This window comes from Lampetra planeri, chromosome 26, assembly GCF_965212315.1.
Source record: "Lampetra planeri chromosome 26, kcLamPlan1.2.h2, whole genome shotgun sequence".
NCBI lineage: Eukaryota > Metazoa > Chordata > Hyperoartia > Petromyzontiformes > Petromyzontidae > Lampetra > Lampetra planeri.
Genome location: NC_136132.1, coordinates 4,395,239 through 4,920,306, shown reverse-complemented (window position 1 = coordinate 4,920,306; position 525,068 = coordinate 4,395,239). Strand labels below are relative to the sequence as shown.

Genomic DNA, 525,068 nt, shown 5'->3' with positions numbered 1-525,068 from the left:
ATAAAAATTGAATAAAAATCACGACGTTTTTTACCTACGTGACTTTACCGAAAAAACCTAAGAATATTCGCTCTACTTAGCTGTACGCCGCTCATTCTGTAACGGTAATTTGTCAGCTTTTATTGAATACCCATACGTGCTGACATCATGCCTCTGGGTCGTGACTATCAAGAGGCAGCATTGAGATGGAAACTATGCAAAAACTATAAAGTGCTCAGATACCGAATTCTATTTTCTTCAGCTTTCAAATGTAAGTCTTTGGCATGGCACCAACTGCAACTTGAGAATATAAATCATGAAACACAAACTTCTCTCATCCTCTGCTCCAAAACAAGGGCCAGTTCCTATGACATTGTCCTTATTGCAGCAATCAATTTGACATTATGGAGGCGCCATGTTATTGATTAGGGCAGCAAATGTGCTTTGACACTCTAAATCTTCAAATCTTTAGACAGCTGTGAATAAAGCAAAATATTTGGCGAGTCTGCTGTGTTGGCGCAAATATGTGAAAGACATTCGTTAATAACATTGTGTGGCCTTAAAAGGAAAAATATATATCTTGCAACATTTCAGGCTATGGCTCTTCTTCATAGAACATAAAATGTAAAAAAGAAGCAGATTAATTACTTTGGCTACAGTACCAGTACCGCATTTAATTAGCTTTCAAATGTGTACTGATGTATGTAGTGTGAGACACCAAATAAAAGCCCAGCGTACCGTTTGCCCGTCAACTAAATTATAAGAGCCTTTCAGAAGGCCTGAATCAAAACGTTTAGTTCTATAAAGTGGACCCCCCCAGATGTGAGGGTAAAAAGTTTATCCAACAGGTTTAAAAAAATTAATTGTTGACCCCCCCAAATAAAATATTTTCACTCCCCCCCCCACACCACACAATTTTTTTTTTATTTTGTAGGCATACATGCCTATACAACCTACATACAATAGAGTCAGCAGTATCTGCACACATTAGGGGGGGGGGTGGGGGGGAATTGAAATATATTTAGGGGGGGGGTTGACAACATTTTAGAAACCTCTTGGATCAAGAGGACATCGTTGGGGGCTAAGTGAGGAGCAGCTCTCCGCAGGAGCTAGAATTTTGGCGGCCACAAGCTCCAGGCCGCCACCATTCTAATGTACTCAATGTCTGATGACTAATTCATTCCTTTTTTTCCCACAACCACCTCAAAACAATATTTAAACGCTTTACAAGTTAAATGGACATGCAAGTACAGTGGTTTCAAGCGAGTCAGTTCAGGCACAGTGAATTTTCTCTTATTTATGTTGATGTTGGGGCGCTGTTGGTGGGTCCAATTATTCGCCAATATCCTCTTATCTGCGAAGGACTCCACGAATGCGGATAACAGGACGAATTGATCACGCACAGCGTGCATGATTAGCACTTTCATACAACCACTTCTGGGTGGCTCGTGATCAGCAGACGTCTCGAGATAACGGAAGGGATTAGCCCAAGCAAAAGGAAATCTTTGCACAGCTCTAATCAGGGCTGCTCACGTTACAGGAGTCCCACATCACGGATTTTCTTTACAACTCTGTGCGGTAGCCTGGACAATACAACGCGGGGTTTATAGAGAATATAAATGCGACGACGTTTCAAGATGCTGTAAAGAGAGAGGCAGTCAGTCATAGGACAAATGGAAAATAACAAACAAACAAAAATCTCCTGTGTGCGTCTTAGGTCACCCAGAACAGAGACCATGGAACACATCGCAACGCAACCACGAAGGAGGCATCATGGCGAGACTCTCCGCCACTTCTGACGCAATTATCCTTCTCAAACCCATCTCAGTTGTCGCTCTGCGTCAGCATCAGTCATACGAAGAAGAATGTGAATATGAGGCAGGTCAAAAAGGCCGTCCTCGCGAGGTGGCTATGAGTAAAAGCTGCACATCACAAACCCGACAGTCACACGAAGTGCACCTGAGAGCAGAGTTCACACCCCACCGTGGGCTGCCGGAGAGTGGATCTCGCCGTCGTGAGTGAACTCTGTCAGACCTCTGACCTTACACCCTCCTCTGCACGCCTCCCGTGCACCCCCCACCCCACCCCACCTCTGCAACCCCCCCCCCCCATGCACCCCCACCCCACCTCTGCACCCCCCTGTGCACCCCCACCCCACCTCTGCAACCCCCCCCCCCCCTGTGCACCCCCCACCCGCCTCTGCAACCCCCCCCCGTGCACCCCCCCCCCCCCCCGTGCACCCCCCTCCCCCCCCTGTGCACTCCCCACCCCACCTCTGCAACCCCCACCCCCCCCTGTGCACCCCCCACCCCACCTCTGCAACCCCCCCCCTGTGCACCCCCCACCCCACCTCTGCAACTCCCCCCGTGCACCCCCCTCCCCCCCCTGTGCACCCCCACCCCACCTCTGCAACCCCCACCCCCCCCCTGTGCACCCCCCACCCCACCTCTGCACCCCCCCCCCCTGTGCACCCCCCCCCCTGTGCACCCCCCACCCCACCTCTGCAACCCCCCCCCCTGTGCACCCCCCACCCCACCTCTGCAACCCCCCCCCCCTGTGCACCCCCCACCCCACCTCTGCACTTCCCCCCCCTGTGCACCCCCCACCCCACCTCTGCACCCCCCCCCCCCTGTGCACCCCCCACCACCCCACCCCCCCAAAGGAATTTCCCCAACGCGGCTGGCAGCACAAACAGCGGGGCCATCGACTTCTGTCAACACAGCCTCAAGTTAGAGAGGAAGGGGGCTCGAACGTGTTTATAACAACTGCAGTTCCCGTGTTCCGCCAGCGGAGTAAACGAACAACCTTCCCTTATACACACAGACACACAAACACACCGTGCAAGACAAAGACAAAGATCCCCCGTATAGCCTTCAATGGACCGTTGGGGCAAGTGCTGTTAGCGAGCACCCATGAAGGCCGGCACTGTGGCACACGAGGGGATGGGTGGCCAGATTTTTTTACGCATCGCATCAGATAACTAATTTGAGGCTGAGTCGACCTAGGGGAGGCCCAGGACCGGGTTCAGATAACCGTCACCGGTGTTGGCCGTGAGCGGGAATCGAACTCGGGCGGCTGGGTTCGTAGTGCAGCGTAGCGCTAACCGCTACACTACCGCTCCCCAAACACACACAGACACGCACAGACACGTACACACACAGCCACATACACATACAGACACACACACAGCCACATACACATACAGACACACACACACAGGCTCTTTCATGCGCCAGCAAGCACGTCCTCGCCTACTTACAACGACAAAGAAGCCCAGTTTTTGTTTTGTTTTAGCCTCTTCTTGGTTCAAAAAGGTAAAGTCACGTAGAATGGAAATAATAAAATAATAAAAATAAAACATAATAAAATAATTCTCACGACGTTTCGGCTCTGTCTCCTCGACAGACCTGTTCTCCACCTGAGGACGGCTACTTGCGTTGTGGCCGAAACGTCGCGAGAATTATTTTATTATGTTTTATTTTATTATTTTATTATTTCCATTCTACGTGACTTTACCGAAAGAACCAAGAATATGAATCCCTGCAGTCACGAAAGCTTTAAATCGAATTTGTTTTAGCCTGTTAAACTTTCTGGCTCAAATCCTATCGGCGAGCACCTAGTGGGCGACGGAGCCAATCCCAGCTAAACGAGGCCGCCTTTGTCTCCCCCACTGACGACGCTGAAGCCAAGCACTGTTCACATGTGGTTGAGCTGACCTCGGTGAAAGGCCCTCTGGCATTGTACAGGCATTGGTGTGCTGGTCGCCCCTCGCAAGCATGGCCAGAAATCGAATGCTGGGGGAGACAAGGATTGGTACGCAGCGTTTCTAACCACCTCGCCGCATCTCCCCACTGCACCCACTACAAAAACACAGATCCCTCGTGTAGCCTAAACAGACTGTAATGGGAAGTGCTGTTAGGGAGCACCTATGAAGGCCGGCAGGGCACACACGAGGGGGTGGGTGGCCAGCACCACGCTCAGCCTCCCTTGTGTCTCACCAGTGGCGATCTTTACGCACCGCACCAAGTACTCATTTGATGCTGAGTCGACCTAGGGGAGGCCCAGGACCGGTTCAGATAATCGTCACTGGTGTTAGTGGTCGTCAGCGGGAATCGAACTCGGGTCGCCGGGTTCGTAACGCTACAGCTCCCCCACACACCATGCTCGTCCACTTAAAAAACTCAGAAACATAAATTGTTGCCAAGGATTTTTTCTCCCCAAAACTATTTTAGCATCACGCACACCCTGTGAATCAACGCCCGTGTCATAAATCGTTAACACCATTTATGTGATTCCAAGCTACCTTGGATATCCCCTGTGAAATAAACGAAACTCAGACTTGGACAATTTTGGCGACGTTTTCTCCTTATTCGGAGCCTGGATTAATCCCAGAATGCTGATAGCGATCAGATGAGTTGAGCGTGTGTTTTTAATCATGTCAAAAAGTAACAAACAATAACATGTGCTTTTGATTTGTTCTTTTTTTAGCAAAACTGCATATGAACTACAGTATGGTAGATCAGTAATTTGAAATATTAATCGTAAATAAAGTACATACATTCATTTTTTGTCCTGGGTAAACAGGCGTAATCATATTTGACCAACAAAAATCTGAATACTGTACATCTCTGTGGTGCAGCCCTAAACATACTTTCTCAGGCCACTACTGGAGAGAGTGCGAGATAACTTCTATCGAGGGCATTTTGGCCTACTCTTCCACTCCGACCAGACATGTTGTAAGAGGTGGGAGTAACCCACACTTGTACCGCACCACGTGAAGCCTGCGTGTGGTGGGTGGACAGAGGCGGGGATATTTTAAACATGCCAATTTTGTTTTTTTTCCAACGCCGTGCCAGTAGCTCGAATGGAATCGGCGACCTCTGTATTGCAAGTCCCGTGTGCTACGTATTCTCAAGGTTGTCTGTTCCAAGTTGCACATCACAGAAGACGTTGCCAAAGCCAATATGTAACCTCAGAACACGTTCCATAGCATAGAAACAGAAAATGCGTGTTTTTCTATGTAACAGTCCGATACTTCATATGTTTCAGCCATGTCTGTTGCGATGGCTTTGGAAACCCGGACCGGATCACGTCAGCCCTGGCATCTGGGATCAAGTTTGCGACTGTGGCGTCTTTTGTCCCTTGCTTAGAGCCAAGAGAACTACTCCAGTCCAGCTCCCCAGCCTTGATCTGCACCCAGAACGTCTAAAAAAAACCAGACGCAAGCAGAAGCCCGTGCTTCCACACCACTGTATCTTTCGACTTCCTGTAATCAGGGGCATTTCTTAAAAATAGTTTCAGACCTCGCTCCCGAAAATAGTTCCAGACCTTGCTCCCGAAAAGTCTGGCTCGTGAAGATGTGTGCGACCAGTGAGCGGCCAATCACGGGCTACCGTCAATGGCCACTTGGGCATTATGAGTGTATCAAAACAAGATTACGTCGGAGAGGATAAGATATGCTCATGTGAGGAGGAATCTGATTAATTTGCCTGTGAACTATTAACCTTTACTGTCAAGGGGCAGTGGTAGGTGAACAGTTGCTAAATATAGTAGATTATAAGAATAGGGTTTACCATTTCTGGAAATAAAACAGCTGTGTTAAGATATTAAAACACCAAACTGAAACCTTTTGCAAGGAATCATGTCTGCATTCACCACATATACTTTTGGCGTCCTCTGGTTTAACACTGTTTGAGACTAGGCTCTAAAGAAAGCTGTCTCTGGTGTGGACCAATCAGTTTCAAAGACAATGCATATACTATCAGAGCATGTTTTTTGTTTGCATGTTCACCACAAGTATATGTGGTTAATGCAGACATGATTCCTTACAAAAGGTTTCAGTTTGGTGTTTTAACATCTTAACACAGCTGTTTTATTGCCAGAAAGGGTAAAACCTATTCTTATATTTTTGATACTGGCAAGGAAGGTCCCATGAAATATAGTAGAGTATTTGAAATAAAAATAACACATTATTGAAAAGAAACGTATGTTAAAGCATGTGCACGTACAACCCTCTTGTAAATCCACTGCTAAATAAGAGCCTCCCCACACCGAATGGGTGGGAAGACGTGGGGGTATAGAAGGTAGAGTGGAACGCAGTGCATGCAAGGCCTGTGATAACCCGGCATGCAGGGTGGCCACCTATCCCAGGCACAGTCCTGCCTCAACCATGCTTCGCTTCCACGATCTCAAGAGATGAGGCGCATTCCGGGACGTAGGAGGTCATAAGGTCGTCTGAACGCGTGCAGTGGATGGATGGACGTTGATGGAACACAGAATGCATCGCACAATATACACGGAATACAGATTGCACTGCAACACGAACGACCACTTTTCAAAGCTGAAAAAAAAGTTTACGTTTTTTTTTTCCAACTTCAGCGGTAAGAAGAATCCACTTATTTTTAGGCATCTTGGTGAAAACAAAGAGGCACGTGATTTGACGTAAAGCACACACGACAAGCACCCGCAACATTGGCATTCAACATGCTCGTTACACATTCCCAAGCGGTCGCCGATCCATGGAGGTGGCTGAGTTAGGAGCTGGGGGGTGGGGAGAGTGAAACACCAAAGACACCCCTGCACACAAGAATGGAACATCCCACCGCTAATTACATGCAGGTGCCCCCAGTTGCCCTGCTGCTTCGTGGTTCAGGTGAAGGCAATGATCGTGGAGGCGTGGGAAGGGTCCATTTTCCTTACTCTTAGGTTTTTTCGGTAAAGTCACGTAGGTAAAAAATTTAAATTCATAAAAGTAAAATAAAACTAATTTAAAAATTCACGACCGTCACAGCCACGACAGCTGTAAATTTACTTGATACAGCTGTCGTGGCTGTGACGGTTCCACCTGAAGACGGAGGCTTGTGTTGCTTCCGAAACGTCGTGAATTTTTTAATTTTTTTATTTTACTTTTATTAATTTAAATTTTTTACCTACGTGACTTTACCGAAAAAACCTGAGAGTAGGAATCCTTGCAGTCACGAAAGCTTAAAATCTAGAATCCATTTTCCTTGTTTGGGGTGATGCACAAGTGCTCTCTGGATGGACCAGTTCTTTGTTCCATCAGTCGCGTTTCTGAGGCAAAGCGGGCGCTTTGCCCCGGCAGAAACGCAAATTTCCAACCTCGGGGAACAAACGGAAGTGGACGATTGCATCGCGAACACATCACCAGTCCGTATCTCCCTCCACAGACGGCACCTCTGAATCAAGAGCCTCCTTGCAAGCGGCAAAAAAATTAAAGACATCCGTCAATAACACAGCCCTGAGAATAACACAAAAAATAAAATAAAAACTATAATAGGCAATGGTCCTTATTCAACACGGAGAAGGGCCACCGCCCAAAACAATCACCTCTTATGGATATTGTTCATGGAATAGCAGCAGTGTTATTGATGAATGTGCTGCGGGTTTTGTTACGTATGCTTAGTCCACCTCCATCACCGATGCAATATCGGAGATTTAAATTTAGTGTTTAAAGGGAAACGGTGTGTTTTACCGCTGGCACTTTTTATGTCTAATCTTGCACTTCTTTGATACCCTTAATTGGCTACAACTTTTAAAAGATACATTTTATATTTTAAATTATATTATTTTTTACTTCTTTTTTTATTATCCATATATTTATCTCCGACGTGTTATGTCTGTCATGGACACGCTGTGTGGTTTGTATTTATGAAACTCGAACTTAGGAGCTTCTCAGCTCACAGGGTACTTCAAGATAAACTGAACAAAATATTATTGAAAATACGCTCTGTAGAGCCGAACAGAGCTCCCCCTTGCAACAGATAAAAAAAAAGTGAAAAGGAAAAAAAAAGATACAGAAAAAGCCAGGACACCAGGTCATTAATGTTTGGAATAACATAAAACATTTCTGTGTATAAGGTAAAAAAACCGAAATTTCGAATATGCTGCATTTTCTCCGTAAAGGGCGCACAAGTCGCCTGGAGAAAATAAAAGGAGGTTAAATGTCACGCGCAAATTGCTCGGAGTTTAGCAGAGAAAACATTGCAAAAATTGCCGGGTCTCCTGCAGAACACTGCCATTAAGTTTGCACAAAGGATGTCTTGTCAGCCTGCTCGGTAATAATAGCATATCAGATAAGGATTCAGTTCCACGGGGATGAGCCGGTGACTGCTGTGTCAGACTAATTTTGCCAAATAGGAATAATAAGTGGATATTTGAGACTTGAAATCACTCGGAACTTGTGGGGCCGGTGGCAAAGGGGGGGGGGGGGGTCATGGATGGAGGGGATATTTTATCTCGACGAATTGTTGACTTTACAGAGGTAAAGTCGAGATTCAAATACCTGTACATGTGGCAATATAAATGGTTTCACAATGGAGTGTTTTCTTAAGCATAAATGAACTCATAAATACCACGGCAATAAACCTTTATTCATATCTAATGTAATGCATGTTATTCATTTCTGGGAACAATTTCATGAAATTGTATTTTAATTTAAAACAACGTTGATTGTTACATTTTGAATACATAACCTTAGGCGAGTTCGCTGTAGATGCACATTGCTTTGGTGTGCATGGATAGGAATTAAACTTGGGTGGATTTCTTAGCCGCGGCTAACATTAATGGCGAGTGACATCGGAACCGGTTCTTGGTCCCCCTTTCACCAGCACGCACTGACCAGCATGGTGAAGTATGGTCAAACAACTTCCCATTACGAACATTTCACACAGAGGCCTTCATCCAGCAATACATTTTAAAATGGCAGATTTTTTTTATTCCTGTAATATGTGGAATTGTCATACAGAGTACTAACCATGAGTTTAAAAAAACACAGCCTTCGTGCATTATGAAACTACCATCAACAGCGAGTGAAGAACTGCATTGTGGTCTTCTTGTCTTGGGTCACCATCAAACACATCTGAAAACATGTGCAGCAGAGACAGCTGGAGGCCGGTTTCATCTTTATTAGGAATCATCAGTAACGTATAGTCACCGATGCTCACGAACCACCACACCACTGCTCGGCTTGGCACACACGCTCAGCTGATCCGTCACCCTTTGCCAAGCAAGAATAATCAAACGCAGACCTCAAAGCTCAGGAGGTTTGGTTTCTCCACAGGGTCATTCGTTTTCACAATTTTTTGCACCTTTTTGTATTCGTTTTATTTTCTTCTTACCTGGTCAGAGTGCTCCAGTATGCCTTGCAAACCGCCAATTTTTCCCCGTGCAAATTTCACTGCTCTCTCATCTTTCTCCCAGCTCACTGCGCCGTAGACACGGCGTCAAGAGCAGCGGGCGGCCCTCCTACCCGACAGCGGCAAATTTCGCTGCGTCAAAATCGGCGGCCGTTGCGCCCCACTCCCTCGAGGAGGTGGGGGGGGGCGTCGTGCCGAGCATTCGGTGCCGAATTTAAGTACGAGTGAATTAGCAAGCACAATACACCTCTTTACAGGGTTAATACCTAAAGCAAGCCGGTCGCCAAGGCAGCTGGATTCGCGTCTGTAAAACAGTGCTAAAACACGGCACTTTGCTCTACCCGCCCCGAGCCTCCTTTTCCTCCCCCCCACACACACACACACCTACCTCTCCCCTCCCCCACCAGCTTTCCTTTTCGCCTGGGGCAAAGGAATTCTGTGAAGGAGAACGGCGATCGATCGTTTGAGAAGACGGCGGAGGCTCTGGGTTTGTTTGTTTTCACTGTTTATGTCAGTCTTGTGGTTTCCAACGCAGCCAACCGCGACGGGCGACGTCACAACAACACTCGTTCTCAGCGTGCGTTCTCTCCAGACGTGAGTCCTGTGGGCACTCAAAATGGAAGATAAAAAACAATGACTGCGGCGATGGCGATGAAGATGATGACAAATGACATTACAGTACTGTTATATTATTATTATTACAAAGAATTACACGATCGATTGATTTTTCCACCGATTTATTATTCGGCTATTTTCTCTCTAGCGTTGATGTCGACGACGCACTGCCAAGGGTTTCGGCTGAGTCAATCCAGCTCAGGAGTTGGGTACATTTTTTTCACATCGAGGGCTGAACAGGCACTTTGAAATATCTTTTTGCGAGCCACACATCAACATACATCGGTCACTTCTGTCACGGCAAGAGGCCCTCATGCTGCGAGATGTGACTGCTGGTGACAAAGTGTTGCCACGTCGAACAAAAATATTCCACTCTCGCATCTGATTCGTGTGGCTGGCTAAGATGCTCGGAGTAATGGATGAATGTCGATTTCACCCTCGCAGAGGCTTTTCGCTGGCCGTCGAACAAAGGCTTCTGCGTCCGTCTCGTGCGCTCGACCTTCCGATATTTGGAAACCACCGGAGCAGTGCACTTTTAAATTTAGATAGAAAAATTATTTCTTCAGAACTGCTTTTTGTGTTAAGTTTGTTGTCCTTCCCCCGCACCTCCGATTATACGCGGTTGGCTACGTACGGTGCGAAATAAGTTCAACATGCATTCATACTAACCATTGGAACCTCATTTGCCAGTAAAAAATATGATAATTGGTTTTTTACCCTTCTATCTGGCAACAAAACTGACACCTTTTTTACAAGGAGTCATGTTTGCATAGACCGCAATACCTGCAGTCATAATGCAAACAAAAAATATAACTCTGATAATGTATGCACTGTCCTTGAAGTTGATTGGTCCACACCCGAGACAGCTTTCCTTAGAGCCTAGTCTCATGGGTTGGACCAGATGACGCCAAAAGGCGCATTCATACTTAAGATTGTGGGCCCATTTCAGGCTGGCCCACAGGACACATACAGGTTCGCCACCCGTGACTTTGGATGATTCCCAGATAAGGATTAAACTTCACTTTTCACCGCTGATGTGCATTACCAAGGATAGAACCCGGATTACTGGGATTGCATTTCCGTGTGCAAACCACTATACTAACTGCTCCCCATTTCACAAAGACAAAGATCCCCAGCATAGCCTTAACAAGGAACTGGGGCAAGTGCTGATGGCGAACACTCGTGAAATGCCAGCACGACCCGCGAGGGGATGGAGTGGCTAGCACCATGCCCAGCCACCTTGTTTTCCCCTCGTGTTGATGTTCACGCATAGCACCAGGTACTAACTTAAGTCTGAGTTAACCTAGGTGAGATCCAGGACTGGTTTTATAATGTCGCCACCGATGTCGGCCATGAACGTAAATCGAACTCGGGGTTGCCAGGTTCATGGGTTTTCAGTGCAAACCCACTGCACTACTGTTCCCCAAAGACACAAACACGCACACACACACACACGTGTCTCCCACACATGCACTATTGTTAAAAACAGCGGACACAGGATGCACGTAAGCATTTAGGCGTGAACTGCAATCTGGTTCCCTTCGTCTAGACAGCCATTGCGTGCTGACCACAAGTTGCACTTGCGAACCCCCCCCGAATGAATCATATGTTGTGTGTGTTCATTTTGATGTTAATGTTGACATTAATCAATGTATCGGCCAGTAAAAATAAACAAGCGATGCGCCGCCCTACTTTAATGCACCGCTCTTAAAATTGAAACCCCATTTATTAAGAACTGTTTTTTGTGTTTAGTTCGCTAATACATAAAGGACATTGTACGTAAGGAAGGACCAGTGGTGCAGTGATCGGCACTTCTCACTATGAACCCAGCTACCCAAGTTAAATTCCCGGTCACGGCGAACACGATTTTGCGAGTGATATCTAAACTTATCCTGCCACTCACCCCCTTTCCCCTTCACAACCGCGCACTTGACCAGCGTGGTGAAGTATGGTCAAACGACCTCCGCGACGAACGTGGTGTGCGGGAGTGGGACCCTTCATCCAGCATCGGATTGACAAATTCGAACGATCAATGATTACAAATATCAACACGATTTAAACGTTTCGTCCGAATCGTTCCTGCTTCAAGCCAGTAAGCCTGGCTGTTTGGTCAATGGCCTTTGGTCAAACCCTGGGAGTTCTCTGCCCTACAGTTCACACAAGTTTACCTGCGATGATGGGGCGAGGGGCTGGCTTCCACGTAGCGGGTGGAGGCTGCATTTGCAAGGAGGGAAATGCCAGGCTACGAGTAGACGGGAATTGTCGACAGGGCCCGCCCGTTATGATTTATCCAAACCGCTATCCGCTCTCTCCTCCTCCTCCGCTTGCTCGCTCCATTCTACTCTCTCTCTCTCTCCCCCTTTCCCGGTTTCAGCTCGGCATTTCTCAACAACTCACCCGAACACACTCTGTACACAATCTCAAACTCTCCCAGTAGTCTGTTATCTCTCCCTACTCGCCTGGTGTGTTCCCCCACTCTCTCGCAGTCGGTTTGTCCATCTCTGCCACAATGCGGGGTCAATTTATTTCTCCTTACCACACTATATCACTCGATGTGCGTGTGTGTACGTGTCGTCAACATCAGTAACGAATATTTTAACCTATTCTGGGCCTCCCCTAAGTCGACTCAGCCATACATTAATACCTAGTCGGGTGTGTAAACATCAGCATTTGGGAGACAAAGGCGGGTGGGATCGCGCCAGCCTTCATAGGTGCTCTGCTAACAGCACTTTCCCCAATCGCCAGACAAGTCTATACGGGGAAGCGTTGTCTGTGTGTGCGTCTCGCTCTCCCCCACACGCTCCACAACCCAGACACCCTGCCGCCCCGATTCTGCGGATTTTCCGCTAGTGACTACTCATTACCACCCAGCCTCCGGATCAAGCCTCGCGTCTCAAACGAGTGCCATTATCAACGAGCTTTGGGTTGTTGTTGTTGTTGTTTTTGTTTCTCGTTCCCTTTTCGTTCTAAACTTTTCCATCTGGCGGCGGTCTTCCACGAGCTCGCGTGACCTTAAACGCGACGGCGAGCGAGCAGGACCACGAGTGATCTCACGGAGTGAAATCGAAAAATCGGCTCCGTGTCATTATTGTTTTTTCTTTCGCTCCATCGCGTCCGCATTTAGCCGCGCGTGCGATCGCGACGTGCTTCGTTTATCCAGCGAGTCGACGCTGCGTGTGCGGTGGTGGGATCCAAATCCATCTGCGTGTTCATCATCGCTGCTCACGACGTCGTCGTCTGCGCTTGATATCAATCGTGCTGCCCCCCTCCCCAGTGCTCCCCCACCCCCCTTTTGTGCGATTCAATTATTCATTTCAGGGTCACCATTCACTTCGGATATTGGGATCTACGGATGAAGTGCGCGTATGTTGAACTTTTATCGCACCGTACGTAGCCAACCGTGCTAATTATTATAATGTCGTTTTGTTTTCATGATTTATTTGTGATGCCCATCCACTGCGTTCTGTCCCACCCGTCCCACGAGTCTGAATGCAGTAGATTCGCACAACATTGAGAATGATCAAATCTTACGTTGCGCGATCAAATGCACATCACCCTGAACGTGCCCGAACCCCTCCAGAGCTCAGAAGCTAAGCGGTCTTGAACCTGGTCGGCGCTTGTATGGGCCACAACAGCTCGCCAAAACAGGCGTCATAAAAGCAGCAACACCTGTTGTTGTTGTTGTTCTGCACTCACCCGCACCTTCGCAAGCCCCCCACTGACCGGTGTGGTGAAGTATGGTCAAATATCCCTTACGGACGCCAAGATGTGGGGAGGCCCTCATGGAGCAGTGGACTGACCAACAAACTCGGCTGTCCGCGTGCATCACGAGTGCAGCGATTCAATTTCGATCGATGAATCAGAAACGGGGCGCGTCCGGGAGCACGCCCACCGAGGAGACGGAGCGATGAAAGCAGTTCATCTGCAGGTACTCGGCGAACTATTACATCGCGGGATCACGAGAGGCGGCGGCTGCGGCAGCGGCTTGGGGCAGCCTTCATCCAGCAATGGATCGACCATGGATGATGATGATAATGATTTCTATTTATAGATTTCGTGACTGCAGGGATTCATCTTCTTGGTTCTTTCGGTAAAGTCACGTAGAATGGAAGTAGACATTCAGATGCTGTCTCCCCGACAGACCTGCTCTCCACCTGAAGACGGCTGCTTGCGTTGTGGCCGAAACGTCGTGAGAATTATTTTATTATGTTTTATTTTTTATTATTTTATTATTTCCCTTCTACGTGACTTTACCGAAAGAACCAAGAAAAAAATTATGATGATTAAGATTCAACGCGTGCGCCTTCGCTCCGCCGCAAAGCGCGACGTCAAAGCGACCGCGCAGACACGAGTGCTCCAAGGCCGCCTTTGATGCGAGCGAGGACGAGTAGGGGGGGGGTGGTGGTGGTGGTGGTGGCAGGGGAAGGGAGTTGGGAGCTTTGGGGGGGGGGGGTGGCATTCGGCGGCGCGGCGAGATGAGAGCCGCCGACGGGCCCCCGCGGATGCTCGTTAGTTGCGCGAGCCGATGGGCGCAGCGCCAGTTGACCTCCACGGCCGCTCGGAAATTCGCACGCGGGACGTGTCCACGTGCTCGCTACACGCTGCGCGTGCGTTTTACTCGAGGAGAGGTGAGCGTGGCCTGTGCAACTCGACGAGTGGACGGCGGTGGTCTTTGGAGTTTCACCGGGAGAACGCGTCGCGTGGCTGCCCCGATCACTGGAGGGCGGCTCGAACATTCGGGATTCGGCCCTTGGGGATGAAGCGTATCAGGCCTTTGACACAAAGTGAGGATTGTCATGATCATATTCGTTGGGTCTTTCGGTAAAGCCACGTAGATAGAAAAAAATATTTAAAAAATCACGACGTTTCGATCGCAACACAAGCAATCGTCTTCAGGTGATTTTTGTTATTTTTTTTCTATCTCCGTGGCTTTACCGAAAGACCCAAAGAATATGAATTCCTGCAGTCACGAAAGCTTTAAGCCAAGATTGTGATGGTCGCTTTCTTGTTATTTACACGTAAGGGACTGGCTAATTGGTGTGCAGCGTTGTGGGATGCAATTGCATGAGTGACACTCTATGAATTGAAATAACTTTTTTTTATATTGTAAGATAATGAATCGGACAGGTGAACGTGTACAATCCCTGCGGAAATCGACCCCTCCATAATTGAACTCCGCGCTCAACAAGGCAGCAACCCACCCCAACCACTTTCGTTGCCCGCGTCTCGCGGACAACTCCACCATACGACAATCGCGCCTCGCTTCTCAGGGTGAAGCATTAAAGCAGCGCCCCCCCCCAAACCCAACGCGGCTTCTTTTCGGTCAAAATGCCACGTGGGGCTGTGCGCTAGAGACACACCGCGCCCGCCCCGTGTCAACCATGCGTTACCTCTCACCCCTTTCGTGCAACCCGACTACCCAACGCGTAAATATATACTTCTGACAACCGCCCCTGCCAAAAACACTCCCCTATGACCGACGCGCAGCATGAGTAGGGTTATCTATCCAGCGATGGACTGACAAAAGAGACGTGACGATAGCTTTATAACAGGAAAAAAAAGTATTCACTCGTGAAACGGTTGAGACAGAGGCCCTTCTTCTTCAGAGCGTACAGAGGTCCATAATTCTAGATTTGAAGCTTTCGTGACTGCAAGGATTCATACTCTTAGTTCTTTCGGTAAAGTCGCATTTTTGGACCATCTTATCTGACAGGCACTATTTTACTCTACCGAGTGTTAACATCCCCAGCGTTTAACAGTACTCTCATTTTTTACCTACGTGACTTTATCGAAAGAACTAAGAGTACGTACAGAGGTCATCACTGTTCATTCTCCTGCTTGCTTTCGCGTGCCACTATTCGTTGACTCACAGCTGTAGATCACACTTCACAGTGTGGTGCCCAGAAATTGGTGGAAAACTCGAAGAAATGTTACGATTTTTGAACTGACGTGTGACTGCCAAAGCAGTCGCTTAATTTGTTTTATTTCGAATTCCAACTCCTCCCATTCTCTTGAGATGTCCCCAACTCCATCCCCACGTAGCCCCTATTACCATCGACCACCCAGCCTGGGCTGCAGTGACCTCACAGAAAACACTTCTTGAAGTGTCCATCAGCAGAGCGAAGTTTAATAAGGTCCATAATCCAGTTTTTTGGAGGTTAAATCGCATAAATTTGCCAATTCGTTACTAGTACAGCACACCGGTTTGTTGGAGAGTTAAATCCACAAAATGTACAATCTGTAATTACAACTAGCATCATCAAGCGGCAGCCAGATTTGCGGAGAAACCCTCCTGTTTCGTTCTATGTATACGGTGCTGTGAAAATAGCATTTACAACATTCAGCTCAACTGCTGCCACCAACCAAACATCGGTGTGCGTCTCACTAAGTTGGGAAACCACGGCTTACATGAAACGTCCATCCGTCCGATACGTCCCTTAGATTTGACTCGACGGAAGATACGACCAAAAAAAGACAAGCCGCTCTTATCTTGCAGATAACGTATATTCGGGCGGTGCGCCCCGGTTAGTCCGACTCTTAAGTTGTAAGCCTTGTTCATAAAAAAAAACACGTTAAAGTCTCGGTCACACGTACTACGGTGCGCTGGACTGACACGAGACACGTACGTATGGAAATCGATGGAGGTGACATGACAGCCATGTCACTTGAGTGCCTGATGATGACTTACTTCCCCGACGAGCCGATGAATTGTCAAGATTCGAAGTTGAGGTTCGATTCAAGAATCTTTTGTTATTTTTCGCGTACGATTTCTCGTTTTCTTTCCCCGTCTCGTACTGTTTTGTCTACTCCGTTCGCCGACGTGTAAAATGTACACGTCGTTCACATAATCATCAGCAGCCATTGCCCATCTACTGCTGGAGGAAAACCTCCCCACGCCGTCACTATCCCTCGCGCTTCTGCACGCGAGCTGGCTCATTGCTTTACCTCCATGCTGCTCATCGACTCGACTACGTTCTCTCCTGTGGCTACCACTGCATCAACAGTCTCGACCATGAGGCATATTCCATCTCTGTGTCAAACCAAAACGCACTCTCATTCTTAACAGGCAATCTGAGGATGTCACTGTGTTCTCGTATCCACGTGTTTCACATTCTATTTCTCAGTTTAAATAATTTGCATGTCATTGCATCGTCATATTTGAACTCTTAAAAGTACGATTCAATGCAAGCATCAAGAGTGTAATGATCAATTTATTCATCAAATTTTCTTGTCTTTTTCCCCAAATGTACCCCAATTGTGCTGTCAGCATCACGTCAGGAAACATTCGTACATCTCGTAGAACAGGATATCAACCCGTGTTACAAAAAGGTCTATGACAGCAGTTATCACACATCGATTTCTGAACTCTCACGTAACCTCTGATACTGTGCGCAGAAGCGGGCTGCACGTTCCCACCTATCCTGCTTTCGGGAGTAATGCTAGTCGCATGACAGTCAAATCAAGATTTTTGTTGTTGTTAATTCTCAGAGCTGTAACTCAACGAAAGAAAACGCTAAATAAAATTTAATACGATGTCCTTTTTTATGCGCAGTCAATATGTGACCTGGCTGGATTACAGCTTTGCCATCTCAACGCTCTGACCTCCGAGCTACCTAACGACATCGAGAATGAATTTGAATTCATAATTTTCATTACTGGGGCAGGCCACGCAAAGATCTCATCAAATTTGTGTCGTTAAGAACCCTCCATCACCCGACTCCGGTAAATAATGTTTTTGTAACGAGTCAGTTATTATTGTTTCAGCTCACTGGTAAGTTGAAGAACAATCCCCGCAATTAAATTTAGCAACTGTATCAAATTGCTAAATTATATGTATGAGTCATAATCAATTATGAATGATTCATAATATTGGTGCGAAAAGCTATATGTTACGCACAGTACATATTTTACGTCGTACACATTTTACACAAATGTTTACGATAATTGTAACAGCAAATGATCTCTCCCCCAGCACTAAATTACATATTTGGCATTGGTCCATTAAAATAAAATGTATAAACTAGAACGGCTTGGCGACCCGCTGTTGGCCTCGTACAAGGATGCAAATCAATTGTGTGGGGCTTTGGATGCCCTCTGCCTTGGAAATTACACCACTGGCAAGCGATTGTCCCTGGCAGTTCCATTCCCATAAGTCGAGAAGAAAATGTAACATTTGCGCCCAGACTTATTTTCATCTTTCAGCAGGCTCCTATAAATGAATGTGACCGGCTGGGAATCTTTTCTTTGTTGAAATGCCCTCCTTTAGTTTCCATCTTCTATTGTTTGTTTATTTTATTATGAATGCACACGTTGACACATTGACACGTGTGCATGTCTATGTGCAATCTATGAGTTCCAGAGTTTTTATTTCAGCATGAATATATACATTGGGGTGGGGAGGGAGATGGCCATGCTGTGGTTAGCACACTAATCTCTGAACCCAGCGCCTCTTCAGTTTCATTCACGGCCAACATCGGTGGCCAGTGATAAGTGAACCCTGTTCTGGGCACACCCTTCACCGATGCAGACAAACCAGTGTGGTGAGGTATGGTCAAACACCCATGAATGACACCATATGCACAGCGAGTCCTCATTAGGTTCAGCTGTAAATTATAAATTTGTATTACAGTATGTTGCTCATTTGAGAATTATTTCAATAATTGCTAAGAGCAACAGATTCATACTTTATAATTCTGAATTGACCATAAACAGTATTGCTGCTGGCAAACTCACCGTTTCATTTTCACGGTGCAAAAATAAAATATGACTTCATGTTTAAAAATGGGTTTAATGGCTACACTATCCTCGCAGGGCATGTGTAAACAGAATGGAATTTTAAGTAGTATCTTCAGCCAAAACTGTATTAAAGTTGATTTTAATATATTTGCCATTTTTTATATACCATAAATATGACAAAAAATTGTACTTATACCCAGCCAAGTATGTTTTTTTCCCTTCATTTTATTAAATTACACTCTTGTACCGTTGTTTTTACTTATGCTGCGTGCGTTTAGCAATACATGATGGCAGAACGCTCCAGATGGAAAAAAACCGGGATTTTGCAAACAACGTTCAGTGTGCTTTTATAGATTAAAACAAAAGCACAGCGCTTTTAACGATAGACGCAGATGGTATCGTTGTGGTGCACGAAACCGTTAAGATAACGAAGCACAACGAAAGACGTTTACAGTTCCACGGATGTGGGGGCTTGGCATGAACGAGCCTCGGCAGCAGAAACGCAGCCACCGTCGTTTCCACGGCAACGCCGCAATAACCCGAGCAAGGCCTCGTCCCAGGGGTCGCAAACGGGTTTTGATTCCTTACCCGTACCCGGCCACACCAGGGTCGCAAACGGGTACCCGTACCCGGCCGTACCCGTACCCTACCCGTACCCGGCCGGGTACGGGTAGGGTACGGGTATCGGGTACCCGATTGCGACCTCTGGGATGAAGCCATGTTGCAGGCGCGGGTGGGTTGATTCTAGGAACTTGAATTGTGAGAAGAGACAAGACGTTGGGAAATGAGTGACAAACGGTGACTCACCAGTGACTCACGGCCTACCCGTACCCGTACCCGGCCGCACCAGGGTCACAAACGGGTGCCCGTACCCGGCCGGGTATCGGGTAGGGTACGGGTATCGGGTACCCGGTTGCGACCTCTGCCTCGTCCGCACCGGGAGGCAAACCTCAAACGCCTTTCCCTCTCCACCTCAAAAGTGGCAGCTTCGACGGGACGACGACCATCCGATGGGAGTTTCACACGGGGACGCGTTGTCAGTTTTCACGGAAGGTGTTTGTAATCAACTCCACTTCGACCGATTCCCACGGTTTAAAAAAAAACGGTTTGAATGCCACTCGACCCCCTTGGCTCCCAACCGCAAGTTGAAAAGTTCAAACCCGAACTCTACCCCTGCTGATGCCACAAACACGTGCAAGCGGGAGTAAAAGGTCTCACGCCGAGGTAGATGACTTGGCCTTTACGCCCCTGACCTCTGACCTCAACACCATGCCCTTTGCGGCCGTCTCCCGCAGGAGCGCAAAAGGAAATACGTTTGGCAAATTGGCATTTTCTTCAGAGGGCGAGCAGCCTAAGCCTCAAAGAACCCGTCGCGTGCCCCCCCGATCTTTCACCAGAGAAGGTCACCCCATGTCAGTGTCACGACCAAATTAGCCAGCGGCCGGCAGCCACGGCGCGCGCCGTGCGCCACTTCAAAAGCACGGCCCGTCAAGAGGCCCCGCGTAGCAGCGGCGGAGTGTGAAACGCGAACACAGAAAATAACAATTACACACGCAAGCCCACAGGTCTCCTCTTTCAACCGGCACTTAGATCTTGCTTCCGCACCCTTGTGAATACGCCATCAGTGGTCGTTATTAATGATAATTCGCAGTCCTTTGTCAATCTCCACTGCTGGAGAAAGGCCTCCCCCAAGACCAAATTCGCTATGGGTGTTGTACGACCATGCTTCACCATGCTGGTCAGTGGAGGTTGGAAAGATGGGGTGGAGGGCTCTGAAATGGTTCAGATATCACTCATCACTGAAGGTAGCCGTGGCCAGGAATCAAGTTGCCAGGTTCCAAGCGCACTGTGCTAACCGCTGCACCACCGCTCCAACCCCAAGGTCCTAATAGAGCCCAACTGGGATTTCCCACTCTGGAAACACATACATGGCACCGTCTTTATACAAACAGTGCATTTGGGGTTCCATCCACCGAATCTTGTAAATCTGCCTACTCCGAGTTCCGAGAGCCCAAATAACTTAGCCTAATCCGCCGTCCCACGTATAGATAAATGTGAAAATGCCGCATGGCCAGTGTGGGAAAGTTAAACAATTTGGCCGATGCATTGCGTTTACAGCGGGATTTATTCACGTCTGCCTTGGACGGCAAGGCCACAGCCGTGTTCGCTTGGAGCTGCGGCAGCGGCGGCAGCGGCCCAAGCGCCGGCCAGGGGGGATCACGCCAACTGGCAAATAACGCATTCTCCGGCAGGAGTGGGGGTCGAGCGGGAGCGAGTGGGAGAAAGGGGAATGGAAGAAATGCCGATGGGGGTGGGGGGGTTGGACTCCTCAGTCAGTCGGAGAAACGGCGAGAAAAATAAAATAAAAAATCCACTTCACTCGACTCAAACGCCAACGTGTCACGGTTCGTCTGTCACCGTGGCATGGTTCCTGACGCTAATGTGCTCCTTTCACTTAGACGGTCGAATTGGCGTTGTGGGCAGAGCACTCATTAATGAGGCGGAGCGATTCCTGCTGTTCACGGGGACCGTTTGCCCATATTTCACCACGCCGGCCAACGCGGGTTTACCACAACCAGTTAAGATGTCAACTTCGCATCTCGGAAGCCCCGTGGCCGGGCACCGAACTCCGGTCGCAAAGGGCTCAAGGCGCAGCGTGTGCCACCGCTCTGCCCCGTCGCTGGGCAGTATCTCCAGGAAACAATGGCACACGACGTCGTGAGGTTCACGTCGCGTCAATTCAGAAGGACGCGGTGAACGAACCACCGCAGGCGGTTCGCCGCGCGCGCAGGAGTCGTAGCTCAACAACTCGAGCTTCGAATTGACTTGCGAATAACAAAAAAAAGGACAGCCCTTCCCCCCGCAACTCCAAGTCACCGTTGCAATCAGAGATTATGAACGTCTCTGGGCTCCCAGAAGAATACAGATGAAATCCAGTAATAAAGATGAGAAAGTGAAATGTAACACAAGTGCAAAACAAAGCTCTGTTTTAATGGCGCAACGTTGCTTCATTCAGGTTAACACGTGGTAAGCTTTCGCGACCGATATCATCCATGATACAGGGTTTTTTTTCGGGTTCGATTGCGTAAATGTATAAATGTGTTGTTGAACCCGCCACCACCCGACACAGCCAATTCGTAAGGTTTGTCACGTAAACTGGAACATGCCAATTAGTTACTAGTACAGCATACCAGTGGGGCGGTGGCGAGTTTAACGGCACATTTATACATTCACGCAATCGAACCCAAAAAAAAACTCTATTATAGTTGCTTCATTCGTTCACTCATTCTGCATCTTGGCTGTGGGAGTGCGGCCAAGGGTCAACCCCTTCTTAACTCTTCCCAGAGGCTCAATCTTAACCCACGCGGCCAACAAGGGGCCTTTACAATATCATTTACTGTGACTGCCTTAAAATGTCACAGAATGTCACGAAAAATCTAAACTGGAGGGGGGGGGAGGGGGGGAGCACTGAAGCCAAAGGCTCCAGAGTCGTGCCGATGACACGCAGGCCCAGGAATGACGTCACCTGATCACAAGTTGCAATCACGCTCAAACTTTTCCTTTCACAGGGAGATTTGAAAATGAGCTTTAGCCGGCTCGAATCGGATAATCTTGCTGATGCCACGGTTTGTTGCCCCGGAGGGAAGGAGTCTGCTGTTCGACTTGGCGTCAGCCTTGGGCGCGCAGATAAACTTTTTGTTTATTTAAATTTTCCTTTCTACAAAGGCGGTCGGACAATGCTGGGCAGTCCACTAAATAAAGGCGTGTTGTGTTTCAGCGACTGCTGGACACCTTGCCCCTGGGGAAACTTTGCTCGTGACAACTTAGGATAACGTTTCAGTGTTGGAGCGTTGTGCGCTGTGGGCGCCACAATAGCGGTTCTCTATTCGTCCAGCAACAACCATCGACACATTATAATCAAAAGACTCGAATTCAAGTGTGCTGCTTGACCACCACAGCCATATCATAGATTGTCTACCCGACATCGAAGAGAATTTTGTGTCAATCGACCGATTCGCCCGTTTCAGAAAATATATAATCTTATCTAAAATGTATAAAGCGCCTTTATGCAAGGCGCTTTACAAGGGTTATGAGTGGTACAATGAGGGTAGCTAAAAGTGATATCGTGAATAGGGATGGGGGGTATGGGGAGGGAGGTTAGTGGGTTGGGGAATTACGGGGTTACCTAGGGATGTAGGGAAGGATGGGCCAGGGAGAAGAGGTGGGTGTTGAGGAAGGAACAGAAACTCGGCAGGGAGGAGGGTGCTTCTCGCTTCATGTGGAGGGGAAGTTTGTGCCAGTGCAAGGGGGGGGGGGCAAGTAAGGAAAAGAGCGAGGAGAGGGGAGGGGACGGTTAAAGAGAAAATGATTGTATATTATAATTACTTATTAATTCCATAACGTAAACGTGTATCCGTATCGATTTAAAACTTTCGTGACTGCAGGGATTCATCTTCTTGGTTCTTTCGGTAAAGTCACGTAAAAGGAAAATAATAAAATGATAAAAATAAAACATTATAAAATAATAATTCTCACGACGTTTCGGCCACAACGCAAGCAGCCGTCCTCAGGTGAAGAACAGACGATGTCTTTCCGACAGACCTGTTCTTCACCTGAGGACGGCTGCTTGCGTTGTGGCCGAAACGTCGTGAGAATTATTTTATTATCTTTTATTTTTATTTTATTATTTCCATTCTACGTGACTTTACCGAAAGAACCAAAAAGAGGATAAATTGAGTTCAGGCCCATACGGCGTACACCCGTTTCAATACGGGCAAAAAATGTGTCTATTTTGTTTGTTTGTGTTTCTCCCTTGTGATGGGACTTGTAGGATGAACGTTAAGATGTATAAGGACACAGGGTGACCAATAAGGTCTGAATTGGTCTGTAATAAACTAGGCAATGGTAAAGAGTTGACAGGTATGTAATAGTTAGATGAGTTGTTGATGGATGAATAGATGGTGATGATGGCTGGATTTAGAACGGATGGCTTTACGATGACGAATAATTGCCAACGATTGTGATAACGACGATGTGCGACCTCACGGGGGTAACAAAAGGTGGGTTGACAACAATGTATTGACGATGGCAGTGACGATGACGAATGGATGGCTTTGTGATGCCACTGCTGATGATGACCTGTTGTCTCTGCCAACGAGGCAGGCTCCCTGGTGTGAAGCGAGCGAGCGAGAAAACCCGGGGGGGAGGGGGGTGGGGGTGGTTGATGCATCCGGAGAAACCCTCAGAAGGATTCTACCTTCCGGTGCAGCCTCTAATGAGGCCACGTCGCATGGGCCCCCCTCGGGCCAGACCGTGGGCCAAGGGTGTGGGGGTAGTGGACAAGTGGCGGCAGGCGGACGGAGTATTTTTTTTTTGTTTACACCTCGATTCACCCAGGAGAGCCTCGCCGAGTCTCAAGACTCCTTTTTTTTTGTTTCGGGAGGGTCGTGCCGAGGTTTCGCGGCGCCGGGGGGCGACGTTGCCACTGTGGAATCCAAATGGAGTCATTCGCGGATCATTATTCTGGACTGGGATGTTTGGGGGATGCCAGGTACACCGTAGGTTTTCTTAGCTATGAGACACAATCCAAGCAGAACAGTGGGAGGATGTACAAATCAGTTTAATGCATAGGCTTTCGCGACCAACATTATTCATAATAAAGGTTTTTGGCTTAAAGCTGTCGTGACTGCAGGAATTCATACTATTTGGGTATGTCGGTAAAGTCACGTACATAGAAAATTAATAGATCACGACGTTTCGATCGCAACACAGGCAATCGTCTTCTCGCCTGAAGACGATTGCCTGTGTTGACTTTACCAAAAGACCCAAAGAGCATAAGGTTTTTGGGTTAGATCTCCTAAGTATAAATGTGTCGTGACCCTCCACCACCGAGTAGTAACTAGTTGGCGTTTTGTTTACGTGACAAATTCCTAACTAATTGGCTGTGTCGGGTGGTGGAGGGTTATACTTACGCGATCTAACCCAAAAACCTTTATTATGAAAGGACGCACAAACTCCACAGAGACACATGTCCGAGTCACACATCGAACTCGGGCCCTTCCCAGCACGAGGCCGAAGTGTTACCATCGCGCCACGCTGCCACCAAACTACGGAGAATATCATAAAAACTAAATTTAAATCGTGTTTTTTTTCTCCCCATCATTAACTTCGGGTTATGATAATTATCAATAATTGCAACGTATAAACTGGAACCGTGGCTCAATAATTATCACGTCAAACGTATGCTCGGCGATTTTGTCAATCCGCTCTGTGCGGGTTATTTGACCATACTTCACCACGCTGGTCAGCGTGAGGTAGTGAAGCGTACGGGCACAAATGTACAGTACAATGTATTTTGCTGTGCAGCCCTCTCCTACCCACCACGTGGCCCCACAGCCTATAACATCTGTTTTGCATGGCCGTTGCCCCATCCAGAGGCTCAGCCCTGCTTCAGCTTCTGATATATGAGACCGGCGCATACGAGTAATGGGGTTATAGATCAGACGATGAGGGAATATTTACTTGTGTATACAAGACGGGCAATATATGTTTGTACACGGTCATACCAGGCATACTTTGGAGGAAATTAATTTTCTAAACTACAGTTCTTTATAAAACTGTATTAAATGGCAAACTTGAAAGCATCATGAGGCCTTACTTATCCTCTATCATAAGGTCATATTTGTAATATTAACCAAAGTCAAAGGTCTTCGGATTCACACAGCTCAAAATCAACATATGTTACTGGTTCCTTCCAAACCTTGAGCCCCACATCTTACTCAGGCTCACAGACGAACAACTTAACCGTCTCGCAATGTCATCAAACGTAGGCACATTTATCATCACATCGATTGCTCAACGTCAAGTGTTTTGCTCTTCGTTGTCGCTATTGCCAATCAAGGCAGTTGAGGGCACGACGTTGTTCTAATGCCTCTATCGCGGAGCAGAGGAGTTGGCGGTATCAGCCACGAGGATTACGAATGTCCGCTCGGTTGAAACAAACCAGCTCTGCAACATCGGCAGGGAAAGGCCCTTTTGTGAAACGCACTGGTGGGGAGGGCGGGTGAGTTCAACATGATCCAGATGAAAGCATTTTGCTCATTTTGTTTGCATTGTATTGCAAGTTGTGGGGGGGGGGGTGCGCTTTTGGTTAGGGGGCCATTGCTCTTCACCGAATTCCAAGGAGTCTTGACGGCATTTGTGGAGCGCCGAGAGATTTGAAGACTATGGAGTGCCCCCCCCCCCCCCCCCGGGACGCTGCGTCCAAATAAAAACAAGCATAACCCGTTAAAACAAAGTTTTTCACTATAAATCCTTTATATGCGTGGCGGCTAGAGTCCTCTCGTCCTCTGGCTTGAGATGGCTGCCACCTATGGGTCAGATGATTGTCTGCCAGCATTAAGCAATTGGTAATTAAATATTTTAAAACATTTCCCTAAACAGTGTAAAATTTTGTAAAAAAAATGTTTCACGAAAATTAATTGTCACGCACGACGAGTCTGTGTGGAAAATGTCAGCTCGATTGGATCACGGGAAGTGGGTTAAAAAACGACCGAAAGATTTGCACGGTCGTAAGCAAGCAAGCGAACTTAATATAAAGGATTTAAAAAAGTGGTTTCCTACGGGCGAGCGAGAAACCTGTTAGGAGAAGTCTACTGGGATTGCTGCGGCCTCCTTCAGTAAGAAACTAAACTTTCTTCTGACGGCTGCGTAGAAATATGCAGCGCAGAATCCGGCTTTGGCGGAGAAACACCGTTTTCCTGCAATTAGCGCAATTATGTAATGACTTTAACGTGACTTCACTACGACTTAATGTTTCTCAGGACAGATTAGTTCGGTTTTTTTTGTTGTTGTCCTGGAGTCGTGGCTCGATTATTACATTCCCATGCTTGTTCTTTCACTGGGGAGAAACACGGTGAGGACGTGAGGCCGAGTTGAAAATCACCAATTTATACCGGAGTTCATTCCTTCGATCCGATATCATTTAGTTTGCTTTACCCCATTGACAACAAAAAAGTAAGATCGTTGATATGAATCGAAGAGAGATGTGTTTTGGATTTGAATACCAAATCTTTTCAAGCTGAGATGAGGAATTTCCTCAGCCTAGTTGACGACTGCACAAATAACATGACGTGTTTTTTTTTATGTCCGCTTATTCCAGTTGTGCAAATGAAACATTTAAACTTGAACATGTGAAGGACAATTTTTTTGTATGCAATAAACACGTACCCCTCGCCTAGATACAAAAAATCCTCATGATGGGGCTCCACACGTAGATCCGTGCAATCGTCTTCCGGAACCATTCTCTGACATCCCTTTCGCTTCGAGAGTTCACGATGGGGAAATAAAGGTCTCTCTTTCTAATGACACTGGCTCCGAGAGCACGACCGGAATATGACCGCGGAGGAAAAAGCAGAAGCGCAAAAGGCCATGATATTCTACTCTCTCTCTCTTATCAAAAACAAATGCTCCGAGACAAATCACTTCCACGCCGCATCAGACATGCACGTCACTACGAACGCCCAGTCCACAGAGCCCCCCCCCCCCCACAAGCAACATGCGATCACGGTTGCCCTTCGGTGCGACCGTGTGTGCTTTGGAGGCCCAGAACCGAGGATATTTTCTCCAGGGGCTCCTCGCAACGGCAGCGTTGGGCCCCGGCGTGACGCAGCCACCTCGGTGTAGGGACACCCCTCTCCCCCACAACGTTGAGATGTGGCTATGAGAAACCCACAACATTTTGTGGCAAAAAAAAAAACACGTCATTTCTGAGTCTGCGTTTTCCTCCCTTCCACGCGGCAACAAAAATGCCAATTGTGCCGACGATAGAACCTTAAACTCCACACGACGATAGGCAAAATACCGAGCACGTGGCCAGTAGATGTGCGGATGTAATGTCGCTGTCGTGCAGTAGCACTCTGAAGGGGGGGGGGGGCGAAGGTCGTGGATGACGTCTTTGATCTCGCCTATGGCCACCATTCACGAGGGACACCCTGAAAATACAATAAACTATTTTATTTACCAGGTAAGTCCCACTGAGCTAAGTAGCTCCTTTTCAGAAACGACCTGGCCACAAATGACAGCTCGACGAAGTGGCTTATCACGTGGAAATGTAAAGCAGTCAAATACTCTAAACGCGTGATGCAAAGTCAACTGGAGGCTCACCTGGGTCAATGTATATACTCTAAAAATACGTGCACAGAGACGAACAACCATGCCTCTGTATAAATTACTTTTGGGAACAAATCAATGGCCGCAAAAAAATAATCCTGCACATATATGTAACAGGATCGTGAATAGTAAATGTCATTGCTATTGATGCTGACGCTTTGGTAAGTTCTGTCGGTTTCCGGGTTGCGTGTATTGTCCGCCAAGTTGTCCGACGTTTCGCTTTCCCCAGGAAGCGTCTCTGAAGGAGTTCAGAGATACGTCCACAGCAGCAGTCGTGAAGCTACCAGCAACAGTAGTGGAGCTACCACTACTGTTGCTGGTGGTGGTGGTGGAGGCGTGGGGGAGGAAGTCTATCTGATTCCGGGAAGGTTGAGGAAGGGCCATCCTCTGCGGTCATCGTGAAAGTGACCCCCGGAACTGCGAGTTGCATTTGGAGGAGGAGGAGGCTGTTCCCAGCCGAGAGGAAGCGCCAGTACAGTGCGATGCAGAGCTCTGATTTATAAAAAAAAACCACTGCATTCCACGCGGCACACAGCAAATTGCATCCCCATTTTTTTTTGCGTAGGGGCGGTGGTGGGGAGGAAACTTTAACCAACTGCTCGACGATTGCTCGACGATTCCCGCAAGCGGAGGAACTCGTCCAGCTGCTAATGAGGTCTCTAAAAAAGGAGAGGCTTTTGTATCGATCAGCAAGATGTAAATAGCCACAAATAATTACGAACAAAAATATAATCCCATCTCTTGAAAGAAAAAAAACTCTCCAAAGTTAACCAATGGCATTCCCTCTCCGGAATCAGTACTTTGTTTGGCAGGACCCTGTGGCAGGAGAGTTATAGAGCGGCACGCATGCACATATCAACGCAGACAAATGCACGCATACTTGCACACATATACAAACACGCCAGCACGCATATGCACGCTCCCATACGCTCGCATGTCCACAGACCCGATCCGAGGCGACTCAGAATGTCTTGAGCAATGACACACGCTATTGCATTCTCTTATCCTCCCCCACCCTCCGCCTCCCTGAGGGTTTGGAGAGATTTTTTTTTTACGTAAACGCGCAGATGCGCGAATCATAAACAGAGCTGGCAACAACAGTGCCATGTGGGAGAGATGACGTCAAGAGAGAAATACACAGATTGCGAGTCCAGCGAGCATCTCGTGTACCAAAAACATTGCACAAAACAGCCATTTATTGCCAATCAAACATTCGTGTCAAACGAAGAGAGAGAGAAAAAAAAGGAAATATACACCTAAACAGCAAATGATACGCGGTTTTACTTCGATATGCAAAATCCTTCTTCTCTCCGTTTCCACATCACCAACTGCTCTAATGAAGAGTGCAAGATTTGTGTTGTCCCCCCCTTCCCCCGTCTAAGAACTCGAAACTACTTCAGACAATTTCATAAACGGACGAAGGCTGCGCGCAGCTGTGGCTCATTTCCACTCCCAAAAAAAACCGACAGAAACCACGGCCACCACGGGGAGGGCAGCGTGCGGTCGCGACCCGGGGCAGCAGAGGGTGCGAGATTGCCCGACGACCTCCGTAGCTAACTCCAAAGGTCAACGACCCCCGGGGTCACGGACCGGGACTGTTAGGAACCGGGCCGCACAGCAGGAGGTGAGAGCGGTGAGTCGGCGCGTGGCTCACGCCCGATATGTTATTATTCCAGATTTGAAGCTTTCGTGACTGCAAGGATTCATATTCTTAGGTTTTTTTCGGTAAAGTCACGTAGGTAAAAAATTTAAATTAATAAAAGTAAAATAAAAATAAAATAAAAATCACGACGTTTCGGAAGCAACACAAGCTTCCGTCTTCAGGTGGAACCGTCACAGCACGATAGCTGTATCAAGTGAGAGAAATTCCAAGAACACAGTATTTGTATATATACTGGTTGAGGGTGGGAGGAGCCAAGGTAGGCCCTGAATATTATTTTTATTTTACTTTTATTAATTAAATTTTTTTACCTACGTGACTTTACCGAAAAAACCTAAGAATATGAATACCCCCCCCCCCCCGGTCCGTGAAAAAATTTGTCTTCCACGAAACCAACACCAAGGTCGCTTCGTCGGCGCCTCTCTCAATCTCGCAACTTTGTAGCAACCTCCGCATCTCGTCGGTTGCGCAAGGCTCTTAACAGCGGCAGGCTACGCCACGGGTGATCGAGCAACAGGGGGGGAGGGCAGCTGTCTGACGCCCCGTTACAGCCTCCCCCCATCCCTCCCCATACCCTTGAATATTTTGTGAAACGGGATGGAGAAGGCGGCAATGTGAAGCTGTGCAAGGCAGGTGAGGTCATTCGCTGCTGAGAAGAGCCGTGCTCATCAGCGGGTTGCTTATATCACGCGCAGAACCCAGCAGCACAACACTGATGGAACCCTCTCGAGCCAGCTTACAAATGTTAGCGTCGCACAAATATACATTATTTATTTGTGCGTTTCAACATGTGTGGTTGTCTGTGTAGAAAGCTGTGACAAAGAGTCTCAAGGCGTCAGTGAGATTAGATGTGATTTTTCTTGTTTTGAAGGACAAATATTTAGGGTTTCTGTAGGCTTCGGACGTCAATCACACAAAGTATCGGTCTGTGGTCTCTTGAGTTAATCTGGCCTAACCAAAAACCGATATTCAGACCGTTGCGTTGTACTAGCTTCTACCTTGTTTGGGATCATCAGCACAGCGTAACGCGAGTTTTTTCCCCTCTTCCATATCGTTCACGTGGTTCCACTCACAGCTGCCCAAATCGATTTGACAATGATTTTGTCGATTTGAAGCTTTCGTGACTGCAAGGATTTTTTAGGTAAAGTCACGTAGGTAAAAAAAAAATATTAAAATAATAATAAATGAATTTAGTTATTTTCATTTGCTATTTTTTTTACTATAATTTTCTTTTTTACCTACGTGACTTTACCGAAACAACCTAAGAGAATGATTTTGTCGCCGGTGGCATGAATCGTTATCGGTCTTGAAATTCCATGATCCCTTGTCGGGGCCTCTTTTTAATCACAGTTACTGTGAATATTCTATTTGTATATAATAATGAATTATGAATTATTATATAACCCAAAAAAACGACACTTCTGTCATTACATGTTGTATACCTGCTTCGGCCATGATGTGCTGGCGAAAGTGACATGGGAACTGCGTTGGTAGCTGATAGGCATGATTGCGAATTTGCTGAGCCTTTAAGATCCATGAGTTTTTGTGACAGTGCCCCCCCCCCCACCCACTCCCACCCACCTCTTCGAAGCTCTCCGAGCTAAATCTCTTTGATTAAAAGTGCTTTCGTGTGGAAACGGAGTGATGCCTGCACCGATCCCACGTTCCCTTGCTAATGCGTAGCCCAACTCTTCATTGCCATTCACAGTTGGTTTAACATGTCAATTTTTTCAAATATTGGCCTCGCCCTATGATTGTAATTTGTTGAGGATTAATGTAATCGGGCATTTAATTCATGAATAACTCCGTGAGAGTTATCATCCGTAATGTCTTCGTATAGTCATTTAAACGAGTAAGGTAACCCCCACTCCAATATATACAGATTGTCACTTGTCAATGTATCTGCTTGTAATGCTCCCTCTGTTAACTCTTTATATATTTAAAAAACATGCAATTAAGGATTTTAAAAGCCAGTCATCCACTGAAGACTGAAAATGTAGAATACTGAGCCACTTAAAAAATGTGATGTCTGCAGTTAGGTGATTCATACTTTTTCTTAAATACAATTTCCCACAGACTGTAACGCCAACAAGGATTCACTATAAAACATTGGTGTCCCTACCAGGAGGCTCAGAGAGCAGTTACACTCCAGTTACAACTGATCATCACACTTAACGATCAAATCCATAAGGAAATCATCAAATGCGGTTCAGTATTTTACAACAAGCTGTTGTATTGAATATAATATTTCCTTCCTAAAAATATGAACGTGCTATTTGTTCAGTTGCAGATATTTTTTTGTGCTTTAGTGCTTTTCTCGGTCAATATAAATAGAATATTTATACAACGCTGTGAAACAAATACTTTACAATCAAAATATTGCATATAACAACTTAAAAACGAACGGGCCTCATTTGACCCCTCAATTTCAAATCCACCACATCGGTAACTCAATTGTCCCTTGGCCAAAACAATCCAAAACAAATTCTTTGTTGTAAATATCGATTTCGTTGACAACACCTCAATTTAGAAGAAAACAACAAATCTTCCACTAAATTACGAGTCACTCACGCAGGGGCCAACAAAAAAAACAAAAAATTCAACCCCCCACGACTCTTTCACTCCATGAATTTCGAGTATCCCAGCTGCGTCATCATCGACGCGCAGATGTCCTCAATCTCACGGATGTCTCTGCGCGGCATCTTCGCCTTCCACGCGCTCACCGCGCTGGCCGAGAGGAGGCCCTCGTTAGGCAGGCGAAACACCTGGCTGCGGGTGGCCATCAGGATGCGGTTGATCGCGGCGGGCGGCGCGGGCAGTCCCAGGAACGCGTAAATCCTCTCCGAGGCCGCCTGCGGCTGCTGCACCAGCTCCTCGAATCGCACCACCGCGCAGTTCGTCTCCGGCAGCTGGCGGTTGACGCGCAGCGCCGCCGCCGTGCTGGCGAGCCAGACGTGCGCGAGCAGCGCCACCGGCGTGGCATCCGCGTCCGACACCAGCCGGCGCAGCGGCTCGAATTCGAACGCGTAGCCAGACCCCAGGCCGCAGCGCTCGCGCCTCGGCGCGCGCCCGGCGCCGGCGGCCTGGAAGAGGCGCTCGAGCCGAGCGGCAACGTCCAGCTCGGCGTAGTGGCTCGGCTTGCTGCCGTACAGCATGGAGTGGACCCAGGCGCGCGGATCGCGCACCACGTACAGCGCTCGCAGGGACGAGCCCACGAGGCCCCGCAGGAAGGGCAGCTTCAGGTTCCAACTGCCGCTCGTCAGGTGCAGGGCGATGCGCGTGTTGGGGTATGCCAGCAGGTGAGCTCGTAGGCCCCGGATGTATTCCGCTTCGCTCTCTTCATCCGAGAGGACCCTCTTTTGGAGGAGGGGCTCTGGCTCCTGCTTGGCTTTTGCCCGCCGCAGAGTTTTGCTGGGCTGTTTTTTATGCAGCAACTTTCTCGATCTCAGGGATTCAGTGGGAAGCGCATCTCGCGCGAGCATCTCAATCAAATCAATACTCCCACCTGGTGCCCCTTGCCCGTTAGTTTTGTTGAGCGGAAGTGGTTTATCTCCCGGCAGAGCCGTACCGCCTAACGACACGCCACTCTCATGTGATAACACCCGCCTCTTTGGCAGCAGCCCATGCAGGGGCATATTCTGCAGGTGAAGCCGCGGGTTCCTGAGCAGGGACTGGAACCAGCCCTGCAGCGTGGGGAAGCGTCCCGAGCGCATGTCCGCGTACGTCCACTCGCACGCGTCCACAAACGGGTCCACCTCGAACTCCGTGTCGGGCAGCCTCACCAGGCGCGTGGGCGCCGCGATATACGCAAAGTCCGTGGTGCCGGCGAACAGCTCTTTGAGGATCTCGGCGCCGGACGCCGGCAACGATGCGACCACGACGGTGGGCAGGACCGAGTGGAGGTCGGGCTCCGGCAGGGGCTGCTGGCCCTCGCCGTAGTTCCCCGTCGCGATCGGCGGGCGACGGCGCTCCCAGCCGAGGCCGCATAAGGGGTGCACGCAGGCCCGCCACACCACCAGCAGCTCGACGACCCACAGCAGGACCACGCCGAGCATCGCCAGCCGCACGAGCCGGTTAAAGGAGATGTAGAACTTCCAGCGCACGGCCACGAGCACCAGCGCCGTGCCGAGCGTGATGCCGACGGCGAAGCTCACCGTGACGCCCATCAGGTACGCCAGGTCGCTCTCGCCCCCCTGCTCACGCAGCACCACCTGGCTTAGGCCGAAGCGCGTTATCTGCCGCTCGTTCTCCAGCTTGGCGTACCCCGCGAAGCCCAGGTAGGCGAGGCGTGCGGCCGGGTCCTGGTACCGCGTCGCGATCGACACGAGCTGCGACGTGCCGTTGACCTCCAGGTGCAGGCGCACGCCGTTCCTGTGCTCGTCCACGAAGCGGCAGTCGCCGAGCGTGACGAACGGCCCGTGGAACACGTACGCCAGGCGCGTCGCCGTCGGCGGTTCTCTCAGCGCGAACGTCACGTTGACGAACTGCGTCCAGCGTTTCTTGAACTCCGCCGCCTGCTCCATGTCCTGCAGGGCGGCGCGGGGACTATTCCCCTGGCTGTCGAACCAAAACATCTCGTACTTTGCGTCCCACACGTCCATCACGGCGCCGTTGTACCTGTCCCTGACCCTCTGCAGCACGTACTTGAAGTCCAGCTCCATGTTGTGAAAGAAGGCGCTCGCCTGGCTCACGGGCGAGGCCTCCGAGCGCTCGATGTGGTCGACCACCAGCAGCGTCTGCGAGTTGAGCAGCAGCAGGCTCCTGTAGACGCTCTTGAGACCCATGGAGGCCGAGTAGGCCGACGCGGCCTCGCCGCTGGTGAACATCAGCTCGCCGTGCTGCGACGCAGTGACCACCTCTCCCGCCGTGTCGCCCACACCCTCGCCCGTCCACTTGAGCCACTGGAAGCACTCGCCCAGCTGGCCCTCCCACGGCTGGTTGCACTGGCTGGTGGGCGACGGCCCGAACACCAGCGCGTTGTTGAGATACGTGTGCTTGGGGCCGTACAGCGCCTCGGCCACGAACGCCTGGCCGTTGGGCGCGAAGGTGAACGAGTTCTGGTCGGGGTGCTCGTGCCCCGGGTTGAAGTTCTTCCAGCCGTTGATCCACGGGTAGGCGCCGCTGTGCACGATGTCGAACACTGCGCGCCCGCCCAGCTTTCCCGACTTGAACGACACAAACGTGTTGCCGGGCGCTCTGGGCAGCCCGCCGCCGTACGTCACCACTCCCCAGTTGGAGAAGACGTGCATCCTGGGCGCGGCGTGGTCGGCGGGCGGTCTGGGCACCAGCTGCGCGTCGTACCACAGGTACTCGGTGTGAAGCGTGCACCAGCGCTGCGACGTCGAGTGCTCCATGGGGCCGTCCCGGGGCCTGCTCCGCCGGATCTGCTGCGCGAGCCAGTTGCCGCTCCCGTTACGCAGCACGTACCTGTCGAGGAACACCAGCTGGCTCTCCGGCCCGTAGAACCAGTTGTAGTTGGAGTCGGCGATGCCCACCGTCCGCTGGTAGCCGGGCAGCGACGTGGCGTAGTAGAACCAGAAGTGCTCGCGCAGCCACGTGCTGTTGGTGTGGTTAATGCCAAAGTGCCTCAGCGCCAGGAAGATGTACTGCGTCACCGAGCGAGACGTGTAGCTGCCGTAGGCGACCCCTTCGTCCAGAGAGCCGTCCACCACGTGGTCCAGCAGGAACAAGGTCCTCTCCATGAGCTCCGTGGCCGCTTGCCGCCAGGGCGCCGCCGCCGCCCGGTCGTGCGCCTCCACGACCAGGGCGCCCGTGAGCATCGCCATCACGTTGGTCACCTCGTGGTTGTGCAGGTAGTGCTTGCCCCACGCGCGGAACTTGGACAGCTCGTACATCTCCTCGGTGACGGCGCGGATCTTGGCGAGGTGCGCGGCCCTCCGCCGTGGGTCCATGTGCGGGTACAGGAAGTCGAAGGCGGTGGCGAAGCCGACGAGCGAGTGCGCGACGGGCACCTCGTCCTGCGGCGCGTCGCGCACCTGCCAGCGCGGGTAGCTGCACATGCGGTCCATGTACTCCAGCGTGAACTTGAGCGCCGTCTCGTCGCCCGGGAAGAGGACGCAGTAGATGGCGAGGGCGCCCAGGTTGTTGCCGTAGATCTCGTTCCAGCGCGCCGCAAACGCCTCGTGCTCGACGGGCGGCAGGTAGAAGGTGGCCTTGGACATCATGCTCTTGACCGAGTTGCGGATCACCTTGGCGAGGTGCGCGTGCGTCGTGTGCGCCTGCTGCTGCAGCACGCGCGCGTCGCCCGGGTCGAAGTAGAGCAGCGGGTGTGGGAGCCGCCCCTCGGCTGTCGAGATGAAGCAGCAGCAGCACAAGATCAACGCCAAGCCGAGCTGCCCCGTCAGGGAGCCCAGGCACACGGCCATCTCGAGTCCGTGTAGCCGGTTCTGCCGAGCATGTGCCTTTCCACTAAGTCACAATCCCAGTCTGGGAGCAAAAAAAAATGTTTAATCCTACCCAAAGAAACTGCAACTTTTTTTTAAAGTTCTCTCTCTCTCACACACACACTCTCCTCCCCTCCTCTGTCTCTCTCGCTCTGTCTCCCAGTCTCTTTCTCTCCCCCCCCCCACACTTTGCTCCTTCTCGTCCGCCCCTTTCAAACGGCACGCTTTTTAAAACTACAGCCCTCGTTTCCTACGTGTGCCACATCTGCTAGCGATCAGAGAGGGCTCCGCTGGTCGAAACACTTCTCAACTGTGCAGCAACGCCTCTACGCAGCGGCGCTCGTTCGCGCAGCAGCAGCAGCAGCCGGAGCCGGCGAAATCGCGCGACCACTCCAACGCGTCCGATGTTTAAAGGCTGCGTCTCGCACCGAGCGGCAACGCACACACACATAAAACAGACCGGAGATGGCCAGGCTGGGCTTAAGACGGGGGTGGAGACAGGCAAAGGGCTGGAGGCGGCTGGGTTTGGGGAGGGGAGGGGTGGGTGTATGCTTGGCACTGCAGGGTAAGGACGCGTGCGCGTGTGCGTGCATGCGCGGGAGGAGATTTGGGGAGTGGTAGTGTCGCGGTTAGCACGCTGTGCTAACTATGAACCCGGCGACCTGGGTTCGATTCCCGCTCACGGCCAACACCTTTGACGACTGGGCATCGATTGCGTACTAGGGAGACAAAGGCGGGTGGGCCACCAACTCCCTTGTGTGCCGTGCCGGCCTTCATAGGTGCTCGCTAACAGCACTCCCCCCCCACCACCCCCCCCCCAAAAAAGTCTGTTACAGGCTACGCGGTGGATATTTGTCTTTGGGAGGAGACGGAGAAGGTGGAAGTGGGGAGGCGGATGGGGTGGGAGGAACTGCACGTGGTCCACAAGATCAAATTTCTGCTCCGAACAAGTGGCGGGGGTGGTGGTGGTGGCAGGCTGGGTGGGTGAGCGCTGCACTGGATGAATTCTTTCTAGATTTGAAGCTTTCGTGACTGCAAAAATTCATATTCTTAGGTTTTTTTCGGTAAAGTCACGTAGGTAAAAAAAATTAAATTAATAAAAGTAAAATAAAATAAAAATCACGACGTTTCGGAGGCAACACAAGCTTCCGTCTTCAGGTGGCTGTGACGGTTCCACCTGAAGACGGAAGCTTGTGTTGCCTCCGAAACGTCGTCATTTTTATTTTATTTTACTTTTATTAATTTAAAAAAATTTTACCTACGTGACTTTACCGAAAAAACCTAAGAATATGGAGGAATTCTACTCATGAGATATAACCGTGTTCAGCAGCATTACTATTCATTAGGTTATGTACTGGCGAAAGAAACCTATTCTTTTCTTGGTCATGCATCTCCAAGGATGGATGTGGGTACGGGGCTTAAATGTGTTGTTTTAATTAACTTGACTAAGTTTAGTTGAAGTTCCAGTATATTGGACGCGGGTAGCAAGTGGTTTTTTTTTTTCTAGCATCTTTGGTTACTACAGCTTATTACTAACATACTGCAATAAATGTGTAACATCATCGCGTTGACTTTGGTGTCACACCCTAAAGGAGGCAAGTTACTTGGGTAACTGACAGAGGTGGGACAAAGTCATTGTTATGCAAGTCCAAGTCGAGTCGCAAGTCATCAAATTCATGACTCGAGTCTGACTCGAGTCCAAGTCACATGACTCGAGTCCACATCTCATAGGTGGGACAAAGTCATTGTTATGCAAGTCCAAGTCGAGTCGCAAGTCATCAAATTCATGACTCGAGTCTGACTCGAGTCCAAGTCACATGACTCGAGTCCACATCTCATAGGTGGGACAAAGTCATTGTTATGCAAGTCCAAGTCGAGTCGCAAGTCATCAAATTCATGACTCGAGTCTGACTCGAGTCCAAGTCACATGACTCGAGTCCACATCTCATAGGTGGGACAAAGTCATTGTTATGCAAGTCCAAGTCGAGTCGCAAGTCATCAAATTCATGACTCGAGTCTGACTCGAGTCCAAGTCACATGACTCGAGTCCACATCTCATAGGTGGGACAAAGTCATTGTTATGCAAGTCCAAGTCGAGTCGCAAGTCATCAAATTCATGACTCGAGTCTGACTCGAGTCCAAGTCACATGACTCGAGTCCACATCTCATAGGTGGGACAAAGTCATTGTTATGCAAGTCCAAGTCGAGTCGCAAGTCATCAAATTCATGACTCGAGTCTGACTCGAGTCCAAGTCACATGACTCGAGTCCACATCTCATAGGTGGGACAAAGTCATTGTTATGCAAGTCCAAGTCGAGTCGCAAGTCATCAAATTCATGACTCGAGTCTGACTCGAGTCCAAGTCACATGACTCGAGTCCACACCTCTGGTAACTGATGATACATTTTTTACATTTGTGGGTGCCCAAACATGAAATTATGTTTTTTTATATTCTTAGACAGTATAATAAGCAGACTTTGATTTATATGCATCAAATGCCATCTTCCTTGTCTTTCTAGAACATCGCTAGAATTTTCATCAGTCTTTAGGTACGAGTATTCGTAAACAATAACAGCGAAAAAATACGAATTTAAACCTGTGCGCGGTGGTAAAAGGTTATGAATATTTAAATGATGGACCACAAAATGTATTATTCCCCTCCGATGTGATATGTTTATATTTTAGCATATTACCAAACTGTAGACACAATAACTGCAAAATCGTGTTCATGTGGGCATCGCTGCCTTGCCACGGTAAACAAAACTACGTCTTCATTTATCGGACCCCCCCCCCCCCCCCTGTCAACAGCCCGAGCAACAGTGCGCAGCTTGTGCCTCTGTAATTACTGCAAGGACAGGTACCACCTTTCAACAAGGGTGAGTTGTGCAATATTCCTTTGGAACCTGTACTTGTTCTCAGCAACAATGACGTTTTATTTTATTTTGCTTGTAGCTCACGCAGCAACACGATCTCCCTTGTAAAATAATCGGGCAACTGGACAAACGGGATCATGCGTGTAACAAATTAAACAAACTCAATAAGCACGTGACATTCAGAATAATTACAGGAATAGCATGCCATACGCATTGGAAGCTGAAAGAAGCCACGTTTCTGCCGAATTATAAACTACATCTTGTAATAATTTGTCATTGTGGTCACTCAACGAAAAATTCATCCAATGCTCCTAAATGCACACAAAACTAAATTTGAGCACAAGCAACTTTTTTTCCAATTGATATGAACTTTTCAACCACATTATCTAGGTGTTCTTCATTGCTGTATCTTTTCAGATGCGTTCAGAGTCACAGTCTGTGTTGAATGTTTACAGAAAGAAGACGTTTTTATCGCTCCGATGTTTATCACCATGGGTCATCTCTCCTTTACAACAGTTTTTCATTCAAACGTAATGTCTATGCCCACAACACTACCGCTTTCGAAAGAAGTCTGTCAAAACAAGACGCTTGTGAAATTGGCACGAAACTAAGAAGAAAAAAAAACTAGAGGACATTTATACCATCACTGTGACGAGTGCCAAAAATAAGTATAACGGAAACATTTGCTAAAAACGCCACTCAGAAGACGGAACAGTTATCTCCGACATGCAGCTAAGTTCTAATGTGAATGAAGTTTTTTAAAGTTTCTGTGTAGGTCCTGGTCTGGGTGACTTTGGCCCAAACGCATCAATGAAGTTGGTAGTGGTACAGTACACGAGTTCTCGTTTATCATGGGATCTACTCAACATTCCGATCCAAAAACACAGCTGCGCGACACATCAGATATCGCTGGTAATCGTGGTAATGCAGACACAAACATTTCACTGGAGCAATAAATTAGGATTCTGTACAGCAAATGGCAGGTCTGCGTGTGGATCGGCAAAAAGGCAGTCAGTCCACTGCTCACTGACATTTGCATATGGGTCCCGCATTTATTTATTTGCGTACGTTGGAAATTATCGTTTTAGGGCTCACAACTCCGTCGGTGGCTTCAAAGTGTTTTGAGTGAGTTTAGCAGGAAATGCCTAAGGCTCAAAGGGTGGAGAAAACGAAGGCACCATAACACGACATTTACAGGCCTTTGTAAAGCTGAACACCAGGACATGCACTGGGAAAGATTATCCTCCTTCATGTTTTAGGAGAGCCGTTTCAATCTTCTAAGGTGCACACGTGTGTTTTTGATGTTCTCTCCATCCCTTCATGGCCACTGAGCAGGGGATACACAAGACATGATGTATGGTTAATCGCAGGGCCTGGTTTTCCTCCGAAACTGCCTTTCCGTGTTATCGCTGCTGCGGTATTCGTCAACACGAGCCGGTTGGCGCCTTGTGTTTTCAAATGTTTTTTCCTGGAGCAGGCGGTACTACTCACCAGCACCATGAAATGCAGGTGTTGCACATCCAATAACCATGCTCTGGGATAGCACTGTTATAAATTAGCGTTCTTAAATCCTTAAATAACTCAATGATTTTCAAGGCTCTTTTTGGAGGTCCCTGTATTGGGATATATGGACAAATCTATTGATAAGCGTTTGGCATATGGGATGAAAGCACAAGTACAGTGCCATACGATGGTGTAACACTCAACAAGCCATGCACAGTTCAAACTTTAATCCATTGCTGTACTGCCATCTCCCGACCACCTCCAAGTCCAATGCTACAGCACACCTGGTATTCGCATGCAAGTATTCCAGCCAAGCCCTGGACTAACCAGGGCTCAATTCTCCATAGGGTTAGACATCTGACGAACGATGCATTCTGCACTGCAATGTGGTTATAGGAAACCGCTGCCCTCGGCTAAAGTGAAGGGTTTTAATTTATATATTTTTTTTTATTCCGAATGAGTCATCTTTTTGTAACCGTCTCCTACATACACACCAGTTTGACTTCTCTCTTCTGACCTGATGTCACTGCCCGACACGTTTGCACATTTTCTACAGGGCACTCCAAAAGGCTTTCGACCACTCACCGTAATCATTAGCCACGATGAATCCACCGCCGGATGAATGCCTCCCCCCTCCACCCCCCAAAATCCGTCGCCACCTCACGCGGTCTTGCGATTTAACAATCCGCAGAACAAACCTGCACGCTCCCATTTCATCGCTCCATTTCCACGGCGGACGTCCCTCTCGTGTGTCTCTCCCCTTCCTCCTCCACCACCACCGCCGCCGCCTCCCTTGGCCGCCACTCTGTTGTTAGCCTCGACCATCGGTGATCATGCGTGTTAGCGATGTTCCTGCCCAAGCTCACCTTTCTTAACGCTCAATACAATATCTCTGTGTCCTCTTGATCCATTAGTTCCCCTTGTGTCGCTTCAGTGCAATTCCAAACGTGCACATCTCCGTGTTTACTATTGCACGCTCTTCAATTTTGGTTCCGGTTTTTTTAACGATTAAATATATTTAATGAGAGGTAAAATGTCACCCGGACAGGTTACTCACAAGCCAGTAAATAAAGTATTAACTCATAATAGTTTTTTTGTTAGATCGTGTTAGACCACCTGACACAGCCAACTAGTAAGGGTTGTCACGTACACAGAACGTGGCCAATTCGTCACTAGTACAGCACTAGTGTATAGTGTAGTGTATAGTGTAGTTATAGTAGTGTAGTGTGTAATGTAGTGTATTGTGTAGTGTATAGTGTCGTGTACTAGTACAGCACACCGGTGTGTTGGAGAGCCAAACAACAACATTCACAATCTGAGTACGACGTTTCACCAGTAATTACAACTAGCTTCATCGGACGACATCCAAATTTTTATATTTATATATTTACGCAATCTAACCCAAAAAAAACTCTTATGGATGATATTGGTCGCGAAAGCCTACGTGTTATCAACTACACATAGATATCCGCTCTGCAGTGCGTGGTGTAACTGCGAGCACATTGGGCTTGCAATCCAGGTGTCCGTCGGTTCAGATCGACCTCCAGGCACGGCAGTTGAAACGATGGTCCAAGCTTCTTAAATTCCCCGTCTCCGTTCCACCAAAAGCAGGCCAATTTGATGCACCACACAATTCGTGGATGGGGGCAGGTCACGATCGGTGGGGTAAAGTGTGGGCACGTCTACGTTCTTCCAAGGCGTCTGGCCACCACGAAAGAGGAGGTGCTCCCTGCGGCGTGAGCGAGCAATTGGAGATGCTGCACTTTGATCTTTACCTAAACCAGGGGTCGGCAACCAAAACAACAAGAAGAGCCATTTCTTTCCAATTCGGTACAAAATTCAGTATTTCAAGAGCCGCAATGCATCTATGTACATACGTACATATCGTCAAGAAGCAGCCCGTAAAGAGCCGCATGCGGCTCCGGAGCCGTAGGTTGCCGACCCCTGACCTAAACCCATCGGAAGACGTGTACTCTCGGCAGCGGTCACGTTGGGTTGGCTTTGTGCCAGTGCGTTATGGTTAGCGCAGAGGGTATGGTTAATCCTCGTACTGACAGCAGCTAGGCAGCTTGGCTCGGTGCCAGCAAATATAATAACAGCACCGCATGAGACTGCACCTTCTACCACAGACATTTGCCACGCTAATGCCAAGCTTCTAAAGCTTGGCATGTGCTGCCCCTTAGTGGTTTTCTGTGCAATATGTAGATGCTTTACACTGCCTTGTTAATCCACGATGGAAAGGCATCTCACCCCCCACCCACGCCGCATCGGTCATGGAAGTTGTTTGGCCATTTTGATTTAAAGCTTTCGTGACTGCAGAGATTCATCTTCTTGGTTCTTTCGGTAAAGTCACGTAGAAGGGAAATAATAAATAATAAAAATAAAATATAATAAAATAATTCTCACGACGTTTCGGCCACAACGCAAGCAGCCGTCCTCAGGTGAAGACCAGGTTTGTCGGGGAGACGCTGGTCATGGATAATGGCAGTGACGAAGGACATGGAAAGCATCCCTGGCCATCTCCCCCCCACAACTTTTCAAACAACTTCTTGGTTCTTTCGATAAAGTCACGTAGAAGGGAAATAATAAAGACAGCGTCTCCCCGACAGACCTGGTCTTCACCTGAGGACGGCTGCTTGCGTTGTGGCCGAAACGTCGTTAGAATTATTTTATTATGTTTTATTTTTATTTCATTATTTCCCTTCTACGTGACTTTACCGAAAGAACCAAGAAGTTGTTTGGCCATACTTCTCCGTGCTGATCGGTGTAGGTTGTTGAAAAGTTGTGGGGGGGGGGGAGATGGCCAGGGATGCTTTCGATGTCCTTCGTCACTGCCATTATCCATGACCAGGAATCAAGCTTAGTTCACCGGATTTATAGAACGGCGGTACACCACCTTCAATATTTCGTGTTACATTACTTGCTTCAGTATCTTTCTCACCGCCTCAATGACCTACGTGGAAAGCTGGTTCAAACGTGGTAGTGGGAAGCAAAGCCAAGAGTTTTACGGTCATGGTTTTACTCAAGCCACCAGGACCACCACTACAATGTTCAGTTTGAATTGATTTATCATACTTTATTGAACCACCTGGATGGAACATGCCTCTAAAATCATGGTGCACGCTAAACAGAATCCGTGATAATCATTGTCAAATTTGACCAACAGTTATTCAAGTGGGAAATCCCGATGTTCGACTGCGGAAAGCCAGACCGGACCGTGGACGTTTTGAACAACTGTGAACCTTGGAAATTAATCAGGGCATTGGGTAACATCCATCAACTTCCCCCAACTCTGTCCTTGGCTACATCCATCAACTTCCCTCATTTCTGTCCTTGGCATTGAGACCTGGATTTGGAATTATGAGTTGCTATACAGAGCCATATATACAGGAAGACTGCTACGTGAATGCTAAAGTATATGCTCATGAAAAAGTCGTGGTAGGGTGGGGGGGTTATTTACAAATCCCAAGCGTAAAAAGTTATATTAAATACCGCGGAAGACGGGTCTTTCAACACGTAAAGATGACGATTGCTGGTCCATGAGAAGCGAGAGCTTTTCTGAGCTGTTCTCTTCGGCAACGTACCGTATGTTTAAGCAGGCGAACTATGGACTGGTTTTGACTTCCTCGACATGAGCACAGCCTATAACATCAGGCAACCCAGCAGGGTTTAAACCCCACACTATGCTCATCAGACTGACATTAAAACCGGTCTAGAGTTGAAACAAATGCTGCTCGAAAATATTGGTCTCGAAAGCCCGTAGGCTGATGACGTGAAATGATACCCGGCTACCCGATACCCGGGTAGCCGGGTAGGGTACGGGTATCGGGTATCCGATTGCGACCTCCGGGATGAAGTCAGTATTTAATTAGAAATGTTTCACAAATATTACGTGTAAAAAAAAATAGGCTTGTAAAAGATATATCCGGACAGTAACACTCACAATTACTCCATATTTTGTGTGTGAGAAGATTGATGACGATACGTAACAATAATAATCAGAATTATAACACAGCACACGCAGTGTTGTTCCATATGTTACCCACACGCCGCATCAACAATCGCCGTTCGCCACTAAATGGCGGCGACGTCACCACGGTGCTTGTGCCAGGCTAGGTGCACCTTGAGGCCAGGTGAAGTGTCGGAAGGGTAGCCAACAGGAGGTCACGGAACGAACCACAGGTGCCACGGGTTGACTGTGCCCATAACACAGCCTGAAACCACGTGGTTCAGCCACCAACTCATCACAAACCACGTGGGTGACCACCGCTCATCACAAACCACGTGGGTGACCACCACTCATCACAAACCACGTGGGTTGACCACCAACTCATCACAAACCACGTGGTTCAGCCACCAACTCATCACAAACCACGTGGGTCGACCACCACTCATCACAAACCACGTGGGTTGACCATCAACTCATCACAAACCATGTGGGTTGACCACCAACTAATCACAAACCACGTGGGTTGACCACCAGCTCATCACAAACCACGTGGTTTGACCACCAACTCATCACAAACCACGTGGGTTGACCACCAACTCATCACAAACCACGTGGGTTGACCACCAACTCATCACAAACCACGTGGGTTGACCACCAACTCATCACAAACCACGTGGTTCAGCCACCACTCATCACAAACCACGTGGTTCAGCCACCACTCATCACATTCCCCATCGTGGATGGGGCGCGTTCCGCTATTGGTCAGAGGTGCTGCTGCCGACAATTACCGTAAGCTCCAGAGATGAAGGACCCTCCACCCTCGTTGTATTTTAACTCGAAAGCTACAGCCGCGTCAAATAATCACGCGATAAAATTAGTTTATTACTTGCGTGAAACTCAATCTGAGTGTCTTCATTGACCACACCGGGCGCTATGTTTTGGGCCGCGTCTTTTACTTCAAGCGAGCCGCGTGCGATTGAGCAAATACGGTAAATGCCGAGTTTCTGCTGAATCTCTGTAAGGGGAAATGAAACGCGTTGGGGGAACGCACGCACGTGTTTCATATCGACGCGGCGGCGATGTTGGCACCACGTGTACAGCGATGCTCCTCCAACTCACCCGCAATGTTTTAATCGCGATCCCAAACCAAGTTCACCCCCGATCCGTGAGATTTGTTTGCGTGAAGTCGGCGAGCTGATGCCGCTGGAAGACCGCGTGGCGGCGCTTTGCCATGCCCATTACTTGCAGGCCTTGCCGAGGACGGGCAAACCGGAGCGAGGCCGGGAGTGGACCCTGCTAGCGGCTGTCTTGCTCAGGAGAGGTCACACCGAGCCCGGCAGTGCAGGTACTGGCCCACGACCCCTTTCCCCCTGCCGTGTGCATGTTGAAACTTCTTCTTGGTTCTTTCGGTAAAGTCGCGTTGAAGGGAAATAATAAAATAATAAAAATACAACTACAATTCTCACGACGTTTCGGCCACAACGCAAGCAGCCGTCCTCAGGTGAAGAACAGGTCTGTCGGAAGGACAGCGTCTGAATGAACGACAGCCCTGTTCTTCACCTGAGGACGGCTGCTTGTGTTGTGGCCGAAATGTCGTGAGAATTGTATTTTATTATGTTTCATTTTTATTATTTCCCTTCTACGTGACTTTACCGAAAGAACCAAGAAGATGAATCCCTGCAGTCACGAAAGCTTTAAATCGAAATGTTGAAACTTCTATCGCACCGTACGTTGTTGCCAACCGTGCTATTTACCTCGTCCTGAATTTTCTGCCCGTGCCCTCCTGACCCTTTGCTCCGGTCTGTGTAAACTTGCCATGGCCCGCCCTGTTTTAGCATGGCAATGCCTTGCGAATTGCTTGACCTGTCCCTGGCCTGTTATTGCACTGCCCTGCCTTGACATTCCATTCCCTTGGCTCAATCATTGCCTTGCCATTCCTTCTGTCCCTTGGCTTACAGTGGCCCGCCTGGCTCTGTGCCCTGCCCCGTGACCTAAACACTTGCCGTGACCTTTGCTTCCCTGCCGGTTCGTGACCTTTGTTAGCTACTGTCGTGCCCTGGCCATGCCCTGCCGTTCCCATCTGCCATGACTTGACCTCTTTTGGCCTCATGTTGGGTCTTTCTTCATGTCCTGGATATTGCCCTGATTATCTCTTACCTGCGGCCTTCCATGCCCAGTGGCAGTGCGGGATGAAGCTAGTGCGGGGCCTGTAGTATACGTTATAAAGGTATCCCGAAATAAATAAAATTAAAACACATAAATTTTTAACTTGCATAGTAATTGTATTTTTTCATTTGCTATACAGCCAGATAATACGACAAATCGCTAACCTTAAACACCCAGTCGTTCATAAAAGTTGAAGGCGGTATAGTACGATAGTAATAGAGCAAGTGCAGAATCACTGAAGGGGAATTGATAGCATGAAAGCATTTAGCGCGGGGCCCTTGAAAGTGTGGGGCCCGTAGCTACATTTGTAGCTACTTTTGTTACTGGGATAATCTGGCACTGCCCAGTGCTCTGCTCACAGTGCCTTGTTTACATCGCACTCGCTTGTACATGGGGTGGTCTTTCTTTGGTCCAATTCGTTCGTGCGATGTCCGGCCAGCCCGCCACCCGACTCCAAGCAATGCCCTCCTCCCTGCCCTGGTCAATGCCCTCCTCCCTGCCCTGGTCAATGCCCTACTCTGGTCCGTGATGGTCTGTCCTGCTTAGCCCCTTGTAGAATCAGAAAACAGTATGTACAGCAATGCGAATACAAAGTGCTTGTATTGCACCAAAGTGCTCTGTGCTGAAAATTCACGAAGTCCCGCACTTTTTGCTGTTTTCGCGAACATTACATTAGCGTGACAATGTTCTGAGCTCGATGCGTGCTGCCTACCCTAAGATGCACGTCTTGAAGTGGTGTCCATGGGCACTGGATCCAAATGCGTCGGGCGGTCAAGCATGAGCAAAGCCGGTAAGATGCACTTTTTGCACTGGTAAAGCAAGTTGCTCACTCATCAGGCTGGTTTTGAGATCGGCAAGAGGGTTTTTACATGGACGTATGTACTATATGTTGAACTTTTTTCGCACCGTACGTTCGCCAACTGTGCTTTAATCGGAGGTGCAGGGGGAAAGACAACAAACTAAACACAAAAAGTTGGTCTAAAGAAATTAGTTTTCAATATAGATTTAAAAGTGCATCGCTCGACTGGCTTCCTAATATCGGAAGAGCGTTCCAGACGGCCACAGAAGCGCATTTGAAAGCGCGCGATGCAGTGGGCCATCTTTGTCCGATGGTACTCATTTTAAAGTAATGTTGCCCGTATTATGAATGATAATGTAGCCTTGGTAATATGAACTTGTCAATAGCATAAAGGTGGCCCTCAAACAGGGCTGACAGCTCTGTGTGTTTGTGTTCACGTGCTCCCTTCGAGTATAAAGCCACATGTCTCTGTGTTTTGTTGTGCAGGTGACGTTTTAAATGACAGCCACGCCGAGGTCATAGCGCGGAGGGGATTCTTGAGGTGATCTTGCACAGACCCAAACCCTGCTAAGGGTGGCTTACAATAGATGATGAGAATGATGACTAAGCATCTAATGATTTTCAACCTCATGATTCGGTTCATGTATAGATCGTATAATGGTTTATATATATATCCTTTGGTGGTTGCAGGGGTAACATGAATCTATTAATTGTTAAATAGTTTTGTAAATCCACTGCTAGATGACAGCCTCCTTACACCGTGCAGTTCTTGAGAGTTATTTGAGAATACTTCTCCACGCTGGTCGGTGCAGGTTGTGTTGGCGAGGAGAATAGATGTGGGAGCATAGAACTACAATGCAACATTGTATTTTGCTGCAATTTCCTCTAAAGCCCACGATATACCCCCAAAGCCTTTAATGGCTGTTGTGTAAGATGGTCACCCATCGAAGCACAATTCCGGCCAAAACTCTGCTTAGCTTAGCTTCCAAGACCAGATGAGCTGGGCACATTTTGGTTAATTTGGTGATAGCCTTACAAAATATTTGCATAAAAAAGAGTCGATTCCTTACACTTCGGATTTGGTGCATTTATCATGAAAGCAATAATCGGTTTTATTCAACGACTCAACGCTTTCATATATTCCCAATAATTGATGGGTTTTTTTCAAAGATTGGTAGTTCATGAAGCCTGTCTTCAACAGGCAAAAGTTTTCAATAAATATAATAATTAACCTGATATGATTTTTTTGAAATTCATGATCAGACACTAACAACTACTCCAACAGAAACCGCTCACTGTAAATATTCCGTTCTTTTTTATTAGAAAGAACACAAAATAAGGAAGCTAATACTCTGAGAGGAAGCTCCTATCTTTTACCGTTTTCGAATTATTCAGATTTGAACATCATAAAATTCGTATTTTTTTAATCCAAAACTGCTTTAATCTTAAATATATCAAAAACAATTAAAGATAGAACAATAGTTCTCGTTTGAATTTCAGTTGCTGTTTAATGCTCTGTCAAAATAAAAAAAAAACCCGCGATATATTTTGAATGGTTTCTGAATGACAAACATTTTTATGGGGCACTTAATATCGAGATTTGGGGGCCTTGAAATGAAAAATCTCGGATTTTCAGATTTTTCATGTTGTTTGTGTTCTAAAAGCTATCTATGTACCAAATTTCAGCTTTCTACCTTGTCGGGGAGTACCCTAGAGGATTTGAGATACACATAGGGATTAATGTCTTTATGTCTACAGATAGTGACAGTCGTTTGATAATTGAATTGTTCACTGTGATGGTCACAAGGTTGTCAGCGGTTGATTGGTCGAGGGGCATTTGACTGCGCGCTGCTTGAGCTACGTCACCGGTGTGCAAACAGCTGTGGTCAACAATCCTTGCTATTTACACACCGCGACTTAATGGCAACTCTGTCGTACCTCCACCAGGTACCTTTACCACGAGGTACGCCTGGCGCTGACCGGTGGGGAGAGTGCAGTTTTCACACCGTGCCCCGACACCGGCAAGTGCGTTCTGCATCCTGGAGCTTCCTTCGTGTTCTACACCAGCCACACGCCATGTACGCTCAATATACCGTAACACACTCCCTAGTCCACTTTACTGTTGTCTGCTACAGATATTGGTTATTCATAATAAAGGTTTTTGGGTTAGATCGCGTAAGTATAAATGTGTCGTAAGCCTCCACCACCCGACACAGCCAATTAGTAAGGGATTTGTCACGTTAACGGGCAAATCGCCCGATGATGCCGGATGTAATAACCAGCGAAACGTCGTACTCAAATTGTAAATGTTGTGGATTTATTCTCCAACACACCGGTGGGCTGAAATGCTAACTATTTGACGTTTTGTTTACGTGAAAAAGCCCTTAATAATTGGCTGTGTCAGATGGTGGAAGGTTACGACACATTTTTACTTACGCAATCTAACCCAAAAAACCTTCATGAATAATATCGGTCGCGAAAGCCTAGGTGTTAAACAGATGTTTGTTAATCTAATGCTGAAGGCCTCCCTGTGCCATGTTGCTATTGGGAGTTGTGTGACCATAGTTCATCACGCTAGTCAATGGAGGTTGCTGAAGGAGGTGGGGCGGTAGCCAGGATTAGGTTAATAATTAGCTCGCCAATCTTAACCATGGGCAGCAGTCAAACTCGGGTCACTAAGTTCATAGTACAGTGTGTTGTCCACTGGACGACCACTTCCAAACTAGTGCAATGGTTCAAATGAACCTCGATGATAGTGCACATCCATACTTTTTTTTAGTGTTAGTTTGTTATCCTTCCCCGCACCTCCAATTGAACACGGTTGGCTACGTATGCTGCTAAATAAGTTATACATACATACTGAACAATACCAGAACGTTGTCATTAAGGCAAACCTCTATTCAAATAGCCCTGGTACATATTAAGCTGTGTATCCCAAGATGTTCACCATTGCTTTAAACACAGAAAAAAAATACTTTAAAACTATGTCAGGCATGCTCTAGTGATCCTCACCACGATAATATATTGAACAGAACAGGAATGACCCCGCAGTGACATCAGTACATTGCGCCTGTGAGTTATATACATATATATAAATCTTATTAAGACAATTTCAAACTTGTGTCGATCCTCCCAGAACACACTCATTTACACATGAGTGCGTATGTAGTAATATAATGCACATTGCTTCCCAAGGCATACCCAGTGCTGCGTGTGCCGAGTAGGTGGGGACGCCTCAATCGTGCCGATGGATGAAGAGACATCGACACAGCTCCGGCTCAAGCGTAATCCCACACCAACATCTGATACTCCAACCATGATGCCTGTACAATCGGAGAGTAATGACCAGGACCCTCGGAGCAAAAGAGACATTGAATTCAGCCACTCAGGAAAGAGAAAGACGGACACAATCACTGCATCCTTGCCATCTAAAATACAAAAAGTCGATAGCGCAGCAAGTTCGACCGGCGCGCAAGTTTCTCCGGAGAACGACATCTGCGACACCTCCGTTCGGAACAGACCACCAGCTCTGCCCGTGCTCGACGTCCATCGAACCGGTGCCAAGTGCGCCCCGGGCGAGGACGGAGACCGGCTGGCGCCGGGTTTGCACTACCATCGCGAAGGAGCCCTGCGCCTGAAGCCAGGCCGCGGTGAGCCCACGCTGTCAATGAGCTGCAGCGACAAGCTGGCACGCTGGGCTGCGCTGGGCTGCCAGGGAGCGCTACTCTCGCACTTTCTGGTGGCGCCCGTCCGCCTGGAGACCATCGTGACGGGCCACTGCCCCTACAGCCACGCCGCTATGGACCGCGCGATTGTGGGCAGGTAAGGAATGGGGGGGTGGGGTGATGGTTGGCTGCTTCCACTATCCCAGGGGGGCGGACGCATCGTAATGTAGCAGCAGTCTCAGTTCACCGCAGGATTCATGTATTACCTCAACCTTGTTGAGGCCACCTCCCATGGTTCTGTAATGTGATGTTTGGAGTCAGGTTTTTCTTGTTTCAATTCAGCATCACGGGCATTTTAGTTGCCTTTCATTTCGTCAGTGGAAAAAAATCATTAATATTCATTATTGTAAGGGAAAACTACAATATTTATAGTTATTTAAATGCAGCTGTAAAGAGGTATCACAAACAGAAATACCTCTAAATATTTGAACCGTATCTTTCATGTTAAAATGATTTACAAATAATTTACAAAGCAAGGCTTGCTTGAGAAGTCTGAGAACAATCAATTATCGATTTGTAAGAAAAAAAAATTCTGTGCACACTTTTGTAAAGCTCTCTGAAACCGCGTGGGATGTTCACGTCCCACAGCTGACGCATGTACCTACAGTATGGGGGTGGGGATTGTCGTGCTGTCGTGTGGATGGGTTCACAGATGCCCCTGTGTTTGTCTATGGCATGGGTCGGCAACCGATGGCTACGGAACCAAAGGCAGCTCTTTGGGGACCGATTCGTGGCTCCTGACGCTATAATTGCAAAGAAAACAAAAACCCCACCTAATTATTTTCAATAAACGGTGAACGCCTAAAAGCCCAACAATGATTTGTAATGTGGAATTACAAATAATTGTACCGCGTGTTCTTAAAGTGGTTACAAAAAATATGGTTTAATGTTATTCACGAAGTACCGTCCCGTGTTCACATACATTGCAGCTCTCGAATTTTTTAGTTTTTTTTTACCAAATTCGAAAATGTCTCTTCTTGTTATTTTGGTTGCCGACCCCTGGTCTACGGGGACAGGTGGGGCTCGGCAGAGTGCACCACTGCTGGGTTTGGGGTGCGAGACGTTGTCCTCCTGCAGTCCCGGCTGGAGTTCGAGTCAAGCCGGGCTCGAGTGGAGGCGACTGCCCCTCCGGATGGAAAGGCACGGATTGGGCCCTGTGCATCCGGTGACTTTTGCCGAACGCAGGCACAGCCCTTATCTGTCGATTTAAAGCTTTCGTGACTGCAGGGATTCATCTTCTTGGTTCTTTCGGTAAAGTCACGTAGAAGGGAAGTAATAAAATAATAAAAATAAAACATTAAATAATTCTCACGACGTTTCGGCCACAACGCAAGCAGCCGTCCTCAGGTGAAGACCAGGTCTGTCGGGGAGACAGACGTTGTGGCCGAAACGTCGTGAGAATTATTTTATTGTTTTATTTTTATTATTTTATTATTTCCCTTCTACTTGACTTTACCGAAATAACCAAGAAGATGAAGCCCTTATCTGGTCACAATCATGGGCTCATTCTGGTTAGGACGTTGTTTTGCTGATACTGCTACCTGCTTGCTGCTACTGCTATTACAAAAATGCACATTTAACATAGGGAAATTCTGTGTATATAAATATAACAAGGCAGAAGCTGTATTTGATGGTAGGTGAGCGTTGTGGCACATTTATAATGCCTCAAAAAAAGGAAGAGGTGAAATACCCTCGAGGGGCTCTCTAGAGCTCCCTCTAGTGGAGAGGCCCTTCTGCCACCAGTGGCATGAGCAAGCAGTTTCAGGGCTGCACCGTGACAAATAAACACTCAACCTACCTGGCTCTGTTCCATGTCAACAGGGCTTCCATTCCAGGCTTCATGATGCATTAACAGGATCCATGCAAGCACTGCCAAATGCACCGTTCACCATAAATTGTGCCTGCGAACCAGCCTCTATTTATTTTAAAATGGGGAAAATTCAAGAAACAGTTGTTTACAATTGGCTCAAAACACTATTACATGCGGTTGACCTTTTAAAATGTTTCTAAAATTGGATGCAATGCACTCAGAACTAAATATTTCCAGAACAGCTTCATTTGATCCCTGGCAGTACGAAACAAATCTAATCTTCATGAGGCCTCCTATGCCAGTACCAAAATTTAAGAATAGGTTCTTCCCCTTTTTTCTGGCAACAAAACTGAAACCTTTTTACAAGGATTCATGTCTGTATTAACCACAATGCTTGTGGTCAGAATGCAAACAAAAACACTGATAATATATGTATTGTCCTTGAAACTGATTGGTCTACACCAGAGACAGCTTTCTTTTGAGCCGAGTCTTTTGGAGTCCTCTGGTCGAGACTAGGCTCAAAAGAAAGCTGTCTCTGGTATAGACCAATCAGTTTCAAGGACAATACATATATTATCAGAATTTTTTTTTGCATTCTGACCACAAATATTGTGGTTAATGCAGACATGATTCCTTGTAAAAAGGTTTCAGTTTTGTTGCCAGAAAAAAAAGGAAAGACCTATTCTTAAATCTAATCGTGCCTTCCTCCCAAGGCAGGTGGTGCAGATCTGGCAAATGTGATTTTAATGGTGGGAATGCTGGGGGAGTGAACAGTTGGGAGGTCACGAATGTTTCATTTTGCTAAGTCGTGCCTCGCCTTGCCCGTGCGGTGGATCCTTGTGTGTGGATGCAGCTGTAAGCTGGTGTTCCGTGCCTTCAGCGCCCCTTGAGGTCTCCGTCAATGGGCACCGACAGGGAGTGACCAAGAAAATGCTTGGAACGCCGAAGGCAAGGTGAGCATTGTTTGAAACACTAAGAAGAGAAAAAAACTGTTCAAGAAATAATACGTAAAAGCAATAAAGAGCTTTTAATATGCTACATTTGCACGTGTTATTTTACTGTTGTAATGTATTGGATCTATGATATTGTTTTGGGTTGTAGCACACAACAGCGTACAACCTAAAATACATCAGAGGGCTTGTAACGAGTATAAAATGTGGTTGTCTGCATTGTGTGCGTGTGCTTTGAATGACAAGGTGTAAGATTTGCAAGCTGGAGCTGTTTAATGAATTTAAGAATTTAAAGGATTCCATTCCGAAACACAAACTCCCAGAATCTCTCAGGTGAGACATAATAGTCCCATCGCTGTCTGGTGTGTTCACAGTGAATTGCGCTTGCTGGATATTAATATGTTGACATCCACACATTCAATACACAAACATGCACACCCACATGCCATACATTTCCACTAACAAGACAGCTGTGTATGGATTATAAAACCCAAGAAAAATATGAGTGTCATGTAACCAAACAAACAAGCTTCAAATATGCATCACATTTACATACATTGGGCAGACTGCCTGTAAGTTCATGTGAATCTAATTGGTTGCTGTTTTTGTCCCCAAAATTGTGTACAGGGATCCGGAAGGAAAGTTGCATAGTTACTGGGACTACAAGCAGGCAGCGATGGACTATCAGACAGCCTGGGTTGAACTCAGGAGCAAGGTCTTCTGCACATGGGTGTCATCATCCAGAGAGTATCTTGACTTCACCTAAGCCATGACTTGATGTAAAGCTGTTTGCTTAAAAGGTTAGCACGACCCAGAAAATCAAGTTATTTTCTTATCGATTCGTACATTTCTGCCTTTGACCAAATTACTCACAATGTGCCCAATCTCATTGGATCTCTGAAGATAAACAGAGTTGAGCCTGGTTCGTGCTTGGATGGACTCTTGTACAGAAATTCGCTTAAACAAGGTCTCTACATTTACATGATCGGCATGAGTTGTAAAGCTTCGTTCATGAGAAAAAGGTTTAAAAATCACAGGCATATTCTCTTGATTCTACTGCACAAAGACTGTAATGACAGTAAACGTGTGGGGGAGTCATGCTGTAAAGATGTCAGTGCTGTATAAAGCTTCGGACTCATTTTCCTAACAAAGCTTCAACGTTTGTTGTACACCTCAGGACACACAACCTAGTTGTTTTTTTGGGTTACATCTTTATGGCAGAGTATGAAGACGTCTAGAATGCAAGCTCAGTGTAAATCCTGGACTATCGTGTATGGTTTCTAACATGCATATTTACACATTTCCTTGGTCCTAGTGTATCAGACGGATCAAACAAATGCAGATAAAATGCTGTAAATTTTCCAACAATTAAACTTTCAACTAGTTCACAATGCCTGGTTTATTAAGGCATTTAAAGCATCCTTAAATGATGTTACAACTTTCCACAATACATATTTAATTTACTTTATACAGCTACAATGTGCAATGTGATGAAAACGACCCAGATGTGTTTGCTAATATCCAACTTCCCACTGTGATGGTTTAAATTTCTATATTAAAAACGTTACATTTTATTCATGGACGCAAGTGAATTTCCACGCTGTACTTTTTTTTTTACTTATATTGGACGTACATTCAGACAATCAAGAACTCGGCAACAGGAATTGACAAATTGCAACAATACATTTTCATCACGGTTTAAATTAGGATTATTTAAATAGGTGTCACCATGCAGGAATACATATCATTTTTTTATTCTATTAATATTTTTTTTTACAGATTGAAGCATGTAACTCGAACATAAACACAAATAAAAAGACCTGAAATGTGCACAGCACGCATGTATATACGCGAATGTGAACCTGGGTGTGAAATAAGCATTCAGAAAAACCGGGTGAATACTCAGTCCACAAAGTGTAAGAAACAAAATAGACAAGACTGAAATATTATAGAAGTAAAACTTGAGTAAAAAAAAAACGTGGGTTGTCAGATGCCAGGCAGATTAAACGCTAATGGAAAAAAGCGCATATATCCATGAATAATTTAGCACAAAATTCTAACACCAATTTAGCACACAAGTTTTAAACAATCTCAACTTTCCACTGTTAAAACCGCGCCCTGTCCTGAAGCGTAAAAGCATGGCTGACATGCCGCGACACTGCACATCTTTTAACGAGCGTGTTGATTTTGGGGAGAAAGCAACGTGGTTCATTAACTGCAGGCTGCGGTGTTTGGAAGGTGATTCCGTCTTGGTTGTGGTTTTGTCCTGCGTTGGTGGAGAAGTGGTTCTTGCAGTGCACTCCGCAGACTGGCCCGGGATCAGCGTCCAAAGGTGTTTTCTCCACTGTAGGCAACGTACAGGAAGCCGTCTTCATCCTTCTGGTCTTCATATAATTGGCCAATGGAAGCACTGGACACAAGGATATGGTGTTAATCATTATCATCAATTGACTGGTGGATAAAGGCCTCCCCCCCCCCCCTAAGCACTGGCCATCTCTCACAATGTTGAGATGTGATAATCCACCAAGCAGAGGGGGTCGGCAACCATCGGCTCTGGAGCCGCACGCGGCTCTTTCAGGAGCGCTTGGTGACGTTAGTTATTAAAGGGCTGTCTTGTATTGCATTAAAATACGTTTTAAACAATTTAAAGGGTCAACGAGCTTTGTTTGAATCACTTTATACGGTAAAATCACGTTATTGTTAAAATTTCAAGAATTTTATTTTCAGTTTCCATTTAGAATTGGATAGTCAAGGTAAAAGTATCTAAAACCAACCCAAAGAACAAAGCTTTTGCAAATTAGCGCCTAGGCTGCATGCCCTGGACTGCCCAACATTAGTATGAAGCTTCATGAAAATAATCCTAATAAATGACTTTCACTGCTATAGCAAGGTAAAAATTTCACAGTTGGGAGGATATGATAATCGTGCAGAAGTCAACGTGCAATGATATAACCAGAACCTATTTTAGTCATCTAAGTAGTCAATACTTTCTAGCGAAGGTTGAAATCATGAAATAATTATCCATCTGTAACAGAGGGGAAAAAAACGTTCATAAAGATCCAATATAAATAATGTCATAAACATATACAGTATAGATTTTCTGTTACTAATAGGGTCTTACTTCAGGGAAAACCAACCAAATTTTATCAAAATGGTGGCCAGAATCCACAATGTATTTGCATTCAGAGCCAAACCAGTGATCCTATTATGTATGACAGTTGCATGCGCCATTGTGCTATAACATGTCGTGCCATCAAGTGACATCACTATGGACGAGAGCCCCACCCACAGCGCACTGTCTTTTATTGATCTATTGATGGATGGGAAGCTTCCTATTAAAATGTTACCAATAATGCAGACATTACATTTCATAGACATGTTCTAAAATTATGGAAAATTACTGGACTCTGAGCTCATGTCATTCACTGCCTTCAAGAAAAATCTGTAAGAGAATCCACTTCAACTGGTCTCATGCACAGCATCATACACCGGTATTTTTTGTTTGGTGTGTACGGTATGATGTTTGGCATGGTATGGCACACCTTGACTGTGGCACTGTCTTGTCTATGAACAGAAAGATGGCCTTGTCAGAAGGCAACTGCACGCGCTTGCGAATGATCCACATGAACTGCGCCACCGTGATGTCGGCTGGCACCAGGTACTTGCGCTTGTCAATATCTCCGATCTGGGAGCCAGGAACTTTCTCCACCACGACCTGAACATGCACATCCCAACATGGAGCAAGCACAGATTAAAAACCAGCACAGGCTGCAGCAGTAGTGCCTCCCCTCCCCGAGGTCTACCATTCTACTTTTGGTCTGGGTTTTTCTGGTGCAGTTATATCAATAATTGCAAATTACTTACGAGATTAAAACCAGCAAATGGTGTACGAAGGGCAAATGTTTAACTGATACCTGACTTTGTTTCTATTCAAAGGCTGTGCTGTTGAAGATGGTTGTGTTTCTCAGCGTGTGATTACAACACTTTAATCGAACTGGTGTCTTGCAAATAGCAATTGCTAACATTTGTATTTATGTACCAGAGCCATTGAGAATACAAGGTACATTTTACACTGTGTAGTCGAGTAGAAAACTGTCTTGCAAAAAATGTGGCTTGAAAATGTTTGATATGGATTTTTTTCGTCTATTGAAACACTGAACAATATTGTAAACACTAGATACCATAGATGGCCTTGGGAGTATTTTTCAAGGGAGCTCTGTATGCAATCACCAGCCATTGTCCAGTATTTGTCATTGTCTGCTCCGCATCATAGCTGTACTGCACATACTTCACAGTATATATATAAATACACATTTGCATTAATTCTGTAGCCACCCACGTGTTTGGCAAATGTTCTGTAATTCCACAATGCATTTCATTTGAATTCCCGTTGACAAGGAGTAGGACATCACGGTGATGATGACACACAGGGCAGCTCGATTTTTCCCTCCGATGCACTTACGGGTACTCTGTCAGGATACTTGTTCCGAATCTTGTTCGACTCAGCACGCCTGTGCTCTGTAACACACGTCAGAGACACCCACAGACATGAACAAGTTTTGCTATTTTGATTTAAAGCTTTCGTGACTGCAGGGATTCATATTCTTGGTTCTTTCGGTAAAGAACCAAGAACAAGGTTTGCAATATCAAACCGTCCCATCGTGAGGCTCACTAGCCGGTCTAGAAAGAAGCCCTAAAACCACAACTGCTACCAAATAATTGATTCACGTTTATTCCCTTCGGTTCACGTGCCACACCATATGCCAGAGGTGGGACAAAGTCATTGTTATGCAAGTCCAAGTCGAGTCGCAAGTCATCAAATTCATGACTCGAGTCTGACTCGAGTCCAAGTCACATGACTCGAGTCCACACCTCTGCCATATGCCACCCTTTTGTCAATTGGGTCGCAAGGGAATATTTGTCCACACGTCACCCACGCACGTTTGTGCGGGTTAGTGAAGGGGGGGGGCACAGCATTAGGCATGGGATGACAGCACAATTTCCATGTGCTGACCACATCCACCGATGGAATCAGCGTCCCATTTTGAGACTCTCTTGCTGGTCTAGAATTGAGGCCCTCCCGTCAGCCAAAATGGCATTCAAATCCACGACTGTTAAACACAAAGAACACGTCACCTAAAGAACAGAAGTCGTTACTACTATATTGTACTAGGAACACCGCCACCACTATCCCGTAAAATGTTCACTTTATATTTACCCCGACCCCAGTTTGCTACGAATAATGTAATTAAACAGAGTAGTGGCTAATCACACGATCATAAATAAGCTTATGCGGCATTGGGGCCGTGTAGTGCTTACGCAAGCAGAACGTGCAGGGCAAATGGATACCTGAAGCGATTGGAAAGACGACAACAACGGTACAATAACAACACGACAGGGGGCATTTTTCGATTAACAATAGCTTTGACTCGTCAATTATTGCCTTCATTGGAAAGACAACGACAAAATGACAGCACCTTCTTCAATCAACATTTCAACATTATTCGCAGAATCGTCAAACAAGGCGCGACCTTCAACCCAACTTATGGGTTTGCGTTAGCATCGGAGTGCAATACAACAACCACCACCACCACAACAACCACTACCACAACAACCACCACAAAAACAACAACAACAACCACCACGATGCATAACGCTCCAACATACGTGTGGCTTTAAACAAATGATTGCGTGACGTTCATCTTTAAATCCTGCACATCAATATCACCAAGAGCAGTAGCAACAATGAACAAAATGACCGTACCGAGGTTGATATTGCGAGTTAAATGGCACCGTTGAAAAGGGACAGTTTAAAGGGACGCGCTCGCCCCGCGTGTGTGACATTACCCTACGGTCGCCAAAACGATTGGGGACAGGGTCGGCTCTGCTGTCGGGGACAATAGCAACAAGGGTTCTGTCGTCTTTTATCGCCGGGAGAGAGAGAAAAAACCCCAACTGCGAGAGATGAATATTGTGAGTAGGACACGGCAAACATCGTAATCATGGTCGCGTAACATAAATACACAAGCGACAGGAACGGCATAAAACACAATTATATTGTATTGTGTAGATACACAAAAAAACACCGCAACGATGACATCAACAAACACAACAATCGTGACGAGAAACGAGACTCATTCGTGGTACCAAAGGAGTGGTCTTCCTTAAACATCCACTTCATAGCAGCGGTATATTCCTGACGATGGGAGTAGCTTGTAGTTGTGTGGCTCCGCGATGGTGTTGGGGTGGTTGTTGTTGTGGGTGGAGGCGATGGTGGTGGTGGTGGTGTTGGGGTGGGTGGCTCTCTCAGGACCTTGCGGATGCTGGACTCTTTTTTTTGCCGCATATGGCTCCATGTGCCAGCGTGGATTTGCCGACTCCATGCCTGGGTTTGTGGACTCCACGCCTGGATTTGTGGACTCCACGCCTGGCTTTGTAGATTTCACGCCCGGCTTTGTGGAATCCACGCCCGGTTTTGCCGAATTCACGCCTGGCTTTACTGACTCCACGCCCGGATTTGCCTTCTCCACGCCCGGCTTTTCCCACTCCACGCCCGGCTTTTCCCATTCCAGGCTCGTCTATTCCGACTCCACGCCCGGCTTTTGCAACTCCACGCCCGGCTTTTGCTACTCCACGCCCGGCTTTTGCAACTCCACGCCCGGCTCTGCCTACTCCACGCCATGCGTTGTCAAATCCACGCCGTGCTTTGCATACTCCACGCCATGCGTTGTTAAATCCACGCCCGGCTTTGCCAACTCCATGCCTGGCATTCCGGGAGGCTTAACAGTGGGAGCTTCTTGAGATTGAATCTCGCAGTCAATGGGGAGGAGGCATTATACCCAATGCGGTGTTGCTATGACTGCATACAGTTTATGCAATGGGATTTGTTTCGTACACCAGCAATTAAAGTGATGTAAAAATGTACACCGTTTGTAGATGTGAGTGTAGATAGCTGGATGTAACCTGGAATTGGCATGATTTAAAAAATCTGTTAATAAGATAAACACAACAGACTGTGTATACATAAGTTGTGTTATTTATATACACGTACAAGATGTATTCTGTTTTATAACACTACTACTGTAAGTTGATATATATTTTAAAATGATTCAATGTATATGGTAACTTCATGTTATTCACGCTGAGATCAGCCATTTAATTTCAATATCCATTTCAACGCGAATGGTAAATTGTTGACCAATTAACAATATTACTCTGCGTGTATTTTAGAAAACAATATAGTTTTTGGTTTGGAATTAGCTTCTATAACCATATGCCACCTCTGATGAGGCGCTTCAAACACCAGAACATAGGAATTAAAATGACGTGATGTACAAAGTAACGTCTGACTTTTTTGGAATTAAAGCTCAATATGTAGCAGATGCCGGTCTGAAAATCTCCATCCAACAGCATGTACCAAATTAACAACAACGGAGTTAACTTCAGAAATTTACACATTTACATAGCTGTGAACAGTTCAACATACATAACGTTTGCTTAATTTCAATGGTTTAAAAAACCATCTCGAAGGCAGGGCCATAGAGAGTGGGGTGAGGCTACTGGGGGCATTTTGCTCCAAGCCTCCAAAAACCTCTTGAGATGACCCTGGCTTTAGAGATATCACGGGGCCCTGGTTACATTCTCTCTGAGAAAGTCGAGTAAACACAAAAAAGGGCCAACAGGAGACAATAGATACTCTTAGTTCTTTCGGTAAAGTCACGTAGGTAAAAAAATGAAATTAAAATTAATAAAAATAAAACAATAAAAAATATTTTTATTTATTTTTATGTATTTTTATTTATTTTTATTGTTTTATTTTTATTAATTTTAATTTCATTTTTTACCTACGTGACTTTACCGAAAGAACTAAGAGTATGAATCCTTGCAGTCACGAAAGCTTCAAATCTAGAGACAATAGATGTCTTAATTAGGAATTAACGATTTAGGAAGGGTTAATGGGTGATTATTTTAAAAGGTGTTTGAGTTCTGTAGGGGGCCTTTGGGCAATTCTTTTTAGGAAGCCTTGGTGATAGCTCCATGCAACATTGTGTATTTGTAGAGATTTGACTGCTGAGATAGTCTGCTGTGGAGTGGTCTTGCAAACTAATAGTGGTAGGGCTGGACACACTGGATATTTCCATTGAAATGTGATCGAATTATCTGTAATGTGCATGGCAAATCCATGAGTGTTGTTGTTTTAATACACATAGCAAAACAAGTATAAACGTGAAAACCGATTTGTACCAGTGAATAAACGTTTACAATTACGTAACATTCCAACATATTGCATGAGAATACATTTTCCATTGTGACCGTCACACTGGATTATCCTAAAAAAATGCTCTGATAAACACTCTTGAGTGGAAACGCGAAAACCAACGCAAGCATTTCGTAGCAACCAAGTCGTACGGCTTTAATATTAATAGAACACTGTACATGAGTTATCGTTTTATTTTAAGCTGCGTCGCTGTTTGGCACGTTTTAAAAAGGGGATAAAGCCAAGGGGCCATCATCTGACTCAGCCTTTCGTGAATCCACCTCTTGTTTTCTGTTTTCCTGATGTTTGCGCCGGTAAATCACGCACAAGATGTACCCCAAACTTTACAGCAGTGAACAAATATATTTACCTGGCATATTCCACCTATTTTAAAAAGTTTGCAAAAATAGACACACAAATTTGCATAGACATTAGTTTTCCAGAAAATTGTTGCATAATCATTACGCAATTATTATAGAGGTTTTAATAAATAGCGGTTAGTTTTAACAATTACCCTAATTACTTCATTGTTAATATAATGCGTTAAAAGCAGTGCATGTTACCGTTTGTATTTTCTACTACATATAAACCAAACTCATGAAACGCCTCTTCTGATTTGCTGGTAGAGCGGGTACAACGCTGCCTTAGCCAATCGGAACCAACGATAGCACGCGCGTTTCCCATGCATGCTACGAAATTGGAGCGATTAAATAAAAGTGCAATTTGTATGAATTCGTCTTCTTTCGTTCGTGCGGCTGATGATGTAGAGAGATCGCAGAGCGACAACTGCAATGTCACATTCAGCTGGTGTATCGCTGTCATGCAATAGCTCAACATTGGTGCGATGCTAACTCCCTCGCCTTAAATTTCGATTTAAAGATTTCGTGACTGCAGGGATTCATATTATTGATTCTTTCGGTAAAGTCACGTAGAAGGGAAATAATAAAAATCAAAAATATAATTCTCACGACGTTTCGATTGCAACACCAGCAATCATCATTGGAAGCTCATTTTCCAACTTCAAGGACAGTGCATACATTATCAGAGTTATGTTTTTTGTTTGCATTATGATTGCAGGTATTGTGGTCTATGCAAACATGACTCCTTGTAAAAAAAGGTGTCAGTTTTGTTGCCAGATTAAAGGGTAAGAAAAACAATTCTCACAAGCAATCATCATCAGGTGTGAAAACCCCAGCCTTGTGTGCAAGGTGGGGTCATGAGTTCGATCCTGACCCAGACGCCTGCTGCTGTGTATTTGAAGTTTGCGGTGTCTCTATCCCCGTGGTCGCGTGGATTTTTGGGTCCTCCCGTTTTTCCCCTCCACATTTAGAAATATGCGTCTCGATTATTTCAATTATTTAGCTGCTATAAATTTCCATACGATGATAAATACGCCACTTGGTTTAACTGTTGTTTGTGGCCAGGTCGCTTCTGAAAAAGCTAAATAGCTCAGTGGGCCTTACCTGGTGAAATAAAAAAAATATTTTATTTTATTTGTGTATTAACTTTCCAATACTTTACCAGGTTGCTTCTGAAAAAGAAGCGACAAGCTTAGTTGGCCTTACCTGGTAAAATAAAAACAAAATGTTTAGTTTTATTGTATATTTCTTTATTTGTTCACATTTCCTATACTTTGCAATCCTATCGTTTTTTTGTATTTTGTTCTAACGTCCAATTGGACATTTGGGACAAAGAGCTTTACAGCTCATCGGATTCCACCATTAATATTCTGAGCCTGCCCCCATTGTATTTGGTAGTACACACAAACCAGGCTCACCGAGTCTCCCCTTCCGATTGGCTGACGGAGCGCAGCCGCGTGCCGCGCCAGCCAATCGGCACCGACGACAGAGCGCTTGCCGCTTGTGCGGACTAGGGACTTTGAAGTGTATGTGCAGCAGCAATGGCTTACGAGGTGTTCTCGCACCCGGCTCTCGTTCGCTACAGGACGAGTTTCTTCTCCAAGGCGTCGCTGTTCATCGTCGCCACGCTTCTGCTCACCTACATCCCGCCTCTGCTCGTCGTCTACCGCAGCCAAGGTGGGTCGCAGATTCCCATCGCGTTTCGCACTTTTTAAACGCCCAAGCGGCCCTGGCTTTTCTGAACGGCCGCGAGTTTGGTTTATAAAAAAAAAAAAAATTAGAGACTCTTTAAAAATGTTAGCGCGCAAGAGTAAAACAACGACAACGTCAGGGTATTAAAAACAAAGAGAGAAATGTTTCGGTGTAAATTGTTTAATTGTTTTGGATCGAGCTGCGGCTTAGGCAGACACGTGCAGAGGCGTCCAATCGCCGGTTACCTAGCAACTACGGAAGGCCCATGCTTTCCTTATCGTCAATACAAGACCATTTTAATTACATCCTTTAACAATTGTACACATTTACAACATTTTAACAGCTGTAGAAATGATTAGTATTTTTTTTTGCAATGTGTAGTGACTTGTGAAATAAAAAAAAACATGTTAATGTGTGCGGTCAGAGACTTAATAAGCTATCTCTATGCAATGGTCAGTTGCATCAAACACATTTTGTCAAACTCATACTCCTAGGTTTTTTTGGTAAAGTCACGTAGGTAAAAATAAGTAATAAATAAAAATGGAAATAAAAATAATAGGAATCATAATTTTATTATTTATATTATTAACATAATATAATAATAGAAATAATTATTTTATTTCTACTTATTTTATTTCTATTATTATTTTTATTATTTACTTTTAACTACGTGACTTTCCTTGCAGTCACGAAAGCTTCAAATCTAGAATAAAGACATTTTCTCAAACTTATATTTGCTGTAAATTACAACCCAAGTGTAAAATTTGCCCTAATGTGGCTAGTTGCGTAAAACACCTTCAGGGAGTTTCACTGTCAATGAAAGCGGTGTCATTTAAAGTGAGATATCACGTAAAGTAGAATATAAAGTTGTATTTAACCTGATACTGACATCTAGTGCTTGATATGCGTTATGTTTAAACATGTGCCTTACCACGAGACTATCCGTGATTCAAATATCTCGTCACCTTAACCCAATGTTCTATTTGCATTGTCCATTCGGATGTGAATTGATAATCATTATACGATGATTAGTAATGTGGAAAGATTGGCCTTTTTATTTTCTTTGCAATTATCTGCTATATTTAATTCGGGCCATCAGGTAAAGGAATTAAGTTTGCGAATTGAATGTTTTTCATATTCTTGCTTCTTTAGGTAAAGTCACGTAGATAATAAAAAATAAATTAAAATAAAAGCAAAAAACCCACAACGTTTCGATCGCAACACAAGCGGTCTTCATCAGGCGGAGAGAAAAGAGGGGGGCAAAGCCTTCAAATGCAACTGCTTCTAAATTAAGATGCTTCTAAGGGCTTCCAAAGTTGTGAGTGGGCGGGGGACGAGAGTTGCGACGCAGCAGCAGCAGCAAGTAAAGCTGTGTGGTGTAAACAGCAGGGGCGAGGCAGCCGGTGCCAACGTCGGAGTAAAGCGCGAGATCGAGGGTGGAGGTGGAGCTGAAGGCGAGGGGCGCAGTTCACGTGTGTTAGACAATGGGGGGAGGAGGGGGTGTAGAGAGGGGGGGAGAGGGGGGGAGAGAGGGGGGGTAGAGATAGGGGGAGGGAGGGGGAGAGAGAGAGGGAGGGGAGAGAGGGGGGTAGAGATGGGGGGAGAGAGAGAGGGGGGGGGGGTAGAGATAGGAGGAGGGAGGGGGTCGAGATAGGGGGAGATAGAGAGGGGGTAGAGATAGGGGGAGGGAGGGGGTCGAGATAGGGGGGGAGAGAGAGAGGGGTAGAGATGGGGGGAGAGAGAGGGGGTAGAGATAGGGGAGGGAGGGGGTCGAGATAGGGGGAGAGAGAGGGGTAGAGATGGGGGTAGAGATGGGGGGAGAGAGAGGGGGGTAGAGATAGGGGGAGAAAGGTGGACATGAAGGCGAGGGGCACAGTCCAGGTGTGTTAGACAATGTGGGGGGGGGGGGAGGGGGACTGCCCCTCGCCATCAGCTCCACCTCGATCTCACGCTTCACAGCTTTACTTGCTGCTGCCTCGCAACTCTCGTCCCCGCCCACTCACAACTTTGGAAGCCCTTAGAAGCAGTTGCATTTGAAGGCTTGCTCCCCTCTTTTCTCTCCGCCTGATGAAGACCGCTTGTGTTGCGATCGAAACGTCGTGGGTGTTTTGCTTTTATTGTAATTTATTTTTAATTTCTATCTACGTGACTTTACCGAAAGAACCAAGAATATGAATTCCTGCAGTCACGAAAGTTTCAAGTCAAAATTTTAATGTTTTTCCACAATAAATCAGCAGAACATCTTGTACGACAAAATAAATTGCCGAGGCAGATGATACCACTTAAGTCTTTTTTGCTTCACTTCACAAGACCTCTCATTGGTGATCAGATTGAGACCTGTCAGCTTGCTACAAATGGTACGGTTCACATTTAGATGCTTTGGAAATCCAGTTATCAATGTATTGAGACTGGCCTAAACTCAATTGCCTGTAAAAACAAAAATGCAGCGGATCAGCAGTGCCAGTGGCTGGCACATTATCCAGGAAACATGAACGTTGCCTGCAACATCTGGCTAGGATTGTAGGTTTATAACGACCAAGTTAAGTGATGTTTTGTTGTTTCCCATCCCACCCCTGCTCTCCACTCACTGCGGGCATGCACCATAAGGCTTCTGGCTGAGAACAGCCTCATTTGTGGAGCAGCCGACCGTGAACTTCAACTACAACATCATGCTGCTGCTGGAGACGCGCTCAACGCCCATCGCATGGAGCACGTTCGAGAACCTCAACTCTCTGCTGCCCGAGCTGCGCACTCCTTTCGTTACCGTGCGTCTGTCCCAGCAGAACTAGCGAGGCGGCAGGATGAAGCCCTCTGTGCTTGTGCCGAGAATATCAGCCGAGGGTTATCCACAATGCTCCGCAATCAAAATGATTGGGTTTCACAATGTCGTACCGCAACTCCTGAAATAAGACTTGTGTATTATCCACAATAAGACCTTAATATTTGCGGGGAAGAGTTCCTGTATAGCAGCGCGAATATTTATAATGAAAGCTCATGAGGAATATATGGTTATGGGGCATAAACATTACATTGAAATATATAAATTGTATGCATATATTTATGAGTACATATATTGTATAGTATTATTGTTATTTAACTCACCTTTAATGATGAACATAAACATTTATTATTTAAAATATGAATTTGCGGTGTTATATAAACTTTTAAAATGTCAATTTATTTAGCTTAGGGGCCACGGTTAACGATAACACAGTACGTCCGCATAGTTGGTAACTTTGGCGCACTCGCCAACTGCACCGCCCCATGCGTCGGTACAATATGTACCATACAGGGAGTCGTTATGGCCGCGAATATTTAAAACCCAGCGAATTTCAGACAGAACTACAATAAATTTGTTGCGAAAATGCAAAGCCGCGATGATTAAAAACCTGCTAATTTTAAGGGTATACTCTTTTGGGAGATCCATTTATTTGTGCTTATCCACATTTTCCCCTTATCCAGGGTGAATTTCCCACCACTTCTGTGTTACCACTCTTGTCCACAAAACAGCATGGCGAATAAGATGGCGTGCTTCCGGAAGACTGCTTCTGAGTGAATAGTGGTTCGGTAAAATCTGCAAATTCGTGCAGATAGTATTATTCATTTACCGCTAACTATTGCCGCCGCCAAAGTTGCGCATGGCCTGGAAATCGTTGCCTTTTTATTGTTGTGTACAGACCCACTGCATGATTTTCAACTGCGCACAGATAGCATTAATTTTGCAAACTTATGATGTACTCCTTTAATCCATGGATAAGCATGACTATTCACCCAGATGAGAGATGTATCATTTGGGGGTGTGAAAAATAGAGGTTAAGTGGATTTCCGCTGTATTTAGCAACGGGAATTCATTTATCCATAAAACTATTATGCACAGTTCACCTCTTACAACGTTTCTTTTGAATGAGCCCACAGCTGCCAAGTGAAATAATGTTTCTATGCTTGGCTGGCACAGGCAAGGGAGGAGGACGTGAATCTGGACGGAAAAGCAGACCGGTTGCACTGTTCCCTGTCCATGCCAATGAACGCTGCAGATGAAGTGGTCGGTGTGCATCTTCTGCTCACCTTTTCCTACAAGCTGTTTGTAAGCACCTCACAAACACATTTTCATTGTTGGTTTGACTGTTCATGTGTGTCTGCATAAGCATATGGTCATTCTCCTGTGAATAAACAAGCTTGTGGTCTGCATGTGGGTACAGCGAATGCCCACGCTGGTGATGCAGAGCCTGGCCCTGGCGCAGCATTCTTCCCCGCTGCATGGCTCCGAGCTGAGCGTCAATGGAGACCTGCGTCTTCGGCAGCGAGAGCCACTTGCTCACCGTGGCCTGGACACGCGTTACAACGTACAACCAGTGGCAATGCTTTGCCACTCATCAATAACCGTTGGCTTGTCTGACTTTCCTCCCAAAATCTTATGAACAGCTGATCAGTCACCGCATACTTAAACAAATCATGGACAAATCATTTACACATACTCGCCATATGCTGTAAGTTACTGCATACATTGCCAAGAGAGGCTCTAGTTTTAGTTTACGAAACATTTCCTTAATTATTTCCAGATAATTGTCGATGCTCCTACATTGTCGATGCAGTGTAGTTAATCTTCAGATCTAAAACAATATATGTAGGTTATCTTCAGAAGCCCAAAACTACAACAGATTATTGTCCTATTGAAACAGAACTAGTTTCATTTGTTCTTAGTTACAGCCAACCTACACATTATCATTGACAAGTAAAGATTGTTTACACTGACAAGTAGTCACTTGCTCACAACGTATACCAATAACTATTGAATTCTATATTGTTCCTTTTCACGTTTCACTTCAGGTTTCAGTGGTCAATGGTAGCAGTCCATTTGCCGAAGCTTACGATTTTACCGAGATAATCCACGCCTATCAGGAAAGGAATGGTGAGATACTGTGCATTATACTACACACACTAGTGGTGGTGCAGTGGTTAGCACATTGTGCTGTGAACCCAGTGACCTACATTCGATATTCTGTCTTGAGCCTCCCTTTACCAACGTGCACTTACCAGCTTGGTAACTATGGGCAAACCCCCATAACCCATATGGCCTTCATCCAGCAGTCGATTAAGGGCTGCAAATAAAAATGTATAAGTTGCACACAGCAGTATTACAGGTCATTGTGATAGTCAATTCAAAGTGTAGAGGCTACTCATACAAATGCTGGTGAACTGCTTATAGTAAAGAACTGATATCAATCATTGGTCAAGCAAGCCTAACTGCTGATAAGACACCAAATGTAAAAAACGGTAGTTTGTTCGTATTGACCCAATGCTGCTGAAATTGTGCACTCCCAGAAGCCTGTGTGTAATGTGTAAAACACTTTTACGTGGATGAGGCAATACTTACATTTTCCCCATCAAGAACCAAAATAAAGTTATTGGATTTACAAAAGGTGGGAAGAGAAAAAAGGTGATTATTTTCTATTTAAATACTAATGTCTCCATTTGTAAATTTGCATTTTCAGTGAGTACAGTACTTGGCAACACGATGGCTATGTGGAAGTCTGGCCGAGCTGATACCACTCCCTTCGTCATTAACCTGCTCATCCGCTACCCAGAGGAGACCATCCTATATCCTTCACCATTGTACTATACTTCACATTGATGAATGCTGATAACTCGACACAGCAATTTCTACAGGAATACATCTGCCGCTCAATAATTTCAGTAAATGCGTTAACGGTTGTTACTAACAGTACAACTTAATACGTTAACAGCTGTGGTCATTAATATTTACGTTGCATTATTTTTATTTTACAGCTTGCAGTATACAATGGTAAGACCTGCATGCAGCCTTAGGAATCAATTCAGAATTTCCCAGTTGTATTTCCTGTCCAGTATTACCTTTCATGTTTTTATGTTTATAATCTTTATGTATTCATGTGGTGTCATGGCTATCCATGACCCGGTGCAGCCATTCGTGTTAATTACAGTTAACCAAAGTTCTTCTCGATGCCAGCAGTAGGAAAATTATTAAAGGACCTTTTATATCCGTGCCAATTAGCAGATGGTGTGCCTAAATGATGTCCGTGTGACACTTGAAAAGCATAGCAAGTAGCTGGCATGTGCTTCTATAAATGTAATCGTGGCTTACTTTCAGGTTTTGCCTTAACATGCTTATTGACACTTACCAGCCAGGCTTCTGGGAGCAGATAAAGTTTGGCTGGGTGCAGTACGTCAGCGTTCTGCTCATCTTCCATTGGGTCTTCCAGAGAATCAAAACGTTTGTGTTTGAGAATCAGGTTCTCCGAACAATCCCCATCAACCCCTTCAAAATACACCGAGCATGACACCTTTGCACAGCAGATGGCCTCTACGCTCATCAGGGACATCAGTCTGGACAATGCACTGCAACCAAATCTGTACCCATATGTTGAGCCCCTTATAAAAAAAAAGATTAAAATGCTTCAGTAATTATTTCATTTCAGTGGGGACGACATTGCATGTTGCATTAAATCCAGGATGTAGAAAGAGCACATAAGGCATGTGGTGTAACTGATCACTTGCGTTCCTTAATCTTCCCACAGCAGGTGAAGTTAATTGTATTACAGGGGATAAAATGCATACAGTGGATAACATGTTTATGTTTCGTACCATATCGATGCCTTAAAGGAAACAGGGATGCAATACTGTAACCCTACTGGCATAATATTCACAGATGTAGAACGCCAGTCTTGGCAAAGCAGGACCGCTTTAGACAATTTTCTGTAAATTGTAACATGTGCCTTTATTACTATTATGGGCTCAATGATCCTTAATGAGGTGTAAACATTGCAGCATAGAATCTCACAGCATTATCTTAAGTATATTTTACATTTCACCACCCAATTACAGTTTCTAAAATTACTTAATATTTCAATGAACACCAGATCAAGAATCTTTGTTTTGTTAGGCATATGTTGTTTGCTTTATTTTCTATTTCACACATTCAAGTTCTGCATTTTATAAATCAAGTGTGTAAGTTATTTGAACAAAAATGTTATAAATTCCTTTTGGCTCAAACATGTTTTGTAAAATTATAGTTATATTTGTGCATATACTGCATTTTTACAAGCAGAACATAAGATAGTGCATGTGTGTACATGTGGTTTTGTACTGTGAAATTAAACATTCCAAAGTTCGAAAAGCAGGTGTGCGCCATGTTGATGTGTCTGTGCATCCGTGTGTTGAATATCAGCGGTTGTCTTCTATGATTATAATGCGTCTTGGATACGTCTCCAGCTCCACAAACAGATATCTAAACTCAAACTTGCCTTTTGGAGTCTGAGACAAACATGCACACATACCTCCAGTTAATACATGCATACGTTATTTGCAAAGGTTTATTATTTACAAAATGCAACATCAAGTATTGTTTTCATATATGTATATTTAAAACAGTATATTTATTACATATAATGGCTGGCTATTGACTAAACATGTTTCGTACCATATCGATGCCTTAAAGGAAGCAAATGTTTTAGCAAATAATCATAATTTGTGGCGAGATACAAATTAACAATTGACTTAAATTGCTGCTGTTATAAAGCCCTTCATATTAACACCAGTTATTTTGTGAATTAACCTGTTAATAGCCACACAGAACTTTATTATTTTTTACCCCTATGAGATGGTTTAAGCAGATATGTGCACTAAATATCCTTTTCAAACTTACGAGCATCTAAAGAGTGCTCTGTAATGGGCACACTGGGTTAGTCCAATGCAACATTTCCATGACCAATGGAAAACTGGGCTTAGCGGCCCAGGTTAATGTTTTTTTTTTTACAATGTTTAACATGGGGCATGAGTTAATTTAGGCTTAACATCTCACTTTGTAAACTTTCAATGATTCGTTTATAATAACTGCCATCGATTTAGATGAACAATGGATATCGCTAACAACACATCCTGTTTCTGCATTGATCCTGTGTCACCATGACCGGTTCGGCTGGGGAAAAGCCGAACGATTACATGCGTACTCCTAAGCTCTCATCCCACACCCAAGTGGTTTTGGATCAGCACAATATGGCTCCCAATGAAACACAAGCCGAGCTCGCAAACCCGGTCTGTGAAACGAGGCACGTTTTCCCAGAGGTCATGCAAATGTGGCATGCATGGGGCAAGGCTAAGTCGGCTACATGGGAGATGCTCCTGCACGGCGCTGTGCTGTAAACTCACCTGCACCACCTCTGCGTGGACTGTGCCTTTTGCCATCGGCTCGCTACCACTAATGTAGAACTTGACACGCATGTGCTTCACTCCTTCCTGCTCGAACTCCAAATGGCTGAGTAAAAAAGGAAATAAAAATTATTTACAACAAGTGAATGAATTCCTTAGTCACCAATGACTGCAGAAACCCCATAAAATGTAATTGGTTCTGCGCTGTTTTATTTACATTTCAGCTGAGCATGATCGGATTGACTAATGTAACGAACATGATACTCCGTGGAAGGGCGAGTAAAACATATTCTGCCTTCTCACTGTGAAGACCAGAGATCACATGAAGGAATTTCAGAGGGAGCTCTTGATATGCACTTCCTTGGGCTGTCCTCTTAACATGAGGGTTGTAGCAGGGCTCTGCGAGAAATCCAATTGGATACTTTGTCTCGCGACATAATGCCAAAAGCACAATCGGGATAAACTGAGAAAATAATACCGGAATATTTTAAAAAAATGTAAATAACAGTAGGAATTAAAGTTACTTGACCTCATCTAAAATAGTTGATTAGTTCAAATTCCCCATGTATTTTCAATGAGACGTTACGAAGAAAAGCTGTTTCTGGCATAGCCCGCAGTCGTAATTCATAAAATTTTAAAGACGGCTGAAATGTCTAGATGTGGAAATAAAATATTCAATAAATAAAATATTAGACTCGGGGCATTTCAGGCCATTCTACAAGTATAAATGATCACGTGTAGGAAAAGGCCCGCTTTCACATTACACCAAAGACGACGTAGCCAAACATAAAGCGACGTGACTTTCTTGTGTAAGGCTCTCTTAACATTTACCTTGCATTACGGGTCAATGTTGAGGGTTACTGCCCTGGTCACGGCACGGTCAACTCAATCATGCTGGGGCCATAAATTACGGATGGGGTTACTGTCTTGCTGGAGTCCCAACATGTACAAAATAATGGGTATGCAGCACTGAATCTCTTCCACTGGGATTTTTGCACACAGCGTTGGTGTACGGTGATTTTTTTTCTGCAATATTTTGCTGTCTTTTCTTGGATTTTCTGTTTGCACTCAGTCACATATTCACTTTAAGATGTTTTTTGTCCATGTTTTTGTTTGTTGCGGTTGCACCCGATTCAAGAGCCGAATGGCTCACAGGGCTATACCTAATAAATTAACTTGAACCTGTTCACCATCCAAGTGTTTGAACAATGCAAATGCCAGCGTTCATGCAGACTTTCTACACAACGATCATACAATATTCTTATATGGTTCAAAAAGATGTTTACAGGAAGATGCGGAAAATTCAACCAAAAAACGACCACGTCTTATCTTGTAGACCTTGCACCTAGGCTGTCTTTGGCTGTGTGACATGTATGTTTCATTAATGGGAAAGGAGACATCTCCCAGATAACCATCTTCATGTTTACACAGTAATTGCCGGTAGCCTCACGTATTTCCCACACACGTGCAATGGTTACACCGTCCCATATTTCACAATGTCACCATTACCACCCCCACAGCCATGTATACATACAATGGTCAGTGTGCGTCGGTCAAGGGGGCGAGCAAACATGGAGCAAAGAAGCACAGCACAACAATACCTTTTAATACACTGCCCTCTACTGTCCACTGCATAGCCCCCCACAAGCCTCCATCCCAACCTGTTTGTGCACGGTGGGTTGCATCTTTCTTCAAATACAATTCTGAAAATAGCACCATTGCCTTTAAAAATGCTGCCTACAATTGGGTACAGGTCATCCCCCATAGCCATGTAGTAGATGGGTAAAGTTGGTTCGACTGCAGTCCTCTCGAGCATGTGCCAACTTAAGGCTTTACCTGACATGCTGCCTTCGGCCACGGCGCGTCGTCTCCCCATAGCCACTGATCGGCAGTCCAAGGGCAGCCATGACCTGCAGGCAATGAGATGGAAGAGGGAAACGTTGATCCCGTGACCACCGTTTGTGCACTGAGAAATGGGAACAATTCAGTAAATCAATCCTCATTTTTCTCACCTGAGCCTGATCATTTTGAATGTGTCTAAAGAAAATGTTTCTGGTTTTTTTTGCACAAACTTTCAATCTCCCATTGTTTATGAAGCACTGTGAGGTTAAACCACCCTCCGAGAATTAAATATATCGGTTTAACTGTCATGCGACAATGGCTGGACAAGTACTGACCCCTACTGTGTGGACCTGAGGTTACTTGAAGAGATTTCAGAGGTATCCACTTCTGTGAGCCATTCTTCGAACATCTACGGTGGCACTGCTCTGTGATACATCCGAATGGATACTTTGTCCTGTGAAATCATAATTATAACCCTTACACCAGGGAAAAAGTGCATAGCGGTTGTGCGAGTGTGTGACCTCAGGGTGGTCTCGGCAGCGTCCCAAGGCAGATGTGTAAACTCTGTTGGGACTCCAGGAGGAGAACAGCTCCATGAACACTGGGTAGAGCAAGGCGCCTGCAGACACACACGAAAAATACTCTAAGGAAACCCAGAGGTATGCCGCCAGTTACCCAAATGCAGACGGTGGAACTCCGAATGCCTTGTATAACATCAACACCAATTTTCTGCTGTACAAACACCCGCGCAAAGAATTTCTTAAGCCTACACGCAGTGATATTTTGCGCACATTGATTTTTAATTGCCAATTTAGGTATGTTTGTAGCGACGTTTTACTCACAAAAATTCCCTGCACTTAAACAGCCACTCTGTCAATCCAATGCTGGATAACAGCCTCCCCCCACAGTGTGGGTCATGTGGGTAATATGACCATACTTCACCACGCTGATCAGTGCGGGTTGGTGCAGGCATATACTGTACCTCAATTTTATATTTCATACATGTATTGGAATCTTAAAATTGTATCTCGACAAACTGTTTTGTTGGAGAACGGCCCTGATAGAAATATCTGTGATCTCTTCAATAGATTCATCCTTCAACATTATTTTCTTGAGCTGTGCACATAGGTTAATAGTTTTTCTATGTGTCCAAAGATTAAGCAAGACCAAATACTTTTCAATTATGAAATTTCAATTGTGAAATCTTACATCTGGTATTGTTTAAGCCCAGTAAGGCTGCAGCCAATAAACTCACGATATACAACAACTTGTTTTTCTTTCGAGCAGGCATTAAGACCTAAGCAGTACCGGCTCAGCATCCTAACGAGGCCATTATCCCTCTCAAATTGACTTTTATGTGGACTTCAATTAGGAAATTGGAATCCCCTCGAAAAAATGTCCGCTGCTTTAGTAGCATTACCATATTGAATTACTATCAAGTGGCTGGCGTGAGGTCACGGAATATTGAGCCTGGGGAATGGAGGTTAACGAGCACGATTCTTGTCGGTCACCGAGCCTCCGCAAATGTGACATTTACCTTGTGTGCAGAGGTGCAAGGATCTCACTCACCAGTGAGACCGACACCTAGCAGAATGACTCCGAGGTACGTCAAGTCTCGGCCTGCATCCTTCACTGCAAGGAAACATTCATTGCGTAGGATGGTAAAAGTGCAGCCCTGCAATTACACCACTGCTGGTGGAAGGGCATCCGTTTGAAGGAACCCTATAGAGCCCCGATAGATGTTCTTTGGCCTACTCTGCCATGTAGGCCAGGCTTCTTGGAAGAAGTAGGAGTACCCACAGTTTATCCTACCACGCGCGAATGGCTGATCGACTGTGGAAAGCCCATTCACTAATAGGCAAGATCAAATAAATAAAAATGCCCCCTTGTCACAAACTGCCATTCAGGGAGATTGAACCAGTGACCTCTGGATTGCAAGTCCAGTATGCTAACCATTACAGAACCTTCGATTAGCAAGGTTGAATTTCACATCCGTTTAACTGCATATGCGTTCTTTAATTCCAATATGCATCCTCCAATAATTTATTCACGACCCTCATGGCTGATCAAAAGAAATAAGCCAATTGAAGCTATTGATCTTGAACCAATTTGATTGCCTATTTAGTTGCGCACGAATGCATACAATAACTTTAAACGGAAAATATATTAATGCATTATAATTGCTGTTTTATTAGCGCTGCTTTGTGCATTTGTGAGATTGGTGAGGAAATAATGTAACACTAGTTATTACCAATTTTTTTTATAGTTAATACAATTTCCATTTGTTTTCATTATCTTTGCAAATTCATCACAAGGAATGTGTGTTCCGACTACATGTCTGAGTAGGAAAGTGTATTGCAGTCTTGCTCTTTATGGCGTATCCTTGCAAGCTACATTGCGCTTGAAAGTCGCTGCTTTATCAAACACTTGCACTAAATTGAGCGTAGCCTCTTAAATAGCTATTAATAAAGCATGTTATGAAAATGCCATGGACTTTATTCACCGCTGCAACAAGCTCGCTAATAGCCCACGATCTGTGTGGCATTGCAGTATTAAAAGGGCATACCATTAACATGCGCAGTTACATTATAAGCAGTCGTCACAGCGATATCTCACGGCATTTCGCATTGAAAACCAAAGGTTAATTTTAGTGTACATCGTATGTGATTTGAGAAATGCTAAGCACAACCTATAAGTAGGGTACATTTTTTTTCTCTATTTCAAACTGTGAAGCGTACCAATATTAATAGGGCATAATATGAATAGTAGAACGCCAATAATTCTAGAAATCTAAAATTTGCGGGTCATACCCGATAAGATAACCAACATTATTGTTTGTTTTTCTTAGGTTAACGTTCATATCTAACTCATTCATATCTAACTCATTATAATGAGTTCGATATTAATTAATGATCAATACCATATTTTTGTTCCGGGTTCTTTCTGTTATCAATAAGTCCCTGCTTGACTGTCTTCATTATCATCAGCTATTATCAATCCACTGCTGGATAAAGGCCTACCCAAGCTCTTACCATCTCTCAAAATATAAATGTATGTATATACTCATCCTTGCTAAGGTTACTCATCAACGCACCGACTAAAATGTAAAAATGAAATGTAACATGTTAATAGTTAATACAAGGTGATCGATTTATAGACACACCACTAAAATAAGAAGCTTAACACTTTATCCAACATATCCGGTCTGATTTGCCTGAACATCTGTCATTTCACCAGCACTAATTCAAGTAAGCCCGACTGCTGATGAGATTAACGTCAACACCGGTCCGCCCGGTATGCCTATGCTGAATCATAGCTGCTGAAATTCTGAACTTTCAGAAGGCCAGCCGATGGGTTGTACAGGAAGTACTTTCATATTTTTTCACGTGGAGACTCGATACATTATAACTTTGCTTATGTATTGTTACATATAAGCCAGCGGCGCCCTGTAAAGAAGCAGTGTTGATTCTACAATTGCACCTGGGAGACAGATACATACACCCACACTAATTAGTAAACACAAAATCTAAAGTGTGCCCCTTCATTGGCAGACATCGAATTAACGTTGCCGTTTACCACCTCGCACCATAGCCAGATCGCTCAACAGTTCCACAGTCGAGAGAGACGTGACCACAAGGTAATGCTGCTTCTTCACACTCTCACACCGATACGGACATTACATGGTGGGTGTCAATACGGACAACCCCCATTGGTGCTCGCAGAGTCGTGTCCTCTAAACTCACCCCAAATACAAGTCGCCAACATGGCCAACGCTTTCCACCCTCAGCTAGATCCCATGTCAAATCCGCACCGTTTTGTTTTGCGGGCAACAAAGATATCTCATTGCGCGCTTTATAGCCGGCAAAGACCACGACTTCACGACCTCGCGGCGCAAATAATCCACGGATTTCTCCCCCGTTCACCTTTCTGCGCTGTGGTCGCGGGCCCGGCTCCGCGCTGCGCTCGTTCCGCCAATGCGCGGCCGCCCTCCTCTCGCTTCTTCGCCCCGACGCCGTCACCCCTCGACAGCCCCCTGACCTGACCGCGCCGCGGGCTCACGGCCCCGCTCGGGCTGCGACTCGCACCAGGACGGACGTAAAGACGCCGTTCGTGGCAGAGGCGCGGCGATTGCGCGGGGCTCGCTCGGTGCGTCCACCACCGCCAGGTGCAGTGCGACCTCGCCCCGGCTAAAGGCGGTCCCCAGACGAGCAGAGACTTGGCCCCGCGCGAACCCTCGCCCCAGCCGCTGCACGGTGACCTTGTCCCGGGCAAAAGCTGCGTCCACGCGCCGCCCAGTGACGATGCCCTCCGAGACGCGAGCATCGCCGGCTCCAGGACGCCGCCGCCGACACCGCAGCAGCAACATTGGGTCGAGGCCGCACGCAGCAGCAGCAGCGTCGTCGTCATCGTCGCCGCTCGCCCGCCCGCTCACTGCTCGGGCATCGTCCCGCGTCGGTGCCCGGGACGAACGCCGAGGAAGGACGGGGATGTAGGAGGAGAAGGAGGATGAAGGAGGAGGAAAGGACACGGAGTGCGAGCGGCCATGCGGCTCCCTCGTGCTTGTGGCAGCGGGCGGGTGGGGAGGCCTCTTCCGGGACACTCTCCGCTACGGGAGCTCGCGTGCGGACACTCAAGAACGCGATTATATTTTACTATTCGCGGCCAGTCGTAATGCAGATCGTTGTTGTTACTATATTCTTGGTTCTTTCGGTAAAGTCACGTAGAAGGGAAATAATAAAATAATATGGAATAATCTTTTATTATTTCCCTTATAAAATAAATAATAAAAATAAATGTTTTCCTTATTTTATTATTTCCCTTATAAAATAATAAATACTAATAAAATTATATTAAATTATATTTTCTAATTTCCCTTCTACGTGACTTTACCGAAATAACCAGAGTATGGATTCCTGCAGTCACGAAAGCTTCAAATCAAGATCAGATTGTTGTTTTGGGGGGTGGGGTGGAGGTCAGATCGCTTAGATATTTAAAGAGAGCTTCACGACATTTTGTGATCCTAAATAAGTATAACCCGTAAAAACAAAGTTTTTCACTATAAATCCTTTATATGCGTGGCGGCTAGAGTCCTCTCGTCCTCTGGCTTGAGATGGCTGCCACCTATGGGTCAGATGATTGCATGGCAGCATTAAGCAATTGGTAATTAAATATAATATTTTTGTCCTAAAAAGTGTAAAATTTTGGAACAAATTTTTCACGAACATTAATTGTCACGCACAACGAGTCTGTGTGGAAAATGTCAGCTCGATTGGATCACGGGAAGTGGGTTAAAAACGACCGAAAGATTTGCACGATCCTAAGCAAGCAATCGAACTTAATATAAAGGATTTAAAAAGCCGCGCCTCCACAGCGCTGAATAACAGGCGTGCGCCACCACATCGCCCGGCAGTTACACGTGGGTGGGTGTGTGTGTGTGCCAAACCTCAACGAAACGTGTACCAACCCACCATCTAATCGTATTCAGCCTGTATGTTGCCACTGTTTGCATAGTAAATGTGTGCTCACGCCTTATGCAGGGTTCTTCAAAAATGTTTTAACGCTTTTATGGGACTATCGTTTTTAATGGAGAAATAATGGATAATGCACTGTAACATGATAATAAATGTAGGTGAATAGCTTCAAAAAATCAAAGAGTCTCCACTTGTTCACCATCATTGTCAACACCTGCCTGGAATCTTTTCCAGTTGGTCTCCAGATCTTGGAAGCACATTTCCTGTGGTGTTGTTGCAAATTCTCATAAGTGTTAAAAAACATTTCCCAAAATGTCGCATAGTGTTATTAACACATGTGCTTTTTTTTTTAATGTGGATGTATGTGTTTAAATTAATGTCATAGTTGTAATATTAGTTGTTACTTTTTCCATTTAGAGTGCTTTCATCAAATGAAACTTTCAAAGTGTAAATACAGAATCAAGAGGATACATTTTTTTTTTGCTTCAATGCACAATTTACAAAGGCATATACAGTCTTTGTAACCAAACTAATGATTGGAAAAAGTGTTATATACAGTACATGCTTTAGAAGCGAGACACTACAAAAAAACCAAGTTTCATATATTCACTTATTTTCAATGGAATAAGATAAAATAATAAATCAGTTGTAACAGTCCTGCAAAGTCTAATTAAATGAGTACATGAGCAAAAAATATGCTTTGGTGAGTCAATATTTCCAGGTTTATAAACATATAGAAATGCCAATAAGCATTTCCATGTGTGCAATACATTGTTCCTGAGACGTGAGAGATTACAAATGCAGCAAAAATGCAATATAATAGTACGTAAATCACCGTGATGTAATTGCGTGCACTTCCAAATCCACGGTCATTTATCTTGTTTTACAGTTTAAAACAATCTAACAACGGTAAACGTAAAAATATCCAGCCTTTTGTAAACCTGCTGCGAGATGAAGGCTTTCCCACACCTCTGTTTCGTGGGAATTGAAAAACATTGCATGGTAATAGTGCGTCGGCAGGTGTGCAAAGACACAATTAACAAACAAAAAACTCAACACATTTGTAAATTACACTGTGAGCTAAGAAAGGAAAAAAATATTAATGGAAACACGTTAGGCAAATGACCCTATTCTCTTGTATAAATATTGAGAGTACATAGAGATAGAGTGAAGAAGAGTCGTGTATTGTAAAACAATTATACTATTTACAAAAATGATTTTACCAGGTAAGGCCCACTGAGGGATATCTCATTTTCAGAAACGACCCAGCCATAAATTATAGCGCAACGAAGTGGTTTATCATGTGGAAATTTCCAGCAGCCAAATACTCTCAACGTATGTTTCTAAATTTGGAGGGATAAAACCGGAGGGTCTGGAGAAAAATCCATGCGACCACATGGAAAAAGACATGCAAATTCTAAATATACAAGCATCGTCAGGGTCGGTATTGAACCCACGACCTCCTGTATACCATGCGAGGTATTTAACATTTCGCCTTCGTGGGCTTGTACGATAAAGAATGGTCATTACCCTCAACATCGTCTCATATATAAGTTCCATTTAAGGCTACAGTGACATTGATGAATGCATTGAGTTGTTTAGTTCATAGGAATTGTTCGACGAAACCTCATGATGCTGATCAGTATCAGTTGATGAAAGAGGGACCCAGGACCAATGCAAATATGTTTCACCACTGATGATAGTTATGGCTGGGAATCAAACTTGAGTTGCCAGGTTCAGAGAACCACTGCTAATGTTGTGCGATAGTGTAAAGAAAGACGTGTTATATAACGTTGGTTGTACTTTGTATAGAAAGTGGAGTTTGTGGCAAATTTAAACCACCCTGGGAACCCTGCTGAACTGCCATCTGCTCTGTACACCATCTGCTACACACAGATATAGTTTGCAGTATGTAATAAGCTGCGTACGCTAAACAATCATTTGTCACATTTTGACCCATGGCTAATAATTAGTGACCTCTTACAAGGTGATCGGAGGCATATTCTCTCAAGACCACCGTTATAATTGGCATACTTCATCTAATCATCTTTCATACTCCCCTTTTAACGTGCGTTATACGTGTGCAGTGGCAACTAATTGAAATGATGCGCGCATGTTTAGATATACAGCTTACAAAAACATTTCAGTTGAAGCCAGATAACATAATCTGGCTTTATATTAATTTTTGATGCCCCATGTAACATTCGTTTGTATAAAAATGCTAATTTTAAACCGGTCGCTTGGTTCATGACTGCTCTAACGTGGCAATGTGAACTGGATGTCGTCTTTTCTCAAGACAAACCACACTTGAAAATAGGCCACAAGAGACTCTTCCTAGCCTTTGTTTTCTAGAGAGTGAATTGTTATTTACATAACGTTTACTTTAATAAGGGAGTGTGAAACTACATAATGTATTCATGAAGTATGTCGTACACATGTCAGTGAGCATAAGAGGGTTTTCAGGAATAAGTGATAATTTGTATTTCGGGTGAGTGACCTTAAAATGTAACTTCTTTTCAAGCAAATCTCTGCACCGTTGTTTTACATAAAATATTTATTCAAAACATATTTTATTGGACAAGTGATAACACTGAAAAAAGATTAACATCTTTCTTTCTATATATATATACACACACACACACAGTATGAGTTTCATAGATGTAAAGTAGCACATTATGCTTGACAGGGTTCATGGAAAGCAGAGGCAAGATTTGGGTAAGATTTCAAATATTCAATCTTTCTTGTAATAAACGAGCCACAAACCCCTGAAGCCGAACTATCAATGTATACATAAACACAAAGAGAATACTAAATATAAAACCCATCGAGTCAAATCGGATTTTACTTTAATAAAGCTAGGTAGAGGAAATACGTTTTACAGGCAAGCTTTACTTGAGTCCCAAGATTCATTTTTAAATCCTTCATATTAAGTTCACTTGCTTGCTTGCGTGCTTATGACCGTGCAAATCTTTCGGTCGTTTTTTAACCCACTTCCCGTGATCCAATCGAGCTGACATTTTGCACACAGACTCGTTGTGCGTGACAATTTTTTTCCAAAATTGTACACTTGTTAGGAAAAAATAAATTCTATTTAATTACCAATTGCTTAATGGTGGCAGGCAATCATCTGACCCATAGGTGGCAGCCATCTCAAGCCAGAGGACGAGAGGACTCTAGCCGCCACGCATATAAAGGATTTATAGTGAAAAACTTTGTTTTTACGGGTTAATTTTTTAGAAGGTTCTTTGTATGGGGAGTTGAGCCGATTTGTTATTGAGCATTTGTAGAATGTGGGGGAAATCAAGGTGTATGGTAGCTTCCAGTAAATCCATCCAGAGATTAACAACACCACCTAAACGGAATGGAGCCACATTGACAGGTTAATTCAATGTGTACTAAAGGTGTTCGAGTCCAGAGATCAGTGATTCCAGGCTCCAGGTAAGACACAGTAGATCTTCATACATTAATCAAGAAAGGATTGTGATGCAAGGCTTGCTATACAATTCACAAACATGATGAATCAGAACCTTGTTTTTGAATTTACCATAGAATGCGTTGTGTCCTGATTATGGATGTCTGTAATTGTCATAACGTATGATGTATAATGGGGAGAGAAATAGCCTGTTGAAGTGTTCACATGAGCCTCAATTATTTGATTATAGTTTTAGCAAAATACTGGAACAAAGATCCAAGGTCGAAAACGCTCCCTGGAAAAAAAAGTTTGACAAAGAAAATAAAAATAAAAATTCGTTGAGGTATCATCACATTGTAAACGAATTACTGTAATCAATACACAAATTCCAAGTTGAGAATGAAATATTTTAGGCTTGTGAAAAAAATTAAGATGGGCTATAGAATGAAACACACCTCCAGAATTAAGCAGCTATACTGTAGTACTATTGATAATCGGTCCACCCACTGCCTTGTAAAGTTTCAGCAACATTGAAACCATTGTCATGATAACATGAATTCATTCATACATACTCATAACGCGTTACCTCTAGACATGCTCACGATATGGAAAGTGTATTTAAAAGCCATGAGCATATTTGTGAGTGAATAAAAAACATCGTGTCGACTTTTGGGAGGCTTACGTGAAATAAACAAATTTGTGTGAACTGTGAAATCTGCAAAATATTACCGTAGAAAACACAGGCTATACACTCTACCGTGTCTAAAAAAAGTATTTATTTATTGATATAAAATTTTCGATAACAAAAGCATGGTTTTTTTTGGGCAGTGTTTCTGCAACACTGAATAAAGCACTCGTGTTTTTGCCGCCGTGATACCGCCACTGTGTTCTCTTTGCACGGTGTTTTATTCACTGCGTGGTCTGCAATAGTGTGGACAAATCGAGGCGAATGACGACTAAATATTTCGACGCAATTTGCCACCAGCAATCAACACGAACCCCGATTGAACGCCAGCAAAATAGGCGTGCAAATGTCGTCACAATGTATATCAAACTTTAATTTTTCGATTTAAAGCTTTCGTGACTGCAGGGATTCATCTTCTTGGTTCTTTCGGTAAAGTCTTCCCTTCTACGTGACTTTACCGAAAGAACCAAGAAGATGAATCCCTGCAGTCACGAAAGCTTTAAATCGAAATTTAACCGCCTCTACGGGGAGGGTTTCCATATAACTTTGAGATCATTCTTTTTGTTAAGGCGCTCTTCTTCCACCTCCAACCCAGCTTATATATAAGCTCCTAGCTTGGCAGTGTCTCATTCTTCACCTGAAGACGGCTGCTTGCGTTGTAGCCGAAACGTCGTGAGAATTATTTTATTTTATTATGTTTTATTTTTATTATTTTATTACTTCCCTTCTACGTGACTTTATCTCAAACTTGTCCACGTTTCTAAAATGTATTGCAGAGAATTTATTTGCGTTGAAATAAAAGTGGAGAGCAAAAAAATAGTTGAAAGAATTGCAATTCATATGCGCTCCGTAAGTTGTTCGTATGAGAACTTTTGAATCTTGATTTGAAGCTTTCGTGACTGCCAGGAGTTATTCTTTACTCTACGCCGATCTCTCCTGTTACTGCAGCCACTTCTCCCCCCTCCCTCCTCCTCTGGGATCTATATAATACCTCGTCACAGAGGCGTTGTTTCTCTGTGTATATCTCTGTGTGTCTCTCTATGTGTCTCTCCTCTCTGTGCGTGTGTCTCTCTCTCTCTCTCTGTGTTGTTTGTTTGTCTCTCTCTCTGGGTATCTCTCTCTGTATGTCTCTCTCCGAGCTTGCCTTTATTTGCAGTTCTCACCTGATGACGGTTGCTTGTGTTGCAATCGAAACGTCGTGATCTATTATTTATTTTATTCTGTTTTCTTTCTACGTGACTTTGCCGAAAGAACCATAGTGTAACTTCGTAATGCTATACAATCATGTTTCAGGTGCGCACGTTAGAACAATTAAGCAGTGTGCTGTAAAGCGCCTAAATATATATTTCATAGCCAATTTACATTCAAAGTTGATCGACTGTATTTAGTTAATGCGCAGGGACTCCTCTACTTACGAACACTCGACTTACGAACTTTCAGAGATACGAACAAACCTGTTCGTGTGTCCAGTTGCCTGTCCGGACCGAGATCGTAAGTTTAACCACTGCGCAATAGATGGCGGTGGTGGCATCTGCATCTGCAGAACGTGAAGAACCAGTGGCATCTGCATCTACAGGAGATTATACAACCTTTAAAGCCATTCCCCGTGTTTAGTGTACATGCCGTACAACGTGTTTGGAATCGACAGGAGTAAAGTTGGACTTACGAACAAATCGACTTACGAACAGACCTCTGGAACCTAACTCGTTCGTAAGTAGAGGAGTCCCTGTACAAAGTTTTCGTCACAAAAATTATTGAGTTTTAGCTTGAGCTAGCGCAAAATAGCTTGACTTTTTTGTCGCACTAACAGTTATGTGCAACGCTAAGAGCTCGCTTTCATCATCGGTTAATACCCTCGGGTTGTTGATCGCGAGACTCTTGGCAATTTTATTTGTTTTCCCAGAAAAAAATTCAGTTTCTAACAAGTGCGACAGCTGGCAGACAATTATTGCACGTGTTTTCTTTTATTCAAGAAGCTCATTACTCATATGTATACCATTTTAGTTGTTTAGAAATAAATCAACTCAAACGTGAAACAGGTGCCGTGTTGGTGCTTAGAAACCTCATACTGAAATATGATGATTACAACGATGGTGGCTCGGCCTTTAACCCACAGTTTAATGTCTTGCAATCCTCAACTTCAAATCCTTGCCCTAAGCTCTGTGCTCATTCCTTCCACCGATAATATATGTATTTTAAAGTGTCACTTTCTTGTTGTTGTTTTCACTCCTGCACAACTCATTGAACGTGGCTTTCTTTGCAAGTTGCCGTAAGGGCATCGTGTGTAATTGCCGATGTGAAAGCACACTGGCAGGAGAAAATCAGCTCCAATTCTGGATGTGGGGGGGGGGAGTTGGGAGCAGAAGGGCCGTTGCATCGGGTGCTGCTGCTGCCACTGCTGTTTAGGTCTGGTTTAGAATTGCCGCAGCACTTAACACTAATTGACAATTACACCAGCAATTCCCAACCCCAACTGCAATTGCAGTCACGTGGAGTCATCATTTAGTGGTCGAAGATATAATTGGTCAAAAATGCAATTACAATTACAAATTGTTAAACATTAGCGAGAGAGAAAATAACCCCTTCAACACTCAACTTTTTGTAAAACAAAAAAAAACACAGTACAACGATGTAAGCAAACAAGGGGAGATGTGCGCATTTCATCTGGGGTAGGGAGACAGTTTTTCTGCTCTGATTTATTTACTTCTTGCCAGAGTTGCAGCCAATTTATTGCACCCTGGGTTTGAATCTGAATTCTTGATTTTTTTTTATCTGACACTCAAAGACCCACGTGATTTGACGGTAATAAAGAAAACCTTATACATCAGCACAATGTCCTTGGGATGATTCAGGGCATGCCAAAAAATTGATTTACATTGAATATTTACCCAAGTCTGGTTCTCACGCTTTTTTTTCCGAGTGATATTTTGAATGGCTTAATGTCAACGCAGAGCCACCTGTCCGCTCATTCTTCATCCAGCCAGGTGCACAGAATTTAGATTTGACAAATGCAACGCATTTGCTAGGTAGGCGCCGTCGCTGTGGTAAATCCAACATTCACCCAATGTTAAACTACATTTTATGGCTACGCGTTCAAATCGTTCGTACATTAGCAATTGCATCGGTGCGTAAAATTGCACAAGGACTCTGGTGCAGCCAGGGAGAGGTGAAGCTACAGCAGCACGCGGGCCACTGACGGCCCCTGATGATGGCCTTTAGTGCGGCCCCTGACGTGCGGCTCCCTCGGCAACACACAAACGTGAAAGCACCCACCTACAGCGCCGTGAGACGGCCCTCACACTCACGAAGTCTTATCGGCGAAAGTGGCTCCCCCCCCCCACCCTCTGAAAATGAGTGAAGGAACAGAGCCACACAAACAGGATCGCACCATCTCCAATTAGACATCGAATTTCAGCCGGAATTAAAATACTCAATAGCCGGAATGAATAGCTCTAAATCAGTGGCGCAGCTGTCGAGAGCAGGAGCAGTGCGACCGCACTTGGGCCCCATTGGCTGGGGAGGCAGAGGAGGGGGCAGGCACAAGGCCAGGAAGAGGGGGGTGAATTGGCCAGGGCCCCCCATTTCATCCTTTGAACCAAGGGCCATGCAAACCGCCCACTCGGCCTTGTGCGTTTGGACGCCACTCGCATTTCAACCAGCCACTTGTGTGCAACGCATCCCGTCCAATTTGAAATTGGCCGTGCTGGCAGAGTGGTTGATGCAGTGAGATTGACCGTGTTTGGTCAATGCTGCTTGCACGTCCCATTACCCGCCGCACTAACTGACCCCCTGACGAAAATGAGGGCCAGATTTGAGACCACCATGATCTGAATTTGAAAACCCTGAATATGGTCATCAGCAACACTCGGACAGCGTGAGCAACAAGTGTCCATTAGTGCATATTCTCAGCGTTATATCAATGAGTCTGCACGAGAAACTGACAATTCAGGTGGATGCCTTTTGACCTCATTTAGATAGATATCTTCAGTGCACAAGATCGATGTGAATTTTACACGGAGAAAATGTGTTCAGCGAAACATCAACGGGAAGAGAGAAACCGAACCACACCCACAACCATTTTCGTTTGTATAACCTCGCATACTCAGCTTCACAAATACAGACGCTTCGTTGACCACAGCTTTACCCTGTAACAGTACGGCGTGAACCAATAATATAAGCCGGCTCGGCGATTCGAATGTCACAACAGTGTCCACATGTCGAGTTGTTTCTGTGAAGTCTTGGCACACACCCCTTGTCCAAACGCATTGGAACAGAGAGCAAATGTACAGCAGCTGCTGGCTGAGACTTCCCACTGCGTTTTCATCGTTGAGATCATCTGTTTGTGTACATTTCTCGAATAGATTAACTCACAGTTTTCATGTAACTCTCTTGATTGCCATCCCTCATCCTCCAGCACCCCCCCCCCAACCCCAATTCTCACACTGAATTTTCTTTTGCTCTCTGTTGTCTCTGACGCTCGTTCATGATCACATGGCGGCGAGAGGGCAAAATGCCGATGCAGCAGACAGAGGCGTCTGGTCGCCCCCACTGGTACCGGGAAAAAAAAAAATGAAGCTCGATGCCCTGTTAATTCAAGGTGCGTGTGAGAATGTTGGGAAGTGGGTGCACTTGATGTGAAAAAAAAAGCAAAACGCTCGTCATTCATCAAAAAATACGACAGTATTGAGAGGACAAAAACAATGGGTTTAGGTTCACATTTGTTGTTGTTGTTGTTTTAATTTAATTGCTCCAGCATCGACAATGACACCCTCTAAGCCGCAGTCACATCATGCTAAGACCTTGTGCAAGGCTCCAACAACAACAACAACACAAAGACCAACCCCCAGAAGAAGGCTCCGGCGTTCATGGGCGTTCGTCACTTCTCACCGCGCGGTCCGTGAGCACCACTCGAACGGCACCGCATTACTCCCCGTCATCTCAAAACGTCACGGAGCGAAAGAGAAATTCGGAATTACATTGCAGGGTCCCGTGGAGGAAGTTCTAACCGGCATACACATCCCCCGCGCTGTGGCACTGCCGTTGCGCATCGTCGTCCCGGCGGGCCCACCGGGGATTCCAATTTCATCCCCATTCCTGAAACGTGCAAAAAAAAAAAGAGTTTTCCGTGGACTTGTAGATGACGACAGGGAACACGGGGGTCTCTGTCTGCTTCCGCGCCGGACCCGGGGGTCACACCTCCACGGACACAGACCTCTGCAACGTGCGCGTTCGCTCCTGCGGCACGCATCCCTCGCACGCCGCCTCCGCGACGGCCTTGGCCGGGGTCGTCGCCGCCGTCGTCGGCGTAGCCGCCCCGGCCGCCGCGGCCGCCTTCTCGACGATCGTGCCCGCTCCCTCGTGTCCGGGGCTCGGCTTGAACGTGTAGAAGCTCCGCTTGGGCGCGGGCAGCGGTGGTGGCAGCGTGGACGTTTGCAGGTGCAGGTGCTGGTGGAGATGGTGGTGATGTTGCTGCGGGTGATGCTGTGGCTGGTGATGATGCTGCTGTTGTAGCTGATGCTGCTGCTGCTGTTGTTGCTGCTGCAGTGTCTGCTGTGGCGAGTGAGCACTGGCTCCCAGCAGGCTGGCAGCGCTCTGCTGAGCGGTCACTGTCAGGCCCTGCCCGGGCACTCCCTGCAGGCTGTGCAAGCTCTGCAGGCTGTTGACGTGGTGGTGGTGCTGCTGCGGCTGCGTGTGAGGCAGCGGCGGCGGCAGCAGCGGGTGATCGGATGGCACTATAGCGCACGGCGGGTTTCCCCGGCCCTCCCTGTCCCGGTCCCGTTCCCTCAGCTCACGCGGCTCCCTCTCCCCCCGCTCCCTCTCCCGCTCCCTCTCCCGCTCCCTCTCGCCCCGCTCCCTTTCTCGCTCCCTCTCGCGCTCCCGCGCGGCCGGCCTGTGCGGCAGCGTCGACGTCGCCAGCCCTCCGCAGTGGTGCTCGCGCACGCACCGCGACAGCGCCGTCGAAGAGGAGCGGCGCATGCCCGACAGCGGCTGGAAGTCGTCGGGGAGGTCCGACAGGTCCACGTAGGTCTCCTTGTCGCCGAGTGGGAAGGGGTCGTACGTGGCGGTGGCGGCGATGGAGGGGGACGCGGCGGCGCCGGCCGTCGGGGAGGCGCACGACGTGTCCCGCACGCTCGACGACACGCGCCTCGCCGTGAGCTTCTTGCGCGGCTGCGTGAGCTGCACGTAGACGGAGAGGGCGAGCAGCACCAGCACCAGCGCCGTGGACATGCCGATCATGGTGCCGTTGGTCTTGGTGATGTGCTGCCAGAAGCTCGGCTTCTTCCGCTCTGGTGGGCGAGGAAACGGCCAGCCGGATGGGGGAATAAGACAGGCAGGCAGGCGGGCAGACAGGCAGGCAGGCAGACAGGCAGGCATCCAAACAGGTTAGCAGGCAGTCAAGCAGGCAAGCAGACAGGCAAACAGACATATGTAGTGACATAGCGCCGACTGCTGTCCAGCAGTGGACAGTTCGCGCACACGCCGTCGAGCAAATGCACGGGTGTGCCGGCAGGGCGGAGGAACTGGGGCAAGGGTCACGGTAGACCTCGTGGGGAAGTCGCTGAAACCCGCTAGTGAGTTCGAGAAGGGAGACGCGGCTAAGGTGGAGCCAGGCCACACCGAGTAGAATAAAAGGAGCGGGGAGCAAGAGCTCCGGGCTGCCGGTTCTGGGAGTGGACTCGTCTCGTCGTCGCTGCCGCCTTCGACCGATCATTGCGCGGCCGGACAGTGGTTGGCTGTCTCGGTCGACGCCGACGGTGCAACGCGGTTAGGGTTGTGTCTAGGCCGGGCTGTACGGCAACGTGAGCAAGCAAGGAGGCGACCCCGGAAAGGTGTTACAATAAAAGAAGGTGCCTCCTGCAACTACCTCGTCTCCGACTCGTGCTACACTACACATACATACAGATAAACCAGCAGACAGGCAGGCAAACATATAAACAGACAAACATTGGAAAACGAATTAATCAAAAGAGTTATCTCATGTACATCCTGTGCATATTTTATAAAGGATACCAAATGCAAAGCCTCTGCCAGCACGCTTTAGCCGCTCCCACGTTCCACATACCCTTGCAGTGGTTCTCGTCCCACGGGTAGGCGCAGTTCTGCACGCCGTTGCACACCAGCGAGCTGTTGATGCACATGTTGCTGTGGCAGAAGAAGGAGTTGCGGTCGCAGGGCGCTGCGCCGCACACACGCACGGAGAGAGAGATGGGGGGGGGGGCCGACGGCCGAGCGGCGCGAGTGTCAACGTGAACGTCCGACAAGGGGCGAAGGTCAAACATCACGGAGAGCGGTGGCGCAGCGGTTAGCGCGCTGCGCTACGAACCCGACGACCCGAGTTCGATTCCCGCTCACGCCCAACACCAATGATAAAAATAAGAAAAGGTTGTAACCCTTTCTGGCAATAAAACAGCAGGTGTTTCAAACACGAAATAGATTCATTTTGCAAGAACATCAAGTCTCCATTAACCACACATACTTTTGGCAAACATGCAAACAAACACGCTCTGATAATAGATGCATTATTCGCCTTTTGGCATTTTCTAACACTGGTGAGACGAGGCCATAAAGAAGGCCGCCTCAATAAAAAAGAACCTGTATCGGGGACGATATTGCTCGCGTAAAAAGCCTACGTGTTAAACCGTCTCTCAGCGTTACGCACGCGCGCGCGCGTGTCAGGCGTGTGCGTGTCATGCGTGCGCGTGCACGTGCGCGCGTGCCATGCGCCGGTCGCGTCGTCGGGCAACGCACGGTCGAGGAAGGACGTGTAGAGCATGCGGAACCGGCTGAGTCGGCTGCAGTTGTCGGCCCAGAGCCGCACGACCCCCACTCCGGAGCGCAGCATCAGGTCGCTGGCCACCGTGCTGCAGAACTGCGCTCGCAGGTTCTCGATGGCGCTGCTGCCGTCGTACACGGCCACGAAGTTGCGGTTGCACTCGTTGGAGTGCTCCATCTGGTAGTCGAGGAAGCGCAGGTATATCTGAGGGGTGGTGGGGGTGGGGGTGGGGGGGCGGATTGAGGTCGCAGCCTGAGTGCCGAGGAGTGCTGAGTGAATGTGGGGGAGTGGTTTGGGGGGGCGGGCGGTGGGGGGCAATAATCGTCAGCCCCCGTAACGTCGGCTGGGCTGGAGTGCCCATTCCTCGCCCGGCTCACTGCTCAGGGGGCCCTCTTTTAAGTTATTATTATTATTTTACTCTGGTCAATGTTGGCACACTACTGAACAAGTGAGAGGTTTTCCTTTGAAGATCGCCAGCTCGGCAAACACCCATCGTCTGCTCGAGCAACGTGCAGAATGGACAAAAACAGATTACTCATTCTGTGCAGGGTATTTGTCTCAAGTTTGTTTAACTATGCCATGCCCGCTCGGGTTCTTGTATGCCCCGCTTTAAACAAGGCCATGCCTCAGGGTTGGCGAGGTCTTGACGTCGCAAATGGAACCTTCCTTTATGGAAACCTGACCCAATCTTACGTGACCTGACTTGATTTACATCGATTTACGTAATCTACTTCATGTGAGCTGACCTGATTTACTTAGTCTGACCTGACCTGACATTGCTCGATCTAAAATTGAACGTTTTTCAAACCTACTTAGAAGCGAGACCTTGACGTCTCTAATCCGGCCATCCTTGACGGATACCTGACCCAGTGTTTATCTGACCTCCCGTGGCCTGGTCTCAATGAATCTGACCTGATTTACTTAATCTGACCCGACTTGATTTATCACAGTGGTTCACAATCTTTCGGCACCCGCGCGACTGCCAAACCTCAAAAAATAAAAAGGCGTGCACCAACAAAATACTTTTCAGAGTCAAAACTAGAAGTATTCTAAAAGCTCTGTAAAATTTAAATTTAAACACCATAAAACAATCAAATCGGTTTTTTTATTCACTAAGCTAAATATTTGTGCAATTGGCGGTGATGAATCTGGTGTTTTGTGAAAATAGCATCCTAGGATGGGCAACAGTGGCTCGTATCACAACATCCTTGCGGACCACCGGTTAGGAAGCACTGAATTATCAGATCTAAAGTGACCTTATTAACTGAATCTGTGTCGGGCGGACATTGCTTGATCTAACGTTAACCGATTTTTCTAACTCACTTCATGTTTAATCAATGTACCGTTGCCCGAGTGCACAGCAAAGCGTAAGTAGACACACGGTGTTTAAAAATAACAAAATTACGTCACATTGTCCCCACGTGGGTACACTCTGAATAAGCAACTGTGAAGCGTCCTGAAAGGATGTTCCACTATTCACGATATTAGACTACCACAAGTGGGAGAAATAGTGAATTCTGGGATATTGGATTGGCGGGGGGGGGGGTGGAGGCTGGGGGTGGGGGTCACCTTTGCGGGAGGGGGGGCTCGGATCTTCCAAATGCAGTCGACCGCCTCGTTGGCCTGAGCCTTCCTCTCGTGCTCAATCTGACTCGAACGAACCACGCCCTCCGTACCGCTCATCTCGAACTCGCAGTCTGTGTAGGGCGCAACAATAACAACAATAACAACAACAATAACAACTGTGGCCGCCGTTCACCGCTGGTTGACAGTCACGTCACCTCCGAATAGCACGGTTGTCTACGTAGGGTGCGAAAGAAGTTCAACATGCATGCATACGTCACCACCACAGTGATTGTACCAGGCTCGGTGCACTTTGTGGCCACGTGAAATGTCGAAGGCACGCTGGCGGGAGGTTACGAGACAGACTCAGGTGTTCTAACTTAGATGCTTGGTAGGTTGGAGTGCCTCTGCTTCCCACTGTGCAAAGTTGTCACAGCTGTGTAGGTATTCACGTACAAAGACAAAGATCCCCCATATAGCCTTAACAGACTGTTGGGACGAGTGCTGTTAGTGAGCGCCTATGAAGGCCGGCACGGCACACGAGGGGGTGGGTGGCAAGGACCACACGCGTACACACAGCCTACTACCTCCAGCAGCCTGCTCTATTCATGCAAAGAATAACAGGGTAATTAGCAGTGGCGGCTCCTGCAAAATCTCTCAGGGGGGGCAAATGTCTGGATGATTGATAAGGATAAGGTCCACCCATGCAATGGATAAATTAACAGCTTAAGCATGTAAAGGCAACTTCACTTCTTTAATATTAATGAAAAATAAAGTGACTGTTACAATAATCTTGTTTGTTTCTATACTCACTATTAAAACAAACCACTCAAGTTTCTTTATTAAAGATTCCACTAGGTGGCGACAAATTATATTGTTGGATGAAACGTGCTTACGTATGATGACGTAAGCACGTATGATGACGTAAGCACGTTAGGGCGAGCCCTCCCGGAAGCCATAAAGAATGCATTGCAGCGCACCCGTTCGAAAAAAAACATCTTTGAATGTAAGTCTATGGGGCCACTCGGGGCGATTCTCAGCCGGAGGGAAATCGCCCAAAAAGAGGCGGTACTCCACAGAACGTGACATGACGCTGATTGGACTATATCCAGAGGCACAGTGACGGCTAGCGTGACTCTGTGGTTGAATGACATTGGTGGTGCGTCGCCCAATCACCCTAATGAAGAAACGCCCCTGGTAATTAGGAATATAGCACAGACATATATGTATATTTACTGTCACCAAGAAGAACACAAAGAAAGAGTCATTGTTTAAGCTGGCTTGCCTTATTGAAGAATTTAATGGGGGGGGGGGGGGGGGGGAAACAGTTGGCACTCTCGCAAAGCGGTACAGAGGATTGGCTGCAGTTGGACTTCTCCCCAGAAATCCATCAAGTGGCCTCCGTTTATCCTTTAATACCGCAAGGGGGGGGGGGTGTCGACACTTTCCCGCACACTCTGCTACGAGATTGTCTTGTTGGCAGTCAAAACACACACGCACACACTCTCTGCAGGCCAAATTTATTTGAAAGCTAATTTCTTGGGCTTTCTGTAACAGCCATTGGTAACTTTGTGCAGGGGCCATGAACTCGCTGCACTTGAGAATACGATTCAGTGAATGGGCGACTGCCTGGATTCGAACCCAGGGCCTCAGCAGTGCTGGCTGAGTGCTCAGACTGACGGGTCGGGGTGCGGTTTGGTCGTATCACCAAAACAGCGTGGGGAGACCTTCATCCAGCAGTGTATAGAACATGATGTTTCATCTACATAACAAAGGCTCAGTCCCATTCACAGCAGCCGCACCTTTACATCAGCCGCATCTTAACAACTCTTGGAACCTCCCAGTTCAACCAGTCTACACAACAAAGGCTCATTCCTAGCAGCGTGCTTCAGCCGCACCGAACCTCACAATAATAATAATATTATCCAGGGCCTACCTTGGCTCCTCCCACCCTCAACCAGTATATATACAAGGACTGTTTTCTTGGAATTTCTCTCACTTGAAACAGCAATCGTGCTGTGACGGTTCCACCTGAAGACGGAGGCTTGTGTTGCCTCCGAAACGTCGTAATTTTTTATTTTATTTTTATTTTACTTTAATGAATTTTAATTTAAATATTTTACCCACGTGACTTTACCGAAAAAACCTAAGAGTATAGAACATGGTTGATGATGATGCTGATGAACCACAGTTAATGTCATATGAGGCACCACACGTGGCCCCTTACCTGGCATCGGGCTGCCCAGCGTCTTAAAGTCTGGATCTGCACAAATCAGGGCACAGGAAGTAAAGAGCACGGGATGAGAACATGGAATTCGGCCGTGATGTTTATTTGACTTGCGTCGTGTAAGCGATTTGCTTGCATCGTCCTCCAAGAGATGGGGCCAAATTGAAAGCCAAGGCGAGCAGTTTCCGAGGGATGACTGGGTACTTGCAAGAGCCCAGGGTTGGTGCATCGTTATAAATTGATCAATTAAAGCCAATGTTCTGTGTTTAATTAGGCAAAGGCTCATTAATATTCATGCACTGTTTTCATCATTTAACGTCTCGTGGAAGGGTGACATTACGTATGGTGAGTTGTGGTCCCGTAGTTCGGTGAGCGCCGTTGTTGCTTTGATCGTCGAAGCCACGCTTTCAAAAACCAGGCACGCACAACAACAGTGGCGCTTTCTCTTTGAATCTCTTCTGAGCCTACCCCAAGATCGACTCAGCATAAAACAAGGATCGGGGGCACAAAGGCAGCGCTGGTGCCCGTGGCAACGCAATTTCTCCGTCTTGTGCGCCGTGCTGGACTTAATAGGCATACACACTCTCATTGAATGGGAGATCCTTGTACAGAATGTGTTTGTTTGTTCCATATTATCAACGCAGTTTAGCACAGTTGGCTACGTGCAGTGCGAAAGAAGTTCAACACACGTACATGCCCAAGGAGTATCCATTTCTGTCATTGTGTCTGGATCTTTTCCTCTATGTCTCTCCGTGTCTCTCTGAATCTCTGCGTGTCTTTGTGCCTCCATGTCTCTTCGTGTGTCTATCTCTCTCAGCATGTCTATCTCTCCCCATGTCTCTCGTGTCTGTATATTTCTCTGTGGCCCTGTATGTGTAAGTCTCACACTGTGTGTCACTGTATGTGTGTCCATTGCTCTGTGTGTCTGTCTCGCTCCGTGTCTCTCTGTGCATTGTTCCTGTCTCTCTCCATCTGTGTATTTGCATCTTGGGTCCCTCATTCCCACCACCTACAAAGTAACCCAATTAACACTGAACCAGCTGTGTGTGTGTGTCCATGTACGTGTGCGTGTGTATGTCTTTGTGGTGTTGAGAAGTGGCAGCACAGCGACTAGCGCACTGCGCTCCAAACCCGGCCACCCAAGTTCGATCTCGCTCACAGCCAACATCGGCGACAAAAAACTGAGCCGGTCCTGAGCCTCCCCTAGCTTGACTCGGCCTTAACTGTGCCCCTGATGCGGTGTGTGAACATCAGCGCTGTGGAGTCAAAGGCGGCCGCGCGTGGTGTTGGCCACTCATCTCTTCGCATGCAGGTGAGGGCCTTCTCGGCACTCCCTGTTAACGGCACTCGCCCCCCAGCAGTCCGTTGAAAGCCACGTGGGGGGATTCTTTGTCCGCGAGAGTTGTTTTTTGCTTTGTACCGAGGACGTGCGCACACCTGGTATGAACGTGAACCGCGCGCGGAAGCCCAGCGCCTCCAGCTCGCTGTCGGCGAAGAACTTGACCCACATGAATCGCCCCGTGGAGTTGACGGGCCGGGGAAGCACGTGGCCGCAGAAGCGTCCGATGAGGGGCGAGAAGCCGAAGGGGCCGTCGCGCACCTCGATGTGGTCGAACTTGCAGTCCCACGACGGCTCCAGCGAGTACGGCGCCGAGAAGCTCAGCTCGATCCGTTGCCGCGCCGGCGCTGAGCGGAGAGCAGAACGGCAGAGCGGCAGAGCGGCAGCGGTATCAGACGGCTGTCACTTTTTTGTTGGACACTCCCGCCCGTCTCGACGCGCAAGCTCCAGAAAGTTGCGCGCTTCGGTGGGCGGTCGACGTTTCGAAGCGGACCGCGAACCTGGGCGGGATGGCGCCGCTCCCCACGTGGTCCCCCCCCCCATGTGACACGTGGATAAAACAAACGACTCGAGACACCGGCGTACGGCAGCGATAGCGGCTCACGCGAAGAGGTCGCACGTTTGGCGCAACGGTCCTTCGCGGACTGTGCGTGATGAATGGATGAAACGGTATTAACGACGACGGTGATAACAACGCGGATCAATAATACGACTCTGTGAGTGACGAGAATACTCTACGGGGCACGGGAAAAAATGACGCTTCAAGGGCTGAAACACGAATATGTTGAGCAACCGCGGAGAGGCGCGCGCTTTTGCATGCGCGGAGGCGCTTCGGCCTTATCCAGAACGCCACCTCAAAGGAACTGAATGTGTGGCCATTTGGTAATTTCAGCGATTTGAGAAATTGCGAAAAACGTGGCTTTGTTTGGGATGATCACACTGTCGCAACTCTTTGGAGGCGGTGGTTCCAAACGACAAACTGGCCACACGGGTGAGCTTCTTTTGAGCTGGTGGTCTGGATAAGGCCGCGACACTTTGCACGTGCAATGCTGCACAGCACACGGGTGTGTGTGTATGTTGCTAAATATCTAACACAGATCGATGTCATGACAAAATGAAAATCACTAATCAAGTTGTTATAATATGTATTAAATTACAGCCCTTTGCCAGTTAATTGCTGGATAAACACTGCCCAATGCACTGTTAGTCGTGATGGTTGTTTGACCACACTACACCACGCCAGTCAGTTGACCACCTACAGCGCCTACGAACAGTGACTAACAGAAAACATACATACAGGGTAGTCCATGTATGGATAATGATAGAGAATACAACATTTGATATCAGAGCCTCTGTATGTCTCCCACCAGCCTCAATTCACCGATGAAATCATCGAACGCTCTCCCGTGTGAGCGACGGAGCCGTCGCATTCGCAATACTCCAAACAGCATTAGAGCAGAGGGTCATTGGAAATCAGTGGGGTGTCCTAGAATTGGATCGCCATGTGCGACAGGGCAGCGTTTAGTCCTTCCCACGCACCTCCGATTAGCACGTCTGGCTACGTACGGCGCGAAAAAAGCTCAACACACACACACAGGACATACGGGCATAGCCTCTCTTCAGCACAGCTCTCGAGAGCATTGTTCGATACTCGTGAGAGCCAATCACAATCACAACATCGCCTGCACGTGCACGAGCATCCTCCTCCTCGGAGCACCTTCCAGGATGTAGATGCAGTCCTGGTTGGGCGGGTAAGGCTCCGGGTACTTGGGCGAGGTGAAAGTCCCCCCCCACTTGCTGTCTGTCCACACCCCGCAGCGTGCCGTTTCCTCCCTCGTCGGAGCGATCTGGCTCTCTGCACAGAAGCATCACGGGCAGAGAGAGAGAGAGCGAGAGAGCAGCGCCGACTATCACGTCCGGAATCCGTGGCGGTGCTGGGCACGGGAAAAAAAAAACCGCGTGCCCACGCCTTTCCGGCACAAATGTGCCAACCCAATGCGCCGCCGTAACATCAACACATCCTGAAACGGAAAAAAAAACAATTCTGTATACGGTTAGATTTTGTTCGTTTTACTGTTCATTGCTGTTTATAACTTCATTTGAATGGATTAATGACGTGAGTGATAGGCAGCGGCGGCCACAGGACGACAAATAAAGTTAAATCAAGTTGTGGTTCATCTTCTTGGTTCTTTCGGTAAAGTCACGTAGAAGGGAAATAATAAAATCATAAAAATAAAACATAATAAAATAATATAATAATATAATATATTTTATTATTTCCCTTCTACGTGACTTTACCGAAAGAACCAAGAAGATGAATCCCTGCAGTCACGAAAGCTTTAAATCGAAATCAGGTTGTGGTTGTGTGCTATTGTATGTATGTTGAACTTCTTTAGCACTGTACGTAGCCAACCGCGTATAATCGGAGGTGCGGGGGAAGGACAACAAACTAAACCCAGAACGCAGTTCTAAAGAAATTCGTCTGCAGTCTAGATTTAAAAGTGCACAGCGCTCGGGTGGCTTCCAAATATCGGAAGAACGTTCCAGACGGCCGCGGAAGCGCATCCGAAAGCGCGCGATGCAGTGGCGGTCTTCGTACGCAAGCGTTACAGAGATGAGCTTTGAGTTGTAACTCGACTTGAAGCGATGGAGTCGAGTGTGCGGAACGCTTCGGAGAGGTTGTCCCAGAGGTGTTGGCGCTACCAATGAAAATGTTCTGTCCAACCGCATGGGCTGTGTGTTTGGTTGTTGGTGGTTGGAGAGGAGTGGTTGTTTGCGCTGAGGAGCGCGAAGTGATCTGTAGCTTTACTTAATCCGTATGAGGGTTCTACTGTGAGTTGGAGCTCGGTTTTGGATTGCTTTGTATCTTCACAGGATGATTTTTACGTGTACTGTATCCTCTATTTAATTAGTAGCCAGTGTAAGGTTTGTTTTTGTGAGTTTGCGTGATGTGGGATGATTTATGGTGGATTGAAAATTTGTCTAGCGGCATTATTCTGGATGATTATGAAGGCGTTGTAGCCATAGTTGTGAACCCATACGGTTTACCCCGTATTCTTGTACAGGGAAATTGAGTTTTCAGGTCCATACGGCGTACAGCCGTTTCAATACGGGCAACAACATTGTTTTTGTCTATTTGTTTGTGTTTCTCCCTTGTGATGGGACTTTGTAGGATGAACGTTGAGATGTATAATGGGCACGGGGTGACCAATAAGGTCTGAATTGGTCTTTAATAAGGTAGGGCACCCATAAGGGGTTGGCCCGTATGGATCTCGCTATGTCTGAAGTACTCCGTAAAGTAGTTGCAATAATCTCGACAAGAAAATTAAGCAAATCCTTAGGGCCCCAAGCAGCTAAAGGGGCGACGTATTTCTGAATAAATATGGGTGAACCAAAAATCAGCTCGTATTGAAATGCTAATAAATGCATCTAAGCTAATTGACATGAACACGTCTAATTACTCTCTTTCATCCCTGTGATGTCTGTACCCCTGGTCTCTCATATAACTCCATCGTTGCCCATGTACATCCCCTCTCATCTCACCACATCTCCGTCTCATCTGCATCTCTCTTTTTCTCATCGCACGATATCTCCATCTCTTGTCGATCTCTCGTCCGTAAACTCAATAGCCGAGATATAAAATTGCCGAGTGGGAGGGGAGGGGAGCAAAAATAATAATTCCCAGGTCCACCACGGCTTGGGATGGCACGTGACCCCTGCACGTCTCCGTCATCGTTGGTCGTGCGGCTTTTTAACAAAACTGCCTCGTGACGTCATTCACACGCATTGCGGCTCTCGAAATATTGAGGGGGGTTTTTGTTTCGATTTAAAGCTTTCGTGACTGCAGGGATTCATCTTCTTGGTTCTTTCGGTAAAGTCACGTAGAAGGGAAATGATAAAATAATAAAAATAAAATAGTAAAAATAAAAGGCTTTTTATTTTTATTATTTTATTATTTCCCTTCTACGTGAAGTCACGTAGAAGGGAAATAATAAAATAATAAAAATAATAACCTTATTTGATTATTTCCCTTCTACGTGACTTTACCGAAAGAACCAAGAAGAGGGGTTTTTGTTGTTGTTGTTGTTTGTTACCAAATTCGAAACAAAAAATTGGCCCTTCTTCTTATTTTGGTTGCCCACCCCTGTCCATGATCATTCCTCCCAGACGGGGAGGCACCCGCCTTCATGTTAAAGACAGGTCAATCAACCGCCAGTGCCTTTGACGCCACCACAATTCACCCGGCGCAGCCTTGCGTCTGCCAGATCCTTGCAGCAGTTGCGACGGTCGACACCTCACCGCCACGGGCTGCTCTTGCGGTCCCGTCCCGCTTCTGTCGCTGAGCGTGCGGGTATAGGTGGCCCCTAATATTGGGCGGTTGCCCCTCACTCACCGCCACCCTTGGTGCCCCCATATTTATTGGGCCCAAGAATCAATACCGCACTCAAGGCAGCAACAGCGAACGGGCTGCTCTTGCGGTCTCGTCCCGCTTATGTCGCTGAGCGTGCGGGTATAGGTGGCCCCTAATATTGGGCGGTTGCCCCTCACTCACCTCCACCCTTGGTGCCCCCATATTTATTGGGCCCAAGAATCAATACCGCACTCAAGGCAGCAACAGCGAACGGGCTGCTCTTGCGGTCTCGTCCCGCTTATGTCGCTGAGCGTGCGGGTATAGGTGGCCCCTAATATTGGGCGGTTGCCCCTCACTCACCTCCACCCTTGGTGCCCCCATATTTATTGGGCCCAAGAATCAATACCGCACTCAAGGCAGCAACAGCGAACGGGCTGCTCTTGCGGTCTCGTCCCGCTTCTGTCGCTGAGCGTGCGAGTATAGGTGGCCCCTAATATTGGGCGGTTGCCCCTCACTCACCGCCACCCTTGGTGCCCCCATATTTATTGGGCCCAAGAATCAATACCGCACTCAAGGCAGCAACAGCGAACAGGACACGTGGCAGTCAGTGGTGGCTCGTGGCTTAATTTGATTCGCTGACAAATTCTGACCGTGGGGTTTCCGATTGCAAGCGATTCATACACGTTAGATGAATTGCATACTATGTTTTGTTTTTCCTCGTATTTACCCTAGATATCTCTCACACGGGAGATGTTTGCCTCGGCGTGCTGTGGATTGGCTATAAATTAGTACACGTAATTGATGAATTGAGCAGAATGAGCAGAGTGGTTCTTCTAAAAAAAATATAGGCCTAATTAGTAACAGACTTTGCGTAGTGACATTTGTGACCTACTCTTGCCAATCACTCTCTCACCCTCCCCCCCACTCCTCACTCTCAGGCACAAGGCACTGCATTTTCAGGTAGGTGCGACTGTTGCCATTGTTATGCACGTGCTGTCCAGGATTTCTTTTGAAGGATTTTTTTTGGCTGTCACAGAGGTGGGGGATGATGTTGAAGCGTACAACCGCTACACCAGCTGTCAAACGAACCCCGTCCCAAGCGCCCGCAGTGATGGAAACCGGGCCGGATTTAAACTATGGGCCCCCTCTGTGTTTTGTAGGACTCTGCTTTATGCCCTCCCATTCCACGTTGCGAGGTCGTACTGCGGCCATCGAACTACGATGACATAAAATAATAAAAATAAAACATAATAAATAATTCTCACGACGTTTCGGCACAACGCAAGCAGTCGTCCTCAGGTGAAGAACAGGTCTGTCGGGGAGACAGCGTCTGAATGAAACACCACCACGCTGTCTCCCCGACAGACCTGGTCTTCACCTGAGGACGGCTGCTTGCGTTGTGGCCGAAACGTCGTGAGAATTATTTTATTATGTTTTATTTTTATTATTCTATTACTTCCTTTCTACGTGACTTTACCGAAAGAACCAAGAAGATGAATCCCTGCAGTCACGAAAGCTTTCAATCGAAATTTACGATGACATAATTCGTGACTTTGCCGCAGCTAAAGCTAGGGGACACATTTGCTTTGTTTGTTTGAAGAAATGAGTGTCGTGAGCGATTTAAGTTTGATGAATTCACCTTGAGCGGAATCATTTATTTTTTATTTTTTTACATGAGTAAATACAAATGTTTGATGACTTCATGACAATATGTTTGTAGTATGTAATATATTTAGGCCCGTCCCTCCTGTTAGCCCATCGTAACCATAATCCAGCCCTGGTTAGAAGTGATAGTGCAAAAGTGAGCCAATTACACTGCGCGTACATTCCGTGCACCCAGACTGAAACTAAGCTTCAGAACTGTTTTCTGTAAACAAGTATATCTATAAAGGGTGTCCATAAAAATTATCATCCACTACAACAGAATTGCCAACATGTACATCAGTTTTAGTGAACTAATTGGCTTTAAAATGTTGAAAACACATTCCTTATAAAGTTGGGGGTGTTTTTTTTCTCTCTCCAAAACTCAAAAGCTCGAGTGAACTCTCCGACTGCACAGAGCAGAAACACTCAAAAGCCATCGCACGCACACGAGACGCTGGCGAGAGAGCACCTGGGGGACTATTCTCCGTCTCAACCGGCTGTGTCGCTAATGCCACCAGTGCCAGGCATGTGGAGGGATTCTAGGGATTGACACTCGCGCGATAAAATGATCGCACTGTGCCCCAAGTGTGTATTTCGTTGTGTGCTTCTGTTTGAAATGTTGCACAGTACGTTGACAATTATCGAAGAGCTGATGATACATTCGTGGGCATCCTGTACATTTGAACACGTGTAATATGCACGTGTAATATGGCTTCTTCTCTGACGAGCACGATAACGATTTATCTAAACTTTTCTTTAAAATAAATACTATTTCAAGTATTAAATACATTCATGCAGATTCACAATCAACAGTGATATCCCGGCCTCAGTACAAGACACCAGACATAACCATACCTGATATGAACTTTCAGAAACGTAATACTGGACCGATAAAACCATCTAGCACAGACTCAGGTAGCCCTTTGTTCACCCTTATGCAATGAGATGCAATCCATCCCTCCTCTGTATCCGTCGCTATTCGTGCAGCCCCTGGGGCTGCGCATTCTGACACCAATTTCAGGTGCAATTCTCTTTGTTGAGTGCAGTCATCACTGGGCTGGCCTGAGTCAGTGCCAGCCGCTGTCAGCTAAGTCAGTGGCGGCCAATAGGTAAATTCATTGGTAGGGCATAGAATCTCGTGGGGGGGGGGGGTGGTGAGGGAAGGGAGTGTATGGAGTTTACAATCTCTATGATGAAGAGATTAGTATTGTTAAGGTTTTTTTTTCTATAAACATTTTATACGAATAGGAGTTCCGCTCCACCAGCCCTCAATAACAAGCCACCACTTAAGCTAAGTAAATCAAGTTTTATTTCGATTTAAAGCTTTCGTGACTGCAGGGATTCATCTTATTGGTTCTTTCGGTAAAGTCACGTAGAATGGAAATAATAAAATAATAAAAATATAATCTTTTTAAAAAATATGATATTATTACATTATATTATTTTATAATGTTTAACTTTATTATTTTATTATGTTTAATTTTTATTATTTAATTATTTCCATTCTACGTGACTTTACCGAAAGAACCAAGAAGATAAATCAAGTTTTTTTTTTCTTGCGGTTTGAAGAGGCTCAGTGCTCCAGCAAACCGCACGTAGGCCTCTTGAGCCGACCGGACGATTGCAGATAACTTACCTGCCACTCTCCACGTCATCCCTCCCCATCCTGGCATCACCACGACGCTCGCCCACACTGCAAAGACACACAGCGTCCAAGCTATGTCCGAGAGAAAGAGAGAAAAAGAGAGAGAGAAAAAAAAGACAAGTTGATAGAAATGTGATTGTGCCTTGAGGTCGTTTTGTTTTCACAGCACCCGTCCCGGCTTGCATTTGTCATCATCGGAAAGACAACAACAACAACAAAAAGCTGCACTTGATGGCCGCTGGCAACGAGGGACGGTATCCCACCGAGAAAACATGATGACCCCACTGTTCCTCATTCACCGCCACTTTACCGGTCAATCGCTCAGTTTTTTTTCGTAATAACAAAATAAATCCCAATCATACGTGGTGCGAAGTGGCGGTCCAGTCTGGCAATTTCAATTTGTGGAATCAATGAATCTACTTGTAACGGTGCACTGGGTTTCTGACAAAATTTATTTTGCGATAGTTTTTTTGTTATTTAAAATCCACGGGCAATACTTATATTTCTCAAATTTCACCATGTTTACCAAAGACAAATCCGCGTTTTTACAATTTTAATCTCGATAGGAACGCGTTATTCGTGAGCACCTGTTACAGCTCATGATGATGATGAGACTGCATGAACAACTACCTACTCATGTTTTAGGCTGAGTTGCAAGAGAGGAGCAAAAGCTGGGCATGGCCAGGAGTTGCAGAAGTGTGTTGACTCACACACACACACAAGATCAATTAATAATGTTTTTGACGCTTGGGTCAAGCGCTGTTAGCGAGCGCCTATTCAGTATCAGAATATTTATACTGGAGGAATCCGATGAGCTAAAAAGCTCTTTTTCACAGCTGTCCAGTAGAGGAGACAGTGCACAAGTGGGGAAGGGGGTTTGCCCAGTGCTACACCTGGTCGTCACCTTTACTTGACCTATGGTAGGCTTGGAAGGAGAAAAAAAGAAATACCACTTTCCACTGGTATTTTGCACGGCCGAGAATCAACCCCAGATATTAGGTGCATAGTGCTGTTGCTCACACAGCTGTGTCACCACTCAACATATATAAACACACACATGGGCCCAGATGCTCGAAACATTTCTAAATTTCCACTCACGATAGTAGACAAAGTGACCTGCTGTTTGACGGTAACAGCGAACACAAAGTAAAACAACTTTGCATTGCAAGTTGGCCTTAAAAACCTTTCGAGTTGAAAGTGTGTGCGTAGAAGATCCTAGGCCAGATCTGGTCTATTTCCCTTATTAACGCATCGTTTCTAATGCCTATAAACAGAACAGATGATCGATATTCCAGCACGGTGCCGGATGTGCGCTGCATGGCCCAGTTTGTTGTATTGACACATTCTGAGAAGTAATGGCACGAATGGGTGCCAAAAAGAGACCAATCAAATTGAACTCCCAGACAGACACACACTTCTGTGTCACTGGTGCTGGCCTGCTACGAATAGAATGGCAGCTGTCTAAACACGTCCTTCCAGATGTTAAACGGTATTTATTATTTCCTTTCGCCGTCATATAAATACTGCATTCATATTTTTACTTAAACTTTCGTGACTGCAGGAATTCATTTTCTTGGTTCGTTCGGTAAAGTCACGTAGATAGAAAACAAAAAATATAAATTCAAAATGGAAAAAAATTGTAAATAATAAAAGCAACAAACCACATTTTAAAAAATTTGAATTTTTTTATAAATACATTGAAAAAATAAAAATCTACATTCATACTGGCATGCATACACTACAGAAGATACATGCACATGTACAGCCCTTGGTCGATCCACTGCTGGATGAGTGTTTCACCCTGCCATGCAGGTCACGATGCATACTTTACTATACTTCACCACGCTGGTCAGTGTGGGTTAATGAAAGTTGGGAGATTAGATGTTGGAGCATAGACGTCTAATAAAGGTTTTTACCCAGGAAACCTGCAATGAGTCTCATAACTCCCTTTTCAGGAGAGTCCTGCGTTGTGATGTTTGGCCAGTACCCATAAGGGTTATGCATTGTCTTTGAAACGAATTGTCCTTCACGAGAGAGAGCCTTCTATATGGCCTTGTCTCAGCACCAGTGTTCGCCCAGAGAACGCCAAAAGGCAAGCAGCACAAAGACAATGCACGTATCAGAGCAGTTAAAGCTCGGGGTGAACAGCTACATCATGGGACCTTTTTGTCAGTTTCAAAGTATGAGAAATCAGAATAGGGTTTATCTTTTCTGGCAATAAAACAGGAGGTGTTCAGATGTTCAAACGCCAAAATAAGAAACCTTTTTGCAAGGAATCAAGTCTGCAGTAACCACACGTACTTGTGGTGAACATGAAAACAAACATGCTCTGATAATATAATTATATTCTTGGTTATTTCGGGAAGTCACGTAGAAGGAAAATATTAAAATAATAAAAATAAAACATAATCTAATACATTTTTTTATTATATTATGTTTTCTTTTGTATCATATAATACAAACATTTTAAATTATGTATTATTTGTATTATTTTCTTATTTCCCTTCTACGTGACTTTACCGAAAGAACCAAGAATATGAATCCCTGCAGTCACGAAAGCTTTAAATCGAAATATAATTATATATCTGGCATTGTCTTTGGAATGGATTGGCCTACACCAGAGAGAGCCTTCATCATGGGCTTATCTCACTATCAGTTTTAGCCCAGCGAACTCTAAAAGGCGAACAGCACTAAGACGACACAAGTAACAGAACACTTGAAGCTCAGATCAAGCAGTTAAAGGAGGCTGTCCGTTTCAAAGACAATGCGTGTTTACATTCAGAGCATGATTGCATGTTTTTGCCACAAGTACGTGCGCTTAATGCAGACTTGATGCCTTGCAAAATGTTTCTATTTGGTGTTTGAACATCTTCTTAACGCCTGTTTTTGTTGCCAGAAAGAGTAAAACCTATTCTTATTATTAATCGTTTTTGATACCGGCAAAAAAAAACACAGGTGCCATCGAGTTCAAGTATATTTTGGGAAGAAACCGATGCACGTAGGAAAAAAACCCCATCGCGCACATCAGGTGGTAAACACTCAACGCTCAGCACGGGGAGATTCAATCCACACACACTCGGTCCTGTGAGTGGAACAGAATCCATCTGTGAACCACACTCATCGCTGTGCTGCCATCTCCTTGCACCAAGCAGCCCTCGCAGCCTACAGCACCTGGTATACACATGTGGCGGTCGCATATTGAGACACAAGCCCGGCTCAGCCAGGTGATGCTATCTGCTGATACAGCGCACTCGTTGTCCGTTCGTGAAAGACAAAACATCTCCCGATTGGTCGTGAATAGGTGATAGTGACAAGTGAGTTTGAGTGAGCACCCACTGATGATGGCGTGTACAGCTAGCACGAGGCAACGCCCACACGCACATTCATCTTCCCAACGTCGATGTTGAACACCACAGTTACCAGCAACTCATATTCATCAGTCGACCTGGGGTGAGCCCAGGACAGCTTCGCGCTGTGATCTAATGAGACTGCTGAATAGTGTGAGGGTGTTGACGTTTCTTTGTGTATCTAGGAGGTGAAAACTCAAGGAACAAGGAGAGAGTCGAATGTGCACAAGGGGCCTGGGTTATTAGACTGCCAGTTGGGGACTATGGCTATGTATGCGTATATATCTTCTTGGTTCTTTCGGTAATGTCACGTAGAATGAAAATAATAAAAATAAAACATAATAAAATAATTATCACGACGTTTCGGCCACAACGCAAGCAGCAGTCCTCAGGTGAAGAACAGGTCTGTCTTCTCGACAGACCTGTTCTTCACCTGAGGACGGCTGCTTGCGTTGTGAGAATTATTTTATTATGTTTTATTGCTTTTATTATTTTATTACTTCCCTTCTACGTGACTTTACCGAAAGAACCAAGAAGATGAATCCCTGCAGTCATGAAAGCTTTAAATCGAAATGTGTATATATGTTGAACTTCTTTCGCACCATATGTAGCCAACCGTGCTCATCGGAGGTGCCTAATATGCTCGTGCAATTGTCAAATTTGTCAAACGTTGACGCTGACGCCAGCAACACACTGGCCTGCTCTTGCGAATGATGGCAGGCGATCTTTAACGTCCCCTTTGAAGCATACGACGTATATTGTTATTGCGGTCATAACACCCGCAGGAATAACCAGGGGGCAGCCGCTGGATTCGAACCGTGAACCTCTGCAACACGCGGCGAATTTGCGCTCCTGCAAGGCCATGGGGAGCAGTTGTTGCAGGGGTTGTGCCTATATGAGACTGCGTGTCACTGTGAGAGCGTGCTTTGCGTGCGATGAGCGGTGGCGCACAGCGATTAAGCGGGCAGCGTCACGAACCCAGCGACCCCGAGGTCCATTCCCGCTCATCGGTGACAAATATCTCAACCGGTCCTGGGCCCCCCCCCCCCCACCAGGTTTACTCAGAGGCAACCTGGCGTGGTGCTGGCCACCCACCCAACCATCCAACCCATCAGAGACGCCCGCTAACGGCAACTAGCCTCTCAACAGTCTTGCATTGTGTGGCGATACCGCCCCCCACCCTCCCGATACGTTCCATTCATTGGCTACCACATTCTGATAAGCTCCCCCCCCCCCTCTCCTCCCCCTTAACTTGTATTTAAGAGCTTGCATCTTGAATCCCTGCCTCACTTGATGCAGCAAATCTGGCTGTGACGGTCCCACCTGATGACGGAGACTTGTGTTGCCTCCGAAACGTCGTGATTTTTTATTTAATTTTTATTAATTTTAATTTCATTTTTTACCTACGTGACTTTACCGAAAGAACTAAGAGTATGATACCGAGGGTGGTTTTGTTTTTCTCTTTAACCGGCGAGTCGAGCACTGTGCTATCATCTCCATTGGCAAGGGAAAGGCTGCGTCCACTAACTCCACTGGTACGTGAGCCCGGGCCCATTTGGTGGGCGCGTGACCCCACCGTGCACCCACACGTCGGCCTTGCGAGGCCTCGGACCTGTGCCCTGGGGGGAAATTCGTGGAGAATTGATCGCGGTCGATGACGGAGCGCTCTTGAGATTAATGGGGGGGGGGGGGCGGGGGTCCTGCGGTGCATAGTGATTTCTGCAATTGCCATGTTTGTTTAATCGCCATGAAATGTTTAACATGAGCTCCTGGGCACGTCACGTGCGGGTGAATGTGAGCGTTGGGCACCGTTCGCGCTGCGAGGGAGGTTGCTCATTGTGAACCGACATAATACATGTCGCCTTGTCTTGCGTATTGTACCGTACGTGTAATCGATACGGTGAAGCAATGTTTGGCAGAAGAAAAAATAACAACCGTGTTTTCTTTTCTATTCTGACCAACGTGTACTCGGTATTCGCCCTAAAAACAAAATGAGACACGTTATGATTTGTAAGGGTAGAAATCGGTCTCACGGCATTATTCTCAAGCACGTGGGTCACTCTCCCACAGTGAATAGAGTAATGAGCACATTTTGAAAATTGGCCCTAATTATTCCCTCTTTCTTGGTTGAATTCCTGCCCCTGCATTGAAAATGGATTTAATGATGTAGTTAAAACTATTGAATGGGGAAACACTTGACATTTGAATGACGCCAACAAGGCTCACCCTAATAGAATGGGCAGATCAAACAGAATTCTACAAATACTCCGATCGCTGCTCTTTTCTCACAACTCCGGTGAAAACGCCGATTGTTTGCACAGTAATCAGCTTGGCTTCACCGTGAAAACGTTTTGCTGCTGGAAATCCTGGTTTTGCTGGAAAATGCTGTTTTCATATATTGCAATAGACTTCCCCGGTGGAGGCAACGATCGGAATATAAATAAGAGAGTGAGAGGAGTCCAACGAGAGGAGCGCCGATTAACGACGAGTCGGTGCGGCTAAATTGAGCGTCTGGTGTGTGACATGGAACAACAGTAGATGGCAGCTTTTGCCTGTTACAGCCACTATCCTAGCACAGCCATCAGTTATCTCACAGCCACTCACTCCCCTCTTTCTCTCTCTCTCTCTTCCTCGCACCAAACAACTCAAATTTTCTCAAATTAAAAAAAATTCGCCACCCTCTTGAAAAAAAAAGATATATTGTACACGGTGGTCCAGATGTCTTGTGACCACCCCCCCCCCCAAATGAATTGACCCCTGACATTTTTTTCCCCCTTTTGCAAATTCATTTCTGTTTTAAATAAATCTTACTTTAAAAAATATTACATTTTATAGACTTAAATGGGGTTCACAAGACATCTGGATCACCCTGTAGAAGAGGATACGCGTCACTTAAGGTGGCGGTGACATTCCAATTCTCCCCCTATTAAAGATCTGTTTTGTATGGGTCTCTTTCTCTCTCTCTGTAATAGGTCAAATCAACCCGACGGTGTTTGAACACGTAGACTTGCTAAATCCCTGCTCGCCGAGTGCTTACAGCAGCAACAGCCACGCAGCGCGTCTGGGTGTTTTTTAAAAAATCCTTTATATTAAGTTCACTTGCTTGCTTGTGCGCTTACGACCGTGCAAATCTTTCGGTCGTTTTTTAACCCACTTCCCGTGATCCAATCGAGCTGACATTTTGCACACAGACTCGTTGTGCGTGACAATGTATTTTACACTTTTTATGAAAAAATGAATTATATTTAATTACCAATTACCCATAGGTGGCAGTCATCTCAAGCCAGATGACGAGAGGACTCTAGCCGCCACGCATATAAAGGATTTATAGTGAAAAACTTTGTTTTTACGGGTTAATTTTTTTCCACGGCCCGTTCAGCGGTCCTGTAAACGTTTGATAGTTCGTGCGAATTTGGGACAATTTACAAGCGCCTATGCTTCGTTATGGCTCAAAATGTTATACTGTTATAGGTCTCTCAATATGCTTAATTTTGTATTTCCTGTGACATATTAAAGTACTTATTCTATGATACCAAGAAGCTGTGGCAGGAAAGATGTCCATGACATTCGTTAGATATATTTATTCATACCGGAGGAATCCGAGCAGTTCGTGTGGTCCGATTGCGATTCTTCATGATAATCAAAATAACAAGCGTAGAAACGCAACACAGAACTGTTTCAGCTCAGAACTGAATCAGTTCACAGCCGAAGTGATTCGAGGCCAGACAGGTGGAGTACATCAGATTAGTTGAGGACTGCTCTGATTCACTCCATCTCTCTTGACCTCGCTATGCGCTGTGAAAACAGGCCCAGTGCTCCGATTAGCACGGTTGGCTACGTACGGTGCAAAAGAAGTTCAACACACATATATTGCTAGAAACGTCACCGATTATATATACATCTCTTTTTTTTAAGGCCACAGTGTCATTGACGACTGTGTTTCAGTTTGTGTAATTCGTGCTTGTGCATCTAATTGGACGTCTGTGAAAAAGGAGCTATGGAGCTCATCGGCTTTCTGCAGCATAAATAAATATTCTGATTCTGATTTCATCCTGGAACTGCTTCAGCGAAGAGTCTGACATATCACTCCGGCGAGACGCGTAACAACCTGAGAACCCCACTAGCGAGCTATGGGCACGTGGCAACCGCGAGAATATCCCTCCCGCGTTGCGTCGCGGCGAATCTGCCGGAGAATTAACAAAAAATACGAAGACCTAATGGGCCCCCTTAATGGGATGTACGGCATGCAAATGTTTACAATCAGGTGGAGGGTCCACCGTGTCACTTTCTAATGGAACACGTTCTGGTGTGGGTTCAGGGCAGGCAGATGCGCGCGCGCCAAAGTGAAGCCTTACGGGTGAGCGTCGCCGCCGTTTCTACATTTGAGACGCGAATAGTAAGCACGAGGCTTGGGATGTCATTTGTCCCTTTTGCAAATGCTGTGGACCTCGCGACGTGGCACTGCCGCCGAGGAACGCAATGCCGGTCTCCGTGAAAACGTAGAGGGGCGGAGGGTCAAAACACGTTCGCATTTAAGTGCCGCCATCAAAGCGAATAAATGCGTAGGGAAATAAATTAATAAACAATGCGCGTTCACATTTAGCGGCATTAAAAAATTTTGTTGCTAAAAGCAAAACACAATTTTTGTTGTTATATTAAAAAAACAGCAATTACATTTTGGCCAAATGGCCTCCATCAGAACACAAAATATTTTAACCCATTTGCGTACTGTACTTGTGGTCACATTGGCAGGGCGTGCGTGCAATCTTTGCAGGTGCAGCCAAAATACTTTGTGAAAATCTCCAAGGTGTCCCATGAGTCTGGAATCGTAGGGAAAAAACTAATTCATATGTCTTTGTTTCTACAGGCCCAAGATGTCTCTGAGTAAGGCAGAACGAGTCCAGATAATTCAGGGACAACGGTGGACACATTGATGCACGTTCAGTGAAAAAAAGCGTTATTTACTTTTTAAAATAGGTTTTCCTATGATTCCAGACTCATGGGATACCCTGTATATACTGTATATATATTAATAAGAAAACAAGAATCTGAATCTTTATTTAGATTGCGGGAGGAATCCGATGAGCTATGAAGCTCTTTTTGCTCAGACCTCAAGCAGGGACAGGCCACCAGGTGACGTCGACAAACGGTGTAACAACACGGCATGAGAGCAAGATGAGAGTAAAAGTAAGCAAGTCGCTGAACTATTCATAAAACACGTTCCTTCGGAGTGGGCAGGTAGGAACTTGGTTGGACAGCGCGGCGTTTGGGGGGGGGGCAGTTGGATGAGTGGGCGTGTTGACCCCTCCCCCCCACCCTCCCCGACATCGTCAACCAATCGCGGCGTAGCTCGGTGTTCGGTGGGGAGGGGCATGGGTGGGCGGAATTCCGCATATGCACGACAGACAGACAGACACATAATCCCTGGTGGGCAATGTGGAACCTGCTGTTCCTACCTGTATAAAGTCCACAATTACTCATTTTCGTAATAAATAAAGTCCACAATTACTCATTTTCGCAGGTACATTAATTCCCGCCGATTTGTCAACACCAAATGGAAGATTGGGTAATGCAAAAAACAGCAACAACAACAACAGTAGTCCCAGAAGCAACCTTTAAGTTCGGCTTAACCCCGAAGCTGAGTTTGTACATATCAAGTAAGGTTCCAGCATCACGTGCCCTCGGGCTGCTGGAAATGATCCCATCGGGCTCCTCGATGCTGTTTTCATCGCAGCCCACTGCGATTTGCAGACACATTCTCTGGGTGGAGGGGGCAGGCATCGCCGTTGAACCACCGCAGCAATCGCTGCAAAGGAGGAGGAGGGTTCGTCTTGATTTGAAGCTTTCGTGACTGCAGGAATCCATACAATTTGGTTATTTCGGTAAAGTCACGTAGGTAGAAAAATAAATCAATCACGACGTTTCGGGCGCAACACAAGCGTCCGCCATCAGGTGGGAAAGCACGTGATAACGGACGCGCGTGTTGCGCCCGAAACTTTCGTGATTGATTTTATTTTTATACCTGCGTGACTTTACCGAAAGAACCAAAGAGTATGAGGGTTCGTCTCTTGATGGATAACGGAACAAGGCAGGCACCTGTCAAGGCCAGGCGAGTACCATTAGCGGCGTTGCGTTGCGTGCGAGCGATGTGTCGCGTTAAAATTTTTTTAAAGAAAATAATACGCGTCGCGTATAAAATGGGCAAAACAAGAAATTGTCGGCGTTCGGTCGCGTGCGACTTGCACGGGCGACGCAGGGTGAGAGAGGGACGCAGGGTGAGAGAGGGACGCAGGGTGAGAGAGGGACGCTCGTGGCTGCAGGGATCCGTGAACGCGCCACGCCTGTGCACCTACAGCAGGCGTCCACATTCATTTCAACACGTGGCATGGGTGGAAAAAACCCGATTTTTCCAGCGGCAGGCATCGGGTTTTTTCTTGAATACAATTAAACCCGATTTCGGGGAATTAAAACCTGGTTTAATGAATACGAAACTCTGATCCAAGGCTTAGGCTGCTTCCTCGTCGCTGCTGCTATCGTACTCGGGGGGGCCATCGGGCACGGGGTAGTCGTAGAATGCGGCGGGCAGGTTGGTCGTGATGAACACGAGCTTCTCCTCCACAATCGTGGGCGCCAGTGAGTTCCTTAGGTTGGAATAGATGAAGCCCATCGTTGAGAAGTGCGGTTCTGAAATTAGAACCAATGAAACCGAATTTCTCCCAATTTCAGATGATCGGGTTTAATATAAAAAGACAAACCCGATTATAAAAAACCCGACTGTGCCACCCTTGACACGTAGCAGCAGCAGCAGCAGGCTTTCGCGACCAATATCATCCATAATAGAGGTGTTTTGGGTTAGATCGCGTAAATATATAAATGTGTCGTTAAAACCCGCCACCACCCGACACAGCCAACTAGCAAGCTGTCGTCACGTAAACAGAACGTGGTCAATTCGTCACGAGTCCAGCAACACCGCGGTGTTGGAGAGCCAAGCCACAACATTTAGTGAATGACGGTGTGAACGACACACATCAATATATATTGACGCGATCTGCCCCAAAAGACCACCAAACATCGTCCTCATCCACGTGTGCCCACGCAGCGCGATGCCAGCCGACGGAGCCGTCGCGACGCAGCGAACGTTGCCAATTCATGGGGGATTGCCGGCGGATGACGGCAATCTGGCAGGGTCGTAACATTCCCGACACGTGCGTTGAAGCTCAAGGATGCGCAAAAGCAGCGCGCGGGTGGGTCGTGGCGCCGCGACTCGTTAGCGGCGACAGCGAAAAACGCGAGAAGCGTCGCAAGCTCGCAGACACAGCTCGTGTGTGAGTGTGTGGGTGAGAGTGTGGGTGTGTGTGTGTGTGGGTGTGTTGTAGTGTGTGTGTGTGAGTGTGTGTGGGTGTGTGAGTGTGGGTGGGTGTGTGTGTGTGTGGGTGAGTGTGTGAGTGTGTGTGAGTGTGTTGTAGTGTGTGTGTGTGGGGGGGGGTGTGGGTGTTGTAGTGTGTGTGAGTGAGTGTGTTGTAGTGTGTGTGTGGGTGTGTGTGGGTGAGTGTGTGTGGGTGAGTGTGGGTGGGTTTGTGGGTGTGTGTGTGGGTGAGTGTGTGTGGGTGTGTGGGTGAGTGTGTGTGGGTGGGTGTGTTGTAGTGTGTGTGTCTGTGTGTGTGTGTGAGTGTGTGGGTGAGAGTGTGGGTGTGTGTGTGTGAGTGTGTGGGTGGGTGTGTTGTAGTGTGTGTGTCTGTGTGTGTGTGTGAGTGTGTGTGGGTGTGTGAGTGTGGGTGAGTGTGTGGGTGGGTGTGTGTGTGTGGGTGAGTGTGTGTGAGTGTGTTGTAGTGTGTGTGAGCGAGTGTGTTGTAGTGTGTGTGTGTGGGTGAGTGTGTGTTTGTGAGTGTGGGTGAGTGTGTGTGAGTGTGTGGGTGAGTGTGTGTGGGTGTGTGTGAGGGAAGGCACCGGGCAGAGATGATCTCCCAGGCGAAATGCTGAAGGAGGGTGGCGTTTGTGCACAGACTGCCCTATTTGACATCATAACAACAGTCTGGACCACTGGACGGGTTCCGCAGGACTGGAAGGATGCCCTGGTGGTCCCCCTCTTTAAGAAGGGGGACCGCACAGACTGTAACAACTACAGGGGCATCTCACTCCTCAGTGTGCCGGGTAAGGTCCTGGCAAGGATTATTCAACATCGCCTTGCTAGGCATGCTGAGGAGAGGCTTGCGGAGCCCCAATGTGGTTTCAGGAAAGGGCGGTCCTGCACAGATGCCATATTTTCTGTCCGTCTGCTACAGCAGAGGTGTAGGGAATTCCAAAAAGACCTACATCTCTGCTTTATTGACCTGGTCAAGGCCTATGATACCATCAGTAGGACTGGGCTCTGGGTTGTTCTTCGTGCTTTCGGAGTCCCTGACCCTCTGCTCACGATCATTAAGGACCTTCATGATGGTGAGCGGGCCCGGGTAAAACTACGTGGCCGGGAGTCGGAGCCTTTCCCTGTACACCTTGGGGTGCGACAGGGATGTCCTCTGGCTCCCACATTATTTAACATCTATTTCGACTGCGTAGTTCGTGAAGCCTTCAATAGCTGTACCGGGGGAATTACCATTTGGTACAGATATAATGGGAGGCTGATCGACGCCCGGGTGCGATCAAGGGATGGCTCCCTATTGGTCAACCACGTTATGTATGCCGATGATTTGGTAATAGCTGCTCATTCAGAAGAGGAGTTGGAGACGCTGCTGCTGAGACTGGAGTGTGCCACTAAGAGGTGGGGCCTTGCCATCAGCCCCACCAAAACTAAGCACCTGCCTGGGTATTTTGTACCATCGGGCACTCCGCCCCCACAACTCCCAATCGGTGATGGGGCAGTTGTGGAGAGAGTAGAGAGTTTCCCATACCTGGGCAGTGTGCTCATGACCAGCTCCAGTTTATCAGCAGAGGTCTCACTCCGAATCAGTCGAGCGGCAATATCTTTTCATCGGTTGCGTAACGCTGTGTGGAAGCTACCTGGTCTGTCGCTCCGCACGAAGCTTCAGGTCTTCTCGGCCACGGTCATTCCCTCCCTTCTCTACGCTTGCGAAACGTGGACCCCCCTAGTGGAGCATCTTCGCCGGTTGGAAACATTTAGGCTGGCCTGCCTACGATCCATCCTGGGTTTAACCAGGCTGGATTGTGTGAGGAGCTCACAAGTCCTTGAAAGATCTGGGCAAAGTCCCATCAGTGAGCTCCTCCGGCAGGCAAGGCTGCGTTGGCTGGGTCATGTAGCCCGCATGCCCAGCCACCGCATGCCTAAACAGCTTTTGTTCGGCCGGATCGAGGGGGCTAAACGGGCGCGGCACGGGCTAGAGAAGAGATGGAGTGATGTGGTACAGGAGGACGTGGAGCTGAGTGGACTTGCCGATGACTGGTACCAGCGGTGTCAAGATCGGCCTCAGTGGAGGAGGCTCGTGAAGGACGCTACTGGGCAGTTGGAGGCAGTCGCCCTCCAACAACAACGGAGGGCGGAGGAGCGACGCTCACAACAACGAGCGGAGCGCCGGGTGGCTAAAGCACAGCAAGTTGGCACAGTAGGGGGCACAGGTGGTGCATCAGCCAGTCATCTCGGTCATCTCGGTCAGTCGACCCGTGGCACATGGGTCTGCCCCGTGACCTCCTGCCAGCGGGCGTTCGACACTTCACGTGGCCTCAAGGTGCACATGGCCTGGCACAAGCGTCGTGGTGACGTCACCGCCACTTAGTGGCGAATGGCGGTTGTTGTTGTTGTTGTGTGTGAGTGTGTGTGAGTGTGTGTGAGTGAGTGTGGGTATGTGAATGAGTGGGTGAGGGTGTGTGAGTGTGGGTGAGTGTGTGTGAGTGTGTGTGGGTGAGTGTGTGAGTGTGTGGGTGAGAGTGTGGGTGTGTGTGTGTGAGTGTGTGGGTGGGTGTGTTGTAGTGTGTGTGTCTGTGTGTGTGTGTGAGTGTGTGTGGGTGTGTGAGTGTGGGTGAGTGTGTGGGTGAGAGTGTGGGTGTGTGTGTGTGAGTGTGTGGGTGGGTGTGTTGTAGTGTGTGTGTCTGTGTGTGTGTGTGAGTGTGTGTGGGTGTGTGAGTGTGGGTGAGTGTGTGGGTGGGTGTGTGTGTGTGGGTGAGTGTGTGTGAGTGTGTTGTAGTGTGTGTGAGCGAGTGTGTTGTAGTGTGTGTGTGTGGGGGGGGGGGGTGTGTGGGTGTTGTAGTGTGTGTGAGTGAGTGTGTTGTAGTGTGTGTGTGTGGGTGAGTGTGTGTTTGTGAGTGTGGGTGAGTGTGTGTGAGTGTGTGGGTGAGTGTGTGTGGGTGTGTGTGAGTGTGTTGTGTGTGAGTGTGTGTGAGTGTGTGTGAGTGAGTGTGGGTATGTGAATGAGTGGGTGAGGGTGTGTGAGTGTGGGTGAGTGTGTGTGAGTGTGTGTGGGTGAGTGAGTGTGTGTGGGTGAGTGTGTGTGGGTGTGTGTGGGTGAGTGTGTGTGAGTGAGTGTGGGTGAGTGTGTGTGTGGGTGTGTGTGAGTGTGGGTGAGTGTGTGTGGTTGTGTGTGGGTGAGTGTGTGTGTGAGTGTGTGGGTGAGTGTGTGTGGGTGAGTGTGGGTGAGTGAGTGTGAGTGTGTTGTAGTGTGTGTGTGAGTGTGAGTGTGTGTGTGTGGGTGTGAGTGTGTGTGAGTGTGGGTGGGTGTGTGTGAGTGTGTGTGGGTGTGTGTGAGTGTGTGAGTGAGTGTGTGTGTGTGAGTGGGTGTGAGTGTGTGTGTGAGTGTGTGGGTGTGGGTGTGTGTGGGTGAGTGTGGGTGAGTGAGTGTGTGAGTGGGGTGTGTGTGTGAGTGAGTGTGTGTGAGTGTGGGTGGGTGAGTGTGTGTGTGTGAGTGTGTGGGTGAGTGTGTGTGTGAGTGTGTGTGTGTGAGTGTGTGTGAGTGTGTGTGAGTGTGTGCGTGTGTGTGTGTGAGAGTGTGTGGGTGAGTGTGTGAGTGTGGGTGTGTGTGGGTGTGTGTGAGTGTGTGTGTGGGTGTGTGGGTGAGTGTGGGTGTGTGGGTGTGGGTGTGTGGGTGAGTGAGTGTGTGAGTGTGTTGTAGTGTGTGTGTGAGTGTGTGAGTGTGTGTGAGTGTGTGATTGTGTGAGTGTGTGAGTGAGTGTGAGTGAGTGTGTGGGTGAGTGTGTGAGTGTGTGTGTGGGTGTGAGTGTGTGTGAGTGTGTGTGAGTGTGTGCGCGCCTTGTCGGCAATATCTATCGCGAAAGGGCAATTGGATTTGCTCTCGATCTGGAGGAGCAAGTTGCCGGCTTTGTTCGCCTTGCGCCTTCATGCAGCCCCCCCCTACCCCCGACTGGGGTCGCCAATAGTCGTAAAGGTCACGGGCTACTGAGTGAGGGAGTCAGTCGGGTGTTCTGTCTTAGAGGAGTCGGAGGCGGTGGGATGGATCGCAGGTCACAGCAGTCGTTGCTGGCAAGGCCATCGTTAAACCGGGGTCTCGAGGAGCGTGGCGAGTAGAGATCTGGTCTTAGACCCGGTCACTCGTCACCACAAAGATAAAGATCCCCCGTATAGCCTTAACAGACTGTAGGGGCAAGTGCTGTTAGCGAGCACCTATTACCACACACCCGCACCACACACGCACACACCACACACGCACCTCGCACACACCTCGCACACACACGCACCGCGCACACACACGCACACCTCGCACACACACACACCTCGCACACACGCACACACGCACACACACCTCACACACACACGCACACAAAACCCCATCACGTTGTAGCTGGTGCTGCACTTGAATTGGCTAAATTCCAACTGTGAGTATTGCAAATATCAGCTGGACTTTAAAATGGGGAAAAATATCTCGCTGCAGAGTGCGCCTCCGATTAGTCCGGTTGGCTACGTACGGTGCGAAAGAAGTTCAACATACATGCACAGGAGAGGTCGCCCCCTACTGTGTGAAGGATAGAAATGCCACATGAAGAATTGATTTGTCAGAAGTCCCTGGAAAAAAAATGAAAAAGCTCGTCTTCGGAGGCGCAACGATGTCCGAGATTTTACAAATTATGTTTGTGCCTCGTCATATATGACGTGTTATAGTGATATATCACGTGATATCGTGCCAGAAAGCCCATTTGAAATAAATGGGGCGAGTGGGGGAAGGGGCGGTTAAAAGACTGTAAAACAAGAATTAAATGTCACAAGATTATTTAAAAGTTGAGCCTATACCCTGCGATTACTGCCCATGTAGCATAAGTACATGGGTAATTATGTAGTTATGGATACATGGTGGCGAGATGTTAACCACCTCGCCTGGTATACAGGAAGTCGTGGGTTCGATCCCGACCCTGACGATGTCTGTACATTTGGAGTCTGCGTGTCCCTCTCCCCGTGGTCGAGTGGATTGTTCTCCTGGTCCTTTGGGGGTTTTCCCGTCCACAATCAGAATCGTGCGTTTATAGTAATTTTGCTGCTGTACATTTCCACGTGATGATACGTCGCTTCGTTGAGCTCTCATTTGTGGGCAGGTCGCTTTTGAAAAAGAGCTCTCTAGCTTAGTGGGCTTTACCAGGTAAATAGAAAAAAACTGACAGCATGCTATTTCATGTTGAGCTTGTATTATGTACCCTTCGTTCTCATTCTCCCCCTAATCATCAAATAAAAGGGTTAAAGGAGATGGCTATCATTCCTCACTGATGTTCACACTCTCGAGAACATACGGCCCAAAGTCCATACATCTAAGCGTCCCACACCTTTTTATTATCACACTGATGACATTTTCAGTCTGTGCGATGCATAATTTAGATGAATATTAATTTACTCTGCATCAACGTATCACATGTGTTTCTTGCAAAATGGAATTGTATGCGCTCTTACATCACTTGCTTTGTCTCGTCCTTGCATATGTCACGCAACCCACACTCGTACCTGTCAATTCCTGTTAGTGTATAGCGATGCAACGCTTCTGTGTTTCAACGCTCTTCAAGATCAAATGGCACCGGCATTTCAAAACAGTGCAATGTTTACATAACATTGAATTTCAGCCGAGCTGCAAGCAGTCTGAGCGTGATGGCACATCGATGTTAACTTAACACGAAATATACATATATATCCCTAAAAAGACACCAGTACCATAACATGAACCACACATGGGTAGTGAAATAAAATGGCACAATGCGTTCATACGCGTTCAGTACGTGCACCAAACACGTAAAAAAAACCAAGACTTGTTAGTGTGGCAAAGCCATCGAGTGTGCAGGCGGTGCAGCAGCGCTGGTGCCAACGAGCCGGATGAGGAGTTCAAGGAACTGGGCCACGGAGGAGATGAAAACTTTAACAGGAAGGTGACGTGGACGGGGACGTCCCGTTTTATTAATTGTTACCAGGGCCCTTGCCAACAACGCTACAGCCCCAGAGTCGCGGGTTTTGGCAGCTCGTGCAATGAACGGCAGAGGCCTCCTTCTCGCGCATGCGAAACTCTCCCGTTCGTCGCTGGTTTCGGCTGCCTGCTCGTGGAGCTTGCCGACACGGCACTGCAGTGCGGGCAGCTCGAAGCGGAGCCTCCAAAGCCTCCCACACGATCATAATGAGATTCGCAAATCACGAGGGTGGTGGGGGGGGGATCTGATTCTCGACTCCTTTCACGCCCGCCCGCCCGCCCATCGAATGAAGTTTTTTTTCACCTTTCAAATTGAACACCTTGCCTATTTGACGTTGTAGTGCTTCATGCGCGTCCAAATTATAACAAAACCTCTTGCCTTTGTTTCCCCTCTTCGGCGAGGTGGCGTTACCCTCGCGTTTCCAAATGCCACCAGTAAGTCTGTGGCCAGGGGCCACGGCAATTCTATGGAGCACCGTGGGGGCACGGAGATGTATTCATTTTTCTTTACGTGATGAGAGAGAGAACAGAAAATGCGTTTGTCCATTTATATTTGTGAATGTGGGCATGACACGGAAAGTCACCTTGGCATATTCAATTCATACTGATGCACTTGAACGCTTGGTCATGAAATGTGCAAACGCCGTTGATAATCAATTGCTGTGTCGCCGTTCCAGCGCTGTTAATGTCATTGTTTGAATGTAATTCGAGGCGACGTGACATTTTTTTGTTATCGGTCAGAGCGATGAGGCCAATTAAGGGCGAATTCCACAGCTAGTTAAAAGGTAGGCTCAGCCTTGCATTCCGTTTAATGTTATGTCAAAACCTGCCACTTTGCAAGGAGTCGGACTGGTGCAGAGCTGCGCCTGCAGAGTGTGCAAGAAATAATGAGAAATAAATGAGTGGCTCTTGACTCAGATCCGTGCAGCAATCGTCTGAGTTCCACTGCAAAACGTGCAATTCATGTAATGAACATTTCCTGCCATTTATAAGGTCACATCAACACCACCACCACCATCATCATCATCATCAATATCGTCGTCGTTTTTTAGTAAGCACTGGGCATACACATTATCAATTGTCTAACCGCCACAACTATTACGATACTTTTCAAAACACTAACAATGCACACGATGGCACGGCTCATTGCGACCTGGGACTGAATAATAAAACAATAAAATTGGCATACATCTAAAAGCTGCTGGGCTGGGCTGGTGCCAATACACAGGCAAAAGGATGATTCCTCCTCATCTATTTTTCCTTGAATAAACAAATCATTATATTGGGGCAATGAAAATCAGTATGACGAGCCTGATTTGCACAGAAATGTGTTACTGTTTGATCTTATGCTGCAAGATGCTCGCCTGGTCGGGATCTTTTGATGAAATCCAGACGCAACCCCACAATGTATCAATACCATCAGGCACTCTCTTTCCACTGCTGGATGAGGGATTTTATCTTCGCTGACGCCGTTGGACTTGTGCAGCTGCAGTTCATCCATAGATCTCAATCCGAGGTTCATCACTCCATCTCCACGCCGTTGGTCCCTTCCTCCGTGTACTCCTCTGCTAAATCACATCACTGATGTTGTTTATCGGCTGCAATCTCTCTTTTTTTTAATGAGCACACACAGAGATGCACAGGCCGTCGCGGTCAAGTGCTGTTTGCGAGCACCGATTATGCATTCGGCACCGAGTAAGATGCAACGGGGGAGCTCATTTTAGGCTGAGTATACCCAGGCGAGGCACAGACCGAGAGCAAGTGTCACTGGTGTATGTGTGTGGGTGTAGCCAACACTCAAATATGCATATGGTGCATTGGACATTTTTGGGATTACAAACATTAACCCCGATATCGTTAGTTCCTGAATGTTCCCTTAACACTGGTTTGCTACCGACACATACAAGGACCTACCTGAACGCCTGGTCGTTGACGTGGTCGTCGCATTTCTCTTACAGGATTCCGTTACCACGCGCGGACTCGCCTTTATACATAGACAGTTTGAAGCGGGTACTGTTAGCGAGCGCCTATTACGACTGGCAAGACCAGAGCAGTCTTCTCGATGGTGGTGGTGGACCGGGGGGGGGGGGGGGTTCTATGAGCTTGCACCCTACCCAGCACACCCCTGACAACCCCCCCCCCCACACACACCCCTCGCGTCTCCCGAGCCGAGCGGGATCTGCTTCGCCAGCTGTACGGCCACACCGAGACCGAGTCACCGCAAGGATGAGCGAGAATCCAATTTTTTTTCTGTGTGTGTTTAGGCCGAGCGGACCTAGAGGCGTCGTCGCGTACCTTGGAAGAGGACGAGCTTGCGAGCGCTGAGCATGAGGGCGCAGCAGAGGCTGCGGCTGGGGCCGTGCAGACAAGCGGACGAGCTCGTGGGCTGCTCCATGGCCCCCACCCCCCGCACCGCTCCCACGGCGTCAAAGCTCCCAGCCTCCGCACCGGCAGTGCCAGCAGCAGTGGCAGTAGCAGTACCAGCAGCAGTGACAGCAGCAGTGGCAGTAGCAGTACCAGCAGCAGTGGCAGTAGCAGCAACAGTGCCAGCAGCAGTGGCAGCAGCAGCAGTACCAGCAGCAGTAGCAGCAGCAGTACCAGCAGCAGCGCCAGCAGCAGTACCAGCAGAAGTGACAGCAGCAGCAGTGCCAGCGGCAGTCCCAACAGCAGTTCCAGCGCTAGTACCAGCAGCAGTGACAGCAAGTACCAGCAGCAGTAGCAGCAGCAGTCCCAGCAGCAGTGACAGCAAGTCCCAGCAGCAGTGACAGCAAGTACCAGCAGCAGCAGTACCAGCAGCAGTAGCAGCAGCAGTGACAGCAAGTACCAGCAGCAGCAGTACCAGCAGTAGCAGCAGCAGTAGCAGCAGCAGTCCCAGCAGCAGTGGCAGCAGCAGTTCCAGCAGCAGTGACAGCAAGTACCAGCAGCAGCAGCAGTACCAGCAGTAGCAGCAGCAGTAGCAGCAGCAGTCCCAGCAGCAGTCCCAGCGGCAGTAGAACTAACCCCGCGTTCAACTCGGTCAGGAAGATCGATGGCAGAAAGATTCTCCGGCGAACGTCGACATATCCATCAACGACGCACACCGTTGCTTCAGCACATCTTCTCGATCAGCAGCAGCAGCATCGTCATCATCTTCATTGATTTCGTCGAAATCATTTGAATTAGTTTCAGCTTAAATCATCGTTAGGATGTCGATGCTAATGACCAGTCAAGGTTCCGGCCGTCGATTCGTTTGCATGTCAAGCACAAAGAACGAGCCACGAGATGAGAAACGGTCTTCAGCTCCTTACGCACGCAATCGCGAAGCGCATCTTTGCGCGTCGCACGCTGCACGATGCCGCTGATGATATTGCCGCCGCTGCTGCTGCTGCTGCCGCTGATGATCGCGAGTCCAACGCGTGGTGGAGGCGGCAGTGTGGATGTAACGTCGTGCGCTGGATCGTGCGGCGAGCGCGCGAGTGCACGGCATCCACGCGCGCTGTGTGTGATGCGCTCTTTCCCCGTCTCCCACCACCACCACCAAAAGCGCCGCCACCTCCTCCAAACTATCCAATGACGGCAAATTCATTGAGCGGGGGGGAGGGGAGGGGGGTATGGTGGGGTGGGGAGGAGGGGGGGGGGATTTGGCGAAGCGGGCAGGCACAGACCACCCCCGCCACTCACGTTGCACGCAGCCGCGTGTGCGGAGCGCGACGCAGCGTTGGAGCGCAGCGGCGACCCCCGCCACACCGGCGAGGCGGTGACGCCGATGAGAAGACCGCGCGGAGCCTCCTAGCGCGACGAGACGACGCCGCGAGACGCCGCGCGCTTCATCTTAGCACCCCCGACTGTCGGGAAGGGTCCCGGGACGCCGTAATGGACCGCGCCACATATATCTCGCTCCGCTAGCTCGCTCGCTCGCTCTCTGTGCTGTCCACGTTGGATGTATTATACTCTCTTTAAAGTGGCCGTCGCCTTACGCGGGTAATTCCCTACTTCCTAGCCAAGCCTGAGAGAGCTGCCGCGTTCCGGAAAACGCCGGGTGCGAAAGTGCGCCCTGGAATCCAGGCGCGTCGGTCCCCTTGTCTCGAAGCGAGTCGGCTCGTGTCACCCGCTGCGCTCTCTGCACGACCACGCGCATCTGGCGACACGCTCACACGTACACACACACACGCACATACTCACACACACGTACACACGCGCTCACACACACATACACACGCTCACACACACACACTCACACACACGCTCACACACACATACACACGCTCACACACACGCTCACACACTCACACACACTCTCACATACACACACGCTCACGCACACGCACACACACACACGCTCTCACATACACCCACGCACGCTCACACACTCACACACACGCACGATCACACACACACACGCTCACACACACACACGCTCACACACACGCTCACACACACGCACACACACGCTCAGACACACACACACGCTCACACACACACACGCTCACACACACGCACACACACGCTCACATACACACGCTCACACACACGCACACACACGCTCACACACGCACACACTCTCACATACACACACACGCTCACACACACACGCACGATCACACACACGCTCTCACACACACACACGCTCACACACGCGCACGCCCACACACGCTCACACACACACTCACACGCTCACACACACGCTCACACACACACACGCTCACACACGCACACGCTCACACACACGCGCGCGCACACACACGCTCACACACACACACGCGCTCACACACACACGCGCTCACACGCACACACGCTCACACGCACACACACACACGCACGCTCACACACACACGCCGGCATGCACACCGACGACACCACGCGCTCACACACTCACACACGCCGGCACGCTCACACACACACACGCACGTTCACGCTCACACACACGCTCACACTCGCCGGCACGCACACACACGCTCACACACACGCTCACTCACACTCGCCGGCACGCTCACACACACGCTCACACACACACACACGCTCACACACACACACGCTCACACACACACACGCTCACACACACACACGCACGCCGGCACGCACACCGACGACACCACGCGCACGTAGCAGAGAACGTCGATCGCGCTGGGTCTGTCGAGTCGCGTTATTAGCGCCGCGTTCAACTTCGTCCGACACCGCGCTCCTCGCGCCTCCCACACAGCAGCGGCCGCAGCGGCGGCGACGGCGGGGATACAAACACGGCAGGCTGCCCGAGTGGTTGTGGATACTGTGTAGTGTGTAGGTAGGTGGGGAGTGGGGGGGATATGGCGGAGGGAGCAGCAGGGTTAGGCTGGGGTGGGGGCAGGCGGCGGGTGGAGAGAGGAGGCGGCGGCGTCGGTGCCACAGCTCCGTGTGGTTATGCATCGCTACGCACTGCGCCAAGTTGCTGTCAATACGACGACAATCAGACATCGTCGTGAGCCATGATCAATCCTCGGCTGGATGAAGGCCTCCCCCCCCCCCCCCAACACCGCGTCAGTCGTGGGGGACGTTTGACCATACTTCACCACGCTGGTCAGTGCGGGTTATACCAGCGTGGGCGCATAGACTTGTGAGCACAGGACAAGGACTACAATGGAGTTCTCTCTCTACTGCCCTTTTGCTTCCCACCCAGCAGCCGATAACAACCGCGTTTTACGCACGATGGCCACCCATCCAAGTACTTTCCAGGCTCAACACCTGCTTAGCTCCCGAGAATCCGGTGCATTGGCGAGTGATGTGCTCAGCCGTCAGCGTACACGGCGCGACCGTGCCGCGTGCCGGCTACAAATCGCTGCCCCACCCCCCCCTCCCTGTGGGACGAACGCAGCCTCGGTTGCCCGCCATTCACTCTGGGAGGGCGACTTTCCCTTCATTAAAGCGCTGCGGTGCCAAGCGACTTGTGAGCAGCAAGCAGAGGTCGCAACCGGGTACCCGTACCCTACCCGATACCTTGGTGCGGCCGGGTACGGGTAGGCCGTGAGTCACTGGTGAGTAACCGTTTGTCACTCATTTCGGGTAGGGTACGGGTAGGGAACGGCTACCCATTTGCGATCCTGGTGCGGTCGGGTACGGGTAAGGAATCAAAACCCGTTTGCGACCTCTGGCAGCAAGGCAGCCCTGTGCTGTCATCCCAAATCGCACCGGCAACTGCTGCAGAGGGGGGGGGGGGAAAGTCTCATTCATCCACGTGGCCTTGGTCCCTCCAGCATTCGGCTCTGCCGCCTCGATTTCATCTCTCAGCCTCACGCCTTTTCACCCAGCCGGAGGCTCACAGCCTCGGGCTAAAGTGAGAGAGAGAACGGGTCCGTCGACTTGGGGGTTTGTGACTTTGGACGAGAGATCCTAGACAATTATGTTCTCTTCATCTTTTCGTCCGAGTACGCGCAGCTTCAGCAGCGTTCCGATACGTCTGTGTGAGCTGGACATGTAAATAACAAGTCGATTTTCGTTACGTAGACCGGGTGGTAGGTCCAGTGGCATGGCACAGCTTTGTTTTCTGGAGCAGAAAACGCACACTCGCTCAAGAGAAGAGTCAACACCCGCGGTTTGAACGCACTCCCAGAAGCCGTGAAAGTGCCAATTAAATTGAGAACACAGTGAATGTAAACTGCAAACAATGCATCAGTAGTCGCGAAACAACAATTACAATGCTCAGCTGTTGTAATTGTACACACAGAGACGACGGACGGAAATAATTACAGTCACCAACATTTACTGGCACTTGTACGTACACCACACCATTAAGTTACCGTACAGTATTTACAAAATAAAAATGTGCGATTGAAATAAATGATGCATCCTGATTTTTAGCACGGCACATATACAACATGCGTACATTCCAAACACAAAGGGATTAATGGTACCCACAAGAAAAGAAACCCCATAGATTCCAATGGCCTTGCCTTACTCATGAATATCAAGCAATGCCATCCAGTCCACACATCCCTTTCTATTTAAAGCTTTCGTGACTGCAGGAATTCATCTTCTTGGTTCTTTCGGTGACTTTACCGAAAGAACCAAGAAGACACATCCCTTTCTCTCGCCAATACATTGCCATATTCCACGATTCGGGGCGTATATTTCAAACAGTAGATTTGCTTCGCGTTACGTATTTATGCTCGTTCACCCAGGAAATCCTCACCGAGTCTGGACACTTCTTCAAGAAGGTTCTGCCAGGCTGCCACAGTAGGGGGCGCAGTCACAGCTTCGTGGAATTGCAATTGAGGACAGCGCTGAAATGCGCAGGTCGAAATTTTCGGCATTGGGATGCTTGAACAAAACCGATTTGGCATGGGACAGGCGTTACACTGGAGGAGAGGCCAGAAGGGAGTGATGCAGAACAGGTGGGTAGACGGACAAAACTCCACACAGAACGGCACCCGAGCTGAGAATCGAACTCAGGATACGTTTTCGTTGAGGCTCCCGTGTTATTACCACTGCTGCCACAAAGCAATGGCACACCATTCGAGTAAGTGAAGTGGATTTTTACTTGGGCATATACGGAAATAAATTGTCAAAATGTTTTCGTAATTGCTCATAAAATACCATGCTGTCCAATGCAGAGATAATTATATTTAACCTTTTTAAGCTGAGTTTCACATCTGCTTCAAACCATTGACCTGTGTTCGTCAATGATCCCTATTCAGTAAAACTTGATAATTAACTTCGAAACTTACACCCTGCATTTGCACAAACAGCGAAGGTGCCTAATTTGTGGAACTGTCGACATTTCTTCAAATAATTCCGTTTAAAGAACCCATCTTATAAGTAAATGCGTGATCCCACAACAGCCCTAGCCCACGTTATAATGAACACTGAACGAGTATTGAATCAGCCCATGCGTGTGCACGTCGCATACGTGTGTGTTTGCGTGTACGATATAAGAATGGGCGCGGTGGGTGCCGAACGCGCTGCGCTACGAACCCGGCGGCACAGCCACCACCGGTAACGATTATCTGAACCGGTCCTGGACCTCCCGTAGATCGGCTCAGCCTCATCTCGTGTAACGTGCCGGACTTCATAGGTGCTCGCGAAGAGCACTCGCCCCAAAAAAATCTGTTAAGGCGATATCGGGGAGGGGATTCTTCACCTTTGATGAATCAAGGTGCCCCGATAACGCTCGTGGGTCCATGCAAGCGCATTCCGATGCTCTCTCGGCGTTAAGGGGGCAGGCGACGGCCGGCGGGCTCGGCCGTCGCGTCACGTGCATCGCAAGATTCACGGCGACGGCGACGGATCGCGGTGCCGAGGGCAGCGGGCAGCTTGGCGCGCCGAGCCGGGTCGCGCGCAGAGGTCTCAAATGGGTTTTGATTCCTTACCCGTACCCGTACCCGGCCGCACCAGGGTCGCAAACGGGTACCCGTTCGGGTACCTGATTGCGACCTCTGGGATGAAGCCATGTTGCAGGCGCGGGTGGGTTGATTCTAGGAACTTGAATTGTGAGAAGAGACAAGACGTTGGGAAATGAGTGACAAACGGTGACTCGCCAGTGACTCACGGCCTACCCGTACCCGGCCGGGTACGGGTAGCCGGGTATCGGGTAGGGTACGGGTATCGGGTAAGGTACGGGTACCGGGTAGGGTACGGGTATCGGGTACCCGGTTGCGACCTCTGGTCGCGCGTCAGCGTGGAGCGCGGCACCCCCCGTCCCCTCCGCTCCCTCCCCACCGGTCCACTCAATCGAGAAGTGTCGAGGTCACCCATGGGGCACCCGCTCACTTGGGGGGGGGGGGGGGGGTTCGAGCAGAGGCCGTTTGGTGAGCTGATGAGGTTCGGGGATTAAAGAGGAAACAAAATGAATAGGACCCCCCCCCGCCCTGTCACCAATTGTAACGTATTAAAACAACAATCGAGGGGTGCAGTTGTGATGAATGTGTGTGTGTGCGTGTGCGCGCTACTAATTGCGTGCGTTCGTGTGGGTTACGTGGGGAGCGGCGGTGCAGCTGTTAGGGGGGGGTGTCTAGACCTGGCTTTGGGTCTCCCTTAGGTTGAGCCAGCCTGAAACCGAGCAGCGAACGGGGCTGGACGTGCGACGCGTGGGGAGTGTCGTGAAGTGCGTTCGTGGTGAGTGTGCTCGTCGCCGCTGCGTCTACATGGCGTCAAAGTGGAATCGGTGAGCCTCGAGCCGTTTCTCCTTATCGTCTGCTTTCTGCAAAACAGAGACACGGGCGGGGGGCGGGGGGGTTAGGAGGTGGTGGTTTGATATTGACTTAGACGACTCAAATAGGGCAATGCACTCAAAGTACACTGATAACAAAATAATCGTCACATAACCACACAAAATCCACACGCCCCACTCACATGCTGCAAAAAGCCTTCTCCCAATGCTACTTTAATGTTCCAATTTACTCTGTTGTCATTTGTCAATCACCAACGCACGCGTGCACGCACACGCATCGACGTGTACACAGTGTGTGTATGCAGAACTTATTTTGCACCGTACGTAGCCAACAGTGCTAATGTGGTGGCAAAGTGGTGAGTGCAATGCACCACAGACCGGGAGAGACTCGGTTTGAGTCCCCGGCATTGCACGACACCAGTGGAAATAGTAACACGAAACTGGCGCGTGCCTCTCTCGGGTCGCCTCGGCCATAAATAAGGTCCTGGTGTGGCTGCGTCAACATCAGAACGTGGCCGGCTTGGTGTCGTTGCGGCCCGGACGTCTTTGTAAGCGCCCTGCCGTTCTCACGACCAGATGGCGGGCGCTGGGCAGCACTGCGCGCGTTTAAACGTGACGCTATATTGCCTGGGACCTCTCTTCAAAAGGTAAGTGTCCCCAATCGAAGCACTGACACCGTCGCTGTGAAGGTTGACCTCATCACAACGGCGGGGCGAGTCCCGTAACTGCTCCGAGTTACGGGATTAAAGTTGAGCTTAAAAGCGGCAGCCTCATGGGGGCCCCCCACCGCGCAAGCAGCAATTACACAAGACGACAATGACAAAGATCCCCCATATAGCCTGTAACAGACTGTTGGGGCAAGTGCTGTTAGCGAGGACCTATGAAGGCCGGCACAGCACCACGCCCGGCCGCCTTTGTCTCCCCAGTGCTGATGTTTACACACCGCACTAGATATCCACTTGAGGCCGAGTTGACCTAGAGAACGCCCCGTAACGGTTCAGAAAGTGTTGGCCGTGAGCGGGTCGCCGGGTTTGTAGCGTAGTGCGCTAACCACTGTGCCACCGCTTCCGACAAGCACACGCACCAACATGCACACACGTGGGTACCCACATTTTGGTTCTGAAATCTATACAATCTATCGGTCAAGGCGATAGTTACTGTTGTGCAAATTTGCAGTGGTTTGCTGGGTCAAACCGCACTTCTTCCTGTGAATGCTTTATGGCCTCGCCGAAAGAAAGGTACGGGATGCGAAATGTCATCTGAAGAGATACAGCGGCATCATTTGCAACAACAGGTCACTGTGTGCCAATGTAACAGTCAATTTTGGAGATGACAAAATGAACACATTGCCCTTTTTGCTAGGCATGTGTTTTAGGTTAAAGTCCCCCTGCCGAGTTGGCGTGGGAAGGCGCTTACGTACCAAACTTCCACAAACAATCAGTTAACATTTGGGTATATACCACACACACACAAGCTTACATTTATCTAAGCACATTGATGCGATCATTGCATCGGGCACTCCCAAAGTCTGCATAATTTTAATGTCTCATGTCGGAGAGAGTCAAATTTGCCGAGGGTATACATATATTTTTCTCTCCCCCGAACCACGAGGCCACAACTGTTTTAATGATGACAATTAACACGTTCAGGGGAGGGGACTTCGCTTGTGCGCTGCCAGCTCACTGTGGACCCGCCACCACCACCACACCGTGTCGGTGCGCACGCAATCCACCGTATCCACGCATCAAATGTCCGACTCTACTGTCTTCCCACGAAGCGTGTCTAACATCCGAACTTTTTTCCCATGCCCAGATATGCGTTTGCCAAGATCGATGAGTTCACGTGTTCGAGCTTGGATTTGTCGTTCGTGAGCGTGAAGCTGTGCAAGAGTCCAGCGGGTCAAATCAAAGCCGTGGACTCATTGTCCTGTTAGCCAGAGTGAGACTAGATGTTGTTCATCGACTGAGCCAAAGCGGATGTTATAGACATAGTTGGCATTGCTCGCAGGGGAATGCCAATTGGGAAAGCCGCCTAGTCCAAGTTGATATCGTTGAAAATTACCTGCAATTACTGGAGAGAAGGGTAAAGCGGTAAGAGAAAGAGAGTGAGCGGGCGTTATGCTGCGCTGCATAATAAAGTATCAGACAAATGTCCCCATTATAATAACGATCACAAATGAGCAATTTCAAGCTGCCAACTGCACAGAGGTTCATCAGTCTAACACGTAATGTTTTGCTTGTTTTTTTTCTTGTTCAAGTCGGGCACTAAGCACCGTGTGTTTAATTGCTCGGTGAGCGCGAGCGGCTGGGGTGACATTGGAACACGATGTCTGTCTGGTCGACCAAGCCGGGTATCGCTCATCCTCGCCGCCCGACGGCCCCACAGTGTTTGTGATGACACTGCAGCCCCTGGGATAGATGCGTTCGCGTGGCCCGGAGCGGAGCGCTACTGGACCATGATGGGAATGAGTTGTGCTCATTCCCTCTCGGCTCGCGTGGATTCACAGTGCGCGGCCGAAACCCGGCTGATTTTGTGAAGAAAAAACACGGCCACACGAGAGTGAATTTATTAACTGTTGGATTTGACAGGTGGGACGCCCGTGATGGACGCCCCCTCTCAACAACCCACACGCAGCTTTGCAGCTCGAGTCAGTTACACATTGATACCTGTCCAGAGGGTAATTGCAACCAATGCTCCCCATTCACCACGCCCGGTTTAAGGTCACCCTAAACCAGTATGCTTCTCACGCCTTTGGTCATGCGATGACACCCACCCACTTATAAGCACGATGTAAGGCCCACACTTAATGGTCTGTTCTGGCTTCCAGGAAAGACAGATCTATTGTTGGAGTGACTCTGGTCTTGAGCTCGTCATGATCACAGACAGCAGTGGAGAAGCCTTTAGGCTGTGCTTCTCTAGGTACCCCGCAAGAACAGCCAATATAACAATGCATAACCTGAAGTTGCAAATTGAGTGAATGGATAGCGAGGCCTTGACTTGAAGACCAATAAGGAGAGTGCATAATACCCAGCCAAGTGTTGTATTTCGTTCTTAATTTTAGAACTTTCGTGACTGCAGGAATTATTATTTGGTTCTTTCGGTTAAGTCACTTCTAAAGATAAAATAATAAATTAAATTAAATAATAGAATACGACGTTTCGATTGCAACACAAGCAATCATCATCAGGTATAATGAAATAGCGACATAAAATCTAACCAGAAAACTATAGACAGACATATTAGCAGACAGATATCACCAAGATACATAGAGAGAGCAACACAGGTAACAGAGAGGGGTGATCGTCTCTGTGGGGTGGCCTTAAATAGACAGAGGGGGGGGCGGAGGCAGAGAGAGGGAGGGGGGTTAGAGAAAAAATTAGCATATCAATAAGTGGTCAACAGACGTGGTGCTGCAAGTACGATGACACGGCAAGCAAGCCTGAAAATTAGTTATTTAATTTTAGTGTGTCTTTCTCCTGATTTTCAGGCTTGCTTGCCGTGTCATCGTACTTGCAGCACCACGTCTGTTGACCACTCATTGATATGCTCATTTTTTCTCTAACCCCCCTCCCTCTCTCTGCCTCCGCCCCCCCTCTGTCTATTTAAGGCCACCCCACAGAGACGATCACCCCTCTCTGTTACCTGTGTTGCTCTCGCTATGTATCTTGGTGATATCTGTCTGCTAATATGTCTGTCTATAGTTTTCTGGTTAGATTTTATGTCGCTATTTCATTATACCTGATGATGATTGCTTGTGTTGCAATCGAAACGTCGTATTCTATTATTTAATTTAATTCATTATTTTATCTTTAGACGTGACTTAACCGAAAGAACCAAATAATGTTGTATTTCGATTTAAAGCTTTCGTAACTGCAGGGATTCATCTTCTTGGTTCTTTCGGTAAAGTCACGTAGAAGGAAAAAAATAAAATAAAATAAATAAAACAATAATGTTTTTTTGTTATTATTTTATTACTTTCCTTCTACGTGACTTTACCGAAAGAACCAAGAAGAAAAAAAGTGTTGTATTGTTATTTATTTTAACGGAGTCAAGGGTCGCCCCACATTCAAACAAGCACTGGCCAGGACTTGTTTCTACAATGTGCTGTGTGTGGAAACGTATCGAGGTCTTGGTCCGCTTCAAGCCCATTCACATGTTAATGCCTGCCTGGAACAGACCAGGATCCACCTCTCCCCAAAACCTTCTCTCTCTGGCAGTGACAGGTGTAAAGTCACCGCTTTAAAATAAGACAACAGGGCATTACGCGTTATTGGGTTAGCTCACATTATTTCAAGCTAGTATCTGTTGTTCGTGATATTTATATGTATGTTTAAAGACGACCACGAAGATGACTAATTATGCGAGACGAGCCATTGATGGGACCCGTCGCGTCCGTGACCTCGCGACCCTTCACAAGGGGCGGCCCGCCTCAAAGCTGGAAGCTCATTGGCCGCGATAGAAGCAGGCCGCACGTCCCGGTTACAGCTCGCTTGGTCTGGTGAGGTTGCCGTGGGAACTCTTGCCTGATTCACGAATCAGGTCAGCCTGGCTTCGATATGTTGAATTTCTTTCGCGCCGTAACGTAGCCAGCCATGCTAAACGAAGTGGTCATGGCGACGCAGCATGCGCGAGCTGTCTGCCACAAATCTCCGCCACGCCGTGCAAGTTTGGGGATAGGAGGTGTGATGGGAATTTATGCCGAAAAATGTAAAACTTGCAAATAATTCTCCGCCATAACAAAGCATTGCACCTCACCTTCAGAGGATGAATGCTTCATAACAGCGGATTTTTATTAAATGAACACAGTCATTAATTTAAAAAAAAACTGCCTCGAGTAAAAGATGAACTGAAAAAGCTTCCATATATTTCCCCGCTGCAATTGTGTCCACATATTGTTCACATTGTGTTGTTTAATTATGGTATTTAACCATGGAATTTCCAATGTGACCTACATCCGTAGCATTGTTAGTATTTGAATCTATATTGTGATACATCTCACATGACCTACACCTTATATATTTTATTTTCCTCCTGTAGCCTTGAGGCAATCTTTAATGCTTCTCTCCTTTGTTGTAGAAGCCTATACACATGTATTTACTCCACCTTTCTTCACAGAGTGTGTGTGTGTGGGGAGTGGCGGTGTAGCGGTTAGCGCGCTACGGCCAACACCAGTGACGATTATCTGAACCGGTCCTGGGCCTCCCCTAGATCGACTCAGCCTCAAGTGAATACCTGGTGCGGTGTGTCAACATCTCAACTTGGGAGACAAAGGCGGCCGGGCGTGGTGCTGGCCACCCACCACCTCGTGTGCCACAGTGCCGGCCTTCATAGGTGCTCGCTAACAGCACTTGCCTCAACAGTCTGGTAAGGCTATATGGGGGATCTTTGTCTTTCGTGCGTGTCTGTGCACTCATACCCATTCAATCATTTTCTCCTTACACTACCGTGAGGGTGGACATGATGGTCAGCGCTCACGAGTGGAACTAGACGGAACCCGTGATCTCAGTCCGAACAAAGTGCATGAAGGAATAAGTGCATAATATGAATGTTCTAAGGGGTCATTGATTTACTCGTCAAACGAGACCAACTCATTCGGCACTGGTATCATTACCACCATTCATCATCAGTGTCACCGACTCAAAGCCTTCGATTCTGCTTCGTGCACTGCATGCACAAGAACTACGTGCTGCTGTTGAAACTATGTTTCACGGGCCTGCGCTGATTTTGTCGGCTACGTTGGGGCGATTATCGTCATTTACAGACTTAAATGTTTTTTCTTAAATACCGTGACGTCACAATGCGTCAAATTGTCATTACAATTACCACCGTCCCGACAGCATCACATCCGACATCCCCGCTACAATCACCACCACCACCACCATCATCATCACCACCATCAATATAATCTCTGTACTCATCATCATCGCGAGACTCGGCACAAGACTCGGCGCACATCAAGAACGCGTCACAACTGTGTCCCCCTTGTGATTTGAAGAACAAAAATAATGAAAAATAATAATAACCGCACGCAATATTTATATTCAGCTATGTGAAATACAGCACTACGAAATGAAAAGAGTTGTCTCTCACTGTCATCATTACCACTGGCGGGCCCATTATTGAACGATGTTTTACCTTCCGAGCGGCAAAAATACAATTGTGCTTGTCGGAGAGGAAATGTCAATACTCACCCCATTCAGGCAAACTCGTGCATGCGCTTTATTGCATTCGGAAATTCACAGTTTCAATTATCAAACGCCTGGACAAATCCCCTCCCCCCCCCCCCCTCACATTATAGATCGTCGTCCGGCCTCTGTTTAACTTTTGCCAACTCAACACGTCATCGATGCCAACCGACGAGCCAGCGAGCGCCGCTCCCCGCACGAGCTGTCGATCGCGGCTCCCCCGGCAGCGCTCGCGCGATCTGCCCAACGTCTCGCCCCGGAGCGGATTGGCCGGTGCGCGCAGCTGCAATCGGGAGAATATACCGCCTCCACAATGTTTTTTGCAAAAAAAATATATTAAAAAAATATTTAAAAATAATAAATACCTAGGATAATATAAAACAAAAATAAGCCCCAAGCAGCCTGCATTTCGCTCGCTCGCTGCAAAGTCCAGTACTGATAAAGGAAAAACTGACTAGGACTCAGCCAATAGTAGTAGCCGGCCACCTCTCCAAGTGGCGTGGCATCAAAATGAACGCTCGAGAAAAATAAAGTGGGCCTGGGCGGGGCACGTCGCCGGACGGGGCCTAATTACGGAGTGACAGCCAAAGGGAGGGAACAAGGCAAATAAAACGGCTACCGAGGAGACGGAGCGGTGAAAACAGAGGTCACGTGCAGGAGCTAAATGGATTGGTCACATCGCGGGACAACGGTGGACAGCAATGGCCTGGGGAGACCTTTATCCAGCTGCGGATTGACCATGGCTGATGATGGTTGGTCAAATTATCTCAACGCATGCCTGTGAAGTCGTTTGCAATGCCCCGCGCTTCTGGTTTCGATTGCTTCCTCAATCAAGGCTCCCCTTTGCTTGCTCAGCGTTGCATGCAAATGCTAGCCCACGGGAATGTTCGCCACTGGTAGTGGGGCGGACACAATTTTGCCCAGTGGAACGAAACCTTCACACTTTAATAGAAGCCAGGCAATCCGCGTTATGTCATCAACAGTAAGGCAGTTGTTGCGTGCCAAGAGTCTATGGAGTAAAAAAAAAGGGAAAGGTCTTGGTCGGGAGCGGTTGTAATTTGGCCAGGTTTTACCATGATTGTTTAGAGGAGTGGATGAACATATTACTTCGTGCCATTTCACCCCGAGCCAAAATCCACCCAGGAGACAGATTAACAGCTCCTGGAAACGCAGTCAAGCTGATCAACGTGGGAGCCGATTTGCTGAACAAGTGCCGAGGTAGAACGTTGGTGGCACGTCGTTACCATCATCATCATCACCATCATCATTACACATGATGCCGTCATTGAATTGTACCCAACTCATTTGCAAAAAGTCCCGATGCAATTTCCAGTTGCACACGTATATTAAATGAATCAATCAATTGCTTTATTTGAAAGCACCCCCTCTGGGAGCCCAATGAAATACAACACTGTATCTCAGTAATTGCAGTTGTTTTTCCATGGAAATTTGTCAACGACACTGGGTCCGCCGATGCACTGCTCTGGCCAATTGGGAAAGATGAACCTTTCTCGTGGCCACAGCTCAGCAGGAACGACATCTTATCCGCAGGAACTGCAAGTGCAAATGTAAAAGGTGAGCGCCCAACAGTGTAATTGAGCTCAACTGGAACGGAGATAACAGCCGGACGAAAACGGCGACTCCATTCAGTGGCAATGGAGTAAGGAATAAAACTTCACCGGAAGACAGATCACAGTAAATCCAGGTCAGCGTGGCCTCCGCACCCCCCCCCCCCCCCCCCCAGTTGCTTATGGCGTCGTCAGACCATACTTCACCATTCAGGTTGGCCTGGATTGGTGAGGCGCAGGGGGGAGAGCCAATTTTTGCCGATTTGATAAAATACAAGAATAGGTTTTTCCCTTTATTTGATGGCACCAAAACCGGTTTTAAGATGTTAAAACACCAAACTGAAACCTTTTACAAGGAATCATGTCTGCATTAACCACAATACTTGTGGTCAGAATGCAAAACAAAAACATACTCTGCTAATATATGCATTGTCTTTGAAACTGATTTGTCCACACCAGAGACGGTTTTCTTTCGAGCCTAGTCTCAAACGGTGTTAGACCAGAGGACGCTTTTTGGCACCTTTTGGCACCTTTTGGCGTCCTCTGGTCTAACACCGTTTGAGACTAGGCTCGAAAGAAAACCGTCTCTGGTGTGGACAAATCAGTTTCAAAGACAATGCATATATTATCAGAGTATGTTTTTGGTTAGCATTCTGACCACAAGTATTGTGGTTAATGCAGACATGATTCCTTGTAAAAGGTTTCAGTTTGGTGTTCAACCATCTTAACACGTGTTTTGTTATAGTCTTTGGGTCTTTCTGTTAAAGCCCCGTAAATAGTGGCTTTATCGAAAGACCCTGCAGTCACGAAAACTTTAAGTCAAGATTCTACCTGTTTTGTTGCCAGAAAAAAGGGGAAAACCTATTATGAATCGTGAAATCCATTATTTAAAAAAAAAAGAAATCGAAACTGAAAATGGATTTAAAACGTTGGTGCCAAACTGCTAGCCCGCTGTTGAATGGTACTCATCGTGCAAGAGTGGATTATTTAAAAGCACTTTCATTGGTTTCTCAAGAGTCACTCACCACTCTTCACCAGCCTGTCGCAAAACAGCTGCCCGCCCATTCAAAATAAGGAATCCTTGGATTGCTTTAAAAGTCTACCCCCGCCCTCTGATCCCAGGGACAATTACGCCTCTGCAATATGGAACGTGCAAAACAAACTTGAGAAAAATGTCAACGAATAAACGGAGGAATGGGGGGGAAAAAGCCCAAACAGCATTTTACCTCCATAATAGAAAGCCTACGTGTTTTACATTTTTTATGTTGAGATGCAACATTGAATGAGTATATATATACACATATATAGCACCTTGCATGTGACAATTAGCGAGTTTGACACACAATCACTGCGGCTGGGTTGACAGGCACGTAAGGAAAGCAGCGAGTGTTGATATCTAGTTCGAGGTGTATCGGCAAGTGAGCGCAGGCACTCTGTTTATGTGCACCCGGGTGTGTGACCATGTTTTGCTCGCACACTTTTTCCTCTTCAAGGAAAAGACAATTTATTCGGCAATGAGTTTTTACATCGTCATTTGTGGATTCACGTTTTCAGCGTGGCTCTCCGATGCGTTTTCGGGCTGCACCGCGGCACGCCGGTCGGCACGATGTCCGACGTTTCGCATCTACGTTCCTGGGAGCGTCTTCAGGAACTCAAATGAGCAGCGCACATTCTCCCGCGATTGCTGTTGGCGTTTGCGAGTTTTTGACGCCGATAGGGCGAGCTCTCCGACGGAGGCCAGCGGTGACTTCGAGAAAGTGAGCCGCTCAAATCGGCGGTACAACCCGAAAACACATCGTCGAGCTATAGAGCACGATCGCGAAAACCTAGACAGTAATGATGACTTTGTTATGTTACATGAGAAAGGTTGCCCGTCTCACATTCATATTTCCATTCCAAAACAAAGGCACGATCAGGCCGTTACGGAAAATGGATACAAATTGCCGACACTGTAAATACCTGTCCGGAGCAGACGTTTATAACTTGGCGGCATCGTTGGGCGGGAATGAATCAAACATAAAAAACACGACAAAAAGGGCCTAATTTCTGTTTAATTAACATAACTAACAAGCGGGGATTTAGTTCAATGGTCGGCTGCAGTGTATCGAAATGTGGTTAAACTAAATCCTCTGCATATGCCAACGGCAAGGGCCGACCCACATGTTGGCAGACAACTTTGCGCCAGCCGTGGTTAACGTGGTGGTCGTGATCACCGTCCACCGTCGTCGAATGCGTTTCACATTGAAAGCGCGTTCGTTCACGCGTGATGTAGGCACGAGTGAAGAGCCCGGCCTGGTTGCTAATAATTGCATTTTAATGAATCCCTTGACTCCTGGTTTGCGGTAATTGTAATTGACTATATGCAGGCTTTGCATGTGGTATTATAAATAATCAACAGGGATTCCCGCCGGAGGGCTTTACCGTGCGCACATTCTGCATGTGGCATTGTTAAACGTCCGGCTGGCATTCCTGAGGGATCTCGGACCAGATGTAGTTTTATAAATATTCCACCAAAGGTCTTCGCTGTGTTATTCATGTAAATTTTTGCTGTGTGGTGAAGGTTTAATTTTTTTTGTTATTTATGTCCCATTTGGTTTACACACAGTTCAGTTAGAGCTGAATTTGAACATCTAATCACTCCTTGGGTGACTTAAAATTATGCTATAATTACAAGCAACACTTATTACTTTTTCCCAACCGCCTCGCCTCACTTAAAATGTGAAAATAAAACACACACTTTATGTTTCGTGTTTATATCTTCGTACGGTTGGTGTGAAGATCTTGCCTCGTGTTTACCGCTGCTCGGTCTCATTATAAAACGCTGCCTGGCAACTCTGAGCCGTGTGAAGCTATCAACTGAAGGCCCTTGAATAGTAAAAAAAAATTGCATTTTTTAAACTGCTCCACTGGGGAGTTGGGCAGGTGGCTTAGGGATTAGCGCATTGAGCCAGTACCGTAGAGATATATCCTGGGTTCAAATCCCGGTTTCAGCCAACCATGACCTTAGTGAATGTCGTGAGCTTAGGGTCTCAGTGTGAATACCACTGACCGTACACTACCCCAATCACGTAAAATTGTGGGTTGTGATTAATTTGGCGAAACTCTGCAGATCGGGCAGTTAAAAACATGAAAATGTGAGTTTGATCGGCACGTGACAAACTTCGTTCTAAAGCATGAAGCGGATGTGATCTGTGTTACTTTTGTAAGTGTACAAATGCTTCTGGAAATTGAAATGCATTGAGAACGAGAAACTAAAATTGACAGTTATACTGACGTAAAATTAACGAGTATTTTGAATGTGATAATATTCACAAGTTGAATGTGGGATTTTGAAAGATTGATGTAATAAAGAAGAGTCAAACCAATCAGAAAAGAATTGTATAGACACACACAGACGCCCAAAGGCACATGAGCACACACACACACTCGGTGTCAGATAAAAACAAAAATCTCCTATGTAACCTTGTAGACTGTTGGGGCAAGTGCTTTTAGAGAAGCACCAATTAAGGATGGCACAGCACAAAAGGGGGTGGTGTGGACACCACCAAGCCTGGCCACCTTTGTCTCTCCATTGCTGATGTTTGCACACCGCAACGTGGTATTTACTTAAGGCTGTGTTGACCTAGAGGAGGCCCCAGGACCAGTTCAAATATTCTCCACTGTTATTACGTTGTGATAACGGTCGCTGGCTTCGTAGCGCGGTGCGCTAACCACTGCACCATGGCTCCCCACCACACACACAAACACACCAACACACAGACATTAGATTTTGGCACGTGGAAATGATTTACCTTCTCATTCCAGTGCAGGATACCGATGATGATGAGGATGGCAATGCAGATGCAGAGCAGGGCAATGCCCGTCAGCAAACCTTGGCTGGGAGTCAGATACAGCTTGGTGCTCCAGCTAAAGACACAGCACAAATACACAAACACACACAAAGGCAACGATCACCCAGTGTAGCCTTACTAGACTGTTGAGGCAAGTGCTGTTTGTGAGCACCTATGAAGGTTGGCATGGCATGGCACACGAGGGGGTGCATGGCCAGCATCACGCCCGGCCGCCTTTGTTTCCGACTGGCGATGTGTACACACCGAACCAGGTACTCATTTGAGGCTGAGTCGACCTCGGGGAGGCCCAGGACCGGGTTCAAATAATCGTCACTGGTGTTGGTAGCCATGAGCGGGAATCGAACTCTACCGAGTTCGTAGCGCAGCGCGCTAACCGTTAAACTACCGCTCCCCACACTTACACACGCGCATATACAAGTACACATGCGCGCGCACAAGTACACGCGCGATTATGTGCACATAGAACGCCAGGGCTGTCAGCTGTCAGCGAGGCAACGTGCAAAACTACAGCTCGTTTTACACTATTCAACTCCCACACGGTCCTTTCTGTGCACGGCAGATCTAAATTGGCCAAAATAAAAAATATATATTTATATAGCCACGATTACCGTAACACAATAAATGAAAATGTACAGCACTCTGGAAAGGAACATTTTTTTATCAGTGAATGTTACCTGCTGTGATTTACGCATCAGAAACACGGACATTGGATAAATAAAATGAAAAGAAAGCTAAAAAGTGCACAAAGCAGCTTGGAGAGGTCCATTCTTTTAATCACGCTGAGAGGCAGAAAGAGAAGCACGCGGATTCCAAAACACGGACAAGGTTCTTTGGGTCTTTTGGTAATATCACGTCGATAGGATCAGGAGGATGACGATCGCTTGTGTCGCGATCGAAACTTCGTAGTTTTCCGTTTATTAGATTTTTTTATTCATTTGAACCGATCTATGTGACTTTACTGAAAGACTCAAAGAATATTAATTCCTGCAGTCACGAAAGCTTTAAGTCAAGATGCACAAGGTTGTCAAGCGTAGCAAGTGGCTTGGGCAGGATATGCCACTTGAAAGGATGATAATCTGTCGTCAAAACTAACGACAGAGTGGCAACAGAGAGGAGATCCACCGTGGAGAAGCAGTGATGAACTTTAGCTCGAATGCGCAGGAGCTAGACAGATTGTTGCAGCGCGCTCCTGTGAGATACGACGACAGCTTGGGAAGGCCTTCATCCAGCAGTGGATAAATTGTGGCCCATGATGTTGTTGAGAGGTCGTTGTGCAATGCAGCTAATTCATTTAAGAAAATTACTAACATTGAGATTTGGAAATGAGACACATAGAACATAGATATTGCGTACGTAAACGCAGTCAGCACGTGTATGCGATGCGTGCACTATTGTCACAATATATTTTTTACATCAAATGTAGCATATTTACGTGAAAAGCTGAACGCTATTTTGGGCCGACCACACAGACGCACTGTGTGTCCCACAATTACCTGTGTCTAACGAAATCATTCAGCTCAGCCGAGCTATGTGGTACGTTCACGTGTCCCATCAAGAGGCGCCAATCAGGGCTTCAATTGAAATTAGTGTCTATTTTCATTCTTTTATCACCCACAATCCACCACGATAGCCATTACACCATATTGCTCTGATTTGATTTATCATTGAATTTGGTCGATTCTATTCCAGAGCTTGCTGATGCTGCAGTAAAAGGAAGGCCCAAGGGCTGATGCTCTAAAATGTTGTTTTCATTTGTCGTGTCTTTATTCATTATTAAATTACCAGCAGTTTGATATTTTGCAGGGAAATATCTACGTTTAAATAAAAAGAAACCGATGCATTTGCAGAAATGTCTTCTGCCAGGATATAGCCCATTGAACTTTGCCGTTTTTCTCATTCACTGGCTTCATGGGAAAGGTTTTTTTACCCAGAATTGCAGAAAGCAAATTAATAGCCGGTGGTCACCGGGGTCTTGAGTAGCGATGGTGGCTCTCGTTTTAAAGCTGCAGGTTCCACATTAGGATTAGAATGGGCGAGCAAGCCTAGTTTGTCACACTTAATCATCTTCTGTGCGCTCAGCCATGTGCGGGCGAACGGGGGGTGGGTGGGGGGTAATTGAGCACAGGCCTCTTGCCTCGGTTTATTTACAAGACACGGAGGCCGCGATCAATGTGATGCCTAACACATGACGTGTTTTACGTAACACGATTGTGACACAATGACAACCCCCGTCGAGCATTGTGTAAGAAGTTGCTTTCCCACGGCGGAGGTGGAAACGGCGGAAAGAGAGAGAGAGAGGCAGGAATTGTGGGGAGGTAAAATATCCCTCATTTAGCCTTTATCTTTTTGGCAAATGCAGTGGTGAGTGAGCACCTCGGATGCCCAGCAGAGCACAAAAGCGGGTGTTCTGGCGAGCGCAAGGGGCTCAGTCACATTATTCCTCCCTCGTGCTGATGCTAATGCAGCGCGTCGGGTACTTATTTTTTGGGTCGAGATGAATGGAGGCCAACGGCAGGTCCAGACACCGATTGCTACCGGTATTGTTTCACAGCTACGAATTGAGCCCGTGTTGCGACGGCAATAGCAAAATGCGCTAACCGCTATTTCCCCATTCTGTGTGTGTGCGCGTGTGTGTGGGGAGTGGCGGTGCAGCGGTTAGCGCGCTGCGCTACGAACCAGGCGACCCAAGTTCGATTCCCATTCACGACCAACACCAGTGATGATTATCTGTGCTGGTCCTGGGCCTCCGCTAGGTAGACTCAGCTTCAAATTAGTACCTGGAGCTGTGTGTAAACATCGCCAGTGGGGAGACAAAGGTGGTCAGGCATGGTGCTGACCACCCACCCCCTTGTGTACAGTGTCAGCCTTCATAGGTGCTCGCGAACAGCAGGCTATACGGGGGATCTGTGCCTCTGTTGCATAGACACAAACATTCAAATGTCCCGCATATAATGATATATCGGTTAAAATAGATGTTGGTGTAATACTTGGTGAGTGCGTACAATCGTGCACGCACAAACACATTATTGACAATGTATGACGATTACACGCAAATGGTTGGATGAGACGGAAGAAATGAGGCAAGAATTGACCGATTCCTAAGTCAAACCATGACCACAAACCGTAACAATTCCTCAAACCACAGGTGTGAATCGTTACGCGTAGAGCATGAAGGCACAGAAAGAAACAGAAGAGCGAGTGAGCGAGAGAGAGAGTGAAAGAAAAAATGTGGAAAAAACGGGAAAAATGAAAACTTTATGAAAAATAAAGGGGCAGAGGCTCGCACGCGAGTTCCCGGGTGGCGGTGTCAGTCGGTGAAACGGCTGAAGGGGAACGAGTGCGGACAGATGTGCAAAGGGAGTGCAAAAGAGGTCAGGCTAAATCGAGTGGGGCTGGAGAGAGAGAGTGGCAAGGTCGACTGTCATACACCGCCGACAGATCCATCGCACGATTACGGGAGTCCAAAAGGGAAGCGTAGAGGACAGTCCCTCTTAACGTTCAGCATCGCTACAATTTCACATCACCCTGTAACATTTAAACCCAAGACCCTCCAAGTATGTATGTTTGTCTAACTTCTTTCGCACCGTACGTAGCCAACCGTGCTAATAGCAGTGATGCACATTACTTCAAGTTGAAGGCTGAGTAAGAAATCTGGGTTTAAAAAAGAAAAAACTGCTGTCATTTTTCATTTGCTCATAAATGCGTTTCTTGTGAGCGAGTTGTGTTTTGCCGACTTCCAACCAGTCAACAGTTTCGGTCTCATTTCGCATCCGTCTCTCGGTCCCGCTTGGAGAGCGTACCTTAGCCAGCCGGAAAAGAAAAAGGCACGGAGCGGCAGAAAGGAAGAAATTGGAACAAAGAGGGGCTCTGTTGAAGCGCGCTTGGCCGACGCTTACGCTGCGAGGGGCGGCGTGCGCGCCCGGACTGCCAAACGGCCCCGGGTGCGGCCGCTCTATCGATTCAGTGGAGAGAGGCAGAGACAGAGAGGGAGGAGGGAAGGCGCAAGGGAGGGAGGGAGAGAGAGTGCCCACGCGCAGCCACGGCCGCTCCCGCTCTCCCCCCCCACGCTTCCTCCCCGCCGGCAGCGGCGGCGAGCGCTCCGGCACGGCCGCGCGCCGTGTCGCCGCGGCCGCGCGCCGGGAGGGCAGCGGCGGCGACGGGGGCGAGCGGACCGAGGTTCTCCGCCCGCGTGTCGCTCGTACGCGGAGACGATCGCGGCTTTGTGCGGGTCACAGGCACCCCCCCCCCACCTCCTTCCCTTCCCCCGTAGCGGTGTTTGGCGTGAATGCATTTTGTCCCTGCTCCGATCTGGAGGTGCTCAAACAACGGAGGCACCTTGCAAAATCTGAAATATAGGTGTGAAATAAATAATGTCCAACCTATTCTGATTGATTGATGATGATGCTTCTGCTTTGAAAATCATCAACAGCCATTCTCAATCCACCACTGGATGGAAGCCTCCCCCCTGTGCCATGTTAGTGGACCATACTTCACCAAGCTGGTCAGTTTGACTTGATGATGGGGGGGAAGGTAGGACTGATTCTGATATCATCACCGGTGCTGGCCGTGGATCAAACGAAGGATTTATAGCGCAGCGCATAAAAGCACTGCACCACCACTCACCATTCCACACGATCTACATTTTTAACGGTAATATTGGGATGGCTGTACAGCACATATTCAAACAACGTATTTCGTACAGAGCCTGCAAGTCTATGGCTGCGCACCATGCGTTGAACAGGAAGATACTCCACAATAGAAGCTTAAAGGGTGTACAATTATCGCTGAATGACTGCTGCTGCATTGGCTAGATACAAATCTATACACATGGGATTTAATGCACTCAATAATGCACTTGAAAAGGATTATGTATTGTGCAGATTATTGTCTAATATTGCGTGCAAAAAGCACTTACATGCTCTGGGGTATTGAGGAGCTAGTCCATGTGGAATTTTTCAATTTTCGTTGAATTTTTAAAAGCGGAATTATTTAGCTTTTATGTGCATTTTACACATATGTGCCTATCCGCACGCACTTTTGTAAGTGCGTGCTTTATAGGCCGGTACCATAATCAACAGGTTTTAAAAATGGCTATTTTATGTGGGCATTGATTCTTAAGGGCATTCATTGGGACATTTAGGCACTCCTTCCTCCCTTTTTTTTCTCTACATGAGTATGAGAGCTTACTTAGGAAGACACCAGCGGTTGTAGAGTTGATTGAAACATGCGCTTTAGACAGGGGTCCTTCGCACTGCGATCCGTAATGTGTGTTTGTGCTGGTGTCCAACACCCTTTCATATCGTTGTTGTGTACCTAAAATCGTTTTGTTAATTAACAAAAAACTTTCGGGAAAAAAATGCCTATTTGTTAGGCACCATTACAGCAACAATAAATGTCGGCATATTTCAGGTGCGTTCATCTCCATTGTATTTTAATTCATCTGGACAGCAGCTGTGCAATCGCATTTACGAGTTCAAACCTGGACGGGGAGTTTACTCGTAACTTTTTCCCTTTGGGGGGGAGGCGATAAAAATGAGGTCTGCTTTGTGGGAGGTCCGCAGAGGTTGTTGCCTTTGGGGTAGGCTCGCCTCCGCCGTATTAACGTGCAATGTTCACACCTCTGCACCGCAACTCATTTGAGCCGCATTGACTTTTATCGTTGAGAGTCAACTTTGTATTTCTCTCCACATCTCTCGTGGTCGTTTGTAATGGTTTGCACACTGGACCTTGCAAAATCCGAGAGGTCTAAGGCTCGGTTCGATCTTAAATCCCCCTCACCCCTGCTGCTCTGCACCAACAGCTGTATAAACGGTGTTGGCTGACCATACCTCACCGCGCCGGTTGCTGTGGGTGGGCGATGGTGGAGGCTCAATACTGGTTCACTCGGCACTGATGGTAGCCATGGGTGGGATTCAAACCCAGGTCGCCAGGTGCATCGCGCAGTGGGCCAAGAACTGCATCAGTGACCATCCCATTATAGCGCCATTATCTCCCAATCGTGAATGCGTGAAGCAGTATAAATGGGTACACCACAGTTAGCCGACCGGCGGGTTGCGTGTGGTGGGCTAAAGTGTGGGTAGAGCAACTCAAATACCCTCCAGAGATGCCCTCTACAGATGCCTGCAGCAGTGTCCGTGAGCAAGTGCTTGCAACGCCACGCCTTTTCATTTCGCCTTCACCGCCCTTTCTAAACGACCTCAACTCAGCGCAAGGTGTCACTCGCCCCGGGTTCTAAACGGAGGCAGCGAACGTGCGAGCGAGCGAGCGAGCGAGCGCACGGACACAAGTCCGCGGATTTGGGCTTCCGCGCTGGTCGGAGCTCACCTCCTGGGCTTGTCGTTAGGGAACGGAATGACGATGAGCTGCGAGTTGGGGATGATCGACGTCCACTCCTGCCGCCGCCGCTCCTGTCCGAAGCACGCACGCGCCGTGGAGGGATCATTGGGAACAAAAAGTAATTCGCGAGCTCGACATTTCCTCACTGCCAACCGTCCACGCTCTTTGGCTTAATTAACTATTTAACAGCAGGTATTTTAAACGGAACAACCAGCATACAGGCAATTAGAATTAATGAAAAGCTACCGTGTGTGCCATTAACACCTAGCTTATGACAGCTTATCGCATTTAAATTCATTCCATGGGGGATGGAACAAGCATGATGGGGGGTTTCTAGGTATTAATCAAATTTAATCAGGCAGAGTAATTATGGAATGCCTGCCAAAGCCTGAAACGGTGGTCGTAAAATGCACAACAAGCTCGCGATTCGACCCAATCGCGGGCTGCAAAGGTGCGAGTCCGGCTTAGTTGCGTGTCAACAGAACGCCGAGGAGCGGCAAGCAGCACAGTCCTGCACCGACGCGAATTGGCTGAACACGCTCACAACGGAACCCCCGGCATCCGCGCACAATTTAGGAGATTTTTTCCACATGAGCGAGAAACCTTTACGCGTTGCTGTGGGGCTTCAATAACACAGGCCATACTCGCCGCAGAGCGCAGGCACAGCAGACAACACATTAAACCGTCATTATGGCGATCACGGTGTGTACAATTTAGCAGTGTTTGCTTCGTAAGTGCATCTAAATTGCCTGTGCCCTACGGGTGCCCAGAGGGAAAGGAAGCGGTGGGGGCGGGGGGACACGCGGGAGGGGAAAGAGCGACCATAGAGGCGAGAGAGAAATAAATATAACAATGCCGCAGAGAGATTGACTTTAAAAAGATAACGGCGGGGAGTCGCTGTCGGCGCGCGGGTTTTGCATACGTGGGGTTGCGGACAGGTTTAAGGGCGAAGCTTTCTTGATATGCACCTTGAATTCAGAGCAATAGCCGGCTCTTGCAAAAAAAACATTGTCAGCATGCGCGCAACGCCCTCTTATCAAGATGCCACTTAATTGTTGTAAAGAAGAAGTGAAAGAAAGGTGACGATATTTGTCGTCGTGTTTTTGACGATTGCGTCGAGCCCTTTTTTTTTTGTCACCACTACCGACGCAAGTATCGCCAAAAGAAATGTTTCCAAATTCGATGAGGGTTTTTTTTTTTGGCGCTCGGCCTACATTGATGAGGACGGTAGCTTACGTGGAAGAGCCGAGCAAAGATGGGCTTGAGGGGTGCGAAGGTTCAGCTGGACGGGTGGAAAGAAAACGACGGTGGAAATTCGCCGATGCAAAGCTAATGGAATAACTCCAATTTCACCTCAAAACGGACACAATATCTCTGATTTGCGGAAGGCGAAAAAAATCACCGCATTTCGTGAGACACGACTACAATAAACCGGGAAAAGAGATTTTGCCGCGAGGGCGACTTCGTAACAGATGTGGAATCACCTGACGTTGCCGTCATATTTATATTTGCCCATTAAGGGAAATGCGCAAATTTTGTATTTATGCTCGCCTCTGTCCCCACCCCCCGCCCCGCCCCGTGAGGACGCGGAGCAAGGCAGCGACACAAGGGGTCTCGTCCTGTGCAGGCAGACAGCCTGCCTCCTCCAACGCCCTCACCACCCTCTACCCTCGCCTGCTGTGCCTGGTGCCGGTTGTCGACAGCGGAGAGAAGGGTTGAGATGTCAATCACCTCAAGAGGAGTGAATCCAAAACCTCTGGACTGAGAGTCTGGTGTCTTTAGACATTACTGGGCTATATGTGTATACAAGCAAAAAAAAAACAAAGATCCCCCGTGTAGCCTTTACAGACTTTTTGGGGCAAGTGCTGTTAGCGAGCACCCATGAAGTCCGGCGCAGTACACGAGGAAGTGGGTGGCCAGCACCACACTAGGTACTCATTTGAGGCTGAGTCGACCTAGGGGAGGCCGAGGACTAGTTCAGATAATAGTCGCGGGTGTTGGCCGTGAGCGGGAATTTAACTCGGGTGGCCGGGTTCGTAGCGCAGTGCGCTAACCATTATACCACCGCTCCCCACAGCAATGTCATTGGCATATCACAAAGCGATGCTTTCTAAGGTCTCCCCTATAATATTCTGATAACACTGACTATGACTTTAATATTTTCCTTAAAGCATTATTGTCTGAAAGGGTCTGAAATAAAAAAAATGTGCCCTCTTGCATATTGTTGGATAAACATGTTCAAATTAATTTGAACGTAACTCTGAGAACAAGACAGGCAACATAAGGGACGGTTTTGTGGAGCTTAAAACTTCTGGACATTGAACGCTTCCCTTAGCTTGATCCAATTTAGTTCTCTGCATGTGGCGTCTCGTTTGAGTGAGCACATTGCAAAATACAACCCATCTGTCTTTGCCGAAAAGTGCACATTGGGAGACAAACGTACACAGGCACACATAGATGCAGACACACACACACCGTTCTGCAGGCACGATGGAAATAACGAGCGACTGTTAACCTTCAGCAAAAGAGAATGAAACAGGCCACAATGCGGAGCCCAGGACCTCGTAAAGTCTGCCGGCCAAAGACGCAGATGGCAAGTTCAACGATTTTGGACGCACATTTCAGACTCTTGAAAGGCGTGAGCTATCATGAACAACATCATGAAGTGGCTTTATACAGGTGCATAGTATGTCGACCAACTAGAACTATAATTCAGATGGAAATTAATACTTCCGCTATGCGTGATAAGGGAGAAATCCTCACAAAATACCGCGGTGTCAGATGTATTTAAAATGAATTACTTTTTCATCCACACTGGGATGGTGGTGGTGACGGTGTGTTTATTTTTGTGTGGGTGTTAAATTATTGAAACATTCGACAAATAAGCTATACTTTCTATAACTATAAACAACAACCTTCAAAATAACACCCTATATGTATTTTCAGAATTATTTTGAAATGTTAACTGTCAGTAGCAATGCCAACTCTGAGGCACCAAAACAAATCCAGGATCTTTCATGGAAAGAAAAATATCTCACAAGATCGGGGCTTTTAATGTTGTGGGTGAGATTTGCAAATTTCTCAGGACAGCAACCTCAAAGAGAGGACAGGACGGACCTTGGGAGACGGGCATTTAACGGGTCCATCTCTCGCTCTCTCCAAGTTGAGATCACTGTGTGTGGGCCGGATACAGGAGTGAAAGCCCATCCGGGGCAGAGCTGCACAAGACGCGTTCTCTCCCACAATCCCAGGGGGCTTATGGGACAGTGGGCGTCTTTGGAGTGGGAAGCCTCGGAAGACCTGGAGGAGCTTTCAAGTATAATGCGCTGTGCTTAGGATGAGCCTCAGATGGACCCGGCAATGCACTTGGCCTTCACATTAGAATACCCCGCATCTTATCGCTGTTTTTAAATCCAGGCTTAAGACTAAGTTACTTATTAAGGCTTTTGTATACCCTTCATATTTATGATCTCACGTAATTCAATTTTAATTTTATTTAGTTGGCAGGCTGCTGCCAATGTTACCATGAAGGTACGCTTTTATACCGGTTGTAAATTATACACTGTGATTACATAAAGCCTGCAACGGAGGCCTTCGTGCTCAAGTGACGGCCATGGGGTTTTTTTTTCCTTCACCATACTTCACCACGCTGGTCAATCGCTGGATGGGGAAAGGAGGGCAAACAACCAGTTCAGAAATCGCCGTCCCCCCTTCCCCCCATGAAGTGAGTCATGGCTGTGAAATGGAGGATGCTTGGTTTATAAAAACAACAGATGATTGTATAACCCAAAATGTCCACATATTGTACTCCACTAACCATTTTCTTTCAAGGTGTGTAAAGGTCCATATTGTGATGCTTCATGTATTACACTCAGGATTACGGAAAGGAAGATGGATTTGCTGCCAGAACACCTAGCCAACTGTTTATGGCCACATCATTCCTAGATGCAGGAAAATGGCTCTCTCTCGTGAAAAGTGCATCGCACGGTGGAAACCGTTGCCTCCGTGTGTGCGTCAACACTACCCGAAAACGTGCCTCAATTTTTGGGAGGCAATAATCCTGCTGTTGGCTGCTATGTCTCTCCATGCAGCAACTTTTAAAACACTCCCGTTCTGTCAGACCAAAGCCATAATGTACCTTTCAGAAAGAAATTCGTACGGTATGCTTGTCTTTGTACACATGGTATTCCTCAGACTGGGTGGGGGGAGGGGGGGGGGACACTAGAGTGATACAGCGCACACTCCAACCGTTTGTTGTTAATTTTGAGTGTAAACTCTCGTGTTGGAATTACGGTAAACACCTCATCGGAGGCAGCTCTGCCATGGGTATTTTCTTCGGGATTCGAGATGCACGATCCCATATTCCATAAGCCACGGGATACGGAGAAGATTTGTGAAAGTCTCCCCTTCTGATTGAATTTCAAAACCAATACCGCGGTTTAATGGTCTGCATTGATACACTTATTTTAAGAGGATATTAAAGGTACGCACACGCTCGCACTTATTACAGGGCCTCGCTGTTTAATACCTCAACTCCAAATATCAAAGCGTTTTTTTTCTAATCCCGCATGTGATGAGAACATTGGCGGGGATTCGGAGCAAGCCTATAGCATCTTCTTGGTTCTTTCGCAAAGTCACGTAGAATGGAAATAATAAAATAATAAAAATAAAACATAATAAAATAATTCTCACGACGTTTCGGCCACAACGCAAGCAGCCGTCCTCAGGTGAAGAACAGGTCTGTCGAGAAGACAAGAGTCTGAATGACAGACCTGTTCTTCACCTGACGACGGCTGCTTGCGTTGTGGCCGAAACGTCGTGAGAATAATTTTATTATGTTTTATTTTTATTATTTTATTATTTCCATTCTACGTGACTTTGCCGAAAGAACCAAGAAGATGAATCCCTGCAGTCACGAAAGCTTTAAATCGAAATTTTAATTCGGTTGTTGTGGATTTAATTCAGTTACCCTGCTAACAAAACGTGCTTGGCCATGTCTCCATACGTTACAAACGCACGGCGGAGACCGTAAACACAGTCAACGGTGCACACACGCCGACCTAATTACATACAAGCACGAGCAACGGAGATGTGCACCGTATGCATATACACATATAGAGGCACAAAAACAAAGATAACCAGAGTCCTTTAGACTGCTGTGGCAAGCACTGTCAAGACTATGCCTCCCCTAATAATAATATGAATTGAATGCCCTATAAAGGGGGAGGGGTGGGGGTGTCTGTGGTTTCCATACACTCATGATGACTGGATAATAGCAGCCATTAGGTTTATGTTGAGTTCATCTAGGGGTTGGTTGTCCATGACCAGGCATCTCACATGTTGCTGTGATCTTAGTGCAGTGCACAACTAATTTCTTCAAGTGCAACCTCCATACCCGAGCACGATTCCCGGCCATGGCCAATCACCAGTGGTGCGTGTGTGCGTGTGTGTGCGCGCACGTGTTGTGCATGTCGTGTGGGTCGTGCGTGTGAAATTCGTCCCGGGCACTAATTTAATCAATCCGTGCTGAATGGTGAAATGGCACGGGGCCTGCTTCATCCAGCAGTATATGCAATAAACCAGACACGTATTTCACACTGAATATTAAAACCAGTTTATGTAAATAGAGTGAAACTAATTATACCAGTGCAAAATAAGTACATGTTTTTGTATTTGTAGAAATTAAGCACTCCATAACTAGTAGGGACATACATAAACAAAAAAATATGTATACATACATATTCCGGTGAATGCACAACCACACGTATACGGCATATACTGGATTGCTGAGAAATAAAAACTTGAGAAGCAAAGCTTATTTTGAAGAATGGGACTTTAACACAAACGCTGCTTTTACTTGCACGGAATTCCTATTTTGCAGGATAATTTATGGAACCGAGCAGCATCATGCAAACTGCTCCGATTGATCGGGAACCTGCCCTGATCGGCCACTTCAGTTCAAAAGGTGTCAAAGCGTATTCTCATATTTATTTACCCCACGACACCGGTTGCAACCGTTCCCCCTTCATACACGCGCTGGTGAGTGCGTTAACAAGTACAATGCGTGGCGTGAGACAAAGAGGTGAAGGGACGCATTAGTAGGCAGGGTGCGTGGAGAAGTGGTCCCAGTGTGGGTGGGTGGATGCGTCTCTGGGATTCATTAGCGCGCTAACTCTCCTATTAAAAGAAACCGTCAGCGGCATGCAGATTATTACACAATCAAATGCTATTTTATTTATGCAAACGGAATCAACCTTAATACCTGGCTCATGTCCAAATCACAAAAGGGCCACTTAATGTGGCCATCAATTGCGGTTTTAAAGGTGTGAAAGCTAAATATTTATTTCCCTTTTTTAAATTGAAACAAATACAGCCTTGCAAATGAGAAATTCAAAGGCCCTCGATATGTTTTTTTTATGTTGCTGCTGCTGCGACAAAAGTGGTCCGTGCAACTTTTAAGAACGCGGTGTCAAGAAGGAAAAACTTTGCCATGATGAATTTACGTTTCAGCTGCCAAGATGAAATTTGGAAAACTCCAGCCCCCATCACAATTTCAATGGGCAGCCACGAGACCCCAACCTGCTCACTATACGGCAACACGTACCGACGTGGTCAAGAAAGCAAAACCAAATGAGACGCCCGTTGAACCAAGGACCCTAGCAATTGGCAACGGGCTGTGTTTTTAGACCGAGCAGGCGACGTTGTTGCTGCTGCTGCTGCTGTTGTCGTTAAAGTTAGGGCTGCCATGAAACTTCACTGATCTAGCAGTAACCATGACCCCAAAGTGAAACAAATGCAAACTTCAACTTTTAAATAAATGTAAGTTAAAATTATGTCTGGTGCAAATTAAAAGAATTGGAGATGTTTAAACGACCGTTTCCATGTCAGGTGATACAAATAGAGATTTATTTAGTATGAGCAGTACTTCTTATTCAGTATATAAGAAGTTAATCCCCACAAAGATTCGATGAATTGTCGCCATTTCATAATATTAAACATTTGGCGTCACAAAAATGTGAAGATAATTTTTTTTTCGGTTTCATTCCCGCAATTAGCCTAAACGTAACGTCGGCATATCACTGGCGCATTATGTGGATAAGTCGTAGATAATTCTCTCGCACACACACACTTTTTAGCCAGTCCATCGTACGTGGACCCGCTCGTCGTTGATGCCGAACGGCGCGCGGCACAACCCGAATACACATCAGAACACTACGCTTCGAAGCGTATTCAGTTCTGAAGCCAAGTCTGAATTGAGAAATCATTTACTCAACGCATAACGTTAAACACGGTGTGCCCCCCCCTCTCCCCATCTTCTAAGTTGCCCCCTTCTCCTTTAAAGATGGCCCGTTTTAGTCCGCAATCACGGCGGTCGGTGGCAGCTATGCACAGTTAGGGAACTCATCAGGGTGGGCCGTGTATTTTTAGCGCGCTCGCACAACGCATCCCCTGCCGCTAAGAAAAGGCAGCAGCATTGATTCTGTGCCACAGGCAATTTTGGCTTAACTCAGAGCATGCGGGGGGGGGGGGGACGCGGGGGAGGGGTGCGGGACGGGGCAGTGTGGGGGTTTGTGGGGGGGGCGTAGGGAGGGTTAGTGCAGAGGCCAGGGGGAGGAACACACTTCATATTTAACGGTCAAAGGAAGTGGAGAGGCGATTTGAGACGCTCACCCACACAAAGGGGCAGCAGCACAAAGCAGGTCCCAGGCAAACGTCCTCAAACGAGAATACGCGCTTCTTTCCCACGGCCCTACAAGCCACCATTGTCATGCCGCGTGTGTGTGTGTCTAGGGTAACCTCAGAGCGGTTAAATGGCATATATGATGGGTGGGCTCTGCGGTGGCGAGATGTTAACTACCTCGCCCGGTATGCAGGAGTGGGTCCGATTCTGGCCCTGACGCCTTTATATTTAGAGTTCACATTTTATCTTCGTGGTCACGTGAATTTTTCTCCGAATCCTCCGGTTTTTCTCTCCACATTTAGAAACATGCCCTGAGAGTATCTGGCTGATTTAAATACATTTCCACGTGATAAGCCACTACGTTGATCTATCATTTGCGATAGCCAGGTCGTTTCTGAAAAAAAAGAGCGATTTAACTCAGTGTCTTACCTGGTAAAATAAAAAAAAATGTTTAATAGTTTATTACAGTTATGTTTGTGCATGGTGGTCATCCATCCAAGGACTATCCAGGCTCAAAACCTGCTTAGCTTCTGAGCAGGTCTGATGACATTGGGTGCATTCCGTCTGGTACGGCACTCAAGGGGATGGGTGGCCAGCAGCCCGCCCGGCTGCCTTTGTCTCCTTAGTGGCGATGTTTACGCACCGCACCAGATATCCATTTGAGTCGACTTCGGGGAGGCCCAGGACCGGTTCAGATAATTGTCACTGGTGTTGGTGGCTGTGAGCGGGAATCGAACTCGGGTAGCCGGGTTTGTCGCGCAGCGCGCTAACCGCTCCACACACACACACGTACAGACGCACTCACACGTACACTCACACACATTTACACTCATGCACGCATACCCGTACACACATATGCTCACGCATTCAGACCCACCCACGCACGCTGACGCTCACTTCCGCACACATTCGCACGTGGCAAAAAGGCTCCATTTAAAATGTAATTGCGGCGGTATCCAATATGAACGATTTCCTTTCGTGCGTCAATGAAGCAAATCGTGCAAATGTGTCTTGGTGTGCAGAGCCGACTTGACGAGCAGCGATCGCGCTGGTGTGGCGGCGTGCGGCAGAGGTCGCAAACGGGTTTTGATTCCTTACCCGTACCCGTACCCGGCCGCACCAGGGTCGCAAACGGCTACCCGTACCCGGCTGGGTACGGATAGCCGGGTATCGGGTAGGGTACGGGTATCGGGTACCCGGTTGCGACCTCTGGCGTGCGGGAGCCTCACTCGCGCGGCACGCTGTGGGCACGCTCCGATGCGTTGTTGGGGGGAGGGGGGCCCAGGTGGCGGCGCCTTCCGAGTAGATTCCAATGACATCTCGGGTGCATTCCGGGTGATTTGGTCACAGGCCAGAGCTAAATGTGCGAACCCGACGTTGCCGCCTGCCTCTGCGTGCACGCGAGATTCACCGCCGGGCCTATTAGCTCTTGGGCAAGTGCCGTACGAGAGGCGGCACGCGTGACTCCCCGATGCCGATATTCGCACGGCATGCTCATTTAAGTCAACCGAAGAAGGAACAGGACAAGTTCAGGTATTACTCGCCCCCAATGTTATCGATGGCCTGGGATCAGGGGGGGGAGGGAGAGAAGCTTTGTTTTCTACCCACCTGCTGCCCGGGCGGGCGGGGGATGCCGACGGCGAGGCGGTCGATGAAGTTGGCGCTGCGGCCCAGGCCCAGCACGGCGTACGGCAGCTGCAGGGAGAGGTGCGCCGACTGGCTCAGCTGTCCCGCTGCGGGGGCGAGAACGGTGGCCACTCGGGATCAGCCAACGGGCACCCCCCCACCCCACCCCACCCCCGCCACGAGATCCATATTCGGTTTAAACACGTGGTAAGGCTTTCGCGACCAATGTTATTCACGGTAAAAGTATTTGGATCGCAACAAAACTGACACCTTTTTACAAGGAGTCATGTTTGCATAGACCGCAATACCTGCAGTCATAATACAAACAAAAGAACATAACTCTGATAATGTGCACTGTCCTTGAAGTTGATTGGTCCACACCCGAAAACAGCTTTCCTTAGAGCTTAGTCTCATATGGGTTGGACCAGATGACGCCAAAAGGCGTTATGTTCTTTTGTTTGTATTATGACTGCAGGTATTGCGGTCTATGCAAACATGACTCCGTGTGAAAAGGTGTCAGTTTTGTTGCCAGATAGAAGGGTAAAAAACCAATTATCATATTTTTACTGGCAAATGAGGTTCCCATAGTATTTGGATCGCGTAAATAAAAATGTGTCGCTAAACCCGCTACCACCCGACACAGCCAATTAGTAAGGTTTGTCACGCAAAAAGAAAACGTGTCAATTTGTTACTACTTCAATTTGAGTACGATGTTTCGCTGGTAATTTACAACCAGCCTCATTGATGATTTGTCAGAACTGTGGCGAAGTCGTCAATATTCATTCGCTCGTCTGGACGAATCTCTTTCCGGCGCGTTTTCGGGATGCGTCGCGTATTCTGCAGCACGATGATTATCACGTATAATTTATTCAAGATTTTCAAGCTTTTGGGGTCTTTTACACTGCATGACGAGGTTATAACGCCGAGGTTTACAGATCAAAAACCTTCAAGGCAGGCAGCATTTCTCGTTTGCAACAGTGCATTGTGGGACATTGAAGGATGGTGGAAACTTAGGGAGGCCTTCATCTGGCTCCGGAGAGACCAGAGCAACGAGGATGATGATTTAAGGCCGAGTAAAACTCATTTGAGACCTGAAATATTTTTCACGCGACACCTGGTTTCAAAGCCACGTACTGTGAATATACATTTTTGTGAGGTTTTCTTACAGCAATCATGACCAACGATCGAATTACAATCCATCAATCGTGATAAAATCACATAACATATTGAGGGCTAAAAATGCTTTTAATGCCCTTTTTTATTATTACATACACAATACTCTGAAAAACACTCCCAGTATGCTATTGGATGATTTTGGGACCACTATCTCTGGAAGGCATTCACCAGCACACTTAAGTCTATCTGATGAATGTTACGCTACAAAGAAACACTCGAAATAAGAAAAACATCAACGTCATCTCGGTTTACCCGAAGATGACGTTTCCACATCGCATGTTGTGAAAATAGATTGTCTACATTGCACTGCACGTAAATATTATTTTGCTTATTTTTCCTGTCCGAGCCTTTGGGATCTTTTTCTTTGAGCCTTTAGAACCTTTCCCTGAGCTCATCTGTTTGAGATAGCATTTCAGCTACAAATAGGACTGGCGATGGAGCATGACCCAGCATTAAGGTTAAGCCCAGGGATAAGCAACAGGTTAAGGTTAGGATCATGAGAATTAGAGTCGGTCTGTTTCTATTAGGCTCAAGGTTCAGTGTTCCAGTGAGGATTATTGGTAACTGTTAATGCTGGGTCAGGGTTTAATAAAAGGTTGAAGGTTAGTAGTGTTGTTGAGTTAAGGTTATGATCACTACTACATTTAGTGCTGGGGTTAAGCATGAGGGTCGCGGTTAGTATCGCGGCCCATGTTAAGGTCACATTAGGGCTAGATAATACTTGGGCGTCGTGTTAACCCGCCACCGCCAAAACTTTACGGCAACTCTGTTGCACGGCGTGGCTTAAGCACACGCACAAGCGGGGCAGAACCACGCCATCTGTGCTGCCACCACCCCCTACTCTTGACAGCCCTTCGGCACGACAGGGAGCAAACAAACCCTCGGGTGCATCCCTGCGAGCCATTGCCCCCACGATCTCACAAATGCCGGGACCAGCGATTTGACTTTTCCTCTTTAGTGCCACCCCAGCCACCGTCTTACCATGCTTAAAAAAAGAAAAGAAAATGTGCCCCAAAAAACTCACGGCGACCTTTCGGCGTTGTCCTGTGGCAGCCTCACCATGGCCGGGCGCGCGCCGAGCGCGATATCGATTGGACTGAAATCGCATTATAAGCCCTGGGCTTTGGGGAGATTGGAAAGGGCCCAGTCGTAATGCCGCACACCCGGTCCAACGGCGTGGGGTGGGGGCGACGGGCATGTGCCTGCCTGGGTGTGCCGCACTAGGATCCGGTGAAGGTGAGGAGCGAAGGGGAGGGGGGGTAGAGGGGACTGGGGTGGAGGGAACCCTGATTGATGGCCACCATTCTCCCAAGCCAATCCGACACCACCCCAGCAGCCTCGCCATCAACTGCGCCCACTCGGCTCTTGTAAGGCTTTGCCGGTGCATTATCATAACATTCAATTTTGAAAAACACAAACGATTTGCCACACAGTGGATGTGGCACAACTCTTTGTGGGAGGAAACAATTTCAAACAGTTGTGATTGGAGTGAAAATTGCGCACACACAAGTCTCGAGGACAAGGCACTAACACATTCCTGCGGAGGGAGCTGGTAGGAACGTTGGGTTGCTCGGTCAATGGCCAGGGTCAACGGCGGCGTGGTGTATTCCGCAAATATGCCTGACTGTGAGGGCGGGCACAAGCCGGCGTGAGTAGGTCAAACGTTGAGTTTTATAAGGGCACCACGGGGTGACCAGCCCCTCCCCACCCAGCCCCACCCCTCCCACCCAGCCCCACCCCTCCCACCCAGCCCCACCCCTCCCACCCAGCCCCACCCCTCCCACCCAGCCCCACCCCTCCCACCCAGCCCCACCCCTCCCACCCAGCCCCACCCTCCCCACCCAACCCCTCCCCACCCTCCCCTCCCCTCCCCACCCAGCCCTACCCTCCCCACCCTCCCCTCCCCACCCAGCCCCTCCCCACCCAGCCCCTCTCTCCCTACCCAGCCCCTCCCTGCATGACGGACGGACAAAATAATCCCCTGTGGGCTGGTGGAACCAGTGGGTTTCTACCAGTAAAAGTACGTTCATGTTACATTTTTAGCAAAGTACTCTACTTTAAATATATGGAACGTTAATATGTCCTTTATTTTACGATCGGTACATTACTACAAGCCTGCAAATTATCACGATATATATTTGTTTTTTTGTGTCTTGTCTTAAAAATGTTCAATCACCTTGATCAAACGCACGCATGCATGTCGTGCATATTTGTTTGTAAAATTTGCCTAAATATTGGAACATTTGCATGCACGACTGCACGCATACAGTGTACACAATCTTCATCGTGTTTAGCGATAATGAAGTCGAACATCACCCGAGCACAGGGCAATCTGCTCAACGCAACCGGTGTCACGAAGAGAGTTATGAATCACGTAAGAATAGGTTCTTCCCGTTTTTTCTGGCAACAAAACTGAAACCTTTTTACAAGGAATCGTGTCTGCATTAACCACAATACCTGTGGTCAGAATGCAAACAAAAAACATACTCTCTTAATATATGCATGGTCCTTGAAACTGATTGGCCCACACCAGAGACAGCTTTCTTTTGAGCCTCGTCTCAAACGGCGTTAGACCAGAGGACGCCAAAAGGTGAACAGCACAAAGACAATGCACTCTCAGAGTAATGAGAGCCCGGGGTGAGCATCTACACCATGGGACTTACTGGCAGAAGGAGGTCCCATGAATCACATGTTTGTAAAACTATTATATATTTTTTATATAGCTTCACATCTTTCCTGACCATATTTAAAAAAATAAATTCGGTAAAAGATAATGGTTAAGGCTCTTTATTTACTCGTGCCACTTAGGTAAAACATTAAAATTAATAAAAGTAAAATAAAATAAAAATCACGACGTTTCGGAGGCAACACAAGCTTCCGTCTTCAGGTGGAACCGTCACAGCCACGGCAGCTGCATCGAGTGAGTGAGAGATTTTTGGCCTACTCTTCCACGACGGCCAAGCATTTTGCAACAGGCGGGAGTACCCACACTTTACCCCATCACACACACGACCTGTGGATCGACTGACAGTGGGGTAGCTCACCGTTTACGTTGCCGAGGCCGGAAAACTTAAGAAACGTCCAAGTTTTTTTTTCCACCACCGTACCAGGAGATCAAACCCGCAGACTTCCACCGTGCGTCAAACCATTACACCATGGTAGCATCATATATATATATTTACAAATCTGGCAAACGTGCTGATACAATTGGAGTAGATGCCAGACCATAAACAAAACGTGTGAATAAATTCCGTTCATGTCCACTGAAACTCAAGATTTATGCGCGCGGGTTTAGAAATTGACGAAAACCTAAATTCTAAGCCGATCGAGATCGGCAGCGCAATTTCGCCCCCGCCCGCCCACCCGTCCGCCCGCCCGCTCGCCCGGCCCGCTCGCCCACTTGCTCATCCGCTTGCTTGCCCGGGCGCGAGAGAGGGAGGAGGCGGGCAGGGGGGGGAGAGGTTCGGGAATCGATTTAATCTCTGCCGACCTGGGGGCCGCTCCATTAGGGTGCGTGTGGGCGGGAGGAGACAGCTGCACGCTGCCAACTTCCATTAATCTGGGCGGACGTGGCATCACTCGCGGAGGCAGGAGGGCGGCCTCCATCCCGGCAGGCAGCCACTAAAATCCTGCCACTCGCCACGCCAGCACCTCCTTCTCCCCGTTCGCTTTTCATAATTTTTTTTAGTTTTGTCCAAAGTTGATGACACTTTCGCCGTCGCGATGCTAATAAGCTCATAAACAATGAGGCCGCGATGCTCAGAGGAGTAAATTATGCCCATTTCACAGAATTACGCTGGCAACTCCAAGATTCGAGGTTCAAGCCAAGGTCACTCGGCACGGAGGAGCGCCAGTTCAATGTCCAGGGCTCCGCCGAGATCCTGGGTTTGATTCTGGGCAGCTACCAGTGATTAAAAACGGATCTTCAGCGCTGAAGGATGCGGCCGAGGTGTAATGGTTAAAACTCTCCCGGGGGTCGCTGGTTTGGCCGCTGAAACAACGGGGCAAGTTTCTTAAACCCCCCCCACCCCACCCCACCTCTGTGCACCCAGCAGTGTAAACGGGTTCACCACGGTCGGTCGATCGGCAGTTTGCGTGCGGAGGGGTAAACTCCCACCTCTTTCAAGACATTTGGAGAGCGTGGAAGAGGAGGCCAATTGCCCTCTCTAGAGGCCCCGTCTAGTGGGGGCGCCCCTTCTGCCAGCAGTGTTGTGATCAAACATTTGCAGGGCTGCTACGCTTGCCATTACATTGAGTGTGGAAAGTTCACGGTTTCAGCCCTGGTCCCCAATGCCGAGGGAATACAATACCCCGAACCTTGTCAAATTTGGTTTCCATTCATTCGGCATTTTGTAGTCGAGTGAATGTAAAAATAATCGCTTTGGCATCCACGTTATACGCAGAACATGAGGGCGGATAAAACAAAATTCGTGGAATAACTCGTGAAGCAGCTCCGTGACAAGTGAATACATTGCAACTGCGAGAAAGTAACGAGAAAACTAGTCGGTCGGATGATTGTTTTTGCAATCTGGTGAAACTTCTCGTCTCTCTTTCAGGGCAATCACAGCGGGAAAGAAAAACATCCAAGACTTCATTTGGGGGTGCCACGGTGGTGAGATGTTAACTACCTCGCCTGGTATACACAGGAGGTCGTGGGTTCGATCCCGATCCTGGCGCCTGTATATTTGGAGTTTGCGTGTCTCCCTCTCTCCCCGTGGTCATGTGGATTTTTCTCCGCGTCCTCTGGTTTTTCCCTCCACATTTAGAATCAATATGCGTTTAGAGTATTTGGCTGCTATACATTTCCACGTAATAAGCCACTTCGTTGATCTATCATTTGTGAGAGCCAGGTCGAATCTGAAAAAAGAGCTATATAGCTCAGTGGGCCTTACCTGGTAAAATACAAATAGTTTAGGAGTAATAGTTTTATAGTTTGATTTCAGCCGGGTCTATATAGCGCAGCGGCCGTGAACATATTTACGTCACAGCTTTCAGGGTGCCTCTCGCACGTTTCTGGTCCCTGCCCCAGCACTGTATAGCAGCGATCCGGAAAACATTCAAGCGCTGGGAACATCCAACCAACACACGACTTGTCCCACGACGCCAAGATTATTTTCCTTCCTCACGTCTAATAACCATCAGCTGACATATCACAAATCCACCGCTTCAGGCTGCACAGCCAGATTATAAAAAATACCCAAAATGCCAGCGACTGCCCGTTGCTCAAACAAACGAAGAAAACAACGCGAAACAACGCGAAGCAGCGCCAGCCGTGTGTGTGGATAGGGGGGGGGAAGCCAGGGCGCCGCGCCGGCCTCGTTAGTGGCATTGAAGAGCCAGGTGAGTTAATTGATCGGCGAGCGTCTTGCTAATCCCGAGCAATACACAAGCGCCGCAATCGATGCGCACGAGCGTACCAGATAAAACCCGTTCCGCGGTGCAAAGCACCGCGCGGCTTCGCAAAACGTTGCGGCCCGGCCCCAGTCGGGCGTCTCACCAACGTACGTGGAAGAAGAACCAAAGCGCGGGAGCGATCGAGTCGTTTCTCGTGCGCTCAAAGTGGGCCCAGAACTATTTTAACAGAAATCCTACAACGCGAGCAGAAACCAGACGGCCGTGAAATATTCGTTTGTTTGTTCATTTGTCTCGCCCATTGATCGGACGAGGCTGGATAGGCCAGGGCACCAGCTGAGGCTTTACATTTGAATAAATGAGGATCGAGGAAAAGCAAACACGCGGCACAGGAATGCTTGATCAAGACAACTCATCACCGGGGAGATGATCATTCAAATATCCATATTCATTACTCCACCCCCTGCCTGTATGTTTTGCATTACCAAATCACATTACCTGTCGTCTGGGATTGTCCATTCGTTTAGAAATGTACTAATGATTATTACATTCATTTGTAACCCTGAATTGTCATACAAAAGGCCGGTATAAACATTACGACAAAGGCCGAGATCGGCTGTAAATGTGTTCTTATCATTTCAAAATAATGCACTTAGAAATATTATTGTATTTATATCTGGTTAATGATTGGTATTATATTTAAATAGCTATGCTGTGCCTGTATGCAGATGCGCACAAAATCATTATCATTCTATAAGACACTACATGCGCCAGGCGTATCGCTATTGTTGGGGTTTCTAAGCGGATATCCCGGCGTTCTTCAGTGCAAGGCCCGCGGGCTACTGGTGGCCACTGGTGGCCTTTATTGCGGCCCCCCGACAACACACAAAGTAAAAACACCCCCCCCCACCCACCCATCATCATCGTGCTGCTGTCAAACCCCCGATGGTTTCAAACGGTGTGGCGGCCCTCGTACGCCGACGATGTCTTATCGGCGAAAGTGCGACCCCAACCCCCTCTGAAAATGAGTGAAGAACACTAGGATACGGTATGGACGGTAAATTTAACTGAACCTGTGGGGGCCATGTGTGCTCAGCAGTCAACGAGCCGAGGACGACTCGTCTGGCGTGATGTCCGACGTTGTCGCTCGCGTGAAACAACACAACCAGCAGAGCCATGCAGCGCAAACCACAACAAAAAAACCACGGTGCCGACGCGTTTTTGGATCACGATTAACCCCCTCTCTCTCCTCCAAGTCGCGATTGACTTGCCGAGAGGTGCTGGATCCGTCAATAGCGACACAAGTCGTCGTGGTGTACTCGCTGGGGACAGAAAGAAAAAACAACGGACCTGGCACAAACACGGAGAAAGTTTTGCTTTTGAAGCAGAAAGAGCCTCACGTGTCGAAAGCACTGAAGTGGCGGCTGAGACATTCAAATTAGGCCATTGACTCGCCCTCTGAATAATGCACGCATATACGTTACAATTATACGCGGCATTAAAATGCAAAGACGTCTCTTGGCAATATGCAGGCGTGACAGTGTAAAATATAATGAGAATAAGGCAAACGTAAGGCAGCTATTTACACAAGCATACAAACATATATCCAATCGGCCATATAAAGCATGTGTACATTAATTGGGCGCGCTGTACACGTGTAACAATTTAACGGTCCAATAAAATGGAAGATGGACAAGAACGGGAAAATTAGAAATGTCTTGTTCGGAAAAATGGAAGGAACCGGAAAAAGAGGAAGGACCTCACAGAGAATGGCTTAACGGCGACATCGGAGATCGGTGCCCGAAACATGTGGCCACGACTTGGTCAGATCGCCACAAGGCGGAGAGGAAAGTGGCTGTCTACGTGCAGTAGACAGCTAACGGGGCTATGGATCGTGGTGATGATTATGACGACGATGAAACTGTCGAGAATTGGGGCTGCAATTTTGATCGCGGATCGATGTCGTCTCGCTTTCACCGACTTCGGGAATCTGCCGCAGTCGAACGGTTACACATGGTGGGAATTGCCGTCCAGGCGTCGCCAGCTCGGTCTGACCTCCCGACGTGTCCGGGAGGTCAGATAACGGTGCAAGTTTCTTAAGTGCCTCTTCGCTCCTCGTCCCCCCAGCAGTGTTCATGGGTGCAGCGCACTCAGTCAATCAGCAGGTCGTGAGCGGTGGGGGTAAAGTGTGGCTGTGTGCTTCTACCTCTCTCAAGATGCCTTGCCAGCGTGGAGTAGGGGTTCAAATGCCATCGCGAGGGGAACTCTCTGCAGCTCTCTCTAGAGTAGGAGCTTCCACCGGCCGTGATTTGAATAATTTGAATATAATATTTATTTACAGTCAACCATGAACAAATCGATTTTAACACGCAAAGATGTATGCATAATGCAACAAATGTGAAAACTAATGTAATCAGTGAATCGATGTGTCACGACAAGCCTAAAGAGTGACAGGATGTAAAATAAAGAAAATAAGAAGTGGCCAAAACAAGCAGCGGGAGGGAAAAGGAAATCCATTTGTAGTTGGCAAAGATCAAAGCATCATATCGCTTTCATTTGTCCGATGCGTACTGATGACCAATGATACAAATGCGTAATTTCTCTGCACAGATGAACGTTCGTGCAGCTGTGTTATGCCCACACGGGCGACCATTGATGCAAACTTGCCCTTTGAAACGAGAATTCACCTGTCTTCATGAGTCTCGTCAAGTTCTCCATCTCGTTGGGAATAATCAGAGACATTTGCTCACTCGTGCAAGGTGGTGAGGGTTAGAAGATTTCATCTCTTGCTGCTAATGAATGTAAATATAGGCTAAAGGCCAATTAACCCCAATACCGGCAGCAAACCGATTATAATAACTCATTATAAGCGATTACCATCGGTACACAGCGGACGCAACCCCCTCGCAGACTAAACCCACCGTAATTAACGCAGCTGTTCCGATAAAACAAAACACTCCCCAAGAATGAGTATAAAGGTGACCAAGAGCAGAAAAGTACATACGCTTTTAATATTTTAAGGTTGAGCGAGGTTTGCGGACGTGCATTTCAAATATTTGCGAGCAGAAAAAAAATTAACGCTTGCCATATTTAAATGTCAATTGCCGTTTCATTCGTGGCAGACGTGCGGGGCGAGACAGACCGGATGAACGAGGCCTTCGCCCGCCCGCGCCAATTTATTTTACCCGAAACCACGATTGTAGGCACCAGTGTGGGTTATCGTACCGCGTTCACCTAAATAACTATTGCTGGTGGGTGGAGGGGGAGGCACTTTACACGTCACAAGCAACGCGATTTTCCGCAGCGCGACAGGGGCATTTGTATTGGCGGAACTTTATCACCTCCGCTCAATGGGGGGGGAGGGGGGGCGGAGGGGCGGTGGTGGGTAACAGTTTGCCGGCTGGCAAGCTGACCGCTCCTTTCTTGGCCCCAGACAGGCAAACCCCCTCCCCCACGCCACCGGACGGCCCCCGAAATTACCAAACACGGCTGGGCGCAGGCCTTATATCAAAAGCGTCCCAAACGAGGTGCGGCGGGCGGGGGGTGGCGCGATTTATTTGACGATACAATATCACGTGGCGTCAAATATCACGCGCGCACGCGTTCCGGTCGGGTGCGAGGTCCCCCCCCCCCACCCCCCGTCCCGGCTGGGTGGGCTGCCGGCGAGTGGAGGACGTGGCTTGTGAATCAATATGCTTATCGCTCTCGGCGCAGACCGCGACCAGGCACGCAGGCACGCAGGCGGGCAGCCGCACAGATGAAGGATTACAGAGGGGGGGATTTTCGTCGTTGTTGTTTAAATATATCCGTGCCGGACTGCACTTTTAAATTGAAGTGCAACCAGGCAGGGTGGGGGTTGAGCGGAGAGGATTTCAGGTTGCTAGTTTCTGTGTTTTCCCATTCGCATGTGGGGGCTTTCTCCGGACTCTCTGGTTGCCACCGGAGGGTTAAAAAAAAAATACTCGAATTTTAAATTGGATAAACACTCCCAACGGCAGGGCCCTCCTAAAAATTAATGCCGACACTGAGCGAGCGCTTTCCCCCGGTAATGAATGAATCGTTCGCGAAAGAAGACCTTCCAGGTGACCTATTTGTAACAGCGGGATATCAACACGACCGTTAAATAATTAACAGCAAGAGATCCCACCAGCTAATGGCCAAAAGGCAAAATAGAGCCTCTCTGACAAGCAAGTCGCTGCTACGTTTTTGCATAATACGTAGTATGACAGCAAGGGGGAGGGGGATGTACACCCCACACGTGCCCATTCTGGGGATACCCCGAGTAAACATCGTCGGGCGCTGGCTGGGGAAGCGTCAGGTAGCGCGTGCGCGCGACGCTAGCGATGTTGGCAGGAGTTCAAGGGCCCCTCGCCCCTCCCGAGCGTGCGTGTGCGGGAGGCCGACTGTGACGCGACACGGCAGCGGCACAGCCTCACGCTGCCCTCCTGCATGAGCAGCGTGAGTGAGCTCGGTAATTAAGAGCGATCGCTCAGGCCGCGTTTCGCCGCTGCCGCTGCGCCCCGACGGATCCTCTTGCGCCGCGCCGTTTCATCTCGCGGCGGCGTCGTGAGCAAAACAAAACGCAACGCGCGCTCGGGAACTTTTCATTGGGAGCAATGGTGTTGGCTTTTTAAGCATTCATGATTGAATAATCACTGCCCGTTGACATCCAAAGTGGTTTTGCGCGTGCCGCTTGAGATTCACCGGCGTTACTTTTAGGCTCTGTGGTTGAAACCCCCCCACCGAACACATCTGTAAACGACGCATCAATATACGGATTAATACAAAAAATGTAAGCTCACTATACGTGCATCAAAGAACCAAAAATGTGAATGTAAGGAGTTTTTTTTTAGTCATATATGTGGTATACGGTGAGTCCACGAGACCCGTGCTTGCCACAAGTGGCCACGACTTGAATGGAGCACAACCAACTAAACAAAAAAAAACGGTTCCTGAATTAAATCATGACCCAGAATTCACATATTTTCAATGGGTGCGGGTTGTAAATCATTGAACCGTTACTCCTGCCGCCACCACCGCGCTGCAAAATGCGTAAGCGGCGGGCGGATGGATGCCTTTGGGCGTCACACAAGTGTTGCCTATGAATTCGCCATCCCTCCGCATTAATCCTGGCTTTTTCTTGAATGCCAGCGTCTGATGCAGCGGTCCCCTTAGAGGAAACAGTCTTGGCCGCGCAGCGTGCTACGCCGTTCTCTTATTCGTAAATGGATGACGCCGCCCATTGAGAATAAAATGAGAGCTGCCCACCCCCCCCGATGCCAGATCCTCTCGCTGGCAACCGCCTTGCGTCCCGACTGCTTCCTCGAATTAAAAACTTCGTCCACCGGATTAACCGTTTGATTGGTGGTGCGCCCTCTGGTCCCCCTAGACCACGAACATTCGGGGAGATGTTTGTCGGTAACAGTAAAAAAAACAACGGTACGTTGGTGTAATGAGCGTGCAGACCAACCAGCGGGTGTCACAGATGCCAACGACTGCTGCGGGGATGTAAACAGATCAATTCCAAGCGCAAGCCCTGCTTTGTTTCCATTTTTTTGCTTCTTCGGCAACGTGAGGGTTAACGCAGGCACGCATGGATTTAACGTGCGGTAAGCGCATGATTAGTTTAATTAGTTAAGAGGCCCTTCCGTGATGAGGCATTAGAGGTGAACTTTGGGGTCCGATAAACATGCCTCCACCCAATGTTTCTACCAAGCAGGGGCGTTGTGTTCTAGGCTCACATTTATTTTGATCCTGCAGCATATGCGAGTGGGTGGATACGTGCGCACGAGTGCGTGAGCATGCTCGAGTATGTTTGTGAGCGACTGTCACGAGAAAGAAATTGTACCAGGACTCTCACCTTTAAATATGCACCTATGCGGCGTCAGTGTTTCCAATAGTGAGCTCGCACACGTATCCTTGTGGGCGTAGTGAATTTGCATCGGAATGTCTTTACAAAAGCGAAACGCAATGCACTCTACTCGGCCGCGCGCGAGACATATGCAAGAAAGGCTGTTGATGGTTTGTGTTGGGTAAGAGCTGGTCGGTGAATACGTGCATAGAGAATGGAGAAATGAAATTACATGCAAGCTTTACGCAATTTTTTTCATATGTGGTGGCCATATTTTATCCTGAATACGACGTTAACCTTGTAACCTGAGTTATAGTCAGCTATTTAAATTGCCGGCGGTAGAATCAGTAGCAGAGAGATGAAATCCAGTCCCAATGAAATTTGGGAGAGTCAAGGGGTAGGTTAACAATGCCAGTTTAGGAGTCGATCGATATCACGTTGGATGTCGACTGTCCTGCGTAGTCACATTGTGAGCAGCCAATAGCCCCTGGGCAGAAATTTGAGGACCTAAACGCTTGCAAACATGTTTCAGTGTAGTCTGCCAAAGTCCTTTGGAGGGTTGCGGTGTGCGGCATTTCTCTTGGGGGCACTTGAACCTTTGCGTGAGCAAGAAAATAAAAACGGCCAAAACAAACAAATACAATCTAAGGGCACAGCTCTATTCATTCCTGCAATTTCTGACAGCCAATTAGATAAAACGATACATCATACCAAGTCGTTATGAACCGCTCACAAATTGGCTTAACAGATTTGGCCCCTGATTGGCCATTAGGATACCTGGCTGATCATTGATTTTAAGACACATTTTCCAAACAACTTCACTGGATGGATTGTTTACTATGGCTGCATGTTTCAATTCAGCCAGGTTATTGATCAGTTTATTTTTACACCTCAGCACAAATGCCCGGGACAAAATGAACCCATGGGGTTTCTTTTTTTTTTGTATTTTCAAGACACACAGCGGTGGGGATTTACCAAATGAATCCATGTCACGTGTTACAGATGCAGAGCCTAATGATGCAAAGTCTCTCTGGAGTGCAAGGTAAATGAAATTTTAAAAAACCCCAGGCTCGGTTAATAGGATGATGGCTCGCCAAGCTCACGGACTCCTGTAAGGAATGACACTTTCTATAACGATACCGCCTTAATGATATAACAGCTATAAATATTTCACCATGGAGTGCTCCATTTATTAAGGGGGGGAGGGGGGGGGTAAGGTAGAACTGTGAGATGAGTGTTCAGGGATAACTGCCCGCTTTGTATCACCAGCTGGAGCCAGGCCTGTTTAAACGACATTACAATTCCTTCTTTTGTTTCATTATTTAATGTCATTTACTCACTTTATCTCGTCGCGGAAACAGAATCAGGAGGGTGTAGGCTGCGTCTCGTATCTTTCCTGGCTCACTATAAAAGCCAGTTTCATTCACTTAAGAAAATAAATTATTAATGTTGGCTCCAATTCTTTAAATCGCTGCATTCCTTTTAGCTTGCTGCCCAATTTCATCCTTTTTGCAAAGTTTAGCAAGTAATTTTGCATTATGCAACGCGATATTATCACCCGCGGCACCGATTTTGACTCTTCACTCCGCGTGCGGCATTTAAAATAGTGGAGTGTCCCGAAAAGTGAACGGGGATGCTGCTGCTGCTGCTGCTGCGGTAAACGGTTCGCAGCGCTGGACCTGCAACTCAAAAGAGTGTCGCCGGTTCGATCTCCTGCCGTGGCAGCTGAAACAACGGTGCACTGTTTCTTAAATTCCTTCGCCTCTGCGTATGTATACAGGAGTGGGTTCACCCAAGTTAGTCCATCGGCGTGCTACGTGTGATGGGGGTAAGGTGTGGCTACTCCTTCCTCTGTAAAAACGTCTGGCTGAGACGTGGAAGATTAGGCCAAATACCCACCCTCTAGAGGAGCTCTCTCGTGCCCGCTCTATTGGTGGCCCTTCCACCAGGAGTCAATTGCAGGGCTCAAACTTTCACCACTCTTATTGAGAGCACGGTTTTTTTTCTCGAACGGATCACAGAGTAATGAAAGCAGCAGTGATATTATAAGTACTGCATGTTGGCATGCGTGCCAAACCCCCCCCACCCGCCCCAAAATCAAGTCAAGTTGAACCAGATGAAACCAATTGGTATCGTGTCCTTTTTCAATGATGAAGGACATTTATTTTCCTATTTCTTCAACCAATTCATGTTAATTTACAACAGAGCAAAACTCTGAAGCCTAATAAGTAGCACTCAAAAATAAAAAAAAAGGAATTACATTTAACAAGCAGAAACTTTATTCTAGTTTCCCCCAATCACACTTTGAGCCTCGTGTTTCTCACCGCGCGTTGCTGCTCTACAACTGCGTCCTTGAGCTGCCTGCGAACCCAAAACCATCCACCAAGACCACAGAGAAGACACACCAGAGGGCTCACGAGACGTTTGGGAGGTACGCTTGGACCGTCCGAGCGGGTTTTTACCCAACAGCCTTGATGTGGAAAAAGAACAGGCTCCTTACCCTTTCCGGCAAGAAGACAGGAGGTCCATCTTCTTGGTTCTTTCGGTAAAGCCACGTAGAATGGAAATAATAAAATAATAAAAATAAAACATAATAAAATAATTCTCACGACGTTTCGGCCACAACGCAAGCAGCTGTCCTCAGGTGAAGAACAGGTCTGTCGGAAAGACACCTGAGGACGGCTGCTTGCGTTGTGGCCGAAACGCCGTGAGAATTATTTAATTATGTTTTATTATTATTTTATTATTTCCCTTCTACCTGACTTTACCGAAAGAACCAAGAAGATGAATCCCTGCAGTCACGAAAGCTTTAAATCGAAATTTAATACAGGAGGTGTTAAGATGTTCAAACGAAATTTCCTTCCGATATTTTTTGCACGCTTTCTGATTGCGCTTCCGCGGCCGTCTGGAATGCTCTTCCTTCCGATATTTGGAAGCCGCTGGAGCTATGCACTTTTAATTGTAGACTGGAAACTAATTTCTTTCAAACTGCTTTTTGTGTCTTCTTGGTTCTTTCGGTAAAGTCACGTAGAAGGGAAGTGATAAAATAAAAAATATAAAACATAATAAAAATAATTCTCACGACGTTTCGGCCACAACGCAAGCAGCCGTCCTCAGGTGAAGAGGACGGCTGCTTGCGTTGTGGCCGAAACGTCGTGGGAATTATTTTATTATGTTTTATTGTTATTATTTTATTACTTCCCTTCTACGTGACTTTACCGAAAGAACCAAGAAGATGAATCCCTGCAGTCACGAAAGCTTTAAATCGAAATGCTTTTCGTGTGTTAGTTTGTTGTCCTTCCACCGTACCTCCGATTCGCAGGGTTGGCTACGTACGACGCGAAAGAAGTTCAACATGCATACAAACACCAAATTGACACCCATCACGAGGCATCGAGTCTGCATTAACCACAGATGCTTGTGGTAAAACATGCAAAAAAAACACGCTTCGATCACGTACACATTCTCCAACCACAAGAGACAGCAAAGAATGGCAAAAGTCGGACAGGACAAAGACAATGCAAATCTCAAAGCATTATTAGCTCTGGTTGAACAGTTATGTTTACGGGAGCCCTTTAATGCTGGTATCAAGATGATGGAATAAGAATAGGCAACTTGATACTGGCAAAAGGGACCCCCATAGCCTTGGTGACGGAAGCAATTCCCTGTGACCTTTGAAATATGAATAAGAGTCAACAAATGAGAGCAACAGCATGCTAATCTAATAGACCAATGAGCTGGAAAATGATTATACATGTGAGTACACAGAACGTGATAATGAAAAATTATGAGTCATTATAAAAGGCAAATGGCACGATGTTAGCGGGTCGGACGGTGCATGGCCATCGTGCTCGTTTCTTGGGCTAGGGTTCACTGGTTTGAATCCAACCTCAGGCCCGTATGATACATTTATGTTGGAATGCAGACTCTTGGGTTCTTTCGGTAAAAAGTCACTCTCTGATTTACATTACATTTCTAAGTTTGCTAAGTCTGATCTTTCTTTTTTTTCTCTCTCTCACACCCCGTTCCCTCTTTCAATTTCACTCTTGCCCGTTACGGCAGCCCCTCCCCCCTCCCTCCCTCCCGCTCTCGGATCTATAAAATGCCCCGTCACAGCGGCTCGTTTCTCTTTCTCACCTGAAGACGATTGCTTGTTGTTGCGATCGAAACGTCGTGATCTACTATTTATTTTTCTTTCTACCTGCGTGACTTTACCGAAAAAACCAAAGATTATGAATTCCTGCAGTCACGAAAGCTTCAAATCAGGATTATGTTGGAATGCTTAAAATAGGTGGCGAGTGTGCGGATACAACCATTATAATAATTCATTATTCGGTACGTTTGGTAATTGCGCCCTTTATGGCCCCAAGGCGACTGTGGTTCCGCAGTGAGGGAGGGGGGGGGGGTGACATTGCTATGCGTATTCCCAATTGAGTAATTTGCAGGTTTACTAGCACATTTGTATCGGTTCTTCTCCAGCTTCCCACTTCTAGCCCCGTCCACTGTCCCCCCCTTGGCCTCCCGTCCTCTTCCCCTAGCGCTCACGTGCCCCCCCCCCTACCCCTACCCCACACCCACCCCCCTCTCTCTCTCTCCCCCCTTGCCTCCTCCCCCCCCCCTCTCTTACCTATATAACCTCTTGCCACGGCAGCTCTCCCGCCAACTTCAGCATTTTCTTGCTGTGGTTGTCCCACCTGATGAGGATTGCTTGCATTGCGATCGAAACCTCGTGATTTGTTTTAATTTATTTTATTTCTGCCTACGTGACTTTACCGAAAGAACCAAAGAGGATAACTCTTGAATTATTTGCCAAATTTGGACCAATTTGGACCCGGGCATGCAATTGGCCGTTCTTCACGGCTGCCGTCACGGGGTCACGTGCGTATTCTGCGGGTCAGTGCACGCGGGGCGTTAACCGGGGCGGCCCTGCTGCCGGGAGGTCGAACCCGCGGAACCTCTGCGATGCCCTGCCGCTGGGACTATGGCCCCGCCGCGAATGCGTGGGCGGCGGTGGTCACAAGAGCGGCCGATGGAGCGTCCGTTCTGCCAACACACGCGGGCTGCAACGTCCCCCAGTACGCACCGTGGCGAAGTGCTCGTGCCGATTCAATCTCCGGTTCTCTGTCCAAAGGTGTGTGCATGGACCCAGGGCTCCCTCAAATCCCATCTGATCCCACCGCTACCTCTCATCGCCACACTCCACATTAAGGGCTCTTGAGCCGTAAGCAAGGGTAGTTGAACCTGGTTCTCCCCCCCCCCCCCCCTTGACTTCCTCATGGTGTTTTTTGGGTGAGATAAACAAAATCGATCGGGTAAGGTCAAGTGTGGCCAAAGAGCTCCCACAACCCACACGGCGTAGGGCGGCCCTCATCCAGCAGTGGAAAGGCACAGGTGCTGCATATGTACTAATAATTATCTATAAATTACGTTTATTTATAACTGTAATAGAGCCTATTGAGATAAACATATCTCTTTCAATGGTTACCTGCGGCAAAACTGCAGTGAAGAGGTAACTGACAATGTTATTATTAAATATATCATTAACAATAAGACATTTCGAGAAATTTAACAAAAACTGAATAGTGCAAAGAGAAGCATTGTCGGATACCTAGATATCGACTTAGAGACATAAACAGTAACTCATGTACACGTTTCCCTCGCTCTATGCAGGGTCGGTTTGTGTGATATTGCGGCTAACTTATTTCTTTGCGTTTTTGAATTCACTCATATACAGCAATGCGGTCGGACGTGGGACCACATCGTGTGCGCTGTATGCCCGCGCTCACCAGGCAGCTGTCTCGTGCAGTGCATTGTGGGATGGGTGACTGTGCGGCCCATGCCACCGGATTGCACTTTGTGTGCCCTTTCCTGGAACGCATCTACCGCACAAAACGAGGGAAACCTGTATCGGGAACAAACGCAAATTGGAATCATCGTATTGACCCTTCGAAAGTGGGCGGGCGCGGACAGGACACGTGATAGGACGGCCGAAGTATAGAATATTTGATGCAATGTCAGACAAATGTGAGAACGCACTGGAGAGGATGACCACCATCCATATGGAGAAATGAGATCAACTCACGTGCAGGAGTGACATTGACTGTCGCATCACCGGACCATTAGGAACGGCGACGGTAGGAGGAGGAGGCCTTTATCCATATGTGGATAGATCACGGCTAATAATTTTGACGAACTAAAATAAATAATGCTGAAAAATACTGCCACGCTTCTCCACTCGCCATTGCCTCTTTCCACCCAGCGGGCCGATTGCGGTCGCAGGAAAAGGAGGTACCCTGGCATCGTCCAGCCCATCTGGCTATTGAGGAGGAGCAGGGTTAGTGCCCTTGAGTTTATGGAGGCCCACTGTAGTGTAGTAATTTCGCACAGGCCGAGACAATACGTTAACCAACAACGCAGCAACTGCATTATTAATACAGCGATCACATCGCGAAAACAGCCAACGGTGATGACGTTTTCCCATGAGGCATTCGGTCGGGAATGCGTGTCATGGCAATGTGCCTTCGTTTTGTCGTTCTATTGCTGAACGAGGCGGCTCAATGGGGAAACTTCTCCGCGGCATTTTAAGAGTCGTTCCTGCGTCCCGATCGTTAACTCTACGTGAGTAGGGGGGGCGGGGGGGGCAGGGAGCCCAATCGCCCTTCCCTCCCCTTACGCCGTGGGCACCAGGCCTGGGGCTTGTCGTCTGCGGAATTATTGTACCCTTTCCTCTATCGCTCGTGCATTGTAATGGGCTCTTGTAAAAAAAAAAAAAGCCGTTCCTATGAGACACGCCTGTGAAAACTGCAGACGACTTGGGCGCGCTGCTCCAATTTGTGGTGTGCGTGCACCCTGCGTTTAAAATGTTGGATGGGCGAGTGTTTAGCCATCGCCGTGAGCCCGCCAGTGAGCGAACGAGTGCACCTGACTGTGCCCGAGGCAAGAGACACTACGCAAAATACAAACCTCTCCTTTAATTTCAGCGATTAAGTCCTGACTTATGAGTGGAGAATATTCATTTTTAATGAGCAAAGCTCTTCCCGAACTATTACTCTTTCATGTTTGGTAGTGATAAGTGTGTATGTGCATTTTTAAGTGGAGCAGGGTTGCATAGTAGTAACGGCTGTGTACTTTGGTTTCTGCAAACCTGGGTTCAATTCCCATCTATGATCTACAAGTCTGGGGAGCGAATATAATCTGTACCTGGCTTGAACATCCCTCGGTCAACTTAGCCTCAAATGAATACCCAGGGCAATGTGTTCAATGTGAGCACGGGAAAATCGATAGAGCAAAGTGCAGCGTTGACCACACCAGCAACCAAATCCCTTGCGTGAGCTCGCCGGACTTGACGCGTGTTCAAGAGCAGCACTTTGCCTCAACGGGTCTAAACTGCTCAAGTGAGATTTTGAGCCGTATTGTTTTCCCTTCAAGGTGGTGTTGCAGCAAAAAAAAAATTAACCCGTAAAAACAAAGTTTTTCACTATAAATCCTTTATATGCGTGGTATCGGTCTAATTTTATTATTCATATCTGTTTTTCTTGAGTAAGAGTTTCATTTTTATCACATTGGTATTTTAAATTAAATATAAGGAAAGTCGTATATAAGGATTATAAGGTTTTCAGTTTTTGTATGATTGTTTATATTGTACATTTTTGTTGTTTTCTTGAATAATTTTCTGTGTTTAGGAAAAATATATGATTGTGTTAGTGAAAATTTTTTTTTCCTAAAAAGTGGAAAAAAATTTTCACGAAAATAAATTGTCACGCACAACGAGTCTGTGTCCAAAATGTCAGCTCGATTGGATCAGGGGAAGTGGGTTAAAAAACGACCGAAAGATTTGCACGGTCGTAAGCGCGCAAGCAAGCAAGCAAGTGAACTTAATATAATGGATAAAAAAAAAATTCCTAAAAAGTGGAAAATTTAGGAAAAATTTTTTCACGAAAATAAATTGTCACGCACAACGAGTCTGTGTGCAAAATGTCAGCTCGATTGGATCACGGAAAGTGGGTTAAAAAACGACCGAAAGATTTGCACGGTCGTAAGCGTGCAAGCAAGCGAACTTAATATAAAGGATTTAAAAACAGAAAACCCCACAGCCCCTTTGTCATGCGTCTGCTCTGCATGAATTATGGTGGGGAAATAAATAAACCCCATCCTCCCCCCCCTGGGTGGCGGATGCAGCGGTTGCCGCCGAGATAAGCTGCGGCAATGCATTTACACAATCTCAGGTGCCGTCGCCTGCGAGCTCTGCCGGGGAGCCCCATGGGCAGGCCAGGTGGGCAGACTCAGAAGCAAAGACTCACTGACACCAAACTATACATTAGTTAACATCTCACCACCGCGGCGCCACACCAATCGCGTGTGGCAAAACTGCAGGCAGCCGTGCAGGCGTAACACAGCGAGCAAGACTGAAAAATGTACGGCACCTATGGAGGAATGGAGGGCAGGCAAGACGAGTGGGGGGGTAACACGGAAATCCCTCCATCTCCGTGCAATTTACACAATCCGCTTGGCTTAAATCAATTCCGCCCACCTCCCCCCACCCCCTCACAATGTGCCCCCCCCCCCCCCCAGTGACGCTGGCCCCACACGCAGACATTCACAACTTCGCCTATTCCAAGCCGCATTGCCCCATGCAGCTTTGAGCTCGTTTCTTTCATTCAATCGCCACTGTTAATTCGTTTTATATTTGTTGGTGCTTGTGTGCGTGCGGGTTGGCTTTGATGAGATCCGCCTCTGGGGCAGCTGCGAGGCTGGTCCCGAGTTTGTATCCCACACTCAAACGATTTGAAGACCACGACCGCAACCAGATTTCCAGTTTGGACATTTTCACCGTTGACAGCACGACCGTGTTGTGATTGCACTTGTGGACAAATTGCAGCCTTGAGTTGGCACAAATCTTCCAGGCATTCATCTGGGAGTGATACATTTGGAAGCTTTTATTTTTGCTATTCAGATCCATGCTCTTAGACTGGCTGCTTAGTTGGAGATGAGATATTGGAATATGCAAAACAAAGCACGCCGCTATTATACTAAAATCTCGAGCAAAAGTCATAAAGCAGCAGCAGCAGCACACAAGACATATTGGCATATGTTAATGGTCCACCTGCCTGATTCAGAAGCCTTTGGCATTTTAAAGGCGTCCTTTGCTCAGGGGAAGCTATGGTTCATCTTATTGGCATATGGCAGCCAAAGTGATCCTTTCATGAGCAGACCGTAAACCAGGGAAGGGCACCCCATTGTGTTTTCAGTTTATGAATACCGTGTCACTGTGACTATAAAAAAGGCCGCTTTGTTTTCAAGAGATGAATTGCAATTGCACAGCCTGCTGTGTACGTGACTGTGGCCACAATGGAGAGGTGCGATGTACACCAGCCGTGGCTGCAATAGTGCGCCAGGCAAGTACAACGCGTACACACAACTGTCGCCGCAACGGACAACGTATGACTTTTCGCAGGACTGTGCGGCAGCGACGCACAACGCATGGCCAACATCTCAAACGCGCCTCCGATGGACAACGGCGCGGCATCCATCAGCTGTGGCTGCACCGCACAACGCGCCGTGTACTTGCCCGTGGCTGCGTGCGGGGACTGCCGGCCGCGAGGTGGCCGTGGCTCCACTCACCAGAAGCATTTTTCTGATAGCCGTTGGCGTCCACGGATGTGTACTGCACGTAGGGACCCGGTTGATTCACGCCGAACGGCTGGCGACAGCGGCAGGAGACGGGGACGCGCAGCGTAGGGGGTGTCGGGGGGACGGCAGGGGAGGGGTAAGAGAATGGGGGTTAGAGAGGTCTCATCTCATGGGCACCTTCGAGCTCATTGCAGCCGCGTCACAGCCAAGGTCACCGATGTCAGTTTCCCGTGCTGGCAAAGCACATGAATAAGGATGCATATGTATGCACATGCGCGCGCGCACACACACACACATGCACGGACGCACGTACTTTACGGGATTTGCATTATAATACAAACACCTCAAGGGGTAGGCTTCCAGAACTTAATGCCTTACCGACGTAATGTTTGGGGTATTTTTAAGCTCCATTTTTACCCACTGAACAAGTGATTGAACATAAGCGTCAATGACGGTGGTGACTTTCAAATACCAGGTATTGAGTACAGCTACCATATGAGACTAGTAATCCAGAGTCCTTTGTAAATCCGCTTCTGGATTAAGGCCTCGCCATGCTGTGTCGGTCACGGGGGATGTCTGACCATACTTCACCACGATGGTGAAAGTGGGCAGTGGGGGAGGCTGGGGGGGGGGAGGGTGCCAGCAGCAGTTTAATAATTACTCGCCACCAATGTAAGCTGTGGCCGAGTATCGAATTGACATCTACAATTCGTAGAGCGGTTTATGATTCACAGTACACTGCACCACCACTCCAGCGCACACACACACGGTCACGGTAAAATACGTACGTAATGGCTAACAGACAACACTGTGATGGGGGCACATAAAAGTGTGCGGAGGGTCCACGCACACCTCTGCGTTTTACAAGACACTCTGTCTGCCCAGGTGGCAAAGCTAGCCGTGGGTGACGTCACCGCGGGTGGAAACGATCGCTGCGAGGGGCTAATGCCACACAGGTGGTGCACTCCATGCGGCCATTAATCCTCACTGGGGGGGGGGGGTGGGCAAGCCTAACTACTTCCGCCACTGGAAAAGCCACAGATCCAACACTGTGGTCCTTTATTTCCCGAAACAGCAACCTCTAAATTAAGGATGAAGGCAGAAATCCACGGTTTGAATTCTTATGATCGTTCGTTTGTTGCCATTTACCGAATCATTATTTTTCAATCTCACTAGGGTGAAATTTGTTAGAATTTGGTGTTAGAAGCCGTTGTTAGAACCATTTCCCGTCACCCGACACGGCCAAAACTAAACTCAGCAATTGGATAACAAGCGTCGGTGTCAAGCGTCATCAGGACAAGATCCAGGAAGTCAGAATAAAAAACCAGGAAGTCAGAATGACCAGTCAGATTTAAGCTACATTTTAACCATTACAAATTATTAAATTCAAATTTAACTATGTGGCCTAACCCAAAATTCATCGATCAATTATAATATTGGCTGCAAAATCCTAAGGTCTTTAACATCGCTGGTAATGAGCAAATAACCAATACTGCTGAACGGAATCCAGCTGGATGGTGCAGCGGTAGAGTGCACGACTCGTAATCAAATCCCAGTCGGAGGGTGACTTATCCCATCATCCCCCCGGGGTCCATAAAATGAGTACCACTTCGTGGGCAAGCCTCGACCAACCAGAGAAATGTGGAATTTTGAACACTGGGCACCCAATCACGTGATGAATGCCACCCCACACTGAAACTGAAAGGACTCTGAACTTCGACTTCTCTGCCTTTGGTCTTTCCTTCCATGTTCAAAGCCTTGCCACATTTACTTACACGTTCTTGATTTTAATCCTCACCTGGTCTGCAATTGGCGGCAACAGGTGTGCCTCCTATCTCAAGCCATTCAAACCCAAGGCAACAAAACGGCTGGGCCCAAAAAGCAAAAACGAGATCGGCGGCACGGGCTTGCTCGAGCCGCCGCTGATCGGCGCGGCACCGCACGAGATCGCCGCCACTTATCGAGCGGTCAGTGGCAGCGAAAGCGAGGCGATCTAATTACGCGCGCGGCTCACATGGTGTGGTGGTGGTGGCGTGCGCACGCTCACGCCGACGCGAGACGGCGGTGCGCCACCCCCCCCCCCCCCACTCGCTCCCAGCTCGCGGCTCCCGGCCGGCGTTCGTATGCGAGCAAGCGAGAGAGCCGATCCATTATTTAGGGATTACACGTATCCCACTATAACACACACGTGTTTGCGTGTGTGCGTTTGCATGGAGGAAGAGCGGTAGTGCGGCGGTGTAGCGGTTAGCGAGCTGCTGTGCTACGAGCCTGGCGACCCGAGTTCGATTCCTGCTCACGGCCAACACCACTGGCAGTATCTGAACCGGTCCTGGGCATCCCCTAGGTCGACTCAGCCTTAAATGAGTACCTGGTGCGGCGTGGTAACATCGCTATTCGGTAAACAAAGGCGGCCGTGCATGGTGGTGGACACCCACCCCCTCGTGTACCGTGCCGGCCTTCATAGGTGCTCCCTAACAGCACTTGCCCCAAAAGCATGTTCCAGCTATACGGGGATCTTTGTCTTTAGTTTGTAGGAAGAGCGCTTTCTCAGCTCGCCTTTTAAATTTGTTTGCAATATATACGGCTCTCCTATCCCGTGATTGTTCACGGCAGGGACCTTCTCTTCTTTCCTTATTTCCCTCTCCAAAGCCAGGGGGCTTTAAGAATTCTGTTCTCAGAGCGGAGCGCAATCGTGCTCCACTGCACCCATCCTGCAGTGCTCTCGAAACCACCATTGCACGAGCGACCACACAACCAGCAGGCACAAGAAGCGCCACCACACTCACCTGGGTGTGCGTTGGGCAGGAAGAAAAGCACAGTCCGCTGAGCACTGGAAAGGAAAATGAAAAGATGATGATTAGGGCATTAAAAAGTCACATTTATGAGAGCGGCTTTACACATGGCATTGATAATAGCAGCAGCAATTAGATTTTTTTTTAAATTCCCAGCCTTCACCAAAGTGACATCTCATAGAGATAATACCCTACGTTTTTCAAGCAAGACTTGCGAGAGCGTTTACGTTTGTATGCACGATGAACCGCTTTCACGCCGTACGTAGCCACCCGTGCTATCCGTGCGGGGGAAGGACAACAAAAGAAAACACAAAAAGCAGTTCTCAATAAAATAGCTTTCAATCTAGATTTAAAAGTGCACGGCTCCAGCGGCTTCCTAATATCGGACGGAAGAGCGTTCCAGACGGCCGCGGAAGCGCATCTGAAAGCGCGCGATGCAGTGGCGGTCTTTTGTTCGATGGTTAGCCAAAAGTCGCCGCGAGCCAATGCAGCCCGACGAGCATCACGAACAAAGAAATGATACAGACGGCGCAACGGCGGCAAAGCAAGCGAACAACAAATGGACGCGCCGTTTGCGTCCCTTGAACTAACGATGCCCTGTTGTTCTGGGATAAGCTGACCACGTTCAGGCGACAGTGTGAAGCGTTGCGTAACACCCGCTCCACCCTTTCTACAGATCCAAAAGCTCGCCTCTCTCCGACACAAATCTAACCTGACCGTGTACCTTGGAGGGATCGCACCCCTTCGGCAAAGGACTTTAGCTCGAACGTTCTCAAAAGCACGGCGTAAAATAACACAATAATCTACTACGCATGCAACGCCAAGGGTCTGTTAAGCGCACAGAGTTTGTCAGTCTGAGCCTGGCGATTGGTAATACGAATAAATCAACTATTTTACGTTGGTTATTGGCGTCCGAGTTATTTTGAGTTCTGCAGGAATATGCAGTGACAGTTGTACACTGGAGAAGGCTTTGCCCTGTGGTCAATCCACTGCTGGATGAGGGTCTCCCCATGCCTGTGCGCAGGTCACAGGGAGGGTGGTTTGACCTTAACCACGCTTGACCACGCTGGTCAGTCGTGCAGCTTGGTGAAGGTGTGAATGTGAAAGCAAAGAAGTAGAGTACAACAAAGGATGTTTCTGGACTGCCGACGACGACTGGTCACCCCCACCCCCTCAACACCGTTCATCAGGAACCCAAAGAGGTATAATATATATATAAGCATCATATACTATAAAAAATCATAGCTCTATAATAGACCGGCGCTATCCAGACGAACCCGCTCGGGTGTGACAGTAATGACACTCCCCGAGTGACCAATCTTGGATCAAGATTACTTTAAGGTGACACCACAGGCCACCAAAAATTGATGACGCGTATAATCACGTTCTACTGAAGGTTGGACTGGGTCTTAAATGAAACAAGGCCTTCAGGAATTTGTCACGAAGAGCTTTGGTGAAGGATCAAGATGACCATCACCACCACCGCCGTCGACCACGACGAATCGACCGCTGGGTTAAAGCCTCTCCAAGTCACCACCGATCCCTCGTGGTCCCGTGATGTCGCAAGCCCACCTCGTTGCTTGCGCGTGAGCTTAACTCATCGCTCCACTCCCCCCGTGGAGGCCATACTGTCTGGTGTGTTCCCTCGCTTCCGGCTGCCATTCCATCAAAAGCCTCCATCCAACGGCCGTCATCCTTTCTTGAGGTCTACCCACACAAGCCCGCTTGCTTTTGCCCAACAGTCCACATGATGTCCCCCGATTTCGCTTTTGTATTTTAATCCGCGTGTTCCTATTTTACGTCTCTCAATTTAACTCCCAGCATGCACCTCTCCACGCATCTTTGCTTACTGGTCAGCGTTTATTCCATGGCTTTGTCAAGAGTCCAAGTTCCTACAATGCAAGTAGGTACATTTATAAATGCGCAACTCTTATAATCGAGGTTGCAATGATTGAAAACAATCATCTGGCAATATATTTTAGTGAATGAATAATGAACAGACAGGAGGTGGTCTATCTCTCCAGGACTAAAAAAATCAATATTTTTAAAATCCTTTGGTCTAAAGCCATTCTGAACATATACTTTACAGCAGTAGCAACATTCACCTCAATAGGACAATGCTAAACTAGCTCTGACCTTCCAGGTCTCCTCGGCAGTCAGGACTCTAAGGGCCTTTGTTTTTCATTAAACAAAAGCTATTCAGTAGCCCAATGCTCATGGAAAGAGCACTACATTTTAGCTATTGGGCTCGTCACCACAGAACGTGAACATTGTAAAATATCAGCACAAAACAGCCCTGGTTTTGTACAAATATTTCCCCTGCTGTGTAGGGGAAATAATTGCGGTTGTGCCGTGCAGCCTCTGAGGAATGTCAGTTCACACGGTACAACATAAAGCTGCGTCGAAGAGCTAATTATTCCCCTCGTGACCTCTAAGTGCCTTGCAGGTGCAGCACAAAGTGATGCTCAGGTGGCAGTGGGAGAGAAGCGTGGGTGACATCGAGGCAGGCAGGCACGTGACTCAGCAGTCTCACGGCGAGCCGAGTGCACGTTGGCCGACCGCGGCGAGAGAAGCGACGCGGGGATAACACGTCGGAAATATTCCACTCTGCCCCGTCTCTTATCGATTCTTGCGAATGTTGAAAATGGTTTAAAAAAAAGAAAAACTGAAAAGCGACAAAAAATTTCTGAAAGGAAAAAAAAAATCCTTTGTGCCATTTTTATTCAGTCTTGATGTTGGCCTTTTGATAGGAATCATTTTTTTGACAGCGGTATTTTCTTTCTGCAGCAAAGCAGGATAATTCATAATCTCTAAGCATTTTCGCTTGCTTTGTAAAACAAGGGAAGCCAACATGTGTCTGCGGATCAAAGTGTTATCCTACACTTGAGCTAATTTAATCGTGACAGATTTAATTTGCACACACACGTGTGTGTGTACATTCACAAGCATGCACAAGCAACTGTGCATTTGAACACCTAGCATAAATATCCTCAACGAATGTTTTTTTTACACAACAATTTTTTTTAAACTTCTGACCATCAAATTCGCGAATTTACCATAATGCTGCAACAAAATACGTGCCTCAATATTCGAGATGGATGTAAAGTTAAAAAAAATCAGTCTTGTTCAATGTAATATGTCCCCATGAAACACGTGTCCTAACTCACTCACAACTCAGCCCGTGCCTTACTCCCTACTCGAACCGCAACACACACACAGAGAGAATAAAAAACCTGAAAATGTCACCCGAAAAAAAATAGCATCTAACAAGAGGCCAGATCGAGAATTCACAATACGGTTCTTGAATCAGATATTTCCAATGAAAGCCATACAAAGAGTGATCAAACCATTAAAGCCTTTTAATTTCATATTCTCTCTGTTCCTCTCCCGCTAGAGTCTAAGTAATTAAAAACGTACGCAACTCCTTGGCACTAGGTTTGATAAATTATTCATCGGCCATGCTCAGCGCCTCCTTAATAGTTGCACTCATTCTTTTAATGTTGTTTGGAGTATAGAGAGCATTGTTTAAATGTTGTTCTATATATATAAAAAAAACGCGGACACTTCTGATGCAAGATCACAAGGAGTGCGGGGGTGGATGTAAGGTGAGGGCAGAAGAAAATGGGCGGGGAAGACTGGGAGCAGTCACTCAGAGGTGCCGGAATATTCTCATTTGATCGGACAGCCGAACTCAGAGATGCAGGCCACCTTAGACACTGCAGAATTCAGGGAGGTGGAGAAACACATAAACGGGGCGTTCCATAAAGGCGCAAAGGTTCAAAGGTGGAGCACTGCAACAGCGCGACCACGTCACTGCTAGTAGAATGGCTTCTAGATGTGCGAGTACCCACACTTTACAACCACACCACACGCGACCCGGCGATACCGCTGGGTAGACCGAGGTGGGGTGATTTAAGAAACTTTCCCATTGATTTCAAATTCGGCCCTGGGAGGATCGAACCGGCGAACCCCTTGATTGCAAGTCCAGGGTGCGAACTGTTACACCACGGACATTTTCCAACAGAGGTATCATCGATTTAAAGCTTTCGTGACTGCAGGGATTCATCTTCTTGGTTCTTTCAGTAAAGTCACATAGAATGGAAATAATAAAATAATAAAAATAAAGCATAATTAAATAATTATTTTGCAATGCTTTCTTTTTATTCTTGTATTATTTAAAACAAAGCATAATAAAATAATTATTTTATTGGGTTTTTTATTATTATTTTATTATTTCCATTCTATGTGACTTTACCGAAAGAACCAAGAAGAAGAGGTATCATCATCATGGGACCTCCTTTGCCAGTGCCAAAATATGAGACTAGGTTTTCCACTTTTGTCTGGCAACAAAACAGGTGTTAAGATGTTAAGACACCAAAACTGAAACCTTTTACAAGGAATCATGTCTGCGTTAACCACAATACTTGTGGTGAGAATGCAAACAAAAAACGTACTCTGATAATATCTGCATTGTCTTTGAAACTGATTAGTCCACACCAGAGACAGCTTTCTTTTGAGCCTAGTCTCAAAAGGTTTCAGTTTGCTGTTTTAACATCTTAACACCTGTTTTGTTGCCAGAAAAAAGGGGAAAACCTATTCTCAAAGGTATCATCAGTTAATAAATATATACGCGTGATTAGACAGCAGTTTGAGCTATGTCAGTAAGACCACGTGCACATGATAGAATGAAAATGTTATCGTGAGTCTCAATCCTCTCGGCGGCGTTGGCGACACACATTATTTTGAAATTTGAGAGTCCCAGGTGTTTTGCCAACATCTTGGCTGTGCTCGTTGTAAATGCTTCTGTTTAAACTTGGCAGGGCTGTCATGAAACTCAGGGATGCTGTCTTGGGTCAACAGGCATAAGAGTAATAATCAGAGGTGGGACAAAGTCATTGTTATGCAAGTCCAAGTCGAGTCGCAAGTCATCAAATTCATGACTCGAGTCTGACTCGAGTCCAAGTCACATGACTCGAGTCCACATCTCATAGGTGGGACAAAGTCATTGTTATGCAAGTCCAAGTCGAGTCGCAAGTCATCAAATTCATGACTCGAGTCTGACTCGAGTCCAAGTCACATGACTCGAGTCCACACCTCTGGTAATAATATTACTAAAACTGTGCTGTTGAAGGTTCCCCAAGATTTTCAGTAACACAAATAAACTGCAGGTATATGAGGAATGTGTTGCCAACATTTTAACCGTGCAGTTCAATCCGATGGCGAATTAGAACTCGTTACTTAACAGGTCAGAAACATGGACAATGACGCCGAGGACGGAGTGATGTTCAAAAGTGAGCCAAGTCGAATGGACAGATTCAGGCTTGGGATTACACTCAGAGACAGAAAATATTAAGACTTACGTATGACTGTTTGGGTAAATACGCTTGGGCAGGATTATGTTAATACTCAGTTTTTTTCGGTAATGTCACGTAGGTAAAACAATCAATAAAATAAAATAAATGAAAACAACTAAATTAAATCACGACGTTTCGGAGGCAGCACAAGCTTCCTTCATCAGGTGTAAAAAAGATAGAGCAAAATAACTGTAGCTGTGCCTTTTTACACCTGATGAGGGAGGCTTGTGTTGCCTCCGAAACGTCGTGATTTAATGTAGTTGTTTTCATTTATTTTATTTTATTAATTGTTTTACCTACGTGACTTTACCGAAAAAACAAAAGAGTATGAATCCTTGCAGTCATGAAAGCTTCAAATCTAGAAGAAGGATTATGTTAAGTTTTCCATTTGTGAACATGACTTTTGTTTTTTTTTACGCCGCAGATGACAAGACTTTAATTATAATCTCGTTGAACAGCAAAGGTAATTTACATGAAGTGATGTTGTAAACAAACATGCCACTAATTTGAAGCTCAATCTAGATTTGAAGTTTTCGTGACTGCAGGGATCCATACTCTTTGGTGAAGTGATTGTTTGTGGTTGAGCAGTTGTTTCTTGCTGTGGTTGTCCCACCTGATGACGGACGCTTGTGTTGCGCCCGAAACGTCGTGATGTAATTTTATTTTATACCTACGTGACTTTACCGAAAGAACCAAAGAGTATGGATTTGAAGCTCATCAAGAAATGAGTCCTGCATAAAATATCCATGTGACGATTGACCTTTGGACAACTCTCCTTGGTGGCATAGTCTGCTATTTTCCTTTACGGTAATCTCATCCTTTCATAACCTCCACATGAAGGTTGCAATTTGCAAATGCGATGTCGTTTGGTGCCGTGGTGTTAATAATGACGCTATAACAATGTTGTTGAATAGCAAAGGGCAATTACTGCATTGCGGTTGCAAACTTGGGAGCCCATTGTGAAATGAGGAAACTGCACATCAAGTCAATTGCCACAGAAGTTATCCCAAGGGCGCTGAAATGTCACATTTCTACCATTTATTCTCGGCGCTTTATGGACAAGGACACTTTTTACTTCGGTCTCTTGACAAAAAGATTAACCAGTGCGTAAAATACCAGACAGACGACCTAACGAAAAACACGGCGGTACAACGGAAGAAGTGACAAATGTAAAGGCGTAGCACTGCCATTGCTTGCTCATGGTGGCCAAAAACGGGCCTCTACTAAAAGGGGCATGTAGGGAGCCTCTCTGGAGGGTATTTGGCCTACTCTTGTATCCTGTAATGGTGAGTCACCCTGGAAGAGGTGGCAGCAATCACACTTTACTCCATGACACGTCACCTGCCGATCAACTGACCGTGGTGTAACCCATTTGTTACTGCTGGGTGCACAGAGGTGAAGGATGATGAGGGTTTAGTAAAACTGACCCAGTGACCTCTGGATTGTGCTAACCATTACACAATGGCGGCATCATTCTGTTATATACCCGATTGAACATATTAGCAAAGGAAGAGCGGTCTCATCCAATGATAACAATAATTGCCAACAGCGACAATGGATTTACGGCATGAGTGTTTATAACGCTCTGCTCTGTTTGAGTGTAATTGATTTCTTCGTATCAAAAGTCACACAAGGTATTCAGGTTTTGCGGTCAATATTCTTGGTATAATCTGATTACGACCCCCACCGTGGGGCGTAATTATCGCGTTATTTCTGTTAAACCCTTAGTTTATCATTCTCACCGATTTAAGTGCCACCACATATTGAAATGTACATTTTAACACGTAGTATGCTTTTGCGACCAATGTGATCCATAATACAAGTTTTTTTTTTGGGTTAGATCGCGTAGATATAAATGTGTCGTTAAACCCGCCACCGTCCGACACAGTCAACTAGTAAGGTTTGTCACGTGAACATCACTATGCTCCACAGCTTCCTCGAATGTAAAAATAAAAAAACGCATTTTCATGATGTAGTATGAAGTTTGGAAAAAAATATAATTTCACGTTTCACAGAAACTATTAAAAAATTGTAGAGGTTGCATAATAGAGCATGGTATTATTTGTCTCATGTGCTGGTAAATGTGACGGTAAGGTTGCCGATGGACTTCTGACTGACACAAGAACATTCCAGGGGCAATGATTTTTTTTTTAATTCCTTACTCAATATTCGATATTTTGCTTCGCGTTTTTTTAATTGGCTATTGATGCATTCAGAACACCTAGGGCATCACCGTTCACCAAAACACCGGTAGATTGATTTCACCCAGTAAGAATCACGTACGGTTTAACTTGTATGATAAATGTAGACACAACCGTACAGCTTATGAACAAACCACTCAAAATTAGCCCTATCTCATCAGATCTCGAAGACCTTGTAGGGATGTCACGTTCGAGGCAGCAAGGCCTAGAGAGGAAATTGCGACAAAATCGATTGTGGTGCTGTACTTCTGCACGCTAACAGCTTATGCTCTCCGCCTTCACTAATCCACGCTGACCAACACGGCGATTTGTATACATGTTGAACTTCTTATGCACCATACGTAGCCAACCTCCCTAATGGCAGGTGAGGGGCAAAGACAATACAAATTAAACACAAAAAGCAGCTCTAAAGAAATGAGTTTTCAATCTGGATTTAGAAGTGCATAGCTCCAGTGGCGTTCCAGACGGCCGCAGAAGCGCATCTGAAAGCGCGCGATGCGGTGACCACATCTTTGTTCAATCTGCTTGGTTCTTTCGGTAAAGTCACGTAGAATGGAAATAATAAAATCATAAAAATAAAACATAATACAATAATTCTCACGACGTTTCGGCCACAACGCAAGCAGCCGTCCTCAGGTGAAGAACAGGTCTGTCGGGAAGACATGATCCATAATATTATTATAATGTGATGTTTTATTTTTATTATTTTATTATTTCCATTCTACGTGACTTTACCGAAAGAACCAAGAAGATGAATCCCTGCAGTCACGAAAGCTTTAAATCGAAAATTAAAAATCTTTGTTCAATGTTAAGCCAAAAGTCGCTGCGAGGATGACCGGAGTTCGCGTGATGGTTTGTGCACCTTGACGACATCAGCGAGGTTTTGTGGTTAATTTGTGGCAAGCCCTTTGTGTGTGATGAGTGCGACCTTACAATGTATTCGTTCAACAACCAGAAGTCAATGCAGCTCACCGAGCACTGGACGGACATGGTCGGACGTGGTTGCTTCTACGCTTAAATAACCCACACGTCCTGCACAGCGTGGGGAGGCCCCTCATCCAGCAGTGGAATGACACAGGTCTCTACGTGTACATAACCATATACGTGTACACTCGAAGGGAGATAACTTGGGAATGCAGCTAGGGGTATACAAATGAAGCGAACCGGCTAGGCAGCCCATTATTGGGTTCTATAATTTATTATGGGCTTCAACTGCACAGAGATATGTGCGCAATGAACGCGAGCGCGCATACACAAGGGCACGCGCGCACACACGCACGCATTGCGCGAATACTCGCGTACAGCCACATGCTCACTTATTAGCGCACATGCACGGCATGCAAAATTATGCGTGACATTTGTAAAAAAGTAAGATTCTCAGCACTGTATTTAGTTGATAATCTTGCGCCTGCAATCTATCTATACAAATATGAGCAGAATTCCATTTTGTCCCCATGTACAAAAATAAATAAGTTTGGGTCCAACAGCCAATTGGTTTTCCAAAGCAATATTATCAAGTAACTCTATTGATCTTGAATACCGATATGCTGATGGTCTGAAACATATTTTTGTTTGTATGTGCAGCTATAGAACGGAATTGTGCTTATATTTGCATTTTACCCACAGTCCTCCACGGTAACGCATGATGAGTTTGTCGCATGGAACCAGGCATGGGAAGTGGCACTGCTTGATTGCGTGGTTGGTATTTAGTGCTACGGGTGTTTGTTTAAATTTTAGTGAGAGTTGCCTTTGTTTAATTCATTATATATATAATTATCACTGTTTACATGTGCACGGTGAACATTTGACAAATGCAGCCATTAGTGGAACTTAGCTCACCCAAATCAGCCATCTGGCAGGCCCAATGTTCAACCGTAAAAAAAGTGACATTTACAAGAGAATGTTTTGACACATAATTGACTAATTAGTGATACAATGTGTGTAATTGCCTGCATTTAAATACTGGAAGGTATATTGCTTGGCAGTCTAATAAACTAATCTGTTATTATTATTGGGGCGCAACATTTTAAATGTGGACAGGTTGGCGTGAAATTGGAATTTAACTCAAACACACCGCACCTCACGTTTTGCAAGGTACATGCCCCTTGCACGTTAATTGCAAACATTAGTATTCATCAGCAGCACTGCTTGCACAGCGCCCACTCGGCAAAAGAAGAAACTTGGATACATCAGCAACATTACTTTGAGATATATATATATATTTTTTTAAGTGCAAAATACCACCAAACTTGTAAGTTCCTCTATGAGACCTCCTTTACCAGTGGCAAAATATAGTAGTAGGTTTTTACCCTTTAAACTGATACAAAACTCACCCCTTTATACAAGGCATCATGTTTGCAATAACCGCAACACAAGCAGTCAAATTTCAAACAAAAAGAAACAACTCTGAAAATGGTAATGATATGCACTGTCCTTGAAGTTGATTGGTCCACACCCGAGACAGCTTTCCTTAGAGCCTAGTCTCCATTGGAGTTGGACCAGATGACGTCAAAAGGGTAAAAACCTACTACTATATTTTGCCACTGGTAAAGGAGGTCTCATAGTGTAAATGCTTACCCCGAGCTCTCAATACTCTTATAGTGCGCTGTTTTTGAGTTGTACGCCTTTTGGTGTCATCTGGTCCAACACCAATGGAGACTAGGCTCTAAGGAAAGCTGTCTCGGGTGTGGACCAATCAACTCCAAAGACAGTGCATATCATTACCATTATCAGAGTTGTTTCTTTTTGTTTGCATTTTGACTGCTTGTGTTGCGGTTATTGCAAACATGATGCCTTGTATAAAGGTGTCAGTTTTGTACCAGTTTAAAGGGTAAAAACCTACTACTTGTAAGTTCCTGCTATTTGTACGAGTTTGATGGTTAAAATCCTACGCCTGCCTTGGAATTTTGAGGGCACACTATCAACAAAGGTCCATACGCAAAGCTGGATGTGAAAGATGTGTAAGCAAGAGTAGAGTCGACAATTATTGCGGAAGAGCACACAATTCTAAACCCTACATGTAACCACTGATTTACTTTGCCTCAAAGCAGAATAATTTTCCCAAACAGTTTCTCCATTTAAATGATCACCTGTGTACACAAAGCCGGGTTCTCAAAGCCAGGTCACAAAGCCCACAAATAATGTGCTCCAACCTCGGCTAAACTGCTGCCTGGCAGTGACTGGCATGATTCTGATAGCTGTGCGAATGAATGTTTAATCGGAAAATCATTACAGGGGCCTGCACCCCGTGTCCGCGGCGCAAGGCTGGGTTGCACCGCGCATCTCCCGGCTGCTGCCGAGGTAGGCCAGTCTTTGTAACCGGGGCTTAATTTGGCCGTGACAGACACACAATTGCCTACTCCAGCGAGCGAGTGCCAAGGGATCATTACCGTCAGTGAGCAAGCGGTGAAGAGGAGGGCTCAATCAAGCAGCCCTCGGCGCGCAAGCCAAGCGGACTGTGCGCGCTCTGAGCATCCATGCGCAGGCATGAGTCCACGAGCAGCAGCCTGCAGCCGGAACCTTTATTGGTCTCGTCGGCACCGTTATATTGTTTTCTTTCTCCGTCATAAACGCGAAGCGGCAGTGTTGCGCAGTGGTCAGCGCGCACCGTGTGTCCTCTGATCTTTGCGACCCGAGTCATATTCCCTGCCACGGGCAAAGGAAACCCCATTTTTTTCTGTTTCTAGGAATGATGTGGACATGATCCGGACGCAAGGTCTTCTGGCAACAAATCCGTCTTCCTTTCCATAATCCTCGGTGTAATGCAGAAAGCATTACAATGTAGATACAAACAAATTATATTGTTATAATGCTGCTTTAGCAGCGAAAGCCTCGCTGAGTGTCACCAATTGTTTTAAAGACCTGACAAGTTTTTTCAGTAGGGGGCGATGTTGCTAAGCGTAATCCCAATTGAGTAATTGCAGCAGATTTTTTTTTAAACATTGGGATGTTTCGCCAATACCAGTTGCATTGTATGTTTTTTTTAGCTAATAATAGAAAATCGGAGTAGAATATAAACATTTTGGCTCATACAATTGTACACATTTTTTTTTGGGGGGGGGGGGGGTAGTTAGCATATTTTGGCTTTCATCCAGCAGTGGATTGGCAAAGGGCTGTAAATTATAATTATAAAATGACTAAGATCTTCATAAAATCAAAAGCCGCATGGGGACACTGGCGAGGCACGTGGTGTGTCCCCCTCGGCTGGAAACGGCGTTGTGTAGTGACACCGGGCACGACGATGTGTCTGCAAAATTAGAATGCGCCACAAAACTCCTCCTTGAACAGCGCCAGGCTTGGCTTTGAAACCGAACGAGTTGCAACGCACAGCGGCATTCACTTCTGTGCAAGAAGCCTCGGTGCCCTCTCAGCTGGACTGCAAGAGAGACTGTGGGGGCGATTCGAGCTCAAACATAGACCCGTGACACTGACACACACACACACTCCGGTTATCCTCGCAGCGGCTTTTGGCTAGCCATCGAACAAAGATGGTCAGATGAGCTTCAGCGGCCGTCTGGAACGCTCTTGCTTCTGATATTAGGAAGCCAATGGAGCTATGCAATTTTTTATTTCGATTAAAAACGTATTTCTTTAGAACTGCGTTTTGTGTTTAGTTTATTGTCCTTCCCCCACACTTCTGATTAGCAAGGTTGGCTACGTACAGTGCAATATAATTTCAACATAAATACTTACTTACATTGGTCGGTACTCTACGGGCGATGAGAGTTTTGAGTTTGGAGGTGAATGCGTTATAGCTCTAAGCAAACGAGCCTTTTTTTAAATCACATGATCAGCTCTGTAGCAGTTAAGTCACCATCGAGCCAATAGGTTTTTTGTTTTAATCAAAACCCGGGCAGTTCCCCCAACGATGACGGTGGACCGGAATCAAAGTGGAAAGGAGCGTGGGACTAATTTGACTGGAGACGGAGTGAGGGCAGAGCCCTTCGCTTATTTTGGGCATTTTTCGCAAGAACGAAAAGCCACGGTGAGTTCGGCCTCGCTGCGAGTTGTTTGGCTCAGTGATGACGTCATCTTGCGTCCTATTTAAGAGCAGAAGCAGCAAGATCTCTTCACAATTCTGGCTAAATCGCCCGATGATGCTTGATTTAATAACTAGTGAAACATCACGGTACTCCAATTGTAAATGTTGTGGATTTACTCTCCAACACACTGATGGGCTGAAGCAGTAATTAACTGTGACGTTTTGTTTACGTGACGAACATTACTGGTTGGCCGAGTTGGGTGACTGTGGGTTAAGTACACATTTAAACATATTATGAACCGGCTTCACTGTTGAGCAACCGACTTGGAACCCAAAATACACAGCGAACTCTACGGTAACGTATATCACGTTTGTAATGAACCTGTAAAAATCCTAATTAATCCCAATACATATTACACGTTTCAGCTCATGTATTTTTGCATATGTGTAATACTATATATGGCATATATATGGTAGATATATGCACATAAATAATGAAATAATGCATTCATTTACTGCCGAAACAAGCCAGTAAGTGTGTTTGTTCTCTCCGACTCGCTGTAACCAAACGCGAAGCGGACGTATGTAAAGATGACGATTTAATTGTTACAAAGCAACGGGGGGAATGGAAAAAAACCCGTCAGATTTTTCACACGATTTTGATCATTATAAGTTCGCAGATGCTGCCCAGTGTTTGTTGCTGCGCCGTACAAAGAAGTCGCGCAACCGCCGAGTGGCTTTTAACAAGTCCCACAGGATCATTTATTCTGGGGTTGTACTAACGAGAGACTTCAACCCACGTGGGGGATGAAAGGGGAGGTGCGGGGCGGAGGGGTTGCGGGGCAGGGAGGGGTGGAAGCTGGTGAGAGGGGAGGCGGGTTCCAGAGGCGGCAACACAGGAGTCGCAAAACCCTTCGGCCATTGGCACCTCGCCTGTGCTGCCAGCTTCACTCCGTGCCCGCCTCTAGGGCGCCGCTGAGGCGAGATGTTGCCTCCCTAGGCTGATACGTAGGAGGAGGTCGTGGGTTCGATCCCGTCCCTGATGATGCCTGTATATTTGGAGTTTGACTGATCTCTCTCCCCGTGGTGGTTGCGTGGATCTTTCCTCGAGTTCCTCCCGTTTTTCCCCTACACGTTTGGAAACATGCGTTTAGATTACAGTGTTTGGCTGCTACTATAAATTCCCACGTATGAGAAGCCACTTGAATGATCTACGATGATGTGTGGCCAGGTCAACTGAGTTGAGTTTCTTTGAATCCCATTACCATGGTCCCTTTATATTTAAACGATTTAAAAAAATGTTTTACCTGGTACTGCGCACTGAGCTATGTCGCTCTTATTCAGAGAAAAACCTGGCCACAAATGACAGCTCAACGAAGTGGCTTACCATCGTGTGCAAATGTATAGCAGCCAAATTGTCTAAACACGTGACCGTGATTCTAAATGTGGAGGGAAAAACCAGAGGACCAGGAGAAAAATCCACGCGACCATTGCGAGAGAGCAAGATAACGCAAGCTTCAAATATACAGCAGCAGGCGTCAGGGTCGGGATCGAACCCATGACCTCCTGTATACCAGGCGAGGTAGGTCACATCTCGCGACCGTGGCGCCTACGAACAATCGCCGCAAATGGCATAGCCGCCCACAGCCACCCACAGCCGCAGCACGCAAGCAAAATCTCCACTCCTTGTTTTTTGGGTCACCATGCCAACCCATCGCGATTGTTACTGTTAATGAGCCATCCGGCTCTGCCATTAACGTCACTGCCTTCCATTCAGCCCACTCATTTGACCATCCTCTGGCTGTGTGCGTGTGCATGTGTGTGTGCATGTGCGCGCATGTCAGCAAGAAAGAGAGCCTCAAGCAAGCGACCACTTGGAATACGTAGGAATAAAGAGACACACGGGCAATGAATGAGGAACACACAGAAAGAGAGACGGGAGAGGAGCACATTCAGACTGGCAGACAGGGCGACAGAGAGTCAGAGGGACAGAGAGAGGCAATGAAGGACGTAGAAAAGCAACAACAACGAAATTTGACTCACCGATGACTTTCACGAAATATGCATCAGATTCAAAAGAATTGTGCAGCGCATAGAGAGACAGGTCCCCTCCCATCACCAGCACGTCCAAGATGCCCTGCAACAACACAAGCCACAAATATCAACACAAATTCACTGCCGCGCCCAGTCCTGCAAAGGACACATAACACAGGCACGGGCTTCACTTTGCTCACACCCCCAACTCATGCACATCCAAGTCACGAAACAAATCTTTATTTTTTTCAATTGCAAGAAGGCATCTTGGTTACCCTCACGGTAGACACAATTTCCACGCGTGTGTGTGGGTGTGCGTATGTTTGGGATGGTGGCGTAGTGGTGAGCGCACAACGCAAGAAATGTGACAACCTGCATTCGATTCCTGCTTACGGCCTAATATTGGTGACGAAAATCTGAACCTCCCCAAGGTCGTCTCAGCCTCAAATGAGCACCTGGCTGCAGTGTGTAAACAAATCAGCACTGGGGAGACGAAGACAGGCCACACACCCCCTAGTGTGCCGTGTTGGTCTTCATAGGTGCTCGCTAACAACTAACTTGCCCTAAAAGTCTCCAAAAGGCTGTACAGAGGATCTTTGTCTCATGCAGTATGAACACGTGTGCCTGTGTGTGTGCTTTGTATACTGGTGTGTGCACGAAGAATGCATGCAAGTGGGCACATGCAAAAATGTATACACAAGCACGGCCCTGCATTGATGTTTGTGCCTGTGTGTTTGTGTGTGTTCACGTGCATATGTTTGTGCTGCTACACATAATTGTTCGGTATGACGTGGTATATCAGACTTGCTCCTGGACTGAGGTATAGGCTGACATGTGACAAGATCAGATATCTGAACATCGACATAGCAAATAGGTCACTGGGTAAAAATAAAAAATGCAAACTGCTTAGGGATGGGGATACGCTATATTGCTCTTTAAAGTAAAAAAAATACATGAGCTTCACAATGCATTACCGCTTGTGATTTTTTTTTTAAACATCGACCAACAACACACACGTCCTCAGGACATCACCGTCCATTCTTACGGCCGTCCCTCCCGCCCTCCAGCCAGCAAAACTTATATATAATATAGTACGACAGGGAATTGCAGGTTAACCACACACCAACACTGCATTGGGTGTAGACAGCTAATTAATTGGGGTGGATTTGTGCTGGAGGGACATGCGTCGCCGTACGCGCCTGCACGAACCGGCGAATGCCCGCGAGCGCTCGTGCGCGTGTGCGGGCATTTGCCACCACACGCGATGGAATTCTCGCAAGCCCGAGTCGAGGAAGCCCCACGAGTGGTGGGCGATGCGCTACGCAACACACAGCGACAGCAAACCCGGAGACATTTCATTCACCTCCCCCGCTCCCCCGCTTCACCCCTCCCACCACCCGCGCGCTCTCTACCGGGCAACCGATTTGCACGGTGGACCTGCTCAAGATTAGGTGGAAAAGCCTCAACGGTGAAGCTAAGCGGGCGGAACTGCACCGGTCGCAATGGTGATGGGGTTCCAGTGACAGGCGCACCAAGCGGCAGTAAATAAAAAGGAATTCGAGCCCGCAAATAGGGCAAGATTAGAGGTCTTGCAAATGCTGCCAGCGACCTGGGTCAGTGGGCGGATTAGAATAATGTAGACGTGTCCCGTTCGCGTCGGCGACGCCTCGCACGTGTGAGCGTGATGGAGCTTCCTCACTCCTCGGCCAATGTTTTCCACCGGTCTGTGTCGCGGAGGCGTGCAAGTAGGAGAGCGATGGCAGACAGCTCGTGCAAGTCCCTCCCGCAGCCACAATAACGTTGCAGGATTTAAGAAACGTCGTGAGAATTTTATTGTTTTATTTGTATTATTTGATCATTTCCCTTCGACGCGACTTTACCGAAAGAACCAAGAATAGGATTTAAGAAGTTAAATTAATAACATACAACCTTACGAGCATTTTTATTATTAAACACCGTGAGCACACGACGAGCATTGGACCTTGCTGGGAACGCGTAAGCAAGGAAACAGATGGATGTTAATCTGCTTGTTGTTTCTGTAAACAATTACCTTTAATTAGCGTTAAACATTTCTGTGAATGCTTAGTTCACTAGTGTTCGTTCATGTGGATGCATCTCACTCGTTTATTACGTTTTCATGGACCGTTCTCGCAGGCTTAAAAGCTTGAGGAAGACACTCAGGGTACCCGGCTGAAAAAAAACCTTGAATGCTCCGAAAGGGATCTGCGTACACCGTCTGGATTACCTACCTGCCTGCCTGGACGTTCGTTTCAACTTTTAAACCCCTTTCATGCATTGCGTCTACTGTAGCGGGCTCCTATTAGATATATATATGACTGCTATTATAAATCGAAAAAATATTCAAGGAGGGCGGGGTGTCCTTTGACTCTCACAATCGCATTATACAAAGAAAAAAACCCGGTGTTTTTTGCTCTTAATAATTTATGCACGAGAAGATAAAAATTACTCTTCACTGACTAAAGTAAGGGAAAAAAATATATAAAAACATCTACAGTTTCCCATGACAGATTGCAGGTGAAACACATGTTTATTTTCTGCACCATGCAGAATGCATGTGTGACCAATCCATCCCACGTGCATCACGATGGAATAGATGCTCGCGCTTGTGTACATCTGCCAATAGATGTTTGCTCGCATGCGTTCACGTGTTCACGTGATGCTCTATATCTGAGCGGTTGTTTACATGTCTATGTGCGCGTGAGTTAATGTGCATGTTTGTGGAGCCGCGGTGCAGTGGTTATTGTACTGCGCTACAAATCCGCAAACCTGAGTTCGATGTCTGGCCACGGAATTCCTGGAAAAAATCAGTGACGAATATCTGAACCTGCTCTGGGCCTCCCCTATGTCAGCTTAGCCATGAACAAAGTACTTACGGTAGTGCATTGTGTAAGCATCATCATCAATGGAGCCACAGTGATGATATTTACATCATCGTGTGCTGTGCCGGCCTATATAGGTGCTCGCTAACAGCACTTGCCCCAACAGTCTGTCACAGGCTATACAAGGAATCTTTGTCTGTTCTTGTGTGTGCGTGCTTGTGTGTGATACAGGACCTAATTAGGTGGCAGTAGGCGTTAATGTCCCAGCTTGGCGACGAAAGCAAAAAAAACATTTGACGTACCGCCCTGATTTTTGGAATGTGCTCACGCGCTCAGTACCTCGCCGTGATGTAAATTCTAGACAGAGCCGGCCGCACAGAGTTTTAATCAATAATAACATTTCCAATATAGCGTCGACGTCCAATATAACATCCGCGCGAGCTCTCGCCCGCTCTTAAATAAGGGTTTTTGATTATAATATCATCAGCACCGCCGTGTCAAGCATGCCAATGTAACAACCAGAGACGTTAAAAGTACGGCTTTAAACCAGGTAACGCACACAATGCGGCGTCGTCTGTTCATAATCAACGTTTTTGGGTTTAGATCGCGTTATTTATAAATGTGTCGTAACCCTCCACCACCCGACACGGCCAATCAGTAAAAAAGTGGATGCAATTACCAGCGAAACGTCGTACTCAAATTGTAAATGTTGTGGTTTCGCGCTTCAACACACCCGTGGGCTAAAGCAGTGAACTAATTTGTCTTTTGTCAACGTGACACTTTTTTACTGATTGGCCGTGTCGGGTGGTGGAGGGTTACGACACATTTATAAATAACGCGATCTAAACCCAAAAACGTTGATTATGAATAATATTGGTCGCGAAAGCCTATGTGTTAAACTGGCGTCGTCTATGTTTAACATTTCCTTTCAGGTGATATCTCAGTAATACACTTCAATTGCCACACGTGAATTCAGTCAGCTCTGTCCCTCGGGGTCAGGGGCAGGGGCGGGGGGCATGGGGGCCCACACAAAATTCATGTTGGTCATTTATTTCTTGGAGATTTAACACTGCCCGGTGTCTGCCCTGCTGCTTAAAACCCCGCAACGATCTGCGGGAGGTCGCCGGCCCAGAGATAGTTCTCGCACGAGGCAAATTTCCATCCAATTTTCCCAAACATCCATCAATTGATCTGTGCCCGAGTCTAATTCCGAGCTGGCCTTGGTGGTTAACCGTCAATGGGTCTCCCCTTTGTTGGGAATCTCATCAGCTCTGCCATGAGACTTACTCGGCAGCATCGTGCGTGGCACTCTCGTTTTCTAGCCGCAACGAATGGCGCCGACTTCCGGTCTAAATTTCAAATGATTTCTAACGAGGCCCTTTTTATTTATCCGCAATAATCCCCGCCGAGCTACATGGTACGTTCTGCCACGGATATTTGGCGGGTTCTTCGTTGAGTATTTTTTTTGGTTGCCACAGAGTCATTATTTCCAGACATTCAATGTCTCCGCGGAGATTTCTTTTTGGCCTTTAGTCTGTCCCGGAATGCCCCTGATTGCTTTTTTGAGTGAGGGCACTTGACATCGAGATACGATGACACCAAAAAAGGCTTACGCTTGCAAAAAAAAAACGACCATGCGATCTCTCCGTATGAAGGGAAAGCCTTTAACTTTTGTTTTCTTAACTGCCCAGGTGCATTGCATCGATCACTTGTCTGCCACGCGGCACAGGGGTTTTAAATTCAGACTCTGCACACGGTTTGTGCCGTCGCCATGTACACTTTGCCAACCGCCGAGGCTCCTCGACCGCGGCGAACGCATGGCTAATGGAATAAATTACACACAATCCTCGAATAAGTGGCCAATCACGTTGATATACAGCATTCCCCATGATAGGCAATTTTCAGTCGCTGCAATAAACGCCTATTTTATGTAACCCCTGTTGTTGTTGTTGTTTTTTTGCCTTAACCTTGTCAACTAGTGTCCAGCCATTGACATTGGGAATGCTTTTAATCCTGATCTCTGGACTGCTGTTAACGATCATGATGGCAATGGCACTGAATGCAATGCTGTTGCTGGAGCTGCTGACGACGACGACGTATGCTGAACTTAATTCGCACCGCACGGTAGCCATCCGTGCTCATCGACGGCGGCACTGTGTACGCCGGACCCATTCTGCCCGTTGTCGCGGCCTGCGCTCAACGAACCCCGATTCACAGCAACCGCTTGCGCCAAAAGCTGTCGCCGCTCGCCAGAACGAAAATCGAACGGGCGCCTGCACGCGCGAAGATGCCGAGATGTTCGGGGCAGAAATCACGTGCGAGGCAGGCGAGCGCCCGCGCAGGTGTGGCGCGCATAGCGGCTCGTGCGCCGCAAAAAAAAACTTCGGCACGTGGAAATTTTCACCGAGTGTGAAAGGGCTGCGCGAGCGGAAAATGTGTCCGCGCCTCACTCCTCCGCGGCAACAGCGGTCCCCCGTTTCCATGGGAACACGGCTCCTTGAGCAGACGGGTCCTGCTGTGACAGTGGCACAGCAGTCGACATTATCCCAGAGCCCCCGTCGTGTCATTCGCCACCTCTACCTCGCCCCACGCGTGCGTCGCATCGCCCCACGTGTGCGTCGCATCGCCCCACGTGTGCGTCACAACACCCACACGTGCATCGCACCGCATTTGTGCCGCACAGCACGTGTGCGTCACACCACTCCACGTGTGCGCTGCGCAAGAGCCTGCACGGCCGCATCTGTCGTGCGTGTGTGTGCGAGTGTTTGCGTATGTGAGTGCGCCACGCGCACATTTTTTTTGCTTTAGCTAAGTTATTTTCTTATTTCCAACAGTGTGCTACAATCGCATACACCGAGTAGCCCTATTCCATCACCCGATAGCTTCCTCAGGAGCAGAAGAGAGAGACACATGCTGACAGAGCAAAGCCCCAGCATGAGACGCTACAGGGACAACACCGACCAACTGACACTTGCACCTGCGTACGAGAGAGTTCTGTAGCTGTGTAGGAGGCGGAACCTTTCTCTGTGTCTCTGGTGAAATGTTTTGTCTTTTATCTGCATTGGCCACAACCACCAGCAAGGAGGGTTGACAGCTCAAAAAATGTTCTTGGGCCATTCGAGTAAGGCTTGGATAATGTTCCAATCCTTCACGAGCCATACGACTATGCTAGGCTCAGTCACAACCCTCTCTGTTCGCTGAACCCAGGATGTTGAATGAGCTGGCTCAGTATCTGATGAGGGAGATTAGCTGCCTGAAACCACCAATGTAAAAATAAAGAATTAACGCGGTGGTATTAAAAGACAACACACCGAGTTCGTCATTAGTGTTTAGCCTCTTGAGCTTTTGAGCCTGGGCACAGCAACTGTGATAATAAAACAAAAGATAAACATTGCCTTATACAGGAAACCGATACAATGCGACAGGATAACGTTGCAGGTACATCTGACGTACCTTGCATGGTGGAACTGAGAGCACGTTTATTTATGGACTTAGTTATTTTTAAGGGAATCGGTGTTTATTTTTAAACACGGCTTCAGACATTGTCCAGCACTATAAATAGTTAAGGAAGGCAGTGCCATGTCAATGATTTCACCCCTACAGGAAATAATCAAAAGTTGGGTACAACCAGTTTACAGGGATAGATAATACATGCTTTGTTCCCAATATCGAATTGTAAAGCACATCATCAAGCTGAAGCTGAAAGACCACAGCACTCCACCAACCAGTGTCTCACACAACGTGCCATGGAACACGACGCTCTCAAACGCAGCGTCTCAACTCACGATATCGGCAGCAATTGGGACGATATGATCAGCCGTTGGCGTGCCGGGCATAACGCAAGAGAGGATAATGGATCGCCGCCGATCGATGCTTGCGGGGAGAGAGTCTAAAAGCTGCACGCGCAAAGGCTTTGCGAGTTGTGTGGAAGGCCACTGTCACATTGCATCGAGTGCAATTTGCGTCTCGAGCGGGAACAGTTCGAGATAAAACCAGCTGGCAGATGCATGCGGAGGGGGCGGATGTACGCGCACACAATGGCGGAGTCAGGAATTTCAGGTAGGGGGGCAACCCCTCCAGCAATGAAAAATTATAGTTTCAATTTAAAGCTTTTGTGACTGCAGGGATTCATCTTCTTGGTTCTTTCGGTAAAGTCACGTAGAAAAAAAAAAACATTATTTTATTATGTTTTATTTTTATTATTTTATTATTTCCCTTCTACTTGACTTTACCGAAAGAACCAAGAAGATGATAGTTGTTAGTAAGTAAGGACTTGTCCCTTGCTTTTTATTAGACGTGTGTGCGGCGATAGCGCAGCCATCGATCGAGGGTCGAATTCGAACCGCGTTGTGTGATCGGCATCGCGCTCGCTGAAGATATGCCTTCAGGGAAGTCGTGGATTGTATACGCAACTGCGCACAATTCTGTGAGTCACTTATAACCGTTTTGCCGTTACTTATTGCCAATAATGGACTCAGATTATTGTCCTATCATCTCATAGAGTCCCTGGCACGTAATAATATGCTACACAGTGGCAATGGGGGTCACAAAATGCCGATTTATTACTAATAAACCCCAATGATCCGATCGAAATCTCTAATTTCGATCAGATCATTGGGGGGGGCACGTGCCACCCCACCCCTACCGGCTCCGCCTGTGCACGCACAAGGTGAAAATACATCCGTGGCAACTTGCGAGCCTATTAGGAATGCACAAACATGAAGGAAAACTAATATCCCATATAGCCTCATAGAATACCAGTGCAAGTATCGTTAGCAAGCCCCCTAATGAGGCAGGCATAGCCAATGAGGGAGGTGGTGACACGGACAAGTGAAGTCTCTCCAGTCTTAAATTTCGATTTAAAGCTTTCGTGACTGCAGGGATTCATCTTCTTGGTTCTTTAGGTAAAGTCGTCACGTAGAATGGAAGTAATAAAATAATACAAATAAAACATAATAAAATAATTCTCACGACGTTTCGGCCACAACGCAAGCAGCCGTCCTCAGGTGAAGAACAGGTCTGTCAATAAGACAGAGACTCTGTCCTCAGGTGAAGAACAGGTCTGTCGACAGACCTGTTCTTCACCTGAAGACGGCTGCTTGCGTTGTGGCCGAAACGTCGTGAGAATTATTTTATTTATTATATTCTACGTGACGTTACCGAAAGAACCAAGAAGATGAATCCCTGCAGTCACGAAAGCTTTAAATCGAAATTGTGTTCAGGTTGTACCGCTTGTTGTTCGGCAACGATTTACAACTTCTCTCACCCGTGGTTCAGGAAGGAGCTACAAAGGACGTGGAGCGAAACGTTGGACATCGTGCGGAAGAACACGTGGTACAGCCCGAAACTACATTACAGCACAACTGTGAAACCCTACGCAGCAGTCAAACCAGAGGCTGTATTTAAGGTAAGTCATGGGGTGGGAGAGACTCGGGACAGGTTACGATAACGACACTGGCTGGAATCAAACTTGGGTCACTGGGATCATCTCTGTTTGTACGCGCACACGCACGGACGTGTAAACAAGATCCGAAGGAAGCACACAAATAACACAGATGAATGAGGAAGCACGTAAGACATAACCGTGCATAGGCTGACCGATGCTAAACATTTACTCTGCCATAATACAAACACAATCATAATAATGATAGCGGTAGATTTAAATACATTAAGTTTGTGTATTTTATAGAACAAATACGTACACGGATCACACGCACAAAAAAACACATTAACGGAGAAGAGACGCACACTTGCCACATGCACTCTTCTTTTCTTCCCCAAATGCTGTCAGTGAGATTAAACAAACCAGATGCTGTTGTGGCGTAGCTAAGAGCAGCACAGAGCAGTCAAATTACTGAAGCCAGACACACCGCAGCCGATTCCATTCCTGGGCAAAGTGGACATGTGCCAGGAATCCCAACTTAATTTCATTAGTTAAATAAAACTGTGTTCCTCTTCTCCCTTGCATACATTAAAATCATCAACATCAGTCATGCAGACCTCCCTCAGCCATTCATTTTAATCAAGGGGGTGGGAGGGGGGAGTCAGCTTTACCATATTTCACCACGCTGGTCGGTGCGACTCGGGGACTTCGAGGACTGGTTCAGACCTCGCTCAAGAATCAAACTCGGGTTTTTGCGGGTTCATAGCGCAGCGCGCCGACCATGTTTTTTTTGGTATCATTTCCTGAAAGCGTTGGGCAGAAGTAGAACATTGAGATGATGCGAACCCGTCGAACCGCCGAAGCCGTTTGGCAGGCCGAGGTGCAAGTAAACAAGGCATCGAGATCTCCCTTTGCATGAGAGATCTGTGGTCTCCATGAGCTATTTCCCGATGGTTCTTAGTCATCAGCACTGAGGTGGGAGACCGGGGGCAAGGGAGGTTGACAAAAGACATCTGTCCGAATCCATCCCCGTGTGTTTTTTGAGCGAACGTTTAATCAAAGCATTGTTAGTCATTCCAGATGATCGAATAGCAAAATACTTGTAAAAAGGGACGCTAATGTAATTTATTTTGGTACAAAGCCTTTTTTCGACATTCAAACCACAATGCGTGTCTCGTGAGCGTAATAGTTCAATGCTATTGTAACTGCCAGCAAGTGCAATACTATTACTGTCCCATTACGAAGGTTTGAAATGTGTTGCCCATTCCATTTACATGAATAAAATATTTTTTTTATTAAAATTACCAGCATAAGCTGGCACACCTTTCCACCACACAGCTCTGTCACACGAAAAAAAACATATAGGCGTGGGCCATATTAACATCACATGCTAATTTAAGTAAGTGCTATTTGTTTGGCAGCTTTACAGAAAGCCCAGGGGGCGCATACAATCATTTGACAGACCCGAAACAGCCCCTGCCACCGTCTCGGAAGAAAACCACATGTTGCTAGCGTGACACGACTTTTAATTTAATTCCAGCAGACTTCAGGGGGAATGCACGGTTGGGAACAAGCTCCTCTGCTTAGTATTCATGGGGGGGGAGGGAGGGGGGGGGGCTTGTGGGAGTAATTCTATCTACAATCCATTCCCAATGTGGTGATTTTTTTTCGTTTTCTGCCTCCATTTCCAAAACGGGGCAGTCGTTCTATTTACCGAAAGGGTTTTCATTTCGATGGGAAGCGAGCGGGCTGCACGAGACTGACCGCCGTCGGCTTCTTTCTGATGAAGGTCGCGGACGAGAGTGACCAACACCATCCACACCTTGACCTTGCTCCTCCCAAACCCAATCAGACGCATTAAACGGTAAAATGGTGCCACTATCTCGCGGGGAGCGGGGAGCGCCGTTGCCGCTGTTTGCCAGCGCCCTTCCTCCTTGACGAACCTGACAATGGCCGCGTTCGATTCCCGCCCACGGATGTAGCTAACCAGTCCTGGTCATCCGCTAGGTTGACTCGGCCTCAAGTGAGTCCTTTGGTACAGTGTGTAAACATCGGCATTGGTGACCAGGGGTAGTGAGCTCCACCTCATCGTGTGCCTTAATAGGTGCTCGCTAACAGAATGCACCCCAACAGGTCTATACAGTCAGTTCTGCTATAACGTGTCTTGTTTTCATAACGTGAATTGGATATAACGCGATGAATGTATTAGGGAAGACATTTTTTTAAAACGCGGATGCGAATTGGATATAATGCGATTGAGTGAACAAATCTACATTGCGCGAGTAGGAATAAGCATATTCTTGGTTCTTTCGGTAAAGTCACGTAGAATGGAAATAATAAAATAATATAAATAAAACATAATAAAATAATTCTCACGACGTTTCGGCCACAACGCAAGCAGCCGTCTTCAGGTGAAGAACAGGTCTGTCGGCTGCTTGCGTTGTGGCCAAAACGTCGTGAGAATTATTTTATTATGTTTTATTTTTATTATTTTATTATTTCCCTTCTACGTGACTTTACCGAAAGAACCAAGAAGATTAATCCCTGCAGTCACGAAAGCTTTAAATCGAAATTTAGGAATAAGCAGTTTCTACGGCTGCCTCGGCGTAGCATGACACAAGGCATTGGGATGCTGCTGGATGCTGCGAGATGCTACCCACGTGCCTCAGTCTTTGTTCAGCCTGCGTAAGCATCTCATGTGTTATCGCGCGCTGCGCTTTACCCTACATTACATATTATTTATAACGTGATTTATAATAATGCAACTACCACGTTATAGGAGAACACGACTGCAATACGCTATAAGGGGGGATCTGTGTGTTCTCGTGTGTACACACAAAGAACAAATGAAGAAATAACAAGTACTCTGCAATATTACCCCATTCGGTCGTGTGCGATGACAGGTTGTTAGAAATTGACAGCCGAAGCCGGCCTGAGCTTTAGTTCATCTCAGCACAGAAAATGATTACGAGGTGTTGGCCGCACAGTTCCCTGGCGCACCCTCACAGCCTAAAGAGGGGGTTCGCTAGATACCAGGGGAGGAAGGGTGCAACCCTGCCTCCTTCACACCCCCACATATCCCACAAACCATCCCCAACCCCCCCTCCCCCCGGCCAATTTAATGAATAGTCGCGGTTCAGGGTCATGATTCAATTCAATAATTAATAGCACAGGTACATCTAACATCGACGCACACCTCGAGTGGCTTTCAGGGTCGCGTTAACCCATATCATACAACGTATACAAAAGAAATAGATAAATTCTTGCACACGTGATTTGGTGCATGGACCGTGAATTTAATAAATTATATATAAACTTGATAAGTGATTTATTGTTAAACCGTGACTGGATGGACTATCACACAAAGCTAAAGACCTGCGGCCTTGTGTGTACAGAAACCTTGCGTTTGAGCATGTTGTGTATGGGCAACGATGACACAAGTGCTTGCAAACACAAAGATACCCCGTATAGCCCACAGAGATTTTTGGGGAAAGTGCTGTTTGTCTCCCTAGTGCAGACGTTTATATACCAAAGCAGGCATTGATTAAAGAGCCAGTTTATGGAGCGGAGGTCCAAAACCAGTTCAGATATTGCTCGTCATTGATGTTAGCTGTGGATAATAAAAGTATTCTTGGTTCTTTCGGGAAAGTCACGTAGAAGGGAAACAATAAAATAAAAAATATATAAAACAATAAAATTCTCACGACGTTTCGACTGCAACACAAGCAATCATCATCAGGTGTGAAATCCACAGCAAGCATTTATTTTTTCAAAATTTCTTGCTGTGGATTTCACACCTGATGATGATTGCTTGTGTTGCAGTCGAATTTATTTTTTCAATGTTTTTTGCTGTGGATTTCACACTTGATGATGATTGCTTGTGTTGCAGTCGAAACGTCGTGATAATTTTATTGTTTTATATTTTTATTATTTTATTGTTTCCCTTCTACGTGACTTTACCGAAAGAACCAAGAATATGAATCCCTGCAGTCACGAAAGCTTTAAATCAAGATAATAAAAGTGCTTTGGGTTAGATCGCTTAAATATAAATGTGTCGTTAACCCGCCATCACCCGACACAGCCAACCAGTAAGGTTTGTCACTTGGCACGTTTTGCTTACGTGACAAACCTTACTGGTTGGCTGTGTCGGGTGATGGCGGGTTAACGACACATTTATACTCACGCGTTCTAACCCAAAAAAAACCTTTATTACGAATAATATTGGTCGCGAAAACCTACTACGTGTCAAACTGATATGAGCTGTGGCTAAGAATCGACCTGATGACGGAGACTTGTGTTGCCTCCGAAACGTCGTGATTTTTTATTATTATTACTTATATTAATTTTTATTTCATTTTTTACCTACGTGACTTTACCGAAAAAACTATGAGTATGAATCCTTGCAGTCACGAAAGCTTCAAATCTAGAGCTAAGAAGCGACCTCAGTCCACTGGGTGTGTAGCTGGTTAGGCCAACGCCAACCCACACAAATTTACGCGCACAGCCGCACACCCCTGCAATGCACCCTGTGGTGCGAATACAGACTCACACACACTGATAAATAGCAAATCACATTTTAGACATTTGACCGATTGGTCTAAATTAGGCATCACTTTTTGGCACTCTATCACCTCTCCTGTGAAGGTTTCCTGGCTTGTGTGAGAGGTTGGGATCTTGCCCTGGGATGTCACTCGGTGGACTAATTGCTGATACTGGTGTGAGCAGCTAAGCGCTAGACCCTTGTCTGTTTATACCTTTTGTTTTCTTACCATATCTTGATTTGTTAATTAATTAAAAATTTCTGAGGGTTGCATTTACTTAATAATTGCTATCGATAGGATTAAGCCGTGAATATGATTCTGCATATAATTATTGTACAGCGTTGTGAAATGCAATTATAGCATGAATAACCCGATGTAAAACTTAAATTATTAAAATAATTGTTATCGTAAAGGTTGAAGATCGTGGCGGCATGGGCGTTGGGGCAGTGGCTAGCTCGGCCGATTACTGAGGGTATTCTCTGTGTCCGTGTGCCTTCAAACCTGTGTGCATCTCCAAGTGACAGTTATCTGAACTGCTCCTGGGCCTCCCCTAGGCCGACTCAGCCTCAAATGAGTACCTGGTGCGGTGTGTAAAACATCGCCACTGGGGAGACAAAAGCGGCCGGGCGTGGTGCTGGTCACCCACTCCCTTGTGTCGGCCTTCATAGGTGCTCGCAAACAGGACTTTCCCTAACAGTATGTTATCACTATAGGGGGGATCTTTGTTTTTGTGTGTCTATGTCTGTGCGTGTGCGTACGTGCGTGTGTGCGTGCGTGTGTGTGGGGAGCGGTACAGTAGCGGTTAGCGCGCTGCGCTATGAACCTAGTGACCCGGGTTTGATTCCTGCTCACGGCCAACACCAGTGACGATTATCTGAACCGGTCCTGGGCTTCCCCTAGGTCGACTCAGCCTGAAATTAGTACCTGGTGTGGTGTGTAAACATCGCCACTGGGGAGACAAAGGCGGTCGGGCGTGGTGTTGGCCACCCACCCCATCGTGTACCGTTTCAGCCTTCATAGGTGCTCGCTAACAGCTCTTGCCCCTACAGTCTGTTAAGGCTATATGGGGGATTTTTGCTTTTGTGTGTCTATGACTGCGCGTGTGCGTACGTGCGTGCGCGTGTGCGTACGTGCGTGTGCGTGCGTGCATGTGTGCGTGTGTGCGTGTGTGCACTCACGTCTTCGTAAAGGTCGAAGAACGTGGCGACCAAGGCGTTGGGCAGCCGGGTCAGCTCAGGAAGGTCCCACAGGGGCTGCAGCATCCGTCCTGCGGCGCTGCAGCTGGGCTCCGTGCAGGGCACGTTCTCCAGCAGAAACGCGGTCCGTGAGCTGCAGTACATTGCACGTGCGGAGGCACGAGCGGACACAAGCGCAAGACACAACAAAGATCCCTCGAATAAATTTCGATTTAAAGCTTTCGTGACTGCAGGGATTCATCGTATTGGTTCTTTTGGTAAAGTCACGTAGAAGGGAAATAATAAAATAATAAAAATAAAACGTAATAAAATATTTTATAAAAATAAAACATAATAAAAGATTTTATTAAAAAATATTTTATCATGTTTTCTTTTTATTATTGTATTATTTCCCTTCTACGTGACTTTACCGAAAGAACCAAGAAGATGAATCCCTCCAATAGCCATACGCAACACTGCTGCCAGTGAGCGAGTAGGAAAACCGCCTTTGCTTTCCGAGCGTCGATGCTTACACGCTGCACCGGGTACTCGTTTGAGAATGATTGAGGACTGGTTCAGTTGTCACTCGCCGCTGATGTTGGCCGTGCTCAGGAATCGCTGTGGTCTCCGGGTTTCGTTGCGCAGTGGCAGATGCAACAACTCCGCTCCTCCCCATCACAAATGCAAAGAATACCCCGTGTAGCCTCCATAGATCATTGGGGGAAGTGCTTTCACCAACCACCGGTTAATGTGCACAGTGCTGATATTTACACACTGCACCAGGAACTCGTATATGGCCGGAGGACAGGTTTAAATAACACACGTCACTGAAACTATCCTTGGCTGTGAATCGACTTCAGGTCACCAGATTCGGACACTGCGGTTATCCCCGACTGCGATAACCATCACTGCCCAAAAAAGACACACACACAGGCACACAAAATACCATCCTGTTTGACCATTCAAAAGTACCGTAGGCAAGCACCCATTAAGAACCGCATGGCATCCTGTACATGGGAGAATAAGTGCAAGGAACTATTTACAGTCTAATATGAAGGCTTTTGCGGCCATAAATATAAACGTGAGATCGCATAAATATTTATGTGGCTGTCACCTGATGAGGATGGTTGTAATTACCGGTGAAATGTCGAATTCGAATTGTAAACGTTGGGGGTTTACTCTCCAACACACCGGTGTGCTGTACAAGTAACGAATCGGCACGTTCTGTTTACGTGACAACTCTTACTAAGTGGCTGTGTCGGGTGGTGGCGGGTTTAACGACACATTTATATTTACGCGATCTAATCCCAAAAAAACCTCTATTACGTTTCGATTTAAAGCTTTCGTGACTGCAGGGATTCATCTTCTTGGTTCTTTCGGTAAAGTCACGTAGAAGGGAAGTAATAAAATAATAAAAATAAAACACAATAAAATAATTCTCACGACGTTTCGGCCACAACGCAAGCAGCCGTCCTCAGGTGAAAACCAGGTCCGTCGAAGCGACAGAGTCTGAAGTACGGTTGCTTGCGTTGTGGCCGAAACGTCGTGAGAATTATTTTATTGTGTTTTATTTTTATTATTTTATTACTTCCCTTCTACGTGACTTTACCGAAAGAACCAAGAAGATGAACCTCTATTACGGATAACAATTACAAGTAACAATTACTTCTCAAGTATTGGCGCTGGATAAGCTGCACAATAACCTTACTCTGTGGACAGTAGAGAGTGGTACCGGTGTAAACATCTCTAGGCACAGACATAAAAATTGCCACCTTTGTGCATCCCTGAGATATAAAACCAGCTTGCTTTGCTCGCGCACAAAAGGCACGCAAGCTCGCAGAGCCACACGTGCATGATTGAGTGATGTGCTAGCGCATGCACAGAAACGCAACAAGTACTTTCTTCTCCAGACGACGAAATCACCTTTTTCCCATGTAATTGCATTCAAAGGTTGAGGGTGCGTTTCGTTCACCGGTGTGTGTGTGTGTATTTGTGTGAGACCAAATTTGGTTAACTTTATTGACTCTGGGCACAGAATTTTGATGCGTCTTATTTTCCAGAGCATTTTATAACCCGGAGAATATGGTACGACAAGGGTGGGCAGTGTCTTCCTTTACTGAAGGCCCAAAAAGGAAGTTTCAAATGCCTTTGGCAGGCAACCCACACGTTAACGCACACCTTAAGAGTGAGACAGATTTGACCATGTTGAGTGACCTACATAGAGACCCCATATACGTGCACATAGACCACCTTTAATCTCATACACGACATCAAATGACTTTTATACTTATAAATTTACATAGAGACGCAGAAGTGAGTTACAAAAGCTAGGCTTTTAAAATTTTCCAAGGATTTTGCACAATTTCCCAATGAGTCTTGCAATGTTGCTGGAAAATAAATGATTACATGTTTTGTAGAAATATGGCTTAATCACATTTGATGTTTTGCCTATGAACACATTTTTTTAAATGAACTTAAAAAAAAAACGTCATTATGACCAGAGGCAAATCACTTCAAAGTTCTCCCCCATTTATCAAAGCTCTGTATGTTTTTGGAATGTGATTTAATTTTACCTTCATATTAAAGTCAGCTCTTATTGTTTAGATTTTTAGTGGAAGTAAATTCACAGTCCGCTTGCTCAGCATCAATGGAATTTAAAAAAAGATCATACACGGACATATGCAAGCAAATAAAATATGCCTCGTATAGCTTTTGACAGACTTGAAGGAAGTGCTGTTAGTGAGCACCAATGCGCATCAAGACGGTACCCTTAAATACACCACGCCCGGCCACCTTTGTCTCCCCAGTGCTGATGTTTACACACTGCACCAATTATACGCTTTATTAAAGGCTGAGTCAACCGAGGAGAGGTCCAGGATTGGTTCAGATATTCGCCACTTCTTCTTGGTTCTTTCAGTAAAGTCACGTAGAATGGAAATAATAAAATAATAAAATAAAACATAATAAAATAATTCTCACGACGTTTCGGTCACAACGCAAGCAGCCGTCCTCAGGTGAAGACCATTCTACGTGACTTTACCGAAAGAACCAAGAAGATGAATCCCTGCAGTCACGAAAGCTTTAAATCGAAAAAGATTCGCCACTTGTTATTTGATTGTGTAGCGCACTAACTGCTATGCTACCATTCTCCTACTTATACATGCATATACTGGACTATATTATACAAAGATCCCCCGTATAGCCTTAACAGACTGTAGGGGCAAGTGCTGTTAGCGAGCACCTATGAAGGCCGGCACGGCACACGAGGGGGTGGGCGGCCAACACCACGCCGGGCCGCCTTTGTCTCCCTAGCGGCGATGTTTACACATCGCACCAGGTACTCATTTGAGGCTGAGTAGACCTAGGGGAGGCCCAGGACCGGTTCAGATAATCCGTCACTGGTCTTTGCCATGAGCGGGAATCGAACCCGGGTCGCCAGGTTCGTAGTGCAGCATGCTAACCGCTACTATATTACACACACACACACGCATAAGTGCACTGAGAATAAATGACTCTGCATGACGTATTACCATAACCTTTCCCTAGGCAAATATTACAATTGGAATGAGTGCCCAAAGTGCACAAAAGATAAAGTAATAAATGTTTTTGTCATTTGATCTCGGCATACTTAATCAAGACCGTATACATTTATATTTTCACAAATGCAGCCAATATAATGAAAAACAACTTAAGAATGCTAGCGCGTTTAAACACAGCAAAAGCGGTAAAGCCCACGAAGCTTCTCTTGCAAAATTAACATTTATATCAACGTTAATCAATTTTCAGATCCTTCCAAAAAGCTAAGAAAACGAACAAGCATGGAGATTCTAGATTTGAAGCTTTCGTGACTGCAAGGATCATATTCTTAGGTTTTTTCGGTAAAGTCACGTAGGTTAAACATTTTAATTAATAAAAGTAAAATAAAAATAAAATAAAAATCACGACGTTTCGGAGGCAACACAAGCTTCCGTCTTCAGGTGGAACCGTCATAGCACGACTGCTGCATCAAGTAAGAGAAATTCCAAGAAAACAGTCCTTGTATATATACTGGTTGAGGGTGGGAGGATCCATTGTGAGGTTCGGCATGGAGATGGCCAATTGGGTATAGGCTAGCATGAGAAACCCAATCGGCTTTCATATGCCAGCTGCCCATTGTGATTGTCACCAGACCCTCATGTGAGCAAAACAAGTCTTTGTTTGGACTATTCTCAGCATTCATTAATCAGCAGAAAATGCTTTGTACCTTGACACCAGTGATAGAAGGGGCATTCTGTGATGACTAATGAGCCTTGCGTTTGTTTGTGGGTCTGTCTCAAGCGATACTTAAAAACAAATTCTTTTTTAGATCTCATTTAAATAAAACTTAGTATGCATGTTTGGCTCCAGAGTCCCACGGCAATGACACATGCACTAGCTACACACACACGCGCGCGCGCGTGAAACTCTCTCGCGAGACCATACCAATGACCCACTCTTACGTGGCATGAAAACACTGCAGCTCTGCGAGTAAAGTTAAGAAATGCCTTCAGACAAGCAATGTAATAACAATACAAAGGAATGGCCTCTCTGCCTCTTCCAGTTATGCCGTTGCTACGGTAAATGTGCGACGAAAGCCGCCGCGTAGAAGCTTTGCCGTGAAAAGGCTACCTGTACTTTCAGTCTGATATTTTGCAGAGGCACGGCATTGTACGGAGCATAAAGCCACGGAGAGGGAATCAAAGCGGCTGGGTGGCTCAGGGCACAGCTAATGCTTGCGTGGGGAAATCACGCAAACACATCCCCCGTTTTGGGTCTGTGCAGCAAGGTAGATGGTCTCTGCCCGATTGCCAATGACGGCACAAAAGAACCCGTGAAGAAAGTAAAAAAATTGAAACACACCAGACAGAAAATTCACCCGTAAAAACAAAGTTTTTCACTATAAATCCTTTATATGCGTGGCATCGGTTTTATTTTATTATTCATTTCTGTTTTTCTTGAGTAAGAGTTTCATTGTTATCACATTGGTATTTTAAATTAAATATGAAATTTTGTTTTTCCTAAAAAGTGGAAAATTTTGGAAAACAATTTTCACGAAAATAAATTGTCACGCACAACGAGTCTGTGTGCAAAATGTCAGCTCGATTGGATCACGGGAAGTGGGTTAAAAAACGACCGAAAGATTTGCACGGTCGTAAGCGCGCAAGCAAGCGAGCAAGTGAACTTAATATAAAGGATTTTAAAAAAGGCAAATGATTTATTAAAAAAATGGCATTCAGGTGGTGCTCATCTCCTGTTTACAGTCCTGAACCAGTGGTAGAAATTCTGCAATCATATGGCACGGACAAGTCTATTCATAGAACCCCTCTTAACAAGGCGGTACTTATTTTTATCGATCCTGGAGAGATTATCGGCTGAGTCAACCCCCAACCAGACAAAGATCCCCCGTATAACCTTAACAGACTGTTGGGAAAGTGTTGTTAGCGAGCACATATGAAGGCTGGCACGGCACACGAGGGGGTGGGTGGCCAGCATCACGCCCGGCTGCTTTGTCTCTGTAGCGGCGATGTTTACACACCGCACTAGGTACTCATTTTAGGCTTAGTCGATCTCGGGGATGCCCAGGACCGGTTCAGATAATTGTCAGAGGTGTTGGTCTCGAGCGGGAATCGAACTCCGGTCGCGCAGCGCGCTAACCACTACACTAACCCCCCCTCCCCCCAATGAGAATAGATTTAACAAGATGCAAAGATGTGAATTGGATGTCCTAGAGATTTCACTCGGCCTTATGCCCATTAGGATTGGAATTTGCAACCTTGCGATTGCGAGTTGATCACTCTACCGCTGAACCAAACGGTCAGTTCCGTGCCAGCCCCGAGGATTAAAATTGTGTTTGGTCAGAAAGATGTCTCGATTCCGTGACTTTCGTTTTCCAGGGCCAATCCCTCATGGTCGTTTGAGCTGTCAGTATTCTAGACAAGCAACAATTCACTCTCCTCCCCACCCCTGCAGTGATTTGATGAATTCAATCAAGTTTCTATAATTGTTTTCGTCCCATTTGTACTGCCTCACTTGTATGGCACGTCTTGTATGTTCTATTATACATGTGCTAACAGACTAAGAAGTAAATTCTAGCACATTTTAGAAAATTGATTCTCCCGTACACAATTCAACCAGAGGTCGCAACCGGGTACCCGATACCCGTACCCTACCCGATACCCGGTTACCCGTACCCAGCCGGGTACGGGTAGCCGTTTGCGACCCTGGTGCGGCCGGGTACGGGTAGGCCGTGAGTCACTGGTGAGTAACCGCTTGTCACTTATTTCGGGTAGGGTACGGGTAGGGAATGGGTACCCGTACCCGGCTGGGTACGGGTACCCATTTGTGACCCTGGTGCGGCCGGGTACGGGTAAGGAATCAAAACCCGTTTGCGACCTCTGAATTCAACACAATGCGACGAACCTGGCCACCCGAGTTCCATTACCATCCACGGCTAACGTCAGCAGTCGGTGATATCTGAGCGGAACGAGGGGGGCAGGCGGGGGGGGGGTCTTCATCAAGTGGTGTATCGACAAAGGGCTGTAAATTATTTATTGTTATTTAATTGTGGACGCGAAAATCAATTTTAACTGACGGAACACGACACGTCTGGAGCCGTCTGAAACAATCTGTCTTCGTCACATGACTTTGCACAACTGGGGTATAAGGTGCTGAGCATCAAAAAAAATAACACGTTTTAAAATATACATAACAACATATATATTGCAAGAGATAGTCAGTGTTTCATTCTATTACACAGTGCAAGTGTTCATATGAATGCTCACAACTACATACGATGTTTTTCCTTTCCCGATCCTTTGGCTTAATGGTAATAATAATGGCAGTTAGTTTAGAAGTGATGAAAATTATTTACCAAGGTAACATTAACTCTCAGGACATGAATTTTTCAGAGGTCTTGCAATTTAATATTTGGCCGACTTCATGAATGTTTCGGAACGTGGCGAGGAAACCAGAAAACCCACGGAACGGTGAGGCGGCGGGGGGGGGGGTGATTCTCAGCACTGCCATCATCTGGCCATGTCTCACAGCCGCACACCTACAACACCTGGCAAACCCTGACAGTCAACTATACACACGGGAACCAAGCTCAAACCTGCTCGATTTGTTAGATCTGCCGAGATCTGACATCTTCGAGATCATTCGATCTTCGGCAGAGCATAGGAAAGAAAGGAGCTATTTTTTTTCACTTTCGAAAAATGTACTGTACAATTTCATTAGCAACACGGCATAAACATATAAAGCATTGTGCTTCTGTCGCCAACTGAGACAGGATGAGCTCTTAACTTGAAGGCACGCGTATTTTCAATTAATTTCCTAAGACTCGCAGACTTGGAGAGGGCGACAACGGGTGAACAGAGTAGAACACACCGCTTGCTAAACGTGATCTGGACTGACAGCTTGTCACTGCCACTTGTCAAGTGTCGCATGGCTTCAGAACCTCAAGTGGCGATGCCACTTGTAGGAAAACAGCTCGTCTGCATGCAGTCTAATTACATTTATAATTTGCAAACATGCACGGTCCCCTCCGGACACGAGCGGGAGATGCTACGTGGTGTTCATTTCAGTTTTCAATTTCCTTGCCCGGAGTCAAACGACAACTGATAAAGCGCTATGAGTGGGGGCAAGAAAGTCAGACTAATAAAAAACGCGACGTCAAAACAAAGACAAAATAAAGTGAATGTAAGCCAACATGTCGTTTGCCATATTTTATTAAACTGATCAAAGAAGAGCTCACGGTAAAAATTGAGTAAAACCGTGAACTTAGAAGTGGCCCAGCCAAATTCTATTTATGAAGGTGGCGTTATGATTTTCTCCGACTGTACATCTTCTGAAGAAAATGTAATGCCTCAATGTCTGCTGCACCGAAGTACTTTAAGAAAGATTAAAGATTTAAAGATGTATAAATTTCATCTCACTGGCTGCTGGAAACACAGGTAACGTCGGCAACGCAGCAGTGGAAAATGTACCGACTTTTTTTCCCAGAGTAACTCAGGAGCCATTAATATTCAGTGCTATTTACCGAGCAGTATTTTTTTTTAATCTGGGAATTAAACCTGCACGCATCTTCATGACAGCGTGAAGAGTTCATTTTAAAAACCACATTTAAAAAGAAATGCTTTCTGAAGAGAAAGGGCTGCATATCGATTTATTTGCATTTCATATACAGTGTACAAAAGAAAAATACGAAAACAAAGATCCCCCATATAGCCTGAACAGATTGTAGGGGCAAGTGCTGTTAGCCAGCACCTATGAAGGCCAGCACGGTACACGAGGGGGTGGGTGGGTGGCCAGCACCACGCCCGATCGTCTTTGTCACACGCGGGTATATACAAAACGTAAAAATGTGTTTTCCAATTAAACTGTAAATAAATATCACGCGAATGTAATTGCTAGTGATTTTTTTTGGCAGAGTCAAAATGCTAAATTGGTTCATCCAACGCAAACGCACAGTTCAGGGGCGCACATGAAGCGATTTAGTGAGAATTATACGGAGGACTATTAATTTTCTACAACTTGGCGAACACTGCAGTCGAGAATTGAATTGCTGCCCGTCAGCGACCGCACGTACTGCTTCCGCTCCTGCCCTACTGAGGCACTTGCCCAGCGGTGCGCTTCCCCCCCCCCATTAAAAATGAATGACAAAACGGCGGTGTCCCAACAATCACCTGCCCGTGCCGTCATCAGTAACGAGTGGCACGGGGGGGGGGGGAAGGAGGTTCACCCCACGTATTCAAAAATATCAGTCTCACTTGGATATTTTGTCTTTTGCGACTCCACGGGCAGACTCAAAGAAAACAAAAGCGCGGAGGCAGAAGAGGACCCCGCGCATATGTGTCGTGAAATGCTGAGAGCGGGAAATAACATCCTCGTTAGCGCGTTGTGCAGAATGATCAAGTAAGCTTTGATTGCGGAGAGAGCGCAGCAGTAGCATCGCTTCAAATGAACTCGTTTTGATTTACATTTGCCACTGGCTTAATGCATTTTGATTTATTTTGCCACTTTTTTTCAATTCAATCTACTTTCCAACGCGTAATCTACCAGCTCCGGCTGAAATTGAAAATATAATTTTGCACGCGATATTATATACAGTATAATAATGCATTTGACGGTGACAAATGTGAATGAATAATGAATATTAACGAATATTGGCCAAAACATTTCACTCTCCATTGGCACCACTAGCTTCCAGTGCCTGTAATGAGGCTCCTCATTTTCTGAAAACCCAATCGTGACATTATTTCTCCATTTCCCCCCAAAACAGAGCCGCAGCAACGTTTCCACCTGAATGTATAACCTTAAAGCTGCGCTGCATACCACACAAAAGTGCTTCTTCATGGTGCAATTTCGCCATTAAATGAAAGAGACCAATTTTGGCGAGATTTTTTTAAATTTATTTCGTACACATGCCTTTGCACAACTGAGGTATAAGGTGCTGAGCATCAAAAAATAACAGGTTTTAAAATATACCTAACATATGTATTAAATCTTGACTTAAAGCTTTCGTGACTGCAGGAATTCATATTCTTTGGGTCTTTCGGTAAAGTCACGTAGATAGGTATAAATTAATAAAAATAAACAAAAAAAAATAAACAAAAAACGATGACGATTCGATCGCAACACAAGCGATCTTCATCCTCCTGATGATCCTCCTGATGACGATTGCTTGCGTTGTCATCGAAACGTCGTAGTTTTATTTTATTTTATATATATATTTTAAAAATTTTACCTATCTACGTGACTTTACCGAAAGACGCAAAGAACATAGAAATTGCAAGAGAGAGTCAGTGTTTCATCTTATTACACAGTGCAAGTGTACATAGGGCAACAGCAGCAGCAGCAGCCATATTATATAGCGCAGAAGAAGTTAAAGGCTGCCACGGTTGCTAAGACCCATGTTCTCAGAGGGGCTGTCTCAGTGTTCCGACACGCCACATTAGCCTGCAAGGACTCCTCCAGATTCTGCTGTTAACTCGTATTCCACATCGGCTAATGGCTTCTTCGCCGGAGCGCCTCGCAATACAAATCCCGGTGAGCTTGCGCTTGTGTTGGGCACCGCACCTCTACCCAGGCGCCCGGGTAACAGCGCTAGGTCCGCAGCGGGACACACGACGAGTGGCTCTGCAACTCGTAACGCTTTTTACTCCCGTTGGGTCACATCGTCATCGACGACGACGATCGATCCACTGCAGGAAAAAGGCCTCCTCAAATTGTCACCATCTTTCACAGTTGTGCGACGTAACAATCCGCCCGGTACCCGCGGCCCGAGCCGATTGCACCGTTCCATCTCTTCGGACGACGTTTTTCGTTCTCTGACGCGTCCCAGTTGCTTGGGTGCCTGTCCACTATTCTTGACCGTCGGTCACAATCCCTTCTTAGCGACGTGTCCTGCCAAAGCCCCTGTCTTTAACGCTGCGGACATTTTCTAGGTCTTAGATGTTGCAGGTACTTTGACTGAAATCACATGAGGCTCGCTCCAAAATGTAGGTAGTTTTTCTAGCCATTCTGTTAACCAGAGCCACTTTTGTAAATAACACTAACCAGGCCTATTGAGTTCTCAACCTGGTTAATCAAATACATTTAACTTGACTTACGTTGTGCTTTGTGCCAGGAATTAATATTTTGGTAAATATTTTTAATGAAACGAATAAACAGATACCAAATACAGCCGAGCAAAGTCACTTTTTGGGTCAGCATGGCATGCAAAGTGGTAGGACCACCATCAGCATGCCCAGCAAGTTGCTTTTGTCTGCATTGCAGAAGTAATTCATTCAAGACTGAAGCGACCCGTAGAGGCTCTGATCTGGCTCAGAAACGGATTCTGTGCATCCAACAATCAAACCATGCGTTTCTGGGTTTGCAGAATGCTCACGGACTCCGTGTGACACACCGGTGACCCACATTTAATTTAAACGAAATTCACACACAAACTTGCAGGCACGTAATGTGTTTAATTACACACTCACACACACACACGTATGTTTACTCTGGACACATGCAGCTATTTGCACATTTTAATGCCTAGCGAGACCATTGCGTGCTCGATGCAACACAATATTGCGAGATGAAAATATTGGCACGGGAGAGATGGTAGGGAATCAAAACTTGCTGAAAATAGACGTGCTCGGTTCAAAAAGGTGGCAGCCGAATGGCGAATGAGTGACACTCACACTGGCAGTCGATTGCTTGCCGCAACAAAAAAAGAAAAAGGGGAAAAAAAAAATCTGCCAAAACGCATCTGCTTCCTGCAGTCTGGAGTTCAATACTGTACTTATAACTTAGAAAAACGTAAATAATATATGAGCCCGATATTACCAAGTAAATGTTTATAATGCCAATAATGTTTTTATAAAATGCCCAAAGGAAAGACCGGATCACAGGTTGGGCCAGAGATCAAGAGAGATTCATTTTTCTTTGTGTTTACACCAGGCAGGATCAAAAGAAATATGACAAAGACAAAGATCCCATGTGTAGCCCACGTAAGCTGTCAATGTTAACGAGCATCTATCAAGGCCGGAACGACGCATGGGGGGGGGGTGTAGCCAGCACGACACTCTCTATTTACTGATGTCTACACATCATACAAGGTACTCATTCAATGCGGAGTCGAATGCGAGGAGACCCAGCACTAATCAGATTTCACTCAGCACTCGCGTTTTCTCTGGCCCGGGAAAGGGACGCGAATCACTACGCCACCATTGCCCATACATCCAAACACACAATGACGGCCATGTCACCACAGTGCTTGTGTCAGGCGACGTGCGCTTTGAGGCCACGTGAAGTGCGGAAGGCTGCGGAGCAGCAGGTTACAGGACACACCCATGTGTTGTGGGTAGACTAAGACGGATGGCAGATGCCTCACCTACGCTTCCCACGGTGTCAAGACAAAGTCAAGACTGACCCCTGTCCCCCTTTACAGCATTAACAGACATCTGGGGAAAGTGTTGTCAGTGAGCACCTATCACGGCCTATATACATAGACAACAAAGACAAATATCCTCCGTATAGCCTGTAGGGGGGTGGGGCAAGTGCTGTTAGCGATGTTTTACACACCACACCAGGTACTCATTTGAGGCTGAGTCGACCTAGGGGAGGCCCAGGACCGGTTCAAATAATCGTCACTGGTGTTGTCCGTGAGCCAGAATCGAAACGTCGTGATTTGTTTTATTTCAATTTATTTCTAACTACGTGACTTTACCGAAAAAACCAAATATTACGAGTATTCGTCTTTTGATTTACTGATGCTCATCGGCAGACCTCAGCAAGTCCGCATTTATGCATTGTCATTTATTCCAGGACTTACTCAGGCCACGTTCGGATACCAATTGCCTCTGTGGTGTTGCGAACGATGGCCAGGATTGCAGCGTGAAGCAAAACAATCTACAAGGCATAGCGCCACCCATAAAACTCCCGAGCGAGCCTTCACGAGCAAACATATAATGACTCACGGTGAAACACTTTCGAAATTTCTAAAATAATTAGCGTTTTCGAAGAAGAAGAAAACCCCTTAAATGTTTCAGTGCGCGTAATGATGCAGTGGTGCTACAGAGCGAAGGCATTTTAAACGCTGCTTAATTTTGCACGAAATAAAAGATGAACACGTCGACAATCTGGCGCCGACTAGACGATTTTACAAACAAGCTTCATCAAAATGTTCCCCGGCAGATCTCAAAAAATAGATAATAATGTTACACTTGATTACATTTTATTATAGCTTGGATACATGAGCAGACAATGTGTACCCAAACTAAATAAAATGTGAGTGCATTCACATGCAAAACTTCATCTCCATAATTTAATATTGCCCACCGCGTGCTTACGTTAAACCGATTTATTTTTAATACAATTTCCAATAAAAGCAATAACTTTCTCTCAAAACGGAGCTTCAGTTGATGAAATGTTAAGCAAATGGTATTCGTCAATTGTTGTAACGTTTGTTTTTCTGCTCCGATTTTAAGTTTGGAGCTTACAGTCGGCCACCTCTTATCCGTGACGGTATTACCCGTGACTCCCATTATCCGCGGGTGACCTAGGGTCCGCAAAACTCCTTTTATCCGGGCACCTATTAAACAAAACTATAGACCATTTTTATTTCACCAGGTAAGGCCCACTAAGCTACACACAGCCCTTTTTCAGAAGCGACCTGGCCACAAATGACAGCTCAACGAAATGGCTTATCACATGGAAATGTTTTGCAGCCTGCATTATGGAGCCAGATACTCTTAAACGCATGATTTTAAAGGTGGAGGGAAAAACTGGACAACCTGGAGAAAAATCCACGTGACCACGGGGAGAACATGCAAACTCCAAACATACAAGCGCCAGGGTCAGGACCGAGCCCTCGACGTGCTGTATACCAGGCGAGGTAGTTAACATCTCACCACCGTGGCGCCCTAGTCTGCCTATTATCCCCGATTATCCACCTTCTTTTCATCATACGTTGCAGAACAGTTTCCTATTATATTCTTGGTTCTTTTGGGAAAGTCACGTAGAAGGGAAACGATAAAATAATAAAAATATAAAACAATACAATTATCACGACGTTTTGACTGCAACACAAGCAATCAACATCAGGTGTGAAATCCACAGCAATTCACACCTGATGATGATTGCTTGTGTTGCAGTCGAAACGTCGTGAGAATTTTTATTGTTTTATATTAATATTATTTTATTATTTCCCTTCTACGTGACTTTACCGAAAGAGCCAAATATATGAATCCGTGCAGTCACGAAAGCTGTAAATCAAAAGTTTCCTATTATCCACACAATATTTTTTGTGGATGATCGGAGCCGCATGACAAATGCGTCTTGGTATTGTGAAGAATAAAATCCATTTTAATCATTCCTCACATCACCGCAGACAAGAGCAGCTCTACTGTGATGACTGTGCGCCTGCACGCATTCTTGCCAAGAGAGACTATCCCCCTCCCCGATGGCCTCTCGTCTGGTTATAACTAAAGTTCAAGTTGAAGACGATGCAGTTAGCATTGTTTTGTATTTAAGTACAAAGCTCGTCAGATTTGTCAGTGCAAGCGATTGCGCCGGCTCATTTTAAGCAGGGTTGGTGGCTCACAGGCAGATGATAGATGCCGACCTGCAGGGCAGCAAGCCGCCTATCAGAGGCAGGAGGGTTGAGGGCTTCCTGACCATTGGTCCCTGTGTTTTCAGTCGTCACCCCTGTACGCGTGTGGGTTTTCTCCGGCCACGCGTGTTTCACAATTCAACATGCAAACGAACGGACAAAGAACACGGCCAATACATCTGACCCAGAAGTGGATATTTCTGACCCACCCTTCTTGAGAGTAAGTGGAGTTTTTTTTCCCCTTGACTAGATGAACGAATGCTGTCTGGCAGTTTCACAAACTAGGTAAACCCCACAGTCATATTTTCGATACACGTGGGTGGTGTCATTTTTATGGTAACTACAGTTTAATAAAATATTGCTTATTTATGGAACAAACCGAATGTTTGACGCACGCTAAAAGTGTACGTACTGTTGCCATCCTAGCGGGGAATGAGCGTCGATTCATCGGAATACATCCGACACCGCGGTATTTACCAAGAAAGAAAGGTGGACAAACAATCGCGATGACAATCCTAATTGGTTAGGATTGTCGAAGAAAAAATAAACTGAATTATTTTCAAATGATTACAACGCATCCCCTTCAAAATGCCTGAAATGATTGCCTGAATTTACGGAACTGCCCCTGCCAATATTACATTTCCACAGACATGTGTTTGTGTGCACGTACACAGACTACGTTCAAAATGACATGCACACACGCACACATACGCAGACATGCGTGGCCCAGCGGTACGTGTCCTAATAAACCAACCTTGTTGTTGCGCAATGCGATAGCACATTAATCTTAGCCCAACACCAAAAAAATACAACCCAAGAGACTGAAATAAACCACCGAGCACGAATGAAAGCGAAATAATCGAAACGAGAAAGCGGGTTTTAAACAGGAAAACTACGTAACAATTCAAATTAAAAACGTCCATCTTCTTGGTTCTTTCGGTAAAGTCACGTAGAAGGGAAATAATAAAATAAAATAAAAATTTTACATAATAAAATGAAATTCTCACGACGTTTCGGCCACAACGCAAGCAGCCGTCCTCAGGTGAAGAAACAGAGCTGTCGGAAAGACAGTGCTCCAATGGTTTGAAGCGCTGTTTTATTTTTATTATTTTATGATTTTCCTTCTACGTGACTTTACCGAAAGAACCAAGAAGATGAATCCCTGCAGTCACGAAAGCTTCAAATCGAAATAAAAACGTACAGTTTACCCCTTGTCCAGGTAATTTTACTTCGCAGAAGAAAAAAAACGAAGTATCCATCGTATATCAGTTTCACAAAAATTGTAAGTGAGGCAAAGTTAGACTCTTGCAAGTTTATACGCGATGAGGGAAGACGTATTTTTTAAATCCTTTATATTAAGTTCACTTGCTTGCTTGCGCGCTTACGACCGTGCACATCTTTCGGTCGTGTTTTAACCCACTTCCCGTGATCCAATCGAGCTGACATTTTGCACACAGACTCGTTGTGCGTGACAATTTCTTTTCGTGAAAATTTTTTTCCTAAATTTTACACTTTTTAGGTAACATTTTTTTATATTTAATTACCAATTGCTTAATGGTGGCAGGCAATCATCTGACCCATAGGTGGCAGCCATCTCAAGCCAGAGGACGAGAGGACTCTAGCCGCCCGTTTCAAAGACCAATGTGGGCTGGGTTGTGGCCCATTGAACACGCATATAAAGGATTTATAGTGAAAAACTTTGTTTTTACGGGTTAATTTTTTTGCTCATGTCTTTGGTTCACGAACAACCCAAGCTCGATAAAGAAACATACCCGCGTTCGTAAACTCCCCCAGCATCTGCCGCAAATTAAGAAACACTTAGCCAGCAAAAAGGTTGAGCGCTGACTACTGGCAGCTGAATCAGCAGATAAGAGTGAAAGAGTAGCGGGTGTTTCAGGTTTAAAGCTTTCGTGACTGCAGGGATTCATCTTCTTGGTTCTTTCGGTAAAGTCACGTAGAAGGGAAGTAATAAAATAATAATAACAAAACATAATAAAATAATTCTCACGACGTTTCGGCCACAACGCAAGCAGCCGTCCTCAGGTGAAGAACGGCTGCTTGCGTTGTGGCCGAAACGTCATGAGAATTATTTTATTATGTTTTGTTTTTATTATTTTATTACTTCCATTCTACGTGACTTTACCGAAAGAACCAAGAAGAAGGGTGTTTCAGAGTTTAAATAACGGTACGAAGACGCCAATTGTGGGCGCTTTGCGATCAGGGTGTATGCACTCGCACCGTACGGTGTATTAGTGCAGATATCTCTGCGGCAATAAGATAAAGGCACAACAAAGCGCATCCTTGGGACATGCAGCTGTCTATTTTTAAAAATAAAATTAAGCTCAAATAATTGTACGGAATAGTCAGATGGAGATGATTGCTGAGCGAAATGCAGGGCAATGTGTTCTATCTCTAGATTTGAAGCTTTCGTGACTGCAAGGATTCATACTCTTAGTTCTTTCGGTAAAGTCACGTAGGTAAAAAATGAAATTAAATTTAATGAAAAATAAAAAAATAAAATCACGACGTTTCGGAGGCAACACAAGTCTCCGTCATCAGGTGGGACAGTCACAGCCAGATTTGCTGCATCAAGTGCTCACTTGATGCAGCAAATCTGGCTTTGACGGTGTTGCCTCCAAAACGTCGTGATTTTATTTTTTTATTTTTTATTAAATATAATTTCATTTTTTTTACCTACGTGACTTTACCGAAAGAACTAAGAGTATGTGTTCTATCTCATTTCACAAACCAAGCGGCTACAATTAGAAAAACACCGCACAGTGGAAACATTGTAACGTTGCATATATGCCAGATGAGAGAATGTGCTCACCGGGGGAAATTTTTTCTATGAAAATAAGCCTGTTCACGTGTACAAGAATATTGCAATAATTACTGCACCAAAATGCACTGCATTCGTAATGTAATCTATCACCGGGTGAATGCAATGCTTCCTAACTGTGTGACGCCTTCATTTTCGGCAGGCATGACCCTTCTCTGAAACAAAACTAGTCGATGAGATAATGTGTCGGAACTGTGCGTTCTGACAAGAACCCCATAGCAACAAAATAACAACCAACTATCAACACGGCATGTGCACATCAACAGACAATAAGCCAGGGCAGGAGATCACGTGGTCCTTTTGAGTTGAAGTCATTCAAATGCAAAATGTACTGTGCAACTGTTCACAAACGAACGCGAAACTTGCTCACTGTGGCAGTAGCCTGACGTTCAAATGTGCAGCATTGGCTACCAAACGTAAAGATCTCCACTGTGGATATCTACCAGGGCCAGACGATTATGTGCTGTGTATGTATGCACGGGATATAATCGGAGGTGCGGGCAAAGGACAACAAACTAAACAACAAAAAAGCAGTTCTAAAGAGATGAGTTTTTAATCTCGATGATTTAAAAGTGCATAGCTCCAGAAGCACATCTGAAGGTGCGCGATACAGCGACCGTCTTTGTTCGATGGTTAGCCAAAAGCCGGTGCTTTGGGTAGAATTATTGACGATTTAGGGAATTGGCTGTAGGTGTCAGCTTCGGTAATGGTTATGAAGATGAAGTTTATGATTTATAACTCAATAAAAGCTCAAGCGAGACAGATTGTCGCATCACTGGACTGAGGGGGGATGGCGATAGCATAAGGATGCCTTAATCTCGAATTGGATGGACAATGGTTAATGATGATGATTCGGTAATTAATTATTTCCCGTGTTAATTGTAATCTAGTCCTTTCCTCTCCAGTTGCTCCAACGCCTATTCAGAACAGCTCACGCACAGGAATTCCCTCCTGCGGCATACCATATTTCTCGGTCTCATTAACAATCTGCGAGCACAGTCGTCTAAGCGATGGCTTGCGAGTAGGCGTGCATTTTTGGTGCTGCATAAATAGGTGGCGGGCATTAATCAAAATTCATGCAGTCGCCTGTAATTGCCAGTTGTACACCAAGCTCTCATTAATATAAATTTCACGGCTGTGATTGTTTTGTTTTGAATTAACAAAAACACATTTTTTTGTATGAAGTTGGCTTAGGTCCCGTTAAAATGTAGTTTTTTTTACCAACGCTAATTAAATATAAATATTGTGTAATGACTCGACTTAGAAAAAAACAACAAAGAGCTGTGAAATAACAATAGTTGATTTGGAGCACCCTGCGCACGAGGGCACGGGCAAAGCGAAGAAGGCTGCACCGCAAACAAAACCTCGGCGTGAACGCCTCTCGTGCCGCACAATCGTCCCCAAGTGCGTGCGTGCCAGCCGTCACGTCGACTCGAGTTTTTTCACCGAAGCCTTTGCACGCCAGGCAAAAGTTTCCACCCTCCCTCTCGGTGGCAAGGCTGGGTACGGGTAGCCGGGTATCGGGTAGGGTATGGGTATCGGGTACCCGGTTGCGACCTCTGGCGTCTAGGCGTGAAGCGATTCAACCAAATGCTGGCTCAATGGATTGTGGTGGTTCGACGTCGAGATTGTATTGAAATAATCGATCGTTTTCCGCCTCGGTTTTTAGAGTTTCGTCTGCACCGTTTCTCGTTTGCTCTGCCTGGTTTGTACAGTTTAATTCGTTCCACAAGTAGCATATGATTTTAATATATTATTTACATATGATTTGTATTGAAGCTACTATTTATTTTCCACGACTATTTATATTTTACTAGGCAAGGCCCACTGATATATACATCTCTTTTTAAATCCTTTATATTAAGTTCACTTGCTTGCTTGCTTGCACGCTTACGACCGTGCAAATCTTTCGGTCGTTTTTTAACCCACTTCCCGTGATCCAATCGAGCTGACATTTTTCACACAGACTCGTTGTGCGTGACAATTTATTTTCGTGAAAAAAAATTCCATAACTTTACACTTTTTAGGAAATTTGTTTTTATATTTAATTACCAATTGCTTAATGGTGGCAGGCAATCATCTGACCCATAGGTGGCAGCCATCTCAAGCCAGAGGACGAGAGGACTCTAGCCGCCACGCATATAAAGGATTTATAGTGAAAAACTTTGTTTTACGGGTTAATTTTTTCAGAAGTGATCTGGTGACAAATGATAGCTCAACGCAGGGGCTTATCACGTGGAAATTTACAGCAGCCAAATATGGAATTCTCGCACACAAAACCCGTGCACGTATCTAGAGTGAGCATCAGGATGCTCTTAGGTTGCAAGGGTTGGCGGATCACCTCTGGATCATCATTTGTATGACACGCCCACCCTCAGAGATGGCGAGGTTCCAGTTGATGGAATAACACAAAGCATATCTATCTGTTTGGTTTGCTAAACAGGGTTTTTTTCACCTACATTGATCGAGTGCAATATCTATATATGAAAAGTAGAGGTAAGGAAACACATTGTACTATCTGGCTTGAATAAATCATGCGAGCTTTATGATGCTATGCATGTTAATGGGAACGTACGTTTTACTCAGTGTAGGGAAGTCTTTATTAAGATGCATTACTTCTATATCCATACAGCGAGTACAAAGAATTGCGCAGAAGCCAACATATAATTCAGAAAAATCCCTTAAGTCCTCACACATATGCGTTCATACTGATTATATAATGTGACTTATGGATTGCTATACGGCATGCTTTTCTAAAAAAATTAACTAAAGGATAATTAATCGTGTTGCAGAAACAATGTTTGACCTCATCGAAACCCGATATGTATCTATGTTGTGCAATTAACTTTTGCATACGTGAAAAAATATATATTTACATCTATCCCAGCCAAATTTATAATGTGAAAGCACATTACCGTTCAATTAAAACGTTCCAAAATTACACATGCTCCAATTAGAGTGTAAGTAATGCGAACCATTCCATTACACTTTTGAATGGTGTCAAAACATACCACGCACATAATCTAAAATTCAATATCTCCATGAATGCACACGCTAATTAATTTTATTTAGCTGCAACGGAAGTACTGTCAAATTTGTAATTAAAATACTCTGCCTACACTTTTTGCAGACCTAAGCCAGTTGCTTGTATTAGGCCAATGTGTGTTCGTGGAGTGGCCAACTTTATGCAATAACCAAACTGGCCAACGTTACTCTTTGACATTTTACACGATTTTATTTAACTCACTCTGTCTGTTGTTGTCGATGTTGTAACTAAATTTTAACCCACTTCCCAATGTGGTATCGACTGCAAACTTGGTATACTTATGTCATACTGATGACAATACTATATTCTATCATACAAAATTTAAACAATCTTTTCTATATGTTATGTTTCGACTTGGGTCTAATTGTCCACGGTCAACTGACGTTGGCTGTAATTTACCACGGTCCCTTACGTTATGGCAAGCTTTGAAGCCACTTCCTGGAGTCGTGGAGTTCATTTCATTAAAGCGTGTTTTTGAAAAAGTGTTTTTTAAATATTTATTATTTGTACTGCATTCGATGTGTGGCCATAACCCCCCAAAATATTTAAGTTGTGCTCTCGGTGTCGTGAGATGAAGAATCGATTAAGAAATCTCAGAACATCATGCCTTATGGAAGATATTTTCACAGGACATCGCGACCAAATTCACTTGGTTTTTCTATCCTTTACACAATAGAGTGAGCTATTTCTCGAGCACTCTGCAATGAGATTTGTGAGTCACACAATAATCCCCTGTGGGCTGGTGGAACCAGGTGTTTCCTACCATACTCTTAGGCTTTTTCGGTTCCTACCAGTAAAATATCGCTTTTTTACGACTCACATATAAAGTAAAAAAGAGATGCTACAAAAATCCTTTGGATTCTTAAGAATTTCTGTACCATTTGGCCCTTACAAAATCTTATAACCTCAGAATGCTGGAATGTGTCATGGAAGCGAGTCATGTGCCAGTGCCTCCCCCAGTAGCCTGCAGTCTCGTCAACTACTCAAGTCGCGCCGATAATTCCTCCCGTAACCCGTCGCACACCGCGTCGGCGCAAAGACAATTCCGCAGATTACGACACTAATCTCTGCAGTGCGCCGTGGATTACAGGGATCCGCAAAATTTTGACCCCATATCACTGTGGATTATGGGGCTCTGCTGCAGCAGTTTTCTTTCCGTGCAGTCACTGGTAAAGCAGGTTGAGATCAAACTGCGACAATTTGAGAACCCAGATTTTTTTTTTTCATGGGGAGCTGCCCAGATCCAAATCCAGCATCTCAGTGGTGTCGACCCGAGGCCTTTGACCTTTGACCTCTTCCCCAGCCAGCCACATCCTTAAACTTGCTCTGCTCACCGGTGCCAGACAAACATTGTTCTAAGCTTGAGACCAAACATGTGGATAGGCAACCTGTGACAAATACATCTGTATATCGAGCTATATATGCGGTACAGAAAAATATAAATCACAGAATGTTTGCTACTGATGAGAACACACAGTACAAGGCTGAAAAATAAGAAATGTTTTTTATCGGTGGGATTGAGAGAGCGCATGACATGTCAAACTCGATCAGATCCTCATTTCACATCCATCTCCACAGGCCGCCTGGATGTGTCTTGGCACTTCCAAATGAAAGGTAGATGGAAGCAATCAACCTCAGCTGTAAACAAAGCACAGGCGACAGCAACAGCAGCAGCCGTTGGGGACAGCATGGATGGCAGGAATATTCTGACAGCAGGGGCATGCAGCTTATTTCAGAGAAATGCACTGCTGGGGTCGGTAGGCGGGTGGGTGGGTGAATGGCCAGGTAGCAACGGGGACGGCATCATTGTAACTGTGACACGACCATTCCTTATATTTTGCCAGAATTCACAGAGGGAATGCAGGAAAACTTTTTATGCATGGCCAAGATACATATTACCTGCCAACATTCAGCCTGGGAAAGGTTCCATGTATGTGTATTATATGATGCTATTACCCACTATTCTTGTGGTGCTCTTTTACGCGCAGGGGACCTATGTGTACGCCACAGTGATTTTGGCTGAGAGAAATTCACAAGCCGGCTTCTGCTACAAACCAACGTTACGATGTTCACGTGCGGCACGCAGATTCTCTGCGCCGTGCTGAACGTCGTCCCCCATCACATCACATAGTTGGAAGGCAACTACTCAGTGCTCCGTTGCGTTTTTGGCGTTGTACTGCGTGCAATTTGGCATTATGTCTGACATTTTAGCTCCACGTGTTGAGAGCTTCTTCAGGAACTGAAAAATATATTTTGCAGAGGAAAATGGTGGCCTTTTTATCCTTTACACAAGCGGGCTCTGCAATGAGATTGTTCATCACACAATAAACTCACAGCTGGAATGTCTACAGTTTCTGAAGAAGCTCCCAGAACGTGGTACAAAACGTCGGGACTTCGAAGCCAAATGGCACGCTGCGCAACCGCGAAAAAAAACCTGCATGGCGCTGAGTAGGCAACTCCTGTCGCTCCCTCCCTTGCTCACGGAGCGGGTTAACGCCGGTAGCCCCAACTCTGCCCAGCACTACCAGGGTGGAAAAGCCGCTGGCACCTGCGGTGGTGACATTTGCCGCGCGACCCGGTTGCAAGGGGGAGCACGGATTAGCTGTCGCCTCTCGTTTGCGTCGGTGAGGAATGTGTGCCAAAGGGCCGGGGGTGGGGGGGGGGGCACTCGCGGTGTCCCAAGCAGCGTGGCGCACACCTGAGAGCGGGGCCAACGCGTTGCCCTGATCAACGGCAATCGCCCGAGGGTGGAGGGGAGGGAAAAGCTGGAGCTGCCAGCGTGTGCGAGGCAGGCAGGGGTCCGCACAAGGATGAAGACTGCCCAAAGCGGGCCATGGTGTGCCCTTTGCACCTCCGCATTGCCGATTCTGGTAAAATCCCTTGCCGGTGCACGCTCGCCGAATGTGGTGCCTGTGCCTGCTTTGGGTTTCCAGTGGATTGCCTCCGCTTAAACAACATCGACTCAATCTTAATTTGGAGCTTTCGCGACTGCAGGAATTACTCTTTGGTTCTTTCGGTAAAGTCACGTATAAAGATAAAATAATAAATTAAATACGAGCATACGACGTTTCGATTGCAACACAAACAATCATCATCAGGTATAAATGAAATAGAAACACAAATCTAGTATACTTAAAAATGTAATGTAATACAACAGAGAGTCGGATAACATAACAGTCAACACCCTACCTGGTTGATTACATTCTTCCTGAGAATGCTAAATTGTGTTGCAATCGAAACGTCATTGCAATCGAAACGTCGTATGCTAGCATTTAATTTATTATTTTATCTTTATACGTGACTTTACCGAAAGAACCAAGGAGTAACATCGACTCGTTGAGCAGCGGAGGGTGCACCGAATGTAGTGGTGGAGAATTCCATGGATATTTTTAAGTGCACAGTTATATTTGCACGCGTGAACATGCGTGTGTATGTGTGTACATGTGTGTGCGTGCGCGCATGCGTGGAAAATGGGGAATGGTAATGTAGTTGTGAGTACACTGCGCTCCGAACCCGGAAACCCGAGTTCGATTCAGTCTCATGGCCAACACCAGTGATGATTATCTGAACCGGTCCTGGGCTTCCCCGAGGTCTACTCGGCCGAAAATAAGAACCTGGTGTGGTGTGAAATAATACATATTTCATATTTGCATGTGACACTGTCAATGGTTCCGTGGTCCGGTTCGCAAAGGCGAGTTCACTTTTGCATGTCGAGTGTTGCTGGTTTGCCTGCCATCTTATGCCTTGTATGTTCAGATACTATTTTGAAAAGGTATCTTACATTTTCTATATTTGGGGCTCGTAATAATCTCCAGGTATATTCCTGTAAATTATGCAATGAGCTATGCGGTCTACTTATTAAAACACAAGATATGTTCAGGTTTGCCAGTGACAAATACATGATGGTAAATATAATTTTGACTGTCTGGTGATCACAACTCAGTGTTTTTTTTTTCAATTTAGAGAAATGTTACAAGGTAGGCCAACTCAACTAAATGTGCTTAATGTTAAGGGAAACATATTTCAGCCAGTGTCTGCCAATTCTCAGAATTTGGTACGCTAATGCACGCTACTTAAATATCTCTGGATTGTAGCACACTATTGCATCAAAGTGGCAAGCCACTCACCGCAATGGCCATCCAAGTCCTATTGTGAATATGCACACTCTCCAAAGCCATTAGCAGCACCGTACGTGGCTTGGGTTCCGTTGACGTGTTTGGTTCAGACTTTAATAAAAAAAACGAACCCTGAATAACTACTCTCAGAAGTGAACTCTTTGGCCAGAAATTGCTCGCGAGTCTCCATGTTGTGAACGAATGCAGCAGAGCCATGGTCGAGAGGCACAATGTTTAAGCTGCAATAATTATTCAGGCATTTTGCAAAAACGCCTTGGCATCTCTGCAAACTGCTTCTATCGCGATCGTGCCTTTCCAGTTGTGCCATTGTGTTTGTTGACCTTTTACGCACCAATCCTGTCGGGCTATCAGAGTAGACTTGCCAATTCTGATTTAAGATATTCCGGGAGATTTATTTTTCTCCCAACAGGACGTAATGTCATTGTTACGGGAGTACTTCCAGTTTACATAACGTATCATGTCATTACACTGCCAAGGGAAACCAAAATGAAATCAGATGACACTGTTATGTTTGAAACAATTAATATTATTTCCTATATATGAATTATGTCCATTCATATATATATTTTAATCTCTCGTATTGTTCTCAGTACTCACTGGGAGACTCAAGACTCCCAGCCAATCGGGGAGGGTTGGCAAATCCTGCATCAAAGTCGGAGGAGATTAGCCCTCGCAACTTGGCCGAAGTCATGGAGGCAATTGAATTGGACACCTCTGACATTGGATATGTCCACTACCAGGGTGAGTGAAACTCTACAAAGACGCAATGTAAATATTTTCCTTGGCAGTGGCATTTGACTTCATGCCTCCCTCCTTCAGAACGAAGGGATAAAAATAGACTCGCATTTTAAACGGTCAGCTATTCACAAACGACTGTTAAACAACATTCTTGCTCAACAACATTGAAGGGCATAAGCCTATTATGCACATACAGAATCATTATAGCGTGTACACTTATTTAATTTATATGGAATAATAATGTTAATGGACTTCCGTTTCAGAAGATATCTTTTCTTAGAAAGCTTGTTAAAGCTGATTAAAAATCCACATTAAATCGTTTAATAAGCTCCCTGGAGCATTTAAAACTTTTAATCCATTTGCTGTGCGTTGTGAATGGTTAAAAAAAGGTGGACCGGGCATGGGAATGCACGCGGTGACACAGCGTACGGCGAACCTCCCACCGCGGGAAAGAGAGCAATCACACTTAATGCAAAGCACCTTCCAGAAATAACCAGCCTCAGCCAATGGACATTTGCAAAGGGCTGTCAACACGGAGCCTGCAATAAAGATATCCATCAAAGCGTTAAAAGGAGCTCTCTTCAAAATTGCTTTTGCTCGAGCATCGGCCACCGTACCCAACAAGTGGCACCGAACGCGGGACAAATACGCAGCTCACCCCCCCCCCCGAAACCGTGCCACCCCCCCACTTCCACAATCTCTTGCGAATCGATTAACTCAATCAATCAGCCTTTATTTTACGTGCCAATATCGCCCTCAATAAAGTAGGCATCAGTGCACACTACAACAGAACGAGAAGGGTACGCGGGCGGGGGGGGGGCATACGGCAGGAGGAATGAAAAAAGGAAATGCGTCACGACCCTCGGCGGCTAACACTGACTGAGCAAAAGTAAATTGCAACAGTGCACAGAATAAAGTGCAACAGTGCGCGACGAATAGCATAAGAAAGGTTAGTAAGTAAAAAAAATAAATGGAAAGCAGGAAAGAGACAGTTTTTATTTAAAATTTCAGACCTTATGGAGTTGAAGAGTTTCACACGCTCTTCCCGCAGCGTTGCATCACTTATTTTTTGTTAACCGGCAAAAGAAGAAGCTCGCGATTTTTTTTCACGACAGGGGTGGCATCTCCCGAGCAACAACTGGCAAAAGGACCCAGGTGAGGATATGATCAGCACAAGTGCGAGGCCTGGAAGAAGAAAAAAAACCCTACACCCTATGATACATGAGCATCTGATCGTGTCAGGATGCCCTGCTATGAACGTTTAACTTTAACGCTCCATTGGCTTATAGTGTACCCAGCAATTGTAAAACTCTACCGTTAACACAAACTCGAAAAAGATGTCGTTCTGGGAGCCCGGTTAGGCTTACAGCCAGTTTTTATTGTTTACTGCTTTCGCATTAATGTGCTTCACTTAATTCTCGAGACTACAATCTCACAGTTTTGCTTATGTAGGTCTGCTGGCAACCATATGTGGATTATATAAATCACAGCTCCTCCAACGCTCTTTTGGCTGCTTAAATTCTGCATTGCGCCCATGCGCTATCCACTTAAGGCGTGCGGCTGAGTAACGTCTTGATGGCGTGAGTCTCATGGGAGTTGATGCCGGAAAGGTGTGGTGGAGATCAAAACGAGCTGTGCACATCTGAAGCAATTGATATTTTTTTTTGTCAACGGGCAGTCCACAACTACAGTGTGCGCGTTTCGGTCGGGGGGAGCGAGAGGACGCGTAATTAGTCAAAGTTTATGAATGCGAGAGTCGCGTTTGACGTGTTTATCAAGATCTCAATTCCCTAATTTATCGCTTCACGTTGGGCCACGTGCTGCCGCCCGCTCACTTCCCACGGGAAACAAATGTCTATATTTTTAAAAGGGTATATATATATACAAAAAATAACTTTCACACGCACAAAAAAGACGAATTGAGTATTATATTTACTGGTTGTGAACCGTTTACTCCATGTAATCATGCATAGCGTGGTCCTTATCTGGCAGAGTAAAATAAAAAAAAATACGGAGCATGTAATGGAATTATTGTAACCTATTGCATTACTGAGTTTAAACGGCATAGGTGGGACAAAGTCATTGTTATGCAAGTCCAAGTCGAGTCGCAAGTCATCAAATTCATGACTCGAGTCTGACTCGAGTCCAAGTCACATGACTCGAGTCCACATCTCATAGGTGGGACAAAGTCATTGTTATGCAAGTCCAAGTCGAGTCGCAAGTCATCAAATTCATGACTCGAGTCTGACTCGAGTCCAAGTCACATGACTCGAGTCCACATCTCATAGGTGGGACAAAGTCATTGTTATGCAAGTCCAAGTCGAGTCGCAAGTCATCAAATTCATGACTCGAGTCTGACTCGAGTCCAAGTCACATGACTCGAGTCCACATCTCATAGGTGGGACAAAGTCATTGTTATGCAAGTCCAAGTCGAGTCGCAAGTCATCAAATTCATGACTCGAGTCTGACTCGAGTCCAAGTCACATGACTCGAGTCCACATCTCATAGGTGGGACAAAGTCATTGTTATGCAAGTCCAAGTCGAGTCGCAAGTCATTAAATTCATGACTCGAGTCTGACTCGAGTCCAAGTCACATGACTCGAGTCCACATCTCATAGGTGGGACAAAGTCATTGTTATGCAAGTCCAAGTCGAGTCGCAAGTCATCAAATTCATGACTCGAGTCTGACTCGAGTCCAAGTCACATGACTCGAGTCCACATCTCATAGGTGGGACAAAGTCATTGTTATGCAAGTCCAAGTCGAGTCGCAAGTCATCAAATTCATGACTCGAGTCTGACTCGAGTCCAAGTCACATGACTCGAGTCCACATCTCATAGGTGGGACAAAGTCATTGTTATGCAAGTCCAAGTCGAGTCGCAAGTCATCAAATTCATGACTCGAGTCTGACTCGAGTCCAAGTCACATGACTCGAGTCCACACCTCTGATATTTACTGGTTGTGAACCGTTTACTCCATGTAATCATGCATAGCGTGGTCCCTATCTGGCAGAGTAAAATAAAAAAAATACGGAGCATGTAATGGAATTATTGTAACCTATTGCATTACTGAGTTTAAACGGTGTCAGTATGAAAACATGCACTGGTCAAGTAGGTTTGTGATCTGTTTCTTGTGGCCTCACTTAACCATCCATAATAAATGTGCAATACACCCTAAAACAAAACCGGGCCTTCTTGTAAATAAGCCGTGAGAGCCTTAACCGGGTTACTGTGCACAGGCAATCAATAACCCGAGCACAGCCTTGCTCTGTAAAGAACCTCTATGAATATTAATGCAGCTCTATATAAATACATGCAAATAGCACAAAATAGGGCCTTCTGTGTAAACATGGAATTTACAGCATAGTGGACTTGGAATGTATTATGACGTTCCTTCTAAAAAAACATATATACCATTTGACGAAAAGGTCGCAATACAGATATTCACCATGCATCCCATGAAAAATATATAAATATTATTTGTAAAGGCAACATTTTTTTAATAAATGGTTAATGGATTTACTATACACTATTATTCGTTACATATCAAGGGACATCTTCGGTCTTCCTGAAATAGAATTTAGTTTTTTGTATCTCGGTGGCTTCTCAACATGCATTAAACATGATTGAAGAGGCACAGGCTACGATGTGTGGTTGCTATGGCTTGCAGTAGCAGCTTCAGCCAAAAACACTGCAATGTGACTACTGTCCTTCATTTCATTACCTTTTGATTTTCATTTTCACAATCACGTGACAGGATCAACACGTTTCGCAATCGTGATTTCTGGCGCAGAAACCAAAATACGTGAGGAAGAAAAATACAACTTCAAACGTACACTCTGGTCGTTTAAAAAAAAACACATGGAGCATTGCTTGCGAAGAATAAAATCGTAAACCTTAAAAAAAAACCCAGAGAAGTGGTGCCGTGATGAAGTTTAAAAGCCCGTTTAAATTGACTGTGAAGCATCGTATCATTGAGTCGATTTACCTCGTCGCGATAGCATGTGAATCAACGAATTATTAAACGCGTACAGCTCCCAGCTGTATTATATGAGATTCAGGGATTGTTGTTTTGTATGTAGTTACCTTGAATATTAGTATTTGTGTTTTAACGTTTGCATTTGGTATTTTGCTCAGTGGCTATATGGACAGGGCCTTGAATATCCAGACAGTGTTAGTTGCCAGAAATCAGTGGTTCCAGACAGAAGAGGTGGCCAGTTTTTCCCGTGCAATTGGTTATATTGTGACACGTACAGTACGGGCTCCAGACAAATCTCGGTTGTTAAAACACGAGATCTGTGGCATCATAAATGTCAGAATCAGAATCTTTAGACTGGAGGAATCCGATGAGCTATGCTGTTTCACAGATGTCCAGCAATGTAATTTAGCCTCAACAAACGGAGCAGTGAAGCAACTAGGTCGGCAAACTATCCCCATGCAGAACGTCAAGTGTCATCCTACCATGTGTGGGGGATTATTTTTTTGTTCCTAAGCTAAACAACTCTGTTACCTGTCCCCCCCGCCCCTTCATGATTGTAGACTTGGGATGTATTATGAAACTCGATAAAAAAAAGGAGAGATGTTCCTATTCTTGGATCTTTCGGTAAAGTCACATAGAACGGAAATAATAAAATAAAAAAAATAAAACATAATAAAATTCTCACGACGTTTCGGCCACAACACAAGCAGCCATCCTCACGTGAAGAGATCTTCCTCCTAAAAAAATATATATGTATATCGTTTGATTAAAAGTCGCGATACAGATATTCACAGTATATATCCCAGGAACAAAAAAAGGAAATAAATTAAAGAATTTTCGTGGATTACCCACACGCTATTATTCGTAACGTGTCGAGGGACACTTTAATCGAGTTTAGTTTAGTGTAGTCACAAATCCAGGTCGCGAATCGATGGCCGACTGGACATGTGTTGCAAAAGCGCTTCATGGCTCATCGGATTTCTCCAGTCTAAATAAATATTCTGATGCGGAGTTAACAATGAACACATTTTGTTTAATGACAGCCGGACAGTGCCCCTAGTGGCCGTCAGGGTCACACAATCTAATTACTTACACAAAGTCACGTGTCCCGTGCTTCAATTGTGAATGTAAGTAGACGCTTTTATGTATGAATCTATGCCTCATTACAAAGTTTGTATTACCATTCAACGCCCTGCATAAACAGCAATGCGTCTGTATTAAAGGAAAATGCATTGTGCTGTAAAGTAGATTGAACTGTGCACCCCTTATTCAAAAACATGTAGTCAAATTGTTAGGTCTTCACACGGTGAATACATTGACAACTTATTCAAGTTCCGGCACATTTGTAACATAGGTGCAACACATTCCGTATGTACTGTAGCTAAGCAAGCAAAAAAAAGGAAACGAACTCTAAAAACGAATGAGTGAATAATTGATAAGACACTGCACCAGCAGGATTCAATTTTAAATCAGTGCTCACAGCAAAAGTGAGCTACGCTTCAATTTTCCAAGCCCTCGAATAAAGTGCAGTGAGCAGATTTTACATGAACTGCTTGAAAAAAAATACAGAAACAATCATTTAAATTAGCCGGATGCACATGACGGAGGAATTTAAAAATATTTATATATAAAAGACCCTCTCAATGTATACCCCATGTGTCGAAAATAAATGAAATCACGGTGTCAGCAAGACTGATTCTCAACAGCAGAAATGAAAAAAATTAACCCGTAAAAACAAAGTTTTTCACTATAAATCCTTTATATGCGTGGCGGCTAGAGTCCTCTCGTCCTCTGGCTTGAGATGGCTGCCACCTATGGGTCAGACGATTGTCTGCCAGCATTAAGCAATTGGTAATGAAATATTAAAAAAAATTTCCCTAAACAGTGTAAAATTTTGGAAAAAAAAATTTCACGAAAATTAATTGTCACGCACGAGTCTGTGTGGAAAATGTCAGCTCGATTGGATCACGGGAAGTGGGTTAAAACACGACCGAAAGATTTGCACGGTCGTAAGCAAGCAAGCAAGCACGCAAGCAAGCGAACTTAATATAAAGGATTTAATAAATCAAATAATGCAAAAAAATACACCCACCACAAAATAAAGTGGCCCCTCACCTCTTAATATTTCCAACAAGACTCATGGTATTCAAAGGACGTGAAACGACGTATTCACAAATTGCATCAACTGATTTCAGAGTTTATGTATTTAGCATAATCACACGTTGCTTTAGGGTTGATACATTGATTCTCCGCTTCACTTGGGTGAAATCACACGGAAGTAAATGAAAGACAGCCCTGAGATGACCATTTTACGTTCAGTGCTATCTGTAGCGGCACTCACAAACCAGAAAAAATGGCAACATGCCGTGTGGAAACCAGAAATGTCACAGTAATCACAGTGTCTGAGGATCGATTATTGGTGTGAATTTCATAACAGAATTAATGATCATAAGATGGAATCATTATAAACAACTGTATACATCATTGCCCACACTCATCCCCGTCTCGACTCACTAGTTTGTCTCCGTGCTCTCAACTGGCTCCCCATCGCCAGTAGGGTCACATACAAGACCACCTGCCTCTGCCACAATGCCTTCACATCTGCCTGCCCGCCGTACCTTTCTTCATTATTGACAACTTGCAGCGCAGCACACGGCAGATGCCTGCGCAGCGCGACTCACGACCTCCTCTTGATACCAAGATCCAGGATGGTCACGTGTCTATGCGCCGCTTCTCGGTGGCAGCCCCAACAGTCTGGAACGATATCCCTCTGCACATTCGCAGCATCTCAATCGCCTCTTTCAAGAGACACTTAAAAACTCTCCTCTATAACCACGCTTTCGAGCGACTCTGAGCTTGGCTCCGCGCCACTGAGTTGCGGCCACTACGTCTGCAAATTTGCGCGCGTTACAAATTGAACTATTATTATTATTAAGTGTGCACACAACATTTCACTTATGAGCAGGTTTGCAATCAGCGGGGGGGGGGGGGTGATCTGACCAAGGAAAATGTGGAAATGTCACGTTGCATGACACGACGGCTTTTAAGTGACCGTGCAGCAACGGGGCTCCTGCTAGTTCTAAAGGCCAGCTGCTGTTCCATCCCTTTAAGACTTACGGAGGAATAACTGCCTCACGGCGATGTGTCTGTCACCCGCCCCTGGCCATCCATAGCTTGTTGCCGTTTGATGTCGAGATCCTTGGGCTAGGGTCCCATATTCTTTCAAACAGTACGAGGCCTATACGTGTTATAGGTTAATGAATGCCATTACTTAGTACGACTAATACTACTACGGCTGCGCTGTTACATGTCTACGCAGGCTTCACGGTCATCGCCATTGACAGCGTGTGTTTTTGTACACTGTGTTCATATGTACACGCATATGTACGCACCTGCCATTGATACCTCGACGACTGTACGACTACTTCAGTGAAAGACATATCAACAACTGGTACACAGAGGTTAATATATTTCTAATAAACATGAATTTAAAAAATGCCGAATTATTTTATTCGGGTGAGTTGATAAGACATTTTACATTTAATGTTAAGCTTACATTTTTTTTAATTTACGTATTTTTTTACTTTCTAAAACACAGCAAAATACTTTGAACAAACCCCCCCCCCCCCAGATTTACCTCGTGGAATGTTGCTGCAAGTGCTGTTAACAAGTTTCTTATAAGATGACAATTGTACCAACATAATTGTTTTGTTGTGGCCACCCCCGGTGCTTTTGTTTTCCTAGTGCCAATGTTTACTTCACAAATTACTTATTTAAAGCTTATCTGACCTAAGGGTGGCTCCGAGTGTCATGGCCAGAAATCATACCCAGGTCTCTGGGACCACAGCACACAGCACGTTATAACCAATAAGTCACTGCTCCCCGACAAAAACACAATAACAAATGTGAGCGGAGGCATTCCGAATGTTTTCAGCAAAATAGATCGACGCGTGGGTGACCTGGCACGCAATTTTCTCAAGGTCGGTAGAGTAACACGCTGCTCGTTATCTTTCGGTGTTCCGAATCTAAGCACGCATAAAAAATATTCTGTACGTGCAGCATAAACACGTTCATGCTGGTAATCAAATCACGAGGGGGGTCGGGAGGCAAAACACACCCACAATAACCCGAGACGATGCCATTCATCCTGGAGAAAATGAACGGACTTGTTCCAGCGCATTACGACGAATGATAAATTAAGCTCGTGACAGAAAGGCAGCCAAGGAAGACGGAAACATGCTTGAGCGGTCAACACAAGTGGGCAGGGAGTTACACTACTAACTATTAAACTATTTTATATTTTACCAGCTAAGGCCCACTGAAGCTATGTGGCTCTTTTCTCAGAAGCGACCTGGCCATATAGCTCAACAAAGTGGCTTATCATGTGGATATGTATTGCAGCCAAATACTCTAAATGCACTTTATAAATGTGGATGGAAAAACCGGAGGACCCGGAGAAAAATCCACACGACCATGGGGAGAACACGCAAACTCCAAATATACAGGCGTCAGTGTGGGGATATAACCCACGACCTCCTGCATACCAGGCGAGGTAGTTAACATCTTGCCACTGCGAATGTAGTTTTAATTAACCAATAACAATGTTATCAAGAGGTTGCTATAATTGTACCTGACTGGTATGGGTACCCCCACAGCAAGTGCTTGACTGGTATAGACACTCCTATGCGGTAAAATAACGTAGGTTTTCAGTGATTTGAATTCTTCAATACATGTCAGGGTAGTGCCCTGCTGAATAAGGTCTGATGTGGATCATCACCATCTGTGATCTATCCAATGCTAAATGAAGGCCTTTCCAAGGCAGCACCTGCACCCGAGCCGATTTCATCGCGACATCTCTGCGCAGGATATCGTCTCGGTCACTGTCCCCCTTCTTTGGTCGCTACTCTGTCGTGAATCTCCACCACCAGCATTGGTGACACGGATCCCCCCTTGTAAAATAGCCGGGCAAATTGGCTAAACGGGATCATCTGTGTAAACAAAAACAAATGACAAATCGAAGTCTTAAGAAACATTTCTGTAAAGCAAAACTAAAACATGGAAGGCTTCACGTAACGGAGCATCTGATGTTGACAAAGCACCCTGCATAACGCTGGCGATATAATAACCAACACTGTCATTGTCGCACCACCGCAGGTAGACATCACCAGGTGAGAAGTTTTAATCGTATCGATTTAGTTAACAGGGCAGAGCACATAGCGGTGTGGACGGGGGTACGCACGCGTGTGAAAGCGGAGAGATTGATTTGCGGCGCAACACAATCTCTGGGATACTCTGCTGAACAAATACTCTACAATAAAAACGGGGATATTTAAGCAAACAATAATCGTAGCCCGCTGTAATTTTTTGTTGGCCAAAGAAAAAAACTCCGGCCGCAAAATAAATACACAGTTAATGAATGCAAGCAAATTAAGCATTTCCCTCTTTATTTTAAATGAGGGTGAGAAAGTGAATGCCTTTTCGAAAAAGGAATTAAAAAGTTTTGACCACTCCTCATTATTTAAAAAAGTGCCGACTCACACTGATTACTTTGGTTTTTCAATGCAGTCGATCCCATTAGCATCACAATAATGTACTGCCACGAGCATTATTAACACGGCATACGCGTCAGCAAAAAATTATGCTTTTGAATTAAATTTTTAACACAAACTCTTCTCTCGCGTGACTATCTCATGATAGTAGTGGGTTGCAGCTTAATGACGTTTTCATGCATACAAATAAAAGGCCCCTTCTCATGCAATGCCTACTAGCCTCAGCCATACAAAGCTGCAACACGCATTTTGTGATATACTTCATTGGAAGTGGTGCCCCAATCGCAAAAAATACAACGCGTCCGTCAATAACACTGCTTGAAAAGGAAAAAATATATATATACACACAACAAAACCTCAGTTATCCCGGCACTTTGCTATCCGGAATGCTCTATTAACCGGAATCAGACGGCAAGATAAATCTTCCTTCGCGTATGCGACAGCCACCTGGCATCTTGTCGTGCGCTTATCTGTTATTTACGGGAACTTCAGCATTGCTGCGGTAGTCTGTAAAGTGTACCGTACGACTGTGTACTGTACTCTAAACGGTCCCACTACTTCTCTACAATCCACCGACTGGTGAGCCCCTCTGTAAGAGATTCGATTATTGTTTCTTACATCGGAGTTAAAATGCAGGCTTTCAGTTTCTTCCTTGAAAAGTTTCACGTACTTGAAATACATTTGGCGAAGCATATAAGCCTAACTCGCAGATAAAACCGGCGTATTTGTTCAAACGGTATCCTCCATTCCCCATGGAAGCCACATCACCAAGTTATTGCTGTACTAGGCAACGTTTCGGGCAATGGCCCATCTTGGTGCTTCTTCATAGCAGGGACATTTGCAGAACTGCTCAATCGCTCAAATGCTATGTATCATGTACTGTGTATAAGGGGAAAAAAGTGATTATAGAATAATTTTATAATGTTTTATTTTTTATTATTGTATTATTTCCCTTCTACGTGACTTTACCGAAAGAACCAAGAAGATGAATCCCTGCAGTCACGAAAGCTTTAAATCGAAATTTAAAGTGATTATAGTTACATAATAAGATCCAGATTTGAAGCTTTCGTGACTGCAAGGATTCATATTCTTAGGTTTTTTCGGTAAAGTCACGTAGGTAAAACATCAAAATTAATAAAAAATAAATAAATAAATAAATCACGGTGACGGTCCCACCTGATGACGGAGACTTGTGTTGCCTCCGAAACGTCGTGATTTTTTGTTGAATTTTATTTTTATTAATTTTGATGTTTTACCTACGTGATTTTACCGAAAAAACCTAAGAATACATAATAAGAGTTTATGGAAAAAGTTACAGGCAAGATTTGTATAAAAGACCAATTTTTTTAAAACAGGTTCATTTGATTTTTATGGATAAACTTTGTTAGCCGTGCGGAATATAGTAAAAAAATAAATCTCAACATATTTTGATTTAAAAAAGAAAGCCTGGAGAAAAAAATAATAATACACAACACCATTGAAGGAAGATCACAGAAATTGTGGCCATGAAACAACGCTGCAAAAATGAGGGCCTCTTGTGAAACGCTGCTGCTGCTGTCTGTCCCGCAAGTAATGACGGAGCACGCAAAGCCATAATGGATTCCGGCCGGGCCTGTGCATTGCCACAGGCGGTGAACTGGGGGGCTCCTGGCCAGATCCAATAGGCGGCGAATGGGTGGGGGGGGGGACAACGGGGACAAAATCATAATGTTTATTTATACTGGAGGAATCCGATGAGCTTTCAAGCTCTTTTTCACAGATGTCCTGTCGGGGCAGATAAGAACGTTGCAACAGCAAAACGTACAAAAACACGATCGGAGTGCAAAGTACGATTTGGGTACCGGGCCCCTGGCCATATCCAACTGGTTGGTTGCAAATTCACTCGCTTTATTGACAATGGAATCAATTGATTCGAACCAATTGTAATTAAAAGGCGACATGGTCACGCGTGCACACGCGCACACATGCATGCGTCCGTTCAGCTCTGTTGCGCGTGTCGTCACGGACACATTTCGGTGTGTGACCGTTGCGTGCGTTCCGTTGGTGTAAAGAAATGTTGGTGCTTCAGCAGCTGATGAAACGATAATTCGATTCTTTTTTCGATTTAAAGCTTTCGTGACTGCAGGGATTCATCTTCTTGGTTGTTTCGGTAAAGTCACGTACAAGGGCAATAATACAATAATAAAACATAACAAAAATAATTCTCACGACGTTTCGGCTGCTTGCGTTGTGGCCGAAACGTCGTGAGAATTATTTTATTATGTTTTTTTTTATTACTTCCCTTCTACGTGACTTTACCGAGAGAACCAATAAGATGAATTCTATTCTTACGCATGGCAATCTGTTCAAGAGCTAAATGTCAATGTGGAGGTCTGATAGCCACAAGAGCGCTTCAGGAGGGAGTGTGCAGCTCTACTATTCCTCCGTAGAAGGAGCGTAGACTACAGTGGCTTACTGCATGGTCCGTAGTTTTAGTTACAGGGCCACAATCACACTGCTGTGGCTTGAGTCTTGAATTTTCCATTCATGAAGAAGATGTGTACGTCGACCTGTTGGCGTTCTGATGCGGTTGATGGTTACACCACCGGTGTCAAGGAGGAGGAGTTTGGGTCTCAAATGTGGTATTGAAACCATAATGTACTGTATCTTTATAAAGTCCTATTGGCCAAAGCATCAATACGAACATTACATATTTAAAGTGTAACTCTCGGTAAAAATATTTTATGCACAATTAGTTTTAATAGACACAGCAGTAAATATCAGGCACACTGGATTATGCCAACACTTGTGAATAACTTGAAGATTGTTAATCCGCTGTGTGCTGGCCTGCCTCACGTGCGTGTTTTATCAACACCAACGCAACCGCAGACTGCAGCTGCTCGAGTTTAGTTTGCTCTCAACGTCTTGTCAAGAGCAAAACTCCCCAGTGCTCAGGGATTGAGGGTTACATTTAAAATCCTTTTGTTCACACAACACACAGCGGCTTTTGCACATTGCCGGCCCCACTCGGGCGCTTTGAACCACCTAATAGTAGTTCTTCACCACCCGATGCATCACGACTTTGGACGGGGATGATCCTTTAGCCATCCGGATTCACCGTTATGGAACAATCTCTCCATGAACGTCAGAGGGGAAGTTCGTTTACATAAATTTAAACCTCAACTAAAGACCCGTCTTTTAATTTCAACTGTAATACACCTTGAAGCTCGCTGGATATCAGCTGTTACTGCATTTTTTCCCGATTTTACGAAATTATCTTTAGGAGACTGAACTTTTTATTATTTACACATTATATTTTCTACAGTATATCGTTATACTGACATTTATAGATTTTTTTTTCTTGACATAGTCTTAAGGATTGGGCATTCGTATATTTTTAGCTCATGAAAAGCGCTTTAAGATTCCCGTATTCATGTGCAATGCAACTAGATATATATCAACAAAGATCGATTGTTGCGCCGTATACCGGGCACTCTGACTGATTGATCACTTGCGGTGGGGTAAATGTGGGTATCCCAACCGTATTCATCACAAAGGTCAATAACGAAGAGAGATCTTAACACGTAGGCTTTTGCGACCAATATCATCCATAAGAGAGGTTTTTGTTTAAATCGCGTAAACATATAAATGTGTCGTTAAAATCCGCCACCACCTGGACACAGCCAACTAGTAAGGGTTGTCATGTAAACAGAACGTGGCCAATTCGTCACTAGTACAGCACTAACCGGTGTGTTGGAGAGCCAAGCCACAACATTTACAAACACAAGTACGTTTCGCAAGTAATTACAACTAGCTTCATCAGGCACACTGGATTAAGTCAACACTAATTGACTAGTGACGAATTGGCACGTTCTGTTTACGTGACAACCCTTACTAGTTGGCTGTGTCGCGTGGTGGCGGCGTTTAACGACACATTTATATATTTACGCGATCTAACCCACAAAACCTCTATTGTGAAGAGAGAGCTAGTAAACTCTACGTCACTTTAACACGTGGGCTTTTGCGACGTGTAGGTGGCGAATAGAGTGAAACAGCGCCAAGTGATAATACATACAATAAACACAAGGTAAAGCCCTTGCTCACAAGCAGCCCGACTTCTTCCAGATTTAAAATGTTGCTCTTGTACTCAACACGTGGTATCTATTGCAAATCCAAGTTATTCGGAACGCCGGTAAAACGTATAGAACTTGACACCTCCTTCCATAAAATGTATCATATTGGTGAACAGGACAAGCATTTATACGCTCTTTATATTTGGTGGAACAAACACATTTAAGACGGTTTCGAGTGAATTCAGCTAAATATAATAGAGGCCACACAATGGGATCGCAACAATCAGCGCCCGCCTGTGAAACCAACGTGCGCATCACAGCACACGACGCCGCTAATGTTCACTTCAGAGAAACCATTTAGTTTCGGAAAAAGAGTTTGGATAAAGAAAATGTCGCTCAACTTACGACAATAACAAGGAAGGAAAAGTTGGCATACTTCTTGTCTTCCGTGACTGCAGGAATTCATATTCTTTGGGTCAAAATTTCTTGCTGTGGTTTTCACACCTGATGATGATTGCTTGTGTTGCAATCGAAACGTCGTGAGAATGTTATTGTTTTATTATTATTATTTTATTATTCCCCTTCTACGTGACTTCACCGAAAGAACCAAGAATAAGTTCAAAGAAAATAACGACCGCTTGTGTTGCGATCAAAACGTAATTTTTGTTATTTTTTTTTAACCTGTCTACGTGACTTTACCGAAAGACCCAAACAATAAGTAGGCATACGTATGAATTCTGTAACCATTATGAACGTGCGTTTTTCCTCCAAAGAATTTAATATGCGATGATAATGGGAGCACTTGTGGCAGGTGCGCAGCAAGCAGTATGTCCGTAGCCCACAATGAGACAACTAGGCTCAGCTGGGGAGATAATGGGCAACCCCCCTTTGATCTACGTGGCCAGTTTTCCATACAGCAAGTTCCTAATAACAACACAACTTAATATTCAAGTTCTGTTCATATCGGATCCCTTTACACGATTTATCGTACCCCTGTAACAGACAGACGAACAGAACTTAACGCTTCTTAGCCTGAGTTTGAAAGCGTTAAAAAAAAAACAGGACACTTTTGATCTGTGTGAGTAAGGTTATTCCTTCAACTTCTCAATTTATACATTTCCGCTAGTTAAACTTTTAGTTAATTTAGTAAATGGATTCTTAAGATGCATTTATAATATAATTATTTTTATGCTGAGTATCTGCTGTGTCCTGTACAGAGCTTTGAGATCCTTGACGAAAAGCGCTATATAAGTAGAATTACTGTATTGTTATTAATCAACACCCAGTGATTGCAAACGTGGGAATACGTATACACCTTTAAATTGGTGACAATGGCCTTCAAATGCAAACACAATCAAACAAAACAAGAAGCTGACTTGAACACGTTACCTATCAGAGGAGTTGACGAGTATGACCAGGACGTCGGGGAAGCCGTCCATGTTGTAGTCTCCCATGTGCAGCGTGATGGGCAGGCCGAAGCCTGTGGGGCTCTCGTTGGCCTTCATCCCTTTGAAGCGCCATTCCACGTCTCTGTTACGGAAACTGCCCGACACGTTGGTCCACTGCGGGGAGAAAGAGGCGGGGAGTCGCAGTGAGCAGAAGAAGGAAGGGGGGGGCCACGGCATCGGAGGCAAGAGGGGCAGCAACGGGTGTCACTCAGCCGCTCGCACCATCTTCACACAATACCTGGACCAACAAGTTCAAGTTAACTTAAATAATCTCCTTGCTTAAATGAGCAAAAATTTAATTTTGGATGTTGGGTTCTTCACCGACTTGTATGTACGTATGTATGTATGTATATTGAACTTATTTCGCACTGTGCGTAGCCAACTGTGCTTATCATAGGCGCGAGGGAAGGACAACCGACAAAACACAAAAAGCACTTCTAAAGAAATGAGGCTTCAATCTAGATGATTTAAAAGTACATAGCGCCAGTGGCTTCCGAATATTGGAAGGAAGAGCGTTTCAGACAGCCGCAAAGGCGCATCTAAAAGAGCGCGATTCAGTCTTTGTTCGATGGTCAGCCAAAAGCCGCTGCGATGATGAACGGAGTTCGCCTGATGGTTTATGCTCCTTGACGAGATCAGCAAGGTATTTGGGTTTATTTATGGAAAGCACTTCGTGTGTAATGAGTGCTACCTTACAATGTAATCGTTCGGCAACCGGAAGCCACTGCAGCTCAGGAGACAGGACTGCCTTTCAAAATTGCAATTGTACCTTTGGACAGTCTACCTAACCCACGCGGAATAAGCAATAATTTAAGTTTTGATCAACAATTATTGCTTTTAAGTTGGATTTCACGAGAATATGGTATTATGCTTATTTCTATCGCAACATTGTTACTTGTAATCCTCCACTAAACTTGACATTCACATTTTAAAATGGGCCAGCAGTGTCTGCTGCGGGCTTAAGGGACGACGGTTCTTGTTGGGTAAAATAGGGCCTTTGATGTGATCAAAGGTTTTCTGGGAAAGAGGGCTCTAAGGGAGATCGTGCTGAATTGTTTGAGATGGGAATGCGATGTTTCCCCCCTTCCAAACATGAACCCTAAAAGGCCAACATGACAGCCTGGGACATACAACACTTTTACTTATTTGTTCATGAAATCATTGGATTAAATATTCACTAAATCCATTCAGATTACCCTACTGGCCAGTCTGATTTTTTTTACAGTTTACCAACAAGCAAATGCTAGAGTTGAAGTGAATGAAATTGTCCCTTTTTTCTTTTAAAGCGAGAGCCCTCATTAACTCTATTGACACACCTGGTGTTGGCAAAACAGAAAGTAAATACAAACACCGGCACACTGGCTCGCTTATCTAATTGGACACAATTACATTTGGCTACAGCACTACCTTATAATCTTGGGGGGGGGGGGGGAGATTTCACCTTTAAATGAAAATTTCATTCAACTGCTTCTCAGCAGACATTTTTTGGGTGAGCTTTGCCGAGCAAATGCCAATAATGGAGAATGAGTGCAGTGTCGCGAGGCTTCCATTGTGTGCAGTTTCCATATCGGCAAAAAATGTGGCGCACTGTGAATTCGGCGAGTGAAGCCAAAGTGTCCGTGTTTTATATACACACGTTTTTGCCTCATTTTCATTTAAGACTAACATCATTTTTATTATTAACCTTGCTTCCCTTCCTGCGGGGTTTGATGATAAACGTCTCGGCTGCCTGATGCCGTCACACGCCTGCTGTTGCTGTGGCTGCTGGACTGAGTCTTGAGAAAAATGTCAAAATGTGAAAGGGAGGTGCGATGGAAATTGCTCGATGATTGACGCCAGCGATTTGTGCCCCTATTTTACGTTTTTGCTTCAGAGTTGGCCACCGTTTTGCTGCACGGCTAAGTTTTGGCGATCCATCTCCACAGATTATCCAGGTTGCAGATTAAGCACGTCTGCAGAAATGAAAAAGATCATATATTCGTACGCACGACAGTTAAATTATTGTACGCATCTCACTTGTTATGGGTCAGTGGACTCGGTGCCCATGTGACCACAAATGTCAGCAAGATAAACCGATTACTTTAAGGGGCAATAAAAACAGAAGGCACATTCTACATCATCATCACCATTCTACACAAGTAAACAAGACGTGTTTATAGCCTCATTTGCATAGGGTTTTTGTACGATCCGGGTTTTAGTTTCATGCCGGCCAGCTCCCCCATCCCTCATTGCCCTGCATAATCTCGATTTGTTCATTGTGATTGTTCCGTTAAATGTAATAAGGACACGGCTCAATTTAGTTACCAGCATTGTTCAGATAATAACAATTTATTTTTGCTTATTTCAGTCGTAAAAAATAACATTTGTTTGGCATACATGTTATAGGAAGCTAAAGAAAACTCTTTGCCTGGATGCCAATATTATAATTGAGATTAAATCGATTAAAAATAGAAAATGTCCAAGTCATATTTACCTCAGGGGTAACAACATTGGGCAATGAAAGGATAAAATAAGCACAAACGAACCGCATTTCAAAACTCACCTTGGGCGAACTCAAAAAGTGCCTTCACCTATGCAGGAAACGTTCCCTTCGCCGAGCGTAATGGACCCTGTACTAGTTCTTGTCAAGTGCTGCCGGAACCCGCCATTTGAAAACGTTAACTTGCCGCCCCCTCGTCTATGGTTGAAACATTTGGGAGCACTAAACCCTTTGGGGCAAAGAGATCCTTTCCCCGAGGCCTCAAGAGTGTCCTCGCGACGCTGAGTTGCTCAAGTGCAGACCTCTGGATGGGGAACCGACAATAATCCGTTCTCATCCCAACTTCTGAGGGCGTTAACGTACCTTGACTCAGGAACAATTAAATGCCGAGAGGGGGCATTTCTCGCAGTGATCATACGGAGTAATTGAGACACATTCGGTAGTACTGCCAGAGCCCTGATAGTAGATTTATGCTTCTTGGTTCTTTCGGTAAAGTCACGTAGAATGGAAATAATAAAAATAAAACATAATAAAATAATTCTCACGACGTTTCGGCCACAACGCAAGCAGCCGTCCTCAGGTGAAGAGGATGGCTGCTTGCGTTGTGGCCGAAACGTCGTGAGAATTATTTTATAATGTTTTTATTTTTATTATTTTATTATTTCCATTCTACGTGACTTTACCGAAAGAACCAAGAAGATGAATCCCTGCAGTCACGAAAGCTTTAAATCGAAATTTAGATTTCTGCTCTTACCCAGATCCGCTAAAAGTGTCTCGTGTGAGGTCTGCTTGTCAGCATCAGAAGGAGCCGAATGAGTTGTGCTCCTCTGAAGGAAAGGTAAACGCCTATCACCCTGTCAATCAGTACTCGCATCTGCAGCAGTGCTCTTACGTGCACACTGTGCACCACGCTTCATTAAGCCTAACAACTGCCTGCAGCATCCACACGCATTATTGAGGTGTTAGAGATATGTAATGTTACCACGAAGCGCTCTGATAAATAGGTTAACCTTGCATAAAGTCAATGTGCTGCATTTATTTAGGTTTGGAAAATTGCATGTAATTTTTCATCTCTACTGTCACGCTAACATTTCATTTCGGATGCTGAAAAGCTGATATAGGAATGTAATAGGATCTGCTAAATGCACTTAACTCCAATAAATTTTAAACGTATTCCTCGCTTGATAATATAATAATATAGACGCGTGGAATATTTTACGAGGTGGTTTTTTTACAAGTTCTTTTGTTCAGTACAACTTGCAAGGTATTATTCATTGCATACGCAAGTGCTACTTTCTTTTTTACATTCTCGCTATTGTACTTGCTGCACGTGATGCAACTAAGATGTCCCACCCGATCAAAACATGCGCGTGTTTCAGTTGTACTGTAATACTCTTAACATGGATATTTTCAGTTTAACACATAGGCATTCGCGCCCAATATCATCCATAATACAGGTTTTTATTGGGGTTAGATCGTGTTAATATATAAATGAAGCTAGTTGTAATTACTGGCAAAACGTCGTACTCAGATTGCAAATGTTGTGGCTTGGCTCTCCAACACACCGGTGTGCTGTACTTGTAACGAATTGGCACGTTCTGTTTAAGTGACAAACATTACTCATTGCTGTGTTGGGTGGTGGCGGGTTTAACGACACGTTTATATTTCCGCAATCTAACCCCCCCAAAAAAAACCCACCTGTATTACGGATGTATATTTTCCTCGACATTCTACAAGATCTCCCGCGTAGAACATTTTTTGCACGTTATTGCACTCTCACCCGCCTTATAAGGGATATGAATAAATTAATCAATGACAGTGACTGATGACCCATGCACGTAATTGCTGCCCAATCTCCCTTTCTTCACGAAGATAAGGCCAGGAAACTGCTGACGCGTGCCGCTGCCGACAACTATAGCCGGCCGGTAACCAGCGCAACACTGTGCACTGCAGGTGACCATCCTGCGATGATCGTAATGGCATTCGCAGATAATATCTGCCCCTCCAAGCGATTGCAACGCCACGGAATTCGTCAGCGTGCAATGCCGCCGGATTTAAAACAATTTCTCGACACACGCAGCACGCGATAAGCCGTCGCAAATGTGCCTGCCCAGCGACACGGCATTATGCTTTGAATGCTACTTATCTAACCAAGAGCACAGGGGCACAATGGGGAACGGAAACGACTTCTCAGTCCATTACAGCTGGCGTGCTGCAATGATCAGATGCGGGCACCCTGTTGTTTTCATTTTACATTAATAACGTCTTAATGGCCAGCCGTAATGTCTTGGTTTGTGTACATGCTGATCATCACAGTAATGCTATTACAAAACACAGCATCAACAGTGCGAGAGCTGACACGACAAAGGACGTCTAATGCCACCCGGGAGAGGTTTGAAGTGAAGTGTCTGCCCACGAGGCCATCTAGTCAACACGCACAAAACAAGTCAACACGCACCACCAGAGACTTGTCAGGCAACTTGAACGTGGAATAACTTCACCGTTGTCAATGAACAGTTGCCGATCCATCGTGCAGAAAATGAAGAGAAAAATAAATGGAGGGAGGGAGGGTGAACCTAGCTCGTGTCGGAGCAAAGTGACGGGGTTTGACCTTTCGTCTGCTAAGATGGTAGTTAATACGTTTCCCTGAGCCCAGCTTGAACGCTTTAATGGGATCTGTGGTTTGGATCAGCTTCACTGCTCACATGGCTGTTGCGACTCTCCCATCGGAAAAAATTAGACAGCTCCTCTACAAACAGATAATTTTACTCACTGCTGTGACTTGTACTTAAGCCTTAACTGGCTCACACCTGCTGCTCCATTAAATACTTCAGACTATAGCAAGTGCTGCCTTAAAAAAAACAATTCACCCCATCCAACATTGGATTATGCAGCGTCTGAAATGGGTCCAGCTCTTATGATCACATTACAGGACCGGACTCAACCGCTTTAAAGCCTCCACAGCAATGAATCAACACGTGTACTTCAATCATTTTTAACACTGGACGCTACCAGGGGGTAATGATCAGGTTTTGAGAATTAATTATTGTCAGTGTGCTCAGATTCGCACGAATTGATGTAATGCAGTTCATTGTTGTTTTGGTTGAGAACTTTATCGGCAACGCTCAAGATAGACACGTGGTACACAAATGTGATCCTGATAAACCGTTTACGCTGCACTCTCCGTGTTCATCGGGAAGGTGAGGTTCGTCTCCTTCACTATTTTTTTCCGATAAAACACAATATCGGTGATAATTCAGAGCTTTGCCAAGCCACTGCTGGAAGGCCTTGCCATGCCTCGTCAGTCATGGGGAGATTTTGTGTTGTTTGCTCAACGATATTTCACCACGCTGGGTCAGTGCAAGTTGGTGAAGGGAGGGGGCCAAGATCAGTTAAGATATCATTCATTACCGATGTCGACCGGGATTCGAACTCGGGTAGTCTGGCTTCATAGCGCACTGTGCCACGCAGCCGCCGTTTTTTTCTACATGTGGATGTTATCAATGCTTTGTGTTATTAAAGAGTTATGCATGATTAGAGAATTATGATATGGCTTTAAATAGTACATAAGGACCTTCGTAAGAATGTTTCCGAGACCTCATTATAAAAACCCTTTGACCTCCAACCTTGCAGGAGAATACACAAACACTAACACGTGTAAATGTGTACATATATTCAAATCATATATTACGCATTCACACACATCTCTTTCAAAACATAAAAACATACGGTATAGAGATGGAGAACATATGACACAATAGATATTGCTGCAGACGTCTAACCAAGTCAGTGGGTGATCGAGTCAGCACGACACAGTGAGTCAGCGCGCGAGATGGCCAATGCATGCGTTAGTGTGTGGGTGTGAGCGAGCAGGTGTGTCAGTGGGCAAATTGCACGTGCAGTGTGTGTGAGCAAAAAAATGCATGCGCGTGCGACTGAGTAAGTGTGAGCGAGCAAGGGTGTAAGTGCGTGAGCGAGTAAGTGCGTGAGTGAGCGTTTTAATGAGTGAGGGCGTGTGTGAGAAAGTGAGCGATTAAAGGCGTGAGCGAGTCAGTTTGTGAGCAAGTCTGCGAGTGAGCGTGTGAACGAGTGAGCGAGCACGTGACCAAGTGTGTGAGCGACAACGTGAGCAAGGGAGCAGGTGAGACAGTGCGCAAAGATACCACTTGCGAGCCGGGCTTGTTGAGATAAATGACGCTCGTGTGGCACTCGCTGTCCGTGCAGCCTGGGAGCAGGTGGTCCTGACCTCCATCTCCATCTGCAAACAGCAGGGACCTCGCATTAGCATGTCAACCCCCTCTGAATACCGCGCACGTATCCCGCGCCCACCGACTTCATCTGCTGCTCCACCGTCGTTGTCAGGACGTACCCACGTCCTCAGTTTAACCGAGGTGAGGTGAGCGGCCAATGAGATTCATTTTCCGCTCACGCAAAGGAGATCTGGAAAATTGTGGCTATGTATTCAGTTGGGGAGTAATGGGCTGAATGGTCAGCAAATTGATGAATTATCGAGATTGACGGTTGCGATTCGATTGAAGAAATCGTTCAAACATTCGTTTGCATCGGATCTCCTATAGCGGCTGTAAGAACAAATATAAACCCATTACAAAAAATACACATAGAAAGATACATATAAAAATACATACAATTCTCAAGCACGTGACTCTATGCGGAGCATTGTGAGCTTACAAATGTATAATCATCTTCTTGGTTCTTTCGGTAAAGTCACGTAGAATTGAAATAATAAAATAATAAAAATAAACCAATAAAATAATTCTCACGTTTCGGCCACAACGCAAGTATCCGTCCTCAGGTGGAGAACAGTCACGAAAGCTTTAAATCTAAATGTATAATCAATGACTCAATGCATTATTCTCTCCATCTTAGTCAGATAATCGTTCATATCGCGGTTGGCTGCGTACGATGCCAAAGAAGTTCAACATACATACACGGTTTTTTTCGGCATTTTATGGAAACAAGGACATGCCATTAAGATTCGGCCACCTGTCATAAATTAGGAGGGTAGGATGGGGGTAGGAGAGGGCGGGCGGAAATTAAACTGGAGTGTTCGTGGGTCACGCCTCCGGCACAATTCGCGGTTAAGGAAAGGGGACGCGAGATGGGATTTGTTGACTGGCGGCCCCTGACGACGTAGAAGCTGAGAGACAAGGCGGCGAGCGGGCGAGGGTGTCCGCGCACGTTGGCTGCAGCGACGTGCGCAGCGCGACGTGACCTCCGGTGACGAGATGCTGAATCTCGGTCATGCACATCAGCGGTGGCAATCGGCACCAAAAAATTGAGATTGTCAACATCGTCACCGACGGGCTCGATAGGCATTCTGGTTTTCATAGGCTCTCGCAAATAGAACTTGTCTCAGCAATACATCAGCCGTTTTCCATTGTACTACCGAGCCACTGCCAGGTCTGCCGACGAGCCAGCCCATCTTGAGCGGGTCTAGATGCATGCAGATGTCACGTTGTTAACGTTCTTCACAGTGTAGCGACTGGTGTCACACATCATTAGACCCTTCCCTGGACCAGCTTGGCCCCGAGCCAAATTCAGATGTCTTGTGAAGCCAGCACATAACGGTTTGGGGTTGGCTCAGCATGGCCAACAGCCAGTTGAAAACCACCCGTAGCGTTGCAGCTTCACGCTGGCTTGGCTCGGATGTGTCAGTTGAAACGCAGTATCTAAAAACAATGGGAATATTTATGTTTAAGTTAATGTTCTAGGCAGGCATCAACCAACTACTTGTGTATTCTGTCTACTCTCCCTCGGAGCACAAGCAGGGCAGAAGGGTATATTTCAGCGGTGCGGGGAATAGAGATGTCACGATTCACCTTCCAGTCGCTTCAATTAAACATTGCGATTCTGTGTCTCAATTTAATTTAAGAAACATTTGTCAACACCGTGGCGAATGTGGCGGCCACAAGTGGCCGCAGGAGTCACGTGAACTCATTACGTGCAGTGTAGACAAATCGAGAAACACCGATTCCTATGCGCGAGTTGGATCGTGCATGTGTCAAAAGATATTAATTGATCAATCCATGCATCGCCGCACCCCTAGTAGGGATTTAATGTTACGGAGAAAGGCGGGTAAATTCTGAGCTGGGGGTGGGTGGGGAGGGGTCATTATGTCCCACAAATTAGCACAATTACAACTGCCCTGGACCACAATCTAAATGCAATTAAGGGTAATTTTCCATGAGAGCCACGGCAGACAAATTCCCAAAGCAAAACTCCAGTCTAATTAAACCCATGGGAGTGAACTGTGGAACCTGCGATGGCCCCGTCGAAGCAGCAGAAGGCTTATTATAGCCAGGAGGTGAGCGAGTTGAGGTAAGAGGAATGAGAGGTGGGACCCCAGTGAGGAGGGAGGGACAATAGCTCCATCAATTACTGTTCCAGCAAAGTCCGGTGGGAATGGGGTAAAAAAAGTATATATTTTTAAAAATGCCTGCCGTGCTTGTATCAAAGCATCGACAGTGCAGTGCGAGGGGCTTCCCCCTTCTGGATTGCCGCTGTTATGTGCGTCACAACTTTAATGAGGAGAAACAAACGAGAGTGAAATTAAAGTGGTCACTGTGTGGGGGAGGGGGGTGGTGGGCGGCTGGAAAACGAAAAATAAAAATGTGCCTTTCTGGCGATTCAACTGTAAGGCTGGGACGTGATAATTGCTCTGAAATACTACGAGACAATTGCGACGCGTGGTTAAATTTAGATTTTGTATAAATGCATTGTGCTTCCATCTAAGCATGTGTTACAACAGGCTCCGAGTATAGATTCCATTTATATTGCACATTCTGCAATGCAAAAAAACGGCAAATCTGTTTTTTTATATACACGCTTCGTTTTGGAGTCGAATGATGCACAGAAGCCACTTGGAAGCTTTGTACAAATTTTTGGTGTTCCAACCGGCACTGCTCTTCCTGCAAGTTTAAACACGTAAAATCTTGTTTGTCCTGGAGACCTTTGGATGCTTGATCGTGACGATGGTAAAAATGCCGAGTGAAATGCAGATGCAATAACATTCCACATGTCACGAGCCATCTTACTCCAAAACAGGTTTTTGGAATTTCCCGACTCGAGTCCCTTGAGACCAGTCGTTGACCGCGGGGCCGCCGGCTCGTGGTCATTCGAGGACATTTGGTCAGTAGGGGCGAGACGTAAATATGAGGCTTGTCTTGGAGGCACCAGGTTTGACACTGGCGTTGGCAACAGAGGATCCCATCTTGACACTGGCCTTTGCCCAAAGAGCCCGTGGGCCTTGGCCTCAAATTCGCCTTGCGGCTCCCAGCCTTGACCTTGGCCTTGTGCCTACCGGCCTCAAACCTCAGGCTTCGTTTCGAGGGCCATGGCCTTCGATCCAAGACTCTTACGAATGCTACGTTCCCACGGCCAGTGAAAAGCAGGCCGATGCCATTGGTGAACTTGGCAAGTGGGCCTGCCTCAGATTTTCACTGTGGCCTTGCCCCCCCCCACACCTCCATCCCGTTATATGGGCCGTGTGGCTTTGCTTTCCATAGGGAGCCGCACGCCTTGAGCCGGGTAAACCTTAGAAGCAGCCGTGGGGGTTGCGGAGTCGATGCAGAAGCGCAGATCCACGAATGGTGTTCGTCACTTGGGTCAAATTCAGGGTCAGGTTTTACACAATAAACATTTAACAAATAAAAAAAATATCTGGTAGCATTGGATAGCATTAGAACGTGTTTCACCTTGTTAAAAAAAAACACAATAGAATGAGAGATTACGATCGCTTCCCCCCCCCCCGGGTGAGGAGGAATAAGCAGAGGAGATGGAGGGGAGGAGGTGGAGGGAGTGTCCAGAACAACGGGGCCGTGCAACCACGAAGCACTGAGATAGGAAACGAGCCGTGCAGGCCTTCACAGAGAACAGCCCAGCACGGCTTGAAAATGCTTCGTAACTGTTGAAGGAACGCTGCAGCATACAAGGGGACCAAGAGGGGAACACGTGGATTGGAGTGCAGCGCCAGTCTTGAGCACAGGCTACGCATCCGTAACAGTTTTGTTTGGGTTAGATCGCGTAAATATAAATGTGTCGTTAAACCCGCCACCACCCGACATAGCCAATTAGTATGGTTTGTAACGTATACAGAACGTGCCAATTAGTTACTAGTTCAGCAAACCGGTGTGCTGAAGAATAATTTCCACAACATTTAACACAGGCTAAGCATGATGTACAAAATAATTTAATGGGGTGACTTCACAGCCTTGTGCAACAAAAGGGCCTAAGAATAGGATTAAAAAAAGGTAGAATCTGCACAGCGATGGCATCGCAAAACCTTACATACACTCTTAACCCAACATCAGCTGAGAAGAAACTGTGAACAACAGATGTAAAAAAAAAACCTTCGAATTCCGTTAAAATTTTCATCATAAATGAATTTTATGCTACAGCCAACAATGCATTTCATGGTTTTCATCTGGAGTATGAGCGTAGAGAACTGATTAAAACACACGCAAACACACCTTTCTACGTTGTACAGCAGTATTGACTTTATCTATGCAAATTAATTGATTTACAGTCATTAATTAAATACCCTTAGGATTTTAATTGCCTCTTGGTAATATGGTAATAACCACATATAGATCGTTAGATTGGCCTGCCTTTTAAAATTAATCATGTTAAGCATTGCTGTTCATTTACATTTATGGTTCATCCTGTACTGCAACACAAAATCTTTACAAATACTGTGGCCGTTATTTTCAATTTAATGAGCATCCACAAACGGCAACAACCAAGTATGGAATTTTACCCGATATGTGAGCAATAAAATTTAACGTCACGTAAATATGAGGGGGGGGGGGGGGGAAGCCAAGAAAAAAACACAAAGCTGCACTATTATTAATCCTATTAAGTGTGGTAGAACCATGCATGTCAATGATAAATTATTCCGTGTTGGGATTTTATTTATTTATTACAAACTATACATTTCATGTCACAAAGAATGTAAATTACATTGTATTATGTTACGCCGGAGAGCAAATGCAGGGTAAGCTAGGTTAATTTTAGTATCACGTAATACTGGCTTTACCCCCACCCCTACATTTTCCCTTTTATGAGCAATGTTGCACAAATTAATGGATGGATATTTGAATGGATAGAGAAGTCTGTGCATTGGCAAATGGAATGAATTACCGAACTAATGCACAAATGAATAAGAGATTGCTTTAGCAACAAAAAAAAGAGCCATGTTATTTCAAAATCAAAAGTCGTCGACATCCAGACAAGGTGTAACGCCATTTTAGGGGCGTACAAAGCCTCAGGGTGTGTTTCCCAACCATCAATTTTGTGTGTGCGCATTACATCTTCCTGCAAGTAATTCATCACCGAGCAATGCTACACGGAGAACAAATACATTGACAGACAAGATGAAAGCAAGATAACGTAGATGATGATTGTGGCGACGGTGGTGGTGATGGTGATGGTCATCACCATACTCATCCATATATCAAGTATTGGCAAACAGCCACAGCAACTGTTGGCAATTGGTTTAGTGTTGCGGATGTAGGTATATACACATTTAAAAAAGCACGTTAAGAAAAAACTAACAACGTGAACTCCTAATTAAAACGTGACTTCACGAACGTGACTAACGAGCAAAGTGAAACATTCAGAGTGACGCAGGACGCCCGACGGCCACGACAAAAACCACACGGCGCTCAAATTGTCGGAGTCGTTCTATCGTTTCTGGGTTTTTTTTGGATAGACCGACGCGATCCCTCAGATCGCCGCAAGCCACGGGGGGGCCGCATGGATTGTGATCGCTCGCACCCCCCCCTCAACCCCCCCCCTCCCCACGGCGGCAGGGTGAGGTTACAGATTTTATGCTTTATTTTACGGGTGGATGAAAGAAAGAACGAAGAAAGATAAACAATAACCGGAGACAAAGAGTTCACTGCTTTAGCCCACCAAGCTTCAAGACACCGGTGGGCTAAAGCAGTGAACTATTTATCTTTTGTCAACGTGACACTTTTTTACTGATTGGCCGTGTCGGGTGGTGGAGGGTTACGACACATTTATAAATAACGCGATCTAAACCCAAAAACGTTGATTATGAATAATATTGGTCGCGAAAGCCTACGTGTTAAACTGAAAAGCCGGAGAATAACAACACGTGTGCAGCAACGCATACGCGAAACACCGAAAACACGCGCGTCATTTGAATAGGGCATATCTGGCGTGAGCGGCATAGCCATGCTGACACAGAATAAGGGCTGCCAACTTCTCCAACGAGCTCCTGATCAAGAGCGCACAACATCACAAGTTCATAGAACCAAATAGCAACCAAGTAGGAGGCCATCAGAGGAAGGAAAGTTACCTGGCTCCTATTTGCCAAATGAGGTGATGCCTTTGTATCTACGTGAGCAAAAGCCTGGAAGGCAAACGCTCTCAGAATGTGCGATGTTCTGCCAATTGGCACTTGCAAGCGCTTGGCGTTGCTCGATTAGCTCTTCTCTTGGGTTGAAACAACACACGGCTCCTGATAATGAACCGTGAAATAAAACCTTGCGGGTAAAAAGTATACCCAGAAGATGTTGGCATCCGATTCATTAGTCAAGGAAAGGGTACCAATGTCGCCTGCCGACTTTTCACTTCAACAGGAGCTATGAACGAATTGTAGCTTGGAGAATCAAGATTTTATCTTGTATTTTTTTTACAGCTCTTTGTCAATCTATGGCTGGATGAAGGCCTGTATCAATGCCGGGTCAGTCATTGGAGCTGTTTGACTGTACTTCACCACACTGCTCCATGAGGGATGGCGCAGGAGCAGTTAAGGTGTCACGAACCGAATTACATTTACCGTGGCTGGGAATCCAAGCCAAATCGGCAGGTTCATGAAGCGGTGCGCTAACTGCTGTGCCATAGCTCCACCTGAGCTTCCAAAGAAAAAAATAGACTAATTCCCAGGCACGGTTTCAGAAATGTGAATTCACTCATTTAAATGTGATAATTAACTCCGGACAAAACTCGCAACGGAAATTATAGTTAGCAGTCATGCTGCTATACGACTGGAAACTTTTAGTTGCTGACAGTACTTTATTGTCATCACTTTTCATAATCACCGCCTTGAAAATGAAAAAACAATATTTAAACCGGCAATTTCAAACGCTGTAACTGAAGTCTCTGAGGTTTTATTCGTGTTATTTTCAAGGTACATATATATATTTAACATGTGCATTAAAACGTACGTGTAGTATTAATATGATTCCGAAAGATAATTTCACAAGTGATACGGCATTTTCACTGTTATTCAAAAGCAATTAATTGTTTTGCCTTTTCAACCGGCAAAACATCAACCACAATTTGTTTTTAATAATTTTAAAAAGACAAATTAGATTTCTTGGGCATGTGACGGCAAAACAAGAGACTGAATATATTAATGTTTTTGGCTGATAAAATTGCAGGTACAACAACGAAGCCGGGAAGGATAGCAAATTAAGTAAATAAGCAATTTGAACAAATGAATGCAACTGGGATTGTTAAATGCCAAGTTGCTGGGAAATGTCAAGGATAGTGCTAAATGGAAGGTCACAATCGCCGACCTCTTTGAGAAAGAACGTGGCAGGAAGAGAGAAAAAAATCATCCACAGCTCAAATGCAAGTAACCACACAGTGTGGAGGGTTGTTAACGCGTGGATTTCTTTTTGGAGGTGGTAGCAACAAGGATCTATGTTGTAATAGATTAAGTCAGGCCTCATTATTGTTACGAATGTGATGCTACTTGATTAAAAAATTCTGATCATTAGATGTTCACATTCCACCGCTTAATAAGAGCTCCACATGATGAAATCCTCTTTGGCACCTCAACCCAACCAACGTTGATTTGTGGTCAACTTTCACCATTCTAAGTAATTTATTGCAGAAGTAAAAAGAACACCCATTTACAAAACCGCAGGGTTCTGGGGATAAGTCAAACTCTGAGCAGGCACAAACTAATACTCTCCCTCTCTTCCCTCCTTCTCGCTCCCTGTCCATCTCTCTCTCTCTGTGCACGCGCATCACACGTTCACACGCATGTGGCAACCGAAAGAACACGCCAGGTGCGTTTCCGCAGGCAAGACGGCAACACAAACAAATGGGTACAATTACATGCCATGATTTTGGCGAAAAACAAGACTGGCTGAGCAAAGATGCAAACCAGGGCAGCCCAAGGCCACACCAGGGCAGGCGGCGTATCGCTCCGGCGAGTATTTTCCAGCAGCATCGCAAACTTGGGCAAAGTGGCGAGGCATCCAGTAGCGAGCGCTGAGACTCCATCACGACTCTGGTCGTTGGGGTCTCTTGTTGATCTCAGTGCGTGCTTATTTTAGGAATAGCGGTGATGCCGCCCCACGTGCGCCTGTAATGGTGAGAGTGGATAACAAGTCCAGAATGCCATTACCCGCTTTAGAGTCCGATTGTTTTCACAAACCACTGACTGCGCAGGGACACTTTTGGAGATTGCTGGCGAAATGTAATTTTGGCAGGACAATGTTTGGTCGACAATTTTCTTTACTCGGTGGTAAATCACTTGTTTTAGTTTTGTTTTGATGTACACTAGAAAGACAAAAGATCCCCCCCCCCCATATAGCGATTCAGACTTTTGGGGAAAGTGCTGTTAGTGAGCACATATTAAGGTCTTCAATTGCACGCGAGGGAGTGGTGCAGTTAGTAGAATGTCTGACCACCTTTGTCTTCCCAGTGTTAATGTTTAGGCACCAATTAATTTAAGGCCAAGTCAACCTACGGAAAGGCTCTGGTCAAGTTTAGATTCCACAAGACACCAATGTTCGTCATCGGTGGGAATAGACTTAAGTTGGGTTTGGACTGCACTCAAGTAAACAATGTGCCATTTACCATTATCCACTATCCACAAAGACAAAGATCCCCCAAATAGCCTTATGGACTACTGGGGGCAAGTGCTGTTTGCGAATACTTATTAAGCCAAGAGTAGACTGCGAAGCCAACGTCATACCCAGCCAGTTTTGTCTCCCCAAGTGTCGATGTTTATGATCGCGCCAGGTACTCATTTAAGTCGAGTCGACAGAGGAAGGACCAGATCAAGTTATGGTACCACTTGGCACGGACATTTACCATTGGCAGGAATGATAATCCTGTTTGCTGGGCTCGTCGTGCAGCGTGCTGCCCATCAATGCACATCCACACACACAATCACACCAAGCACTGTCATTATCTGAAATGTATTTCTTTTTTATACCCACAATATAATGAACTCATTCTTATGCAAAAAAAAATTAATACCAGAGTCTGGCCATGAAGAGAATTCAATCTTACACTGTACACAAAAGGCTCTGCCCAACTTCCCCCACTATAATAAACGCTGATGAATTTGTGTATGCTGTGCATTATCTCATACTGAAAGACAATAACTGACCAAACACAGTTATCCATTACAACCTGCTGCGTTTTATCCAATGCCTCGACAGCCAGACGATGATGCGTCAACTCGGAGCAGTCACGGTTAACCAATTCGGCTCTTGCAAAGCAGTTGTTCAACATTCACTCTACCCACTTGGAGACTCTTTAGAGAGAGAAAAAAAAAACAAGCAGAGGACGGAACTTTCTCTCAATACCAAAGTGCGATTCACTGCACTCCACATGCTGCAAAAGAGCTTTGATACTTTTAAATATATTTTCAGCTACTCCACTTTACTGTGGCAACGGGAGTAGAGGTACCCATCCTCCTGTAAGTACAGAGTCAAGTTCTCACCTTCATAGTGGGATACTTTTTTCTCCAAGTACCTGCAATGGGCAAGCAACTGTTGGTCCCGCTGCGGTTTCTGACTTGCAGAATCATGGTTTTAAACTAAAACGAAGCAATAAACTACCAGATAAGGCCTACTGAGTGATATAGCTCATTTTCAGAAGCGACCTGGCCACAAATGATAGCTCAATGAAATGGCTTATCACGTGGACATTTCTAGCAGCCATATACTCTTAAACACATGTTTCTAAATGTGGAGGGAAAAACCGTAAGAACCGGAGAAATCTTCAAGTGACCACGGGGAGAGAGACACGCAAACTCCAAATATACGGGCGTCAGGGTCAAGATCGAACCCACGCCCTCCTCCATACCTTGGCGAGGTAGTTAAAATTTCGCCATCGTGGCGACCACCGTGGTTGCCACGACTGCGCCTGGCATCGCAAGGCACTGGCCCCCTTAGCCGTGTTCCGTGGCATGCGAACAAATCCTGTCGGCGCGGCGTCATAATGAACGGCACACGTAAAACTTTTCACCGTAATGACGGGAACAAACCTGAAGAAGCGGCACAGGGCAACGGTCTTACACACACTCGGGGGGTCACGAGATGTGTCGACTGAAGGTTAGGGGAAACACAAGAGTTTGGGCTCGACTTTTGCGTTCAGAAATGAACGACAAACCATGCACTCGTTTTTTTTTCTGTCAAAATTACGATTTGCCATTTGGCGGCAGGAACAGCAAATCCGCGCAAAGGTCTCCAAGCAGCTGTTACTGCAGGTATCATGAATGGCGTGGCGGCATTAATGAAGAGCGCAAATGTTCTACTGCCAACTTTTGCAAAGCTTTTGACCACAAACTTGTCCTGAGTTACACAAAAACATTTCACACTTTGCAACAGCGCCGGGGAGGGGGGGGGGATTTATTTGGCAAACGAGTTAGACGCAACAACGTTAAAAGCCGCGGGAACCTTTTATAATGTGGATCTGGCAATAAACACAATGGAAGCCTAAAAACAAAAAGACGCCATTAAATCTCAAAATCGTCCCCCCTCCGCGTGCCTGTGAGGATCTGTGGGAAGAAGTGAATCTGAGCGGTGGGCTTGAGGCTGTTCAGATAACTCGGATCAACAAAGGGTTCCGCATTGAAGGGCTTTGAGGCTAATGTAACCGTGTGGCAGGAGGGACAATGGTAACATGTAACAGGCCGCAAGGGAGAAGGGGTTGTCGCTGGCAGCAATTGCTGTGCTCTCATTAAGCGTTTGCTCACAACATGGCAACGTACGCAAGGGCACGTTCGGTGTTGCTACGGAGCATGTCCGAAAGCATTCGTTTTGAACAGCGAACCAGAATAATCAAAGTGTCCCGTCAAACATTTACGCACCTTATAATAAACGCAATCACGTACATCCCACGAAAATTGCGAATGGTTTACGAATTTACGTGGTTGTTTTTTTCTTTTGAAGCGTGGATTAAAGCAACGATGGTCTTTTCCTGTTCCTATTCAGCATTATTATTTGTAGTTATGTCCAACTAAAATGCATAATTCAATTGAGAGGGCTTGCCTATCGAATACGACACGCTTGGCATTCGGAGTGGTTCGGAAGAGGTGTCAACTGTGACTCCACCTGGATTTGTGACGTGTGCCACACGCACACTCGGGTATACGACGCCGAATGGCTCGCGTTCCTGATATGTGCCGCCCATCCATCAATGTCATAGTTATCTGAGCATTCTCTGAATGTTATTGAAGCGTTCGGCAGATCGACGCGGTACTGCACAACGACATTTGTACAAATCGTAACAATTTTTTGTTTTATTGCGCCTCGGTTGTGGCTGGGTTTAATCAACACGGGCCCCCCCCCCTGGACGCCGAAACGATCGAACGTTCAAAGTTTGCCAATCAGCAGACACAGATGTGCGGCAATTGATATGCACATCAGCTGATGCCCAGTATGCAGTGATAATCACGGGAGTTGCGGGAACACTGGCAATGAGATGAATGTGCGTACATTACTCTGCTGCGCTGTGCAACGCCGGAGATAAAATGCCTGTGCAGGCATTTCACAACCGCCTCCCTCTGCAATTCACTCACGCTGCACAAAGGACCCTTGCTTCAGAGACACACCGGGCCCCCGCTGTTGCACTGTGCGGCAGAGGCGCGGAATAATTCATCGCCAGGTTTGTCTGCATGTGGGATTTAACGGTGATTTGCATTGACTTGCAACTCTCACTAATAATTATGCATAAAAGACAACGATTTCGCGTGCAGCCTTAACAGACTTTTGCGGCAAGTGCTGTCAGCGAGCACCTACAAAGGCCGGCACGGTGCACAAGGGGGTGCTCGGCCAGCACTATGCCCGGCAGCCTTTGTCTTCCTAATGGCGCTGTTTATGCAATTCACCAGGTACTTATTTGAGGCCGAGTCAACCTCGGGGAAGCCCAGGACTGGTTCAAATAATAGTCACTGATCTTGGCCATGCGTGGGAATCGAACTCGGGTCGCCGGGTTCGGATCGCAGCATGCTAACAGCTACGCCACCGCTCCGGACAACACACACACACACACGTGCATCCAACACGCGGTACCTGGGTGCCAATGACATATTGGCACTGTAAATTTGAAAAAGCAAGGTGATCAATCAAACAGTCACCAAAATGAGGCAGTCTTTCTAAACAACAATTTGTTATTTACACCACGTGCCACATAAATCATGGCAGCCTTCCCTCCACACGGAGCAAGACAGACAGCGTGCATTAAACAAAACGTAATGTATACAATGCAAGCGTTTCATTGACAGGTTATTGATTTATCTATTTATCTATCTCCCCCCAAATGTGTGGTTTCGCCAAGAAATTTCCTCCAATGCACAGACAAAGACTGGCCGTAGGACTTTAATCACGTTTAATTATGCAACGCTATGCAAACCCAACACGACTTCCAAAATGACACGGCTGTAAATAAAATAGATTAAAATGTGTGGTCAAGGAAAAGGTGCCAATGCATGCCCTTGTGCGATATACACATACAACATACACACGTACGTGCAATATACACACACACTTACAAACGTGCGATATACACACACACATACACACGTACGTGCAACATACACGCATATACACATGTACGTGCGACATACATACACACGTACGTGCGACGTACACATATACATACACGCACGTAGGACGTTCACACGTACGTGTGACATACACACGTAGATGCAGCATACACACATATGTGCGACACACACGCACGCACGGATGAGCGACATACAGATACACACACACACACGTGCGACACACACACATATGTGCGGCATACACACATATACACAAGTACGGAACAGCCTCCGCATCTTCACCAAGGCCGTTGTTTTGTCACACACACGTGAAAATACTTTTAATCCGATGTTGGGTGACGGCGCGGCCCATGTCATGCGGGTTGGGGGTTATTTGAGCATACTTCACCATGCTAACCGATGCATATTTGGCGACGGGGAGCATAAATGTTGGAGCATAGCACAGGACGAACATTGATTTTGCCGCATGGCCCTCTGCTGGCAACGCATGCCCGCAGCGGCCTGCAGCACCTGTTTTACACACGGTGGCTCTCCATCCATGCGCTAACCAAGCTCATTCACACTTGGCTAATGGGATCTGACAAGATCACAGGCATTCTGTGTGATGTGGTCCACAGGCATGGACATCGTTTAGAGTTCCTCTCAAATCGAAGGTCCCCTATGAACGACGAATGACAAAGTCGGCGTTTTTTTTGTTTTGGTACGTACATGGGCCACAGCGGCCGCTGGGTCATCTGGCTGCAGCTTTGATCGTTGCACCTGAAGCACCCGAATGTGGCTCCGTGGAGCACGGCTGTCGGTAACGCAGTCTGCCGGCCAAATGAACCATTCAACCAAAATCTGCGTTCCCATGGGAACGCTGAGAAGATAAATTGGTCTTTAATGCTCCCATGGGGATTGGCTGCTTTTGCTAAGCGGTTTAGTAAAAGAGAGAAGATAGTAAACGACACACAAAGACGCTCCGTATAGCCCAAACAGGCTGGCGTGGCACACGAGGGGGTGGGTGGCCAGCACCACGCCCGGCTGCCTTTGTCTCCCCAGTGGCGATGTTTACACACCGCACCAGGTACTCATTTGAGGCTGAGTCGAGATAAGGGAGGCCCAGGACGGGTTCAAATAATCGTCACTGGTGTTGGCTGTGAGTGGGAATCGAGCTCGGGTCCCTGGGTTCGTAGCGCAGCGCCGCTAACTGCAACGCCACCGCTCCGGACAAAACATACACACACATGCGCGCGCGCGCACGCACACAGTAGATACATTCTAGACCCAATGCACACATCGCCAAATGTTACTTTTTGTCTGATCTTTGCCAAAAGACACGCCACTGTTTCCATTGCCGACAATGAAGCTAAGTGCCACGGTGATGCGTTGCCGCTCTTTCAAGAAGGCTTGAAACCGAGTCACTATTTAACTGTGCTTGTGATTCTGTACAGGTGATATACAGTGCCCGGTAAATAAATTATTTGATTAGCCGATGTGCATTTTCAGAAACGTACCGAAATCAGCGAACGCCGACTGCCCGATGACTTTTAAGTCCGCTGGAGGAGGCAGACTCTGGCCGTATGTGAAATTTCCATTCTGCAAACACACAAGCCAGAGCAGGGAATCCATTACCACGGAGTGCATGGGTGTGTGTGTGTGTGCTGAACCAAACATTAACGTGCAAGGGCAGATCGGGAGCGCTGCCTGAGCACGTGCATTCAAAAGTTCGCCAAAATGCACACCTGCGGTAATTCCTTTGGGCGACTGAAGCAGGCAAGATGAACTTCCTGAGAGTCCATTTAAGCTTTAAAGGAAAGGGCAAGAGCGTCAATGAGGAGCCTCCTCCCTTCAATTCATGGCGAGTATATTGATGTATTGGCGGTACACTGGTGCAGCATAACACAAACAGTAATAACATCTAAATTCGAATAAGAAAATCTGTTTATCTGTCTTTAATTGACTCTTTCGCCATGTTTGACACGATTCGAAGGTTTATTCAGTCTAATGAGACTTGCTAACAAATGGCTAATATTGACCGTTGATTTGGGTCCGTTGCATCAAGGAACCGTCTGAGTCAAATCCGCCTTTGGAACAAGCAGCCAGCCAATCGTCAACAGGGCTGGGTGCTGCTATACGCCAACAAGACTTAAATTTCCATTTAAAGCTTTCGTGACTGCAGGGATTCATATTCTTGGTTCTTTCGGTAAAGTCACGTAGAAGAGAAACAATAAAACAATAAAAATATAAAACAATAAAATTCTCACGACGTTTCGACTGCAACACAAGCAATCATCATCATGTGTGAAATCCACATCAAGAACATTTGAAAAAAGTGGCGTTTTTTTCTTAACGTCAGCACCACAGACAGCGATTTGGCAGTTGTTCAGATGGATGAGTCCATCTATGTTCCGAACATGTTCCGAACATAGATGGACTCGTCCATCTGAACAACTGCCAAATCACTGTCCGTGGTGCTGGCAACAAGACTGTTTAGCTTCGTGTTCAGCCGCTCATAACACTCCTCTTCCAACTGCTTCGACATTACGAGAACTGAATTTCATGCACCCTGCAACCCCGTTCAGAAGATATTCTGACCGGGGTTGCGAAACACAGAAAACAAAAAAATGCGTTGCTATTTATTTTAATACCGCGCACCGGTGTACCGCCAATACGTTCATATGCCAAGCACTTCAAAGATTGAGGTCTACCACTCCCCTGCCCACCCCCCTACCCGGTGTTTTTGCAATCAGTGCCTCATATAAGAGAAGAGCGCTCTTAGGAAGCAACGCACACCACTCTTGGACTGTTGGCAAACTGGGCGAGTGCTAAAATGGCCTCTCACCTGTGCCCGCGATGACAGCCTCACTTTGTGACGGCACATGGAAGGAAATGTGCGGCGCCGTGTGATGTCGCGCCAAGCAACGATAAGATGGTTAAGGAGGGGGATAGCGTAAAACTCCACGAAGAATTCTAGATTTGAAGCTTTCGTGACTGCAAGGATTCATACTCTTCGGTTTTTTCGGTAAAGTCACGTAGGTAAAACAATAAAATAAAAAAAATGAAAACAACTAAATTAAATCACGACGTTTCGGAGGCAACACAAGCCTCCCTCATCAGGTGTAAAAAGGCACAGTTATTTGCTCGCTGGTGTCATCACGGCAGGTGAAAACAGATTTCATCGGGATAATGATGGGGCGGATCAAATTAATTTCATACATTTAGTACTGTGCATCTGAAAAACCAAATATAACATGAATATACAACACCACTCCCCTGGTCATTGTCTTCATAAACCTCACGCCTAGATATCTCCACGCATGCTGGGGACTCGAGCCGAGACTGCCCGTTTATTACGATCTGTGCTCAACCACCGTTATTACGGTGCAGAGTGAGTTCTCATTTCTTGCTTCTTTCCAGCCGTGTCGTTCATCCAAAGAACTGTGGACTAAATTAAAGGAACGGGGTCAACTTTGTACGCGTTCTGCTTTGCTTTGCGGGACCCTTTTGGGGCAAGTGTGAGAAGAAGAAGAAAAAAATACTCCAGCACAATAAAATAATTATAACATTCCAGTCTGTTGAGATGGAGTGCCGAGACAAGAATGCTTAGCACTTAATTGCACGGGAGTGCTTGGCTAACATTTCGTGTTGTTTGTGTTCAATGCAGAGGGCCTCTTACCACGTTGTACCACATGTCATACTTGACTTGATGGCCATCTTGGTTGGTGAGAAACAAATCTGTCACGAACAGAAATACATTGACACAATTAGCCACCCCCCACCCAAACGTGTAGAGTCGTGCAAATGCTGTTTGAAAACAAGATGGCCACACAGGGCAACCGAGGACAATTCATCAAAATGTTTTCATAATTCTCAACATTATTTACGATTCATAATACAGGTTTTTTTTGGGTGAGATCGTGTACATATATAAATGTGTCGTTAAACCCGCCACTGCCCGACACAGCCAATTAGTAAGGTTTGTCACGAACACAACATGCCAATTCGTTACTAGTACAGCACACCGGTGTGTTGGAGAGCAAAGCCACAACATTCGCTCTCCAACACACCGGTGTGACTGTACTAGTAACGCGTTGCCGTGTTCTGTTTACGTGACAAACCTTACTAATTGACTCTGTCGGGTGGTGGTGGGTTTAACGACACATTTCTATATTTACGCGATCTAACCCAAAAAAAACCTGTATTATGGATGATATTGGCCGCGAAATCGTACGTGTTAAAACATTATTTACGATTACAATATTTCGAGTGGAAGTATTTGTGGATGAAGGAAGTTTTTAATTATTAAGATATATACAATAAAACCTTGGATTGCGAGCATAATTCGTTCCGGAAACGTGTTTGTAATCCAAAGCACTCGTATATCAGTTGTGATCACGTGACGCTTGGCAGACAAAGTGTGTACACGTACTACTCGTATTGCAAGACCTCGCTCGTTTATCAAATTAATACTTATTTAAAAATTTTGCTCGTCTTGCAAGACACTCGCGGACCAAGTTACTCGCAATCCAAGGTTTTACTATAGAGGCATTGAAAAATGTGACCAAAGCGAGGGGCATCTATCAGTGCTACTGTAAAAAATATTTTAAAAAACGGTCTCTTTGAATTTTCCATGATGAAGACAACTGTAAAAGCAGTACAGTTGATTGTTTGCAGGCTCGTAATTTACAAATCAATGGCAAAATGTGGAAAGGTTTCCAGAAGGGTGCACGAAATTTTTCTTTCTTAACCTTTACCCAGGGACGGAAGAGCTTAACTGAACTGTGGAAATCATTGTTAGCCAAAATGTTTAATCAGAATGCAATACTTTGCACAATGCAGGTCACAGCGGAATTGAAATCCTGGAATAGAACTAAATCTATATCATTCTACAGGAGAAACCCGAAGCAATAACACAATTTTATTTAACAAAAAATGTAACTCGCAAAGACACCTTTCGTAGTAAGCATCAATGATCAACACTTGAGCTGTGACACGTTTCACCACCACATCGGTTAATATTTAACGATCTTGCTGCGTCTCCAATTAAAGCACACTGATGCTTCAAACGGAGGCATCTTGTAATTGGAGCTGCAGACCTCAGTCACAGTCGCTAAGCAGCTGTAATTGCTGGCAGTGAGGCTGCAAGTGCACATTTAAGTAATTACACAAAACGCATAAAATGAATAAACATTCGTCCCTCGATGGGTGAAAGGCAAAAATTGCGGTGCTCATCCCTGACAACAAGCAAGGCAAGACCGCGCGGTCAGGCACAGTGCTTCAAAAACAGGTCCACCGTGCGAGCCCGCGAAAAACTCAGATCAGCTGATTCTGGTCTGCTCATCGGTACAAATACGAGACTACGATGATGTTGTTGTTGTTGTTCTATGAGAGACGAAGCCTTTTGCAGCCAGACTCCGCGATTGTGGAATCCCCTTCCTCCGTACATTTAGGGATTCTGAGTACGCGTCACTTTTTGAAATCATGTCTTAAAAACTCACCTATTTGTACAGCAGGCTTTCCCTGTAACTTAAGATTTTAAAAAATGCTGTTGTTTGATTGGAATACTCTGATTCGCTTTTATCATAGTTCTTCATATTATTGGAATTTCGAGAGTAGTAATTGAAACTGTTGTTATCGTTTTTCTATTTTGCTTAGATTTTATCTATATTTGTGAGTGAAGTTAAAATTAACATACAGCGTTCAAATACTTTAATATGGAAGAGGCTGAATAAAATCGTTATTATCTGGGTGCCACGCGGTCACGCGCAAAGCACCTCCGATCAGCGCAGTACGGTTGGGAAAGAAGTTCGGCACACGATCGTACGTACACACGTGTGGCCAAGCTGGGATCACGGCACCCTGAGTCATCAGACCGGCTCTTACAAGAATATCGGCACTGGGCTCTCGGGGCCACGCCGCTGGCTTGCCCTGGTCGGTCCTTAAAAGGACGGCGATCCAGGGGAGTCCCAGGGCCTATCTAGCCGGTCTTCCTTCTTCACTGGTTTAAGCTGAACACTCAACCCCGAGCCCACCGGTTCACCGCCTTATATAGCAACTCTCCCCCGAGGGGTGGGACCGTGGGGGATCACAGCGCCGTTTCAGCCCCCCCAGGCTAAACGGTGCGGATGTGGGTGTAAGCATCCTTCCGCGTGCGGGCATAACCACCCCTGGTGTGTTTGTTCGCCCTCCCGTAACACCTCTACACACGCACAGAGACAACTCTCGCAGGCACAGACGTGCCCTGGCGGTTTTCCTGCGAGCCCTCGCAGACGTGACCCCACTTGAGCGCGGTCACCGTCCTGAGTGAAGCGCACGTCGACTAATCGACGCGGGTGTGGGCCCGTGCGGGAGTTGAAACGGATTGCATTATGTTGGGGGGGGGGGGGAAAGGGAGCTAAGTGGGCGGTGAAGAGACGAGCAAAGGCAGGCACGGCAGTGCAGTTTTGCTTTTAAATTAAAACGTTTTACAATCACTTCGTGCAGAGCATCTCTAAATGATTAAATGCAACCAACTAGCCACAGGCCAATCAATCCGGGTCAAAAACAAGCCAACTCAAGCAAAGGCAGCACGTTCTAAGTTTGATTGAAAATACGCAATTGTGCCAGCAGTTCTGACGAGACTTAACATATACTTACACCAGCCCACAGGGGATTGTTGTGTCAGTCCGTCGTGCAGGGAGGGGCTGGGTGGGGAGGGGAGGGTGGGGAGGGGCTGGGTGGGGAGGGTGGGGCTGGGTGGGGAGGGGCTGAGTGGGGAGGGTAGGGAGGGGCTGGGTGGGGAGGGTGGGGAGGGGCTGGGTGGGAGGGGTGGGGCTGGGTGGGGAGGGGCTGGTCACCCCATTGTGCCCTTATAAAACTCAACGTTTAACCTACTCACGCCGGCTTGTGCCCGCCCTCACAGTCGGGCATATTTGCAGAATACACCACGCCGCCGTTGACCCTGGCCATTGACCGAGCAACCCAACGTTCCTACCAGCTCGCTCCACAGGAATGTGTTTGTTACAGAGGAAGGCAGCACGACAACTAGGGGTCCTTGCACATCCTGATTTTAGACAACTTGCCTTCACCAACAAAGCTTCGGCAAACAATTGTTTCAAGGTGCGACTCGGGAGCGCAAGGTTTGAGCGGTTCCTGTAAAATATAAAGGCCCACGGTCACAGAGGGCTTCGTGAATAGTATCGATGTAGAATTTAAAAGGGAGCCAGAGCAGCGTTTTAAGAACTGGAGTAATATCTAATGAACTGTGCGTGCTGCGTCGGCAATCTGGCTACGAAAATGAGCGTTACTGTTGTATAAGAGAGAATTAAAAAAGCACAAACTAACATCTCGGCATATTTATCAGATGGAATGGATCCGAATTTGTCAAAAATGAATGATTCAAATGGTAATATAGGCCTCTGTGGGTATCCAAACACGATTGTGGCTGCAGTCATTCCCACGTTTTCATAGTATTGGAGTAAACACGTGACTATAAAAAAAGGATTTAAATCTTGGGGGGATTTAGCTAAAGTGTATTTGGAGCAGACAAATATCACCTCTGTTTTATTGGAATTTATTCTGAGATAAATCATAGCCACCCATGACTGCATTTCACTCAGGAACTGAGATAGCAGGGAACCTGTCATCTCCGGTTTGGTATGAAAGTCAAAATACAAGGAGGGCATCATCTGCATAACAGCGAAAATCCCAAGTTTATATTTGTTGATCCTTGATCCGAGGGGGACACGTAGACACGAAACAGCTTGGGGCCAAGGGCTGAATCTTGTGGAACTCACGACCGACGGAGACAAATTGACATCGATGCGCTGAAAATGAAAACCAACGAACGGGGAACATTTACATGTTTTACACGGCCCCAATTTGGGTCAGCTACTCAAATTCACTGCAGTGGGGCACGGTAAGACCGTCAGTTTTATGCATCGGTGCGTTCAAACAGTGACGGTCGTGCACGTGATCGATAATGCTCGCGTGTGAAGGGAGGCACACTCCCTGAGGGTCCCCACGGTAAACTTCTCCTAAGCACTATCGATTGCGGAACGTGTGTACGTTCAACTTCGTCCGCGCCGTACGTAGCCAACCGTGCTAACCGGAGGTGCGGGACAACGCCTTCTTGTGGGAGTGCAACGTCAACAAAACGTCGTATTTATCCATTTCCGAAAAGTTGCACTCATTCTAGATTTGAAGTTTTCATGACTGCAGGGATCCACTCTTTGCTTCTTTCGGTAAAGTCACGTAGGTATAAAATTAAATACATTTAATCACGACGTTTCGGGCACAACACAAGCGTCCGTCATCAGGTGGGACAACCACAGCAAGAAACAATTGCTGAAGTGGGCAAAAGGGCTGCTGTAACAAGAGGCTATATAGGTAAGAGGGGGGGAGGAGCCAGGGAGGAGAGGTAGAGAGGGGGGGTGTGGGGTAGGGAGAGTGGAGTGCTGAAGCTAAGACACATACACGGCAAAATGCCGCATCTCCAGTTTCTTCAGCCTCCTATCCCAGCCCCACTCACTTCCCTAAAAATGCCGTGTTACAGCAGCCCCTTTGCCCACTTCAGCAATTGTTTTCTTGCTGTGTTTGTCCCACCTGATGACGGACGCTTGAGTTGCACTCAAGTTTCTGAGAAAACGTTGAAGAAAACTGCCATGGTGAGACTTCAAAAAAAAAAAGCCCAGGCTTTGGAAAACGCCAATGTTGGTTACACTGCCAGGTGAAGGTGAAGGTAGAATATGCTTTCAAGGCCAGAACTATTAGTGTGAACTTTTTTTTTTCACTTGAGTTGTTCTTCAGGACTAGATCTCATACTGGTGAGCTACTCACCAGAAAACACCTATCAATAACTGCAACTTTAAAAACCCATTCACCAACAAGGATATCGATTTCGCACGTAACTGGACAGTTGTAATATCTGCAGCTTGAACTCGTAACTTCTCCCTCTTTCGCACAAAACTAAACCTAGTTGCACTCAAGCTCAAACTATAACTGGCTGTGAACCCGTCGGACAAGATGCTGCTGTGATGTAACGGTCTGCGCACACTTGAGCCGACTTCGACGGTTTAATTTCCCGGCGTGGCAGTTGACACAATGGGAAGGTTTCCTAAGATCCCCTGGCCTCTGTCCAGCCAGCAGTATACTAGCTCCACCACACAGTTAGGTGATCGGTAGATCAGATTCGGTGGGGGTAGAGGATGCATTATTCCCACCTCCTCAAAACACTTGGCCAGCGTGGAATAGTCCACCAAAATACCCTCTCTCTCTCGGGGGGCTGTATAGAACTCCCTGGAGTGGAGGCCCATCTACAGCAGCAAGCAATTGCAGGGCTGCACCTTTATCGTTTTTTTATCCATCCCAACCCTGCATGTTGAACGTCATCGGGCGTCACTGCTGGTGGGGAGGCCACAGAGCAGCGATGGTGGAATAATGACATTTTAATGACATTATCAGTCATATGGCAGACTCTGAAGCTTGCGCACTGCTAGTTTCCATGGGACTGACGGTGCTCTACATCTGTCACTAACATGCGCGGACAAGTTAGCTGGGGAAATGATTCTTACATGTTGGCACAAGGCACTTCACTTTCCAAGGTGGACCGTTTATTAGCTCTGAGTAAGCTTTTTGAAAGATTCAAAAATGTTGAAATGAACAAATTATTAATGAGTGTGAAACGACAGACTTCAAGAAGTACAGGCCTTTGCGAGTTGTTCACATGTGAAACCAGATGGTGATGAAAACGCATGATTGATGGTGATGACAATGTATTAGGATGAACATGGATAACTGACAGGGCCAGGATATTTATAAACTCTGATGAATGATGAGGAACAATTATGATAATGAAGACAGACGACCGCAGAATGACGATGATAAATAAGGAATAAACGACAGCGGTGGTGGCGATGGTAAAGATCACGATGATGAAACACGGAGCGACTGGTGTATGTTACATAACACTGCTGTGTTAATTGCCATCTCGTGAGCATTATAAGACTAAAGCTGAGGAAAAACAAAGTGTGTCCATTGCTTCATCTCCGTTTACCCCGTGTTGTTGTTCGCAAGAGTATGTTCATTATGCGTCAGTCATGGCCAATACTGGCCCAAATAAAAAAAAAAATTCGCAATCAATTACACAATTGCAAGAAATTAAATTGGGGTAAAGATAAAGTGTTGAGGAAGTCAAGAAACTTCGATTTAAAGCTTTCGTGACTGCAGGGATTCATCTTCACCTGAGGGCGGCTGCTTGTGTTGTGGCCGAAACGTCGCGAGAATTATTTTATTATGTTTTATTTGTATTATTTTATTACTTCCCTTCTACGTGACTTTACCGAAAGAACCAAGAAGTCAAGAAATGTTAAAAGGACTGCCGTGCAAATCGAACGTGGAAAAAAATTGCACGTATTATTAAATGCAGACAGCTGCTGTTAGCGACAGAGCAAAGCGCTTCATCATCAAGCAGCCCAGCGGACGGCAGCGGCTCGGAGCTGTGCGGTAACCCCCCCACCCCTCCCTACGTCACTCCCGCACTGCCGCTTGGCATTCAAGGCGCTAGACTCGAGGTGGGAGCCGTTGATGGAAGCAAGAAGGGAACGGAGGAATAGTCACGAAAGATGTCACCCAAAAACAAGCAGTTATAACACTCACGAGGGAAAAGGATCACAAATCACGGGTCACAGTTTTTTAGTTTTGGCACAAACATCGTGCCCAAGTGGGAGAGTCAATGAACGCAAAACCCTCAAGCCATTCGCTTTACAGATAATAATCGATGCTTATGATTATTACGCTATACTCTTGGTTCTTTCGGTAAAGTCACGTAGGTAAAGAAAATAAAAGAAAAATAATAAAAGATAAAAATAATGAAAATTAAATCACGACGTTTCGATTGCAACACAAGCAATCGTCATCAGGTGTGAACACCGACAGCAAGAAATTTTATACTAAAGTGGGAGAGATGCCACAAGACAGAGATTGCGGATGTGTCATGATTACGGACAATATTAAATCGACAGCGATGATTAATGGAAGAAAAGGATTTTTAATTTCCTCAAATACGGTCACACTAATGAACAAAAAAAGAATCAAACTTTCACAGTGAACAGCCAAGTCACACTCAGCAATCCTGAAACTTTTAAATATTTAAGAACAGACCACGATCGATACTTGGCCCTTGACAAACATAGAGACGTGGCTTCAAGGGAGCCTTAGGAATAAACCTCAGAGGGTTTCTTGGCATCACGTTGCGAGGATCGGCAATCACTTTTATTTGCGTACCTGCAGTGAAGTCTCGGTTTAGGTCCAAGAAGGCGTGAGAGTGTGGAATGGCAAAGCGCCCGCTGCTTTGGAGGGCATCCACGCAATTCACCAATCTGGACGCACACAACATGGCAACAACAAGAGGAAGCATTTGCGGGAGTTGATGAAAAAGAAATTCCAACCAAAACTAACTTTCAATTGGGACACCCCGCAGTCTGTTGCATTAGGCTATCTCCAAGTGTGTTCGAGTGGAAGTTGTGGTGCATAACAAAGCAGTTAGCGCGCTGCTGCGCTACAAACCAGATGAACCTATTCCGATTCTTGTTCATGGCCAACACCAAAGACGATTCGATAAACCGGTCCTGGGTCTCCCATAGGTTGACTTGGCCTAAAATGTTACCTGGTGCGATGTGTACGTGTCGCCACCGGGGAGACAAAGGCCTTTCAGGCATGGTGCTGGCCATACACCGCCTCGAGTACTGTGCCGGCCTTCATAGGTGCTCACTCCGGCACTTGCCTCAAAAGTTTGTTTCCGCTGTAGGTGTCTTTGCTGAGGAGCAGTGTGGCAAGCGGTTTGTGCACTGCGCTGCAACAATCGCGGCCGTGCGATATCTCAACGGGTCCAAAGTGAACTCGGTCTTAAATGAATACTGATGCAGCGCGTAAACAGCAGCATGGGTGTTTTGCCATTGCACTGGCCACAACACCCATAGCATGACTTTATAAAGGCAGTGGTTCACTCACTGTGCTATAATCCCAGTCACCTCGGTTTGATTCGTGACCACTACCGTGCATATTATTTGACAAATGATATCTGAACATGGACTGGGCCCTCCCCTGTGAACTCAACCAAAATTAAACAAAAAACCGGGAGTCGTGTTGAAACATCATGACCACGTTGCTGGCTACACCCACTCCTTTTCCATATCTATAACATGTAAATGAACATTGCCCGTAGCACATAATTGAAGATTATAACCACTCCTAATTCACAATCAATAGACAGTAACACAATCGCGTACCATGCACGTATCATGGACAACTTTCCCTTGAATTTAAATTTAAAGCTTTCGTGACTGCAGAGATTCATCTTCTTGGTTCTTTCGGTAAAGTCACGTAGAAGGAAAATAATAAAATAATAAAAATACAACATAATAAAATAATTCTCACGACGTTTCGGCCACAACGCAAGCAGCCGTCTTCAGGTGGAGAACAGGTCTGTCGAGGAGACAGAGTTATTATGTTTTACTTTTATTATTTTCCTTCTACGTGACTTTACCGAAAGAACCAAGAAGAACTTTCCCTTGCTTCATGCGGCTTGGGTTTGTGCGATTTCGAGCATATGCAGCTCACCTATATCAACACAACATTTGCTACGCTGCGCCACTTGAATTCACACAGAAGCGCGCTACGCGGACCGAAGTGGGACAAGTAATTGTGTACCGTGCACGCTACTCGGCAGGGCAGCCGTCTCCTCGTGTGGTTACGCGCTTATTGCGCACCCCCCGACCCCCCCCTTTTTTTGTAACAAATCTAACCGCACAAAGCGATGGGAGCTTGCAATGGAAAGTAGACCCCATTGTGCAAGGTACACAAATGCATGTTTATTTCAATGGAAAAAAAGGTGTTTCTCCGTGCTGCAATAGTACATTATTATGATTATAAACTCAGGGTACCAAGTGAATGCATCCTGTTATCTGAACTGACATTTATTTTTTTGCAAGTGCAGTGCGACAATACGGTCGCAATTATAGGAAAAGTTGCACCCCCATTGTGCTCAGTCTATTTGTTCTAACCACAGAGAATGCCTTGTGTCTAGCTAAGGTTAAATGCTACATTCAGTCTTATCAAACGGTCCCCGAAGAGAACTCATACTAATATTTATACCAAATTATACATATTACCATCACAATATGAATGCTTTGGCAATAAAAAAAAACTCTTTAAAAAGGTGAATTTTTTCATCTACTTGAGTCATATCTTTTTGTTAAAAAGCTCTTGTTTCTACACTTGGTAATTTCCCCCAATTTTATTCCGATTGTCCAATGGCTGTCGTCTCACGAGAGAAGAATTACGATAATAATCATCATCATAATTGATTTTTGTCCAGCGCCGTATTTCAGAAGCCATGTCACAAGACCGAGGCACGCCAGACTCACACCAATGTGCCAGACGATGGCCAGGAAGAAGAGAAAAGGATTTCCCCAGAATGTTTTTACAAGTGGTCTTTTTTTACCCATTCATACGCGCTATGCAAGATTATCGCCTGGCACGTGGCAGTTATTATTCGTTCGTTCTCAATCAACTTGTCCTGGTGAGGGTCGCAGTGGCAGTGATTGTTTGAGCTGCAATTTAGCAAAGTCAGGGGCAATACCAACTTTAATTTTAGGGGTTTTTTTTTTCTTCGTAGTTATTTCTGACTGGGTTGAGACAATCAACTTGTGGCACTTTAAAAGAAAGTCTAATCATGCTGGGTGGCAATTGACTTGAACCCAGCATCTCAGAGGCACCGGTTGGAGCTACTCCAAGCACCTGGTTTTATACAAACTGTTTTAACATGGGTACTTTAAAGTCCGGTCTTAAAACAAATTTTCTCACGTCGGTTTATTCTATTTCTATTTAACTCCTTCTCTCTTGGACCTTTCATTATCCTTGTTCTAGCAAGGCGCCTTGAAGCATTCATGGAAGGCGTCTTGCAAATGCATCTAAATTATTCATTGTCCTCTATATGCATGGATAAATCATATTTAGATAGTACAGAACAAAAACATATTTATAGAAATCAGATTTGCCCCAATGTTTTAATAACAGTTTAGTAGGACTATGATGTACTTAAATGTGAGTGCTTTTGAGTCGGTGGTTATAACTTCTGATGCCAAGGCACAGTTCCAAGCGGATTTGATCTCGTAACTCAAGAATATACAGTGATCCCTCGTTTATCGCGGTTAATGGGGACCGGAACCCCTCGCGATAGGTGAAAATCCGCGAAGTAGGATTGGCCACCTAGGAATTTCCGTATATGTGTGTGTGGGTACCAGAATGTTTAAAATATGTATATTTATACTTTATATATATATATTTTACTTAAATCTATTTAATTATAAAACCTTAATATTATACATTCTCTCTCTCTCTCTCATACGATACGTATTATGGTGTTCTACACTCACCAATGACAGTAGTATCTTGAGACTTGACTCTAGTAATGACGACGACGATGACAATGATGATGACAATGACGACGATGACAGACCTGTGCAGTTCGATGAATGTGATAATGATGATGATGGTGTTACTGCACAGGTATAATGAGGCCTTTAAATCAGTTCGAAAAATCCGCGATGCACTGAGGCCGCGAAACTTGAACCGCGAAGTGGCGAGGGATTACTGTATGTCCATCTATCTCCTCAGTGGGCTCACCTGAGCCTACCATAACAAAAATGGTCCTAACAAAATGAATAACTATTGCCATTTCAATTTCAAAAGGTTATCATTCTTGGCCAACGTGGATGATACAAACATTTCACAAACACTTTCTTCCTTCTGCGAGAACCTGCAGAATGGAGGTGGGCAGGTTACCAAGACAGGCATTGGAGTTGGTGACCAAGGGGAAGGGGCCTACACTCTATAAAGTGCACTCTGGAAATTATGGGTCCAATTTGTAACACATACGGAGGGTTGAAATGTAATACTATTCTGTATTGGCATGTGTATACGGTAAAGGTGCAGCCCTGCAATCGATCGTTTGTGCCGATGCTGGAATTGGCGTGTGTGTAGAGTTAAAATATGGCCCTTGCGAGTGTCGATAACGTGAGTGCTCTATTTTGCGTCTTGAGGTGCACGCCGGCTGTGCAATACAAATAACGTCCCATATTTCTACTGCCAGTTCTTCATCACAACGCAGGGCGATGTCAAAGAAGCTCCTTTTATCTTAACCTTGTTAGACGCACCTAGCTGGAGTGACACAATTACTGGCGAACCGTCGTACTCCGTTTGTAAATGTTGAGGCTTGGCTCTCAAACACACCGGTGTGCTGTACTAGTGACGAATTGGCATTTTCTGTTTAGGTGACAACCCTTACTAGTTAGCTTTGTCGAGTGGTGGCGGGTTTAATGACACATTTATATATTTATGCGATCTAACCCAAAAAAACTGTATTATGGATGATATTGGTAACAAAAGCATCCGTGTTAAACTCGCTTGTCATCTTTTTTTTCCCATTTTATTTGTCAATGTCCATTTTTGTGATCCACACATCATAGCAGGTTATAAGCACTCAAATTCATTGTATTCGTTACATGGACCGCTCCTGTTTTAGACAGTTGCACGGCTATTTTACAACAGAGATCCGTGGTGCATCAGTACAGCAACAACAAAACAAACCAATTAATATTGCACGGAACGAGGACAGGGTCCTCAAGGAATATTGCACAATGCTTCAAATGTTCCCCTGGAGGCACAATGGTATTTTGCTTTTAATAACCAATATCAGAATTCCAAAGCATTCCATCCTACTGTCGCTTGCCTCTTTATTTTATACCTGGTCCGCCTTCAAAATATATTCTTTAAAAATCTCCACAAATAATCACGTATGCTAAACTATTATTATTTTACCAAGTAAGGCACCACTGAGCTGTATAGCTCTTTTTCAGAAGCGACCTGGCCACAAAGAATAACTCAACGAAGTGGCTTATCGTTTGGAAATGTATAGCAGGCAAATACAGTAAAACCTTGGATTGCGAGCATAATTCGTTCCGGAAACGTATTCGTAATCCAAAGCACTCGTATATCAAAGCACTCGTATATCAGTTGTGATCACGTGACGCTCGGCAGACAAAGCGAATACGTACCATTCGTATTGCAAGACCTCGCTTGCTTATCAAATTCATATTTATTTAAAAAATTTGCTCGTCTTGCAAAACACTCGCAGACCAAGTTACTCGCAATCCAAGGTTTTACTGTACTCTAAAAGCGTCTTTCATAATGTGGAGAGAAAAACCAGAGGACCCGGAGAAAAAAATCACGTGACCACAAGGAGAACATGCCAACTCTAAATATAGAGCAGGCGTCAGTGCTGGGCTCAAACCCATGACCTCCTGTATACTAGTCGAGGGAGTAAACATCTCGCCACTATGACTCTCGTGCACGTGTGACAGGAGGCTAATTGGTCTGTAATTCTTGAAATCAGTTCCACCTGTGTTTTTCAAGATAGGAATCATTTTAGACATAATTCCACGTGCGAGGCGTTTGATGGACGGAGTGTGCTGATGATAGCCACGTGTCTCACGATACTAAATATCATACTACAGTACGAGCTTTTTTGCCCGTCCAAGGACGGGTGTATATTGCAGTAAATCTGAAAAATTCTACAAAAACATTGTTCAGCTCATGATTATTAATGAGGGGGGGGGGGGGGGTTGCCCCATGTGGAGTGACGTCACCCGCCAATGGATGGTCATTGGGGAGAGGTGTGGTATGTGGAGTGACGTCACCCCTCACGGTTAAGTGTGGGAGGGGTGTCGCATGTGGAGTGGCATCACCAGCTCATGATTATTAATGAGGGGTGCAGCATGTGGAGTGACGTCACCCCATCATGGTTATTGTGGAAGGTTGCGGCATGTGGAGTGACGGCACCCGCGAATGGTTATTGGGGAGGGGTGCGGCATGTGGAGTGACGTCACCCCATCATGGTTATTGTGGAGGGGTGTGGCATGTGGAGTGACGTCGCCAACTCATGATTATTAATGAGGGGTGCAGCATGTGGAGTGACGTCACCTGCTAATGGTTATTGGGGAGGGGTGCAGCATGTGGAGTGACGTCACCCCATCATGGTTATTGTGGAGGGGGTGTGGCATGTGGAGTGCGCGACCTTCTTGTGCGTTAGTGTAAATTTCCACGCGGGCATGAATATTAATGAAGGGGGGGGGGGGGCTCTTTTGCAGTGACGTCCCGCACGGATGTAGCACTGTGCTGCGTATATAAAAATTTTTACCGTCACTTTCTGTAAAGAAACGTCATATTTGAGCGAGTTTGTGTAATAAGAGAATAGGTTTTCTCCTTTTTTCTGGCAACAAATCAGGTATTGAGATGTTAAAACACCAAACTGAAACCCTTTACAAGGAATCATGTCTGCATTAGCCACAATACTTGTGGTCAGAAAGCAAAAAACATACTTTGATAATATATGCATTAAATCGTGATTTAAAGCTTTCGTAACTGCAGGAATTCATATCTCTTTGGGTCTTTCGGTAAAGTCACGTAGATAGAAAAATAAAAAAACATCACGACGTTTCGATCGCAACACAAGCAATCATCATCAAGTGAAAAATAATATAGCTGCTGAGGCAGGAAAAAATGTAGTTTTTTCACCTGATGACGATTGCTTGTGTTGCGATCGAAATGTCGTGATATTTTTTAAAATCATTTTTCTATCTACGTGTCTTTACCGAAAGACCCAAAGAATACCTGTTTTGTTGCCAGAAAAAAGGGGAGAACCTATTTGTGTAATAAATTATTTAATTCATCTCGACCTTCCTCTGCGTTCGTGTAAAAATCCACCCACTCATGAATATTAATGAGGGGGGTGAGCTTCATGTGCAGTGACGTCACACGCGGGGGTGGGCCTCGTGGAGTGACGTCACACGCGGGACACACATTCTTGGCTTATTATTATAAAAAAATCATGTGAATGTTCCCTTCCATTCAAACTAGAGTGCAGAAATCCATAAACTCTGTGTACATGTTGTGCAACTGTCATTTGTTATTGATATTCACATATCATCGTATGCCTCAGTTCCCAGTAGGTCGGATATGCAACGTTGTAGTGTACCTGTAAAACACCAAGCCCCTCTAGGCCCGAAATACCCTGACACGTGTCAGTCCAATCTGATGCCAGAAATGGCTCTATGCACTGGACTGCCACTGCTGCTGAACATTATGCTGCTGGTGGTGCTGCTGTCAGTGCATGCTGCCGAAACACAAGCAACTCGATGTCAAGCAGTTTGTAAAGAGTTGGAAAACGGTGACCATTACAGCCGCACTCACTAGTAACATTCAGACGACTAATGCACGCTTTGCCTTTGTGGTCTACAGAGACCGGGTGGACGGAGTGCCACTATGGCAACAATGGATGATGAAGTCACAAACGCCAGTCACACCTGAAAACAGGTGAAATATAAATTGTAATCAAGGCTGCGGGAACCCCAATTCGAAACTGTAAAACACCATATTTGACTTTGCTCAGAGTTGCATTTACTTTGTCTGTTGTATAATTAGCTAAAGCCAAAAGCAGCATTAAGCAAATAGTGAAACTCACTTCATGCATGTCAAGGATTCAACACCATCTGGCTATTAACACAAACATATCTATGCCACGTCCTTCATGCAAACACATTGGTTAGACATCCATCTGTTCGTGAAATGTTACTCTTAAAACATGAAGTGTTCAGACCCAGTTTGTAACAGATGTTTTTTTTAAGCATTGCCTGATAATGACAATGCTAGAAAAGTATATTTGGTCCATTTTCTACACCACTGCTGACAAAATGTCAACATTGTATTAAGAATCGGTGCATGTTCAACTTGGAAAATAACGTAGCTGCCCTAGTTTATATAATTGACAAATTGCAGCTCTTTATTAAGCCACTGGTTTATAATAATAATGGAGACCTCCCCATGCCGTGACGGTTGGTGGAGTGGTTTCACCATACTTATTCTTAGGTCTTTTCGGTAAAGTCACGTAGGTAAAAAAATTAAAATAAAATTAATAAAAGTAATAATAGAAATAAAATAATAAATCACGACGTGTTGTAGGCAACACAAGTCTCCGTCATCAGGTGGGACCGTCACAGCTAGATTTACTGTATCAAGTGAGGCAAAAATTCCAAGATACAAGTTCTTAAATACAAGTTAAGGGGGGAGGAGGGGGGGAGGGGCTTATCTGAATGTGGTAGCCAATGAATTTAACGTATTGGGGGGGGGGGGCGAGGTTAAAAGAAACAACAGGTGCACATGCTAGAAGAGAACGACCAATGCACATGCTGTTTTACCCAGTGCTGGTTGACAATCCAAATACAATAAAGGAGAGTACTGTTAAACGCTGGGGATGTCAACACTCGGTAAAGTAGAATAGTACCTGCCAAATATTTGCCCTTCCTTACGAGGGAGGGGTTTAGGACTGGTTCCGTCAGATGTCACTCCCCGCTGATGTGAAAGCCGTGGCCGGGAATTTAACTTGGCTCACCAGGCTCATAGCGCAGTGCACTCAGCATTGCACCATCATTTCACCCCTTATTTTTTTCATGAAAGAATGTAGACATGCTTTGCGTTTTTGTGTTTTTTTTACATTTTCTACCAGTTCTCTATTCCTGCAACATTTAAATGCGTGTACGAATACGTTCTGTTTGTGTTGCGACCAATGCAACATGTGACTGTAGCCAAGATCTGTACCATCACAGGACACCCCCATCTTCTATTTTTGCATGAATGATGTAGATGCAGAGCAACTACAATTTCACATTCAGGTGGTCAAGCCAGACAACCGTGTCAGTAGCAGGGGAGTGTATCGCTGGTAATGTCTTCTTAATATTTGTGGATTGGGCATTGCATCGTTATATGTTGTACGGTCTGTTCTGGATGACCACAGTCGCACAATGAATAGTTTTTTTCCATTTGTGCATCAGGTATCCGTATCTGCCATGGTTTTGGTGGACCATGAGCTTCATGAAAGATCAAAACCAGGCATCTTCTGCAAACAAGGCGTTTGTTTAAGAGTTATTTTGAACTCCATTCAGCTATCCACGCTTCATCGAGGTAAAATTTTCATTGCTTCAGGTTAAGTGCATTGGTCCAAAAGGGCTTGCGTGATTTAAAGTGATGACGAGTGACATCATCAAAGTCCTGACGAATGGGAAGGTGACAGTTCTCCTCGATTTGCAAGACTTCACGGAGCGTTGCAGCATCGGGGCGGATGGGTGGGAGAGCTGTGTGACAGCACGGGCAGCCAGGGGTGTTGGGTTCGACTTGAGGGTTCCAGTGACACACCGCACTGCAGTGTTCAGATGGACATCAGCAGGTCGAGTGTGACTGCTTCTGGTCCATACTGGTGCACAATACTCGGCAACAGAGTACACACGAGCCATCGTTGGTGTCCGTAGCACTGGTGCCGATGTTCCCCAGCTTGCGCTTGACAGTTTCTAGATCAGTTTAACCCTTGTTTTGATCATAATATAGGTTTTTGGGTCAGATCGCGTTATTTATAAATGTGTCGTAACCCTCCACCACCCGACACGACCAAACAGTAAAAAATGTGTCACTTTTTCAAAGGACGAAATAATTCACTTCTTTAGCCCACCGGTGTGTTGAAGAGAGAATCAACAACATTTGAAATTTGAGTAGTCCGACGTTTCGCTGGTAGTTACAATCAGCTTCATCGGGCAAGAATGGTGAAGCTCTCCTGTTGCTTCCGGTCTTAAATAGAGCAGCAGCAGCAGGGTGACGTCATCATTTAATTCAATCTGGTGCAGTGATTCGAGGCAAAGAGGGGGAGGGTATTGTAATTATATAGATTGGTAATCATTCAATTGTTATTCATTGGTATGTGTTTCCCTTATAAGAAATTGTAATTGTATTTATTTAATAATACGCTTCCAGGCCGCACTAAGCCTGTAGCTGTCAGAGCGATTGAAGTTATTTCTGTTTCTCTCAATTTCAATGGATTCTCTAATCAGTCTTGGCCAGTAATAATTAGTTTTACACAACACTTCAACGTTATCAAAATCAATTGAGTGTCCTTGTTGACAAGCATGCTCTGCCACTGCCGACAGTTGTGTTTGAGATAATTGAATGTTTCTTTGGTGTTCTTTTAGTCTTACGCTGATGTTGCGTCCCGTCTTGGCGACTCTCTATTTTCAGGTGGTCGTGAAAGGTTAGCGTAAGCTCCAGCTTCACTCCGAGATAAGTTGGAGTGGGGTCGTGTCACACAAGGTTGCCGCAGGTCACTTTTCAGAGTGTGCTTGGCGCTCCGATTTTTTTTTTTATATCAAATGAGGTGATTTTTGTACGATAGGGATTTTGGCTTGAGCCTCCATTTCCAAAAATAATCTTCCACGGTGTTGAGGTCTTGGTTCAGAGTGGATTCAATGTCATTGAAAGTGGCTGCTTGCGTTGTCAGGGAAAGGTCATCCGCACATACAAATTTGCGTGACCCAGTTGGCAGCATGTCGCTCGTTAAGACATTGAGAGTGTTGCCGTGAGCATTGAACCCTGTGGTAATCTATTGTTGAGGAACCAGCTTCAGCTGGCTTTGTCGCCCATATGGACACAGTCGCCTATTGCTCAGCATCATCCATATCAGGTGTATTGTTTCGTGGCAACGAATGGTCCATGCAAGCTTCAACATCAAGCTCTTAATCCAGACGTTGCCGTAGGCTGACGACAAGTCTCCAAAGGCTGCGCCGGTCTTGGATTTCTTCTGGAATCCCGCCTCAATGTGCACTGCAACGTCGCCCATAACAGAGCCTAGCAGCAGCTCATGTGGCCCTTCTTGCGGAAATAAATAACATTTGAGATGTGAAAAATCAATAGTAACACAGCCAAGTGGGTGAAACGTAATAGGTCTGTAAAAATGTTTGTCAAACGGGGTGTAAAATGTACTGCTAAGGCGTTTATAATTAGTGTGTTCTCTGGTTTCATTACGCTCGGAAAGAAATGGGATCATGGTGCAAGGTCTTATCATCTGTCCAATGACATCTGCGATTTCAAGACAATGTCAGCGGAAAATAAAAAAAATCCATCTGCAACTAAATTGATGTTAGGTTACGTCAACAAGGCATTAATTTGTTATTCATATCATGGTTTGGATACATGTTGAACCTATTTTACACTATGTAGCCAACTATGCTAAACGGAGGTGCGAGGGAAGGACAAGCTAAACACAATAAGCAGTTAAATTTCGATTTAAAGCTTTCGTGACTGCAGGGATTCATCCTCTTGGTTCTTTCGGTAAAGTCACGTAGAAGGGAAGTAATAAAATAATAAAAATAAAACATAATAAAATAATTCTCACGACGTTTCGGCCACAACGCAAGCAGTCGTCCTCAGGTGAAGACCAGGTTCTTTTAGTCTTATGCTGTCTCCCCGACAGACCTGGTCTCCACCTGAGGACGGCAGCTTGCGTTGTGGCCGAAACGTCGTGAGAATTATTTTATTATGTTTTTATTTTTTTATTTTATTACTTCCCTTCTACGTGACTTTACCGAAAGAACCAAGAAGACAAAAAGCAGTTCTAAAGAAAATAGCTTTTTAGTCCAGATTTTAAAGTGCATAGCTCCAGTGGCTTCCTAATATCGGATGAGCATTCCAGACGGCCGCAGAAACGCGTCTGAGAGTGAGCGATGCAGTGACCGTCTTTGTTCGATTGTTAGCCAAAAGGTGCCGAGGACGACCGGCGTTTGGGTGATGGTTTATGCTCCTTGATGAGATCAGCGAGGTTTTGTGGTTCATTTGTAGCAAGCACTTTGTGTGTGATGAGTGAGACCTTACAATGTATTCGTTTCAAACCAATGCAGTTCAGCAAGCACTGGACGGACATGGTCAGAGACACTGCAGGAAGTCTCCAGAACACTGTAGTCAGGGTCGGGTATGTGGGCATCGTTTCGATTTGTAAAAAATGTATCCATATATTCTTGGTTCTTTCGGTAAGGTCACGTAGAAGGGAAACAATAAAATAATAAAAACTATAAAACAATAAAATTGTATTGTTTTACATTTTTTATTGTTTTATATTTTTATTATTTTATTGTTTCCCTTCTACGTGACTTTACCGAAAGAACCAAGAATATGAATCCCTGAAGTCACGAAAGCTTTAAATCAAAATGTATTAGTATGTTTTATTTATTTGGAGTGTTTTTATAACACACTCTGAACCTTGAAATAAAAACAATCCCAAGTTTGAATTCTTTTTTTAATAATCGCAGAGAAACAATGCAATCCTTTATTTTTTTTATTCAGAAAAAAATCATAATTTATTCTATTTGAGAGCAAATTATTTATTTCTTTGGCCTTTACAAATTATTTCTTGAAAGTTTTTCCAAAAAGGCCCCATAACAGGTGATTTACACATTAAGACGTGGCCTCTTTGATAACAGCCTTTACAGAAGTCATCATGGCCCAGTGTATCAGGTAAGTAGACTGGAGCTCACGGAAGATTGTATCACCCGTTTCCAGTAAAATGTAATTACCTTCTAAGCTGTTATGGGAGGGAAAAAAATCCCCTTGAATTTTTTGCCTGTTTTTTGACCTGGCATAATCAACCATTGTCCAAGACACATCGTTCAATTGTTTATATATATTAATAATACATCCTGAAGTGGGCTCTCACAGAAGATTAATGCTATTTTAAATCTACTGCATTACGGCACTCATCACTCAATAGACCAAGCCTTTAAAATATATATCTGGTAATCCGGCAGCATTTGTTTAACAAGCCTGCTGATGAGACCCAGAAGGTCAAATCGGGTGCAGTTTGCTTGCTAAACAAAAGCGGGTGGATAACGTAGATCTGCAAAGTCAAGAGGCTGATGAACTAATACATGTTTTCATTACGTGTTACGTGACCCGGCAGTAGCGCGCGTTTCGCCGCTTGTTCCAGAGGTCCGTAGTTCTAATCAGGCAGGCCGCCCCGGTTATTATCGTGGGTGTATTAACTAAATTATATGCGCCGTCCACTTCACAGTGGATGTTAACGATCCCCCGATTATCACCAGACACCAACTCACCCTTCTCCAAGCATTTAACATTCCGGTTAGAAAGACCATCCACCCGAGCTCCTGGAAGGATCACCCTCTGGGCATAACTCCCTATTCGCCCGAGCAACTTTACAACACTACCTCGTGAATGCCACTCCAGAGATCCTGAGCTTACTTGACTGAACTTAAAATGAGGCCGACACCCCCCTCTTTCCCACTTCCTTCCCCGAAGAAAAGGGATCTGACGCATGTACCACAATGCTACGGTCCCACAAGTCCGCGTTGGTTGTCTGTCAGAGCCGCCTATCCCGCTATGCACCACTCACCCTGGTCACGGAAGTTGTACACCACCACCAACCCCCCCAGGTTGGTTCAATAAAAATTATTCGCGAAAATATCCCCCGATATTGTTCAAAACGAGGCAGGCCATTATGTGCCAACTTCATGGTCCAAATTAGCAAAATTCGAAATATTAGCTGCTTAATTACTCAAATGGGATTACACATAGCACACACAGTCATCATTGCCCCCCCCCCCCCCGCTCTACAGGTGCCAAGTTACCTTGTGCCAAGAAGGACGGCTGCCCTTTCATACATGTTGGCGTGAGATGTGATGCACGTCACTTATCGCGTGTAAAGCACCGAGACGCCCAGGCGTAACGGAGAGTGCACGAGCGTTATCAAAAACAAACCATTAACTTAGTTATGCGGAGACAAAAAAACGAGTTGTGCTTATATCTAACTGCAAAAAAATACGCGACGCTTATGGTTGGGGGACAATTTTAAGACGTTAAGATGATAAGGCTGCAGGTGACACATTGAAAGAGTGGATGAAGATGCAGGCCTATACTTAAGGACCCAATCAGGAAGTACTCTCATGCGAGATCCGAGCTCTTGTTAGCACCTGTTGATGCTGGATGCAATCTTCCGCGAAACGTCGTTACACGAATTGTCAAAACTATGTTCGCCTTTCCAAATTTCGGTTTTACTCGTGAACCAAATCGATTGGCGTATTTTCCCACGTTACAATTTCATTTGCAGGGGGTACATAAAAACACCTGGCAGTGCAGCTACATGATTGAACCCACAAAGAAGCTGATTTTATAGAAATCAAGATTTGAGGTGTTAAGATAGTGGGCATTCAGTTTCCCACACAAAGCAAATGAGACGCGCCACATGCGCCGATGGTGGCTACGCACCCCTGCGATGGGTTTCGTGGCACAAGCCTCTCAGCGGGAACTGCCAATGTGAAAAGGTCACTTGCGGTGTGCAAAAGGGGGTACCGCGAGGACATTAGCGATGTTGCTTACATAAAAAAAAATAAACGCTGAGAAACGCTTATGAATTTTAACAGTCCTAAAAATGTTAAAATTAGCATCTAAATGTATTAAGTATTCCACAATCCCAGGTGTCTAATTTAAGCAGCAGTTCCAAATGAGCAAAAAGACCGTTTTAAAGCTGACAAATTGCTGCGAGTGTACCGTACATGCTCGTAATGCTACGTTTCACAGCCATATGCTTGGTCTAATTTGCAAGTTGCTGCTAGTAATCAAACGTAGGGGTTTCTTTTTTGTTCGCTTTAACGCAGCGTAACTTAACGGCGTTGCGGAGGTCAGGGAATTTGATTTATGCAATCGTGGGCATGTACGGGCGGGCAAAGGAAAAGCTTTGCAAGCGAACTGTTTAAAAACCACACCCCACCCCTATCTCCCTGGGTCATCCATCACAACAACATAGCACATGGCCATGGTTAACCCATGCTTAGACCAGACCTGGACACTCCAACAGACCGCGTTCATTAATTTGCGACGCGGATTTTTTGTTGTTGTTTAATTGGAAGCGGAGCCAATTTACACACAGCAAGGGGAAGCCAAGTGAACCGTTATCAGTGGATTGACAAAATGCTAGGGCGGAGTTGGGTACTTCCCATGTACCTAATTACCTGAAACAAACAAAAGGTGTGATTGTGAAGTGTACGTTATTTTCTATTATTTCCAATTTTACTCTCCTAACAAAAAAAAATGTACTAAAACAAATATGCAGTATCATTATACTGCACATATTTTTTTTGTGTACGTTAGAGATTGCCTTCTCATAAAATCTAAATAAGATGGGGTTTCAACCAATAACAATTGTTACGTCTGTTGTTGTTGCAGACGTGACAATCGCTGTGTGCACCAAATTCAAATGCAGAGCCATCGTCGAGAAAACCCCAGCAACCGTTGGCCTCCAAGGTGTCGGCACATCCGGTGTGAGGGTCCACATCCAGGAAAAGAGCAGAGCGGTTGCCGAGGCATTTGAACTCACACAGGAAGGTTAACGGACAAGAGAGCGGGGGTCTCCCGGTTGCTCCTCATTTGCGATTTAAAGTCGCGCAAAACGAAGTCGGCGTAAATCTCCACGCCGTCGGTTAATCCCCACGAAAAGGCACGTAGGATTCACAATACGGAGCTTCATATGAAGAAGTGAAACCATTTGGAGAGAGCGGTGCCAGGCATGAGAAGGCTCTGATGAAGAGGAAAATTAAATTTAAATCTTTTGCAAAGATTTTTTTTTTCTAAACTGCATACGGCAGCTCCACATCAATCACACAAGAGCGGTCCCATAGATAATCAACTCCCCTCATTAAATCCACTGTACCTGCATGATTAATAATCTACTGTTGAAAGCAAATTTTACGGGGTTATCGGAATATATTCAAGGTTCAAACGGGTTCATTTATAATTATGATGACCTCATTAGAAGAAGAAGGAAATAACTCGGATTTGCGCAAAATATCCCAAGAAGTTTTATTTGATAATCATAATCGTTGAACGCAACGTAAAATTACCCACCTGTTCCCTGCGTGAGCGTGCGGGCATGCAGGCGTACGTGGGCCGAATTGCACAAGGGAAAAAACGTCGCAGTGGTGCGGCTCGAAAAGAAATCACTTTGCTTACGTAAAACTAAATAAATGCTGAGAAACGCTTATTACTTTTGGCACAAAAAACATGCCCATTTACAATCACACCGAATACCAAGTATGGTATCCGATGTCCAGTAAAACCACAACGCATACCAAGTATGGTATGCGATGACCAGTAAAACCACACCGAATGCATAAGAGATATTTTAGAATGTTACCAAACGTTACAATCGATTACTCTGTTTGTCACACGATGCAGTAAAAGCGGCCATGAAGTTTAAAGGTGAAATTCTGCATCGGGCAACGTATTACGGGAGTCATAATGGCCACGGAGGCATGTTGTGTTTTTCGCACCTCATTAGACGCAGGGAGGGGCGTGAGAAACGTCCGCGGTATATAGGTGTGAAATAATTGCAGAGGAGCAGCTTCGTTAGGCTTATTTATAGATTCCTCAGAAGGCGGGAAAGTGTCTCTTGGTGCATTACAGGCCATTACGCCTGCGTATAACGCAGTGTTTTGCCAGGCCAGTGGGGACGGCATCATAAATATCATAAATGCCAATACGTGTGGGGGGGGGGGGGCCCTGGCTGTCTGTGCGTCTGTACTCACGCGTGCACGCACACAAAGACAAAGATCCCCCGTTATAGCCTGTGCAGATTATTGGGGCAAGTGCTGTTAGCGAGCACCTATGAAGGCAGGCACTGTGGCACATGACGGTGTGGGTGGCCAGCACCACGCTCGGCCGCCTTCGTCTCCCCAGTGGCGATGTTTCCACATCGCACCAGGTCCTCATTTCAGGCTGAGTCGACCTAGGGGAGGTCCATGACCAGTTAAGATAATCGTCACTGCTGTTGGCTGCGAGAGGGAATCAAAATCGAGTCGCTGGGTTTGTAGCATAGTGCGCTCACCGCTACACTACCGCTCCCCATACACACACGCACACTCAAATGCCGTCTGTGCGTTCATGTCCGCTGCCACCAATTACACACAACAACATTTTACATCCAGTGCATACTGGAAATTGAAATGTATTGGCATTTCGGCCGATAGAAACAGCTACCTTGGCCAGCAGCTGTATACAATACGCTAATAATAGCATATCCGTTTGCATGGGGGCTTCCGGGTGCTGTCCCCCCAAGACACCATGTCATTTTAAATGGCACTGTTGTTTCAATACAATGGAGCTTTGCTATTTCGTGGATAAAATTGGACTGCCTTCAAAGAGTGCAATGTTATGGAACGAATGGTTATAATGGGGTTTCCAGTTCATTTAAACTTTTCTCCGTAGGTATTTTAGGAAAATAAACAATCCAGGCAGGACGATGCCATGAGTGAGCAAAGCTTTTCGCTTCAATAAACCTTTACAGGTAGCCTTCATTAATTCTGCCTTCCCAAACAACATTGCTAAAATAATACTTCCTGTCGGTATAGTCTTCAGCAGCGGTGAGAATCATAATTTAAATTCGACACAAATTGTTTACCAGTGCCATTGTTGGCAGAAAGGGTCTCCTACTGAAGACAGCTCTTGGCAGCCCGACTAGATGGTATATTGGCCTACTCTTCCACAATGGCCAAGAGGCCTCGGAAGAGGTGACAGTACCCACTCTTTACACTATCATACATGACCTGCTGATCACCTAACCATGGTGAACCCATTTATACTTCAGGGTGAACCGAAGCAGGAAGAGATTTAAGAAACATACACCCTAGTTTCAACTGCCGTTCTGGGAGATGAGACCGGCGACCTCTGGATTGCCAAGTCCAGTGTGCGAACGATTCATGCCACATGAAGAATATCAATCAAGAGCAGAACTTAAATTGAGTTCACAGTCAGCATGGACATGAAGATAAAGAATACCCCTTTCAAAAATTAGGATTCTAGAAATTTTACATTCAGATGAAGAAGTTGGAAATTAAAGTGATACGATTCACGAACAACCGTTCAGATTAACACTAACACCACAGCAGCATCCCTGACCCAGACCCATTCAAAAGATCCTCTACACTGCCCATCATGGTTCCATTACCATGGGATGTTGAGTCTGCCCACGTGAGCCCCAGGTCACGCCGACCCGGTTGCCTGCCCCTTTGCTCGTGTTTACGAGTGGACACGCACAAGTCCATCGCACCCACTTAGACCAAAAGACAGGGGTGTGTTCGACAGCCGGCCAGTCACGATATACAGGTGTGTCCAGGGGACAGAAGTGGGACCACTGCAAGCATGCGAGCTTGTCTGGGCATGAGAGAATGGTCTGTTTAACCATTAACGTGCCCTTCTGGTTGCACACCGTAGACAACAGCTGTGAAAAATACTCACGAATATTCCAACATATCACAAACAATAGTGCCGGCACGCAGGGAAATGGTTGTGAAAATGAGAGTCGTTTTGCTCGGTTGCTTGACGGCGACACGGCAGACAGTGTTTGGTGGTGGATAATCTGCGTGCGGGACATTTGAGGTTGGAATTAAACTGGATAGCTAGCGGACATCTTCATCAGGCATTGGAGTGAAAGAAAGGAGCCATTCTTAGGAACACTGAAACTGCTTGGAATGATGATGGAGAATTCAGAAGTATATTACCGTCCAGAGGTCGAGTTTAAAGTCATATTTTCACGTGGAGAGAAAAGAAGGAATAGCACGCAGCGATCATTTCAAAGGAATTATACTGCATTACATTAAATACAGATGCTATTTCTTAAAGACTGCAGACATTTCAGCAAAATCCCAGAAACCTGTTCATAATACAAGCATATGCTCCAGCATTAGACTCAGATGAGTTATTTGATTTTTGTCATGCGTATAAATACCTCAGAAACACAATGACACAGTAATACTGCTGGGCTCTTTTGATGCGAATGTTTGCAATTACAAAGTGCAGGATATTGTGTAACCATTATCGCTTGTTTAAAGCTGTATTAATATATATATTCAGATACAGCATTAGATACACAAAGAATATCAATCAAGAGCAGAACTTAAATTCGAGTTCACAGCCAGAATGGACATGAAGATATAGAATACCCCTTTAAAAAATGAGGATTGAAATTTCGATTTAAAGCTTTCGTGACTGCAGGGATTCATCTTCTTGGTTCTTTCGGTAAAGTCACGTAGTAGGGAAGTAATAACATAATAAAAATAAAACATAATAAAATAATTCTCACGACGTTTCGGCTACAACGCAAGCAGCTGCTTGAGAATTATTTTATTATGTTTTATTTTTATTATTTTATTACTTCCCTTCTACGTGACTTTACCGAAAGAACCAAAAAAATTAGGATTATACAAAATTGACTTCAAGCACTCAGATGAAGAAGCTGGAAATTAAATTGTGATGCGATTCGCAACAACCGCCCAGATTAAGTGTGGGCATTCTGATACAAGACATGTGGCCGGGAATAAATTGAGCCAAAACACGTGCAGAGTAGGAACAAGCGTAGGAATGCCTACGGAGTTTGAAATGAGACGAGGCTCAAGATGAGGCTGTCTTCATTCTCTTGGTTGTAACATCAACAACGACTTATTTTCATATCGAGGAAGTAGAAATAAGAATTCCGGTACGAATATAATGAAAGCAAATAACCCAAATAAATTGATGACAGATATTATTCTTACCGATGATAGGTGAGATCAACAATTAAAAATTAATCAATTAAATAAAAATGATGTAATGGCATTGAAGAAAACGAAAACTAACGTTACGGTGATTAAAAAAAGGTTAAGAACTTCAACAACTTGACGATTACAAATACTCAGGAACGTGGATGGTTGAATCACGAACGATATATAGAGGACATTCGAGTTGATGAGGCATGCATTCCAGAATCAAAGAGTGTGTTACAAGCAGTTAATAACAACTAACAAACAGATCCTAAGAAGTGACGTTTGTTAGAAATCAAATGAAGATTAACTTTTACCAAAGGAAAAAGAAACAAATTAAAACAAACTATCAATTTTTTATTTAAAGCTTTCGTGACTGCAGGGATTCATATTCTTGGTTCTTTCGGTAAAGTCACGTAGAAGGGAAACAATAAAATAATAAAATATAAAACAATACAATTATCACGACGTTTCGATTGCAACACAAGCAATCATCACATGCTGAACATTAATTGGAAGAACAGAATTAATAACAAAGAGGGTTTACAAATAATTGTCAAAGAACCCGATCATTATTTTAACCACGATTGCACAGAGTGAAATGGCATTTGCGGGACATGTGGATAGACAATACTGTGCCGTAGATGCAATTTAATCTCATATTCTTGGTTATTTCGGTAAAGTCACGTAGAAGGGAAAGAATAAAATAATATACGTGACTTTACCGAAAGAACCAAGCATATGAATCCCTGCAGTCACGAAAGCTTTAAATAAAAATTCAATTTAATCTCGTAAAAAGATGAATACGTGCAGCTAAAGAGGTGCACCGAGAAAAAAAAATGTGCGTGGATGACCTCAGCAAAGAGACACCATCAAAATTGTTACGAAGAGATTAAGAGAAAAGTAGCAGATGGGGGAAACCTAAGAAGAATGTGATTGCTAATTTTGGGGAAACAAGGCAGGCAAACCTGCTGTTGACAATACAATACAGCACGCAACCGCCACACAAAACCAAATAGCAAAGCATTGCATTTAGATATATAGCTTCCTTCAGGGGTTCACTTAGAAATGCAATGTTGTTTCTGTGCCTTTTTTTTCATTTACCAAAATCTACCCTCATCCTCTCCGTCATACGCACAGCAGAAGGCTAATTTGACAGCTCACAGCTGTGCTGATGTTAACATTGCTGCCTCGAATATTCTCTCTCTCTCTATGTACAGCTGCTATCATGCACAGTGGAAGTTTGCACCATTACCTGTTTTTCATGAAACAAATTGAACTCTTTTCTTCTCCCTTAATTTCTCCCAGAACATCTGGTATCATGTCGCCATCAAAGCTGTTAAGCACACACAAAGAGACAATGATCCACTGTATAGCCATGGCAGACTTGGGCCAAGTGCTGTTAGCGTGCACCTGTGAAGGCCGATCACGACCTTGGTGCAGGCCACCCACACGAGGGGGTAGGTGGGTGGCCAGCACCATGCCCAACACACACAAACGCATCCACGTACTTATGCAATATTTATGTAAATGTCATGTCAAGTGGTATTTCATATTCAAACATATTGTATATTGCATAATGTAAAATGTTCTCATTTGTCATACATTTTCATTATTTTTATGTAATCAAAGGTTGAAAATATTTAAAATAGCAAAATTAAGGTAGCATGTATTCTATTACGATGCCATCTGCAAATTAAATATAAAATCTGTCACGGGGCAATGGGTAGTGACGGTAAAATGAACGTAAATGATGGAATAAAATGTTCTCTCTCTTGCGAGAGAAACGTGGGTGAAATACAGCTTAGGCAACACTAACTACAATAAAAATGTGGAACCAATAAGCGATGTTGTGCCAGGCAATTACTAATTGTGAAACCGCCAACTAAAACGCAGTACACAGTGTCCAGTGCTCGGGACTAAATCATAATTTATTCTTAGGATATATATTTATAAAATTTAGTCGAAAAATAAATGCATATTAAAACTACAATGATAACACACATTAACCACATTAATTGGTGATGCTACTGTGTGGCAGTCGTGCACTTTAACAATTCACGAAAAAAACTGACATTCATCAATAACAATGTGGTCTTAAAATATATGAGAGTTGACATTTTGGCCAAAGTACCTTCTTCAGAGAACACAATAGATTAATAGGAATATATGGTCATTTTTTTCCTGATGAAGCGATAAATGTGTGAACCTCATGGGTTTGTTTTGAACTTCAAATATGTTTTGTAAGCCACGTTATTATTTAAAGCTTTCGATTAATTTCACGTGACAATTCAAAACATTTACGTAAAATAACATTAAGAAAGAACTTCTTGCTCCGAGTCAAGTACACATATGCTAGTAGTGCAAATAGTCCCCTACTTGCAAGGATTTGGAGGCGTTCTGGCAACTACATTTGGTCAAAAAACTTTAGCAAAATTAATATCTTGGGAAAGAAAGCAATTAACCAGATGGGAAAGCAGACTCTTAACTCCCTTTGAGGATGGCACAAGCTGTGACAAAGTGGCTGGTGCATCAATTGGAAGGTTGCGATGGAGTGCTTGCACTGCTTTGCACCGGCCCTGGGCTGTGCTGCAACACACTAATGCAAGTATATTTATACAGTTTATTTATAAGCTTTATTCCATTGGGATGCATTCAAAATGCGTATCCTTGGAGATGTGGCTTATTCCGCAGTATTCTCCGTATCTCCTACACAGAACGGTGAATGGACGGCATCATGCTATCGCAACTGGGGATTGTATTTGGAGCTTCTGCGAAAAGTTGCTTGGTTTAAAATTGGATAATCAATCGTGGCAATGTCGAGAGCGGAAGTGCTGGTCAGCTGGTCCAAAAATGTACGTATGTATGTTGAACTTAAATTTCGATTTAAAGCTTTCGTGACTGCAGGGATTCATCTTCTTGGTTCTTTCGGTAAAGTCACGTAGAATGGAAATAATAAAATAATGAAAATAAAACATAATAAAATAATTCTCACGACGTTTCGGCCACAACGCAAGCAGCCGTCCTCAGGTGAAGAACAGGTCTGTCAGAAAGACAGCGTCTGAACTTCTTTTACACCGTGCATAGCCAACCACGCTAATCGAAGGTGTGGAATAAGGACAACAAACTAACACGCAAAAAGCACGTGGTGTAGTAAAAATGTAGGAAAGAGAGAGAGAGGCCACTGCTGGATGGATAACTGGTCATGCTAGACTGGCAAGTCTCGGATTGGACAAAAGTCTGGAATAAACCTGTGCCAGTTGGCAAAGAATGGAGAGGCTGAAGTGGTCTCCATACCTCTTGTGAAGAATATGCTGTCAAGATGATCACGTCTTCATGCCTATATATATAAAGCGTGTCGTTGTAATGAATTACACTGTATGTAGCATGTAACGTGTATGAATCAGCCACTGCCAAGTCCTCGTATGGAGACAAGACTTATGCACTGGTCCATAACGTGACGTCTATATTAAATGCATTTGTATAATTAATGTCTGCAAGTTATTTATTTTAATCTGGCTGTCATCCTGGAAGTCATTAAAAATATAATTTGATGATAACTCCTGGAAGACTGAGCAAATATAATACTTACTCTAATACGAGGGGCTCGTCTTTAAATAGCTGCTCCAGTTTCGTGTGGTTTTCTATAAAGACAGAAAACGTGTCCACGTGGGTATAAAACAAAATGTCATTCATGAGAACATGAAACTTCAACAAATCCTCGCATTTGACTCGACGTCATACAGGTGTGTCCTTAAATTTTCCGGCAGCCCAGTGAATATTTTGACTACTTGTGAGCATTTCAATAAAGAGGTCTCTGCTCCCTGCCATAGAATCCTTGTTTTTCTGGTCTCTCCGTCTTGGTTATTATTAAACCACACTTCCACATCCCATTACACCCATGCAATGGTCAATAAATCACATCAGTTTCCTGACAACTGGGTGTGCATTCGCTGCAGCTGCATATGCTTAAAAGGAAATCTAAGTCCGTTCATCACAATACACAAAGTAGCAGGCTATGCTGAAATCAATCACTCAACTTTTAAATGCATTATATGACACATTCAGCAGCATAATGGGAACAAGTGAGATCCAAGAAAAAAATAATATTCTGCTTAGCAATGAATGCAATTTGGATAATGGCTTGGTCAAGGCATCTGCATCTGCCATTTAGAATATAACTTTGGATGTGATGATGAGATTTTTACAGGATTTGTTCATTAGATAATTACAAGTAAGGAATTTGTGCACTTCATTTTACAAATTAATAAGCTTAACAGGCTAGAGAGGATTTTTGTGTAAGGGTCATTGTATAGCTAGGCTGGAGATGAAGACATCTTGGAGTGAAAACGCTTTTCAATCAAGTCAATGATATACGAGTTGGGGGTGTAAATATATGTACTTGCAAAAACGTGAGGTTTTACTCAGGATTTTTTTTAAAGTAAAAGTTTCAGAAACTATAGGTATTGCTACTTTACACAATAACCTGACTGGGCCATCTTGACCGACCAGGTAATTTATATTTAGGAGATGGATTTAGAAAAATGTAAAACAAATTGGAGGGAGTATGGATTAATTTGTTTGGACATTAGCATGTCGATGAATAATAAACAAGTTTCATCAGCCGCTGGGAAACGTTTCTCTAAAATACTCATCGGCTGATAGACTAAATTATTGTTTTTTTTTGTTGGCAGTGATACAGAGCCTTGTTTTATTTCGATTTAAAGCTTTCGTGACTGCAGGGATTCATCTTCTTGGTTCTTTCGGTAAAGTCACGTAGAAGGGAAGTAATAAAATAATAAAAAAATAGTAAAAATAAAACATAATAATAAAATTTTATTATAATTATTATAAAATAATATTATTTTATTATGTTTTATTTTTATTATTTTATTACTTCCCTTCTACGTGACTTTACCGAAAGAACCAAGAAGAAGAGCCTTCTTTGTTTATTTCCGGATGGTGACTAAGCCAAGCGATTGCAAATGTGCCACTTGTTCCACGGGATCACAAGTCGAGCCCATCGACCGCTCAGGTGAATGCCGTGGGTGCATTAACTGCTATCAATACATTCAGTCTGTCTTCCCAGCGTATGTTAACATCTTGTGATGCTCTTGAAAAAACAGAGTAGGTAGGCCATATGTGCCTGCATTACACAAATTTGGACATTACCAGCAAATTACTTTAATTAATTTGGTAATATCACTTATAATTTCCCTCCCTACTGGCATACTATACATGTCTACACACACAAAATAGAGCATCTGTGATAGCCTTGCTCTTTAAAAATGGCACATAATCCAAATGTATTAAATAAATATGAATGTTATTCAAAATTTCATAATTACTTAATAAGTGTTTTTACCTGTCTTCCCTTGGTTTCCCCAATAAACGGTGAGTTGCTGAAATACATTATCGAGCGTTGTGGCGACGAGAACATCCATCTGCGAGTCCCCATCGTAGTCACCTGGTACCACGCTGGTCACAATTCCATCGCTGCAGACGAAGGAGAAACATCGTGAGGAGGGCTGGCCAGCCGATAATGTTATGCTGCTGCCGAGGGTAATGAGCCAGAAATGCTGGGATTCCAGGTTCAAGACCTTGACCTCATCTTATATAAGACTAGGGTTTCATATTTAATGAGACGATAGTATCTGCCTGGTTAGCAAACACACACACACACAGCAAGTAGTGGCATTCAATAAATGTAATGTTACGTTTGCATATAAAGAATTAGTGTAATTTATTCCATACAATACTTTCGTACAGGCATTTTATTCATTGAAGGGACACAACACTACAAATGTAGTAATATTTATTAATCGAGTTTTTGATATATATAATGTATACAGCATAAATAGCAATCATGTTTTAAATAGCTATAACAACAGATAAGTAAACATTATTTACCATCATATTAGTAGTATTTATTTTATGTGATAACAACATGTAACGTTACGTGTAAAATTATTAAGCCAGTAATTACTGACAGCCCACCAACAGCGGAGTCGTTAATTTGGGGCCACAATTCTATTGAGGAATAGACAATTTCTTGCATATACCAATAATAATTCCCTATATCCACCTCATTATTTATACTGTGTATGCTTCACTCATTATTTCCTGTGTTGTACATTGATTTTTGGTTCCAAATATTTTTCCTCATTTGTTTCGTCTTGTATTGTATCTCATTTTTGTATCTCATTTTTCTATCTCATTTGTTCTGCTCATCTATCTTAACCATCTGTCTCGTGTGTAATTTTTCTTATTTGTATTGTCCGTCTCGTTGGTACTAGTTGTCTAGTCTATTCTATCTCCTTGTCTCATTCGTAGTTTGTATTTTTGTACGTGTCTTCTCTACACTGTCAAGTTTGCGTTGTGCATCACGGTAACTGTCTGTATTTTTTTTTAACTGGGCCGTGCAATCAATCCCATGCACCGTCTTTTCTCGAATAGCAGTAAAATTTGGTCCGTTTGCTACCTGTCGCGTATGCTCTGTCCGTCTCATTAGTACCATCTGTAATAATTTGTATCATCTTTCTCGTTTATTCCATTAGCTCTAATTTACATTTGCATAAAATAATGCATAGACTGTAAAGATTAATTTATTCTCACATGTACAAGTCAATGTATCGTGCATGTTATAATAATTTTAATCGATAACTTGATTGATTGTTATATGCAGGGTTAACATCAGTCGGTGCTGGGTTCTGTAAAATATTCCCATATTGAGAAGCAGGGAGGTCTCGGGGGTTTGGGTCCCTGGAATAAATTCCATGAGAAACGAAGCCTTGGTTATATGCGGAACATCGCAGCGTTGTGTGTGGTTTTCTTACTCTGTTGCGGCGAAGGAGAGGTATTTTGAAAAGTACGTTTTCTTTCCTCCAGACAGCAATATGGTCACATTCTTTTCTACAACACACATACATACATACAAGCATGGTTATTGAGTGAAATTGAACCTTTATTTTCATAAACAACTTCATTTTATTAGTTGTGGGCTCAGATCGACTTAATAGCGTATATTAATATTTTTACAATGCCTCGTTACATTTAAAATGTCATAATGCTCGCGTGTAACCGCTATCAGATTTAATTTGGAATCCAAAAAGTGGCAGCTCGATCTCCTGGTGTGACAGTTGAAACAATGGGCAAGTGTTTTTAAAATCCCCTCCCCTGCCTCTATCCGTCCAGCAGAATGAATAGCGACACCAAAGTTAGTCAATATACAACCCACGTGTGGTGGAGTAAAGTGTGGGTACTGCCATCTCTTCAAAGGCGTCTGGCTAGTATGTAAGAGGAGGCCGAATTATCTATAGATTCCTCGATTGAAGTCCCATCTGCCAGCAGTGGAGTGAGCAAGTCATTCATAGGCTGCACCTTTCACATTGATTCTAGCAGGACATACCTAAACTAGTGATTTTCAACAAAATAACTTCTGCTATCAGACCAGTCAGTTGGTTAATTTAAATTCTGCAGCGAGATTTTGGCAGGGATTGCCTTACATTGTATGTTCATAGGGGAAACACTAAATGTATTTGCAGTTATTTGATTAAAAAAAAGATAGCACTCTACATCAGCCTGTGCAGATATTCTGTACAAACATTACTCAATACAGGGCTTTTCCAGGTCTCAGTAAATGGACACAAGATTGGATATGTTCCCTTCAGGGAAGGGCTGTCACTGATTTTCATGTCAGGGTCAAGGCCTTGATTGGAGTTAAGGTTAAGATGAATGTTACATTTTACAAGCTTAACATTTGTGTTATCAGGATCACCTCTATATCAAGGAGCTGACAATTCTGAAACAAATTATGTCCAACACTGATTGCACACGTGCCAATAATTCCGCTCCAGTGATGTTATGTACAGGTACACGCTTCGGGGGGGGGGAGGGGGGTGAGTAAATCTGCCACTTGTACGGATTTTCTGTCACACGACTCTTAACTGTGGTTGCAAAGGCATGGGACAACCATATTAAATGTGATCACGTTACAATTCTGTTTGCATTATATTTTTTAAACATAAAAAAGTCTGCCTTTCTTTTCAAGTGTTAAAAGGTGGGTAAGATTAATCCATTGACAAAACCAAGTAAATTACTAACTGTATTTGGCAATGACTGTTGTTGTGTTACAAAATATACATTGTTCTTCAACTAAAGCGAGACATTTTTTGTATTTCTAAACTTTAATTCTAAATTCGCATTTGAAATTCAAATATATGTTATATTCACGATAATGTGGGGGACGTAGATCGCACATCCTCTTATCTGCAATGATACCTTTAAATTTACTCTTGTCCGTAAAAAATCATGGATAATAGGATGAAAAGGGGCACGTATAATAGGAGTTTTCTGATACTCTTCAGCTGCTAAAGATAATAGGAGTTGATGCTATTCAGACGTCAGATGAGTTTGACTGTACAGGTAGTCTAAAAGAAAAATAAGGCCATATTTTACCAGGCTTTCTATAATCACTTCTAATTAAAAAGATAGCTGCAAAGGCAGTATGACTGCAAGCAGATATTGTAATTTTAAAACCCACTCATAAGTCACTGAAATGTTTTAACTTTATATTTCAGTTAAGTGTTATGATAGTGGAAACTTATTCAAGCATGTGTCTGTACACCCACTATTCGTTAAGTTCTTGAAACCTACCTCAAGCTGAATTGCCACAACAGTAAACTAGGTGGTCAATTTGAATTTTGGGGATGTTACAGTATGCATATTTGTCGTAATTCAGCAGAGGTGACTGATTGAGTAAGTCTTATCTGCCTGAATTGTCTAAAACCCCAAATACCCATTCTTTGCAAGACTGAATGATAATTCTCACGTTTGTGGGTGTTATTTCTGCACTATGACCATCCAATCTGGAAAGCTATGTAAACTTAGACCTGGAGATGTGTTCTGATAGGTGATCACCGTGCTTTACATGTGTCCTAGGCTGTACGGCTACACAGTAGGTGACAGATCTCAGTGCAGCAATATTGTTGCACTATACTTCTATGTTCCCTTCTACAACAAACGCTGCTGACCAGTGTAGAAGTATGGTAAAATTACCCAAATGACGCGGGGAAGCCATTATTCATTGGTGGACAAGCACAGCTTTTGTATTGACAACTTGGGTATGTAAACAGTTGTAGTCAGAGCAGTGATTACAATCATTACATTAACATTCCACTGAGTAGGGTTTTTTTGCAGGTCTCCTGTATAGCCCTCAGACGTGTTTCCGGATTGTACCGCGTGTTGGGTTGGCACTCTTCGCTACCGGCGATTTGCTCCGCGTGCTGGGAGTTTGAGTTCCTGGAGAAAACTCGAGAGCACGAGTTCCTGATGAAGCTCCCCATCACGTGGAGCAAAACGTCAGACATCACACGCTAAAGAGCACACGGTACGATCCCAAAACACACCGGAGAGCTATCTAACATTACACACTCAAATCACACTATTCGGACACAGCTGTTATCACCAAGTTATTCGCCGGGTCAAATACCATACAACGAGGCAATGGTGAGGAATTGTCCCTTTTACTATCAGCTGCCAAGTCACGCCTTGCTGACGTCTCTCAAGGAAAACTCGAAACAGGCCAGGCAGGGTGTGCCTGCTTAAACTCTGCCGGAAAACACTGGTCCAGAAGGCTAATACGCTTTTGTAGCAATACAATTCTTGACCATATCCCGGTGATTCAACACAATTTCTCGTTTGTAATATCTGTACTGTCCATCTTTTTGTACTGCGTTAGATGTGCTTTCTCGTCTGCAGCGTTGTGTTGTGTCACCTGAGTTGTCTCGTTTGTGCACGTCATTTCAAAAACCTCATAACATGTTTAGTGGGTTGCCTTTTTCGTTTCATTTGTTGCATCTCATTCATTCCAAAATTGATTCGCTATGGAAAACGTAGGCGCACATTTTTCGTCAATTGTAAAATAATTCAGACGCACTATCTCGTACGCGCGCGCCTACTTGTCTGCGTATACTGTTCAATATTTACTTTGTCACACGATAAATACCGAAGTTGTGCTTCGAGAATGCTCACGACAAACCGCGGCCTTAGCCGTTGCCTGGAAGAGCTGCCTGCCGAGGTGCAACCGACACGGGCAGCTCAGCCAGCCGACGCGGGGGGGCGGGCGTTGGGGCCTTACTGTCGGTGACAATAAACACGTCCGTCTGCTTGTCAGAATTAAAGTCGCCGAAGGCGGCGAGCGAGCCGCGGCCGATCTGCCCGAAGACGCTGTCCGTCACGTTCACGAGCCCGCAGTGGCCGCCTTCAAGGAGCAAAGAGAACGCCAAGAACGCGGCCGGGAAAAGTCGCGCCATCCTCTTGATCGCCGTGCGACGGCAAAAACCTCGCGCTTCCGTGTTTACACGCGGAATGACGCGTCGTTTAATTTCATACACCGCACAAGCCGAGATGTGAAACCTTCGCCCTTCCTCATTGGTCGGCGCGAGCCACACCCTATTGTGGATATGGACCAATAGGAGCGCAAGGATAGGCGTATGAGGTGTATGAATTATGAAGCGCTGTTCTCTTTGAGGATAATCGATACGGCCACTGTATTTGAAGGTCGTGATAATCAGAATGTACTTGTCCCCGCCAGAGAAATGTGGAATTTCCATAAGTGATTTTTTTTTTTGGGGGGGGGGGGGGAATGGGAATATTAAAGACGAACATCGCTTAAGGTCTTGTGAATGTGAGGGACACCAATAGTACTCGTACTCGTCATAGAAATGTGGAATTTCCACAACTTTTGGGGGGGCGGGGTGGTGGTAAAATTAAGGACAAACACCGCTTAAGGGTCGTGTTGATGTGGGGGACACCCAACAATAAGTTTTGTGACTTAAACTTCTAATAACATAACAACTTTACATCTTCAGGAGCATAACACAGTCCCATACCTGTCAACCCATCCGTTTCACCCCTATTCTTGTGCAGGGAAATTGTTTCTGATGGGACTTTGTAGGATGAACGTTGAGATTTATAAGAGACACGGGGCGACCAATAAGGTCTGAATTGGCCTGTAATAAAGTAGGCACTGATAAGGGGTTGACAGGTATGCAGTCCACCACCAAACCGTAATCGATTTCAATCGTCCATCATCTCACTTAGGGGACAAACCGTATGCACCTCCAAATGAACGCGTTTGGCTACGAACGGCGCGAAAGAAGTCCAACATAACGCGTGCGATACAAAAACAAATAATCTTCTTGGTTCTTTCGGCAAAGTCACGTAGAAGGGAAATAATAAAGCAATAACAAACATTTATTTTATTAATGATTTTTTAAAATTAAGTTTTATTTTATACTTATTAATAAAAATAAGAATTGTATTAAGTTTTATTAGTATTTTTATTATTTTATTATTTCCCTTCTACGTGACTTTACCGAAATCACCAAGAAGATGAATCCCTGCAGTCACGAAATCTTTAAATAAAAAAAACACACATGACAACCCGCTTACCCTGGCCCCAACCCTTGCGTCTGACGTCATCGCACGTGCGCCGTTTGGCTTCGCAAGTTGTGCCTCTCCCTCCCTCCCCCACCACCACCAACCACCTCCTTGCCCGTCCCTTACGAGCATGGCCGCCAACTCCGCGTGTTGTTTTTGATGACGTACGTGGTGGTGGGCAGCAGGAGTAGGAGGAGTCAGTCTGGTCCAGAAGCTTTGCGAGGTCGGTCGAGTTATCGGCGGCATGGCCGGAGTGTTTGTGCCCAGGCCGATGAAGGTGAAATTTGTCCGAGCAGGTTTGGAATTCAGGATTATTCTTCCTCCTCATCCTCCTCCCCATGTACCTGTCAACCCGTACGGGTCACTCCACGTTCTTGTGACAGGGAAATAAATTGAGGTTGCAGGTCCGTATGGCGTTGAGCCGTTTCAATACGGGCAAAATAACAACAAATGTTTGTGTGTATCTCGTGTTGGGACTTTGTAAGATGAACGTTGAGATTTATAAGGGGCACGGGGTGAGCAATAAGGTGTGAGAATTGGTCTGTGATAAGGTAGGGCACTGATAAGGGGTTGACAGGTATGGCTTCTTGCGTGCTAAGGAAGTCACACTAACACGCGCAAACACGACAACGCTAAACCGGTGTGGTTACATCAACAATTGCTTTGGTTGCCCCGGGGTGGTTTAACTACTGGGTCGTGGAAGTGTGTGCATCGCTCTGCGGTTGCTGTATCGTTCGATTCAATGCTTGTGTTTGTCGCGCGGGGTTGCAATTAACTGAATAATCTCGAGGAGTTCTATAAAACAAACGTGTGCTGTGTCATAATTGTTTTTTTACACTTCTATCTGGAAACAAAACTGACACCTTTTCACAAGGAGTCATGTTTGCATAGACCGCAATACCTGCAGTCATAATACAAACAAAATACATAACTCTGATAATGTGCACTGTCCTTGAAGTTGATTGGTCCACACCCGAGACAGCTTTCCTTAGAGCCTAGTCTCACATGGTGTTGGACCAGATGACGCCAAAAGGCTCTAAGGAAAGCTGTCTCGGGTGTGGACCAATCAACTTCAAGGACAGTGCACATTATCAGAGTTATGTATTTTGTTTGTATGACTGCAGGTATTGCGGTCTATGCAAACATGACTCCTTGTGAAAAGGTGTCAGTTTTGTTGCCAGATAGAAGGGTAAAAAAACAATTATCATATTTTTACTGGCAAATGAAGTTCCCATAGTGTGTGCTGTGTCCTTACGGTAATGGTTACTGGTTGACCCCGGCAGTGCTTGTCCTGGTTTCCACAGTCGAGCTCCACTCAACATTGATGCCGTGGTGTGCAAGGGATGGGACGCATGGCGATTTTTGTTTTTTAGTGAGATTGGTCTTCAAGCTCATCATCGATGGTGATCGCGGGTGACTTTGAGTGACAGCATAACGTGAACCACGGGCTTTTCATGCACCAGTGAAATTATCAAATAAAAGAAAGTAATTGTAGGTATTTTCTTGGTTCTTTCGGTAAAGTCACGTAAATAGAAAATAAAAATATGAAAATGGAATAAAAATCATAAATTAAAAATAATAAAAGCAAAAAAACCCACGACGTTTCTATCGACGACCGAAACGTGGATTTTTAATTTTTATTTTTATTTATTTTTTATGTTTTAGTTTTCTATTTACGTGACTTTACCGAAAGAACCAAGAATATGAATGAATTCCTGCAGTCACGAAAGTTTGAAGTCAAAATTTAATTGTATATGTACCCCTGGTCCATTCTCATGAGAGCAGTCGGCAAAATCGTAACCGGTGTTGGACATTGTGTGCTCATGAGCAGAGTATGTGGGCCCTATAGCTCCTGGGGTTTCTGCTGTTACAGGCAAGCACCCCTTCGACTCAAGACAGCTAAGAGATGTGGAAACCTTTGTAGATGTGGCCCGTTTTGGCAAATGCTGCTGAAAAACCATTTGTTCAGGAGGTTTTCAAACTGATTAGACACGAATGCTGTTTTAATTATGTATGCGGCGCGACGGACCTATGGAGTATTTTTTAATGACAATACTCATTCCACAATGACAGCGCTTATACTTTCAGCATAATCTCAGACTCTTCTATTTAACTTCACTCAGAACTGGAAGAATTGTAACTTGTGAGTTCAAATCCTGGTTGCCTAGACACAAATTATTGTCCCAACAGTGGTTGGCCTTTGATTTAAAGCTTTCGTGACCGTAGGGATTCATATTCTTGGTTCTTTCGGTAAAGTCACGTAGAAGGGAAACAATAAAATAAAAAAATATATAAAACAATACAATTCTCACGTTTCGACTGCAACACAAGCAATCATCATCAGAAGACTACAGAACATTGTTTCCCTTCTACGTGACTTTACCGTAAGAACCAAGAATATAGCGGTTGGCCTATCGAAAGAGCAGCACCTGCCATTGGAATGTTGAATTTCCACTGCATATCACAAAGCCACCGTTTTGTTGAATTTTAAAGTAGTCAAATAAAAAAACTGGTGACCTTTTATGCACATTTTTCATGCTGGAAAAAATTGCAACGCCGTGGGATAGTTTTTGACTTACAAGCATTTTCCATAATGTTTTGTGGGTGAGGCCGCGTAAGTGTAAATGTTTCGTAACCCTCCATCACTCGACACAGCCAGTAAGGTTTGTCACGTAAAAAAAAACGCGCCAATTAATTACTACTTGAGCCCACCGGTGTGTTGGAGAGTAAACGTCGTGATTTTTATTTTATTTTTATTTTACTTTTATTAATTTTAATTTTTTACCTACGTGACTTTACTGGAAAAAACCTAAGAATATGAATCCTTGCAGTCACGAAAGCTTCAAATCTAGAATAAATCCACAACATGTAAATCCACAACATTTAAATCCACAACATCTACTCTCCAACACACCAGTGGGTTGAAATAGTAACCAATTGGCACATTGTTTACGTGACAAACCTTACTGGCTGTGTCGGGTGGTGGAGGGTTACGAAACATTCACACTTACGCGATCTAACTCAAAAATCTTTATTATGAATAATATTGGTAGCGATAAATGCCTACGTGTTAAACTTACAAGCATTTTACAAACTGCGGCATAACCCTGCACAGTTGCCATGAGACATCGACTGCGTGTACTGTAATTGCCATGCTTGTAATTGTGTCAGCATGCTCCCTTTCCTTCATAAAGATAATAATAATACACGTTGCTATCAACCTGTTCACGTTAACAAGAGGTACTGCAGTCAACCTTGTGTGCTAATCACACCCAGTGTTCTTGCACATGTAGCGTTTCAGTTGTATTTGCAGTTAATCGTCTATTGCTCAGAAAATATAGTAGTACCGTTACCTTAAGGTTTTACATTAAACTACAAGAAAATTGAGATGGAGACACACTAATGATGTAGTCGTGCCCACTCACCATGCATGATAGCATAGCTGGCAATTTAATAATTGATGAGTATCAATCATGTATACAATAATTTGTTTGAATGGTAATAACTTTAGCATTTGCGTTCTTTGCTTTTCTCTGAAAACGTTGTTTTGAGTTTTTTTTTTTATACCACTATGAAACACTTAAAGATAATCTAAAATTAGTTTGGCAACCAAATCATAGGAGCAGCTGTTGTTCCCATTCGATTAATTAATTACATCAATAACTCATTTCCTCCATTAAGGATCCTGTAAATTGCCTTTGGGTTGCATTAGATAGTTAAATTATGTATTTTGGCAGAAGACCACAGAACAATGCAAAAATAATACAAACTAAAGTATAACAATACGAGATATGAAATACACGTTTATAATTGTGATACACTTGTTAAAACCTTTTTCTCATAGCTTCTTCCTGATTCCATCCTAATGCTTCAATAATCAATTTCAACGATCATAAAGCTGTGTGAATTACCGTAATATTGTGTATAGTAAATGAAGAAGAACAGGAGACCTGACGAGTTAAATGGACCACATTTTTGATCAGCCAGGTTCCACTCCTAACTGGCTCGTGTTATTACGTGGTGGCTATAATGCATTAACAAACGTTCTACTTTTTAAAATTTAATTGGTTTCTCCACGATCATGCTTTGTGGACAGTTATTCCTATCGTCACGATGGGACCTCCTTTGCCAGTATCAAAATATAAGAAGAGGTTTTCCCCTTTGTTCTGGCAACAAAACAGGTGTTAAGATGTTAACACACCAAGCTAAAAGCTTTTGCAAGGAATCACGTCCGCATTAACCACATATACTTGTGGTAAAAATACAAACAAAAAACATGATTTACACTATGAGATCTCTTTTACCAGTGGCAAAATATAATAGTAGGTTTTTACCCTTTTAACTGGTACAAAACTGACACCTTTATTCAAGGCATCATGTTTGCAATGACCACAACACAAGTAGTCAAAAAAGCAAACAAAAAGAAGCAACTCTGATAAAGATGATAAAAAGAAAGAAAGCCGTCTCGGGTGTGGGCCAATCAACTTCAAGGACAGTGCATATTATCATCTTTATCAGAGTTGCTTCTTTTTGTTTGCTTTTTTGACTACTTGTGTTGTGGTCATTGCAAACATGATGCCTTGAATAAAGGTGTCAGTTTTGTACCAGTTAAAAGGGTAAAAACCTACTATTATTAAAAAACATGATCTTATATTATATGCATTGTCTTTGAAACTGAATAGTCCACACCAGAGACAGCTTTCTTTTGAGCCTCGTCTCAAACGGTGTTAGACCAGAGGACGCCAAAAGGTGAACAGCACAAAGACAATGCACTATCAGAGTAATGAGAGCACGGGGTGAGCTGCTACATCATGGGACCTCCTTTGCCAGTACCAAAATATAAGAATTGGTTTCTCCTTTTTTCTGGCAACAAAACAGATGTTGCAAGGAATCATGTCTGAATTAACCACAAATACTTGTGGTTTTGTTGCCAGAACAAAGGGGAAAACCTATTCTCATATTTTGGTACTGCCAAAGGAGGTCCCATGGTGTGTAGATGCTCACCCCGAGCTCTCATTACTCTGATAGTGCATCATCTTTGTGCTGTACGCCTTTTGGCGTCCTCTGGTCTAACACCGTTTGAGACGAGGCTCTATAGAAAGCTGTCTGGTGTGGACTATTCAGTTTCAAAGACAATGCATGTACTGTCAGTATGTTTTTGTTTGTATTTTCACCACACGTATTGTGGTTAATGCAGACATGATTCCTTGGAAAAGGTTTCAGTTTGGTGTTTTAACATCTTAACACCTGTTTTTTTGCCCGAAAAAAGGGGAAAACCTATTTTTATACTTTTATTACTATCATGTCCGCATCTCATCTTCACTGTAGCCTGTAACTTTCATTATGAGGGCCCTTTCAAAAAAATTATCTGACTTAGTCTGCTATTTTTATATTGACAAGCGCTGTTGTATTTCGCAGTAGTGTGTAAGTTTCCACTAAAGCATCCCTTTCAAATGAATGTATTTGAGTCAACACATTCTTTGCTCATAAGCAGTGAACATTTAAACGTAATTTCATTAACTAGCAAGGAAACAGATTAAAGTGTAATAAGGCTATATCTGATTATAAAAGTATAAAAATGCATCACTTCATAGTTAATATCCCTTCCTAAAAATATTAATATTTTCCCAATGAATTCCGGTTGTTTTATGAGCGTCCTTTCACGTGATGAAAACATAATTTGAAATCTCACATAGTAGAGGTTTTCCGCAGGAATTATACCAAACATATCTTATAATGCCCTTTTATCCTAAGCACAGTTGGGGTGCACTTTCCCATGTACTCTGCTATGAGATTGTTTACCACACGAACGGTCAAAAGGATGTTTTTTTAAACCCAGTTGGACTTGAGCCAAATTTCAAACCCAAGTAAAATTATGTATTTTTATTCGCCATTTTTGTTGATGAGGCTGAAACTATGAACTCGTTTTACTTGACACCCCGCTATATTGATGGGTGCCTGGCTGGATTTGAGCCCAGGAACTTGGCACTGCCATATCAGCGCTTTAGCTTCCAAGCCACCTGCCCAAGTCATAACACATCTTAAAAGCTCATACATAATATATGCATCAAATGGTATGTGAAAAAAAATAACATTTCTCGATTCAGATATGTTGTTTGGGTTCACATAATCCCTGTGGTTACTGCATTAAATGAAATGAACCAAAAACATTCCTGAATAACATTGAGACGATTCATCGAATCGATACAGGTAAAAGGGTTTGGGTGAATGACACCAATACCTCATTGCCAATTTTAGCCACGTGTTTAAACCGAAACATTAACTATTTTTAACAAATTGCATCTTTAATACCATCGCCATCACCAGCATTATTTTCACTATGACAACCACATTTACAAAAAAAACACACGAACATCACCAACACTGCCATAGTCATCACCAGCAGCAAGAGTGTTACACATTTAGCTGCTTTTTTGACGGAAATAATTGAACAGAGAATGGCAATGTGCAGGCTCATGCCTTCGCATTTCTCAATTGAAGCTTTGCGTTTCTTTTGGATTGTGTAAACAAAAACTCACCCTGTTTGTGATCAAATAACTTGCACTTTTATAATGGTTGTGATTTTTTTGTAGTTGTGCGCCCAACTTTTGAAATGTGATTCTATCATGCATGGCTACCAAGCAATAACCATGTGGACCAACATTTTGAATGTGAAAAACATAACTATAGCATACTAAAGGTATTTTGGGTTAGATCACGTAAATGTGCCGTTAAACCCGCCACCGCCTGGCACAGCCAATTAGTAAGGTTTGTCACATAAACAAAACATGCCAATTATTTACTAGTACAGCACACCGGTGTGTTAAAGAGTAAGCCCACAACATTTACAACTCCAGTGAGAGGTTTCGCCAGTAATTAAAACTAGCTTCATCAGGCGACGGCCAGAGTCGGGTTTAACGATGCAATTATATTTACGCGATCTAACCCAAAAACATCTATTATGGATAATATTGGTCGCGAAAGCTCACGTGTTAAAATAACTATTGCATGTTAATTATTTATGTAATGATGTTCATTTTAATCATTGTTTCCTTCTAAAAATGTGCCAATTATGTGGATGGGTGTAAAACTGATATACGGTTTATAAAATGATACTGAATATATTCCAACGATGCTAATTAATGATGATTAAAACTGCTTGGTTACTGTAACATTTCCCAATTTACTTTTAATAGGACATGGTTCTTTATGCTGCCAGTGGTGTGTTCATTTTTAATTGGATGTATATTTGCACTGTGTGACTTGTCTAAAATCTGCGTTCATCTTGGCGCCATGTGGATATTTGTGAAGAAAATTCTCAAACGTTTGATAATAAACAACACTTTAAAGGGCCAACATCGAAAATTGCTGAAATTAAAACACTCTGCCAACTTATCTTCACACCACATTTCCAGTGAAGGCGTAGTGTTTGTAGGAATTCTACTCTACTTAGATGCCGCAGTCTCTTTTAATAGGCACATTTTTTATTCGTTATTAGTTGAAACACATTTGTGAACTGAACATGTGTTAAAATCTGACGATGCTTGATGTGATGTTGAGTGTATCTTTTCAAATTGTTCTGTTTTTCATCACTTCTGTTTTGCTGATGAACGGAATCAGTTGGCATAGTTGCCCATGTGACAACTTGATTTAATTGGCTCTGTCAAGTTGTGGAGGTTGATAGTAAAACATAATTTGACATTATACTTACACGGCCAATAAATCTGCAATAAACGAATCGTGAATCATAATATTTTGTTGGGAAAGTCTACATATAACAGCAGGCAAGTTTTTTATTAAAAAGATTATGTCTAATTGAAAAAATAAAGCTATATATGGCCTGATGTAACCTACCTGAATTTTTTTCATAACCCACCAAAATGTCATTTTTGGAAGACAAGTCATATTGCTGGCAATGAATCAATATAATATAATTGATGAAATATCTTTACAAGCTTAAATCTGAACCCAACCACAAGTACGTGATATGTTTTAATGTTTTAAAAAGACTCAATTCGTATTATTGAAAGGATAGGTAGCCAGGAAAAAAAACAGTGATATGAAGCACCTTATTTTCAAGGATATTTTAGTGTGATCAAATGACTTACATGGTCAGATGTGATTTATATTTTTTGAATTATAATTTTTCCTTCCCATATAATACATTGGCATGGCTTCCACTATATATACATTTTCCCCTTTTAATCCTACACCCACCCTATGAATAAAAATTATAAGATAAGTAATAGTATTCAATTTCGGCATATAGAATGGCAATTTGTTTAGCTCCCTTAGAAATGTCCTATATACAGATAAGAGGAGCCAAACAGTGCGATATCACTGGTGGCCAGCATTTTACAGGCGGGCAATAAAAATGGAACCACATCAAAATCTCCCCTGCAAATCTTATCACATAAAGGTGACTTGTTGCTCTGATTGACAACATTAGATGTGCTGTGATATTTACACTGTGCTTGCCCCGAATCAACCTTTAATCTAACGTCTGCTGCAAGCGCCTGGGTAAAAAATGAAACCACGAATGGCAAATGATTTGCTGCCCTACCACAACAGCTAAAGGGTGTTATGCCTTTGGGTTGAGTCCCCCATAGCACACTGGCAAATGCTTTACATTGCTGATTGGCTTCTGCAGATTTTAGTTAATCGGTGCATGCCGATGAACCTCATTTGGCTCACCTTTTGCATTACAGATTGACTATGCTTATCCACACAAGTGAGCATATATTTTTAAACTTTGCTTATAATTTAAGGCACAATCGGATTATAAAATGATGATTGTCACATATGCACGTACAGGGAAGTTCAAGAAAGAGTTTGAATGCTGTTTTCAGCTGGGCATTGATTTATTGTACAGGTGAATTGATGCAAACTGCATATAAAGATTCTAGATTTGAAGCTTTCGTGACTGCAAGGATTCATATTCTTAGGTTTTTTCCGGTAAAGTCACGTAGGTAAAACATTAAAATTACCAATAAAACCTAAGAATATCCATATAAAGAACCATGTCTCGATTAAAACAGGTGTGCGGTGACTGGCTCGTGACCATTATGGCTCAAAGTAAAACAGTTTTGATCACAATACTTTCAATTTCCCTGGTTGTGATATTATTAATTGTGTGTATACACTATATATTTTACATACACATATTACTCTTCAAATAAATCTTGTTTTATGGTAAAGATCAATCAGCAAGCACCTAAATTGGCTGTTTAGAACACCATTTTCTACGCAGTGGTGTAATGCAATATTAAATGCCATAATGATCATGAATAAAGCGAAGGCATGGGTGACTCTAAAACTCTCAGGTCAGAAAAAGGCCACCTTATCACACCTACTAATTTTCCTCACTTACAAATTGGACAGCATTGCACATATGTTGATTGCCTGATGAAGGAAAGGTCGGGCTGTGTATGGTCTGTAAGGTCTGGGGTGGCCCATCGCCCATTTAAAACATTGCACACCCCTTTCTTCTGATGTACTTTCGTTCTCTCTCTCTCTCGGATTCAATGGAAATAACCACGTTAAACCTTGTGATTGTCGTTCCGCTTGCAGATTAGATTTACTAACGTGCTTGCTCGCTAGAATCAGGCTTCCAATGGCATCCGCTCGCGCAAACCACAGTCAGGAGCGGCTGGGTTCGCCGGATGCTGAGGGGCAAGGCATGCCCCAGTTCCAAGCCGGTGAGTTCTTTCTGCTTCGAGATTTAACTAACCTCCACTTTTCCGTCAAGCATGCCAAGGATGTATGAAACTCCGTTCGCCTCGAATAAAAGTTGCATCGCTGTCGCTCGCCGTCGTTTGGAAACAGTGAGCGATGAACGTGAACGCGCTGTTGTATCTCCAAGTAACAAAGACGTTTCTTTTGGCATTTGCAAAGTACTTCTGCGATAAACCTGCCCCGTGTCGTTTAGTGTTGGATCAATGTCGCTGCGACCGAGAACCTGAGAAGGATAATTTTGACGAATGAAAATCTGGATTCTATACATTTAAGATGTTCTAAATTGGGAAAGTAAACATTCAATTTGTGAATATTTGAAAGGTTCACGTCATTTATAAAAACACCGGATAAAATTAAATGCTGACTTAAGATTATTAAAAAGAAATTGTTACATACATTCCTTCGTGCATGTGTGTTTATACATGCACAGTTTACTTTCAAATTGGTGACTTATGGGAAGATGTATTTTTAAGATTAATGCTAATCCTCTGATATTTGCACGTATTCAAACTAATCTTCTCTCTCGACTTTGTGTGCTGTCTCTTGCATTTTTTACGTGCAATGTTTTGACTTCAGAACGTTAGATGTGCGTGTCAGCTCGTGTGTTCAGCGGGCCCACTTTGCGGCGTGGTGATATTTTGGACATGTGCTGCCCAACAAAATATAAGCCACCACCATTGTAATGAATCTGTGTTAAAATTCACACACCCACACGGATGTCTGAAATCATATTAAATGTGCTTTTTCAACACAAGTGACCGTACAGACATATGTTGGTCTTCAACTGTGCGACGTCTTGAGGTACATGAATACAAAGACCCTTGAGCCCAATTCGACTGTTGGTACCAGCGCTGTTAGCGAGAACCCATAATGCCTGATACACTGCATGAAGCAAATTTTTGTATGCGATTACATCCAACAGTGCAGCTACTACAAAATTTGTAGCGGTGCATTGCCAATATGGTAGAGTTTGGAATTATCTTTGACTGCTTGGTACATGGAACTAATTGCAAAGTGTGGTTCTTTAAAGTAATGCGTGGAGAATCTACTCTTTATTAAACGGTACGATGAATTTGTCTGCTTTGTACGTGTCAAATTAATGCGTTGGAAATTTAAGTGCGCTACGAAATCCGTTGATAAATCAATTAAAACTGCCCCGTGGCTTCATTGATCACATTAGTGCCCTTGACACAAATGCGGAGAACATCAGGCTTATTCGTCTTGATTTCAAATTAACTTGTCTCTGAGAGGCTAAATGCATCGAAGGTCACACACTTTGATATTTAGATGACTTTAACCACGTGCACGTATGCAGAAGGTTAATCACGGTGATGTATCTTCACGCATTAGAGAAATTGTAGCAGCGATGTAAATTGGTTTTTGTGAGCAGAGTCCATGGATTAGCACACTGCTCGACTTACATTTTATACGAACTCTTTAGGTGTCATGCCAAAGCCATTCATGACAGCACGGGCCTCCTTGCTGGTTAGCCTAGAACGTCTGATCACAGAATGTTATAATTGGGGCACCCATCCACTGTATCACACACACACTATTTTCATCAAGCGTTTAATCCAAATGATTTTCACGTGAAGCAGTTTAATAATATATGGCAAAATCGTGTAGGCTTTTCATCTTTATCAAAAAAATACTTAAATCAATAAACTACCCTCAAGGAAGTATTTGTTTTGTAAAGGGTGGAAAGAGTGTGTTTAGCTCTGTTCATAAATTACGTCTGATTCATATCCCATTTCAGCTGAGAAATTAATGACTCGAAAACATAATTTGTGGAGTGACAAATTGGCAAGTACAAAATTTGCATATTTTTTAACTGCTAAAACTTTCACATATTGTGTGTGTGGTTTTTTTTCAAACCAAAGATAAAAATGAAAGATATAGTAATAGGTTTTTACCCTTTTACCTGGCAACAAAACCGACACCTTTATACAAATGAAAGACTTACGTTAGAGTACGCAATAGAGCATGTTCTTAGGCTGAGCGATGCTTGCCTATGGTGACATACAGCAAAGCAAAGTGTGCACTAATATACGCGTTCACTTCTCCAGTTAACGCGCACTCAATGTGTAACTGGGCAGACGGGGGGGGGGCAGCCTTACAATTGCTTGGTCACGCCACTGTCAGCAGTAGAACCTCCACAAGGGGAAAGTAAAAATAGATAACCCTTCCATAGTGTATTTGGTCAATCACGCCGGCCTGAAGTCGTGCTAGAGGTGGGAGTATCCCACATTTTACCCCAGCCTGTACGACCCTGCCAGTTCACTCAATGTTGTGTGCCCTTTTTTATACTGTTAGGTGGCGGCAGGGGGATTTAGGAACCTCGCACAGTCGTGTCAACTGTCATGCCCGAGAGATGGAATGGAACTGTAGTTTTTGGGATTGCACGTTCAGTGTGCTGGCCCATTATACCATGGCGGCATCCACGAATGTGTACCACAAACACAACTATTTTACTTTTGTAGAGATCACAGCAAACTTTTACCTTAAACATTGATAAGAGCTTGCGCCATGCACTTGCCTGTGACATCAGAGAGATTTTTTTTAATACACTTTCATTAAAATAATTATACCGTTATGGCTTAAAGGTCGACCTAGCACCGGTAATTCCCACTTTTGACAGTGGCTTCGGCCAGGAATAAATCTATATCACCCTGTTGGCATTTGTTAGTGCTGGAGCAAGGCTTGTTTGACATGCACAGCTTGCCTGTGGCCAGTAAGTGCCCTGGCAGGAACATATCCCTCTCTCCCATCCCTTTGTCTAAATAAAGGGCATTCCATCATAGAGGTCTTCACAACCAAACCCTTTCTCGTCTGACTTTGTCATCCTTCTTAATTTACCAAAGGTCATTGTGTGATAATCTCTCCCGTTTTTTCTGCGAAACATTTTGTATTCACTCTAATACTGTTAATGTACTCTTAATGTCATTTGCAAATTGCCCATGTATGTGCTCTATGCTTGTCTTCCAAAAATGTTCAAATTGCAACATTGTCACATTGTTATGAAATGAAGACATTGCTATTCGAGCTCACAGCGAGCAGTACACCGCTCTGAACGTTTACGTCATGGAACTGCTTTTGAAATACATTCTATGGAAATAAAGTTCATGTTGTTTAATTCTGTTTAACCGGCTGACAACTCCAAAGACCAGAACAGTGTAATTTACAGGAGGGAAAGAACAGCTCACACATCTTAAGCAATGATTATTTCGGTGGGGGTTGGTTAATCATGCATTGATATCATGTCTGAGACACTCTTTATATGGTGATGAAGTGCCTATAGCAGTTGTTATATGCAAAGTAGGTTTTGTCCAACGTGTGATAAGTTTGAACGTTTTCCGCTTTCGTGCCTTGCTTATCAAGTCACTCTTGCAAATGACTCATCCTCGCCCTTACGGAGTTCTTACCTGGTTAAACAACATCACATGGAATGTTCTCTAAGCACTCACTTTCTTATTTTCATTCCACATGTCAAAATTATCAACGATGCCAAAACAGAACCCTTTTGGATATGAGGCTTGACAACAAGTAATACTTTCCTGGGAAAACATAGAATGTATTAAATGTGTTCATCATTAAGGTTTTAATATGTATGTTCGCATCGTTATTAATTGTAGCTTCATATGAACGATTCTTGTATCCCATGTTAAGGTATATGGCTTGCATTCCATGACTGGATAAGAATCTATTTTATTTAAAGGGTTTGGTTGTAAGATCACGACGCGACTGCCAAAGAAACAATTATATATTTTCCATTCTCATTTCTCCCAAGGTCAGTTGTGTTTCTGCACGAGTTTTACAAAGCGGTTTGAGAAGAAACTGGGTCTGAGGGCTCTGTTATCTAGGATTCACTGATTTATTCAGTTTAAAATACCCGAGCGTGTTGCGAGCATGGGTTAAGCGCCCGTACGAGCGGGGGTAACGGCCTCGTCTGCTCGTTGCGAGCCCCCCACAGTTCCTGCGAGTGTAATCGACGAGTCGGAGGACTTGCACTTTTATCTTTGATTTATAATATTTTCCCTCGCGTCTGTTGCGCCGTTCATCTTTCGGTGACATTTTTAACGACCCATTTGTTGGTCTCCTCCTTACTCCCATTGGCGACATTCAACCCGAGTTTCGCGCCCTGAATGCCAAGCGGCAGGTGGGAGAGCAACTTCCGCTCCGCACGGCGCAAGCTCCCCCTCGTCTGCTCTTGTCCGCCGGGCTTGCCGGATTACAAAGCACCTTTACGCTATCGCCAAAGTGACTCCCCCCCCCCCCCACCCCGAATTTAATAACTTCTGTATTGTTAATCTTTGCGCTGCTATTTTTTCACCCTGTGTGCGATCGCATAGACCACCACCCGGCAGTATAAAATGGGTCCACCGCAGTTGGTCGATCCACGGGTTGCGTTTTGTATTTCAAATGTGTGGGTGCTCCCACATTTTCCGAGATGTCTTGACCGGCGTGGAAGAGTAGGCCAAAACACCCTATTGGGCTCACTAAAACTCTAGTGGGGAGGCCTCTGCTGTCTGTAGTGGCGTGAGCGCGACACTGTCAGGTTTGTGCCTTCCCTCTTATGTAATCAAATTGATTCTTGCCTTGATGTTGAGTTTTGCTTTTTGATATTTGGGCTGACGAGTACAGCTACTGAAAGGCCATGCATGACCTGCACGAAGTGGGGAGGCCCTCATTCAGCAGTGGATTGACAAATGGGCTGTGCATGTATGGTACAGCAGACATGTATGAACACTCAACTGCGGGCCTGCCACTGCCTGCTGACCTATTAAAAACAAGTGTAATACAATTTTACGGCTTGAAGTGCGCATGCACAAGTAATGCTGTTTAGAAATTTTGCTTAAAAATATGGATTGCACAGTGATGTCCGCATACACAATTTCAAGGACTGCGTAAACATATGAAATCGAAGGCTTAAATATTTGATAATGGTGGCATCTGATTTTTAAATCCTTTATATTAAGTTGACTTGCTTGCGCGCTTACGACCGTGCAAATCTTTCGGTCGTTTTTTAACCTACTTCCCGTGATTCAATCGAGCTGACATTTTGCACACAGACTCGTTGTGCGTGACAATTTATTTTCGTGAAAATATTTTCCGTAACTTTACACCTTTTAGGAAAAAAAAAATTATATTTCATTACCAATTGCTTAATGGTGGCAGGCAATCATCTGACCCATAGGTGGCAGCCATCTCAAGCCAGAGGACTAGAGGACTCTAGCCGCCACGCATATAAAGGATTTATAGTGAAAAACTTTGTTTTTACGGGTTAATTTTTTACACACCTCGCTTCCAATCTGGACCTGTCCTTACCTGGGAGGTCGCTCATTCCCCCCTACTGCCCCCCCCCATAGTCTGGAATGCCATACTCCAGCCACCCGTGCCGTTGGCTTCCTCTCGTTATTCAAGTTCAGGCTCTCAAGACCCTCCTTTCCCCCCTTCTGCCCATGACTGCGTTGTGTCTCTCTATACAAATGACGCCCACTATTTCTGTAAATATCTTGAGATGCATTTGCATTTAGATGCTATATAAATCCACATTCTAATCATCGCTGGAGATTTAACTCGTATACATTCGTGCAATGACCTGTCAGATTCTCTCACTCATCTACTTTACAGTCATTCCTTGAACCCATAGATCGCTCGCAACTGGCTTCGTCTCCCACTCATTTCCCATGGCCATACGCTCGACCTTGTCATCTCCAATACTAAATCCATCACACTCATCTTCAAGTCTCTCGACACCTTCAGTGATCATCGCCTCTTACATTTCTCCTTTTATTTTCACGGACTTCTCGCTTTTCCGGTCCCATTTCCCCTTCGCGCTCCGCTCACATGTCTATCTTCTTTAATGATCCGCTCTCACTCTATCTATTAATCCAATTTCTGTGGCTCAACGGGCTCACCCCCAGCCCCCTGTTAATTCGCAACAACAACAAAAAATCGCCTGCCACATGCTGGCAACTATGTGGAATAACTCTCGTTTATAATTTAAATCACCAGCCTGGGAAGGTACACCTAAACTCTTACCAGGTAGCCTTGGCAGAGACCAAATCAGACAACTGTTCTACCCTGATAACTCCTGGCTATGGACTCCATAAATTGTTCAGCGTTGTAACGACCAACTGGCATCCGCAAGAACCTGGCTTATTCCACAACTGTCAGCTGTCACGTGTGAAGTACTCCTGAAAAGGTTGAAGATTATAATAAGGAATGTCATTTTGGCTTCTGGATCTGCTTCTTCTGTTGTGTGTCCCATCCTACCACCTCTTCTCGACATCCCTGTACCAGTCCAACAAAATATATCGCTGGCACCATCTCAAACTTTACAAAGGTTGTCTTCCGTGCTCACTGCTTACGCAACCATAGTTAAGCCTCATCACCAGGGCCTTTTACCAATGAGGTCCATGGAATCCTCGCGGGGTGATTGGGACCCGTGTTATCGAGTCCCAGGGCATCCGTGAGAGATTTGGGCCCATTTGCCAACGAATCTCGGTGTCAGTGGGAAGCTCGGCCTCTATCAGAGACGAGGGATATCCCCCCCCATCCCCCAGATACTTACGTATTTTGTTGCAATTAGTCAAGTAATTTAAATGTTGCTCACTAAAGTAATTGATTTCTTAATCAGATTGCCCACCTATAGTATTGATATCTTCCTGCATTTAGATGCTGTGTACATTTAAGTGGTGTTTTTTCAGTCCGTTTGTATTACACTGCAAGGTCCACCTCACATTGCAGATGTTTTTTTCTCCTCGTAATTAGTCATCTGAAATAGGAATAGGATTGTCGCCATGATATTTAACACACGTATTCAGAAAGTAAATGTTCCTTTTTACAGATTAAATGAAAATAAAATATTAAGATGTATTCAGGCTAGAGATACTTTAAGAAGTGGATTAACCTTCATGAAGGCCCGTTGGCCAAATTGTCAAATTTCTTTACACACACGCTTATACAAACACACATTTAACAGCTCCGACAAAAAACCTCTTTACCTGTTTATATTTTTTTCAAGAAAAATGCTGGATCGGAAAAAAATACACCTCGTGAACCAGAAACAAATTCATAACCCTGGAAAAATTGAGCAGTGATGTTTCATTTATAAAAAAAAGTATTAAAACACAGTGCCCAGTTTTTTTCATTTAACCTCCGAAGGTGGTGATGTGAAGAAGAAAACAGGTTTTGAGCGGCGCGCCGTGTTAAGAGTGGAACGAGAGGGCTGGGTAAGGTGCCTGGAAGAGAAAGGGTCCTAGGGTGACGGTTAGCTTGGCAATACCTTGCCCGCTATTATTCCGTCCGCCACTACTGATGTATCGTGTCTCATTACCCGCGCCGCTCCGAAACGTTTCGCTGGGACGCACACGCGCTCACGCTTGGACACCTGCTCCGGCCGTTTGTAAATAACTTGTCAGCAAGATATTGTAAGAGTTCCGCGGGGACGAAGTGAAAGAAAAATAAAGTGTCTGAAGTATTAATGCCGACTTAAGCCGTATCTACATATAAAGTTGAAAAATGTTTCGATTAAACGAAATGTGTTGCAATCATGTTAATTCATTGTGGTGCGCATATTTTATCATATCAAAGATGCAAAACATGTTTTAGGAACATGTGTGTGTGTGTGTTCGAATGAATGATACGTTTTGGCCTACGAGTCTTGAATTTTAATGACATTTGCCTTGAACGTGAAAACCAGTGATTTGTTTTCTTTGTATCAATCTCTCAATGCGTACATATACTCTTAATCTGTCAAAAAATGTGCTTGCGCGTATACGTAACGGTTAAACAAAGTGCCGCACATTGAGATGCACGGTCATGCCAGCCCATGACGGCACCGTAAATCAGGGGAAGGTCTCACGGTGAGCGTGCCTGTGTGTGTGTGCGTGCGCAGTGTCCGTTTATGAGCCCATTAAGTCTGCGGACTTGCCTCGTGCGGACACCGAGGCACACTGGGACAAGCTGGACCGACACTACAGGGCAGGTAAATGCAAAGACGGACGGTCCAAGATGCTCCATTGGCAAGATGCGGTGCAGTGTAACGGCATGGGCGCCCAGTCACACTTGGCTGAGAAGACAACGTATCATACGTAGCACCTTGGTGTGATCCGTTGGATGGACACTTTGATAAAGTCGCATCAGCCTTGTTGGACGGTGCAGTGAATGATGCCTTTAAAATATTAAAAACGTGGAAAACAATCTCGACTTGATAACATGTAACTGTAAAGTAAATTTTTTGGAAGTTAAATAATGAATTGTGTGCAACCAGTTAACATGGCTGTCTATTGCACATTCAAACTAGGCCAAGCCCTTTAAGTCCTTTGAAATGGATATAATGTGAAAAACTTTAATTTGTTAAACTTAAATGAAAAGTTAAATAATCATATGCGTAAATGTGCTATGAATAGCACTTAAAACAATTATTAAATAGTATAGTCTATAATTTTTATCTACCGCACGTAACAATGTCCAGATGTTCCATGACTTGTCTCCGGTAAGTTAAACGTACCGCGACTGCTGAACTGCACCGCACGATGGATTGTATTACAGTCAAAGGGTGAATTGGTGTTGGTAGATGACCCGTGTCTCAAAGGTTAATGCGATAAATGTTGAGAAATATTAAAATAAGTCTGCTCTTTAGTGGTTACAAAAATACACACAAAACTCATAAACACCACATGTTTTATGCTGTTAGTTTCCAACGCGAGTTTATTTTGCAGTTCAGAAGTTTTCCATCATTTAGCAACATTCAGCCACTAAGATAATTGATGGTCATTCAATTGCCAGAGTTTTAGTGATATGCAGCAAAAATTATGCGGAGCCAAGAATGTGAAAAGCTATTTTAAAACGCATTGCTGCAGATGCTTGCCCAACTGAATTTCATGTCGCTGAAAAAACTTGGTTTTTAAATTATGAATCGTAATAAGACAGTGTAACATGATTATAGTTGCAACATTGCTAATTTTGCACGGTTTCATTTGCAGATTTAATATTAAAATCTAACTGAGCAAGGGATTATTTATGATCGTCATCATATTGCAAATAGAGGGATCTTTTTTTCAGCCCGTACCGTACGCCTTCGCCTTGTTCAGAGAATAATGAATCAAGTCATGCAGAGCCATGAGTGAGAATATTCTGACTTCATAAATGAGCTTTAAAATGAAGTCATCTGGATCCGTGTTGCAACCTCGAGTTGTATTTGGAACTGATGATTGAACGAGATCATTGCATAGCGAGTGAGGCACCAGGAGTTGAACGTGATGTTCTGTTTTCACCAAAAATACCTATAACCCGCCTACTGCCGATTTAATAAAGTCATGCAGGACCGCAAACAATTACAACTTGAGTAAAAAAAAAGCAACTAACATTCTATGAAATTAAATGGAGGCATTCTGCATCAGTGGCTCGTAAACGTGCACGTTTTATTGGATGCGTTTAATCTTTTAGCTCTTCCGATTTACGAATCCTTAGTTAATTGCATAAGAATTATATCGCGCATTTCAGCGAACAAAATAAAACCATCCTTCATCCTAGCTCTACACGTTCCTTTAGGAGCACCAATGAACACCGGTGCAACGCACGAGGGGGGGGGGGGGCCATGTAACAAGCTCCTCACCTGCCTTTGTCTCTCCACTGCTGAGTGTTACGCACTGTGTCACCCATTCGAGAGTTAGTCCACCTCCGAGAAGTCTAGGACAGGTGCATACACCTCTTGCCACTGATGTTAACCGTCGAGGGGAGTTGAACTCGGATTACTTGATTGGTATCGTAGCGCTCTATCCACTGCACCACAAAGACAACGCTGTGCCTTATAGCCGTATCAGACTTTGGAGGCAAGTGCTGTTCGTACTGTGAAGACCGGCACGGCACACGAGGGGGTGGGGTGGCCAGCACCACGCCCGACCGCCTTTGTCTCCCCATATAATTTGTCACGAGTGTTGACAGTGAGCGGGAATCGAACTTGGGTCACCAGGTTCGTAGCACGGCACGCTAACCTCTGCACTACCACTCCCCGTTGTCACACACGCACTTGCGTGTAAACACAGTCTTACGCAATCTTAAAAGTGCTGTTAGCGAGCATCTAAAAAGGCCAGTAGTACTCGTAGACTGATACTCATAAATGTGAATGATATTTTCGTGGGTAAACAGTGTTGCTCATGCTCGCACAAAGTATCTTCATTACAATTCTAAATATATTCCAGATGCATAAAACCTATTTCTTTAGTGACGACAATACATTTTGCGATTGTTCTGCTGGTAATATTTCACGAACATCAGCTTCGTTTTTACCATCGTAAAAACGGGGTTACATGGAGCACATATCCGATTGAATTGGACGCTTGTGACCCAACTGTCATGTGAAAAGCACAATGCCCATTGTTCAAATGACTTGAACTTCTCCGATTGTTCATTGCACGTGATTAAATGGCATGTTTATCCTCACAAAGATAAGTGCGGAAGGACCACATTGACTCATTTTTATTAATTAAAAACAGTTGACGGCTTAGGCTTTGAAATTATCAGAACTTTGATCAAAAAGTAGAAATTGGTCCTCCGTATGAAGCTAAATGAGACTTGTTGTGGCGTTTGCAGAGTGTGTGGTGACATTGGGTCGGGTGTGGCAAACGAATTTCGTGTGTTTGGCAGTGGAAGACGATAAATCATTCAATTAACTGTCTCTCACGCCTGACATGAGCGCCCCAGAACAAATATCCACAGGGTGGATCACGTTTGCAGCGCGCACACCACGAAAACATTGAGTGAGCCGGAATCCTACTCCCCCTCAATAAGTCATAGCAGTGATCAGGACGACCCCCCCCCCCTCTCCTCCCACCTCCCCCCACAGCATGATGCAATCGGTAACACAATACAATTCAGATTCATGTAGCGCCTAAGTGGTTTGCTGTTGTGATGCAATGGTCAGCACGCTAGGGTCGGGATTGAACGCACGACGGTTGACATCTCGCCTTCATGGCCCCACACTTTCACTAACCCTCAGTGTCAAGTGCGGTGAAGTATGATCAAACAACAACAACCGCCATTCGCCGCTAAGTGGCGGTGACGTCACCACGACGCTTGTGCCAGGCCATGTGCACCTTGAGGCCACGTGAAGTGTTGAACGCCCGCTGGCAGGAGGTCACGGGTAGACCCAGCAGGTGCCACGGGTCGACTGACTGAGATGACCGAGATGACTTGCTGATGCACCACCTGTGCCCCCTATTGTGCCAACTTGCTATGCTTTAGCCACCCGGCGCTCCGCTCGTTGTTGTGAGCGTCGCTCCTCCGCCCTCCGTTGTTGCTGGAGGGCAACTGCCTCCAACTGCCCAGTAGCGTCCTTCACGAGCCTCCTCCACAGAGGCCGATCTTGACACCGCTGGTACCAGTCATCGGCAAGTCCACTCAGCTCCACGTCCTCCTGTACCACATCACTCCATCTCTTCTCTAGCCCGTGCCGCGCCCGTTTAGCCCCCTCGATCCAGCCGAACAAAGCTGTTTAGGCATGGGGTGGCTGGGCATGCGGGCTCCATGACCCAGCCAACGCAGCCTTGCCTGCCGGAGATCAAACAACACCCCCCCCCACACACGGACCTGTGTGATCAGGCCTTCATCCAGCAGTGGATTGATTTGAGAGCTGTAAGCGATTATTGTTTTACTTTAAAAAACGTGAAACCGAAACCGTTTTTGTTCATTTGCACGTGGCCAGTCCCGTTCCACATCACGCGTTACTGAAACGCGTAAGCCAACTGAAATAGGTGCCGGGAACAAAACATTTGTGTTGGCGTCACGCTACCCTGGCGCTTGACAAAATTGTCTCGCCCTGTTTATCCTTGAGCAGGTCATGGCCCTGCCTGATGAGAGACTTGAAATCATTCATTTGCTCCATTTCTTATCTACAGCAATTAATCTGAACTCATTGATCCGGTCGGGCTGCGGGTGCCGAGTGAGAGTTTTGTGAATTCGGTGATCTTCAACGTTCTGTGTGTTGTCTAGCACGAGGAGCTGCATGCCCATTCGATGCATGCTGCACTTCTGTGCTCCCCACGTCTACGCTTTTGGATTTCTATGCAGAGCACGTATTTCACACTGGACATAGGGAACTATTGGGATGCGTCCGAGAGGACGTCCTCATGAGGAGATGGAGCGATGAAATCCGCTCGCGTGCAGGTGCTCGGCGGGATTGTTACATCACGAAACCGCGATGACCAGATGAGGCTTTCAACAACGAATGGCTAATGATTTATGATATAAACTAAAACTAAACTAACCCCAATCTGAGTTTACCAGGTAAGGCCCCTAAGCTGTATAGCTCTTTTTCAGAAGCGACCTGGCCACAAACGATTTCTCAATGAAATAGCTCATCACGTGGAAATTTATAGCAACCAAATGTTCGCTAAACGCGTGACCCCCTGTATACAAGGCGAGGTTGTCAACATCTCGCCACCGTGGCGCTGTTTATTCGCAACAGAAATATGAGCAGAGGAACCCTCGCGAAAAACCAGACGGCTCTCACTTTCCACGCTTGCAGCCTGCCGCTGTGTTCACGTGCAGAGGTGAATGGAGTTAATAAACGGCGTTGACCTCCACGAGACGTTGACACCCCCGCTGGGCCGGGCTAGTCACGTGGGGAATAACCCCCCAGCCTGCTGTAACGTTGAAGCAACCTCACACGTCAGAACGTGCAATGCATCAAACTGAAAGCTTAGGGTATTTACAGGTTCATGGACCGTGAGACCAGTTCAAATGCGTCTTTTCTCAATAGTCTGCCCTTAAATGCAAATCCAGTTAAGTGAGGACTCTTACTAGTTGCTGTTAATGATTGACTTTTTGTTGGATATGCAAATTTTAATTGATACTTTGAAGAGCTGTTTAATCCATTGAGTCGGTGCTTAGCAACTAAATGAAATCACTTCCCGCCCCCAGCCCCCTGAGCATAGAAGACTGATTTTGACTGGAGTGTAATCGTTTTGAAAGCACGCACAGAGATATATTGAACAGTGCATCAAAATACTCTACTCCCCGTTGGAGCCCTTAACCTTCACAATACCGGGTGCTTCAAAAAAATGTTCACACTTATATGGGACTTTCGTTTTTAATGGAAAAGAACGAATAATTACACTGTAACATGATAACAAATTTCGATTTAAAGCTTTCGTGACTGCAGGGATTCATATTCTTGGTTCTTTCGGTAAAGTCACGTAGAAGGGAAATAATACAATAATAAAAATATTAAACAATAAAATTATCACGACGTTTCGACTGCAACACAAGCAATCATCATCACACATATTTTTATTATTTTATTATTTCCCTTCTACGTGACTTTACCGAAGAACCAATAATATGATAACAAATGTAATGTTAATAGCTTCAAAAAGTAAAAGAGTCTCTACTTGTTCGCCATCATTGTCAACGCGTAGCCTGGAATCTTCTCCAGGTGGTCTCCAGAGCCCGAAGGCACATTTCTTGTGGTGTTGTTGCAAATTCTCAGAAGTGTTAACATTGTTTTGAAGCACCCTGTACAAGGCTTCTTTATTTTTTTGGCCTGCTCTAAAAAAAAACCCAGCACATCGACATATAACACGGCACGAATGTTCAAACGTTTTCAGAGAAGCATGGAGGGGGGGTGATAGGGGGTTGGCGGTGGGGGTGTATGCTTTTGATTAGACCGAGAGACGGAGGAAGAAGAACAACAACACATGGATTAGAGAAGATACGAGAGTTCAGAGGACGCGTTATAAGACGGGGTGATGCCCGATGGTCGGGAATAATGATGGGAGTAGTGGCGGCCAAGGGAAGGAACGCAACTGAGAGAAAGCCCTTCACGAGAGATGGAGCGTCTAAATCGGCTCGTGCTCAAACGCTTGACGTATTGTTGCAGCCTTATTTTTGTTCTGCATTTTAAAAGGCAACTGACAAAAAAAGTTGTACGGTACCATTACGACTGTTGCATTATCATGTTAAGCAAGTAGTGCGTGGATCCGTGAAACACAATTATGTCAGGGTAACAGACACAACTCTTAGAGCTCTAATGGCAATGGGAGCCGTACTATGCAGCCAACTTGTTAGATCCTAAATAATTTCTGAAAAGTTTAATGAAGCTGATTATTTTAATTAAGTCTTTTCAGATGTATTACAATTCAGCTATATATATAAAAGGGAAATGTGTGAGTATGTGTGTCTGTTCAAAATGTTTAGCGTACTTCCCGACATGGAACAAACTTGAAATTTGCCATGTGGGTACTTTCCAGACTGTACACCATGCAAACATTATTAAAATAGACTTTGGTATATTTTTTTTGTGGGGGGGGGCGCAGTGATGCATATTTTTTGCACGGCAAGTGAGCTGTGACATCACATCTGTCATGTGACCCGCGCATGTGGAAGCGTAACGCAGTGTCGTGTAGCGGTTAGCGCGCTGCGCTACGAACTCGGCGACCCAAGTTCGATTCCCGCTCACGGCCAACAGCAGTGACGATTATTTCAACCGGTCCTGGGCCTCCCCTAGGTCGACTCAGCCTCAAACGAGTAACTGGTGTGGTGTGTGAACATCGCCACTGGGGGGGACAAAGGCGGCCGGGCGTGGTGAATCCAAGCCCCGGGCGAAGCCGGGTAGTCAAGCTAGTTTGGTATTAGCCAAGCACACGAGGTCATGATTGTATTCATTTTTACAGCAGCCACCCATTCGTTTTCATAACTCATGCAAAGTACTGTGTCGTTTTTTTCTGTTGTAGATGAGCTGCTCAATCACTTTGATTACATTTATTCTTCATCCTGTACTTGAACTCCTGAGGGCAATGGGACTTTCCCCAAGACTGACTGCAGAGGTTTGCACATTACTTCATTGAATATATTTCAAGCCGAGGTTAAGAGATCTTATCTATAATTATCGACAATGAGCAGTTTTGCATTCATGAACGTTTTCATGGACTCATTTGGAACCTCCGACTTACCCAATCACAAAAATCACCCAGGCTTGATTCCAATTAAGGGGTTATCTGAAAAAACAAATTTGAGGCTTTTAGAACCCATTCTCAATGTGCAGTGCCTTTGAGAAATATCCGTTTATGGGAGACGGGGTCAGATGATGTTCTGCGCGATGTGTACGTTACAAATCCTTCAACTCTTTGTGGGATCGCACCTGCAATTAGCACTGTTGGCCTATGTACGGCGCAAAAGAAGTTCACACGTACATGCGACAAGGCCATTTCACATGATGCGCCGTGCAGCATCAGCCAACGGCAAAGTCATCGGTTCCCATTACTTCGTAGCGCGATCATCGAATTAGTATTTACTGCATGGCTGATTAAACATTCTACACCTGTGCGTAACTAAATAAATGAAATGTGAATGAATGAGTGGTTAAGTAGGCTAATGCATAAATGCAAATTGGCGAGAGAGGAAAAAAAAACCAGAGCAAAGTGCGGTGTTTTTTGTGAAATGCCCGACACGCATAAGAATGACAGTAACAGCATTTTTGCAATGCGTGTCAAATCTTAACAGCGTTTGTATGAAGAAAAAAACACTTGCCACCGTGCATTGAGTTAGGGAGGCATTAAAGCACTATATGCAATATCCCACGATTACAAAGGTTGATTTAACCCAAGCGTGATGAAACACCACGTGAGTTTGTGTGTTTGGAGTGACGATACATCTCCCTTTTGCTCGATTTAGCTGCTTCCCATCCATAGTCTTTATAGATAGACACGTGATGGACGGTGCATCGAATAGACGCTTGCAGTGTATTCTTACGCTCGCAAAGCGTGCGTCCAATCGCGCGTTTGAGAATCTTAATATTTGCGATTTAAACACATTTGCAAATGTTCCGATTATAGGCTAGGGGAGCTGACAAAGGTGTCCATATGAGGCAAAATAAATGAGAATCGATACCACCAGGAGTAGCGCATTTTAACGAGAACCGATTGTTGAATCGAATCGTGATCACAAATTGTTACATTTCACCAACTTGCTGGTCACGTGAGTCGTCATGTGACGACTTGTTTACAAACAACTTCTCTGCACCTGCCGTCAGGGAGCGATGTGTCTGTGTTCATCGATCCCATGGGCTCCTTCCTTGGAGGGTCCCAGTGTCTAAACGACACAACAAGTCACATTTTTGGATTTTTAACACGTTTGGTTGTGACCACATCTCAAGACTCGATGCAAAGTACAGGCAAAATAAGGTAATTTGAAGAAGAGATTTTATTGAAGATTTTATTTCATATTTTTATTATATGAATCTATGTTGAACTTCTTTTGCACTGTATGTTGCCAACTGCACTAATATGAGGTGCCGGCGAAAGACAACAAACTATGAACACAACAGGGACTTCCTAAAGAATAGAGTTTTCAATTTTTTTAAGGGCAAAGCGATGGGGTGAAGCGTGTGTGAGTGTAAGAGGACAGAGAGACAGACAGTCAGCAATAGCCAGATGGAAAATCGGGACATCTTTGAGTGCGGACTTGAACAGGAGGAGGTAATTTGGCAGTGCATGTGGCCAGAGGGAGGCAGTTCAAGAAACTGGGGGCAGCATCAGCAGGTGAGGAGGAGTTGACCACCAAGAGAGGCGTGCACGCATAAGCACCTGGATTCTGCATGCGTAGACATTGAACTTCTTTCGCACTGCACGTAGCCAACCTTGCCAAATTGTAGGTTCTGGCAGGAGGTGCCGCGGTGATGTCATCGTCGGAAGGATGGAACCCAAATAAGAATGATCTCTCGTAGATGAATACCAAGGCTGCATGTGTGCACTGGGCTGTCCGACACGAGTATGAAGGTTGTTAATGAGAAGTCAAAATAATAATTTACTACGGCGATTGCTGAGGAGCATCATGATAGTTTGTCGCGGTGCCACTGCGTTTGATTGCAATGTCAGTGCAGAGATATCACTAGAAGGCTCTCATAACACGGGTTTGTTTTTCTTATATAATACATCTGGAAACGTGTCGGACAACCTGGCACTCAGCCGAGGTGCATTTTTAAAGATGAAAGCAATTTTACTTTTTGAGTTGCGCTACCCTTTAATGGGACATTGCTGTTTGTGTCTTTAGTAAATTAAAAAGACAGAGCGAGAGAGGGCCTGTCGCATCATTATAAACTCAATTAATTGGAACATTTTAAGACTGCAAATATATTTCGTAACTTTTTGAAGAAATCCAAAAATATGACAATCATTTCACCTACAAACACGCATCGCCTTCCAACGCAAGATTTATTTTTCATGAGGAGCTTTTTTTTTTTATTTCTTCTTACAGAAATCAGGGACCCGGTCCTGTCAGAGTTTATGTGAAGAACACATTTCAACATTGATCTGTCTCCTGTCTCATCTTCGCTCAACAGTGGCAATGGCTAACACCTTGTGCGGTGTTTTATTTCACTTGAAAGAGGACACCGGGAATATTTGACAAAGGCAAATTGATGAGGTGTTGAATAGTTTATTCCCTGATTTGAATAGTTATTTGAAGTTATTTTAACGTGTACTCTCTTCAGAGTGGGTCAGGAAAGGCTTGGCTTTTTTTTTTATTACGGTATTCTTTTTACATGCGCCCTCCCTGTATTGGGTTGGTATCGTCAGACCGAATTTTTTATCCTGCAGGAATCCGATGAGCTATGAAGATGTTTTTCACAGATGTCCAGTCGAGACGAGTCGGCAAGATGCACTTAAATACCCACACGTTTAATGAATTAACATAATGTTCATTTGAAACATTTACTGTAGGTAATTTCTTCAGTCAATCAACAATAAATATCCTCTATATGCATATTTGGACGCAAAATTAAAGGATTGTGTACTCTCTGGTTCTTTCGGTAAAGTCACGTAGATCGAAAAAATAATTTTAAAAAATGTATCTACGTAATTTTACCAAAGTATGGATTCCTGCAGTCACGAAAGCTTAAAATCAAGATTGAAGGATTGTGGTTTAAAATGCAAAAAAAAATCAATTACCAAACGGGTACCAAAATCTATTTTTTTAAATAAAGCAGGAAGATTTTTTAAATGACAAATAGTTTTACAATGTACGCGGTATAGTGCTTTTATATTTTGTGCTATAAATGCTCAACAGTGATATTGTGTGACGTAGTATGATATCAACAATGAACATGCTTTGGTGGGCTTGCTGTAGGCGTCCACACGACTTGCCATTAAATTACATAACAGATCTACTGAAGGCAAGAGATCATATGCAGAGGATAGCATAATGACGAACTTGCACAGGCAACTGTACAAAGGCTACATTGGTTACGTGATTAGTCAAAGGAACTTAGTTGTATGTGAAAGTATATTTCAAAGGAATACATTTAATACATATTTTGCACACAAACCACACATTTTCTATTGCAGCACAGCGTGTGTAAGTTCGCAACTCTCTGTGATCACATTACAGTGGAGCAGCGTGTGCTTACTGCGTACTGCATGGGTTCTGTAACGCTTTCCAAGGTGCGGTTTTTCCTCGGTCGGTTTTAAATTTCCTTAATGAATGCATTACCGCCCGCTCCCGACGTGTATCAGACACACGGGGCATTAACGAAGAAGGTGGAACAAAACTGGGATGCGTAAAAAGTCGTTCGTAGGTGAGCACGTCAAAACGTTACACGCGCATTTGTCGACGAGATTATATGTAAAATTAAAACACATTCCTGCGGAGGGAGCTGGTAGGAACGTTGGGTTGCTCGGTCAATGGCCAGGTTCAACGGCGGCGTGGTGTATTCCGCAAATTTGCCCGACTGTGAGGACGGGCACAGGCCGGCGTGAGTAGGTTAAACGTTGAGTTTTATAAGGGCACCACGGGGTGACCAGCCCCTCCCCATCTAGCCCCACCCCTCCCACCCTCCACCCAGCCCCACCCTCCCCACCCTCCCCACCCAGCCCCTCCCCACCTTCCCCACCCTCCCCACCCAGCCCCTCCCCACCCAGCCCCTCCCCACCCTCCCCTCCCCACCCAGCCCCTCCCCACCCTCCCCTCCCCACTCAGCTTCACCCCCACCCTCCCCACCCAGCCCCTCCCCACCCAGCCCCTCCCCACCCAGCCCCTCCCCACCCAGCCCCTCCCTGCACGATGGACATAATAATCCCCTGTGGGCTGGTGTAACCAGGAGGTTCCTACCAGTATGAATTCAAAAAAGTGCGTCGTGCTAATTACGTTTCCGACCGTGCCCGGTGAATCTTTGATCTGAATTAGGAAGGATGTTAACTGCAACGTTAACAATGGGATGAGGTTAATCTAATCATCGTTGCCTGATTGGACGACGATATATTTCGAGATCCCCTTTTGAACTTTTACATTGTGTTCTTTACTGTTTGGCGGAGCACGGTGACATTCAAGAAATCACTAAATCAAACTTTTTTGTGTGTACGGCTATTGTAAAACCGGCCTTCTGTAATCCGCAATGATTTTGTGTCATTCTCTTCACAGGAGATTAATAAATTGTGTCAGATTATAGTAATTTCCGAATTTTTTTTTCATCCATGCCAATGTGAGTATATGTTTAAATACTCATATATTGGATGAAAGCATCTTAAAATAAAAATAATGTAGGCACCTTCGCGAAAAAGGGTTCTTCGGCTCCATGTAGCTTTCCTGGATAAATAAGTATATATTTTTTAAAATAGGGACCTATAATCCATGGTGCACCGTGGGAGTTAATCATGTAATCCTTGAAATTTTGCGCCGGCGATGCTTCGCAAATTTTAGTAGGAAAGAGCCGTGCGACTTCGTTAAGCTGTGTTGAAGTCGTGGATTCTACGGGAGTGCAACTCCATTCGTGAAAATTCCACTGATCATCGGGGAAAATATGTTCTAAAACGGAAATAGGGCCGATATACTACCTGGGTCTATTTAGGAGGATTTTTTTTTTTTAATCGCTATTTAAGTCTGAAAAATGCAAACATCCTTTACTACCCGACAGCTCACTTCAGCATAGCTCGTCTGCATGATAAACTCAAAATCAAATCATTTGGCTACGAACCTCTCGGTGTGTCCCCTTGCAGCCGTTTGTCTCTCTGTAGTTCTGCTTCTCTCTGCAGCTCCACTTGCTATCTGCATTCTGGGAATTATCGGAATATGGAGTATTGAAGTTCTGCTGTATATTAGCACTGCAAGAACATGCGTGTTTCGTTCAAATGTCAACATTGCAACTTGGTTTATCTTTAAATGCGTAATGTGAAAACGTGTTCATTATAATTGGCTTCAAAATAATGAAGGCAACATTAGATGACACGTTTTAGCATGTATCCTGTGTTTTTGAACCTCTTCTTTTTATCTGTGGACTGTTAGCGCGTGTGTGTGTGTTACGCTGTATGTGAGAGTGATGGTGTGTGTAGTCGCTTGTGTGGTGCTGGCCACCCATCTACTCGTGTACCTTGCCGGCATTCATCGGTGCTCGCAAACAGCACTTTCTCCAAAAGTCTGTTAAGGCTACAAGGTGGGGGGGGGGGCGGTCGTTGTTATTGTAGCTTGTTCCACTGCGTTGGGATTCTGTTGACCTGAATTTGGTATTATGCCTTGAATCTCACGAGAAATCGATATTTAATCGTGGCCTGGACCTCTCCTAGGTTGACTTGACCTGAAATATTTGCTCGGTACGATTGCGTGAACCTCTGTAAATGGGGGGGGGGGGGGAGAGACAGAGCCGTCTTGGAGCGGTGCTTACAGAGCGCATTCCTGCGGAGTGAATTTCGGTCCTAAATAGATGCTCACTAACAACACTTTCTCACTAACAGTCAATAAGGTTAAAAGTGGGGGGGGGGAAGTGGGGGGACTTTTTTTCATTGTGCAGTCTATAACGTGCTTAATTTAAGTCGGTAGCATTGGCATAGGGAACGGCATTTATTCCGTCGGCAGATCGAGAATCCCAGTTGATATGCGAGCGTGCGCTGCAACACTCTAAATGGAGAGAGGGCACTCGTCAATAACGCCAATGGTAGCGAGACCCCAAATCCATGCTAATAAAGTAGACTCTGGCGAGCTTTGTTTGGATCATACGATGTAAAAAAAAAATGGGCTACAAATATACTGGATTAAAAAAAAAACTCCCTTAATTTTTTGGCTCACGAACAAAAGCCGGAGAGAAATTTCTACAAACAAATTAAATGATTTCTCGGGAACACAAAGTGTTGCCAAAACGTTGCACTCAGTTTTCCTCTTGATGCAATGCCTTTTCGCATTACCGCGACCCATTGTGATGTGCGGACTGCTGCAGGCTCTTGCTTGTGCGTCACATGACATCATCCGAGGTTTCGCTCACATCCTTCAATGTCGGAACATGCAGCGATGGCCATTTCACATTAAAACACTGTCGCGTCCAATCAATTTCACGCCGAGGCTGTAAATTTTAAATCTTACCAATTACTTACGAACCACTAACGGGGATTTGATTGATGTTTGCACGATATCAAAATCGCACACGGTGATTCGTGTTATTTTAAATTGGAACTCGTCGGTGGTTAACTTTTAGGGGTGCTGCAGTGGTGAGATGTTAACTACCTTGCCTGGTACGCAGGAGGGCATGGGTTCGATCCCGAGCCTGACACCTGTATATTTGGAGTTTGCATGTTCTCCCCATGATCGCGTGTCCTTTTTCTCTGGGTCCTCCGGTTTTTTCCTGCACATTTAGAAACATGCATTTAGAGTATTTGGCTCATATGAATTCTCCTCCGATCAGCCACTTCGTTGTGACCAGGTCGCTTCTGAAAAAGAGATATACAGCTCAGTGGGCCTTACCTGTTAAAATAGAAAAAAATATTTCAGTTGAAATAGGTTTAACAATTCATTTGTCGTGGTTGCTTCAGCACACTTGTTTTTCACGATTATTGAAACGTAAATTTCGATTTCAAGCTTTCGTGACTGCAGGGATTCATCTTCTTGGTTCTTTCGGTAAAGTCACGTAGAAGGGAAGGGAAAAATATAATAAATAAATATATAAATACATTTTAACATAATAAAATAATTCTCACGACGTTTCGGCCACAACGCAAGCACAACGCAAGCAGCCGTCCTCACCTGAGGACGGCTGCTTGCGTTGTGGCCGAAACGTCGTGAGAATTATTTTATTATGTTTTATTTGTATTATTTTATTACTTCCCTTCTACGTGACTTTACCGAAAGAACCAAGAAGATATTGAAACGTATTTACGTTAATGTGAAAATAATTCGATGGCTTTTTCACAGTGAGCCCTCTCGAATAGCAACAAACGTTGTGCAGTGCAGCCATGCATCGGTTTACGTTCATAAACTGTGGGAGAAGCAATTGAGATTCACTAAAGAGTCGTTAAAGATTGTTCATTAACTTTGTACACTGTTGAAGTGTTCGCAATTGAATAGCGAGGCCACACTGTATTGCACTAATTTGTTTGTAATTGTGTGTTTTTTATTTTGTTGTTTTTTTTATCTTGATAAAACGGGAAGGGGCAAAGGAATTCGGCAGACAAAAGCCCGAGGTGCCAATTTGTTTGCAATTGTTCAATGTTAATTATATCTGCGCGAAGTTAGGTGGGTTTTTTTTTCTCGCTGTGCTCTCTTACGTTTGATCCTGCGTTTGAAATTTCTAAGAACTGCAGGAGGTTCTCATTGCATACTACCTGTTATATAAAAAAAATCCCACTCGTATAATTTAAAAAGTTTTGTAACAGAAAATGTTTTTGCTATAGCAGTGGTGCCAAATTAGATTATGAGTATTAATGTGGATATGTATTACACTCTAGTGAGTGGGGCCATGTTCGAGTACCGATTACCAACTCTCGCAGTGTTCACAAACGTTGTAAAACATTTTATTTCGTTTGCATCATTATGACGAGGCTGCCTCAGTTGCATGAATATAACAATGCTGTTGGCGTATAAAGAACTGTAGATTAAGGTATGCAAGTTACAATATTTAAGAATGCTTTTGGTGTCTCCGCGAATGAACAATGAGAGTGACTTACTGGCGTTTACATCTCTATTCCAATTATAGTTGAAGATTCTGGCTACCAGTTATAGTTGAAGATTCTGACCTGTCTTCTTTTCAGTTGACTTGGCGATACGATATACCTAGGGTTATCGATACGATATACCTAGGGTTATCGATACGCTATACCTAGGGTTATTGATACACTATACCCAGGGTTATTGATATGCTATATCTAGGGTTATTGATACGCTATCCTTTAGGGTTTTTCATACGCTATACCTAGAGTTATTGATACAATATACCTAAGGTTATCGATATGCTCTCCCTAGGGTTATTGATATGCTATACCTAGGGTTATTGATATGCTATACCTAGGGTTATCAATACGCTATACCCAGGGTTATTGATACGCTATACCCAGGGTTATTGATATGCTATATCTAGGGTTATTGATACGCTATCTTTTAGGGTTTTTCATACGCTATACCTAGAGTTATTGATACAATATACCTAAGGTTATCGATATGCTCTCCCTAGGGTTATTGATATGCTATACCTAGGGTTATTGATACGCCATATCTAGGGTCATTGATATGCTATACCTAGGGTTATTGATACGCTATACTAAGGGTTATTGATATGCTATACCTAGGGTTATTGATATGCTATACCAAGGGTTATTGATATGCTATACCTAGAGTTATTGACACGCTATATCAAGGGTTATTGGTACGCTATACCTAGGGTTATTGATATGCTATACCTAGCGTTATTGATACGCAATACCTAGGGTCATTGATATGCTATACCTAGGGTTATTGATACACTATACCTAAGGTTATGTCCAGAACAGTATGCAATATTTGTCTTCGTGCAAATGGAGGTCCTATTTTTAGGGGCAGTTCCAAATTGTTTCTCGCTGATCAGGCCACTCCAGAGAAATCCGGAGTGTCACTACACTTCACCACCACAAACAACGTGTTTGCCAACTAACTGCAGTGCAGATATTTTGCGTGTGGGCAGACAAACTTAAATAAGGATATCATCGGACCAATGTTATCGAGAGCCCCACCACACATTGCCATCACTCCCTTCTGCGAGACCGCACGTGTGTTGCAATGTTGGCAACCTACATCACAGGTACGTTCTCCCACAATAACTTGATGATCTTCCTGACGCTTCACGTGTTTTGGGTGCCCCAATCAAATACCTGTTCCAGTAGCCTGTACTTGGATATCCTGTGCATATGCTCCACACATCCGTGACTTCTCTCTCCAATTACATCTGCGACATGTTCTTGCCAAGCTCATATTCTGAACTTTCAAGTTGCTCGGGACGGCGATGGCGGCGGTCGAACGATATCGTCTTTGAAGCCGTATTGTCACGACAAGGATCGACCGAGCGCTTGACAACTATCTTGTCTCATTGCTTCACTTGAGTTCCCATATTGTCTCATTCTTTGACACTTAGGATTTTGCGACCAATATCATCCATAGCGAAACAGGAGGACTTCACAAATCTGGCTGTCGGTTGATGAAGCTAGTTGTAATTACTGGCGAAACGTCGTACTCAGATTGTAAATGTTGTGGCTTGGCTCTCCAACACACCGGTTTGCTGTACTAGTGTAATGCGGGCGAAAGCGACCTTCCGGATGTGACGTCACGAGGAGGCGGAGCCAGGTGACGTGGGTGAAAGGTAGGGGGTCCTTAAGCGCGTAAACCGGAAGGAGAAGTCAGTCGGGGTGTGAGCGGAAAAGAGTGAGGCCACGCGGGCGAGTGTGGAGAGGGGGGGGCGCCGACGGCCATCGGGAGCCAACCCCGAAGATAAGAGGAAGCTGCGGAGTGGTGTGCAGCTGCAGAGGAGACAGCCAGAAGGGCTGCGTGTTAGAGGCAGCGGTGTGGCTGCCAGGAGGAGCTGCGGAGAGAGAGAGAGAGAGGGCTGCATGTTAGAGGCAGCGGTGTGGCTGCCAGGAGGAGCTGCGGAGAGAGAGAGAGACAGCAAGAGGCTGTCAGAGCTGCGGAGGGAGAGGAGTTGCAGCGAGTACAGCCAAGGGGGGCTGTGTGAGAGAAACAGCAGCGGAGCTGCTGTTGTGGATCGGGCCGACATTGGAGTCAGCACCGTGGAGAAGCTACAGAGTAAAGACAGCCGTGTGGGTGTACAGCAAGAACCGAATAAAGGACACTGAGCCAGACATCGTGGTCCAGTCGTTTATTACACTGGTGTCGGAAGTGCAACGGCATGTCGAAACAAGTGAGGAAGAAAGTTAATCCGGCGCCTGCATCGGCTTCTTCGTCCGACGACGACGAACTCCCTCCAACCACGGATCCTGTTGGGGTGGTGGAGGAGAGCCCGGCTGAGGCGACCACGGGAACGGGAGTGGAGGATGTTGGCGCGGTGGCGGGTCCGTCGACATCATCAGACGCGGATCAACGATGGCAAGTGATGGCGGTACAACTGGAGGCACTTAAGGACGTCCTGGCGCATCTATGCCATCTCGTCGCGCCAGGGACGATGGATGATGCAAGTGGTGCTCCGCGGGCCGCCACGTTGCCTGTCCTGCCGCCGCCATTGCCCACGCGGCAAGAGGCCGCCATTTTGCGCGCTCCGTGGCGCCAAACCGCCATCTTGGCCACGCCGCGGGCCGACGCCATTTTGAATTTGCCATCACAACCACCACCATTGGAAGACGGCGGGAAGAGGAGTCGGAGTCGCCACCTTACAACGGTTAAAGAATTTTCCGTCGGTGGGGACTGGAGCGCGTTCGCCTGCCGCTTCTTGGCGGCGGTACGCACAGCAAGATGGACCGATGCGGAGGCTTTGGAGGTGTTGCCGACTCTCCTGGACGACGAATCTGTCCGATTCTTCCGTTCCATAACGACCGATAAGAAGGCAACTTTATGTGGTGTTTTTCAAGAAATGGCCGATGCTTATGAGCCACCAGATGATGCGCATCGGCGATTCGCTCAACGACAACGAGCACCAGAGGAGTCGCCCGTGGCGTTCAGGGGTGCGGTGCTGGAGCTGGCCATGGCAGCTTATCCTGAGACGCCACAGGACCTGCTCGAGCCTCTCATATTAGGGAAAATGTTGGAGCTGTCTCGGGATCTAGGGATCCCCATGCCTGTGTGTGGGCATGAGAAGCTAACTTCCCGGACGGCTGCTAAGTGTCTCGATGCGCAATTCAACCTCCGTCGCTGGAAACAAGCGACGGCGTGGACGGGGGGGCCCGTCAAAGAAGGGGATGCGCTGGGGTGGAACCCTGCGCAGGCTGTCTATGTTCCGGATGACCGGGGCCCTCAACAACTGACGGCCGCCTCCGCTCCATGGACGGGACGCGGCGGGCCGAGACCGCGCGCGGCGCTACCAGAACGGGGCCGTCAGGAGGCGAGGCCTGCGCTTCGGCGCAACGAGGCCGAATGTTTCCGCTGCGGGCGTAGGGGCCACTACGCCAGAGACTGCTGGGCCCGCTTCCCGGCTCCGCCGCAGCAGGAGGCCTCGGCACCGGTCAAGTCGGCTAAAGATCCTCCGAAACAGGCATGTCGGCACGCACCAGACACTCGGCAAGGCTTTACACCTCACCCATCACCGTCGTTGCGCCATCCTAACGTTGTGGTTAAAGCATGCCCTTCGACGGGGCCTTGTCGCTCGGTCACGCAATGGCGCAAGTTGGCACGGAGAGTCGTCGCGGCCGCTACGGGCTCGTCCACTGTACCGGGGTCTATACAAGGGGTGGACGTACGCATTTTGGTCGACTCCGGCGCGTCTGCGACTATTATTTCGGATGTCATTTTTCATCTGTTGGGCATCCCGCCGGGGGCTGTGCGTCCGGTTTATGGGTCGTGCGTCGCTGCCAACGGGGGTAGCATGGGTATCGTGGGTCAGGTGGATGCTAAGATATCTATTGGGGATGTGTCGGCCTCGGGTGTTGTGTTGATATCGAGATCTTTGGCGGTTCCTTGTTTGTTAGGCACCGATTTTTTGGCTAAGATGCCCATTTTGATCAAAATCAATGAGAATTGTATTGAACTGCCGGGGGGCCGTCAAATCTCGTTTCTGCCGTCGCCCTGGGGGCGACCTGCTTCGGCCGTACAAGTGCAGGCGCTGTCCGTCGCATCTGTGGACATCCCACCTGGTACACAGATGCTTATACCCTTGCGGTATCGGAAGCCCCTGCCTGATCGGCTAGGAGCAGTAGGGGTCTTGTTGTCACCGTCCGCCGCGATAACAACCGGGTTGGCGTTAGTGGGGGCACAGACCATCGTCCGGCCGGATCAATTACCGTTTTTACAGGTGCTTAATGCGGGGGGAGAAAACGTCCGTGTCCCGGCCGGTACGGTTGTGGCACATGCCACTACGGCGTTTGCGACCCATGATTGTCCACATAGCCGGGGAGTTGTTGCTGGGGTTTCCGAGCCAAGGAGTTCGGATGATCGTTGGGTTGCTCATTTATGTGACGAAAATTCTTCCCTGTCCATGGAGCAACGTGGTGAGCTGCGTAAATTGTTGTTGACATATTCCGATGTGTTCAGCTCCGATGATTTGGATTTGGGCCGCACTTCGTTGCTTTACCATCACATTGAGACGGGCGATGCTGCCCCTATTCGATTAAATTCGCATCGGATGAGTCCTGCGGAGCGAGAACACGTACGGGGGGCAGTGGAAGACATGTTGGCTGCGGACATTATATCGCCATCTAACAGCCCATGGGGCGCTCCAGTCGTCTTGGTTAAGAAGAAGGATGGCAAATTGCGATTTTGTGTTGATTTCCGCAAATTGAATAAGATATCGGTGGCAGATGCGTACCCCCTGCCGCGTATGGATGACTCCCTCGACGCATTGTCGGGGGCTAAGTTCTTTTCCACACTGGACCTCTCTTCGGGATTTTGGCAGCTTCCCCTTGACGAGTCCTCACGGGAGAAAACCGCATTCCGTACGCCGCAGGGGTTATTTCAATTCAACTGTCTCCCGATGGGATTGAATGCGGCCCCTGCTACATTTCAAAGATTGATGGAGCTCGTTTTGACGGGGTTGCAGTGGGAGACATGTCTTATATATTTGGACGATATCATTGTCTTCAGCCGCACATTCGATGAACATTTGACGCGGCTGGAGACAGTGTTCACGAGGATGCGTTCTGCCAAATTGAAATTCAAACCAAAGAAATGTCACCTACTGCAACGGTCCGTCCGCTATTTGGGGCACATTGTGAGCGCTGAGGGAGTGTCCACGGATCCGGAAAAGACGGCGTGCGTCCGGGATTGGCCGACTCCGGCCACCGTGGGGGATGTTCGGCGGTTTTTGGGATTTGCCTCGTATTACCGAAGATTTGTGCCGGGTTTTGCGACGATTGCGAGGCCTTTGCATCTCCTTACGGGTAAAGGACGGAAGTTTGTTTGGGGACAGCCGGAGGAGGCGGCCTTTCGGAGTCTGCGTGATCTATTGGCCACGGCCCCAACATTGGATTATCCCGATTTCGATCACCCATTCATTCTTGATACGGACGCGAGTGACACAGGTATTGGGGCGGTGTTATCACAGTCTAAAGGGGGTGTAGAGCGTGTCGTGGCGTATGGTAGCCGAGTCTTGTCTCCTGCGGAAACCCGCTACTGTGTCACTCGCAGAGAACTATTGGCGGTTGTTTTTTTCCTACGGCAATTTCGACCATACCTCTACGGCCGTTCTTTTATTGTGCGTACGGATCATGCGGCCTTGCAATATGCCCTTAAAATTGACCAGCCATCCGGACAGTTGGCACGTTGGTTGGACACGCTACAGGAATTTTCCTTCCAAATTCAACATCGGAAGGGAGTGCGCCATGCGAACGCTGACGCACTTTCCAGATTACCGCGGCGCGCCCCTTGTAAATGTGAGTCGGGGACGCATAGGTGTTCGCCGATTCCAAACCCCCCTCAGCCGCTTACGTTGGCCGTCGAGAAGTCGGACACTCCGATGGAACCGGGACCGGCTGACGGGGTTTTGAATCTGCCGCGGTCTGTCTGGATCCGGGAACAGATGATGGATGAGTCATTGGTGTCCTTGCGGAAGCGGTCTGCTAAGGACAATGGGAGTCCGAGTACGGCTGTGGGGCCGCAAACCGCTCTCCGAGATGGTCTGCTTATGTGGCGGGAGGGGTTCCAGGAATGTTGGCGCCTGGTGGTACCAACGTCCTTGCGATTCGAGTTGATTAGAACCCTCCATTGTGACACTCTCTTACATTTAGGGGTGCAGAAGACCTTGTTGACGTTACAACGTCATTATTTTTGGCACGGCATGGCGACAGATGTCGTAGGGCACGTGCGCGCGTGCCCTGAATGCGCCCGGCGTAAGCCGCCTAAACATCCTTACGTGCCGCCTCTCCAGTCGATTCAGGTGTCTCGAGTCAATGAATTGGTGGCACTGGACATATTGGGACCCTTCCCACCATCGGCGAGGGGAAATAAATATTTGCTGGTAGGGGTTGAGTATCTCTCCCGTTGGCCGATGGCCTGGCCGTTGCCCGATCAGTCGGCCGCGGCCATCACCGACGCCTTTTTGTTTGGGTACATTATGGATAAGGGGGCGCCGGAGAGACTCCTCACGGACCAGGGCCGAAATTTCTCTTCTAAATTATTGGCTGAAGTGTGCGCAGGCCTTGGGACTAAGAAGATACGGACATCTCCATACCATCCGCAGACGGATGGTATGGTTGAGCGGCTGAACAGGACATTGTCTGCCATGCTTTGCCATACCGTGAGTGAACAGCAATCGGATTGGGATCTGCACATCCCCGGAGTGCTTTCGGCGTACAGGATGACGCCCCATGCGGCTACAGGGTATTCGCCGTTTTACCTTATGTATGGTCGGGAAAACGTGCCTCCGGTGGATGTGCAATTGGGTACTGGGGTGAAGGGACCTCGTAAACCACTCCCTGAATACATTCAGGACACGGTTCGCCGGGTTACGGAGGCGCGGGAAAACGCCCGCGTGGCTACGGCCAAAGCCCAGGCCCGGAACGAGCGGTATGCTCGGCGGTCTGAGGGGGAGTGCCCCTGGAAGGTGGGAGACCTGGCCTGGCTCCATTGCCCGCAGGTGCGGCCGGGGACCTCTCCTAAATTGCACAAACCTTGGCATGGTCCTGTGCGCCTCATTGAGGTTCCCAATCCACAGTCGGCGCGCGTTCAGTTTGGTTCTCGCCGTTGGTTTGTTCATACGTCGCGGTTGAAACCATATGTTGCTCCCCTACGTGATGCGTCATCTCCCAATGTTGCCTTGCCGGGGTCTGTTGCTGCTGACTCTGACTCTTCCCCGCCTGCGTCCATTGATCTTGCTGGAGCGCCTGTCGTACCTGTTCCAGACAGGCCGACCGTGACACCGCGGGGGAGGAGTGGGCCTGTTCGGAGGGCGCCTGCCAAGGCTGCGGGACCTTCTAGCCCGGCGACCCTTCCGACCCCGCTGCAGGCGCATTCGCGGAATATGACCAAGACTGATTCGTCAGGGACACGAGATGTCGGTGGACTTCCAATCGCAGCAGGGGAATTACCCCCTGTCATTTCTCGTGTTCCATCGCGTCCCCGTTCTACAAGCGGGCCGCCGACCGTCCGGGACGGGCCGGCGACCCGCACTCGTTCCAAATCGCTTACGTTTCGTTGATTGTATGTTGTTATTGTTCTTGTTCTTGCCGTCGTATTTATCGCATGCTTCCGTACGTTCGTCGATGTTACTTGTGTGTTGTTCTTGTTGTTATATTGCATGCTTAGTGTCCTTTAAGGGGGAAGGTCGGTTCACCGCATTACGCTTTGGTGTTGTTCAGCCGAGGTCGGCTGGGTTTTTTCTATGGGGGAGGGTGGTGTAATGCGGGCGAAAGCGACCTTCCGGATGTGACGTCACGAGGAGGCGGAGCCAGGTGACGTGGGTGAAAGGTAGGGGGTCCTTAAGCGCGTAAACCGGAAGGAGAAGTCAGTCGGGGTGTGAGCGGAAAAGAGTGAGGCCACGCGGGCGAGTGTGGAGAGGGGGGGGCGCCGACGGCCATCGGGAGCCAACCCCGAAGATAAGAGGAAGCTGCGGAGTGGTGTGCAGCTGCAGAGGAGACAGCCAGAAGGGCTGCGTGTTAGAGGCAGCGGTGTGGCTGCCAGGAGGAGCTGCGGAGAGAGAGAGAGAGAGGGCTGCATGTTAGAGGCAGCGGTGTGGCTGCCAGGAGGAGCTGCGGAGAGAGAGAGAGACAGCAAGAGGCTGTCAGAGCTGCGGAGGGAGAGGAGTTGCAGCGAGTACAGCCAAGGGGGGCTGTGTGAGAGAAACAGCAGCGGAGCTGCTGTTGTGGATCGGGCCGACATTGGAGTCAGCACCGTGGAGAAGCTACAGAGTAAAGACAGCCGTGTGGGTGTACAGCAAGAACCGAATAAAGGACACTGAGCCAGACATCGTGGTCCAGTCGTTTATTACACTAGTAACGAATTAGAATGTTTTGTTTATGTGGCAAACCTTACTAATTGGCTGTGCCAGGTGGTGGCGGGTTTAACGACATTTATATATTAACGTGATCTAACCCAAAAACAGCCTGTATTATGATGTCTCATTCTTTGTTGACGTGTGCTTTTTTTCTCCGTGACCCTGCAGTGAAGGCGACTATCCTGCAGTTTCAGAGTCCCACCACGGGGCTGTTTCTGACCAAGACCGGCGGGGAGAACAACGAGTCCAAGGTTCGAGACAGCCTGTACTGCGCAGCGAGCGTTTGGGCCCTCTCCATCGCCTACAGGTGAGACTTGTCAGTGGGCGGTGGGGGGTGCTGGAGTAGGAGGAGGCCTCAAACAAGCCTTTATTCACCAGGCAAATCCAGTTGTAGAGATCGCCCACTGATTTGTAATGTTTCACTTTCTTTTCGGCGAGTGTTTGAATTTTTGTGAAAGCGATGGATCCACGTCTTACGAAGGAGAGAGACTTGGAAGATTTAATGAGTGTATCGAGATTGCTAGAGGCTTTGAATTAAAAAGATGTTTTCTTCTTCTGGAAATCCTCTATTAATTCGGTGGGGTTGTCACGTGACCGAATGTAAATCGTTATTTTTGATGACGTGATTGTACGAGTGAAGTTTTAGTGGCCGAAAAGGAAATGTCCGAGGTGAATTAAACTGCTCGAGTTTGTTCATCCAGGAATGTGTTGCCGCATCTCAAGGTGCACTTTCTGCGAGGTCTTTGCCCAGTATCTTCAGGGTGCTGCAGTGTCGAGATGTTAACGGCCTTGCCTGGTGTACAGGAGGTCGTGGGCTCAATCCCAACCCTGATGCCTGTATATTTGGAGCTTATATGTTCTACCTGTGGTTGAGTGTATTTTTCTCCGGGTCCTCCGCTTTTTCCCTCCACATTTAGAAACACGCGTTTAGAGTATTTGGCAGCGAGAAATTCCCACATGACAAGCCACTTCATTATTTGTGGGCAGGTCACGTCTGAAAAATACCTCTATAGCTGGGTGGGCCTTACCTGATAAAATAAAAAAAGAGTTTAGTTTATAGTAAAAAAATAAATCGTATTTTTTTTGTGTGGGTGAAAAATTGTTGTGCCAAGGACAAAAAAAAAATTCTAATAGTCCAAGTGATTAACGCTAACAAAGACCCAATGCATGTGTTGGTGAATGTTGGTGAATGTTCCTTTGGGGACATTTTTCATGAAAACTAGCACATGGCCCCATCACCAGCAATGGGGTAAATTGTCCAGATGTGAGTATGGTGCCAAGGCCTGCAGGCACCTGATATTATTGTGTAAGCGGATGTCAGCCCTGACATTCCTTCTTTTAAAATGTCTATCAGTCGATCGTAACTCAGACGTGGTCGGTCATGAAAAATAAAAAATAAACTATTACAAAGTGTTGAAAGAAACGTTTTTTGATGGCATGGCTTATCAATTCCCACCTGACATTTTGTTTGTGTGTGATACAAATCTGGGTATGAAATACTTTTTTCGTTACATCGTCTCCTTTGCAAGAGATAAAAAAAAATGGGAATCGAGCAATGTTGGAATGCTGACAGAGGACAGGCAGAACATTTGGACAACGTGCTATTGTAAAATGTAGCGTAAATAACAGCATAAAGCAAAAGTGAATGTCTACAAGTATAAGAGGCGCATGAGATGCGTATTGTTTTATGAATGCCTCTTGTGGCTTAGCCCCAGGTGCAGCCTATCCACTGCACCAGGTGCATGTGGCATAGGGTCCAGCCCTCGGGGGATCCATAGCATCACAGCTTCAAGGCTTCCCCCGCTGCTCCCACTGATAATAAACTCAGACCATAGGAAGCGATGCATGCCCATCAGTGCCCGATTTTGCAGCCAGAGCAGACAGTTGCCTGCAGGCCATCAGCTGCTTGCACAAGGGGGTCAGTAATAATGTAGAGGAGGGGGGGGGGCATTAAACACAATATGAGCTTGTGTCTGGGATGCGACCTAAGTAGAGATGTGGTCTAATGCCATTAGAATAATGACGGGAGAGAGAAGCCACACACATTCTTGTTTTTGGAGCGACTGTGGGAGGGCTTTTTGCCCTGAAAGCAAACAGGGCAATGAATTATTTTAGTGGGCACTTTAGATGTGTCAGGGCACATGAGGGTGCAAACACTGCCCTACCGAAATGCCCGATTGAGTGAGTTGGTGCCGACTGCTCGGGCAGATTGCTTTCCTAAATGATTTACCCGCTTGCTGCACCAGCAACCACAGTGACATAAACTTTGATGAATTCAAAGTCGGTATTTGTGCGGGAACCCTGAGTTTTAAGAGGCCTTTAAGCTAGCTCTTTAAGTGACTCATTCGATACACGGTTGATTCAATGATGCTGTTGGCTAGGCAGTTAGATGTTAAATCGTTAACAATAAATTAGAGCCCTTGGTCAATAATAGTTGCTGGATGAAGGCCTCGTCTTTTGTGTCATGGCGTATTGTTTGACCATACTTCACCATCCTGGTTAACGTAGGCGGCGGTGGTGGTGGGGGGGGGGGTGTGCAAGATTGGCTCAGATGCCATTCGTGGCTGATGGTAGCCATGACATGTAGTCCATAAGAGGTTATGTTGGGTTAGCGGCAATATAAATGTGCCTTTAAACCCACCACCACCCGACACCGCCACTTAGTAATGTTTGTCACGTGAAAACATGGCAATTAGTTACCGGTTCAGCACACCGTAATTTTGGAGAGTAAACCCACAACATTAACATGATTCCTTCTTGGGATTTTAGATAAAGATGTGGACAGGACCACATTGTTCCCAGGTCGTTTCGCTCAAAGTCTTGAATTAGGACTACTTGGTAAATTTTCTTGGTTCTTTCAGTAAAGTCACGTAGAAGGTAAGTAATAAAATAATAAAAATAAAACATAATAAAATAATTCTCACGACGTTTCGGCCACAACGCAAGCAGCCGTCCTCAGGTGAAGACCAGGTCTGTCGGGGAGACAGCGTCTGAATGAAACACCACCACGCTTGGAGCGTATATTTAAGCTGGGTTGGAAGGGGGGAAGGGCGCCTTGACAAAATAATTTGCATAAAATGAAAACACCACCACGCTTGGAGCGTATATTTAAGCTGGGTTGGTAAATGTGTTAAACATGACGTGGAGTGTCAACCACTGCGCTATAGCTATAATTATACGTCATTTAATGTAGCTGAATGCATAACATAGTTTTGTTATTGTATTACAATATTGTCGTATCTTTATATATATTTTAATGGCTTAATAGAATTCAAAATACTAGCTTATGCTTACAGTAATGACCAGTCCGAATTTAACCACATTTATGGTAATAACCCCCTGCTACATACATTGTTATGACACAAACACAATTACTAATAGCTTATATGATCACAATTTAATTTTAACAATACTTGCAAGAGAATGCAATTGTGTAGCTGTCACAGTCAACATTGAACAAACCACTCATTCATCCACCCGTGATTACTAAATCATTATGTTCCTGGTGATTTCCTCAAATTTTATACCGCCATGCTGTCCGTGAAAATATTAGATCCGTGGACACCAGCCAAGATGTCATTTTTACAAACACTCAAAGTGTATGCAGGTAACAGCCAGTTCATGCTAATAGCCGATGGTGACGGGCATGAAATGCAGAGTGGCTCGAATGCACTGGGGGCAGAGCTTCAAGGCGTGTGCTGTGGTGAGGGTGGAACGGAGTGTTGCGAAGCCTTTGACACGCCGGGCCGCGCAAGATTCTGTACGCTCGGTCATGTCTGTTCACATATCTGTGCCGCTGTGAGCCGTGCGCCCTGAAGGATTAAGAATGATATTAAAACAAATGAAAGCGAAACATGACGATATGGTGTTAGAAGTATGGTGTGAATTATTTGTAACTCCCTCGATGATCTTGAGCACCCCCCCTCCCCCCCCTTAGGAAAAGGGTGTTGCGCTGCATTGTGCCCACCCATGCATCCTCCCAAGTGAAACGTTGGCGTAATCGTTGCGGAGCGTATCATTATTTCCGTCTCACCTGGAATTTCTATTCCTTTCGCTGTTTGTATTGTACTCGTGGGTGTGCAGCCGCAGGTTAATTACATCTCTCGTGCGTGCAGTATTTGAGTAGGAAACTAGAATTGGCAAGTTGCGTAGAAAAATTGGAATGCGCCCGAGGGTCCTGGGAGGCAACACTGTGACGTGACTTGATGTTAAATTCTAGATTTGAAGCTTTCGTGACTGCAAGGATTCATATTCTTAGGTTTTTTCGGTAAAGTCACGTAGGTAAAAAATGAAAATTAATAAAAGTAAAATAGAAATAAAATAAAAATCACGACGTTTCGGAGGCAACACAAGCTTCCGTCTTCAGGTGGAACCGTCACAGCACGATAGCTGTATCAAGTGAGAGAAATTCCAAGAAAACAATATTTGTATTTCATCCACACCTAGTTTACACAACAAAGGCTCATTCCTAGCAGCGTGCTTCAGCCGCACCGAACCTCACAAAAATCATATTCAGAGTCTACCTTGGCTCCTCCCACCCTCAACCGGTATATATACAAATATTGTTTTCTTGGAATTTCTCTCACTTGATACAGCTATCGTGTTGTGACGGTTCCACCTGAAGACGGAAGCTTGTGTTGCCTCTGAAACGTCGTGATTTTTATTTTACTTTTATAAATTTTAATTGATGTTAAATCTTAAGAATCTTTGTCATCTCTTGCTTCGCTGTTGTCTCTGCCCTGCAACTTGTTATATCCACAAGGCTGCAGCTGCCAAGAAGCACACACCTTCATTGTCGTTGTATGTATGCCTCCACAGCTAGACCATCATGCGATTTAACTCACTGCTTCTCTCAAGAGTGTGACGGTTTGATTTTATGAAAGTGTATCGATGCATCGATGCTTTTTTACATGCTTTATAATTGCTGAACTGTGAAGGATTTATTTTTAGGGTAAATCAATTCCATGTAGCGGTTATAAACAGTAAATTCCAGCCATTCGCAGTCCACTGACGCAATGAAGACCTCCCTATGTACTGTCGGCCACGTTTGTTTACCATACTTCACCATGCTGGTCAGTGTGGGTTGTGAAGGGATAGTGGTGGATGAGGGGATGGTAGGACAAGACCAAGTTTGATGTCACTTGCAATTGATGTTGTGGCTGGCCAGGAATCGAACTCAGGTCTTGCCGTGTTCATCGCCCAGAACGCTAACCACTGCACCGCCACTCCACCCTGTTGTCGACATATAACAGCAATGATTTATTGTAAATATGCAGTGGCACATCTCTTGATAATGAATTGAACAGATTTATGCCTAAATAAGTGTTCTTTCTCCTTTTCATTAGGAATGTTTGAGGTAGATGTTTTTTTAGGTAATGCTTATAAAAAAAAAATATTGTAAATTTATATGAACAAAGGCGGAAAGTTTATATACAGTGTTAGAAAGCTGTGGGAATAGAAATGCCAATACACCAAAGTTTAAAGTAACCAGCAAAAAAAATGAGATTGTCTATTTTCAAAAAGCTCCCGATGGATTTCCTGAGGAGTGTTGTGAATGTCAATGATGGAAATTACCTCCCGTGAGATGACATGGCATCTAATGTTGGTTGCTAAGAGCACTTTGGAAAATACCTTTATGAGAGGAGTTACAAACTTTGCTCCGTAACCCAACACCACTTGCATTCACAACTGCAGAGTGCATTCCTTAAATGCCCGTTAACTCTCACTCACACGCCCATAACTAGTAAGGTTTAATAGGAACCAGCAAACACGTGAATAACGTTTTTGTTTAATATATACTTTGGTATAATTTATCACGTGGGGTAGAGTAGTGGCGCAGTGCCTGGTGTATGCCGCTTTAGATTAGGTAACCTGAGTTAGATTCCTGGCTGTGACTAACATCTGTGCTGAGTGATATCTGAACTTGTCCTGCCCTTCCTGCGCCCTGTACTTAAACGTGTGGTGAAGTATGGTAAAATAACCTCTGTGACGGACATGGAGAGGCCTTCATCCTGTATGAGGGCGGTAAATGGGTCTATTAACTTATTTATTGATACAATTCGTGTTTTATGAGTGGGAGCCTTCGTTGATTTTAGACAACATTGAATGTGTTGCTCCATTAACTTTTTCCTGTTAATGTAACATTACAGTCAACGTCTTTGCAAGTAATTATACAAGCATTGGGACTCCCTGAACGAATACTGTAATCTAATAATAATTACAAAATGGCGATATTAGAAGCCTTTATAAAATCAAAAGTCTGAATATGCTTTTTTAATATAAAAATGAATTACATGTTCCATGATTAAATTATAAGCTGAATTTAAGAGCTGAGAATCCATTTAAATAAATTACAATTGGCGAAAAAAGAGAGAATTTCGATTTAAAGCTTTCGTGACTGCAGGGATTCATATTCTTGGTTCTACGTGACTTTACTGAAAGAACCAAGAATAAGAGAGAATTCGTTTAAAATTGTTGACCGTTTGAACCACGTCAAGCCCTTGATTCCTTTGCACTAAGTCTCCCTCTTGGGACTTTATATCAAGGTGTGGAAGGGACCACACAATTCCCCAGCTTTTTTCGCTCAAAGTCTTGAATTGTGATTACTTGGAAAATTTAAATTCACAACGGCGCCGTGCCTTTTGCGAACGATTTAAATAAATATATGCAAAAAGCAATTTGCGTCTAAACTTTCTGAAACGTAACGTGGTGTGTTGTTTTGTCCCTTGACGCGTACAAATAACCGATGAATATTCATGCCGAGCAGGGGAACTGCACAGAAAGTGAAAAAGGGATTTTTATTTATTTACATCTAATGGACTTTTGAGTGTTCGAAAAACCCACTTGTGGTTAAGGTAGCCTTTACCTTTTAAATACACCAAGGTGACGTCTTCTCGGTCCGTGTTTAATGCGACTTGTCCGTAAAATTGATTTCTCTGCCCCCCGTACGATTGTTGAAATGCTAAACTGCTCCGAGTCAATACATCCAAGCGATTTCTGCTGAGCCTGGAACTCCAGTGACACGGAAGAGGGCCGACCCGTGACTCTGCCGCTGTATAATTTGCGAATCTGAACGAGCGCCTTCCTTCCGGGGAAATAATGCGCCTGCACTGACTTTGCGGACGCTGCTGCTAATGCGGCTCGTTGGACTTTTTTTTTATAGTGGCAGGTCGGGGGGGAAATTATGTACGTGTGCAATCCAATGTTTTTCCAGTACTGACAAGCAAAGCGTTGTGCCGCCTGGTTTGAAAAGCGCAGGTTCGCATTGGCATCAACATTGGCCCGGCATCTGCGCGTTCGCCCGCTTGTTTGCGGAGGTTCACGGTTCAAACCAGCGGGCCGCCCTGGTTATCACTGCGGGTGTTAATAATTATCCACGCTCTCTGCTTCAGAGTGGACGTTAAAGATCCCCTCACATTGCCAAGAGTTAGGCCCATTGGTGTTCCGGCTTTGGTCTCCACATGGGCATGCGGTATACTCTGTGTACACATAGATGCCTCTTGTGTGTGTGAGTGTTCCGTAGTGGTTGTCTATTATGTTTCAGGAAAGGACAGCCACTGTCAACTCCCGCAACGAGTGGTGCTCTATTGAATGACTCGAGGGGTGATGGGATGAGTACACTCGATCTGAGATCTGAACCCATGGTCTCATGAGTTGGAGCCATACTGTATTGAACTAAACTATGTTGCATTATGCTGACTAAACTATCTTGTGACAAAAATACAAAAATTCCAGCTCTTCTCATTCCATCACTGGATGAAGGCCTCCCCCCCCCCACCCCCTGTCAGTGATGGGGTGTTTTTTTTTCACCACACCGCTTGGTGCTGTTTGGTAAAGGGGATGAAAGGGAGGAGCCGTTATGATATCACTTGTCAGGAATATCAGCCGTGGCCAGGAGTCCAATTGGGGTACCGGGTTCATAGTGCAGTGCACTAACCATTGTACCACCGCCCCACGCCAAATCTATAATGCGGCTGTATATGCTTTGAATGCTCTATTTTGTATTTACTTATCATACGTGTATATGTTATGTTGCATGTATAAGTACAATGAATGTGTGTTTCAATGTGTGCTTACATGTACGGGTATGTACTTGATTTATATGCTCAATAGGTTGGTATACTGTATATTGTAATCTCTTCGAGTGTGATCGTTTCATATCTCAGAAGCTAAGCAGAGCATGAGCCTGGTCATTATTTAGATGGAAATAAAAATTGGCTGCTACAGGGAAGTGCTATTGATCGGTCCGTAAAGCAGCCAATGTTCCGACTTGGAGCGGCGCTGCAATGGGTGTCTCCCACACATTTCCAGGGGGGCTGCAGTGGTTTAGTCAGTGTCGTGACTGCAGATGTTAAACCATACACTGGGTAGTCTATGGACATTAAGAACCCTTGGCATTTAAAAAAAATAAAATACCGTGGCATTGACCCCCAGTGTCAAGGCTTTAATCTTGCCGCAGGTCAATACAAATTTGGCGCTGACCAAATTCCCCGTACCTGGGTAATTTTCAAATACCAATTGCTCCCCTGTGACACGCGATCTTAACTGTAGGTGTCAGTAGATCTGCCCAGCATAAATATGTTTTTTTAAATTAAACAAATATTACAGTGTCATTTAGCCCTGTATGTCTATACTTAACTCCGTCAAGAATCTATGGCAACAGATTATAATTCGTGTTCACGCAGCTCCGAGGCTGACTTCATATACAATTTGCTGAAAAGCGTTAAAATTTGATTTAACCTCAGATTTCAATTATAGTCTCTTTTGTTCATGTCATTACTAGTGTGAATAATTGAGCCAAAATGTGCTAATATGGTCTCGGGTTATTAATAATTTGTACAAAATTGTAAATTGCTGGTGTATGTTTTCATGCAAAATATTTTTGTCACAAAATGTCCTAGTTGTTGCTTAATTGCCAAACGGTATATTTTTAGTTTATTTATGAACTGATTTGTATTATGTTTTTTCCCCCCATCAATGAATGTAGGCTTCCTGCTTTCAAAGTAGATTTTTGTAAAATGCGGATATTGTTAAAATACCATTATTTTTCCGTTTAATTAGTGTCATTTTTAGAAAACCACTTAAAAAATAATGAAAAAAATATTAATCGTGTATTGAGCTAGAAAAATAAATCTCTCGCTACAGCGGCGAGATGTTAACTACTTCGGAGGCATGGGTTCGATCCCAACCCTGACGCCTGCATATTTGCAGTTTGCGTGTCTCTATCCCTGTGGTTGCGTGTATTTTTTTCCGGGTCCTCTCGTCTTTCCCCCCACATTTACAAACATGCGTTTCGAGTGTTTGGCTGCTGTAAATTTCGTTGAGCTATCATTTGTGGCCTGGTCGCTTCAGAAAAAGAGCTCTATAAGCTCAGTGTGCCTTATCTGGTAAAATAAAAATAGTTTATAGCGTAAATTTGAATCCATTGACGGTAGTGCAAGTCGGCAATCCAGCAAATGTCATCAAACTCTCCCCTTCCCGTGGGCATCGAGATGCCGCACAGTGGCTCGCCAGGAGAAGGTGGTACAGCAGCAATTTGAACTCCACCTGTTCCATCTGTGTGGGATAGAGTGTTTCCCCTTCGCATGCGTGGGTTCCCTCTGATTGCTTTGGTTACCTCCCACGTGTAAACACTAATTAATTGGCCAATAACACCTTAATATATAGAGGACTGCAGAGCTTAGATCAATTCTTGGCACCTGGCTCACCGCTTGGCTGCCTTCCCGCTTGTCTGTGGTTCCTGGCGCCTCTGAGTTTCTCTCTACGCCAATGAGTGAACACCGTGCCCGGAGCATTACGTATACACATTAATAGTAGTACTTATTTATTTAGTTTCATGCATTGTCTCATGAAATCAATAATGCAATTTCATCTGCAGAAAGCCATTCATGCCGAGTCAACCATTGAGTACTTTCTACTCTGAAGAAGGGGGACATTGCATGAATTGTCAATGTGTTTACTTTCTATATATTTTTCTATAACAAAGCAGTGGTGCATTTGGTTAGTTTTATTTTATTGATTAAAACTTTTTGACAAGTTCACCTTTTGTCATACAGGAGGCCTTATTTACAACATTCATTGGCATTATTGTTGATTGGTTGACAGACATGGCCGGAGGGAATTGGCTGGCACTTCAAACTTAACATGTTCCATCATTCTGCCTGCATCGTGCAAAATCTACCCAGGTGCAGCTTGTGCCCTTGTCTGTGTATCCCATTGCGGTGAAGTGCCAAGGCTCGTGGACTAAACACCCGGCACATTGTGCCATGTTAGCTAATCTGCGTAGAAGCTCAAGTGGTCTGCTGTTTACTTTAAAAGTGAATTTAGAAGATTGGTGTATTGGCGCACGGCAATAAGCAGGATAGTCTTTTTCTTACCTCAAGAACTGTGTAATGTGTGGATTGTGCAACACTGGCAGTAAAGAACATTTAAGTCATGGACATTTTGCTACACAGAGTGTTGGAATGCACAGCAGATAAGCTGCCTGTTTGTGACATAAAGGAGACAAAATGAGAGGAGGCCTTAAGGTGTGGGATGTTCTGTTTTTCGCCAATGTTCTTTCAACTCAACTCGTTATTCTTTATGCCCTGTCCCAACCCCTTACCGCTGCCCACCTCCCTCTAACTTCTCACTGCCGACCACACTGAACGATCACATTGTTGCCCGCAGGCGCCTGGACGATGACAAAGGAAGGACCCATGAGCTGGAGCACTGCGCTGTCAAGTGTGTCCGAGGCATCCTTTACTGCTACATGAGGCAGGCTGACAAGGTGTGTTATCACGCATTGTCCTACCGGGACACATCAACTCCCGAGGGCCATATGAAGACCCCCTAGCCATACGTACTGTTGGGGCTTGTGCCGGCTATAACAGCACCTGTTTTAGCCGGAATGGCAAATGAATTAGTGTGGCATGGCCAGCAGCACCATGCCTAATCACCTTTGTCTCTCCCGGAGGGCTGGAACAATACATTGAAATAGATTCATAACCCATGTGACACTTCTAATGTATTCACCCAAGAACCAATATTTGTCAATTATGCGAACGATCAGCAAGATTTATGCTCTTTTTAGGGTACATTCATTTTTTGTTTTGGTCACACTGGCATGGCACTGAGAGAGAGCCATTGTGATTGAAAATTTCATAAAAAAATAGAATAAGCGTACATTACAAAGCCAGGTTAGGTGACACGGTTATCCTGACTTCCAGGATTTTTATTCTGATTTCCTGTATTTTGCTGACGATGTTTGATGTGGTTTCAAGCAAAACATCATCACCAATTTCAGGTTGTGAGATTGGTCCTATAACTTACTGGTTAGATGTGCATTAATAACTGTTGCATTAAAACGCGTGTACACGTGACCATTTTATTTGCTTGGCTGCGTAGAGTGGTGGAGGTTATTGTGACAAGACATTGTCCAGATCATGACATGGCCTGACCAAGAAAAAACAATTGTGAATCACAATCTTGGCTGAGAAAACCTACATATCTGGCTGCTTTTCGGTAGAATAATAAAGTGATGGAACACGTTTTTTTATCACTATAATTAAATATCAATCCATCAATAAAGGAGCCTGCCAATACATTTTTCCAAAGAGCATTTGTTTAAGCAAGGGATACCACGTACAATTTTAGTTGCATTCTAATATGGGGGTCTGTGAGATGCTTGGACTTAATAATACCCCCTAGCATATGTATCTTACCACATCCCCCAGTGCATCTACTGCACACACTCGTGTTTGTCGTGTGTGTATCGGGCGTGGTGCTGGCCACCCACCCCCTCGTGTGCCGTTTCGGCCTTCATGGCTGCTCGTTACCAGCACTTGCTCAACAGTCTGTTAAGGCTATATGGGGGATCTTTGTATCTGGCTTCTGGTAAGCTTTGGTATTCAGCACAAGCTGGATATTTTGGCCTATAAAGCTCTGAGCGGTCTTGGACCTGCGGGCCCGGTTGGTCCCTTGTTCGACCGGGGGCCTACTTGCGGCGATCCTCAAAGCAGGGCCTTACTGCCAGCCACGGATCCGGCACCCGATGCCCCCGGGTGGTCGTGCCTTCTTGGGTGCCGCTCCTAGGACCTGGAATGCCTTGCCAGGTGCAGCGCCGTGCACTCAGATTACCCCGTGTGTTCAGGAGGGGATGAAGGGACTCGCTATCTCCTCGTTGATTTTCCTTCGTAGTAGTACTTGTATGCTGTGTATGCTGAACTTTTTTCGCACCGGACGTAGCCAACCGTGCTAATCGGAGGTGGACAAGAAACTAAACGCAAAAATCCGTTCTCAAAAATGAGTTTCAATTTTAAATTTAAAAGTGCACAGCTCCAGTGGCTTCCTAATATTGGAAGGAAGAGCGTTCCAGACCGTCGCGAAAGCGCATCTGAAAGCGCGCGATGTGGTGACCATCATTTTTCGATGGTTAGCCAAAAGTCGCTTTGAGGATGACCGGACTTTGCGTGACTGTTTATGCTCCTTGACGAGATCAGCAAGATATTGTGGTTCCTTTGTGGCAAGCACATTGTGTTTAATGAGCACGACCTTATCGTTTCCATATTTTACCTGATTGCATCTCCGAATTTGTTTGTACGATGTTTTGTTACCCCCTTGAGTGGGTGGGGGCAGGGGTGATATTACATCTCAAATACAACCTTAAAAATGTCACTCCCAATCCCAGCCACACTGTGTATTCCACTGCTACTCTAGGCTTTCGATTCGGGTGCCCAGACGGTAAGGGTGAGATTTCAAATAAAATTACAATTTCGTGAAGGTCACTGAGTAAATGAGTGTGCTTTTTTCAAATTCATATGAGCAAAAAAAAAACACTCATACTTTTTTATTTTACTCATGCTTTTTTTTTCACTCATGCTTTTTTATTTTTTTCAAAATCATATGAGTAAAAAAAAACACTCATGCTTTTTTATTTAACCTGCAGAAACATCGATTCGCTTCATCAGTTTGATTAAAGCAAGGAATAACAAAACCCACAGTTGAGGAAACTTTTGAGGCCTTCATAAAAAATTCACCATTTTCCTTCACGAAATTTTGCATTGGCTCGGTTGAGCAAATATTAACCTTTCGGTGGTCTCTTTTGTTAAATCTCTGCAGCATCTTTTGCTCTTTTAATATAATTCATAAAAACTAAATGTCATCTCCTTTGTTTAATGAAAGGCTACAGTGGAAGTACCCCCCCCCAAATCCCCATTATAAATGTTCTCGTCAGCCTTCCAAAGTAGACAGTAAGGAAAATAAGTTTTTTTGCATGTAAGACTGTCTCTTTAGTGTATTATATTCATTACGCACTTTACCAAGTATATCATAAATCATTGTCGTGCTTCACATTCTGCAAGAGGCCCGAGTTTGGCTCTTGAGAGCATTTGTTAGTTCCACTGGCTTGTTCACTGGTAAATGATGGGAAGGCTCGGGCAAAAGCATTTCCTCATTTGCGTCTCCCCACCACCACATGAAACACTACGCGTGCGCTGCAACTTGCAGTGAAGGATATGATAATAGCAAGCAAAGTGCGCCGCACAGCTTCTGTTTATTCATCATTGTCTTCGCGGCACATCGCTGGGAAAAGCAGACAGTGTTCTGTCTGCGAACACTCGCTTCTGTGTGGGCACGCTCCTGCTGCTGGTGCTGCTACTGCTGACGTTGCTGCTTAAGGTGTCCGAGCTCAGGCTCGCCAGCACATTGCGTGCGAGCGTGCGCACGCGTGTGCATGCACGTGCGCGCATGCCGGTCGCCCAGACCGGCGATTCTCACGGGCACCGGGGCAGCACTGTGGCGTTTGCATCGGTCGAGGTGGTCGTGGCGGGGTGGGGGGGCTTGTGGGGTGGCTGCGGGAGTATTTGGAAAAAAATTATTTTGGGAGGTGGTTGCGGAGGGCATTGTGTGGGGGTGGGGGTGAAGAAGGCAGAAGTGAAGGGAGAGAGAGACAGGCAGCGCGGGGAGACAGACGGTCGCTCTAATGTATGCGACGCGTCTTTGCTGTGCGGAGGTGGAGAGAGAGCGACCTGGTTTGCCCAAATACTTTAGCGTCGGGGCTGGGAGGGGGGCGAACAGAGCCTGTGCAGGAGCCTTCACTAAACCCGTAATGATACCCCTGACATTTACCCAATCCCGTTAGCCCAGAGTGACAAGAATCTTTGTACACCTTAAAATACAAAATTTGGCAAGGGAAATTAAATAAAAATGTCAACCTGTCCTTTTCCCGGGCAGTGTTTACATCGGAGCCATCTGTTTCAATTTTCTTGTGTTTGTTTAAAACAGAGGGAGAGAAAATAAAAGTACGTGTTGTGAATGATTAGAAAGTGTAATAAATAAATAACACGAGACCTCCTCTCTCTCCCTTTCAAAGCCGCGGGTGGCTTTTCGAGAGCAATGAAACGGTGTCGAGTTTATCGCCAAGCGTGGTCTGCTTGTCGGAGATTCCACGCATCTGGTTGAAATTCACCCTCGACAGTCATAACACCGTGAGCATGGGCGCGAAGCGTGATTAAAACAAAGCTAGACTCGCACTTGGCTATTTTTGTTAAAGCTCGTCTGAAGTTCATCGGTGTGAGAAAAAAAAAAATCGATGTACATTTTTGGACCCAAGGGCAATGTAATATTTCCATGCGTCTGCGTGTTGTTTTCGATGGGGGTAGAGATTATAACGAGGCCTGTTTCTATATTCCTCACAAACGCGGTGGAGTGCTCTCACCGAGTAAACTACAGCGTGATCTTGAGCACTAAGTCTGCAAACAATTAATTACAGTTTTCAGTCCTGCGTTTCAGTGCCAATGCAGTGTGTATGTTCACTTTCACACCTTTAATTCCTCCAACAAAGAACTTCTGCAATGGGTGAGGAGTAAAACAAAACCCATATTGACCCAAAAAAAGGCTAAATGAAATGCAGACTGAGAATATTGTTTGCATCATGAGCCAACTTATTATAATAAAAACCTTTGTAACCTTTGTATCCCGGTTTAACTCTCGCCGCACTGGAACGTATTGTAGTTATTATCTGCCACGTGTAAAACCTGAAGTTTAACAATTGCATTTTAATAATGTACACCTCGATTCACACGTCGTGGTGAAGAGCTTCAAGGCAAGTGCTCGTGCTTGACATGCATTCATCTCAGGCCTTCGAGAAAGACAGGAATTTCCTTTCTGGTGGAACAAAGACAGATATTCCCCATATAGCCCTAACAGACTGTCGGGGCAAGTGGCGTTAGCGAGCACCTATTAAGGCCCGCACCGCCCACGAGGTGGTGGGTGGCCGGCACCACGCCCGGTCGCCTTTGTATCCCCAGTGGCGATGTTTACACTCTGCACCAGGTACTCATTTGAGGCTGAGTCGACCTAGGGGAGCCCCAGAACTGGTTCAGATAATCGTCACCGATGTTGGTTGTGAGCGGGAATGGAACTCGGGTCGCCAGGTTCGAAGCGCGGCACGCTAACTGCGACACTAATGCTCCCCACAGCAGCACATACACATGCTGGGGTAGCCCAAGTAAAACCATTTATCGTGAAGTAATCAGAGTAATACATTTTTATATAGCACTTTTCATTGAAAGATTACAAATCATTTTAACACTCCATAACTATAATGTTTTTTAAGTGCCATACAGCTGTTCATGAAGCAAAATTGTAGGCTTCAAGCTTCTTCTTGCTGCCCTGTCTTTGCAGGTGGAGCAATTCAAGCAAGATCCATGCCCATTCAAGTGTCTGCACTCGATTTTTAACGCGGAAACCGGCGATGTGGTGTACCCCTACAAGCAGTACGGGCACCTTCAGGTAACATCCTGGGACGGATTCCACGTAGCTCCCACCGACACATGCCCCGGAATGATTTCTCCAAATGAGTCGGACTGCAGGTCGATTGTACGGTTAAACACGAGGCTGGTGTTACTCCACAGGTACTTAACCTTGACAGTGCCAGTTTACGCGCACACGGTTTGACTTTCATAATTGATAATGGTGCTGTCGGATAAGCCAGTGGCAAGTATGTATTGATTGCGCTGCAATTAAATATGAATATTGTGCTCTGAGTTGCCTAGAATGCCAATTAAGCTGACACCAATTTTAAGGTTGCGGTTAAATATTAAATCAAAACAACAACTTATGGTTATTTCGGTAAAGTCACACTTCACCTGACGACGGCTGCTTGCGTTGTGGCCGAAACGTCGTGAGAATTGTATTTTATTATGTTTTATTTTATTAATTTTATTATTTCCCCTCTACGTGACTTTACCGAAAGAACCAAGAAGATGAATCCCCGCAGTCACGAAAGCTTTAAATCGAAACAATTTATAGCTCACATTTACTTGTATATTTTTTTGTAAACTAGAATTTAAAATATTGAAATGACAGTTATGTACATACTATAACCATGAGCTTTTGGGTTAAAAAATAGGTCATTTAAGTTCCTTTTGTACAGATACAAGAATTAATTTGAGATAAACGAAAGAAAACCCTGTTCTGCTTTATCATCTGCAGCGTACAGATCTGAATCTGCACTGATCCTCCCAAAGTCGTTGGGATCCTATCCTAAATGTTACAATAACAATTCATGTTCTCAAGCACAAACAGTGGGGTGCAGCCGAGAATACAAATCTTATCGGATGCCCTCGCAAAAAAAACGAAGCGCTTCTCGCAACCGATAGCGCCCGGCTTTTTATTTCTTTATTCTACTACAAATCGCCGCTCTGTTTCCTCGCTCCGAAACATGACACGTCCGTTGACGCGCTCGCTTTTGTGGGAGTGAAATTAGTCGCGTTGCGGATCGTTGTCAGTATCGCTCGTTGATAAGGCTCAAAGCCAGCTCCTCCCCTCGCTCAGGGCTCAAGTGCAACAGGGCCGCAACGGATTGGGAGGTGGCTCATCGCCGGCTTCGTATCGACCTGCCCAATCAATGGCACGCCGTGGCAGCTGTCTGTCCTACCCAGGCCGGAGAGCTCTCTGTCAGCCCTCCCACTTGCACCCTTTGTTCTGCCCGTACCTGGCCCTGAACAGCACAGATGGGCGGGAGGGGCTGTGCTCTTTTATTCAGGCTGACATTCTGTCAGGCCGTCTCTAGTGGGGGTGTCTGGATGGGTATTCATTTGCTAATAACCACCCTTCAGAGGACTGTATCAAATGCCATTCTGCTGTGGATAGAAAAGCCACCTTAAGGTGCGGCAACATTACATTTCCTTTCGTGTTATTTGGGAAACACTTTTCGCCGTGATGGAAGCGGTCAGGAATACTGGGCGTGACTGTTGAGTAGATTTCACTTCCTCTCACTTAGCTCACGTTTAGCAGATGTTTGTTCAGCCCCCTTCTGACGATCACCGTGCCCTTTTTTCAGTTTAACTCGAAATGAGTGTAACTTTTGAAAGCTTCAATTGAAATGTCATCAATGCTACAGTTGTTTTTTTAGGCTAATAGCAATGATTATATCTGCCAACTTTTGAGCATGGTAGATGTTTTGATGGTGGAGACACATAGGTAGATGCGAGCGAATGCTGTTGCCCCTTGAGGCTGTGAATTATCCACCGGGATTTAGAAATGGTGGTGGACACTGGGCAGGGTAAGTGGGTTTGTTCAAGAATGTATAAATGAGAACTTAAAACATTTCTCACTCTCTCCGTAACTAATTTCATCATTCATAAAATAACCACGAGAGAAGAAACCAATGCATGCATCGATTGGGTTTATTTAAAACGAAACAATTATTTCTGTAGAACAGAAAACATTTTACCAAACTCTAACCAGACACTTACCCAAATCGATCACATTTTAATCACAGAGTTTAGCCATAACACCGTGAGCATGGGCGCGATGCGTTATCATCCAACATTAAACCAGGTGCATTGGAAAATCCAATGGAACAGATGCACATTTCTACAAATGTATTACATACTCCTAATGTGGCATTTTAGAGAGTATTTGTTGACTTGAAGGCTAGACAGATATATATTACTAGGGGTTGTTCAGGGGCGACTGTGGCGCCCCTCACAACCATTTACGGCCTTCGGCCAGGAAAGTCACGAAAAATGTTGCACACGAACGACGCATTCACGCAAGCACCCGATGCTCCGTTTTGCAGTTTTGAAATGAAACATCTTTGAATTGTATTGTTTTGAATTAGATTATTTTATTTCTTCATTAAAAGCTTATGTCATTTTACATCTGGAAGACTTCATTGAAAAGGACATTTAGTGTGAATTTTCTCTCGTCGTTAAGTAGATGGCCTTGCCGGGGGTTCGGTTCGATGCGGACTTTCACCTGTTTGGGATTGCAGGATTGAGATAAGGCGACACAGAGCTGGTCGTGTGAGAAGACCGCCGTCTGCAGATCGATGGCAACGTAATCGAACGTCTGTCCCTGCGCCTCAGTCGTTCATGCAGGGGGCACGTAGGTTTGCAGCGCCCCCTGCATGAAAACGACAGAAAGTGCAGCATTCATCACAGATAAAGTTGAGCGCTTATATTAGAGTATAGTATCATCGGTGATACATACAGGATTTGCATTCAATACTTGTGTGCCTTGACAGGTCAGAATGTTTCTCAGACGTTGGCTTCACTTGCATTCACTTTTTTTTTGTTGCTGTCAAGCCCTATCATCTCGTTGTTTAAGATTGATTTCGGATAGCCAAAGTCTCCGCTCGTGCATTTCTCGGCGCAAAATCGTGGCTTATGCACGAGTCACGGCGAGCGCCGGAGTTGTCCCTGTTTTTGTTTTCCCTTTCCGTCGGGGGTCAGCGTTATCGAGAAACCAATCACGCGTCCACTCGGGGACCCGAGCCACTGCCAGCAAAGTGCAAACGTCACCACCAATGTGAAATTGTGTGCTGGCCTGCAGGAAGGCACACCGCTGTGCGGTGCCGTTGCAGCCCATTGCGTCCGCCCCTCCTCCCTTTAGTGATTGTGTGTAAAATGCACTCCATTGACATTTTAAAATCCCCGCTCTGATTTTTTTCATCAAATATATCTCAACTACACAGCGGTGCCGTGTCACCTGCAATTCTATTTGCATACCGCTTGCCAAATCTGATTCGGGCAACTGCTACTACACGTTGGTCGATGATTTGGTTGTGGTTTTATGAGATCAAGTTAATTTGTTTCTGCCTTCCTGCGTGCCTCGTCAGCCGTTGCTTTTTGGCCATGACAGAACCTCGGCATTTCTCTCGTTTTGTAAAATTGATCGTGGCAGTCGCAGCCCTGACTTGTCGCCAGGGTCCTTACAAAATACTATTTGTGAGATGTAATACTTTTTAACCGTGTCTCCCCCTCTCATCCCCTGCCCTCATTTTGCATTCTAAAAAAAAAAACATTGTCTAGATTGATGCTGTGTCACTCTTCCTCCTCTATCTGGTGGAAATGATTGCATCCGGCCTTCAGATCATCTACAGCACAGATGAGGTAAAATGGCTAAATGTGAACATTTCTTATCAAGTATATTATATATATGAACATAGCCGTTCATATCACACTTGCTATTAATTTGAATTCATAACACATTCCCACAATCATGGACATTTTTGCATACATAAGTATTCTCATACGTCTGCATTCAATGTTATATAATATTTACTTTCTGTTTGAGGAGTTTCAATTGCTGTTAATCGTGTTACTTATGGACTTCTGTAATTTTTTAAAAATATTTACTTGCAAACACGGCAATAAATTTAACACGTAAGCTTTTGCGACCGATATTATGATTCATTGTGGAATTTTGGTTAAGATCGCCGTGCGAGTAAAATGTAAAATGTGTGTCGTACACCCTGCTCAACCCAACACAATCAATTAACAAAGTCGTCACGTCAACAAACCTGCTGATTTATTACCGCTTCAGCACACCGGTATTGTTGGGAGAGCCATCCAAAACAATTAACTAATTGGGTACTCTATTGGGTATGAATCATGATTAATGTTAAGAAAACAAATGCATACATTGTCTTATGCTTATTGCACATGTACACGTACTTCACATGCAAATGTGCACACGTAACTAAAAACTTTAATATATGCTTATGCAGAACAATTGTTTTTTTAATTAACTTCATGGTAAAACTGTGAGCTTTGGTTTGGTCCTTTTTTATGCACTGTAACATCTTCATGAAAAAAATGTATTCACATTTTTGCTGCTATATTTCCCCATGATGGAGGTGGCATTTTATGCTGTTCTGCATGCAGAGTAATTGCCTTTGTAATGGCTTTTATGTCAGAAAATCACCGCCTATGAATTGTGTGCTTGATGCGTAATCCTCTGTCTGCTATTCATGTAAGCCTGGAATTTGGGGTAATGAGTTCGCACAGCGTGCCATATAATTGTTATTGTAATAAAATGTCAGCACCAGTCACCTCGTTACCTGCGATGATGTGGATTTATTTTATTAATAGCCCAGTTTTATTTATAATTTTAAAGACAAAAAAACGACTTTAAGTGGAATATTAGGGTTTCTTTTCATTTCCCTTTTTTCGCCAAATTCCACACGATTGGATTTATAAACAGTTGTTTGCTAGAGAGAGGAGAGGAAAAAAAAACATGATTTGGAAATAGAAGTGGAATTTTTCCTGATAATTATATTTTTGTTTATATACAATTGGGCTGCTTACACATGTTCTTTCATACTCAAAAGTATATGAGTCCCTAAAGGATAACAGTCACGGGTTTTTTTTTTTAGCATGTAAGTAAAAAAAAAACTTCGCTGGAAAAGAAATGTTACGGAACCTCAGGGGGGTTTAAGTCGAGATACCAGCGCTGTAATAAGACAAACCTTTGGATCCTAATACTCCTCATGGTGTCTCTTCTCTTACGTGGCACAGTGCCCCCTAGCCACGGCTCTGTGGCATAGGCTGAGCTGATGCCCAGGGAGGAAGAAGGGAGTGTACTTAACGAACAATCCAGTACCCCTGGAGGCAAGTCATTCCAGGCTTTGGTCACCCATACAAGCACTGATCAGAATCGGGCCCCCGCTGAGCTGTGCAGATCTGCGAAGGTCATCCCCTGAGGTGGCACGTCCGATCGAAAGTTTAACTTTTGTCGCCCCGATGCTTGTCTCGGAAGGTCGCGTTTGTTCAGAACCTGGTGTACTGCGTTGAGAGGGCTTACCGCGTGCCGGATTACGGCATGTGGGAGCGCGGCAGCAAGTACAACAACAACAGCACGGAGCTGCACTCCAGGTACACTTCACGCACAACAACGCCGTCCGGAAATCTACGAGCGGCACAGGGACCCCCCCCCCCCCCTCACTCTGCCCCGCGCGGCCGTTGTGACGCGGAGCAATTCACACGTGATTGTCGTGATTGTCTCGCTACTAGGCGCGCTGCGGCGGCCCGTGGGTGAATACGTTGGAAGGGCACGGAGCGCTTGCGGGCATAGGGGAAGAAGAGATGAGGGGAGAGGAATGGTTGGGGGCGGGGGTTGGGGGGAAGAGGAGGGCGGAGGGCTGTGTGTGGAGTTTATAATCTTTATAATTAGCCCCGAATGGCAAGCCTCCATTGAAGGTACACAACATTGGTTTAATGGGCCTGAGCCATGCTGATGAGACTCATTTATCTTCTTGGTTCTTTCGGTAATGTCACGTAGAATGGAAATAATAAAATAATAAAAATAAAACATAGTAAAATAATTCTCACGACGTTTCGGCCACAACGCAAGCAGCCGTCCTCAGGTGAAGACCAGGTCTGTCGGGGAGACAGCGTCTGAATGACTTTACCGAAAGAACCAAGAAGATGAATCCCTGCAGTCACGAAAGCTTTAAATCGAGACTCATTTATGTCCAAACTTGTTCAAGGTTGTCTTGCTTAAACAAATGATGCTGGGCAGCATAAGTACAGAGCTCCAATCAGCAATGGACTAAAGTACATTTTATTTGAGTGATTAATTAAACGCCTTGGCAAATGTGTATTATTACTCATGTTAACATTCGGGTCCACCTTAAACTCGCACGTGCATGTACGTGCAAAATCTCCAAGTTGCAAGTTTGTAAAGTGCACCGAAACACTCCACAGCGCAGTCTAAAGTTTGCGCCACACATTGCCATTCCGTATTCGCATTTTGGTGCGTATGGGGTTAAACATCCTGTAATTGTTGTCATGTAAGCCTGCGTTTGCATAGACCGCATTTTAAGATGATGGAAGTTGCAACAAAAAATAATGCTAATCCCATTACCTTCCCTTTGAACGACGTCAAATACCGTATTATCCCAAATGTGGTTTTGTTATTCATATGGATGCATCCTGTTCTTCTGATGCCATTTATATACAAAAAAAAAGTAACCATTGATGTCCTAAGAGCTTATCCCGGGATACAAAGGCTTAACTCCAAAGTGTAAAATTCGACATTGTTTATTGTTTAGTATCTACCAATTGCTGTGACAGCCCACAGAAGCACACTTGTTTATCCTCTGTGTCGGCTATATTTGACCGCTTTATTCCCTGGCAGTGTCGTACGTGATTTTCCAGCGTGGATTTAATTTAATCCTATCGCATGTTTGTTGTGAGCAAACTTGGCGTTGTTACCAGAGCCGTATTTTTTAAAAATGTATATTACTAAGTTAACTACAATTTTTTAGTGTTTATCCCTTTCAAATACTCATATTACTTGATTGTTACAGAATCATTACTCTTGTGCGTGGCCATGTGGGGGACCAATATTGTAGATCCTATTATCCGCAAATGTACTCCACTTTTTCGATTTAAAGCTTTCGTGACTGCAGGGATTCATATTGTTGATTCTTTCGGTAAAGTCACGTAGTAGGGGAATAATACAAATAATAGAAATAAAACATAATAAAATAAAATTCTCACGACGTTTCGGCCACAACGCAAGCAGCCGTCCTCAGGTGAAGAAACAGAGCTGTTAGGATGCTGTCTTTCCGACAGCTCTGTTTCTTCACCTGAGGACGGCTGCTTGCGTTGTGGCCGAAACGTCATGAGAATTTTATTTAATTATGTTTAATTTGTATTATTTTATTATTTCCTTTCTACGTGACTTTACCGAAAGAACCAAGAATATGTACTCCACTTATCTCTGGGGAAATATTTGCAGATATTTTCAGATAATCGGAGTATTTTTTCCAATGAACTCTTATGCAGGAAAAGAATTGTGGATAATTGGAGTAATGACATTTTTCTTTAGTGCATGCAATGAAATAGGGATGGTCAATACCTGTGGATAATTATAATTCATTTGCCCGCGCAACTCCTCTTGTCCATGGAAATTTGGCGGACGATATAAAATCCATTCCGAAATGCAGGTTGAGAACATGTCCAGATGCTTGTGGATGATAGGAAGAAAAGGGCCACGGATAATTGGGATTGACCCTATAGCTTTATATAAATAGTAGGATTCATGGGTAATAGGGTCGTTGAGAAGAGGAGTTCTTATTTTATCAACGCATGTCCCTGTTTCATTCGTATACATTACGATAAATAGCACTTGATTTTAATTAACCTTCACAACGGAGTATATATATGGGTTCTTTAGCAAAGTTCTCAGAGTTTTTTCTTTGAAATTATATGTGCGTACCATTAGTGTGTTTAAAACAAATTCAATTTCACACACAATTGTGTGCATTGCATAACTTGTAATGAAAGGAGAGTGTAGTGTCCTGATGAGGTACCACCTCAATTCCTATGTGCCTCTATTATAGACTCCGAACATTCACAGTCACATTTTGATTGCGAGGAAAATGGCTGCCAAGAAACAGAAACAAGTTAATTCTCTGGCCGTTTAAAAATAAATTGCCACTAAGAGTAGCTTTTACTCAGCTTTCAATAATTTCTTACTTGTAGACCATTCATGACCACTTAATAGCCGATGTGGCTGAACTAAATACACACTAAGTGCAGAGTTTAGTCTCTGCCAAAGCCTGGCTGTTTTACTCGATATTTCAGTGTTACCCTTGTGTGAGTGAGTGGCATTTCCTTTGACACATTCAGTTTAAGTACAGCTTTATTATGGAAAGGTGGTGAATTTTATATTCGGGGCAAAAAAAAAAGGAATGAGTCGGAGAGCAAGTTTCAACGGCTCCTTTCCCGGTGGTGGTGGTAGGCTGCCTGGCACGTGATGAATTGCTCGGTTCATCGTGCAGAAACCTCTGGCCTGCAGCGAGCCTTAGAATCTGAGGCCAGGTCTGCCTCCCCCACGCCCTCTGCCCGTGGCTTTCGTCTCCAGTAGCAGGCCCTTTTGTACCCAACGCCGCCATACTGCTGCCTGTCACATGTAGCAGTTGGTGCTTACACGGAAATTTGCAGTGAGTGCAGGAACAGTCATAAAATATTTACAATCTCAGTGGGGGCACATTCATTTTGTGAGACTATAATGTTCGTGCGAGTGTGTTTGTGTTAGAGTGGGTATGTATAAAGCATGTGGGGAGTCATGGTGCGGTCGTTAGCGCACTGCACTACGAAGCCGGCGACCCGAGTTCGATTCTCGCCCACGGCCAACGCCAGTGACAAATATCTGAACTGGTCTTGCGCCCTTCCTAGGTCGACTTAGCCTTAAATGTGTACCTCGTGCGGTGCGTAAACATCATCGCTCGAGATACAAATGCACCCGTCTTGGTGCTGACCACCAACCCCCTCATGTGCCATATCGACCTTTATAGGTGCTTCCTAACATCACTTGCTGCCACAGTCTGTTAAAGTACAGAAACTCAGGTCCATGCACTTTATGGATGTGACTGACCGCCGTTTCTTTAGTAAACGTTGGTTAGACTGGCTTTTTATCTTGTTATATGTACGTGTAGGCATGCAACTAGTAACCCATCTCCACAGCAGTTCAATACATTGATCACAATTGAGACTAATTGCTATCAAGAGTCGGTTCTTTTTTCTCATATTTACCTTATTGTTGATATGAGGAAGCTTACCGCATCCTATGCTCGGAGGTTCTGAGAGTCTTGCGTCGTTGAAGAAGGGGGTTTACCGTATTCATTGCAGAAACTACTGAGGCATCTCCTCAGGGTGCCAGGTAAGGCCCTGACAAGGATTATGCAATATTGCCATGCCAGCCATGCAGAGCAGGAGTTTGAGGAGCCCCACTGTGGCTTCAGGCTGGGGCAGTTCTGTACAGATGTGATATTTTTTTGTCCGTCTGCTACAGCAGAGCTGTAGGGAATTTCAATAGGACGTAAGTCTCTCGACCTGGTCAAGAAGCCAGGGCTTGAGTTATTCGTCATGCTTGTGGCGGTCCCTGACCCCGTGCTCAGAATAATGAAGGACCTTCATGATGGTGGGCAAGCCAGGCTAAAGCTACGGAGCTGGGAGTCGGAGCCGTATCCTATTCACCTTTGTGTGCTATAGGGATGTTCTCTAGCCCCTACATTACTCGACCTTCAAGTTCGAGAAGCTTTCCATGGCTTTATCAGACGAATTTGTATCTGTTACAGATACAATGGTAGGCCGATAGAATCCCAGGTGCAGTCAAGGGATGACTCTACTGGACAATCATGTTATCTATGCTGCTGGTCTGGTAACTTCCATGTGAGAGGAGATTTCTACCCAGAACCTGGAACGTGCCGTTTAGAGGCAGGGCCTTACCATCAGCCTCACCAAATGCACCTGCCTGGTTATGTTATGTCATCAAATACTCCACCCCACCAACTATACATATGAGCAATGAGGCAATTGTGGAGAGAGTGGAGGAAATCCCAGACTTGGGCAGTATGCTCATGACCGGCCCTCTGTATTTCAGCAAGAGGTTTCACTTCAAATCATTTGGATGTTGTTCTGGAAGCTGTCTGGCCTGCTGCTCCGTACGGAACAGGTCTTCTCAGCCACACTTACTCCCTCTGAACCGCCTTGAAACAACCAGGCTGGGTTGCCTAAGATCCATCCTGTTTCCAACCAGACTGGATTGTGTAAGGAGCTCACAGATCCTTGAAAGATCTCGACACAATCTCTTCTTCTATCAAATGAGGCTGCATTTGTTGAGTTATGTAGTCCTCATGCCTAGCCATTGTGTGTCCAAGCAGCTTCTGTTGTCTGGATAGAGGGCGCGAGAGAAAATATGGGCTAATGTGGCATGAGAGGATTTGGAGCTTATTCGTCTGACCGAAGATTGGTACCAGCATTGTCAAGATAAGCCTTTGTGAAGTGGGCTCTTAAAATACGCTACTGGGCAGTAAGAAGCAGTCGCCCGCCAACAACAATGGAGGGAGGAAGACCGATACTCACAACATTGAGTAGAGCCCAGGGTGACTAAAATGAAGCAAGTTCGTGTTGTGTCGAGCACAGGTGGGGGAGCATATCTGCGAGTCATCTTAGGTGACCCATAACACTGGAGTCTGTCCCCTGACCTATCAGCAAACCCTTCAACACTTCACGTGGCCTCAAAGTGCATCTTGCTTGGTGATGTCACCGCCACTTAGTGGCGGACGGTTGCTGTCCTCATCTGCTGCGTGTGAACTCATCTCGAATGTAATTGCCAAGAGCATTCCCGGTCCTCGGCACCGGACGTGACACTGGATGTGACGTGCGCGACGGGCAGCTTCCCAGCCCGGTGCCAATTACCAGGTGCCTTTTACCGGTCCGCGTATCCCTCGAAGGAAAATTAAAACGTTCGGAAAGGGCACGCCACAAACGACACCAAATGCAACCTTGCTCCTCCCAACTCCATCGTACCAGCGGGCAGCAGCAGCAGCAGTAGCGGCAGCTGATCGCGAAGGCTTGGGTGACGTGCGACGCTGCGCCGCTGTTTCTGTGCAGTACGCGCGCGCACGCGAAAAGGGAATGTGAGTGATGTGACGCGCACTGGACTCTTAATTTCGCCGTGCCATTAATTCTGTCCGAGTCGAGTGCCGAGGTGTCGTGCAAGGGAAGAGGGTTTCGCCACGAAAAGAGCTCTCGGCGTAACGAACACGCAGGGTTATTAATTGGCGTGTGACAGTGCGTCAATTCATCATCAAGATTTGAGTCTCACGATACGTGCATTAAATCGGGCGTGTGAGAATACATAGATTCGCATTCATGGCAATTAAATGCAACTTTTGCATTTAGGTTGATGGAGGAGACATTATCCTGCAAATGGGATGGGATGAAATGAGAAACAATACTAATGAGACTAGAAAAGAATCGATACATTAATCGAATTGAGGGATTGTGTATGATTAAATGCCTTTTCATTAAGGTGTTTAGCGTTTCATGTGTTTGTGCGAATGTTTTTACATGATTAGGCAAACAATTTGCTTTGATTTTGGCCAGGGAAGAGTCCATTAATTTAGCAAGGCTTTATTGTTTAATACAGACCTGGAGCAATGTATAAAGCTAACAGTATATCTTGCATCCTAGAAAATGTATGATTTTACAATTTACAGTATCTCTTCATATTGGGGTTGAAATCAATTTACGCGACAAGAGATGTTGGATCAGCTTGCAGAGATATTCATGCATTCACTTGTACAATCGGCTACTCTTCTCTGTTATGTGCATACCGTTACACGCACGTGCAGTAACATCTACTCCGCATATGAGAGAAGAGGCTTTGTCCAACTAAACCTGTGCTCATTCGACTGTTTATATATCACAGAATTGCTCCTTCTCTTCACTGATCTGCTTGCCTTGCTTTCATTGCAGTTCTGTAGGTTTGGCCAAAGCTGCTTTGGAGGCTATTAACGGCTTCAACCTCTTCGGGAAACAGGTATGACAGCGCTCTGTGCGGTGTACGTACGTTACCGTATGTTTCAATTCTTCAGAACCGTACGTTGGCGACCGTGCTCATTGGAGGTGTGGGGGAAGAACAGAAAACTATAACACCAAAAAGCAGCTAGAAAGAAATGAGTTTTCGGTCTAGACGATTTAAAAGTGCATAGCTCCAGTGGCTTTAATAATATTGAACGCAAGAGCTTTCCAGACGGCCGTGGAAGCTCGTGAAGCGGTCACCAAAAGAGCGCGATGCGGTCAACTGTGTTCCATCTGCGTGCAGTGTCACGTTTGCCTCGCGGGGCCTGATGTGGTGTAGTTTAGGTCTTAAGTTTTCGTGACTGCAATGTTCCATACTCTTTGGTTCTTTCGGTAAAGTCACGTAGGTATAAAATAAAAAAAACTTTTTAATAATTTTTTTAAATTAAAAATGTTAAAATTAAAATTTTTAATTGAAAGTTTTTTTTTTATAAAAAAAGTTTTTTCTTTTCTTTTATACCTACGTGACTTTACCGAAAGAACCAAAGGGCCTGATGTGCTTTCAAACTGCATTGCCATTTCACAGTTTTAAGCGTTAGGCACTGCACTCGTTTATAAAATTCCCACTTGAATCCAACTCCGGAGTTTCCATGAAAATGGACAATACATTGTGTGTGGGGAGCAGCAGTGTAGCGGTTAGTGCGCTGTGCCACAAATCCGGCGGCCCGAGTTAGATTCCCGCTCACGGCCAACGCCGGTGACAATTATCTTGAGTAGGTCCTGGGTCATCCCTAAGTCGAATTAGCCTCACATAAGTACCTGGTGCGGTGTGTAAACAGGGGGTCTCGGGAGACAGAGGGGGTCGGGTGTGGTGTTGGCCACCTACTCCTTCAAGTCCCGTGCCAGCCTTCATAAGCGCACATTAACAGCACTTGCCTCAACAGTATGTTAAGGCTATATGGAGAATCTCTTTCTTTGTGTTTCTTTGTCTGTGTTGTTGGTTGTGTGCCTATGGCTTCGCACTGGTATTTGTCCATATGGTGGTATCGACGCTCGCAGCATCTTTACCTTGTCTGGCGTGTCGGTGACCACCTGTGATGAGCAGCTCTAAAAATTATAAAATCTAGATTTTTTCATTTTATTGGACAAGGTAGAAGTGCAGCCCTGGGTTGCTTGCTCACGCGTCTGCCGGTGTTTGCTTATTATTGACTCCGAGTGAAATGGTTAGAAGAGGTTGAGAGTGATCGAGATGCACTTGACGTACGCAAGATGTTTCCGGATCTAGGTGCACGACAGTTCACTTCCGTGTGGTGCCTTTGGCTTCATGTGACCACATCAATGAGACAAGTCGCATACACAGGGACTCAGCTCTGCGCTACTTTTGGGTTCTCCGGTTCAAAGCAGCACGATGGCCAAGCGATAAATAAATTAAACACATTTTTTTTTTACGATTTTTAAACGTGGTACTTCAACTATCTGTCAAAAGGCGTCTGTAGTAAGCTATGAGAAACAATCATTCATCTCCAGGTGAGTTCATGTCCTCCAGAGTCAATCTTGTATTTTGTAAGGAGGAAGTGTTTCTTCCACTGGGTATCTTACTCGGCTGTCTACGACCTTTGGCTCTTGAGTTATAAGCACAATGACAAGCATATCAAAATAAATAAATAGCCGTATGGTTTGGTAGTTATCACTTGAACTTAATCGTGTTTTTTTGTTTTCTCGAAATTGTCACTTGTATCTACTAATCTGCAATATCCGTGCGTACAAGGGTAGAGCGGTGGTGCAGGTCTAACACCGGTGGAAAGCGATATTTGAAACAGTCTTAAGCCGTCCATGCACCAACCCGCACTGACACATGGTGAGCATGGTGAAGTATGGTGAAACCACCCCCGTGGCTGGCATGGCATGTTGGGGTTGAGTGGGGGGGGGAGACCTTCATCCGCTGATCAGCGGATTTTGACAGAAGGGGTGGTATATTGTGCAATGATATATATTTTTTTACATGAATGGAAACTCTTTATAACAGAATTAATGAGGCGTGCACATTTCTTTGTGTTTGACTGCTCTTCATTTTTCACCCACGTCGTCATTGTGCTCACTCTTTCTGGCCACTGCCAAGGTTTTTTTTTATATAAAAAAAAATTAATCCTGACTTCAATTGAACAAACTCTATCATTTAATGAACTACATTGGCCGCTTCAATTGGCTGGCGTTCGTCAGCCGAGCCATCACAAAGGCATCGTAACAAAATGCGCCATTTATCTGCTCGTTACTGTGCTGGCAAAATAAAAATTGGAGGCACAGGGAGAAGCCTATAAAGCATGAATCTGAGATGAGGCATTGCCAATAATCCGTAATAACTTGCGATACTTTAAAGACAACATTTGTACGGCTTTTATGTTGGAATTATTTATCCCCGAGTATATTTCAGACTTGCTGTCGCAGTTATAAAGCGTGATTGTTTTTTTTTCACGAGCTGGACTTTTATTTATGAAGGTGGCCAATGATTTGATGTATAAAGCATAAGAAGTAACTCTTGGAAATATTGAAACAAATCCAAAGGGGCACAGCACTGTTGACTTCCAGCGCCAAATGGCCTTCACATTTAGCACTGCCAGCCATCGAGTTCATTATTGTAAAAAATAATTAACAACTCGCAGTTTTTTAGCATTCCTATGAAATTCAAAGCAGAGGACGAGGGTCTATGACCTGCCGTAACTTTGAAAGGGCTCGATTTGCTTTTTTTGTCTCGCGTCAACGCCAATGGGTGCGCTCGCGAATTTTTAATCGGCCGTTGCGGACGTAGAGAGAGAGAGAGCAGAACACCCGTGCCACTGCAGTCCGCTTGCGGCGAACCCACGGGGGCAAACATCAACTCAACTGTCGGAGTGTCCCATGAATCTGACTTTGTGAGGGCAGTCTGCCCTTAGCCTCCCACGCTGGCGACCCATCCCCTTGCACACTCTTAGCCAGCCCGCTCCCCCACCCCCGTCCCAACTGCTGCCTGATGAGTGCATCCCTGCACTTCAGCTGTCATCCTTTTGTACTCCGCGGACTGCATTGGACCTAATCAAGGGCAGACACGGATTCTCGGAGACAGTCTGTTTACTCCAGAAGTAGGTCTCGGGCAGCAAAGAGTCTTTATCTGCCCGCCAGAGAGGGAGGCGTGACACGGGCTTAATGACACGCTACCCATCCAGCTGTTTAGCGTTTAGTTTATTTTAATTTTGCTAATTCATTCGATGAGCTACGACGCGGTGTGTTCTTGCGCGCGTGTGTTCACGTGGCGATGTGTTGCTTTTTCGCGCTGTGCTGCAATTTTGATAACTCATTGGTTATTTCTTGGTTATGCACAGCAGTTCAAATTGGTATGTGCGCATTGTACGTGTGTCTTATAATAAATACTTTCCCTGATGTTCTATGTTTAGCTAGTACAAGGAGGCTGCAGTGGCTAGGTAAACAATGTACTGGTCCCACCACCACCTCAAATGCTCCATTGGCTTGTGAAAGAGAACTCACCCGAACAGTTCGGTGAGGCTTAAAATGAGAGCTTTCTCTTGGTGTTTGTGTGCACGTGCCTGTCATATAAGGTTCACAAACTGGAATTTAAAATAAAAAATATTGTGCCTTGGCTTGACTGCAATGAGAGTCAAACTTTCGGCACCCAATGTTTGTCCGATTTTATTAACTTTTTTTTGTCAGGGCAGATGGCTGATATATTTGTTCAGTGTTATGACAGAATGCCTCTTAATGAACATAGCTCTGTATTATTACAGCCACTACTCGAAGACAGAATGTTCAAGTTGTTGTTCATTTAAAAAAGTTAATGTGGCCCTTTACTTCTGTGCTGTTTTGGCGTGTAAATTCATAAATCAGGCCCAAAATGTTATGAAAGAGCTATTAAATCAATCTGGTTCAGACTTACTACTACCGCTCACTTAGCTTTTTTTTATTATTTCTTTGGGCTGTCATTTGTCTGCTTAATCTTAACAACAGAGCGGCCCACAGAATTGGCTGCGAATGCAAAAAAACGTAATGTTATGTTTTAATTCATATCCTAGATTTTTCTTTCAAACCTCACCAAGGCACAGCCTGATATGCCCTGCCGAGACCAGGCCCCAGGGTAACATTAGACGCTTCCTTAGCAAGTTCCCGGCTGCATCGACTTGGCAATTGTGTTTGGCTCGCTGCTGATAGAGCGTACTAGTTTCCTGATTTATGGAGTGTGCCGTGGGTATAGGTCCATGCCAAATCGATAGCAATACAGGGTGTTATCGGCTGCCACTGTGATCTTTATGGCCGGTGCACAACATCGGATCTCTGTGCCAAGCCGCAGAATTCACCGTGTGCTCAGGCCTGTTATTTACAGCGGCACTTGCTGAAGGTAATGTGTTGCAGTGAGCCAAGTTTGCAGGGTTTTTTCCCACTCTTTGTTTTGGGGGAATTAAGGTGGCGATAATTTGCTTCGTAGGATTCCTGTGTTTTTGTTGAAATGTTTACTGCTCGGTAGGATCTGGCGACCACCAGATATTTCCAAGTGATTTTTTAGTTTTTCAATTGGCTTAATTTGGTTATAAATCTTTGTTTCTTTTGCATTGTGGGGGTCAACAGTTTTTTTTTCTTCATATTTACCCTCGGCTAGATAGACTGTAAATTAAATGTTCATGTGTTGTGCGATATCGGCACGCTATCAATGCAAGTCGTGTCTAGTGGATCTGGTTACAGAGAGAGGGCGGGTGTTATTACACACAAGCACACGAAGCTACTCTTCCATGGGGTAGCCGAGTGGTCTCAAAAGTTTAGGCACTGAGCTGGTACTGCCAAGATCCTGGGTTTGAGTCCAGCTCAGCCACCAATGACCACACACACACCAAATCCCCCCCTCCGCCTCCTGTTAAATTTGGTTCTGCACTTTGGCTAAATTTGAGATCTCACAATTAATAATATTAGTCGAGCAACAAAACATTATTGTCACGTGACAGGGTGGGTGGGAAAGTGCTGCTGCCTGTGTGGAACAGTGGTCACCTGAAGAGACCTCAGAGGGCAATCCGATGGTGTCCACTTCCGCCAGGGGCCGTACCTCTGACACGAGGTTTGCACTGCGCCGTGAGAGATATGATTGACTGCTTCGTCTCATGATATGACACTGGTAGCGCAATTGGGAGGACAATTTGTAAAAAAAAAATTCCCATAGTACAGCGTTGAAATTTATAATATCCAAAAACTTGTATTTGAATTATCTAAAATATAGGCTTTTACTCCTGTGTTTGAAGGGGGCGTCCACGATTCATCAAAGAAAGACTCGGCGAGCCTAAAAAGTATTTTTCATGTGGGTTCTGCGTTGACATTTTTTGTTAAGTTTTTAATGAGAGGTTTGCGCGTGGGAGGGAACTGGAGCATAGAGAGAAACTCGACACTTTTAGGGACTCCATCTCAAAGGCCCACCCAGGCAGGTCCTGAACCCGTTGGCTATAACTTCCATTCCCTTGCCAATTCGTAGCCCAGCACATTTGGACGTTTCACAGTACGTGTTCACACAACTCGTTTACGCTATGACAGGGTTCTTCCATGAGGGAATACGCATCGTGACCACGCAGAACAGGCCCGCTGTTCTCACGCGCTTTCTGAGCGGTCGATGACGAACTACATGTTTGAGCTGTGCGGCTGTGCGGTATGGTACGGTACGCGGTTAGATACAGTACCGCGGCATCGTATCTCGCGAAACTTTCTCGTCACGTTATTTATGGGGAGATTGCTTTCGCTTAAGGTGTTTTTCCGCTTAACGCATCACTTTTCAGGAAGGCATCTATAAGTACCGCGTTAAGCGAGGACTTTTTGTACTTGATGGAATTTGCTCGATCGATCAACGCTGGATAACAGAGTAAGTCGGTAAGTCGACTCGGGCAGACAATTGACACTCGGCTGTGTTAAGTTCACATTTTATTTTAACATGGGGGTCTTGTTTAAGCCACGCCCAGGGCACGTTTGAAGGCGTGCTTGCGGAAAACGGCCCGTAGCTACGCGTCCTTTTATTCTGCGGAGGGTGGGGGGGGGGCCTGCGAGCTGTAATCTCATCTCATTGGCATTTCGGAATGATCCTGCTGTGCCGTCTGCGGAGGTGGATCGCCGTGCGCCATGCTCGGTCGCAAATGAACCCTTTCCCATTCCGAAACGTCTGCGAGTTGCAGGTTGGGTGTCCCGTTCACCTCTCAATCTCGGAACGCGCAAGCGGTTCGGCATTAATTTCATTCTGGGAGGCGCAGCGGCGTTGTTTTTCAAGATATTGTACTCACCGCAGAGAACCATAGCGACACGACCGCGCTCTACGATAGCTGGCGCCAAACTGCGCCACGCCTCCCGCATTGCATTGTGGGAGCCTCGGTATGTCTTTTGACCTGAAGACGTTCCGTCAAAATGAATTTGTTTTACACGTACGTCGTCGGTACGGGAATAGGGTTAAGCACCCGCATTCCGGTAACTTGCCGCTCCGCCGTCTCCCGAGCTGAAACGAATTAACATGGGGGGGGTGCCCGTTCATCAAATTGTACGACAGTGGTGGATGAAAGAGGGGGGGAGGCGGCAGGCATGCCATCCGAACGTGTGTCTTTAATGGGACCTCCTTTGAGAATAGGTTTTCCCCTTTTTTCTGGCAACAAAACAGGTGTTGAGATGTTAAAACACCAAACTGAAACCCTTTACAAGGAATCATGTCTGCATTAACCACAATACTTGTGGTCAGAATGCAAACAAAAAACATACTCTGATAATATATGCATTGTCCTTGAAACTGATTGGTCCACACCAGAGACAGCTTTCTTTTGAGCCTCGTCTCAAAACGGTGTTAGACCAGAGGACGCCAAAAGGCGTACAGCCCAAAGACAATGCACTAGCAGAGTAATGAGAGCTCGGGGTGAGCAGCTACATCATGGGACCTCCTTTGCCAGTGCCACAATATGAGAATTTGAACTGTGAACCTTGGCGACAAGCGGCGAATCAGCTACCTCTGGGCAATGTCACCAACCGTACGCTTGAGATGAATATATATTTCACGTTTAAAAGGCTACCTGTGTTTCGCGTCTGTCAAAAGGGCCCTGCGTGGGAAGTTTGGCCAAATGATATTGATTATTATGTTTATTCATGTGGCTAAGAAAAAAATAAAGCCTAGCAACAACCCACCGAGAGACAACTCACACGTGTAAGGAAGGGACACCCAAACCCTGCTCAAATAGGTCGGCAACCTACTTTCTCACCTTGTAGGCACAAGTGAGTGCCTCGCCGACATGATAATTAGACCCTCCGTTTCACAGGCTGTACGAAATCCTAATTATATTTTGCGCCGCACTCGTTTTATTTCATACATTTCATGCAGACAGCTTTGTTCGACTTTCGGCCACGGAAGATCCAAGCGTGTTAGATCAAGGTCAAAGTGCCCGTCTCCATGTGTGTAACTGGTGGAGTAGCAGTGCCCGGTCTTTGACGCACTGCTCTACCAATCCAATGACCTGGTTTCGATTTCCAGCTGTGGTGATTATCTCAAACTGGTTCTGGGCCTCCCCTAGTTTGACTCGGCCTTAAACGGGTACTTGGTTCAGTGTGTACACGTCAGCATTGGGGAGACAAAGGTGGGCGGGTGCTGGCCATACCTCGTGCATTATGCCGGCCTTAATAGGTGATCACTTAACAAAACTTGCCCGGCAGTTTGAATGGTTTGGGTTTATTATGGCACAGGTAAAAATGGTATATTGGGGGTCTGTCGTCGTATTTAAAGTGTTGGTCATCAGCAGAATTTGGTGCTAGCCATGCAAAGGATTGCTGTTCAGAAATACGAAATTCTACGGTCTTGCAAGATTATAGCTGTTCGTGATGACAATTTGGATTCTCTCAAAAGGGACACTTGGTGATGAGTGACATTCCAATACTTTTAGAAAACGCCGTGCCGTTTGGCCAGCGGTTGGAAACATAATCGCAAAATAAAGTTAAGGAGTCTTGAATTCCACCTTCAATCCGCATGTTGTGACTTAGCAAAGATAGTAAGAGAAAGGAAATGCTCCCACGGCATGGCATCTTCACTGCCAGGCACCAGCCTTGAAAATAACACGTGGCATGTGAAATAAGTACGATGTGGCAGGGTTTAATTGGCGGACGCGTGTTGTTTTTGGGGCATTGCAATTAGTGTCTATTATTTTCACAGTGCTCACAATTTCGCAGATGTTTTCCATCGTTTATATTTAGCAATGCCTGTCATTAATGTAACGCACCTGTGAAAAAAAAATGCATATTGAATGTTTTTTTACGTGCAAACATCGCGTTATGTAACGTGGAACAACAACAAAAACCCACGTCGGGAATTTTTTCCAGTTTTTCCCTGTGCACTCGTAAAACTCGCGTGCGTGACTATTTGTGCAAGGTAAAGCAGGATGACACACGTATTAGGATTCCACTGGGAGCTATCCACTTTTGAATCTAGATTGAAAACGTATTTCTTTCGAAACTGCTTTTTATCTTTAGTTTATTTGTTCTTCCCCCTTCCCCCACACCTCCGAATAGCACGGTTGGCTAGGTACGGCGCGAAAGAAGTTCAACATACACACAGCACCTCCGATTAGCACGGTTGGCTAGGTACGGCGCGAAAGAAGTTCAACATACACACAGCACCTCCGAATAACACGGTCGGCTAGGTACGGCGCGAAAGAAGTTCAACATACACACAGCACCTCCGAATAACACGGTCGGCTAGGTACGGCGCGAAAGAAGTTCAACATACACACAGCACCTCCGATTAGCACGGCTGGCTAGGTACGGTGCGAAAGAAGTTTAACATACACACAGCACATCCGAATAGCACGGCTGGCTAGGTACGGCGCGAAAGAAGTTCAACATACACACAGCACCTCCGAATAGCACGGCTGGCTAGGTACGGTGCGAAAGAAGTTTGACGTGCATACGTTAATGTTCATATGACACAGCAGCACCGTCCGGAGGAGGCGGTGTTATTGCACGTGAATCTATATTTGGCGTTGTAAAGATGAACATTATTATTCATTTGAACTTAAAAACACCTTTGTGTGAAGGTAGGGGAAATGGTTTGATGGTGCAGTATAAGCGTATGGACAGGGACTGGTTAGTTTTCAACATTATCTTGAGCTCTAATAAAAAAAAAACCATGTTAAACATTTCTACAATATAATATTGGGGTTTTATAGCAAATTCAACATCAAGTTGGTCAAGGCCACCTTTAAAAAAACAACATCCCTTACCAAACTTAATTTACACCAGTTATCTGGTGTGTTATATATATTGAATTCCATTTCTCCCCAGACTTTCTAATTAAAAAAAATATACTTCTAATACTACGGACATCCTTTTAAATCGTGTTCACGTTTAAACACATAGAACATTTGGATCAGTTAGGCTGTAATTGACAGTTATGGGACCAATAGGGCCTTGGGGTGTTACATGCGGCAGCCGCTGGCAGATGGTCTAATGGAAGCTTCTTGCCAAGAGACTGTCTGACAGAGACAAATTATTAGCTTTATCTAGGAGACATTTTACCACGGCTTTAAGATGATGGCGATATTGCTGATGGACAGAGTTTGTTATTATTATTAAACCAAGAGACGTATATATATTTTAAACTGTTTGGATGTTATCAGCAGTCACCGTATATCCCAATTTCGCCGTTATCAGACTGGTGTCATGAACGAGTGAAACATCCCTCCCAGAGCTCCCTCGATCAGCAGCAGGGCCTTACGTCGCGACGTCAGGCAGTTGCCCTGCAACAGCACACCACAGAACTGCATCAAGAGTCACTTAAATAGACACATTTTATACCCCCCTCCCCAATGTACCATGTGTATTACTCTCAGTACTCGGTAAATACATCATCATCATCAGCCATGATCAGTCCAATGCTGGATGAATACCTCCTCGCATGGTTCTGTGATGTAATGATCCACCTATCGCCTGAACAAGAGTTGATTTCATCACTCCATCTCCTCAGTACTTAAACTCTTCCACTAAGGGCAGCTGTTCCCCCATCACCTGGAGAGCACAATCCACCGTCTCCCAGGAGTGAACCGTGACCTCAGATTTGGAGATGGTGATCCTCATCCCAGCCGTTTCACAGTCGGCATCAAACCGTAAGAGTGCACGCTGGAGATCACAGAATGACGAGGCAAAGAGGACAACGTCGTCTGCAAAAAATTAACCCGTAAAAACAAAGTTTTTCACTATAAATCCTTTATATGCGTGTTCAATGGGCCACAACCCAGCCCACATTGGTCTTTGAAACGGGCGGCTAGAGTCCTCTCGTCCTCTGGCTTGAGATGGCTGCCACCTATGGGTCAGATGAATGGCTGCCTACATTAAGCAATTGGTAATTAAATATAAAAAAAAAAAATCCTAAAAGGTGTAAAATTTTTGCATTTTTTTTCACGAAAATACATTGTCACGCACAACGAGTCTGTGTGCAAAATGTCAGCTCGATTGGATCACGGGAAGTGGGTTAAAAAACGACCGAAAGATTTGCACGGTCGTAAGCAAGCAAGTGAACTTAATATAAAGGATTTAAAAAGCAGCGATGCCACCTCCATGCCCCCGTACCGGATACTCTCCGTGCCTCGCCTGCGCCTTGATTTCTAGTCCATGAAACTCACAAACAGGAGTGGAGACCCTTGGCGGAGTCCAACACCCACAGTGAACGACTTTGATCTAACACCAAGAATACGGACACAGCTCTCACTCCGGAAATACAGGGACCAGATAGCGCACAAAAGCGGCACCGGTACATCGTACTCCCGCAACACCTCCGACATGACATTGCAGGGAACACGGTCAAATGCTTTCTCCAATTCTAGATTTGAAGCTTTCGTGACTGCAAGGATTCATATTCTTAGGTTTTTTCGGTAAAGTCACGTAGGTAAAACATTCAAATTAATAAAAGTAAAATAAAATAAAAATCACGACGTTTCGGAGGCAACACAAGCTTCCGTCTTCAGGTGGAACCGTCACAGCTGAAAACGTCGTGATTTTTATTTTATTTTACTTTTATTATTTTTAATGTTTTACCTACGTGACTTTACCGAAAAAACCTAAGAATATGCTTTCTCCAAGTCTACAAAGCAGACGTATGCTGGAGAAGCATACTCTCATGACCCCTCAAATATCTGTGAAAGGGGGGGGGGGTCCATTGTTCTACGACCACGACGGAATCCACATCGTTCCTCCTGAATCTAAGGCTCGACCACTGCGCGGAGCCTTCTCTCCAGCACTCCGGCACAAGCTTTACCTGGGACGCTGAGGAGTGCGACTCCTCTGTAGTTGGAGCACATCCTCTGGTCCCCTTTTGAACTGAATGGGAACCATGACCCCAGTTTGCCTGTCCATGAGTACTGTACCCACCTTCCATGCGATTTCAACAACTCTGGGGTGAATCTTGTCCACCCCAGCAGCTTTGCCGCTACGAAGGCCTTCGACCGCCGCAGCGACTTCAGCAGCCGTGATGGATCCGAACCCCCCCCCGCCCCCCCAGCTGTTTCCAGGGCTGCCTCATAAAAGGAAGGAGGGCATGTTCACCAGGTTGAGGAGCTCCTCAAAGTGTTCCTTCCACCTCTCGGCTATCTCCTTAGTTGAGGTCATTGTTACGCCACCACCCTTACTGAGAACTGCCTGGGCCCACGTCCTGTCGACCCGCTCCTAAGGCGTGTCGGATGGTTGGCCAGAACAGCTTTGAGGCTGCCCGGTAGTTCCCTCCACATGGCCTCTCCAAACTCCGCCCACGCCCGCCCGCACTTCCGCCACAGCGACTGCTGCAGCTGCCCCCCTCTTGGCAAGCCGATACCGCTATTGAGTCACGGAGACCTTTTTCAGAGCACGCGTAAGGCAATCTCGGACACATCAGTCTCATGCCACATTGTCCTGCTGCAGTTTTTTTGTCCCAGAGGGGCATTGTACAGATCGGTAGAGGCACGTTCTCATGCCTTTATTGTATTCGCGAAGGAACAATCCATTTAATTTAATAATTGCGACTAATTTGGCCATGCCAACACTTTGCGGTGGCCAACTCTTGCAGGGAATATCATGGGGATTTGTTTTATGTTCTCACAAATTACCAGATGGTGCTCTTGTTTGATAGTCTGCCCACAGCATATCACCAGGGCTTGAAGGTTGTATACGAATCGGTGAACTTTGGTCTTGCAGGTGAACGCAGTGACGACTTGACCACCTGGCCCTTCCACAACCTGCGGTTCGGTGCGATCACTCTGCGCGGAAGTTTAAACGATGGTGCATCCCCCTGACTCTGTCCATCCGGCAGTATAAATGGGTATGCAAATGAACCACAGTGCCTTGCGAATATCGTCGAACAAAGACGGTCACTGCATCGCGCGCTTTCAGATGCGCTTCTGCGGCCGTCTGGAACGCTCTTCCTTCCGATATTAGGAAGCCACTGGAGCTCTGCACTTTGAAATCATCATCTAGGTTGAAAACTCATTTATTAGAACTGCTTTTTGTGTTTAGTTTGTTGTCCTTCCCCTGCACCGCAGATGATCACGGTTGGCTACGTACGGTGTGATTAGAAGTTCAACATGCATGTAGGTCGCCTGTGGTGGAGGAAAGTGTGGGTACTCTCACCTCTTGCAGATCTCTCGCCATTGTGAAAGAGTAGACTCTTGATTTGAAGCTTTCGTGACTGCAGGAATCCATACTTTGGTTCTTTCGGTAAAGTCACGTAGTTAGAAAATTAATAGATCACGACGTTTCGGGCGCAACACAAGCGTCCGTCATCAGGTGGGAAAGCATCGCCTGCTGCTGAGGCAGACTGTTTTAAAAGGTTTGAAATGGGTGTAGCCCAAGGGTCATAAAGAAGTGGCTGGGTCTAGTGATGTTAAAGTGAGAAATTAGCATGTAACTGGGTACGGAAGTGGCTATGTTAATGTGAGAGATTAGCATGATGTTAAAGTGAGAAATTAGCATGTAACAGCCACTTCCGTACCCAGTTACATGCTAATTTCTCACATTAACACCACTAGCCCCGGCCACTTCTTTATGACCCTTGGGCTACACCCATTTCAAACCTTTTAAAACAGTCTGCATCAGCAGCAGGCCACGCTTTCCCACCTGATGACGGACGCTTGTGTTGCGCCCGAAACGTCGTGATCTATTTTATTTTATTTTATACCTACGTGACTTTACCAAAAGAACCAAAGAGTAAAGAGTAGACTCTGAAGAGTCCCCTCTCATGGAGGCCTTTCCAGCAGCAGTGGCGTAATCAAGCAGTTGAAGGACTGCACCTTTGCCTTCTTTTGGAGTTCCATGGCTTCTGCTTAAGCCAAGAGGGGTCTTGAAAACCTCTTACAATCAATAGAGATCAGTTATTCCGGATGCTGTATCGTTTGCGCACGTCTGCTGTTTTCGTGGAGGGAGAAAACGTTCATTATTCTATATTCTTTGATGTTTCGACGTTGGCTGTGATGTCTTTCTTGGATTCATAGTTTACGGATGCGATCGGTCGGTTTCACGCTGTTCCCCCTGTCTTTCCGCGCGACGGCATCGTGACACATCGCACACCGTAAGCACTTCAGCAAAAATCAAATCGCTCGAGATTTTTTGACGTGGACGATGTTTTTCCGCAAAGCAAGGCTTATCGAAAGGGTTTGGTGAAGTGGATATTTAACTTCGGTGTAGACTCGAGCCAAAACAGATGCTAAGAAACTGCCTAATAGGCTTTCCAGGGACACAATTAAAGGTGCAATAGGAAGGCCTGGGAAAGGCAGCCAGAGGTTATGGCGGGCGGGTTTCGGACGAAGTGATAGATTGAAAAGTGATGGGCTCATGTCCAGATAAAAGATCGAGGTTGCGAGATGTGACGCCAGGGATCGGTGCCTCGTGGCGAGCTGTGGACGTTAACCCCTTTCCCAGCCGAAACCGCCTTTTCCGATGTTCAATCTTATCTGTCTGATGGATTTTGTGTAATACGTTGTATGGCTATTGACACGGCCTTTCAGTCACGCGGTCTTTCGCTATGCTTTGCGCGTGCGTCTCTTCCGCTTTCCTGAAAATGTCACCGCTTTCACCCTCGGCTCTTTCCCAAGGTCGCTCCAACGTAAACTATAGCTTTAATTATAATTGTAAAATAATCTAATTCGTTATTGATTCCTGCAGGGCATACAACGCACGCAATGTAATGGGTATATTGATAAGACTCTCACTTAAACTGCATTTATTTAATAAGCTAACGTTGGTTTTGTTTATTTATATACTTTCACATTGACACGCCTTACGCCACAGATTGTGCATTTTCTGATCGCCAACGCCCATTTCCATTTGAGTGAAAAGGAGAGGAGAGGATGAGCCTGTTGGCTCTGTGTCACGGTTAAACCAAGTTGCCACAAGGCAGCATCCACGCTGTTAAATGCTCTGACAATGCCCTTGGTTAACTCCACTCGGTCATTCATCTGCTTTTTTACAGAAGCTGCAGTCCCACTATATGTTCAGGTGATTTTTTCTCTCCCCGTCGTGGTGCGTCTGATTCAACGGAACATCGAATGCATCTGTGTGACTTGCAAAGGTAGTCCGTAATAAATAAATAAAACTGTTGATAAAATGACGTTGGCGCCTCAGTGCATTATCAAGTCGAAAACAGAAGAAATGTTCTTTAAATTAGTTTGGCAAGAAAAAAAACACGAAAATACATTTCACTAAATCCCCTCTGGCAACCGTTTTTGGGTTATTTTAGTTTTTTTTTATACAAATGGATGTGAAATTATATTTTGCACCGGATGAACGCAAATGGTGAAACACCGTCGAAGCAAGTGTTGTTTTGAAGGGTGAAACTTGACTATGGAAAAAAATAACGAAGCTCAAGTTTTTTCAGAAAATAATCTGTCAGATGCCTGGAAAGGAGGAATTTCGGCACGAACAGACTTGAATGTGTTAATGAGAATCTTGAGTACTGGGGGAAAATCCACACAGCGCTAGAAAGCTGAAACATAAGCTATCTTTTCCAGACAAAAGATAAATTGGGTTTATTATTGCGAGGACCGTGCAATGCTCTGCACAATCCGTGAGGATGCACTGGCCTTTTTTACGGTTAAGATGAAAGATCGACTCCATAACATCAAATGAAGTATACTTAATCTCGCCGCTGTGTTGCTGCAGCACACGAGGAGAAAAATACGAAATTCTCAGGAGACAAAATAAATCCAATGAAAAAATAAACAATGTTGGTGGGGAAATATTAGGACGGTATCTGTCTTTAGAATCAAGGGACTCTTCAATCATCAGAGTACGAATGAGGGTAATGCTTCAAGCAAGCCTAAGTGCACTGTGTGTATAAATCAGGCATTGTAACACTAGAGGATGTATTTACGTAAACATGTACACAAACTCTGCTGAACCCGTGGCACAGCGGGGATAGTGCACTTGCGCTATAAACCTGGCCACCTGAGTTAAATCCTTTGACGATGGCTTCCGTCAGCGGCACGTGATATCTGAACCAGTCCTGGGTGCCTTTCCACGAACCCACACTGATGAGGGTGTTGAGGTATGACCAAGTAAACCCCTGCAACCATTATGGCCTTCATACAGCAGTGATTTGATTGTTGTTGTTACTTATGCACTGATATTGCACGTTTGCTCAACATTGAACTTGGGCCGCACGAATCGGAAGGCAGAGTGTGAAACGTTATGCTTCCAGTCACCGAACAACCAATATACGCCATTCGCCACTAAGTGACGGTCACGAACAACACACGCATGCGTACACACGCAGCAGGGTGCATATGTTTCAGCCATTTGCATTAGATATGTAGCGCACAGCCGAATGAACGTTAGTCACCGGATCAATCAAAAAATATCATTCGTGACAGCTGGCTTATGTCTTCTTACTCTTGTTCTGCATTTCACGCTCGCAACCTTTGGAGAGAGATCACACGAACTATTGTACTGTACCCCTGCTAGGAAATGGTGACTGCAAAGGGCTGACTTGTAATTCATTCAGTACACCCATGCCTGCATGGCTGAGTATTATTAATTTCGGTTGTTTTTTTACACGAGATTGTTTTAAACGGGCGTTTGTCCCACACTCAGTGGCGTCCACTTACGTGAATTCTATAAACGCACGGATATATGGGTTTCCACGTTGGCGATGTGCGAATTTTGGTTTGACGATAGCCGAATCCTGGCCACTTTTGGTTCATCACGTGGCAGGTCTGGCAGATGTTTCATCAACATATTGACGACGAGTCATCTGGTCATTAACACAGAGCTATAAATGCCTTTTTTTCCCCTTTGATGTTTAAGCCTCCGGTATTGATTACCTCGCAGCACTGACGCGCAGCGAATTCTCCCGATGATAAATCTTTCATCCGGGGATGAGGATTATGTTGTGGCACGTTATTGGCACGCGGTGTACATTCACGAAGCGCCTCAAAAAGTGAGCGCCATCAAATAATCTATTTTGACAGCCAACAAAATTATCGTGCAAAAGTGCTGTTCAAAAAAATAATCACAATTCCAAGGAAAGAAAGAATGTATGCACATCCAAATTAGATTCTTATTTGATCTGTCTTTTTTGTCCTGTAATTCAGTTAAGTGTTCTATTTCTTGTTCTTTAAAATATCACGTCAAGGGGAGAATTGAAGGCTTGCTACCAGACAGGTATGCTTCCTAGCATTTGCTCCCTTGGAAACACGTGCGGTCTTTTTCGTGCACTATGTCATTACTATTTCATGCACAGCTTACACGAGTACAGTTCTGATATAAGCAACACATGCTTACATTACACTGGTGGGAGAAAGTGAAGGGACATTTTTCGTGCGTTTTTTGTCCTTCCCTCGTACCTCCGATTCGCGCGGTTGGCTACGTACGGTGCGAAATAAGTTCAACGTACCGTACACACGTACAAGAAGTTACCCCTCTGACCTTACTCCAAAGTGTTGTGCCTAAATGCACCTTTGACTGTGGCCCTCCCTCTCTGCTGCTTCTTCCTCTCACGCTGGCGCCGGCACTAGCACGACAGCACAATCTTCGCACCGTGCGCAAAGTGCCACCTTGGGGTGGTGCCCTGCGCCTGCCTGCAGCGTGCGGGGACAAGGAAGCGTTGCGGAGAGGTTGACGCGCATTCCCGCAGACGGCCGCTGCATGTGAATTTACACGGGGGGGGGGGGGGGGGGGGGGTGCTTGGGCACGGCGGACAGGAGGCAGGTGGTCAATTTTGGCAACAACGAGAGGCTGGCAGTCTCTCCCCCCCTCTCCGCCGACCTGCCCGTGGATGGAGAGGAGGAGAAATAAAAAGTTCCACATGATCGTTTATGTCTGCAAGCTGACAGGGAGAGGCTGCCTTAGTGTGTCCCTCAAGGACAGCATGATGGGGTTTTTTTTTTAAGCTGTCTCGTCCACCAGGGTAGGAGAAGGCTTGCAAAACGAATGGCATCGCTTGCTCGTGTGTGCATGCAGATAAACTGTAGAATGCGTTTTTAGTTTTCGTAACCTCATGCCCCCTGAATAAGTTTCGCATCTTCCAAAATTAGTTTTCCCATTCGCGGTTTGAAAACCGTGGGATTCCTATTTTTGGGTCTTTCGGTAAAAGTCACGTAGATAGGTTCGAAGAAAATAATAAAAATAACAGAAAACTACGACGTTTCGATCGCAACGCAAGCCGTCGTCTTCAGGAAAAGGGGGGTTAGCTTCCAAGGCAAACTGTTTGTAAGGGTTTGAAATTAGCGTAGCCCAAATGTCAGCAGGCAATGATAATGCAAGTGGTATGCAGCTAACCCGACGGTGGTTGGTTTTCCACCAATCAAAGGGCTGCCAGGTGAAAATTAGCATGTTCATGAGAGATTAGCATGTTAATGGGAGATCTCAGAGCCGCAACCGAGTGGTCGGCGCGCGAAGTGACTGTGTTGGTGTGAACTCTGTGAAAGCGCAAGTTTGAAATGGGCGTTAAGCACAACTAACATCGGAAGGTGGTAGGATGTGAACATCACAGCCAGTTATGACTTAAACTGGTTGATAACGTCCTTCCAATGATTGCTCAGTTTGTACCCATCTTCTCGATTGAAATTGTGTCGGTGTCTATATATATGGATGGCTTCATGAACGAATCTTTGTTGCTAGCCAGTGGGCTTGCAAAGTACCTTCGTCTTAGAGAAATACATTTCGTGTGAGCTCACCGCATTGAAAAAAAGATCAGCCACGGCCGAGGTATTGGTCCTACCGCGTGCGGCTCCGAGATCTCCCATTAACATACTAATCTCTCATTAACATGCTAATAAACATGCTAATTTTCACCTGGCAGCCCTTTGATTGGTGGAAAACGAACCACCGCCAGGTTGCTGCCCACCACTTACATTATCATTGACTGCTGACATTTGGGCTACGCCCATTTCAAACCCTTATAAACAGTTTGCCTTGGAAGCGAACCCCCCTTTTCCTGAAGACGACCGCTTGTGTTGCGATCGAAACGTCGTAGTTTTTTGTAAATTTTTTACTATTTTCTTTGAACCTATCTACGTGACTTTACCGAAAGACCCAAAGAATATTAATTTCTGCAGACACAAAAGCTTCGAGTCAAGATTTAACCGTGTGATTCCGTTGCTCGGTTTACTTGAATGAGGGCAGAGATAGATTTAATGATGGGTTTTTTTCAATGTAGATACGTGAATTAAGGTTTTTTTTACGTAACCTCGTGATGAAAACCACTTAGATTTATTATTGTCTATTTTTCAAGGGAGGAACATGTTCATCGGCATTACAAAGGAACCATTATTACAGGAATTTGTTCTTACTACCTATTTATTTCAACTCCATTAAATGTGCCCATTAGGCCCTGGGTTTGGAGCACTCTTGACTATGCATCTCAGATGTTCATGTACTCGTGTTTGTGTGTGAAGAGTAATGGCATTGCGGGCAGCAATTTAATAATAATAATGTTAAAACTTCCATTTTATATGGAGTCATCCATGCCATCAGCAATGTAAACTACATTAAAGTCACGTAGGAAAAAAATGAAATAAAAATTAATAAAAATAAAATTAAAATTATTTTAATTTTTATTCATTTTAATTTCATTTTTTACCTACGTGACTTTACCGAAAGAACTAAGAGTATGAATCCTTGCAGTCACGAAAGCTTTAAATCTAGAAGTAAACTACAATCCTGGCCTGCCGAGTTCAACTCGTGGCCCAAGCACATCCATTGAAAGTGGTTACTGAAAATGGCCTCGTCCTTCTCTCGGTCAGCTAAAATCCTAAAAAAAGTACCTGTTCACTTTGTGAATAACGAACATCAGGAAGGCAAAGCCTGTCGGGCCTTCTCGGTGCTCCTTGCTGCACTACTTTCTTACGCGCCTTAATGGGTGACCCCTTGACATCACTCGCCCTTACAGTCCCTGAGGTTGATCTTTGCATTTGTGGGTTGTGTGTACACGTGTGTGTTTGCGAGTATACATGCTTATCTTCCGGAACCTCTTGCCGGCGTGCCTCGAACACTTTACGGTGGGCTCAAAGTGTAGCTAGCCTGGTCCAAGTGCCGTGATGATGTCACTTTAAAGTAGTGGTGAATGGCTGCTCTTGTTGTTTGGTGTGTTTTGTCTTCACCGTGCAGGGCTGCTCCTGGTCGGTGATCTTCGTGGACTTGGATGCCCACAATCGTAACCGCCAGACGCTGTCGTCTCTTCTGCCACGGGAGTCTCGCTCCCACGTGAGTGCCAGCGATAGCTGTCGGCGCAGAGAGCACGATATTGTCAAGTTCCCTCTTTTGCTTTTTCTTCTTGCCCTTCAATAAGTATATTCTTCCCAAATTTCCATCGTTGAGTTCTGTCGTAGATCAGCAACAAAGGCAAACTTGACTGTGTCGAGAAGTAAATGCTAGGGTGCGCTTCGCGCGTGGATTTCACATCCTTCTCGCTCATTGCTCAAAGGGTACTGTTATGAGCGAGCCGTCAGATGCCAGAGAAATACATAACGGCCGCATTGCAGAAGTGGCAGTGTTCACAAATGCTGCCTGTCTCGAAGTATTTGTCACGTACAGGGCCCACGTGGATAAAGTTTTGTAGTCGCCACCACCGCGGTTGATATTGTTGTTGTGGAATGCTGTTTTTTGAAAATCTGTCATACTGAAACGCCATAATGCTGTTCCCCAAGCAGTCACCTTGGCAAGGCCGTTAATTTTCTGCCTGAGTTACCATGTGGACCTTTGCTGCGACAGCCTTATCCGGATGTGACCACGCTCACAATGCCTCTCAGGTGTTCCTGTCCTATTTTTTTTTTCCCCCGGAATGCAATGATGGACAACCAGTGCTTTTCCATTTCGAGAAGCCAAGTGAATTCTCCCAATGATTTTATTTCCCCCGTCGGACGCACGCTCGCGACTTTTGTGCGGAGTGCGCGCATCTTCTCCCGTCGTGCGACCTCCTCGGGATCAATTTCAGCTTTTGCGATGTTTTAATTCGAAAAATGCCATGACGTGTTAATATAAATTTGATGGATCGCGTGATTTCAAATACGAGCCCGGTGGGGTGCTTTTTGTTGTTGTTGTTGTTGTTTGTTTTTAATGTTAAATATATTATGGGGCTCCCATCTGCTGCCAAGCAGGAAAGTTGTATTCGTGGCAAAAAAAACATCACGGCTCTTTTGTTGAATCATTTAAAATGCATGGAACTAATATTGCTTTTCAATGACAACTATTGAAGTGGGATATAAAGGAAAATAATAATATTGGTCTATGTGAATTGCACGTAAATGTACACTACTATGAAAGACAATCCTTTCGTGAATACCTGCACACACATGTTTTGTACATACTGGTTCACTCAAAATTCATACTTGCAAACATAAATAACGTACATACGTATAATAATACTTGCCACGTGTTCTCCAGTCTGTATAAAAGGGGGGGACGGGTGCCGCTGTTAGCACTGCACTGCACTACAAATGCTAGCAACCTCAGTTCAATTCCTGCCGATGGCTAACTTCAGCGCAGATTGATATCTGAACTGGTACAGGGCCCCCCCTTCACAATCCCACACTGACCAGCACGGTGAAGTTCAGTCAAATAACTTCCATGATCAACACAGTGTGTTGTGGCCTTCATCCAGCAGTGCATCGACAAAGAGATTATTATATATTAGATGTTGTATTTACCTTTTAAACCTAATATAATAATTTTCGATATTTATCCAGGAACACACTGAATGTCAATCCTTTTTCGAGCATGAGACAACTTAGCAATTCCATGAGTGTATGCCTACTTGGGAGAAAATCAGACTGCACAGAGGAAAGCGGCAGATATTGGGGGATAAAACATATACATCGGGAACATACCTGGCCGCACAAACTCCTGCAGGCACCCATTTCTCACGAGGTGGGAGACCGACTCGCCATCGACCTCTGTACGATCCACCAACTCTGCTCATTCGCTGCCTCCACTGGCACGTGTGCAAAGCGCGACCCGCGTACGACCAGCGATTAATTTCAGCCTTGACCCGTTTGGTCGAGCGGCCCGGCAAACGCGTCCCCACCTGGCACTCCACATCGAGCGTCGCTCTATGGCCCTGACTACCACTGGTCACGTGGCACCCACTCGAGTCCACCAGCGACGTGGGAAGCATTCATCTCGCATAAAGCCCCGCGTGTAACCCTTTGTGTTTCGAGAACAGCCCACGGAAGTGCATATCGCTGAGCTACCTTTTAATCTCTGGTCGTCACCGCAAAGAGGGCAGCACTTTCCCCACGCGGCCTACCACAGCACACGGCGACGTGCTATCTCAAATCCTCGGAGTGCCGAATTGAGTTTTAAAGTTACGTGCAAGCCGCCCGTGCACGATCTCGACCCCCTTTGTCTCTACCCCCTCCCCCCAACCCTCCCCCGGCGCAAAGAACACGGACGCGGCGCTGCTGCCCTGCATCGGCTACCCGGCGTTCGCCGTGGACGACGAAGCGCTGCTGGGCCAGGCGCTGGACAAGGTGTTGCGCAAGCTGCAGGGCCGCCACGGATTTCGCCGCTTCCTTCGCGACGGCTACCGCACCGCGCTGGAGGACAAGAGCCGGCGCTACTACAAGCCGGCCGAGATCAAGGTGAGCAAAGCCGGACGTCGATGAGCCTCCTCGGACGGCGCTCTCGCCCTGTGCGTCTCGACAAAGGGGACGCGTCTTCGTTGCGCGTCAACCTTTTGTGGGTTCGTATGAAGGGGCATGCCCCCCCCCCCCTCCATCCACCTCCCATCCACCTCCCCCCGCCTCCTCACAAGCACGGCAGCATTCTCTGCATCTAATTGCTTTCATTAGTTCACTGGAAATTTTCGGGGCGTTGTTGAGGTAAGATATCTCTCTGTTTTTCACAATTGACCCGGATTAATATTCCCACGAGCATATTGATGGGAATAAGATGTAAACTGTGTTTGCCTTATTTTAACTTTTCTGTATTGCCTTGAATTATTGTAAATGTCACGGTTAAACTGTTGGCAGCCCAACACGTAATGAAACATGCGGAGTGGTAATATTCCACTTACAGCAGTAACTTAACTCTGTATTGAAAGTGGCTTATTTAAATTCAAGGGGCATATAAGGATATTGGACCAAGAAGGCTCGAGAGCATAACAGGTTAATACCATATAACCAAATAAGTGTATTGGTGAGGTATAAGTATGCAATCACACCTAATTGAATGCGACACGCTAAATTGAAGTCTGTCATGCAGCAACTCATCCAAAAGACATATTTGCAAATTAAATCAAGACCATTGCTAGTGATTGCACTCTAATGACATTTTTTTTCGTCCAAAAAATTACTCAAAATCTGTTAATAGGCCTTTGCATATTATTGCAATTATTGCTTATTTCTGTCGTAATTAATGTGTGGATATTGTCTGCAGTGCGAATTTGAAAATGTGGAATATTTTGCCAATGTAGAAGTCTGCTTTATGCAAACTGTGCCTCATTTTTACATGATGGGTTATTTATGATGGTGCGGTTAATCACATTATTGATGGAGTTATTATGCTTAGAGAATGCAGAGCGAATCATTTAGTCTTACTGGGCTTGCACAACGCATCACCAAGATGTGCTTAAATTTACCCCACGTGTGGAATTAACGTTAAACCCTGAAATCGGTGCACAAATCATTCTGCCACAAAAGAGTGAATAATTCAATGGTAACACTCGTTAAACGAAGTCACAACGCCTTTGTTAAATTTATGAAGAATAGCTGCATTAAATTGACATTTGGTAGAAAGTGCAGTTGAATTTTTTATATTGTGAAATTTTTAAGTGAAGGTGTATTATTGTTTTTTTTTACTTTCGCCTAATAGCTAAATTATTTTCTTTCACAATATAAGATATTCCCAGTTGCTTGGCCTATGAAGATATTATGTCGCATAACATTACCTGCTTCGAACAGAGACGATAAGACAACGTAATGAGAGCTGGAGCATTGAACTCAAAGCACATGTTGTATGTAGATAGGTTGTTGCAGCACATGCAGTATTATCTCCATTGATGTTGATGATGATATCCGTACAGTCGTAGCGATTTGTCAAAGACCATCCGTTCTGCCTGTACACGCTTGTGTAGTGTATGCATACATGCACGCCGAGTAGTCAACTTCCCAATGTGTTATTTGTTTTCACAGCTTTTTGATGGCATCGAATGTGAATTCCCTCTCTTCTTCATCTACATGATAATTGATGGTAAGTGTTCTGTGCCTTTGCATCGTCCCCAAAGAAATGGGCTTTAATTCTGGCACACGCGATCTCATCACCAGACTAACTGCTGCTCTGTCGTAATGGGGATCCGTTAAATTGGCTTCAATTATGCCGTATTAAACCTCTCAAAATTGCAATCGGCAGGCCTCCCATCTTCAACACTTAAGACATTGCAAGTGTGCGGTAGAGCGGCGATGCAGTGGTTATCGCTTTGCTCTCTGAACCCGGTGACCTGAGCCTGATTCTCGGACATCGCTAAACATCAGTGGCGAGTGAAATCTGAATCGGTCCTGGCGCACCCACCTTTGACAAATCCACACCGACCAGTCTGGTGAAGTACGGTCCAACAACCCCCCCCCCCCGACCCCAATTGACGCGGTCTTTGGAAGCCTTCATCTCGGAGTGGATTGACAAAGGCTCTTTACATTACACATATTTCTAATTTATTTAAATCACGTGTTTCGAATGCAAACTCTTGTTGTATGCATCTATGTCAATCCGCACATGTAGATTAAGAATCCGTGCCTTCATGAGTGTACGTGCAACGCGCTGGTGTACCTGTGTACACGCCGTTGTCCATTGCCCTATGAAAATGCATCACGATTGAAAATCTGTTTGCAAGTGCACAGCAAATGCACCGAGACATATGGACAATGCTGCAGTGTTTAGCAAGGAGTACCGGCATTGCACAACAGGGACGCAGGGCTTACCAATGGTGTAAGAGTTACACCCTGTTAGGGGTCTGTGTGTGTGTGTAAAGAGGAGGAGTGTCATTGCAATCGAACTGTTTCTGGCTCCGTTATCAGTGTCAGCTTCCCAGTAACAATGCACATGTCACGCACGGTAGGCATGTAACGACGCATCGATTCATTTGATCAGATTTCTTCCTGCGCTCATGATATGTGCGAATAATTGGCACGTGAAGGAGTTGGTCGTGTCTGATTTATTGCTGGCAGCCGTCAGAAACTTTCCATAATGCCGTGCATTTTATGTCACTTGGACCCATGCCCAGCACCAAAGAAAGTCGCCAGTTTCACAAAGAATAAACAAACTGCCCTCGGGGTAACACCTGCCACTTCTCGTGCCTTCCGTCACCATCCGCTTGACTCTCGGCAACATTTTTTTGAATATGCAAACGATACGCAAATTATATGCTGATGGTACGTTTTGGCTTCCAGAGGAAACACATCTCGTTTACAAATGAGAAGAAGAAACATAACGATGAACAGTGGTAGATGTCGTACGTTAAAGATGAGACGGAAAAAAGAATATTCGGTTCTTGAAGCGAATAGTTGACCCTGAATTGTGACAATTCGTGGATATGCTTGGCGGGGTGAGACAACGTTTACGTGCCTTTATTTTATAGAGCATGAACCCCGCTCATTCTTCAACTCTCCCGTGGTTGTTTCATGCTCACATAAGCCTTTCAAGTGAAAGCAACATACACGTTTGTTATCCTCCCCCTGCACCTCCAATTAGCACGATTGGCTGTGTACGGTGCGAAAGAAGTTCAACGTACATGCATACAAGTTTTTGCCCCGCGCGCACACACCTGTGAATACATTTTAAGGTTTTCCCTCGTGTATTCTTTAAACCTTCCGTACAATGCGCCTGCAATGCAAACCATAGAACAGCACGCTGCCTGAGTGGCAGGCTGGACTGACGCTGCATAATAATCCATTGATAATTACCATTTCATAAACTAGAAAAGTAAATTACATGGTGCTTGCTGTTGACCGCTTTTCCCCTAGTGTGTGTGTGTGCATGGGGAGTGGTAGTGTAGCGGTTAGCAAGGTGCGCTACAAACCCGGCTACCCGAGTTAGATTCCCGCTCACGGCCGATACCAGTCATGGTTATCTGAACCGGTCCTGGGCCTCCCCTAGGTCGATTCAGTCTCAAATGAGGACCTATTGCGGTGTGTAAACATCACCACCGGGGAGACAAAGGCAGCGAGGCGTGGTTTTGCCCACCCACGTGTGCCGTGCTGGCTTTCATAGGTGCTCGCTAACAGCACTTGCCCCACAGTCTGTTAAGGCCATACGGGGGATCGTTGTCTTTACATGCTTGCGTCCCTCTGTGCGTTATGCATTGGAGTGTTCCACGATGCACTTTGGTTATCATGCCTCATTTGTTTAGCTGTGTAGGGTGTCAACAAATGCCTTCGTATTTTTAATTCTCAATTACCCTTCATGTAATTTTTTAAAATGATTTTATCAATCTTTCGTTGAAAGGAACATTACATTTTTTTAATTTCTTCAAGCGATGATAATTTTAAAACATTTTCGCAGGTAATGCACACAGTGTGTTATAAATGTCTGTAGCTGTACGTTAGATAAATGCATGGAAGCTAGCGTCTGCAATGAAAAATGTAATGGCAATCTGCTGTTAATTTAACGTAATTACTTGGGAGAAAAAAATGTGTTTTAAGAACCATGAGGAATCTGGTCTTAACTCTTTCACTTATAATCTCTGTGCTGCTCATGTATTCATACTGAACTGTAGTAAATATTATTTAACCGGGCAATGCCAAGGAAAATCAACCCTGACTGAGAGCTAATGATGCGATAATCATTACGAGTGTGGTGGGTGTGTGGAACCCCCAATCCCGAGCATGCAGCTCTACCACCACATCCCATTGTCCCATCATTGATTCCTGCTCCTGCAAGTTTCTGAAGGATGACTCACAGATGGAAAAAAATAATTATTGATAGCGTGCAGCCATTTGAAGGCCTTGTTGTAAGTAAGTTCAGGGACAGAAAGTTTGACAGCTCTTTAACAAAAATTCACATCGGTGATCACTGGGCTTGAGAGTGACTATTCATATTTCAACGGTACAGTCTTGGCTTAATGTCGTATGATCTTGGTGTGCATGCCTATCAGCTCAGATTTTGAACGTGTACGAGTCATTTCGCCTTATCCATGTAGAAACCCGACAGTTTAGATGACTTCTCTCCTTGGCCTGCTGCACGGACGACTCCTGCTTCCAATTCTGCTCCTCATTGGCGATGTTTATTTCCTGCCGTGTGGTCGCCTGGAAATCAAATAATTAATCGCGCCAACTTTTGGCCATGCCTCTAAGGGAGAAGAAGTTGCCGTGTAAAACATCGGGGCTTAGATCAGGTTGATTAAATACTGTTATTAATTTAGATTTTTTACCTACGTGACTTTACCGAAAAAACCTAAGAACATGAATACTTGCAGTCACGAAAGCTTCAAATCTAGGTTGATTAAAGTTAGGCATCCCTCCAATGTGCACACATCGGTAAGCAAAACTTTCGTTCTGTTCGTTATGCTCGACACTTGTTGCGCCGTGTGTTTGTTGCCACTTGCCAGGGGTGTACCGAGGACGTCCTGAGCAAGTGAGCGAGTATCAGGACTTACTGAAGCCACTGCTCTTTCAGACATCTGCAGGTGAGAATCGGAGCTCTGTCTCCCTTCAGTCCCTTACCACCCCCGTCTTCCTCCGTCTTTCAATTTCTTTGCACTTTCTCCCTACCGCTCCCTATTTTATACCCCCACTTTGTCTTTCTCACCATGTGTCCACATCACTCGAGGGTTGTAGGTAGAAAGGCGCGGATCACTCAGGCGGGGGGGGGGGGGGGGTGACAAGGCAACAGTGAGTAGCTCAGCCTTTTGATTTGATTTTACATTTGTATGCCATAGCGTGGCACCTCCGCCAAAGATTGATGGGAAATAAGGGCGTCCGTGCATGCATAGCTGAGAACGCTGGTCCATTCCTCATCCCGGCCCACGGCTGCTGCCCGCTGCCATGGCGTGCCCTGAACACTCCGTCACGTGATGCCCATGACTCGTCACCTCCATCACGGTGCGCGGCTGGAAGGTTCCGTGAAGATGCTGTATGGCAACAACGACACAAACAACCACAACCCCCAACGACATAGGGGAATGCAAAACGGCCGCACGTTTTTGATGTAATATCGTGAAACGCACCGAAGTGTAACGTTCACAAGCCATTCCTGTAAAACAAAGATCGCGTTATCATCGCTAAGATGCCCGTTTGTATAGCAGGTCTCAAACATCGTGTGTTTACAAACGGGACAAGTTTGTAAAGATGACGATGCTTCAGTTAAGATGATTATTGAGTCCCCTAATATGAAGGTAAATAATAATAAATTCATATTGTGCCTTTTGTGGAAAAACTACTCTAAGTTGCCTTGGCAACGTAGGGGAGGCACAACCTTGGGTCGTCTTTCATGCCATATTCAACTGATAATCATGCAAATTTACCCAGGTGCATTCAAACCACTGACACATGCAGTGTTCCTGTAAACCGTGCTCAGATTGAAAATTCCATACCGTAAACGCCACGAATGAGTGCATTTATATTAGAGGTCACTATTGAAAAATAATATAACGCGCATCTGCCCACGCGTGGTGTAAAAACATTTGTCACGTAAAGCATTTTAATCACCCGTCATACACAGTCGTTTTTATCCAATTAGCCGAATAAAAAAAAACATTTTAATCCGCGTTGTGTATTTGATTCGTACAAGGGGGCCGGTAACATTTGATTAAGTTTCACGGAAATTCCGCGGCAGCATCGGAGCGGTACGGGTCAGCTGTCGACATTGGCCGTGAACTCGAACTGTCCACGCACAGCGGGTCACTGACGGGCCGTCGTGGGGCTCGTTTGCGAATCGTTTGCCCCCGCCGCCGCGTTGCGCCGCTTTAACCATTTTCGCTCAGAGTTTGAAACGGTGGGATTCTTCGCGCCAGTCCACCGACGTGAAAGGCGTTCACGCGGCCATTGGCCAAGGTCAGGGAGCCATGCTGGGGGATTGAATTTTCCCCCGTGTCTCTCGCTCGCTCGCTCTCTCTCTCGCGCACCTGGGAGCGCCCCATTCTTCCTTCACCTCCAAGGTGCTCTTTGCAAGCGAGCGTCGTTTTCACCCGCTGGACCTCCTCGCCCCTCGGGCATCATTCCTCTTCACTTTGCGGCCGCTTGCATGCAGCGGCCAGATAAGCCGCGACTCAATTAATTCATGAATGCTGTTTTAATAAATTACCTCTCAGTTTGCAATCTTCTATTTACTAAGAAGCTGGGCCTGGAAAAGCACTTGTGAAGTGAAAAAGCACCGAGCCTTGCCTCGCAGTCATTACAAGACCCTTGTGAGCCCTCCCTGTAACACATTTCCCCATTGTGCCGAGGGTGTATACTCCATTGAGATTCGTCGTGCCTTTCATAAATGCTTGAGAGAATATATTAAAAGAAAAGCCTTCGTGAGCGGGTGTTTGTTACCTGCCTTGGGCATGCGAGGCAGTGCCAGTCAGTTTGAAGGTTTCGGGGTGGCCTAAAACTTCATCAAACACACAACAGAAGCAGTTGGAGCATTGAACGATATGAGAAAAGCACGGATCATGGATCAGCAGGAGTTCTATTGATTAGAAATTGCAGGAAGTAAATGAAAATGCTATTGTTTGAAGCAAGTCTGATATCCAGTGAAGATAAAGGTCCTACGTATTCATGGCTATAAGGGTCGTGCAGTTTTGTTTTGGTGTTGCTCTACAAAGGAAATGTTTTATGTTACTCTCTTTTTAAGTCTGGAATGAAATTGTTTATCATTATAATGAGTATTATGAGATAACAATTATACATGTTATAATAATTGTCTGTTAACTGAATTGTGAAAGAATAACGAATTTTTGCGTGGAATCGTAACTCTACAAAGATGCCTGACATGGCTGTCGAATGAGGGCCACTTTGAAGTTGGACGCATCCAGGAAAAGAGTACACACCTGAGGAGCTCTTCCCGTGTTCAACTCCCCAATCCTAATGGACTCAAATCTCTTTCACAACATGTTGGTATTTTAAGTCAAACTAAAACTTGGTTGGGAACTTTCTAATGCTTCATAGCTCTGTGTACATCTCTGCTTTGCTTTTTGTGAAGGAAATGTTATTTTAAACGAAAATTCCATATTCCTCTGCTCTCACCCCTCCCTCCATAACCACAACTGACACATTAATTTGCAGGGTGTCATGGCTTTGCTCTTTTAATCATGAATTTTAACGCATAATGAAATTGGCTGCTAACTGAATTTTTATAATTACGCATAGAAATTGGAAATGCCTGGTGGGCTTGCTGGCGTGCCACTGAGCCCAGTACTTGCTGGTTTTAAAATCCCCGTGCAATTCATTTGACCCCCCCCCCCCCCACCTACCATCACCCCCTCCCCGTAACAATGATAAATATTCCTTGTTCAGCCTCGGAAACTTCTCGCCACAAGAGCCGTTAGCGAGCCCCTTATTAAGGCCGGCATGGCGCGCAAATTCCTCCCCCACAATGCAACAGCCGAAGCCGTGGTTCTCCGCGACCTGGCCTGCGACACAGCGCTTGCGCCGAGTGAGGCGAGGCCACGGAGCAGCAAAGGGCTTGTTGGCAGGCGATCATTTTGACAGAACCAGATGTCCTGCATTCATTGATTTAGGTGCGTTTGGCAGATTCACCGTCTCCACCGCCGCCAACTTGCCGGTGGTTTAGCCACCCGGTACACTTCTCATTGCTCCGTTTGGAGCTGGGCTGGATAACCAAAGTAATCTCTCTACCCAATGGTCGCTGCACTCGCTCGACTAATGGGAGAATTACGAGAATAGTTGGAAAGGAAAAGTCTCACCTCTTGTCCCACTCGTGCCGCTGGACGGGAGGTGATGGGTTGGACCTGATAGCGTCATGGCCTCATTGGTGCGTGACTTGCAGGGGGGTTTCCCGCCTTCGGGAGGTGGGGTGGCTGCCATTTTTTTATGAGGCCTGAGTAATCTATTACAAATACCTTAATAGCGATTGCACCTGGTGATTTTTAGGCCACATCAAGAGAAAAATAGAATTCTTTGGTTCTTTCGGTAAAGTCACGTATAAAGATAAAATAATAAATTAAATAATAGCATACGACGTTTCGATTGCAACACAAGCAATCATCATCAGGTATAAATGAAATAGCAACAAAAAATCTAACCAGAAAACTATAGACAGACATATAAGCAGACAGATATCACCAAGATACACAGAGAGAGTAACACAGGCACAGAGGGGGAGATCGTCTCTGTGGCGAGGCTTTAAATAGACAGAGGGGGGCGGAGGCAGAGAGAGGGAGGGGTTAGAGAAAAAAATTACATGTCAATGAGTACGAAGAACGCGTAGTAAAGTACGCAGGCTTGAACATTAGGAGAGATCCTGCGTACTTTACTACGCGTTCTTCGTACTCATTGACATGTTATTTTTTTCTATAACCCCTCCCTCTCTCTGCCTCCGCCCCCCTCTGTCTATTTAAGGCCACCCCACAGAGACGATCCCCCCTCTCTGTGCCTGTGTTACTCTCTCTATGTATCTTGGTGATATCTGTCTGCTTATATGTCTGTCTATAGTTTTCTGGTTAGATTTTTTGTTGCTATTTCATTTATACCTGATGACGATTGCTTGTGTTGCAATCGAAACGTCGTATGCTATTGTTTAATTTAATTTATTATTTATCTTTATACGTGACTTTACCGAAAGAACCAAAGAATAATTCCTGCAGTCACGAAAGCTCCAAAATTAAGAGCAAAATAGAACTTGGCTTTATCCGATCCTGTGCCTCCCCTAGGTCAGGAGTTAGAATGTAGGGGTGGCTGCCATTTTTTAACGAGGCCTAAATAACCTCTTACAAATATGTTGCAAGCTTGCGATTTTTTGTTCGTAAATTGACTTCACTGACGCACCTTCACAGCCCTATTTGTATTATTAATTTTCTTCCCAAGTGTTGCTTTTGAGGGTGGTTGCCACTAGCTACTGAGCAGCATCTTTCATATTCCTCCTCCGGAGAGTTTAATCTTGATACCACTGGTTCCAGTTAGCGGCAACATCCCGACAATACACACAGAAAAGATGAATACCCCTGTGTAGCCTTCTGCACGACTGTGACAAGTGCTGAAAGCCGCCACCTATTATAATCCATAAGCTGCAGGAGAAATTGATACCACCTCAGCAAATCTATTTACGTGGCTGAATAAAAATGTATTTATATGATAACCCACTGGTATCAAATGGTTGTCACATGCTGTTAGCGAGCACCTTTGAAGGCCAACACTCGCACACGCCAGGGTGGGTGGCCGCCAACACCACGCCGGGCCGTCTTTGTCGACCCAATGCTTATATTTGTACACCTCACCGGGCACTGTACCCATTTAAGGCCGAGTCGACCTATGGAAGGCAGAGGATCGGTTCAAATATTCGCCACTGTCATTGGTTGTGAGCGGCAATTGAACTCGCGTGCGAAGCGCCAACCACGACGCTACCGCCTCCCCACAATGCAACGCGTGCACGCGTTAAGACAGCCAACACGCACGCACATGTGGAGTGATTTCAGGACATTAACCCCGATGTCCCAGCTTCGAGTTTGCAGCTGCTAATGGTTCATCTGAGCTCTGCCTGAAGGGCCCTCATTGTAAACACGCTATTTGCAGCCTCAAGGAGCCACTCGCCTGCCATTAAGATTTGAAAATGAATTAGGACATGAATGCCCATCGTATATCGTGCCCAGTTTAACACGTAGGCTTTCGCGACCAGTATTACTCATGATAAAGGTTTTTTTGGGTGAGATCGCGTTATTATAAATGTGTCGCAACCCTCCACCACCCGACACGGCCAATCGGTAAAAAATGTGTCACGTTAACAAAACGCCAATTAGTTACTTCTTCAGCCCACCAGTGTGTTTGAAGAGTGAATCCACAACATTCTAAATGTTCTGGATTCACTCTTCAAATCATTATATTTAATTGGTGCCATCAGAGGATTTATTCTCGAAGATGTTTAAAAAACAAACTGTGTACTCTTACTCCGGTGGCCTTGCCAGGAACACAAGCAGCGAAAATGGCATCTGCAGCCGTCGGTGGTGTTGTCTTGTGATCTTTTTTTCTTTCTGAAGTAATTGCAGGTTCCTTGCTAATTAAGTACTAGTTGCCAATTGGAACAACGAAAAGAAAACACGAATTTTCCATGTTTTTCCAACAAACAAGCCAACACTGTGTTAACTCGGCTGGCTCTGTTGATGCAGGCAAGGGGAAAAAGTGTAATAAAGCAATTAACCAATTGGTTACTTCTTCAGCCCACAGGCGTGTTTAAAGAGTGAATCCAGAACATTCTAAATGTTCTTGGTTCTTTCGGTAAAGTCACGTAGAAGGGAAATAATAATATTTTATTATTTCCCTTCTACGTGACTTGCAGTCACGAAAGCTTTAAATCAACATTCTAAATGTTGTGGATTCACTCTTCAAACAAGAAGAAGTAACTAATTGGCGTTTTGTCAACGTGACACATTTTTTTACTGATTGGCCGTGTCGTCGGTTGAGGGTTGCGACACATTTATAATAACGCGATCTAACACCCAACAACCTTTATCATGAATATATCGTGACCATTAAATCATTTGATAGCGTTGGTGTGCCCGTGGCATTTTTGTATAGATCCTTTGCGCTGCTTGAATCCTGACCTCGGAGAAATATCCTTCACATTTATTTATTGTCGCTACAAAGATGGAGACTGTAGCCGTTGTGCTGAGGGAATACTGATGATACTGATTATACTTTATATATATATTGAATTGTTTAACTTTTAGGCTATCCTAGAAAGACCCTCTCAGGTGTTGTACATCTCTTAATGGGGATGTCCGGCTCCCACGTGGGGTGACACAGATTTTAGAAATTACCTAGGAATGCATAATTTGAGCAGGCCCCAGGTTTTATTTCTCCGCCGTGGGACTTTCACTGGGACACTATGGTTAACACCCCCCTCCCCCGCTCTATATATTTAAGAGCGCTGAGGGACCTTAACTATCTACTAAGCAGACATAATCTTGGGTTAATGTCTCATCTGGCAAGGCTCTTTTTGCCACCTTTACCACCTCAAAGCGCACTACCCCCATGCATGGCAGTGGCTGCCGGTTGCCGAGCTGCCCTGGGGAAGTCACAGTTATATTCGCAACGACCGTTTTTTTTTCTAGTTTCGACTGTGTGGCTCTCTGATGTGAGGATTTTTTTTGTTCCCCGCGTATGGTTCGGAATGATGTCCCCGGCATTGTGCTCCCAGCACTCGGGGTGACACGGTGGCAAGATGTCAACTACCTTGCCTGGTATACAGGAAGTCGTGGGTTCAATCCCGACGCTGACGCCTGCTGTATATGTGGAGTTTGTGGCGTCTCTCTTCCTGTGGTCACGTGTATTTTTTTTCCAGGTCCTCCGGTTTTTTCCCCTTCACATTTATAAACATACATTTCGAGTATTTGGCTGCCTTCAATTTCCACGTGATAAGCCACTTCGTTGAGCAATCATTTGTGGTCGCCAGGTCCCTTCTGAAAAAGTTACATAGCTCAGTGGGTCTTACCTGGTGAAATACAAAAATTGTTTACAGTTTAGTTTTTACTTGGAGACATCGTGCCGAGCCACACACGGTACGACTCGGAACACAAATGGTCGAAGGGGACAACATGTGTGGTGGAGAATATTTCACTGAATTGTCCACGATTCATTGTTCTTGACCTTAATTCAAACGCAGCTTTCCTTGTCGTGAACAGCATTGCACCTGCCAGGCGTTCTAAGTTGACGTCGGTAGAAAGCGAAATTTCAGGATGCTTTTAAATGACAGGGGGGGGGGGGGGTCCCATTCGATTAAATCCTTGGGTGTAAATAAGTGTTTTTCTCTCCCCCAGCATGATCATCATTCCCCCTCAAACGAGATGTGTCAACCAAAATCCACTGCGTAATGCCTTCACTGAGACTTAATACTTAACGTGTAATTAGTGCGCACACATCCCGTCCCCGAGGAATAATTATATTTAATTGGTGCCATCAGAGGACTTATTCTCGAAGATGTTTAAAAAAAAAAATGAACTGTGTACGCTTATTCAGGTGGCCTTGCCAGAACGCAAGCAGCGAAAATGGCATCTGCAGCCGTCGGTGGTGTTGTCTTGTGTTGTTTTTTTTTACTTCCTGAAGTGATTGCCGGTTCTTTGCTAATTAAGTACTAGTTGCCAACTGGAACAACGGAAAAAAAAACATGCATTTTATATGTTTTTCCAACAAACAAGCCAACACTGTGTTGACTAGGCTGGCTCCGTTGATGTAGGCAACGGGAAAATGTATAATAAAGCAATTAACCTATTTCGCCAAAGCGAGCTCTGAAATCTGTTCGGATTTGTTCTTTTCCTGTGCAAGAGAAAGAGAGTGATCTCATTCTTCCCCCCCCCCCCCCATATTTATGGACAAATCGTCATGCAATAAACTTTGTGGCTCGTTTCAACGGGACGAATATATTAAGTTAAAATCAACAAGCGTTGTTTGTTTATTAACCCAATCTTGTTGAAACTGCCACGTAGCTGTGATAACACACGTGAGCGAAACTGAATGAACCCCCGGGCCGGTGGCTTAACATCAACGGCTGCACGTCAGTTCACCTGAATTTAACCATCCCTGTTTTTTCCCCACCAGAATGAACGTGTTGTTTTTACTGAAAGAGTTTGCTTGCGACCTGGCTTGTAATTCAGCCGCAGCGCTTACCTGCAGCTAAAACTCAGCTGTGAGGAGCAGTCGCGAAGTCAGCCTGACAAGCGCACACTTTATGTAAACACAGGTGGGGGGGAGGGGCAAAAGGGTCGAGGGATATACTAATAATTTGCATTTATACGGCGCAATTCATCCAGGGATCTCAGTGCGCAATGCACGACACTAAGATATAAAAATAATACATATATGGGAAGTGTAGGCCTGGCACCCGAAACAGGTGAGTCTTCAGAGAAAACCTAAACATGGCGAGTGGCCTCGCCTGTCTAACCACTGGGGTGGGAGGGCATTCCACAGTCTTGGTGCAGCACATGCAAAAGGCGGCCCGGCCATAGGCATCACCTGCTGCACCCAGGCCTGTCCGAGCAATCGCTGTCTCTTCCAGGTCTCGGACAACCCTTCCCGTGGCCGCGGTCGTTGGAGGCCCCCCCCACCCCCCCCCCCCCCGCCATTTTGCACGGATGATGTGAACGACATATTTTGAAAACGTCAAAGTGAAAGAAAGACGGCGTTGTTGCTGCGTACGTGGGCACTGTGTTGGTCGCGCTGGGTGCGTGGCGGAATGCTCGCGGGAAAAACAAACGCAGTGGCTTGAGCGCGGGTTTTCGTTTCGTCGAGTTATTTTAAAAAAATATTTTTGTTGAGTCTGCTGGTTAATACTTTACTTCCGTTAAGACGTCTCCTAATTACTGCTTGTCTGTCAGAAAGTGTAGCCAGTTTAACACTTTGACTTTGTCAGTTTGGCACTACATTGTTAATTGTAAAAGTGAATGCCAGTTTTGCCTTTGGGTACTTTTCTGATGAGTACAAAGATAATTGCTTCCATTTAATTTGTGGATTTTCTGACTTTCATGTAAAATGAACATAGGGGAGATGTTCTTTCAGGGTTTGTGTATCGCTTTGTCACTTGGGAAGCGTTATCGAGTGGAATGCAGACAACAGATTTGACCTTTGAATGCACAAGTAACAGGTTAATTTTATTAGCAAGCTATCCACAAAAGCGTCACTATCACAGAGAGTGCAGCAAAATTGCTTTCTTTCTTTCCTGTAAGCAAAATGCTTGAGGGCACCACTTTAATGCATGGGTTAGTGACAAGTGAATCGGCCAGAGACGGCCGTTCTGAGTATCTTGGCCTGCTCTTATCTCCCCCCCCCCCCCCCCCGCTGCCTTTGTTGCACCGTGCGCTGCATGAAAATGGACCCCGACCGTGTGCGGTCGTAGGGTTTGCAGCGACACAGTTTGCTGCGACGCGAGTGCGACTGAACCCTCTGTTTTACTGGCTGCGTCTCGCGGGGAATGCGTGCGTGGCGGCCCGTGAGCAATTGAACTGGGCAGCGAGCGCACACACGTAGGGCGACGGGTGACCCCGAGTTCACAGACACCCGAGTTGGATCCTGGTTTCGAGTCCAGGGTAAAATCGCCCCTTTACCGTATCACAGTGCTTGTTGCATTCACACACTCGCATGTCATCATCATCATCGTCCTCGTTATTGATATGTGAAGTATTGCCCTTTGCTACTTGGTTCTCCAGGGATCGCCCCTTTCCAGCTCAAGGATAATGCATTCATTCTCATAACCGATATTTCGTTACAGGAACTATATATATGAAAAAAAAACATTCCCTGCAAAATGACATAACCATTCGTGCGGAAAACTTGATCTGGTTTCCACAGCGCCGGCACACTCCAAATGGTTATATGGAATGCAATCATATTTTGATACCTCGAGCTGAACCAACTGACTGCCTGCCATCGATATGGCTTTTGCCATCAACGCCGCTTCCACCAAACCCTGCACCCTCCCACCCCTCTACTCCCCCACCCCTCTACTCCCCCACCCCTCTTCACCCCTCACCTGGTCCCCTGCCCTCTGACCCCTTGCCAGCCGTTATCGCAGTGCGCCTCCTCCGCTCTACGTATGTGCCCCCTCCGCTCTACGTATGTGCCCGGGTCTTCGCAAGCTGTTTGTGCTATCTTCTTGGTTCTTACGGTAAAGTCACGTATAAAGATAGGGAAGTAATAAAATAATAAAAATAAAACATAATAAAATAATTCTCACGACGTTTCGGCCACAACGCAAGCAGCCGTCCTCGGGTGAAGACCAGGTCTGTCGGGGAGATAGCGTCTGAATGAAACACCACCACGCTTGGAGCGTATATTTAAGCTGTTTGTGCTCGTTGTTTCCACTCACAGTCTTATTTGCCCCTCTCCTGTCATTTGAATTTACGAGCGGCTTGGATTCAAATGAGATGGGTCAAGTCTGCGCTGCGTGGTGCTAGTTTTGAGTAATGTGCACGCGCGTTATAGATCAAGTATTATTTTGTTGTGTAATAAAACATGCATGCTGGTATTTCTTTTAGAAGTATGCCCTGTTGGTTGGTATTCGTGAGCAGGCTTAGATAGATGCTCGTTTAAAAATGTAAAATGTTTTTCCACACATTGAAATGTGTTTGAAGGAGACATTTTTTTCCGTATGAAAAAAAATCTGTAATGGGGCTGAGTTATATCACAATTGTAATAAAGCTCGGTTGTCACCACCGAGTTGTTAACGTGGGATTAAGGACACTTGGGAACACATTAGTCAAATTAGATGCATTACTCATGGAATTACAATAATTTCGAACAAGTGAATTGTTGAAACTGGTGCAACGTTTAATTTAATGTGAAGGTCATAGCCATGGAAATCTGCCAGTCTGGTACATGTGAGGGTTATTTCGCACTGCTTGATGCTGTGGAAGAACATGACTTAATGGCACAGATCAATTCAAAATCACCATTCTGTGGCATTTAGCACCAACCCGTTTTCGAGATTTATTTTTTACACATTGAAGTTTCCACAACTATGACAAAATAACTTGAAATGCACCTAATCTAATTGGATCTTGGCAGCTAAGTAGGTCTGAGACTGGTTTGGTTATGGATGTTACAGCCTTGGCCTGCGAGTGGCTGGGTCATGATAGGGTGCCACGGGAGTGAGATGTCAACTACCTCGCCTGTTATACAGGAGGTCGTGGGTTCAACCCCGAGCCTGATGCCTGCCGTATATTTGGAGTTTGCATTTTCTCTCTCTGTGGTCGCGTGGATATGTTTCTCCGGGCCCTCCGGTTTTTCCCCCTCCACATTTCGAATCGACGTGCGTTTAGAGTTTTTGGCTGCTATACATTTCCACGTGGTCATTTGTGGCCAGGTCGCTTCTGAAAAAGCACAGTGGGACTTACCTGGTAAAATACAAATATCTTAGCTTGGTGTTGATTCTGCCCCCCTCATGCGTGGCTGTTTGCTGGGTGCTCAGGTTACCAAACCCTCAATAATTCTAATGGCCAAGCTTCCCGTTGTAGGTGCCTCCTGTAGAAGAGTGCCAAGACCATCCTAGACAAACAGTCGATATTACTAAGCATCATTAGACAACGCACGTTTGCCAACCACGCATGTGCGTGCATTCATTGCGGGGCCAACGTGACAGCCCAACACTGAATGAGCGGGAGACCATGGAGCACACATGGTCTTCCGCTTGTAAAGTGCATCAGGGCGTAGCCGTGCGGACCGGTAGCCCTGCACATGCTGGAGGAGGAGGAGGCTGCAGAGTGGCTCTGTGGCTCTGGGCTGACATAAATTGGGGCATTTATTTAATTATCTCTCTATATATTGTAAATGTATCTGGTGTTTTGACTGTGAGAAGTCACATGCAATAGCATTCGCTAAATCATTTAAACGTGCCACCTGTGTGTAATGTAGCCATTTAGTATCTAGATAGCAACGCTGTATCTTAAGTAACTCTCACAGAAGGGCTTCTCAAATGTATCACCCCCAAACCCCTTTAATTAATTCGTTTATTTTCTTCTCTTAATTGCTTACTCTCGTATCGTGAGAAACAACGTGTTCCTGGACAACCCTAGAACGTCATGTTACGGGACGACTGAAGTCATGGAGAAAGGCCTCGTTACTCACACGAGGGAAACGCTCTGGCAAACTGTTTCATTTGCTTGTAAGAACTTTAAACTCGGGGAAGTAGGGTGTTTGCTGCTCCCAAGTAATCTTGACAATCGATTGACTGAGATGTAATTTTATTGTGGCACTTAAACCGATAACCCCACCTTGTTTTATTAATGGACTGGGTAGTTGCTGTTCTCAATTGGCAATGGAAACCACCCCCATAGCAGTTGTGAGCCACAGCTTGTGCTGTCTTACAGCATTGTATATTCACGGATTGGACGCATTGCGGATTGTTCTCATTTATTTTTCAGCATTTTGTTACCTAAATAATAAACGTAGACAAAATTCCCATGAGAATTTTTATATCGCAGTCCGTATTTGTATTGCGTCTTAACACATGTGTATCTCATGGTGCTGTTCTACTTGATGAATAAATGTGCAACTACGAACTTACTTAATGGGCATATGCATTTAATATCAATCCGTGTGGGCCCATACAGTGCCACTGCCTGGTCTGCAATGGAGGTGTGTGTTAGGTATTGGAAGCCACTAACACCCTGTGCATGTCCTTGAATGCCCTGTAAAGGTGTTCAGCTGTTAGATGTACGACTCTACATCAGTATACAACTCGTAAGTAAGCCACGTGCAACAGCCATTCAATTAATGCTAGTTCCCGGTATTAGGGAACGGCTCAATATAATAAAATCGAGCAATTTAAAATGATATCGTACATAGCAATTAGATCGTTATTAATATGCAGTGGCACACTATTTTTCCGTAATAAAGAATTTTTTTTTAGAACACTTAAAAATATCGACCCATCCTTTGATTTATGCATAACATGAATATCAAAGGCAGTGTAAAAGAGAAAACCACATAAATAGGACATAATGAAAGGAATTGTGAAAATTGCCTGAAGGAATAAAGCAAAAATTTCTTGAATTTAAATTGTAACATCTGCAGCCACTTGGAAATTATTATAGTTGTTGCAGCTTTGACATTTTCCCTCCTGAAAATGTGATTAAAAAAAAAGACCTTTGGTCCCTTGATTTTTTATTTCTTACATTTTTTTTCTTAAATAGAAATTTGGTTATGGTATCTTTGTGGCACGGCCTCTGCTGGGCTAGTTATTTAACGATGCGAAAGAGAATTAGGTTGTGAAAATATTATGGTAAATTGTCTCATGACGGTCTGTGTGAACGGTTAACCTGTCTCGTCGAATCTGCAAACTTACATTCTGGTTATTTTTAGTAGGTCGTCGTGCGCGCGCGCGCACACACGTGACGTTGCTTTTTATCACATTAATATTTACTCTTCTTTAATGTATTAACTGACACATTAAATGCCACTGCTGTTTTATAGTCCACATCTATCATCGTTATCGTCCATTTGTTTTCTGCAGACAAGCTACCCAGATTTACATCAGAAAGTTCCAGTTTAAAACGTAGCACATTGCTTTTTGGAGATTTCTCTCTGAATGTCAACCAAAGATGAGTCATCCATTACAAATCTACGCCCATACTATTTCTGCTCCAAAGAGTAATGCCATTCATCAGCTGTAACGTGTCACCCATCCGCATTAAAAGCATTGCCCAGTGAATCCAGCAATACCATATTCTGTGAACTCGGACGAAACAAATGCCCTCTCATATTTGCAAATTTCAAGTCTTTCCATTATAACTCTGGACTACCATTCTTGCAGCCCCCCTCCCCACCTCACCACGTTGAGAATTTTTCCACGGGCTTTTTCGTTGCGCCTTTGTAGGCTCCTCTTTACACTTCCCTTCTTTTCCGTCTTGTCCAGCAACCACCGCCCCCTTTGTCTCCTTCTCCCAACCCTCTACAGCGACTTCCCCGTGCCCTCATTGGATACAGGGGCTCGTCCACACGTTACACGCTGGGGAGTGTGTCCTGCGAAAGTGAACTGTTCACAGTGGTTATTGGGTCAGATTGCAGTTCAGATCCGTGCCGTTTGCCCCCCCCCCCTCCCTCCCACGTTCATCACGGGTGAGTTGCACTGCACTGCAATTGCATTCAATCTACGCAACTTCTGGCCAACGACCCGACGCTGAGCCTGATGTGTGTGCGCTGTGTACTTTAGAGGTTCGATTGTCAGCATACTCGGCATGGTATTTGTCCAAAACGTTGCCGGTGTCTGAGCCATGTCCAAAAACTGCCAGTGGTTCCCGGCCACCCCGTGACACCCGCCCAGTGACTGCGCCCCTGCTTGGCTACACAATTCTGAAGAGTCACAGGAGATGGCCTCATAACCGCCTCCTGTGGCGTTGCCCGCCGCTGCATTTTCTGTAACGTCTTACTCCCCCCCCCCCCCCGTTCCCCCGCGTCGCAGGCCATGCCGTCGTTCCCAAGTATTACTACGTCCCCAACGACTTCATCGAGGCGGAGAAGAAAATGCCGGGCAGCCAGAAACGCTTCCCCAGCAACACCGGATCAGACGGTCGCCTCTTCCTGTGGGGTCAGGCCCTCTACTGCATTGCCAACCTGCTGGGTACGTAATGGCAAATTCCTACTTCAGAACAGCATGAGTGTATCCGCGCGTGCGTGTGTGTGTGTATGCGTACGGTATTTTCACTGGTGTAATCCCAGAGACCCAGGTTCGCTCTCTGGCAACACACGTCACGAGTGGCAAGAGCCTTTTGATCACGGATGTGCCGGCCGTTCCATAGTTTGCCTGCTTGGTGATGTCGGTTTGGATGGCCAAATAGGCTCATTGACTCAAACATAATTGTCTCAATATGCGGAGACACAAAAGGGAGTTCTTATGTTTGGCTTTAGCCCATAATGCTCCGCCGCATAACACATAACGAGTGTGCTCAGCCTAGGTCTGCTTCGCCTAAAATCAGTACCTGGTCGTTGTTGTGGTGTGGTTAAGAACACACGACCAATGGGAAGACGAGGGCAGCGAGGCGTTGTGCCGCGGCCCCTCCCACTGCTCAACAGGCTTTACCAGCCCGAGAAGGGGCTCGCTAAACCGCACTTTTGCAAACAGTCTGCAAAGCTCAAGGAGGAACATTTAAATTGTGTGTGATTGTGTATGTACGTGTGTGTGTGTGAGCGCGCGTGTGTCTATACGTGCTGTGCTACGAACACGGCGACCCGGGTTCGATTCCCGCTCACGGCCAACACCGGTGACGATTTTCTGAACCGGTCCTGGGCCTCCCCTAGGTCGACTCAGCCTTAAATGTGTACCTGGTGTGGTGTGTTAATATCGCCACTGGGGAGACAAAGGCGGCCGGGCGTGGTGCTGGGCACCCACCCCCTCGTGTGTCGTCGCGGCCTTCATAGGTGCTCGGGAACACAACTTGCAGCAACATTATTTAAAGGCATTATGGGTAATCTTTGTCTTACAGCGCCGAGATGCTATATGATAAAGGAAACTAATCTAAATAAACTACAACAAATAGCCTCCTTGTCAACAAGTTAATATTTTCAGCAGATAAATTACCAAAGTTTTTAATTTAATCACTTAAGTCAAGACTTCATTACATTTAATTATGGGTAAAATTAGTGACATTTACAATTTATCTCGTTACATTCTTGAAATCAGCAATTTAATTATTTAAACCAAATGCATTAAAAATTCCAAAACTCATTAAAGCCCTAAGCATTTTAGACGAAGAACATTGTTTGATAACCATTTTAATTACATTATTAGAATGGCTAACTTTTTGTATATTGTACTTGTAAGTATTTATCAATTAAAACGTACAAAGTAAACAACAGTTCTCATTTTTCTATTGAGGAAAAAAGGTTTGATTTAACCACCCCATAGGTATTTAACAAAAGAACAACCTTTAACTGGACACGGAACATAGTGAACACACCCTTGAGCCTCTCCCATAGAAAAGGTAATTCCATCTCGTGTTAATTACGTGAATAATTGAACCGTCGTCAAATAGGTTCTTTGACCGACACGGTCTGACCATTTCCATATCACAGCTTTCACAAACACCGGCTTATGGCTTTTAATTCATCGAAGGATTTACCTCCCGTGGCGAAATTTTGTACAGGATAAGTAAAACAGTAGACATGCTTGCTTGTGTGTCCTTCATGTGCTACACAATGCGCATCGTCCCTGCTTCTTATGCCCTTTGTTGTCCAACGTGCGGAACGATTCACCCTACCTGGCGATGAACGATTTGTGTCTGATTCAGGTTCTCGCGATTTCTTATTTTACATCACGTTGAATGGTAGCAAGGGGCGATGCGAACCCCCTTGCCTGCAGCAGATACCATTTGAAACGCACACCTCGATTATTACACATCCGATTCAATACACGCGTCCTGAGAATAACAATCAATATCAATCAATCAATCGATCCGTCCATCGTTATTCCCTGCTGCATAGCCTCCCATCCCCCACACCATGCGTCTCGGCGTCCTGTATCCCGTCGTCGTGTATCTTTCGTTGTGCGCGTGTGCCCCGTGTCCTTGTGTCCCGCGCGACATTTCTCGGCCTTGTCCCATGTCGGACGTCGGTCGCGCCGCGTCTCACGTGTGCCGTGTTCTGTTCCCATCTCCCCCCCCCCCCCGTGTTCCCAGTCGAGAGGCTGCTGAGCCCGTACGAGCTGGACCCCGTGCATCGCTTTGTTGCCATTGAGGATCGGCGCAACATCAGCATGAGATACTCAAACCAGGTGCGGTGCCTCTCTCACCCACCACTCCACTGCTCCGACAGTAATTTCCCCCCCCCCTTCCCCCACTATTGGGCACCTCCGATTAGCACGGTTGGCTACGTACGGTGCGATTAGAAGTTCAACACACATAATTGTACACGCCGCAATGTAGGTAGGTGGTCTTGGTGGCCCGTGCAAGTGCCATGCAGACTGGTAAAGTGTTTTTATTTTGCATACAGCGAGTGCAGTGAGTGGTGCTGGAGGTTGTTAAGAGCAATTTTTTAAAAAATCACAGTTGCTCAGCACAGACCCCTGAAGGCCTGATAAAACATCCAAGCGTCGAGCAACAAACGGCGCCGTTAGAGTTGTAAAAGATGAGAGCGAACGCGTTGCTTGAAACGCGTTGCTTGAAACGAGCAAGGTTAGCGTGAGGGCTTGAAGGAAAGAGGGACGATTGGATGAATTTTTTTCCCAGTGGATCAGTGCGAAGGAAGTGGCGGAAATGGAAGCGTTGTGATCCTCGGTGTGGCGGTGCAACCACGGTGCGGGTGGGCTGGTGCTTCACGGTGTTGATGTACGCGACATTTTTCATTCTCTCTGCCACGTGTTGCTCCCTCCAGTGCCATCACTACAGTCATTGCTGACTGAGGAATTGCTGCACATGCTTTGGGGCAGTATCCTGCACTTTGAATGAATCACAGGCCGATGTTCTGTGACAGTACATCTCTTGCATGTGAAATGATGGCTTTGTTTGCATGCATTTCGAGGCCCTTTTGTGGTGTCCTAGGTCTTTTGCAATTCAGACATGGAAATAAGTGTTGCAGTAATTGTGGATAAATCTAGAACTGTGGAAAGCTGCTCTGCGCTGGAATATAAATGGCCACCCGCCCCGTTTCTCACCCATAGAGCCCTCACTTGTAATTGTTTACCAGTCTCATTAGCCAAACCTCCGTGTCCATCTTTCATTTCACCCTTGTGTTTTTATCTATCATAGCCGAGGGAAAAAATATATATTAGAGGGTTTACCGGGGGCAATGCACTGCGATAAAAACAGCCATTCTTTCGGTAAAGTCATGTCAGTAGAACAAAAAAAAGTCACGACAATTCCATTGCAAAACAAGCAATCGTCATCAGGTGGACAGATACAGCAGTAGAACTGCTGAACAAGAAAGGGCTGCTGCAACAAGAGGGTTTTTCTAGGTTTGAGGTGGGTGTCACCCGAGGGTAAGAGATGGAAAGGAGTCCCGTCGCTGCACACACGCACAACAGCTGCGTTAAAGGGAGAGATTGGCATGTTCATGTAAACGAGTTTAATGGAAAATGAGCAGCCACTTAAAGCCAGATTTTGTCGGGTTATTCACTCCTTTAAGTGCATTTTGTTTGGGACCACGGACAGTTTTGTTTTTCGTTTGTTTTCATACGCTCCTGCATTTCACTATACAAGACCTGGAACGGTGCCTGTTAGGTGCAGAGACTTAAAGGACCCATTGGATTTTCCTATCCGTTGTATCGCAGTGGAACGAGGAGAATGATAAAACACATCTTAAATATAATGCAACTTAAAAAATATATATACGTTGAAAAACACAAGAAAACTTATTTAGATTTTCTCAATTGCCCACTTAAAAATTATGTAACATTATTACGATGCAATACATTTACGCATAAAATAAACGCGTTAGGATCTGCGCAGCAATGTTGTAAATGTTGTGGCTCTCCAACACACCGGCGTGCTGTACTAGTGACCAATTGCCACGTTCTGTTTACGTGACAACCCTTACTAGTTGGCCGTGTCGGGTGGTGGTGGGTTTAATGACACATTTATATATTTATGCGATCTAACCCAAAAAAAAGACCTCTATTATGGATGTTGACATTGTAATGCTCAAAGTTGACCGAATTGGTGCACCCAATTCCTTCAGATCTCAGAAGCCAAGCAGTGTCAATCCCGGTTGTTATGCATATGGGAGATGGCAAGGTGGGCGGTCAGTAGATGCTGGGCCAACGATAGCTTCTTGAATTCATCTGGGCAGAGCTTTGAGCGTTATGTGTGGGTTTTTTGTCAGGAAACCTCTCGAATTCCACAAACAGTTTTCTCACACGGTTGTCCCATTTCATGAACGAAACAAATTATATCTGGTGGCGATGCCTGATTGCCAGTTGCTGCCCAAGCGCGTGCAGCATAAAATGCAACGCGTTCGTCAGTAACACTCTGCCTTAAGAGGAGAAAATATCTAATAGGTGACATCTGGGAGGGCAATTATGAATGGGGGCCACGGGTAGCACTTAGGGGGCAGGAGCAGTTTAGATATCGTTTGCCACCAACAATAACTGTGGCCAGGAATTGAACTTAGGTTGGCAAATTGATAGTGCAATGCATTACCACTAACTCCCCTTTACCCCCACCTCCCCCCCAAACAATAACTACAGCGACATGTTTGAAACTCAACAGTTCCGTGGAAGGATGTTATGGGCGAGAAAATGCGTGGCTAAAATTTTTTTTAAACAAAGCTGCCTCGTGTCTTATCCCATCAGCGACAACACCAGCACCCAATAGGTGCTATTTATTTTCACTTCTGCCTAAAGAGTTGCCTGCCGCCCTCCTCAGAGTCAGCGCCGCCATCTGTACATGGCCACGCCCCTCACACATACACCCAAAAAAAAAAATACGTTTTATTTTTTTGGCCACGTATGCATATTGGAAAGAGTTTTTAGATACATTTCTGGCCACTTTGAAATGCACACCGTCTCATTTACACAGTGGCCCTTAATGGTGGCCACGCGTCACTGTGGATCGGACACACCATGCATATTCAAAGATTCTAGATTTGAAGCTTTCGTGACTGCAAGGATTCATACTCTTAGTTTTTTCGGTAAAGTCACGTAGGTAAAAAAATGAAATTAAAATTAATAAAAATAAAATAGCCCCGCCCCCCCCCTCCCAATACGTTCCATTCATTGGCTACCACATTCTGATAAGCTCCCCCCCCCCTCTCCTCCCCCTTAACTTGTATTTAAGAACTTGCATCTTGGAATCGCTGCCTCACTTGATACAGCAAATCTGGCTGTGACGGTCTCACCTGATGACGGAGACTTGTGTTGCCTCCGAAACGTCGTGATTTTTATTATTTTATTTTTATTAATTTTAATTTCATTTTTTACCTACGTGACTTTACCGAAAAAACTAAGAGTATATTCAAAGATGCTAAACTCTGCTCGGGCCGGTGTGCAATTATTGACAGGCAGCAGTCGGCCACACCTTATTAGAGAGAGATGACTTAGATAGGCGCTCACACCATTGCAGATTGCACAGGTGGTAACGCTGTCTATTTAGCATGCATTGCATTAGCTTTCAGGACATCACAGATTTGACAGCATGAATGTGGAAGAGTTCTATTTATTTAGCTTCCCAAACGTAGGGGGATTTTTTTTGTATCGGTTGCTTTTTTTTCTTCCCACCACCGAAAATTCAACAATCACTGTTAATGTACACGAGCAGAAGACGTACAACCTCCGTCTACCGTTAACGTCACATCTGTATTTTAATTTGAGTAATTCATTGAACCTGATCAATGTAAACGACAGATTAAATAAATGCAGGTGTTATGGTCTCGCCTAAAGGTTATCTATGGTTGGGTTTTTGTTAATCGTTTTTTTCATTTACCGACTTGCGATACTCAATTTGAAAAAACCCCACAGCACTCTGCACAGTTCATCACATTTCATAGGCCAAGGCTGCTGCCCCGATTGCTCACGCACATCGGCATTAATGTCTTATTCGTGCTGCAAGGATGTGGGCCATCGTTAGCCACGCGTGCGGCGTCTCATCACGATGGTTTTGGAAGTGACTCGGTAGAAGTGAAACTCAGCGAGGCTCAAGTTGCTAAATGCACCGTGTCGGGGCACTGAGCCGGTTAGCCTTGAGGAGGCCAGAGTTCAATCCCCGAAGATGACAAGCGAAAAATGAATGTTGTCTTTTCAATCTGAAAGAGTTCACAAGTGCACAGAGTTTGATGACACCAGTCCCAGTTGCTGATAACTCCACACACACATTATTTATATATATATAAGCCTGGGAAAACTGGATTGGTAGTGATCATGGGAAAAGCAAAGATGTTGCAGTTCTTTAAGGAAGGGTTCTCTTTCAGTGTTGGTGTTAAGGCCTAGCCAGGCACGGTGACTGAGCTTGTCGCCTGTCCTGGGTTTTTCCAGGATCGATCTCTTATTGAGGAAGCGGCCTTTTTTTTCCCATCGTCAACTGCGTGATAATGCACCACGGCAATGCATTTGCTTGCAGTTCCTCCCCTCTTCCGGTGTTGTGAGCCGTTATTTTTCCCGTGACATGTCCTGGTTTCTATTGTACCTCGGAGGTGGCAACCAACGCGAGAGGCGGTGGATATCTGTAAGCTGGTTATTTGGTGATCGAGCCGGTGGACTGTGTAGGGATTCCGCCGTGATGTGCGAGACACCCACCGGCAAGTGCTGCGAGAGAGATAGTTCAGCGAGTGAGATGCCGACTTATCTTAGTTCAATTTCGATTTAAAGCTTTCGTGACTGCAGGGATTCATCTTCTTGGTTCTTTCGGTAAAGTCACGAAAAAGGAAAGTAATAAAATAATAAAAATAAAACATTATTTAATTATGTTTTATTTTTATTATTTTATTACTTCCCTTCTACGTGACTTTATCTTAGTTCAGCGAGTAAGATGCCGACTTATCTTAGTTCAGCGAGGAAGATGCCGACTTACCTGTGCCCAGTTTGAGTGGTTAAACACCCTGCTGGTACAATCGGCATTAACAAAAATTCTTGCCTGTTTTTCAATATAAAAAAATAGGGTTGGTCCTCACTTAACACGCAATCCACACAACATGTTTTCGCTATTACGCGGTTTTTACATTCGAGAACACTTTTCGCCGAATGCATAACGCGCACCGTTATGACGCGGGACGCTCACCGTTGTAACGCAGTTTCTGAGCGGCAAATTACTTAGCTGAGCGGTACAGCGATACAGTACGCGGAATGATACAGTACGCTGCGTACCCTCATCACAGTTCTTTGTCATCTTACATTGCATCTTATCTGAGTTCCCAAACTTTATCGTTAAATTGTTTCTTACGGGGAAATTGTTTTCGCTTCACGCGTTTTTTTTTCACCTTAACACGGCACTCTTCAGGAACACATCTACCGCGTTGTAAAACAACGTCTTCCAGTCTGTAGCATCATCAGACACGATCTCTTCCCTGCTGGTTAAAGGCCTTCCCATAATGACACCATCGCTGCAATGCCACAATCCATCTCCTGCAAAAGAGCAGTCGTCATCGCTCCACCTCTGTGGCAGTGGTCCTCTTGCGCGTGTGTTCCTTTGGCCTAGCAATCCTTTACCGGTCTTGTCCATCAGTTGCCATCCATTGTCCCTCCAAGATCACTGACGTTTCTTAACCATCAATAAGGTGTCTCTAATCCCCCGTGTGTCCTCCAATCCCCGTGTTTATTTTTCTCTCGCTGCGTCTCTCGCTGCGTCTCTGACTGCGACTTGTATCTCGCCACGATATTTTCCTTATTTTTTAGCCTTTGCTCTGTTTTTGTCGTCACCTTTCCTGTTTTTAATTCATTTCAGAGCAAGATGGATTGCTTATTTTGCAAAAAAACAGTTTTCTTTGTACAGAATGAAGAAGTGATGCACAAATAGACAAATAAATGCGTAGGTGATTGTGCGTTTCAAATGCAATTGTTTATTTTTTGACTGTGTGACACAGTGCTCATGGAGTGTCAAAGATAATGAATGGATTATTGATCAATGTTAATCCACAGGGATTGCTTTGGATTATTTTAAACAGCACAATCTTGGTCGACAAATTCAATCATGCTCTGGAGCAAACAGCAGTCCACAACTGACAATGAAACCTTAAATTGTGCAGTAGGTTTTTTCCCCCCTCATTCATCTGTTTTAGTGATACTGTGCCGGGTATGTTGCAAGGGTTTTGATGAGACCACTAAATCACGTGGGTTACAATAAAATAAAAAAAATATCCATATGTCGCGATCAGAGGCTTTAAAGAGGTTATGGGTCGAAATGTTTAGAGATGACCAGCATAAGTTCAACCTCGGCGATGCCAATTTTGAGTAAACAATGTGGGGATGAATGGAATGAAAGTAACACGAGCTAACCGCTTACTAACCTCTCAAAAAAAATATGAAATGTTCAGTAGACACCTACGGGCTATCTGCCTGTGGATGGTGATGATGATCCTTTCTAGATTATTTTTTTCTAGATTTGAAGTTTTCGTGACTGCAAGGATCCATACTCTTTGGTTTTTTTCGGTCAAGTCACGTAGGTGAAAATAAATAAATTAAAATGAAAACAAATAAATTAAATCACACGTTTCGGAGGCAACACAAGCTTCCGTCTTCAGGTGGCACCGTCACAGCAAAATTACTGTATCAAGTGATACTGGGCCAGGTATGTTACAAGGGTTTTGAGGTGACGGTTCCACCTGAAGACGGAAGCTTGTGTTGCCTCTGAAACGTCGTGATTTAATTTATTTGTTTTCATTTTAATTGATTTTTTTACCTACATGACTTTAACGAAAAAAACAAAGAGTAAGGATGATGATCCTTTCACACGTGTTGTTCTTCACCCGCACCTCCGATTACCACGGTTGGCTATGTAGGGTGCGAAAGAAGTTCAACGTACATGTGTACTCCTCCACCCGAGTTCGATTCTGTTCATGCGGCAGCGTTTGAGCAAAATATGGCAGAAAGCGTTGTGGGAGATTGCGGTCAATTCGTGGTCGAGGCGTTGGTTCAGGTGGAAATGAATGTCGTGCATTTGAGGAAAAGAGAGTTGTGTACAGTGGCGAGATGTTAACAACCTCGCCTGGTATACAGGAGGTCGTGGGTTTCCATCCCAACCCTGACTGGCGCTGTACATTTGTAGTTTGCGTGTCTCTCTCTCTCTCCATTTTTCTCCGGGTCCTCCGGTTTTTCTCTCCACATTTAGAATCGTGCGTTTTTAGAATATTTGGCTGCTATCACTTTCCAGATGATAAGCCATCTCGTTGGGCTATCATTTGTGGCCAATTGTCTTCTGAAAAAGAGCTGTGGGCCTTACCCAGTAAAATAAAATAAAAATTATAGTGTATAATATACAGCTGTCCTTCTATGGTCGTACTTTAAAAACAAACCACACTCATTACACTGGTCAACACACTTTTTCTGGCATAAGGTATTCCAACGGTTTTAATGTAATTTCGGGGTGCTGATTCCACATCTAGCATCAGTTTTTGTCTATCACATCAGGTTTATCAAATATTGCATTTTCAATAAAAACTGCAGAAGAAAAATATTAAACAAATGTGGATATCTACATAAAATATTGTAAACACACTATCCTAAAAATACAGCACCACATTTTAACACTAAAGCAGTCACTGACTCGCAACAACTTGCAATCATAAGTGACAGAGTTAATTTCGGGTAAAATCAATGAAAATGGGGTATGCCGATAGCATAAAATGAGATGTGATAGAGCAAATGTGAGATCAGATTTGGAATCAGCACCCTGAAATTAGTCTAAACCAGCTGCAAAAGTCTAGGCCAGAAAAAAATGTTTTTTTTGTTGACCAGTGTTATGTGCACGCCCACCCACACTTTTGATCGATTGTAAGCCGTAAAATTGTTACAGAGCTGTTATTGTTACTTTTGATCTGCCAGTGCAAGCCAAAACATAATTGGGCTGGATTGAAGGCTGATGCTAAATTTAAATAATAAGAAAAGCTAAACCTCCAAATGATTCAATCGGCCGATCTGCTCGCGTGGGTATGTGAGTTGAATGCTAATCGAAAAACGTCGAAGGCTCGCAGACAACAATCTGGTTAACGCTGCCAGCTGGTACAAAAACTACGTTGCACATTTTTTTTAGACACTGCGCTGTGATTACGAGTGATAGCGACCATAATTTCAAACGTCGATCCATCTCCTGCAACGCCACGAGGAGAGAAGAGCTTTTTTTCAAAAAAGTAATGAGTATTATTATTAACACCACGATTTCAAGTGGAACTTTTCCATGTGAAGATGAGCCCCCTGGTTAAGTACTATGGTGGTATCTCTGTGCGAGCCTGAGATTAATCCCACTTTTCATGGTTTAACCTTACACCCAAAAAGAACGAAGCAATGCTAAGGCATCATGAAAGCGTGGCACGCAAACGACTTGAAATGGTAGAATTCTCACAGCAAAGGGAAATGTATGCGTTGGCCCTGCATACTAAGTGATATACTTATTTCTTCTCTGCTCGTCACATGCACTTGCAAGCTAAATTTGGAGTGCGCGTGCGCACGTTTTGCTGCATTAGAATTCGTGTTGCCTATCAGGGCGTTGAACTCCTAAGCGCCTCCGATTAGCGGCGGTTGGCTATGCACGATGCGAAAGACGTTCAACGTACGTGCATATGTATGAAGCTCTTAGTTTTTGAAACTCGCGTGCGAGTGCTGAGAAATTAAAAAGGGTGAACTCTGGTGTGAGTCAAATGTGGCTACGGGTCGCCGGAACATTTCGGAAAAGGAAAGAGGTCCCTTGTGGAAATCGGATGCAGCTCATTGTAGGCAATGTCGCCATGAGATGATATGGTTGCACTGCGCCTTGATTTGATTAGGAAGAGGGCAGCTGTATTTGTTTGTTCAGCTGCACGACGCGGTGCCTGCCCATAGAGCTCACGCAAGCCGAGGGCTTTGCTTTTGTCCGTTCTTCCATGGCGAAAGACGGGGTTACCCACCTTTTACTCCACCGCAGCCAATGCACGAATGGACTTGCTGAAAATGGAGTTACGGAATCACCCTTTTTTCTGGTAATCCAGCTGCATTTTTTCTCCAACAAGTTTGAAACCGATCCAGAGTTTGATTATTGAAACAAATGCTGCATCAAATTGGTTGTGAGGATTGCTCTTCAACTTACCGGTTGAGCCGAAGCAATAATGATTGGGGCTTTAAACCCCTTTGTACACATGAGAATTAATTTATTTGGCCTTAATGAATTCTTAACGTGACAAAATTGGCCAGCTCATCGCATGGCCTCCCCCAAAACTCAACGATGAACCATCATTGAATTAATTCATATTATAAACGCGTGGTCAAACCCACCGCCGGATCATTTGACCATAAATGATGTCACTGGTTTAGATGAGGTGGAGGCGCCGCACGTGGTTTTGTGCCTGGTCCCCCTATCGATATTTGGTCAACTTCATTGAGCTGCGGTAAATTGACGTACGGTGTTGCGTGTCGGGTTCGGTGTTGTGTACAGGGATGTGTCCGTGATCGCTTCACCCTGAGTGAACCCCCGATCTCATTCGAGGTCGTGAGCTAAGCAGCAGAGCCCGTTGGGTGCTCAGGGGACGGGCGGATGTCTGCGAGCAGCGAAGCCGTCGGCAGTGACGCGTGCTCACTCTCGCCCGGGCGAGAGAAGCATGGGGGAGCGTGTGTCCCCTACACCGTCCGCGGGCCGTCATTATCTTTTGTTTACAAATAGCCTTCAACGAAATCAGCAACAAGCCTAAAAGCCATTAACACACGAGACAATGTCCACCGCATTGCACAATCAGTAAAGCCCATGCTCCCAGAAAAAAATACGAGCTCTAAGGTTGTGTCCTTCAGGGCATTTTGATAATTTGGCATTTTTTATTCTTGAAGGTAATGAATTCCACCACGACACTATTATCACGGACACGAAGCCGCGACCCGAGAAATGTTACTGCGCTGTACATTTCTGGCTGATGCTCCGATCTCGACGTCGCATTTTGTGGAAGGCTCGGAAACAAATATGGTGCGCAAGGTGACGCCAATCCGTGCCACCCCTGATGTTCAGTGGCAATCGCGTTTGCAGCAAAATCCGCTCTTTTCATTGGCCGCCATTGCCCTGGACGTAAGTTAGGCTGCCAACGCGATGATCGCACTCCGGAAAAATTGTCCGTGAGCCAATGCTCATTGTGGAAAGCGCCGTATTTAATGAATTTATCGTTTTAGCGTCCGCGTTCGCACGTGTTTAGTGGTTCGGTGAGTGTGCCTGGGCAGTCGGAGGGTTAAACCATTGACTCGACTGTCAATTACGTTCCCGCCCTACGAGAAATCGCTGGCATTTTCATCGCTAATGAGGTGACCCTTTCAAGCCGCTGGACGATTATAATGCGTTTGTTTCATGAAAAAAAATGAGCGTCTGTTGGCGACGGCCATTTAGCAATGACCGCAGACGACTCCACTGCACAGAGTCAAAGCTGGTCAGTGTATTGTTGTTTCGAATGAGAATTGAACCTCGGTGGCTTGTCTGGCATTTAACAATGCGCAGCAGTGCACTGGTCTCGTGGCACTGCATTTTTAATGTGGAGATGAGTAAGGAATTCATTTATTCAGAAATAACTGGCATTTTCAAATTTGTAAAAAAAAAAAGCCTTTCTGTTTTGGTTTTTTAATTGGTAGGATTTACACCGGAGCGACTGAGAGGGATGAAAGCAGTGCTGTTTATCTCATTAGTACTCTTGAGGAACATGGCTGGCTCAATTTATGAAGGCATAGAAAGTGTTTTGTCTTTTTCTCGTGGGTCTTTGCTTCAGAGTAGAATGTGGAGCACTTCCTAATGCACATCATAAGCCCCAGTGTCTAGAGACGGCTTTTAACGCTTTCAACTATGAAATTGTGTCAACGTCTTTTCCGTCTGCCCCGGTCCTGCGTATTGGGTACGCTTCCAAAAAAATTAATTGCCAAACAGTGCCTCAGCACATTGCACGAGTTAAATTGGCAAAAGAAAAGAAACAAAAATGCATGAAATCACATTATGAACTCCCATGACAAACAGTTTTAATGTTTTATAACTTTTTTGTATCATGATGTATTTATGCGCACAATGCTTTATCACTGCCGTGGGTTTTATTCTTTTATCGTTTTTGTTTTATCGCTCCAGTTTAATCCCAATTGTTGCGAATGGGGTCGTGACACAAAAGCAGGGCCCATTCTGTTCGGCCTTCAGCCGCATCGCCGTCAAGGATTGTTTTGAAGAGGCACCACGTAAATACCTCTGGAAGATTGCACCGGGGTGGAAAGTTCCGGGGGGAAACTTTAAGCCGCGGAGAATTGTTGCCGTGCGAGAGACGAGGCGAGGGAATTCGACCGCCACCTCATGACGTCGTGACGCACTTCCCGCCCACGCGTGTAACTGGCCAATCGGGTTTCAACATTTTGAACCAGTGTTTTCATGTCGTCGACACTTAGTTTCGTTAAAATGATGGTCACAGGCCAAGTCATGCATTGCGGCTCTTGAAATATTGATTTATTTTTTCTTTGCCAAATTCGAAAAAAATGGCTCTTCTTGTTATATTTTTGGTTGCCGACTGCCGGTCGAAGTAATCTCTTAATTATTAAACATTTCTGTCCAATTATTATTGTTTTGGTCTTCCTCGGTGGACTGCTGTCGACAAAAACGTGACTACAATATCAAAATGTGCATCTCCGTTCAGACTCGTTAATTTCATCTCGTCAAAGCCTCGCTCTTTGTCTTTTGTGGGCAGTCGTAGTCATCGCCACGCTTCACCAGGTTTGTCCGCTGGCCAACTAAAATAGTTAACGTCGACTAAAATGCAATACGCTTCAGTTGACGTAGGATTTCGTCGCTGATTTTTTTGTTCGCAAAATGTCACACTGCTCTGAACACACACTCGCATGAACACGTACGTATACGCACTGTATAGGTTTATAGATGTGATTCTGGGTGCCTGCGTGATTCTACGTATATTGTGGGCTCGCGTCCATATGAAATTGTCAGCTGTGCAGAACAGCTCAGACAGTGGCAGGCAGATTCACCAGTGAAGGGATGAATCCGCCAATGATGGAATTTCCTCTCTCCACCGCGGCGCATCCATTTTGAGGCAGTCATAATTTTGTGACGGTGGTTTCTGCTCTATTGCGCCAGAGTTGATGTGATGTAGGTGGGGGGGGGGGGGGTTCTCATGAATAGCACCGCATATGCCTACAAACCCTCGCTGCACACAGGAGCAGAATAATACTTATTTTATTTGATATATGTGCCATTCTTCTAGCACAATGCTCTCACGAAGATGCTGATTTTCACCGATGGGTGTAGTCTACTAGTCGGGAGAGATGCTGCCGCGTGGGTTTTACCCAAGTGAGTGATTTGTGGGTTGTCTTTTCAAGTTGGCAAATTCGCACCGTGACGCCGAGCCCTTTTTTCGCATAACGTCACCGGGATCGCTTTTTTCGACGTCCTCCGTGAAGCGGTCGCCCCATATATTTTTTTTTGTCAATACACCCGGCAGTATTAACCAGGGCGGCCGTTGGGCCACGAACCGTGGACCTCGGCAAACGATCGGGCGAAATGCGCCCCCCGCACGGTTTGCGTCGCCGCGCTCCGTTGCCAAGAATGTTTGCCGTCTGAGCGGTAGGAGTGATTTTTGTAGAAACTCGACCGACCGTTCTGTTGGGCCCCTGCCCCCAAAGTCTGCTCTATCCCCCGATCCACTTTGCTGCAATCCGCCACGTGGACAGAGCCAGTGGACCGTGGTTCCCCCGGCGGTGCCAAGAGTTGGCGAGCGTCGAAGCGGGCTGACTTTGTGCACTTCTTGCCGTCGTTCCACCACACACGGTGCAGATTGATGGCGCAGTGCAACTTAATGAACAACACCTTTTTGTCCTGTGCGGTGGGTCTCATTTACAAAACCACAAGAAAAATGTCGTTTCATGCTGAGAGTAGGGCTCATTTCCTCCCCCCCCGCCCCCCCCGCTGTTGTTTAGTGTTCGTGTTGGAGAGAGCGCACGACCGTCTTCGTGCGCTCACCAACCTCGTTATTTAAAACAAAAGCAGAATGTGAATAATTGTGTTTATTGTACGCCGTTTGAAAATATAAGTGGTAATTGTTTGACTGTTAATCACGGCTCTCTCATTTTTTATTTGTTTACGAAGAATGAATTCGACCCAAAGTCAGGTTGTTGCCAAAACTACCATTCATTGATTTATTTCTATGGTTATTAGCCTGCTTTATAGACTTTCTACTGCAGAACATTGCCACGAATTTTTAACCAGACTCTTGGCAATTTAAAAATGAATTGCACTTCTTATTTCCCAGGTGCAATTTTCCTTCCTTAGAATGTTTAGAAAGCGTGGCCCCGAGTCATCTTAAAGTTGTGGGCCTTTTCTGTGCGCTGGACAATAATTCTTATGGAAACAAGACTCGTATCTAATTTGGGACGATGTCCTTTATTAAAGCATGTAGTTAAGTTTGTGTTGTACATGTTTTTTTTTTCTCTCTCAGGGATCAATGCAATTCAAGTTACGAGCACACTATCAAATAAAGCCAAATTAATTTCAGTTTGATAGACATTTTCCCGAATGTACTTTTTGTAACAGAAGCCTGCCTTCTGAACATAAGTAAAAGTCTACATTTATGCCCCTTATATTTAAGGCACCGTCACAGAAACGACCTATCTCTTTGTGCCGATATGTGTTCTCTCTTTGTGTGTCCTTGTGATGTCTGTCTGCTTGTATGTCTGTCTATAGTTTTCTAGTTAGATTTTTGTTGCTATTTCTTTTATGCCTGATGATGATTGCGTGTATTGCAATCGAAACGTCGTAATATGCTATTATTTAATTTATTATTTTATCTTTAGACGTGACTTAACGAAAGAACCAAAGAATAATTCCTGCAGTCACGAAAGCTCCAAAATTAAGATTTATGCCTCCATTATCATCATCGTCATCATCGTCATCCCTTCATGCTGAGGGTCGTAGGGTCACCAGTGACGCTTTGCCAATAAACGCCCTCTACCTCTTTTGCGATCAGCAGAACGTCGGCCGCTGATCTTCTTGTCCAGCAGGTACTTGGCCAACCTCTCTACCTCGTCCCTTTGACCGGGCGCTGCAGGGCGTTGTTTGTAAAATCCCTCTCGTCTACGAGTGATGTGGACAAACAATTCGAACTTCCAACCTCCTCTTTGCTAATCGTTAGTAGTGGTTCATGCACCCCGAACGTTTTGGTCGCCTCTGCACGAATTGACTCGTTATTTAGATTTTTTTTAATATTGCGTTTTTACTTGTTCGGGTAAACTGGGGTGGCCAGAGAAAACCCTTGTGTTTGAGAATAGATCACTCAAAGGGCCGGAGTCGCTTCTTGACGGAATGGATGAGAAACGCCCCATTGTTGGATTTATAAGACAACATGGAAATCATGCGCAAACTACGCACAGCCTAATTATGATTTTCAACGTGTTATTTTCTATTCAATTTAATATTACATGCAGCACAAAGGTACTGCTTTTAGCGACTGCATCCGTTGCAAGTGATATTTAAACGTGGTCCTGTCCTCCTCCCCCTCCCCTCACCTATCCTGACCACAATGGTCAAAATGGTCAAACAACCCCCATGATTAACAGGGCTTGGGGAGGACGTCATTTAGCAATGGGTTGACACGGCGCTAAATGCTAGTGGCAGTGTAGTTTCTATCGCACAATGTTTATCATATTCCATCTCAATGCATTGTGGCATTTTCTATCTGGTACCACAGAAAATACAATATGGTTTTACATTGAAAGCATAAATATTCACTAATATTATACTGATAGTCGCCGATTAAGCAGACTGTTATTTTTTTTTTCCACTCTGTGCGGTGTACGCACATGTGTTTGTGCATGAGCGTATGCACCATATAGCGTACACAGCCACCCTCCTGTCATCTCATTCATTTCACCCATTGCACCTGGATTTATCCCGTGACCTCCTGCCAGCGAGCCGACAACACTTGACGTAGCCTCAAAGTGCACCTAGCCTAGTGGCGTTACTCTTGCTGTTGCGTTCGCAAGCGTGCATACGATTGTGCGTTTGTTTATTTCTTCAGTGCATGGAGCCCGGTGCATCTTGAGCTGCAATTAAGGCAGGCGTGCATGCCCCATTTGTTTTTGTGATTCCACAGTGAAGGTTCATTTTGGCCTGTGGCTTGGTTCAACCCCTTTGGGAATTCTCCGTGTAATGCCGTGGCCCTCGTTTGCAGTGCATTGTGGGATATGCCCAGGAATGCAACAGTCCTGCTTGATATTCTTGGTTCTTTCTGTAAAGTCACGTAGAAGGGAAATAATAAAATAATAACAATTGTAATCAAAGCTTTAAATCAAAATTTAGTCCTGCTTGAGTTAAACCCTTTTCAAATTCGAACCAAAAAAACATGTTATCATTACATTTCCAAAAGTATAGTGGTTTAACGTTGGCACAAATTTGTTTTGCATGATAACACCAGCTGTCTTAGTGCGTTATGAGTATTTGAAAAGACAATTTATTCGTAATGCCCTCATCAGGGAAAGTTGCACAATGCAGGCATTTTATTTGATAATGGGAAAATTAATGCGATATAGTTTCGAATGCCGTATTGTTTTACGATTAAATCGTGAAATCTACTGCACAGAAAGTACCTGCCGATTAGCTTTGTCTTTCAATTACAAATCACAAAACTAATTGTTCGCTGTGGAAAAGTAGTGTTTGTTAATTAATCCTAAGCTTTCTCACTCGGATTGCTCGGTACCTTAGAGATCGGTGCCTATTTAACAACGCATAGCCCAAACATGACGGGCAGCTTGGCGCCATATGACTGTCTTTACATAGAGCCTCCGAGCAGATAATCGGGAGCTTTACCTTATCTCTCTCGTCATCGTAACTGATGTTTGGTGCTGGTGCTTGTGCATGGGCTTTCGTAGCGATGGCAGTTCCCCTTCAAAGGCGCAATGGCAAATGTGTATTCTGTTTTGCTGCGGAAAAAAAATATTCTGCAAAAGAAAATTCATAACTCTACCCAAACTCCAGCCTGCAGTGAAATTTTTTCCGAATTATATCGTCGTCCGGCAGGCCCAGGGTATCCGCGAACGGCCCTTGTGGAAGTCAGTATTTTAGCCCATCAATTCGGTTCGACGGGCGGCAGTTCATCTGCGGTGGGAAGGTGGTGGGGGGGGTAATGGGGGGGACGTGGGGGGGGGCGGCGGGATCGAGGCCGTCGCAGAAGTATCGGCAAGCCTCCGCCTGGGCAGGTTGATTCATTGCTACCGGAGGACGCGTCTACCGTTAGCGGTTTCTCACGCGAGATCACGCGGCTCGCGCAGCGGGGGTGGTTGGGGGGGGGCTGTTTGGCGGCAAAGCAAGCAGACGTACATCAAGTGGTGCGAATATTATTTACGGCTGGTTCACTGGGAATCAGTGCCCTTAATTAATTTCCTCCAAAGCGGCGCCAGGTTATTTTCTCGTGACTCGATGGCAAAATGTCATTATCTGCAGTGGTCCTTTGGAGTTAATTGATTGCCATGATGTATTTCCAGGATATGCGGGCGTGCAATAAATTACTTGATTTTTAGACATTCGCACAAAGTAAAGAGGTGGAAAAAAGCTAAGAATGAATAATTGTTAAAAAATATATACATTTAACTTAAGTTTTTTTTATAAAGCCACGTACTGTGAATACATTGAACATTTTATTCCATATTCTGCTCAGTTGACACAAACCTAGTCAGCATTTTTTTATATATATATACACCTGCCTGTGGGTAGCAGAATATTGACAAGATTACATTTTCCAGTCAGTGCTGTTTTGGTTTTAACCCCGTCACCTACAATTTCTATAACGCCGAGATGAAATATTAAAATCGTACCCGTAGACCACATTACAGAGATGTTGCGATGTGGCCGCTCTTTCACAGACAGGTTCTAGCCAAGCTTCAAAAGGAATCCTAACTACGATAGTTTTCGTGCGACAAAAATTGGTGTACATAAAATGAAAAGCGGCGATGTATTCTCGCGACAATTTTCAAAGTCGAAATTCTACGCGTCGGGAGTGCCGCGGAGGCGGGAATGAGTGCGTACCTTCTCCCGAGATGTAAAGCTGTTGCGCTTTGATCTGACCTCACACTCACGAGGCGAGCCGTATGTGTTGGACTCCCGGGAGGCGAAATCTACAAATGCTAGCCGCCAATTAATTGTGCCATATGGCTCGAGGGAAGCGAGTTGGAGATATTGATCACGGCACGTGTCACAAATGCGAGAGTATTTGAGCAGGCCAGCGCCCTTTGCACGCACGTCGCTGCAGCTGGCTATATTCAGGCTCGCATCCCTGGACGGTCTTCACCCTCGTCTATTTCAAAATGAGATTTAACATTATTTCCTTCCAATATCAATTCGTACTACATGACATGCTGATCAGAAACATCCGTGTTGATGAGCAAAATGGACCTAAAAACTGAGAATTGCGCATTAAAACAGCGGTGATGTGCACGCTTGGAATTAGAGGGATAACGAGAGAGCAATTAACGATGAGAGAATCTTCACATTCGAGACGTCATTCTGACTGGTAAGAAAAATAAGTGGGCTTGGGCAGGGACACGTCACTGGTTTGGGGTGACAACCGACAGTTGAGAATAATGACGGCATGGTAGCCAAGAACGCGCCCACGATGACGGTACATCTGCCGTCGTGCAGACAGAGCGACGGAATCATCTCTCGTGTGCGTGCTCGGTTGGATTGCTGCCTCGCAAGATCGTGATGGGTGGCGGTGATGGCTTGCGGGGACATCCATAGAGCATAGGATTGATTACGGCTGAGAATGACGAGGGGGTGGGGGGGGCGACAAGATTCTCTTGGTTTCCCCACGTGACCCATTAAAAGATGCGGCCATTTGGTCCTGTAGGAGCGAAGCAGCGTCACAGCTGATTTTAGCATCACCGTTGGTTCCTGCGGTACCACCCACGCAATTGTTGAAAATTATTTAGCTTGAGCATTTCCAATTGGGAAAAGGGCTTGTGTGTTTTCTTTAGATAACGCCATACATAGTACACTTCAATAGAACATGTTTTTTTTTTAATCTTTGTATATTGTATTGCAGGCGTTGGAGTTTATGAATAGATAACGCACTAAAAGGATATCGTTGTAGCTAATTAATGCGGTGTGGATCCGATGAGTAATGAATACGTTTTCAAAGTGTCCGTCGATACATTGATGAGAAAATGATGTGCCGACATGGTAGTGTTAACATTATGCATGCATTAAACATTTGTGTGATAAGCAATCCATTAATAATAGATGTTTTATGTATGCCTGCTTACAATCTTAAGATGATCAACACAATGAATTCATCACGGTATTCCCGTGATAGCATTTGCAGACACATCATTATGTTTCCATCACAGCAGTATTCAGCAAACTACGAATAATACATGCATGCATGCGGGTAGGCATGTGTCTGTGTGTGTGTGTATAGGAGGGGAGCGGTAGTGTAGCGGTAGGGGCAAGTGCTGTTAGCGAGCACCTATGAAGGCCAGCACGGCACACGACAGGGTGGGTGGCTAATACCACGCCTGGCCGCCTTTGCCTCCCCAGTGGCGATGTTTACACACCGCACTAGGTCCTCATTTGAGTCTGAGTGCACCTGGGGGAGGCCCAGGACCTGCTCAGATAATCGTCACCGGTGTTAGCCGTGAGCGGGAATCGAACTCGGGTCACCGGGTCCGTAGCGCAGCGCGCTAACCGTTACACCACCGCTCCCCACACACACACACAGGCACGCAATAGCATAACACGTATCAAGGTATACAAAATTAGAATGAAATGTGTGGGAAAGGTGTCGTGCAGTGGTGAGCGCGCACTGCATTGTAAACCTGACTGCCCGAGTTAGATTCTTGACCACGGCTTGCCCATTTCAACGTGCAATTCTAGATTTGAAGCTTTCGTGACTGCAAGGATTCATATTCTTAGGTTTGCTGCATCAAGTGATGCAGAAAATCTGGCTGTGACGGTCCCACCTGATGACGGAGACTTGTGTTGCCTCCGAAACGTCGTGATTTTTATTTTATTTTACTTTCATTAATTTTAATTTTTTACCTACGTGACTTTACCGAAAAAACCTAAGAATATCAACGTGCAATGACGAGGGTGGTGACATATGTCCAAACATCTTCTTGGTTCTTTCGGTAAAGTCACGTAGAATGGAAATAATAAAATAATAAAATAAAACATAATAAAATAATTCTCACGACGTTTCGGCCACAAGGCATTCAGCCGTCCTCAGGTGAAGACCAGGTCTTATTTTCATTCTACGTGACTTTACCGAAAGAACCAAGAAGATGAATCGCTGCAGTCACGAAAGCTTTAAATCGAAATTTATATGTCCAAACAATTCTTTGTAAGCTACGGACATCCAGCGGTGATGTGACAGATGCGTAAACCATTTAAAAGCTATTTCCACCACGTGTAATGAATAATTTCCTGGTGTTGGGTATTTTTGTGCTATTAATTTTTTCCCGCAAGTCAACTTTAGCACACAGCATTTGCCACGGCGGTTTTGAGACCGTCTCTTGAGTTATCTAACGGCGACCAACAACACATGAGTCACAGCCGGGGTGAGTCATAACAAGAACACTGTGTGAATTCTGTCCTGCTGTGAGCCATCGCTTGGGACCTTAGCCGATTTCTTGGAACCATTCGCATATAATCACTTAATATGTTATCTATATATAGCATACACCCACTTAACATATATATATCTAAGCAATTTATCGTTTTAAGAATATTTTTACTTTCATAGTGTACGTTGTCTTTTTTTAAGTGGTCATTGTATCACCACGGAACCTGCGATTAATTTCCACTGAAAATTAACTAGCGAATTAGTTCTCTCATCATTTCTTGCACAGAATGACCTCCGCATCGCCAGAATTAGTTTGGGAGATTAAAAATAATTTAAGATTTTTCCCCACACCGTCCCCCCCCCCACTCTATGCGGGTTCGTTTTGTGCAATTTCGCGTATGTGTGCCTTCACCTATTGCTACCCATAATTTGCTACGTAGATGCTTTAGATTCACTCGTGTGGGGGGGGGGGGGGCGGGGGGCTATGCGGTCTGACGTGGGATGACATCGTGTTTACTTGACAGGGCAGCTTTCTCGTGCGGTGCATTGTGGGCTGGGTGACTGTGTGCCCCACTGCTCGCGATTTCTCTTTGTGCGCCCTTTGTTTGGAACGCATCTACTACCGCGTAGAGCGAGGGGCAAACGTGCGTATCGTTTTCTGAAAACTGGGTGTACGAATTAAAAACACACATCCGTTTTATTTTAAAATGAGTACCCTATATGTGCTAGTTTGATGGGGTGTGACGGTTCGCTTCCTGGTCTTTACAATCCACAGGTCAGTGGTTCGATCTCCCAGAGTGGCAATGTTTTAAATGACGTAAAGGTTTTTTCGTTTCCTGATTATCCTTTTTTTGGGGTCCATCGGTAGGTCTCGTGTGGTGAGTTCAATGTTTGAGCAATCGAGCCTCTGTCCAAGACACCCGACCAGCATGGATGAGTAGGCCAACACATACTGTAGAGGTGCTTGCTTGAGCTTCCTCTTGCGGAGACCCTCCAGGTGAGAGCAGCAGTTGCAAGGCTGCACCTTCAGATTCGATCTCTTATTTTTTGTAATGGGTCAATAATAATATGTTGGAGCATATCTAAATGCATTAATTGTATGTTGAGCTCCTTTCGCACCGCACGTAGCCAACCGTGCTAATCAGAGGTGCCGTGGGAAGAACAACAAACTTAACACAGAGACGTTCTAAAGAAACGAGTCTTGAATCGATATGTGGGTTCCTTACATCGGAAGGAAGAGCATACTTGGTATTCCGAGGGCAAAGCGGTAGTGTAGTGGTTAACACACTGTGCTACAAACCCGGTGACCTAAGCTCCTGGCCATGGCTAACAACGGTGGTGAGTGATATTTGAACCTCTCGTACGTATCCCCCCCCCATTCAACTGGTGTTGACAATGTACTGAAGTATGGATAAACAACCCCTCTAAGTGGCACTGCATGGTGAGCCCTTGAATTTAGCAATGTATTGACATCATCATTGTCTCGTGAGAATGTGTGGACAAGTAATGCACAAGCTGTGTGTGCCTTCTCCAGTCCACCCTAGAGTACATGACAGAGTGGAGAGAGGCAGAAATAAATAACTTTCAGAAATAAAGTAACCGGCATCAATCACTGCAAACTCCCACTTGCAGTCACATTGTCATTGTTTACTAACTTCGATTGAATGTTAGAAGTGTGGTCAATTTAATGGTGGTAGCCTGGAGTTTTAAATGTTGTAAAACAGCAAGAATCCCACTTGGCTTTAAAAGTTTCACCCATAAACCCCCAAACTGACAGGAAATCAAATTACTATTTAAAGCTTTCGTGACTGCAGGGATTCATCTTCTTGGTTCTTTCGGTAAAGTCACGTAGAAGGGAAGTAATAAAATAATAAAAATAAAACATAATAAAACAATTCTCACGACGTTTCGGCCACACCTGAGGACGGCTGCTTTCGTTGTGGCCGAAACGTCGTGAGAATTGTTTTATCATGTTTTATTTTTATTATTTTATTACTTCCCTTCTACGTGACTTTACCGAAAGAACCAAGAAGATGAATCAAATTACTGTTTGGCAAATATATATTGTGTTGTTTTACTCGAAAACGGAAAGTGCACCTCGGCCTGAGATTTTTTTGCACTCTCATAGGATCCTGATTTTCCCTCTTAAAATTTAGTTTTTGTTTTAATATAACGGTCCAGTTGCTAGGCATTTTCAAAAGAGATTCAGTGGACTCCTTTGGGGCCACTGAAACCACGGAAGAGAAAGCCCAATGGTATATCCACACCGCAACTCCCCCCTAACCCTCCAAACTGGTATGGATTCATCCAAAACTTGTTCATTTCAAAACTGTGATGGTTCATTTTATTATACTTTAGCTTGTGCAATTTTTACATAATGTTCATAACAATGGGCAGGTTTTGTACAAACTCCATGCGGTCTTTAAGGCGTCCGTGTTTCCAAAAAATAATGTCTTTGAACATTTAGTCCAATATAGGATTGCCTCGCCGCGTATATATGTTTATTTTTAAGGCATGTGTGTACGTTGCACTTTTTTCACGCCTTGTGTAGTCAACCGTGCTAATCGGAGGTGCATCGTCACTTTATTGATACGTCGTTACTTTCTCACACCACTGACTGATTCGCGTCGCCTCAAACCCACACTTACTTCGCTGACAGCATCATCGGTCCTTTCTCGTATCCGTCGCCTCTCAGCCTTCGCCTCCACCCTACCCTGTAAATTGCTTTGCTGTACGTTGTTTTGACATTCGTCGCCGCACATTTCAGGAACGCATCCCCGATGTAAACCGCAGTAAACCGCAATATTACCGTGCGGGGATTTTTTTATTACGTGCATATTTTTACATTTCATAACAAGGAAAAAAAACAGTGGGGGCCCAGGCTAAGAGAGTAGAAAATGAGTTATTTAGGAAAAGGACATAGGTTGGCAGTTTTTTTTTTTTTACCAGGGAACGGTCCAGGGAAAAAGATTAAGCAACCAGCTTTTTAATCACATTTGGAGGAATGGTGAAAAATAGTTCCAGAGAAAAGTACCCCAAAAAAAGGGTAATAATTGTCCGACGAAGTGGATACGTGATGCATATTCTTCACTTCCGTGGGGTGAATAGCGTTAGTGGCGGTTTATATGCAGAAATGGGTGGGAAATCACCACGTGATCTGTCTGGGAAAGGAAATGGTCTTTGAGTCACTGCAGAATGGGCATAATCATACTCAGTGCTGGTGCCTATGCGACGGATTGTTCACGTCGAGAAACTGTTGATGCTACAGCATTATTTTCCGTTTCTTAGATGACTTTTTTCAATTACAGTAGTCACATTGATAATATAAAATAATAATTAGCGTTTTTAAATAAGGTCCTGTGGGCCCACCATCCGCAGGACAAAGGGTGAGGGGCGGGTGCGATGTCAGTACGGCAGGGAGAGGGATGGTCTGAAAACACGCTGGCGGTACTATACTCTTTGTTTTTTTCGGTAAAGTCACGTAGGTAAAAAATTAAACTAAATTAAATCACGACGTTTCGGGCGCAACACAAGCGTCCTTCTTCAGGTGAGGACAACTTAGCGAAAGCACACCGCTTAAGTGTGTCTCAGAGGTCTCAGAGGTGGCTTTCGCTAAGGTGTCCTCACCTGAAGAAGGATGCTTGTGTTGCGCCCGAAACGTCGTGATTTAATTTATTAAAATTTTTTACCTACGTGACTTTTTCCGAAAAACCAAAGAGTATGAATCCTTGCAGTCACGAAAACTTCAAATCTAGAATGGCGGGACTATGGCGCTCGGCTGGCCTGGGAACACCTGGGAATTCTCCAGGTGGAACTGGAGTCTGTCGCCAGGGGATAGGGAGATCTGGACCCCCTACTCAACATGATACCTCCGTGACCCTCACCAGGACAAGCGGACTGAGAGGAACAATTTTAACGTCATGCGTGCAAATTGTATTTCACAACGCTGCACAATCGGCCACCACCGTGGAGTCGAGTACGTATGATGATATTTTCAGTCGGTTAGCGTTCGTGTGTGTGGGAGGAAACTGGGAACTCACACGGAGTAAACCCACGCATTGGAGGGGGCAACGCTGTATCCCATACATTTGGAACAGATGAAGATTATTCCACTCTTTGCTGTTCCGCCACTGTGTAACCCACCAACCCTCGCTCCCTCTGCAGTGCTGGATTACAGGCGTGAGTAGCCACCGCCGCCCACGTTGGGGAAAGCGTTGATCCGATGGAGGTCAAATCACGTTGGGAAAGCGCTGCCGTTATGATGACGGGCATCAGTGAAGGTTCCACAATATAGCCGCCTTGGCGATGCTTTGTATTGTTGTGTCACGATTGGTGGTGATTTTTAGTTTAGTTAATAACGGCCGCGATTAAAACAGTTGAGAAGATATTGAGATGTGTCATCGCCTTTTACACGGGGTGGCCTGGTATGAGTCATTGGATTTACACACCTCATAGGCGTCGGACAAAAAAAAAATTACTTACCACTCTGACAGACTTCTGCCACAATAGCAGTTGTAGCTTTACGTGCAAATTTACAATCGATTGTTTTTCTTGGTTCTTTCGGTAAAGTCACGCTGAAGGGAAATAATAAAATAATAAAAATAACACATTTATTATGTTTTATGAAATAATAATAAAAATTTATTATGTTTTATTATTATTTGATTATTTCTCTTCTACGTGACTTTACCGAAAGAACCAAGAATATGAATCCCTGCAGTCACGAAAGCTTTAAGTCGAAAAAAAATCGATTGTTAATTTTAAATTTGGGAAGGAGCGATGGCGCAGTGGTTAGTGGCACCGTGTTCCCAACATGACGGTCGCGCATCGGAGTCCCCGCCACGGCAAACATCAGTGGTTGGCTTAACGCGTAAGTTTTCGTAGCCAGATATGATTCCTAACTGATTTTTGTTGTCGTTTGGATTAGTCCCACATTAAATTTCGATTTAAAGCTTTCGTGACTGCAGAGTCGTCAGACTCTGTCTACTCGACAGACCTGCTCTCCACCTGAGGACGGCTGCTTGCGTTGTGGTCGAAACGTCGTGAGAATTATTTTATTATGTTGTATATTCTCAGGTTTTTTCGGTAAAGTCACGTAGGTAAAAACATTAAAATTAATGAAAGTAAAATAAAACAAAACAAAATAAAATATTTTACTTTCATTAATTTTAATGTTTTTACCTACGTGACTTTACCGAAAAAACCTGAGAATATGAATCATTGCAGTCACGAAAGCTTCAAATCTAGTATTATGTTGTATTTTTATTATTTTATTATTTCCATTCTACGTGACTTTACCGAAAGAACCAAGAAGATATTCCCACTTTAATGAGCTGACCAATTGTGTGTTGGAAACCTGGACAAGGTGACATTGTTAGTCTTCCGTGGCTCTCATTTTTAGACCCTGGATCCTTTCCCTGATCGTGTTGATTGTCTGTTTCCAATTGAAGCGTCGTATCTAATTGCTAAATTCAGTTGTGAGAATTGCTCTTGAATTCAGCAGTGAGCTAGCTGAAGCAATCATAAAAGGAACGTTAAATTGCTTTGTATACGTGACAATTGCAGTTTATTTGGCTATGCCGGGTAGAGAAATTTTCACGACACGTTTGCTCAGATCATTAAGTGGGCTCACCCAAAATTCAATTATGCTATAAAATCGCCATGGCTACCAATATCTGAACCAGTCATAACCCGAACTCGAAGCAACTCGCACTTACTAGCACGGCAAGATATGCTCCAACAACTGGTGTGACCGACCCGGCGTTGACAAGCCTGCATCCACCATTGGATTGTGAAAGAGCTAAATTTTCCAGGCATTATTTTAATAAAAATCTTATCAATAATTTCCTAATATTGGGTCTTTATTTGCATTATTAACTTATGTTTGCACATGATCCTGACATCGCAGGCTCATTTGTAAACAGCAGAAATAATAATGTTACTTATGATACGTATCGGAATGCTCATTTATTTATTTCAATAATACAACTTCTACCTCTCACTGTCGACAATGCGAATTGTTTGCGCATGCCGTGCGGGGAGCAGCGAAGAGAGCCGCCGCTCGCTGCTGCCGAGGGCGTCTCTTGCCGGGGCCGGCCGGCAGGGCGTGCGATGTTTATGCCGAGTGTTTGATTTGACGGGGGGGGGGGGGGCGTCGCGAGGATATGTCTTGAGCGCCTGACGGATAGGCAGCGGCGGCGTCGGGCGTCGTCGGGAGGCCGTGCAGCGGCGGCGAGCGTGGCTCGTCTTGTTTGTCGCGGGCCCCGCCAAAACCCAATTCCCACAAACAAACAAGAGTCGCGTGAGCAGGGGGCCCAGCTTCTGGATCGCTGTGCTCAGCTGTCCGGGGGTGGAGCGGGCTCGCTGACCCACGGTGACATTTGGAAAAGTGGCTCGCGAGACCTCGTAGGCGAAGGGGAAAAAAAAAACCGCGCGCGGCCACGAAATCGAGGGATTTGACGCCGACCGCCCGTTATTCCGCTGTGGGAGAGGGGTTTTGCATTCCTCTGTTTCATCACCTTTTTTGTTGTTGTCTTTTGTGGGCCAACAACACACCTTTGCTGAGAACTTCACCGATGCAGGGGGATTTATTTCGAATAAGTATGAAGATTCTTTTGATGTTTTAATATTAGCAACAGGTGAAAATTGCTTTTCAAAATATTTTGATCTGATTTTTGAGCTGGGATTATCTGGATGCGAGAAGAATAATTTTATATTGTTATGAGTTGCATCTATGCCTGAGTCTGTGCCATGCAGCTTCAATAGTTTGTTGAGTATTTATTTTGATGAAAACGGAAAGGTTCATTTATTTGTTTGCATGTTATATATGAGCTAAGTATCTTATGAAGAGATCTACGCAGCCTTCCTATAATAAATCCTCATTGCGATGTGCATATTTTCAAATTGTTATCACATTGGACTCAAGTGTTTAATCACAAGTGCACGTGACATGTAATTGTTTTATTCCCCAGGCAATCTTGCCAAATGGATATTGGTCCTTAGCGGCTCCTCAGCCGGTTTTAAATAAAACATTTTATTTCACCGCCTATACGTGAACCCAACCCTCACAGCTTGTAATATATTTATTAGATTTCTTACAATTTATTAAAAATATTTTAAAGCGACATGCTGCTGACATGCGGTATCTTGTGTTTTTTTAGCACAAGCTGTGGTGTTGAGATCCTGTTCAAGATATACGGTGAAACATAAACACAGAATGCGTTCTGAGAACCTCCGCATCAAATTAAATCTTTGACTTATGCCGCGTCCCATCACAATGGCGCAACGCATTGTCATCAACATCGGCCTCGCATTTTCTCGCAACGCCGCACGCGTGTGTGTGGCATACAATATTTTTAAACGCCTTTTCAGATTTTTTTTCTACGTGCATAACCATAACCGAGAGGGTTTTGGTATCTCACAAGGCTAATGATAGATCCGAAATATAATCGTTCAGTAAATCGTTCTCAATCGCTGCTGCTACTGCTGCTGATCTGTTCTGCGAGCTCGCGGTGGCTGCCCTCCCCCGTTACGTTCACCCACGCTCACCGCCAGTTTCTCGGCGCCCCACTGTTCACTTCCCGCTCTGGTCGCTCGCACATGGCTCCATCCCCCCCCCCCCCTCGGCCAGGTTCTGCCTCGGAGCAGGCCGAGATGGTTTCCTTTTTTGTTACACCACCGTCTTCCGTCCGCCTTATTTTCTAGAGCGTCTTGCGGTGATGATGGCGATGCCCTCTGGAGCTGGGTGGTTCCTTCACGAATCGATGCCCACGATGTCACCACCCTTGATGACTCCCGCAGGGATCACGATTCTTCCATGGGTGAATCCCATGTTAAAATCTTCGTTCAATTATAAACGAGTGAGCATCGGCATGTGTATGCATCTTTGGTCGACTCAGCCTCAAATGAGGACCTGATGCGGTGTGTAAACATCTTCACTCGGGAGACAGGCAGCCAGGCGTGGTGCTGGCCACCCATCTCCTCGTGTGCCGTGCCGGCCTTCATCGGTGCTTTCTAACAGCACTTCCTCCCACTGTCTGTTAAGGCAATAAGGGCGATCTTTGTTATACATCTTATGTCAGTCCCGGTGATCCCATTGGTAGTTATGGTGGCCCCTATAGGAGTCTCAGTGGTCTAAATACTAGTTATTGTAGTCCCATTGGTTCCTGTTGTCCAAATGCTGTAGTGGTACCTGGGGGGATCATGGGACCTCTTGGACCTCCTGCTAGTCACGCTGAGAGGTGGGGCTGCACGGAACGGCTCACCAAGTCTCCAAGGCTATGTATGCAACAAGAACTACCTTCATATGCCACTAAGTGGCAGCGACGTCATCACGGCGCTTGTGCCAGACTAGGTGCACTTTGAGGCCACGTGAAGTGTCATAGACTCACTGACAGGAGGCCACGGGGCAGACCCAGGTGCCATGGGTTGACCGACTGAGATGACCGGCATTTGCACCATCTGCGCTCCCCACCGTGCCTACCTGCTGCGTTTTAGCCGCCCGGGTGCTCCGTTCATTGTTGTGAGCGTCGCTGCGTACACCACAGTGCAGAGCCTCGCATTGATCACCACCCTCCCCACGTGTCTCCTTTTGATCTTAACCCTTTGCCATTCCGAGACATCTGCAAGTTGCAGGGTGTGGGTGTCTCGTTCACCGCCGAATCTTGGAACATGCGAACGAATCAGCGTTCATTTTATTTAGAGGCATAGCGCCATTGTTTTTAAAGACATTGTACTCATCTTCTTGGTTCTTTCGGTAAAGTCATGTAGAATGGGGGGAAAAAAATAATAAAATAATTCTCACGACGTTTCGACCACAACGCAAGCAGCCGTCCTCAGGTGAAGACCAGGTCTGTCGGGGAGACAGCGTGACTTTACCGAAAGAACCAAGAAGATGAATCCCTGCAGTCACGAAAGCTTTAAATCGAGACATTGTACTTCCCGCGGAGAAGCGTAGCGACAGCGATCGCACTCTACTATAGCCGGCGCCAAACTGTGCCGCACGCCTTCCCGCGTGGCCTTGTGGGAGCCTCGGCAACGATGAAGTTATTTTACGTACGTCATTGGAACGGGAAGGGGTTAATAGGCTCTCGCTCACACCACTTTCTCCAACAGTTTGTGCCAGGTGAGTTGTGGGGTTTTTTTTTACGGTCTATACAAATGAAGCTTCACGCAATTATGAATAACACAGTCGGTGAATTCCCTGCGGTCGGCTAAAGTGTGGGTACTGCACAGCTGTTAGGAGCAGTGTGAAAGTCTGGGCTCTGTGGCGTGCCCACTTACAGTGAGGGTTTTAATCGTCTTCTTCCTCCGTACTGCTGATGTAGATGCAGAGCAACAACTACAATTTCACATTCAGGTCGTCTAGCCAGATAACCGCGTCAGCAGAAGCGGAGTGTTTCGCTGTGATGTCTCCTTCATATTTATGGATTGGGCATTTCGTCATTGTGCGTTGTACGGTCTTCTGGATGACCACAGTCGCGCACGGGAGAATTTTAAATGTTCCATTTGTGCATCAGGTATTCGCGTCTGCCATGGTTTGTGCAGTAGATGCGGTTTTGGATGGACCATGAGCTTCGTGGAAGATCAAACCCAGGAATTGTCTATGTCGGGTCTTTCACGTGGTGTTTGTTTTTGTGAGTTCTTTTCAATCTTGATTTGAAGCTTTTGTGACTGCAGGAATCCATACGTTCTTTCGGTAAAGTCACGTGGGTATAAAATAAAATAAATCATGACGTTTCGATGGCAACACAAGCGGTCGTCCTCAGGCGGAAAAAATATAATCCAGCAGTGGAACTGCTGAACTAGCGAGAGAGCAGCTACAACAAACCTAGAATCAGCTACAACAAACCTAGAATCAGCTACAACAAGGCTATATATGTGGCGATGGGCAAGCAAGCTCTCCAAGCTTCATCGTGGTCGAAGGTTTTCCATACGCGGTGCTGTTCGTCTCGGCCGCACAGTCTACCATCAGATTCCCTTTTTACATCCGGTGTGCGGTGTGCGGTGTGCAGGGAGAGCTGGAGAATGACGTGGTCGTGCACTTGGCCCTCATTGCTGAAAGCCAGAGGTGAGTGCAGCTGAGTCGCTTTGGAACCCGCGGAGTTAGTCACGACGATAACGCCGTTCCCTCTCAATGGGTATAGTTTGTCTTTCGTCTGTTCCGACTTGAAAGTGACGGGGGACGCTCATCATGCGCTTGCGGTACGTTCGAAACGTTTGTCTTTACGTTTGTCTGTGGCATTTCGCACAGCCGATTAGCGCGGTTGGCTTCGTATGGTGCGACAGACGTTCGACATGCATACGTACATTGAGGAATATTTAGAACATGGTTGAGACAAACAGAAAGAAAGCTTCTTGGGAATGTCTTCAGAGCAGGATCCAGAGGAGAGATTTGTAACTGAAAACATTGCCAGAAGGAAAAATATCTGGATTGAACATATTGTTCGAAAGGCAGGCCTGCTGAAGGAAGCTCTGGAAGTAAAGATACCGGCGAAAAGGCCACGAGGCAATAAAAGGAAAAGCCTGCAGGACGATTTGAAGGAAAGACAGTCCGTACGGTGAAATGAGGATGAAATCCCAAGACGGGAGAGGATCAGGAGAGCGTGAACCAAGGACCTGCCCTTAGGCATAGAACACACGAGAGGAAGGGAGTTGTATTAGTGAATGCACTTTCTTACGATCCCCGTCACCCGTATTCAATATCTTTACTTGGGCCTCCCGTAGGTTGACTCGACCCAAATTGAGTACCAGGTACAGAAGTGGTCGCCATCGGACTGAGGAGGGATAGTGCAGCTGAGCAGGTGTGTTGCTGGCTACACCTCTCCACCATTGGCTATTCCACATGTAATAGGTGCTTACTAACAGGCCCTCTGTCTATAGCGATAGCTGGAGGATTTTTGTTCATGAGGGGGTTGAAAAAAAATAATATGGCCACTTTAACAACCCACACAGTTTTTATGTATTATAGCTGTACGTGTGCATTGCTAAACGCTAGATGGTCAAGCAATAAAAAAAAAATGGTCTAATGCCATTTTATTGTTAACTTCATTAATGTGTCAAGTCTTACCTGGTCGTAGTTTAGCCCCGACTACCAACTCCTATGCAACGTAAGTTACCCCGCAAGGGCTGTGGGACAGCGTGGTGCATGCACAGCAAATCTCAAGACAGCTGAATCTACCGGGCCCTAATTATGACTTACTGCGGGTTCAGGAGGGCACACCTAATGGATCTGGTGGCAGTTTTCATACAAATGGGGCATTACGATGGCAGGAATGGGTCGGATCTCCTTCGTGGGAGAACTATAAAAAGTTGAATTATTCCAGAATGACAGGCTGGGTCAGTGAGGTCTGAATTGCTCATTAGTGTTGTTAGTATTGGGCGGGGGGGGGGGGTTTTTGAACGTGTTAAAATAAAACTGGCACACATTTCCCCTTGCCACTTTTGATCTGTAATGGTAATGAGCCTAAATTTAATATTATAGTGGGTCTCCTGTAAAATAAATAACAACACCGCGGACAGTTTACATTAAAGCTATGGAAATGTCTGACAGGTAAACAACGAATTGACTCATCTCCGTAGCGATCATTTTCTGTCAAATTCGAATTTGACTTGGTATTTTGTGTTTTTGTAAAATATATCAGACGTTTACAGGCTTTTCACGGAATAAAGAAATCGTAACACATTGTTTCAAATCACGTGTTTGTCAAGAAAATGAAACTAATTGTACATGTGGTTGGCCTATTATCATGAATGGACAGGATTAATAAGTGTTCATTTTAGTGCACATAAAGGCATGGGCGAAATTGTATTGTTCACTCGATTGTCGTTTTAATTTGTATGCAAAATAATATTGAAACGTAATTATGTATAACCATATCAAATAATTAACAATGCAGTGGTGAAGCATGCTGATTCATGATTTCTACCAGATGTTGAGGAATATTCCAAAAGCAATGCCTCCTAATATTATATTTCATTACATTTTCTATCGCCTCTTTATATATACAAACAAAACGATGGCTTTTGATACAGAAATAGTCAAGAGAGTACGCTCAAACATTTAGCAATCGAAACGTCCTCGTCGAACGTCACAATTCCAGACCACACATGATCGTGAAGCAGAGGTCGCAAACGGGTTTTGTTTCCTTACCCGTACCCGGCCGCACCAGGGTCGCAAACGGGTTTTGATTCCTTACCCGTACCCGGCCGCACCAGGGTCGCAAACGGGTTTTGATTCCTTACCTGTACCCGGCCGCACCAGGGTCGCAAATGGGTACGGGTATCGGGTACCTGATTGCGACCTCTGGGATGAAGCCACGTTGCAGGCGCGGGTGGGTTGATTCTAGGAACTTGAATTGTGAGACGAGACAAGACGTTGGGAAATGAGTGACAAACGGTTACTCACCAGTGACTCACGGTCTACCCGTACCCGGCCGCACCAGGGTCTCAAACGGGTACCCGTACCCGGCCGGGTACGGGTAGCCGGGTATCGGGTAGGGTACGGGTATCGGGTACCCGGTTGCGACCTCTGTCGTGAAGACATCAGCAGCTCTTACACATAGCCGGGGGATTTTTGCTGCCCCATCCACAATACAGCACAGATTTGGCATGGTCGTTTTTGTGTTCGTTTTTTTCTCTTTTCTTTTTCTGTTAGCCCCTTTGAAGGATGGGCCCAGACGGGCGATGTTTCGAAAATTCCACTGCTGTATACAAATGAGTTTGCGGCCGATGATGGCCTGGTTCCACGTTGGTGAAAGAGGGTGGATTCTCATTCATTCCCATAATTAAAAAAAATCTACCTGAAATGTTGTTGCCCATGAATGAATATACACAATTTTCAGTCAGTATTTTTTTTTTTAAATGTGGATTTTTGTTGGGCATCTCTCACATTCCTACATCATGACTTGCCTGGATTGTTTAGTGGATTCACAGTCAAAGCATGCGTTACTATTCATCAAATTAACAAGATAACCACTCCTGTACAAACTACGATTGGCCACTCAGGTTAGTCACTGCACCCATTAAAAATGCCCAGCGGAGATGGCCGCTGCCACGAAACGTTTACCAGGGCGCGCGAATGCAGCGGACGCAAAGCCGTGGGTCCTCGCCGTGTGCCGCTTTACTCACACCCGTTCCCTTTTATTATTTCTCCCGGAACTTTTCCAACCCTGCCGTCACTTTTTGTGTCCCCAAACCGCGCTCCGGCAGACTGCAGGCGTTCCTGAACACCTACGGGATCGCGACGCAGACGCCCTCTCAAGTGGAGCCCATTCAGATTTGGCCTCAACACGAGCTCGTCAAGGTACCACCACATCTGCCGCCTCCCCCCCACCACATTACCGTCCATCCAAGCACCCCGCGGTCAATATGGTTTCTCAACACGTCTCATTGCCCTTCCGAGAAATGACTCCGATTTGAAGTGATTCTTTTAAACGTTTGTCTGAAAGTTTAATTGCTTTGAAGTGCTACCTGAAAATCACGTGTTTGAAGGATCTTTCGTGCAATGGAGTCAAGGTGTGGGCTGGTTCATTTTGCGTTGAATTCACTGGCCTGTGTATTTGCCCATCCGGCACCTCAAATTAGCACGGCTGGCTACGTACGGTATTTACAACCGTGTTCTCTCTTGATGGTTTTCGTTTGTTTTGAGTCTTTTCTGCCTTCAGCGTGACAGGGGACACTCATTGTGTACGTGCGTACGTGTGAAACATTCGTCTTCACGTGTGTCTGTGTGGCGTTTCGCACCGACTTTTTCCGCGGTTGGCTACATACGCTGCGAGAGAAGTTGAACACACGCACAGACACACATCCCGGAACGCAACTCGTTCTCTTTGAAAGCTGATTGTTTATTTTTTGGGGGGTGAGCACTTTGCTTCACCTTTGTGCCTGAGAAGTGCCACAGGAGTAATATTGAGGATGATGAATGATGATGAATCTACGGCAACTTGGGTTGATTAAACATGGGGTTGTACACGGGCTAACCTTTTTCACTTTCGAGATGGGGGAGTGGGGTAGAATGGCGAGCGCGTCACTTTTGACGAAAACTTAAGAATACAAATTGTTCTGCCTTGAAGCTTGACTTTTGAAGTAACAAAAAACAATGTGACACTGAAGCGCTTGTCACCCAATCTTGGAGGGTCACAGGAGGAGGCCCCTTGTTCTATTCTAGGCACCACCCAAGGCAAAAGAGCCAAGGCCCTGTACTCTGACCGCTGGTCTTTCTCTTGCATTAATTGATCAAACAATAAGGTAGCATTCTAGATTTGAAGTTTTTGTGACTGCAAGGATCCATACTTTTAGTCTTTTTTTCGGTAAAGTGACGTAGGTAAAGAATAAAATAAATTTAAATAATTTAGTTGTTTTCATTTTAATTTATTTTATTTTTTTACCTACGTGACTTTACCGAAAAACCCCAAAAATAAGGTAGCACTCCAACAAAAAAAATCCAATTAAATTCAATAACGTAATTACATGTCCCGTGATGTAAATATGCCTCAGTGAAATACATATTGGCTACTGTTCTGCACACGACCTTGTGATTCGGTTTGTGTTTAGATGCTCTTTAATTCCAAATATAATTGTGTTGTACGTATTATTTTTTTCTCTAAAATATTGTTGTAACTTTGTGATCCCATGAACACGTACATAAACTGGAGTAAATGCACTAGATTCTACATTGAGTGATATAGGTCATCAGGGAAAATTGCTGCTATTGAGCAACTATTCAGACCCACAGCACTCACTGTGGTGATGTGACCAGTACCTCGCATGGCCAGCTTTGTCTCTAGCTTATTACCGGGGGTTCCTATTTGCACCACAACCAGGCGGTGATTTTACACTGGGCTAAGGTTCAGGTTTCAAGTTTCCGTTCACGTTGGCCTTGGCCACGGCTTGAATCCAGGCCGTTGAGGGTGGAGTGCGTTGTGCGACCCGCTCCACCAGTGTTTACCCTCCTTCAAAACGTATACAAACAAACACACGCTCACACCCACAAGCGTATCAAGAGAAACATTGGCACTGCCTCCATCCAATTCATTACAGCGTGGTGTTGAACGTATTCCAGGATGTCCTACTTCTCTGGAACGGCATGCGTAATAAATATGAATGTTTGGTTCAAATGTCCCATCATAATAATAATAATAGAAACAATGACACCTGTGACCTGTCAGTGGCCCATCTTGCAGAAGTGTAGGCGCAACAGAAAGGAATGGGATTCGCTGCAGCAAAGAGACAGACAGTTGGATGCAAGCTGAGATGAATGTATTTTGTCATTGCGTGTCCTACCCTCTGTAATTTTTTTTCCTTTTCTCACAGCGTGATTTCATGGAGGCTGTCATCTCCCGGTGTCCCTTTAAGCGATCCATTTGATATAAATTGCTTTTTTTGTGTGGAAATCAGAGATTTATCAAAGCACCACTGAGGTTATGAGTTTGGGCACAAGCTTTTGTGTTAATAATTATGCCACCACACGCAAGTTTTTAGATCATTGCTTCTTCATCAGAATTAAAGGCCAAAATATATTTCTTTTTGGTCCGTAAAGCAGAACGTCATTTAGTAACATTTCGTCGATGAGAAAGTGTATTTCATGTAATAAGCTTACACTTAGATGGTTCTGGAAGACAGGATGAGTTATGACTGCTCATTATAAGTTGAAGCTTAAGTGTCCATGGGATAGACAATGTTAAATCCATTGTTAAATTAATACATTCAAACCATGTGATTTTTCTTAACGATTTGAGAAAGTGTCAAACTTCGGTGACATTTTAATTGGCATGCGTTTCCATTAATCCTTAAAACAAAGGTTTGATTGTACAACTTTTGCAGAAGAAAGTATCATTTTAGTCCTTTGACCTGTACAACTCTGAAAGCATTATAATCATCATCATAGTCCACAAACTCTGCGTGTGTGTTTTACGGAATCTGAGCATGTTATAATCCAAAGGGAATCTCTTTGAGTCGCTGAGCGCAGCAAACATTTAGCCCTGGCAAGTGTTCTGGAAAAGTCAGAATGATAATTTGAGTAAAATTGAGCTCCAAATTAAAAAGTGTCTGTAACGTCAGCAAACATTAACCCAATCCCGTGTACTTTGTTATGGCATGCATCCCTCACTGCCTCAGGAGTTAGCAGGATGTTTCACAGTTTTGCATTGTTATCTGCAAACCCTGCCAAGACATCTTAGATTCCCGAACACGAGTTTCTAACCTTTTGGTAGTTAAACAAAAATGTGTCGATACCTTACCACCCATTTCCTTTCAGTCGGTAGCCTTTGACTAATCTGCTCTGTGAAACATAAATGTATTTGTTGCAAGTAGGGGGGTAATTAAGGGAGATGAAATATTTCGGTGAAAAACTCCCCTTATTTACTTGTTTGAGATGCGGTTAAGGCTTTGACACTGCCTGGTATGCAGGCAGTGTCACTGAATTTGCCTATGAAATGCGTTCCCCCTTTTCGTCCGTGCAATAACGGGAGTCGCGCATTCCCTTACACACTCGTGGGCAACATCTTCAAATTACAAACACACGCCTCGGGAAAGAAAACACATTATTAGCATTCCACCTTTTGCGTTGCACGTAATTGGAGTTTAGCCCGATTGCTTTACAATTATTACAGGCTTGATGACATTTTAATGCGCACTTTACGACGCAGAGTGACACCTTGTAGTTGGGAGGAGCGGCTAAACAGCGGCGGCAATAACGCAGGGGATGTGAGACGCATACCAAGCAAGGATACGCCGTTGTACAATCGTAATGAATTTTTGCCAGCGCATCTGTGCGGGGGTTTCTTTCGCGTACTGTGCCGTTGGTGCGGCCTTGAGCGCCTCCCCTTGGATGCGCGATGTAGTCGCAGCGCATCCTGCGAAACTGAAAGCGCGACGCGGAGTCAACGCACGGAATGGAGTGCGTTGTGCTTTCACGGCCGGCTGGGTTTAAATCTCTGCCGTAAGAGGTAGTGATGAACTCTGAAGGCAGGCTGCTTTCGCGTCGGTTTGATTTTGCTCGTGCGTGCGGTGAATCTACTCGCCGGCATTTCTCGTTTGAAATCGAGTGACATGCATGTGTCACCTTCTTCGCAAGGAGCCACGGCGACGGCAGTAAGCGTTGCACGGCGCACAGGTGTACGTACGCACATTCAACTTCGTTCGCACCAACCACGCGAATTGGACGGGGTGCGGTTGTCATGTGACCGATCCGGATCAATGCGGCCGTCACATTTGAACTGATTCGCCAGTCGTTCTCAGCAAACGATTGGCGGGGGGGGGGGGGATATTGGCAATCGATATGTAGGTGTATAGATTTCCAATATTCTCAGCTTCCCCAGTTCGAACTCGATCAGCTGAAAACTTCAGTGCATGCGGAACACGTGAATTATGTTTGTCCAGTCAGCATTAGCCTCACACACTCGCAGTGCAAGCCAGAACCGTCGCGTTCATACACTCGCCCCAGTTGCTCTCATGAGCAGCTGTTGACATTTTCACCTGAAGATAACCGAGACAAATCAACTGAACCTTGAAGTCCATCGATGGGCTTTCAGCATCTTCAGAATATTTATTTATACCGGAGAAATCCAATGAGATGCAAAGCTCTTCTTTCGCAGATGTCCGGTATCACAGATGCCCAGTATATCTTATCTTACTGCTCGTGTAGAATCACAAAGCCCTGTGTTTTAACTCCACTTGGCTCCATCTCAGATTGAACAGCTGCTTGAGCCCAGCGTGTGACCAATGAGATTTCTCTGTTTTCGTGCGTGCGATCGAAGCCCATTAATTTCAGAAAGCCACTGTGCATTCAAGAGAGACTTCCACGTCTGTCAAATGCAATCGGAGTCTTATCAGAGGCGGGGTGCTTTAATCTTGAAGTGGTCTACACTTTCACGGGATGACGTTATAATGTCTTCCGAATGGTGGCAAGATTGATGGCCGTATGCTTTCTGTGTGCCACTTGGTACGGTATTCGAACATAAAGGAGTAGTTGCGAATAAATAATGTAACGTTATGCATGGATGTTTCATAATTAATTGGCAAAAGTTGATAACATTTTGCTTCACACACTGCACATCCGATTAGCACCGTTGGCTACGTATGGTGAGAAAGCAGTTGGACGTGCGTCCCATATTATGTGAAAGTATCAGGGAGCAATGGGGCTGTGTGTCATAGCGGTGAGCGATGCATTGAAATTCGTATTTGTCTCACGAGTGAGTTCAACCGCACTTCTTTGACGATGTCTCAACGTCGCGGGATGTGCATCGCGGAGTTCAAGCAGCTGCAGTGTGTAGAGAGGAGAGGAGGGTGAGATAAAGGCCTGCTCTTGGACCAGGAGCGCGAAGAAACAGCACCTCTTACGCATTTCACAAGTAGTACCAATCGCATATCTGCATTTCCCATAAATATGCTAAATTCCTATTGATATGGAAATTATTTTGTCAAGGCGCCCTTCCCCCCTCCATCCCAGCTTAAATAGTCGCTCTAAGCCTGGGGTGTATCATTCAGACTCTGTCTTCTCGACAGACCTGTTCTCCGCCTGAGGATGGCTGCTTGCGTTGTGGCCGAAACGTCGTGAGAATTATTTTATTGTTTTATTTTTATTATTTTATTATTTCCATTCTACGTGACTTTACCGAAAGAACCAAGAAGAAGCACCAATTAGGCTACGAACCTCGAGGTTCCCCTCCGTTATGAGAGTAACGGAAATGTAATCAATGGTGTTAGAAGCAGCAAAACAATCGCAGAGACACTTATTTTTGCCGGTAAATTTGCAGCTGAGTTAACTCATTAGTACTGTACTCTATACAGCCCTTTGCAAGTCCCCTGTTGTATGAAGGCCTCCCACCCACATAATGTCGATCATGAGGGTCGAGTGATCATACTTCACCTTGCTGGTCAGTGCTGGTTGGTCAAGTAGGGGGCTCGGGGTCGATTAGCCACGGTTGGCTACGTACGATGCGAAATAAGTTCAACATGCCGCAGAAACGTACAGATGTCACTCGCCACTGATTTTGGCCGCGGCCAGGAATCAAGAATGCAATGTGTCGTCTCGAAACCCAAGAGGGCAGTGTGCTGTCCACTACGTGCATCACTCCCCCTAATTATTCCCCGTCAGTTTTAACATTTGTCGTGAAAATACTGTAGGTTCAAGTTGGATTTGTTGACACAAACGCTGGGGAAAAAGAGTTTCGGCATGTTGGCCGCGATAGCGAGCAGTTGCGGGAGATTGGAGAGGCGATGCCGGCCGCGGCCTGGGTATCGCACTGACGCGTGATCTTGTTTTTAATAAAGCTTCACAGACTCGAGCAGCAGCAGCAGCTGCAGCCCTCTTAAGTCAATCCCAGTCTCTTCAGTCTGCCGCAAGATGTCAAGACTCATATTGATTCTCGAGTGGAGAAAAACAGCGGCCGATGAAAACTTATATAAGTAATTGAAATCCACAGCAACGTTTTCAATTGCATGAGGATACGGTCATTAGGATTGATTAAATAGACTTGTGGCTCACAGTACCTTGTGTAAGAAGTAATTTTTTGTTTACTTTCAACTTCGGTAGATAAGGCTGCTTCGAGATTAATGGGATGGAATGGTGGGCGAAAGCTTTTATTGCTGCTGGAATTACACCAGTGCCTTGGAAAGATGGCTTTCGCTGATCTATGTGTTATATCGATCGTCTTGACGGGAGCAAAAAAATAAATGAAGTTAGCATCTTTGCCGAGCGCTAAATGTGCAAGCCGTTGCTTTTATTCTAGAAAAGCTGCTACCCTTCCTCCCCTGTTTTTCGTCATTTTCTATTCTCGTCTGCCTTTTTAATTTAAAGCGTCGCCCTCATTAGGACTCTGCACATCGATACTGTGCGGCGGAGCAGTGGCGCAGTGAGTTCGCGCAATAGACCACGACCCAGCGACCGGAGTTCCGTTCTTAGCTGGGCCATGGCTAACACCAGTGGCAAATTATATCTGTACTCTTAGGCTTTTTCAGTAAAGTCACGTAGGTAAAATAAAAAATAGAAGTAATGATAGAAATAAAATAATAAATCACGACGTTTCGGGCGCAACACAAGCGTCCGTCATCAGGTGGGACAACTCACAGCAAGAAACAATTGCTGAAGTGTGACAACCACAGCAAGAGACAATTGCTGAAGTGTTTCTTGCTGTGGTTGTCCCACCTGATGACGGACGCTTGTGTTGCGCCCGAAACGTCGTGATTGATTTTTTTATTTCTATTATTACTTCTATTAATTTATTTTTTATTTTTTACCTACGTGACTTTACCGAAAAAGCCTAAAAGTATGAATCCTTGCAGTCACGAAAGCTTCACATCTAGAATTAAATTATATCTGCACCAGTCCTGGGCCTCCCCTTTCGCCACCTCGCACTGACCAGCAGAGTAAAGTATGGCCAAATGACCCCCCCCAAAGTTTTCATCCGGCAGGGGATTGACAAACTGCTGGACATTATTATTTTATTACTTACATTGATTTTGCCGTCCATGTTCACTAGGCTGAAGGAGTGCATGAAATGTTTACTGGTGACAACGGGGATATTATTAAAGTCTTTGGCAAAATATATTTTATTTTTCAAACAAAAATTGTGTGAATGTTGTAGAAACAAGGAGTCACACCCAACTCAACGATCAGAGCTCAGACCCATCTCATTCTTCTCCCCTTGCCTTCCCTTCCCTCCTTCCCAGAAGCCCTCTCTGCTCTGAGTGGAAAATGCTCTCCCTGAATTCAAATATCACCGCTCGCTGTGTCTCCCCACAGGCCTATCAGTACCTGGGAGTGAACGAAAAACTGGGGCTCTCTGGGAGACCCGATCGCCCTCTGGGCTGCCTTGGGACATCAAAGGTGAGCTAAGCATTGCAATTAATGGAAATTTACGTTGGCCCAGAAGGCTTATCGGTTCGTGGACATTAATCTTATTTTATTTTAGCAATAAAGCAGACTCCGAGGATGGTGCATATGTTATATGCTCCGTTAGTAATCAGTTAATTAGTATTTGTTTCCCCTATAAGGAATTGCCACTTTTTTGCTGATTGGCCGTGTCGGGTGGTGGAGGGTTACGACACATTTATAAATAACACGATCTAAACCCAAAAACGTTGATTATGAATAATATTGGTCGCGAAAGCCTACATGTTAAACTGACTATTCGGAATTTGCATGTTTTCTCCATGGTCACGTGGATTTTTCTCCGGGTCCTCAGTTTTTTCCCCTCCACATTTAGAGTAGTTGGTTGCTGTACATTTTCACATGATAAGCCACTTAGTTGAGCTATCATTTATGGCCACATCTGAAAAAGAGCTAGATCGCTCAACAGGCCTTACCTGGTTAAAGAAAATATAGTTTAGTTAAACAGGCGAGAACTACACGTAAATGCATTGTCTTGAGTGGTGTATGATTACACAGTTGACAAAAACTGAGAATTTGAATGTCCCGGGAAGACTTGCAGATTTCCCAGGACAGCAGCTACGAGGACATTTGCCAATCCTAAGTGTCACTTACAATGATGTTGTTTATGCTGCTATGTTCACCATGGGCTGCTCACTTTAGAAATTAAGTTTCATGCAAGGATGCACCGTGCAACTGTTCTAACCCCTCTTGATGTTTGCTTTTGTGCAAACAACAACGCTGATTGGCCGGATTAAGTCACAGGGGTCATTGAGGAAATCCCAAAGAAAACTTTAAACATGGCAGGATTTTATTTATAATTGACAGCATGGATATATTTATGACAGAAAGCTGAATTATTGTGTTTTGATTAATTTAATGTACACACTCAGTGTAGTTATTTTACCCTTTTTTAAATTGTTTCCAACCTTGTTTGTTTGAAAGACATTTTTTTAAAAGGCCAAGCCAGTGCCTTTATTTGCATAGAACTGCTGCCAGGCTCCATTGGGCTGGACATCTAGGCAAGAGGATAGGGATGGTGGAAAGGTCAGGCCTTACTTAGGTCTCTCCAGCCTCGACTTTATTAATGAGACATTTGCGCCTCGTTACAGCCATATGGTATAAGGATGGCGCAAACACCAGTCATTTGATTTGTTTTCATGAGCTGCGATTCACTTGAACGGTTCACTTTGTGCAGTTTCATTGTTTCTCACGGGACGTTGCACAGCAATATGGCAACAAAAAAGATTTTGCGCGAGAAAAGTTTTTAACTTCAGCTCAAGTCGCTCGTTAGGGATGAGTGGATGGTGACGAGCGTTTGTGTTTGTGGCAGATTTACCGGATCCTGGGGCAGACGGTGGTGCCGTGTCCGCTCGTGTTCGACCTGAGTGATTTCTACATGTCCCAAGATGTCATGCTCCTCATCGATGACATCCTGGTAACAGAGCAATTGCATCTGCACATTTGTCCACGGTGACAGTTGGGGCAAGTGTTGTAGCGAGCACGAAGATTCCAATCCAAAAGACAAATAGCTGATATCTTGCAAACACTAGCCTTGGTAACGTGTCCCAATCGGTCTGATATGAGTTGACAAGTTTTGTTAATAAGAAGAACGCATTTAATTTTACAGTCTGTTGTGGAATTATAACTCTTTTGACATCACTACATCGCCATTGAATTATAAACATGGACGTAATCGTACCATATATAAGCAGACAATATTTTTCCTTTATGTATCTCCGCACACATACAAATACGGTATTTCTTTACATCACCCATTGGCCCAACTGCCTTTTGGCAGTGCGTATAATCAGCAGCGTTGATTCAGTACAAGCAAATCCCGGGCCGGTTTTGACATGCAGTGTCTCATCGCCATGCTGATCATCGCAGGTTGGTGAAGCGGGTTTGGGGAGAAGACCCAGGATTAGTTCAGATACCACTCACCGCTGACGCGAGACTATGGACAGGAATCAAACCCGGGTCGCCGGGTTTCAGAGCTCGGTGTGCTAACCACCGCGCTGTCGCCGTTGTCCACTCCGGTTATTGATGGCGCAAAGTTATCCGCGGATCTCCTATTTATCTCCACGAGAAATCCTCCCGTCATCCCCGCTTGCCCGCAGATAAGAGGACTCGCCCACGTATGGCGGCAAACATTCATTTGTTTCTTCTTGGTTTTTTCGGTAAAGTCATGTAGAAGGAAAATAATAAAATAATAAAAATAAAACATAATAAAATACAATTCTCACGACGTTTCGGCCACAATGCAAGCAGCCGTCCTCAGGTGAAAAACAGGTCTGTCGGAAAGACAGGGTCTAAACGATCTCGGTTGAAGTTGTGTCTATGTTTGTATATCTGGATGGCTTCATGGACAAATCTTCGGTAGTACCCGGGAGGTTTGCAGAGTACTTTGGTATCAGAGAAAACAAATCTAGAATTACGATTCGCCTTTATTGCCCCAAATCAGCGCGGATAAGAGAAGCGTTTCTGTATATTTGCAAATATGCACACATTCGGATGTTCACGTCTATGTTCATGCATACATGCCGGATATAGGACACGCATGCATGTGCCGCGTGTATGAATATTTATATGCAATAATGCATTGGGCTATCAGCTAAATGTAGCAGCACTGTTTTTGCTCACGTCATCGCCGGGGTCATCGTGGTTTGTTTAATGATTGATAGTTTTTATGACAATTCACATTACATCTGGTGATCATGCTTGACACAGGCGCCCTGATAAACTTGGATGAACCCACGCCCAATTAATTATATATTTGTACGTGCACACGCATTACTGCCTCTGTGGCTGGGTAATAAAGCATTTGATAATGAAGAAATATGAGTTAAATGTTATTGAGATCAGTCACCCAAGCCATTAACATCTATTTCTCTGTAGCGGGCAATCGATGTTAGGTTTCTTAAACAATATTAGATTACATAAACACAGCGATGATTTCCTGTCTGGCCCAATAGACTGTTGGGACAAGTTCTCTTCGCGAACATCTGTTAAGTAAAAAAATGCACTCAGTTTGGTGGCTTGATATTTTGCTGTATTTTACTGCGCCATCTCAATAAACGAAAACAACCGACCAAACTAAAGAATGAAGGCCAGTTTAAAGAGATTCGTTTTTAAACCACACTTAAATATATCTACCGACTCTGCCTGATTTCAAGTGGCAAGACATTCCATAGCTTCGGTGCTACTCATGTTGTGTATCTTCGCTAGGAATTAAATCCACGCTACTGGGACCATGGTATAGTGAATGAACCACTGTTCTAGCCGTTCCCATATCAATAGCACATGTGTGCACCTTGGATTTAGATGTATTGTAACGTCGCTGTATTTCTGAGCACGGTTCACAGTTTGGGAAAAAAGACAACGATACCCCCAGATTTGAAGCTTTCGTGACTGCAAGGATTCATATTCTTAGGTTTTTTCGGTAAAGTCACGTAGGTAAAACATCAAAATTAATGAAAATAAAATAAAATAAAACAAAAATCACGACGTTTCGTGGGACCGTCACAGCCGAATTAGCTGCATCAAGGGTGATGCAGATAATTCGGCTGTGACGGTCCCACCTGATGACGGAGACTTGTGTTGCCTCCGAAACGTCGTGATTTTTGTTTTATTTTATTTTATTTTCATTAATTTTGATGTTTTACCTACGTGACTTTACCGAAAAAACCTAAGAATAACGATACCCCCATTTATCTTTGTAGACTGTTGGGGTAGGTGCTGTTTTCGAGCATCTATTACCATCAACACAGCCCAGGGGTGGGTTGATGGTGTTGATTTTCACACGTGGCATCGGCTCCTCTTATAAGTCAAACTCTGTGAAACCAAGCCTAGTTCCTGTTCTCACTTGCTAACGACGTTAATAATGTACCAGTTGAAAGGGTAAAAACCTACTACTATATTTTGCCACTGGTAAAGGAGGTCTCATAGTGTAAATGCTTACCCCGAGCTCTCAATACTCTGATAGTGCGCTGTCTACGAGTTGTACGCCTTTTGGCGTCATCTAGTCCAACACCAATGGAGACTAGGCTCTAAGAAAAGCTGTCTCGGGTGTGTACCAATCAACTTCAAGGACAGTGCATATCATTATCATCATCATCAGAGTTGTTTCTTTTTGTTTGCATTTTGACTGCTTGTGTTGTGGTTATTGCAAACATGATGCCTTGTATAAAGGTGTCAGTTTTTGTACCAGTTGAAAGGGTCAAAACCTATTACTATTACGATGTTAATAATGTCGGGGAATCAAGCTCAGGTTCGTAGTGCAATGGGCTAGTCACTGTGCCACTGCTCCCCGGAGTGTGCGCTCCTAGACACGCGCACGCACACTCGATAATTGAAGTGCTGTCCCTCGAAGGCATGGTACATTCTCCAAGTTAATGTTCCTGACCTGATGCTTCCAAATTGCGCCCTCTGCTGGGCCAAACATCCGTCGCCTCTGTCCCCTGGCCATGCCTCGCGGCCGTGCGGGATTATAGAGGCACAGCTGTGCGACCGATAGGATTAATGAGCCGATGTAAAGCACGGCCACACTCTGGATCGTCAGCCAGCATTACTCGTGGCCTTTGACCGTGCCCAAATGAAGCGTCGCTGCAATATTGTACGTTGACCGGGGTTTTTGCATATAAACATTCCTGACGGACCCTCGGACGCGTACAGATGCACGCGCGAGCGCGCGAGCGTGCAAACATTTTCGCGTAATTGAGCAGCTGTCAAAATGTACAAAAAACGCAATATTGAAAATACGCGTAGACTTTCACGCATTGCTTAAGGTCGCAATAGCCGTGCCAACATGCGACACTCAATGCATTTTCACTATTTCAGAGGTCGTGAATGTTCTTAATGACCCTCGATGGAGAATGGATAAGTGTGGAAAGTAGTTTCATGCAAAACCTGCGCCCCACTGTGCTAAGAGGTGGCTTGCATGATGACGTTACACAAAATAAATGACGTGTTGGATATAATCATCGAGAAGTATTTGCCGCACTCAACCCCCACGTAAGTTCCATCATCGTCATTCCAGTATTTAACTGCATGTTAATAGCACATTTATCATCATCCCTCTAATTTACTAAGTCTCCTTGCGTGTAATAGATATTGTAGCTGGCTTAGATTCACGTTGGTATGTTAAACCAGCTTAACTGTGACCCTGTGTGATGTTCGTGAGACACACTGCAATTAACTTAATGATAAACATCGACCGATAGCGTCCTGCGGTCTCTGTATTTACGTTCGTTATCATCACCTCTGGTACACATTTGTTCAAAGTAGACCAAGTAGGAAATGAACTTTAATGATATGCATGGGCAAATTTTATATTATGGCCTGGTTAATCTTCGTGGTATTTTTAATAATTCTCTAAGAGTTTAATTTATATGTAAATGCAGAGATAACGTATTTATATATGAAGTATGACTGCCTCTACCTATATGTCAGCTTGAATATTAGATGATATACAATGTAATTACTACACTGTGGGCTGTATTAATCACGAGTGACGTGTCCGTGTTTGAAAAAAGATTTGAGTACGAAATTTTGACAGCTGTACCTAACACGGCAAGTTTTTATCGCCGTAAAAAAAACTGCAAATCTGTCACCCATATGTGAAACGCAGCCTTTACCCCCCCCCCCGCGCCCCTTCGTTTTGAACTTAAATACTTCGGTGACTTTTCGATTTAAAACTTTCGTGACTGCAGGGATTCATCTTCTTGGTTATTTCGGTAAAGTCACATAGAATGGAAATAATAAAATAATAAAAATTAAACATTATAAAACAATTCTCACGACGTTTCACGACGTTTCGGCCACAACGCAAGCAGCCGTCCTCAGGTGGAGAACAGGTCTGTCGAGAAGACAGAGTCTGAATGACAGACCTGTTCTCCACCTGAGGACAGCTGCTTGCGTTGTGGCCGAAACGTCGTGAGAATTGTTTAATTATGTTTTATTTTTATTTTTTTATTATTTCCATTCTACGTGACGTTACCGAAAGAACCAAGAAGATACTTTGGTGACCTTTTTTCTTTGCCCCGCGTCGCTCGCTGACGCTGAATTCCAATGGCCGCCGCCCTAACTTTGCTATTACGTCGCCATTCCTTCTCGTGCGCTCGTCTCCGTGAGCGCTCGCCCCGCGATGCCATCCTCCCAGCCCCCCACCCCCCCCCAGCCCCCCACCGCCTTCCTCTGTGCCGTTACTTTATTCCGCTTGCCGTGGCGTGCGAGCTAACTGCCCGCCCCAACCCCCCCTCCGCGCGTGCTCTTCCCACAGAATTCGCTGCAGTTCATTAAGCACAACTGGAAGATGCACGGACGGCCCGTCTTCCTGGTCATCATTAGGGAAGATAACATCAGGTAAAGGGAAGCACCCCCCCCCCCCCCACCTCCCCTACACGTGTGGCACGCGCGCTTGGCACGCGCACGATCCCCTGCGTACGCACGCACACACGCGCCGCGTGTACGAATTTTATGTCGCGCTGCCACAAACAAAGACGAAAGATCCGCAGTGTAGCCTTCGCACAGAGTGTTTTGGTGCAAGTGCTGTCAACGAGCACCTATGAAGGCCGGCACGGCACACGTGGGTGTGGGTGGCCAGCGCCACGGAATATAACTCAGGTCGCCAGGTTCATAGCGCAGCACACGCACAGACAAAAACACACACAGACTTATCCTGGCATGCCTGTATGTACACATGCAGCTTAGAGCACGCACTCTTGCGTGTGCAGATACAGCGGCGCTAACAGCAGCTGCACATATATCCCAGCGCACGCCGAGGTGCGCGTGACGTGCCCTGCCACGTGCCGTGTCCATGCAGCCCTTTAAACCTCAGCCTGAACTATGCCCAGACCCACGAATGTAAATTGCGACCCACTTTGTTGGGTGGGACCCACGGTGAAGTTGGCTCCCTAATTGTCGTGCATCGTACGCTCGCCTCGGCAAAGTGCACCGTGTGTTCTATCAGGCCCTAGCGGAGCGGCCCAGAGAGTTGTGTGTTTGAGCCTTCTCTGTCGTCTGTTGGAATGGGTTTGAAGGAGCTGCACCTGCACCACCACCACTACTCGCAAGTGTAGGCCACTTGTAGGGATTATTTTGGGGTTTCCAATTCGATTGAAGGGCCACTAAGGGAACATCAATTCGGCAGTGCACATATTTGGCGACGGAGCTTATGCCTTTCTCCAGCGGGGTCTGCCTCAATCCCTTGTCCTTTAATTTCTCTGCCAGTGGGAGGCATGAAGGGCATTTTTTTTTCATGGATTCTGGGCTTAGCAGGTCAGGATGCCTAAACATCACAAGTGGCTTCGGGCCATTAGAGGGATCCACACAGTAGCCTTCAGTGACACCTTGTGTCACCCTTGCTGGTCTTACGATTCTAAGTGATCCAAGGCAACTTGAGTGAGTAGAATCTGTCTTTATGACCTACTTGTCTTCCCAGGTTGGGCCATCGTTTATGTTTTCCCAGAAGAATAAGCTCAATATGGATGACTTTCGTAATCAGGCTGCCTCTGAAAGGTCTTAACATTAGCTCAGTTATTTGGTTAATATCGATTCTCAAGCTCACAATGCGCGCATTAATTCAAATGGAATGTTTTTCACTTGTGTATATTGTACGTAGTGGCTTTGTGGGGCATCGGGATCCGCCAGTTGCCGCTACATTCACCGCAGTGTTTTTTCTAATAGAATTGACGAATGTAAAATTGTCACCCTGAAATGTGACACGTGGGGGTTTTAGTGAATGCTTGCAAATGACAATTCTGGATTCAGCCTCGAGGCATTTCTTTGTTCTCTGGATTGTAAAATTTCTCCAAAGAGACACTCCCAAAACTTGTTCCCGGTGTCAATAAGGTTACACGAATCTAATCACGCACGCGCACGCACGCACACCGGATTACAACACACATCCCCTGACTTCTCAACTTTAAACCACAGTGATCAAAGGTATGTTCTGTAATCCGGAGAATACGGTGTTCACTTTTCAGTGAATAGAATGAGAAAACGCTGTTGCTAAAATATCTCGATGAGTTTGCTTGTTGAAGTTATGTTATCGTAATTACACACAGCCATCACTGTCTGCTTTAGCCCGGTAGAAGGTCACTGGGAGAAGCTCAGGAATGCCTCATCCCATCGCTGTTTTCTGTCTGGGAAATATTTCACCGTGCTGGTCAGAGGGGGGCCCTCAATATGGAAAGAGTGATTCCCTGTGGAGCGTGGCTCGTAAAACAATTTCACCGCTGGCACATTGGCAAAAATACAAAACAGCTTAAATAACCTAACACCCCCCCCCCTCCTCCACTCCACTCCCCCAACACGTAAGCTCTCGAGCACACTCCGACGCAGGCGAACGGCCTAATACAAACCTGGAACAAATCAGGGTGGTTTTATGAGTACACTGGTATCCCCGGCTAGCTTGATGCGCCAACAAAAAAAAATCCGATTGGCTAATTAGTTTGAGTGTCTGACCGACACATTACCGCTAAATTGATCCACTGCTGCGTATGCCCCGTGAGGCAGCAGTCGAAGTGGGTGTCGTTTCGTGATGAGCGCCGAGCGTCATCTGGGCCCTTACATGGCAGCCCGCCGGGATGAAGCCTGACTCCTCAGCCAACGTACTCACTCACGGCAGCTCAAGATGCCAACGATTTTTACCTGAAGGAGCGATCTCTTCATTCTGTTTGACTCAGCCTGACAACACCGAATAAGTGAATGTGTCCCGAGTCTTAAAAATGTACACACAGATGTGTGTGTGTGTATATATGTTGTTCTTCTTGGTTCTTTCGGTAAAGTCACGTAGAACGGAAATAATACAAATAAAACATAATAAGATAAAAATTCTCAGGACGTTTCGACCACAACACAAGCAGTCGTCCTCAGGTGAAGAAACAGAGCTGTCGTAAAGACAATGTGTTTATGTTGTTGGCCACCCACCCCCGTGTGTGCCGTGCCGGCCTTCATAGGTGCTCACTAACAGCACTTGCCCCGAAAGTCAGTTAAAGGCTACATGGGGCATCTTTGTCTCTCATATACATTAGGAGTAATAGTGTAGTAACAACATGCTTGTCGACAATTTGTCAGTTAGATATTTTCTTGCACATGCGGCTTCACGTATTATTTTCAACAACGTTACAGAAACAAAGGCAACCGGCGTACTCGGTTATCAAGTGACTGACGCATTCAAAGACCATCGTTGTATAGACAGACAACCATTGTATACATCGACAACCGTTGTATTCATACATATGTAGTGACATAGTGCTGGCTGCTGGCGAAAAAGGGGAACTGCGGTGTACGGCAGTACTGAAGTCAGCACGCCATGATATACACTAGAGAGAAAAAATTGAATGAATTGGAAGAGAGATCACGAAAATGGAGATATAAATGTGGATGATGGTGAAAATATCATGTAATGGTGAAGCGTTAAACTAGGAGGGATCCGTGCAACAGAGCCTGCCGATTTTCTAAACATATTTACACGTGCTTTAAGAAGGAAGGTGAGTTAAATGATTACACTCTTTTTTTGTGAGAATTTCCGCAGACCTTTTCGAAACGCCGTTAATTATTCGCAAGGTTCGTAATTCTGTAATTGAGCGTGCTTAACGCGGCTGCCTTGTTTCATGTGTGTCTGTGCGAGATCTTGTTTACAGGTAACAAATGCAGCACGCTTAGGGTAGCACAAACTGCGAAATGATCATGCTCGAAAGCGTTCAATGCCACAGAACCAGATGCTCAAAAACACCCCACTCAATATCACCCTCCAGATGCACCCTGACTAACTGTATATAGGATAATTAATTGATTTACTCTTCTCTATGTTACCATCTGTGTATATGTGCGTGTGTACATACGTTTGTGGTAAATGTGGGGAGCGGTAAGTGCACTGCGCTATGAACCCGGTGACCAGAGTTCAATTCCCGTTCACGGCCAACACCAGTGACGATTATCTCAACCGGTCCTGGGCCTTTCCTAGGTCGACTCAGCCTCAAATAAGTACCTGGTGCAGTGTGCAAACATCACCACTCAGGAGGCAAAGGCAGGCGGGTGTGGCGCTGACCACCCAAACACCTCGTGTGCTGTGCCGGCCTTCATAGGTGCTCGCTAACAGCACTTGCCACAAAAAGTTTATTAAAGCTATACGGGGGGGGGCATCTTTGTCTTTGTGCGCGTGTGTGCTCGCGCGTGCGCAAAGGGGGAGCCGATTCAACCCAGTGCTGGACATGCTGGCCTCCTTCAAGCAAGGCAGCCTCGAAGGGGTCAAAGTTCGCATTGATCGACTACAGGTACGGCTCCACGCGGCTCGTCTAAAAACATGACTCCCTTGTTACCGTGGCGGGTGGCACGGCCACACGTTCCGCTGTGACCGCAGTGACCTCCCCGGACGTCGCGCCGTGAGCCCGAGATGTCGTAATTCAAGAGCGGCGGTGCAGGAGCAAAACAATGACGCCTTTTGCTTTGACACATGAGGCAGTGCTGCTTGCGAGGCCTCCCCAGTGCCAGTCACTGTTATTTTAAGAGCCGCTGTTGACCTCTGGGGCCACAGGCACAACAAGCACAATTTGAATCAATTTTTCATAAACACACTTCAGTCTCCTGTGCAGTACATATCTCAGGGCTTAGGCCCGTTACAAATGTGTACGCGAGAAAATAATCTTACACACATCCTTTTAAACGTAGTTGTTGTCTTTATTTTTGCTGCTTTCCAAAAGTTAGCAATGATTTTAAGTTTCGATTAAAGCTTTCGTGACTGCAGGGATTCATATTCTTGGTTCTTTGGGTAAAGTCACATAGAAGGAAAATAATAAAAATAAAACATTACAATTCCCACGACGTTTCGATTGCAACACAAGCAATCATCGTCAGGTGTGAAAACCTGATACTGTGGTTTTCATGGTTGTTTGCGCTCGCATTCATGTTCAGGAGTCTGAGGTAAATACATTCAGTTTAAATGTATAACATAAGTTTAAACATAAATCGATTGACTACCTTAAAGAGCATTTGTCCGAAATCATGACACTGCTGCTAAACCTGCAAGTGGCATATTTGAATTCAGGCAAAATTTGCAGAAATTATTTGGATACTTTGTTTTGCAACGAGAAATGTTATAGCTGCTGGGGTGCAACCGTTTGAGATTCTGGTCCAAACTGCCCCCCCCCCCCAATCTCCCACTTCGCCTCATTAGGTTGAGTGAGATTAGTGTGCAATGTCACCACGTCTGCTTTTCTGCTGCCCTCTTAATGTGCTCTCGGACGGTGGAAATGTTCCCAGAAACATGAAAATTCACTTTACCTGTACGTCCCCGTCATCGGTATTCAAGGCTAACTCGTTTTGGACACGTGTGTGATGCAATGCAATCGGCAAACTGTGACCAACGAAATTAAATTACATGTCACTGAATGTGGCCAAGTGCCTTGAGGTTAATACTGTGTTGGAGTGCTGAGGCAGTGCTGTTGAGCTTCTGGGTTCAAACCTCAGCAACCACCCTTAATTAAACCGAGTCTTTTTGTCCAATGTATGGTCTCAACACAGTGCACAAAAAACCCATCATATGAAATGTAGTTCATCTTCTTGGTTCTTTCGGTAAAGTCACGTAGAAGGGAAGTAATAAAACAATAAAAATAAAACATAAGAAAATAATTCTCACGACGTTTCGGCCACAACGCAAGCAGCCGTCCTCAGGTGAAGAATGAAACACCACCAAGCTTGGAGCGTATATTTAAGCTGGGTTGGAGGGGGGAAGAAGAGCGCCTTGACAAAAGAATTTGCATATCAAGATGAATTTAGCATATTTATGGGAAATGTGTAGGAGGTGGGCGGGGGGTTTCAAAGTCATATTATGCCCGTGCATTATGGCCGAAACGTCGTTATTTTATTATGTTTTATTTTTATTATTGTATTACTTCCCTTCTACGTGACTTTACCGAAAGAACCAAGAAGACGAATCCCTGCAGTCACGAAAGCTTTAAATCGAAAAATGAAATGTAGTTGTTCACTTACTTTGCGTTATCTCAGCTCAGCATAATTAGTTTTGATTGCCATGCCTATGAACCAATTTTTTTAAAGGAAAATATACAACAAAAAATGTGGCTAAAGATGCCTATTGAACGACTTCAGAAGTAGTTCTGTGACGTAATCTTCCGGCACAGTTTCTTGATGCAGGGTGGTGCATCGCAAGTCGAGAGAGAGTTTCAAATTGAACACTTGATGATTTCAATCGCGTGGGATTGCACCAAGAACGATTCTGAATTTAGTTGAGAAAAAAAGAAACAATAAAATTGGGCAACGGTGAGTTACATTCCTCTTACGGTGGCCCAGTTGTGCTCGCGATGTCGGTAACGAGAGTCAACCCCTTGAAACGGTACGCTTTGGAAATCGTGCCTCTTGATTCAATTTATTCAAGTCGGCCTGCGAAGGACAAGCAGTCTCTCACTCGATTTCCATCATTCACTGCCTCATGAGGCTTAGAGCAGTTTGAAGCGATGCCTCGCTTCGATGGTTTGATATTCGGTCGTGAAAAGCCTTTAGCCAGCCACGAGTGGGGAGATTCATGGGGTCAAAATGCGATCGGCGCATTGGCACATGGATATGCCGTCTTTGTGAACGTGACATTTTTGTCTGGTGGGTGGAGGGTTAATGACAAGAAATTTGGCATAAAGCTACCACGTGGCCCAACCCAATAAACAAATATGGATAATGTTTAAATTTCTGTGAATATTATTAGACATTCAGGAGATTCTTAGTGCTTTTAACATTGGCTGTTGTTGTTTTAAAATTGATTTTAAGACATTTCTAATCAGATTAGGCGGGGAAGGAAGACTGGTTTCTGCGGAGTTTTTTATATCCTTAATTATTGGGCTCATTGTGTGTCTTTTTAAGTCGGTCCGATCTCACGATGGGCTATGATTGGATAAGGTGAGATTTAATTTTTTTTCTGCAGCGATGGCTGGAGGTGTGGGAGAAGGCATGTCTGGGTATCTTCATCGTCACCTTAGTGGGGGTTCTGTGGCTGACACACTTGGGGATGTGAGTCAATTACGAGAGTGCTGTACCCGATCACTGGATGCAGCAGAGTTCACGGAAAGCTTGTGGTGAGGTTTATCTTATCTTCCAAAAACAAGTGGAAATAATTTCTCCCCCCCCCCCCACTATTCCTCAACAGACACTCATTTCTGGAGCAGCTATGGAGCAGCTCGACTTTTTGCGCATCAACGATGACGAACCGTACGTCACCCTTCTTCTTGTGTTGCATAATTTATTTATCCCGTTGGCATCTGTGTGTGTGTGTCTGTGGATAACCGAGAAATCGTCACACTTGCGCTTTGGTCCCAGGTTCTGAGACTAGAATGTGGCCTCATCTCCCCCCCCCCCTCCCCGGATATGCAAAACGGCGAAGGCAAAACACTCTCCAACAAGCGTGTCATTTGTTAATTTGCACGGACTCATACATTCCTTGACCTCACTTTACGAGAGTGGACAAGTGCGTGTCAGTGCCGTTGCCAGATTTGGAGTGCCACTCTTGATTTAACAGCATTGCCCAGTTGCTACTTGTAAATGTCTGCTGGTAATTAACGCCACTTTGAGGAGCTGTAGGCAATACTTCAGAGACGAAAGCTGGTAAAAGGCCGAACATATGAAGTGCAAGGCTGTTTATCATCAAAGACAAAAAAAGTCACCCTGTGCTGCCTTATAGATTTTTTTGGGAAATTACTGTTAACGACCACCTATTAATGCTGGCACCATGCCCAGCCATCCTTGTCTTGCACATGCTAATGTTTATACACTACACCGGGTACTGATTTTAGGCTGAGTCCAGCTAGAGGGGGCCCAGAACTGGGTTAGATATTACTCTTCCAAGGATATTGGCTGCGATCTGGAATCAAAGTCAGGTCACTGGATTCGGCGTGCAGTATACACACCGCCGCGCCAATGCAGTGGATATAAAAAGCACACGTATACACACATTGATAGTACATGCATTTTTTTACAACCCAGATTCCACTCCAAATACATTACCCGTAGCAATTAAGAGTCGTGAAATGTATTTCCCCGGTGCTCTATATTTCATGAGAATATTTGCATTAGAATTAAAACTGTCAGCGGGAGGAAGCACTTCTTTTTTTTTAAGTTGGCTCTGCCGCATCGTCATTAGAAAGCCGTGCCACACTCGGTCGCATAAGCTGTGGCATCGCAGCGGAGCGTGTGAGATAAATACATTGCTCAATGAGTAAACAAATAAACACATAAGCTGGGAATTTTACCAGTTAATATTTGTTTTTATCCATAATCCTCCACACCAACGCATAATGCATCGGTATATATGCAATTTTTTTGTTTTTGCTTTGAACAGGAGCCCCATTCTTTGTTTGGAGCGCTCAACATTTGGGAACCCTGGAGCAGTTGTGACGTGACCGTGAAGTTAAAACTGGTCCACAGTTTGCTTGTTCAAAGAAATGCTGCTCAATAATATTGGTCAGAAAGCGAATGGTTTGATGGAATAAAAATAAATGTTATCGCCATGTGGAGACTTAAAAAAGGGATCTGTTTATACGTGTCTACCGATGGAACTTCACACGATGAGCTTGCAAACTGCAAATTTCAACAGATTTAATCCCAAATCACACGTTTTGCTTTCGCATTTCATAGCACGCCAAGCGAGTCGCGTCTTATAGCAAAGAGCGTTCGGGCCCCCCCCCCATTTCAGACCTTGACCTTCCTTGTAGGCAGCTGGGAGGGGCCCTTCTCTGGCAGCACGGGGGCCATTAGGGCAGGGTGTTGTGTGATTCCCCACAGGCAGGGAAGGTGTGGGGGGGGAGGAGCCGTCCCCACGACTTGTTAAAATACGAGAGGCAAGGCTGCCTATGTTGGAAGCGGGAATCCCTTAATGGCCATCGAGCCCATGTTCAGCAAAGTGCTGCGAAGGCCGTGTCAAATTCATTTATCGTCTCCCCCGTCAGCGTCGCACCTCCGTGGTGTTTGGCCCATTATGTTCGCACCGCCCTGCTCGAATGCCGTAATGTTACGGGTGACGCTGTTAACGCTGCGCGTGACGATTGAGTTGTTGTCGTGGATGATCCGCACGCGCGCACCATCGGTCAGCCGCCGTATCGAACCACGTGGGAACATTGCGCGGCCGTCGTAGCTGTCTCTCAACACATCGGTGCGCAGTGAAGAGTTTGCCCAATGGCGTGACCCGCGGCCAGCGGTGCACAAACCGCGGATCGCCGTCGTGACGCCGTGGCCCGCTTCGGCCGTTCCCCCTCGCGGCACATCAGACCTTTTCCGCACAAGCGACTTGTCAATCAGTCCACCGGCCAAATGCTCGGACACGAACGTACGAACATTGCCGGTCAACCGCCCCCGCCGTGCTTGCTCGAGTGCAGGGAGGCAGCCGGGCGGTTGGAGAACTTTGCCGTCGTGTTCACTTGCACACAGCGAGGCACACCTCCATGTGTGACTCACGATACTGTGGGTATCACGTGAGCACGGTTGGCGACGCACAGTGCGAAAGAAGTTAAATCTATATATATACGTACGTACATCATGAAACGATCTTTATTTCCCCCCACTATGAAGTCAACATTAAAGGCCACGTGTCAAGATTAATTAAAGCGGGCCGTCGTGTGCTGGAGTCATGGCCCAAATGTACAGTGCCGGATTTGCAAATTATCCACAGCGGCTAAATTAGAATTCTTCCCCTGTCGGAGTTGGACATCCCCGTGCACCGTATCTACGCGTCTCGCTGGATTTAGCCGGCTTAAACATGTTTCGCAAAAGCAATACGGTTTTTAGTTCACTGCCAGATGTCACAAATACGAGACATAGTGCGTTATTTAAACTGCCAAAATATATATTGTATCTCGTGATGATAGAGAGAACTGGAGCCGTCCCTGGGAAAAAGAAGTAATTCATTAAAATAGTGCATTTAATAATACATTTCCTTAATGGGGGCACCTTTCACTGGTTCTCTAGCACGTGATGACTCCTTCCCTGTGTGAGCCACCAATCCTGCCTGCCCTCAAGCGACTGAATTATGTAGGAGTCTTTGGATAGCGGTCGTGTTTCACCATTCCCATTATTAACGTAGTCGGATAAAAAGTTGAAAAAAAAGGGTGCATCCCTGCAATTGCTGGCAGAAGTGACCTTCGCAATAGAGAGCTCTAGAGAGCCCCTTGATTGGGTGTTTGGCCTACTCTTCCACACTAGCCAGATGTCTTGGAAGAGGAGGGAGCACCCACAAATTGTCCCACGCATGTGACTTACAGTTCGAATATGTTGTTCCCAGTTATAGTCGAGTCAATGCTATTTTCGTCTGCCACTCAAAACGCATTAAAACTCAACATAACATTTTAATATTCAAAAAATAACAAAAAATATATATATTTATACATTTACATACTACCTACAGTTGTTGAAAATCAAAAATTAAAAGCAAGCATCATTAAAGCTCAACATACATTTTTTAAATATTCTAAACATTGACAAAAAAAATATATGCGTGTACATACTCCCTAGAGTTGTTGAAAATATAAAAAAAATGTAACCAAGCATCATTAAAACTGAACATTAAATTAAAATATTCGAAACAATGACAACAAAATATATATATATACATTTATATACTATCTACAGTTGTTGAAAATATGAAAAAGAAAAGCAATTTGTGGCGATGAGTCAGTTCTTTTATGCAAGTGCAAAGAGATGCGTTTTGAGTTGTGGCCTGAATAATAATAAACTTGCCACTGCCGTGGCGAGAGCTGCAAGCAGCGACCTCTGGATTACGAGTCCCTGTGTGCTGACCTTGCACCGGGGCAGCATGCAGCCAGTGCAGTGGGCCCTTCATAATTTGTGAATGCCCGCGATCAACTACACGCTCCCTTCTCCCCACACCTCCCATTGGCGCGGTTGGCTACGTACGGCGCGAAAGAGTTTCAACGTGCACATTCTCACGCGGCGCGCACGCTCCTTCCGTTTGTGGGCGCTTGCGGCGAGCAGGGTCCCCGAGTTCCAGAGGCTGGAGGAGCTCTCCGTGCCCAAGCACCTACGGGTCAAGCGCCAGTCGAGCACGCCCAGCGCCAGCGAGATGGAGCAGCAGGCCGACCTGTCGCCGGCCGAGTGGGCCGCCACCGACACGGCGCACATCCTCATGAAGCTCAGCGTGCGTGCGTGTGCGGTCCCTCTCGCGCGGTCCCCCCCCCCTTCCCCCGAGCAGCCGAACCCAGTCCGCCGCCACGTGCCCCTACCCTTCTTTACCCGCTCCCCTCCATCTGTGCACGTCCGCGCGACGTTTGTTTGACGTGCTGGTCGACCGGGGCCTGCGTTGGACAACGGTGGTAACCCGGATGCTTGGGGTCTTGTGGAGGCTTCTTTGTCCTGAGCTTCATTGTCACGAGGAAAGGGTTGTGAAAGAAGTTGGCTGGAATTTAATTTTGCATGATCTACGCCCTATTCCGCCATGCAGACTGGATAGGCGTTGCTACGTTCTTCTAGGCGACATTCCCATAGTGCATGGGGTCAGCTGCTGGGATTTTCTTTCTCCGCTTGCTTCTGTTCTGCGCCTCTTTCCTGGTCAGCTCCACTGTCGTCACATCTCGTGTTGAGTTTAGTTTGTTGTCCTTCCCCCGCACCTACAGTTAGCACGGTTGGCTACGTACGGTGCGAAAGAAGTTCAACATAAATACCATCTCTCTCATTCCACCCTTATCCTCCCATCTCACCCTGGGTTTCCACTACTGTCGTGTACAGGTGCCATCTTCATAGCCCTGCGAGTCTATGGGTCTGTGTGTGAGTCTATGGGTCTCGGTGTGAGTCTATGGGACTAGGTGTGAGTTTGTGGGTCTCTCTGCCTCTTCTCAACACAAGCCCAAACCATCTGAGGCTCGCCTCTGTTCGCTTTTCGACAATGTAAGTAATCCCTGCTGAGGCTCAACGTTGTAACCGAGCACTCATTCAATAAAACAATTGGCATACAAAGGGGGTAGTGGTACAGCCGGTGCTATACCACTGCATTTGTTTCCCCAAAGGCAGTGCTTTTGCAAACAGTGCAGGTTGCATACTTTAATCTGAGTCAGACTGGAAGAGACACAGGCCAGATTTACATTTCTTTTGCCATCAGTGTTGTTTACCGGCAGTAATAGAGCCAGGGTCCATGGGATCCATGGTGCGTTACACTCACAGCCAATGCTACACACATTCTATTATATTCTTAGGTTTTTTCGGTAAAGTCACGAAAAAACCTAAGAATATGATTCCTTGCAGTCACGAAAGCTTCAAATCTAGAATTCATGCTACACACAATACATATATGCAGGCACAAACAAGTGCAGTCACGCGCGAGTGGTACTGGCGTACAACAGAAGCGGGCGTCTGCGGTGCCCACAGCTGCGGAGATTTGATTGCCGGGAGCTTTGGGTTGTCAGCGCAGGCACTCTTATGTTGGTGGCTCAACCCACTGAGCCAACCAGCTGTCCCACTGAACATCGGTTTATCGTTGAGCAGGAATACGCTACGTCCGATTTTACTCGGCTTAATGACTTAAGCACATCCGTAGTATCAGCTTGTAAACAGATGACTCCCCCTCCACCCCCTTCCTCCCAGGAAAGACTGAAAATAACTAAATTAGAAAGCAACTGAATATGTACCCTGTGTGGATAAGTAATGCTCACAAATGAAAAGAAAATAACAAAGGAAATCTCCATGAAAAGAAACGCGTTCTGAAAAACAAGCCTCAATTTGCGTGGCTTCATAAAACAAATGTGTTTATAAGCGAGCTTCGACTTAGTTCTATCGGAAAGTTTGAAGAAAGTATACATCAACATTAAACTTGAATATGTTTTTTATGCTAAGTAGATGGGAGATAAAAAGCAATGTTTATTTTTTTGTTCCGAAGCTAAAAACCAGCAAAGAAAGTGGCACTGGATTCATACAAACTATTATGAGCTTGTTAGACCCATGAAATTCACAAATCTATCTTGCAGAGTATAAGCTTCGTATCGTAACGTTAAGGGTCTAATTCTAGATTTGAAGCTTTCGTGACTGCAAGGATTCATACTCTTAGGTTTTTTCGGTAAAGTTACGTAGGTAAAAAATAATGGAAAGAAAATAATAATAAATGAAAATAAATCAATTAAATCACGACGTTTCGGAGGCAACACAAGTTTCCGTCTTCAGGTGGGACCATCACAGCCAAATTTAATAATAATAGTTCAATTTGTAACGCGCGCAAATTTGCAGACGTAGTGGCCGCAACTCAGAGGTGCGGAGCCAAGCTCAGAGTCGCTCAAAAGCGTGATTGTAGAGGTGAGTTTTTAAGTCTCTCTTGAAGGAGGCGATTGAGGTGATGCTGCGAATGTGCAGAGGGATATCGTTCCAGAATGTTGGGGCTGCCAAATTGTTGGGGCTGCTAAATTTAGCTGTGACGGTCCCACCTGAAGACGGAGGCTTGTGTTGCCTCCGAAACGTCGTGATTTAATTGATTTATTTGAATTCATTATAATTTTATTTCTATTATTTTTTACCTACGTGACTTTACCGAAAAAACCTAATAGTTACGGGCCTATTTATGAGCACGTGTCTGGGTGCGTTAGGGAGACGCTCAACACTCCCACGTTATGTTCAACGTCGCGCTTGCCGGTTTTAATTTCCCCGTTAAACTGAAGCGCTGCAACTTTACAGACAATCGCTCAATATTTACGTGGTTCTCAGTGGGGTTCCACATACATTACAGTCACTGCACATAGAGCATGCAGAGAGGAACCTGTGAAATGTTAACAGATTACAATTACATTTTCAGCCCGTGACTTTGACACCAAACAACACATTGAGAGGAGGGTGTAATCCAGGGAAACTGAAACTTTGCATTTCCACATGCAAAGTGAGTTACGCCCTAGAATGCGTGCGCGTACATTAGGTTCTGCGCAGTCAGGCGAAGACCCCATTTAACCAGCCTGCCTCTATTGCAAGGAAGACCTGGGGGGGGGGGGGGTTGGGGGGGGAGGGAATATATCATCGCTGTAACAATTTAGCCTGCGATTAAATCGCACACCGGATCACACCCCCCTGAAATCTCGTCAGGTTTCCTGGGTGGCTGGCGCCGGCTCAAACCTGGTTGCTGTAGGCTGCTTCGGGGATCAAATGTTATACCGTACTACGCTCCAACGTCTACGCCGCCCACCGTCACCAACCAACACCTACGCACGTGGTTGAGGATTGCCAATAAACCGCCACGAAGTCGTTCGGCGTGAGGAGGCCGTCATCCAGCAGTGGATTCACAGGGCCGTACGTGCACGAGACTGTCAAGTAACAAAAAAATGTACGGCGAGCGAGTGAAGTGGTCTTTTATTTGTTCCTTCTCCCCCCCCCCCCGTCTCCCTACAGGACGTCAGCTGTCTGGCCAGCCAGGCCATGCTGCTTGGAATTCTTCTGAAGCGGGAGGGGGCCGCTTTCATCACCGGGGAAGGTGAGCGATCGCCGCCGCCGCCGCCGCCGCGCGAGGTTTTCGCTGCCAAGCCCGGGGTCGTCCCCCCCCCCCTCCCCCCCATCTTATCTCCGTCGGTCGCCACGCCCCGCGGCAGGCGTCCCCGGCCAGCTCATTATTCCGCCCGCTGAGCAATTTTTCACCGTTAAAATGAACGACGTGCGAGTGTGGCCGAGAGGTGTAAGTTTGTCGTCATCGGCGCGTGCCGCCTTCTATGACGGCGGGCCTCGGAAACGCGGTCGTTGACGACGACGACGACGGCGATGGAGGTTGAACGCTCGATTGAAAAGTGACGCTTGCTCGGAATTGCATCGAGAGATGGAAGAGCGCTTCCGACCGGAGAACATGCGTGGGGTCACAACGTCGTTCTCAGTTTGGGCGAGTGGGTTTGGGCAGGGCAAGTCGCAAGAAGCGGAGGGAGAGGGGGGGCGGCAAAAGGAATGGAACGCATCCGAGAGGGCGTCCACCGAGCGATGAAGATGGAATGATGAAATCGACAAAGTGTGCAGGTGAAAGCTGGATTGATGCAGCGCGAGATCGCGAGAGATGGAAATGGCTTAGGGGGAGCGGGGAGGTGAGGGTGAGTGGTGGGGTGGGAGCCTTCATCCAGCAGTGGATTGATCATGGCTGATGATAATGAATTTGGATGGTGTGTAAACAGATGTACCTTGTGCAGGTGAAATGAAAGGAGTTGGGGGTGGGGGGATAGCTCGCAGCAGCCAATCACGTTGAGTTGAATTCATCTTATAGCTCGTGCCGACTTGGAGCAGCATGCAGTGTGGTTGGTGATGAGTGGCTTCCGTAAACGGGTGCTTGTATAATATTTCTGCATCAAACATTTGCATGCCCTTTGCTTAATTCGTACGACGCCCTGTGGTTTCGCACGGACCTTGTGTAATTATTGCTTCTAATCGTGCATAAATACGACAGGCTGATGGGAACGTTTGGAGAATGGCACGGCGAGAGCGGACTGTGTGTGCAACATGCGCGCTCTGCTATTTTCATTTGTCAACATTGTATGAGCAGTGCTAAAAGGACGGCGCTTTGAAGTGGGCGCCGAGTATTAGGTCGGTACAACATGTCTCGGTGCCTTGTTCTCAAAAGATTGGAGCTGCTCTTGCCGTGCGCATACAAATCTCATTAACCCTGTGTACACATTCTCAGAGAAATGTGCGGATGTTTCTATCCATTGGCAGCAAAAACTAATGAAAGTAGCCTAAAAAAACAAATCTACCACGGATTGTACGGTTAGTGTTCTTCTAGCAGAGATATTTGGGTTGGTTCGCTTGCAATATTCTATGCAATTCTCTCCGACATTACAAGCACGCTGTCTTTTTCAGCCAACTGTGCTGCTCTTTGTAATCCCTTGCTTCGATTCACACGTGCCATCATCAACGTCATCATGAGACTTGATCGAAGCACTTCTGGATACGGGCCCTCCCCATGTCAATTCCATTCATTCCTCATGTGGTCTCGCGATGCCGCAATCCTCATTGCGTCAGCACATCAGCTGATCCCATCGCTCCAGGTCTGCCTTTGTCTACCTATCAGGCGGAGTGTTTCTCTCCTTTGGCTGTCATTCTGTCTCCAGTCTTGTCCGTCGTCACTTCGAGCGATGCGTCCTACCCAAGCCCGTTTTATTTTCTTAAACCGTGAACATGATGTCTCTAATTTTATATGTGTTCTCCGATCCATATTTTCCTCTCTCTCTCTCTGTTTGGAAGGCAAAGTTCCAGCTGCCTCTGTCCATGTCTCTTTGCATGTTTCAGCTGTTGTTCCACTTGCGTAAACGAATGAACTAAAGAACACGCCACGGCAGCTACGCACACACGCCCGTAAATTGGAGCGCTTGCACGTTGGCGTGGCTCACGTTTATCTTTCTGCACAATGCATCTCTCTCCCTTTTTTCTTTTAAGTTTTCCTCCCCATAGCTTGCAGCGAAATGTTCACGTTTCATTACGCCCATAATACCGAGGCACGCTGGCACACGTGAATGCCTCGTTTATCAGCCGTGCCAGCCCGCTCTGCGCTAATTGAAAAAAAAAAAAGTGCCGGTGTGTCATGGAGCCCGACGGCTCGCGGAGTTTGATTTACGTGGCTCTTTTGAGGCGTAGCGCTCGGAACGGACCAACTCCGGGGCCGCCCCGGTCTCGCCGCCACGAAGGCTGTGTAACGGTGTCGCTCGCGCCGCCGTTTCCCCGTCTCTGTCTCCGATTGCAGGCACGGTGATGGATCACTTGGAAAGAATCTACCGCGCAGCCGGGAGTCGCAAGCTCTGGTTAGTGGCATTCTTATAGGTGCCCCCCCCCTCTCCCCCTTTTGAGGGACGTTTACAATCTGTTTGCGTAATAGAATGGTGAGGTTTTATTGCGGCGGTGGTGTTCGCCTCAAGTGAGAAATGTTCCCGTCTTTTTTCATCTCCTTTCAACTTAGCGGAAAAGATTGAAATTAATTTAAACGGCTGCGGGGGGTGGGGGTGTAGGGAGGGCATTGCGTAAACATTTTCAATTTCAACAGAAATTCCTGGGATTTCAATTTTTTTAAAATGCGCCCGGCAAATGGGCGCAAGGCGTCAAGTCGTTTGGCGTCGGTAACACGAAGGTGGAGAAGTGACGTTGCGTTGGTGCCGTTGTTGCCGTTGTTTCACGAGTTGAACGACCCCCAACTGGGTTCTTCGCAAGGCATCCTGAGCTCATGCGGAAAAATCAAACCGCAAACCGACATTTTTTTAAATTTGAGATCCTCCCAAACTCAACGTGGCTTTCGCATCAACAAGAATGGCAGTTTGGGATGTGGCGCTTCTCTCCGTCAACATATTGACTTGATTAAATAGACAGTAATGAAAGTTTACCAATGCAAATATTAAGTGAATTGACAAAGAAGATGCCTGAGTGATAGAATGCCATGTCTTACCTATTAGTAGCTCTATTTAAAAGCCTACAGCAAAGGAAAACAAATAACAACCAAATGAGGGCTATCAAATATATTTCACCCATGGGCTGCTTGAACCAACTGTTTTAAGTTGGCAGGCGTGCAAATCCACAAAGTGTAAGCAAATGCCATCGCACAGCATAACTCGAGTAATCAACTCAGCCCACTGAAAACATCTGTCCAATCGCACGAGCCAATGTGTTATTTTTCACAGATGGTTTCGCTGGCGATTAATTATTGTAATGTCGGATAATTGGGAGCATAATAGCCACGTTCGATCGATGTGGACTGTGTCCGACAGGTGGGTTGTATGTTTTACGTATGTACAGTACGTCGAACTTCTTTCGCACCATACGTAGCCAACCGTGCTAATCGGAGGTTCGGGGGAAATATTACAGCTCGTAAAGCCACAATCGACGTCGCGCTTAAGCAGCGCGGAAACACGTACCCCCAGGGTGGATCGCGCGTAACGCCGCGTGGCCGCGGCGTACCGCTGTGTATTGTGGGTTTCCAATTCATTTCACATCGCTCTTCGGTACGCCGCCTCCACTTGCCCCAACGCACCTTTAACCAGGATGAACAGGCTCGGCTCGGCGCGACGTGCTCGAGACTTGCCCAAAAGGAGCGGCGCCTTGGGTGACGCGTTGCTCGGGCTGGGGTAACGCGCGAACGGGTCGTAACGCAAACTCCCGCATGGCGGTTCGGCAATGGCAGTTGTGACCTATTCAATAAGTGAGAGTCGGACGAATTGCTGCTATTGTATGCGCATGTGTTGAACTTCCTTTGCACCGTACGTAGCCGACTGTGCTAATTGTAGGTGTGTGAAAATACATTATTGCCTTGGTATCATCCACTCGGCAAGAGTAGAGTTCATTGTATTCTTTGGGTCATTCGGTAAAGTCACGTAGATAGGTTCACAATTAATAAAAATAAACAAAAAACCACGACGTTTCGATGGCAACACAAGCGAGCGTCTTCAGGTGTAGAAAAGGGGGGGTGGGGGAAACTCCTAAAGGCAAGATGCTTTTAAAGGTTTAAGATGGGCGTAGCCCAAGTGTCACCTGAAGACAGTCGCTTGGTCACCTGAAGATGGTCGCTTGTGTTGCGATCGAAACGTCGTGGTTTTTTGTTTATTTTTTATTAATTTTGAACCTATCTACCTGACTTTACCGTAACACCCAAAGAATATGAATTCCTGCAATCACGAAAGCTTTAAGTCAAGATTTTTATTTTATTACCTTGCAAAAATCGGCGGCGAGTCTTTCGTCTGGAGATTAGCGTGTCGCCCAAATGTGCCTGCTTGAACGTCTCCATTGTGGACGAAGGCGTTTGGTGACTGCATTGTTCACTGCTGCCCGAGGTGTCAAATTGAGCCCACACTGGCACCTCTCTCATGCGTCCACCTAACGGACGGGAGCTGTACGGCCCTTGGGGTGCGTTTGATACTGCGCGCCTCGCCGTGTCCTGCGGAGCAACGCGGAGCGTGGGCGGGAAGGGAGGTGGAATCTTTTTGTTACGAATATTTGCTGCAGCGGTGTTTACTTCCGTTGCATTGTGGGGGAACTTTTCAACCGCTCGGCATTTCTCGTTTGACAGTGAGAGACCAACATTTATTTGGAAAAATTATTTTAAAACCTTGAAACATCCACGGTTTGGTTTATTTCCCAAATAATAAACACATCTTAACATGGTGCAATGAATAAGTAACAACATAAGTATGAAACCCGATGTTATATAACAAGTCCGGTATCTTATTTGTCAAGGAAGTGCCGGCATAGAGTACAACGAAATGAAAATGCAAAAACCCCCTTTGCGCTGTGCCCGCCTTCCGAGCGACACCACCGGGCAGCGTCCGAGACTGCAGTGAACCGCATGGGCGTGCTGTGGTTGTTGCCAGGTGTGTGCTCCGACAGACAGCCTACCTGACTCAGCGGTATGCTGGAGCCATTGCCCCGGCACTCACGACTATCCTGGTGGAGGGCAAACAGGTACTGGGACAGCCGCACGGCCGGCTACGTGTGCCGCCGTCTCCTCGTCCCCGGGCCGAACCCGCGTCTTCCCCGGACCCCGTCCCGTCTACCGTTCCTACCGCGTAACCCAACTCCACACTCTTGAGCTGACCGATCGCAAAGTGGCCCTGCAGGCTTGAAAGGGAGACTTTTTTCTGGGGATCCGCGTTCGAGTCACGCTTGCCTGCTTTGTTCGCGCAGGGCTAAGACGTCATCCCGTGTTCCTCCAGCTCCGAGCAGGTAGAGGAACGCTCACGGACCTGTACACGAACAAGGCAGGGCCCTGACTTTGCTTAATGTCATTTTTGCTTAGAGGGGATTGTGGTAAGATGAGTGCCTTTGGGAGAGTTGCAAAAACATGTGAAGGCCTCCCCCATTTCCCAGTGACCCCAATCATGTGATTTGTCATTCACTGGTCTTACATCAATGTACGTTAATATTCTCAACAAATAAAGTCTCACTTTTGGTGTTCACACGGCCACTTTGCAAATGTACAAAATGCTCCTAACCCCACCAATAGTACGTAGGAATGTTTTTTTCTTCCTCTTCTTCCTCCTCTCGTTTGCAGTACCCAGCAAAGCAAGCTCCTCCCTGTTGTGTATATTTTGTTGCCCGAACTTTCAGGCGGAGACCTGTGGACTCACACATCGTGCCGTGTCTCTGTGACCACCTGCAGGGGCAGTTGTGGGGGTCGACCCGCTTTGCCGTGCCGTGTGCTCCCATGCTGTGACCCCCTTCCCGACCCCCTCCCCCCCCCGCCCCCACCGCCACCACCAATGCCGCTTGTGTACCGACTACCTCCAGTGTTGAGCAACAATGCAGCAAGGAGAGCACCCATCGTTCTTTGACCGCCACTCCATCCCGTTCAGGAATTTCAATCGGCGATCAAAATTCTGTTGTTTCCGCACCTTGCGATTGGCTTACGTACGATGCGAAAGAAGTTCAACATACATGCATGCAACACCGTGGAGTTTATTGGTTTGTAAGGGCAGCAAACTCAATTATTGGGTTCCTCCGATAAGTGAGGGAAATGTAAAATGAGGAAACTAAATATATTCGACGCTTACAAAAATGGGTAGGCAGATTGACGTGTTGAGGCTGAAGGGCAAGGCGCTGTCTGTGCTAGTTCTTGGCAGAGAACTTTGGCTCGTGTTTGAGAGTGAAAGTTCAGCGACGCCAGGAAAGTTTTGACGTTCACATTTTAACGATGGTTGTTTGAAACGACCCTTGCCGTGTTTGCTATCCGGTCATTTCGGTAAAGCTCCAAAAATACCAAACCCTAGCTCTGAAGTCATTTCGAAAAGAATCCCTTTATCTCAGAATCAAGTCTCTCAATCCATGCCCGCTTGTAATACGTAGAGCTTCCCAGTTGAAGAGTTGTCCTTTGTGAATTTAAAATGTAAAAAAAACGAATGGCAGCGTAAACAAACATTAGCGTAGCTTTTTGGCATGGCGCTCTATCTTGTTTTTAAATCATGGATGCTGATCAAAGGCCTAAAATACCAAGTGACCAGCAACAAACAGCACTATTGCACGGTATAATTTTTATACGAGTTAATGTTATAAGAAATTTGGGAAAGCGAACGATTGAAGGGAATTCCGAAGTAGAGCAGCGCGAGGAGAGTAGCAGGAAGGGAAGTGATGTGACCTGTGGTGTGTTGGTGGAACGCAGTGCGGACGAGACGAAGCAGGCAGCCTGCTAGACCCGAGTCCTCGACGTGTGTGGACGAATCGACGAGTGAGGGTTCACGGTGGTAGCTATGGGGTGACGGGGAGGCGTCCGACCGCCGGTGAGCGAGCGACTTGTGCTTGGTAATCGGTTAGCGCCAGACCGTCGGTCTAACCCGGCTACTTTACGTTGACTCGCGGAAAGCACAGGCGAGGTAGAAAGTCGGTGCTCCACCTCGAATGCGACGGGCTCCCTTGTTGGCAGCGTCACAAATTTCCCGAGAAAAGCGAGAGGTGGAATGCGGTTTTAGGACGATCGGTGTCTCTCCGCTGGCCATTGTTGGGCGGCTGGCGGCCGGCACCGTGCGCCTCGCCGCTCGCGCATGCTTTGGTTTTTCCCAGTGTGCATTGCTGCATGTACGCTCCCTCCCCACGTTTCTCGTCCATGTCACCAGGTCTGTTGTGCGGCTCACCGCAAGCCTGTTAGATAAGGTTGTGGACAGCCTTGCCCCGTCCATTACTAACGTCCTAGTGCATAGCAAACAGGTGAGTTTGGCCAATCTGTTCTTTTTTTAACAGTGACACCTAAAAAAACAAAAAAAATCACATTTGATTAAAAGATAATGACTTTGGATATACGATATTTTAATCACGTTTACAATGGTATGTTGGTGACCGATCAGGTATATTTATACTCCACTTTAATCCGGTATATATCAAGTGCTGCCATGTGATGAACTGCACGCGCATCGTGAATATCGTGATGGGCAATTTTTTTGTAATTTAATTACGGGATGCATTTCAATTCATATTAAATCCTTCGGGTGCACGTTATTCAAACAGCCTAGAGAAATCTTCCCCGGCTAATTTTGCCTTCGTAGAGTTAAAATTGATTTTCGCACGTCAATAATAGCCCATAGGTTCACACCAATTCAATGTCTGCAGTATCCCCTCTTCCCAATTTTAAAGAAAACCGAATGGCACGTGCACCCCATGCTACATGCACATACTGTACTCATGATTACCAGCAGGATATTGAAAAGCTAATTTCGGTAGTTTTTTAGTGTTTGCTTTTTTTTTACCCACTTTCTACGAACCCAACGTGGATTTTGAAAGCTTAAATTGCGAGCCATGTCTTTTTATACGCAGCGGAAACTATTTTTGCCATACTATTGCAATGGCAATCACGGCATTTTGCACGTAATGACAAACGCATTTTTTTTTCTTCCTCAAGACAAAAAAAAACTGTTTTTTGACAGATTGGCAGAAGTCTTTCCCTGCTTTTATCTCACAAACTAAGCAGCTTTGTGTGCAAAATAGCATCATTTACTTCCACACTGATTCAATTTATGCATCCTTGCCTAATCAGAGCCAAACCACATTTGACACCCTCAAAGCAAATCTCTGGGTAATTTTAGACAGAATAATGCCACCTGCATCTGGGTTTACCAGTACCCAATTTAATCACAGCTTAAGATTACAGTTTTTATAAGAAGTGATTTTGGTCCGTTTTATAACCTTTGAAAATGCTAACCATGTTTTCCTCAGTGCTGCAAATCTCTTAACTGTGACATTACTCATTTTTTTGTCTGATCTGGAAATTGGATCGACTTTGGTATCTGGAGACTTGGTGTTAAAAATGATGCAACATTCTACCTCTGGTCCAATATACCATTGTAAAATTACTGCGGTGTTGTGGTATACCGTGGTGAATTACCTTGCGAGGGAATCAAAAGTTAAACCTATTTCACATCATGTGATTGGGCTACAACCTTGCCTTCATTGTAACGTTACTGACAAAATTACTTCTATTTTTTCACAAAATTTCCATCGTGGAAATATACAAGACGAGACACATTATGCTTCTTTGAATGACCATACTGTATTGATCAATTGTGATGAAGTCTAGTTAAACTGCATTACCACCAGATCAGTTGGTTAAGAAGTGCACAATTCTCGTTGCGCAGTGCCTTACTACGCAGAGATCTTCACCAAAACCCACATTTTCGTGGTGCGTAATTGGGGAAAAGCTTCAGTATCATCCATCGACAAAGCTAAGCAATCCGTCTGGGTGCACGGAATTCCACGCGCATCCATAACCGCAATGCTCAGTTGCGTCGTTTAGTGCCGTAAAATTGAAACGCAAATTTCCACGACATATTTGAAACTAATGAAGCTTGCTGGCTGGTACTAATGCTCTTGCTGAGATGAAAGGCTGTGCTGTGGGCTGTTCAACATCTGAATTCATAGTGCTTGTGTGGAGAGAACACGTTTTTGTTGAATTGTTAAAGAGTAAACCACCGATCACCCGATTTTAACTAAATTTGTCCATTGGTGGCTGTCATCTTCCACAGAAGCCAGATGCAATTTACCGAGATGATTCATGATTTTTTCCCCCTTCAAATCTTTGCACTTAATTGTGTTAACGTTTGCCAGTAAATGAGGCACACGGGTGTGAACATTAATTTCCAAACTGCCAGTGGGAAGGTCTCTCACCTCGGGCAGGTGTGGGCCCCCAACGGCCGTAGCTGACGGAGCCCCGCGGTGGTGGCGTCTGTGGAATTGAGTCACACCCCTGGTGGTGACCGCAGCAACGACGAAATTGTGCTGCTGTTTGAGTCGCCCCCTGATTTGCACCACGCGTGGATGGCAGCACCTTCATGATTTCATCTTTGTAAACCGACAAATGACAGTCGCGGTAGAATTGTGTCTTGAAATTTTTACACGCGTATATGATTTTACACATGCCTGCCTACGTGTTTTGATGTCGACGTGCGGCACAAACCCTCTTTACTGCACTGAGGCCATGTGGAGTGGAAAAGGTATTCTCTGCCAGGAGGTCACTGGGCAGAACTACTCGCTCGTTTATAGCACGAGTTTTGGCACGAGGTATCACACTACTTGAAAAGAGTGCCAAGTTCAACTTTGGATTCATCTACGAGCAACCAAAGCTCAACATAGCTGAATTGGTTGTTACGTTATCCGTGTGCACGGTATGATTATAATCGATTAGTGAATAGCTGGGGGTGGAGCAGTAGCACATTGGTCAGTGCGCTGGGTTATGAACCCGGGTGAGATCTCAGTTCAATTCCAGGCCACAGAGAACATCAGTTGGCGAGTGATATCGGAACCATTCCTGGATCCACCCCCCGCCGCCCCCTCTTCAACAGGCCACACAGAGCAGTGTGCAATCAATTAAACCCCATGACCGGCACAGCATGGGGGTGCCTTTAATCCAGCAGTGCATTGACAATGGGATGTAAATAAAAATCTGCTTAAGGTTGGAATTTGCAAAAATAAATCACAGTCCTACTCACCGCTGCCAGGCAGAATTGCACCGTTTACTATTTGCCCCAAAAAGAAAATTCTATCGATAGTCAAAATGTAGCTTGGAATGACAATCTAGAATTCAACTAAACCTTGCCGTGTTAACTTTCTTGAATGCAACGCTCGAGAGATTGGTAAAGTTTTTATTCGGACATGTGACGCCACTTGCGGTCACGCATGGATATTCTGCGTCGCATTCACAGCGAGATGGAAGTGAGGCTTTTACGTTCGTGTGAACGTCGCATGTTGGTCGTCGTCCTTCACGGCGCCGCAAAGCTAGAATGATGATGTCGTTCAGGATGGAACCTTCCAGAGTAATCGCTCCCAATTGGCGAGGTCATCTTTTGTGAGCTGAGCAATAGAGCACTCGCAGGAAACAAGTACACGAAACAGCAGTCCCATGCGCAGAAAAATACACTTCGGAAACTTTCTTTATGCCTGACGAACTCTGGAGCAGGGGTATTCTGAACAGAATTTGTGAATATAACTCACGGATCTGCAGAATCGGAGGACGATATTTTATTCGAAATTTGGAGCCGCTTCTCTGACAAATCAGTTAGAGTAACACGTTTTACACATGCTTCTTATACAGTGGGTGCAGTTGTATGTAACCCTACCGACATTCACAAATAAGGCTGGCCTTTTCTCCGACAGTTTTATTCCGCTTGTGTTGTTGGCATCACACCGTGAGGTGAAGACATTTCCATTCAGCGTTTTGCAGATAGCAGTGCATCACCTTGTGTCAGAGAACATCCCTTATCATGAAGTCACGGAACCTTCTTCTGAAGTCGTGTCGATTGACCTCTTATCCACACGAAGGGCACACTTTTTAGTGCCTTGGAAACTCTGTTCATTGCATGTCTATTAAACCAATTATTTACGCTTTCCGGCTGAAATTCACCAAATTTGTGAAAAACATAAATTAATGTCACGGGTTTGTTTGCACATTCATTGGTAGAACAGTCTGAGACTATTGACCCCACTGCACTATAGAACCCGGTTTAAACATGGGCGACTGAAAACCCAGATATTAACTTAGCGTCTCAGCAGTGCCAGCTCAGTGCTCCAATCCCAGAACCATCAGTTGGTGAGGCGATTTCCACCGCGGAAAAATAAAAAACGGCAATTAAGTTAATCTTGAACGTAAAAAAATGTTCGCTGCGGCACATCTCACTCTGGGCACCGTGATTGTTACCCTCCTACGCTCGATCCCGCGTGCCCGCCCCCCCCGCTTGCCCGCCCGCTCGCTCCCACCGACTCGCCCAGGTGACCTTGGGCACGTTCGGCCACGAGGAGGTGATCATCTCCAACCCGCTGTCGCCGTCGGTGATCAAGCGGCTGCTCTACGACGCCTGCCGCCACCTGGACCCGCGCGAGGCTGTGCTGCAGCAGGAGCTGGTCATCCACATTGGCTGGCTCATCTCCAACTCGCCGCAGCTCTTCCGCGGCATGCTAAAGCTGCGCATCGGGTGGGTGCCGCACGCCGGTGGTGTTATTTTGTTGCCAAAGTTAGCGTGGCGGGGGGGGAGGGGAAATACCCAGCTGAGAGTTTACATTTTTTTTAAGTCGACGACGGCTTCCGGGCGAACTAAAGTCATCCAACCTGATGATGACTGCGACTACGCACCGGCGTGGTGGTGACTAGACGAAGATGTTATAGGCGGCAGTGCGCCGAGAAGGACCAAAATTGTGTTTTGCTATAAATGAACATGCAAAGATTTACTGAGTTCAGCGATTAGCTGCCCTGATAATATGGCGGGGTTGGGGGTGGGAAATGCACACCCCTAAATCCAACATTTAATAACCGAGTGTGGACCAAATGAATGATGGCTTTAGTCGACCAGATCGAGGAGAATGACAACGTGAAATCCACAGCCGAAGACTACACGTTGTTGTCAACCAATACGACGGGCAAAAAAAAAGCCGACTTAAATGAACACCGCCTCTACTCGCAACGATCTGGCACGGCGAGCAAAGTGCTTTCGCGGCTCCCGATTAATATTGAAGTTTGGCGAGGTCAGGGGACAAAAAAGGGAGCGCGAACATTGACTGCGTCGGGTCTCTCGCGTCCCGTCTCCCGTCGATTGTTGACGTTGCAATCACGGTGGTCGCTGCCTTTTTCACGTGGGATGCTCCGACGTCTGTACGCGGTTGATGCGCCGATAGGCAGCGTCTCCTACCTCGATAATACCGTCACACGGGGACAGGAGCAGGTGGAGTTGCTCCGATCATTCTCACAACGCAGGACGCAATCCGCCGCCGTTCCTCTCTCCCCTGCACAAGTTTGGGACATTGAGCCGGAGCTCCGCAGTGCCCGCATCACGTTGTCCGTCATCATTGTCGTCCTAACTCTGCACAGACATCTTGCCCCTGCAACATTCCCTAAGCCCAAATCATACATTCTGAAATGATCCTGCCTTTTGACAGACGGTACAATGTACGTTTTTTTTTTCCTGATGTGAAATAGAAATGTGTTAGGGTATATGAGGCTCTTGCAAATCATGCAGTCGGCTGGGTGTCATTTGCAAGAGCACACTCAAAGGGAGTGTTCTGAAGGGAAATTGCGAACCTTTAAACTACGTAACTTTTAATGCGTGTAACATTATTACAGCTGAACTAGCTTTGTGTAGCTGCAACCAATGGCAAGATTCATCGTTGTTCTCTGTTATAGTTTAATAGTCTACTTCGGGGCTTCAAAGGGAACGCACACTGAACAAATATCCACTGCGGTATTCCCTTATAGATTTGAAAAAGTTATTTCCCTGTTCAGTGTAGGTCATGTTCACCGCTAATGGCCCATTGCCTCACGTTAACGTTTGTAAAATAGTTTTTTTTCCACATGCAAAATGAAAAATAATAATCATAATTATCGTCATCATCACGGAAATGTGCAATCGTTGTCCGTGGGCATATTATCATTTTGTCTAGAAGTGCAAACATGCAAAATCAAATGACCTTCATCGGTTAACGACCGCTGCTTGAAATGATCACAATGTACAAACTTTTCTCGACTGGCGATCACAGTGGCTATAAAAAATACCAGGCCTCGTATTGACTTGCTGATGTTTAAAATCCTTGCAGAAATGCCCCAGGGGAGCCATTTCTGACATACGGAAGGAATTGAGCATTGGGGTTTATATTTTTATTGCGGCAATAACTGGCTTCTATTTCATCGCGGGGTCTCTGCGGCACGCAGACTAAATCCCGCGCTAAATCTTATCCCAGAAAGTAGTCGGCGGAGTGCAATCTCATCACAGCAGACACACGCAAGACAGCAAAGGTGTGGAGGATTGCCTTGCGATGCCTGGCACGCGAGTTTTGTGAACCCACGCTGGGCCGATGTGCTTGTCAGGGCAGCCTCCCGTGGAGGAGCTGTGTTTCCGTTGGCACTGAGATGGCTGAAGGAGTATGTGATGGACGACCGCCACTGCTGCTACCACGCTGGCCGACTCTGGGAGCAGCCCCAGTGGTGGTCCCGTCAGGATGCGTCATGCAGCTCGCACAGATCCAGCAAGTTGAACCTTCCCGCGGGACCACCGGGGGGTCCCCAATAAACGGAAGTCAAAATCGTAATTAATGAATTATTTTTTAGCGACTCCGTCCCACTACCACATAAACGCCGCGGCAGCCCACTAGAAATCAATCCTCTCGTTCTTCACCGACCACCCGTCGTTGCCAAAATTGCTGTAGTCATTAACAATAAACTTTGGCGAATCGTGTAGAGCTCGTCGAGAGGAATAGATTGCCGCGTCGTTCGCCTTCACCAGACATAAAATGACGTCGCAGCGCAGTTTATGCGAGAGCCGGGGGCTTATGGGACCCCGGGGTCTCTGCCATGAGGTTCAGTTGTGGGTTAGGAAAGGACAAGGAGGGAGGAGGAGACATAACACTGGTGGCAATTGGTCGGTGAAGATGGTTAAGTGCCTCCCTTAGGTTGAAGGAATACCCGAGTATGAAAATGATCTATGAAACTAAACACTTTTTATTTTACCAGGTAAGGCCCACTGAGCTGTATATCCGTTTTTCAGAAGCGACCTGGCGACTAATGATAGCTCAACGAAGTGGCTCGTCATGTGTAAATTCATAGGAGCCAAACACTCTGAACGCATGATTCTTAATGTAGAAGCAAAAACCGGAGGGCCTGGATAAGAATCCACGCGACCACGGGGAAAACATGCAAACTCCAAATATACAGCAGGCGTCAGGGTGAGAATTGAACCCACGACCTCCTGCATACGAGGCGAGGGAGTTAACATCTCATCACCGCGTTGCCCCTGGAGAGATACAGGCGCTTAGGTGTACTCCTGGCTCATTAGGGCTGCGATATAAAATGAGGGTCGTGAAATTAAATAGTCGTTAATAGCGACGCACTCTTTTACATTGTCGTGAATTGAGCCTCTCTCTGCAGTAGGCACGTACGCCCGTAACGTACAACGTAAAACGTACACGGATTTAAAAAACAATGATTCTTACTCAGGAAATTTGATGATGCGTGAGTCGTGAGCGGAAGGATCAAAGTTAAGGAACACAGTAATCCCGTAAACGTCTCACATGCGTGCAATGTTTTGCCTAAATAAATGCTAACAGCACTTGCTGTTCCTGACTGCAAAAGTCATTGTTAACAATTCATAAAACACTAATTGTAAAGATTTTGCCGATTTCATGTTTTTTTGTGCAGAGCATAACAATGGAAAGTAAGAATTTTCGCAACAAAACGCATATTTTAGTCACTCGCAATTGTGCAAATATTAGCGGGTGGTTCTCGGCGAAGAATAAAAGTACAAATCCGCATGCAGACACTTGTGTACGTTCGCACGCTACGGGGGCCCGACGTTCGTGGGTTTCCACGCGCTGTGGTGGCGCGCGATGAATAGCAACCTCCCCTCAAATCACGTGGAGTTATTTTCATGTTTTAAATTAAAATGCAAATTGAATTGCCTCCACCAGTTGGCAATTACCACCGGGATTGGAGGCAGCTTTCTGTCCGTCTTTAAAATGACAAGGGCATTTTCTGTAATTACAGTTTACCAAAGCACAGCATGGTCGAAAGCCAACCTATGCATTGCCTACGTTATGAATGAGGAAGATGGGGATATAAAAAAAGGGTCATTATTTGCGTCAGTGTTTACACTGTATTATGGATTTTCATTATTTCTCGACGATATATTAAAGGTCTAGCGAAGCCGACTTGGTGTTCTGCGATGGGAGCGCGAGCACGTGATGAATGTAAAGTGGCAGAATCCCGACAGCGCTCCCAGCCGTGGCTGCACACAGCTGCGAATGGTTGTGTGAGCGTCGGTTGTGTGCGGGGGGGGGTAGTGTAGCGGTTAGCGCGCTGCGCTACGAACGCGGAAAACCCGAGTTAGATTCCCGTTCGCAGCCAACATCGGGTGACGAATATCTGAACCGGTCCTGGGTTTCCCCTCGATCGGCTCAGCCTTAAAATGACTACCTGGTGCGGTGTGTAAATATTAGCGCTGGGAAATCAAAGGTGGCTGGGCATGGTGCTGGCCACCCACACCCTCGTGCGCTGTGCCGGCCTTCATCGGTGCTCCTCGCTAACACTTGTCCCAACAGTCTGTTAAGGCTATGGGGGTGGGGGTGGGGGGGATCTTTGTCTTTGAGTGGAGAGCTCATTAATTTTGTGTGGTAGCTGCGATGCATGGCCTAGCTAGGTGTGTCACGCAGATTAGCGACCCCTGTACTTGTGAGACTCACCTGCAGGGGCAAACCGGTGCCTGTAATAAGCAAGGAGAGCGAGCTGGATTCCGGATAAGGATATTGGTTTTGTGGAGGGTTGGTGGTCTTCACTGTTACGTCCGTGTCGGTTATCTCAGGTTGCACAGCTTTCCACCCACATTTGAAATTATACGCCGTCACAAATTGGCCACACGTTGTCAGCAGCACCTTCGTAAAACAAAGTGTCTTGATATCCAGACAAATGAGAGTATGCTGTTTATTCAGCCTTTGACATTTTCTAAATCCACAGAGTGTGAAAAATAAAATAAAAAACGCAACATTGATATAATATTTAAACTATTCTATTTGCCAACCTCTTTGAGTCGTGGAAATTGCGAGCTGTCTAAAACGTTTGTCAGCTCGTCTCAGCACGAGTCAGAATGACTGCCTGCAGAACATCGGTAAAGAAAACGTTAATTATCCCGAAAATATTACAGTTGGGCGTTTTGATGTTTCACATTTCACGGTGCTCCACATCCGTGACGACGGGATGCTAGTACAGCATAAGAGCGACCACTAAATTTCGATTTAAAGCTTTCGTGACTGCAGGGATTCATCTTCTTGGTTCTTTCGGTAAAGTCACGTAGAAGGGAAGTAATAAAATAATAAAAACAAAACACAATAAAATAATTCTCACGACGTTTCGGCCACAACGCAAGCAGCCGTCATTCTTCACATGAGGACGGCTGCTTGCGTTGTGGCCGAAACGTCGTGAGACTTACTTTATTGTGTTTTGTTTTTATTATTTTATTACTTCCCTTCTACGTGACTTTACCGAAAGAACCAAAAAGCGACCACTACCTCGCCGTCGCTGCGTGCGTGCGGGGACAGACCGTCCGCCCGCGTCGAGACGAGTTTAACGCGACAGCTGCCGCCGAAGCTGCCGACCGCCCTTCAGTTGCCGCCGCGTTCCCACCGTCAGCGGTTGCCCGACGCGGCGCCACAACGGGCGGGGGGCGGCCCGGGCCACGCCGGTAATTTGCCGTGATGCCCGGCGCGATTGCCGATGATCCTCCGCTGCCTGATGGGCACGTTTTTAGTTCCTTCCCAACCCCCCTAATTTTCATGCTGCGTCTTTGATTGAACTGCAGCGGGGCAACTATTACGAAGCAATTTTTTTTTATTTTATGAGGTAAGGCCCGCTGAGCTCTATATAGCTCTTTTGCAGAAGCGACCTGGGCACAAATGATAGCCTAATGAGAAGTGGCTTGTCATCATGTGGAATCTTATCGCAGCCAAATACACGAAACGCATGTTTCTAAATTTGGAGGGAAAAACCGGACGACTCGGATAAAAATCCCTGCGACCACGGGGAGAGAGAACGCGCAAACTCCAAATATACAGCAGCAGGCGTCGAGTTCGGGATCAAATCCACGGCCTCCTGCATACCAGGCGAGGTAGTTAACATCTCTACGGGGAGAGAGAGACACGCAAACTCCAAATATACAGCAGCAGGCGTCGAGTTCGGGATCAAATCCACGGCCTCCTGCATACCAGGCGAGGTAGTTAACATCTCGCCACCACGGTAGGCGTCAACACTCGGCCGTCTCTCATCTGTTCCCGGTGTGCGTGTGTCGCGTAGTCGGCAGCGCACATCACGAGAAAGACAAAGACTCTTCATTTAGCCATTGGCACCGTTTGCGAAGAGTCCCGTTAATGGGCGCCTGTTAAAAGCCAGCGCACAAATCTCCCCGGAGCTGACATTCGTGCGTGTCACCAAGCGCCCGTTTATTGGGATGGCTCGACACATGGCAGGCTCAGATGAGGTTTAGGATCCCAGCTGAGATCGTCGTGCGGGATGGGACCCATGTAGACGGATCAAGGCGCAGTTCACGGATACATCGCTCCTGTCTCAGTGTACATGTGCATGCACAGCCCCTTTCGTCAATCTACTGCTGGATGAGGGTCTCCGCCCACGCGATAGGAGCCGTAGGGGTTATTTGACCATACTTCACCACGCTCGTCGGTATGGGTTGAGGGCAGGGAGTAGCATTAAAGCAGAGTACAATGATGAATGCTTCTGCACTGCCCTCTACGTAGCCACGTAGCCTTTACTTAGTAACCTGCTGTGTGCGGTGGTCACGCATGGAAGCACTGCCCAGGCTCGTACCTGCTTAGCTTTCGAGCTGTGACGAGATCAGGCGCATTTTGGATGACATGGGTTATTTGATTTGATCATTAAACACGTGCACGCACGCACAAACACGTGCACGCACGCACAAACACGTGCACGCACGCACAAACACGTGCACGCACGCACAAACACGTGCACGCACGCACAAACACGTGCACGCACGCACAAACACGTGCACGCACGCACAAACACGTGCACGCACGCACAAACACGTGCACGCACGCACAAACACGTGCACGCACGCACAAACACGTGCACGCACGCACAAACACGTGCACGCACGCACAAACACGTGCACGCACGCACAAACACGTGCACGCACGCACAAACACGTGCACGCACGCACAAACACGTGCACGCACGCACAAACACGTGCACGCACGCACAAACACGTGCACGCACGCACAAACACGTGCACGCACGCACAAACACGTGCACGCACGCACAAACACGTGCACGCACGCACAAACACGTGCACGCACGCACAAACACGTGCACGCACGCACAAACACGTGCACGCACGCACAAACACGTGCACGCACGCACAAACACGTGCACGCACGCACAAACACGTGCACGCACGCACAAACACGTGCACGCACGCACAAACACGTGCACGCACGCACAAACACGTGCACGCACGCACAAACACGTGCACGCACGCACAAACACGTGCACGCACGCACAAACACGTGCACGCACGCACAAACACGTGCACGCACGCACAAACACGTGCACGCACAAACACGTGCACGCACGCACAAACACGTGCACGCACGCACTCGCACAGCGAACTTTTACTAACCCCACACTCGCCGGGGTATTTTTCTCTCGTCCACAAGCGCACGCACGCACGCACGCTCACACTCACGCGAGCGTACGCACATAAATGGCACAATTCGCAAATGCGATTGTGCCAAAGCGCTTGACAAAAGCCCACTCCCACTGAGGTTTACAGCCCCTCCCCAACAAACCTCTCATAAAGGGAACGGAAATACCTGCAAGATTGCTAACTGCTCTCTGGCGCTTATTGCCCGGTAGCTGCTTGGTCATGCCCATGCAAAGAAAAAAACCCCTTCGCTTAGCATCTCTCACTCTCCGCCTACACCGCTCGCTCTGCCATCCCACGGCACCCTGCAGGCGCGAGCCCACGGCCCCGTAATTCACACCGACTGCCCTACATTCCACCCAGATGAAAAGTTTAGCACGGCCAGTTTATTTGCTTGTTTATATATTTTTTATGAGCCATCCCTTTCTTGAGAAGGTAACAACAGCAGCAGCAGCAGCAAGTTGACGTTCCGTACGCTCGTCTTAAGAGCAGCATTTTTCATCAACGCCTCGGCAGGGACAAACATTAATCAGACCTCTAATGTGCCGTAAAATTGTCCACGTGAGCCAGACACCCCCCCCCCTCCCGCAGTGCCAGCGGTGTGTATTAACATTCTCCGTAATGAAACCCGATGTAGTCAGACGTGTAAAAAAAAAAGATGCTTTGACATGCTCCATTGTGCCGCGGCTATTTCGTCCTATTGCCTCGACGGCATGTCCACGCTTTTAGGGCGAGCGAAAAAAAAACATCGTCTGCATTCGGCCGGTTGTGTGGCTTTCATAATGAAGGTGACCCCTTGGCAGTAGCGCACTCAGGGTGTTCATTTTACGTGGCTTTTCCCGCGATCGTAGCCCGCGCCCGTTTCTTTCCTCGGTATTGCGATGCGGCTCGCACCGTGGTGGCTTTGGCGAGAGCCGCGATGGGAAACGTTCACTCGCTCCGCACGTGGCACCATCATTATACGCGGGGCGCGCACACACACATTTCTATATCTTTGGGAGGGCATGACTGTCCACCCACGGTTATCCAAATCCGTACTTCTAATCGGGCGTACCTAGGGTCACGGCTGTCCACCGCTGTAACCCTTTCTTGCGTACGAGTGTTTGCCGCGAGAACCGGCGCGTCCAGAGTAAACAACGCGGAGATGAGATTTCACGTTGGCCAATATTTCCAGGCACGTTTATTTATATATTTCGCACACCATGTATTGTGACGAATAATGGGATGGGTTGTAAAACAGCATACTACGTACCTGTAGCGTTTGTATACAGTGTATGTGTATGCAGTGTGGCGTTGGCAATTATCGTGTGTGCAAACAAACCATACATTTTATAATAAAACAACAAAATAATTGTAATAATGCCTTGTCAGTAGTGCATGAGCACAAATAACAAAAACGAAATACGTTCGTCAATAACTCTGCGGTAAAAAAGAAATATACGTATGATGTATGTCGCACTTCTTTCACACCGTACGTAGCCAACCGCGCTTATATGTAATAGGCGACATTTTGGAGCAACGGCCGTTCATCACAGCAGAGAGCGCCAATGTGTCCACGGTCGTCCCAATTGCCGTGCATACGAGAGGCAGATGAAGAAAGCAGAAGAGAAAAGTAGCTCACGGGGGCTGTGCCGTTGTTAGGATGAATATTAATGCGCGCGCCGTATAAGCGCAACTTAAATGTCAGAGCGCTAATGGTAAAAAGGTAGAGGCATGGCCTGCACCACGGGGCTCACAATCCTCCTGGCGAGATGGGCCCTCCCCACTCCGCCCCCGCCATTCCACGGGCGCGAGATTAATGCGACACGAAAATTCAATATTTTTTGACGATTCAAAATTACCGTGTAATTTATGCCCGCGGTGGGGAAGGTTTCACGTTATATTTACTCTGAGCTTAATTGCTCCGTGTTTAATCAAGCAGCAGATTTTTTGTTCTTTTTTTGCGCGCAGATGTCACTTCGAAACGTTTTCGCGGACGCCGTTAAATTTGATTGGTGGTTGCAGTTGGATCGCCGGAGTGCTGGACATTGCCCAGGAGTAGATTAACTGTGATGGGCGTACAGAGAAGAGGGGCAGTGCTAAAGCCTCGCACGGCTGGACTGCCACCAACCCTGGTTGCGAGCTGCTGGATTGTGACCGTGAATAACGTCTCTTTCCACTCTCGTGTTTACTCAATTAAACCCCAAACACGGATATTTAACATGAACCTTCAAAGATGTCCTATGAATCCCCCCGATATCCATAGCTGTGCATAGCTGTTGTGAAATACTGGGTGCTTCAAAGAATTATTCGCACTTATATAGTTTTTAATGGAAAAAGAACGGGTAATACACTGTAACATGTTAACAAATGTAGGTTAATAGCTTCAAAAAGTCAAAGAGTCTCTACTTGTTCGCCATCATTGTCAACGCGTAGCCTGTAATCTTCTCCAGGTGGTCTCCAGAGCCTGGACGCACATTTATTGTGGTGTTGTTGAAAATTCTCGGAAGTGTTCACATTTTTTTGAAGCACCCTCTTTAATGCTATTGGTGGTGCCCTCACAGGGGTAACCCATGTCATCACGTCATTGTAGAAAACATTGACATGGAAGGGTATAAACAGCAAATTGCAGAAATACATCTACATTTATATGAAATAAATTTGACCATTGAAGTCGGTCGAACTAAACCAGGATCTTAGCAATTGTTGATGTATTGCCGTGATGCTTATCTCATGGGGTGTTGCACATTTTTAGACTCGTGTCATTTGTAAAAAAAAATAAAGTTCAGAACGTTTTAGGAAAATTAAGAAAAGTTCAGGTCACGTGTGGCTGAGAGGGTGGCCGGGGGCGGTGGTCTCAGGGTGCACCTAGCCTGGCACAAGCGCTATGGTGACATCACCGCCACTTAGTGGCGTACTCCAGTTGTTGTTTTTTGGGGGGCGGTGGCCTTCATATGAAACGTTGCGATCATTTCCTAGTATAACATATAAATGTATGAATATCCTAGTGCCCATTCTATACGTTTGTAGATTAATTCATAGCCTCCTGCAGATTCCCAACTGCCACGAGACACGAACGCTGCTTTGGTTTGACCACCAATGGTGCGACAGTCCCGTAATTTGGAGCCGCTCGTTTTCGTCCCTTTAACGGAAAGTTTGCTTTTACGAGGCTCCATTTCGTGAGGAGGCGGTGAATGCAAATCGCTAGGCAGCGTTCCCCGTGAGGTTGGTTGTAAGAATGCCTTTCATGGACCCACGGGGCCCCATGAGCTGCTGTGTCAGCTGTTGTTCTCGGGCAGACTCCAGCTCTTAGCTCTGATGAGGGAGCAGCCTCATTTATAAAGTTAATGATGTCCCTTAGCACTGTATTCTGCGTCAATAATTGCCTCGGCGCTTCGCCTGACTCGGGATGTATAGTTTTCTTGCAGTGTCCAATTTCAAAATTCATATCTCAGACTTTTCACCCAGATGCCTCGTGAGCACGGGCAGACGTGCTCATAAATTATCGCCGTTCATAGACAAGTTACAGTTGGCAAATGTCTCTGGCAGACATGTCTCACGATCCTTAATCACAATACGTGGTGGCGGAGTGCTTTGCAATTATTCGCTGATGACGAGCAATGAATGAATAAATGTCATGGATTTTACCAAAAAGGAACCTCAGCATTTGCTTGACATCAGGGTACCCTTAATTATCATGTTCCTGGTTCACGGTGCTGGTATCTTTCTTTTAAATGTGCAATTAAAATCCGAACAGGTGCCTTGGCTCTTATTGTTTCTGTCACCTTCTCAATAAATCCCCAGGGCGTGTCGATGTCACGCCTATTCGCATTAGGCTGACTTTAAATGCATTAAATCACCGACTGAGAAATTCCCACGGGTAAGCTCAAGGTGAGTGCGTCCCCAGGTATTAATCCCAGGTAAGGTGCACAAGACATTGACGACTTGAGTAGAGTGTGTGAGAAGGGGAATATTTATTTATCCTGGAGGAATCCGATTAGCTATAACGCTCTTTTGCACAGATGTCCAGTCGGAGCGGATCAGAACCTAACAATACAAACACATGATTTGAGCGCAACGTATTTGAAAAGTAAACAAATCAATAAAATATATACAAATAAAACTAAACCTTTTTTTTATCTTACCAAGCAAAGTCCACTGAGCTATTAGCTTCTTTTGTGGCGAGGTCAGAAGTGACCTCATCGTACCCTACCCGGCCGGGTACGGGTAGGGTACGGGTATCGGGTACCTGATTGCGACCTCTGGGATGAAGCCATGTTGCAGGCGCAGGTGGGTTGATTCTAGGAACTTGAATTGTGAGAAGAGACAAGACGTTGGGAAATGAGTGACAAACGGTTACTCACCAGTGACTCACGGCCTACCCGTATCCGGCCGCACCAGGGTCGCAAACGGGTACCCGTACCCAGCCGGGTACGGGTAGCCGGGTATCGGATAGGGTACGGGTATCGGGTACCCGATTGCGACCTCTGGTTGTCACTTTTGCACCGTTATTCGCAGCCGGGACGTCGCATCGTGTGTGTGTATTCCGCGCGGTCCAGCTCTTCGCCACGGCGTCCCGAGTTCAATCGCCGCTGCCGGGAGAAACGACGAGCGTCCCGAGGTGCACCGCAGCGGTTTCAAAGCAGAAATAAAACCTCGACGCAGACAAAGTAGCATGTAACGACGCGAGAAATTCCGAGAGCATAAACCTCTCGCTTTCAACAAATCGCCGGCATGCCATTGTGCTACGTTGCCTCGTTTGTGCTTTACTACCGTGTGTTCCCTCCTGCCTCCGCGCGGTGCCTTATGAAGATGACTTACTCTCCTAAACAGTGGTCACGACCGGCCTGTGAATGAGTAAAGATGGAATTTTATGCGCCGATGGCAGAAAATTAGTTCCAGAGTAAATTCTGACAAAGCAGTCTCCTGTGGGAAAGTGAGTGCGGCCTTCCCGTGTATAACGATGAGTGCTGGTTAACACCGGGTGCGTTTTTGCGGTACATATGTTTCTATTTGCTGTCTATCTCATGTCACTTTCTAAATTGATACACACAGTGGCATTCTTTCTGCTTTCATTGTTCTATATTAAATATCGTAACCTTGGTAACTCATCATGTGCTGGATATTTGGGGGTTTCAAGAAAACCCCATCATCATTTAGTCTCAGGCCAATACAAGCCATCTTATATTAGCCGACTTGCATTTGGACTCAATTCTGCCAAATTAAATATTTAAAAATACTTATTTTTTTAAAACACGCTTTAATGAAATGTACCGTCCTCGTAATGGCAGAACTCCACGACTCCAGGAAGTGGCCCCGCAGCTTGCCACAGCGTAAGGAGCCGTGGTGATTTACAGGCAACGTGAGTTCAGCGTGGACAATTAGACCCGTAAAAAAGATCGTTTCAAAATATATATTTTAAATTTGTATGATAGAATATAGTATTGTCATCAGTATGACATACCTATACCAAGTTTGCAGTCGATACGACATTGGGAAGACGGTTGAAATTGAGTTAGAATATTTGAGGATACGACAACAGACAGAGTGAGTTAAATAAAAGCGTGTAAAATTTTTTAAAATATATATATTTTTTTTTATGATAGAATATAGTCTTGTCATCAGCATGACATGAGTATAACAAGTTTGCAGTCGATAGCACATTGGTAAGTGGGTAAAAATTGAGTTACAATATTTTTTAAGGATTCGACAACAGACGGAGTGAGTTAAATAAAAGCGTGTAAAATAGAGAAACTTGGACAGATTGATTCGCAATTATTACAGATTACACTGGTCAACACACTTATTCTGGCATAAGGTATTCCAACGGTTTTAATGTAATTTCGGGGTGCTGATTCCAAATCTGGCATCAGTTTTTGTCTATCACATCAGGTTTTTGAGATATCAAATATTGCATTTTCAATAAAAACTGCAGAAGAGAAATATTAAATAAATGTGGATATCTACATAAAATGATATTATGAACACACTATCCTAAAAATACAGCACCATATTTGAACACTAAAGCAGTCACTGACTCGCAACAACTTGCAATCATAAGTGACAGAGTTAATTTCGGGTAAAATCAATGAAAATGGGGTATGCCAATAGCATAAAATGAGATGTGATAGAGCAAATCTGAGATCAGATTTGGAATCAGCACCCTGAAATTAGTCTAAAACAGCTGCAAAAGTCCAGGCCAGAAAAAAACATTATATTTTTGTTGACCAGTGTAATTACACCTGAGCACGCTCTGAAAGTCTGCGATGGGGGTGCGCGGGCCACGTGACGTCGCGTTGGACGCTTCGTCCAGCCCCTGCTGTTTAACCCCCCCTCCTCCACCCTGACCCCCCCCACCCCACCCGCACAGGTGGATGATCCACGCGATGAAGCACGAGCTGAAGGTGCGAGCGGACGAGCCGCACGGGGCGCAGGACCTGTACACGCTGTCGCCCAGCGCCGTCAAGCAACTGCTGCTCGACGTCCTGCAGCCCCAGCAGCACAGCAGGTGCGGGCTGGACGGGTCGCGGAACCGCGACGGCCGCGTTTAAATAAAAGCCACCGCCAGCCGCTCGCTGGCTGCCCGCGGCTCAATTAGGCACCGGCTAATGACATGAGCTTTGCTCGCAGCCGTAGTGGCTTTGTGGTCGGTGCACGCATCACTGAGTCGGTGGGTGTAAAATTATAATGATTTATGTTGCCACGAGAATTTTCACGAAAAAAGTTCCGTGGGCTTGGGGAAGGACACTCCGCTAGCAGGGACTGGCCAGTGGTCAAGATTAATCTTGCATAGATTTATATGGCGTCTCGTATCAAGGCGCTTTACAGCAATGATACAAATGATACTCTTTGGGTCTTTCGGTAAAGTCACGTAGATAGAAAAACAATAAAGTATTTTTTATTAGATATTTTCTTATTTATTAGATAGAGGGGTTGATCACCCCGTGGTGCCCTTATAAAACTCAACATTTAAGCTACTCACGCCGACTTGTGCCCGCCCTCACACCACGCCGCCGTTGACCCTGGCCATTGACCGAGCAACCCAACGTTCCTACACCAGCTCCCTACGCAGGAATGTGTTAATTACACATCGCCATGTTGGTCAGTGCAGATCGCTAAAGGGAAGCGGTTCAGAAATCACTCGCCACTGCTGTTAGCCCTGGTTGTGAATAGAACTCAGGTCACCGGACTCTTAGCGTAGTGCGCTAATGCCCAACCGCTTCACCCCGCTGGTGACGTTACACTCTACCAAAACAAACCAATTTGGCCCACTGCAATCTTACGTGAATGGAAGTCACCGACGCACCCGTTTGTTAACACAAAGAGAAGACGTGTACTCATGAGTTGTTCACGTGTAGGCTGTTTAGGCAGGACTGGATCATCGTGATTGCCAAATGTGTTGTGGCTGCATGAACATCACCTGCACTTGTCACATGCACGCACAGGGATCTGAAATGTTTGCATCACCGACGGGTCCTCGGTTCGAGAGCCGTCGTGATTCTCACTCGGATTTTCATTCAAACTCAGGGCTTGGGAGAACAGACGCCACCTGGACGGGTCGCTGAACAGGACCCCGCCGGGGTTTTACGACCGCGTGTGGCAAGTGCTGGAGCGCACGCCCGGGGGCATCATGGTGTCGAAGAAGATCCTTCCGCAGGTGAGAGAGGCGGGGCGGGGGGGGCAGGGTGGTGTACCGAGGATGTGGGAAAACAAGGAGGTGGTCGTGGTGGTGGTAGTTGCGCTAAAGTTGAGATTGTTTCTTGCTGTGGTTGTCCCACCTGATGACGGACGCTTGTGTTGCGCCCGAAACGTCGTGATTTCATTTATTTTCTACCTACGTGACTTTACCGAAAGAACCAAAGAGTATGGTTGTGGGAAAGTCCGCAACCGTGAAATGCTTTTGCCGTTAGGCTGAGATGTCTAGGCTCATCGCAGCTGTTGGAAATGACAAATTTACATTCATAATTACGTATAAATCTCGTCCGAGGAAACACATGGTGTACATTTGTCTGGAATGTGTGTAGGAGGCACAGCGTGTTTAGCCAGCACGACTGGCTAAATTGTTGGGTGCCGACTTTTTCAAGTAATTATAATGGCATTTTGTTTATTGTGAAAAACCTCATTGAGGATGATCGTGTTTGGCATAGTTCATCATTAACGTGTTTTCATGTGGGGACAATTATATAACACATTCCCATGAACAGATAGCAAGGTTCACACAAACACACAGGGCACCAAACCAACTACTGTACCGTTATTGCCTAGCGACCCCATCACATTCCTGTAGCTTTAGAAATTTAATTAATCTGTGCAGTGCACCAACCCTCAAAATTGTTGTATTTACGAAACTACTGCTGCACCACACCCAGATAGAATATCATAAACGTGTGTTTGCTGTGTTTGCACACATGCACTACGGGATGCACATTGAAAATTGTAAACTTCAGATTGCTCACGATTGTTTTTGTTGTTGTGCGAATGTGTTTCTTTTCCTTTGATCAGCAACCGACCCTGTCGGACATGACTATGTACGAGATGAACTTCTCTCTGCTGGTGGAGGACATCCTGCAGAACATTGTGGAGCCAGAATACCGGCAGATCATCGTGGAGGCACGAACATGTGCACGCTGCGCATAAAGACTCGTCTCCGATAGACACCCGTGGTCAACGCCTGCATGCACAGTCTTCTCACATTCGCGCATTTTGTATGTTTGTCCGTTGATGTATAATAACGTCTCGTCGCTCGTGTTCTGCTTCTGCACGCCGTCCAAACTAAACGTGTCCCTCCACCTCATGCAGCTGCTCATGGTGGTGTCCGTGGTGCTGGAGAGGAACCCAGAGTTGGACTTCCAGGACCCCGTGGACCTCGACGCGCTCGTCAAGGAAGCTGTCGCCAACTTCCAGAAGGACCAGAAGAGCGAGGGGCTGTTGGAGAAGAAGGTACGTACTGCGCGATGCGCAGTGGTGAGCGTTACACAGTGGTGAGCGCTACGCAGTGGTGAGCGTTACACAGTGGTGAGCGCTACGCAGTAGTGAGCGTTACGCAGTGGTGAGCGTTACACAGTGGTGAGCGCTACGCAGTGGTGAGCGTTACACAGTGGTGAGCGCTACACAGTGGTGAGCGCTACGCAGTGGTGAGCGTTACACAGTGGTGAGCGCTACGCAGTGGTGAGCGCTACACAGCGCTACGAACCCGGCCACCCGAGTTCAATTCCCGCTCACAGCCAACACCAGTGACGATTATCTAAACTCTCCTAGGTCGCCTAAAATGAGTACGTGGTGCAGTGCGGAAACATCGCCACTCGGGAGACAAAGGCGGCCGGGCGAGGTGCTGGCCACCCACCCCCTCGTGTGCCATGCCGGCCTTCATAGGTGCTCGCTAACAGCGCTTGCCCCAACAGTCTGTGAAGGCTACATGAGGGATCTCTGTCTTTGACCTCACAGCAAATGTCACCACGGCAAATTCGTTTCATTGATAAATTGCCAGTGTGGCGTTGAGCATCGACCGCATTATTTTCAGGTTTAACGACTGTTGATTTTTATTTGTTTACAATGCGGTTGCCGCATTACGCGTTTCAATCGATCCCACGGTCTTTGAAAACATTCCCGTCCTCCCCATCTGCCCGCGCTCGCCCCGTCAGAACGACGGCATGCTGGCGTTCTACAACATCTCGCCGGTGGGCAGGCACAGCACGGCCAGCTACCTCACCCGCGCCGTCCTCGATCAGCTCCTGCAAGGCGAACTCAAGACGCTCAACCCCGACGACCCCTGCCTCATCAGCTGATTTGCCACGGCCGCCACCTCCCTTACTCCACCGCCGCCGTCAACGGTTGCCCGCCGCCCGATTTGGTCCAAACCTCGCATCTGTTTGGCCGCTGCCACCGCGTTGTATTATGCCGCGTGTATTTAAGGCGAATTGGCCGGATGAGCCGTGCCACTGAGTTCAAAGGGGACTGTTTGTGGTGCACCGTGAGCTTCCGACGTAACATTTCTGCGAGTTAAAATGAAATTTTTAAAAAAGTTTCATCGGTGGGAGCTAAAATCTAAATACATCCGTAGAATTATGTGCATTGCTTACAGATGTAACGGATAAACATTGCAGCATGCAGCTCGTGCACGCGTGCACATGTACAGGTGTGCATGCTTTAGTACAAAACATACAGTACCCACGTGAATATAGGTGCATGCATGATATGAGGGTCCACCAAAATCTGTTAAGGAGCTGTTATTAAACGGGTCGCAGCAAACTTATGTCGGGATGTTTTTTTGAGCCCCAAGCACAAACAGCGATGTTCAATTGCGTGAGGCTCACGAGTGGTCGTTGTTAAAAAGAGTATAACTGGCAGCGAAACGTGCGTTACTTTAAAGCACCATTCTCAGATTTGTTGAAGGCCCCTCGCACACCCTGCTTGCATCTCATTTCTCATTAACCGGCATTCCTCTCCACGCACCCTCCGCTCCGGCAACCAATGCCTTCCGTCAAGGCCTCCCAAGTTATCCTTCGCTCACTGGGAGGTCGCCCTTTCTCCTCTGCTGCCCCTATGGTCTGAAACTCCATGCAACACAGCCATCCTCGCTGTTGACTCCCTGCCACTGTTCAATCGCCACTCCTCCTTGTCATCATTAATGAATCATGCCCGATGTTCTGTAGAGCGTCCTGATACGTGGTTTGCCTTTGCAATACAATTACAATAATACTCGGAATTACATAAGGTGTATATGCGTCCACATCTGAGGTCACTCGACAGAGACCATGGCTCTATTATGTTGGAGAGGCAGGCAGTAAGGCGAGCAGGGCGTGGGGGAGTCAAGGCCTTGAGCCGATGGGGGCAGGAAGTCAAGCGCACGTGGGACTGGGTGGGGGGTGGATGGAGTTCCAAAGTATAGGGGTAGCAGAGGTGATTGATTCGTGTAGATGCTATATAAATGCAAATTGCGTTGCATTCCAGTGCTAACAGAGAGGTCCAGTTCTTCTTACAGAGGGAGTGAGATCATTTCACGGAGGTTTTCTGGGAAAATGCGCAAGTCACCGTGGCCACGTATGACATTCATAACAACCAGCAGGTTACACAATGGTTTGTCGGGCACGATTGTGTCGTGCACACGTCCATGCAAATTTCCATCAGGAAATGGCAAAATGTATTTACGTGTTACATATTAAGGTGTTGTGTATGGGAGTTAAAAATAAGTACTGTATTGTATGTTATGGTCATAGCAGGAACAATTCACGTGAGTTCCAAGCTGTTTTTGTTATTTAACATATATATGAAAGTCCCACACTGTTTTTAGTGTGTGTTTTTTGCAGTGTAAGATTAATGGAACAAATACAAAAGTGACAAAACTTCAGCAAACTTCCATTCTGTCAATCAAACGCTTCAGCAGATGTGTGACACACACTCACACCGCATATGGGTCCAGTGGCGAATGTTGTCCAGGTTTTTTTTATCCAAAACTCTATAGGTGAACATTTAATTCGTAACAACCATGAAATCCCTTGAACAAATCTAAAACATTTTAGGAAGAGGAGGGGAGGAAAGTGGATATCAGTAAAACCTGCAACGTCCCAACATCTAGGCAGGTTTGGAATTGTGGGAAATGTTTAGGTGTCGTATGTAATATTTCAAACAAGGAACGCTAAATTAGCTCAACAACAATTATACGGAGAGTAAATTGCTATCGATTCAATGCAACGCGCCATCGCAGCTAACAACTCTTGTTGCAGTTAATCCGGTTAATGAGTAACTGCAAAGGTCAACTCACAGGGCTGGGAGCTTCTCCTGCTATTACCAAATTTAAATTTAATTTACTTGGGATCGCTCAGAATCGGTCCTTTATTTTCCCCCGAAGCATTTGCGATCTGTTGCGAGCGATGGCACGCGATAGGTGGGATGAACTCCGGACAGCTCGGGTGCGATTTGTGTATGCGAGGTTTTAAGAGCAGTAAGTAATGCGTGCAATGTTGAGCGTTAGACGTGACTGCAGTTGGAGTGTGTGTGTGTGTGCGCTTTGTGGTGTTTGTCATTACCAACACACACAAAAAAACCGGAGTTATGTAAGAAAGCGATGTTCCTATGGCGAGTTTGCTTTAGGGGAATTTTTTTTGTTCTATAAGTGAGCGTTGGCTTTGCTGTGTCAAGATGTTGTTTGTTGTTGTTGGCTTTCAGTGTTGAAATGTAAACTACCGTACTACCTTAGATTTCATTCAGATCATGGAGATGCCTTTCCACGTTTCACATTGCACAGGAGCACGACACAAGGACGCCTCGCATCATTTCAAAGTGTTCGACACTTCTTCCCGTGTCACAATGGCACCTCCTCGTTGAGGGGCCCAACGTTGTTGTTGTTGTTTTTCCGTCCTTTTTTTTCCGTGTCAAATCGTGTTTTGCGTTTAGTCGATTCACTCGTGTCAATTAAAGTGGTTTTGTTTGTAACATGCGGACGGATAAGAATCATGACACCGTTACCCGCTTGAATGTAACCGCGCATATGTTAACTAAATGCAATGCGCTGCAGTAGAAATACGCCTTCAGGGTTGTGTTGGTCACGTGGTGTGCATTAAAAGTACACTGGTGTAATTCCATTGCGTCGCTGTGTTTTGAACGAGCGTGTGTGTGTATATAGATACTCGTTCCGCATTGCGAGGAGCGGTAGTCTAGCGGTTAGCGCACTGCGCTACGAACCCGGCGACCTGAGTTTGATTCCCGCTCACGGACAGGGACGATTATCTGAGCCGGGCCTCCTCTAGGTCGACTCGGCCTCAAATGAGTACCTGGTGCGGTGTGTAAACATCGCCACAAGGGAGACAAAGGTGGCCGGGCGTGGATTTGGAAACTCGCCCCCCCCCCCAGGTGCCCGCCAACAGCACTTGCCCCAACAGTCTGTTACATACTCTGGTTCTTTCGGTAAAGTCTCTCATTCTGGCGAATTGCCCGATGATGCTGGATGCAATTACCAGAGAAACGTCGTGCTACTCAAATTGTAAATGTTGTGGTTTCACGCTTCAACACACCGGTGGGTTAAAGCAGTGAACTATTTGTCTTTTGTCAACGTGACACTTTTTTACTGATTGGCCGTGTCGGGTGGTGGAGGGTTACGACACATAAATAACGCGATCTAAACCCAAAAACGTTGATTATGAATATTGGTCGCGAAAGCCTACGTGTTAAACTGTCTCTCTCGCCTTCTTCAGCAGTTCTTGCTGTGGTTGTCCCACCTGATGACGATTGCTTGTGTTGCGATCGAAACGTCGTGATTTGTTTTATTTTATTTCTACCTCCGTGACTTTACCGAAAGAACCAAAGAGTATGGGGATTCCTGCAGTCACAAAAGCTTCAAATCAAGTCTGTTACGTGGCATTGCATTGCAAAGTTTTTCCCGTCAAGCGAGCGTTGCTCATCGCCGTGATCTGTCCACACGTCCACAGTGTAGTAATTGTGGGTTTAGTTCGCCTTGGGCAGAGTGTGAACTCATAACTTGACAGTTGTTACTTTTTCTATCGGACTACGCGTGTATGGTTGAATCTGTTCGTAGGAAAACATTTGAACTACTTTACCTTTTTGTTGGGAAACTCGGATAAACAGCGCGCCAAATGTATAAGCTGGAAAAATAAGGATATACTAATACTATCCAATATTGAGCATCCTTCAAAGATACATTTCCTTGCATGCATTACCAGTTTTCATTGAAATTAAACTTTAAAAAATGTGTATAATGCAAATTGCATTTATAATTTAGAATCGAACAATGCACGAGTCAGAACTAAATTTTTGTTTATCAAATCAAACCTGTCTTAAATTTCGATTTAAAGCTTTCGTGACTGCAGGGAATAATCTTCTTGGTTTTTTCGGTAAAGTCACGTAGAAGGGAAGTAATATTTTATGATGAATCCCTGCAGTGACGAAAGCTTTAAATCGAAAATTAAATCAAACCTGATCAAATTTACGGGAGCATAAATTAAAGTGTGGACGTGCAATTATTACTACTACAGGGTAAATTTCGATTTAAAGCTTTCGTGACTGCACGGATTCATCTTCTTGGTTCTTTCGGTAAAGTCACGTGACTTTACCGAAAGAACCAAGAAGATTCTACAGGGTAGTTCACGCCCAGTGTATTGAGAGTACGGCTCTACCTGCAATGTATTTGTCGTGCCCGTGTGGTGTCTCCCACTCGTGGACACAGATATCCATGCAGCTCCGCTCCATGCAGAGCCTGCCCAGGTGGGTTGCGCGAGTGAGCATCTGCGGGGCCACGTGCGACCAACGGAGACGTCTCAAGATGAGTCCTGGAATAGTGCGGATCCGAAGGTGCTGGGGCTCTCCTGCACATCGAGAGAGATGGAGAGAGACCTGGGAGTCTTGTGACCTCACTTCTGTGCGGTGGGAGGGCCCGGGATCATGCAGCCCGTAATGGACAACGCAGAAATCGCCAAAGTTAAATCGACGAATCGCGCCTCGACACGGCCGAGGCCGTTCACGCAATCACTCCGCGCCGTCGCTTCTTTCCTTCTGCCAAACATCGCAGCGAACCGCGGCACTTGCACGGTGCAACGCCCTCGTGTGCGAGCTCCGAGCGTCACTCCACCGACTCCTCTTACATTTAATTCCGAATTTTAACCGAAGCTGTCAACTCGCGACCCGGAGCCGGACGGAACAAAATCCCCTGGGAGTCTTCACGTAGCACACGTGAGTCACCTCCCCCCCGCTCCACCCCTCCCCCCGCTCCACCCCTCCCCCCACTCCACCCCTCCCCCCACTCCACTCCTCCCCCCGCTCCACCCGCTCCACCCCGCTCCACCCCTCCGCTCCACCCCTCCACCCGCTCCACTCCTCCCCCCGCTCCCCCCCACTCCACCCCTCTCCCCACCCCACCCCTCCCCCCGCACCACCCCTCCCCCGCACCCCGCTCCCCCCACCCCTCCCCCCGCACCAGCCCACCCCTCCACCCCACCCCTCCACCCCACCCCCCGCTCCACCCCACCCCTCCCCCCACTCCACCCCTCTCCCCACTCCACCCCACCCCTCCCCCCGCACCACCCCTCCCCCGCACCCCTCTCCCGCTCCCCCCACCCCTCCCCCCGCACCAGCCCACCCCTCCACCCCACCCCTCCACCCCACCCCCCGCTCCACCCCTCCCCCCACTCCACCCCTCCCCCCACTCCACCCCACCCCTCCCCCCGCACCAGCCCACCCCTCCACCCCACCCCCCGCTCCACCCCTCCCCCCACTCCACCCCTCCCCCCACTCCACCCCACCCCTCCCCCCGCACCCCTCTCCCGCTCCCCCCACCCCTCCCCCCGCACCAGCCCACCCCTCCACCCCACCCCTCCACCCCACCCCCCGCTCCACCCCTCCCCCCACTCCACCCCTCCCCCCACTCCACCCCACCCCTCCCCCCGCACCAGCCCACCCCCCCACCCCACCCCCCGCTCCACCCCTCCCCCCACTCCACCCCTCCCCCCACTCCACCCCACCCCTCCCCCCGCACCACCCCTCCCCCGCACCCCTCCCCCGCTCCCCCCACCCCTCCCCCCGCACCAGCCCACCCCTCCACCCCACCCCCCGCTCCACCCCTCCCCCCACTCCACCCCTCCCCCCACTCCACCCCACCCCTCCCCCCGCACCACCCCTCCCCCGCACCCCTCTCCCGCTCCCCCCACCCCTCCCCCCGCACCAGCCCACCCCTCCACCCCACCCCCCGCTCCACCCCTTCCCCCACTCCACCCCTCCCCCCACTCCACCCCACCCCTCCCCCCGCACCACCCCTCCCCCGCACCCCTCTCCCGCTCCCCCCACCCCTCCCCCCGCACCAGCCCACCCCTCCACCCCACCCCCCGCTCCACCCCTTCCCCCACTCCACCCCTCCCCCCACTCCACCCCACCCCTCCCCCCGCACCACCCCTCCCCCGCACCCCTCTCCCGCTCCCCCCACCCCTCCCCCCGCACCAGCCCACCCCTCCACCCCACCCCCCGCTCCACCCCTCCCCCCACTCCACCCCTCCCCCCACTCCACCCCACCCCTCCCCCCGCACCAGCCCACCCCTCCACCTCCATCCCCTGTACGCACACTCGTGTGTGTGTGTCTGGTGTGGCCTGTGCCGCGAGAGGGCGCTACTCACCTCGCCGTCGCTGATGCCGTCGGAAATGAGCAGCGCGTCTTTGTTGAGTGGCAGTGTTCGATTCGAGCACATTGGCGCGTGTGACTCTGGAGATATGATTGTGTGTAAGCCGTACGTCGAACTTCTTTCGCACCGTACGTAGCCAACCGTGCTCGTCGGAAGTGCGGGGGAAGGACAACAAACTAAACACACAAACATTTAAGTTTTAATGAAATTCGTTTTCAAACTTTCTCTTTTTTAAAGTGCATAGCCTCCAGTGGCTTCCTAATATCAGAAAGGAAGATCGTCCCAGACGACAGCAGAAGGGCATCTGAAAGGTCGCAATGCAAGTGGCCGTCTTGAACCGTGTTCAGCATTGCTCAGAAACACAAAGCCGTCCAAGCCATTACAACTTCTTTGTGGGAGCGTGATGAAAATAATAGGTTAAGAAATTATGCATGCTAAATATTTGCACCTAGGGGGTTGATTTATTCAGCATGGGGAAGTCTCATTCACATTCATATGTTGATCTTCATGTCGTTTTAATAGTTCTGGTCACGTGACATTTAACTTTGAACATTCGGTTCCCACGTAATTGTTATTTTCCTTCGTAAAGATTCGCTTTGATTCCTCCTTGTTCCTGATTTGCACAATCTCGCACTCGTGTTTAATCTTACACAGCCACGTCTCGACACGGTATTTCATACTTTCGGTCTATTCACCGTTGCTGCAATGCTGTAACGTTGTTATATTCTACCCACACCCAGGTTGGCCTGTCACGTCGTTTTAATTTATGTATCCAGCACTGTGTCATTACTATATCATTACAGGGCAGCAGATTTCTTAAACCCACCCACGCCTCTATCCACTCAGCAGTATAAATAGGTTGGCTCCATCGCAGTTTGGCTATTGCGGTGGGGGAATAGTGTGGGAGCCGCTGCGACGAGATGTTAACTACCTCGCCTGGTGTGCAGGAGGTTGTGGTGTTCGAACCCGACCCTGACGCTTGCTGTATATTTGGAGTTTTCACGCCTCTCTTTCCCCGTGGTCGCGTGGATTTTACTCCAGTTGTACCCCTACACATTTAGCAACACGCGTTTAGAGTGTTTGGCTGCTATACATTTCGAGATGCCGTTGCGAGAGCTGGACCGCGCGGAATATACACACACACGACCGCGACGTCTCGGCTGCGAATAACTGCGCAAAAGTGACAACGCTACGGAAATGTGTAAGGGAAAATGTTGCGGTGCCTGTCTGGGAAAAGGAAGAAACTAAGAACAACGACTATCACTCGAGTACGAGGTTGGAAAGCGTGATACCGCACCAGAGATTGTTGAGATTATTCTTGGTGCTGTGAATGTCCACGTGATAAGAATCAGGTTCGCACAGCGCTGTCGAAATGTGCCGCACATTTCAAAAGTAAGCACGTTTGATTTCTAAACATGTTTCGCGTTGACATTTAAATTGCGGAGAAATCATTTAGTCGTTTAATGCCGTGGTTTAAAAATACCTAATGAGTTTGTTTAATTTTTTTTACAAGATAAATGGTTGCAGGTCAATTAAGTAAGAGTTGAAAACGTAGTATTTTTGCACTGTTCGTGGGTTTATACCTTGCGTGTATGTACAATTCTGGGTTTATTGCTCATATTTTCGTAAAAATGTGTTTAAAATACCGTTTTACCGGTTTTAAACTTCGTTTTATGCATTTTTAACGAAAACAGCGCCCCCTAGTGGCGAGCGAATTTATTAGGCCATTTGAAGGCAGTTTTGGGGATTTAGCGATCAAATTTCATCACAAATATGCACTAAACACCATTCTACAGCCTACCATACGTGCAAACCGGTTTAACAGCTTTATTGCATTGCTAACCTCCGTGTGAAATGAGGATTATGAGCGCAACAGCGCCCCCTAGTGGTCATTTCATTTTTCTTTTAATATACAAAAAAAAATCATTTTCAAAATGTGTTTTGCACGTGTGTGTGTATCTTCCTCTTCCTCCCGAAATAACAATCGATAACAATCGAGCTTTGAACCCGGGATGGCATAGACAAAAGGTGGACGCGGTAACCGTTACGCCACCCGAGCCAGCGGGTTTGCATGAATCATCTTCTCATATGAATAAAAAGTGTGCTGTACTTGGCCCTTCCCCCCTCTCCAACCATTATATAAACGGAGTGGTAGCTCCTGCAATCTCTCATTTACTTGATACAGCTGTCGTGGCTGTGACGGTTCCACCTGAAGACGGAAGCTTGTGTTGCCTCCGAAACGTCCTGATTTTTATTTTATTTTACTTTTATTAATTTTAATGTTTTTACCTACGTGACTTTACCGAAAAACCTAAGAATATGAATTCTTGCATTCACGAAAGCTTCAAATCTAGAATTCTCATGAGAAACGTGCCATAGCGGAGGCCTCTTTGGTTCTTTCGGTAAAGTCACGTAGAAGGGAAGTAATAAAATAAAAAATAAAAATAAAACAATAGAATAATTCTCACGACGTTTCTGCCACAACGCAAGCAGCCGTCCTCAGGTGAAGACCAGGTCTGTCGGGGAGACAGACCTAGTCTACGTGACTTTACCGAAAGAACCAAGAAAAAGAAAATAATAAATTAAATACTTAGCGGAGGCCGCTTATTTAGCCACACCGACAAGGGCACGGTCTCTCTAACAGCCGACACCACCGACACGACGCGGGGACACACCCAAAGCTCTGCACAGATTCATCAAACAATTGCTCGAAGTGGCCACCTTCTTTCCACCCCATATCCACCCGACAGAGCAATTGACCTTGACAGCCCAAACAAGGACAAGAGCGAATGAATGAATGAATGCACGTGGTCTTCACACAGTGTCGAGAGAGGGTGGGCCATTATACTGGGCAGTGTGAATTGTCTTTTATACCACCCCTCCACCCGCCGCCCCCACACGAAATAAAGAAAGCCGTGCCAATTACTTGTGCACTCGTGACTTTATTTTATTAAAACACACACACACATTCCAGGGTAGATACATTACACGCACATATGTGGCCACCACTTTGAAGAAGAACAAACACAAAACTTTGTTCACGAATACGTTGCGACCGTATCTGTTGCGACGTCTCGCAATGCCACGAATCACATGACGTGAAAATGTACCGTGTTTGGTCACATGATGGTTCCGGCAATATTTGTTGCTAAATTTGAGATGTATACATACGGGTGTGGGTTTCAACCGGCGCTGCGTTGTACTTCCCACTCGGCTTTTGCACAGATTTCATTCCAAACCGAAGACTTTGTAGCTCCAGCAAGTCTGCGTTGACGACGACGACGCAGTCAGATCGCTTTGCCCTCGGCTCCGTGCGCCCCCTCGCTCGCGTTAATGATCTCGCAGCCAGCACCCAACCGTTATTCTTTGGTTCTTTCGGTAAAGTCACGTATAAAGATAAAATAATAAATAATAAATAAAATAATAGAACAATAACATTCTCACGACGTGTCGATTGCAACACAAGCAATCATCATCAGGTATAAAAGAAATAGCAACAAAAATCTAACCAGAAAACTATAGACAGACATTATCTTTATACGTGACTTTACCGAAAGAACCAACGAATAATTCCTGCAGTCACGAAAGCTCCAAAATTAAGATTAGCACCCAACCGGTTTGGCATTCGCATCTTTTGTACCGAGGACGCGTGATCGGAACAGATTGTGTGGCATTGTCGGGCAAAGATCCCCCAGCATGGCCTTAACAGACTGTCGGGGCAAGTGCTGTTAGCGAGCACCTATTGAGGCCGGCACGGCACACGATGTGTTGGGTGGCCAGCACCACGCCCGGCCACCTTTGTCTCCCCAGTGGCGATGTTTACACACCGTACCGGATACTAATTTTAGGCTGAGTCGACCTAGGGGAGGCCCAGGACCGTTTCTGATAATCCTCACTGGGTGCTGGCCGTGAGCGGGAATCGAACTCGAGTCGCCGGGTTCGTAGCGCAGCGTAGCGCTAAGCGCTACACCACCGCTCCCCGTATGGCTATGGGTATTGCCGCAACACACACACACACGCACCTTAGGGATGATGTGCCACTGTTCCCATCCACTTACAGTTGAGGACAACGCACCTCCTCAACGGCATGATGTTTCCACGCAAGAGAAGTTGGCCTGCAGATCTAAACACGAGCCAAAGATCATTCTCGATGGAAGGAAACCATTAATGTTGATTAAAAGTATTAAAAAATCAGGCTACAATGTAGCGTGATTGCACAAGATCACCCAGGGCATTCTATATTCTAAAGGTTTGCAAAACTCGTAAGGCTGCAGCTATTAATTAGTACAATTGTGTAATTTAAAAGGAGTAACATCCGTATTATCTAAGACTGCATGTTAATAATAATAATAAAACACCCGTGCCCTATATCAATAAAGGACAAAACATCGTAAGACGTGCTTTCAAATGAGTGAACATCTCTATATATAAGAAGGGAAATGTGTGAATGTGTGTCTGTTCGAAATGTTTAGCGTACTTCTCAACATGCAACAAACTTGAAATTTGGCATGTGGTATCTTCCAGATTGTACACAATGCAAAAAAGTCTAAAAATAGACTTTTGTATTTTGGGGGGGGGGGGGGGCAAACACATTCCTGCGGAGGGAGCTGGTAGGAACGTTGGGTTGCTCGGTCAATGGCCAGGGTCAACGGCGGCGTGGTGTATTCCGCAAATATGCCCGACTGTGAGGGCGGGCACAAGCCGGCGTGAGTAGGTTAAACGTTGAGTTTTATAAGGGCACCACGGGGTGACCAGCCCCCTCCCCACCCAGCCCCACCCCTCCCACCCCCCACCCAGCTCCACCCTCCCCACCCTCCCCTCCCCACCCAGCCCCACCCTCCCCACCCAGCCCCTCCCCACCCTCCCCACCCTCCCCTCTCCACCCAGCCCCTCCCCACCCAGCCCCTCCCTGCACGACGGACGGATGAACACAATAATCCCCTGTGGGCTGGTGTAACCAGGAGGTTTCTACCAGTATAAGCATCGTCTGCACTATACCACTGCCGTATGGCTGCGAGTAGGGTGAATGCATATCCACGTTCTACGTGGAAAATACATTGCGATCCATTGCAATCTATCCCACTGGCTTCTAATGCCCCTCCTAATTTTCTTCTCGACAGGCGATTGCATGTTGTGAAAGCGATGGCTCAATTTCTCACGGAGGCGCGGCGAGGTTTAATCGGTGTGTTGTTGAGATTGGTGGCGCCCCATATCGAGGCTTAGAAACACACGGTGTATCGATAAATGGATCACCACGTTTCATAATTGCGTGGGTTTTTTTTTTGGTTGTTGCTTCAGATCGCGTCGTGCACCCATCCTCTACCCGATCCAACATTTTACTGACGCGATGTGGCCCACAAAAAATTAAATTGTGAATCACAACGCTGCTGGCGGGATGACGTCGCTCGGCTGGCCTGGTGTAGAGTAGTAGAGTGTAGTAGTAGTAGTGTAGTGTATAGTAGTGTATAGTGTAGTAGTGTATAGTAGTATATAGTGTAGTGTATAGTAGTATATAGTGTAGTGTATAGTAGTGTATAGTGTAGTGTATAGTAGTATATAGTGTAGTGTATAGTAGTGTATAGTGTAGTAGTGTATAGTGTAGTGAATAGTAGTGTATAGTGTAGTAGTGTGTAATAGTGTAGTAGTGTATAGTAGTGTATAGTGTAGTAGTGTGTAGTAGTGTAGAGTGTAGTAGTGTATAGTGTAGTGTATAGTAGTG

The 525,068-nt window shown here is 45.8% G+C and overlaps 8 protein-coding genes and 1 long non-coding RNA gene across 15 annotated transcripts; 3 read left to right on the top strand and 6 right to left on the bottom strand.

Moving 5' to 3' along the window:
• Positions 1-4,390: 4,390 nt before the first annotated feature.
• LOC144727608 (uncharacterized) lies at positions 4,391-23,039 on the bottom strand. The gene is made up of 2 exons (XR_013587421.1): positions 11,918-23,039; positions 4,391-9,735 (listed from the first exon to the last, which is right to left on the bottom strand). It is a non-coding gene; the product is annotated as an uncharacterized LOC144727608 (long non-coding RNA).
• Positions 23,040-28,818: 5,779 nt separating this feature from the next.
• DSEL (dermatan sulfate epimerase like) lies at positions 28,819-36,317 on the bottom strand. The gene has a single exon (XM_078606547.1). The coding sequence runs from the start codon at positions 35,700-35,702 to the stop codon at positions 31,935-31,937; it is 3,768 nt and encodes a 1,255-aa protein (XP_078462673.1). The 5' UTR covers positions 35,703-36,317; the 3' UTR covers positions 28,819-31,934.
• Positions 36,318-37,903: 1,586 nt separating this feature from the next.
• ADAT1 (adenosine deaminase tRNA specific 1) lies at positions 37,904-55,069 on the top strand. 4 transcript variants are annotated; one of them, XM_078606551.1, is made up of 11 exons: positions 37,904-38,109; positions 38,529-38,596; positions 45,294-45,390; positions 46,930-47,001; positions 47,497-47,551; positions 48,958-49,088; positions 50,235-50,832; positions 51,752-51,900; positions 53,399-53,498; positions 53,742-53,828; positions 54,123-55,069. In XM_078606551.1, exons 1-11 carry the CDS (start codon positions 38,088-38,090, stop codon positions 54,259-54,261), a joined length of 1,518 nt encoding a protein of 505 aa, XP_078462677.1. In that variant the 5' UTR covers positions 37,904-38,087; the 3' UTR covers positions 54,262-55,069. The 4 variants fall into 4 exon arrangements, with proteins under 4 accessions (XP_078462677.1, XP_078462675.1, XP_078462678.1 ...); XM_078606550.1 differs by lacking the exon at positions 37,904-38,109 and adding an exon at positions 39,049-39,505 and having other exon boundaries at positions 38,579-38,596; XM_078606549.1 differs by lacking the exon at positions 37,904-38,109 and having other exon boundaries at positions 38,515-39,505.
• Positions 55,070-55,087: 18 nt separating this feature from the next.
• On the bottom strand, positions 55,088-59,861 carry GABARAPL2 (GABA type A receptor associated protein like 2). Its single transcript, XM_078606553.1, has 4 exons — positions 59,643-59,861; positions 57,958-58,013; positions 57,038-57,210; positions 55,088-55,905 (listed from the first exon to the last, which is right to left on the bottom strand). Exons 1-4 carry the CDS (start codon positions 59,839-59,841, stop codon positions 55,815-55,817), a joined length of 519 nt encoding a protein of 172 aa, XP_078462679.1. The 5' UTR covers positions 59,842-59,861; the 3' UTR covers positions 55,088-55,814.
• Positions 59,862-63,605: 3,744 nt separating this feature from the next.
• On the top strand, positions 63,606-70,956 carry TMEM231 (transmembrane protein 231). The gene is made up of 7 exons (XM_078606545.1): positions 63,606-63,788; positions 66,411-66,568; positions 67,759-67,887; positions 68,003-68,146; positions 68,631-68,712; positions 69,296-69,399; positions 69,956-70,956. The coding sequence occupies exons 1-7, from the start codon at positions 63,653-63,655 to the stop codon at positions 70,118-70,120; spliced, it is 918 nt and encodes a 305-aa protein (XP_078462671.1). The 5' UTR covers positions 63,606-63,652; the 3' UTR covers positions 70,121-70,956.
• TIMM21 (translocase of inner mitochondrial membrane 21) lies at positions 70,710-78,427 on the bottom strand. Its single transcript, XM_078606546.1, has 6 exons — positions 77,753-78,427; positions 75,399-75,461; positions 74,351-74,448; positions 73,824-73,897; positions 71,988-72,093; positions 70,710-71,093 (listed from the first exon to the last, which is right to left on the bottom strand). The coding sequence occupies exons 1-6, from the start codon at positions 78,234-78,236 to the stop codon at positions 71,004-71,006; spliced, it is 915 nt and encodes a 304-aa protein (XP_078462672.1). The 5' UTR covers positions 78,237-78,427; the 3' UTR covers positions 70,710-71,003.
• A 10,160-nt stretch (positions 78,428-88,587) lies between these two features.
• Positions 88,588-123,022, bottom strand: NETO2 (neuropilin and tolloid like 2). The gene is made up of 9 exons (XM_078606904.1): positions 122,923-123,022; positions 98,018-98,167; positions 96,399-96,647; positions 94,962-94,997; positions 92,741-92,868; positions 91,147-91,375; positions 90,461-90,574; positions 89,131-89,684; positions 88,588-88,842 (listed from the first exon to the last, which is right to left on the bottom strand). Exons 1-9 carry the CDS (start codon positions 123,020-123,022, stop codon positions 88,588-88,590), a joined length of 1,815 nt encoding a protein of 604 aa, XP_078463030.1.
• Positions 123,023-127,172: 4,150 nt separating this feature from the next.
• Positions 127,173-310,344, bottom strand: ITFG1 (integrin alpha FG-GAP repeat containing 1). Its single transcript, XM_078606544.1, has 18 exons — positions 310,097-310,344; positions 306,795-306,870; positions 305,324-305,454; positions 303,551-303,602; positions 301,214-301,294; positions 280,730-280,824; positions 273,144-273,202; positions 270,982-271,063; positions 256,845-256,939; positions 250,144-250,316; positions 210,306-210,456; positions 196,373-196,466; positions 181,788-181,831; positions 178,993-179,071; positions 156,975-157,099; positions 147,674-147,756; positions 141,290-141,404; positions 127,173-129,775 (listed from the first exon to the last, which is right to left on the bottom strand). Exons 1-18 carry the CDS (start codon positions 310,269-310,271, stop codon positions 129,716-129,718), a joined length of 1,770 nt encoding a protein of 589 aa, XP_078462670.1. The 5' UTR covers positions 310,272-310,344; the 3' UTR covers positions 127,173-129,715.
• Positions 310,345-311,606: 1,262 nt separating this feature from the next.
• Positions 311,607-515,807, top strand: PHKB (phosphorylase kinase regulatory subunit beta). 4 transcript variants are annotated; one of them, XM_078606538.1, is made up of 32 exons: positions 311,612-311,696; positions 320,971-321,098; positions 329,036-329,125; positions 352,619-352,757; positions 363,119-363,218; positions 368,114-368,221; positions 371,749-371,829; positions 373,478-373,593; positions 379,993-380,056; positions 399,640-399,735; positions 401,913-402,110; positions 403,662-403,719; positions 407,069-407,146; positions 421,567-421,725; positions 423,779-423,873; positions 453,287-453,342; positions 456,483-456,576; positions 464,017-464,100; positions 465,476-465,580; positions 470,423-470,505; positions 474,332-474,422; positions 477,299-477,360; positions 481,132-481,294; positions 484,513-484,594; positions 486,833-486,890; positions 491,676-491,766; positions 495,814-496,016; positions 509,599-509,736; positions 510,756-510,885; positions 511,731-511,838; positions 512,028-512,168; positions 512,870-515,807. In XM_078606538.1, exons 2-32 carry the CDS (start codon positions 321,014-321,016, stop codon positions 513,011-513,013), a joined length of 3,300 nt encoding a protein of 1,099 aa, XP_078462664.1. In that variant the 5' UTR covers positions 311,612-311,696; positions 320,971-321,013; the 3' UTR covers positions 513,014-515,807. The 4 variants fall into 4 exon arrangements, with proteins under 4 accessions (XP_078462667.1, XP_078462664.1, XP_078462665.1 ...); XM_078606539.1 differs by lacking the exon at positions 491,676-491,766 and adding an exon at positions 489,441-489,531; XM_078606541.1 differs by lacking the exon at positions 320,971-321,098 and having other exon boundaries at positions 311,607-311,696.
• The last annotated feature ends 9,261 nt before the right edge of the window (positions 515,808-525,068 follow it).

Coding starts and splice junctions, on each gene's coding strand:
- DSEL (XM_078606547.1), bottom strand. CDS start 35,702: ATGGCCGTGTGCCTGGGCTCCCTGACGGGGCAGCTCGGCTTGGCGTTG.
- ADAT1 (XM_078606549.1), top strand. CDS start 39,404: ATGAAGTTGGTAGTGGTACAGTACACGAGTTCTCGTTTATCATGGGAT. Junction 47,552..48,957: donor GCGCGGAGGGGATTCTTGAG/GTGATCTTGCAC, acceptor TACCTCCACCAG/GTACCTTTACCACGAGGTAC. Junction 51,901..53,398: donor GATTGGGCCCTGTGCATCCG/GTGACTTTTGCC, acceptor GTGTGGATGCAG/CTGTAAGCTGGTGTTCCGTG.
- GABARAPL2 (XM_078606553.1), bottom strand. CDS start 59,841: ATGCGGCAAAAAAAAGAGTCCAGCATCCGCAAGGTCCTGAGAGAGCCA. Junction 57,211..57,957: donor AGTATCCTGACAGAGTACCC/GTAAGTGCATCG, acceptor GTGCATGTTCAG/GTCGTGGTGGAGAAAGTTCC. Junction 55,906..57,037: donor AAGACAGTGCCACAGTCAAG/GTGTGCCATACC, acceptor CCTTGTGTCCAG/TGCTTCCATTGGCCAATTAT.
- TMEM231 (XM_078606545.1), top strand. CDS start 63,653: ATGGCTTACGAGGTGTTCTCGCACCCGGCTCTCGTTCGCTACAGGACG. Junction 66,569..67,758: donor TGCGCACTCCTTTCGTTACC/GTGCGTCTGTCC, acceptor TGGCTGGCACAG/GCAAGGGAGGAGGACGTGAA. Junction 69,400..69,955: donor GCTACCCAGAGGAGACCATC/CTATATCCTTCA, acceptor ATGCTTATTGAC/ACTTACCAGCCAGGCTTCTG.
- TIMM21 (XM_078606546.1), bottom strand. CDS start 78,236: ATGACGACGACGCTGCTGCTGCTGCGTGCGGCCTCGACCCAATGTTGC. Junction 75,462..77,752: donor CGCGACCACAGCGCAGAAAG/GTGAACGGGGGA, acceptor GTTTCCTTGCAG/TGAAGGATGCAGGCCGAGAC. Junction 73,898..74,350: donor GCTGCCGAGACCACCCTGAG/GTCACACACTCG, acceptor CATTGCCTGCAG/GTCATGGCTGCCCTTGGACT.
- NETO2 (XM_078606904.1), bottom strand. CDS start 123,022: ATGGAGCAGCCCACGAGCTCGTCCGCTTGTCTGCACGGCCCCAGCCGC. Junction 94,998..96,398: donor GCGGTTCACGTTCATACCAG/GTGTGCGCACGT, acceptor TGATTTGTGCAG/ATCCAGACTTTAAGACGCTG. Junction 89,685..90,460: donor GGACGAGAACCACTGCAAGG/GTATGTGGAACG, acceptor CTCGCCCACCAG/AGCGGAAGAAGCCGAGCTTC.
- ITFG1 (XM_078606544.1), bottom strand. CDS start 310,271: ATGGCGCGACTTTTCCCGGCCGCGTTCTTGGCGTTCTCTTTGCTCCTT. Junction 280,825..301,213: donor ATTTGTTTCATGAAAAACAG/GTAATGGTGCAA, acceptor GTGTGCGTCCAG/ATTGGTGAATTGCGTGGATG. Junction 250,317..256,844: donor ACAAGCCCGGCTCGCAAGTG/GTATCTTTGCGC, acceptor TTCTCCCCGCAG/TGGACCAACGTGTCGGGCAG.
- PHKB (XM_078606538.1), top strand. CDS start 321,014: ATGGCATCCGCTCGCGCAAACCACAGTCAGGAGCGGCTGGGTTCGCCG. Junction 321,099..329,035: donor CATGCCCCAGTTCCAAGCCG/GTGAGTTCTTTC, acceptor GTGCGTGCGCAG/TGTCCGTTTATGAGCCCATT. Junction 456,577..464,016: donor CTCAACACGAGCTCGTCAAG/GTACCACCACAT, acceptor GTCTCCCCACAG/GCCTATCAGTACCTGGGAGT.